Source organism: Oncorhynchus kisutch, linkage group LG19 (assembly GCF_002021735.2).
Source record: "Oncorhynchus kisutch isolate 150728-3 linkage group LG19, Okis_V2, whole genome shotgun sequence".
NCBI lineage: Eukaryota > Metazoa > Chordata > Actinopteri > Salmoniformes > Salmonidae > Oncorhynchus > Oncorhynchus kisutch.
Window position 1 is genome coordinate 4,474,289 of NC_034192.2, and position 576,716 is coordinate 5,051,004.

The 576,716-nt window shown below is 43.6% G+C and overlaps 10 protein-coding genes, 2 long non-coding RNA genes and 1 pseudogene across 33 annotated transcripts in view; 5 read left to right on the plus strand and 8 right to left on the minus strand.

Annotated features, from left to right (window-relative positions):
• golgb1 (golgin B1) overlaps positions 1-1,556 on the plus strand; it is a 24,747-nt gene extending 23,191 nt beyond the window's left edge. For both annotated transcript variants that reach the window (XM_031798047.1, XM_031798048.1), the window contains exons 20-21: positions 252-348; positions 708-1,556. In XM_031798047.1, the coding sequence (XP_031653907.1) occupies positions 252-348; positions 708-848 (238 nt within the window). In that variant the 3' untranslated portion in view covers positions 849-1,556. The remainder of the gene's footprint in view (positions 1-251; positions 349-707) is intronic.
• Positions 877-8,679, plus strand: LOC109910285 (hematopoietic lineage cell-specific protein). 6 transcript variants are annotated; one of them, XM_031798053.1, is made up of 15 exons: positions 877-2,459; positions 3,378-3,458; positions 3,646-3,719; positions 4,053-4,182; positions 5,646-5,756; positions 5,856-5,910; positions 6,027-6,137; positions 6,256-6,366; positions 6,456-6,511; positions 6,643-6,712; positions 6,803-6,951; positions 7,020-7,199; positions 7,324-7,489; positions 7,582-7,650; positions 7,844-8,679. In XM_031798053.1, the coding sequence occupies exons 2-15, from the start codon at positions 3,378-3,380 to the stop codon at positions 7,975-7,977; spliced, it is 1,497 nt and encodes a 498-aa protein (XP_031653913.1). In that variant the 5' UTR covers positions 877-2,459; the 3' UTR covers positions 7,978-8,679. The 6 variants fall into 6 exon arrangements, with proteins under 6 accessions (XP_031653913.1, XP_031653911.1, XP_031653909.1 ...); XM_031798051.1 differs by having other exon boundaries at positions 2,328-2,459; positions 7,321-7,489; positions 7,844-8,435; XM_031798049.1 differs by lacking the exon at positions 877-2,459 and adding an exon at positions 2,507-2,735 and having other exon boundaries at positions 7,321-7,489; positions 7,844-8,435.
• LOC109910286 (protein LLP homolog) lies at positions 8,428-10,237 on the minus strand. Its single transcript, XM_020509430.2, is given in 4 exon segments — positions 8,428-8,866; positions 8,869-9,015; positions 9,098-9,326; positions 10,108-10,237. Coding segments are annotated over 3 exon segments (387 nt in total). The 5' UTR covers positions 9,318-9,326; positions 10,108-10,237; the 3' UTR covers positions 8,428-8,846.
• Positions 10,238-59,870: 49,633 nt separating this feature from the next.
• LOC109864522 (liprin-alpha-2) lies at positions 59,871-283,782 on the plus strand. Of its 7 annotated transcripts, none has more exons than XM_031798037.1 (31): positions 59,871-60,141; positions 68,491-68,745; positions 218,272-218,373; positions 225,611-225,775; positions 227,429-227,503; positions 233,184-233,294; positions 236,877-237,110; positions 237,808-237,954; positions 239,889-240,023; positions 242,818-242,901; positions 243,097-243,228; positions 243,336-243,398; positions 243,755-243,846; positions 244,929-245,067; positions 246,371-246,591; positions 249,798-250,035; positions 254,986-255,015; positions 255,590-255,717; positions 255,904-256,088; positions 260,609-260,693; positions 264,629-264,710; positions 265,963-266,163; positions 269,235-269,300; positions 271,146-271,181; positions 271,536-271,711; positions 271,838-271,935; positions 273,055-273,230; positions 273,663-273,731; positions 274,081-274,234; positions 281,526-281,609; positions 282,397-283,599. In XM_031798037.1, exons 2-30 carry the CDS (start codon positions 68,497-68,499, stop codon positions 281,582-281,584), a joined length of 3,732 nt encoding a protein of 1,243 aa, XP_031653897.1. In that variant the 5' UTR covers positions 59,871-60,141; positions 68,491-68,496; the 3' UTR covers positions 281,585-281,609; positions 282,397-283,599. The 7 variants fall into 7 exon arrangements, with proteins under 7 accessions (XP_031653897.1, XP_031653901.1, XP_031653896.1 ...); XM_031798041.1 differs by having other exon boundaries at positions 233,184-233,282; positions 243,755-243,852; XM_031798036.1 differs by having other exon boundaries at positions 59,872-60,141; positions 243,755-243,852; positions 282,397-283,782.
• A 6,428-nt stretch (positions 283,783-290,210) lies between these two features.
• Positions 290,211-322,284, minus strand: acss3 (acyl-CoA synthetase short chain family member 3). Of its 7 annotated transcripts, none has more exons than XM_020509432.2 (16): positions 321,677-322,284; positions 320,310-320,454; positions 319,596-319,784; positions 318,667-318,801; positions 317,225-317,365; positions 316,294-316,374; positions 316,076-316,171; positions 314,730-314,881; positions 310,203-310,306; positions 297,948-298,043; positions 295,304-295,367; positions 293,411-293,492; positions 292,465-292,587; positions 291,428-291,527; positions 291,141-291,316; positions 290,211-290,759 (listed from the first exon to the last, which is right to left on the minus strand). In XM_020509432.2, the coding sequence occupies exons 1-16, from the start codon at positions 322,072-322,074 to the stop codon at positions 290,676-290,678; spliced, it is 2,166 nt and encodes a 721-aa protein (XP_020365021.2). In that variant the 5' UTR covers positions 322,075-322,284; the 3' UTR covers positions 290,211-290,675. The 7 variants fall into 7 exon arrangements, 6 of the variants coding, with proteins under 6 accessions (XP_020365021.2, XP_031653385.1, XP_031653384.1 ...); XM_031797525.1 differs by lacking the exon at positions 321,677-322,284 and adding an exon at positions 321,381-321,597; XM_031797524.1 differs by lacking the exon at positions 321,677-322,284 and adding an exon at positions 320,708-320,756.
• Positions 322,285-331,418: 9,134 nt separating this feature from the next.
• On the plus strand, positions 331,419-363,693 carry lin7a (lin-7 homolog A (C. elegans)). Of its 4 annotated transcripts, none has more exons than XM_020509434.2 (6): positions 331,419-331,591; positions 343,280-343,398; positions 349,515-349,586; positions 354,118-354,327; positions 358,998-359,213; positions 361,742-363,693. In XM_020509434.2, exons 1-5 carry the CDS (start codon positions 331,555-331,557, stop codon positions 359,211-359,213), a joined length of 654 nt encoding a protein of 217 aa, XP_020365023.1. In that variant the 5' UTR covers positions 331,419-331,554; the 3' UTR covers positions 361,742-363,693. The 4 variants fall into 4 exon arrangements, with proteins under 4 accessions (XP_020365023.1, XP_020365022.1, XP_031653759.1 ...); XM_020509433.2 differs by having other exon boundaries at positions 331,431-331,591; positions 358,998-359,209; XM_031797899.1 differs by lacking the exon at positions 331,419-331,591 and adding an exon at positions 332,789-332,950 and having other exon boundaries at positions 358,998-359,209.
• Positions 363,694-371,899: 8,206 nt separating this feature from the next.
• myf5 (myogenic factor 5) lies at positions 371,900-374,601 on the minus strand. The gene is made up of 3 exons (XM_020452009.2): positions 374,053-374,601; positions 372,768-372,843; positions 371,900-372,421 (listed from the first exon to the last, which is right to left on the minus strand). Exons 1-3 carry the CDS (start codon positions 374,500-374,502, stop codon positions 372,228-372,230), a joined length of 720 nt encoding a protein of 239 aa, XP_020307598.2. The 5' UTR covers positions 374,503-374,601; the 3' UTR covers positions 371,900-372,227.
• Positions 374,602-381,220: 6,619 nt separating this feature from the next.
• On the minus strand, positions 381,221-382,671 carry myf6 (myogenic factor 6). The gene is made up of 3 exons (XM_020509385.2): positions 382,121-382,671; positions 381,828-381,921; positions 381,221-381,730 (listed from the first exon to the last, which is right to left on the minus strand). Exons 1-3 carry the CDS (start codon positions 382,631-382,633, stop codon positions 381,621-381,623), a joined length of 717 nt encoding a protein of 238 aa, XP_020364974.1. The 5' UTR covers positions 382,634-382,671; the 3' UTR covers positions 381,221-381,620.
• Positions 382,672-433,870: 51,199 nt separating this feature from the next.
• Positions 433,871-438,076, minus strand: rps16 (ribosomal protein S16). The gene is made up of 6 exons (XM_020509435.2): positions 437,691-438,076; positions 437,549-437,600; positions 436,549-436,650; positions 434,364-434,460; positions 434,178-434,225; positions 433,871-434,057 (listed from the first exon to the last, which is right to left on the minus strand). Exons 2-6 carry the CDS (start codon positions 437,594-437,596, stop codon positions 433,912-433,914), a joined length of 441 nt encoding a protein of 146 aa, XP_020365024.1. The 5' UTR covers positions 437,597-437,600; positions 437,691-438,076; the 3' UTR covers positions 433,871-433,911.
• Positions 438,077-457,590: 19,514 nt separating this feature from the next.
• LOC109864523 (troponin T, cardiac muscle isoforms pseudogene) lies at positions 457,591-458,928 on the plus strand (annotated as a pseudogene).
• Positions 458,929-482,410: 23,482 nt separating this feature from the next.
• Positions 482,411-500,315, minus strand: LOC109864761 (synaptotagmin-10). The gene is made up of 7 exons (XM_020452698.2): positions 500,047-500,315; positions 497,844-498,249; positions 493,405-493,966; positions 489,856-489,976; positions 488,941-489,112; positions 487,898-488,027; positions 482,411-487,041 (listed from the first exon to the last, which is right to left on the minus strand). The coding sequence occupies exons 1-7, from the start codon at positions 500,231-500,233 to the stop codon at positions 486,970-486,972; spliced, it is 1,650 nt and encodes a 549-aa protein (XP_020308287.1). The 5' UTR covers positions 500,234-500,315; the 3' UTR covers positions 482,411-486,969.
• A 1,673-nt stretch (positions 500,316-501,988) lies between these two features.
• Positions 501,989-503,125, minus strand: LOC116354947 (uncharacterized). The gene is made up of 2 exons (XR_004204122.1): positions 502,973-503,125; positions 501,989-502,892 (listed from the first exon to the last, which is right to left on the minus strand). It is a non-coding gene; the product is annotated as an uncharacterized LOC116354947 (long non-coding RNA).
• A 57,555-nt stretch (positions 503,126-560,680) lies between these two features.
• LOC116355041 (uncharacterized) lies at positions 560,681-566,808 on the minus strand. The gene is made up of 3 exons (XR_004204269.1): positions 566,718-566,808; positions 565,981-566,063; positions 560,681-563,527 (listed from the first exon to the last, which is right to left on the minus strand). It is a non-coding gene; the product is annotated as an uncharacterized LOC116355041 (long non-coding RNA).
• Positions 566,809-576,716: the final 9,908 nt, after the last annotated feature.

Here is a 576,716-nt window from a genome sequence, read left to right on the forward strand (position 1 = left end):
TTCCCCTACAGCTCTACACTCACTGACACAGTATGATTCTAATGAGGAATGAGCATGTCAGCTCGCTGCTGTGACTGTCAGGCTCTATAGAGATGCTCTGCTCTTAGATTTGTAGAGGTACTGTGTTGATAATGGGATTATTGACCTCAAGTCATCGTTTGGCATATTTGTGTTGGAACTTATCGGAGTGCTTTCCTGTGTGTGTCAGACAGTATTTACTCAGTATCTCTCTCCTCGCTCACCTGCCGTAGGATCAACCAGGGTGAATGGCAGTCGGCCCATGAAGGGCAGTTCTCTGCTTCTGAGACAGCTGTCCTCATTGAGCCACCAGGAGGCTCTGTCACCCGAGTAAGTACCAACCAACACCCTGGATTATTTACACAGGATACATATCTGAAGATGAAATGTCCATTCACCATTGTCATGTAAGAATGGTCTGTTCCTCCTCCTGCTACTGCTACTACTACTACTACTACTACTACTACTACTACTACTACTACTACTACTACTACTACTACTACTACTACTACTGCCTCCTGTAACTGTCTATACTTTTCTCTCTCCCCCTCTCCATTTCTCCCTCTCCCTCTCCCTCTCTCCCTCTCTCTCTCTTCCCCTCTCTCTCTCTCTCTCTTCCCCTCTCTCTCTCTCTCTCTCCCCCTCTCTCTCTCTCTCTCTCCCCCTCTCCCTCTCTCTCTCTCCATCAGATTCGGGGGAGCAACAGGCCAGGCCTGATGAGAATGCTGCGCGTGTCCTTCTGCTCTCGCCAGCGCACACCCCTGCTGGTGTCCCTCTACCTGCTCACCGTGCACGTGCTGCTACTGCTCTGCCTGGGGGGTTACGTTTAGGGCCCCCTCCACCCCTTAGAGACTGGGAGAGGAGAGAGATGGAGAGATAACAGACATGTGACACAGACCCTCCCTCCCCCTCTTCAAGACCGGTATCATATTACTGTTACATTCAATACTGTAGAATAGGAGAAGACTTGTCTCACACACACACACACACACACACACACACGGAAGTGTGTCTTAGCCTGTTAACCAAAGTGAAGTTTTTTTATATACTGGGAGTCAAAAACATCCTCTGCCATCATTGATTTTATTCCATATTTAATATGTTACCATTAGCGTACATGATCAGTCAAATGTTATTGTAGAGGAAATGAGAAGCAGTATTGCACTACCTCAGAACTGTTGTTTGTTAGACTTCTATAAAGGGACGTGGATATTATGCATCTTTAAATGTACCTGGGGGAACTAACATGAAATGACACTATACAGTGGATTTACACGGTGTTTAGTTTTTCAGACCGTTTTATATTAGTGGTGGTTTAGGTGCCTTTAAATGAGGAGAATAAAGGATCATTTAATGTCTGGATGAAGTGAGGGTTAGGATCTGTGGATCTGTTCAGATCTCTCTCTCTCCTATGTTCTCATGTACAATGGACACCAACTGAAACGTGTACAACCTGCTATGACTACATTCCCACAACCATATATTTATTTTTCCTCTTCGTTTTCTCTTTAATTAAAGAGAGAGCACCGTCATTGGCATATTTGACTCCTGTAGTATTTGTATGTCGTATGTACAGTATGTATGTACAGGATGTATGTACTGGAAGTGGGTTATCCAATCAATTCCCCAATTTCTGCCATTGTTGCACAGATGAGGGTTTTATTCTATTGATTTTTATGGCAGATTCATTTGCCATTCTGGTGTAATGTTGTCCATTCCAAATGAAAACGTGTTGGTGTTTTTTCTGTGACACTACAAATAATGTCCATCCAATCTATGATTCCTATAATTTAGCATTATTTATTGCTTACGCATTCAAACCGCATAATCTACTACAATGTATGGTGAACACAATACTGCTGGGGAAAATAACTAGTCAAAAACCTATTGTTGTCCCACTACACATCTTGTGACTCACTTGTCCTCTGTTAACTTCTATTGTAAATGACCTTGTACTGTGCTGTACAGATTGAAATGTGATGATGATGATGATACGTGCTTTTCAGCACAGCACACTGAGAAGTATAGGGCTAGATGGGGACCAGTTAGAATATAACGGGTGGAAAGATGAGACACACAATGGGAATTACACATGATTGAAAACAACTGGTGCAAAGTCAATCTGGTGTAAAATCTCTGTATGATAAGTGTTGGTTACTCTTGGGCTATTTTTTTAAATTAAATATATTGGGAAAACAAATGGATGTTTATTACGGAATGAGAGTGTATTTTAAAAACTAATTAACAAACAGCATTGTTTTGACTACAATTGTGTCCAACTTTGATACAGTAGCAAACCCGTAGCTACTTGCATGGAATCGGCCACGCGCATTATTTCCTATATCAACAGTTTGCGTGACTATCCTCGTTCTGGTTGAGACTTGTGAAAATATACATTTGTGATATTATTGCATCAAAAAAAATTGTCCGGTAACGCAAAGGTACGTATAATTACCATGAAATAATGTTTTTGTTTGAATTAAGTATGTATCACGGTGATATTAGAAGTTCTTAACGTGTCTATCTTTCAGGAAGTTGCAGATAAGTTCTGTACTGATCTCATAGGCTAACGTTATATTGTTTCAAAGTTGAAGGAAGGAAAGGAAGATCTAGCCTACTTGGAAGATATAAATAGTTACTGTGTAAATATTAGCCAACTTATGTTTAGTTTTACTACTATTTTGGGTAAATGCAGACGAAAAGCACGCATCAAACAGGTGACTTTATATAAGCCAGATCCTTTTATAACCGTGATATTTTTTTATTAAATATTTTGTATTCCCTTGTTACTAAACCAAAATACCAAACGCATGTCCTCAAATTTACAACCTTTAGATATATGCACAAATACCAGACTTTGTTAGTATGTGTAGCTGACGGTAACTGACTGCAGTTTGTGTGGTACAAGGAGAACGCATCAGGTAGCCGCACTACATTACATTGACATCAGGCTGGACAGCTGTGACCAGCTGTAAGATACCCACCACTTCTATCAGGTTACTTTGTGTTTTGTTAAACTATTCATGAATGATGATAGTGTGTTATTTTATGATGAGAGCAATGCAGCTCAGTGCTGTATAAATAACTTCCTATTTTGTGACCTCAGCAGAATGAGACCATATACTTGCGGTTAGCTGTCAGTTTTTCCACTGACAAAGGGGAAATGTTAAATGCCTTGGAGCTTATTTGTATTTGCAGGAACAGGTGATTGTTCACAAGGTACATACAGTGTTTACTAAAGCAGTGTTTCTCAACTTGTTTTTACACCGGGGACCAACAAGCTGTGGTCCCTCTTGTGTTTACACAGACACTTTGCTTAGACTGACAGTACAAATCTTCTGTTTTGTTTCTCTTCCGAGATGTGGAAGTCAGTGGTGGGACACAACGTGAGCATAAAGGTTGCAGAGGGGGACGACTGGGAGACCGACCCTGACTTTGAGGTTAGCTCCTGGGATGGAGGGAGAGCTAGTGTATTTACTAAAGCACTCTCTAATCAATATTTTCTCCCAGTGGAATTAACGTGTTGTTTACGCTTGGTCCGTAACCGCCTCAGTTCTGCTTTTCCATGACACCTTGGTCTTCAGACTACAGTTAGGTGATGAGAAGGACTTGGGTTCTGTGTTTCAGAATGATGTGTCAGAACAGGAACAGAGATGGGGGGCCAAGACCATTGAGGGGTCTGGTCGAAAAGAACACATCAGGTAACCATTGAAGACAGATCACAGTATGATTGGTGTTATGCTGTTGAAGAGCTATGGGGGATGGTTAGCTCAGCTGTGTATTGCAGCTTTACCTCTGTAGAAACAGGAAAAGGAAGTGAAAAACAGTGTGTAGGCTGTCAAGCATTTAGTCTTACCTAATATGGGTTGGTGACTGAGTAAATCTAAGGGTTAGCCACAGACTAGTGTAACTATGTAGTCCCGGGGTCAGCCGATAATTTTAAATGGGAATAAAGTTATGCAAAAAAGTTCTGATGTGTGTGTGTGTGTGTGTGTGTGTGTGTACGCATGTGTATGATCCCTCCATCTCCCCAGTGTATCAGAGCTGAGACAGAAGGTGTCCCAGGAGCATGAGGTGGGGAAGCAGAAGGAGCGAGCGGAGGCTCCCAAGGCCTCTTACGGTTACGGAGGGAAGTTTGGAGTGGAGAAAGACCGCATGGACAAGGTTAGGTTATGACATGTCATCATGTGATGTTTATACACTACATGACCAAAAGTATGTGGACACCTGCTCGTCGAACACCTCATTCCAGAATCATGGGCATTAAAATGGGGTTAGTACCCTCTTGCTGCTGTAACAGTCTCCACTCTTCTTGGAATGCTTTCCACTAGATCTTGGAACAATCATGGGGCGGCAGGGTAGCCTAGTGGTTAGAGTGTTGGACTAGGAACCGAAAGGTTGCCAGATCGAATTCCGGAGCTGACAAGGTTCAAATCTGTTGTTCTGCCCCTGAACAAGGCAGTTAACCCACTGTTCCTAGGCCGTCATTGAAAATAAGAATTTGTTCTTAACTGACTTGCCTAGTTAAATAAAGGTAAAATAAAAAAATTGCTGCAGGGACTTGCTTCCGTTCAGACAAAACAGCATTAGTGAGGTTGGGCACTGATATTGGGTGATTAGGCCTGGCTCGCAGTCGGTGTTCCAATTCATCCCAAAGGTGTTCGATGGGGTTGAGGTTAGGGCTCTGTGCAGGCCAGTCAAGTTCACAGAATCGTCTAGAATGTCATATGCTGTAGTGTTAAGATTTCCCTTCAGTGATTTTCCCTAGCCCGAACCATTAAAAACAGCCCCAGACCATTCCTCCTCCACCAAACTTTACAGTTGGCGTGATGCATTGGGGCAGGTAGCATTCTCCTGGCATCTGCAAACCCAGATTTGTCCGTCAGACTGCCAGATGGTGAAGCGTGATTCATCACTCCAGAGAACGTGTTTCCACTGCTCCAGAGTCCAATGGCGGCGAGCTTTACACCACTCTAGCCAACGCTTGGCATGGTGATCTTAGCTTGTGTGCGGTTTCTCGGCCATGGAAACCCGTTTCATGAAGCTCCGGATGAACAGTTCTTGTACTGATGTTTGGAACTCTGCAGTCCCATTCTGTGAGCTTTTGTGGCTTACCACTTTGTGGCAGAGATGTTGTTGCTCCTAGAAGTTTCCACATTCACTTTAACAGCACTTACAGTTGACCGGGGCAGCTCTAGCAGGGCAGAAATTTAACAGACAAACTTGTTGGAAAGGTGGCATCCTATGATGGTGCCACATTGAAAGTCACTGAGCTCTTCAGTAAGGCCATTCTACTGCCAATGTTTGTCTATGGAGATTGCATGGTTGTGTGCTTGATTTTATATACCTTGCAGCAACAGTTGTAGCTGAAATAGCTGAATCCACAAATCTGAAGGGGTGTCCACATACTTTTGTATATATAGTGTATTTCGCTCATAAGGTCTTCAGTCAAGTCCAAATAACGCATCAAGCACAAGGCTTCCTCTAATGCAGTGCTGCTCACCCCAAAACATATGTTGTCAGACAGTACAGTTGTGTGTTCTGACTTATTGCAACTTTTATGGACTTCAACAGTTTATCTAAGATCGTTTCCGGTGTTGATGTATTATATGTGTGTAATTACCCAGGGGGCAGTGGGGCATGGCTACGTGGCGCAGGTGGAGCAGCACTCATCCCAGACCGATGCAAAGAGAGGATTCGGGGGTAAATTTGGAGTGCAGAAAGACCGTGTGGATAAGGTGAGGAAACTATACTCTTACTGACAAAGATATCACAGGATTTGATGAAAAGGATGAGGGATCGTCCTGGTAATGAACATTCCTTCTCTCTCCCTGTAGTCTGCCATGGGTTTTGAATACAAGGGTGAGGTGGAGCAGCATACATCTCAGAAAGGTATAGCCTTCAGGACGTCTAATACACATACGTTCTGATTTCCAATAAATTGACTGCATGTTGTTATCCTACCCATCTACTCCTGGCATACCTCTCATCCTGCTTTTATCTTTCAGACTATTCAAAGGGTTTTGGGGGGAAGTTTGGGGTGGAGAAGGAGAAAGTGGACAAGGCTGCCTTGGGATACGACTACAAGGGAGAGACCGAGAAGCACCAGTCTCAGAAAGGTTAGAGGGGAACTGTACCGTGGGCTGTTTGTAGGTAGAAACATTTCATGGTCAATTATTCATATTAGATTTCTTGTTCATATTTGAAACAACCTCATCCCTCACTCTCCCTCACCAGACTATTCAAAGGGTTTTGGAGGGAAGTTTGGGGTGGAGAAGGAGAAAGTGGACAAGGCTGCCTTGGGATACGACTACAAGGGAGAGACCGAGAAGCACCAGTCTCAGAATGGTCAGTTACTCACAGTTGTAGCCACAGTTGTGTTTGTAAAAGTCAAGGACCATGTCCACATTAAACTGACCTTTGATCTCCACGTTCAGACTATGCCAAGGGCTTTGGGGGACGCTATGGCGTCCAGACAGACCGCATGGATAAAGTGAGTCTTTCTTGACCCTGAAGGCTCAGGATGACAGTAATTCTTGACGCATTTTACATTGACCTGTACAAACACTCAGGCTATGACGCTTACCCATTGATTGGAATTCTGGTTCCCCATTCGCTCTATAGAGTGCAGTGGCCTTCACAGACATGGAATCCCCTACCTCTGCCTATGAGAAGACAATACCAATGGAGGCATGTAAGTATGCGCTTTATAGTTCCTCATAAACATTTAGTTCACAAGTTCAAAGAGGAAAATATGTTTTTTGCTTTTCCGGTCTGTCTGCAGCAAGTGCAGGGGCAGGCAACCTGAAGGCTCGCTTTGAGAACCTGGCTCGGTCATCAGATGAGGAGAACAGAAAGCGAGCGGAGGAGGAGAGAGCCAGGAGACAGGCTAGAGAGAAGAGAGAGCAGGAGGAGGCACGACGCAGACAACAGGTACTGCAATAAACATGTTACTCCAATAAACATGCACGCCCTGACACAGCGGTATGTATCTCTTGTAGGAACAGAACAGCAGGGAGGAGGAAGCAGAGCAGCATCAGCCTCCACCTGTTGAAGAGCAGAGACCTCCACCTGTTGAAGAGCAGAGACCTCCACCTGTTGAAGAGACCAACAGGAAGCCCCAACCACCACAGCTGCCCACTGCCAGGGCAGTGCCTCAGATACCAAGAGATGAGCCAGTGGTAGATATCTCTGATTTAATTCAATACAACTCACTGATGACCTAACAACTGTCATTTCTTCTTCACCATGTTATAAAATGAATTGCTGAAATTCACAACTAGTCATTTTCTGTGGTCTCGGGAGGAAGAGGAGGAGCCAGTCTATGACCAGCCCCCGTGCCTGCCCCCACGGTCAAGTGACCTGCTGGAGGCGGAGCCACCTCAGGAGCAGACCCCATCAGAACCAGAGCAGGAGGATGAGGGAGAGTATGAGGATATCTCACCAATACCTTTCCCAGAACCTGATCCAGGTCAGTGTGCCACACCCAGTGGGGTAGTGGGGTTTGGTAACCCATTACTGTGTCATATCAAAGACTGACCCTTCCATGTGTTCCCTCTACAGCTGTGGATAATGACTATGAGGACCTGACATGCGGTCAGACCGCAGTGGCCATTTATGACTACCAAGGAGGTAGGTAGCCTACTGTATCAATGACTGCATTGTGATATCATGTCACAATTCTCATCTATTTCTTAGTCATACTGTGATGTTGTTACTTCCATTGTGGATGAATACAGAAATCAATGCTAAACATTGCTCAACACAGAAGTCTATAAACCCTTTCGGAGACAATGTTAAAATAATGTTATTCTCACACATGAAGAGGCAGATGATGAGATCTCCTTCAACCCCGATGATGTCATCACCAACATAGAGATGGTGGACGAAGGCTGGTGGAAGGGACACTGTCACGGACGCATTGGACTTTTCCCTGCTACATTCGTGAAAATGATGTAGTGAGCGTGCCTATACAGTCTCCAACACAGACATATACCTGAGTCTTTTCACAGGGGGGACATCAGCATATTGATCCTATCGGACAGGTATAGGTAGATTGTACCGTGGTAGAATCTCAATTGCATACGCCTCTATCCTCACTTTCTCAATACCCATTGGAGAAAGAACCTCTGGCTTTCTCATCCAATGGGCTTTGAGGTGAGGAGGACGCAAGGAGTATACAATTGAGATTCTCCCCATGTTTTCTAATCAATTAATTTATATCTGGTCAGTAGTCATGACATATAATGAATAGTCATTGTGCTTCATATTGCTCAGGGTGGGGATGCATAAAAGCTGATTGCTAAATGTTCCAGTGAAATTCTCATACACTTACACTTCAAATGATTATGGAAGTCATTTAGCTATGGAATGTTTTGTTTAAAAACCGCATGTAATCAATAAAATGTCTTAATGTACAGAAACACATTTATTTACTCCAACGTGACAGCCAGATGATATGGACCGTTTGTTACATGTATAATGAATGTCTTTGTAATGATGGGCTAGGCTACAGGAAGAGCAAATCAAACAGGAATGGAGCTACCAACAGCATTATTGGGGTAAAATGTAAAGATGTAAAATGTAAAGCTTTCATTCAAGTGAAGTATGTCAATGCAATACTATACCATTGTGCCCAAAAATACAACTGTTGATTGCTTACAGACAATGTGTTGCACAATATAGATAATTTGCCTCATATCACCATTTAATTTGAACATAAGGCAACTCAAGTTCACAAAGATCATGTATTCAATCTCCGATACATGATATTCAATGATCATGTGTGTCACAGATTCTAAGTCAGAAGTCCTTTGGTTTTCTCCAGGCTACCAGGCAATGCCCTTCTTTTTTTGTTGGCCTTTCCTCCCGATTTCTTTGTTATGCGTTTGCCTTTCAGTTTCTTGGCCTGTCGTTGGCTCATCCATGTTGGGTACTGTCCGTGCTCGTCCAATTGGGTCGTCTTACTGCGCTTGCTGTCCATGTCCATCTTTCCATCTGAAAAGCAAAAAAACAAAAGGTGTCAAAACTCAGACATTGGAAACAATACAAAATGCTTGATCTACGTGTGTGTTCTCACCATCAACTTCCTCTCCCTCCATGTCTACATCCACTTTCTTCTCCTTTATCTTCCCAGCTGGCACCACTGTAGCTATGTCCTGAATGTCATTCATGGAGATCTCTCCTGTGCCACCGTGGGCTAAAGCTAGCTTCAGCCGAGCCAGTTCCTTAGGGGCGTTCTTCGCTCTCTTCACAGCACGCATCTTCCGCTTCCATTTGCTTCGCAGACTTTTGGCCATTGTAAGGTTCTGAAAGACAGGGTTACATAATGGAAACACAGATCCACTTGCATAAGACATCTGACTGGCTTTAACTCTAGTTCAGTGACAGTCTCTGCAGAGCCTAGCCATACATTGCACATGTACACAGCCCATCTGTAAATAGCCCACCCAACTACCTCATCCCCATATTTTTGTATTTATTATTTCGTCACTATGGCCTATTTATTGCCTTACCTCCCTAATCTGACTACATTTGCACACACTGTATATAGACTTTTCTATTGTGTTCTTGGCTGTACGTTTGTTTATCCCATGTGTAATTCTATTGTTTGTGTCGCACTGCTTTGCTTTATCTTGGCCATGTCATAGTTGTAAATGAGAACTTGTTCTCAACTAGCCTACCTGGTTAAATAAAATAAAACATACGATTGAGTTCTTGGCTCATGTAAACAACACTCATGCCATCAACTCCCATCATGCCACGTCAGCAAGCCAGCAAAGACATTCGTCTAGCCCAAATACCCCTCAATCATAAATAGAGGTTCTTGTATAATTAATCATGATGAATTGCCGTTAAACTGTCCATGATTTTACTGTCCTTGCAAGCCTCCAAATCAACAGTAAAGTTAGCTAGCTGGAGTACTTAGCTAGCGTTTAGCTAACGTGGCTAATAGCTACCTTGCTAAAGAAAACGAATTGTTTTAAAACAATCGATCGGCCAATACCATTCGATGTTTTAACTAGTATTCGGTGTATTCAATTTACTCGTATGTATGGTATTGTAAAAAATAAAAGCACGTTAACATACATAGACGTAGATGTATTCTCCGTACAGTTGATGCGCAGGCAGTACACACGTGTTTGTATTTTCGACAACCGTAAAGCACGTCAGACGGTCGTTATGTTGGACACATTTGCGACTACTTACGTCCTCTTAATTTACTATCATACGGTGAACTCGTATTTATTTAATCGAAAACCTATAACCTACATATTTAGTGTGATACATTATCAGTGGTGGATAACCGACGAACTTCCTCATGCACTTTATTTTCAATTTATCGATACGTATTATCAGCTATTCTGGTGCAGTTCACAGTTCTTTCAGGAGATGGTGAGCTCATTCTATACTGCAAGCCAAAGCCACCCGAGTCATTAATGATCATCCAATTATCCACAAATTCACATCTGCTCCAGAACAAATGTGTTGAACCACTTTGACCTCTGTCTGCAAAAACAAAGGGCAAACAAAAAGCAAAGTATGTGAGTACAGTAAATTAGAAATTATATGTTATACCATCACAACAATTGAATGATCTACAACCATTCAAGAAAAATACATTATTGTTGGCATGGTTGAATATTCTTTGTACTATTTCAATAGAATCATTTTCAAGTCTGCAGTTTCTTCTGGGACTACAGGTCATCTAGCTAAAGACCGACTGGGGTGTAAAATCCAAGGGCATGGCCCTACATACATTAGGCCTTCGCCTCTTCCCTAGGAGATGTGAGTTGAGCCCTGCGCCTTTCCAGCTGACCTCCTCGGCTCCCTGCTCACGCAGGTGGAGGCCAACCAGCCCCAAACTGCCCCCTCGTTCCTCTTCACATCCCAGAGGAACATTCTATTCGGTGCAGCCCCTCCTCAGCTCCAGTCCCTCAGCTTCTGTGAACTAAATAGCTGCTCGGCGCAGCAGGAGCCATGCCCGGCGAGAAGGTCCTGTCATGTCCCTAAAAAAAATCTAGGATGGACAAAGACCTATTTGGAGCCTTGGGCCAAATTGGGATTCCTGGTTCACACTAAAAGTAAACAGTTGGTGAGGAGAAAACAAAATCAGGTGCTGACCATGGCCTATACCCACAGTGGGGGTTGTTCAGACCCCCTTATTTTGTGAGATGGGAAAGAAAAGGGAAAACAGAAATCCCACATACTGACCTGTGCCAGATTCACAAACCACCGATTACGCGAAAAAAGTACACTTTTTCGTTTTTGTAATTTTACCACCTTTTTCTCCCAAATTTTGTGATATACAATTACGATCTTGTCTCATTGCTGCAACTCCCCAGCGAGGCCAAGGTCGAGTCAAGCGTCCCCCGAAACATGACCCGCTAACCACGCTCCTTAACACCTGCCCACTTAACCCGGAAGCCAGCTGCACCAATGTGTCAGAGGAAACACCATTCAACTGATGACCGAAGTCAGCCTGCTGGTGCCCGCCCCACCACAAAGAGTCGCTATAGTGCAATGAGCCAAGTAAAGCCCCCCTGGCCAAACCCTTCCCCAACCCGGACAACGCTGGGCCAATTGTGTGCCTTCCTATAAGATTCCTGGTTGTGACACAGCCTGGGATCAAACCCCAGGCTGTAGTGATGCCGCAACACTGCGATGCTTTTCTTACTAACTTCTCAAATATCTTCTTACAAGTCCTCTTAAGATGTGTGTTGCTAGGCAACTGATTTAGCTAGCTATCTAGCTAGCAATGGCAATCATGTTAGCATATTTCATACAGAGATTACTGTTCTAAAACATATTCTTGGGTTTCAAATAATCAATACTTAAACTTTTAGATGAAGTTTGAGTGAATTAAACATGTTCAATTGCTTTCATGAGCTTATTCTCTCACAGCCCTGAGTTTAAGACAAACTATCTTGGAATTAAGAACATTTACAAAAGCCTTATTTTCAAGAATCTCTTAACTTTCTGCTTTATGAGAAACAGAGCAAAGAACATTTCCAATAACCTTTTTGAGAAATGGCTACTAATGTTTAACTTTCTTCTTTAGTCTATAGTTAAGGAAAACAGCTCAGTTAAGAAGACATTTCTTCTTAAGAAGGTTTTGTGAATCTGGGCCCAGGTGACATCACCCTTGACAAACAGCTGAGGACCCTGTACCCATGGTGGTATTAGTGTTTTGACTCCCTCAATTAGGACCCTATTACTGTGGAGAATGGGTCTGTGTGCGTATAGAGTAATTAAGTCCCAGGGTATCATGTTCAGAAAGAGGCAGGGTCTACACACACACACACACACAGGAGCGCAGGTGGCACCGTCTTAAGAGGGCAGAGTAAACAAGAGGGCTGTCCTTTCAAGGAAGACAAAAAGGAAAGCCTCGTCTGTGACTGAATGTAAAAGGCTAATCGACTCTCTTCTGCCAAGTTAATATAAATATTCTTCATTTGATACCCAAAAGCAGAGTTTTATTCCTTACAAGTTTAAATGAAATAGCCTACGGTGTACGTACTAATATAACAGTAGTTATATTTGTGCTCAGATCTAGGTGTGTTCAGATGAACAGTAGGAAGTTATCCTATTGGCTACAACAACATAGTTCTAAAGCCCCAAACATAGTTCTAAAGCCCTAAACATAGTTATAAAGCCCTAAACATAGTTCTAAAGCCCTTTGCCTCTTTAGAAAGCAGATCAAATCTTACTTGGCAAATTTTCATGAGCATGACCGGTAGCCCAGGACATTTGACAGACTATGGCCTCTTCCAAATATTCTTGTTGGTCCAATACGCAGTAGTTACTCATCCAAAAAAACACATTGATGGAGCGATTCCCAAATCCATAGTGAGAGATATGAGTTGGCAATCAGTGGCCAGGCACTGGGAGCTGCCTTTAGCATTCAGGTCAGGACTGACATGCCATCTGTTTCTGTTTTCTGAGAACAGTTCTGTTGCTGTGCAGCACACCTCAAAGCCTCACTCTGCTGGATTCAGGTGTTGTTGAATAGGCTACTTTGCATTTGGTTTCTTATATAACCTTTTTTATATGGATCATCACTTGCAAAGACAGATGTATTACTGACAAGGTTGTATTACTGACAAGGTTGTATTACTGACAAGGTTGTATTACTGACAAGGTTGTATTACTGACAAGGTTGTATTACTGACAAGGTTGTATTACTGACAAGGTTGTATTACTGACAAGGTTGTATTACTGACAAGGTTGTATTACTGACAAGGTTATACGACGTAAAACGACTCAACAATATTATAAATAAAATGATGTTGTTTATACAGGGCTTTGAGATTTCAAAGTATTCCATATTTTCACATTAAGGGATATTGCAATGGTAAGACACGTTTGTATTAAGGTATTCAATAAAAATAATGATTGTAGTGCATCTAATTTGAATATAACCAAAATGACCTAAGGGAGAATTTGGTGTAGGCGTAGTATTCATTATTGTGATGTTTTGTTTTAGCAGATGCTCTTATCCAGAGCGTCTTACAGCAGCAATTAGGGTTAACTGTCTTGCTCAAAGGCACAGACAGATTTTTCACCTAGTCGGCTCAGGGATTGGAACCAGCAACCTTTTGGTTACTTGCCCAACGCTCTTAACGGCTAGGCTACCTGACGCTCATGATGTGTAACTTGAACCAGGCACTGTGGAATTGGAGGGAGGGAGGGAGGTGAGCGTTTACCTAGGTATTTGACCTCTGCAGGGAAGAAATACCTCCTTGTTTTCTGTTTAGCAATATGTGTTATATCCTTCCAGTGGTGGAAATGGTACCCAACTGTCATACTTGAAGAAAAGAAAAGATACCTTAATAGAAAATGACTCAAGTAAAATTCAACCAAAACTAAAAGTATTTGGTTTAAAATGTACTTAAGTATCAAAAATAAAAGTATACATCATTTCGATTCCTTATATTAAGCAAGCCAGATGGCACCATTTTCTTGTTTAAAAAAATGTATTCACGGAAAGCCAGAGGCACACTCCAACACTCAGACATAGTTTACAAATAAAGCATGTGTGTTTCGTGAGTCCGCCAGATCAGAGGCAGTAGGGATGACCAGGGACGTTTGGTTGATAAGTGTGTGAATTTGGCTATATTCCTGTCCTGCTAAGTATTCAAAATGTAACAAGTACTTTTGGGTGTCAAGGAAAATGTATAGAGTAAAAAGTACAATATTTTCTTAAGGAAAGTAGGCAAAAATATAAATAGTAAAGTACAGATACCCCCCAAAAAACAACTGAAGCAGTACTTTAAAGAATATTTACTTAAGTTCTTTACTCTGCTGTTTCCTTCCATTGTTGAGGCTCTTTTCACAGTCAGTTCTCAGTTTTCATTGAACATTTATGTGAAATTGCTTTATATTTCCATAAGGGATTAAGTAAATCGTCTTTGATTTACAAAATGAAATTACTCACATTCAAAACTATTTAAAAACATTTTTTGAAGTTTGTGAATTCCAACAATTTGCTGTTAACATCATTACTAATCTGATTTTATGGGTCCCTTCCGATAAGTAGCCTATATACTTTGCACTAAATAATGACATTTAAAGCCCTGTGTGTGACTAAGTCCCCTCCAGCAGCTGAGCCCTATCTACATCACTAGCTCTGTACTGTAGCATAATGATATCGATTCCCTTAGTCCATAAGATACAGCTCAATGAAACTACTCCCACTGAGAAACAAGAAAAAACTCAAATAAGAGCCATGGTTTGACTCAGAGACCCCCAAGGGGTGGGCACACACACCTGACACACATACACACACAGCCACACTCCTGACACACACAAACACATCACCAGGTCTGCAGGCAGGGTGTCTGGGGAGACAGCCTAGCGGAGCAGCAGTCTTGGGGCCTGTCCTTTCCCCCTGCCGGGGTAGTGTATATCCACTGGGCTGTGTTGACGGTGTGTTCCTGTGCCTGTGGCTGCTACAGGGCCAGCTCCCAGAGAGCCTTGCTGTGGCGCTGACCACATATTTCCCAGCCACACTTGGAAGGAGATTGGCTGTGAGTCGCTGTCTTGTTCTCCTGCCCCCCTAGAGCTTTTGCACTGTGGTTTTGTCCTTTCTGTTCTTGTTGGTCTCACTTCACATATAACAGGCTGACTGGCTGTTACTCTACTTGTTTCGTTGACACTGTTAGGGAGCGCTTGGGTTGTTCAGTGCTACATCTAGTACATGTAAACCAGCATTATAATGAATGACTAATGGAGCAAATCTTGAATGTCTGGAATCACACACCCCTTTCATCCTATGATTCTTGGACCTTTTGCATAATAAATGGGTCACTCTGGTCATGTCTTAGTTACATATGTTTCTATCTTAAAGGAATCCAATCCATTGGACGTTAGTTGAGAGCCACTCAAATGTATCTATTCCCTCAAATTAGTAGGAGCAGATAACGGGCCACACAGCCAAACTATAATTGAATCAGTTCAGCTCACAGAGAACTGGGCCAAGCCAACCGTGGCAGGTACAGCTGAACATTCCAAGCCCGCAACAATACAATTGGTTTACTGCATCTCACCAAACAATAAATACACTCATTAATAAATCAATCAAATTCTGGACAAGAAACAATAGAAAACGCTCATCCCAAGGAAAATGGACTTCATTGGAGTGCCTTGCATGCATATTATGAGTAATGAGCACATCAATAATTCATAATTTTCATTATGCTTCTGATTGCGTTGCCCGCAATCATTTGTTTTAAATATACATTGCTGTCATAAGTGTCATGAAAGAAATCATGAAGATTTAGACTCAATGCATTATGAATGTATACTGAACAATCCAAATGTGCTGAAATAAAAGATCCCTGAAATGTTCCATACGCACAAAAAGCTTTTCTTTCAAATTGTGTTCACACATTTGTTCGTGAGCATTTCTCCTTTGCAAAGATACAGTGCCCTGCGAAAGTATTCGGCCCCCTTGAACTTTGCGACCTTTTGCCACATTTCAGGCTTCAAACATAAAGATATAAAACTGTATTTTTTGTGAAGAATCAACAACAAGTGGGACACAATCATGAAGTGGAACGACATTTATTGGATATTTCAAACTTTTTTAACAAATCAAAAACTGAAAAATTGGGCGTGCAAAATTATTCAGCCCCCTTAAGTTAATACTTTGTAGCGCCACCTTTTGCTGCGATTACAGCTGTAAGTCGCTTGGGGTATGTCTCTATCAGTTTTGCACATCGAGAGACCGAAATTTTTTCCCATTCCTCCTTGCAAAACAGCTCGAGCTCAGTGAGGTTGGATGGAGAGCATTTGTGAACAGCAGTTTTCAGTTCTTTCCACAGATTCTCGATTGGATTCAGATCTGGACTTTGACTTGGCCATTCTAACACCTGGATATGTTTATTTTTGAACCATTCCATTGTAGATTTTGCTTTATGTTTTGGATCATTGTCTTGTTGGAAGACAAATCTCCGTCCCAGTCTCAGGTCTTTTGCAGACTCCATCAGGTTTTCTTCCAGAATGGTCCTGTATTTGGCTCCATCCATCTTCCCATCAATTTTAACCATCTTCCCTGTCCCTGCTGAAGAAAAGCAGGCCCAAACCATGATGCTGCCACCACCATGTTTGACAGTGGGGATGGTGTGTTCAGGGTGATGAGCTGTGTTGCTTTTACGCCAAACATAACGTTTTGCATTGTTGCCAAAAAGTTCAATTTTGGTTTCATCTGACCAGAGCACCTTCTTCCACATGTTTGGTGTGTCTCCCAGGTGGCTTGTGGCAAACTTTAAACAACACTTTTTATGGATATCTTTAAGAAATGGCTTTCTTCTTGCCACTCTTCCATAAAGGCCAGATTTGTGCAATATACGACTGATTGTTGTCCTATGGACAGAGTCTCCCACCTCAGCTGTAGATCTCTGCAGTTCATCCAGAGTGATCATGGGCCTCTTGGCTGCATCTCTGATCAGTCTTCTCCTTGTATGAGCTGAAAGTTTAGAGGGACGGCCAGGTCTTGGTAGATTTGTAGTGGTCTGATACTCCTTCCATTTCAATATTATCGCTTGCACAGTGCTCCTTGGGATGTTTAAAGCTTGGGAAATCTTTTTGTATCCAAATCCGGCTTTAAACTTCTTCACAACAGTATCTCGGACCTGCCTGGTGTGTTCCTTGTTCTTCATGATGCTCTCTGCGCTTTTAACGGACCTCTGAGACTATCACAGTGCAGGTGCATTTATACGGAGACTTGATTACACACAGGTGGATTGTATTTATCATCATTAGTCATTTAGGTCAACATTGGATCATTCAGAGATCCTCACTGAACTTCTGGAGAGAGTTTGCTGCACTGAAAGTAAAGGGGCTGAATAATTTTGCACGCCCAATATTTCCGTTTTTGATTTGTTAAAAAAGTTTGAAATATCCAATAAATGTCGTTCCACTTCATGATTGTGTCCCACTTGTTGTTGATTCTTCACAAAAAAATACAGTTTTATATCTTTATGTTTGAAGCCTGAAATGTGGCAAAAGGTCGCAAAGTTCAAGGGGGCCGAATACTTTCGCAAGCACTGTAATCCATCCACCTGACAGGTGTGACATATCAAGAAGCTGATTAAACAGCATGATCATGTACCTTATGATAAAAGGCCATTCTAAAATGTGCAGTTTTATGCCACAAATGTCTCAAGTTTTGAGGGAGTGTTGAATTGGCATGCTTGACTGCAGGAATGTTCTCCAAAGCTGTTTCCAGATAATTGAATGTTCATTTCTCTAAAATAAGCTGCCTCCAACATCGTTTTAGAGAATTTGGCAGAACTTCCAACTGGCATCACAACCACAGACGATGTGTAACCACACCAGCCCAGGACTTCCACATCGGGCTTCTTCACATGAGGGATCATCTGAGACTAGCCACCCGGACAGCTGATGAAACTGTGGGTTTGCACAACCAAAGAATTTCTGCACAAGCTGTCAGAAACTGTCTAAGAGAAGCTCATCTGCGTGCTAGTTGTCCTCACCAGGGTCCTGACCTGACTGCAGTTTGGAGTCGTAACCGACCTCAGTGGGAAACTGCTCACCTTCAATGGCCAATGGCACGCTGGAGAAGTGTGCTCTCCACAGATGGAAAACCGCGTGTATGGCGTGAACAGAGTGCCCCATAGTGTTGGTGGGGTTATGGTATGGGCAGGCAAAACCAACGGACAACTAACACAATTGCATTTTATCAATGGCAATTTGAATGTACATGACGAAATCCTGAGGCCCATTGTCATTGTCAACAGTGTCCCAACTGCAGAAGTTCCAGATATGCTAAGCATGTTAATGTCTAATCTACATACAGTATTTCCCAAGAGTCCAACAGACTGAATTCATTCAAATAACATCCATTTGAATTGTTAGCTTGTTTTCATTTCTCATAATGGTTGTTCATATTCAGCCTGTCCATGAGTTGCCTCGCATCAATTTGGTCTCCACAGAACAGTAGCGGTGCTTGGGTAAAATCACTGGGGAAGACAAGACCCCAGTGCATATCCCATGTAACAGACATGACCTACAGCATGGTTAAGCAAGTTAATATTTCTGACATTTCCAGACTACTAAACAACTATTGATTTAGAACCACAAAGAATTACCGCAAGTCGCAAAGAAAACAGGAGCTGCCTCCACTATTCCAGCACCATTTCAACTTCAATATTTCAACATCATATCACTTCTGCTTAGTCTAATACAGTGACAACTAAAAGATACCAAAAACTATTTAGTCCAATCAACATAAGCTAAATATGATGTGGCTGTCCATGGTTCTGATTTCTGTCTGTGCGTTCATGCAAGTAGAAAAACATGTTGACTCACCCAACTTGTAGAGAAACGCCAATGCCATCCTCCTGACTTTCATGTTGACTCACCCAACTTGTAGAGAAATACTAATGCCATCCTCCTGACTTTCATGTTGACTCACCCAACTTGTAGAGAAATACCAATGCCATCCTCCTGACTTTCATGTTGACTCACCCAACTTGTAGAGAAATACTAATGCCATCCTCCTGACTTTCATGTTGACTCACCCAACTTGTAGAGAAATACCAATGCCATCCTCCTCACTTTCATGTTGACTCACCCAACATGTAGAGAAATACCAATGCCATCCTCCTGACTTTCATGTTGACTCACCCAACTTGTAGAGAAATACCAAAGCCATCCTCCTGACTTTCATGTTGACTCACCCAACTTGTAGAGAAATACCAATGCCATCCTCCTGACTTTCATGTTGACTCACCCAACTTGTAGAGAAACGCCAATGCCATCCTCCTGACTTTCATGTTGACTCACCCAACTTGTAGAGAAATACCAATGCCATCCTCCTGACTTTCATGTTGACTCACCCAACTTGTAGAGAAATACCAATGCCATCCTCCTGACTTTCATGTTGACTCACCCAACTTGTAGAGAAATACCAATGCCATCCTCCTTACTTTCATGTTGACTCACCCAACTTGTAGAGAAATACCAAAGCCATCCTCCTGACTTTCATGTTGACTCACCCAACTTGTAGAGAAATACCAATGCCATCCTCCTCACTTTCATGTTGACGAAACGGTCTATCACTGTCATAAAGTACCCACTTTTATTTTTTGTTGTCCCAGTCTACCTGGCTAAAATGCTTTCTCGCTAGCCTAACTTCCATTCATGGGCAACGTTAGCTAGTTACCATTAGCCTTCTACATCTCGCTTCTGTTTATATTGAACTTCCATCCTCTCAGGCCATGGGGCACAACAATGTATGAATTAATGGTTGGATCAGAATCGCCGTTATAGTCATTGGCCAGTACGGAGAATTAAGTAAAACCACAAGTCCAAATCTCTATCTCCATCCATGGCTAATTTAGGAAAGGGCTAGCTAAACACTGGAGAATAACACAACGAGATGCAATAATTCAAGTTGTTTCTGTTAATGATGTATGCTCTCAAAGCGATTTGATAGGAGAGACACCAAATCCAAGCTGGCTTCCCTTTACACTTCTTTTTTTCACCAGGACCATTCACAGTTGAGCTCGCTCAGTTTAGCTCAATGCTGATTGGCAAATTTTGTATACTTTTTTTGACAAGGGATGCCAAATGCCACCTGGCATCCCTTGCATTCAATGCTAAGGGCAGAAACAATGTCCTACTCATTTTGATGAGACAGTATCAGATAGATGGTCTACAAGAAAAGAGACAAGAGGGGCATCCCTCAGATGCTTTCTCCTGTGAGATACATTCTCAGCCTCTTGCGAATTGAAGGAAAATTATGAAACACAGAGACGAAAGAGGAATTATTTTATGTTTTAAAATGACATTTTTTGTAAAATGTTTGGGGAAGCTAGGCTTCCCTTGGCGTCCATGAATACACGCCACTGCCACAGAATAAAAGCTTCCACTTAAGGAACAAAGTACAGATGTAGGATCTTAATTTGATTACTCCTTTGTTGATGAGAATCTTCCTACGCCGCAGGAAATGCAGATCAGCTTTGTGATTTACAAAAATTCACTGAAAACGCACACTAACGTCTGGTTATATTAACAGTATTGGACTTTTCATGTCGCCTACTTTTGTCCGGCTAATAGCCAAGGCAACGATCAAGCAACATTATGGACTAGACGTTCAAATCCTGTTGCTGCAGGATTATTTTGCCAAGACACTATTGGTCAAATTAAGATCCTACATCTGAAGCTCAAACTGTGCACAGCTGTCCCTGAGCCCTACAATAGGCTACCACTCAACAGAACTCTTTACAATGGATTTTTTTGTCACTATTTTTCTCCTGACAAATTGAAATGATCTTGAAGGTCTGTTGTTCTGTTTGCTTGCCATTAGTTTGACCTTGGTGAATCCTCCTTGAGAGTTGTTATTCCTAATTCCCCTTTGGGAGTCCTCCATATGTCTATGGGATGTATTACTCTTAGCCCAGGCCTGGAATAGGGTCAGAAACCGCTTCAGGAAAATGATCTTATATTTAATTATTCATGCTGTGTCATGTTCCTCAATGGGCTCTTTCTATGAATTTATGCGTACATTAAACACTTGGCAACACTCTTTATCTCAACACATTAAGTTGCTCATAAAATTTAAAAAAGTTCATTCAACGCTAATTGAGGAAGTAAAACTGTAATTACAAAATTATGTTTTTTTTAAACGATGGCTTGACAACTTGTATCCCTAGTTCCCAGCTGCTAAGATTTCATCAAATCCCCAAAATATATACCAAATGCCGCTGAGTCATAAGTCATAGTATTTGAGGAAAAGTATTTTTGTAAGACCTTAACGATGAATTAGACAATGTTTGTTCTGTACTAAGATCTCTCTCTATCTCGTTGGCATTTTCCATTTGGGTATGTTAGTGTCTCAGTCTGCTGGTGGTGTGGTGGGTTCAGTGAGGCAACGATGGAGGGGGAATGCTAAAATAGGAGCCAATTTACCAGGAGAGAAATGGGCCCACTGCTAAGTAGGCTTCATGCTTGATACTTCAAACCCAGTGCACCTCAGTATAGCCCAGTCATTTAACATTAGCTGTTTCCACTCTGTCAGCACATGACAAGCCCTGCTGTCCCCTTGAGGTGTCTCCTGTTCTGTACCTTACTGATGATACGCTGGTTACACACAGACACTTATATAAGAGCAAGACGGAGAGGTCTGGGTGCATGGTGTGATCAGCCTGTCCCCCAGAGCGACTGCACACCACCACCACCACACACACGCAGGTCTGTCTTTGCCAGGCATGGTGAGCAATCATCCCATGCCCTCAGTGGAGAGGGGCGAGGTGCAGTTGCCAAGTCAACTGCTGGATAGCCATCCTGAGTGGGGTTCTCTGTGGAGGGGTATGGGGAGGGGCTGAGGGCAAAGGGGGCAGAGAGGGAAAGCCAGGGGCCTTTTTCTTGCCCACACCCACCCAGCTGGGGCCGATGGCAGCCAACATGGGAGAAGATCTCCTCACAGTATGTTTCACAGGCACAATGAAAGATGGTTTAGGATTTTCATTGTACTGTATAAGGTTTTATTTAATTCGTTTTAGACGTGTTGGTATGTTTTTTGTTTTACAGCTATTCTTATGATAGTGGGAATCCCTTATTGAGGGAGGGGTTTTCCCTGCACCCCAAAGCCTACATGATGAATACCTGTTAAACTGTTAGTATTTCAGTGGTGCAGTGTGGATATCAGATATCCTATATGACTGAAGCTACTATAGCTTAGAGCGGCAACATACACCCCCTCTGGTAATGTTATTGATCCTTCACTATGGTATAAAGCTGGGTGTTCAGATCCTTCACTATGGTATAAAGCTGGGTGTTCAGATCCTTCACTATGGTATAAAGCTGGGTGTTCAGATCCTTCACTATGGTATAAAGCTGGGTGTTCAGATCCTTCACTATGGTATAAAGCTGGGTGTTCAGATCCTTCACTATGGTATAAAGCTGAGTGTTCAGATCCTTCACTATGGTATAAAGCTGAGTGTTCAGATCCTTCACTATGGTATAAAGCTGGGTGTTCAGATCCTTCACTATGGTATAAAGCTGGTTGTTCAGATCCTTCACTATGGTATAAAGCTGGGTGTTCAGATCCTTCACTATGGTATAAAGCTTGGTGTTCAGATCCTTCACTATGGTATGAAGCTGTGTGTTCAGATCCTTCACTATGGTATAAAGCTTGGTGTTCAGATCCTTCACTATGGTATAAAACTGGGTGTTCAGATCCTTCACTATGGTATAAAGCTGGGTGTTCAGATCCTTCACTATGGTATAAAGCTGGGTGTTCAGATCCTTCACTATGGTATGAAGCTGGGTGTTCAGATCCTTCACTATGGTATGAAGCTGGGTGTTCAGATCCTTCACTATGGTTATAAAGCTGGGTGTTCAGATCCTTCACTATGGTATAAAGCTGGGTGTTCAGATCTCTCTAATGCCATAATAAAATGCCTTGTCACTGCAGTAGCAGTGCGTGGGTAAAATCACTGGGGCAGCCAGAAAGAAAATGTTATTACAACCTATGTGTTGCGATATTTGCGTTGTTTGCTTTATAACCTGTTAGTTCATATGCTTTGACACCGTAATATTTAGGCCTAGACCGAGACAATAAGAAGACACAGTGGCAGAATAAATTTAACCACACATTTGTTTCATCATTACAAAACCAGAGAGCAACCTCTGTCCAGTGAAGTCCACAAAGCATATTGAATGTAACCAACAGTTACATGACCTACAGCATGGTCAAGCAAGTTAATATTTCTGACATTTTCGGACCACTAAACAACTATTGATTTAGAACCATGGAGAGTTACCGCAAGTCCCAAAGAAAACAGGAGCTGCCTCCACTATTCCAGCACCATTTACACTTCAACATGACAACTAAAAGATACCAAAAACAATTTAGTCCAACATAAGCTAAATATGTTGCTGTCCATGGTTCTGATTTGTGTGTGTGTGTGCGTGCAAGTAGAAAAACATGTTGACTCACCCTACACCAATACCATCCTCCTCTCTGTTATACAGTACATGCTTTTATTTTTTGTAGTCCCAGGCTACCTAGTTAAAATGCTCGCTAGCCTAACTTCCATTCATGGGCAACGTTACCTAGTTACCTTCTACATCTAGCTACATATATTGAACTTCCATCCTCTCAGGCCAGGGGCACAATGTATGAAAATAAATGGTTGGATCAGAGTCGCTGTCACGAATTACTAAGGTGGGTGGAATCAGGCGCAGAGAGCAGGTTTCAGTTATTTGTCAAGTTTATTCTCCGGCTCACAAACGACGGTCACGCCAACACACAGGGCGAATAAAATACCCAGCCCTAACACAGGACCAAAATAGTCCGGAGAATAAAACACACGAAAAACCACCATATCAAATCAAATCAAATCAAATTTATTTATATAGCCCTTCGTACATCAGCTGATATCTCAAAGTGCTGTACAGAAACCCAGCCTAAAACCCCAAACAGCAAGCAATGCAGGTGGAGAAGCACGGTGGCTAGGAAAAACTCCCTAGAAAGGCCAATACCTAGGAAGAAACCTAGAGAGGAACCAGGCTATGTGGGGTGGCCAGTCCTCTTCTGGCTGTGCCGGGTGGAGATTATAACAGAACATGGTCAAGATGTTCAATGTTCATAAATGACCAGCATGGTCGAATAATAATAAGGCAGAACAGTTGAAACTAGAGCAGCAGCACAGTCAGGTGGAAGTTGAAACTGGAGCAGCAGCATGGCCAGGTAGACTGGGGACAGCAAGGAGTCATCATGTCAGGTGGGTATTCACTGTAATTCACTACATGGTATTGATCCTTCACTATGCTATAAAGCTGGGGGTTCAGATCATGTCATATAACAGGATAACAAAAACAATCCCGCACAAAACAAGGGCGGGACAACCTACTATATATAAGGACGCTAATTAAACTAAAATACACACAGGTGAAACTAATAAGACAAAACCAACAGACAAACGAAAAAGGGATCGGTAGTGGCTAGTAGGACGGTGACGACGACCGCCGAGCACCGCCCGAACAGGCAGGGGAGCCAACTTCGGCGGAAGTCGTGACAGTCGCCATTATAATCATTGGCCAGTATGGAGAATTAAGTAAAAGTCCAAATCCCGATCTCATTCCATGGCTATTTTAGGAAATGGCCACTTTTAGCTAGCTAGCTAGCCACCAGAGGACAACAACACAACGAGATGCAACAGTTGTTCCTGTCATTGACGTATGCTCTCGATGCGATTTGATAGGAACCAAATCCAAACGGGCTTCCCTTGACACTTTTTTGGGATGTGACAGGACCATTCACTGTTTGGCTCAATGCTGATTGGCTATAATTATTTCATCTTTTTTCATCAAGGGAGGCCAAGAGCTCGCTGGTTTTCCTTGCATTCAATGCTACCGGTGGCAACAATGTCACACTCTTCTGGACCAGACAGCATCAGATAGATGGGCTACACATACAGAGATAGATGGGCATGTTTCACTCGCTCGGATGCTTTCTCCGGTGAGATACATGGTCTCTTTCCAAATGAAGGACCTTTATGAAACACAAAGAGATGAACAATATATATATTTTTTGTCAATTAATTGGGGAACCTTGGCTTCCCTTGGTATTCATGAATACACACCATTGTGTCACTGCCGAGTCTGTGGGTATTCACTGTAATTCACTACATGGTATTGATCCTTCACTATGCTATAAAGCTGGGGGTTCAGATCTCTCTAATGCCATAATAAAATGCCTTGTCACTGGAGAGTCTGTGGGGATTCATTGCTGTATAGAACACATCCAGACTGGAAAGCCCAGGATTATAAACAGGCAACATCTTTGCACTGAAAGTAATTTAGTCAAATCTGACACAAGGCCTTTCTCCTCAAAACTGAAGGACACCTACTTGAGACTTCTCTCTGTGAAGAACATCCTTATAATGTTTGCCTCAGAGATGATTGTCAGTTGTAATTTGGGCATCTTCAATACTCTTTACCCTGTATTTCCCATCAATACCCTCTTTTGGGGCATTTGTGGCCCTCTTGACAGGTAATTTGTGGTCCAGTCTCCCTGATATTTTGGGGCAGGACTGCTGTGGAGGACGGCTCGTTTTGAGGACTTTCTGAGAGTCAGATCTTCCACACAACTGGAAACACAGTAGAATGTTTAATCTACCATCTTTATTGAAGTGTACCTGAGCAGACGGATACATGAGTGCAATTACTCTCTTCATTTGTACTGCTGCTGACCCAGCAGGATACCTGTGATGGATGGCAATCGCTGCTAGTCTCCCCCTCCCTCGCCTCCCTTCACCCCCTTCAGAACCCTCAGCCGACTGGGCTGACGTCCAGCACTGGAGAAGTGAATCTCCGACCATGGCTGAAGCTGCCTGCCTCTCTCCTGTTGAGGCCCGGGATCTTCACAGGTAAATCACAGTCCAAACCACTCCTGAGAAGGAGAGTCTATTTTTCCTGTCGTTAATGGGCCTATGGAGGACAGGGCCTGTTATTTTAGACCTGGATCACACCCAAAATACCCCAGCTAATGCCGCACTATACTCTGCCCAGAATCCACAATGACCCGCCGGGGCGGTCCACGATCCTATCCTCTCTCTAATGTACCTTTCTCTAAGAAACCAACCGCCTCTAGGAAATCCATCCTGTCATTTGGCATTTTAAGCGCCTTCACATCTCATTCTACCCGGTTTTTTGTATTTTCTCCATACAGAGAAAACATTGATAACCACGAGCTGTAGTTGTATAGCATCATCCCTCACATTGGATGGACATGGTGACGGTCCTGAGAGGGACAGATAGAAGCTGAGTTGAGGAGAGTTAAACAGACAGATTCCGGAAGCCTTGACCCATTTCACCATGTCTCTGACACGCTGGGGTTCACCAAGGATGCGTGCTCTGCCTCTTCCAGTTTGTGTGTGTGAGAGAGAGCGAGAGAGAGAGAGATTATGGCAGCTTCCCCAGGGCCACAGGTAGATTAGGTTGACCCAGCTGTGTCCCCCTAGGGGTGGCTAGTACACTTCCCCACATATACCTGTACACACCTTGTACAGTTAGTCTGGGTGATGAATGACACTTTTTTGCTTATAGGGGTGTATTTATCCCATCTCAATGTGCTCAATGTCAGTGTAAATGTGTCACGCCCAGGAATTTGTGTCTTGGAGATTTAGAGTGCACTTTGCAGTGGTGCTTTGTGTTTATTGTGATGTAGTACAATATGATGTAAAAGACTGAACTTAAAATCATAATCTCAAAACCCAATGTACATTAAGCACTTATTGATATTGACGAATATGCCTTTCAATCATAGTGCTATCTGCGATCTTTATTCTGCATAACCTGTGTCTCTGTAGTACACAGAGCTCGTTTCACAGCGTCCTTGTTGACCTCTGGTTTCTTCTACACATCCCTTTATACATGTCCATGTATCAGACCCACCACGGTGTTATGCCAGTGTTCTCTTCTTCCCTGTCAAACAGCTGACTGATACAGCTGAGCAGTTGCTAGGAAACGCCTTCTCCCTGCCCAGTCAATCTTTAGGGAGCCTATATGGAAGAAGGTGAGGTGTGTGTGTGTGTGTGTGTTTCACTTTAGTTGTTGAATGACATGTGGCCCAACAATTGAAGTCGGAAGTTTACATACACTTAGGTTGGAGTCATTAAAACTCGTTTTTCAACCACTCCACAAATTTCTTGTTAACAAACTATAGTTTTGGCAAGTCAGTTAGGACATCTACTTTGTGCATGACACAAGTAATTTTTCCAACAATTGATTACAGACATATTATTATTATATTCATATTATTATTATTGTTATATTGTATCATAATTCCAGTGGTCAGAAGTTTACATACACTAAGTTGACTGTGTTTTTAAACAGCTTGTAAAATTCCAGAAAATTATGCCATGGCTTTATAATCTTCTGATAGGCTAATTGACATCATTTGAGTCAATTGGAGGTGTACCTGTGGATGTATTTGAAGGCCTACCTTCAAACTCAGTGCCTCTTCTCTTGACATCATGGGAAAATCAAAAGAAATCAGCCAAGAACTCAGAAAAGATATCGTAGACCTCCACAAATCTGGTTCATCCTTGGGAGCAATTTCCAAACGCCTGAAGGTACCACGTTCATCTGTACAAACAATAGTACGCAAGTATAAACACCATGGGACCACGCAGCCATCATAGCGCTCAAGAAGGAGTACTGGACGTAGAAGGAGTATGAACGTACTTTGGTGTGAAAAGTGCAAATCAATCCCAGAACAACAGCAAAGGACCTTGTGAAGATGCTGGAGGAAACTGGTATGAAAGTATCTATATCCACAGTAAAAACGAGTCCTATATCAATATGGGGCGGCAGGGTAGCCTAGTGGTTAGAGCGTTGGACTCGTAACCGGAAGGTTGCAAGTTCAAACCCCCGAGCTGACAAGGTACGAATCTGTCGTTCTGCCCCTGAACAGGCAGTTAACCCACTGTTCCTAGGCCGTCATTGAAAATAAGAATTTGTTCTTTACTGCCTGGTTAAATAAAGGTAAAATAAAATAAATAACCTGAAAGGCCCCTCAGCAAGGAAGAAGCCACTGCTCCAAAACCACCATAAAAAAGCCAGACTACGGCTTGCAACTGCACATGGGGACAAAGATTCTACTTTTTGGAGAAATGTCCTCTGGTCTGATGAAATAAAAATAGAACTGTTTGGACATAATGACCATGGTTATGTTTGGAGGAAAAAGGGGGATGCTTGCAAGCCGAAGAATACCATCCCAACTGTGATGCACAGGGGTGGCAGCATCATGTTGTGGGGGTGCTTTGCTGCAGGAGGGACTGGTGCACTTCACAAAATAGATGGCATCATGAGGCAAGAAAAGTATGTGGATATATTGAAGCAACATCTCAAGACATCAGTCAGGAAGTTAAAGCTTGGTCGCAAATGGGTTTTCAAAATGGACAATGACCCCAAGCATACTTCCGAAGTTGTGGCAAATGGCTTAAGGACAACAAAGTCAAGCTATTGGAGTGGCCATCACAAAGCCCTTACCTCAATCCCATAAAACATTTGTGGGCAGAAAATGTGTGTACAAGCAAGGAGGCCTACAAACCTGACTCAGTTACACAAGCTCTGTCAGGAGGAATGGGCCAAAATTCACCCAATTTATCGTGGGAAGCTTGTGGAAGGCTACTCGAAACGTTTGACCCAAGTTAAACAATTTAAAGGCAATGCTACCAAATACTAATTGAGTGTACTGTATGTAAACTTCTGATCCACTGGGAATGTGATGAAAGAAATAAAAGTTTAAATAAATCATTCTATCTACTATTATTCTGACATTTCACATTCTTAAAATAAAGTGGTGATCCAGCTGACCTAAGACAGCATTTTTTTACTAGGATTAAATGTCAGGAATTGCAAAAAACTGAGTTCAAATGTATTTGGCTAAGGTGTATGTAAGCTTCTGACTTCAACTGTATGTATACATTTCAGTCTCAGGGAGAGTTATTGTCGGAGAAGTAAAACCACAGTCGTAGTTAGTGTACTGTAGCTGCCATTTCTCTAGAGATGTTCCTAATGTAGCTTACCATTTCTCTAGAGATGTTCCTAATGTAGCTTACCATTTCTCTAGAGATGTTCCTAATGTAGCTTACCATTTCTCTAGAGATGTTCCTAATGTAGCTTACCATTTCTCTAGAGATGTTCCTAATGTAGTTTACCATTTCTCTAGAGATGTTCCTAATGTAGCTTACCATTTCTCTAGAGATGTTCCTAATGTAGCTTACCATTTCTCTAGAGATGTTCCTAATGTTGCTTACCATTTCTCTAGAGATGTTCCTAATGTTGCTTACCATTTCTCTAGAGATGTTCCTAATGTTGCTTACCATTTCTCTAGAGATGTTCCTAATGTTGCTTACCATTTCTCTAGAGATGTTCCTAATGTTGCTTACCATTTCTCTAGAGATGTTCCTAATGTTGCTTACCATTTCTCAACGTCAAAGAAATTGTGTCAATTTGACAGTTATTCTACTTTTAGAAGTGTCTGGAACAAGGAATTCTCCTTCACTTCTGATTCAGCGTTGGGGTGTTGGCCCATTATTTCTAAGTTTGCCGACTGGTTTGCCACCTTCCATTCCATCCCTGTGAGTTTCCCCATTAGGTTGGGTCCTGTTCCTCCAACAGTTCCTCTGTGACACACAGTGTGTGAGCGCACATCTGTCTGTTAATCTGAAATGCTAGAGTGATGCAGGAAAGCTACGCGTCTCATTCCCAGAGAAAAGTGAGTCCGTCAGTAAAGGTATTTCTCCATACCTGACTAGGATTGGTCATTGCATAGATGGTACCTTTTTACTAGGCTGACGAATAAGATTGGATTGTGATGAATAGTTCTTTGTTTTGATAACTGAATATAGACAGTACTCTTCTTGCACATGGACTGTGGGAGGAGAATGAGTGTTTATTCCCCAGCATATGGGATCTTCCTGGAAGGGTCCTTTGAACCACTCAGACCTATCATAGTGACCTTCACATCTGTTTCCTCCCGCCCCACGTCTCAACACAGTGTGTTTTAGGCACCTTTAGTTCTCTTGATAACGTCATGTTAAATGAGTATACATCTGGGAAGTTAATTCATCTTGTTAGTGTACCTATTGTCCTAAAAACCACAGAATCCATGCTATCATTGGGAGCATTGACAACCCCTGTATCTTACTCTTATACCAATGTATTCAGCAGAAACACCCTCACTGTATGACGGACCGCACAACCCAAGCTGTAATCATGTCTCTGTAAAACACGTGGTATTGAACTACTGTATGGCTCCTCTATCACCTATACAAGGTTGCAACATGCCCAGATGCATTTGTTCTGTTCTAGATTCTGTAAGGAGGCAGGATCATTCTTCATACCTAGCCTCCCCGATCCAACCGCATATCTTAATTCCGTCGACTCACGCTGGTCACGGGGGTGGTATCAGAGAGAGAGAGAGAGAGAGAGATGAGCAAAGTGTGTGTATAGTCTTGTAAACCGGACCCTAGGCAACAGCATTGGATACATTGTGGGAGGCAACCGTGTGTGTGTGTGTGTGTGTGTGTGTGTGTGTGTGTGTGTGTGTGTGTGTGTGTGTGTGTGTGTGTGTGTGTGTGTGTGTGTGTGTGTGTGTGTGTGTGTGTGTGTGTGTGTGTGTGTGTGTGTGTGTGTGTGTGTGTGTGTGTGTGTGTGTTGGAATCATATTAATGCACACCGGCCAGACGAGTTTGACCTATAGGCTGTGAAGTTAAATGAATCTCCAGTTGTCCACAGATGCAGAATCATAATATGAACAGAATTGTGTGTGAGTGAAAGGTTATGTGGTTATCCTATCTGAAACTCATTCTCATCTCTGTGAAGTTCAATGGTTGTGTGAAACATTTCAGTAGCGCTGTTTAAGGCGAAACCTTTTCATTTCACAGACATTATGAAATAATAAAAAATCTGCTGTTTGCAAATCGGTGAAGGTAATACTTTCAGATCTGTCTTGTAGGTTTAAGATTGACTAAATAGAGTGAAATTCTGGATTTTGTGGATGCCATCTTGTGTTGAAGTCTCTCTTGAAGGTCAATCAGGTAGTCAAGGATGTAGAAATGTATGTAATTTCCATCTGAAGCAGAGTGGATGCTTGTGTAGGAGTCTGAGTGGGAGTATAGATGTCTCAATGATAAAAGTGAGTGCATGCGTGCCTCTTGAGTCAGCCTACATCCTCTCCGCTATTCTCTATTCAATTATAGGATTTTCAATCACATACAGGTTATCTTACCATGACAGCAGAAGTGTGCACTAAGTTGTAATGCCTCTAGGTTTTAATAGTGAAAATTGGTTTCCTCTCTATTTTTTATACTTACCCAGCACTGGAGTTTAAAACATTTTTAACATTGTTGAGGTCCTCTGAAATTCTGTAAAATTACTACTGATCTTAGCAAATGAAGCCCTCCAGTGAGAGTTCATTGTTAATTCCAGTTTTTGTGTTTTCCCATTCCTCTCCTTTTCGGCTGCCTGTCGGCCTGAACGGTGTAAACCTCACTTCCTCACTCTTGACCCGACGTGCCGTTTTCATTTTCTGAAGATCCTCTGAGGTTTACAATTTCAAGTAGAGATTTTGCAGCACAAGCTGCACCCTTTACCGGATCAGAAATTGATTCTGTGAACATTTTGCTCAGAGAGACATAGTTGATAAAGTAACCTATTGTCTTTATCTGTGATGGAAACTCATTGTGTACACAGAATTTCCAATAAGCAATTTGTGTCTTTCACAATAATCTGTAATACTGGGGAGATATATTGGATGAGTATATCAAGTCGTGGTGTTAAGTGAACAAAAATACTGTATTTAATGTACTCTATACTATCTACTGTATCTTAGTCTATGCTGCTCTGACATTGGTCATCCATATATTTATATATTCTTAATTCCATTCCTTTACTTAGATTTGTGTGTATTAGGTATTTGTTATGAAATTGTTAGATATTACTTGTTAGATATTGCTGCACTGTCGGAACTAGAAGCACAAGCATTTCGCTACACCTGCAATAACATCTACTAAACACGTGACCAATAAAATGTGATTTCATTTGAAAAAACGTAAATGATGAAGAGGACAAATGAGTCTATATATCTTTGATTATTAATACAAAACGACATAAAGGGACCTAGCTATATGTACAGACTTGTCTCTGTGATGAATTTGTGTATGTGTGTGTTGATCCTTGAGTCCTCTGAGTAGAATGACAGGGGTTGGGGGGTGAATAGCTCCACTGTGACAGCTTTATAGAGGGAGAACCAACCTATCATTGTCTCGTCCTCTTCTGAAAAAGCCATCATAGTCGTCTCTGACACTAACGCAGCCCCCTATATCAGAGTCATCACAGAGCTCATGTGGCCAGCAGGTCCTGGATCAGTACTCCAGCTGTGTGACTCCTTCTCCATCCGTGTTTGACGAACGCTTCCTATCTCCACCTGTCCACCTCTGTAATGTAGAGGTGTGCACACAGGGTGGCTGTATCATAATCAATATTTAGCGTGAGAGACGGGGTTATGGCAGAGGTACAGTCAGTGCCTCACCCTCTTGTTCTCCAAGTGTAAGCTATTCATGTTGGGTCCGATTCAGACTTCAGATACATGTAAATAGACTTAACATGAATTTAAGTCAATAAAACAAGGACTTAAATCAACCATTTAAAAAAAAAATCCATGTTAAGTCTACTTATCTCAAGTCTGAATTAGACTCAAAGTGAATATGTAGAATGACCTCTAAAATGGTACAGACATCCCTGGAATAGCAGACACTATTCAGTCTCTCTTTTTCTTCCTGTTCACAAAGAAAGGGCTTTGTGTATGTTTGCTAGTGGAAGTAGGGAGCCAAGATATCAGTATGTTGGACTGGTGTCCCCATTGATATTCCTTCAGTCTGTTACACATTCAACACTGCGCTATACTGGCTCTCCTCCAGGTTTCCTTGAAAGACCAGATTAAGCTTTAAGCCTCCAATCATTACTGTCAATACACATTGACAGTTATTCTACGCAGGGCCGTGTGTGCTGAATGCCAATACACAGAGGGAACTGAACTTTCAGACAAATCCCGTTTGGGGATGTGAAAGAAAGAACTCTTATTGTGTCGGACATGCAGCAGTGTTTATTCCGTGCAAGAACCCCCCCCCCCCCTAAATCTGTTTAAAAGAGCACACCACATTGCTGTGATTATCAAATTCAGAAATGATGACATCAGACATTTTAATCGTTCCTTCTACGGGGATAATTTGGAGACGTGCTGACCCTCTAGCCCCCCAGGATGTCTCGTATTACAGCTTGACCTCAGTTGAACTACAGTCATTTCAGAACTCATAATCTCCTAATCTCCCTATTATAGCCCAGCCACCGACGGTTGTCTTCTAACGTTTGACACTTGATGCACTTGACACAGAGGTTATCAGGCAATTGGCTCAATTGCTCATTCTCCCACCGTTATGTTAAATGGATGAGACTGGGGCTTTAGTCCTGATAGCCAGTGTAGTATAATAGTGATAGCATAAGTCATTCAGTCTAACAACAGAGGGGGGCCTTGAAGAGACAGGCTTTCGTCTCCCCCTCTCACCACCTGTATTGATTCTTCCAAGCCTCCCTGTGAGGATGCTCCACCCAGGCCAGGCAGGCTCTTACCTATGAATGATTCATGGAGCAGCAAAGCATGGGGAAGAAATGGAAATGAGGAACTCTTTTTCAAAATAAAAGAGGAAACGTTTTAAGAAAACTGTCAGGGTGAGATTAGCTAGTTGGGCCAGGCAGTAGGGGAGCTTTCAGCTCTCTACTATTCAGTGTTGTTGGTACACTTTTAGAAGAAAGGGTTCCAACAGGGTTCTTTAGCTCTCCCCATAGGAGAACCCTTTTTGGTTCTTAATGGAACCCAAAGGGGTTCTACCTGCAATCAAAAAGGGTTATTCAAAGGGTTCTCTTATGGGGACAGCCAAAGAACCCTTTAAGGTTCTAGATAGCATTTTTTCCCCCTAAGTGTGTACTGACATTGGCTACATGGCGTTTCCTCAGTGTTCCCTTGATGCTGACGTATGGGTGCTGTTGTTGGTGGATAGCATGGGAGACACATGGTAGGATCTAATTGTTAAGCTTGTCGGTTGCGGTTAGTTGCTTTGACGTGTTCATTATGCCAGGTAGCCAAGTCAAATAAATGAACTCTCTCCACTCGACACTCCATTGGAGGAATGAGGACTTGAGATATAATTCCATCAGGTTTACTCTACTGTAGACCTACCAATTGCCTCAACAGGCTCTGTAGTGTTAGTTTACCATTATGTGAACTGCTGAGCTGAAGTATTGAACACTACAGCCTCTCCTCTTGAGTTATCATTGACATTTAGTTAGGCTACTGGAGCTGACCTTTGCCCTCACAAGCTGATATTCTACAACTGATAGGGAAAGAGTCAATCTCTCTTAGTCCTTAAGGCTTGGTATTGTCATAAAGTGAGCCCTAAGGCAAGGCAGGCTGCAAAACCTGGACTGGAGCCAAATGCCCTGTCTCCCCTGTTCTGTGTTTGATCTGGATCAGTCAGGAAAATAGGAAATACAGGTGGTCAAAAACAGAGCATAGCAACGCGTTGTGATTGTTGTGTATATCACTGACCAGCTGTCCCTTTCCCCTCCACACCGTTCAACTGTTTCCCTTTGGGCCGTGTAGCATTGTAACATCCCTGTTCATGTTCGTCTTAAGTAAGTGACGGCGTCCCACTGGGCACAGACGTCAATTCAACGTCTATTCCATGTTGGTTCAATGTCATTTCCTTGAAATCACGTGGAAACAATGTTGATTCAACCTGCGTGTACCCATTGGGATGGTTGATAATCAGGAAGGAAGGGAAGGCGGCCACGGCTCGTGAGTGTTATCTAAACACTGGCCACTGATACTGAACACTAGTTTCAGAGCTAACGTACAGCGAGGGGGTATCTTGACAAACAGGACGTGAAGGATATCAGTCTCTCTCTCGTCTTCCCCTATCCTCTCTGATGTGATGTCAGTATGACAAATCCCTGTGTTCTATCTGATAGAATAGACAGATATTCCAGCGTAAAAATTGTCTGTCCTCGGTTACAACATTCACTACCGAGTTCCAAACTGCTTCTGGAAGCAATGTCAGCACAGGACCTGTTCGTCAGGAGCTTCATGAAATGGCTTTCCATGGCCGAGCAGCCAAGCCTAAGATCATAATGCACAATGTCAAACGTTGGCTGGAGTGGTGTAAAGCTCGCCGTCATTGGACTCTGGAGCAGTGGAAACGTATTCTCTGGAGTGATGAATCACGCTTCACCATCTGGCAGTCCGACGGACAAATCTGGGTTTGGCGGATGCCAGGAGAACGCTACCTGCCACAATGCATAGTGCCAACTATAAAGTTTGATCGGTGTGAAAGAACTTGACTGGCCTGCACAGAGCCCTGACCTCATCCCCAATGAACACCTTTGGGATGAATTGAAATGCCGACTGCGAGCCAGGTCTAATCGCCCAACATAAGTGCCTGACCTCACTAATGCTCTTGTGGCTGAATAGAAGCAAGTCCCAGTAGCAATGTTCCAACATCTAGTGGAAATCCTTCCCAGAAGAGTGGAGGCTGTTATAGCAGCAAAAGGGGGACCAACTCCAAATTAATGCCTATGATTGGTGTCCACATACTTTTGGTCATGTAGTGTACATTTGCCAATTTGGCTTGGTTTACATGGGTCCATGGGTATAGAATTCTGAGCAATTACAGCTCCTTTTCTGTTTCCGAGACCCTTCCTAACAGACACTACTGGATTGCTTGATAATGGTGACAACTGACCCTAAACCAGTACAGTTGATGCTCATTACCAATTAACCATTTTAGTGACTGATGAGAATATGGACTTGAGTATCCCGGGGGTGGGTGGGAGTCAGGGTTACAGCGGGTCAGTGGCAATGTTCCCTCTAAGAAATGCCATGCCTCGCAGAGCCCCATTAGTTTGCACTATAGATCAAAAAAAAATTCTGTGATCGAATGAACATAATATCAGCCCCTTTGCAATGAAACAAAACAAACCTACGTTTGCAAGATTGAGTCTGTGATTTTGTTTTAGGCAGAGCCAGAGCGCAACGGAGTATAATTCTATTGGCGGGGTAGCCCATGAGCGGTCTTTCAATTACCCGCTAATGAATGCGCTTTTCAGATCAGTTTGAATCCGAGCGCAGAGCCGCGCTTGTGCACATATGTTGATTTAGTTAGCGAGTTATTAGCCCAGTTATAGATAAGTATAGGTCAGCAATGGCGAGTTACTGCTTCCTACAAAACGTGTAGGCTACATTTCAAGCTGTCTTTAAAAAGCCAGTCATGTAAAAAGTTTGTCTTAATTAAAGGGGCAGTGTTGTATTTTGAGACAGGCTTGAATATGTAAATAAGCCAATAGGCAGAGGGCTAGTCTACATTGTCTAATTCTCTGTATGGTAATAATAATACATTGTATTTTGTGAAGTGGTTTCTTGCATCATACAATACAATACATTGCAATTACCAGGTAGCTATTTGGCCCATGGTGTTACAGACCAAGTAAAAGTCATGAATTCATGTCAACCCCTTCATAAAAGTCTCATGCAATGTAGGCCTGCATTGAACACCACATATAGCCTACTGTAGGCTATATCATTTCCATGTGACCAATGGATTTGCTCCATTGGTTTTGTTGGTAGCCCTACATGATGCTCAAATAGTCACAATAGCCCATTGGCTAAAACCGTATGGATACAGCCTCAGTGTTCAAATCAAAGTTTATTTGTCACGAGCGCCAGAAACAACAGGTGTAGTAGACTTTAGAGTCAAATGCTTACTTGCAGGCTCTAACCAATAGTGCAAAAAAGGTATTAGGTGAACAATAGGTAGGTTAAGAAATAAAACAACAGTAAAAAGACAGGCTATATACAGTAGCGAGGCTACATACAGACACCGGTAGGTCAGGCTGATTGAGGTAGTATGTACATGTAGATATGGTTAAAGTGACTATGCATATATGATGAACAGAGAGTAGCAGTAGCGTAAAAGAGGGGTTGGCGGGTGATGGATGGCAGGACACAACGCAGATAGGCCGGGTAGCCATTTGATTACCTGTTCAGGAGTCTTATGGCTTGGGGGTAAAAACTGTTGAGAAGCCTTTCTGTCCGGCACTCTGGTACCGCTTGCCATGCGGTAGTAGAGAGAACAGTCTATGACTGGGGTGGCTGGGGTCTTCGACAATTTTTAGGACCTTCCTCTGACATAGCCTGGTGTAGAGGTCCTGGATGGCAGACAGCTTAGCCTCAGTGATGTACTGGGCCGTACGCACTACCCTCTGTAGTGCCTTGCGGTCAGAGGTCGAGCAATTGTCGTACCAGGCAGTGATGCAACCATTCAGGATGCTCTCGATGTTGCAGCTGTAGAACCTTTTGAGGATCTCAGGACCCATACCAAATCTTTTTAGTTTCCTGAGGGGGAATAGGCTTTGTCGTGCCCTCTTCACGACTGTCTTGGTGTGCATGGACCATTATAGTTCGTTGATGTGGACACCAAGGAACGTGAAGCTCCCAACCTGCTCCACTACAGCCCTGTCGATGAGAATGAGGGCGTGCTCGGTCCTCCTTTTCCTGTAGTCCACAATCACCTCCTTAGTCTTGGTTACGTCGAGGGATAGGTTGTTATTCTGGCACAACCTGGCCAGGTCTCTGACCTCCCTATAGGCTGTCTCGTTGTTGTCGGTGATTAGGCCTACCACTGTTGTGTAGTCTGAAATCTTAATGATGGTGTTGGAGTCGTGCCTGGCCATGCAGTCGTGGGTGAACAGGGAGTACAGGAGGGGACTGAGCACGCACCCATGGGGAGCTCCAGTGTTGAGGATCAGCGTGGCAGATGTGTTGCTACCTACCCTCACCACCTGGGGGCGGCCCGTCAGGAAGTCCAGGATCCAGTTGCAGAGGGAGGTGTTTAGTCCCAGGATCCTTAACTTAGAGATGCCCTTTGAGGGTACTGTGGTGTTGAACGCTGAGCTGTAGTCAATGAATAGCATTCTCACATAAGTGTTCCTTTTGTCCAGGTGGGAAAGGGCAGTGTGGAGTGCAATAGAAATGGCATCATCTGTGGATCTGTTTGGGCGGTATGCAAATTGGAGTGGGTCTAGGTTTTCTGGGATAATGGTGTTGATGTGAGCCATTACCAACCTTTCATGGCTACGGACGTGAGTGCTACGGGTCTGTAGTCATTTAGGCAGGTTGCCTTTGTGTTCTTGGGCACAGGGACTATGGTGGTCTGCTTGAAACATGTTGGTATTACAGACTCAATCAGGGACATGTTGAAAATGTCAGTGAAGACACCTGCCAGTTGGTCAGCACATGCCCGGAGCACACTTCCTGGTAATCCGTCTGGCCCAGCAGCCTTGCGTATGTTGACCTGTTTAAAGGTCTTACCTCAGCTATGGAGAGCGTGATCACACAGTTGCCCGGAACAGCTGATGCTCTCATGCATGCCTCAGTGTTGCTTGCCTCGAAGTGAGCATAGAAGTGATTTAGCTCGTCTGGTAGGCTCATGCCACTGGGCAGCTCGCGGCTGTGCTTCCCTTTGTAGTCTGTAATAGTTTGCGAGCCCTGCCACATAAGACGAGCATCAGAGCCGGTGTAGTATGATTCAATCTTAGCCCTGTATTGACGCTTTACCTGTTGGATGGTTCGTCTCAGGGCATAATAGGATTTCTTGTAAGCTTAGGGTAAGCTTAGGTTAGGGTCCCGCACCTTGAAAGCGGCAGCTCTACCCTTTAGCTCAGTGCGAATGTTGCCTGTAATCCACGACTTCTGGTTGGGGTATGCATGTACAGTCACTGTGGGGACGACGTCCTCTATGCACTTATTGATAAAGCCAGTGACTGATGTGGTGTACTCCTCAATGCCATTGGAAGAATCCCGGAACATGTTCCAGTCTGTGATAGCAAACCAGTCCTGTAGTTTAGCATCTGCTTCATCTGACCACTTTTTTATAGACCGAGTCACTGGTGCTTTCTGCTTTATTTTGGCTTGTAAGCAGGAATCAGGAGGATAGAGTTGTGGTCGGATTTACCAAGTGGAGGGCGAGTGAGAGCTTTGTACGCGTCTCTGTGTGTGGAGTACAGGTGATCTAGAATTTTTTTCTCTCTGGTTGCACATTTAACATGTTGATGGAAATTTGGTAGAACTGATTTAAGTTTCCCTGTATTAAAGTCTCCGGCCACTAGGAGCGTCGCTTCCTCTTGCAAATAACGGGGATGCTGGCCCTGTCGGGTGTTTGGAGAATGTCTTGTGCATCTTGCTTGTTTACAAAAAAATCTTTGTCTAATCCGAGGTGAGTGATCGCTGTCCTGATATCCAGAAGCTCTTTGTGTAATCCGAGGTGAGTGATCGCTGTCCTGATATCCAGAAGCTCTTTGTGTAATCCGAGGTGAGTGATCGCTGTCCTGATATCCAGAAGCTCTTTTTTGCCATAAGATACAGTTGCAGAAACATTATGTACAAAATAAGTTACAAATAACGAGATAAAAAACAGATAAAAGCCCAATTGGTTGGGCGCCCGTAAAACTGCTGCCATTTCTTCTGGGGCCATTTTGAAGGCTGTTCGCTGTAAACGCACGCTGGAAGTTGCACAAAATTCTCACAATGTTTAAGTGTCCGATCACAAGACGAAAACTGTGCTCAGTGCCCCAAAACATTTGAGGGAACATTGGACAGTGGGTGTAAATTCACACGAATGAGGATGACCTGTCCCTGGACAAATTCCATTGTGAGTATTTGGGTGCCTGGGCCAGCGTGATTAAGAGGGAATTGATCAGCGTCTCACTGTCCCTTTCATCTGTGTCACCAGACCTGGGATCAGCAGCACCAGGCCACTCACAACTCTGGAAGCACCACGTGGTACCAGCTCTACAAAGGGGATGAATGGGAAAAGGTATTTGAAGAACCTTAGGGTACTTGGCACTGAACATTTTTCCCAAAAGGTTCTTCCAAGAAGCCCATAGGAGGTGGGGTTCATCGAGGAACCTCCTCAGTTGGTGGGGGTTCTTGAAGGAACCTAACTGCCCAACTGAAATGTTTGGATTTGAATTTGAAAGGACAGCAGGTGCAGGCACTTAACTGAAAAATGATCTAAAGATCTCCTCAAATTAAGGTAAGGTTTGTCCCTTGAATGATCTAAATTCATATTGTTTTGATGAAACCATCTATCTTTTAATATTTGTGCAAATCTTTCAAAAACAGAAAATTGACACAATTAAATGGATATAAATTAAGAGGTAAGAATATGTACTGTAAGCTATAAGAATATTTTAAAGGCTGTATTAGATGCAGATGACTGAACTGCTGAATTTGTGTCTGTGTCTGCAGGTATACAGACGAGGAGGCATACAAAGGTATGTCTATTGGTATGTTATTATATAGATACCTCTTTAATGAATATTCCATAGGCCTCTACATTATGGACAAGGTATGTGTATGAAAACCATTATTAAAACAGTTTTTTTAATTCACACTCGCCACAAAAACGGTATGAATACTGTTGTGTGCGTGTTTTGTTAATCATCTGTATAACTACTATTTTTTCACCCTCCCTACACCTCTGATGAAGATAACAGGAAACCTGTTTGACCACCATGCACTGCAAAATCATTCTGGCTATAGATACGGAGAACATCAACACATTAACATCAACAGGCCAGAGGACATACTGCTGGGAGTTTACCTCATATTTAGATTTTTATTCTGCTTTGCCACTAAAATCATAATGAACAACCGACAACTAAAATATAGTTTTATTGTTGTTATTGTTATGTGTATTATTAATAATAATATCAGGGGGTGGTAGTTAAAAAATGAACCCCAAAAGGTTATTTGAGGATCCATTAAAAGGGGTTCTTTGGAGAACTTATAGGGGGCCCCAACAGTTTCAATTTGAACAACCACTAAAGGATACTCCAGGAACCTTTTCTCTAGAGTGATGTTAATTGTTTTCATTCTCCTGCAAGGCTTATCACACTATCCATCCTGTTCTCTAGCAGTCTATCGGTTCTTGGCATTTGCTTGGCATTAGAATAAACAAGGCATTTACTTGGCATTAGAATAAACGTGGCATTTACTTGGCATTAGAATAAACGTGGCATTTACTTGGCATTAGAATAAACGTGGCATTTACTTGGCATTAGAATAAACGTGGCATTTACTTGGCATTAGAATAAACTTGGCATTTACTTGGCATTAGAATAAACGTGGCATTTGCTTGGCATTAGAATAAACGTGGCATTTACTTGGCATTAGAATAAACGTGGCATTTACTTGGCATTAGAATAAACGTGGCATTTACTTGGCATTAGAATAAACGTGGCATTTACTTGGCATTAGAATAAACGTGGCATTTACTTGGCATTAGAATAAACGTGGCATTTACTTGGCATTAGAATAAACTTGGCATTTACTTGGCATTAGAATAAACGTGGCATTTGCTTGGCATTAGAATAAACGTGGCATTTACTTGGCATTAGAATAAACGTGGCATTTACTTGGCATTAGAATAAACGTGGCATTTACTTGGCATTAGAATAAACTTGGCATTTACTTGGCATTAGAATAAACGTGGCATTTACTTGGCATTAGAATAAACATGGCATTTACTTGGCATTAGAATAAACTTGGCATTTAGTTGGCATTAGAATAAATGTGGCATTTACTTGGCATTAGAATAAACGTGGCATTTACTTGGCATTAGAATAAACGTGGCATTTACTTGGCATTCGAATAAACTTGGCATTTCCTTGGCATTAGAATAAACTTGGCATTTACTTGGCATTAGAATAAACGTGGCATTTACTTGGCATTAGAATAAATATGGCATTTACTTGGCATTAGAATAAACTTGGCATTTACTTGGCATTAGAATAAATGTGGCATTTACTTGGCATTAGAATAAACGTGGCATTTACTTGGCATTAGAATAAACTTGGCATTAGAATAAATGTGGCATTTACTTGGCATTAGAATAAACTTGGCATTTACTTGGCATTAGAATAAACGTGGCATTTACTTGGCATTAGAATAAACGAGGCATTTACTTGGCATTAGAATAAACGAGGCATTTACTTGGCATTAGAATAAACGAGGAATTTACTTGGCATTAGAATAAACAAGGCATTTCCTTGGTATTAGAATAAACTTGGCATTTACTTGGCATTAGAATAAACGTGGCATTTACTTGGCATTAGAATAAACAAGGCATTTCCTTGGCATTAGAATAAACTTGGCATTTACTTGGCATTAGAATAAACGTGGCATTTACTTGGCATTAGAATAAACTTGGCAGCTGCTTCAGACAGACTGCTAATTGTTGTTGTAGAAAGAGTTTATTGATGTAATTGCCTTAGATAGTAGTAGTACAACACTATTTATGTCATGTTTTTGTACAGCGTGCCTCTTCAGTACACAGGCGGCTTGAAGGAGTAATGGGTTATCCTGATCCACCTGAGGGATGTTCTCTAACTGTCTCCCCTGGCCCGGTTTGATTCCTATTAACAGTTAAATAGTCTCTTCCCTCCCCACCCTCCCACGTCCCCTCCTTTCCCTTATAATCACACAGGGGAGAGAACCCATTGTTTGGAAGTGTTTCGATGGAAGTGTCTCATGGATGAAGGAAGGAGAAAATGAAAAGCCTCCTTTCTGTGTGTGTGTGTGTGTGTGTGTGTGCGTGTGTGTGCGTGTGTGTGAGGGCTGGATTAAAGTGTTGCCGGGACGAATGGGTCGATGGACGGATGGTGAGATTGCAGCAGTTGGGGAGCATGGTGACAAAGAAGGAGTTATTCCAACCTGCCCTCATTACTGGCCCTGGTCTCAATGGACACACACATATACAGTATATATATATATATACACACACACACACACACACACACACACACACACACACACACACACACACACACACACACACACACACACACACACACACACACACACACACACACACACACACACACACACACACACACACACACAGAGGGGAGAGGGATTCTCATCACCATTAGAGGACCCTACTCATAGATGTTCTGTCGCTACATCGTTTGACAGAGGGGTAGAAGGCTCCTCTCTGTACACTTGGTTTGGCTGGCTGTGGACTGTAACGCGGTGCTAATGTTGCATGCACACATCAAACCGCTTCGACAGCACTGGCTCCAGCTCGCACGCCGCATGCCACCGCTGTCATCCTCCTCCTCATTGTTTCCTCTGTATTACCATGCCCATTGGGAGTTGGTGATTTGTGATCTGTTTTTTCACTGAATATGTTTAGCTCAATAGGGTGTACACACACTGAAAGATAGCTGAGATGGCATAGTTAATAGCCTAGAGACAGCCCAAATACAAAGCCCTAAAAACAAAATATCTTTGTGGCTTTGCTCGAACAACAAACTCTGCTGGGTGGCCAGGTCTGGAGGGCATGGAGGGCATGGCAACCCAGTGGTTCATTTCCTTTATTTGTCAAACTCAGCTCCCTCTTTTTGCAGAGGCAGGCAGTGAATGGGGAGGCTGGGGTTTGGGCTGGGTAGTGATGGAGTGGAGGCGGCACGACAGTACTTACTCCTAGACAATAATCTGGAGGCTGAGTGGCTGTCAGATCCTTGGCACGACCTACTATGAGAACTCTGAGTACAGGGAGGAGGGACACACACACACTGCATGGTGGGTAAAATAATGCTGAGACTGTCTCGATCGTCGTATGAAGGAGACCAAGGCGCAGCGTGATATGCGTACATTCTCTTTATTAAAAGAATGACCACCGAACAAAATAACAAACGAAACGTGAAGCTATACAATATAGTGCTTACAGGCAACTGTTGTACCAAAGTAATCCACTCTACCACCATGATAGCACTGTCTAGTCATTGTGTGTTTTAGTGTGTGTGTGTGTGTGTGTGTGTGTTTGTGCGCATCAGTGTGTGTGTGTGGTAATCAGGTCAACCCTTTCCTCTCTCTAGAGCCAGGGCAGTTAGATTACTCATGACCTGTTGAGATAAGCCATGTATCTCTACCTCACTAGCACCACAACCTTACATTATGGATGAGACTATAGCTCTCGTCCCACTGGCTGAAGTACTACCTCTGGCCTGGGGGCACCACAACCTTACATTATGGATAAGCCTATAGCTCTCATCCCACTGGCTGAAGTACTACTACTGGCCTGGGGGCACCACCACCTTACATTATGGATGAGACTATAGCTCTCATCCCACTGGCTGAAGTACTACTACTGGCCTGGGGGCACCACCACCTTACATTATGGATGAGACTATAGCTCTCATCCCACTGGCTGAAGTACTACTACTGGCCTGGGGCTCTGGACTGGACCTGAGCTCCTCTGATTGGATGGCCTGGAGATGACTAGGTAGCCTGGTCCCAGGTCTGTTTGTGCTCTTATGGTCGTTGGCATTGACAATGGGAAAGACAGCACATATAGATCTGGGACCAGGGTAGGGGGTCTTTGTGGAGCTGTAGCTGCTTCCATTTTGTACTATCTACTGTTCTCCATGTATTTGTGTATCTCAATATAATCTCAATGTATTTCTACAAAGGACTGCTTTCTTCCTGATTTAATTGTAGGTCTGTTTTGCATCTACGTACTACTGAGTCACAGTCTCAGCAGGGGTCCTTCTACCTGAGGGGTCTTACTGACTAGCCCTTCCGTTAATGCTATAAACTTCACCAATCTTCAGAAGACTTCATCAGCCTGTGTGTTATTTGGACTCCTGCTGAGAGGTCTACATGTAGACTGCTGATGCTGCGAAGGAAAGGGGATAGGATTTTAGTTCCACTGGAGGGGAATGGTAGTTCCAGGCCTTGATGCTGAAAACACATCAGTTTACGCATATTTGTAGTTCGATCTTCATTCGTTTGTGTGTTTGTTCGTTAGCTTGTTCATTTATTCATTCATTCATTTCTTTCTTTCATTCATTCATTTATTTGATTCATTCCTTTCTCTGATTTCTTTCTTCCATCCTTGGAGTTACCTGAAGATACTGTTCATTCCTCCACCCTAATCACCTGATCCACCTTGAGACGAACCTGTCTGTTCCCTCTGGACAGACTTATTCCTCCTCCTAGTCCTGCAAGATGTCCTGCAAGATGTCCTCCTTCCACAGACCTGCTGGCAGCCCAGCAGCCAGACGCCTCAATCTTCATCTCTCTGCTACACTTCCTCTGCACTCCCACTGAGAAAGTATTAGAAAACCTACCCCACCACATTCTATACTCTATATAAGGGCCATCTCATTCAAGGCCAGACTAGCCCAGTCCATCCCCCTAGTCTGAATGCAGCATCCAGCCCCAATGCCTGCACTTAGTTCAACCTAGCTCAAATTGCCCCAGCTCAGTAGTGGTGTGATGTGCTGGTTCCCACTCTGATCTCCCAGGACCCCCTGTGTATCCTGCTTCGCTTGGTCCCTGAATTATTGATCCTTTCCTATCTGAATTCTCCACAGGTCCAAGCCACTGCACACCAACACTTTCCATTTGAAATGGAGAGCAAGGAGGAGAAAGGAGAAGATGGGACAATTGTGTCTACTGGCTTGGTTGAGAAACCATGGGGGGGTTGGTTGGTGATTTCATAGTAGCTCTCCAATTAGTCTGTGGTTTAGAGTCAGTGTCATTGCAGGGAAATGTCATGTGTAGCTGTGGCAGCCCTTAACTAGATGACATATGGTGATACGTTGTTTAATTAAGCCACCATGTTCTAATGGGGATTCACTGGGGTCATTTTATTCAGCAGTGTAATGCACTCATCAATTCCATATAATGATGGAATAAGTAGGCACTTGGGTGTGTGCTTAAAGAGCACACACACATCAACAGATACACGCTTGTACACACAGAGTGTAAATGGGTGAACACATGCATACAAGCAAGTACATAAACTGAAAGCGCAAAGGCACGCACATATACACACACACACACACACACACACACATACAAACACACAAAACAACCCATGACTGCAGCAAATGTATCTTGTGTAGATACGGATAACACCAATTATTCAAGAACGTTTCCCCGTGACAGAGAGATGGGTGGATGTATAGGAGACCCCTCCTTTGTAGTTCAGGAGAAATGCAGGTGAAATGAAACCCTTTGGATATTGCCCCCGTAAAGCTCTCCTGACTCACCTCCAGACTCGTCAATCAGCTGTCCTCTGTACAGAATGATAAGGAACCTCGAGAGGAAGCTTACATCATTTAGCCAGCAAGATTCATTACATATTGGAAACATTGGATGTGTGATGTTTCTTGCCCCTGTCTTAGTCTTAATGACGGACCATGGATTTAGATTCAGAGGAGGAGGGAGGGCTGTTGGTTTCTCCTCTCTTTTGATTTGGCACTTTCTCACCATAAATGCTTCTGGGAATTCACATGACCAAAGGCAGGCAGAGGAGTCTGGAGGATGCGTCTCACCTGTCTAGACAGGGATAGGGAGGCTTGGCCAGAAGCCAGTCCTTGGAACTCCAATACCCTCCCATTTATTTCCCTGTGTGTTCAGCTGAGATTCTAATGGTGAATCCCCCAGCCGACCAGGGGGAAGAAGAGAAGATCTGTCTGGTGGCGCAGGCCCCAAGCTGAGCTCTGGTCCATTTGGTCCGCGGACAGGGAACAGGAGCCATGAGGGGGCGATTGGAGGCCGGCGGACCCAGTCTGCCTGTTACAGTGACAGAGCAGAGAGAGACACTTAAAGTGGTCCATAGAGGAACAGTGTGGGGACACGTTAAGTGCACGTGAATGGGCCATTTTGTCAGGCGACCCTGGAAAGCTTGACAGGCCAATGTTGTCTGGGAGTAATCTGTGGGAATGGTTCATTCTTCTTCATCAGGACAATACTGAGGCTGGCTGCATGTCCACATGAAACACAGAAATGAAGTCAGGAAGCTCCGACTGTCTATGGAGAGTTTGTGGTTAACATGCACACATATATATATTTTTAAAGCAGACATTTAAAAACGGACATATTTTATTTACACTCCACATGCACGCATCAACGATCTGGCTTATTTCTTTATAATAGCCTGTTATAGTCTCACCATGTGTCACTGAGGCGGGTGGGGTGTATCTGTCGTAAGAACCTGACTCAGAGCTCAGGGGTGGTTTGCACGACGACAGCACGGCAACGACAGCCCTCACTGTATGTGGGACCTGTGATTAATTCACGCACCAGTAACCAACACTGGCTATAGCTCCCTCTCTGTTGATGTTTTCCTCACTACCATCTGTGTCTAAATAGTGTTGATTCACCCTCTTACTCACTGGGCTCTTAAACGGTCAGTTTCAGTTTAGTGGAACTATGCTGTTCTGTGCTTGTGATTGATACTTACTCATGTGTATCCTGTACTTCATCACCACTTAGCAGTAGCATCTGTGGTTGTTTCCAGACACACCTCCCTCCGGTGTGCCGTTGATTATTATAGATCATTTCAAATATCACACCTGTCCTTAAATAATGCACGTCCTGCTCAATAACTAGTCAGGCAGCAAATAACTCCCTTTTCATGAAAATGTCAATTTCCCTCTAAAGGTTGCTTAGCCCCGTTGGGGCAGTGGGTATGCAGACAGGGAGGCAGCCGGAGCCGGCAGAGCATGCTGGGTAAGTATGCATTCAGTTGCTGCCCTCACAGTGTAAATATTAGTCATGCAGGTTTCGGCGCAGAGATAGGATTGCATTCAGGCAGCTGACACTGGGGCATCAGTGAGAGAGCCACCGCCTGTGTGTGGTGTGTGTGTGTGTGTGTGTGTGTGGTGTGTGTGTGTGTGTGTGTCTGTGTGTGGGGGGGGGGCAGACGTGCGAGGCATGCTGCCTACCTGCTGCCCAGGTTTTATTAACAGCTGCTCCTCAGTAAGGCATTGGCACCGCTGGATTGGTTGCCTGGCAACTGAGACCCTCCACGACCAATGAGAGGGCGGATGGATGCAACAGGAGTTGTTCTCACTAGACACATGGTAGAGGAATGAAATATCCTCTAATTTCAATAAATTTAGCCTCTGTCACTCACACCCAGGGCAGTGGGCCAGGCAGATCAGCAGCAGAGCAGTTGCAGAGGCAACAGCACCATTTGAGGAACAAACTCATGTTAATTCAGCTGTTTAGAGGGATTGTCACACATTGCTGCGGTCACAAGCGCTCACTCGGCCTCGACAAACAAATCGGCAGCGAACAGACCAGACAGGTTCAAGGGGGCCAGCGAAGACAGGACAGTAATAAAGAGGTCCATTAGAGCCATCCTCTGAGTCATTTCAAACATGGCCACCGCCCAAATCATTGGGGAGGAGGAACAAGGCTCATACATCATAAAATATCTCTCTCTCCTCCCCTCTCCCTCCCTCTGTTTCTTTCTCTCTCTCTCTGACTCTCTGACTCTCTCTTCTCCCCTCTCCCTCCCTCTGTTTCTTTCTATCTCTCTCTGACTCTCTCTCCTCCCCTCTCCCTCCCTCTGTTTCTTTCTATCTCTCTCTGACTCTCTCTCCTCCCCTCTCCCTCCCTCTGTTTCTTTCTATCTCTCTCTGACTCTCTCTCCTCCCCTCTCCCTCCCTCTGTTTCTTTCTATCTCTCTCTGACTCTCTCCCCTCCCCTCTCCCTCCCTCTGTTTCTTTCTATCTCTCTCTCTCCCCTCCCCTCTCCCTCTCTGTTTCTTTCTATCTCTCTCTCCCCTCCCCTCTCACTCCCTCTGTTTCTTTCTATCTCTCTCTGACTCTCTCTTATCCCCTCTCTCTGACTCTGTTTCTTTCTATCACTCTCTGTCTCCCTCCCCTCCCCTCCCCCTCTGTTTCTTTCTATCTCTCTCTGACTCTCTCCCCTCCCCTCTCCCTCCCTCTGTTTCTATCCCTCCCTCCCTCCCTCCCTCCCTCCCTCCCTCCCTCCCTCCCTCCCTCCCTCCCTCCCTCCCTCCCTCCCTCCCTCACTCCCTCTTTCTTTCTATCTCTCTCTCTCTGTCTCCTCTCCTCCCTCTTTCTTTCTTTCTTTCTTTCTTTCTTTCTTTATCTCTCTCTGTCTCTCTCTCCCTCCCTTTCTCTCTCATTCTCATGCTGTGCAGATTAATTAAGTATTGCTTACACGAAACTGCTACAGACACCTGGTCTTGTTCAGCTAGTTAGAGAGGACACTTTACACCATGCACTTGCATAAGAATGGGCTTTCAGTTTGAAATTTGAATGAATGTTTCTTATCTCCAACTTCACCGGTCAAGTGAATGAATTCTCTAGTTAACTAGTTCTGCTGATGGTAGGAGCGCAGTGTGTATGATCAGAAGTGAGATACCATGTCCAGCATATCTACCACTCTGTCTCCAGCAGCTTTTCCGAGATCAGTGTTAAGGTGCTGCTTCCTTCACACAAGTTTATCATACACACTCTGTCTATCCCACACTGTGCTGTGCTGCATCACAACAAGCTGGTAGAAACTGGACTGAGCCATGAGATGAAAGCCTCCTAGCTTTTATCCGAGATAAAAGTTTATTCTCTCGGCTGCTTGTGTGTTTCTGAGGATGTTTGTGTTGTGTGTTGTTGTCCGACTCAAGCAGACATGAAGGTGGCCGCGCTGCAGTTTGATCAGCTCTTTGGTACTTCTGAGAGAAATCTTTTACCTCCAGCTCACATCTCCAAATGCGTCTGGTGAGATTGCAATCATCCGACGGGTGACGAGACAACAAAGGATGACGAGACAACAAAACCCTGCCAGGTTTTACTCAACTGAGGGGTGAAATGAAGAAAAATAGCTTTTTCCTAAATGTGTTATTTCTCCTATATATACTGTAGACCTGTTCATGTGTCAGTGTGTCCTGGTACTGTAACCCCGTCTGGATGCATAACAGGCCTACATTGCCTGGTCTTCCCCCCCTGAAATGAACATATAGCTGTTTGAAATAGTGTACTTACTGATAGTGATATTCCTTTGTGACGATGTAACAATCAGAACACCACTATGTGCGACTTGATCTGCAATAGATGCTGGAGGCGGACACTGGACCATGCCTGGGGGTGCTGTCTCTGTGTCTACAGGCTAACCCTGATCTATGCTCTCCTGTCCCCGCAGCTCCATCCCTTTGTCTCTCTCTCCCTCCCTCTCTTGCTCTGCCACAAAAAAAGTCAATTGGATATCCAATAGCAGCAAGGCACACTCGATTAATATTTAACTGCAACAGCGGTGGTGCTTGTGATGAATAGCACGGTGGCACCTGGGCCTGAACCCCAGCACAGACCCACAATGCATCACTCCACCCAGCCCAAGTAGGGAAAACATATGATCTTTTTCAGTCTCACGGGATGAAAATGTGTTTTCTTTCAATCAAATTAGTTTTGACATCGTAGTAGATTCTCTCTCGATGTTCAGTACAAGGAAATTTAAAAACGAGAGACTGTGCTCCCTAGATTTGGATGAAAATAATGTTGAGTTATTGGCATTTATAAATACACAAGGATTTTGAAATATGTTTGTATCCAGGGATTGCCATGGCTATTTGTAACACAGATCTACTCCATTTCCACTGTGTTCCATTTTGCAACATAAAATGATGAAACTAAATGTTCTATTCTCAGCTTCTCTCCATTCTCCTGCAATCTAACCTTTGAGTATGTTGTTGACTCCATGGCAGGGCTCTCCAACCCTGTTCCTGGAGAGTAGTTTTCCAGGAGTAGCTCTCCAGGAGTAGCTGTTTAGGAGTAGCTCTCCAGGAGTAGCTGTCTAGGAGTAGCCATCCAGGAGTAGCTCTCCAGGAGTAGCTCTCTAGGAGTAGCTGTTCACGAGTATCTGTCTAGGACTAGCCATCCAGGAGTAGCTCTCCAGGAGTAGCTCTCCAGGAGTAGCTCTCCGGAAGTAGCTGTCCAGGTGTAGCTCTCCGGAAGTAGCTGTCCAGGTGTAGCTCTCCAGGAGTAGCTGTCCAGGAGTAGCTGTCCAGGAGTAGCTGTCCAGGAGTAGCTGTCCAGGAGTAGCTGTCCAGGAGTAGCTCTCCGGAAGTAGCTGTCCAGGAGTAGCTGACCAGGAGTAGCTCTCCAGGAGTAGCTGTCCAGGAGTAGCTCTCCGGAAGTAGCTGTCCATGAGTAGCTGTCCAGGAGTAGCTGTCCAGGAATAGCTCTCCAGGAGTAGCTCTCCAGGAGTAGCTGTCCGGATGTAGCTGTCCGGAAGTAGCTGTCCAGGAGTAGCTGTCCAGGAGCAGGTTTTCACTCCAACTCTCATCTAGCGCACCTGATTCTAATAATTAGCTGGTTGATAAACTGATCAGGTTAGATACAACTGGGGTTGGAGTGAAAACTGACAGGAGGGTAGCTCTCCAGGAACAGGGTTGGAGAGCCCTGCTCTATGGTATACCTAACCTCTATGGTTATACTATTGATCAGCTCTCTAAACACATCCCTAAACCGTTTATGTGGACACATTTGTGTGTCCCGTCCTCCATTTCCCCCTGACCCATACAGTACAGGGTCTGAGAAGCTTCATCCGGAGGGGCTTTGTTGCCTTGAGGTCTCACTAGAAGAAGGTCAAGTGTGGAGAAAGCATTTCTCGTGGCACGGTCTTTTCCCTCTGTAAACCTGTGTGTGTTTCCATCAACATTGGCCTGTTTGATACTAGCAATCCCTGACACAAGTGTCTCTCTCCAATTAACTCCTTGTCGACAGTCGACAGCACCAATCTAATTTAGCCTGCCAGCTCTTTGGCTTCTTCATCCCTGGTTTCCACCGCTCTTCCTCTGCGGAGAAGGGGAAGGTGTGATGCTTGGCATGTCACAGTCAGCTGTAAGACAGTTCGGTTTCATTTCTCAGCTGCACCACGTACAGCAGGAGAACGCTTTTCACACACACACACACACACACACACACACACACACACACACACACACACACACACACACACACACACACACACACACTACTGTTCAAAAGTTTGGAGTCACATAGAAATGCCCTTGTTTTTGAAAGAAAAGCAATTTTTGATAGCTGTGCTAAACATAATTGCAAAAGGGTTCTCATGATCAATTTGCTTTTTAAAATGATAAACTTGGATTAGCCAACACAACGTGCCATTGGAACACAGGAGTGATGGTTGCTGATAATGGGCCTCTGTACACCTATGAAAATATTCCATAAACAATCTGGCGTTTCCAGCTACAACAGTCGTTTACATCATTAACAATGTCTAGACTGTATTTCTGATCAATTTGATGTTATTTTGGTGGACAAAAAAGGTGCTTTTCAAGGACATTTCTAAGTGACCCCAAACTTTTGAACGATAGTGTACACACACTCATACTTCAGCTCGGAGCATGGTGATAATTAGACACCAGGAAGAGAGATTATGTTATTATTCTACAGATTATAATAATTTTAGCGACGCTGAAAGTCTTTGCCCCCTGAGTGAGTGAGAAGGGCATTTTATGCATGGTTACACTCTAATGAGGCCGTAGGAGAGTGAGAGCTAGTCGGCCCGCTGTTTATTCAAACAATTAACCGTCACAGCAAGACACAGATAAAAGATGAATTGGACTTTTTACTGTGCTACTTTGACTGTGCTGACATGGTTTGCTGTAAAGATGACACCATTCGTTTTGGAAGTGGGCTACATTTCAGAACTTAAACATGGCTGTTGTTTTATCCGGAGGTCTCTGCGGTTTCGCGGCTCGCCGTGAACGTCAATGAGGTGGAATTAATGAGGTTGTCCGAAAAGAATGTCACAATTTATTTTGCCATGATGTAATAACTTAATAATGATTTAGGGTCACACCCTGTAACCTAGGTCTAATCTGAACAGCACCATACAAATCATTTACAGTAGCATTAAGGCTATCCTTTCACATGGCCATGTTCAACAAATGGGGCTGCCCTTATTCCACAGATGAATGTGTTTTGACATAACTCTTACCTCCCAGTAGGGGTAACATAGCTATTATATCTCTTCTGTTTCTCTCCTCTTTTTTCAATAATAAAATAAATGTTCCCTGAATGCTGAACACATTGGATTATTAGAGGGTGGGATGGTATATGTTAATGTATAAAACTATTCAATTTGATTGGCCACCCTCTTCTGTAGGAGTTTATTAAGCTCACTCACTGAGACTTAAGATCGGGGATAAACTGAACAACTCCCGTTTCCTCTTAATGAATAGATTTAAGACCTGCAGCTAATCTTGACACGCCCACGTATCATTTTATTGGTTAATAATGACAGCACTAGCCTGGTTAACCCTGTCTGGTGAACACAGCATTCAGTCTGGTTTGACCAGCCTATGACAACACTGCATTTGCACTTAATCTCCAACAAACACAACATCCAGTAGGTTGGTTCACCTTTATCAGCATGTGTTCACAGACAAGCAGCTATCTAGGGTGGATCTGTAATACCAGGCCTTTCCTCATTCAGCAGCTGTGTTTCTCAATCTGTGCAGCTTTTCAGTGTTTGGCTGGGCAATAAAGCTGTTTATTGTAGGTTTATGGTGTCTTTGTTCACAGCCGTCCAGTGTGGCAGGCAATGTGCATTAAGGTGTAATAATATTGCTTCCCTGGAGGGGTGGTACGGCGAGATAAAAGGATTTGTCGGACTTCAGACACTTGTAATCCCTTTTCAGTCCCGTCTGTCGCTGACTGGGATTCCGTCCCCAACACCCCGCCCCCGCCCCGCCCCGCCCCGCCCCGCCCAGCCCAAAACCCATCTCTGTTATCACTGCATTAAACAGGGTCCCACGCAGGGGTCCCGACCCCTCCTTCAGAATCCAGGGTTAGAAGGCACAGGTTCAGACAGTAATAGATAGCAGCAGACCTCTGGTGGCTCCAGCTCTGCACAGCCTGCTGCTGATATATGCCCATTTGTGTTTTTTTAACCCTGATCGCCAGGCTAAATCATTGGAGGATTAGTGTTTTATTAACCCCGATCGCCAGGCTAAATCATTGGAAGATTTGCCAGGCTACAGCAGGAGTATGAGGATGAGACAGGCAATAAGTTCTGTAAACAGCTGAGGAAAATGTCAAGTTTGATAAAAACACATTTGCTTTGATCTCGTAAAAGATTCCTGAAAAGCAGGAAGTGTAAACCCCCTGCTGGGCCAAGCCCAGGGTAACTCCTCTACAATTCCTAATTGAACCTCCTTGGCGGCGACTTCATATGTAATGTGTTTGCATTTATGCTTAGTCAGAAATATGAATAGTGGCACCACAAATCCGCCATCCTGAGTAAACATTTGCCAACTTCAGGGCTTCTGCTGCTGAGCGAAGGCCCGACCCATGTGACTACGAGGCCTACTATGCTCTTTAACAGCATCCCTTTTGATTTAAACTAAACTTGGTTGGCCATGGAAGAAGTGGTCACAAAGGGACTGTCTGGACCTGAATGCCAAAACATTCAGGAGATAGAGGTGGTGAAAGTGGATCCATTTTGCGTACCCCACCTTACCATGAGACGTATTTGACTTCATCACTGGAAAAGGTCAACGGTTGAGTTTGATGTCAGTGAAACGCCTACATTGTCTTGGAATAGTTCAACTGCCTGCCCTTTCCAATAGCAGGAATTAGGATCATTGAGATTGTAACATGACGATTAGCATTCACAAACGCTGCATATGAATTGGGTTTATTTGCATGACCAATGGGAGACGCTGGGAAGTATGATGACGTTTGCGTTTTATGTGAAGAAGAGGATGATCAAATTTGATTGGCCCAACAGGTTGTCTCTTTATAGTACTTTTAATTTGTCTATTTATTACTTGGTGTGTCGTTAATGTGAGGATGTTGTGAAACATAATTACATTTGCAAAAATATCGAAACCGTTTTTGCTTTGTCATTATGGGGTATTGTGTGTAGACTGATGAGGGGGAAAAACAATGTAATCTATTTTAGAATAAGGCTGTAACTTAAAAATATGGAAAAAGTCAAGGGATCTGAATACTTTCAAATGCACTGTATCTAGGCAGAGGTCTATTTCCACAGACTTAAATGAACTGTACGATCTATCTCTTTCATTGTTCTGTTCTTATAGCTTCAGTGTCCAATGGGGAACCAGGAGAGACATGCAGCATTACAATAGGAAATAAAGGTCCTTTGTGACACTCTTTGGCTTCATTGGCAGGTTTAAATCATCCAGATAATGTCAGGATCATCCATGTACACCTAGCTGCATCCTGGGCTCTGAGCTACAGACATGCTTTACTCTCCTCCAGGGGAATTAATGTGCAACTATCCCATGATGTCATGCTAGTCACACACACACACACACACACACACTACAATGGATCAATAAACTAGAAGAGAACCCAAAAGAGCAGACATCTGACTTAAAATACACCCACCTTACTGCGAATAGTGCTAAGTGATAAAGCGATGTGATGTAAACACTGTTATGCAAGGACCAACGAGAGCTCAGCGTTCATCCATGGTTAACCTCTCCATATGTCTTAGTTCTCCTCTTACAGTCCATGTGCACTTGTGAACATGGCCAAAGCCCAGTATCTCTGCAAGGAGGCATATGCTCAGCCGTGCTCTCCAGTTGATTTCTATGCTCAAGGTGGGAATAGAAATGTAAGCTCAGTTCCTTATTGTGTCAGTCACCCAATATGTGACTTCAACACATGACTTTTACATTTCACTACAAGAGATGGATGAACATTGAGGATAAAGCCACAGTTCTTCTAATGTACAGTATGTTGAGTCTGGTGCTACCATGGACTTTAATTCTGTTAAACTCTGTTTCTGACACAATTCAGAAATGTTAGTAGTGACATGAATGTGATAAAATAGGCCCCTTTTGCAGTCTCATAGCGGACACAGATAATCCCTCCACTGTATGGGCGGCAGGTAGCCTAGCGGTTAAGAGAGTTGGGCCAGTAACCGAAAGGTTCCTGGTTTGAATCCCTGAGTCGATTAGGTGAAAAATGTGCCTGTGCCCTTGAACAACCCTAATTGTTCCTGTAAATCACTCTGGATAATAGCGTTTGCTAAATGACTCAAATGTAAAATGTATATAACAACCTCTGTCAGTGGCTCTCATAGTGTTCAGAGGCATGGAAGGTGTCCCCTCTCTCATCTTGGTTCTCCTCCTCACATTTTCCTCAGAATTCAGTGTCTCTCAGCAGGAGGTAAAGGCGGTCTCAATCTCAGCAGCCAGAGAGCTGGAGGCCAATGGAGAGGTACTCCACATCTGACCTGCTGGTCACATGCCCACTGGTGCTTCTCTCCCAGCACATAACAACACTCACAGCTATCTCATGACTGGAATGGAGCAGGGACTTAGACTGGGGACATAACACATGATGGGTATGGGGTCCATTTGAATTCAATCACTTTTTGTCAACACCCCTTTTGATTTGAACAAAACCTTCCATACTTGACCATTGTAGAAGTGTTCAGTGCCATTTTAGTACATTATCAGCCAAAACATGACACCCACTCTGTATTCAAGAGCATGTTGTCTCAAACGATGGCAGGCACAACACAAAAACCTCAGATGATGTAAAATAGGCTCTAGGCTACAACATATGGGAATGTGAAAAAAATAGTTTATACGTTTTTAGATCATTTTTGTAAAGAAAATCTGAATTGACATATACAGTATGTCCCATGATAAGATGGGGTATGCAAAATAGGGCAACTTTGACCACCTCTATCTCCTGAATGTTTTGGCATTCAGCTCCAGAAAGTCCATTTGTGACCACTTCTTCCATGGGCTGTCAAAAGGGATGCTGTCAGAGTGATTGAATTTATGGATTTACCTTATGTACACCATAAGAAACAAAAAACAAAATTACAGTATGGTTTATTTTTCCCAATGTGTAACAGTAAAAACAAATAGTTCAGCTATTCATATAAATTCAGCTGTGCAATTTGACTAATGCCAGTTTTAATACCATTACTGCTACTACTGATCATCTTAACTGATATTCCTGGTTTACTATCTCAACCACGATGTCCCCATGAGCTGCAGTACAGTGTACCACAAAGGCTGTAAACTGAAAGAGCTGCCTGAGTCCATGCCAGATTCAGCACCGTGGACAGCAACACAACACTCAGGACACTGTACCAGACAAACTGAAAGAGCTGCCTGAGTCCATGCCATATTCAGCACCATGGACAGCAACACAACACTCAGGACAGTGTACCAGACAAGCTGAAAGAGCTGCCTGAATCCATGCCAAATTCAGCACCATGGACAGCGACACCACACTCAGCCTTTTTGGTGACCAGTCTCTCTCTCTCTCCTACACTACCAGTGGTGGAGACGGGAAGTGTTCCGAGGCACTGGTCCAAAGCCAGCTTTGTTTATCAAGCTAATGAAGCCTGTGGATAGGCCATGGAAAACAAAGGCAGGTCCTGGATCAGATTTTGGGGGTAATCTATCCTCTGCCTCTAGTCCTGAGCAGTTGACACCACTGCATGCCACTACTGTTCGAACACCACCATTGCATGAACACCAGACCTGGGTTCAAATTCATGTGTATTTGATTATTTAAATACACACAACTCAGCACAATGTGAAATCATAAAGAAATACCTTTAATGTCCCTTTAAGGTCTGTGGGAAACCCTGCAGCCATACTTTATGAACATAATAGGCTTCTTTAATGATCTCTCACCACTAGTAATTGAATACCAATAAAACACAAAGCAGCCGGACTGTGTTAAAACATTTATAACTTGCTCTGTGAGAATGCTTGTTTTACAAAGCAAAATTATACTTGGTTCATCAACCTCTCCTAAACTACTTTAATATTTTATAAGCTGGAACATTGTGTTACTGTTACTGCTCACTATAGCCCCCATTGAGTTCAGGTTAACAATGACCTGTGTGTGACTGCAACGTAGCTACATAAGAGAGTGGCTTTCATTGCATTTTCAAAGCTAGTCTGTTTGAGCAATTGTTGAAGCCTGCGTTTGACTTCTTTTTGTGAAGTGTTTTGGATTGCTATGGATATTATATGATTTAATTGTATAGATGGAACTCACAGAAATAAAATGGTACCTGATAACCTGTAAAGCAAATACTGTTAGATGCTCGCTTGACAGCTCTATGGATTCATCAAGTTGACTGTCAGCAAATATAAGTCAAAGTAGCTTAAAACAGAGAACATAAAGATATATAGAAAAGGTAAGGCCAGTCCAGGGGAGTTTGCATTTGTAGCGCCATTTGTTTCCTATTTGGCCATATAGATGTTTCTAGCCATTGGTAAACAGGCCCTGTTATAAATTCAGACTCTCAATTTGGTTTGTATATTTTCAATCACAAGATTGCTCAACAAACTTCAGAGGGAAAAATGATTTACAAGTGCAAGATGAAGTATTGCCTTGTCTCTGGGTGACATTTTCAAATGAATGAACTTGACATTGCATTCAGTTTTATTGCAAACATACACTCACTATTTGAGAAAAGGAGACTGGAAAACTACTGATATTGCTCTGTGGCCATATTGTAGTGAAGGACACCTTGTTAGATGATTTCATATTCTGTTAGGGGGCTTCATTCATAACACATGAATAAACATAACAAATCAGCTCATAGCTAATTAATACATATTTAAAGACTACTAATGTACACAGATTGCAGTATAGTATTGGTATGCTATACCAATATGATTTTCAGTTAATCTTATAACTATATGATCAAAATAAACGTTTTTTTTTTAAAGACACAATCGACCTACTGCAGGCTACTGGTCCCACATTCTTTCCAGATGCCAGTCAGTGTTTACCCGCGCCATAGAGCAGAAAGATAGAGGCATTCAAGAGGGTAATGCTGCTCGACAGCACTGTAGGCCTATAGTGCATGCTTACTAGACATCCTTATAAGGTAGCCTAAGGCTATTCACCAATTGCTAAATACAACCGTGTGTGTTTAATCATATGACGAGATAAAGTATTGAAGAATGTCATCATAGACTCACATCACAGTTTTTGTATGACAATGTTTGTAACATCCATGAAGGTACGACATTTTTGGAACCCCTCGTTTTTTTAAGAGATTAGAGAAAAGTTTTGCGCATAATTTACCTCCTCATTTTACATTACCATGTCTGTCCGGACTAACATCTGTCAGTGGCAGACTGGCACTTCTACCTGTAGGAACGTCCTCAGGGGTGTCTTAAAAAAATAAAAAACGTTTACTGCGTGCCCAATAAATGCTCCACAGAGACTAATATCTCGGGCAAAATGTTGTAGGTTTAAAGAGCAACAACTAAAGATATGGTCAACTTTGCACTCGTCTAGGGAGATGTAAACATAATTGGAAGCACAGGCTCGATTACTACACAATTTATTCCAGAAACGTGGCAGAAACCATCTCTGTGAAAGGGCGAGGTGAGAACACCGGGAAGTGGAGGGAATCTTTTTTTTGTGAATGCATCGATCCGATTGCAAATCTGTGATGTGTGTTTTCAATAGACTAACTGGACTAATGAAAATAGATGTTAAATGACATAACATTAGGTTGTGACAATATGATGACTGTATTTTTAAAAGGGATATTTATATATGCAATGTTAACACAATATGGATTCCATATCATACAGTCATGTTGCAAATTCCTGACACTTCCAAATGTAATTTACCATTAGAATGCACAACATTAGGCTGGCCATTACGCATGAGGCTATTCTACTTTTAAATACAACTTGTGTCAAATTTTTCACCCAAGAAAAAAAAGATATAATTGATATCACAAATTCCATGTATCGTGACCATATTCTGGTGAGCAGAGAATTGAACAACTGCAACTTTAAGATACAGCACACCTCCCCTCCGCCAGCTGGAACAATGGTCTTTACCGACTCTTCTTCTCGCATCAGGAATTTGTAACGTGCCATATTATTACCAATGGGTATATCTGGAGAACCAAATGTCACCACGGAACAGGGCAATTTCAAGTTTTTGAAAATGCCAGCGGTTTATGCAGCCGCACCTTTCATCGAAGATTTCTTGTCGCTGCGTTTTCCCATTGAAGCTTCATTTTAGGACTGGATTGGCCGCTAATGGTCCCAGCTGTGCGATTTCGTTAGCTCGCAGAGACCGCAGTTGTCGTATCCATTGAAGGAGCCTACGTACAGTAGCCTAAAGGAAAAAAACGTAAGTATGGAAACTGTTGTCGGCGAATAGAATGTCATTGATTGTTTTACCATTTGCCTGTCGAGATTAGGATTGCACCCCACGACCTGCTGTTTTGCACAGAGAGCGCGCTCAAGGTGATTTAGAAATAGGCAACCTCTCATCCTCAACTTCCTTAATGATGTGTAAGATGCTGGAGTAGCCTACTAAATATGAACGGACGTGCCCATAGCCTACATTTTGCGTTAGTATGTAACCAATGCCTATAGTATAGTGGAGGGCTACAGAAAATCCGGACACTGTCAGAGTGTAGCGAAAGAGATAGTTAAAGGGGGCGGGATGGAGAAGCATGCATGATGTAATGCACTTAGAAATGGCCAAGGATTCTCCACAATTATCATTAAAGAGCATGGAAAACAATGTTACTGTGCAAAAATGAGATTAGCTCACTATTCCAGCGCATGTCATGTGTTTCTGAGGAATAGAACACTGGGCTGTCATGTGTTTCTGAGGAATAGAACACTGGGCTGTCATGTGTTTCTGAGGAATAGAACACTGGGCTGTCATGTGTTTCTGAGGAATAGAACACTGGGCTGTCATGTGTTTCTGAGGAATAGAACACTGGGCTGTCATGTGTTTCTGAGGAATAGAACACTGGGCTGTCATGTGTTTCTGAGAAATAGAACACTGGGCTGTCATGTGTTTCTGAGGAATAGAACACTGGGCTGTCATGTGTTTCTGAGGAATAGAACACTGGGCTGTCATGTGTTTCTGAGGAATAGAACACTGGGCTGTCATGTGTTTCTGAGGAATAGAACACTGGGCTGTCATGTGTTTCTGAGGAATAGAACACTGGGCTGTCATGAGTAGAATATGTGCCCCTCCTCTATATTAGTAGTGAATACTATTCACATCTGAGGAATAAGTGAAGATTGAGCATTCAGGCTCCTTCTGCTACACACTATATATATACACACACACACACACATACACACACATACACACACACACACACACACACACATACATACATACATACATACATACATACATACATACATACATACATACATACATACATACATACATACATACATAGATGGATGAATACCTAATTAAATCACATATATGCGTTTGACTCAGTAATTATAACACATTAACATCTCATTCAATTATGTTATATCATGATGCTCTTTGTCACTGCGCTGTTAATGTAGAAAATGACAGATGCAACCACATGTACAAGCCATACCATTATTACATATGCTCTGCTCATGTTCTCTGATGCTCCTTTGGGTGCACATCCTACTGGATCCATGTGCACGTCTAATGTAGACCAGTGATATAGCAATATAATCATTTCACCTTAATGAGTATACAACTGAGTTGATTTCCCTCTGATGTACCTCCTTCATGCCAATACACTGTGCTTAATATGTCTGGTGAGAGAACAGCGCTTATTGCTACATGGGATCATGCAGAGGGCTATCTGTAGTAGCAGGCAGAGAGAGAGAGAGAGCGGCCTTTATGCCTATAAAATCATGATTTAATGGCATTTTTTATTGCCCAATTTACATGATTGACAGACGCCAAAGTAAAGGTAGCATAAAATGCCCGGTTTTGCCATTGAAATGGTGTCAGACTGACCCTGGCGACCGGCAGTAAATCAGATCTGGTCTTTATTGTCTTTTTGGCCCAGTTCTATCTGTGGTCTTATTCATCGCAATCAATTGATTGTTTGCATAACCCCGCTGTAGGGGGTTGGGGTATAGGTGAGGCCGTGCTCAGGCAACGCTGGTTTGCACACACACACACACATACACACGTAAACCCTCCTCTGCCCACTCCCTCCTGCTCCTTAATGACAGCGTGCTGGGTGAAACTCGACACTCAATCCCCCCTTCTCATTGAGGCTTTACTCAATGAATCAGCCACTCACAGGTCCTTTGCCCTACATTTGTATCTACATTGGGTTATATTACACCCACAATGTAGTGAGCTCAGTGGGTTGGTCAGATGAAATTGATTTCATGTCAGGAAACCAGGCACTCCTTGCCTTGTGAATTTCTGACTCATTAAACATACGGAGAGGTCCTAGACTTGCAGTGGATTGAGTATTGTTTAAATGTGAGGGATCCTCCATCATCAACCATGCTAATGTTCTGTGAACCTGCTTCTCAAGAGACTAGGGTTCTGTTGCAGTGATTGCATTGGAAGGGGTTGAATAGCTGTCTTTTTGGCGGCCAACAGTATTGTTGTCTGAAGTGTATTTGCGGGTATAGGCTGTCATATGAATGGGAATTCTCTGTCTTCTCCCATTCACAAAACTGCTGTGTCATCTGTTTCCACCTGTCCAAGTGCTATGGGTGCCAAAGTGAGAATGAGTGAGTGTGAGTTAATAGTTTTTCCGATACACTTAAGATCACCAACGCATTCCTTTGCTGCGCATTGGGCCTAGGCACATGCCAAGAAATCAAACATGGACATTATTTAAAAGTAGATTTGCCTTTAGTCAGCACCAATGTACCATCTAAGCTGCGCACACTTCCTCCAGGACTGCTGCGCAGAAGAAATGTCTGACCGTGGAGAGACACTAGAGATTGAACTTCACTGAGTTTGCCCCATTACTTTGGACTATATACGTCAACATTTTTTCTGTGGTCAAATCAACATTATAAACTGGGGGGTTCGTGCCCTGAATGCTGATTGGCTAACAGCCCTGGTAAATCAGACCGTATAGCACTGCTCTAATTACTTGGTAGTCAGTTTATAATAGTGATAAGGCACCTCGGCGGCGCACAATTGGCCCCATTTGGCCGGGTACGCGGTCATTGTCAATAAGAATTTTTCTTAACTGACTTGCCTAGTTAAATAAAGGTACAAATAAAAAATGAAATATATATATATATATCGGCACATTTTTCAATGCAACAATCTAAAACAAATCAAAGTTTGCAAGATTGAGTCTGTGAATTTGTTGTAGGCAGAGCCAGAGCGCAACAGAACATGATGTCTTTCAATCTCCCGCGAGTCAATGCGCTTTCAGATCAGTTCAGATCAGCGCGCGGAGCCGCGCCGGTGCACATTTGTTGATATTCTTTGCTAGTTAGCGAGTTATTATCCCAGTTATAGATACGTATAGGTCAGCAATGGCGAGTTACTGCTTCCTACAAAAGCACAAAACGTGTAGGCTACATTTCAAGCTGTCTTTGAAAAGTTTAGGTCTTAATTAAAGGGGCAGTGTTGTATTTTGAGACAGGCTTTAATATGCAAATAAGCCAATAGGCAGAGGGAAGCCTACATTTTCTAATTCTCTGTATGGTAATAATAATTCATTTTTTATTTTGTCAAGTGGTTTCTTGCATCATACAATACAATGCAATTTACAGGTAGCTATTTGGCCCATGGTGTTAGAGACCAAGTAAATAAACGAATAATTTCAATATCATAATGTAAAAACGTTTTTAAAAGTCCCATGTAATGTAGGGCTGCATTGAACACCACATATAGCCCACTGTAGGCTATATAATAGAAATCCAAAGCTATTTCCATGTGAAAATGTTGTGGGATTCACTCCATTGGTTTTGTTGGTAGGCCTACGTGATGCTCAAATAGTCACAATAGCCTAATGTCTAAAACTGTATGGATACAGCCTCAGTGTTCACTGTAAACACGCGCTGGAAGTTGCACAACATTCTCACAACGTTGAAGTTCCCCTTCACAATACCTCAAATATTCTCAGTAGCCAAAACATTGGAGGGAACATTGTACAAAATGTCACAAAAATACATACAGAGGAAAGGTGTCACATCCTGATCAGTTTCACCTGTCCTTTTTATTGTCTCCACCCCCTCCAGGTGTTGCTTGTTATCCCTGGTGTATATGTCCCTGTTTCCTGTCTCTCTGTGCCAGTTTGTCTTGTATGTTCCAAGTCAACCAGTGTGTTTTCCCCGTGCTTCTCTTTTACTAGTCCTCCCGGTTTTGACCCTTGCCTGTTTTCTGGACTCTGTACTCACCTGCCTGACCATTCTGCCTGCCCTGACCTCAAGCCTGCCAGCCACACTGTACCTCCTGGACTCTGAACTCATTTTGACCTTTTGCCTGTCCACGACCATTCTCTTGCCTACCCCTTTTGGATACAACAAATATCAAAGACTCAAACCATCTGCCTCCCGTGTCTGCATCTGGGTCTCGCCTTGTGCTCGTATAAAAGGTACAAGCTCATCAAATATACAACAACCTTTCTGATGCATTTGTCACTTCAAACCAGACTTCCTTCAGATTGAAATACTGTCAAAAGTACAGTCAGACTGATTTGTAATAGACTGTCATCACCTCAGTTAAAAAAGTAAACATTGGCCTTTGATTTACATCTCTTCTACATGGTGGGGTCGCGAATGTTTGGATATCAATATGCGGTCGCATCAAAATGGGAACGCCTGGTCGAGTGCATGTTGTGCGGATGTAAGTCAGACAATAGCTCTCCACCTCTTTGTCAAGTGGTGAAGAATGGAAACAATTGATCTGGACTCCGCTAATATTTCACACCTTAGAAATGTGTTGCAGTTTTGTAGGTGTGGCGTTTAATGTGAATCATCAACATGTGGTTTTAAGCATGCCCTCTATAACGTAGTTACGGAGGACTGGTGGTTCATAGGAAATTACTGACATAGTCAAATCATTGACATATAAAAAAAAAATGTCATAACCTGTTTGTTTTTTGTTTTTTTGTTTTTTTATGTACCACTTTTTTCTCCCCAATTTCGTGGTATCCAATTGTTGTAGTAGCTACTATCTTGTCTCATCGCTACAACTCCCGTACGGGCTTGGGAGAGACGAAGGTTGAAAGTCATGCGTCCTCCGATACACAACCCAACCAGCCGTACTGCTTCTTAACACAGCGCGCATCCAACCCGGAAGCCAGCCGCACCAATGTGTCGGAGGGTACACCGTGCACCTGGCAACCTTGGTTAGCTCTCACTGCGCCCGGCACGCCACAGGAGTCGCGTGTCATAACCTGTTAATAAGACATCTACCTGTATGTTATTTTTGACGAGTGTCAGAACCAAATCATTCAAATTAGAGCATTCTAATATTACTGATAAGTGTCTCTGATGTGATTTCACCCTGATGTGTAGGCTTCGTTTGATTTCTTTCATCCCTCTCTTTCCATGTTCCTGTTGTATCACTATGGACCAGGCCCTTGTGCTGCTGTTGTGTAGCTCCTTATCTAATATCTACACAGTGAATTGTTCCCATTAATTAGATTAAGTCAAGACATTCAGGAAGTTAGAGGGAACTTGCTGATTTGTGGAGTGGTTCGTGCAGGACCATTGGGTCGAACATTTGTAAGTGCCTCGGTCCCAGTTCCAATGTGGATGTTTAGCCACCTGCTGCGCTGTAATATTTCTCATGACTTTTCAGTTGTGAAGATTTTGCTTGTGCTTTTTGCATGTGCTTTCTGACCTCCATAGTCAGTAAATATTCAATTAAATATCTAAGAACATTTCTCAAAGATACATAATGGCAATTAATATACAGTACAGTGATACTCCCAAGGACAGTTCCAATCTTACTCCTCCATAAAGAGAATGTAGAATCCTACAGTTGTTGATACAGTATAATCTCATGAGGAGCTATGTGTTATGGCTGCTGCCACCACAAGGTTTCAGGGAGGCTTTGACTATTGGGTGTGAGGCGCCCATAGAGATAGATAGAGGACTCCTTTTTATATCTGGAGGCATTATGGCATCTGTGACAGCATGGGCTGCGACGTTGAGGCTACAACCCATAAGAATCCCCACCCAGTTGGCTACTTTGATCTCTTTAAAATGGTGGAATCCCTCAATGGCGCTGCCCACGCTTAAACTGACTTTCGCTCACTAGAGGCCTCTATCATTCACTGATTGGGAAGGGAACCCAGCCCTCCAATCCCTCTGAATAATTCATTAATTGGCATATGGCACAGGGAGCAAGACCCATTGATCCTGCCAGTCCACGTTCCTCCCACCTCCCCACCGCCTCTGTGGTGCAGAATGTGTTCTATTGAGCGTCTCATCCCCTCTCTCTGATTTGATATCATTCCATTTCATCCTTGTCCTTGCGTTTTAGTGGTTTTATGGGGTAGTTAGAATTGGGCGCCGAAGCGGTCGCGCTGGTCTTATTTTCTTTGATATACTTTCTATCAGCTTAACCTGCCTCGTTTTCTGTACTGCATTTATAGACTCCACATCCATTTGTTCTGGTTTGTCTCGTTATTGCATGTGGTTATTCTGACATAAAGGTCAAAATAAAGGATTGAATTGGCTATAGAGTTTTTATTGACAACATATTGATAACAGCCTAATAACTGGCCCATGATAGTGTAATATACAGTAAATGGTCAGACTAGGTTGTAGGCCTCTGATTGTATCACTATGCTACACACAGCAGTACACACATTTCTGTCTGTTTCGTGTGATTATGCCCCAGAGACAGTGACATGAAAGCTAATGAGCTGTTAGCTCTGTCCTGGGTGTATTTTAAACCACTGCATCACGTTCACACTACGGTGCATGGCAATAAGAAGCAGTCCACTACACAAATTGCCTGAGACACTAAACAATGTTCACTGTGTGTTCTATGTTAGTTTAAGAAGCCATGGGGGAGTTCATAAGCCAACACACACTAACTCAAACCTCTCTCCCTGCCCCCCTGCCCGCCCCCCTGCCTCCCTGCCCCCTTGCTTGCCTGCTCCCCTGCCCGCCCGCCTGCCACTGTACTTGGTAAAATTCACAGCTTATATAAGCGTGCTATTGCGTAGCGACAATATGCAGTGGCACCCTGGCATTATGGGAGAAATTCGGTTTTCCAAGGAGCCAACCGAAATCTGCTTTAACATAGTTAGAGAAATGGGAAAATCCATTGGTGGAATTTTTGTGTTTTCTTTGAGGTTGAGATGGGGACCTGTTTCTGTGTTGCTGAGACACTAAAACTGAATGAGCTGTAATCAAGTCTAATTGGTGTCATTAAATTACGAGTTATTATTGTGTGGTAACAGTGTGCGACACTCATGATTGCTACAATTGTTTCTTCTCTTCCTGTTTAAAGACATGAACCCCATCTGTAGTTAGGTCCTCCGCTGTACACAACCCGTGTTTGGAAGAGTAGAGTTTTACTATACAGCTGGACTGCATGATCATCACAGACACCAGCTCTCTAGTCTAGTCTGGTCTCTCAGGTTTAAATGGTAACGGATGGTGTCTGAACGGGAGGCGGTGGGAGGCTGGCTGTGTGCCGGGGCCTGCGCTGAGACCCCAGACTCCTGCCAGGAGAGGCTGCTGGAAGACAGACTTGCCATTTATATTGGCTACCCATTGATGGCGAGGGGACTACTGTCTATTGGTCTGTGTCTCTGTGACTTCACATTTGTAGTGTCTGTGGTTCACGTCTCTGGTGAAGTGATGGAATGTTGGACAAGAGGACAGTGTGAATGCGTGTTTTAGATATGTAGGGTTGTTCCATGCGTTGTTCCATGCGTGCATTAATGTGGTGAGTATGGTTAAAGAGCTGCGTTGTCATAGGTCAACATCTGCTTCTGTGAGGTTGTGGACACAGCTGACAAGGTACAGACCAGTGGAGGTGGAAGGCAAAGATCAGCCAAATCCTCCTAGGAATAATATAGCTTCAGATATTCACAATAGTATAGATCTGCTGCATTATGCAACCAGACACAGGCTGGCCAATGAAATAGTATGAGTGTTAAAACTAGGGCAGAACGAACGGCCAGCCTCCCAAGACGTCGACACAGCCTTGAAACACTGGAGAGATGTGGAGCCATGCTCCAAGTGTGTGTGTCTCTCTCACTCTCACTCTCACTCTCACTCACACATTCCCTTGCCAGGAGAATCTCCCTGCACTAAGCAGGAGGTCACTGAGGACCAGAGCTCTCTAAGCCGTCTGGCCCCCTACAGTGGAGACACTCTCCTCTGTCATCCCTCGCGTCATGTCCCTGGTGTCTTTGAGTCTGATGGAAGGTGACACCAATCAAGGCTTTGTAAACACAGGAAACACAGGGTTCATGCTGCCTCTAGATGAGATGGCGGCTCACGGTGCTGCAGCTCTGAAAGTGTAGGACTACATCATCTCTATTTCTGGTCGAGATCTTTGCATTTTGTATGACTGAAACACAGAATGAATCACCGAATCATCACGTAAAACATCAGTTTTATGTACAGGTTTATGGCTTGATCATTAGACTGTTGTAAGATCCAAGAGGTTTTCCTGTAACATCGCAATAAAACTCCCTTAACCTTGCCCTACCTCACATAGAACAACCACTGAGCATCACCGTCTGACCTGGCTAACCTTTTACCCCTTCCCCCCACCCAGGGTGAGATGATGTGCGAGGTGATGCCCACCATCAGCGAGGACACGGCGCTGAGCCAGCGGGGCTCCCAGAGCAGTGCCTCGGACCCAGACTCCCACTTTGAGCAGCTGATGGTCAACATGCTGGATGAGAGAGACCGCCTGTTGGACACTCTGAGGGAGACCCAGGAGAGCCTGGGGATGTCCCAGCAGCACCTGGAGGACGTTATCTACGACCGAGACTCACTGCAGCGCCAGCTCAGCTCCGCCCTGCCACAGGTAACATACCGTTACACCCAGAAGCCTCTTCCTTCTTAATGTATGTTAAGCATACAGTAACATGAAGGTCCTTCATGGCTATTGGAGATGACAGTGGTTGTGTGTACACTATCCATACTGTATGGTCCAATTCTATTCTGAGGTAAAACGCATAGAAATTGATAGAACACAACTGTGCACATTTTCTTAGCTCCGCTCTGCCACAGGTATTATACCGCATAGGAGCCAATTCCTTCCATGTGTGTTGAGCACTATGTTCTGGACCATGTGATACAGCTAGGTTACAACTAGGGGTGTGGGGGTGTGGGGGGGTCCATCAAGGCCACTTCAGAGATGAGAAAGTTGTATATTCATTGCACATACCATACAGTATAGTCCCATTTCTATATTTAAGCAATAAAGCCTGGGGAGGGTCTGGCACATGGCCAATATACCACGGCTAAGGGCTGTTCTTATGCACGATGCAAAGCGGAGTGCCTGGATACAACCCTTAGACGTGGTATATTGGTCATATACCACAAACCCCCAAGGTGCCTTATTGCTATTATAAACTGGTTACCAATGTAATTAGAGCAGTAAATATACATGTTTTGTCATACCTGTGGTATACGGTCTGATATACCACGGCTGTCAACCAATCAGCATTCAGGACTCGAACCACCCAGTTAATAATGTAATTAAGAACATAGGTGAAATCAAAAAGACCATCACCAATAAAACATTTTTTGTTGTTATTTATCTTCCTTTCATGATGTGAAAATAAAGACCCATCAACATTTCACAAAGTGAGCAGGTTGCATGTTCTCTGTTTGGTTGAAGATTAAGATAAAGAACAAATGTCAAACCCTTTGGTTGTGACATTCATATTTATATATAATCTTTTGCAATACTCTTCTCATTGAAGGTGAGCTGCTACACAAAATTAGTTTCAAGGGCGGCAGTTAGCCTAGCTGCTAAGAGCGTTGGGCCAGTAACTGAAAGGCCGCTGGTTCGAATCCCCGAGCCGACTAGGTGAAAAATCTGACTGTGCCCTTGAGCAAGACACTTAACCCTAATTGCTCCTGTAAGTCGCTCTGGATAAGAGGTTCTGCTAAAGAACTGTAATGTAAATGCATTCATCCCATAGTCGTCCCATGGCAATAAAAACACAACTTGGAATACAGTGAGGACATTTTGGGTCTAGTGTGTTCATTGGTTGTTCGTTTCCCAGCGATATGAGCAAATAATGGCTTGCCTAATAATTCCTATTAAAGTAGAGATTATCTCGCTGGCAGAAAGTGTGTCAGTAATTGTAGTCACAAGTTCCCCCTGCTTCTCTTGAGGTTTCACTGGAAGAAAAGAGGACTTTGTTCACAGGCGGTGCTGGCCGATACCGACTGTAAATCCACATGGTTTTAGAGACAAACAAAGCACACAGACTGTATTGGCTGTGATTTGATCACACAGGCAAACACTAACTTAAAGGGGTTGTCTGTCGGGTCTTATAATAACATAATAATGTATCTGAAATCACATAATACTACCAAAAAGTAGTTTTTTCATGATCTGCTCTTGCCTCTTGATCTGCTCTTGCCTCTTGCTCTGCTCTTGCCTCTTGCTCTGCTCTTGCCTCTTGCTCTGCTCTTGCCTCTTGCTCTGCTCTTGCCTCTTGCTCTGCTCTTGCCTCTTGCTCTGCTCTTGCCTCTTGCTCTGCTCTTGCCTCTTGCTCTGCTCTTGCCTCTTGCTCTGCTCTTGCCTCTTGCTCTGCTCTTGCCTCTTGCTCTGCTCTTGCCTCTTGCTCTGCTCTTGGAACGTTTTAAATGTATTTTATTAGAATTGATATAAGGGTTACAGACCCGGTCATAGGGTTACAGACCCGGTCATAGGGTTACAGACCCGGTCATAGGGTTACAGACCCGGTCATAGGGTTACAGACCCGGTCATAGGGTTACAGACCCGGTCATAGGGTTACAGACCCGGTCATAGGGTTACAGACCCGGTCACAGGGTTACATGCCCGGTCACAGGGTTACATGCCCGGTCACAGGGTTACATGCCCGGCCACAGGGTTACATGCCCGGCCACAGGGTTACATGCCCGGCCACAGGGTTACAGGCCCGGCCACAGGGTTACAGGCCCGGCCACAGGGTTACAGACCCGGCCATAGGGTTACAGACCCGGCCATAGGTTTACACAGTAGATGTATGTTCAGTATATCCCCTGTGAGTCTGTGGCTTCTTTGTTCCATCTTTAGCCTCAGTGACTGTATCTGTTATGATTCATACGTTCATGTGACCGTGTTTGAACTCAGGGTTATTTGGATTCTTGCTCCAACTGTATATTTTGCCTTAGGGAGTCTCTCACCCTCTTCAGCTGCTATTATAATACCGGCATACTGTACAGTAGAGAGGCTGGCTGGAGGAAGGAAACAGAGTGACACTGGACCAAAACACACATCTCCTTGTGAAAGACTGACGGTTTGTCGTGCTCTGTTTGGAAACACCGTTCAGTTGTCAGTATGCATTGCCCTGATTGATGAGAAGAAAAGTCGGGTAAATATTAAAATAGCCACAGCGCTCCACAGGACACGTTTTTACAGCTGCAACCTCTACTTCAAACTCCAACTCACATATTGAAATCCATCGTCAGAGTGCTTACATCTGGCAGTGGTCGTAGCATTGAGAGCATCCTTCCCGTCATGTCAGTCAATTTCCTCTGCTAGTAAAAACACCTCAGATAATGATGTACGGCTTGTCACCGTCTAATGACAGCGATGTGGACGTACTAGTCTGTGGCACTCCTAGGCACCATTTTAAATTAGATGTCACCAGGCAATCTGGATCCCTCCCCTGATGTTACCCCCATGTACAAATGCTTCCATTAATTAATGTGGTGGCAGCATTTTTATAAGCCTGTGCGATATCAACATCACACTAATGCTTTATGAGGCAGTTTGTTGGACCTCTGTAATTGTGGGGAGGTACTTACCCAGGAGAAAAGGTGGCTCCTGTCTCCTATTTTAATGGATGACATGTACATATTCCTTGTACAGAGAGAGAGCCTGTTGGACAAGGAACGGGATAACGGATTTTTATTAAACAGTGTACAAAACATTAAGAACACCTGCTTTTCCCATGACATAGAATGACCAGCTGTATCCAGGTGAAAGCTAAATCCACTTCAATCAGTGTAGATGAAGGGGAGCAGACAGGTTAAAGAAGGATTTTTAAGCCTTGAGACAATTGAGACAAAGATTGTGTATATTTGCCTTGGGTAAATGGGCAAAAGACAAAAGATTTAAGTGCCTTTTGAACTGGGTATGGTAGTAGGTGCCAGGCACACCGGTTGGTGTCAAGAACTGCAACGCTGGGGATTTTCCTCACGCTCAACAGTTTCCCATGTGTATCAATAATGGTCCACCATTCAAAGGACATCCAGCCAACCTGACACAACTGTGGCCCAGCATCCCTGTGGAACGCTTTCAACAGCTTGTAGAGTCCATGCCCCGATGAATTGAGGCTGTTCTGAGGGCAAAGGGGGTGCAACTCAATATTAGCGGTGGCGGGCAGTGGGCAGCCATTAGCTCCCTTTGTGTCGGCAGCTCATGCCCGCTTGGAACCCATGCAAGGCAGCGCCAGCTGGCAAGAAGCCATTGACTTTAACGGCATGGTTAAGCCGCCGCTGCCTTTGTACGGCAGCACGTGGTGGGCACGTTCACCCGAGACTGTGGTGACTAGTGAGAGAGGGAGAGGGCCTTTGTACGGCAGCACGTGGTGGGCACGTTCACCCGAGACTGTGGTGACTAGTGAGAGAGGGAGAGGGCCTTTGGACAGCCGCTCAGCCGGTAGCACAACAAACCCAGCTGGCAGTGGGCTCAGGTCCTCCTGGAGCCTCTCTCTCTCTGTGGTGTCTCTGTCATGGCCGTCCAAACAACATGGACTGACTGGCTGCCCAGAGCAGAGACGGCCGTGGCTCTCACTTTCTGACTCTGACAGCACTCTTGCACCTGTAGGAATCCCACCTTACTCAGTATGCTAAGGTTGATCATGCCCATATGAGCTTCGGGTCATTGGGGAGTTAGCTTAGACTGCAAAAACAGACTGTAGATATTCCTCTGCTGTGCTCCTTAAAAACAGTATTTCAACTCCCGATGCAAAAGCACATCTTCTTTTATTCATTCATCCCTGTGATTTTTTTTCTAAATCTCTGCTACAGTGGACCTCTGCTCTCTTCACCAGCTGAAGGAGTCCCCACAACAACCCCTTACTCGTGGGTCAGTGAGTGAGTGAGTAAGTGAGTAGGAGAGAGAGAGGGAGGGAGGGCACGCGCACACAGACAGCCACAGGGCCTGCAGCATGGTGTTGGCACCATGTGACCTGCCTGTGTGTACTCTCCCCCTGAAACAGTCTTCCTCATCAGCTGTGTTACTGTACTGTAGTCAGAGAGCCTCAGGCCCTCTGTGTGTCTCCCACTCCCTACGCTGTTTAGTTACCAAAACATGACCGCCTCGTCTTAAGGCTGCTCCGGCTGTTCATTCCTACTGGGCCACTGGGCAGCTCAGCTCAGCTGAAGATGGCTTTTAAAGAACTCATTGGGCCACTACTTGACACTAACAAACCCCCCATAATATTGGTCACTCTGCCCTCCCTAAATCGTGGGATTGAACGCAGACTTCTAGGCCTCCAGAATTGGCAACGAGACTATTGAGTCTCTGAGGGTGTAACATTTATTGACAATTTTTTAAATGTATTTATTTTTATATATATATTTTTTTAATTAATTATTTATTACAAATAACACAAGGAAGGGGTAACGTGAAAGTATTAGAACATGAAGGACAAACAATACAGCATCAAGACACTATCAAACATGTATCAGCCAGAGAGCCATCCTTATGTGTGAGGGTGCGTGTGCATGATAGTGAAATAAAATATAAGTCATAGTTTCCTTTTTCATGATCACAATCTTGTGAAACCGAAACCCTCCAAGATCCCCCCACAGTCCCCCCCCCCCCCCCAGAATGAACTGAAGAGAAGAAAGGAAAAGACAGAAGAAAACAGCAAACAACAAAGCAAAAAAAATTCTACACAATAATACATTTAAACAAAGGACGTCAAGGACAACTGGAATCATAACAGCAATGCCAACTGTATATGTTTGTGTGCATGTCTGGCACTATTACATGTATGTGTGTGTTCTTGTAAGTGTTTCTTTGAATGAGAGTGTGTGTATATGCATGTGTACAAACACCTGCACGGCATCAGCCTCAGGAAAACCGGCATCAGCTGTAAAAACACTTAGTGTCCTTCAAATGTACATTAATGTTTTATTTAGACTTTTTTCCCCCTTTATCTTTTGACCATCATTCTCTCTCTCACACAGCAACTCCACATCCCAACCCTCAGCTTCCCTCAGTCCATCCCATCATTCTCTCTCTCACACAGCAACTCCACATCCCAACCCTCAGCTTCCCTCAGTCCATCCCATCATTCTCTCTCTCACACACAGCAACTCCACATCCCAACCCTCAGCTTCCCTCAGTCCATCCCATCATTCTCTCTCTCACACACAGCAACTCCACATCCCAACCCTCAGCTTCCCTCAGTCCATCCCAACCCTCAGCTTCCCTCAGTCCATCCCATCATTCTCTCTCTCACACAGCAACTCCACATCCCAACCCTCAGCTTCCCTCAGTCCATCCCATCATTCTCTCTCTCTCACACAGCAACTCCACATCCCAACCCTCAGCTTCCCTCAGTCCATCCCATCATTCTCTCTCTCTCACAGCAACTCCACATCCCAACCCTCAGCTTCCCTCAGTCCATCCCATCATTCTCTCTCTCTCACAGCAACTCCACATCCCAACCCTCAGCTTCCCTCAGTCCATCCCATCATTCTCTCTCTCTCACAGCAACTCCACATCCCAACCCTCAGCTTCCCTCAGTCCATCCCATCATTCTCTCTCTCTCACAGCAACTCCACATCCCAACCCTCAGCTTCCCTCAGTCCATCCCATCATTCTCTCTCTCTCACAGCAACTCCACATCCCAACCCTCAGCTTCCCTCAGTCCATCCCATCATTCTCTCTCTCTCTCACAGCAACTCCACATCCCAACCCTCAGCTTCCCTCAGTCCATCCCATCATTCTCTCTCTCTCTCACAGCAACTCCACATCCCAACCCTCAGCTTCCCTCAGTCCATCCCAACCCTCAGCTTCCCTCAGTCCATCCCATCATTCTCTCTCTCACACAGCAACTCCACATCCAAACCCTCAGCTTCCCTCAGTCCATCCCATCATTCTCTCTCTCACACACAGCAACTCCACATCCCAACCCTCAGCTTCCCTCAGTCCATCCCATCATTCTCTCTCTCACACAGCAACTCCACATCCCAACCCTCAGCTTCCCTCAGTCCATCCCATCATTCTCTCTCTCACACACAGCAACTCCACATCCCAACCCTCAGCTTCCCTCAGTCCATCCCATCATTCTCTCTCACACACAGCAACTCCACATCCCAACCCTCAGCTTCCCTCAGTCCATCCATCATTCTCTCTCACACACACAGCAACTCCACATCCCAACCCTCAGCTTCCCTCAGTCCATCCCATCATTCTCTCTCACACACAGCAACTCCACATCCCAACCCTCAGCTTCCCTCAGTCCATCCCATCATTCTCTCTCTCACACACACAGCAACTCCACATCCCAACCCTCAGCTTCCCTCAGTCCATCCCATCATTCTCTCTCTCACACACAGCAACTCCACATCCCAACCCTCAGCTTCCCTCAGTCCATCCCATCATTCTCTCTCTCTCACAGCAACTCCACATCCCAACCCTCAGCTTCCCTCAGTCCATCCCATCATTCTCTCTCTCACACAGCAACTCCACATCCCAACCCTCAGCTTCCCTCAGTCCATCCCATCATTCTCTCTCTCTCACAGCAACTCCACATCCCAACCCTCAGCTTCCCTCAGCTCATCCCAACCCTCAGCTTCCCTCAGTCCATCCCATCATTCTCTCTCTCACACAGCAACTCCACATCCCAACCCTCAGCTTCCCTCAGTCCATCCCATCATTCTCTCTCACACACACAGCAACTCCACATCCCAACCCTCAGCTTCCCTCAGTCCATCCCATCATTCTCTCTCTCTCACAGCAACTCCACATCCCAACCCTCAGCTTCCCTCAGTCCATCCCATCATTCTCTCTCTCACACAGCAACTCCACATCCCAACCCTCAGCTTCCCTCAGTCCATCCCATCATTCTCTCTCTCTCACAGCAACTCCACATCCCAACCCTCAGCTTCCCTCAGTCCATCCCATCATTCTCTCTCACACACACAGCAACTCCACATCCCAACCCTCAGCTTCCCTCAGTCCATCCCATCATTCTCTCTCTCACACACAGCAACTCCACATCCCAACCCTCAGCTTCCCTCAGTCCATCCCATCATTCTCTCTCTCTCACACAGCAACTCCACATCCCAACCCTCAGCTTCCCTCAGCTCATCCCAACCCTCAGCTTCCCTCAGTCCATCCCATCATTCTCTCTCTCTCACAGCAACTCCACATCCCAACCCTCAGCTTCCCTCAGCTCATCCCAACCCTCAGCTTCCCTCAGTCCATCCCATCATTCTCTCTCTCTCACAGCAACTCCACATCCCAACCCTCAGCTTCCCTCAGTCCATCCCATCATTCTCTCTCTCTCACAGCAACTCCACATCCCAACCCTCAGCTTCCCTCAGTCCATCCCATCATTCTCTCTCTCACAGCAACTCCACATCCCAACCCTCAGCTTCCCTCAGTCCATCCCATCATTCTCTCTCTCTCACAGCAACTCCACATCCCAACCCTCAGCTTCCCTCAGCTCATCCCAACCCTCAGCTTCCCTCAGTCCATCCCATCATTCTCTCTCTCACACAGCAACTCCACATCCCAACCCTCAGCTTCCCTCAGTCCATCCCATCATTCTCTCTCTCTCACAGCAACTCCACATCCCAACCCTCAGCTTCCCTCAGTCCATCCCATCATTCTCTCTCTCTCACAGCAACTCCACATCCCAACCCTCAGCTTCCCTCAGTCCATCCCATCATTCTCTCTCTCTCACAACAACTCCACATCCCAACCCTCAGCTTCCCTCAGTCCATCCCATCATTCTCTCTCTCTCACAGCAACTCCACATCCCAACCCTCAGCTTCCCTCAGTCCATCCCATCATTCTCTCTCTCACACAGCAACTCCACATCCCAACCCTCAGCTTCCCTCAGTCCATCCCATCATTCTCTCTCTCTCACAGCAACTCCACATCCCAACCCTCAGCTTCCCTCAGTCCATCCCATCATTCTCTCTCTCTCACAGCAACTCCACATCCCAACCCTCAGCTTCCCTCAGTCCATCCCATCATTCTATCTCTCTCACAGCAACTCCACTCCCACTTGTCTCCAATTCCACATCCCAACCCTCAGCTTCCCTCAGTCCATCCCATCATTCTATCTCTCTCACAGCAACTCCACTCCCACTTGTCTCCAATTCCACATCCCAACCCTCAGCTTCCCTCAGTCCATCCCATCATTATATCTCTCTCACAGCAACTCCACTCCCACTTGTCTCCAATTCCACATCCCAACCCTCAGCTTCCCTCAGTCCATCCCATCATTCTCTCTCTCTCACAGCAACTCCACTCCCACTTGTCTCCAATTCCACATCCCAACCCTCAGCTTCCCTCAGTCCATCCCATCATTATATCTCTCACACAGCAACTCCACTCCCACTTGTCTCCAATTCCACATCCCAACCCTCAGCTTCCCTCAGTCCATCCCATCATTCTCTCTCTCTCACAGCAACTCCACTCCCACTTGTCTCCAATTCCACATCCCAACCCTCAGCTTCCCTCAGTCCATCCCATCATTATATCTCTCACACAGCAACTCCACTCCCACTTGTCTCCAATTCCACATCCCAACCCTCAGCTTCCCTCAGTCCATCCCATCATTCTCTCTCTCTCACAGCAACTCCACTCCCACTTGTCTCCAATTCCACATCCCAACCCTCAGCTTCCCTCAGTCCATCCCATCATTCTATCTCTCTCACAGCAACTCCACTCCCACTTGTCTCCAATTCCACATCCCAACCCTCAGCTTCCCTCAGTCCATCCCATCATTCTATCTCTCTCACAGCAACTCCACTCCCACTTGTCTCCAATTCCACATCCCAACCCTCAGCTTCCCTCAGTCCATCCCATCATTCTATCTCTCACACAGCAACTCCACTCCCACTTGTCTCCAATTCCACATCCCAACCCTCAGCTTCCCTCAGTCCATCCCATCATTATATCTCTCACACAGCAACTCCACTCCCACTTGTCTCCAATTCCACATCCCAACCCTCAGCTTCCCTCAGTCCATCCCATCATTCTATCTCTCACACAGCAACTCCACTCCCACTTGTCTCCAATTCCACATCCCAACCCTCAGCTTCCCTCAGTCCATCCCATCATTATATCTCTCACACAGCAACTCCACTCCCACTTGTCTCCAATTCCACATCCCAACCCTCAGCTTCCCTCAGTCCATCCCATCATTCTATCTCTCACACAGCAACTCCACTCCCACTTGTCTCCAATTCCACATCCCAACCCTCAGCTTCCCTCAGTCCATCCCATCATTCTCTCTCTCACACAGCAACTCCACTCCCACTTGTCTCCAATTCCACATCCCAACCCTCAGCTTCCCTCAGGCCATCCCATCTATCTCTGCTGGTCACCCTCAGCTTCCCTTAGCCCATCCCATCTATCTCTGCTGGTCACCCTCAGCTTCCCTCAGCCCATCCCATCTATCTCTGCTGGTCACCCTCAGCTTCCCTCAGCCCATCCCCATCTATCTCTGCTGGCCACCCTCAGCTTCCCTCAGCCCATCCCATCTATCTCTGCTGGCCACCCTCAGCTTCCCTCAGCCCATCCCATCTATCTCTGCTGGCCACCCTCAGCTTCCCTCAGCCCATCCCATCTATCTCTGCTGGTCACCCTCAGCTTCCCTCAGCCCATCCCATCTATCTCTGCTGGTCACCCTCAGCTTCCCTCAGCCCATCCCATCTATCTCTGCTGGCCACCCACTTTGTGTTTCTACGCAACACATATCTTTCAACTGTGCTAACTGATGTTTAACATGATCATGTAAGAGACCTTGCATTACTCTAGAGACGGCTTCACTACAGTACAATTGTATTTTGTACAATATGTTAATATGCCCCTATTCTGATATCTTCCCCTTGCTTATTGTAAACATATATAAACTTGTAGACAAAATACAGACAAACAATAAACACATTAAATTATAAAACAGTTCTCGACAATAGAAAGAGAGGGAGAGAAGAGAAGAGAAAAGAGAGAAAGTGAGAGAAGAGAGCGAGTTCAGGTGTGTGTGTGTGTGTGTATGTATAAGTCTGTATGTGTACGCAAGCATGTAGTTGAGTACGTGTGTTCATATCCACTTCATAATTTTCAGATATTTTAAACAGTAACCATACCTTCTTTTTTTCGTAACCTGAAGTCCCTGTAGAATTTAGTACAGCCACGGTGTTATGGAGCTGTCTCGGAATAGCTGTCCATCTATAAAGAGTTTGTCCACAATGATAAAGGCACGCCAACCATCCATCATTTGTTGTCTTTGTACCGGATACAGTCTCTTACGACGTTCGTTTATCTCCTTTGGAAATTGGTCATTGAGCCCGAATTTGGTCCCTTTAAGCTCCCTTCTTCTGCTTTTGAACAGCTCCTTTTGTTGGTAGTGTTCAAATTTTGCAATGATCGGTCGGGGACAGTTTATTGACAATTTTGATACCTTCTGGAAACAAAGCCCATTTTATAAGGTGGATGGGATCCACCCAAATCATTTGGGTTCGTGGATCCTTTCACAGCATTATAAGGCTGCATTGAGACAACGACTTATCAATGACCCAAGGCCAGCTCATTTAATCCCTACAATTGTGTCAATGAGTTGTCATAATGCTTCAGCAAATGAACATTATCCCAGGGGCGCTGGAAGACACAATGTAAGTAACCTAATTTATGTCCTTCTTACTGCCCTGAATGCTTCTGCTGATCCTACAGCTATTGTATGCAGTAATCATGTGCCTATGAACCAGTTATACTGTTAGCATGGAGGCGGTGTGCCCTAGGAGGAAGTCCACTGTGTGCATCTCACCCTGCACTAACATAAATAACCTGAGCATGTCTACTCCTGCTAAGCTTCCCAATAAGTGATAAAAACAATAAAGCTTCACAGAAAAGTGCTAAAATAGCCCACGTTAACATATGTAGCTTAAGATACAAGGTTCATGAAATCAATAATTTGCTAGTAACAGATGGCATTCATATTCTGACTATCTCTGAAACTCACTTAGATAATACCTTTGATGACACAGTGGTAGCAATACATTGTTATAAGATCTACAGAATAGACAGAAATGCCAAAGGTTGAGGTCTGGCTGTTTATATTCAGAACCACATTCCTGTAAAGCTTCCCTCTCATGTTAAATACTGTGGAAGTAATATGGCTACAGGTTCATCTGCCTCACCTAAAGCCCATTCTGGCGGGAAGCTGCTACAGACCACCAAGTGCTAACAGTCAGTATCTGGATAACATTTGTCAAATGCTTGATCATGTATGTGATACCTTACGGAACAGTGGGGACTGTGAAGAGACACAAACATAGGCGCCTACACATGCATACAAATACACGATAGCATACACACTACACACACGTACTCATGGATTTTATGTTGTAGATGTGTGGTAGTAGAGTAGTGGCCTGAAGGGCACACACTTAGTGTGTTGTGAAATTACAATACATTCACAACAGATGTTTTAAAAATTGGATAACAGTTTAATTTTGTTGGACCCCAGGAAGAGTAGCTGCTGGCAGCAGCTAATGGGGATCCATAATAAATACAAATACACTACCACTCCCATAGGCTCAGGCAGGTCCAATCCCAATTGGACCCCTAGGCCCTATCCCCCTACACATAGTAAATCTGAAAGGATTGGATCAGTATAAACAATATGGTAATAGCCCTATAATGTGCCCTGTGTTTATGGTTGATGTACAGACGTGTAAATCCTAGTTATCAGACACTCTCCCCTCCCCCCCCAGTCCAGACTCCAATCCCAGCTCTCCTCTCCTTTCCCCACCCTGCCAGACAGTAATGAGATAACCAGTCTATTGATCACTCACACACATGTTAGTATTGTCACGCCTGCTCCCGCTCTTCCCCCCCCCCCCCCCGGCGCCAGGCTGAACTGCATTACACACTCCTGCCACCATCATTTACCCTCACATGCCTTCCCTCATCACGCGCATCAGTGATATTGGACTCACTCAATCACCTGTTTATTTCCTCCCCTATATTTGTCAGTTCCCCTGCTCTGTTCCCGCTGCTGTATTGATTGTAATTTGTCTGTGTTAACGTGTGCTGACGCTGTTCCTGTCTCGTTCCATGTCCGTTCCATATGAAATGTTTGACTCCCCGTACCTGCTTCGCCTCTCCAGCGTCATCCTATGACAAGAATGAAGGTACTGGATAGGCACCCCTCACCATGCCCATTCATGTCTGTCTGACTGGCTGCAGTTGAAATAATACCAGACAACTTCTCAATAAAAAGTCCTGAAAATCAACTTGGGAATGATTTTTATAGTAATTGTGGAGCATCGGCTTGTAATGATTATAGTTATTATGGTCCCATTGAAATGATCTGAAGGGGTAAGCATTAAGTGTGACACCTCTGTATTTTGGCTTGATAACTCTCGTTAGTGACTGTGTCATTAGTGAGGCGAACCAAGTCAATGAACCCCCCCCCCCCCCCGTCCATAAATTATACATGGTACAGCCATCTGTCAACACTCTGGCCACAAGGTAAATAGCCGATAGATAGATCCAGACAATAATACTAAACAACCATGTGTAGTCATGGACTGAACCATTGCATTCCTTTCTGAAGGGGTGTCTGGGTTGTAGGAGTGAGCGAGAGGGAGTCAGTGGAAGCCTCACAAGGGGCAGAGTGTGGAAGGAAGGGAACATGACTAAGCTGATGAGGACGATGAGAGTCGAATCCCCTCTGCTCCTCCTCTCCCTCTCTTTCGTTCTCTCTCTCTCTGGATACGGTGTGCTACTGCTGTTGCACAGCGGCCCTCTCCCTCTAGGCTGAGACAGGTAGCACAACGCAAGCAGTCAGTCAGCTGGTCTGGTCCGCCAGAGCAGCACATGTTTTGCCGTTATTACTGTTATTTTTGTGCCCCAGTGCACTCCGCCACAGGGTAGATCAACACACACACAGAGAGAGAGAGAGACCTACCTACACTGGTAATTGCGGGCTGTCTTCCACAGTGAAAGAGCCTTTAAGGCTCGGGTACTATGATCTAAATACCATGTCTGTTTTTGAGTCCTGTATTTTTGTATATTGCAGTAGGATTCCTCTGGTCTTGGAAATAATGAGAATGTTGTTTGGGTAGGTTTATAAGCAGGTCTCGGCATATAAACTGGTGCCAGGTGATCAGTCACCTTGGCAGTTATTAGGCCGTTTATGTCCTCACAGAGCCCTTGTATCCTTCTAGTGATCTTCATATGTCCTTGATATCCTTACTTTACAAGACAGACAATCGCAGTGGAGTCCATGTTTTTTCCAGGCCCACAAGTGGTGATTTGCAAGCTAAAGCGTCTTTCTATCTCCCGCTCTCTCACATCCTCTTTTACAACAGTAGCAGTGTTAGCTAGGTTGGAGGTTAGCTAAGTTGGATGGAGAGGCTTGAATAACCCCCACAATCCTCTCTGGTCACTGTTTCATTCAACCCGTCGTTATTATTTACCGGTGTATTATTAATATTAGGCCTGATGACCCAAGCTGGGTCTAAGGTGTGCAGTGATGGAGAATGGATGGGCTTTAGCTAGAGCTCATTGAGTTTCATTGAGTCTCTCCAGGTACATGCTGCCGGTTCCACTTTGTTCCGTTAGGTTCACAAGGCAGAGCCCTCTAAGCCTGGAGGCTCCATGGCGCTGTGGTACCAGTTATGACTCCGTTATGGACTGCCTTGGTGTGCTACTGACTGCAGGTTGGTGTCGGGCTCAGCAGAGGGAACCGTTTTCCTGGGCTATAGCCAACTTCCACTACGGATGGGTATGGTTACCCCTCAAGGGGATTGTGGGTATGGACTAGTGGGGGAGCCCGTGGGGCACACATCTGTGAGCATTTCTGCATGTCCTGTTTGTTGCTGCAATGGCCTGGCAAATCTGACCCAATCAGCATCAGCAGATATCTGTTTAGCACCAGAGCTGAGGAAAGGACTGAAGATATTACAACGTAGTACTCTGCAATACTGGGTCAAATCAAACTTGATAGAAGGGTATTAATACACATGTAATTCCTGTGAGATTGGTGGAGTGCCAGATTCTGATAGTGCTATTTTTTTAACCACATGTTCATTTTCACTGTGGGTTTTCAAGATGACGCTAAGAGTAAACACGATAAGATGGATAACATGAGAGGAAGAAAAGTTGACATGATGAGTAGCACAAGATGAAGAGGCCTCAGTGCGTGGAGGCTGGCCTCATGCAGAGCTCTTTGATGTCATCTCTCCCAGCATTGTGTTCTGTTCTGGAGGTGTCTGTCTGGGTGTAATATTGCTGTGACTCACACACCCACACACGCCTCCCCTTGAGGTTAGAAACACAGCTCCAGTCTCACTATAACACAGCCACAAAACTCTGTCTGTCTTCACCCCAGTCAATTGCAGAGCAGTGCCATCGAGAGGCCTCAAGTGAGGAGAGTGAAATGAGGTTACAACCAATACTTAGTGTTGCACCTCAAATGGCATCCTTCACAGAGGGCCACTGCGTATTTTTTATTTTGACTCTCGTATAGAAAGAATTCTATCTCAGATGACAGCCTCAGCGTATATGCTACCCACAAACACGCAGTTCTGCATGTATTACGGTTTACTATTATCATTAGTTACTATATGTATTAGATTGTACGTACAGTACCAGTCAAACATTTGGACACATCTACTCATTCCAGGGTTTTTCTTTATTTGGACTATTTTCTACATTGTAGAATAATAGTGAAGACATCAACACTGAAATAACACATATGGAATCATGTAGTAACCAAATAAGTGTTAAACAAATCCAAATATATTTTATATTTGAGATTCTTCAAAGTAGCCACCCTTTGCCTTGATGACAGCTTTGCACAATCTTGGCATTCTCTCAACCAGCTTCATGAGGTCACCTGGAATGTATTTCAATTAACAGGTGTGCCTTGCTAATTTGTGGAATTTCTTTCCTGCATTTGAGCCAATCAGTTGTGTTGTGACAAGGTAGGGGTGGTATGCAGAAAATTGACCTTTTTGGTAAAAGACCAAGTCCATATAATGACAGGAACAGCTCAAATAAGAGAAATGACAGTCTATCATTACTTTAAGACATGAAGGTCAGTCAATTCGGAAAGTGTCAAGTTTCTTCAAGTGCAGTCACAAAAACCATCAAGCGCTATGATGAAACTGGCTCTCATAAGGACCGCCACAGAAAACGAAGACCCAGAGTTACCTCTGCTGCAAAGGATAAGTTCATTAGAGTTAACTGCAACTCCGATTGCAGCCCATATGCCCCCTTATACACCCCCTTATTTATCCTACGGTTCTGACTTGGTGTACAGGGGTTACATTGTAAGTATGGCCAATGTTCTTAATTATGTTGCTGTACATTTCAAAAGTGCTGAACAAATAGTTATATTGACTACATCCGTCGTCACTCGCTCATTAATGTTTTAATCGAAATTACTGATTTCCTCTTATCCGCTTGTCGTCCCCTTATGCCATAGTTTCTCAGTAGAAACAACATTTTTTAAAGCAAGTCAGCAATATCAGCTATGTTTTTTTAAAGGCAGTAAATGACGCTGAATGAACTGTTTGGCTGCCAGACAAGGCTCAGCTGACAGCCAGGTGTAGCAGTGGTAAGGTGTTGGGACTGCTGTTTGGACTCTGCTGTTGGGACAACTTTATGTAGACCCTAACAGTTTGTGGGCACCGTTTGTCACCGTTATAGTGCAATTCATGTATTGTTTAGTGTTGTGTTGTGTAGTGGCTTTTCTGGCATGCATCCCACATTTTAATTGTTTTGCCCCACCAAGATTTACATGCTAAAATCACCACAGTGTGTGTGTGTGTGTGTGTAACCTTTTTCAGAACCCTGTCTTTCAAAGATAATTTGTAAAAATCCAAATAACTTCACAGATCATCATTGTAAAGGGTTTAAACACTGTTTCCCATGATTGTTCAATAAACCATAAACAATTAATGAACATGCACCTGTGGAACGGTCAGTAAGACACTAACAGCTTACAGACGGTAGACAATAAAGGTCAGAGTTATGAAAACTTAGGACACTAAAGAGTTCTTTCTACTGACTCTGAAAAACACAAAAAGAAAGATGCCCAGGGTCCCTGCTCATCTGTATGAATGTGCCTTAGGCATGCTGCAAGGAGGCATGAGGACTACAGATGTGGCCAGGGCAATAAATTGCAAAGTCCGTACTGTGAGACGCCTAAGACAGCGCTACAGGGAGACAGGACGGACAGCTGATCGTTCTCACAGTGGCAGACCACGTGTAACAACACCTGCACAGGATCGGTACAGCCGAACATCACACCTGCGGGACAGGTACAGGATGGCAACAACAACTGCCCGAGTTATACCAGTAATGCACAATCGCCCCATAAGTACTCAGACTGCTCGCAATAGGCCGAGAGAGGCTGGACTGAGGGCTTGTAGGCCCTCACCAGACATCACCGGCAACAACGTGGCCTATGGGCACAAACCCACCTTCGCTGGACCAGACAGGACTGGCAAATAGTGCTCTTCACTGACGAGTCACGGTTTTGTCTCACCAGGGGTGATGGTCGGATTCGGGTTTATCGTCAAAGGAATGAGCGTTACACCGAGGTGTGTACTCTGGAGCGGGATCAATTTGGAAGTGGAGGGTCTGTCATGGTCTGGGGCGGTGTGTCACGGCATCATCGGACTGAGCTTGTCGTTATTGCAGGCAATCTCAACGCTGTGTGTTACAGGGAAGACATCCTCCCTCATGTGGTACCCTTCCTGCAGGCTCATCCTGACATGATCCTCCAGCATGACAATGCCACCAGCCATACTGCTCGTTCTGTGCGTGATTTCCTGCAAGACAGGAATGTCAGTGTTCTGCCATGGCCAGCGAAGAGCCTGGATCTCAATCCCATTGAGCACGTCTGGGACCTGTTGGATCGGAGGGTGAGGGCCAGGGCCATTCCCCCCAGAAATGTCCGGGAACTTGTAGGTGCCTTGGTGGAAGAGTGAAGTTACGTCTCACAGCAAGAACTGGCAAATCTGGTGCAGTCCATGAGGAGGAGATGCAGTACTGCAGTACTTAATGCAGCTGGTGGCCACACCAGATACTGACGGTTACTTTTGATTTTGACCCTCCCCTTTGTTCAGAGACACATTATAAAATGTCTGTGGAACTTGTTCAGTTATGTCTCAGTTGTTGAAGCTTGTTGTGTTCATACAGGTTTGCTGAAAATAAATACAGTTGACAGAGTTTATGTATGTACAGTTGAAGTCAGAAGTTTACATACACCTTAGCCAAATACATTTAAACTCGTTTTTCACAATTCCTGACATTTAATCTCAGTAAACATCCCCCGTTTTAGGTCAGTTAGGATCACCACTTTATTTTAAGAATGTGAATTGTCAGAATAATAGTAGAGAGTGATTTATTTCAGCTTTAATTTCATTCATCACATTCCCAGTGGGTCAGAAGTTTACATATAATCAATTAGTATTTGTTAGCATTGCCTTTAAATTGTTTAACTTAGGTCAAACGTTTCGGGTAGCCTTCCACAAGCTTCCCACAATAAGTTGGGTGAATTTTGGCCCATTCCATGTCAGAGCTGGTGTAATTGAGTCAGGTTTATAGGCCTCCTTGCTCGCTCACGCCTTTTCAGTTCTGCCCACACATTTTCTATAGGATTGAGGTCAGGGCTTTGTGATGGCCACTCCAATACCTTGACTTTGTTGTCCTTAAGCCATTTTTCCACAACTTTGGAAGTATGCTTGGGGTTGTTGTCCATTTGGAAGACCCATTTGCGACCAAGCTTTAACTGATGTCTTGAGATGCTTTAATATATCCACATCATTTTCCTACCTCATGATGCCATCTATTTTGTGAAGTGCACCAGTCCCTCCTGCAGCAAAGAATCCCCACAACATGATGCTGCCACCCCTGTGCTTCACGGTTGGGATGGTGTTCTTCGGCTTGCAAGCCTCCCTCTTTTTCCTCCAAACATAATGATGGTCATTATGGCCAAACAGTAATATTTTTGTTTCATCAGACCAGAGGACATTTCTCCAAAAAGTATGATCTTTGTCCCCATGTGCAGTTGCAAACCGTAGTCTGGCTTTTTTATGGCGGTTTTGGAGCAGTGGCTTCTTCCCTGCTGAGCGGCCTTTCAGGTTATGTCGATATAGGACTTGTTTTACTGTGGATATAGATACTTTTGTACCTGTTTCCTCCAGCATCTTCACAAGGTCCTTTGCTGTTGTTCTGGGATTGATTTGAACTTTCCGCACCAAAGTACGTTCATCTCTAGGAGACAGAACGCGTCTCCTTCCTGAGCGGTATGATGGCTGCATGATGGCTGCGTGGTTCCATGGTGTTTCTACTTGCGTACTATTGTTTGTACAGATGAACGTGGTACCTTCAGGCATTTGGAAATTGCTCCCAAGGATGAACCAGACTTGTGGAGGTCTTGGCTGATTTCTTTAGATTTTCCCATGATGTCAAGCAAAGAGCCACTGAATTTGAAGGTAGGCCTTGAAATACATCCACAGGTACACCTCCAATTGACTCAAATTATGTCAATTAGCCTATCAGAAGCTTCTAAAGCCATCACATAATTTTCTGGAATCTTCCAAGCTGTTTAAAGGCACAGTCAATTTAGTGTATGTAAACTTCTGACCCACTGGAATTATGATACAGTGAATTATAAGTGAAATAATCTGTCTGTAAACAGTTGTTGGAAAAATTACTTGTGTCATGCACAAAATAGATGCCCTAACCGACGTTCCAAAACTATGGCTTGTTAACAAGACATTTGTGGAGTGGTGTAAGAATGAGTTTTGATGACTCCAACCTATCTTCCGACTTCAACTGTGTGTGTGTGTGTGTGTGTGTGAATGATATCCTCTCTTACACTCCATAATCAGAGGAGTATACGCTGGGAACTAGAATTAAGAGATACATAATTAAAATACCAACGCCAAATTAAAGCAACAAAATGAGCATCTGATAATGAATGACTTTATGAGCATTATTTCATTGGAATAAAACTTGAACCCTCCATGTCAAGTGGGAACAGTGTGTGCTCTGAATAGCAGTGAATTACCAGATGAATGAGAGGAAGAAGGCCTGGTATTTTAGAACATACAGCTGGTCCCCCATTAATGGATACCGCTCAGCTTCCGAATGCTCCACTTGAGTGCCAGAAATAGACCATGATGTCATAGCCACTCTGCACTGGATAAGATGCTTGTTCAAGGACTGCTGAGAAATCCATATGCATCCACAAGACAGGGGTGTCCTAGCTAGCTTCCATAACTGCAGCCGCAACCGTTTCTGCTACTGGGCGGATCTCAACAAAGATGGCTTTCTATGGTACAAGCTTTGGCCAAACAGCAGGGCTTTTTATATATAGCTTTTTATAGCATAGAAAAGTATTCTATAATACCGCCGCACCCCTTCAGCCTCTATACTAAATACTCTATATTCATATCACATGAATGAGATACGTAGTGGGAAATGTGGAGCGTTTTCATACAGGTTTTTCATTTCTCCTTCCCTATTACCTAATCTGGATAGAACTGATTTACGGTACAACATTGTCTCCTTTGCTCGTGACTCATTCAATCATCAGAGCATCTATCCTCGTGTTGTAAGGGACCTTGAGGACTCAGAGGGGTGGTAATGCTGTGGTTGATGGAGAGAAACCCTCCTCTCTCTACAGGGGTCCACAATACGACCCACTGATGTGACTAAGGTGTGCCCTCCCCTGGGCTTATCAGAGCACGGCATATTATAATGTCACTCCTCATAACTGTGGTGAAAACAGGAACTGGTGTGAGTAGTTTGGGAGGTCTTACGAGGGGATTGGGGTGTAAATGACTAGGTTACGTTAGTAAGGCTCCAGCCACGCTACATTTTATGCATCGTTCTGCTTTTAGTCAAGGTGACGGAGAACATTACCTTGAATTCTTTACTTCAATTGTGCTAATGATAATTCAAGGTCAGAATTGCAAATTCAAAACAACCCAATTACCCAGTGAACAAAGAGTGTTTTGAGTTAACAGCCCAGGGTGGAAGTATGGAACCAACAACATTCTCTATTTATTCAGGCTATTGGACTGGTTGTTGTAGTCAGAATGGATCAGGATTTTCTAGCAGTGTAACTGGCCGCCAGTTAGAGCCAACTTCCTGGCGCTAGCCTGGTTATGTTATTTGTGATAATTACAGCCTGGCTGCCTTTAAAGACGGCCAGCCCACCCACCGCTCCCCCAGCTGCTTGTTTTGTTCCCAGAGTTGAGTGCAGTCATCTGGTGCCAGAACCCTGACCGCTGCTGCAGTCTCCAGCTGCTGCACCACCCTGGGAGGGAAGTCTTTCTGCAGGTAGTCCACAGGGCCGATCAAATGGTGTCCCAGACCCGCTCCAGGTTGGAGCTTTATAGAGATTCACTAGTTCTTACCCTTTCAGTTCAGGGCACGTAACCTTAGCAAAGTGACCTGGCAGGTGCTTGATTTGGTGTGACGAGCCTGAGGTAACCAGGATCCAGATATCCAGATATGACATGGAGGAGGATTGTGGTTAAGGATAGATGAGGAAATTTGGGTATCAAACACGTCCTCAAGTGTAGCAGAAGGATGCCATCCAGTTTGAAAGTATACTACATGACCAAAAGTATGGGGATACCTGCTCGCCGAACATCTCATTCCAAAATAATTGGCATTAATAAGGAGTTGGTCTCCCCTTTGCTGCTATAACAGCCTCCAGGACTCTTCTGGGAAGGCTTTCCACTAGATGTTGTAACATTGCTGCGGGGACTTTCTTCTATTCAGCCACAAGAGCATTAGTGGGGTCTGGCACGGATGTTGGGCGATTAAGCCTGGCTCGCACTCGGTGTTCCAATTCATTCCAAAGGTGTTCGATGGGGTTGAGGTCAGGGCTCTGTGTCAAAGCCAAAACCATGAAAAACATTGGGGCAGGTAGCGTTCTCCTGGCATTCGCCAAACCCAGATTTGTCCGTTGGACTGCCAGATTGTGAAGCGTGATTCATCTCTCCAGAGACTGGCTTTCCACTGCTCCAGAGTGCAAAGGCAGCGAGCTTTACATCACTTTACACCGACGCTTGGCATTGCGCATGGTGATCTTAGGCTTGTGTGCGGCTGCTCTGCCATGGAAACCCATTTCATGAAGCTCCCAGCGAACACTTCTTGTGCTGACGTTGCTTCCAGAGGCAGTTTGGAACTCTGTAGTGAGTGTTGCAACTGAGAACAGACGATTTTGACCTGTTACGCGTTTGTGCACTCGGCAGTCCCGTCCTGGGAGCTTGTGTGGCCTACCACTTCATGGCTGAACCATTGTTCACATTGTTCACACTTCTTACAGTTGACCGGGGCAGTTCTAGCAGAGAAGAAATTGGATGAACTGTCTTGTTGGAAAGGTGGCATCCTATGACGGTGCCACGTTGAAAGTCACTGAGCTCTTCGGTAAGGCCATTCTACTGCAAATGTTTGTCTATGGTGATTGTATGGCTGTGTGCTCGTTTTCATACACGGCAACGGGTGTGGCTGAAATAGCCAAATCCACTCATTTGAAGGAGTGTCCACATACGTTTGTCTATATAGTGTATTTTCTTTAATATTTCAGATGGTAGAACAGACGTGCAACTCATCACTGTCAATTTAGTTCATTTTCATCTTCCCAGAACCTTCTCTTTACATTTATAAAAAATATGTCAGTCACATAGATCGCTTTCATGAGGCACAAATGGGAGAAGATGTTGTGAATCAGAAAAGGAAAATGCACATTATTATTGGACAGGTGCAGGTTATAACTACTCAGTTTCAAAAGGTTTTCTCCTTTTTGGTGAATTGAACGCAACCCTGATGTCCTCTGAACTCCATCATCAAATAACCCACCAGTGAAATGATCAATTGGGGGAACAGTATTTTAATATAAGGTAGGCTGTCATTGGTAAACGTGAGCATATATTCGGCAAAGCTCCGTTCCTTCAACGTGTCACGGTGAGTCATTTGATGACAGTAGTTTCAGTGTTTCATTTCAGCGTAATCCTCATGCCTCTTGTATGCAGCAATATGTTTCATTTGCTCTCAACAAAGGCCCATTTTACCCAGCCAGCATGTGATAGCCTGTGAATATGAAGTGTTCTCCTGCCGGGGGATGTGAGAACCACAGGTTTCATGCTTTGTCTGCCAATGATTGGTGGCCTGTGGGCCCAGAGTAACGTCGAATCGTTTGAGTCGTCTGTGTTTACTTCCTGCGTGTTTCCTATGCCATGCCAAATGCACACAGAATATAGATTAGACAGGTACACTCAATTTGAATCTGTGGTGTTTGTGCACCGCCCCGCCACTGAAAAGCTTAATGCAGCTAATTACCATCTTGATTGGACAATGGCAGTGTCTGTAAATCACAGCCTCTGATGGCTTTATGTAATGTGGGTTGGGATAATATGCCCCCCCTGGCGTGTTAGAATCAGTATCCCTGGATGTTAGACATGGTTCTTATCCTCCGTTGCCTTGATCCTTTTATTTGACATTACACACGCATTGCACATGGACAGGTGTCATCAGCGGTCGGAGGATTGGTTTGTAGTGCTGAGCTATGGATTTGTTCTGCCACAAAGTCAATCAATATTAGTTCTAGCGCTGTTGTTCACGAATAAGCCTTCTCTTGAAATATGGGTCCCTGCGAGGAGTTTTCAAAACCACCTTTCTGTGAAGGATCTTACATGTATATATATATCGCTGGGGGTTTATTTCAGCGTCTGCCTCCAAGGATAGCATTGTTTCCATCAAACCAACAGTGTGACCGAGCTAACAACAGACTGAATCAGTGGGAGTCTCTCAGACAGATGCCGCCTGTCAATCCGGTCCTATTGTTCCCTATGTTCTGAACAGACGTGTCGTAAGTAGTTAACCACCATCCGCCTGATTTATGGAAACACTGTGCTTTGTCTCTTTATGAAGCTGACAGCACTAAAAAGGCCCCCAGAGAAGATCTCTCCCTCTCATCAACTTCTAAATATAGAGAATTCAAGATAGTAAGATACACTATGAGCCCTCGATATAGAGGTACTGTGTGTTCATCAGGGTTTGTAGATTTGATCACAAAGCGCTGCCTATAAGAGCTGTTGTTTACTTGACTGAACTGGCAGACGTTCACCTTCAGAGCTGGAGGTTACGCTATTGATTCTAGCAACTCTAATGTGTTCTTATTTAAAGGTCATCAGAAAGCAGTGGGATGGACATCCGGTGTTGGAGGCAGCCATGTTGGGAGATTGGAAGCACAATATGCAACGTGTGTGTGTTGTGTGTGTGTTTGAAAGGTAAATGCGAGCAGTGTTTAGGCCGAGCAGTGTTTAGGCCTCTGGCTAATTAAATAATGATGATGATGATGATGCTTCATTAGAAAGGAGGACTGTTCGTTCTGGAGTCATTTCTTGAGAAAATGTTATTACGTGTATTTTCAACTGAACAGGAAAAACTACTTTAAACTGCTTTTACTCTAGTTTGGAGTTGAGGATTAACTTGGAAATATTTTAATTTCTTCAGACGAATTTCAATGATCGTTGTGTTTATTGGATAACATCTATCGGTCAAACTAGACTTTAGTGTTGAGGTGGTTCCAAAAGGGTTATTCGGCTGTCCCCATAGGAGACCTTTGGTAAAACCTTTTGGGTTCCAGGTAGAACCCTTTTGGGTTCCAGGTAGAACCCTTTGTGAAAATAGTTCTACATGGAACCCAAAAGGGTTGTACCTGGAACCTTTGACGTTCTAGATAGCACCTCTTATAGTGTAGTTCTCACCCCTTGTTTGTCCTCCATCTCTCTTTCATGCTGTTACTGTCTATTACTGTGATAGGAGAGGTTCAACACGTGTCTTTTGTAGTGGACTGACTCCTCTTATCCACACTGTTTCATCTCTGAGATGTAAATCAACACTTCAACGAGACAATGGCACAGCAAAGGACAGGATAATTGGCACACAATGACCTCTACTCCTTTGTGAGGTTTTCAAGAACTGAGATACTTTGCAGGTTTGGAAAGCTGGAAACGTACGTACATGAGGTAACTGATGGAGCAAATAATCTCTGCTAGGAGACGCGGTGCGGATGTTGTAAGGTTGTTTTAACATCATCGTGGTAAAGTCCGGACAATGGTGGGTGTTCATCCTCTATAAAAGCCTACTAATTGCCCATTTGTCACTGAGCATGATGCCTTGTTATGACACAGAGCCAATGCTGTGATCGTTGACTATAATTGGCCCAATTATGTGACTGTGTTAATTGATCATTTTCGTCAGTTTTGGGGGCAGAGGAGAGGAGGGGAGGGGGAGAGGAGAGATATACACACACACACACACACACACACACACACACACACACACACACACACACACACACACACACGTTCTCTTCTCTCTTATTCACTTCCCATCCATGCTTTAGCTATTGTCTTTTGGTGGAAGGATGGGTGCTTGTGTCTGAGTCTGTGTGACTTTAGGCAATGGCTGCCTGCCCAGCTGTTCACCAAACCTCATCACATCCCTGTGTAGCAGCTATATATCCTTTACGTCTTGATATATCTGATATGTAATTATGTCTGATATGTAATTATGTCTATCTAATTGATAGTGTGGGATTTGATGATGACATTAGTTCACTGTTGTTGGGACATTGAGCAGGATCCAGTCACTTCCAGTATCTGACAAGGCAGAGGTAAATTGACACGCGCTCCCGTTTGTCTCCTGCGCGGCCCAGGCCGAGGCTCTGTTTTGTAGATGGGTCGCTGGTCATTCAGTGAGTTGACACTCAATAACTCAGCCGCCATTTACCCTGAACTAACGGATCCCTGTGCCACCTTCCTGCACTAATGGAGTCATCCAATGTGATCACGGGAAGAGGCTGAATCATATTGTACTCACACAGCCACCTCTCACACAGACATGCATACACACACATGCACATAGACGCACACACACACACACACACACACTTTAATGCTTGAACAGATAAACAGCGGGCGGTCCATCAATCCAATTCCACTCCTACCTGTATATTATGCAATGCCTTATTTTAGGAAACAGAAACAGTTTTTCCGACATCATCATTATCTGTTCATCTGTTATTTGCATTAAGTGTCCCAAAGGAAAGAGAAGCGGAAATGCCCCAAAAATAAATCTCTAGTGTGGAGGATTCTAGTTTTTGGAGTGAAGCGGGTAGCACCCTTTCAGCACCTAGTTAGACAATGTGACACACAGCTGTGTGACTGGTAGGTCCAGTTCTGTTCTGTTGAAGTAGGTCACAGCCAACTGCCCCTCTAGTGTAGACCGTGCATCCATCTAGGGAGAGAGGGAAGGACAGAGACCGAGGGAGGGACAGAGAGATGAGAGGGGTAGAGAGAGGGAGGGAAATAGATAGGTTAGAGAGAGGGAGGGGAAGAGAGAGGGAGGGAAAGAGATAAATGGAGAGAGAGAGTGAAGTACCAGCCTTTGGTTTCTGCCTCCCTGACTTTGCCAGTGGTCCACAGGCTGAGGAGAGTCAGAGCTGGGGGAGGGAGAGGGCTGGGGTTGAGGGGCAGAAGTGTCCTCTGGCTCATCACAGAACTCACCAAGTGAAGAGAGAGGACTCAGAAGTCTGACTACAGAACCAGGGACTGTAGCAGTCAGACTAGACAGGGGCAGTGAAGCTAAGAAGTCAAGCCTAGAATAAACAGCGTCTTCCTCATTTATTTGGCATCATATCAGCTTCGGCTTTGGGATGTGTAAATGTGAGCCAACCCAAATATGTTATAGACTTATTTGGATGTACAAACGTGACGCTCTACTGCTATTTTGACCCATACCGCTGAAGAGAGACATGTATTATATATTAGTGTTACATTCTGCGTGAGCTCCAAAATAGCTCCCACTCATCATTTGCTTAAAATAAACTGTCTGTGTCTGTTTTTGATCAAAGCATGAGATGAACTACAGTAATACAGTAGAAACCTAAAGTGATTTAAATAGAGCTCATTTCTCTGGATCTGTCCCAAATGGTACCCTATTCACTGTTCCTAATAGTGCACTACCCTATGGGCCCTGGTCAAAATTAGTGCACTATAAAGGGAATAGGGTGCCATTTAGGACTCAAACTCGATCTTACCATCAGTCATACTGTGCCTGGGTGACAAATAGCCTAAAATAGCAAGTAGCAACAATGGATACACCCCATTTTAAATCCAGTAGACCAACATGGACTACCACTAATGATCCTGTCACTGAACACCTTCTCGTTGTTTACCAGATTAATTAAGCTGCTTTAACAGACTGATGAGGAGCTGTATGTTAGAGCATGATCTCTGCTCACTCTGAACTACTGTAATCATGTGACCTCCAGCCTTTGGTCAAACAGAGAGGGAGGGGACTGGGGAGAGAGGGGTTTGGGAGAGGGGGAGGGAAGATTACCTGACCACTGTGACTGACCTAAACTTAAGGAACACTTTGACTATGTACAGACTCAGTGAGCATAACCTTGCTATTGAGAAAGGCTGCCGCAGGCAGACATGGCTCTCAAGAGAAGACAGCCTATGTGCACACTGCCCACAAAATTAGGTGGAAACTGAGCTGCACTTCCTAACCTCCTGCCAAATGTATGACCATATTAGAGACACATATTTCCCTCAGATTACACAGATCAACAAATAATTAAAAAACAAACCCCATTTTGATAAACTTCCAAATCTACTGGGTGAAATACCACAGTGTGCCGTCACAGTAGCAAGATTTGTGACCTGTTGCCACAAGAAAAGGTCAACCAGTGAAGAACAAACACCATTGTAAATACAACCCATATTTATGTTGATTTATTTTCCCTTTTGTACTTGAACTATTTGCACATAATATGACATTTCTAATGTCTTTATAATTTTGAAACTTTTGTGAGTGTAACGTTTATTGTTAATTTGTATTGTATATTTCACTTTTGTTTAATATCTACTTCACTTGCTTTGGCAATATTTTCCCATGCCAATTAAATTTGAATTAAAATTGAATTGAGAGGGGATGGAGGGAGAGAGATTTTACTGAGTTATAGTTCATATAAGGAAGTCAGTCAATTGAAATAAATGAATAATACTCTACTCTATGGATTACACATGGCCGGGCAGGTGTGCAGCCATGGATGGGCCTAGGAGGGCATAGGCCCACCCACTTGGGGGCCTACCCACTGGGGAGCCGGGCCCAGCCAGTCAGAATGAATTTTACCCCATAAAAGAGCTTTATTACAGACAGAAATACTCCTCAGCTGTCTGGGTGTCTGGTGTCAGACGATCCCGCAGGTGAAGAAGCCGGATGTGGAGGTCCTGGGCTGGTGTAGTTAAACGTGGTCTGCGGTCGTGAGGCCGGTTGGACGTACAGCCAAATTCTCTAAAACGATCTTGGAGGCGCCTTATTGTAGAGAAATGAACATTCATTTCTCTGGCAACAGCTCTGGTGGACAGTCGAGCAATTGCACGCTCCCTCAAAACTTCAGACATCTGTCGCATTGTCTTGTGTGACAAAATTGCACAATTTAGAGTGACCTTTTATTGTCCCCAGCACAAGATTCACCTGTGTAATGATCATGCTTCTTGATATGCCACACCTGTCAGGTGGAGAAATGCTCATTAACAGGGATGTAAACACATTTGTGCACAACATTTGAGAGAAATAAGCTTTTTGTGCATATGGAACATTTCTGGGATCTTTTATTTCAGCTCATGAAACTTGGGACCAACACTTTACATGTTGCTTTTATATTGTTGTTCAGTATATACAGGTGAAGTCGGAAGTTTACATACACTTAGGTTGTCATTAAAACTCATTTTTCAACCACTCCACACATTTCTTGTTAACATACTATAGTTTTGGCAAGTCGGTTAGGACCTCTACTTTGTTCATGACACAAGTCATGTTTCCAACAATTGTTTACAGAGAGATTATGTCACTCACCTGTATCACAATTCCAGTGGGTCAGAAGTTTACATACACTAAGTTGACTGTGCCTTTAAACAGCTTGGAAAATTCCATAACATCATGTCATGGCTTTAGAAGCTTCTGATAGGCTAATTGACACCATTTGAGTCAATTGGAGGTGTACCTGTAGATGTATTTCAAGGCCTACCTTCAAACTCAGTGCCTCTTTGCTTGACATCATGGGAAAATCAAAAGAAATCAGCCAAGACCTCAGAAAAACAATTGCAGACCTCCACAAGTCTGGTTCATCCTTGGGAGCAATTTCCAAACGCCTGAAGGTACCACGTTCATCTGTACAAACAATAGTACGCAAGTAGAAACACCATGGGACCACGCAGCCGTCATACCGCCATCATACTGATCAGGAAGGAGACGCGTTCTGTCTCCTGGATAGGAATGTACTTTTGTGCGAAAAGTGCAAATCAATCCCAGAACAACAGCAAAGGACCTTGTGAAGATGCTGGAGGAAACAGGTACAAAAGTATCAATATCCACAGTAAAACAAGTCCTATATCGACATAACCTGAAAGGCCGCTCAGCAAGGAAGAAGTCACTGCTCCAAAACCGCCATAAAAATGCTAGACTACAGTTTGCAACTGCACATGGGGACAAAGATCATACTTTTTGGAGAAATGTCCTCTGGTCTGATGAAACAAAAATAGAACTGTTTGGCCATAATGACCATCGTTATGTTTGGGGGAAAAAGGGGGAGGCTTGTTTAAAAATATAAAAAAATATTTCACCTTTATTTAACCAGGTAGGCTAGTTGAGAACAAGTTCTCATTTGCAACTGCGACCTGGCCAAGATAAAGCATAGCAGTGTGAACAGACAACACAGAGTTACACATGGAGTAAACAATTAACAAGTCAATAACACAGTAGAAAAAAAAGGGGAGTCTATATACATTGTGTGCAAAAGGCACAGTAAGCCGGAGAACACCATTCCAACTGTGAAGCACGGGGGTGGCAGCATCATGTTGTGGGGGTGCTTTGCTGCAGGAGGGACTGGTGCACTTCACAAAATAGATGGCATCATGAGGATGGAAAATTATGTAGATATATTGAAGCAACATCTCAAGACATCAGTCAGGAAGTTAAAACTTGGTCGCAAATGTGTCTTCCAAATGAACAATGACCCCAAGCATACTTCCAAAGTTGTGGCCAAATGGCATAAGGACAACAAAGTTAAGGTATTGGAGTGGCCATCAATCCTATAGAAAATGTCTGGGCAGAACTGTAAAAGCGTGTGCGAGCAAGGAGGCCTACTAACCTGACTCATTTACACCAGCTCTGTCAGGAGGAATGGGCCAAAATTCACCCAACTTATTATGGGAAGCTTGTGGAAGGCTACCCGTAACGTTTGACCCAAGATAAACAATTTAAAGACTGCTACCAAATACTAATTGAGTAAACTTCTGACCCACTGGGAATGTGATCCCTAAGACAGGGAATTTCTACTAGGATTAAATATCAGGAATTGTGAAAAACTGAGTTGAAATGTATTTGGCTCAGGTATTTGTACACTTGCGACTTCAACGGTGCATTATAAAAACCTACAGCCATTGTTCTCCTAGCCCAGTTCCTCTAACATGTCTTCACTGATTCTCTCACACTGCTATTCACACCAAAATGATGGGAGCTTTTACAGGGTCAAGCTGAGCCACTTCAGGGGATAATGTACAGTGCCTTGCGAAAGTATTCGGCCCCCTTGAACTTTGCGATCTTTTGCCACATTTCAGGCTTCAAACATAAAGATATAAAACTGTATTTTTTTGTGAAGAATCAACAACAAGTGAGACACAATCATGAAGTGGAACGACATTTATTGGATATTTCAAACTTTTTTAACAAATCAAAAACTGAAAAATTGGGCGTGCAGAATTATTCATCCCCCTTAAGTTAATACTTTGTAGCGCCACCTTTTGCTGCGATTACAGCTGTAAGTCGCTTGGGGTATGTCTCTATCAGTTTTGCACATCGAGAGACCGAATTTTTTTCCCATTCCTCCTTGCAAAACAGCTCGAGCTCAGTGAGGTTGGATGGAGAGCATTTGTGAACAGCAGTTTTCAGTTCTTTCCACAGATTCTCGATTGGATTCAGGTCTGGACTTTGACTTGGCCATTCTAACACCTGGATATGTTTATTTTTGAACCATTCCATTGTAGATTTTGCTTTATGTTTTGGATCATTGTCTTGTTGGAAGACAAATCTCCATCCCAGTCTCAGGTCTTTTGCAGACTCCATCAGGTTTTCTTCCAGAATGGTCCTGTATTTGGCTCCATCCATCTTCCCATCAATTTTAACCATCTTCCCTGTCCCTGCTGAAGAAAAGCAGGCCCAAACCATGATGCTGCCACCACCATGTTTGACAGTGGGGATGATGTGTTCAGGGTGATGAGCTGTGTTGCTTTTACGCCAAACATAACGTTTTGCATTGTTGCCAAAAAGTTCCATTTTGGTTTCATCTGTCCAGAGCACCTTCTTCCACATGTTTGGTGTGTCTCCCAGGTGGCTTGTGGCAAACTTTAAACAATAATTTTTATGGATATCTTTAAGAAATGGCTTTCTTCTTGCCACTCTTCCATAAAGGCCAGATTTGTGCAATATACGACTGATTGTTGTCCTATGGACAGAGTCTCCCACCTCAGCTGTAGATCTCTGCAGTTCATCCAGAGTGATCATGGGCCTCTTGGCTGCATCTCTGATCAGTCTTCTCCTTGTATGAGCTGAAAGTTTAGAGGGACGGCTAGGTCTTGGTAGATTTGCAGTGGTCTGATACTCCTTCCATTTCAATATTATCGCTTGCACAGTGCTCCTTGGGATGTTTAAAGCTTGGGAAATCTTTCGTTCAGTTCCACTTCATGATTGTGTCCCACTTGTTGTTGATTCTTCACCAAAAAATACAGTTTTATATCTTTATGTTTGAAGCCTGAAATGTGGCAAAAGGTCGCAAAGTTCAAGGGGGCCGAATACTTTCGCAAGGCACTGTATATAAAGTATCTATGTATTCCATACTTCGTGCTTCTTGTTTTCTAAGAGCAAAATATAGAATTGTGTGTGTGTGACGTGTGGCGTTCCTCCTCCTCTTTGATTCGATGAGCACTATACTGACGCAGCAATGACTCATAACTCAAGTGAGGAAGAGGCTGAGGTTTGAAGCTTCATTCAGAAGGAGCGTGCTGTTTCAGTGTCTTACGAGTTTAAAAGCGTGAAGCCGTTAAGAGTTTTGGTGTGAGGTTGCGTTAATACACATACATATTAGCTTATTTTTAGGCCTCTGATGTCATCAGTTACAAATTAGACACAGCTTGGCAGGTCCTGTCCCCCTCTGTAAGACCTTCTAATACAGTGAGTTCAGTTTTAAATGGTGAATACATTACCTCCATAATTACATTATCTCCATAATTACATTACCTCCATAATTACATTACCTCCATAATTGACAGCATTAAAACCAAGGAGATATATGGTTTGCCAGTGAATAGCTGAAATGTACACCCCCCCCCCCTGTCTCTTTCTGTGTAGTACTGTGTGAGTAGTCTCCTCCACTTCAAAGCTAGTGACAGGCCTTGGCTCTCGTAACATACCTGATCTCCACACTCACCAAGTCAACCCTCTGTGTCCTCCCTGTGACTCCATATGGCAGGATGGTAGTATGGGGTGAAGACGGGGACTGGGATTAGGGTCGAGAGAGCAGGTTATAGATGTAGGATCTTAATTTGATCACCCTGTACTGGATAACTAACCTGCAATGCAGGGAATGTAAAACTTGTAGCGTGTTTGAGGTTTCTAAAGGCTTCTTTTTACTTTTACATTTCAGACTTGATTTTCCCTTACAAAAAATGTATCAACCCCTACAAAAATGTCCTTTATAATCCACATAATAATTCACTTTTCCTGTTGCTGCAGGATTATTTTCCTGCTGTAGAAAACTGGCTCAAAGGAAGATCCTACTGCTGTAGCACGGTGATGGGGCAGAGTGAGAGGTTGAGAACTGGACATGGGTAACAAAGACATGGTGTAAGAGAACAGTTTGGGGTAACTGGGGACAGAGTGACTGGAGCTGATGTTACTTCAAACTGGAGTGATGGGATCTCTAATTACTCTGTGGCCATTAGGTTCTTCTCTATTAATGACACAACACTGACATCGATTTTACTTCGGGCTCAAATGTTAAGCACTTCGGACTGATGTCATAATGAAATATCAGTTAACGTTGTGAAAAATGGATCTTCCTTCCGTTGGAAGGGGAACATTGATAGGCGTGTAGAAAATGTATGAAAAGTATTTGGTTATTGATGTTCTTAAGAAGTGGTGACTTCTACTTATTCCTGTCTCTCTCTCCTCCTTCCCCAACTAAAGCTATATTGCCTACTTGGTATGTGAATGTCAAGCTGTTGAAATCTACAGTAGAATGTAATGGCTCTTTCTACGGCTGTCCGGCCCTTTACTACACTGCTCCCAGAGGGGAGAGCATTTTCAGTCCAGCTGCATTGCTGGATAAGATAGGAGCCAGCCAGTCAGCCGGAGTGGTGGTTTCTTCCTCTTTTTTTCAGCTTCAGGTTGACTTCATCTGTCTCTCACTGCCCTTTGAACAGCGGTACAGGAGCTCTGACACCTCCTCTGGCTATGTTTAAGATTCAGCGTTAGACCAGAGAAGATCTGCTGCCCGCCGCAACGTTCAATACTACACATCCCAAGACAGGTTCTGCTCTGTGGGTTTCCAGCCCGTCCCCGTCTTGTGAATCCAAGCTACCGTGGTCCAGAGGGGACAATCTTCCTCCGTTGTCTCTTAATGTCCTTTTCTCACGGGGCTGTGTTCTCCTAGTACAGACACCAGCTCCACTCCTCCTAAATACTTTCAAGGTGTGATTTTAGCAGGGACCGGGGATAGAGGGGGAGGACAGAGATGGCTTGTGGGCAATTGCGGGCAGACAACTGAGCGAGAGTGGGTGTCCTTGACCTTCAAAGGCTGTGACACTCACATTGTGGCAGGCAGGAGAGTGGATTTGTCAACACATCCCCAGTCCCCACTTCCCAGTCCCCACGGATCCCTCACTCATACAACCAACTGGTCTATGTTACATACAATCTGTCATAGTCAAAATGATCATTTTCCTAATCATGATCTAAGTTATACTTTTCTTGTTTAATCAAATCTACTACCACCATTACCACCATCACTACCTCTACCACCACCATCGCTACCACCACTACCACCACCATCATCATCACCACTACCATCACTACCACCACTACCACCACCATCATCACCACTACCATCACTACCACCACCACTATCATCACTACCACTACTACCACCACTACCACCACCATCATCATCACCACTACCATCACTACCACCACCACCACTACCATCACTACCACTACTACCACCACCATCATCACAACTACCATCCCTACCACCACCACCACCACTAACAACACCATCATCATCACTACCACCACCATCACTACCACTACCACCACCACCACCACTACATTACCACCACCACCACTACATTACCACCACCACCACTCCACCACCACTACATTACCTCCACCACCACTACATTACCACCACCACCACTACATTACCACCACCACCACTACATCACCACCATTACCACCACTACCACCACCATCACCACTACCACTACTACCACCACTACCACTACTACCACCACTATCATCACCACTACATCACTACCACCACCACCACTACCACCACCATCATCACCACTACCACTACTACCACCACCATCATCACCACTACCACCACCACCACCACCACTACCACCACCATCATCATCACTACCACTACTACCACCACCATCATCACCACTACTACCACCACTATCATCACCACTACATCACTACTACCACCACCACCACTACCACCACCATCATCACCACTACCACTACTACCACCACCATCAGCACTACCACCACCATTACTACCACTACCATCACTACCACCACCATCACTACCACTACCATCACCATTACTACCACTACCATCGCTACCACCACCACTACCACCACTGCCACTACTACCACTACCACCACCATCATCATCACCACTACCACTACTACCACCACCATCATCATCACCACTACCACTACTACCACCACCATCATCATCACCACTACCACTACTACCACCACCATCATCAGTACTACCACCACTACCACCACCATCATCACCACTACTACCACCACCATCACTACCATCACCACTACTACCACCACCATCATCATCATCACCACTACCACCACCATCATCATCACCACTACTACCACCATCATCATCACCACTACTACCACCACCATCATCACTACTACCACCACCATCACTACATCACCACCACTACCACCACTACCACCACCATCATCACCACTACTACCACCACCATCACTACATCAGCACCACTACGACTACCACTACCATCATCACCACTACTACCACCACCATCACTACCATCACCATCACCACTACTACCACTACCACCACTATCCCCACCATTATCATCACTACTACCACCACCATAACCACCATTACTACTACCACCACTACTACCACAACAACATATTACCAGGCATGCATCTCTCATCTGTTCTAAGATTGACTTCTGACCTGTCTTTTCTATTGCTTTGCAAATACGTCCCACTCGTTCCCCAGTCAGCCCACTATGTTCACTGCTTCCCTAAACACCATGTCAGAGTGCGTATGGAGATGAGGTGGAGGAAAGATGAGTCATCCACAGAGGGTAATAAGTTCACGTAATCCACGGTGCTTTCATACCTCTGCTGCCTGCCCAACAGTGCTGCTGCTACTGCCTAATGGGACTTGTGACTTTGTAAAGTGTTCTACTGAACGTTGCCTGCTGCTATATGCTATGAAACGTGTGTGTGTGTGTGTGTGTGCACGCCTGCATGCGTGCAGTATGAGGTAAGACTACAGCAGTTTCTAGAGAGAGCGAGCAAGTCACCATGGACAAAAATATCTCCTTATCAGGGAAAGAATACAAAAAAAGATGGATACCAAGTTGAATATGAGCTGAATTCAGGGCCAAATTGTGACCTGCAAATTACATAATGCCTGTTTCCCAGCTTCTCTTCCCCCTTACTCTCTATTCCTTAAACCCTGCCCTCACTCTACCCCAAATGTCATATTATGTCTATATACAGTGTTGTAATGATGTGAAAATAGTTAAAAGGGAAAATAAATCAACATAAATATAGGTTGTATTTACAATGGTCTCTCTCATCTCTCTTCTCTGTCTCGTCTCTCACTTTCTTTCTCTCTCTCTGTCTCTGTCTGTCTGTGAGAGAAAGGGACCCCCCCCCCCCCGCACACACAGTCTCTCTGTGATTGGTTGATCATCACCCTGGCACCACAGTCTCCCTGGAGCTGGATGCCAAGGAGTGATGTCATCTCAGTATAAGAGCCAGGCCAGCACATCTCTCCTCAACAAAGACAAACAGTACTGTACTGGCTTTGTCTCATTTAGACATTGGCTGATTGGGCTTAGGAGTCATCTCTCTCTGTGTGTGTGTGTGTGTGTGTGTACCCTCTTAATGCTCTAATCTAGCATCTCCCTGTGTGTGTGTTTGTTCTGTGGTAGTGCGAACTCAAGCAGTCAAGGAAATGAACGCATCCAGTCCATCAACATCCCAAACGTGATTTAACACTATCCATGTCCGCTTTCTCCCTGAGACTAAGTGGTTACCATGACGCTATATAGGATGTGTTGTGGCTACTAAATAGTGGATGATCTGAGATCGTAATGGACTTCTGTGCGTAGTAGTTTATGCATGAACACCACATACAACTCTGTAGACACACAGTGGCTCTGAATCATTCATATGAACTTCACATCCTGAATGGCCAGAAGCCAGGCCGGGTTTATGCTCATACAGGCTATTGATATTTAAATGTCAAATATGTCAGTGTACAGAAGCACACAGGGGCTATCGTTAAGAGACATCAGCCAGAGAGAGCGGAGCCGTTGTGGGGCCAGCAGGAGCCGCCTTTCTCCTAACGGTCGTCTCCGTCAGCATCACAGGCACCGACGAAGGAACAACGCCCTCCTGGCTGCCTCGACAGCCCTGAGGGATGTGGGACTGTGTGTCTGTGTGTGATGAGTACCATGGCCTGTCCCTGTGTAGACAGTCACGCGAGAGAGATGGACCAAAAGGTCTTGAGGGAGGAGAGTCATGCATGTTCAGCCTCTGTGTCTGCCACCGTGCTCAGACAGGGTGACAGGCTGGCGGCTCACAGTGGAAACATCAGGGTTACTATAGAGTCATCCTACTTCTTACACCTGATTTTACTTCTTGCACCTGATTCATTGCATACACATGGCCATATGTGTGGATATGCACTCATGCGTGCACGTTCAAACCGCACACACACAAACATGACGTCAACACACACTCACACACACCTGAACCCTCCATGAGGATGATTACATCATTATCACACCTGCGATAGAGACAGGGATGAGTAAAATCCTCTGAGCACTTGCTCAAACTCAACACTGTGTTTGTCTCCCTCCCGTGGCCATCTGTGGAACTTTCTAGGCTCTCATGGTTATCTCTCCCCTCCTTCCCCATCCCCCTCTGTCCATCCCAGAGATAGAAAGAGAAAGACAGAAAAAAAGTGACACATGACTGACAGAGAGAGAGAGAGATACAGAGAGATAGATGGATACAGAGAGAGAGAGAGAGATACAGAGAGATAGATGGATACAGAGAGAGAGAGAGAGAGAGATACAGAGAGATAGATGGATACAGAGAGAGAGAGAGAGATACAGAGAGATAGATGGATACAGAGAGAGAGAGAGAGATACAGAGAGATAGATGGATACAGAGAGATAGATGGATACAGAGAGAGAGATGGATACAGAGAGATAGATGGATACAGAGAGAGAGATGGATACAGAGAGAGAGAGAGAGAGAGAGAGAGAGAGAGAGATACAGAGAGATAGATGGATACAGAGAGATAGATGGATACAGAGAGATAGATGGATACAGAGAGAGAGATGGATACAGAGAGATAGATGGATACAGAGAGAGAGATGGATACAGAGAGAGAGAGAGAGAGAGAGAGAGAGAGAGAGAGAGAGAGAGAGAGAGAGAGAGAGAGAGAGAGAGAGAGAGGAGAGAGAGAGAGAGAGAGAGAGAGAGAGAGAGAGAGAGAGAGAGAGAGAGAGAGAGAGAGAGAGAGAGAGAAGAGAGAGAGAGAAAGGAGAAGAGAAAAGAACAAAAGAGAGAGAGACATAACGACAAAAGAGAGAAAGAGAGACAAAAGACAAGAGAGAGAGAGAGAGACAAAAGACAAGAGAGAGAGAGAGAGAGACAAAGACAAGAGAGAGAGAGAGAGAGAGACAAAAGAAGAGAGAGAGAGAGAGAGAGACAAAAGAAGAGAGAGAGAGAGACAAAGACAAGAGAGAGAGAGAGAGAGACAAAGACAAGAGAGAGAGAGAGAGAGTACAAAAGAAGAGAGAGAGAGAGAGAGAGAGAGAGAGACAAAAAGAAGAGAGAGAGAGAGAGAGAGAGAGACAAAAAGAAAAAGACGAGAGAGAGAGAGAGAGAGACAAAAAAGACAAAAGACGAGAGAGAGAGAGAGAGAGACAAAAAGACAAAAGACGAGAGAGAGAGAGAGAGAGACAAAAAAGACAAAAGACGAGAGAGAGAGAGAGGAGAGAGAGAGAGAGAGAGAGAGAGAGAGAGAGAGAGAGAGAGAGAGGAGAGAGAGAGAGAGAGAGAGAGAGAGAGAGAGAGGAGAGAGAGAGAGAGAGAGAGAGAGAGAGAGAGACAGACAAAAAGACAAAAGACAAAAGACAGAGAGAGAGAGAGAGACAAAGACAGAGAGAGAGAGACAAAAGAGAGAGAGAGAGAGAGAGAGAGAAGAGAGAGAGAGAGAGGAGAGAGAGAGAGAGAGAGAGAGAGAGAGAGAGAGAGAGAGAGAGAGAGAGAGAGAGAGAGAGAGAGAGAGAAGAGAGAGAGAGAGAGAGAGAGAGAGAGAGAGACAAGAGAGGGAGAGAGAGAGACAAGAGAGAAGAGAGAGAGAGAGACAAAAGACAGACAGAGAGAGAGAGAGAGAGAGAGAGAGACAAAGACAGACAGAGAGAGAGAGACAAAAGACAGACAGAGAGAGAGAGACAAAAAAAGAACAGACAGAGAGAGAGAGAGAGACAAAAGACAGAGAGAGAGAGAGAGACAAAAGACAGAGAGAGAGAGAGAGACAAAAGACAGAGAGAGAGAGACAAAGACAGAGAGAGAGAGAGACAAGAAGACAAGACAGAGAGAAGAGACAAAAGACAGAGAGAGAGAGAGAGAGAGACAAAAGACAGAGAGAGAGAGAGAGAGAGACAAAAGACAGAGAGAGAGAGAGAGAGAGACAAAAGACAGAGAGAGAGAGAGAGACAAAAGACAGACAGAGAGAGAGAGAGAGAGAGAGAGAGAGAGACAAAAGACAGAGAGAGAGAGAGAGAGAGACAAAAGACAGACAGAGAGAGAGAGAGACAAAAGACCGACAGAGAGAGACAGATACAGAGAAGGAGTGATTGAGAGAGGCTTGCGTGACAACCAGCAGTCCCTAAAGCCACACAGCGACTTTGTCTGAGAGGTCAAATCAGCTCACATTCCCTCACGCCAGCTGATTCTGTACTCTCCATCCCTTCCCTTCTGTACTGGGTGGACACTGTTCCGTGTTCCTGTCCACCAACCCAACCAGCAGTCACAAACACAGTCTCTCAGGGCAAAAAGAGAAGGCGTTTTGAAACCAGAGTGCATCTTTAACCTCCGTTAACCCAGAACTGAAGTCTTGCGTAATTGGTCAGAAGCCGATTGAGTTCTGGGTCCATACATGTTAAGACAAGAGATGAAGAGATGCTAGAATGAGGAGTTCCATCCTCTCTCATTCCAAGTTACGGGCAAGTGTCCAAATCTCTCCCCTCTTCCCAAGTTGGAACGATGTTAACACCTGCCAAATCTTTGATTTGACCAAATAACCAGTGATTAAAAACCCAAGCATCAGAACTATTGCTGCTCGTTATCAATCGGTGCTCCTAGTATAAAGACAGATTTATAGTACCATTTATGTTTACGTAGTCTGTCCACCAGAGATTCATATTTAGTCAGGTTCAGCTGGTAAAGCTTCCCCATGACGATGAGTCATGAGGACAGAGCAGAACGCTGAGACCGTCTCTCTCTCTGTGATGTCACCGAGCTGACAGGACTTTTCCAGAGGCATTCTGGGAGTCCGCCGAGGCCGCTGGCTACCAACAATATCCAGCCTCTGTCAGACACGTCTCCGGTGATGTCAGAGACGTTCAGAGCGTCGAAACATCTTCATAAGATTCATCCCATCTCAAAGAAAACAAAACGCAGGGAAATAGAGAAAATGAAATGAAATATGTAAAGTGAGCGAGAGATGCATCTTTCAATTATAGCCAGAGGATTGGCTGTGTCTCTGTAGCTCGTGTTGATATGTGGTTTGTAGTTCCCGTTTGCTGGCGGCTCTGTGTTGTGTGTGTGTGTGTGCGCGTCTAGCGTGTGTGGCTGCGACCGTATGTGTGTGTCTGTGTACTTGTCTTTGTGAATGTGTGTGTTGCCTAATGGACTTGAGCTCATCCAGAGGAAAATGTGTGTGTGTGTGTGCGTTAACGAGCAAGTCTGTTTACCCAGCATGCATCTCTCAGCTCTGTCATACTGCTCTCATTACTGTATGTGTTGTCATACAAAAGAGGTTCACAGAACATACAAGCCTGTTAGAGCTGGCATGCACAACCATGTTATATGTTGACGTTGACATGTAACACAACAAGAATCCTTCATGTATGGTTTTAGTAAAGACATGGTATCTATAGACATGGCATCTACAGACATGGCATCTACAGACATGGCATCTATAGACATGGCATCTATAGACATGGCATCTATAGACATGGCATCTACAGACATGGAATCTAAAGACATGGCATCTACAGACATGGCATCTAAAGACATGGCATCTACAGACATGGTATCTACAGACATGGTATCTACAGACATGGTATCTATAGACATAATATCTACAGACATGGCATCTACAGACATGGCATCTACAGACATAATATCTACAGACATAATATCTACAGACATAATATCTACAGACATGGCATCTACAGACATGGCATCTACAGACATGGCATCTACAGACATGGCATCTACAGACATGGCATCTACAGCCATGGCATCTACAGCCATGGCATCTACAGACATGGTATCTACAGACATGGTATCTACAGACATGGCATCTATAGACATGGCATCTACAGACATGGTATCTGCAGACATGACATTACAGACATGGCATCTACAGACATGGCATCTACAGACATGGCATCTACAGACATGGCACCTACAGACATGGCATCTACAGACATAATATCTACAGACATGGCATCTACAGACATAATATCTACAGACATAATATCTACAGACATGGCATCTACAGACATGGCATCTACAGACATGGCATCTAAAGACATGGCATCTACAGACATGGCATCTACAGACATAATATCTACAGCCATGGCATCTACAGACATGGCATCTACAGACATGGCATCTAAAGACATGGCATCTACAGACATGGCATCTACAGACATAATATCTACAGACATGGCATCTACAGACATGGTATCTACAGACATGGTATTTACAGACATGGCATCTACAGACATAATATCTACAGCCATGGCATCTACAGACATGGCATCTACAGACATGGTATCTACAGACATGGTGTTTACAAACATGGCACCTACAGACATGGCATCTACAGACATGGCATCTACAGACATGGTATCTACAGTGCCCTCTGCAATTATTGGGACACTGCTACCACCCAATATAGATGACCACTCCTCAAATTAAAACTGACAGTCTGTACATTATACTCGTAGTCATTGTTTGATTGCAAATCCAAACTTTTGGAGTATAGAGACAAAATAAGAGAAAATGCTTCATTGCCCCAACAATTACGGAGAGCAGTGACCATCTTGTATCACTTTGACACGTTCTGACACCCACCTACTCAGGTCTGACTCACTGAGTTTAAAGACATTTGGACACCTTTCCTACACATTTGTAAGCAGGCCGTTTACACCGTGTCTGAAGCCGTGTATGTTGTTGTGTGTAGAAGCTGTATGGGACGTTCCTCGTGTTGTTGTGTGTAGAAGCTGTATGGGACGTTCCTTGTGTTGTTGTGTGTAGAAGCTGTATGGGACGTTCCTTGTGTTGTTGTGTGTACAAGCTGTATGGGACGTTCCTCGTGTTGTTGTGTGTAGAAGCTGTATGGGACGTTCCTTGTGTTGTTGTGTGTAGAAGCTGTATGGGACATTCCTTGTGTTGTTGTGTGTACAAGCTGTATGGGACGTTCCTTGTGTTGTTGTGTGTAGAAGCTGTATGGGACGTTCCTTGTGTTGTTGTGTGTACAAGCTGTATGGGACGTTCCTCGTGTTGTTGTGTGTACAAGCTGTATGGGACGTTCCTTGTGTTGTTGTGTGTAGAAGCTGTATGGGACGTTCCTTGTGTTGTTGTGTGTACAAGCTGTATGGGACGTTCCTCGTGTTGTTGTGTGTAGAAGCTGTATGGGACGTTCCTTGTGTTGTTGTGTGTAGAAGCTGTATGGGACGTTCCTTGTGTTGTTGTGTGTAGAAGCTGTATGGGACGTTCCTTGTGTTGTTGTGTGTAGAAGCTGTATGGGACGTTCCTTGTGTTGTTGTGTGTACAAGCTGTATGGGACGTTCCTCGTGTTGTTGTGTGTACAAGCTGTATGGGACGTTCCTTGTGTTGTTGTGTGTAGAAGCTGTATGGGACGTTCCTTGTGTTGTTGTGTGTACAAGCTGTATGGGACGTTCCTCGTGTTGTTGTGTGTACAAGCTGTATGGGACGTTCCTCGTGTTGTTGTGTGTAGAAGCTGTATGGGACGTTCCTTGTGTTGTTGTGTGTAGAAGCTGTATGGGACATTCCTTGTGTTGTTGTGTGTAGAAGCTGTATGGGACGTTCCTCGTGTTGTTGTGTGTAGAAGCTGTATGGGACGTTCCTTGTGTTGTTGTGTGTAGAAGCTGTATGGGACGTTCCTTGTGTTGTTGTGTGTAGAAGCTGTATGGGACGTTCCTTGTGTTGTTGTGTGTAGAAGCTGTATGGGACGTTCCTTGTGTTGTTGTGTGTAGAAGCTGTATGGGACGTTCCTCGTGTTGTTGTGTGTAGAAGCTGTATGGGACGTTCCTCGTGTTGTTGTGTGTAGAAGCTGTATGGGACGTTCCTCGTGTTGTTGTGTGTAGAAGCTGTATGGGACGTTCCTTGTGTTGTTGTGTGTAGAAGCTGTATGGGACGTTCCTTGTGTTGTTGTGTGTAGAAGCTGTATGGGACGTTCCTTGTGTTGTTGTGTGTAGAAGCTGTATGGGACGTTCCTTGTGTTGTTGTGTGTAGAAGCTGTATGGGACGTTCCTCGTGTTGTTGTGTGTAGAAGCTGTATGGGACGTTCCTCGTGTTGTTGTGTGTAGAAGCTGTATGGGACGTTCCTTGTGTTGTGTGTAGAAGCTGTATGGGACATTCCTCGTGTTGTTGTGTGTAGAAGCTGTATGGGACGTTCCTCGTGTTGTTGTGTGTAGAAGCTGTATGGGACGTTCCTCGTGTTGTTGTGTGTAGAAGCTGTATGGGACGTTCCTTGTGTTGTTGTGTGTAGAAGCTGTATGGGACATTCCTCGTGTTGTTGTGTGTAGAAGCTGTATGGGACGTTCCTCGTGTTGTTGTGTGTAGAAGCTGTATGGGACGTTCCTCGTGTTGTTGTGTGTAGAAGCTGTATGGGACGTTCCTCGTGTTGTTGTGTGTACAAGCTGTATGGGACGTTCCTTGTGTTGTTGTGTGTAGAAGCTGTATGGGACGTTCCTCATGTTGTTTGTAAAGTACATGTTCTAGTATTTTTTTGTCTCTTCTTATTTCCTTCGTTTGCCGTCTTCCTCTCCAAATGGACTGGTCATCTCTCTCTATGTGAGCAGGTTAACAACTCTTTCTCTGTTGATGATTAAGGGGAGACACTGATACAGCAGAAAGTCATACTGTACATTCAGATAACTGCTATGCTTTGGCCTACTGTATGTGACCAAAGAGCTATGTCTGGTATAGACAGACACCAAACAGAACATGTACTTATTGTAATCCACAACACACAATCTATTGTGCCTTGTACTACTTGTTCAAAGAGATGTGAGTTCCTGCGTACAACCATTGCGACCTGAGAGCAGAGTGAATGACTCTCTCAGAAGCGGCTACCTCGCTTACTCCATCTTTGTCTCTCTGTCTGAGCTGTGGTCAGTCAGCCCCAGTGGTTTATGGGCCTTACAGCTCAAGCGGCTCCGTGGCGCTCTGTCTCTGATGCCTGGCCAATAGGAGCCCCGTGGAGACACTTCAATTTGGGAAACTGAGTGTAGCGGGTACTGCATCTCATTACTGCCATAGCTCAGTGAGAAAGGTAGAGATAGGTTAGAGGTAGGTTAGAGATAGAGGTAGGTTAGAGGTAGAGAGTTAAGCTAGAGAGAGAGGCTAGAGACAGAGGCAGCAAGAGGTAGAGGGAGATGTATAGAGAGAGAGGCAGAACGAGAGGCTAGAGCGATGCTAGAGAGTCTAGAGGTAGAGAGTCTAGAGGTAGAGAGTCTAGAGGTAGAGAGTCTAGAGGTAGAGAGCGCTAGAGAGTCTAGAGAGCGCTAGAGAGTCTAGAGAGCGGTATAGAGAGCCTAGAGAGAGCCTAGAGAGCGATAGAGAGAGCCTAGAGAGCGGTAGAGAGAGCCTAGAGAGCGGTAGAGAGGCTAGAGGTAGAGAGAGAGAGGTGGAGAATGAGGTACAGAATGAGGTAGAGAGAGGCTAGAGAGAGGTAGTGTGAGGTAAAGACAGATAGAGGCTAGAGAGAGGCTAGAGAGAGGCTAAAGAGAGGTAGAGAGGCTAAAGAGAGGTAGAGAGGCTAAAGAGCGGTAGAGAGGCTAGAGAGAGAGAGCCTAGAGAGAGGTAGAGAGACTAGAGAGAGGTAGAGAAGCTAGAGAGAGCCTAGAGAGAGAGAGGCTAGAGAGCGGTAGAGAGGCTAGAGAGCGGTAGAGAGGCTAGAGAGCGGTAGAGAGGCTAGAGAGCGGTAGAGAGGTAGACAGGTAGAGAGAGGTAAAGGCAGCGGGAGAGAGAGAGAGAAAGGCAGTGAGAGAGAGAGAGGCAGCGAGATTGAGAGAGGCAGAGAGAGAGGTAGAGTGAGAGGCTAGAGAGTGAGAGGCTAGAGAGTGAGAGGCTAGAGAGTGAGAGGCTAGAGAGTGAGAGGCTAGAGAGTGAGAGGCTAGAGAGTGAGAGGCTAGAGAGTGAGAGGCTAGAGAGTGAGAGGCTAGAGAGTGAGAGGCTAGAGAGTGAGAGGCTAGAGAGTGAGAGGCTAGAGAGTGAGAGGCTAGAGAGTGAGAGGCTAGAGAGTGAGAGGCTAGAGAGAGAGAGATTAGAGAGGTAGAGGGAGACGTAGAGAGAGAGAGGTGTGTGTATATAGAGAGAGGTAGAGAGTGAGAGGCTACAGAGAGAGGTAGAGAGTGAGAGGCTACAGAGAGAGGTAGAGAGGTAGAGAGAGAGAGAGAGGTGTGTATATAGAGGGAGAGGTAGAACGAGAGGCTACAGAGAGAGGTAGAGAGTGAGAGGCTACAGAGAGGGGTAGAGAGTGAGAGGCTACAGAGAGAGGTAGAGAGTGAGAGGCTACAGAGTGAGAGGCTACAGAGAGAGGTAGAGAGTGAGAGGCTACAGAGTGAGAGGCTACAGAGAGAGGTAGAGAGTGAGAGGCTACAGAGAGAGGTAGAGAGAGAGAGGCTAGAGATGGGTAGAGAAAGAGGTAGTGTGAGGTAAAGACAGAGAGAGGCAAGAGAGCGAGAGAGATAGAGAGAGGCTCTGGCTGGCTGCTAATGCCAGGGCATCTGGATCCTACTCAGACTAGAAGTACACACTGGACACACACTGGCATACACACACACACACAATCAACACACTCCACACACACTCTTGTCCCCTCAGTAGCGTTCCCATGTCGTAGTGCGGGGCTGTGAAATGTCACATTGCTAAAGGTCATTTGCTGCCTCATTTCCACGCAGGCGAAAGCGGAGACAACCGTATTTCTGTTTGAGCCGATGCCATAGGTGGGATCAGGGCCAATGTTTGTCCACCATTTGTCCAGAGGGAGGCTAAGTGTTACTTCATCACTGCAGTAGATGATGCTGATAGCAGGGAATCGTGCAGCGTTTGATTTGTATACAGTGGATTTCTGGCCAAAATGGTGGTGTGTTGAATGTTGAATATTGTATTGCTCTATTTTACATAAAAGGTTTGATGGAGACACTCACTTGCTCATCACTGCATGGGAGTACACACTGACGCACAGTCACTCTCTCTTACAAAGGGGTGGCTGTAGCCTGCTGATTGGCAGCTGTCTCTCCCCTCAGATACTACTGTCCCTCTGAGTTCACACACACACACAGAGAGAGAGAGGCTAGAGAGAGAGAGATTTTCATTCTCTCCTCCACTCAAAGAGCTGACACCCCCCACTGATGTACGCACACTTGCTCGGTCATACAACCCAAGATCCACAGCCCTGCATGGAGCAGGAGCCTCCGTTCCCCTCTCCCTATAGGTTGAAGTGCCTCCTCTGTTCCCCTCTCCCTATAGGTTGAAGTGCCTCCTCCGTTCCCCTCTACCTACAGGTTGTAGTGCCTCCTCCGTTCCCCTCTACCTACAGGTTGTAGTGCCTCCTCCGTTCCCCTCTACCTACAGGTTGTAGTGCCTCCTCCGTTCCCCTCTACTTACAGGTTGTAGTGCCTCCTCCGTTCCCCTCTACTTACAGGTTGTAGTGCCTCCTCCGTTCCCCTCTACCTACAGGTTGTAGTGCCTCCTCCGTTCCCCTCTACCTACAGGTTGTAGTGCCTCCTCCGTTCCCCTCTACCTACAGGTTGTAGTGCCTCCTCCGTTCCCCTCTACTTACAGGTTGTAGTGCCTCCTCCCTTCCCCTCTACTTACAGGTTGTAGTGCCTCCTCCGTTCCCCTCTACTTACAGGTTGTAGTGCCTCCTCCGTTCCCCTCTACCTACAGGTTGTAGTGCCTCCTCCACTCCCCTCTACCTACAGGCTGAAGTCAATCAATCAAATGTATTTATAAAGCCCTTTTTACATCAGCTGATGTCACAAAGAGCTGTACAGAAACCCAGCCTAAAACCCAAACAGCAAGCAATGCAGATGTAGAAGCACGGTGGCTTGGAAAAACTCCCTAGAAAGGCAGGAACCTAGGAAGAAACCTAGAGAGGAACCAGGCTCTGAAGGGTGGCCAGTCCTCTTCTGGCTGTGCCAGGTGGAGATTATAACAGAACATGGCCATGATCAGCTTTTCATAGCCAATCATTCAGAGTAAGAGACAGCAGGTGCGGTAGAGAGAGTCGAAAACAGCAGGTCCGGGACAAGGTAGCATGTCCGGTGAACAGGTCAGGGTTCCCTAGCCGCAGGCAGAAGAGTTGAAACTGGAGCAGCAGCACGACCAGGTGGACTGGGGACAACAAGGAGTCGTCAGGCCAGGTAGTGGTCCCAGGACTCAGGTCCTCTGAGAGAAGAGAGAGAGAGCGAATTAGAGGGAGCATACTTAAATTCACACAGGACACCGGATAAGACAGGAGAAATACTCCAGATATAACAGACTGACCCTAGCCTTCTGACACAAACTATTGCAGGATAATTACTGGAGGCTGAGACAGGAGTACATGCCTCCTCCGTTCCCCTCTACCTACGGGCTGTTGAGGGATGGTGTAATTCACTACCCTGCTAGAGACTATGGTTACCAGAAGGATAATATGTATCGTGTTGCACAGGGCTACTCTGTTCCCACAGTGAGACATTCAATTCTGATCAGCTCCTTGTGACTTCAAGGCCTGGTCAGGGAGACTGGTGTGTTCTGATTGGTTGCTGTTGTGCAGACGCAGTGGACAAGACAGTCCCTGATAGATTCTGCAGGGTGGATCAGACTGTCACTATTCCCCAAGTCCTCCTTTACTGCAACACAGGGCTGAATGGACTGGTGTGAAGACTGATGTGAAGTGTGTATTCTATTTAAAAAAAAAAATGTTTTAACCTTTATTTAACTAGGCAAGTCAGTTAAGAACAAATTCTTATTTTCAATGACGGCCTAGGAACAGTGGGTTAACTGCCTGTTCAGGGGGAGAACGACAGATTTGTACCATGTCAGCTCGGGGGTTTGAACTTGCAACCTTCCGGTTACTAGTCCAACGCTCTAACCACTAGGCTACAGGGAGGATGCTATCAGGATTGATATCATTTGAATGAATCACGTTTGGTTTGATACCGTTTTTTGGGGGGGTAAGGTTGTGATTTTGCTATTCCTTCTTGTGCCTGTTGAGAATGGGCTTGCATTGAAAACAGAGCCACTTGAGATGCAAAAATATGCGTGCAGAGGCTGTATGGACGGAGGGTCTGTCTGTACTTTGAACAATAAAGCCTTGGAATAGAAAGGCTAAGCCCCGAGGGAGTCTGGGTAACTCTTCTCTTCCTGGAGATGTCTCTCACTGCAGTCTCCTTCAATAGTTCATAGTGATCGTTTAGGGTTTTCATTGTTAGGTGATTCTGCCATCTACTGTTTGAATTGAGTAATACACATGGATGTGATTTCTATAATATATAATATTATTCCCAGGTAATACATGTCTAGTCTCAATGAGCATCTTACTTCATGACTAATTCGTATTTTTTTTAAGGATATAGGTTAACATTTGTTTTAAAAGGTACTCCAGTTAATTGGGCACAATAAAATTGTAGGTTTCCTTTTCTGCTGTATTAAAGTATAGGTATCCTTTTCTGCTGTATTAAAGTATAGGTATCCTTTTCTGCTGTATTAAAGTATAGGTATCCTTTTCTGCTGTATTAAAGTATAGGTATCATTTTCTGCTGTATTAAAGTATAGGTATCCTTTTCTGCTGTATTAAAGTATAGGTATCCTTTTCTGCTGTATTAAAGTATAGGTATCCTTTTCTGCTTTATTAAAGTATAGGTATCCCTTTATGCTGTATTAAAGTATAGGTATCCTTTGCTGCTGTATTAAAGTATAGGTATCCTTTGCTGCTGTATTAAAGTATAGGTATCCTTTGCTGCTGTATTAAAGTATAGGTATCCTTTTCTGCTGTATTAAAGTATAGGTATCCTTTTCTGCTGTATTAAAGTATAGGTATCCTTTTCTGCTTTATTAAAGTATAGGTATCCCTTTATGCTGTATTAAAGTATAGGTATCCTTTGCTGCTGTATTAAAGTATAGGTATCCTTTGCTGCTGTATTAAAGTATAGGTATCCTTTGCTGCTGTATTAAAGTATAGGTATCCTTTTCTGCTGTATTAAAGTATAGGTATCCTTTGCTGCTGTATTAAAGTATAGGTATCCTTTGCTGCTGTATTAAAGTATAGGTATCCTTTGCTGCTGTATTAAAGTATAGGTATCCTTTGCTGCTGTATTAAAGTATAGGTATCCCTTTATGCTGTATTAAAGTATAGGTATCCTTTGCTGCTGTATTAAAGTATAGGTATCCCTTTATGCTGTATTAAAGTATAGGTATCCTTTGCTGCTGTATTAAAGTATAGGTATCCTTTGCTGCTGTATTAAAGTATAGGTATCCTTTGCTGCTGTATTAAAGTATAGGTATCCTTTGCTGCTGTATTAAAGTATAGGTATCCTTTGCTGCTGTATTAAAGTATAGGTATCCCTTTATGCTGTATTAAAGTATAGGTATCCTTTGCTGCTGTATTAAAGTATAGGTATCCTTTGCTGCTGTATTAAAGTATAGGTATCCTTTGCTGCTGTATTAAAGTATAGGTATCCTTTGCTGCTGTATTAAAGTATAGGTATCCTTTGCTGCTGTATTAAAGTATAGGTATCCTTTTCTGCTGTATTAAAGTATAGGTATCCTTTGCTGCTGTATTAAAGTATAGGTATCCTTTGCTGCTGTATTAAAGTATAGGTATCCTTTTCTGCTGTATTAAAGTATAGGTATCCCTTTATGCTGTATTAAAGTATAGGTATCATTTTCTGCTGTATTAAAGTATAGGTATCCTTTTCTGCTGTATTAAAGTATAGGTATCCTTTTCTGCTTTATTAAAGTATAGGTATCCCTTTATGCTGTATTAAAGTATAGGTATCCTTTGCTGCTGTATTAAAGTATAGGTATCCTTTGCTGCTGTATTAAAGTATAGGTATCCTTTGCTGCTGTATTAAAGTATAGGTATCCTTTTCTGCTGTATTAAAGTATAGGTATCCTTTGCTGCTGTATTAAAGTATAGGTATCCTTTGCTGCTGTATTAAAGTATAGGTATCCTTTGCTGCTGTATTAAAGTATAGGTATCCTTTGCTGCTGTATTAAAGTATAGGTATCCCTTTATGCTGTATTAAAGTATAGGTATCCTTTGCTGCTGTATTAAAGTATAGGTATCCCTTTATGCTGTATTAAAGTATAGGTATCCTTTGCTGCTGTATTAAAGTATAGGTATCCTTTGCTGCTGTATTAAAGTATAGGTATCCTTTGCTGCTGTATTAAAGTATAGGTATCCTTTGCTGCTGTATTAAAGTATAGGTATCCTTTGCTGCTGTATTAAAGTATAGGTATCCCTTTATGCTGTATTAAAGTATAGGTATCCTTTGCTGCTGTATTAAAGTATAGGTATCCTTTGCTGCTGTATTAAAGTATAGGTATCCTTTGCTGCTGTATTAAAGTATAGGTATCCTTTGCTGCTGTATTAAAGTATAGGTATCCTTTTCTGCTGTATTAAAGTATAGGTATCCTTTTCTGCTGTATTAAAGTATAGGTATCCTTTGCTGCTGTATTAAAGTATAGGTATCCTTTGCTGCTGTATTAAAGTATAGGTATCCTTTTCTGCTGTATTAAAGTATAGGTATACCTTTATGCTGTATTAAAGTATAGGTATCATTTTCTGCTGTATTAAAGTATAGGTATCCTTTTCTGCTGTATTAAAGTATAGGTATCCTTTTCTGCTGTATTAAAGTATAGGTATCATTTTCTGCTGTATTAAAGTATAGGTATCCTTTTCTGCTGTATTAAAGTATAGGTATCCTTTTCTGCTGTATTAAAGTATAGGTATCATTTTCTGCTGTATTAAAGTATAGGTATCCCTTTATGCTGTATTAAAGTATAGGTATCCTTTTCTGCTGTATTAAAGTATAGGTATCATTTTCTGCTGTATTAAAGTATAGGTATCCTTTTCTGCTGTATTAAAGTATAGGTATCCTTTTCTGCTGTATTAAAGTATAGGTATCATTTTCTGCTGTATTAAAGTATAGGTATCCCTTTATGCTGTATTAAAGTATAGGTATCCTTTTCTGCTGTATTAAAGTATAGGTATCCTTTGCTGCTGTATTAAAGTATAGGTATCCTTTTCTGCTGTATTAAAGTATAGGTATCCTTTTCTGCTGTATTAAAGTATAGGTATCCTTTGCTGCTGTATTAAAGTATAGGTATCCTTTGCTGCTGTATTAAAGTATAGGTATCCTTTTCTGCTGTATTAAAGTATAGGTATCCTTTTATGCTGTATTAAAGTATAGGTATCCCTTTATGCTGTATTAAAGTATAGGTATCCCTTTATGCTGTATTAAAGTATAGGTATCCCTTTATGCTGTATTAAAGTATAGGTATCCTTTTATGCTGTATTAAAGTATAGGTATCCTTTTCTGCTGTATTAAAGTATAAAAGTGAAAAGTGAATCAATTGAACTAGAGAAATGGATATTTGATGTAAGGATGAAGCACAAGCCCATTCTTACCTGGTAGCTAGAACATTGAGATAATTCATATATGTATATGGGAGATGCTATGCCAGTGAGTGATGGTGATAAACACACATGTCCAGCAGAGGATGCTGTTCCCTAAGAAACACATGCAGCCAGCGACTAACTGGGATTTCAGCCAACATTATGCAAGCTAATGTAATTAGCTCCCTGCTTCTCACTGTTAACATCACAGTCATGATATCATACTGCCATGCTACGGCAGTTTAAAGCCTTATCTCTTCTAGCTAGCTTATCTCTTCACCTTGATTCATTGGGAATCCATTGATCTCGAGAGACAACCCATCCACCACTGGAAGCCATGATAATTCCCCCCAGCCATTCCTCTTGATACCTCCAGGTTAGCCCTGTCAGTAGAATATGAATTGGCTTTCACTGCGGAGGGCAAATCAGGGCCATAAATCAACGGCCATTACTGTCAGTGCAGTGCTTCAGACTCCATAATGCTCTTTTTATCAGGCTAACGGACCATCCAGTGTCAAAGCATGATTTCCCTGTTCCATTCATCTCCACAGAGGAACTCAACACAGTATTTACTGACCACAATAATTGCAGTCTCTGTTTCACCATGGGTTCACCATGGTGTTGTATGGTTACACTGTAGGCTACATGGAAATATGTCTACCTTGCCCAGGGTGACTAATTGGAGGCCCAGGGTGACTAATTGGGGGCCCATGCAGTAGTGATGGATGTCACCGCTTGTTCAGTTGAGTTTGATTCCATTGGGCATAATGGGGCAATGAAATGGCTGTGATGTGGCTATATAGACCACTTTCTTTCAAGACATTGGGACATTGTGTCATAGCCTGAGCAGGTTGCCATCATCTGTGTGTGTGTGTGTGTGTGTGTGTGTGTGTGTGTGTGTGTGTGTGTGTGTGTGTGTGTGTGTGTGTGTGTGTGGTGTGTGTGTGTGTGGCTGCATGTGTGTGTGTGTGTGTGTGGCTGCATGTGTGTTTGTGCATGTGCCTGTGCATGCATGTGTGTGTTTCTGTCTGTGTGTTTTTCTGGCTTTCAGGTGGCCAATTAATGAGTGTGATCAAGTGGGTTGTCCATTGGCTCCCAGCCTCCCCCTGACAGCTCAGGAGACTTAGTGCTGTGAGTCCACATGGGGGAGAATGGATAGGCTGTATGGGGACACTGTTCTGTCTGTGAAACCGAGTGGGGACGTGTTTCATTCCCATCACTCTAGTTCAGACGTGATGACTTGTCCTTTAGGGAATTAGGCTGCCTGCCTGCCTGCTCCTCCAATCTCTTAATGACTTTTTGGAGATGGGGACGGGGAAGTGAAAACACGTTTTTTGGCTGTTGATTAAACTGTTTGTTGCTTGTTGACTGAGATGTTCATAGTTTGTACTGTTTTCTTGCATCGATGGCTGTGGCTCTTAGCCATGATTTGTTCATATGAACTTTTTCCAAAACAAAGACATTTGCTACTCAGGCGTTCATCATAAATACAGCAACAGGTTTTACTTCAAGTTATGGAATAATTAGTTCACTTTTTGTTGTGTAATTGTATAGTTATGTGGTCTTTAACTGTGCAATGTCTCATCCAAATATCAGGAGCACCCAAAGTGTCAGCTGTGCTCCGTTTTAGGGCCCCCATCCGCCCCACCAACGCCGCTCTCTAACCAGCTTTCCTCTGCCCCTTATTTGATTTCTTAATGACTTTCTGGGGTAGAGGAGAGGAAGAAGCAGCAGAAATCATATTTGTGTCCCAAAAGCAGGCTGTTGTATCCGGGAGCTGCAGCATTTGTCTCGGTGCTGGGGGCTGTAATTAGAAAGTGATGATATTGTTCCTCCTCCCCCATACAGCCGGCCAGAAGACTGATGAGCTTGAACTTGCAAATAAAGTAAAAACAATCAGAGGAGAAGAAGAGACGCCCACAGACGCTTAACACCCGGGATGAAAAGACGTGTTAGTGCACCAGGGAAGATTGATCACGTCAATTTCCTACTGTGTTTCTGCTGCTCAAGGTTAAGCCCAGATATCCACCTGGTTTCTGTTTCCCTAGAAGACCTAGAAGAATAACGCACCATTGGGTCGAACCCGTAACCAAAGAGTCGTAACCAAAGAGACAATCTTAATTAAAGTTACTTTGAATGTGATTTCTCCATCCTTGTTTATCAACATCAGTATAACGATGGCAATTCTGCTTAGCCCTGTACAAATCCTCCCAAACATCCTGTGTAGTGCGTCCCACTGGGAATGAATGAGCATCAGAGGGCATGAACAATTCTACAAGAGAGTTTGTGTTATTGTGATTATTGGCGCCTATTGTATTCAGTGGAGCTCTCAAGGTTCATCCCCCTTTTCCTGTAGTTGGTATTAAATCTGCCTTGTGCCCATCTATCTTACCTCCGTTACTCCTCCTCACGCTGCTCACCACGCTGACAGGGACAGACAGGGGGAAATAGCTGCTCATCTGCCCACTAAAATGACTCCCTTCAATCCGTTAGCTCAGGCAGAGTAAGCCAGGCCTGTTAAACTGCTGGCCTCATGATGGAAGAGCACATTCACCTGGCGTTGGCTTGACTGGTTGGGTGGTGGGATGGTTTGTAAATATTACTATCACACCAATCTTATAAGACTGTCAATCCGTGCATCCATAGCTCTGTCTATGAATTTGAGCGTGGTTACATTTCGCCAGCCAATCCCTTAGCTTACCTAGCAAAGTGAAAGGTTCAGGCTGTTGAAATGGCCAATTGTGGCTATGGCTTTGAGGCTGTGCTGGGGTGTTCGGTCCGATGCTGTATGGTTCAGGTCCCTGGAGATAGACTAAGTTACCATGTTGGCTCTCGTCTGTCCAGCCCTCGGGGCTGAATTTAAACAGTGGCCTTGGCTTTAGAGTGTGTCGACTGTGCTGCCTTCACAGTGCAATGTTAAGGAGTCAATCCCCCAGTCAAGCCTGTTCAAATCCTCAGAGAGCTAATCTAATGGTTGCCATGGTGATCTTAGTGGCTGTGGTTTAAGGGCCGTGGTCTGGGGTGTTGACCTCTTCATGGACTGGTGCCCAGTAGGATCTGTTACTCTATCACGAAACAGAGAGAACCTCCCAAAATGGACTGTACGTACCCCCAGAGAATATCGCCGTACACCCGACAGTGTGGTAACTTGAAGAGATACAGGCCTACTGCCTCTCTATGTCTTATCTTGACGTTACTTTTGATTGAATAATCAACCAAATATATTACTGCATTTTCACTGCAAGCATTCCACTTTCATAATCTTTTATATGTGGCTACCCTGCTGCCTAGTGGTTAGAGCGTTGGACTAGTAAACGGAAGGTTGCAAGTTCAAACCCCCGACCTGACAAGGTACAAATCTGTCGTTCTGCCCCTGAACAGGCAGTTAACCCCTAGGCTGTCATTGAAAATAAGAATTTGTTCTTAACTGACTTGCCTAGTTAAATAAAGGTAAAATAAAAATGCATATGGATGCTTTGGTGAGAGATGCCTCAAAACAGCCTGACCTTCAGAACAGTCCAACAGCACTGACAGAATGTAGGCGTTGAAACTGAGGAGCTGTATAAACAGCTAACTGTGGTGCTGTGTGACTCAGTCGTTAGCTTTACATGACCAATGGACCTGTCTTGTAATCAGCAGCTGCTTGTCCTTTTTGCTTTCTCACGACACAGTGGGAGTCTACAGCACTGGGCCTTAAAACCCACATCAGGGCTTATTCAGGTTTCTGTTTCAGACGCTGGAACAATGCGCACGTTTGGCGTGAGCTTTGACCGTTGATTTTCCAGGGCGTACAGTGGTTGCTGTATATCGTCTGTGTGTTGCTAATCTAAACCCACGTAGATGCATGGCGAGCGGACACACATCATAGGTCATAGCATTCTGTAACCTCTAGTTACTTACATTGGTTTGAACCCTTATTTTAGTGGCAGACTCCCCCACTTAGGTGCTAATCGTCCAGTATGTCTCACCACCCCTTGTGTGAAGTTGATGTTCACAGTACTGTACTTAACCACTGGCTGGCCCTACTCACACATACACATGATTGACCGTGCCGACTACCTTGATTGACATCCTATATGCCTACATCATAGCGGCTTATGATGAAACTGCTGACTGGGGGAACAAAATGTTGACTGGAGAGGCCTGCTTCTTGTGTTTGAAATGCAATGTTATATGATTGCAACTCCCACCTGGAATTCTTCCCGGCATTTCTCCTCGGATGGTTTTGATTTAGTTCCTGTTTCTCATTTCTCACGCGTGTTGGCTGAACTCTCGGTGTAAATATTTTCTGGTGAGAAACTCAGTCAGCGGTATGTTCAACAACAAACGCCCGCGTGTTACCGCGTGCTGAATGTCAAACCGTTATTAAAGCACACCGGGCGTGTTTGTGGATGGTTGGGTTAGGCCACAATATAACCTATTGTCTAGCATAGCAGAGGAACTTCCTCCCACTCGCAATAAGTGTGTTTCTGGGGATGTGGTGCATTGCCTTCATTTTCATCACAAGGCTGCAAAGGGTGTGATTTTCCCCAGTTGCATGACCTCCACTAGTCCTGATGTGTGTGTGTGTGTGTGTGTGTGTGTGTGTGTGTGTGTGTGTGTGTGTGTGTGTGTGTATTTGTGTGTACTTATCCCCACTTCCCCCCCGTATGGAGCGGAGGTGTCTGGGTCAGAGAGAGGGGAGATGAGAGGGGGAGACATCAGGAGGCTTTTCCCTATGCTTCTCTTGTCTGTCAGGGATCAGCTATTGGGGTTGAGGACTAAGTTACCCAGAGGGAAACCCCCACCACTGCATGTCTCAGTAAAGGGTCTTTAAAACCCATCTCCTCCATCTCCTGTCTCCTCAACCCTCAGCTCTCTCTGGGGTGTTCCATTGGAACTTTTTAACTTAGCCACAGTATGTGAACATAACATAGTCGTATTCTTTGAAATCATACCACTATGTCCAAATGTCTGCCTTTCAAATGAGCTTCCAAGCAGAATCAGTCGTATCTTTGTTGTTCCAAAGCAAGAGGTATTTGGGAATTTCACCATCAGCAATGCCTTTGTTCATCGTACTGCATATTAACAACTAACTAAGTGTATGTTCTTGAAAATATCCCCTTAGGCCTCTCGCTCAGTGCCAACTAGGAACACTTGTCTTGCACAACCTGCTTTGAAATAGTACAGCTTAAATGAAAACAGGATCCTTTTGATTGCATTCACCTTTGACCCAAAAGGCAACACACACACACACACACACACACACACACACACACACACACACACACACACACAAGCCAAATGCTGAATGAATGGATTCATCAAAACCACCACATAAGACACAGCCAACCCTGAAAACAACCGTGCTGCTTTTTTTCTTGTCGGCATCAGGAGCTGAACCTCAAAGGACTCACACATGAAACATGCCTGCCGGTGAGGGTGAGAGTGAGAGTGAGGGAGAGATAAAGACAGGAAGGGAGATGGAGAGATAGAGACAGGGAGGGAGGCAGAGTGGGTTTATCCTTCCACTATGTGTGCTGTAGCCGTGCCCTGCTACCCTGGCCCTTTGACATCAGTTTTAATCTGTCCCCCCGGGAGACTTTCAGCTCACCAGGGGAGGGAGTGAGTGAGTGAGTGATGTGAACAAGAAAAATTAGGTGCATTTTCAAAACCACTTCTCAATCCATTGTCAAAGAAGTGGTTGTCCTCTGTTTCATTGAGCTGTATTGATGTAAGTAGACTACAGTCGTCTTAGTAGCAGGAGACCGAGACAGCTGCTGAGCTTTGGAGCTGTGGGTTCTATTTAAATGCCTGTCACATAGTCTGTCACAGCGGTGGCTTTACCCTTGAAAAGGTGCATGGGAGCCCCTGCGTGCCACCCGTGTCACATCAGATCAGTACAATGAGGTCCCACCCAGCCACCAGGGCTCTGGTGATGTCACACCTGTGCAGCAGGGTGAGTGAGTGACTGGCCCCGGCTGTCTGTTAGGGCTGGCCACGTACGTACAGTGGCAAGAGAAAGTATGTGAACCCTTTGGAATTACCTGGATTTCTTCAGACATTTGTTATAAAATTTGATCTGATCTTGATCGAAGTCACAACAATGGACAAACAGTGTGCTTAAACTAATGAAACACAACTTGTTGTATTTTTCTTGTCTATATTGAATACATAATTTAAACATTCACAGTGTAGGTTGGAAAAAGTATATGAACCCCTAGGCTAGTGACTTCTCCAAAAGCTAACTGGAGTCAGGAGTCAGCTAACCTGGAGTCCAATCAATGAGACGAGATTGGAGGTGTTGCTTAGAGATGCCTTGCCCTATAAAAAACTATCACAAAATGTGAGTTTGCTATTCACAAGAAGCATTGCCTGATATGAACCATGCCTCGAACAAAAGAGATCTCAGAAGACCTAAGATTAAGAATTGTTGACTTGCATAAAGCTAGAAAGGGTTACAAAAGTATCTCTAAAAGCCTTGATGTTCATCAGTCCACAGTAAGACAAATTGTCTATAAATGGAGAAAGTTGCTACTGTTATCACTGGTAGCACTGTTGCTACTCTCCCTAGGAGTGGCTGTCCTGCAAAGATGACTGCAAGAACACAGTGCAGAATGCTCAATGAGGTTAAGAAGAATCCTAAAATGTCAGCTAAAGACTTAATCTCTGGAACATGCTAGCATCTCTGCTGACAAGTCCACAATACGTAAAACACTAAACAAGAAAGATGTTAATGGGAGGACACCACGGAAGAAACCATTGAAAAAAAACATTGCTGCACGTTTGAAGTTCGCAAAAGAGCAACTGGATGTTCCACAGTGCTACTGGCAAAAAAAATCTGTGGACAGATGAAACTAAAGTTGAGTTGTTTGGAAGGAACAGACAACACTACCTTTGGAGAAAAAAAGGCACAGCACACGAACATCAAAACCTCATCCCAACTGTAAAGTATGGTGGACGGAGCGTCATGGTTTGGGACTGCTTTGCTGCCTCAGTGCCTGGGCAGCTTGCTATCATCGACAGAAAAATGAATTCCCAAGTTTATCAAGACATTTAGCAGGAGATTGTAAGGCTATCTGTCCGCCATTTGAAGCTCAACAGAAGTTGTGTGATGCAACAGGACAATGACCCAAAACACAGAAGTAAATCTTCGACAGAAGAAAATACGCCTTCTGGAGTGTCTCCGTCAGAGTCCTGAACTCAACCCGATTGCGATGCTGGCATGACCTCAAGAGAACGGTTCACACCAGACATTACAAAAATATTGCTGAACTAAAACAATTTTGTAAAGAGGAATGGTCCAAAATGCCACCTAACCGTGACTTTTCCCACCCTGCACTGTGAACGTTTATACAGTGTGTTCAATAAAGACACGAAAAGTATAATTGTTTGTGTGTTATTAGTTTAAGCAGACTGTGTTTGTCTATTGTTGTGACTTAGATGAAGTTCAGATCAAATTTTATGACCAAGTTATGTAGAAATCCAGGTAATTCCAAAGGGTTCACATACTTTTCCTTACCACTGTACCTGTGCTGACACCATCAATATTCCATTGCAGTTCTAGGTGTGGTTTAGATCTGGTTGAAGAAGGTTCATTGTGGGGGGGTGCTTTGACTCGGACCCTGTTTCCTGACCTTCGACTGTGTCCAGGTGAAACGGTGTGCTGTTAGATACAAACTATAGTTAAGGCCCAGATATTTTCCTGGTCAGGTCACATGGTCAGGAAAAAGTCTGGCCCTAGCCAATAGCCATGACTTAAACATCTCCCACTCAGATTAGGCAGACATTTTGTTTTGGCCGACCGTCATGTAACTCATTGTTTGGGTGTCTGTCTTGGTTCATTTGGGGAAAATTCTCAAGACAGTGGAACTTTACAAAAACGCTGGGAGGGTTTTTGGAGACAGAGGAAGCATACGGTACAGTAATGGCTGTGAAAGGTATCTGGGGGCTGATTTGGCAGACAAACAGTCTAACATGAAAGTGACTTGTTGTTGATCGTCCCAGCACAGCCAGTAGAGGATTTGGCGTGCAGCGATAGAGTGGGGAACGGCCTAATTAGGCTCTGACACGTCTGATTTGGGAGGGTGGCGGTGTGACAGTTGCCTGGAGGGGTCCTCTCAACACCGACAGGCCAATATGAAGGCTGCTTCACATTACACAGGAAGTTACACATTACACAGACAAGAGGAGCTAGCAGTAGGAGGGGGCTCTGCTAGATATAACATTAGTATGTATTATCAAGTCAATTTGCACTGCGAGTCCTGCTCCATCATAAAATATAAAGGAACTAGGCTTTCCTCACAGTGAAGCACCGAGGGAGCTTGTTCATGGCATATTTTGATCTGTTCCTTCTCTGTAATCTGTCTCTCTTCTCCTCTACACCCTCCTCTACACCCTGGTACTGTGCGATAGCCCAGCCTGATGTCTTGAAGCCGGGCTCTGTCTCCAGTCAGCTTGCTAAGGCTGTCTATGTTTCACACTGTGTGCTGGGTATGGTCCCAGTATGAATGGTAATGCCAGCATGTCTCTGTCTCTTTCCCGTGTGTCTCTACGCACGGTGACAGTAGAAATGCTAATGCTAGCATGTCTGTCTCTTTCCCCTGTGTGTCTCTATGCACTGTGACAGTAGAAATGCTAATGCTAACATGTCTGTCTCCCCAGAGAGATCTATCATGTGCTGCATGTCAAGCGTGCAGTCGACCCGTCCCCATGAACTACTGACTGTTGAAGGTTTACCTCCTGCTCCGTATTGCAGGATCATCCAATCATGCCATTTGATTCCATACTGTGCCAAGTTCTGGTATATGCATGACATACTGTATGTTGGCGGTTGCTGATAGGTTGGAGGATCAAGGAGATTTCATTTGACTCACTGGTGGTGGCTTTGGAATGAGTGAGTGGTCACATATGTACGGCCATTGAATAATGCAAGGGGAAAACTTGGCATGTAGTGCTGAATCACATTGGTTTAGTGTACATGTTTGATGAGGTTTTCCTCAAGATGTTGCAATCCGTGGAAAGATGCCTCCGCATCTAATGAATATGTATTTATGGTCTCTTTTTGTTGCTGTAATACTGATTCACTACATGTTTATTTATGTCGTGAGGAGAGGTTGTAAAGTATTTTATGTAACAGGAGATCATTAGGATTTGATACTCTGTAGCAAGGTGCAGTAGCTTCCTGCCTCTGCCTCTGAGGATGACTTACAAAACTGAAGGAGAAGAAACAGTCGGAAATTGACAAGCCGTTGAGGTCATGCAGCCGGTAAACATGCCTTTGAAGGTGAATTGCTTGTCTCACATAAGATTTGGATGATTAGCGTGATTTGGCTGGAAGTAATGCTCCTTATAGCTCAGCAGATATCATCTTCCAACAACATCATCCTCTCCGACTGTTTGGGTTTCAAACGTGTATATTTCCGTCGCATGAGAGGGCAGATGAACTCCAACAGACTTACAGAATTGCTTGTGTTTTTTTTGCACAGAATAGTTTTCTGTCATTTCAATAATCCCTTTGGGGAGAGGGTGTAGGAGTGTTTATGTAACCACATAATTGGGGTACTCTGTTGCCGTTCAGCAGCTCCATATGCCATGGTTAAACCAGCGTGCTGCTGAAGTGCCACATTCAAATCAAATTTGATTTGGCGCATACACATGGTTAGCAGATGTTAATGCGAGTGTAGCGAAATGCTTGTGCTTCTAGTTCCAACAATGCAGTAATATCCAACGAGTAATCTAACCTAACAATTTCACAACAATTACCTTATACACACAAGTGTAAAGGAATGAATAAGAATATGTACATAAAAAAAATACATGATTGAGTGATGATATAGAACGGCATAGGCAAGATGCAGTGGATGGTATAGAGTACAGTATATACATATGAGATGAGTAATGTACAGTCACAATCTGAAATGGTGTTTTTAATATTCAAACTTATATTTCAGTCTTCACTTATTTACATTTAGTTCCTGATGTATTTATCCCCACCCCCCCATCAATGCTTAATGGTAGTGTTCCATATTAGATGGATAGCCTTGGAAGTTCAGTGGAGTATACCCCAGTAGTTATATGACTGCTTTGTGTTGTAGCCTCTCCTTGCTGTACTGTGCCTCATTTTCAACACATTTGCATAAGCAGTATAAGTGGCTATTTGGTCAAAGAAGCTTGCAGCAAAATATGACTTCGCAAACATGTTGGCATGCTCACACACGGTCACGCACAGATGCACAAACACACAGGCAGTGAGACACACACACACACACACACACACACACACCTTCATCTCAACACACAAACCCGCACACACCTACCACACGTCTCTTTTTCATGCATATATATTGTGTTGCCACATTCTCATATGTGTTTGCGTATATCGGTGTTCTCTGCATGCTGAGTGTGATGGTTTCCATAGTGATTGTATCACTGGGGCCTCAGCTCAGGTGTGTCACGTCACCCATCTGGACAGCGTGGGGGCTGCGTTGAGATGATCTGGGTGCATTGCTTCCTGTTTGGGGTTTTAGGCTGGGTTTCTGTGCATCACTTTGTGACATTGGCTGATGTAAAAAAAGGCTTCATAAATACATTGGATTGATTGATAATAACAGGAATAATCACACACCAATCTCTGTCTCAAAATATCAATATTGTTGGTCGATAGCTTGTGTCGGTTATCAAATCCTGGAACAGTGGTTTGATAATACAGTCTGAAAGACGATGGTTGTCTTATCAATGGTGTCCAATGCCTCATTAATTATGGAACTATCTATTCATGTTAATTCTGTTTTTAGATTCTGAAAATATCAATGTGAATAGCCTAGTCCTCGCTGTGAATGCTACACCAACCACGTGACAGGTAAGAATTTGTAAGTGTATTTTAGTAGATGACTCAGAACAGAACATAGTGGAGGTGTTCTGAGGTATTCTGTAGTATCAGACCTGAAAGAGACCACATTCTATTTTCCTCTGTATTTCTTCCTCGGTTATCTCTATGGGAATAGGAGCTCATTAACCATAATGTGTATCATGCGTTCTACCTTCTTAGATTTTAATGAGGATTCTTATGTGTCTCTAACAAGGCCTTCTCAAAGCAACGCTGCTCAATTCCCGCTTAATGACATATTAGCTGTGCTCCGTGGTTAAAAAACACAGCTCTCTCCTCTAGTCTGATACATAACCTACAACGCTACTATCTTGTCAGCTGGCCTCGAAGATTAGAGCATTGGGATGATCAAACACAAGCTGTCAACGCAAAATTGATTGGTTTGAGCTTTGATTGATGAAACAGCCTTGTGTGTGTATGTGTTGTTAGGGATTCCAACAGAGGTGTGTGTGTGTGTGTGTGTGTGTGTGTGTGTGTGTGTGTGTGTGTGTGTGTGTGTGTGTGTGTGTGTGTGTATACGCTGCACACACACTCTGGTGTTTGTCTTAATGAGCAGGGCTTATCGGTTCGTGTGTGTGTGTGTGTGTGTGTGTGTGTGAATACTCTGCACACACACTCCGGTGTTCGTCTTAACGAGCAGGGCTGTTCTCTGGGCATGCTCTGCTTTAATGGAGCTGACTAGATGAAGGGTCTTCAGTATGTATGGACTTTTAATCAACACCACTTTTATTACTGCATATTTGCAGTATTTACAAAAGTAATACCATTTACTACATGACAATAGCCTGTGCTGCAGTTATCTCCTATTTTGATTCACAGTAAAACTGTTCTAAGGCAATCAAATGTAATCAAATGTGTGTGTCTGCGATCGTGTGTCAGATTTGCAGTGTTCCTATGAGGACTTAAACAATGCTGTTCTGAGCAGGCCAGCCAGACACACAGGGGATTGAGAGCTCAGTGCTCTGTCTCAACAGCCAATCAGCTCGCACGGGCATAAGCCAGGCCCACTGCACATCTGTATGATGATGGCATTGGCCACTGCATACAGGTCTGTTTGCATGACAGCTGATCAGCCAGGCTTAGTAACCCCAGGCTCCCATGATCCTTCTGCATGTCCTCACTCTTGCACAGCTCAGCCCAGTACAGCATAGCACAGTACTGTACACAGTGCAGAGCACAGTGCTACTATCACAGTCACACTAGGAAACAATGCAAGACCTGCGAGCCAACTGTCCATCAAAATACCTTTCTTTCAGACAGGTGTGACTCAAACTGACAAAGCAGTTCAAGTCACACTAACTGGTCTTTATCCCAGTGTAAGAGTGTGTAGCATGACAACAGTGACTGAGGAGAGACCGAGACAGACACAGACACAGACACAGACACAGACACAGACACAGACACAGACACAGACAGACAGACAGACAGACAGACAGACAGACAGACAGACAGACAGACAGACAGACAGACAGACAGACAGACAGACAGACAGACAGACAGACAGACAGACAGACAGACAGACAGACAGACAGACAGACAGACAGAGAGAGACACACACACACACACACACACACACACACACACATCTGGCTGGTTGTGTTTATGTGGTGGTGAGCGGCTCAGCATGCTTGAGGACACAGCCCAGACAGACAGACTCTCTCCTCCCCTATCGCCCCTGGGATCTATACCACTATGTGCAAATGCTCAGGCACAGGCGCATTATCCAATCAGAGCTCTAGATACTAGGCCCCATCTGCCTTGTCTGTACCCAGCTCTGCCCTGGCATCTCCCTGTGTAGGGGGTAGAGGACGTGGAGCATCAGTTCCACTTCCCAGCATTCAGGTCCCCATGGATGGAAACAAAAGGGGAGAGGAGAATTAGATAACGTTTAAAACTCTTGTCTTTTGCCTGTTTCCATTGCCATGACTTTAACTTGATGGCTGCAGCAGCTTCAGCAGGATGTCATCGTTTTTTATTAGAGCAGAGGCCCTGGGGAATCAGCCGGTGGCTAAGACGCGATAGCCTCTCCATTAAGGCTCATTTCCACAGGCATTTCACGGCTCTGAGGACCAGAGCCTTACCACACGCTCCCGTAATTACCAGAATCCTATTATTATTCGCCCAGTCTGAGCTGCCTACTGACACAGAATCTCATTTTGAAGAGGGTTATCATGCAATTAAGGTCAAGACCAAAAGGATATTTCTGGGCCCCGGCTTGCTGTGTAGCAAACTATGAATGATTTGAGGAACGGTTTGGAGTGCTCCCAGTGATGGGGTCAGAAACATAAATGATTGGCCTAACACTGTTGAACTGTAGTTCATAGGATCTAATGTAGCGCTAGTAGCACTAAAGAAAAAGCTGTAATATGAAGAGCATATGCTTTGATACCCTCAATGCCATATCCCTCTAGCATGGGTCTATGCTCAACTGAATCAAGGTCACCCACAGTCTGTTTTTCACCGTTATTTATCCAGAGCCAAATACATTAGCTGAGTTAGTCAAACAAGTACATCTGAATTTTAAGTGTTCTTTTATGAGTAAATTGTTGCAATGCGTTACACATAAATATTCACTTTTAATAAGCCTACCAAGACAATCTAATAGGATGTCCACATTGAGTTTAAAGGGATACTTTGGGATTTTGGCAATAAGGTGGTTTTCCTATAGATTTAGCATTGGCTTGTGAGCTACCGCTAACTTCCTTCATACTGGACACAGAGAAATACAAATAGTATCCACGAGTCTGACTCTGGGAAAGCAGATAAAGGGCATGATTGCCAAAATCACGTAGTATCCCTTTAAACAAGAAAGAAATACGTCTTAAATGTTTTATTGAATAAAGTCCAGTAAATGGACTATTGGTACCTTGACCATAGAATTGGATTACATAATTCAACAATGGCAGTTTGTACTCTCCCAGAGAGAGGAGCCAGTCGATGGGAGGAAATTGGATGAGGCCACACCAGGCCATCCCCCTCATAGGAAGTCTATGCAACTAAATGTCCTCCACTTTATAAAATGGTAGATAAAAGCTTCTCTTGGTCAATGCCGCATTCATCTTAAATGAATGAAATGGTTCTCTTTTTATAGAGAACTCAGGGAGCAGGGGAAAAATCAATATGGAAGATATTGAAGATTTCTGGAAATGGATTTTGAGCAAGTGGTCTGATTCAGGGTTTGGAATTGGTTGAAGGCAGACCAAGTGTAATACTACATAGCTGCGGTTTTCTAACCTTTGATTACACTTCCTCTAATGAAAAGAAGATGTAGAGGAAAGACCTTTCTATGTGTGACTACTCGGTTGGACCTTTCTATGTGTGACTACTCGGTTGGACCTTTCTATGTGTGACTACTCGGTTTGACCTTTCTATGTGTGACTACTCGGTTGGACCTTTACTCCTACATAACGTCCCTTGAACATCTTACTCTCCCCGTCTCTCTCTTTATCTCTCTCTCCCCTCCATTCCCCCTCCCCCTCCCTCCCCCCCTCTCTCTCCGTCCCTCTATCTCTCCCTCTCACATGCTCTTTTTCCCTCCTTCTATTTCTCCTTCTGTAAGGATCTCTCTTAGGGAGAGCTGCAGAGCTGAAAGGTGCTGTGCTCTGTGCTGGAGGTGCTGCTAGCTGGTCCCCAGTGAAGTCATTACTGCACACAGCTCCTGCCTGCCAGGATCCGCACACTCAGGCCTTACAATGAACGAGGGCGTTGCCTACAGTGCAATCAAATCAAAGTCTATTGGTTGCCTACACAGATTTTCAGATGTTAGGATTTGTAAATGTATTTGGAATGCATACATTTGTATGGAAATAAATTATTTGGACAATTTTGTATATTTCAAGTATTTTTTTCAGTATGGGATATGGAAGCTGTATCCTACTGTACAGTACATGTAATACAGCTGTAATTTACGGTAGCCTAAACACTGTACACATTTAGTACACATCGAGAGCTGGTAATAAGTGAAATGACTGAGAGCACACTATCTAGCACATCAATAGCCCACACATCTTGGACACTGATGCTCCTCACTTTTCTGGAGAGAAAACGAATACCGTAGGAATGCAATCATCTCTCACAGTAATATAGAGAAGGGGAGAGAGGTTCCTTCCCCTGTAAACGCACTCTGCGTGTTCTTTGGAGGCAATATGGTATTGGTTAGCCTCCCGCTGATGCTCAGAATAATTACTGGTGGAGGCAGTGGCGGATAGGAGGGAGGTGATTATCGTGGCAAACAGATGGACTGGTCCGTGGCACTGTCAGAATTGTGCTGTGCGACGAGTGCAAGGCAATCATGGACCCAGTTATATTACACCGATTTTTTCTCAGCCGGCCAAACGATAACACATCCTGCATTGTAGAGAGCAGCGTCCACTGCGCGTCTGATCGGTTGTGAAGAAACTGGAGAGAGAGAGGGGTCTCATCTTTCGATTGCGACCGTTGCGCGTCGCCTTGCCTGAACCCTCTTGGATGTGGGTGTGCGGTGCCAAGAGTGCTGCCACCACGAGACCTCGGTCGGGACAGGTTTGAAGTTATCCTTTGCAGCACCCAGATGTGTGCAAGCACATGTTTTGATATTCTGAATAGGCTACATCGGTTTTTAAAATCACTGACCACTTTTGGATTGCTTCGAAGGAAATATGATTTTCTCAGATATGAGCACCGGGACCAACTCCCCGAAGGTGCACCCGCCGAACGGGACAAGATACTACACATTCCAGGCAAGTACCTTTACCATTCCTCCGAATGTTGACATGCCAGTGAATGCGACCATGTGATGGGCGTTGGTTCAATATGGGGCTTGATTGTCGATATTTACGTTTTTCTCGAAACGAATGTGATGTGTTTATTGCCTGACCATTGCTCTATTTAAAGGACATTCGCTATGTTTAGGCTACCTTGATCGCATGGGCGCTTTTGGAGCACTGCTTGTCTTTTATAGTGCTAAAGGAATTGTTATGATTGTCAAATTAGCATATCACATGGTTTAAAGATATTGGCATATTATTTGTTTCAAATTCGGTGTGTAATTAGGAACCAACCCTATGTGCGCATGGGCACGGTTTGCTCAACGTTATACTACCCATAATACGTTTTATTGTAAGTTGCTTTACATCGTTTTTACACTTGCCTTGGGATGTATTTTATGCATTTAGGAAGTCAAAGTGGTGGAGTAGTATACTGGGTGAGCTTTATGGGGATTTGTAAAGTGTTGAATAAGAGGTGAAAAGGCGTCACCCGCAGGCATGTGTGCGCGATCAAGCGACTGCAGTTAGAATTCCTCTGGGGATCTGCTTTACCACAGAGTCACTTAGACGGCGACCATAATATTAGGACACATCCCTGCTTCCTCCTCTCATCCCATGAGATGACATGGACAGAAAAGAGCAGGTCTGAACTATCCAATCAGACTCCAGTCCTACAGATTTACACGTGCATGCTTCCCACATACTTTGTGTAATGTCATGGGAAGATAGTCTACTGTGTTATTCCCTTCAATTAAATATATCATCTGAGAGTTGAGCTCTGGCGCACTATTGAATCCAGCGAAAGTTCCATTTTGCTCCATGTATAATTGAATGAAATTATTAATATCCTCGCTTTATATGTACTATTTGCATAGTATTCTGATATACTCTCTCAGTTCTCGACTTTTAAAATAAGATATACCCTAGTATACTATCACAATGGAATAGAAAACTCTTCATATTGATTATTACAATAGGGAGTAAATTCACCGGGGAAGCCAATCCAGAAAAAGCCATATTACAACCAACAGTATGTCTTGTGATAGTTGCGTTGTTTACCCTATAACATGTTAGTTCATATGACACCGTAATATATAGACCCGAGGCCGAGACAATAAGAATACACAGTGGCAGAATAAATTCAACCACACATTTGTTTCATTACAAAACCGGAGAGCAACTGGTGAAGTCCACAAAACATCTTGCATGTAACAAACAATTGTATTATAAGAGTGTTAAAATAAATACATTATATTCGTTTTTGTGTAGTAATTGCCAAGTGCAACATGGACTCATGCTGGGAGCAACACTAGGGGTCCATGCTCCACTAGGGAAACTGGTTAGGATAGGGATTAGACTTTTTGGGGGTAAATGTATTTTGTTCATAGTTTTTTTGTTTTTGTGGTAGAGGTATTGGAGGACAACTGAAGGTACGACTTACAGTTAGTATGGATAAGTGTGTACAAATGATGGATAAGTGTATAAAAATGATGGTAAGGACAAGGATCAGTATCTTAAAATGTTACCCATCATGGTGATCTGTGAATATTGCCAGATGGTAAAATGTATTTCAGCATGGGTTAAGAAATGCAAATGGTGTTATGATCCTACTCCAAAATCATTTGGATCTTGAGGTACAATCAGTTAAAATAGATCCTCAACGAAGATGGATTGCCTTGAATATATTACTTGATGACAAATTGTTATGACTCATACATCGATATGGACCAAATAATGATAATTCAAACTTCTTTGAAAATATTTTCAATAATCTAATTAGTCACCAAAATTGAAATAACTCTATTATAATGATAGGGAACTACAACACAGTTTTAAGTACATCAACACACTGTAAAAGCTGCCATACTACCAACTATCACCCTTTGGTGCTCAAAGTGATTAGGAATATTATGGACATGTTGGAACTGGCCAATTTATGGAGGCTTAACCCTTGTGTAGTCTTAACATTCTGTATACTCCCCTTGTCCTAAGGGTAAAACATCATCCGTCTTCACTTAACCCCTAAAATAAAGCAGCTTAATTGAATTTTAAACCCCAAATATATTTTGCATGAACAAACAACCTGTCATTCATCACAAACTTTGTGAATATCTGGGTTTTCCCTCTTCACAATGCAGAAAGACTGCATTTAATCAGTGGACACCAATTGTTTTCTTTACTAAAGGTGAGGTTTATTTTTATTATTGTTATTGCTAAAGGTACTGTATACGTGTAAACATAAATTTATTAGCAAGAGATCGCCTGTGTAGCCTAAGAAAGTAGCAGAAATGTGCAGAAAGTCATTTTGAATGCATTTTATTGAAGGGAAACAATAACAGTCTTGAACTTTTTGGCAACATAGTGATATATCTTCTTGCGTCGAGCCATCCCGGATCCGGGATCGTGAATACAGCCTCAAGCTCATTACCATAACGCAACGTTAACTATTCATGAAAATCGCAAATGAAATGAAATTAATATGCTAGCTCTCAAGCTTAGCCTTTTGTTAACAACACTGCCATCTCAGATTTTCAAAATATGCTTCTCAACCATAGCAAAACAAGCATTTGTGTAACAGCTAGCACAGCTAGCGTAGCATTTAGCGTTAGCATCAGCAGGCAACATTTTCACAAAAAAACAGAAAATCATTCAAATAAAACCATTACCTTTGAAGAACTTCAGATGTTTTCAATGAGGAGACTCTCAGTTAGATACAAATGCTCAGTTTTTCCTGAAAGATTATTTGTTTAGGAGAAATTGCTCCGTTTGGTGCATCACGTTTAGCTACGAAAAAAACCTGCATCCAGGAGTGTAATTATCCCCGCAGCTCATTAGCATAACACAACGTTAACTATTCATGAAAATCGCAAATGAAATGAAATTAATATGCTAGCTCTCAAGCTTAGCCTTTTGTTAACAACACTGTCATCTTAGATTTTCAAAATATGCTTCTCAACCATAGCAAAACAAGCATTTGTGTAACAGCTAGCGCTGCTAGCGTAGCATTTAGCGTTAGCATTAGCAGGCAACATTTTCACAAAAAACAGAAAATCATTCAAATAAAATCATTACCTTTGAAGAACTTCAGATGTTTTCAATGAGACTCTCAGTGAGATAGCAAATGCTCAGTTTTTCCTGAAAGATGATTTGTTTAGGAGAAATCGCTCCGTTTGGTGCATCACGTTTAGCTACGAAAAAAACCTGCATCCAGGAGTGTAATTATCCCCGCAGCTCATTAGCATAACACAACGTTAACTATTCATGAAAATCGCAAATGAAATGAAATTAATATGCTAGCTCTCAAGCTTAGCCTTTTGTTAACAACACTGTCATCTTAGATTTTCAAAATATGCTTCTCAACCATAGCAAAACAAGCATTTGTGTAACAGCTAGCGCTGCTAGCGTAGCATTTAGCGTTAGCATTAGCAGGCAACATTTTCACAAAAACCAGAAAATCATTCAAATAAAATCATTACCTTTAAAGAACTTCAGATGTTTTCAATGAGGAGACTCTCAGTTAGATAGCAAATGCTCAGTTTTTCCTGAAAGATGATTTGTTTAGGAGAAATTGCTCTGTTTGGTGCGTCACGTTTGGCTACCAAAAAAAACCGAAAATTCAGTCTTCAAAACGCCGAACTTTTTTCCAAATTAACTCCATAATATCGACTGAAACATGGTAAATGTTGTTTAGAATCAATCCTCAAGGTGTTTTTCACATATCTCTTCATGATATATCGTTCGTTGAAAGCCTCCTCTCTCCTCTCAATCACTGGATGACTGCGTGCAGCTTGTAGATTACGCACCAATTTAGACAAAGGACATCGGGCGGACCCCTGGTAAATGTAGTCTCTTATGGCCAATCTTCCAATGATATGCCTACAAATGTGTCACAATGCTGCAGACAACTTGGAGAAACGATAGAAAGGGCAGGCTCATTCCCGGCGCATTCACAGCCATATAAGGAGACAATGGAAAACAGAGCTTCAAAAATTCTGCCCATTTCCTGGTTGAAGTTTCATCTTGGTTTCGCCTGTAGCATGAGTTCTGTGGCACTCACAGATAATATCTTTGCAGTTTTGGAAACCTTAGAGTGTTTTCTTTCCAAAGCTGCCAATTATATGCATAGTCGAGCATCTTTTCATGACAAAATATTGCGCTTAAAACGGGCACGTTTGTTTATCCATAAATTAAAAGAGCGCCCCCTATATCCAAGAAGATATTCTTATATACTGTAAAATGAGGAATTGAACTACAAAATACTAGTATTCTCCCATTTTTTAACCATTGCCCCCACCCACAAGATGTATAAACAACAACAATAAATCAAAATAAGATAATAGATACAAAACAAAAAAATGTGAAGAACATAAATCAATCAACTCTAATTCGCACCTGTAGGTGAGTGTGTGTGCATGGACGTTGCGGATGTATTTCTCACATGTGCAGCACATAGTATTTATCCTTCTCTGGGTGGCAGAATTGGCATCTCCTCCTCTTGCCTGCCCAGCTGCAGCCTCAGGTGAATCAGGACAAGATTCAGCCCCCTGAACAGCTTTCACAAGCGCTGCAGAGGCTGCAGTGCGGGGGAGGTGCTCCCTTCTTTGAATGTTTGCGATTGCAAGTGCCTTTCCCAGCTGCTCCAGGAACACCCTCCTCTTGTTCCGCTTATCAGGCATCCAGGTAGGGTTGATCTTGTTCCATATCATGAAAGCATTGTATGAGGGCACATCAATGATGTTATGGAAGATGACCAGGGGCCAGCGGGCAGTCATCCTGCAGCTGTAAGTTCCAATCACCTTGTCCAGATTGTTGTTGTGGTTGTAGTCCAGGATGATGGCTGCCTTCCTGTCCTCACAATCACTGATCTCAGTCATTTTGTGCAGTCTGGTCAGTAACATTCTTGTTCCTCTTTGAGAGGTAAGAAACTAGAGTGGATGTGGAGGTGAAGGCAAACTTTGATGAGAAGACCTCTCTCCCCCTTGTTGCGAGGAGTGCAGGGGGGAGCTCAGGCTTGTTCATTCTAACTGTGCCAACCATGGTGATCTTCCTCTTCAGAAGTTGCTGGCTGAGTTCAATCAGTAGCACACTTAACCCTTTCACACGTACCATCACATGGGTGTGATCATTGTAGAGTGGTCCCTGAAGCGTATGATCACACCCGTGTGATTAGAACGCTTATTTAGAATGCTTATTTAATGGCCAGTTTCGAATGATGCAACAATCAGCATTTGAGCTGGTCACACTTTTTTTCAGAAACTATTTACAAAAACACAGTCCTTACAAAGTTATGTCCAGAATGTGAGCAGTTAATTTTTGAATGCAATTTTCAGATATTCACAGAAGTATCTATAGCATAACACAATCATCCAAACTGGAAATATGTAGGCTACATTTGTCCTAGTGCTAACTGAGGAAAGATTGACGCAACACAAGCGGTCATATTTGAATAACTCTCCGCTAACAAACTACAATATGAATTAGCTAATAGCAATTACTATTTATAAATAATCACATCACAGGTGAGCTCACCATTGATCGAATTAATTGAGTAAAACACTTTTTAGAAATCGAAAGTAATCCGACGATTAGTTTCAGCGTGACGCCATGCTTTTTTTCCTCACAGAAACTAAAGTTAATAAGAGAAGACAAGATGAGTTTGGTCTGTTTATAGTATGCATTTTGAAGGGGTGTGTCGTCTACCTTCGTTCACATCCCACCATTCACTTCCTGAAGTTCTCAAAAAAGGTGTGAACCCTTACTCACCTCATTTTGTTATAGCATCTTTGGTCCGACAGACGATTACCTGAAACCCAGAATGCATTGTATGTCAACAAACATGGCTCCACACACACAGCTGGAATTAGCTTAGCTCATCATAATCAGTACAACCTTCAAAAAAATATTTGACACACATAATATGTGCCAATTATAATCTATGCAAGAATCGGAATGCATTATTAAATACCGGTACTTGAAAACATGTGAATAAAACAGTAAATATATCAACAATTACCACACAAAACATTTTCTGATTGTGATTTATTGATACATCGGGCGCGTGCCAGCAGTCAATCACGTAACCTCTCACTCCCACTCTGAGCCATTCAGTTTTTTAAATGTATGTAGCTAGGGAGCTAAGCTGTAGCATTAGCAAGGTCTTTCAAAAAGGAGACAACTCACAAACGGGGAAATTCTGGATATTTTTTAAACTCTGACAATGAGTCTGATTATGAAAGTCAGGAATCAAATTCTGACAGTGACAGTAAGGAGCTGCCCCCCAGCCATTGAGAACCCTGAATTTGAGGAACCCTTGTCCACTAACAAAGTCCCAGTTCCCTTTGAAGATGCTGGTGGTGATGGAGGCAGGCCGACAGTGGTTGAAGTACAGAAGTTCTGTGGTAGCTAGAAGGCTGCCAGCAATTTCACCCCTCCTGGCCCTGCTGTTTGCTTTGATGAGTCCCAGTCTGGAGAGCACCACCCCTTGCCATTTCCATCTGAGGTAGAGTGCTTCAAGTTCTTTCTGACAGAGGAGCTGGTTGGATTCGTAGTAGAGACCAATCGCTATGCCTTGGAGCTACAGGAGAAGAGAGAGCCAGGAGTGGGGGAAAACCACAATTAGTGAAATGTATACGTTCCTGGTGACAGTCCTCATGGGGATAGTAAAGAACTCCCTAAGAGAATATTGGAGTACAGATCCTATGTTTGCAACTCTCTTTTCCGAAGACCGCTTCTGACACGTTCTGACCATAGAGAGCCTTTTGGTTAGGTTGGGGTGTGACTAGGGTGGGTGATCTAGTGCATTTATTTTTATGTTGGCCTGTTATGGTTCCCAATCAGAGGCAGTTGTTTATCATTGTCTCTGATTGGGGATTATATTTAGGCAGCCATTTCCCCACTGTGCTTTTTTGGGATCTTGTTTATGTGTAGTTGCCTGTGAGCACTTAATTTACTTCACATTTCGTTGGTTCTTTATTGTTTTGTGCGTTTCATTCAATAAACATGTGGAACCCAGATCAAGCTGCACTTTGGTCCGAATGTTATTACGACGATCGTGACAGAAGATCCCACCACACCAGGACCAAGCAGCATGCCCAGGAGGTGATGGCATCCTGTGCTTGGGAGGAGATCGAGGAGAAAATATGCTGGACTTGGGAGGAAATCTTTACAGGACACGAAAGCATGCCGTGGAAGCAGACACGGGGAGAGAAGGGAGGACAGCGACGACGCCGGGATTCGCGGCCACAAGGAAAGGCCAAAAAACAGCCCCCTAATTTTTGGGGGAGGAGGCACACGGGGTGGTCGGCGAAGCCGAGGAATGAGCCAGAGACCTTCAGCGAGTCGAAGGAGGAACTCAACGAAAGATTCCGGAGAGAGGTGGTGGCGATGAGAGTACTGCAGAGCGGGCGTGCTGAGGAGCGTGACACCAGTCCGGTGTCATCTGCACCAGTTTCACGCATCTGGCCTCCAGTGCGCCTCCCCAGTTCGATACGTCCTGTGTCTCCTCCACGCACTCGCCCTGAGGTGTGTGTCACTGTTCCGGTACAATTTGTGCTGGCCCTACGCACCAGGTCTCCAGTGCGCCTCCACAGCCCAGTACGTCCTGCGCCAACTCCCCGCACTCGCCGTGCGAAGTGTGTCATTGTTCTGGTACAATTTGTGCCGGTTCTACGCACCAGGTCTCCAGTGAGCCTTTAGGGGGTTTTCTCTGCTGTTAAACATAGTGGCAGGTCATTTTTTACCCTTAAGACAACACAAAGGTTAAAAACCCAGATCTAGTAAGATATACTTGGAAGAGGCTAAATCAAGCTAGTCAGATTGACTACTTTCTGTAATCCTATTCTATGGTGAAAAAAGTATGTGTTAAGGACTGAATGCGATCAGACCATCAGCCTACAGCCCTCCATTTAACTATGACAAACCTTCCATGAGGACGGGAATATTGGAAATTAGATCAGTTTGTTGACAGAAAGTACATTATTTAAGAAAACTAAGGAGGGGATAACAGATTTTTTCTTGCATAATACGGGTACAGCGGATCCACTTATTGTACGGGATGCCTTTAAGTGCGTCTTTAGAGATCATTCAATTACATTTTCATCCCAAAAACAAAAACAGATTGGGTCTATAGAGAAAAGACTTACAACAGAAATAAAACATGTAACATTACACATCAATGGGGTTGATAAATGTTCTACAGAAGGTCTGAATAGTTTAGATGCAAAACAAAAGGAGTTTGAGGAATTCATTCACCACCAAAAAGAACCTTCAGAAAATAGTTACAAATTATGGCTCCATTGTCTCACCAAAGGACATTTTGAATGAAGAAGCAAAATAATGTTATTTTTAATTTAGTTTCAAGTTCCTTGAACTTCACTAAAGAAGAGTGTCTTAATTATCCATATATAAATGTTAACTGTCTGACACACAAAAAAACATTGATTACTCAGTAGCACCCCTGGTATAAAGACCCAGTCTCACAAAAGAAATTGGAGGCCCCTCACCCTTCAATGTTGCGACGCAAAAATATTGGCAAAATGTATTGCTCATAGAATTAAACAAGTCTTACAGGATATTATTAATCATGATCAGACAGGATTCTTAGAAGGAAGATATAATGGAGAAAACATTACACAATTATTATACTGTAAATAATTGAAAACTATGAGGATGCAAGGAAACCAGGCATAATCTTTATAGCAGATTTTTTGAAAGCCTTCGATAAAGTACGGCAAGAAGTTATTTTCAAGTGCCTGGATTATTTCAATTTTGGAGAATCTCTTTGTAAAATTGATAAATGGCATTGAGGAGTAAACCACCTCAGTCATCGGCTTCATCAATAAGTGCATCGACAACGCACCTCTGTCCAGTGTTCTATTGCCAATCTTAATATTGAATTTTTATTGGCCAGTCTGAGACGTTGAGACTGGTGTTTTGCGGGTACTATTTAATGAAGCTGCCAGTTGAGGACTTGTGAAGCATCTGTTTCTCAAACTAGACACCTTAATGTACTTGTCCTCTTGCTCAGTTGTGCACCGGGGCCTTATGTGAAGGGCATAGTACACAGCGTTGTACGAGATCTTCATTTTCTTGGCATTTTCTCGCATGGAATATCCTTCATTTCTCAGAACAAGACTAGACTGACGAGTTCCAGAAGAAAATTATTTGTTTCTGGCCATTTTGAGCCTGTAATCGAACCCACAAATGCTGATGCTCCAGATACTCAACTAGTCTAAAGAAGGCCAGTTTTATTGCTTCTTTAATCAGGACAAGAGTTTTCAGCTGTGCTAACATAATTACAAAAGTGTTTTCTAATGATCAATTAGCCTTTTAAAATGATTAACTTGGATTAGCTAACACAACGTGCCATTGGAACACAGGAGTGATGGTGGCTGATAATGGGCCTCTGTACACCTATGTAGATATTCCATAAAAAATAGCCGTTTCCAGCAAAAATAGTCATTTGCCACATGAACAATGTCTCCACTGTATTTCTGATCAATTTGATGTTATTTTAATGGACAATAACAAGGACATTTCTAAGTGGCCCCAAACCTTTGAACGGTAGTGTGTATACTAGGCGGTCACCCAAGTCATAGACTGTTTTCTCTGCTGCCTCATGGCAAGCGGTACCGGAGCGCCAAGTCTAGGACCAAAAGGCTCCTTAACAACTTCTACCCCCAAGCCATAAGACTGCTGAACAATTAATCAAATGGCCACCGGACTATTACATTGACCCCCCCCCCCCCCCCCCCCCCGTTTTGTACACTGCTGCTACTCGCTGTTTATTATCTACATGTACAAATGACCTCAACTAACCTGTACCCCCGCACACTGACTTGGTACCAGTACCCCCTGTATATAGCCTCGTTACTGACCTGTACCCCCGCACACTGACTTGGTACCAGTACCCCCTGTATATAGCCTCGTTACTGACCTGTACCCCCGGACACTGACTTGGTACCAGTACCCCCTGTATATAGCCTCGTTACTGACCTGTACCCCCGCACACTGACTTGATACCAGTACCCCCTGTATATAGCCTCGTTACTGACCTGTACCCCCGCACACTGACTTGGTACCAGTACCCCCTGTATATAGCCTCGTTACTGACCTGTAACCCCGCACACTGACTTGGTACCAGTACCCCCCTGTATATAGCCTCGTTACTGACCTGTACCCCCTGCACACTGACTTGGTACCAGTACCCCCTGTATATAGCCTCGTTACTGACCTGTACCCCCGCACACTGACTTGGTACCAGTACCCCCTGTATATAGCCTCGTTACTGACCTGTACCCCCTGCACACTGACTTGGTACCAGTACCCCCTGTATATAGCCTCGTTACTGACCTGTACCCCCGCACACTGACTTGGTACCAGTACCCCCTGTATATAGCCTCGTTACTGACCTGTACCCCCTGCACACTGACTTGGTACCAGTACCCCCTGTATATAGCCTCGTTACTGACCTGTACCCCCTGCACACTGACTTGGTACCAGTACCCCCTGTATATAGCCTCGTTACTGACCTGTACCCCCTGCACACTGACTTGGTACCAGTACCCCCTGTATATAGCCTCGTTACTGACCTGTACCCCCTGCACACTGACTTGGTACCAGTACCCCCTGTATATAGCCTCGTTACTGACCTGTAACCCCGCACACTGACTTGGTACCAGTACCCCCTGTATATAGCCTCGTTACTGACCTGTACCCCCGCACACTGACTTGGTACCAGTACCCCCTGTATATAGCCTCGTTACTGACCTGTACCCCCGCACACTGACTTGATACCAGTACCCCCTGTATATAGCCTCGTTACTGACCTGTACCCCCGCACACTGACTTGGTACCAGTACCCCCTGTATATAGCCTCGTTACTGACCTGTACCCCCGCACACTGACTTGGTACCAGTACCCCCTGTATATAGCCTCGTTACTGACCTGTACCCCCGCACACTGACTTGGTACCAGTACCCCCTGTATATAGCCTCGTTACTGACCTGTACCCCCGCACACTGACTTGGTACCAGTACCCCCTGTATATAGCCTCGTTACTGACCTGTACCCCCGCACACTGACTTGGTACCAGTACCCCCTGTATATAGCCTCGTTACTGACCTGTACCCCCTGCACACTGACTTGGTACCAGTACCCCCTGTATATAGCCTCGTTACTGACCTGTACCCCCTGCACACTGACTTGGTACCAGTACCCCCTGTATATAGCCTCGTTACTGACCTGTACCCCCTGCACACTGACTTGGTACCAGTACCCCCTGTATATAGCCTCGTTACTGACCTGTACCCCCTGCACACTGACTTGGTACCAGTACCCCCTGTATATAGCCTCGTTACTGACCTGTACCCCCTGCACACTGACTTGGTACCAGTACCCCCTGTATATAGCCTCGTTACTGACCTGTACCCCCGCACACTGACTTGGTACCAGTACCCCCTGTATATAGCCTCGTTACTGACCTGTACCCCCTGCACACTGACTTGGTACCAGTACCCCCTGTATATAGCCTCGTTACTGACCTGTACCCCCGCACACTGACTTGGCACCAGTACCCCCTGTATATAGCCTCGTTACTGACCTGTACCCCCGCACACTGACTTGGTACCAGTACCCCCTGTATATAGCCTCGTTACTGACCTGTACCCCCTGCACACTGACTTGGTACCAGTACCCCCTGTATATAGCCTCGTTACTGACCTGTACCCCCTGCACACTGACTTGGTACCAGTACCCCCTGTATATAGCCTCGTTATTGTGTTACTTTTTATTATTTTCTATTTTTTACTTTAGTTTATTTGGTAAATATATTCTTAACTCTTCTTGAACTGCACTATTGGTTAAGGGCTTGTAAGTAAGCATTTCATGGTAAGGTCTACACTTGTTGTATTCGGTGCATGTGACATATGAAGTTTGATTTGATTTGAAAAGTCATGTATAACACTCCTTTATGTAAAATGATGAATAATGGTCATTTCTCTGAGAATGCTGAATTGTTAAGAGGTGTAAAACAGGGTTGCCCTCTTTCACCATACCTACAGTGCCTTGCGAAAGTATTCGGCCCCCTTGAACTTTGCGACCTTTTGCCACATTTCAGGCTTCAAACATAAAGATATAAAACGGTATTTTTTTGTGAAGAATCAACAACAAGTGGGACACCATCGTGAAGTGGAACGACATTTATTGGATATTTCAAACTTTTTAACAAATCAAAAACGGAAAAATTGGGCGTGCAAAATTATTCAGCCCCTTTACTTTCAATTCTCTAATGACATCACAGTTTGCATATCTATTCATATGAATTGGGATGGCTAGAACTATTAAATATCAAGACATTAAACCTCTCTCTGAAAGCTTATATGATACCCAAACTATATCTAAACCCAAGCTGGTTTTGCAGTAGGCTACCAAGATAGGCACATCCAATGTTTAAAAGGGGGCTTTGTGCTGTTATACAGATTAAAACTGTCAATTTCCGGTGGATTTACAGTGGAACCCTGTTTAAAGTATCCTTATTTTTTAAATGAAGCTATACAGAGTTGGCTACATTTCTAATTTTATCCTCCAGAAGAGGCAGAATCTGTACAACAGAAAATAATGTGGCTAAACTCCAAAGTACTGAGAGAGAATAAACCCATTTTCTTGGAGAGAATGTTTAAGAAAGGTACCCTGTTTATGAATGAAATTGTAAACAACGACGGTAGAATTATGTCATACAACCAATTCATCCTTGTGTATGGAGATGTATTAGTTTATCTTCCACCAATAGAAAAATCATAAATGGCTTAAATTGACTAATATGAATGGTAAAATGTATCAGCTTCACTTACGGTCAAGAGGGTTGACAACTATGCCTCATAAAATTCAAGATAGTTGGGAACATCAAGTCGTTCGTTTCAATTTAAGCTATTATATGAAGTTCTCGCTACAAAAATAATGCTCAGTATACAGTATATGGTATTCAACAGTCAGACCGGTGCAGACTCTGCCATGAGGAATCAGAATCAATAGAACATATTTTCTGGTACTGTCCATCTGTGGGTTGTTTTTGGAGTCTGCTCCAGGAATGGTTATTATGACATAATATCAGGGTGCAGTTGGACCTGAAAACTGTATTGCTGGGGGATTTGAAGGACCACAGTCAATCAATAGGAAATATAGTTGTGCTCTTGGGTAAATGTTTTATATTGGGGGAAATGTCATCAGAAATGTTGCAGATGGGGAGGTTTAAGTCCCTAGTGAGACACCATGGGAGAATGGAGGGATGTATTACGAGAGGAAATGGAAGAATTATGATCTCTTTGGGCCGGGGGCGGAGCCTTGCCTTGCCAGTGTCTCGGGGTGGGTGGGGGCAAGCGCAACAATGTCATACTCCTTTCTGACCAGACAGCATCAGATGTATGTGGACACCCCTTCAAATGAGTGGATTTGGCTGTCTCAGCCACAATCGAGCACGAACACCCACTGACCAGAACACCCACTTTATGGGAGCGGCCATATATTATCTGTGTATTGTATTGTTGTTTTAAAGAAAAATGAAAAAACATGTTAACTCAATGCCAATGCATTCCTCCTCTTTCATGTTGGCTAAACGGTCTATGACATGTTTTTCGGTTTGGTTGTCTAAAATACTTGCTCGCTAGCCTAACTTCCTTTCATGGGCAACGATACACCAGGCCAGCTAGTTAACATTAGCATACTACATCTAGCTACATGTTGAACTTTCCTACTCTCAGGCCAGGGGCATAACGTATGAATTTATGGTTGGATCAGAATCACTGTTCTAATCATTGGCCAGTACAGAGAATTAAGTCCAAAGCCCTATCTCCATCTATGACTAATTGAGGAAAGGTACGATTTTAGCTAGCTAGCTAGCCACCGGTGAACAACAACACAATGAGATGCAACAATTCAAAAAAATTATTGACGTTTGGCTAGTGATGTGATTGGTCTGAAGCCAAATCCAAACTGGCTTCCCTTGACACTTTTTTTGGTGCGACAGGACCATTCACAGCTGAGCTCACTCAGTTTAGCTCAACACTGATTGGCTATTATTTTTTTAATCAAATGAGGTCAAATGCTCGCTGCCTTCCTTTGCATTCAATGCTACGGGCGGCAACAATGTCATAGTCTATATTTACAAAAGCATATGGACACCCCTTTAAATTAGTGGATTTGGCTATTTCAACCACACCCGTTGCTGACAGGTGTTTAAAATCGAGTATGTATTAAACCACAGCCATGCAATCTCCATAGACAAATATTGGCAGTAGATTGGCGTTACTGAAGAGCTCAGGGACTTTTTCAACGTGGCACCGTCATAGGATGCCACCTTTCCAACAAGTCAGTTCCTCAAATTTCTGCCCTGCTAGAGCTTCCCCGGCCATCAGTAAGTGCTGTTATTGTGAAGTGGAAACATCTGTCCTCGGTTCCAACACTCACTACCGAGTTCCAAATTGCCTCTGGAAGCAACGTCAGCACAAGAACTGATCGTCAGGAGCTTCATGAAATGGGTTTCCATAGCCAAGCAGCCGCACACAAGCCCGAAGATCACAATGCGCAATGCCAAGCGTCAGCTGGAGTGGTGTAAAGCTCGCCGCCATTGGACTCTGGAGCAGTGGAAACACGTACTCCGGAGTGATGAATCAAGTCCTCGCAGCAATGTTTCACCATCTAGTGGAAAGCCATCCCAGAAGAGTGGAGGCTGTGATAGCTTCAAAGGGGGGACTAATTCCAAACTAAAGTGCATGATTTTGCAATGAGATGTTTGACGTGCAGGTCTTCACGTACTTTTGGTCATGTAGTGTAGATATGTTACACACACTGAGACAGAGGGGCGCTGTCTCTTCCGTTTGGATACTTTCTCAGGTGAGATACATTCCTTGCGAATTGAAGGACATTTATGAAACACAGAGAGAGGGAGCGGCCATATATTGCCCAGACAATCAATTATTGTTATTGTTTTTTTCTTGGTACATTTTTTGGGGAAGCCTGGCTTCCCTTGGCATCCATGAATCGTGTCAGTGTCAGTGGATATTGATCCAAGTCTCCTATGGCTGCTGTAGCTAAGCCAGCCATTTATAATTGAACTGTGTGAAGAAGTAGGAAACACCTTAGAGATGATCCCTGTCTGTCTGACTCCACCATCTCCATCTCTCACAGCACCTATACAAGAGCCCGCTTGGCTTTGTTGTCCCTGCTCTGTGGAGGCTAAACGAGATGGATGTTGAAACACTGTTTCCAGGTGCAGCGGATATTGCCAATAAAGCATTGGATCTATTGATGTTGATTGGAGTGGGGGTCTCTTGATAAAAACGCAGATGCTGCTTTTTGTAGTGAGCTTAAGTAAAGTGCAAGTGGAAATGTTGCTGACTCATGATAGAATGTTGATGATTACATGCATGGCGGACACAAGAAATGTCCCTTTTTCAGGACATGTCCCTCTTTCAAAGATAATTCGTAAAAATCTGCATAACTTCACAGATCATGCTTGTTCAATGACCCATAAACAATTAATGAACATGCACCTGTGGAATGGTCATTAAGACACGAACAGCTTACAGACGGTAGGCAATTAAGGTCACAGTTATGGAAACGTAGAACACTAAAGAGGCCTTTCTACTGACTCTGGAAAAATACCAAAAGAAAGATGCCCAGGGTCCCTGCTCATCTGCGCGAACCTGCCTTAGGCATGCTGCAAGGAGGCATGAGGACTACAGATGTGGCCAGGGCAATAAATTGCAATGTCCATACTGAGAGACGCCTAAGACAGCGCTACAGGGAGACAGGACAGACAGCTGATCGTCCTCGCAGTGGCAGACCTCGTGTAACAACACCTGCACAGGATCGGTACATCCGAACATCACATCTGCGGGACAGGTACAGGAAGGCAACAACAACTGCCCGAGTTATACCAGTAACGCACAATCCCTCCATCAGTGCTCAGACTGTCCACAATAGGCCGAGAGAGGCTGGACTGAGGGCTTGTAGGCCTGTTGTAAGGCAGGTCCTCACCAGACATCACCGGCAACAATGTGGCCTATGGGCACAAACCCACCGTCGCTGGACCAGACAGGACTGGCAAAAAGTGCTCTTCACTTATGAGTCGCGGTTTTGTCTCACCAGGGGTGATGGTTGGATTCGGGTTTATCGTCAAAGGAATGAGCGTTACACTGAGGCCTGTACTCTGGTCTGGGGCGGTGAGTCTCTGTGTGTGATTTATGTCAGTTTTCTGCCATGGCCAGCGAAGAGCCCGGATCTCAATCCCATTGAGCACGTCTGGGACCTGTTGGATCGGAGGGAGAGGGCTAGAGCCATTCCCCCCCAGAAATGTCCGGGAACTTGCAGGTGCCTTGGTGGAAGAGTGGGGTAACATCTCTCAGCAAGAACTGGCAAATCTGGTGCAGTCCATGAGTAGGAGATGCAGTACTGCAGAACTTAATGCAGCTGGTGGCCACACCAGATACTGACTGTTACTTTTGATTTTGACCCCACTTTGTTCAGGGACACATTATTCCATTTCTGTTAGTCACATGTCTGTGGAACTTGTTCAGTTTATGTCTCAGTTGTTGTATCTTGTTATGTTCATACAAATATTTACACATGTTAATTTTGCTGAAAATAAACGCAGTTGACAGTGAGATGACGTTTCTTTTTAGATGGTACAATGGGGAAAAGCCACGCAGTTTCCACACTCGATTGTATTTTTCCTCTCTGTTAACCAGTTACATTCAATATCCTGGGCCCATGCCCTCTAACCCACTATTCGCTATTGCCTCATGATCTAAAATATCTTTCTTTAACACTATTTGTCTAGGTCATCATATACAGTACCAGTCAGAAGTTTGGACACACCTACTCAGGTTTTTCTTTATTTTTACTATTTAGTTTTTTTACTATTTTTTTCTACTATTGTAGAACAATAATGAAGACATCAGAACTATGAAATAACACATGTAGTAACCAAAAAAGTGTTAAAGAAATGTTAATATATTTCATATTTTAGATTCTTCAAAGTAGCCACCCTTTGCCTGATGTCAGCTTCGCACACTCTTGACCCGTGACTGAACGACTCCCTCACATATCAAAAAGATTCAAAGTAATAAAATCCCATTTCACAGGTTCTAGTCACACAAAACAGCCGTGACAAAAATCATCTAAACCGCCGTAGCAAATAGCAAATAGTCGCTGGCTCAACGCTTGTTGAGCTCCCGATGTCATTCGCATTCTCATCCTGGCCTGTATTTGAAATGATATGCTGTCTGAGCAAGTTGAATTAAATTGCAAAGTAGATGGTCCTCGGTGGTGCTATCAAGATGATGTAGTTATCCAATTCCTTTAGTATTCCCCACAAGACCCGGCACACATTCACCACAAGTCAATATTAGAGTTGGCAGAGCCAAGCAGATCTGGAGCTCCACATACTGCTGTGTGTACACTGTAAGTATGCATCACAATTGGCACCTTATCACCCATATAGTGCACTACTTTTGACCAGGGCCCATAGGGTCCCATTTGGAGTGCAACCAAAGACTCTACTGAGCATCTCTCATCCAGCTTTTTTAACTCTACCTATATCTCATAAAATTGTCTAATGACATTTACAATCATATAAAGGCTGACCCCTGACCTATTAAGGGCAATAAAGTGCCCCTGCCTTACTCTTCCTTCCTCATATCTCTGGTTTTAAATCAGGCTCCGTCTCCAGACTACTGAATAAATTCATCAATGAATAAAATAACTATCCCCTCTCTTTCATAACCTTAGGAGCAGTGATTGGTTTATGGTACCTTTTCTTGACCCATGTGATGTGCTGCTCAGGGTCTGTCTGGTTGAAGCTGCAGCCACGGGCTAAGAGGATGTCATTAGGCTGGTGTGTGTGTTACTGTTAACCCACTGGCAGTGTTGGAGTCCGTCCCAGGGATGAAGGGGCTCCAATGGGATTATAGACACTGGCCAGACCATGTCAGGGGGTTCAGAGGGAGACTGTTAGTCAAGGACCTCTTTGATGTTAAGGGCGCTCTATCCGCATGCACACGTACACACACACAGACACACACATGAGACGTGCAGAATGAAGAGTCCCAGGAGAGTGACTTTCTAAAGCAGGTTCAGAACAACTTTTAATTGGTACCTAATAGAGAGAGACAGAGATAGAAAGAGGGGGGAGAGAGACCGATAGAGACAGAGACCAAGAGAGACAGAGACCAAGAGAGAGAGAGACCAAGAGAGACCGAGGGAGAGAGACAGAGACCGAAAGAGACAGAGAGAGAGACAGAGACCAAGAGAGAGAGAGAGAGAGACAGAGACCGAGAGAGAGACAGAGACAGAGAGAGACAGAGACCGAGAGACAGAGAGAGGGGGAGAGAGACCGAGAGAGACAGAGACCGAGAGAGACAGAGACCAAGAGAGACAGAGACCAAGAGAGAGAGAGACCGAGAGAGAGAGAGACAGAGACCAAGAGAGAGAGAGACCGAGAGAGAGACAGAGAGATAGAAAGAGGGGGGAGAGAGACCAATAGAGACAGAGACCAAGAGAGACAGAGACCAAGAGAGACAGAGACCAAGAGAGACAGAGACCAAGAGAGACAGAGACCGAGAGAGACAGAGACCGAGAGAGACAGAGACCGAGAGAGACAGAGACCGAGACAGAGACCGAGAGAGACAGAGAGAGAGAGACAGAGAGAGAGAGACCGAGAGAGACAGAGACCAAGAGAGAGAGAGAGACAGAGACAGAGACAGAGAGATAGAAAGAGGGGGGAGCGAGACCGATAGAGACAGAGAGCAAGAGAGACAGACCAAGAGAGAGAGAGACCAAGAGAGAGAGAGGGGGAGAGACAGAGACCGAGTGAGACCGAGAGAGAGAGAGAGACCGAGAGAGAGAGAGAGAGACAGAGACCGAGAGACAGAGAGAGGGGGAGAGAGACCGAGAGAGAGAGACCGAGAGAGAGAGACCGAGAGAGACAGAGACCGAGAGAGACAGAGACCGAGAGAGACAGAGACCGAGAGAGACAGAGACCGAGAGAGACAGAGACAGAGAGAGACAGAGACAGAGAGAGACAGAGGCCGAGAGACAGACACAGAGACCGAGAGAGAGAGATAGAAAGAGGGGGGAGAGAGACCAAGAGAGACAGAGACCAAGAGAGAGAGAGACCGAGAGAGACAGAGACCAAGAGAGAGAGAGAGACAGAGACCGAGAGAGAGAGAGAGACAAAGACCGAGAGAGAGAAAGAGAGAGAGAGAGAGAGAGATAGAAAGAGGGGGGAGAGAGACCGATAGAGACAGAGACCAAGAGAGAGAGAGACCAAGAGAGAGAGAGACCGAGAGAGACAGAGACCAAGAGAGAGAGAGAGAGACAGAGACCGAGAGAGAGAGAGACAAAGACCGAGAGAGAGAGAGAGAGAGAGACAGAGACAGAGAGAGGGGGAGAGAGACCGAGAGAGAGAGACCGAGAGAGAGAGACCGAGAGAGACAGAGACCGAGAGAGACAGAGACCGAGAGAGACAGAGACCGAGAGAGACAGAGACTGAGAGAGACAGAGAGAGGGGGAGAGAGACAGAGAGAGGGGGAGAGAGACAGAGACAGTGAGAGAGAGAGAAAGACAGAGACCGAGAGAGAGACAGAGACAGAGAGAGACAGAGACCGAGAGACAGAGAGAGGGGGAGAGAGACCGAGAGAGACAGAGACCGAGAGAGACAGAGACCAAGAGAGACAGAGACCAAGAGAGAGAGAGACCGAGAGAGAGAGAGACAGAGACCAAGAGAGAGAGAGACCGAGAGAGAGACAGAGAGATAGAAAGAGGGGGGAGAGAGACCAATAGAGACAGAGACCAAGAGAGACAGAGACCAAGAGAGACAGAGACCAAGAGAGACAGAGACCAAGAGAGACAGAGACCGAGAGAGACAGAGACCGAGAGAGACAGAGACCGAGAGAGACAGAGACCGAGACAGAGACCGAGAGAGACAGAGAGAGAGAGACAGAGAGAGAGAGACCGAGAGAGACAGAGACCAAGAGAGAGAGAGAGACAGAGACAGAGACAGAGAGATAGAAAGAGGGGGGAGCGAGACCGATAGAGACAGAGAGCAAGAGAGACAGACCAAGAGAGAGAGAGACCAAGAGAGAGAGAGGGGGAGAGACAGAGACCGAGTGAGACCGAGAGAGAGAGAGAGACCGAGAGAGAGAGAGAGAGACAGAGACCGAGAGACAGAGAGAGGGGGAGAGAGACCGAGAGAGAGAGACCGAGAGAGAGAGACCGAGAGAGACAGAGACCGAGAGAGACAGAGACCGAGAGAGACAGAGACCGAGAGAGACAGAGACAGAGAGAGACAGAGACAGAGAGAGACAGAGGCCGAGAGACAGACACAGAGACCGAGAGAGAGAGATAGAAAGAGGGGGGAGAGAGACCAAGAGAGACAGAGACCAAGAGAGAGAGAGACCGAGAGAGACAGAGACCAAGAGAGAGAGAGAGACAGAGACCGAGAGAGAGAGAGAGACAAAGACCGAGAGAGAGAAAGAGAGAGAGAGAGATAGAAAGAGGGGGGAGAGAGACCGATAGAGAGAGAGACCAAGAGAGACAGAGACCAAGAGAGAGAGAGACCGAGAGAGACAGAGACCAAGAGAGAGAGAGAGAGACAGAGACCGAGAGAGAGAGAGACAAAGACCGAGAGAGAGAGAGAGACAGAGACAGAGAGAGGGGGAGAGAGACCGAGAGAGAGAGACCGAGAGAGAGAGACCGAGAGAGACAGAGACCGAGAGAGACAGAGACCGAGAGAGACAGAGACCGAGAGAGACAGAGACCGAGAGAGACAGAGACTGAGAGAGACAGAGAGAGGGGGAGAGAGACAGAGAGAGGGGGAGAGAGACAGAGACAGTGAGAGAGAGAGAAAGACACACAGAGAGAGAGGTAGTAAGTTCAAGCATATAGGGAGGACTTTTATCTAGTATTCAGACAGGGTCATGAGGTAAGTGCTGTAGTGGTGTAGTGCTGTAGTGGTGTAGTGCTGTAGTGGTGTAGTGCTGTAGTGGTGTAGTGCTGTAGTGGTGTAGTGCTGTAGTGGTGTAGTGCTGTAGTGGTGTAGTGCTGTAGTGCCCAGCTGCACCATTGATCCATACATCACTAGAATATTCAACATTCAGCGGTCGCCAGAGAGACTACAGATAGACCTTGTTGCATGAAATATGTTCTCCTGTGTATGTGAGTTAACTGAGTATAAGTGAATTTGTATTACTGAGTTCAGCCTTATTTTGAAGTATGTAGAAATGCAGCGAAAGTTCCAGGCACTGAAAGTCAAACTAGATATAATTCTCAACAGATGGCATTCTTGAATTTGGCATTCTTGAACTATTATAGAACATGAGCTACACGGAGTGTACAAAACATTAAGAACACCTGCTCTTTCCATGACATAGACTGACCAGGTGAATCCAGGCAAAAGCTATGATCCCTTATTGATGTCACTTTTTAAATCCACCTCAGTCAAAACAATCCAGTCCGTGTAGATGAAGGGGAGGAGACAGGTTATTAAAGAAGGATTTGAGACAAATGAGACATTGATTGCGTCAGAGGGGGAATGGACAACACAAAACATTTAAGTGCCTTTGAATGGGTTATGGTAGTAGGTACCAGGCACACCGGTTTGGGTCAAGAACTGCAATGTTGCTGGGTTTTTCACCCTCATCAGTTTCTTGTGTGTATCAAGAGTGGTCCACCACCCAAAGGACATCCAGCTAACTTTGGGAAGCATTGGAGTTAACATGGGCCAGAATCCATGTGGAACGCTTTCAACACCTTGTAGAGTCCATGCCTGACGAATTGAGGCTGTTCTGAGGGCAAAGGGGTTGGGGGGTGCAACTCAATATTAGGAAGGTGTTCAATATGTGTTGTACACTCATTGTGTAGAACAGCAGTTGTCTTAGCCAAAGGCTATTTTATTATATGGGCTGTAGTTGTCCTTCCTCTTACAAATTGCGGTGGCATGTGATTGGCTCTATTGTGCCAACCTCAGCTGCCCCGAAGTTCTTGCCACGCCGCTGTGCTGTCTTGTGTTACCCAACCAATGTTCAATCTGAAATGAGTAGCATAGGCAGCTAGCACAGATCACCCTAAATAACACAAGTATAATAACGACAATTAGGTAATGCCTGCTACCCATTAAAATTAGCTCGGGCAAAAAGTGGTCGTCAGCAATTCAAAAGTTGGTTGGCGTAAAACTTCCAGACAGTTATGATAATGTTTGTCCAACGGCCATCTCCTCTGCTGCCCTGACAGCCATCGACACTGACAGCATCCCCCAGCCCTCGATTTAAGTGGAGAGTGAGAGGATGACTCGGCCCTATGTCTCTGCCTCATATAGACTGGAATCCAAACCAAATATCACTGTTTGGATTCCAGGCTGTCCCTCAAACTCTCCCCTCAAAGCCCTATCTGTGGTGAATCTGAATCGGCTCTTGAAGTGTTGTTGGCAGCCAGTCCCTGGGTGTTTTGGCTGTGGATCTGTCATTGGCGCTCTGCGGCCACCAGGGTCTATCTCTTTAAGCAGCTGTCCTCAGTGTTCTTTTTGTAATCTGGCCCAATGCCTGCTCTATCCCTGCTCCCTCCCTGATCCATCCCTCCTCTCTCCCTGCTCCCTCCCTAAACCATCCCTCCTCTCTCCCTGCACCCTCCCTAAACCATCCCTCCTCTCTCCCTGCTCCCTCCCTAAACCATCCCTCCTCTCTCCCTGCTCCCTCCCTAAACCATCCCTCCTCTATCCCTGATCCATCCCTCCTCTCTCCCTGCTCCCTCCCTAAACCATCCCTCCTTTCTCCCTGCGCCCTCCCTAAACCATCCCTCTTCTATCCCTGATCCATCCCTCCTTTATCCCTGATCCATCCCTCTTCTATCCCTGATCCATCCCCCGTCCATCTCTGATCCACCCCCCCATCCCTGCTCCATTCCTGATCCATCCTCCCTCCATCTCTGATCCAGCCCCTCTCCATTTCTGATCAATCCCCCCTCCATCTTTGATCATTCCTCCTCCATCTCTGATTCATCCATCCTCTTTCCCTCCTCCATCTCTGATTCGTCCATCCTCTTTCCCTCCTCCATCCCTGCTCCATCCCTCCTCCATCTCTGATCCATCTCTGATCCATCCCTGCTCCATCCCTCCTCCATCTCTGATCCATCCCTGCTCCATCCCTCCTCCATCTCTGATCCATCCCTGATCCATTCCTCCTCCATCTCTGATCCATCCCTGCTCCATCCCTCCTCCATCTCTGATCCATCCCTGATCCATTCCTCCTCCATCTCTGATCCATCCCTGATCCATTCCTCCTCCATCTCTGATCCATCCCTCCTCCATCTCTGATCCATCCCTGCTCCATCCCTCCTCCATCTCTGATCCATCCCTGATCCATTCCTCCTCCATCTCTGATCCATCCCTCCTCCATCTCTGATCCATCCCTGCTCCATCCCTCCTCCATCTCTGATCCATCCCTGCTCCATCCCTCCTCCATCTCTGATCCATCCCTGATCCATTCCTCCTCCATGCCTGGTCTAAAGTGAGCACTTGATCATAGTAATTAAGAATGAGGCCCGCTTGACTCATAGGCGCACGGCGGACAGCCAGACGCACTAGGCACACGGGCCTGACAGGCAAGACGGATGATGCAGTCGCAACTTCTCATTAAAATTGCGACTTTTGCTTGGTGCGCACATCCACTCAGGAACAATTAGAGCCCGGGTGAACTTTCTATGTTCTCTGGCAGAGTGCTGGATTGGCATTATGCCTCAGTCATTTTTCACCACATACACACTTATTCATAACATTCATACACACACCACAAACCAGACGAATTGACACACAGATAGAAATATAAGCAGGCTGAAAATATAGCCCAGACCAAATTAATCCGGACTCTGGTTCAGAAGTGATGCTGTTTAAATGACAAACATATGATGGAATGTGGAGGGAATGCTTTTGATTCATCTCTCCCCAGAATTGTCAAATTACTTATCCCCTAATTACCGAAGTAAATTAGATAATGGGCTTTATCTCTATCGAGAAAAATATATCCTAACTTTTACCCAAAGTTATGGCTGTGAGATTGGGGCTGAAATACTGCAATGCAAATGTAACTTTTCAGACTGAATGACTCACTCAGTTCATTGTAAGTAGATGTGTGTCAGGATTCACCTGCCAGGCTTTGGTGGTTCTGCATCTGAATTCTGAACATGGCTAAGTGCCACATTGATTCATCACTGTCACCTCCTCTTTAGAAAAGAGAAAAGTCCTGAGGGACACCTCCATTTCCCCACGGCAACACAGGAAACCATGTCCTCTCCTTCCACTTTCCTTTCCCCACAGGATGAGGAAGTACTCTGAAATGTCTCAATCACTACAAAGACACACACACACACACACACACACACACACACACACACACACACACAGTGGACACACACGCACACACGCACAGTGGACACACACGCACAGTGGACACACAGCTATGAATGTACATGGACATGTTTATCCCTCCAGCTACTTCAGTCACTGCCATTTTCATACCCCTCCCTCCCTCCCTGAGTACTTCTCCATTGCCCCATCACCACCTCATGATATGTGAGAATTTCTCCATTGCCCCATCACCACCTCATTATATGTGAGTACTTCATTCCCCCCATCAGCACCTCATGATACAGTGCCTTGCGAAAGTATTCTGAAAGTAACAGAAAAATTGGGCGTGCAAAATTATTCAGCCCCCTTAAGTTAATACTTTGTAGCGCCACCTTTTGCTGCGATTACAGCTGTAAGTCGCTTGGGGTATGTCTCTATCAGTTTTACACATCGAGAGACTGAATTTTTTTCCCATTCCTCCTTGCAAAACAGCTCGAGCTCAGTGAGGTTGGATGGAGAGCATTTGTGAACAGCAGTTTTCAGTTCTTTCCACAGATTCTCGATTGGATTCAGGTCTGGACTTTGACTTGGCCATTCTAACACCTGGATATGTTTATTTTTGAACCATTCCATTGTAGATTTTGCTTTATGTTTTGGATCATTGTCTTGTTGGAAGACAAATCTCCGTCCCAGTCTCAGGTCTTTTGCAGACTCCATCAGGTTTTCTTCCAGAATGGTCCTGTATTTGGCTCCATCCATCTTCCCATCAATTTTAACCATCTTCCCTGTCCCTGCTGAAGAAAAGCAAGCCCAAACCATGATGCTGCCACCACCATGTTTGACAGTGGGGATGGTGTGTTCAGGGTGATGAGCTGTGTTGCTTTTACGCCAAACATAACGTTTTGCATTGTTGCCAAAAAGTTCAATTTTGGTTTCATCTGACCAGAGCACCTTCTTCCACCTGTTTGGTGTGTCTCCCAGGTGGCTTGTGGCAAACTTTAAACAACACTTTTTATGGATATCTTTAAGAAATGGCTTTCTTCTTGCCACTCTTCCATAAAGGCCAGATTTGTGCAATATACGACTGATTGTTGTCCTATGGACAGAGTCTCCCACCTCAGCTGTAGATCTCTGCAGTTCATCCAGAGTGATCATGGGCCTCTTGGCTGCATCTCTGATCAGTCTTCTCCTTGTATGAGCTGAAAGTTTAGAGGGACGGCCAGGTCTTGGTAGATTTGCAGTGGTCTGATACTCCTTCCATTTCAATATTATCGCTTGCACAGTGCTCCTTGGGATGTTTAAAGCTTGGGAAATATTTTTGTATCCAAATCCGGCTTTAAACTTCTTCACAACAGTATCTCGGACCTGCCTGGTGTGTTCCTTGTTCTTCATGATGCTCTCTGCGGTTTTAACGGACCTCTGAGACTATCACAGTGCAGGTGCATTTATACGGAGACTTGATTACACACAGGTGGATTGTATTTATCATCATTAGTCATTTAGGTCAACATTGGATCATTCAGAGATCCTCACTGAACTTCTGGAGACGGTTTGCTGCACTGAAAGTAAAGGGGCTGAATAATTTTGCAAGCCCAATTTTTCAGTTTTTGATTTGTTAAAAAAGTTTGAAATATCCAATAAATGTCGTTCCACTTCATGATTGTGTCCCACTTGTTGTTGATTCTTCACAAAAAAATAAAGTTTTATATCTTTATGTTTGAAGCCTGAAATGTGGCAAAAGGTCGCAAAGTTCAAGGGGGCCGAATACTTTCGCAAGGCACTGTATGTGAGTACTTCTCCATTGCCCCATCACCACCTCATGATATGTGAGTACTTCATTCCTCCCATCACCACCTCATGATATGTGAGTACTTCTCGATTGCCCCATCACCACCTCATGATATGTGAGTACTTCATTCCCCCCAGCACCACCTCGTGATATGTGAGTACTTCTCCCTTCCCCCCAGTCACCACCTCATGAAATGTGAGTACTTCTCCTGAGTGTGTGTCAGAAACGTTTTGCCTATTTTCCCCAGTTCTTTTTTTAATCAGCCCTGGTGCTTTAAAATGTTGGCAGGGCAGATGGGAATGGAGTTTGACCCACTTTGATGGATTCCACACCGATTAAAAGGATGAGGGAGCTTTCTAAAGCAAGAAGGCTGTCCTGTGTGTGTTTGTATGTGTGTGTGTGTGTGTGCCTGTGTGATAGGTTCATTTGTGTAGATGGACAATATAAATGATGGATGTGTTTACATGCACACTATAATGTTAAGTAATACTTTTGCTTTAATGTGTTGTTGTTGTTGTTTAACCCCCATGACCAAATCCACGGACTACCTCCACATTTAACACATACAGAGCAGAAGACTTAGTGCCCCAACCAGACCTCTCACACGGACACATCTCTCTCTCTCTCTCTCCTAGAATATAGATCCCTATCTCACTCCTCCTCCTGGTTCTTACTGTACAGGAAGAGTGTGGTTGTTGTAGACTGTGACGCTACGCTGAGCCACACGTGCAGCGCGCTTGGCCCTTAACCAACAATGCAGTTCAAGAAATAGAGTTAAGAAAATATTGATTAAATAACCTAAAGTAATAAATAAACTAGAAAGTAACACAATAAAATAACAATAACGAGGCTATATACAGGGGGTACTGGTACCGAGTCAATGTTCTGTGATACAGGTTAGTCTAGGTAATTTGTACATGCAGGTAGGGGTGAAGTGACTATGCACAGAATCAGATGTTTTAATGCATGTTCAGTGCATCTTATTCCTTATTTCCTACTGTACAATATGGCATCAGTGCTATTGTATATCCAACTAGAATAACCCTAGATTATGCAATAGTCATGTAAGGTTAATCATATGGAACTGTTTCTACAGTACAGGATGTGTGTTCCTTTGTTACGTTGTGAAGTAGCAATAATTGTATGAGGATACTAGCGTTGACGAGGTCATTTTGGACATTGGATGGCATTGAGAGAACTATCAGACTCCTAGAAATCCTGCAACAACCTTTTTAAAGCTCTCTTGGAATGCATTAATCAATGGACAAGGTTAGAAAATAACTCATTATTAAAACGCAGCCGGATATTGGCCATGTGATTTATTCATGCCTTCCGAGAGATGCGGTGCGTGTAAAAGTTTTTAAATATTAATTTCTTCAAAGTTTGCTGCTTCAGTGTCTTTAGATATTTTTGTCAGATGTTACTATGGAATACTGAAATATAATTACAAGCATTTCATAAGTGTCAAAGGCTTTTATTGACCATTACATGAAGTTAATGCAAAGAGTCAATATTTGCAGTGTTGACCCTTCTTTTTTAAGACCTCTGCAATCTGCTTTGGCATGCTGTCAATTAACTTCTGGGCCACATCCTGACTGACGGCAGCCCATTCTTGCATAATCAATGCTTGGATTTTGTCAGAATTTGTGGGTTTTTGGTTGTCCACCCGCCTCTTGAGGATTGACCACAAATTCTCAATGGGATTAAGGTCTGGGGAGTTTCCTGGCCATGGACCCAAAATATTGATGTTTTGTTCCCCGAGCCACTTGGTTATCACTTTTGCCTTATAGCAAGGTGCTCCATCATGCTGGAAAAGGCATTGTTTGTCACCAAACTGTTCCTGGATGGTTGGGAGAAGTTGCTCTCGGAGGATGTGTTGGTACCATTCTTTATTCATGGCTGTGTTCTTAGGCAAAATTGTAAGTGAGCCCACTCCCTTGGCTGAGAAGCAACCCCACACACGAATGGTCTCAGGATGCTTTACTGTTGGCATGACACAGGACTGATGGTAGTGCTCACCTTGTCTTCTCCGGACAAGCTTTTTTCTGGATGCCCCAAACAATCGGAAAGGGGATTCATCAGAGAAAATGACTTTACCCCAGTCCAATCCCTGTAACTTTTGCAGAATATCAGTCTGTCCCTGATGTTTTTCCTGGAGAGAAGTGGCTTCTTTGCTGCCCTTCTTGACACCAGGCCATCCTCCAAAAGTCTTTGCCTCACTGTGCGTGCAGATGCACTCACACCTGCCTGCTGCCATTCCTGAGCAAGCTCTGTACAGGTGGTACCCCGATCCCGCAGCTGAATCAACTTTAGGAGACGGTCCTGGCGCTTGCTGGACTTTCTTGTGCGCCCTGAAGCTTTCTTCACAACAATTGAACTGCTCTCCTTGAAGTTCTTGATGATCAGATAAATGGTTAATTTAGGTGCAATCTTACTGGCAGCAATATCCTTACCTGTGAAGCCCTTTTTGTGCAAAGCAATGATGACGGCACGTGTTTCCTTGCAGGTAACCGTGGTTGACAGGAGGAAGAACAATGATTTCAAGCACCACCCTCCTTTTGATGCTTCCAGTCTGTTATTCAAACTCAATCAGCATGACAGAGTGATCTCCAGCCTTGTCCTCGTCAACACTCACACCTGTGTTAACGAGAAAATCACTGACATGATGACAGCTGGTCCTTTTGTGGCAGGGCTGAAATGCAGTGGAAATGTTTTTTGGGAATTCAGTTCATTTGCATGGCAAAGAGGGACTTTGCAATTAATTGAAATTCATCTGATCACTCTTCATAACATTCTGGAGTATATGCAAATTGCCATCATACGAACTGAGGCAGCAGACTGTGAAAATTAATATTTGTGTCATTCTCAAAACTTTTGGTACACATACACAATCCATGTCTCAATTGTCTCAAGGCTTAAAAATCCTTCTTTAACATGTGTGCTCCCCTTCATCTACAGTGATTGAAGTGGATTTAACAAGTGACATCAATAAGGGATCATAAATTTCACCTGGATTCTCCTGGTCAGTCTATGTCGTGGGTATGTTTTGTTCATAATGTTTTGTAGAGTCAGTGTGTATGTGGTCTGACCACATGAGACGCAGGCTCAACTACTGTTGTTGGTCGTCATCAGCATTTACAGTGCTGCCTTTTGAGAGAAAATGCACCGTGAGGAGTCACCTTGTGGCCAATCACATCGTGAATAATTGAAACAGCAAATAAGACAGTGGCAAGTCTATAGTGTATAAGATGGAGTGAGTAGAGTGTTGTATGTTTGTCTCTCTGCCTCTCTAGTTCAGTGGACCTCACTGTGATGTTACTGTGCCGCCCTCCCTTGTATCTCTGGCCCAGTGGGAGTTTTATCTCTCTGTTCACACAGAGCCACGCCAGGACTCCTCCGTCAGCACATTTTTAACCACCGTTCTGTTCCCTCGTTCCTCTGGTGGGGGGGGGGAAGTGGCGGTCGGCTGCGGCCGAGCGGCAGGGTATGATGTAGATCAGGAGACTAGGAGGACAGACTTGGTATTCCGTGGGTGTCGGTTCCTCTGGTGCTCCTCTCCGGCTCCTCCCTCCTCCGCCCTACAGTAGTTTAACCTGTCTCTGGCACGGTCAGTGGGCTGGGTTGACTCCTTTTCTCAGAAAGGATGACATTGCTTAGGAGGAACATAAAAGCCACCTGTCTCTCACCCCCCCTTTCTCTCTCTCTCTCTCTATCACTGTCTCCTCTCTCTCTCTCTTTCTCTCTCTCTGTCTCACTCTCTCTTTCTCCCTCCGTGTTAGAGAATACCATGTCGCTGTCCACCGTGCTGAAACAGGAACTCACGTCTCATGAACCACTCCACAAACTTTTAATTTCATGGCTTGCACTCCTTATGGGAGAAGAGATCCCTCACGCACACGCACACTGAACACTGGGGGTTTCCTGCTCTCTCTTTCTCTCCCCCCTCTCTCTCTTTGTGTCTTTCTCTCTGTCTCTCTCAACACACACAATCAAATCCATCTCCCCACGCCACCACTTTACAGGGCTCAGCAGCCTCAATGCAAGGGCAAAACAAACACAGATGTATTAGAAACCATTTATTCTGTTTCATCAGCCTGCGGTCTGGTCTGCATGCATACTCACTCACTTATCTCAATCCCCCCTCCACCAATGCCAACACCACCTCCTCTCGTGTGCTATTACAAAGCCATTTCACAGTTGTGTTTTTATCTCCGTCTGTGGTGCACTGTTCCCCTGTCCCCCCCTACACTCATTCCCATGGTTGTTGCAGATATCTGTGGCCTTTGTGATTAATGCAGTGGTAGTAAAATCTCATGCCATGTTCAATTAAGACCGTGTTTACTGTCTGTCTGTCTGCCCATCAGGGAGGAGCAGGGCCGTGAAGACATCAGATGCCACATCAATCCTCTTAATATGCCTATTAAAGTACCACTCTGCCCAGGAACACAGCGGTGAAATATGGAACCCAGAGACACATAGCTGTCTAGTCACCTAGGAGGGTTGTAACAGTTTTCAACAGGTCAAACAAGGCCCCTCTCAAATATGTTTTTCTGTCGTATTATTTTCATGTTCAGTTCGGCGCGTTAGGCTCTGGTGTAGCTGGTAGTTGATCTGATTTGAGCCCCGCTGTTGGCTGTAGTTTAAGCACTAAGTGTATGTTAAGACCCTGCTCAGTTGCCTGGGGGTCAGTAGAGCAGTGGTTGGTAGTGTGTGTTAACACTGATCTGGGATCAGTGCCTCTCCACAGGGGACAGCAAATCAATGCAGGGTTATTGATGACCTCTGAGGTTAAACAAAGGGTTAACCAGTTATTCACGCCCCCTGGTTATTAGCAGTAGGAAGCTGGAGTGGATATCATGCAATATGCATAGACATTACATTACATGACGGCGTATCCCAGAGCAGGCTGTTACAGTCTGGTCCCCTGTCATTGGATTTCTACAGACACACCCATAGTACACAACACAATGCAGAGAGAGGTTGTAAAGCCCACTCCATCTGGTGTGTAAGACAAAGAGCGTGTCCAGTATACGAGGTGCTAGGGACCACGTATTATTTACGACACAATCGTCAAAACATCATTTCTTTGACTAGAGGCTAACTCACGCACCCAGTAAACCCATCGTTGAGAACACTTTGTTGTTCCTCTTTATCCGAACACAGGCTTGATAAATCATGCAAATAGATTAAATACAATTCTAACCATTGCTAAATGCATACAGTAGTAAAGTCCAGACAGCTACTGTGTGAGAGTAGTGTTTTTGTTGCTGGAGGTGCGGTCTGTGCCTGTAGCACTACAGATTGTGTTGACGCCTTGCCTCCGGATTCCCTGACATTCAGGAGAATGACACCCCGGAAATCAATACACCAGAGCAGAGCAGATGGGCTAAACGGGAGCGGTTCTGTTCCTCCAGTCCAGTGTTCATGTCCTCATACAGCTCCTGCTGTGACTTCAATAGCTCTACATATAGTAGCACCCAGAGACAACACACCGCGTATTCCTCAAGATATCCATCCACAATCTGTTTGGTTAAGTCAATTGCTTTGCTCAATTGGATTCAACGGGAATATGGCCTCAGATTGGTTCTGCTAAACCTCAGCCCCATGGTTTCGTGCTGTGGAATTTTGGCCCTAAACAGTGGGATAGTACAGAGAACATTTCACCCGTTTTCCTGGGATAATGTAAGCCGTTCGCCCTCCAGGAGATCTTTAAGTAGAATCCTGGATGGTTTTAATGATGGGTATGATGCTGCCACAGCTGGCTCTGGCGCTGCCAGGGTCTATCTGACAGGGCACAGGGGAGGGCTATGGTCCGCTTACCAGGGGCAAAGCAATTAACACAGAGCGAGAGAAGGAGAGCGATAAAGAGAGATTGGATTAAATTCACATATCATCCTTTTCTCTTTCCATTCAGTAAAAGTTGTATTTTCTCGGCGAAAGATTCATTTAATATGGAGGAGCAGCGAAAGCGATGTGTCGGGTCTCCAGAGCTCTCGGGGGCGCCCATCAACCTGACACGCCGATTGTTTTAAGCTTGCTGGGATGGTTTTAGCGTGGTAAATACCTGTTGTAGTCAATTACCTCAGCTTTTGGTAGGTGTAGTCCTTTTACTGTGTCCCACGGGTATCATACATATTTTGAGCTGAAGATTTGCAGAGGATTTGGCATTAGTGTGAAAACACTGTCAAGGTCTATCTAAGGAGATAGTTGCAGAAAACGGTGCACCTTTCCATACATTTGCCTGGTTTATATCATGCTAACTGTTGGTGGGGAGTGGAACTCCATTTTTCCTTTGTCTGCTGCCCACTTCCAGCCAGCCTCAGGTACAGTAACGACAGACTGGCATCCTCCCAGTGGATGTAGCCCACCCCTAACTAGCAGGCTCTAACACCCCCTCCTCCAGTCTCTCTGTGTGCTCATTGGTGGAGAGAGAGACAGTTCATCGTCCTGACAGTCTGGTCAGTGCCCATACAGGTAGCTGTCCAGAGAACATAGAGAGAGAGACTGAGTGTGGCCAAAATGACACAATATTCCCTATATAGTGCAGTGCACTACTTACATGGACAATGTAGGGAATAGGCAACCATTTCAGACACTGCCACAGCCATTATCTCTGTCTGCCAGGCCTGTAAAGAACAGAGAGGATGATGACCTGCCGTAGCCCCACAGGAGAGGCTGAGGGGAGACATAAGTGTAACTCTCCACTCTGTAAAAAGCCTCCATTGTAGTTGGAGAAGGATAACATAGCTCCATGTACCGTAGCCCCACTCCCTGATGTCCCCAGGGCTGTGTGTGAGAGAGGGGTTGGACAGAAGTGTAACTCTCCACTCTGTAAAAAGCTTCCATTGTAGTTGGAGAAGGATAACATAGCTCCATGTACCGTAGCTCCACTCCCTGATGTCCCCAGAGCTGTGTGAGAGAGAGGGGTTGGCAGAAGTGCTTAGGAAATAGCCTAAACACTCTTAAAGTTGAAGTGCTGGGGCGTGTTCAAGTAGGCTTCAGTACACTCCTATTTAATGTATGCGATGTGACGTTGTTTTGCTATTTTCCTACCAGAGGGCATTAACTGCAGCTCTGTGAATGTCTGAATGTCTGACAGTGTGAAACAGTCAAGTCAAACACTGCAGGTATAGACCAAACACCCCCATGCACTGCTTGCATTAGAAAACCTGAGTCATAGAATCAGATGTGTGAAATGTGGTCTCTTTTCCCAGTAAGAGGCTTGATGCTGACACAAAGCAGGACTGGCTCTTTCTCCAACCTGTGGTAACGTGAGCTGACAGACAGACCGACAGACAGCATTGCAAGCATACAGGGCTCTGCAGGGCATAAATACTTGCATACATGCACACACACACACATCCCTCATACTCCCACAGTGGAGAGCACCGAGACAGAGATGGCACAAAGCACTACCTGCCACAGTGAGACTGCTCCCCACAGCACGACTAACACCACAGGCGTAAACTCGGTGGCGGCCCGGTGCATTGCCGTGGTGATCTCGACGGAGACAGTGACGACTTGTACGCTCGCGTGGAGCGTCGCTCAGCCTCTCCTTGTCTTGTCGTCTTGTCTCACGCTGGAGGCTCGGCTGTGCCACGCCCATGAGCGGTGAGATGGAAAAACAGAGAAAAAGAAAGAGGGAGGAGTCCCCCACCACTCATCACCAGAGAGCCGTAATCAGTACAGGAAACGTGGGCTGAGAATCTGTGTAGACAACAAAGGCAGATGTGCTCCTCCTGGTTGAATTAGCATTCTGCAGAGGGATATACACTGTTCTATAGGAAAATATGGCTCTCCATACATCCATACTGTTACCAATTTCATATGCTAAGGACTATTTCTATGGTGAGCATTGTGAGTATTTAAACTCATTTTCTGTTAGATGCTAAATGTGCCTTAAATGCAGACACAGTGGATTGTCTCTGTCTGCTGAGAGTTGGTTGTTTGAATGGTGTTCTCAGACACCTAGTAAAAATTGAAGTCCCTCTGATACGGTAGTTAACCCAACAGCACTGTCTCCCTCTATCATGTCTAAGACCATATGTTGGGCCAACGTTGAGGTTTGTTGTTTCTCTCAGAGCAGGCAGATACAGCACAGAGACTTCAATCCCCAGCCTGGGATTAATCTTGGTAAATGTCGTTGAGTCATTCCACCGGCATGGACATGTTCTGCCCTGTGTAGCTACAACATCCCACAGATTTCCCCTGGCGCCAAAGTAAACACACGCAGATAAACTATTTATTAAATCCTGCGGCCACAAATTATTACAAGCGGGATTTGTCTGCTCATTATTCACAACGCCAGGAGGGCCTGCCAGCACTAGGAATAGGAAGACTAGTGCTCCGATGCTAACGGTCGCTGGCGGTGGCGGATCAACTTAGCATTGGAAATAAATAAGGAGTAAGGACCGTGTGGAAGGAAAATGAAGGATGGCTCTGTGTAAAATTGTGCTCCAGTTATTTGTGCTTTGAAATGATGCCCCACAGCTTTATGGGCTGCTACTCTGTAGAGGAGCACTTGTGCTTTCAGACACACAGTAATGTGCTCGAATTTCTTCAGGAGACATGTGTGCTCTGCATTTATGGATATTTAAAACCTTTAACAATGTTGGATGAAGAACAGCATGGAGACAGCTGCAGTTTCAAATTGTCACAACTGCAATTTGTTAGTGATTTCAGTCATTGTCTGACAATTACATTTATTCAGATTAAATCCTGTAGGCAAGTTTCGGAGAACAGTCTGTGTATTCTTTTTGGTTCAATAAATGTACCATGATTGTCAGGCAGTGCGTGGCTTTCTGTTCCACTGTCATTCTAGATCAGACCATTCTATTCTGGTTATCTTTCATTATTTAGCTGTCGACAATTTACCATCTTAAAGAACTGTGAACTGTTCTGTCATGACCTTGATGACCACTGAAGTGCCTGAAGATGCCAATGGAAATCACTGTATAATTTAGCATGAACCACTTTCTCTATCTTCTGAATAGCTTTGCTATGTATTGATTTACGGATCAGTACAGCATGGAAATCAATACCTTATTTAACTCAATCATTGTGTCAAGGTTGGAATGTTTCTTCCTTGTTGTAGCCTTAGTCAATCTTAGCAATTTTATATTTCGTATTAGAATGGTATAAATCAGTTTTATCTGTGCGATTTCAAGGTTAAATATTGAGAATGTTGACATTTGTTTGGGTGAAAGTGAAATATTAAGAACGTTGATATTTTTGTTTGCCTAGAGATTAATAGCATCAATTTCTGTTTTTTTCACAATGTTCCAAGTAGACTTCTAGAGCCTGTTCTATGTCAAACCCATTAGCATGAGCCTTTATCTAATATTGACTATATCAAAAGGCTTTAAGTAACGGGTACATGCAGTTTTGGTCTTGTAGGAAAATAAAATGGCTGCCTGCTGTAGAATGTGTTGACTCTCCCTTACTAAATGATTCCCTCACATAATATTGATATTTTCTTTGATAACCTGTTGATGTGTGGGAGCACAGCTGTACTACCCATGATAAATGAAGTGTCTTTGTGTGAATGAGCAATACACGCATGGTCTGAAATAGAGGCATTTACACAACACACTATTAGAGTGTAGGCATCAAGATATTTGCCTGTGTAAGAGATATTTCTCTCCCAATGTAGCGTGTTCAGCATGCTAGGGCAGACTAATTGGTGACCTGACCCAGACACTCAGACATATCAGTGTCTGTTGGAGCTTTATGTATTGTTAATGTGTGTATGTACACAGGAACTCCCATGGAAATGAGAAGTTACATTGTTTTGAACCCACCAGTCATCCCACTAATTCCAGTTATACGTCAACAGCTATATAGCACCAGTACTCAGAAGACCTCTGCAGTGGTTGAAGGACTGAACGTGTGTGTGTGTGTGTGGGAGGACTCAGCTCCCAGTCTGAGGAATAACACAGCTTTTATTATATTCCTCTGACATCAGCCTCTTTGCTGGTGGGTGTGTGTGTGTGCTGTGTCCCACATCTAACAGAGCCAGCATTTGCATCACCCTGGGCCAGGCAGCAGGCTTGTGATCTGCCTTAGGCCCCATGCTACCCAGTGCTGTCCCTCTAAGAGTTATGATCTATCCCAAGCTTCCCAGACCATGAATCTGTTTGAGTCAATGCACCAGAGTTAGCTCCCACTGCTCTGATGTCATCAGAGAAACATCCTCTTAGGATGAAGGGTGTGTGTCTAGCCAGTGGGTCAGTACAGTGTGTGGGTGGTTATCTGAGTGTACACTACACGGTGAAAGCTGTAGGAGGGATAGAGGCGTGTCGGGACATGGTGGGGGGATGGAGAGGTAAAGTACATTTGTTCTCTTCACCTCCCTACAAGGAGAGTGGATCTAAATCCAGCCTGCTTCAAAGCATCTTCACACACAATCTCTCTTTCTCTTTCTCTTTCTCTTTCTCTTTCTCTTTCTCTTTCTCTTTCTCTTTCTCTTTCTCTTTCTCTTTCTCTTTCTCTTTCTCTTTCTCTTTCTCTTTCTCTCTCTCTCTCTTGCTCTCTCTCGCTCTCTTCAATGTATCCATCTGTTGCATTACACCATCCCCATCCCCCATACCAACTGTAGCTACCTTACACTGTATTGGAATGTATTTCCACAGACTGCAATGCAGCCATTTTCACTGTTCATTGTGAGGAAAAAGAAGAAACCCACACACTGCTCTTGATAGTATCACTGCTCTTTAATAAGCTTTCCGTATCGGCCTCAAGGCCTTCTGTGGCGCCTTTCTTCTTTTTTCCTCATCCTATTCAACTGTTACCATGCACCTGCAGCAAAGATAGCTCAGATGTGTGAGTGCCTTATTAATTTTGAATTTTGAATCATTGCGAGAAAGGACTTTTGGTGGCTTTGACTGTCAATGATTACACTGAGTGAATGGTGAGTCTGTTCAGTATGGCTTCATTAAAGGAAGAATTCCAGGAAACCATCATAGCAGAGGCGTCAACAAAGCAGCTGACTCTGCTCCTAGCAGCCAAACATATTGATGATTTGTACATCGATGTACATTGATGATGTTTACATTCTCTGTAGGCTCTACATTAGCATCATTTTGAAAGATTGTTAATATTCATGAGTAGCCCGCACAGGGTCGTGCCTCTGATGAATCAGTGGGCAAATCCCATTCCTCGAAACCCTGATTCCTACCTCCTAACCCTGCCCATGCATCCACACATGTCCAGAATGGTGAAGTCCCAGTGCCCTGGGTAGTGGAATCACCGTGACGACGACACCCTTCATTAAGCATGTCGTGCATGAAGACAGGCGGGCTTGTTGTCATGATGTTTTCCTATAAGCCCTTAAAGCATGACAGTAACTAAAACATCTCATTCCTTTATTTTATTTTCCATCAGCTGGGCCCTCCGCTCCACATGGAATCCTGGCCAGGATGAACCGCGAGCGCCGCTGGTCCACTTAACACGTCTCACGGTCCGCTGTGTGTTTTTGTCCAGGAACGTGCCTGGCAAGGCTCCTTACGGGTGGAGCAGGCTGGAGCTAACAAGTGTCTAACAAGTATCGGTCCCTCTGCTCTTTGGGCTACACTGGGGTATAACCAGCAGGATGGTTGTAATATGGTTAGTTGTAATGTGGTTGTAATGACGTCATTTCAACATGTTTTGTCTGCTGAGTAGGCCGTGATTGAGCCCCAGAGAGAGTCCGTGAAGGACTGTGTCTGTATCAATGGCAGAGTTAAATCCTATCAGTATTCCTGTCCTGGCCTATAAGGCGTTTGCTTACTGAACCTGTTGTCTCTGTCATTATTATTACTCGCCAGTTTTGTGGCGGTGGCAATTATTTTATGCTTGTGTAATGCCTGTTTTATGCTTGGCATACATCCGCATCCTCACAGTGAATGCTCTGACTGCACCTAATCCATCAGTGCCAAATTCATTTCTTAATGGACTTAACCTAACCCTTCTTGCATTTCAATGTGTTTCTGATTTGTTATCGCTTCTCCTTTGGTTAATTTTCCGCAAATATCCCCTGAAAGATGATCGATACAGTATGTTATCAAATGATGTTTATACGTGACAGATTCTGCATATTCTCAGGGGACGGAGATATAGAAAGGAGCTCACTATACTGTACTACACTTGGTGGTCCTCCAGACGTATGCAGATGGTGTGAAGGACAATGCACTCGTGGAATACATTAGAATACATCACTAATGCTCGGTGTGTTCATGGTAGATTCCGTGGCATTCAGGTGTTCCACCTTGATCTCGGCGCTCCTGCCATTTTCCAGTGTTGTCCTCCTGCTCTCTCTCACTCCTCTCCATCTTTTAAACGCATCACATCTCATTTCAGAGTCTCTTTGAACGTTAGGTTTTCAGAGTAAATATCAGCATGACTTATTTTAGGTTTGTAAACGAAAGCCTAGTATCTTCCCTCTGTATCTAAGTAGATTTGCTAACAGTGTCTATTTTCGTCAAATCTCTGAAGGTCATCCGTGATTGACAGTCCAGTTGCCATAACAACAGCATCCATCTCTATTTTCCCCTTCCATCACACTATTTTGCAAGGTTTTGATATGTTACCGGTTTTCTTGTGTATGTCTAGGTGACTGTACATGAATTCATACATTTGTACATTCATTCATACAAGTATACATTTACTGTTGCATGCTTGTTATTTTGGTAGCATGTTTTTCAGATTGAATGTATCGGTTGCTTTGGTCAGTGGGGCTACGGTAGCTAACAGAGGCCTGCGCCCCGCGGCTTCAGGTTGGAGGCTCCCAGAAAGGTTCAGTCTCTGTGCTGTGAAGGGCCGTTGGTCATTATTGATAAATTGTCTGAGAGAAGAAGTCCAGAGCTTGGGACTATAAGGTTACATCTGCACAAAGACGATTCTGAGATAATTGGCTTTATCTTTTATTCTTTTGAACTGAACAACATGAATTGGGGGTATTTAGAGTACTATATAGGAAGAGAACATTGAACATAACAAGGCTATGACCATAAATACATTTTGACAAAAATACAGATAGACCCAAGCTCTCAAAGTGCTGAACTAGGATCACGTCCCCCCAGTCAGTGCTTGATTTGGTCTGAAATAGATACCTGTTCTTATTTTTGTTGCTGGTACTATTATTTTTTTAGGTGCAGGAACTCCTCAATACTTTTGAACTAATATTCTATAAGAGCTGCAGGAACTCCTCAATACTTTTGAACTAATATTCTATAAGAGGTGCAGGAACTCCTCAATACTTTTGAACTAATATTCTATAAGAGCTGCAGGAACTCCTCAATACTTTTGAACTAATATTCTATAAGAGGTGCAGGAACTCCTCAATACTTTTGAACTAATATTCTATAAGAGGTGCAGGAACTCCTCAATACTTTTGAACTAATATTCTATAAGAGCTGCAGGAACTCCTCAATACTTTTGAACTAATATTCTATAAGAGGTGCAGGAACTCCTCAATACTTTTGAACTAATATTCTATAAGAGCTGCAGGAACTCCTCAATACTTTTGAGCTAATATTCTATAAGAGCTGCAGGAACTCAAGAAGTAGAACATTTGAGTTGCCGGTACTCAGCTCCGGTGAACTCCTGCCCAAGTCTAGCACTGCCCCCAGTCCATATAATCATTCCGATCTAAAATTAAAAACGGATCCTATATCAGCACTCCTACTCTGAGACTCTTTGTGAATACAGGCGCTGGTTGGGGGAGGTTGTGCCTGATCATAATTACATAGGTACAGTAGGACCATCCCATACAGTAGCATGGCAGTTAAGAATCAGAAAGGTCTATTTGGAGATTGTGGTGAAAGGAGATTTATCTTCCTGATTTCTACTGCTGAGAAGTCACTGATCTCATAGTGCTGTTGTAATGGATGCTGCTTTCTCCAGTGATTCAGTGGGTGCTCCAATGTGGGTCAATAGTAGCAACTCCTGCACAGTAGCAGCAATTCCTGCACACATTCCACCACTTCCTTCTATACTTCTGTCTCCAGCAGGCTCAGCTGGCAACATAATCCCATGAATGCATTCTAACATAAGGGGAAGCTGTTTCACTGTAGGTGGTAATATATCCTGCCAGGCAACGATAGAAGTCTGGTTTGAGATGCTGTAACACACAGGGTGAGGGTGTAAAGAAGTGCGCCCAAGGCCCCGCTCATTATCTAACATCCTCTCTCTAGCACATATGGTTGTTCTTTATTATAAACTGGGTGGTTCGAGCCTGAATGCGGATTGGCTGACAGCCGTGGTATATCAGACCGTATACCACATGTATGACAAAACATTTATTTTTACTGCTCTAATTACATTGGTAACCAGTTTATAATATCAATGAGGCACCTCAGGGGTTTGTGGTGTATGACCAATATACCACAGCTAAGGGCTTTATCCAGTTACTCCATGTTGGCTGTATACCACACCCCCTCGGGTGCTTAAATAATTAATTTGCAGGACATGATGGAAAACAAATACAACATGGGCTGCATCCATAATGGAAACCTATTCCCTAAATAGTGCACAACTTTTTACCAGAGCCCTAAAGGCCAAATGTAGGGAATAGAGTGTTAATTGGGAAGCAGCCATGGGCTTTTTTAATGATCAGGACAAAAAAAACTTTTACCAGGAGCAAGCTGAACCTGATTTAGTACTATTCATATTTAGTACTATTCATATTACTCACTGAGAATGGAGTTCACTGGAGCTATATTAAGAGACCGATTACACTTCACTTCGAGGCCACTTTTCAGGGAAATGCACAGTGAACACGTGAGTGGTGTGTGTTATTTTCGCTTCACAGTAAAATTGGTTAGCCCTAATAGGCGAGGTAAGGCTGTCTTGAAAATGACCGTACACAGATGCTCTGTTCTCCCCATACAATCCTCTCCATTGTTTACTAAGGACCTCGTGGTCTTTAATCATATGAAAGGTTCACCAATTCATTTTAATAACCTAATTTTAACAACTTCATCAAATGTAACTGTAAAGATGGATACGTTGGCTCCTGCACGGAGTCATCGAGAGGTGATTGAAAGCACTAGGAGATAATGTCATAGTCCTGTAGTGATGGAATTTGTGCTTATTGTAAAACTGGGTAATTTGTGATTCTCAGTAACAGGAAGGAATCCTCCAAGTTCATTGGGTTTTGGGTCTCTGTGATTGGACCATGTGACCCTTTTTCCTGGTCACACGCGCCTGTAGCCCCCCCCCCGCTGCGTTCTCATTTCCCCCTGGACTCCCAACAGATGACTGTTCCCATCAATCCCTCCACTCTGCCAGGGGAAGCCCAGGGCACCCCACCGCAACCCCATCGCCCTCACAGCCATAGCAGAAAGACAATGTTATTAATAACCCCTGGAAATTCCAGGGTCCTGCCTATAGCTTCATACACTCCTGTCATCTAATTAGGCTTGACTGGTTCCCATCTTCACTGAGGCACTAATCACATCACATATGACCTTTTACCCCCCTATATATACAGCACTAATGCAGTATGCAGTACATCCAGGGAGATGGAAGGTATAGATGTGTGGCAGGTGACTAATGGTTGTCAATGGCTACAGGCAGTGCTGCTTTTGTTCATTTCCTCCCTTGTTCCCTGGTCCATCCTCTTCCTCCTCTTCCCCCCGGACACTCCATAATACAAGCTGACAGACAGGAAATAACATGTCACTATCTCCCGGTCCATCACCACCGTGATCATCACAATTTGATCTGTCCCGCCCCTCATTTGAGCAATTTAACGCGTGCTTGTCTTTTTGCCTGTTATGTGTTATAGATGGACTCATTGACTAGCGTTTGGCTTGACATGTGTTGCATATTCTTGTGTCTGACGACAATGCTTGATAACTGTGCTTGCTAATTCTTGGCATGACACATACCCCCTTTGTCAAATAGGGAGATGTGTCATAGCTATTGCTTTACACAGTTGACTTGTCATGAATAATGAGAGCGGATCTGCCTGGCATTTCTTCCCAAGCTGCTTCGATTTATCTGGCTGAAGAGTTAGTGTGTGAAGTGGCCCCTTCATGATGTCGAGGAAGGTATCTCTATGGATAAGTGTGAGTCTTTCTGAGTTGGTCTCTCTCTACCTCTCTCTCTGAACTGAAGTCTCCCTCGCTCTATGGCAGGGTTCCCCAACTTGCGGAAGAATTTGGCCTGCGGGTGGTTTTATTTGTCTCCCCATGTTTTCTTAGCAAAAAAACTAACTTTTAATTATTCATTTTTAGTTGGACATAACAGACTGTACAAACACTAGGAAATCAGCTCCAAGTTATTATTATTTTTTAATGTATTTTATTTAACATTTTCCCCCTTTTTTCTCCCCAATTTTGTGGTATCCAATTGTTAGTAGTTACTATTTTGTCTCGTCGCTACAACTCCCGTATGGGCTCGGGAGAGACGAAGGTCGAGAGCCATGCGTCCTCCGAAACACAACCCAACCAAGCCGCACTGCTTCTTAACACAGCGCACATCCAACCCGGAAGCCAGCCGCACCAATGTGTCGGATGAAACACCATGCACCTAGCGACCTGGTCAGCGTGCACTGCGCCCGGCCCGCCACAGGAGTCGCTAGAGCGCAATGAGACAAGGATATCCCTACCGGCCTAACCCTCCCTAACCCGGGCAACGCTAGGCCAATTGTGCGTCGCCCCATGGACCTCCTGGTCGCGGCCGGCTGCGCCAGAGCCTGGGCTCGAACCCAGAGTCTCTGGTGGCACAGCTAGCGCTGCGATGCAGTGCGATGCTGCGCCCCCCCGGGAGGCTAGTTCCAAGTTATTTTCATTTAAGAAATCTGTTCCCAAGTATTCTCATGCATAGTAGAGAGCTGCACAAGATCGTAAACAAATATAAGCAAGGTTTGAAATGATTGTTTTAGTGAAACATTATATCTACAAATGATTTGCAATTATGTTCCGGCCCCCCGACCATCCACTGAATAAAATAATCGTCCCACGGCTGAATCTAGTTGATGATCCCTGCTCTATGGACACTGCAGGCCAGCGTAGGCCAAGTTGAGCGGATATCTGACATGAAGTGATTGCAGCCAAGCCCTTATTAATAATCAGCAGCTATGAAATGATCATGTTCCTGGCTGTGTGCCCAGTCGACATGTCTGTTAACATACACAGCTCTATCCATAAGCAGATAGATCTACCCTGATTCCATCAATGCATCATTCAATCATTCCACATTTCTGGGTGCACATTGTTAGGTTTCCATTGTTGTGTTGGTTGTAATTATTGCAGTGAATCAGATATCTTGGGAAAGTTGAATACATCATGTTTTTTGTCGTCTCTCTGGAACTATTTGAGAAGCGAGTATGTTATGTCTGAATGGCCTAATGTTGAACTAGTATGTGGTGTGGCTGTGGATGTGCTGCAGCCGAATGTTGGACTGCTGCTACTGGCTCTGTTGGTCAGTCACATGCATCTGTAGTGTCTCTCCCTCCGGCTTTGATGTTGGGTCTAAGTTGAGATTCTCGTCTGTTGTGAAGATAAGGCCCCCTTGTGATGCTCGGGGGTCCCAGAGGCCCACATATCTGCCTGCCAGAGAGAGAGTTGAGAGAGAGAGTAACAGGGGACTGGGGAGGGTCCCTGCTGTGTGCATGTATACACTCTCAATGTCAGTCAGAACTCTCCAGCGACAGAGGCAGGAGGGAGTCGGGCCACTGATAAATAAAGAATCAAAACACCCACCAATGAGATGTCCCCGCCCGCCAGCACACTCTGTTGTGTCACTGTAAATTGTCCTTGGAGTGATTACTGATCATTTTCTCATACAGCCACTGTCACTGAGACATGCAGATACGTTAGGCTGAATCAATGATTCAATGTCAACCACATGCTGAGGCATTGACTATTGATCATTGACTAGATAAAGGCAACCAGTGCATAGAGAAACCATTTTAAAACCCAGTCGATCAATTAGAGGAGTAGAATAGATGTCTGTGATGTGTTGGGCTTACAGTTGGTCTTGGTTGTGTTTGATGATAGCTGATTGTTAATGCTGGGTAGTGAGGCTATGAGTGCTGAAGCCTATAACCTGTCACTGAACACAGGCTAATTGTCAGAGACAGTGGTTTTCTGTTGATGGATGGAAGCGTCATGGGTTCAAACAGGAGGTGAACCCCGTTCTGAATGGGGACAGATGAATCACACTAAATGGCATCAGTCTAAAAGGGTAATTGGGTACTTTTGTAGTGTTATTGCTACATCCCGACGCAACAATTTGAGTATTAATGGACACATTGATGTTGGCTGTGGATTGGTAGCGGAGTGGCTGTTGTTCAGAGCCTGATCCTCTTTAATTGAGTATTAGGCCCATTTGTTGTTGTTGTTTACGTCGAAATGTAAAATAGGCTAAGTGTTGAGAGTCCTGACCTCTATTACCTTATCTCAATACTTCCATGCAAAGTACCTAAATTCTTAATGTGTATACCAGGGAATTAATATGAACTGTATTTAGTTATTCTAAATTAATTTAAATTAATGTTAATTATTTGATAAGCCACCACGTTGTAAAGCCGACATGACATCATTATTTTCTCCAGTTAAATGACTTATAGAAGCTACGGTTGAATAGAGCCCTGGGATATTACACACAAAATGATATCCTGGGTGTAGAGCCTTGTAACTTGGCAGGTACAGTTCGATTTCTAGATGATGAGACACGGCGGTAGGAGGGATCACAGCTCTATTCATCCATTAGGAAGACCTACCTGACTCATTCTCCTCTTGTTCTATTCTATTACCCTGTCACGAAAAGAAGGGAGAAGTGGTGGCTTTGAGAAGAATTGAAAGGAATTGAATTTGAAAGAATGAATAGGATTTCCATAATGTGATGTCTGAGTCATCAGAGTTTAGCTGCCAGCTCTCTGGATTAAACCGTATGTGTATACAGTACTTTGCCATTTCCAGAGGCTGCCTCTCTCTTTAATACTTCCCAAAACTATCCCAAATAAGTTTCTCACCAAAATTAAGTTGTGCTTTTTGCTGACACTATTTATCAGAAGTTTGATTCAATGTTCTGTCCAAGCCACTTTGTCTTTAACCTTACCGCTGTAAAAATCAAGTGATGCTCCAATGTGTTTGTCAAGGAAAAGGTGGTGTTTTGATGGAGGAGGAGATAACGGACTATTGAATTTGGAAGCTTTGGCCTGTTCTGCTTGACTGAAACACTGACAGTGTGACATGGAGGAACACTGTAGTTATGAACCACTGACAGGGTGACCTGGAGGATGACTGTAGTTCTGAACCACTGACAGGGTGACATTGAGGAACATTGTAGTTCTGAACCACTGACAGGGTGACATGGAGGAAGACTGTAGTTCTGAACCACTGACAGGGTGACATGGAGGAAGACTGTAGTTCTGAACCACTGACAGGGTGACATGGAGGAAGACTGTAGTTCTGAACCACTGACAGGGTGACATGGAGGAAGACTGTAGTTCTGAACCACTGACAGGGTGACATGGAGGAAGACTGTAGTTCTGAACCACTGACAGGGTGACATGGAGGAAGACTGTAGTTCTGAACCACTGACAGGGTGACATGGAGGAACACTGTAGTTCTGAACCACTGACAGGGTGACCTGGAGGATGACTGTAGTTCTGAACTACTGACAGCGTGACATGGAGGAAACTGTAGTTCTGAACCACTGACAGGGTGACATGGAGGAACACTGTAGTTCTGCACCACTGACAGGGTGACATGGAGGAACACTGTAGTTCTGAACTGCTGACAGGGTGACATGGAGGAACACTGTAGTTCTGAACCACTGACAGGGTGACATGGAGGAACACTGTAGTTCTGCACCACTGACAGGGAGACATGGAGGAACACTGTAGTTCTGAACCACTGACAGGGTGACCTGGGGGAACATTGTAGTTCTGAACCACTGACAGGGTGACATGGAGGAAGACTGTAGTTCTGAACCACTGACAGGGTGACATGGAGGAACACTGTAGTTCTGCACCACTGACAGGGAGACATGGAGGAACACTGTAGTTCTGAACCACTGACAGGGTGACCTGGGGGAACATTGTAGTTCTGAGCCACTGACAGGGTGACATGGAGGAACACTGTAGTTCTGAACCACTGACAGGGTGACCTGGGGGAACATTGTAGTTCTGAACCACTGACAGGGTGACCTGGAGGATGACTGTAGTTCTGAACCACTGACAGGGTGACATGGAGGAAACTGTAGTTCTGAACCACTGACAGGGTGACATGGAGGAAGACTGTAGTTCTGAACCACTGACAGGGTGACATGGAGGAACACTGTAGTTCTGAACCACTGACAGGGTGACCTGGAGGATCACTGTAGTTCTGAACCACTGACAGGGTGACCTGGAGGAACACTGTAGTTCTGAACCACTGACAGGGTGACATGGAGGAACATTGTAGTTCTGAACCACTGACAGGGTGACATGGAGGAAGATTGTAGTTCTGAACCACTGACAGGGTGACCTGGAGGAACACTGTAGTTCTGAACCACTGACAGGGTGACATGGAGGAAGATTGTAGTTTTGAACCACTGACAGGGTGACCTGGAGGAACATTGTAGTTCTGAACCACTGACAGGGTGACATGGAGGAAGACTGTAGTTCTGAACCACTGACAGGGTGACATGGAGGAACACTGTAGTTCTGAACCACTGACAGGGTGACATGGAGGAACACTGTAGTTCTGAACCACTGATAGGGTGACATGGAGGAATACTGCATTTCTGAACCACTGACAGGGTGACATGGAGGAACACTGCATTTCTGAACCACTGACAGGGTGACATGGAGGAAGACTGTAGTTCTGGACCACTGACAGGGTGACCTGGAGAAAACTGTAGTTCTGAACCACTGACAGGGTGACATGGAGGAACACTGCATTTCTGAAACACTGACAGGGTGACCTGGAGGAACACTGTAGTTCTGAACCACTGACAGGGTGACCTGGAGGAACACTGTAGTTCTGAACCACTGACAGGGTGACCTGGAGGAACACTGTAGTTCTGAACCACTGACAGGGTGACATGGAGGAAGACTGTAGTTCTGAACCACTGACAGGGTGACCTGGGGGAAGATTGTAGTTCTGAACCACTGACAGGGTGACATGGAGGAAGATTGTAGTTCTGAACCACTGACAGGATGACCTGGGGGAAGACTGTAGTTCTGAACCATTTACAGTTACCTTTGTATTAGTCAATATGAGATCGATGTGCCAATGATTCAGTAGGCATTTACATTTTAGTATTTTAGCAGGTGCTCTTATCGAGAGCGACTTACAGGAGCAATTAGGGTTGAGTGCCTTGCTCAAGGGCACATCAACAGATGTTTTACTTAGTTGGCTTTGGGATTTGAACCAGCAACCTTTCGGTTACTGGCCCAATGCTTTTAACCACTTGGCTACCTAACTCTTATTATCCCCAAACGATTGATGCTAACCTTTGGGGAGGGCTAGCAGCAAATAGGTCTGTTGTTGTCACGAACGCACACACACGGACACACACACACGCACATACACACACACACACACACACAGACAGACTCATGTGGACAAACTTACGATGGATGCTGTGTCTTCACAGCGTGACTGTCATTTGGTGCCAATGTGGTGTCTGGTGATCTCTATAGGATGGATTGTCATTTTACACACTCCGGGTTTGATTGGACCAATGTTAGGTCAACTATATCAATTTCCCCTGTGAAAACAACACATGCCCAGCTTAGGCCATTTACCCTAGGTTTTTCCCTTCATGTGCCCTTGCTTCTCACCTTGACTGGTTTCAATGCCACATTTTCATCCTCAAATATTTCATATTAATTTGGCCTGATTGCTTTCAATGTCCATATATTGTGTACTAAACATTGTACATACACTATACATTAATTTGTGGAATTCCCATGTAAATGCTCCTGAATCTAGCCAGAAAGCCAGTCCACACATCTAAATTACCATTGCAGAGAGATAGAAAAGGAAAGAGCCCAGGGTAACCAGTCATTTTTAGAATGTAGTTATTTAGAGATAATACTGACATGCATTATTCAAACAGATGAACCACAGTATCTCAGCCCACAGTCTGTTGGCTGCCTTGTCTCTCCCTGTCAATCAATAGGACATGTTTTTATCCTCAGTGTGTTAGTGTGTTTTTTTTACACTGGTAGATTCATACCAACCGCTATCAACAGGGTTAATACTCCTCTTCTCAGTGTGATTAATTGCTTTAATCTTTTACAGTAATTAATTCACGTTTCATGTGCAAAACGCTGTAACTATTCCTGACTTTGACAAATAAGTGTTGTGTGTTGCAGGTTTAGACACAATGTGGAACGTGACACCGTGTGGGCAAAGATTTTTTATAACTAAACCAAGATAGACCACAGCTCGTCATTTCAAATGGGAACAAATGAGTCATAGTAGGCAGAACAAGCATGGAAGTGGCAGAGCCAAGCATGAGCTAGCGAGATCCTATTGGCACGTTGTAGCAGGCCTAGCCTCCTCTGTGACGTTTGCGTGTGCAATAACTCAATTTGCCTACACTCCTTCGAAACAGCACTTTTTTAAAAAGTCTAAAAAACGTAGTCCACTCTGTTCGTAACAGATTCTAGTTTTGGGAACAGAAAACTGTATTGAGATCAAATGTTTCATTGATGAGAAAATGATCAGAATGTCGGCCCAAATCCATCACGTTACATCTTCTCCCACTGCCGGCCACTGTGCTTCCTCTCACTACCATATTTGGTTGTGAGTGGAAACACCAAGTGGATGCTTCACATTTATACATCCGGTGAAATATCTGTAGCATTGTTCTATGTGATGTGGTTGGCTAAGTAAAGCCTGTCGCCATGGAAACAAAACACATTTGATGCTTGAAGTTAGATAATTAGTTTTGTAGAGTATAATGAATGTACGCATGATAACACATCATCTGTGGGGTAAGAGAAGAGAAAGCATTTTTTTTGTGGTTGCTGGTAATGTGGTATAATTGCACACTGATTATAGTTTTGAATGATACACTGTTTATTTACTACAAGTTGAAATGTTGGGCGGAAATTACCCTTCATGTTACCTTATGCTTTTGTGTTCGTTCTGGTTATTTTTTTGGGGGGCCCATCAAATATTTTCCTCCAGCAATAAATTGCTCTGTGAAAGATATTTGGCCAAACAAGTGTAAACAAGTGTAAACCGAAGTGGTGTAGTCTTCATTTTTTTTGTTTGTTAGCTATTTGAGCCAAACAGAGATATCCGGGACATAAATCAAACTGAAGCCATTTGATTCCTCAAATGAATCCAGCAAATGAATCCTCAACCTGTCCCATACATTTGAAATTGAACCATGTTTAATTAACATTAAATATGCAATTCCTCAAATATCTTTTTAATTGTGCGTCTTCCGGTTACAAGTCAATGCATTTCTCATTCATTTCTATGACTATGGACTGGAAGGTTGTGAGCTTTTGAATTCGAGACAGAGGAGTTTTTATAACCATATCCCAACAAATCTAACTTCCAAGAACTACAGTTGAAGTTGGAAGTTTACATACACCTTAGCCAAGTACATTTAAACTCAGTTTTTCACAATTCCTGACATTTAGTCATAGTAAAAATGCCATGTCTTAGGTCAGTTAGGACTTTATTTTAAGAATGTGAAATGTCAGAATAATAGTAGAAAGAATTATTTATTTCAGCTTTTATTTCTTTCATCACATTCCCAGTGGGTCAGAAGTTTACATATACTCAATTAGTATTTGGTAGCATTGCCTTTAAATTGTTTAACTTGGGTCAACCATTTCGAGTAGCCTTCCACAAGCTTCCCACAATAGGTTGGGTGAATTTTGTCCCATTCCTCCTGACAGAGCTGGTGTAACTGAGTCAGGTTTGTAGGCCTCCTTGCTCATACACGCTTTTTCAGTTCTGCCCACAAATGTTCTATAGGATTGAGGTCAGGGCTTTGTGATGGCTACTCCAATACCTTGACTTTGTTGTCCTTAAGCCATTTCATCACAACTTTGGAAGTATGCTTGGGGTCATTGTCCATTTGGAAGTCCCATTTGCGATCGAGCTTTCACTTCCTGACTGATGTCTTGAGATGTTGCTTCAATATAGCCACAATATCCACATAGTTTTCCCACCTCATGATGCCATCTATTTTGTGAAGTGGACCAGTCCCTCCTGCAGTAAAGCACACCCACAACATGAGGCTGCCACCCCCGTGCTTCACGGTTGGGATGGTGTTCTTCGGCTTGCAAGCATCCCCCTTTTTCCTCCAAACATAACGGTGGTCATTATGGCTAAACAGTTCTATTTTTGTTTCATCAGACCAGAGGACATTTCTCCAAAAAGTACGATCTTTGTCCCCATGTGCAGTTGCAAACCGCACTCTGGCTTTTTTATGGCGGTTTTGGAGCTGTGGCTTCTTCCTTGCTGAGTGGTCTTTCAGGTTGTGTCGATATAGGACTCGTTTTACTGTGGCTATAGATACTTTTGTACCCGTTTCCTCCAGCATCTTCACAAGGTCCTTTGCTGTTGTTCTGGGATTGATTTGCTCTTTTTGCACCAAAGTACGTTAATCTCTAGGAGACAGAATGCGTCTCCTTCCTGAGCGGTATGATCAAATCAAATCAAATCAAATTTTATTTGTCACATACACATGGTTAGCAGATGTTAATGCGAGTGTAGCAAAATGCTTGTGGATGGCTGCGTGGTCCCATGGTGTTTATACTTGCATACTATTTTTTGTACAGATGAACGTGGTACTTTCAGGTATTTGGAAATTGCTCCCAAGGATGAACCAGACTTAACAATTGTTAGATGGCTGATTTCTTTTGATTTTCCCATGATGATTAGCAAAGAAGCACTGAATTTGAAGGTAGGCCTTGAAATACATCCACAGGTACACCTCCAATTGACTCAAATTATGTCAATTAGCCTATCAGAAGCTTCTAAAGCCATGACATAATTTTCTGGAATTTTCCAAGCTGTTTAAAGGCACAGTCAACTTAGTGTATGTACACTTCTGACCCACTGGAATTGTGATACAGTGAATTACAAGTGAAATAATCTGTCTGTTAACAATTGTTTGGAAAATTACTTGTGTCATGCACAAAGTAGATGTCCTAACCGACTTGCCAAAACTGTAGTTCGTTAACCTGACATTTGTGGAGTGGTTGAAAAATGTGTTTTAATGACTCCAACCTAAGTGTATGTAAACTTTCGACTTCAACTGTACATCAAATTTAAACTCAAAGGACATCCAATTACTTCTTAAAATTTACAATTAAAGGAGAAAGGTGCAATTTAAAATGCCATTGCGCCGGTATGATTGACTTTTTAATAGCAGAAGGGTCTCCTTGTGTCCTGTGGGTGAAAGCCAGTTGAGCTGGCCCCAGTCAATCTCTTCTCCCCCTCTCTTCCTCCTTTCTTCCTCCTCTCTTCCTTCTCTCTTCCCCCTCTATTCAGATTGCAGGATCCAAGCCCTCATAATAATTTTCCAGGGCGCTCAGCTGCTGCGTTTCTTGTTCTAATTAAAGACTTGTGTCTGGGGGAGCCGGCACCGCCATTAATGAAAGACTTGTGTCTGGGGGAGCCGGCACCGCCATTAATGAAAGACTTGTGTCTGGGGGAGCCGGCACCGCCATTAATGAAAGACTTGTGTCTGGGGGAGCCGGCACCGCCATTAATGAAAGACTTGTGTCTGGGGGAGCCGGCACCGCCATTAATGAAAGACTTGTGTCTGGGGGAGCCGGCACCACCATTAATGAAAGACTTGTGTCTGGGGGAGAAGGCACCACCATTAATGAAAGACTTGTGTCTGGGGGAGAAGGCACCACCATTAATGAAAGACTTGTTTCTGGGGGAGCCGGCACCGCCATTAATGAAAGACTTGTGTCTGGGGGAGAAGGCACCACCATTAATAAAAGACTTGTTTCTGGGGGAGCCGGCACCGCCATTAATGAAAGACTTGTTTCTGGGGGAGCCGGCACCGCCATTAATGAAAGACTTGTGTCTGGGGGAGCCGGCACCGCCATTAATTAAAGACTTGTGTCTGGGGGAGCCGGCACCGCCATTAATGAAAGACTTGTGTCTGGGGGAGCCGGCACCGCCATTAATGAAAGACTTGTGTCTGGGGGAGCCGGCACCACCATTAATGAAAGGGACAAGCAAAGGAGAACTTCTAAGTGATATAAATAGATGCTTTTGTAGGCTAGGATTCCCTGTTGGGTTAACAGCTAGCTTGTGGTATATCACTCTCACTGGTTAACATAGAAGGCTATTGTTACACATGTGCTTGCAGGGTGTCAGATGACACACACACACACACACTCTCACACCATTGTAATGTTTTAGCGCTCCAGTCGACAGGACACACTGAGAGTGTTCATGTAGAGAGCCAAAGCTCTCATTAACAATTCAACCTTAAAGTTTAAGCCAGTGCGTTTGAAACACTATAATGTTGTTACCCCCTTAAAGGGCATTTAGTGTAAACCACACCAGAGCAAGGTTGACTGAAGGAGTCCTGCACTGTCAGACCAGGAGCGCCAACACACAGTGACATAAGTACAGCAGAGCTTTAGTCTATGTTGTCACTGCACTATTTTTGTACCTGGGTGTGTCACACCATTACTTTTCAAAATGGCCTGTTTTGGGCATAGTGGGTACACAAAATATATGTTTGTTTTGTCTCAAAGTAGCTGCACTTGACAACCACCCACTTGAAATAGATGTACTCCATTTTTGTAATCCGCTCTGTGTGGAGTACCCCAGTAATGGTGATGGACACTACAGTTGTGTGGGTTGTTGTCCCAGTTCAAGGTCCCCCTCCCCTGCTCAGACCGTCCCACTGCTCATGATGATGATGTATCTGTTCTATGATTCATCCAATGATGCCTTTAGCCTTCAGCATCAGACACCTGCTGTTGCTGTGTGTCACACAGTATGTGGTTGGCACAAATGGTGTGTGGAACTATATACAGGGAGTACCAGTACCAGATCAATAATGGATCTATATACAGGAAGTATCAGTACCAGATCACTAATGGAGCTATATACAGGGAGTACCAGTACCAGATCAATAATGGATCTATATACAGGAAGTACCAGTACCAGATCAATAATGGATCTATATACAGGGAGTACCCGTACCAGATCAATAATGGATCTATATACAGGGAGTACCAGTACCAGATCAATAATGGATCTATATACAGGAAGTACCAGTACCAGATCAATAATGGATCTATATACAGGGAGTACCCGTACCAGATCAGTAATGGAGCTATATACAGGGAGTACCAGTACCAGATCAATAATGGAGCTATATACAGGGAGTACCAGTAGCAGATCAATAATGGATCTATACACAGGGAGTAGCAGTAGCAGATCAATAATGGATCTAAATACAGGGAGTACCAATACCAGATCAATAATGGATCTATATACAGGGAGTACCAGTACCAGATCAATAATGGAGCTATGTACAGGGAGTACCAGTACCAGATCAATCATGGATCTGTATACAGGGAGTACCAGTACCAGATCAATTATGGAGATATATACAGGGAGTACCAGTACCAGATCAATAATTAGGCTGTATATAGGGAGTACCATTACCAGATCAATAATGGAGCTATATACTGTGAAATACCAGTACCAGGTCAATAATGAGGCTGAAAACAGGAAGTACCAGTACCAGATCAATAATGAGGCTGTATACAGGGAGTACCAGTACCAGATCAGTATGCAGATGTGGCAGTGTGATGTTGTTCCCCTAAATTATGCACCAAGTTGCACACAAGGACCAATTCAAATAGGCCAGGTCAAGAGGGGATGTTAATAATTTGATAATAATAATAATTCAGTGTATTTTTTCAATTTAATTACAGCTGCATAGCTAATGTTTTTCTTCGGTGTACAAACACTTTTTCATATCAATATACATGTGATTGTAAAAGTTTTGTATATTTTGGTTTGGCCCATCGCGGGTTATCTGTATTTCCGTACCCCCTTATTTTTCTCTCTTGCCTGACCTTCGGCTAACAAGGTATGTTGTCCTTGGCTCCGAAATTGTTCAATATAAAACCGTGGTAATGTTACACAATGTACTGTTATGCTACCATAAGTTTGTTACAATGTGGATAATATATAGATTTATGTGAACAAGTTTCACAAAGCTCGCTAACTAGGGTATCTATTGTAACTTGTGAGTAATTGGGACAGTGTTTGAGTGAGTGTCCATTTGCTTGCGCAGGTGCCTGAGAGCTAGGACTGTGCCAAGGGTTAACATGATGTGTGTTGTCTCTTCGTGTGCAGGGCAAATAAAAATAATTCAACTAGCAGACCAGTTCAGTTGTGGCAGCGTCCTAAATAAAAGTACACAACGCAGAATGAACCACGCTACACAGAGGTACGAATTATTTGAGGTAGAGATGCACAGTCGTGGCCAAAAGTGTTGAGAATGACACAAATATAAATTTTCACAAAGTTTGCTGCTTTAATGTCTTTAGATATTTTTGTCAGATGTTACTATGGAATACTGTATTATAATTACAAGCATTTCATAAGTGTCAAAGGCTTTTATTGACAATTACACGAAGTTGATGCAAAGAGTCAATATTTGCAGTGTTGACCCTTCTTTTTCAAGACGTCTGCAATCCGCCCTGGCAGGGATTAAGGTCTGGGGAGTTTCCTGGCCATGGACCCAAAATATTGATGTTTTGTTCTCCGAGCCACTTAGTTATCACTCTTGCCTTATGGCAAGGTACTCCGTCATGCTGGAAAAGGCATTGTTCGTCACCAAACTGTTCCTGGATGGTTGGGAGAAGTTGCTCTCGGAGGATGTGTTGGTACCATTCTTTATTCATGGCTGTGTTCTTAGGCAAAATTGTGAGTGAGCCCACTCCCTTGGTTGAGAAGCAACCCCACACATGAATGGTCTCAGGATGTTTTACTGTTGGCATGACACAGGACTGATGGTAGCGCTCATCTTGTCTTCTCCAGACAAGCTTTTTTTTCCCGGATGCCCCAAACAATTGGACAGGGGATTCATCAGAGAAAATGACTTTACCCCAGTCCTCAGCAGTCCAATCCCTGTACCTTTTGCAGCATATCAGTCTGTCCCTGATGTTTTTCCTGGAGAGAAGTGGCTTCTTTGCTGCCCTTCTTGACACCAGGTCATCCTCCAAAAGTCTTCGCCTCACTGTGCGTGCAGATGCACTCACACCTGCCTGCTGCCATTCCTGAGCAAGCTCTGTACTGGTGGTACCCCGATCCCGCAGCTGAATCAACTTTAGGAGACGGTGCTGGCGCTTGCTGGACTTTCTTGCGCGCCCTGAAGCCTTCCTCACAACATTTGAACCGCTCTCCTTGAAGTTCTTGATGATCCGATACATGGTTAATTTAGGTGCAATCTTACTAGAAGCATTATCCTTGCCTGTGAAGTCCTTTTTGTGCAAAGCAATGATGACGGCACGTGTTTCCTTGCAGGTAACCATGGATGACAGAGGAAGAACAATGATTCCAAGCATCACCCTCCTTTTGATGCTTCCAGTCTGTTATTCGAACTCAATCAGCATGACAGAGTGATCCCCAGCCTTGTCCTTGTCAACATTCACACCTGTGTTAACGAGAGAATCCCTGACATGATGTCAGCTGGTCCTTTTGTGGCAGGGCTGAAATGCAGTGGAAATGTTTTTGGGGGATTCAGTTAATTTGCATGGCAAAGAGGGACTTTGCAATTAATTGCAATTCGTCTGATCACTCTTCATAACATTCTGGAGTATATGCAAATTGCCATCATACAAACTGAGGCAGCAGACTGTGAAAATAATATTTGTGTCTTTCTCATAACTTTTGGCCACGACTGTAGGTGCCAGGTGCACCAGTTTGTGTCAAGAACTGCAACGCTGCTGGATTTTCACACTCAACAGTTTCCCGTGTGTATCAAGAATGGTCCACAACGCAAAGGATATCCAGCGAACTTTACACAACTCTTGGAAGCAATGGAGTCAACATAGGCCAGCATCCCTGTGGAACACTTTTGATGGGTTGAGGCTGTTCTGAGGGCAAAATGGGGGGTGCAACTCAATATTAGTTGAATGTTTTGTCCACTCAGTGTATGTATATAGTGTGTATTTAATGACTTGGGGACCCAAGTGAGGCCCACAGCCTACAAACACATTCTAAGAAACCATCTAAGAATCATGTTTGTTACAAGCTATATGGTATGTTTCTGGGTCTAGCTTGGTAGGCTAGTCCTATGTTAGTAATCTTCCATAGGAAATGTGCCTACTAAGCATCACACGCTCATGTCTCAGTGTTATGTCTGCTTGTCTGCTTGACATTGTCATGATTTATGAAATCAATCAACACCCTCTCATTTTTAGCCACAGGCAGGATTCATCACAGCAATTAGACCTTGTGAAGAAAGCTAATTACCAGCTCAAAAAACAAAGTGGTTCTCAGTGATCTTTTAGTGGAAGTTAAGAAAACCTTTGGAAGTTAAGAAAGACTGTACTTTTAAACGTTGGTAGATGCAGCTTTGAAGCTATAATTTACCATGGTATCACAATGGCATTGCATTAACAGACTTTGAGTAATCACATAATTTCATTTTTAAATAATTATGCATGACTAGTTCTCAGAGGTGGCAGTTGATTGACATGTTTGTCCCAAAAATATTTTCTCCAAGAAAACAATACCAGTTGATTGATGTCATCACTCTTTCACAAAACATTTGACATGTTTTAGAGAAGATAGCTACCTTTCTCTTCAACTTTGAAACATTCAATTTTAACACTGTTTCCACCCACCGAGACAGTTGGAGACTAGAAACTTGCTTCAGAACGGTGTCTGTGGGCGAGCACACTCAGCAATGTGTACTGTCAGTGTGACCTCTCACTGCCAGCATTGAGTTAGTGGGAGTTCACAGTATCTCCCAGGCACAGGCATGTCTCACCGAGGGACATATCTGGCAACCCAAACAGCCTCAATTGCCCGTGGCACATTATCTAGCAACCCAGCGGCCCACATGGGCCTTGGGAACATATCTGGCAACCCAACCACCTACAAGGGCCTATGGCACATTATCTAGAAACCCAAAAGCCAACAGGCCTGGAGAGAGCTGACTGGGACTGTCTGGCAACCCTCCCAGGATAAGCCAATCGACACCCACCATTACTTGCTAGAGTCCTGACTCCTGCCCACGCCAGCCATCACTACAATGCCATCCCCTTCCCATGATCCCCCTGGCCGTGACGACAGCCTGCCCAGAGAGTTAATCAACCTCATAGGCGTCCTTCTGTTTCCTTTGGTGTTTTAATGAGATAATAACGAAAACCAAACGGTGTGTGGTAGGCTAATTGTTGTTTTTGCTGCTTCGTAATTGCGCTGTGGTAAGAAGGTCAGGGTTGTTTGAGAAAGTCGGAGTGTGTGTGTGTATGCTTGACCAACCATGCATGCCTAGCTCTCAGAGCCTCCTCAGTAATAACAGTGGAGTGGAGGGACAATGGGAAGACTCGGGCAGGATCAAGCTGGATGGATGGCACACTGAAGGTGCTGACGGGTGGAATGTTTAGGCATTGCTTTGGTTGTCACTCCAATGCAAGGTCGTACTACTATGGGAGGTCATGCAATGAAAGGTCTTGATGTCTAAAAATGCTCAACTTTCTATGAATAATGCAGATTTTTTTAATCACTGTGATCCTGAATAATTCCTGTAGGTTGCTGACATTTGCTGTGAAACATTTTCAGGTTCACACTTCTCATCATCACTGTATGAATTATAGAGGTGTTTGTCAATGACGGGAGAGGAAAGGAGGGGAGAGGAGAGGAAGGGAAAGGAGAAGGAGTGAGGTGGGGGAAGGGAGAAAGAGACAGCAAACTAGAATGTTATTTGGCTCTAAAAAAAGAGTACACAGTGGCAGAATACCTGACCACTGTGACTGACTCAAAATTAAGGAAGTCTTTGACTATGTACAGACTCAGTGAGCATAGCCTTGCTATTGAGAAAGGCCGCCGAAGGGAGACCTGACTCTCAAGAGAAGACAGCCTATGTGCACACTGCCTACCAAATGAGGTGGAAACTGAGCTGCACTTCCTAACCTCCTGCAAAATGTATGACCATATTAGAGAGATATATTTCCCTCATATTACACAGACCCACAAATCATTTGAAAACTCCCATATCTACTGGGTGAAATTCCACAGTGTGCCATCACAGCAGCAATATTTGGGACCTGTTGCCACAAGAAAAGGGCAACCAGTGAAGAACATACACCATTGAGAGAGAGAGAGAGAGAGAGACTCTGAGAGAGAGAGAGACTCTGAGACTCTGAGAGAGACTGAGAGAGACTCTGATACTCTGAGAGAGACTGAGAGAGACTCTGAGACTCTGAGAGAGACTGAGAGAGACTTTGAGACTCTGAGAGAGACAGAGAGAGACAGAGAGAGAGACTGAGAGAGAGAGAGAGACTGAGAGAGAGAGAGACTGAGAGAGAGATACTGAGAGAGACTGAGAGAGAGAGAGAGACTCTGAGAGACTGAGAGAGAGAGAGACTGTCACAGGTTGATTTGAAGCATTCAGTTGAAGTTGGAAGTTTACATACACCTTAATCAAGTACATTTAAACTCAGTTTTTCACAATTCCTGACATTTAATCCTAGTAAAAATTCCCTGTTTTAGGTCAGTTAGGATCACCACTTTATTTTAAGAATGTGAAATGTCAGAATAATAGTAGAAAGAGTTATTTATTTCAGATTGTATTTCTTTCATCACATTCCCAGTGGGTCAGAAGTGTACATACACTCAATTAGTATTGGGTGGCATTGCCTTTAAATAGTTTAATTTGCGTCAAACGTTTCGAGTAGACTTCCACAAGCTTCCCACAATAAGTTGGGTGAATTTTGGCTCATTCCTCCTGACAGAGCTGGTGTAACTGAGTCAGGTTTGTAGGCCTCCTTGCTCGCACACACTTTTTCAGTTCTGCCCACAAATGTTCTATAGGAGTGAGGTCAGGGCTTTGTGATGGCCACTCCAATACCTTGACTTTGTTGTCCTTAAGCCATTTCACCACAACTTTGGAAGTATGCTTGGGGTCATTGTCCATTTGGAAGCTTTAACTTCCTGATTGATGTCTTGAGATGTTGCTTCAATATATCCATATAATTTTCCCACCTCATGATGCCATCTATTTTGTGAAGTGCACCAGTCCCTCCTGCCGCAAAGCACCCCCACAACATGATGCTACCACCCCCGTTCTTCAAACATAACGATGGTCATTATGGCCAAACAGTTGTATTGTTGTTTCATCAGACCAGAGGACGTTTCTCCAAAAAGTACAATCTTTGTCCCCATGTGCAGTTGCAAACCGTACTCTGGATTTTTTTATGGCGGTTTTGGAGCAGTGGCTTCTTCCTTGCTGAGCGGCCTTTCAGGTTATGTCGATATAGGACTTGTTTTACTGTTGATATAAATATATAAATACTTTTGTACCTGTTTCCTCCAACGTCTTCACAAGGGCCTTTTCTGTTGTTCTGGGATTGATTAGCTCTTTTCGCACCAAAGTACATTCATCTCTAGGAGACAGAACGCGTCTCCTTCCTGAGAGGTATGACGGCTGTGTGGTCCCATGGTGTTTATACTTGTCTACTTTGTTATTGTTGTTGTTGTTTTTTTGTTGTTGAATTTTACCCCTTTTTCTCCCCAATTTCGTGGTATCCAATTGTTAGTAGCTACTATCTTGTCTCATTGCTACAACTCCTGTACGGGCTCGGGAGAGTCAAAGGTTGAAAGTCATGCGTCCTCCGATACATAACCCAACCAAGCCGCACTGCTTCTTAACACAGCGCGCATCCAACCCAGAAGCCAGCCGCACCAATGTGTCGGAGGAAACACCGTGCACCTGGCAACCTTGGTTAGCGTGCACTGCGCCCGGCCCGCCACAGGAGTTGCTGGTGCGCAATGAGACAAGGATATCCCTACCGGCCAAACCCTCCCTAACCCGGACGATGCTAGGCCAATTGTGCGTCGCCCCATGCACCTCCCGGTCGCGGCCGGTTACGACAGAGCCTGGGCGCGAACTCAGAGTCTCTGATGGCACAGCTGGTGCTGCAGTACAGCGTGTGTACTATTGTTTATACAGATGAACGTGGTACCTTCAGGCTTTTGGAAATGGTCCCAAGGATGAACCTGACTTGTGGAGGTCTTGGCTGATTTCTTTAGATTTTCCCATGATGTCAAGCAAAGAGGCACTGAATTTGAAGGTAGGCCTTAAAATCCATCCACAGGTACACCTCCAATTGACTCAAATGATGTCAATTAGCCTAGCTTCTAAAGCCATGCCATAATTTTCTGGAATTTTCAAAGCTGTTTAAAGGCACAGTCAACTTAGTGTATGTAAATCTGACCCACTGGAATTGTGATACAGTGAATTATAAGTCAAATAAACTGCCTGTAAACAATTGTTGTAAAAATGACTTGTGTCTTGCACAAAGTAGATGTCCTAACCGACTTGCCAAAACTATAGTTTGTTAACAAGACATTTGTGGAGTGGTTGAAAAGTTAGTTTTAATGACTACATCCTGAGTGTATATAAACTTCCGACTTCAACTTTATATGCCGTGGCCAATCCCCCTATTCCGACATCACAGCGTCATTGAAGATTATATGACAAGTTGTCAAAGGGGAGGAATGGCTCCTATGTGGAACACTGACCCACTTCCTGTTCCATAGGAACCTGCCCTGAAAGAACAGTCTTCATTGATTAACTGCAAAGTCAAACCTGGGAGTACTGATATAGGATCAGTTTTGCCTTTTAGATCATAATGAAGAAGATGATATGAACATGGAGGACTTGATCCTGGATATGTACTCATATTCTGAGAAGCTTTTAATATGGCCCAAGGTGTATACAGTGTACTATTCATTTTAAAACCACCCTCTTTAGTTCTTTCCTCAACCTTTTTTTTTACCCATAATTCCATGTCCCTGCGGCTTTATATCACAGTGGGGTACGGAAGGGCTTAGCTCCCCCAAAAAGCGTCACAGTTGAATTCAATAACCCATTCATCCGAATGCCAGGATTGTGTTTTTCCCGTTGCCCCTGCCTACAATCTTAGCCGTTTTGTGCTGGGGCTGAAACATGAGAGTACTTGAGGTGTAGCAGCCCTGTGTAGCTCAGCCCTGTGTGGCCCAGCCCTGTGTGGCCCAGCCCTGTGTGGCCCAGCCCTGTGTGGCCCAGCCCTGTGTGGCCCAGCCCTGTGTGGCTCAGCCCTGTGTGGCCCAGCCCTGTGTGGTCCAGCCCTGTGTGGCTCAGCCCTGTGTGGCCCAGCCCTGTGTGGCCCAGCCCTGTGTGGCTCAGCCCTGTGTGGCTCAGCCCTGTGTGGCCCAGCCCTGTGTGGCCCAGCCCTGTGTGGCTCAGCCCTGTGTGGCCCAGCCCTGTGTGGCCCAGCCCTGTGTGGCTCAGCCCTGTGTTGCCCAGCCCTGTGTGGCTCAGCTCTGTGTGGCTCAGCCCTGTGCTGTTATTTAGCACTCAGTGGTTGGTCGAGCTGGATGGGCTATAATAAAGGAGTAGAGATGCTAACACAGCCCAATGAACCTTGGCATCATTTACAAGCCAGGGTAGCTTTCGTGTCTCACAATGTGTCAGCACCCATGTGTGCAAATGGATGCTGCCCACGATGGGACATTAGGGCTGGAACGCATGCACACGCATCTGGCAACCACGTCCCCTGAGTATCTCAGGGACATAGGCAGACCAAATACAGCCCCCCCCCCTCTTTACACTTTTTAGGGAGTGTAAAGACAATAATGAGTTTCTTCACTTGGTGATTTCACCTCTCATTGTAAGCAACTCATCCAGAATTTCCCAGAGACCAAAGTAGCCCTCTGGCAGAGCTCCTGCCTCACGGGGCCCAACAGAAAACTGCTGATTTAGACCACAATAGAAGAACAATGAGCAGCTATCGTTCCTTCCCTCTGCCTCATACTAGATATAGCTTCTGCCGTGATAAGAATAACTAGGCCTAATAAATGTTGTCCTATTGATTCTGAGGAGTTAACCGATATCGTTATTCATGCTCTGTTTCTGTAGTGCCCGGCAGTTTACTTCCTCCATATTGTCTCATCTCAGTGTCCCTGAGTGACAACTGAGAAGACATTATCATTCCAGTAGGGTTGTGTCTGTGTTAATGTTCGGCCATCATTCATTTCTGCTCTGCTGCACAGTCCCGCACGTCCTCGGCTAGGACTGCATTGAATTATAACGGTCTGTTACGTACTCTAGTCTAGAGTCTAGGATTTCTCGGTTGTAGGAATAAGCTTTACACGTGGCTAATGGGAATGTAATGTGAATCCTATAAGCCATGGAGGTGTTTGTTTTGGTCAACGTCCATTGGGTTTGCTGTTTCTGAGGAGATATGAATGCCTGCTGACTCCCAGGTGGCTTCCTCCCATGTACGAGACCTTTTAGAAAATGCCATGGATTCACAGCACTGGCCATTTGACTTTCCATGTTTACCTGGTGTGCGTGTGTGTGTGTGTGTGCAAGCTTGTGCCAATATGTGTATATGAATTATGCGTGTTTCAATGTTATTTGTGCTGTCTGTTACATTCCGGACCAGTAGTAACAACGTAACCTAGCAATGAGCTGTTAATTTTGTGGTCCAGTATGATCCAGTCAGACATCATGATGATACAGCATAGGACTTTTATCTCTGGACAGCCTTTAAACAAGTCCCATTTGACAGCTCGTCAAAACTCCCCGGGGAACCACAGATACTATCATCCTCAAATGGGCCTGTTGATTGATTCAATTTGAGCCCATATAATCCACGTTTGAGTCTTGTGATGCAGACGAGCCATGTGGCCACTAAAAGTGTCCAGGAGGACAGGCTGGAGGATGGAGATAAGCACTGAGCACAAAGACAGCTCACGAACAGACCTAAGAAAAGATGAGGGCTAGGAGATATGTGTTGGTGTGTGTGTGTGTGTGTGTTGGGGTGTGTGTATGTTGGTGTAATTCATTCGTCTTTAATAGTGACCTCACAGCCATCCACCCCTCAGGAGAATTATTACCCAAATGTTCCCCGACTGTAGTTCTGCCCAAGGCTGTTTACGTCCAATAAAGTCTCTCTCATATCGAAACGTTTGATCGTCCAGCACTGGAATCATAGATGGATTTTAGTCATGTTAAATCATGGTCCCCTCTCAAATTTCCTTCAAAGTGGTGAAACATGTTATGTTTAATACCTGTGGAAATATGTGATACTGCAATGTATTGCTATCAAATATGTGTAACAGGTAGATGTGTTGCCTTGCCTCTGGTGCACTTTCTCACTCTCTGACACACAGCCCTGCCCTATGTTCTCTCCAGCATGCTGATATTGAAATGATTCATTTGTTCCCGTCGGATATTTACAATCCATTTCACTTTAATAGTATTTCCATGGCTAAACGGATAGACCGTTATGCTGCACCCACATACAGTGTTTAATGATCAGCCATTAGCCATTATATGTTCACCTTGATGACTTGACAAGTCACTCGATGGTGCTGGTAAGGTGCTCTGTGGTGTAATGGACAAGTAGTAAACATTTAGAAATAGAGCTTGACATTACTAGAGGAGCGTGGTCCAACTGCATATGCAATGTTTCATATTATTACAATTTTGCTTTATTTGAACCTTTATTTGACTAGGCTAGACAGTTAAGAACACATTCTTATTTACAATGACGGCCTACACCGGCCAAACCTGGACGACTCTATGGGACTCCCAATCACGGCCGGAACCAAGGTGTCTGTAGTGATGCCTCTAGCACTGAGATGCTGTGTCTTAGACCGCTGCCCCACTCGGGAGCCCCGATTATAAACTGTGTGGTTAGAGCCCTGAATGCTGATTGGCTGACAGCCATGGTATATCAGACCGTATACCATGGGTATGACAAAACATGTATTTTTACTGCTCTAATTACGTTGGTAACCAGTTTATAAGAGCAATAAGGCACCTTGTGATATATGGCCAATATACCACATCTCATTGCTTAAGTGTCTCATTAGAGCAACAGATGCAACCAGTATTTTTTAAACAACTTTTTACCTTTATTTAACTAGGCAAGTCAGTTAAGAACAAATTCTTATTTTCAATGACGGCCTAGGAACAGTGGGTTAATTGCCTGTTCAGGGGCAGAACGACAGATTTGTACCTTGTCAGCTCGGGGATTTGAACTTGCAACCTTTCGGTTACTAGTCCAACTCTCTAACCACTAGGCTACCCTGCCACCCAGTATGTAGGGTAACACGGTGTATGATAATGATCTACTCCTCTCACAATTGAATATACACACATTTTGATTATGCCTCCACATGTTGGGCTATGAGTAATAAACGGATAGCTAACTTTGTTACACTGTGTCACGCCCTGACTGTAGAGATCCTTTTATTCTCTATGTTTGTTTGGTCAGGGTGTGACTCGGGTGGGAAACTCTATGGTTCTCAATCAGGGACAGCTGTCTATCGTTGTCTCTGATTGGGAATCATACATAGGCAGCCTTTTTCCTTTTTGTATTTGTGGGTATAGTTAGTTGTCTTTGTCAGTGGCATTATAGCCTAAGTAAGCTTCACGGTTGTTTTCTTGTTTTGTTGGCGACATTAAAAAAAATATATAATAATGTACGCTCACCACGCTGCACCTTGGTCCGGTCATTTCCACGACGACAGCGATCGTGACACACTGTTTTGATTTAGGGCAAAATACTGTAGCCCACATAATAATTGACAAAATAATTCCCTGATTGAAACGGGTTGAATATAACTTTGGCTATGTTGGGATATGATGAAAAACACATGGATGGATAACTTTGGCTATGTTGGGATATGATGAAAAACACATGGATGGATAACTTTGACTATGTTGGGATATGATGAAAAACACATGGATGGATAACTTTGGCTATGTTGGGATATGATGAAAAACACATGGATGGATAACTTTGACTATGTTGGGATATGATGAAAAACACATGGATGGATAACTGACTATGTTGGGATATGATGAAAAACACATGGATGGATAACTTTGGCTATGTTGGGATATGATGAAAAACACATGGATGGATAACTTTGACTATGTTGGGATATGATGAAAAACACATGGATGGATAACTTTGACTATGTTGGGATATGATGAAAAACACATGGATGGATAACTTTGGCTATGTTGGGATATGATGAAAAACACATGGATGGATAACTTTGACTATGTTGGGATATGATGAAAAACACATGGATGGATAACTTTGGCTATGTTGGGATATGATGAAAAACACATGGATGGATAACTTTGACTATGTTGGGATATGATGAAAAACACATGGATGGATAACTTTGACTATGTTGGGATATGATGAAAAACACATGGATGGATAACTTTGGCTATGTTGGGATATGATGAAAAACACATGGATGGATAACTTTGACTATGTTGGGATATGATGAAAAACACATGGATGGATAACTTTGGCTATGTTGGGATATGATGAAAAACACATGGATGGATAACTTTGACTATGTTGGGATATGATGAAAAACACATGGATGGATAACTTTGACTATGTTGGGATATGATGAAAAACACATGGATGGATAACTTTGGCTATGTTGGGATATGATGAAAAACACATGGATGGATAACTTTGACTATGTTGGGATATGATGAAAAACACATGGATGGATAACTTTGACTATGTTGGGATATGATGAAAAACACATGGATGGATAACTTTGGCTATGTTGGGATATGATGAAAAACACATGGATGGATAACTTTGACTATGTTGGGATATGATGAAAAACACATGGATGGATAACTTTGACTATGTTGGGATATGATGAAAAACACATGGATGGATAACTTTGTTACACAATGAGTAGTTTCAAAATCCTCTTGGAGAAGAAAACCACCTGATGACTTGATTTGGGGACAGTGAATCATGTGGCGTTTGAGTGCCTCTCTCTCACCACAGTCAGCAACAAGACGATATCCCTACTCCCCATGGTAGAATCCCCTCCGAGAAATCAATTGTCTGTTTTTTCTTAAGGCACTTTAGTTTTTCTACGTCTATAACCATTACTTTCAGTTGGCTTATTTTGTGCTCCCGAACTCCGATGATTCTTCAATTCAGTCTTTTGAGTGTCACTTTCCCCAGTGGAATGCAAGAAGAAAAGCCATGGCTCTAATCGCTCCTTTGAGCAGCCATCCAGAACTCAATGAAGTAGAGAGATGGGTTTTCAGTGGCCTCTTAGACCCAGATACCTGGTGCAGGAGAGAAGGAGAGGCTAGACAGAAGAAGAGAGGGGGCAAAGGGTCAAGAGAGTACAAATCCCTCCTTTCATTTCTGCTGCCTTTTCCAGTCAATCGTCCAAAGCGCCGCATCAAGACAAGGAATTACCACTTATACCGTCTTGGCTAGAAGAGCGAGAGAGAGACACACAGAGCTATCATCTCATCTCAAAGACTCATTGCAGGTGAAATGATCCCAGTTGAAAAGGAAGGAATATGGCTGTTTTAAACACATTTTAATGTGCTATTGATGTATATGATGTCCTTTCTAACTGCCAAAAAGTCTCTTGAGGTCTTTGGAGAGTGCAGTTTGTGCAGTCTGTTCTCCTGTTGTATGTCCTCCTTTACACTCTTCTTGTTGTGAAATCTCAGTCATACTTCAGTGTGTTCTCAGATGTACAAACAGCCCGTCAGTGTTTTGGATGTCTATGGCTAGTTCCCAAGAACGTTATCTGTGGAATAAGGTGATGGAATCATCAATGCTTGCCCAGAATCCCTCTCTCTAATCTATTTCGACGGAGCACCTTTCAAATCCCACAAGATGAATGATGATTTTAGAGTGTGGAAACTCACCCACGCGAGAGTCTCTGTTGCCTTGTTATCAGAGCCCAAACTAAATTGCGTTGGCTATCTGGCATGGCGGACTCAATTCCGATTAAGGCTCACTTTGAAGCAGAGCTCCACGGCCTACATTTATCAGCCGACACAGTCCTGTCTTTCTGCCCAGCGCTTCCCACTTCCCTGAGCTCTACTCCAGCCGTGTTTGTGGAACAGATTGATCGCTATCCAAAGAGAGGATTTCACACTTTTGTTTTATCGTCCCCTGTGGATAAAGGTACGGCTGAGCCGCCGCCACCATCTAGCCCCATCATATCTCTCCACCAGAACATAAAGACACCAGCTGGCTGAGGGTACACGGAATGCCATCTTTAGGACAGGTGAGCTAAGGGTGAGAAGACAGGGAGCTCTCAGCTATGAACATCATTCTATCACCCCCCTCTACTCTCTTCCATGCAAGGTGAAAGTAATTCCAGGCAGGAATACGGCCCTGATACAGTGCCTTCGGAAAGTATTCAGACCCCTTGACTTTTTCCACATTTTGTTACATTACAGCTGTATTCTAAAATTGATTTTCTTTTTAAAATTCCCTCATCAATCTACACACAATACTCCATAATGACAAACGCATTTTAGCTGATTTACATAAGTATTCAGACCCTTTACTCAGTACTTTGTTGAAGCATCTTTGGCAGTGTTGAGTCTTCTTGGGGATGATGCTACAAGCATGGCACACCTTCTCCCATTCTTCTCTGCAGATCTTCTCAAGCTTTGTCAGGTTGGATGGGGGGCGTTTCTGCACAGCTATTTTCAGGTCTCTCCGGAGATGTTCGATCCGGTTCAAGTCCGGGCTCTGGCTGGGCCACTCAATGACATTCAGAGACTTGTCCTGAAGCCACTCCTGCATTATCTTGGATATGTGCTTAGGGTCGTTGTCCTTTTGGAAGGTGAACCTTCGCCCCAGTCTGAGGTTCTGAGCACTCTGGAGCAGGTTTTCATCAATGATCTCTGTACTTTGCTCTGTTCATCTTTGCCTTGATCCTGAGTAGTCTCCAAGGGTCTGCTGCTGAAAAACATCTCCACAGCATGATGCTGCCACCACCATGGTTCACTGTTCGGGATTGTGCCAGGTTTCCTCCATATGTGACACTTGGCATTCATTCCAAAGAGTTCAATCATGGTTTCATCAGACCAGATACTCTTGTTTCTCATGGTCTTTTGGCAAACTCCAAGTGGGCTGTCATGTGCCTTTTTACTGAAGAGTGGCTTCCGTCACTGTACCATAAAGGCCTGATTGGTGGAGTGCTGTAGAGATGGTTGTCCTTCTGGAAGGTTCTCCCACCTCCACAGAGGAACTCTAGAGCTCTGTCAGAGTGACCATCAGGTTGGTCAGGGAGGTGAGAGTCTGTCAGAGTCTTAATTTAAGAATGATGGAGGCCACTGTGTTCTTGGGGACCTTCAATGCTGCAGAATTATTTACTCCCCAGATCTGTGTCTCGACACAATCCTTTCTCGGAGCTCTACGGACAATTCCTTCGACCTCATGGTTTTTGCTCTGACATGCACTGTCAACTGTGGGACCTTATATAGACAGGTGTGTGCCTTTCTAAATCATATCCATTCAATTGAATTTACCAAAGGTGGACTCCAATCAAGTTGTAGAAACATCTCAAGGATGGTCAATGGAAACAGGATGCACCTGAGCTCAATTTTGAGTCTCATAGCAAAGGGTCTGAATACTTAAGTAAATAAGGTATTTCTGTTTTTATTTTTAATACATTTGCAAAAATTTCTAAAAACATGTTTTTGCTTTATCATTATGGGGTATTGTGTGTTAGATTGCTGAGGAGTTTTAGAATAAGGCTGTAACGTAACAAAATGTGGAAAAAGTCAAGAGGTCTGAATACTTTCAGAAGGCACTGTATGTCTCTTGGAGAGCTGTGGCCCCTGTGCCCCTGTGCCTTGGCTGTTGTGTCTCCTCCTGTGCATTGTTTCTCCATCGGTAATAAAGGATGAGTGGGCTGACATTAGTTAAGTTGTTTTGTTACAAATGGCTAGCGACCATGTTTTCACTGCCTCGCTGGCTGCTCATACTTATCTGGTCTAAATAAGAAGTGCATGACACATTACGTCTGGGAAAGAGAGGAAATATCTTCTGTCCTCACTGGACTGTAGAGTTGTGATGTGGTTAGGAATTTGCATTGATGCCAATGGATGATTTGTTTTTCTTCCCATTCTGTCTCTGACCTTTTAAAGATGTACAGTCTATCAACATGACAAATAAGACGATTCTAGTGGGAATACAAGTACCTATTTGTTGAGTGAGTGAAAGCAAACTTAATAAACACATCTTGTACTTCTAGAAGTAGGCTATTTATGTCTCGTGGATGAGCTGCCGGTCTTGGAGCCTCATTTTCATTCTCTTCATGAAACCTAAACCTCCATGGTTTATAAATCTCTGTGACTTGTCTGCTCTGACCTTGGCCTCCTCTGAGGCTCCCCTCTCATCTAATGTGGAAGGGGAGAATGCTTTTCCTGGCCAGTGCTGACAGCATGTATTGCTCTTTGACTGTGCTGCGGTACAGCCTGCTGTAACAGGTAGCCCCGCCTGCGAACTTCAACACCTGTGTCTGCCCTCACCCTGTCTCTGGGGGGTAGTAGGAGGGAGAGACAGCAATATTCAATGTGAAGTCATTGTGTATCATGTTGGGCCTTCCAGACATGCTGGTTACAGTACAGTACATGTTATACATGGGGGCCCATCCTCTGGCGCCTGCCCCTAAATACCCACAGAGGAGGGGCCCATGACAGTGGCTCTCGGGTCAGCCAAGCAGGGGGGATTTGGTCTGAGGATATCAGAATTAGTTATTAGGGATGTGACCGGTAGTAAATCGCAGGGCTGTAATTTCCTCCACTCAGATTTATAGCCCGTCCCCCAGGGGGCGTCTACAGTACAGCAACGACCCATTTTATCTCTCAAACCAAAGGTCATTGTAAATCACACACACACACCCTCCAGCCCCCTATATTGGCCTGCTCGGGCCCAGGCTTCTGGCTCCTGACACTGGGAGAATAGGCCTGGGGTGGGGGTGGAGGGGTTGCCATTGCAGGCCTTTGTCAGGTCTCTGTGGCTGGTGATTGATGTGCCAGCTTGTCTCTCTCTCTAACGTGTACATCTCCATCCTTTAACCGCTATTCCTCACTCAGGTGGGCCTGCTTCACATGTAGCAGGCCTGGGAACGTGGGAATGACTGGTCCTCTGGGACGCGTCTATCAAATATTCGGATCTATAGTGCTGAGGCATCCTGTCAAACACAACAGAGACATAGAAATAGAATCCCTAGACTTGAAAGGGAATCCCCATTCTAGGTATTCTATTTCTACGAGAGTCTTATTGAGTCCCAGAAGGACTGGATCTCTGTGTGAAATCAAAATGCTGCTGCTCATATTGTTTAATTTCCCAATTAATATTGGAAGTCATGCTGTTTGAAAGCTGCTCAGAGAGTATCCCATTACGATTCTCGTCACGGTCAATCTGGCTGCATAAAATCAATACACCACATAGCTGAGTGAATTCCAGCGATTCCCTGCTTTCATGGCCTGGTTCATTAAGTCACAATTTAATTGTGAATGACTAATTGGTGGTGAGCTGATTATGTACTGATGACTGACCTACGGGCATTATTGTCATTAACGATGTATACAGTAGCAGTCAAAAGTTTGGACACACCTGCTCATACAAGTTGTTTTTTTTTGTACTATTTTCTACATTGTAGAATAATAGTGAAGACATCAAAACTATGAAATAACACACATGGAATCATGTAGTAACCAAAAAAGTGTTAAACAAATCAAAATATATGTTATATTTACGATTCTTCAAATTGCCACCCATGACTTGATGACAGCTTTGCACACTCTTGGCATTCTCTCAACCAGCTTCATGAGGTAGTCACCTGAGTAGGTGTGTTCAAGCTTTTGACTGGTACAGTATCCCCAACAGATCTGAACCAGGACATGTAGTGTATAAATCCGATGCTGAAAGACAGAAGGAACCATCTCTTGAGTACCACAGTATAATGTGTGTTCTTTATGGTGTCCTACTGTCACGCCCTGACCTTAGGGATCCAGTTAATGTCTTCAGTTTGGTTTGGTCCGGGTGTGAGTTGGGGTGGGTATTCTATATTCTATTATTTAAATTTCTATGTTTTGGCCGGGTTGGGTTCTCAATCAGGGACAGCTGTCTATCGTTGTCTCTGATTGAGAACCATACTTAGGTAACCCTTTTCCTACCTGTCTTTGTGGGAAATAGACTTTGTTTAGGGCACATAGCCTTTAGCTTCACGGTTTGTTCTTTTATTGTTTTGTTCGGCGTCATTTTCCAAATAAAGAGAAAGTGTACGCTTACCACGCTGCACCTTGGTCCTCTTCTTTTAACGGCCGTGACACCTATTGTTATATTTGTACAGGAAGCACTGAACCATAATCTACTGTGTGTATCATTAGTTAGTCCCAGTACGTCATTCAATGCAAATATTTTGTTCACCATGGATTCTGTTGTAGTAAATTATGAGCATATAGTTGTTCAGCCAGAACAGATTTAACATCTTACCACCTATAAGGAAATGCAGTAGTCTTCTTATTGCGATGTTATTTGGTATCCTGAAGTGTTTTTTGTACCAGACTATTGTCTATTCTATACATTACTTTTCTGGGAATCAGTTCAAGTGATGAGCCCAAAATTCCAAAAGCATCATGCTTCATGAGGCTGTTGTGAAACGTAGTGGTTTAGCCTTGTTGTTACAGGAGCAGAAGAGGTGCATCATTGAAAAACCCATTTCAAAAAGTGAATAGCAGTAGTTGTGTTGTGATGCTTGTCTCCTATGCACACTGCAGCCATAGATCTGTGAGGGTTCATGAACTGCTCAGTGCTTATACAGATTACCTTCTTGAATATTTAAAGGTGAGGAAATGAGCCTGAAATGAGCCTGCTCGCTGGGCTGAAACTCATTGTGCTGTGTGGCGTCCTCTGGGACACCCCTGGGTATTCTCTCTGTCTGCCTGGCTGGCTGGTCAACCGATGCTGGCCCAGGTGTCCACTTAACTGGCTTCTCATTGGCCAAGGACTGCCCTTACAGAATAACCTCTGCATCCCTACTGTTTCAGCTGTAGCTGTAAGTCTTAGTCTTGGAAACTTATATTAATGTATCCTGAACTTTGATACTTGCCCATGTGAATGTCTATATTGATATACCCATTCAGAGTTACAGGTTACAGTAGGGTTTTTATCAGACTCGTTTGTCTAGTAAAGGAGGAGATGATAGGAGATGTACAGTACAAACACTGTACTGGATGGATATATGTGCCTCTTTCCCTCCGAGCTATCTCTGAAAGGTAGATAGTGAGAACATTGTCTTCATCGTATATTTATAAGCTGGGTGATTCTCATGAAACCCGTTTTACCATGGCAGTAGCAAATTGAGTTTGAAAACCATGATGCATCTTCAACAATCAATCTATCATTCACAGGCTGCCCTGTCCTCTCTCATAGTAGATTAGGTACTGTACATATAACAGCAGAGATATTGAAATATTGAAGAGATAGTCGAGCAGCGTGATAAAACCAGCTGTACTATATGGAGATACTGTAGTTCCTGATAAGTAAAGTATGTGTACACATCTTTGAGATCACACAAACAAGGGTTTGGGATTTTGTCTTAATGTCTTGTTCAACACCTGGGTGGTTCCCACAATCCTCTTTGATCGGCATAATTAAAGTTGTGATGCGTATAACAATAGCTCCCTTCTCAACGCAGAGTTTGTTATTCCTACGGCTCGCAGGATTTGTTTGTTTTTTCAGAGAAAAGGGCGTCTGGAGGTCATTTAATCTGTTTGTCTCATCTTTAAGATTCTGCTAGGGTTTGGAAGTTACCTGTTGTCAGTTGATTTTTCAACACCCTCTCTCTCTTCTTGAAGACTCCTTCTGGCTAGCCCACGGAGGTATTGAAGTATTTCCCTTTGCTTCCAGCACTCCTTTTAGAATACCTCTCCATATTCGACACGCTGCATTGTATTGAAGCCTGTGAATCATGATCCACTGGTGCCTCTTCAAATGACTGATTCCGTTATACTTTGGGTCTTGTTTTAGTCTAGTAGCATAAGCCTCCCTCTCCTGAGCTGAATGTCAAACGCACCCACAGACGCACATAGGCTGTCTTTGGATCACACACCCCGTGAGGAAACTCCCAGTGTTCCTCTGTTTCCTGTCTAAACTGACGTGCTCCTCATCTCCTCCAGTCGTTTCAATTAGAGCTTCACCGCTGAGGGATGGGCCTGACATACTGTAGTCATTATAGGCTCGTCACTCAGGTAATGAGAGGAGAGGGAGCAGTAGACACGACTGGGTCCACTTCCTGGATAGAGTTAGTTTTATTGAGGGGCATTTTTAAAAGCTCCCCTCAGTTTTTCTGCTCTCTTGGCCTGACCGGGACAAACTGTTGGCCCTAACTATATAATTGGGACCATGAGTTTTTCCTACCAGGGAAATACTTTATACTGCACATAACTCATTAAGTAATCCATCTTATAAAGTAAACCCTCTACCCTAACTCCCCTGTTCCCCCTCCTACAGCCTCATTTAGAACAGCAAGGCTCACACTTTCTTGATGCTAATCTCGTCTCCCACAGACTCACACCTCTGAAGTAGAGACTGAGACAACGTTCGTTCTGATCAACACCTCTCAATTATCACTTACAGCAGCTTGTCGGGGGCCTTTGGTGGCGCAGGAGTACAGCCGAGCTGCGTTTTGAGCAGCACACAGAGGCCCCTAACATCCTCTTCCCAGGACCTCTCTCTCTTGCTTACTGGGCCCCCTATGCCCCTGGTTTTGGCCCCCATTAAACTGTACACTCTTAGAACGAAGGGTGACTTGAGGAACACTGGAGTTCCTCAAGGAATCATTGCAGTCAATGCGTTCATATTTTCATCTTTGGTTGGTTGAGAGTTCTTGGAGGAACCTTTTAATATGTCAATGTGGCGCGTGCGGAATTTATATCGCCATTGGACTTGTTGCGCTGCCAGACTCAGAAGATATGTGGTTTTAGGCGATGGCTACATGGGATAGACTGTATGATGAAAGCCACGCCTCCAATAAGCTACACCTCCTATCTTCTGATAGGCTGCTGCTGCTACAATATATTCCAAATTGAACCCCTCCCAATAAGTTCCAAATTGAACCCCTCCCAACTCAAAAAGGTTGAGCCTTTACACAGAGATTCTTCAAATAACCTTTTCAGAGGGCTTCCTCAAGGAACCTTTTTGACCTGAAAAGGTTCCCTTACAGTGGCAATCATTTGAACCGCAAAAGGTTCTTCAAGGCTCCTTTACGTCTAAGAGTGAACTGTGTGTAGGTAGCTAGATGAGAGGTGGTTCCCACTGGATCTGTGCTTGTATAACCACAGCAGATGTTGAAGGTCTCTGAAGCAGAAAGATTGGGTTATCATGCAAGCGTGTGCATCCCTGTACACTCAGGGGCTTTGCACTCTCTTTCACCTATTTCATCTCTCTCTGCCAGTGGGCTACTTTGGTATCTGGACACTTCAGGATGAGTTGCTTCCAATGACAGGCGAAATCACTAAGTTAACAAGCTCATTATTGTCTTAACACCCCATATGCTCTCCATCTCTCTCTCTCTCTCTCTCTCTCTCTGTCTCTCTCTCTCTCAATTCTGTCTCTCTCTGTCTCTCTCTCTCTCTCTCTTTCTCTCGGTCTCTCTGTCTCTCTCTCTCCTCTCTCCCTCTCTCAATTCTATGTCTCTCTCTCTCAATTCTATGTCTCTCTCTCTCCTCTCTCCTCTCTCTCTCTCTCTCTCTCTCTCAATTCTGTCTCTCTCTGTCTCTCTATCTCTCTCTCTCTGTCTCGCTGTCTCTCAATTCTGTGTCTCTCTCTCTCTCTGTCTCTCTCTCTCAATTCAATTAAATTGAAATAAACAATAAAAATGAACAGTAAACATTACACATACAGAAGTTTCAAAACAATAAAGACATTACAAATGTCGTATTATGCATATATACAGTGTTGTAACGATGTACAAATGGTTAAAGTACACAAGGGAAAATAAATAAGCATGAATATGGGTTGTATTTACAATGGTGTTTGTTCTTTACTGGTTGCCCTTTTCTTGTGGCAACAAATCAAATCAAATCAAATTTATTTATATAGCCCTTCGTACATCAGCTGATATCTCAAAGTGCTGTACAGAAACCCAGCCTAAAACCCCAAACAGCAAGCAATGCAGGTGTAGAAGCACGGTGGCTAGGAAAAACTCCCTAGAAAGGCCAAAACCTAGGAAGAAACCTAGAGAGGAACCAGGCTATGTGGGGTGGCCAGTCCTCTTCTGGCTGTGCCGGGTGGAGATTATAACAGAACATGGCCAAGATGTTCAAATGTTCATAAATGACCAGCATGGTCGAATAATAATAAGGCAGAACAGTTGAAACTGGAGCAGCGGCACGGCCAGGTGGACTGGGGACAGCAAGGAGTCATCATGTCAGGTAGTCCTGGGGCATGGTCCTAGGGCTCAGGTCCTCCGAGAGAGAGAAAGAAGGAGAGAATTAGAGAACGCACACCTAGATTCACACAGGACACCGAATAGGACAGGAGAAGTACTCCAGATATAACAAACTGACCCTAGCCCCCCGACACATAAACTACTGCAGCATAAATACTGGAGGCTGAGACAGGAGGGGTCAGGAGACACTGTGGCCCCATCCGAGGACACCCCGGACAGGGCCAAACAGGAAGGATATAACCCCACCCACTTTGCCAAGCACAGCCCCCACGCCACTAGAGGGATATCTTCAACCACCAACTTACCATCCTGAGACAAGGTCACAAATCTTGCTGCTGTGATGACACACGGTGGTATTTCACCCAGTAGATATGGGAGTTTATCTAAATTGGGTTTGTTTTCGAATTCTTTGTGGATCTGTGTAATCTGAGGGAAATATGTGTCTCTAATATGGTCATACATTGGGCAGGAGGTTAGGAAGTGCAGCTCAGTTTCCACCTCATTTTGTGGGCAGTGAGCACATAGCCTGTCTTCTCTTGAGAACCAGGTCTGCCTTTCTCACTGTGTAGTCTCTGTTTAGGGCCAAATTGCATTCTAGTTTGTTCAGTTTTTTTGTTAATTCTTTCCAATGTGTCAAGTAATTATCTTTTTTTTTCTCATGATTTGATTGGGTCTAATTGTGCTGCTGTCCCGGGGCTCTGTGGGGTGTGTTTGTGTTCGTGAACCGAGCCCCAGGACCAGCTTGCTTAGGGGACTCTTCTCCACGTTCATCTCTTTGTAGATGATGGCTTTGTTATGTAAGGTTTGGGAATCGCTTCCTTTTAGATGGTGCTCTCTCTCTCTCTCTCTCTCTCTCTCTCTCAACCTAGGGGTTATCCTTCACTCACCTTCATTCACCTTCATTCATTCCTTCACTTCACCTAGCAGTTCTATGTTATTTATGTGTGGATTGAGACACATTGTTTGTGGGCAAACGGTAGGAACATTAGAAATAGTTTTTGCTTTCTGAATGTTCCGCTCTGCCTGACATGCGTAAAGGAGACGACCATGTTTAAATCACCAAACGAAAAACTAAACAGTGTGATCTTCACTTTGTTGACACAGTGAGTCACCATATGTGGCCGGGGACAGAAAACAGGATATTGAATATAAATGTAAACAACGATTAGCAGAATAACTCGTTTAAATGACTCTGTACTACACCTGTATTACACCGGTACACTGTACTGTACAACCGCAACCTACATTACAATCGCTAGATATAAACAACGAATACATCAGCTAGTTTGGTCCTAAAGTGTTATCTTGGTAGTTGGATGAGCGTTGCCTGTGCAAGCCGCGTGACTTCCCCCCCCCACCTTTTCGCGTTCCTTGCAATCCGTGTGATGATTTGGATGGAGCCCCATGCCATTAATTAAATAGTGTGAGGGTGTGATCACTCGAGCAAACACCCATTCAGGCCCGCATACCCACAATGTACTGCTGCTTTGGCTTCCTGTTTGATCACAGATGAGCTGTGTTCGAATACCCATACTAACATACTGTATACTACATAATGAGTATATACTACACACTATATACTATAAGGGTGTGTTCGTAAATTCAATCTGGAGTGCCAGAGTGAGCTCAGAGTGTGCTCTGTGTGTTTGTAAATGCAGAGCATTGTCAGGTTGTCTGTTCGTAAATTCAATCTGGAGTGCCAGAGTGAGCTCAGAGTGTGCTCTGTGCGTTCGTAAATGCAGAGCATTGTCAGGTTGTCTGTTCGTAAATTCAGAGCGTTTTGCTCTCTGAGCGTTCACAGCGCACACTGGCAGTCAAGCACCCACGCTATCTTTGGCTAGCTTGCTAGCTACTTCCAGACACAAATGAGAGAACACCTCACTCTGACCATTTTACTCGCCCAAGAAGAGCTGGTTAGACTTTTTTCATGTTATCCAGAGTTGGTGACTAACTGTGCTGCTGGCAACAATTTAATTACACTTTTTTTGCCGATGTTTACTGACACCGGCCATATTCAACAGGTGTTGAGCGTTCGTAAATTCATCACTTATTCAGAGCACGAGAGTGATTATCAGAATTAACAATGTCAATAAAACGCACAACGACTACACCATTTAGCTAAGAATGATGTGAATAGCATAGCTAATAAATTGTCAGTCAACGTAACTTATTTGAAAAGTCATGACTTTATTACATTGCTCAACATTTTCTTAACATTTACTTAACATGCAGACTTCGGCTACATATTTTCTGCCATTTTCTTCAAATCTGATAACGTTGTGAAGCCACACACATTTTCTGAAGAATTGCATTGTGGGCCCTAAAAGCACAGAAATAGTGTACACTGCTTGCATACTTGGTATTTTGGTGAATTTAGTACGACATCCGGTAACTTTTGGCATACTAACTATATCCATACTATGACCAATAAGCATACTATATACTCAATTTACGTCACAAATAGTATGGTTAGTGCGGTTAGTATGAGTATTCTGACACCGCTATGGAGTTTGTGTGGACGGGCAATGTTTTTGAAGTCTGCTCTTTTTAAAGGCGCTTTTCTTTAGTGCTTCCAATGGCAATCCTTCTCCGGGCTGGCAGTGTTGGCCATTAGGGAGAGGCAGTGTTGGCCTTTAGGGAGAGGCGGTGTTGGCCTTTAGGGAGAGGCAGGGTTGGCCTTTAGGGAGAGGCGGTGTTGGCCTTTAGGGAGAGGCAGTGTTGGCCTTTAGGGAGAGGCGGTGTTGGCCTTTAGGGAGAGGCAGTGTTGGCCTTTAGGGAGAGGCGGTGTTGGCCTTTAGGGAGAGGCGGTGTTGGCCTTTAGGGAGAGGCGGTGTTGGCCTTTAGGGAGAGGCGGTGTTGGCCTTTAGGGAGAGGCAGTGTTGGCCTTTAGGGAGAGGCGGTGTTGTCCTTTAGGGAGAGGCGGTGTTGGCCTTTAGGGAGAGGCGGTGTTGGTCTTTAGGGAGAGGCGGTGTTGGCCTTTAGGGAGAGGCGGTGTTGGCCTTTAGGGAGAGGCGGTGTTGGCCTTTAGGGAGAGGCGGTGTTGGCCTTTAGGGAGAGGCGGTGTTGGCCTTTAGGGAGAGGCAATGTTGGCCTTTAGGGAGAGGAGAGGCAGTGTTGGCCTTTAGGGAGAGGCAGTGTTGGCCTTTAGGGAGAGGCAGTGTTGGCCTTTAGGGAGAGGCGGTGTTGGCCTTTAGGGAGAGGCGGTGTTGGCCTTTAGGGAGAGGCGGTGTTGGCCTTTAGGGAGAGGCGGTGTTGGCCTTTAGGGAGAGGCAATGTTGGCCTTTAGGGAGAGGAGAGGCAGTGTTGGCCTTTAGGGAGAGGCAGTGTTGGCCTTTAGGGAGAGGCAGTGTTGGCCTTTAGGGAGAGGCAGTGGTGGCCTTTAGGGAGAGGCAGTGTTGGCCTTTAGGGAGAGGCGGTGTTGGCCTTTAGGGAGAGGCGGTGTTGGCCTTTAGGGAGAGGCGGTGTTGGTCTTTAGGGAGAGGCGGTGTTGGCCTTTAGGGAGAGGCGGTGTTGGCCTTTAGGGAGAGGCGGTGTTGGCCTTTAGGGAGAGGCGGTGTTGGCCTTTAGGGAGAGGCAATGTTGGCCTTTAGGGAGAGGAGAGGCAGTGTTGGCCTTTAGGGAGAGGCAGTGTTGGCCTTTAGGGAGAGGCAATGTTGGCCTTTAGGGAGAGGAGAGGCAGTGTTGGCCTTTAGGGAGAGGCAGTGTTGGCCTTTAGGGAGAGGCGGTGTTGGCCTTTAGGGAGAGGCAGTGTTGGCCTTTAGGGAGAGGCAATGTTGGCCTTTAGGGAGAGGAGAGGCAGTGTTGGCCTTTAGGGAGAGGCAGTGTTGGCCTTTAGGGAGAGGCAATGTTGGCCTTTAGGGAGAGGAGAGGCAGTGTTGGCCTTTAGGGAGAGGCAGTGTTGGCCTTTAGGGAGAGGCAGTGTTGGCCTTTAGGGAGAGGCAGTGTTGGCCTTTAGGGAGAGGCGGTGTTGGCCTTTAGGGAGAGGCGGTGTTGGCCTTTAGGGAGAGGCGGTGTTGGCCTTTAGGGAGAGGCGGTGTTGGCCTTTAGGGAGAGGCGGTGTTGGCCTTTAGGGAGAGGCAATGTTGGCCTTTAGGGAGAGGAGAGGCAGTGTTGGCCTTTAGGGAGGGGAGAGGCAATGTTGGCCTTTAGGGAGAGGAGAGGCAGTGTTGGCCTTTAGGGAGAGGCAGTGTTGGCCTTTAGGGAGAGGCAGTGTTGGCCTTTAGGGAGAGGCAGTGTTGGCCTTTAGGGAGAGGCGGTGTTGGCCTTTAGGGAGAGGCAGTGTTGGCCTTTAGGGAGAGGCGGTGTTGGCCTTTAGTGAGAGGCGGTGTTGGCCTTTAGGGAGAGGCAGTGTTGGCCTTTAGGGAGAGGCGGTGTTGGCCTTTAGGGAGAGGCGGTGTTGGCCTTTAGGGAGAGGCAGGGTTGGCCTTTAGGGAGAGGCAGGGTTGGCCTTTAGGGAGAGGCGGTGTTGGCCTTTAGGGAGAGGCGGTGTTGGCCTTTAGGGAGAGGCGGTGTTGGCCTTTAGGGAGAGGCGGTGTTGGCCTTTAGGGAGAGGCGGTGTTGGCCTTTAGGGAGAGGCGGTGTTGGCCTTTAGGGAGAGGCGGTGTTGGACTTTAGGGAGAGGCGGTGTTGGACTTTAGGGAGAGGCGGTGTTGGCCTTTAGGGAGAGGCGGTGTTGGCCTTTAGGGAGAGGCGGTGTTGGCCTTTAGGGAGAGGCAATGTTGGCCTTTAGGGAGAGGAGAGGCAGTGTTGGCCTTTAGGGAGAGGCAATGTTGGCCTTTAGGGAGAGGAGAGGCAGTGTTGGCCTTTAGGGAGAGGCAGTGTTGGCCTTTAGGGAGAGGCAGTGTTGGCCTTTAGGGAGAGGCAGTGTTGGCCTTTAGGGAGAGGCAGTGTTGGCCTTTAGGGAGAGGCAGGGTTGGCCTTTAGGGAGAGGCGGTGTTGGCCTTTAGGGAGAGGCAGTGTTGGCCTTTAGGGAGAGGCAGGGTTTAATAAAAACATGTCAGCACCCTTTGGACCTGATCATTTCCCTCTTAATTTTGAAGGAGGGATTTGGGTGAGATAGCTGGTTTAACAGCTCAGTGTGTGTGCGTGTGTGTGTGTGTGTGTGTGTCAGAACATGTACTGTACCCCACAGCCTTTTCTCCACCTGCCACGGTTCTGTTAGGCCACCCGAGCAGAAGTCAGTGTGTGTTCGTCAAGGCGGGTGGACACATTAACATGAAGCTGCTACCTCTCTCTGCTCTCTCAGTGATTTGTTGCACTAGGGGAAACATGGTAGCGTTTAGTCAAAAATACATGTTTCTCTGACAATGGCTGTACTTTGTTGACATAACTTTTAAGATCAGAACTCTAAAATGTCCGGTTCTTGAAGGATGTTGTATATTCAGATGGAGCAGAGGGGTAGGGTCATGTGGTGTTTTTCTGGCCCTTGAGCCCGTCTGTTTCATTTACCCTGAAGGACAACTTGGAGAAACAACGTTATTGCAACGTAACTACAGAATGTGCAGTTATATCAAGAAATAGATTTAGGAAAATACCAATATGCCAACATGCAATTTCATATCTGAAGGACTTTATAGAGCCCAATACAATACCCAGCAATACTTAGAGGGCCATTGCAGCACAGGAGTAAGAAAAATCTATGCATCTTAATGTGGTCTCATTGTCATTGAAGGGAAAGTTACATGCTCCCAATTCCCCCGTCTCGAAACACACAGGCACAAAGGCACAAACACACGCACACTCACACAGACACACACACATACACCTTCCACTTCTTCATCACCGGCCTCTGAGCCCAGCCTCATGTTTGTTGATCGTCCACTTGTTATTGACTTCTCAACTCACCTTGGAATCAAATCACAACGTCAACCCTTCCTGCCACTCAAAAGGCCCACAGCAGACACTCCTTTGCATGTTTTATCTCCTCTACCTGGCCACTGTGCCCCCCTCCAAGACCTGTCGGCTCCCAATGTGTTTCAGAGACGGATGGACGGGTACAGGCAGTTAGTAGAGAGAGATAGCATGCAGAGCTAAAGCGATCAGATAACACGCACATCTATTCTGACTCCGTAAGGTTAAGAGTTCAGGCCCTCCTGCTTCAGTTGTCTGGATACCTGCTGTGTTGTTGTTGTTATATGACAGCATCTCACTAAGGAATACCTACAGAAGATAGTTTGTGGCCAATTTATCTGTACAGGAGCATTATTGTTCTATTTATTGATCGACTGAGATACTGACTCCCATCTTATTTCATAGGGCGTTACACTGACCAGTGGACAGTGACTGCCTTCCATGCTTGGTTTGTAATGCTGGCCTGCGCAGTGATTCTGCCACCACACTTCTTTTTGCTTTGTGCTGACAGTACAGTACAGTAGTCATGCTAAAGTCCACTATGGCCCGGTGCCCACTAGTCTCCTCGGGGGGCCAATCCTCTTACAGCCTGTGTAAGAGCACATTCACCTTATATTCTCTGCCGAACCAAATTTGCACTTTTCCCAGAACCCACAGGTTTGAATCTGTTTTCTGTGGTGGTGTTGGTGGTGGTGTTGGTGGTAGTGGTGGTGTTGGTGTTGGTGGTGGTGGTGTTGGTGGTGGTGTTGGTAGTGGTGGTGGTGGTGGTGGTGTTGTTGATGGTGGTGGTAGTGGTGGTGGTGGTGGTGGTGGTAGTCGTCTGGAAACACATCGCCAAAGTCTGGGATACCCACAGTAAGACCAGGGAGTCAGTTTGTCTAGTTTAGCCGACAGGGAACCAGAACACCATCAATAACATAAAGGGATCATTATAGAAGCCTCTTTTCCCTTTGGATTGGACATGATTAACAGAGTTTTTGAACTATGTCTGTGAACTGTGGGCTTGTCCATTGAGTATGACATGTGAGTGATGGGGGGGGGCTTGTTTAATGACTGTCTCATATTTCCTAACGATGTTGTGCGGTATGGATGCCAATGACATGGATGGCTTTGTGCGAACTGTTTTCTGGGTTGTGGTGATGAAGATGAAGATGTATTGTGTGTTATGGATGGCGCTGTGATGCTGACCTCTATGTTCTGTGTTGTTGCTGTACAGGAGTTTGCAGCCCTGACCAAGGAGCTGAACGTGTGCAGAGAGAACCTTCTGGAGAAGGAGGAGGAGATCTCTGAGCTCAAGGCCGAGAGGAACAACACCAGGGTACGTGGAGAGGAGACACAAGAACGCACGCACAGACACACACACACGTTTGTTTCTGCCCAATTCTAACCTCACACATTGACCTGAACCAGAACGGCTTAGAGTCTATGGAGATCAACAATGTTTTCATCTGTTGACGCGGTTGACTGGTCACCTGTAACAGGTCGATGGAACCGGTCGCCTGCAGGTCCCTGGGGACAGATTTGGACCCCATATACATTAGAGCTACCTCTGAATTCCATTTCCGATAATACCCTTTCATTAAGCTGAGTAACCAAACTCTGCTGTTGACAGATAAGGCTGCTCTTTTCCCATTAATCTGTATAATGGGAGACTCACATAGTCACACTGACTGACTACAAACCACCAGTCTGTATAATGGGAGACTCACATAGTCACACTGACTGACTACAAACCACCAGTCTGTATAATGGGAGACTCACATAGTCAGACTGACTGACTACAAACCACCAGTCTGTATAATGGGAGACTCACATAGTCACACTGACTGACTACAAACCACAAGTCTGTATAATGGGAGACTCACACAGTCAGACTGACTGACTACAAACCACCAGTCTGTATAATGGGAGACTCACATAGTCAGACTGACTGACTACAAACCACCAGTCTGTATAATGGGAGACTCACATAGTCACACTGACTGACTACAAACCACCAGGCTAATAAATGGGAGACTCACATAGTCACACTGACTGACTACAAACCACAAGTCTGTATAATGGGAGACTCGCATAGTCACACTGACTGACTACAAACCACCAGTCTGTATAATGTAGGAGACTCACATAGTCACACTGACTACAAACCACCAGTCTGTATAATGGGAGACTCACATAGTCACACTGACTGACTACAAACCACCAGTCTGTATAATGGGAGACTCACATAGTCAGACTGACTGACTACAAACCACCAGTCTGTATAATGGGAGTCTCGCATAGTCACACTGACTGGCTACAAACCACCAGTCTGTATAATGGGAGACTCACATAGTCACACTGACTGACTACAAACCACCAGTCTGTATAATGGGAGACTCACAGAGTCAGACTGACTGACTACAAACCACCAGTCTGTATAATGGGAGACTCACATAGTCACACTGACTGACTACAAACCACCAGTCTATATAATGGGAGACTCACATAGTCACACTGACTGACTACAAACCACAAGTCTGTATAATGGGAGACTCGCATAGTCACACTGACTGACTACAAACCACCAGTCTGTATAATGGGAGACTCACATAGTCACACTGACTGACTACAAACCACCAGTCTATATAATGGGAGACTCACTTAGTCACACTGACTGACTACAAACCACCAGTCTATATAATGGGAGACTCGCATAGTCACACTGACTGACTACAAACCACCAGTCTGTATAATGGGAGACTCACATAGTCACACTGACTGACTACAAACCACCAGTCTATATAATGGGAGACTCACTTAGTCACACTGACTGACTACAAACCACCAGTCTATATAATGGGAGACTCGCATAGTCACACTGACTGACTACAAACCACCAGTCTATATAATGGGAGACTCACTTAGTCACACTGACTGACTACAAACCACCAGTCTATATAATGGGAGACTCGCATAGTCACACTGACTGACTACAAACCACCAGTCTGTATAATGGGAGACTCACACAGTCACACTGACTGACTACAAACCACCAGCCTGTATAATGGGAGACTCACATAGTCACACTGACTACAAACCACCAGTCTGTATAATGGGAGACTCACATAGTCACACTGACTGACTACAAACCACCAGTCTGTATAATGGGAGACTCACATAGTCACACTGACTACAAACCACCAGTCTGTATAATGGGAGACTCACACAATCACACTGACTGACTACAAACCACCAGTCTGTATAATGGGAGACTCACATAGTCAGACTGACTGACTACAAACCACCAGTCTGTATAATGGGAGACTCACATAGTCAGACTGACTGACTACAAACCACCAGTCTGTATAATGGGAGACTCACATAGTCACACTGACTGACTACAAACCACAAGTCTGTATAATGGGAGACTCACACAGTCAGACTGACTGACTACAAACCACCAGTCTGTATAATGGGAGACTCACATAGTCAGACTGACTGACTACAAACCACCAGTCTGTATAATGGGAGACTCACATAGTCACACTGACTGACTACAAACCACCAGGCTAATAAATGGGAGACTCACATAGTCACACTGACTGACTACAAACCACAAGTCTGTATAATGGGAGACTCGCATAGTCACACTGACTGACTACAAACCACCAGTCTGTATAATGTAGGAGACTCACATAGTCACACTGACTACAAACCACCAGTCTGTATAATGGGAGACTCACATAGTCACACTGACTGACTACAAACCACCAGTCTGTATAATGGGAGACTCACATAGTCAGACTGACTGACTACAAACCACCAGTCTGTATAATGGGAGTCTCGCATAGTCACACTGACTGGCTACAAACCACCAGTCTGTATAATGGGAGACTCACATAGTCACACTGACTGACTACAAACCACCAGTCTGTATAATGGGAGACTCACAGAGTCAGACTGACTGACTACAAACCACCAGTCTGTATAATGGGAGACTCACATAGTCACACTGACTGACTACAAACCACCAGTCTATATAATGGGAGACTCACATAGTCACACTGACTGACTACAAACCACAAGTCTGTATAATGGGAGACTCGCATAGTCACACTGACTGACTACAAACCACCAGTCTGTATAATGGGAGACTCACATAGTCACACTGACTGACTACAAACCACCAGTCTATATAATGGGAGACTCACTTAGTCACACTGACTGACTACAAACCACCAGTCTATATAATGGGAGACTCGCATAGTCACACTGACTGACTACAAACCACCAGTCTGTATAATGGGAGACTCACATAGTCACACTGACTGACTACAAACCACCAGTCTATATAATGGGAGACTCACTTAGTCACACTGACTGACTACAAACCACCAGTCTATATAATGGGAGACTCGCATAGTCACACTGACTGACTACAAACCACCAGTCTATATAATGGGAGACTCACTTAGTCACACTGACTGACTACAAACCACCAGTCTATATAATGGGAGACTCGCATAGTCACACTGACTGACTACAAACCACCAGTCTGTATAATGGGAGACTCACACAGTCACACTGACTGACTACAAACCACCAGCCTGTATAATGGGAGACTCACATAGTCACACTGACTACAAACCACCAGTCTGTATAATGGGAGACTCACATAGTCACACTGACTGACTACAAACCACCAGTCTGTATAATGGGAGACTCACATAGTCACACTGACTACAAACCACCAGTCTGTATAATGGGAGACTCACACAATCACACTGACTGACTACAAACCACCAGTCTGTATAATGGGAGACTCACATAGTCAGACTGACTGACTACAAACCACCAGTCTGTATAATGGGAGACTCGCATAGTCACACTGACTGACTACAAACCACCAGTCTGTATAATGGGAGACTCACATAGTCACACTGACTACAAACCACCAGTCTGTATAATGTAGGAGACTCACATAGTCACACTGACTACAAACCACCAGTCTGTATAATTGGAGACTCACACTGTCACACTGACTGACTACAAACCACCAGTCTGTATAATGGGAGACTCACATAGTCACACTGACTACAAACCACCAGTCTGTATAATGGGAGACTCACATAGTCATACTGACTACAAACCACCAGTCTGTATAATGGGAGACTCACATAGTCACACTGACTACAAACCACCAGTCTGCCAGAGAGGATTTTAGCACTGCCATTTTAGTAGCCCTGTCACTACTCTGCCATCTCTCTCTCTCTCTCTCTCTCTCTCTCTCTCTCTCTCTCTCTCTCTCTCTCTCTCTCTCTCTCTCTCTCTCTCTCTCTCTCTCTCTCTCTCGCTCTCTTCATTATCACCTTGAATCCTCTGCAGAGCGATGAGGCAGACCTGTAATATATCAGCTTTTTTTTGTTGTAAAGGTTTTAAAGTTCATAATTAAATATTTGAAGCCAGGTGCATGCAATCAGTGGGTTGGAGCGCTGACAACAAAAAAGAGGATGGTGTACCTCTAGGTACCATTAAACATTGTAAGCTGGATGAGCCATGCAGTGTAGAAGCATGATAGGAGAGAAATTATGAACCATAGAGAGAGGAGAAGGAGGAGAGGGTGGGTGTAGGTTATAGAAAGAGGAGAAGGAGGAGAGGGTGGGTGTAGGTGTAGGTTCTAGAAAGAGGAGGTGGACAAGGAGGAGGAGAGGGTGTGTGTAGGTTATAGAGAGAGGAGGAGGAGGAGAGGGTGTGTGTGGGTTATAGAGAGAGGAGGAGGAGAGGGTGTGTGTAGGTTATAGAGAGAGAGGAGGAGTCAGCTTTTTTTTGTTGTAAAGGTTTTAAAGTTCATAATTAAATATTTGAAGCCAGGTGCATGCAATCAGTGGGTTGGAGCGCTGACAACAAAAAAGAGGATGGTGTACCTCTAGGTACCATTAAACATTGTAAGCTGGATGAGCCATGCAGTGTAGAAGCATGATAGGAGAGAAATTATGAACCATAGAGAGAGGAGAAGGAGGAGAGGGTGGGTGTAGGTTATAGAAAGAGGAGAAGGAGGAGAGGGTGGGTGTAGGTGTAGGTTCTAGAAAGAGGAGGTGGACAAGGAGGAGGAGAGGGTGTGTGTAGGTTATAGAGAGAGGAGGAGGAGGAGAGGGTGTGTGTGGGTTATAGAGAGAGGAGGAGGAGAGGGTGTGTGTAGGTTATAGAGAGAGAGGAGGAGGAGAGGGTGTGTGTAGGTGTAGGTTATAGAGGGAGGAGGAGGAGGAGGAGAGGGTGTGTGTACGTTATAGAGAGAGGAGGAGGAGAGGGTGTGTGTAGGTTGTAGAGAGAGGAGGAGGAGGAGAGGGTGTGTGTAGGTTATAGAGGGAGGAGGAGGAGAGGGTGTGTGTAGGTTATAGAGAGAGGAGGAGGAGGAGGAGAGGGTGTGTAGGTTATAGAGAGAGGAGGAGGAGGAGGAGGAGGAGAGGGTGTGTAGGTTATAGAGAGAGGAGGAGGAGGAGGAGGAGGAGAGGGTGTGTAGGTTATAAAGAGAGGAGGAGGAGGAGAGGGTGTGTAGGTTATAGAGAGAGGAGGAGGAGGAGGAGAGGGTGTGTGTAGGTTATAGAGAGAGGAGGAGGAGGAGGAGAGGGTGTGTGTAGGTTATAGAGAGAGGAGGAGGAGGAGGAGGAGAGGGTGTGTGTAGGTTATAGAGAGAGGAGGAGGAGGAGAGGGTGTGTGTAGGTTATAGAGAGAGGAGGAGGAGGAGGAGGAGGAGAGGGTGTGTGTAGGTTATAGAGAGAGGAGGAGGAGGAGGAGGAGAGGGTGTGTGTAGGTTATAGAGAGAGGAGGAGGAGGAGAGGGTGTGTGTAGGTTATAGAGAGAGGAGGAGGAGGGTGGGAGGAGGAGGCCTCTCCTTAGAGGGTGTGTGTAGGTGTAGGTTGCTTCTTATTATTCTGGCGGGCGATGGCTGAGGTAGAGCTGGGGCCAACGTTCAGACTCGGATTGATTAAACGGCGGGGGTTTGGATGTGGGGAGGGAAGATGGGGGAAGGGGGGCTGGAGTCTGCTGGCAATCCTTCAGACGCTCATGGAGAGACGGAGAGAAGGAAGGATGGACAGCCCCCTCGAAGCCCTCCAAAACTAGTCCACACCCCTCTGTCAGCACCTTCCCTTTCTCCAACGTATTAATACAACAACAGACACAACGGCTCTGTTCCAAGGTTGTTTCTAGCATATCATTTAGATTGGAGCAATGTATTCAGCATACCTTTTAAATGGTATGCTAGTGTGGTTATTGAAACAGAGCCTACAGTATGCTTGTACCATTTGGGCCGCACCCAACATAGCCTCTGCAGTGCCTGATGGGTAGTGTAGTGCAACACTGAATTCCTAGTTAAGTTCTACCAGGTTGAGTGAATATGTGTTGACTTTGAAAATGTGGATGATGTCTGTATGTGCAATGGTTCTTAATGCCTGGATGATTAAGGAATTACAGTCTGTGGTTTAAGCACAGTGCTTGGAGGACTCACAACACCAGAGCCCTGCTTAAAGATGGGTTTATAAGTAAGTTACTTCCTTGGTTAAATACTGTGGTGACGCCAGTGTGAAAACTCTCCAAACCATTGGTGAACTACACCGTTATGTTATTAACCGGCCACAGCGCGTGGCGACGCCGAGGAGGGGTTGTTTGGCCTAGCGGAGCACAGTCAGGGTTAGAAACAAGGCATTTGGGATGTGGAGATGAAGAAAACGGTCAATGTTTCTCAGAATGACCAGACAACAAAGCTGAAGTCACTGCATGAACCTCTCCTCAGATCAAATCTAGACCCCAAAAGCCTAGCTAGTCAGACTAGCACATTTAGACTTCCCTCAGGCCCCCATCCCTCCACTGTACCTGTGTGACAGAGATCAGAGGCCAGTGTTCATCTTTATGGTCCCTGTGTGTCTCTACTCCTCATCTCTCCTGTGCCCCCTACTCCCAGTGGACTCATATCCTCCCTTTGTGCTGCTGGAAGTTGACTCCCCCAACCCTTCCTGTCCTTGGGACACTTTCCACTGAGAATGGATTCGGCACGCCACCTACACCAGCTCGGCACAGTAGCAACATTAACATCATCTGTTTTGTGTGCAGTCCAGAGACTTTTCATTTGTTTAGAGTGCCTATATTGATTTTCGTATGTCTCGTGTTATTCCACTGAAGGTTTACCCCCCCGACCAAAAGATAGAAAATTAAATGAAATGACCAAGATAAGAAGGTCTGGTTGGTTACTTTAAATTCTTTTCATTGCGGTTAATCAGGGTGGATATAAATAATGTATTTGGAGAATCACATGAAGACCAGTAACCTTGTGTGGTTGGTATAATACAGTCCAGTGGTCCGGCCACTACAGGTTGACATTTAGAATCATATCACTACATCTTCTCTGGTGCCAGGATAACTGATGATGCAGACGATTCCAGTAATAGCATCGATGATGATGTCAATTATGCAGATGAGGCAGATAGCCTTTCTGATGATGATGCAGATGGGGATGATGATGATGATGATGATGATTATATTAGCACACATTTCTGTCCCTATGTCTGTCTCTATAGTTGCTTCTGGAGCATCTGGAGTGCCTGGTGTCCAGGCATGAGCGGTCACTACGTATGACTGTGGTCAAGCGGCAGGCCCAGTCCCCATCAGGCGTGTCCAGTGAGGTGGAGGTCCTCAAAGCGCTCAAGTCCCTATTCGAGCACCACAAAGCTCTAGACGAGAAGGTAAGACCATACATTAGACATGTATTCTATAGAATCTGCACGGTACCTATTCCTTTTTGCTGAGTGGACAATGGATTATACACGCGGATAGAGATTCTTCAATTGATTGTACAGTATATTTGACTGATGACAGTATGGAGAGGCTTTGCAAACGCAGTGCCATCCTGGTATTGAATATTCTTTGTTTTGGCACAAGTCACCACCACAACCGCCTGCCCTCCCACTGGCCCCAGCCCCAGCCTCTGCCCTCCCACTGGACCCAGCCCCAGCCCCAGCCTCTGCCCTCCCACTGGCCCCAGCCCCAGCCTCTGCCCTCCCACTGGCCCCAGCCCCAGCCTCTGCCCTCCCACTGGCCCCAGCCTCTGCCCTCCCACTGGCCCCAGCCCCAGCCTCTGCCCTCCCACTGGCCCCAGCCCCAGCCTCTGCCCTCCCACTGGCCCCAGCCTCTGTCCTCCCACTGGCCCCCGCCCCAGCCTCTGCTCTCCCACTGGCCCCAGCCTCTGCCCTCCCACTGGCCCCAGCCCCAGCCTCTGCCCTCCCACTGGCCCCAGCCCCAGCCTCTGCCCTCCCACTGGCCCCAGCCCCAGCCTCTGCTCTGCCTCAGGCCTGTTGATTGATGTCCTCAGCCCTCTGGAAGATGTCACGCCGGCTGCTGTAATCTATTCAACCCTCCACAACAGACCCTATCATTTATAACGCGTCTCTCCAGGCCGCTGGACTAGGGAATAAAATCAGTTTTTGATTCACGGGATGTTTTCTGCCCTGCGACGATCTGTCTGTGTGTTGCTGGGCTGTCTGGAGGAGGGGAGGGGAGGGAGGGGGATGACTGCCCTGTAATCCAGGCTAGGAGCCTCCTCAGAGATGCCTTGATCCTAGCAGGCCACAGCCCCGGTCATGGAGCACCACAGAGCTCACCAGTAAATGCTCCATCAGTAGCATGACAAATACCTCAACATGGTGCATAGAGGAAGGCAGAGTAAGTCGTACATTCACCCCCTTTGAGGAGAGGGGAGGAGGGGAGAAGAGGAGGAGGGATGGGGAGGAGGAGAGAAGAGGAGGAGGGATGGGGAGGAGGGGAGAGGAGGAGGGATGGGGAGGAGGGGAGAGGAGGAGGGATGGCGAGGAGGGGAGAGGAGGAGGGATGGGGAGGAGGGGAGAAGAGGAGGAGGGATGGGGAGGAGGAGAGAGGAGGAGGGATGGCGAGGAGGGGAGAGGAGGAGGGATGGGGAGGAGGGGAGAGGAGGAGGGATGGGGAGGAGGAGAGAAGAGGAGGATGGTTGGGGAGGAATCGAGAGGAGGAGGGGAGAGGAGGAGGGATGGGGAGGAGGGGAGAGGAGGAGGGCTTCAAGGCCAAGACAAAGTGTTACTGTTGGGCTGAAGGCTGATGGAGAGAGGGAAGAGCTGCTTGGTCTATCCCGGGAACACGGTATATCATGTCAACCCCGGCCTGAGGTGGGATGGTGGGTTGGTGGGGAGAGATAAATAGACATATCTCACTGTTGTCTCCAACACTATCAGTGCTATTTATCTGAGAGCTCAAAACCACATGTCTACTGCCATTAACTGCTAGAGCAGAGCTCCATGGTAAGGTCCTACCAGAGGTTGTGTACAGTAACGCACTCATGGCGGGTTGTTGTGTTTTGTTTTCCTCAGGTGAGGGAGAGACTGCGGGTGTCGCTAGAGAGGGTCTCTGCATTGGAGGAGGAGCTGACATCAGCCAACCAGGAGGTGAGAAACGTGTCACAGCATCATCATTGTTCATGTTTTAGTCAACTTTCAAAGTAGTTTGATGTTGACAGTTCTACTTAGGAGGACTCCTATTCAGGGGCTAGTCATTCTGTCTTAAGATGGAGTGCGGTGTGTGATGGGGTGAAGTAGGTAAAGGTAAAATAAATAAATAAATAAAAAGTATGGCGTTGACAGATGAGAGCTGGCCCGTGGTGTAAGTAGGGTGGCGTAACGCCTCTGCCCCCCATTCTCTCTCTGCCGGTCTCTGCCTGGGCAGATGGTCATGTTCCAGCTGAGAGGAGCCCCCAGGCTAACGCTCTACCGGAGCCAAATTAACCACTCTGCACTGCGGGAGGGAGGGAGGGAGGGAGGGGGGAGGGGGGAGGGAGGAGAGGAGAGGAGAGGAGAGGAGAGGAGAGGAGAGGAGAGGAGAGGAGAGGAGAGGAGAGGAGAGGAGAGGAGAGGAGAGGAGAGGAGAGGAGAGAGAGAGAGAGAGAGAGAGAGAGAGGTAAGCGTCAGTGAATGGAGGAAATGAGAGGAAGAGAGAAAAAGAATGGTGGAAGACATGGGCAGTGAGAGGTAGAGAGAGAAGAAGAATAGTGGAAGACATGGGCAGTGAGAGGTAGGGAGAGAGAAGAAGAATGGTGGAAGACATGGGCAGTGAGAGGTAGGGAGAGAGAAGAAGAATGGTGGAAGACATGGGCAGTGAGAGGTAGGGAGGGAGAAGAAAAATGGTGGAAGACATGGGCAGTGAGAGGTAGGGGGAGAGAAGAAGAATGGTGGAAGACATGGGCAGTGAGAGGTAGGGGGAGAGAAGAAGAATGGTGGAAGACATGGGCAGTGAGAGGTAGGGGGAGAGAAGAAGAATGGTGGAAGACATGAGCAGTGAGGGGTAGGGGGAGAGAAGAAGAATGGTGGAAGACATGGGCAGTGAGAGGTTGGGAGAGAGAAGAAGAAGGGGGTGGTAAAATATACATACAGGAGGAGAGGGCATCGAAGGAGCTGGGATTAAACAGCTGCTCTACCTGCATTAGAACTGCCTCCAGTCTGTAATGAGCTGTGGACGGGGGTGGCTGATCAAAGCACAACTGACACGGCCGGGAAGGGAAGGGATAAGGGGGAGAGGGAGGGAGAGAGAGATTTAAAATGCTGCTCTACCAGCCAAACAGGCCTTAGGAGGTGAGATGAAACCCTGGTCAAAGACTGATCTGCCCTGGCTATAGAAAACAAGTAAAGCTAGGGATGGAGTGAGGGGATGAGAGGAGTGTGATGGCGATATCTTTCACTTTGAGTTAGCCTAGTACTTCCAGACTGATGGCCTCTCCTGTATCCGTGTAGCGAATCATTTATGTAAGCTCGCGAGATCAGGCTGGTTGTAATGAGGCTAAGTTTGTGCCATAGACATGTAGTGTAAAGTGCATCTCATTCGCTTAACCAAGTACAGTGTTGCGCCTCAACAGATATTTTACTGAGTCGAGACAGAGGTCTTTATTTGATTAAATAGTGTGACTATACAAATAGTGTGACTATATTTGACTACAGTGGATACATGGTTAACTTTCCCGCTGTGTCATGGTGAGACAGTCATCTGAGTGAGTGGGTGTTGAGGCTGAGTGGGTGTTGAGGATGAGTGGGTGATGGAGGCTGTGGTTAAATAAGCACTGCTGAATAGAAACATCCACACTTCCACACGTCAGAGCCTCCGGGGAGGACGTTGGGTTCCAGTGGCTGCCTGCTCCAGACTGTTAATTGATTTGGGATGGAGATCTGCCTCGAGTCGCTCTCCTCTGGGGCTCCAGTCTGCAGATAACACCACCTGCAATCCTGGAGCCTCCCATAGGGAGCTGCACTGCCTGATGACATAGATGACCTTCGACCTCGTAGTCTCAGGTGTTTAAGTGTTCCAGATTTGACATCTCACTGTCAGGTGTTTAAGTGGTCCAGATTTGACCCCTCAGTCTCAGGTGTTTAAATGTTTCAGATTTGACCTCTCAGTCTCAGGTGTTTAAGTGTTCCAGATTTGACTTCTATTGTGCGTACTCTCTCAGAGCTGATTTCTTTATGATGTTTCACGTTAGAGTTAAATAAATAGTGCAGTTGTTTTTAATACAGAACCGGCACACATAAATGGAATGGGTGTAGATTCTGTGTCACGTTGGTATGAATGAATCGGGAGACAGGTGCAGGAATGCGGAATACTTTAAAAAATTATATCCAAATTACGGCGTGCCGTGTAAAGGCACGGGGACGAAGACCAAACAAACACTTTACAAAACACAGGGTTGAAACCCAAAACAAAGAGCGAGGAGTACCTCGAATAAATAACACAAGGGCACAATGATTAACACACAGGACGAGACCTGTAATCATCTGCGCAATCCACAATGGCACGAAAGCCAAAACACACAGCACAGGTACTCACACAAACCAACGGACATTGTAACAATAATCGATAGGACAATGGTAAACCAAGGACACACGTATACAATTACTAATCACTGGGAATAGGGGCCAGGTGTGCGTAATGAAAGTTCTGGAGGGATCCGTGACATTCTGTAGAATGTGTCAGGAGGTTGATAAATTCCCCGCAAAACCTCTGGGCCCTCTGGGCTTGGTCCACCGCCAAGGGACCAATCCAACCTGCGTAAGATCCTACAAAGGCTGTTGTGAGAGAGAGAGACTGAAACCTCTGTTACTCTATGTTATCCGGTCTCTCTTATTTGTTTCCTGGTTAGAATTCTAGAGGGAATCCCCAAGGTGTCAATATACAGTGAAAAATGAACCGGTGCTATAAGATTCAAGTCAACAGGTTCCAAGTGTGCGTGTGTGTGTGACTGATCTTAATTCAGAGGCATTGCTGCATACAGCAACCTGCTCCAGGCTCCAAGGCTCCACCAAATCAATCTTGTACACCGAGAGATTTCACGTCACCTTCCTGTCGAATCTCCTTTTGCTCCTTCACACTAAAACAGACCATTACTTCTCGGAGAGGTGGAGACGAAGGGAGTCAGGGAAGATGAAGGTATTGTGAGGGATAGGAGTTTGGAAGACAGCGCCTTTCTGTTTAGCTGTGGCTCTGTCTCCTGATGTCTCCTGATGTCTCCTGGTGTCTCCTGATGTCTCCTGGTGTCTCCTGATGTCTCCTGGTGTTTCTGATGTCTCCTGGTGTTTCTGATGTCTCCTGGCGTCTCTGATGTCTCCTGGTGTCTCTGGTGTTTCCTGGTGTCTCTGGTGTCTCCTGGTGTTTCTGATGTCTCCTGATTTCTCCGGGTATTTCTGATGTCTCCTGGTGTTTCTGATGTCTCCTGGTGTCTTCTGGTATTTCTGATGTCTGCTGGTGTCTGTCTCCTGGTGTCTCTGATGTCTCCTGGTGTCTCTGATGTCTCCTGGGCTTTGATGAGTTGAGATGAACTAGGACTTCATCAAAGGGAAAGATGGCCACTTTCAATTTGCTTCATTAAACTTCTAATTTTTCTAATTTGAGAGCAGCCACAGCAGCATGGCTCAGTCTATCACCCGTCATTCTGTGTGTGTGTGTGTGTGTGTGTGTGTGTGTGTGTGTGTGTGTGTGTGTGTGTGTGTGTGTGTGTGTGTGTGTGTGTGAGAGTATGCCGAGAGCCGACCGTTTGATCTCTGTAAATGATAAATGCCAGACGCACCCCAATGGTCCGGCCTAAACATAAGGAGGTGTAATTGCACCCCTCATTAAAAGAATGGAGTGAGATAAAGAGGGGGAGAGAGAGGCAGCAATATGCAGCAGCAAGCAAATCCACTGTCTGTGGATGAAATCTCAAACCCCGTGCTGGGATGTTGTTGAGGCTTAATTAAAGGGAATCCTCCATTGTAATTGTGGAATAATCCCTCCCTGCCCTTTGCCCTCTTAGAATGAAAATAATGTAATACTTGCGTCTAGTGAGTGCCTCCATCTGTGCTGTAAAAAGTGGTGTTTTATAGTTGTATAGCTTTAAGGCTATTTCTGACCACAGTGGCAGAGGCAGTTATGTGTCGCATTTTCACATCAATCATTGTTTACTGATGGAGGAGTCATTGAATGCCCTCTAAGTCTTGAACGCAGCACAACTGACGAGGTTGGTGAAACACTTGGCAACCGTATTGGATTCTCTCACTGTGTTGTTTTATTGTGATGTCATCGCCTCCTTCTGAGAAATGTAATTATGTCGGTCTCTCCGGGGTGCAGACACAGCCAAGTGATAGATCTGGGATTCCCACAAATGGGAAATGTCCGGCAAATATTCCGGCTTAACTTATTTATTGTAGACAGAGATGGCATTCCAATAGCAGTAATACTGATCTACTGTGTGGCTTTTATCGATCAGGACTGGAAGGCCCTATTGCAGCACTGCCTCAGTCTGTAGTATGATGTATTGCCATGTTTAGCAAAATACACTCTTATACAGTAGATTCATGACTGTCATAGGCTGCTACACTATCCTTCCTGGATTCTTCCCTCTCTCATTGGCGTCATAATGTTGACGTCTCCGATGGGGGAAACAAGGTCGGTTTGTTTCCTAAATCCAGATGAAATCCTGAGATTAAAGCCTAAAAAAGATCCTGTGATCAGTGGTAATAGCAGCATGCTGTCATTTTAATCACACTACCATACCCTGTCTGTCTCCCAACTGGGTCTGTTCTTTATGGTAAATCTGGCGATGTCTGTGCTCATGATTACATAATAATGGATAGTGAGCACACTAATATTTGACTGTGTACTGGATGAGGTGTCTGGAAAGCATAGTGACAGGCTACAGGTATTTATGACACTGACATGGTGCATCTCTCTGCTGTAGTTGTCATACAGTAAGATCACGGCTTTTCTACAAATATTTTCACACGCAAAAAACATGACAGTTATGCAAAAAAATATATATGGTTAGCACATCATAAAACAATGACTGTCTCCTCCTAGTTTCAAGGTCTGGGAGGTTTCTCTGAAGGCTGACCCTACAGGCATCATGTAGTCTCCCTGGCATTGCTGTCACTTGTCGTTAGCGATGGTGTAAAAGGGCATTAGAAGTGAGGGGGCTCCAGAAAGGAATGCATACCGTGCTGTTTGTGTTGTCCAAGAATAGGTTATAGTCCCAACAATTTGGACAATTATAACAGTGTCTCTACCCGGCTATTTCCTAATCAGCCGACCCTGACGGGGAAAACCTCATTATGCTTGTCGTGTCACTGGTTTGTAGCCCCTGGCAACGTGATTAAGAGTGAACACCAGATTCTTCAGGTGAGAGAGAGGAGGGGTTCGCGGAACAAGATAATCATAGTGATCACGTTAATACCTAGACATAACATGACTTAACTGGCAGAGTAATGTTCCAGAAATCTCTACACAGATGAGCTGTAACAGTAAGAAATAAGCTGTTAGCTGTCGTTGAGCAAATATTTAGGTTGTTTGTGTTTCGGAAAGTGAATGAGATCCTAACCCTTGACCTTAATACATTTGCGCATCAGTTTTATTCCCCTCAGGCACTGACAGGACAGCCTCACTGCTGGCTGGAGCTGACAATTGTGTGTGTGTGTGTGTGTGTGTGTGTGTGCATATCTGTGCCTGCGTGCACGTTTGTGCATATGCCTGCAAGTGTGATTGACAGCTAGGCTGATCTCTGCTGTGTTATTCTAGACCTGTGTATTAATCTCTGTCCTGTGTCCCTCTCTGCAGATTGTGGCCTTACGGGAGCAGAATGCCCACATCCAGAGGAAGGTGGCGTCAGGGGACGGGTCAGAGGACATGCTGGAGGGCACTGATGCCAGCCAGAAGGTACATAGCAAGGTGGGCGTCCATTGCGTTTACTGTCCTTCTTTTTCTCTGTCAATATCCACAGCTTTTTATTGTTGATCATTTATCTCATGTGTTACTATCATTACGTTGACAGGGCTAACACTCAACATTTCAGTTTTCACATCAATGTAAACCTGTCGGATATATATACTTTCAACCCCCATTTTCATTGTTTCAACACAGTTGTCCATTCATAGTCTGTGTTATCAGTATCATCGTGGTATCAAGCATGTTATCATTTCACTAGCTCGATAGATACAGGCCTTCACTGTCAGCACAGTGTCTTTGAGCAGCCAGCTAGGCAGCGTGAAGGACACCCACAATCAGGTGATGTGTACTGTCTATGACCCCACCAGATTCCATTATACTGGAGCTCCCAAACTTCTGACTACATCTGCATACAAATGGTCTGAGATCAAATGTCCCATAATGCATCCACACTTCCATGATTAGTCAGACCAGAGTGAAGCACAGTACCTTGAGCAGTCAAAGCGTAGAGAATTTCCCAATCCTCTCAGATATCAATACAGCACTTAGAATGCAGAAATCAACAGTGTCTTAGTCTCACAGAGGCTGCTACTGCAGGACAACAAACATCAATGACAATTCAATTCTAGCTCTCGTCTCATGGTTTGGATGTGAGCTGAATCTCTAGGCTCGTGGATGAGCTGCACCTCGTGATGGGGACACGTTGTCAGGAGTGTACGATTCAGTTGAGCCTGACTGGGCGACAGCTGTCTGTGGCCTGTCATTCTGCAGAGTAGGGGGGTGGGGATGAGGGTGGTTGGAAGGTTGAAACTCCCCGTCACACACACCCTCCTTGGGGTTAGTGAGAGGGGAGTCACTCACTGTCACCATGCTGAGGTTTGAAGAGGTAGTCATGGCAGCCTTTTTAAGGTTCCGTCCAGAGGTAGTCATGGCAGCCTCGTTAAGGTTCCATCCAGAGGTAGTCATGGCAGCCTCGTTAAGGTTCCATCCAGAGGTAGTCATGGCAGCCTCGTTAAGGTTCCGTCCAGAGGTAGTCATGGCAGCCTTTGTAAGGTTCCGTCCAGAGGTAGTCATGGCAGCCTCGTTAAGGTTCCATCCAGAGGTAGTCATGGCAGCCTCGTTAAGGTTCCATCCAGAGGTAGTCATGGCAGCCTCGTTAAGGTTCCATCCAGAGGTAGTCATGGCAGCCTCGTTAAGGTTCCATCCAGAGGTAGTCATGGCAGCCTCGTTAAGGTTCCATCCAGAGGTAGTCATGGCAGCCTCGTTAAGGTTCCATCCAGAGGTAGTCATGGCAGCCTCGTTAAGGTTCCATCCAGAGGTAGTCATGGCAGCCTCGTTAAGGTTCCATCCAGAGGTAGTCATGGCAGCCTCGTTAAGGTTCCATCCAGAGGTAGTCATGGCAGCCTCGTTAAGGTTCCATCCAGAAGTAGTCATGGCAGCCTCGTTAATGTTCCATCCAGAGGGAGTGACACGGATGATCTGCAGGGCTACTTCCTCCCGGGGGGGCGGGGCAGAGCCCTCCTCTCTGTCTCACTGCTCCTGGGTAGAAGGGTGTTGGAGTAGAGTGAACACACAACAGTCGTCAGGAATGAACCAACAGGTCACATCATGACGCGGGGCATAGAGCTAGCTTTACCTGACGAGCCTGCTAGTGCAGTCAGGCAACCATGGCCTTTCCCTTCACTCTCTGCACTTCTAACCATCAAGGCCTCAATATTATATAGTGATCGAAACTCAGACTATTTCCTGTTGAATACTAAGACCAAGAAGATTTAACCATAGCGGTAATCTTTTACAGTTAGCCATTTCAAAAGATAAAACCTAAGTTAGGCTAGCTTTTACTGACATGCCCAAGCCACTGACATGAAATTTAGCAGCGCTGTGAAGTTGCTGTGATATATAGACAGCTAGACGTATAAAACGGGTCTAATTTAGCAAAAGGAAACAGTGCACAGTAGCTTGTTCCCTACCAGATCAATCTGCCTCGATGGAGAAACAATGTTTAACTCCATGTCAATCCCTCCTAAAGGCATTGTTACGAGTGTCAAGTCCACCTCGTCCCCAACTGGATAACTTCCCTGCAGGCTTTACGAGTATACTCTCAGACGCGCCGCAATGAAGTTTTTATTTCGAGAACCGGCTGTATAAATTGTTATCTCTGGGAAAAGCTCAAACCAGCCTGCACTAAAAGCCAAGCTAAGATAAATCCCAAGGTTTGTCCATTATGAGAGTAGACTGATGTGTTGGTATTAAAACCAGTGGGCTGATTTAACGGGGCCTGTTGCCTTACACAGTGAATCATTGATCACAGGCAGTAGGGAGAGCGGCTCAATTAGGGCTGTATGGCCAGATGGATGGGTATGGATGGGCAGCTGGCCCTGGTACATGAGGATGGGTAGAGGAGGGAGAGAGAGGGGGGTGTAGAAGAAAGAGAGAATGGAGAGGAGAGACAGACAGAAAGAGAGAGGGAGAGGAAAAGAAAAACATAACTCCCCCTCTCTCTGTGTCTCTCTCTCTTACTCTGTGTCTCTCTCTGTGTCTCTCTCTCTCTCTCTCTCTCTCTCTTACTCTGTCTCTCTCTCTCTCTCTCTGTGTCTCTCTCCCTCTCTGTGTCTCTCTCTCTCTGTGTCTCTCTCTCTCTCTCTCTCTCTCTCTCTGTGTCTCTCTCTCTCTCTGTCTGTGTGTCTCTCTCTCTCTCTCTCTCTCTCTCTCTCTCTCTCTCTCTCTCTCTCTCTCTCTCTCTCTGGTGTGTCTCTCTCTCTCTCGCTCTCTGTCTCTCTCTCTCTCTCTCTCTCTCTCTCTCTCTCTCTCTGTGTGTGTCTCTCTCTCTCTACTCTGTCTCCCTCTCTCTCTGTGTGTGTGTGTGTGTCTCTCTCTCTCTCTGTGTCTCTCTATCTCCCTCCCTCTCTCTCTCTGTCTCTCTTTCTCTCTCTGTGTGTGTGTGTCTCTCTCTCTCTGTCTCTCTGTGTGTCTCTCTCTCTGTGTCTCTCTGTGTGTATCTCTCTCTCTCCCTCCCTCCCAGAGTCGAACCAAATCATATTCCTAATGCAAGTGCCAAACCAATCTCTCAATGCAGTCTGGAGTAATCTTTATAGTGCCTCCGTCACCCTGGCTGTGTGTCCATCTGAAATAAAACCAGAATAGGGGGCCAACAACCTCCAGCTCCTAAATGTATTAGAGCTATGTTTCTCCACCGGGAAATGCAGAGGTCTGAAGAGGGATCTAGTCTGATTCAAGGCCCTCTCAGCCTGTACTTCAGCACTCACTGCAGAAGGCTTGACTGGAAATGATGTTGTTTCAGGTCATCCATTTCAATTCAGCTAGCTAAAACAGTTTGAGTTGGTAGAAAAGCGCTGTATTACAAGGTTAAGGTCAATTCCATTATTTCAATTAAATCAACCCACAAAAAACTGAAATAGCTGAAAAGCAATTTTGAAATCCATTTAGAAATTCATTATTTTTTATTTTTTATTCTTCACTTAGCTACTGATTTGACTGAATGGAAATGGAGTTTATACAGTAAGAGTCAAAACTTCTGGTTAAATGTCTCATTCTCTCTCATTCCCTCTCCCCCTGGTCCTCCAGCGCCTGTCCAACGGCTCCATGGAGTCGGCCCATGAGGCGGGCCAGGTGGTGGAGCTGCAGGACCTGCTGGAGAAGCAGAACTATGAGCTGGCCCAGATGAAGGAGCGCATGTCTTCCCTGTCGTCCCGTGTCTCCGAGGTGGAGCAGGAGCTGGACACCGCACGCAAGGACCTCATCAAGACAGAGGAGATGAGTACCAAGTACCAGAGGGACATCAAAGAGGTGAGGAGAGAGGTACATTCAAATGAGATGCACCCACTCTCTAAGGAGACACACACACACACACAGTTAGTTGAGAGTTAGGGTTGTTGAGAACATACATTAACAAGCATGAGGGACCTATGCATTCACTCCCTCAACCTCCTCTCTGACGACTTAGAGAGGAGTTACTGCCTCAGACAATCTGGAGGGTTCTCGGAAAAGTCATGTATCCATGCTTCTTTCTACCCATTGGTACTCAGAGATGGACTCTTCTCATCTGTCCTGTGCTATAGGCAGACCATTATAGTCACACAATCACTGGCCCCTCTGATTTGGAGGAGAATTGAATATCTATCCAGTGATGTGAATCAGAATGTGACCTGGCTCTTGGTCCACCTAGCTAGCGGCTAGCCCTGGTTGAGATTTCTATTGGTTGCTAATGATGATGGAAGGCTGGGCTCAGGGAGTGAGATCCAGCTAGTACACTGATCTCAGATCCTTTATCAGCCCAGCCCTCTTAAGTAATTACCACTGTCTGAGAACAGTGTTATATCATAACAACGCTGGAGGACATTTCCTTCCCCTCTATACACACACTCACTGAGACTCCATACAGGAAATTAACCGGAGGAGATTTAGGGAGATACGGTTTGTGCTGTTGAGAGGGAAATGTACTCAACTGTGTGTGTCTGTGCATTGTACATGTACATCTGTGTGTGTGTGCCTACAGGCTATGTGTCAGAAGGAGGACATGGAAGAGAGGATCGTCACTCTGGAGAAGCGGTACCTCAGCGCCCAGAGAGAGTCCACCTCCCTGCACGACATCAGTGACAAACTGGAGAATGAGCTGGCCAATAAGGAAGCCTTCCTCAGACAGGTCACTTACCCTCTTCCACCAATCCTAACTTTAACCATTAGAGTAGTGGGGGAGCTGGGGGGATACAAAACTGAGCTAAGATCAGCATCTGAGGGATACTTTAACCTACAGCAGTGGTCTCCACTGACCCACTTTAAACTTTGGTTTTAGGGTCTCAACCCAGAAGGAATCAGAAGTGTCCCCACCGTGGGTTCCACCCACCTAGAACAACTATGCCCTTTAGTACATGTTATCGCTAAGGCAAAACTCAATTCCATCTGGTGTCTCTGGTTTAACAAAACTTACATCCATCTGGCGTCTCTGGTTTAATAAAACTCAATTCCATCTGGCATCTCTGGTTTAATAAAACTCAATTCTATCTGGTGTTTCTGGTTTAATAAAACTCAATTCCATCTTTCGTCTCTGGTTTAACAAAACCCAATTCCATCTGGCGTCTCTGGTTTAACAAAACTCAATCCCATCTGGCGTCTCTGGTTTAACAAAACTCAATCCCATCTGGCGTCTCTGGTTTAAAGCAGATCTCCATGGGCTCAGGAGGCTGATCGTTCTCTACATTAAGGGAGTACCGTAGTTACAATAGCATACATATTTGCTGAAATCCCCTGCGATCTGGAGAATAACACAGCGTTCGTTGCCAGTAGTGGATGAAGGATAACTCTCGTCTTTGATTAATAAGAGTTCAGAACATTCTGAAACGAGAGGACATCTTGACATTGTGTTTAACTCCAGCTGAGTCGTTTGCGTATTGGTCAGGGTTTTTATTGTAGCTACTTGAAGATGCTGTGTGGGTGGATGTGCATGGTTTCTGTGCCTGGGCTATTTGGTATTGTGAATAATGTTATGATTAAGGAGGGGGAGCAATCACAGATACAGCACCAACAGCTGAGCTCAAGGCAGATGGATTTTCATTTTTAAAAATAGCCAAGCTATAGAGAACACACACATATACACACACGCACATGAATCCGCATTGCTAGACAGAAAGTACTCTGTTCACATTTAAGCAATAAGTCCTGAGGAGAGTGTCACCAGTCCGGTGCAACCTGTGCCGGCTCCCCGCACTCGCCTTGAAGTGCGTGTCACCAGTCTGGTGCTACCTGTACAAGCTCCACGCACTAGGCCTCCAGTGCGCACTCACAATCCAAAATTGTGCTGTATATTCATTGCCCATGTCATAGGTTATTTGTAAACAATACATATTGATACATTACTAGATCAAACACAATCTGCAAAAATGACAAGTGGGTGATGGTGATTTCAGAACCAAAGTGGGGGGGACAAAAAACATTGCCACCCCTAATCTGATAGTGGGGTGGCTCAGCTCAGGTGCCTTACATAGTACATACACCATAGACATACATCATTTACAAACAAACACACTTCAGAATAGATAGATTCAGCTCAGAGAGGCCCAGCTCATGAGCTCCATCAGCAGCAGATATTGAATGTCAAAAGGAATGTGTTTATGCAACAAATGTTTCTGCAGCTAATCGTATCGCATCAAATCGCATCGATTCGTTCTCTACTCAAACTGAATGCACCGAATCGTTTCACACTTAAATGTATCGTTCCTATATCGTATTGGAGCCCTTATATCTAGATAGGTATCGAATCGTCACTCATAAGGATTGATTGAAATGTCCGTAAACACACCAGCCAGCTGGTCTGCGCATGCTCTGAGGACGCAGCCGGGGAGGGTTAACACTTTTAAATGTTTTACTCACGTCGGCTGTGGTATGTATACTGTATTCTGTTCTATATGTATTACATGTGACTGAGTTTGTCCAGAAATACTCAGATAATGCTCTTGAGATTGGCATTGAGTGGAACTCCATGTGTGATATGGGACGAGGTCATAAGTCACAATGTTTTCCTCTGTGTGTGTGTTTCCCTGTGCATGCATTGCGTGTGTGTGCGTGTGTGTGTGTGTGCAGATGGAGGATAAGAACAGGCAGCTGCTGGAGCGTTTGGAGATAGCAGAGCAGAAGCTGCAGCAGACTATGAGAAAGGCTGAGACCCTGCCAGAGGTGGAGGCTGAACTGGCCCAGAGGATAGCAGCACTCACCAAGGTGAGAGGACACACACACACACACACACAGTCACACACACATAAACACAGACGCAGCACACGTTGCTCCCATCATTAAAGTAACTCCAGTGCTTCCAGATTTCTATGAATTATGACCTAAAATGAAATACAATATGAGTGAAATAGTTTCCTTCCCAATTTTTTGAAATTGAAATTAATTATGTTAAAAAGCATATTTACTGTGTTGGAATGTTGTGGGCATACCGCATGGTGTGGGCGTATACCGATCATATAAAATATTCATGCAAGTAGACCGCTGATTGGCCAGCTCATCCTCCAGGAGGAAATAGCAAGCATTTTTCAAACAGAGGTGGGGTCTTTTATGTGTTCTTTTCCAATTAATGCTTTGGCCACAAATATGAGTATAGGATGAGTCAGCAAAATGATTTGGGTATGAGTTAACAGAATATGAACTTTTAAAAGTGAGATTGTCACTGGACAGTTACTTTAACCACGCCATCATATTCTAGGAGAAGTCATTTCAACACTGCTTATGTACAGTGGGGCAAAAAAGTATTTAGTCAGCCACCAATTGTGCAAGTTCTCCCACTTAAAAAGATGAGAGAGGCCTGTAATTTTCATCATAGGTACACTTCAACTATGACAGACAAAATGAGGGAAAAAAATCCAGAAAATCACATTGTAGGATTTTTAATGAATTTATTTGCAAATTATGGTGGATAATAATTATTTGATCACCTACAAACAAGCAAGATTTCTGGCTCTCACAGACCTGTAACTTCTTTAAGAGGCTCCTCTGTCCTCCACTCATTACCTGTATTAATGGCACCGGTTTGAACTTGTTATCAGTATAAAAGACACCTGTCCACAACCTCAAACAGCCACACTCCAAACTCCACTATGGCCAAGACCAAAGAGCTGTCAAAGGACACCAGAAACAAAATTGTAGACCTGCACCAGGCTGGGAAGACTGAATCTGCAATAGGTAAGCAGCTTGGTTTGAAGAAATCAACTGTGGGAGCAATTATTAGGAAATGGAAGACATACAAGACCACTGATAATCTCCCTCGATCTGGGGCTCCACGCAAGATCTCACCCCGTGGGGTCAAAATGATCACAAGAACGGTGAGCAAAAATCCCAGAACCACACGGGGGGACCTAGTAAATGACCTGCAGAGAGCTGGGACCAAAGTAACAAAGCCTACCATCAGTAACACACTACGCCGCCAGGGACTCAAATCCTGCAGTGCCAGACATGTCCCCCTGCTTAAGCCAGTACATGTCCAGGCCCATCTGAAGTTTGCTAGAGAGCATTTGGATGATCCAGAAGAAGATTGGGAGAATGTCATATGGTCAGATGAAACCAAAATATAACTTTTTTGTAAAAACTCAACTCGTCGTGTTTGGAGGACAAAGAATGCTGAGTTGCATCCAAAGAACACCATACCTACCGTGAAGCATGGGGGTGGAAACATCAGGCTTTGGAGCTGTTTTTCTGCAAAGGGACCAGGACGATTGATCCTTGTAAAGGAAAGAATGAATGGGGCCATGTATCGTGAGATTTTGAGTGAAAACCTCCTTCCATCAGCAAGGGCATTGAAGATGAAACGAGGCTGGGTCTTTCAGCATGACAATGATCCCAAACACACCGCCCGGGCAACGAAGGAGTGGCTTCGTAAGAAGCATTTCAAGGTCCTGGAGTGGCCTAGCCAGTCTCCAGATCTCAACCCCATAGAAAATCTTTGGAGGGAGTTTGAAGGTCCGTGTTGCCCTGCAAAAGCCCCAAAACATCACTGCTCTAGAGGAGATCTGCATGGAGGAATGGGCCAAAATACCAGCAACACTGTGTGAAAACCTTGTGAAGACTTACAGAAAACGTTTGACCTCTGTCATTGCCAACAAAGGGTATATAACAAAGTATTGAGAAACTTTTGTTATTCACCAAATACTTATTTTCCACCATAATTTGCAAATAAATTCATAAAAAATCCTACAATGTGATTTTCAGATATTTTTTCTCATTTTGTCTGTCATAGTTGAAGTGTACCTATGATGAAAATTACAGGCCTCTCTCATCTTTTTAAGTGGGAGAACTTGGACAATTGGTTGACTAAATACTTTTTTGCCCCACTGTATAACTGATTATCATCATACATGTAGAATATTCCGGAGTGTCTTTTCAATAATGTGTTGTTTGTTATGTGTTAGTACTGTATGTGCAGGCTATGCATGTGATCACCTCTGACCCTGTGATATGTTCCTCTCCTCTCCTGCTGCCCCATAGTCTGACTCGAGCTCCGCCTCCTCTCCTGATGATTATCAGTTTGTTATGGAAGCTAAACTCCAAGACATGAACTCCATTCTTAGGAAGGTAGTCTCACAGGGTGCCACAGTACTGTCGCTAAATACTAGACTACATAAAAAAAAAAAATCCATGCTGGTTTTCTTTCTTTATGTTGTCGCGAGTCATTGTACTGGGATTGCTTGTGGGGGATATTTGTTTTTCCGTAGGCAGGGTTGAAACTGTGGGGATAGCTGCATGTCACTGGCTGGGCTCATTGCTAGTAGACTTAACTGCTGCAGCAACTGCTTGTGACCTGGCCCTTCTCTCACCCCTCTCTCTACCTGTGCTTTGGTGATCTATCTGTTCCATCTGAGACTGGAGGAGTAGAGGCTTTTGGCTCTGTCTTGTCTTGTTGCCCCTGCATTATGTGCCTGTGTTGCCCTCCATGGCTGCTAAACTGGCGGGTCATTGTGCCCCCTGCCCCCCTTTCTCCCCCCCCCCACCCCTGTCTCTGTGGTGGCCCCTGCAGGCGGAGGAGCGCCACGGCAGCATCGAGGAACGCATGAGGCACCTGGAGGGCCAGCTGGAGGAGAAGCACCAGGAGCTGCTCAGAGTGAGTCATCCCCGGGGGACTATGCTAACATGCTAGGCTAGGCTAGGTTATGCTACACGATGCAATGCCGCCTTTGTGCTGACCATGGGCAGCCTAGCTTACTAGCTGCCATAAGGCTAGTATGCTAGATTAAGCTACATGCTGCTACATTCTGCTTTTGAAAGTCACACACTTTGTATTTTTTGTCCCCCTCAGGCTCGGCAGAGAGAAAAGATGAACGAGGAACACAACAAGCGCCTGTCGGACACGGTGGACAGACTTCTCACAGAGTCCAACGAACGTCTTCAGCTCCACCTGAAAGAGAGGATGGCTGCTCTGGAAGAGAAGGTTAAACATGGAGACCACATCAATACCAATATGTCCTAAAGTTTTATTTCAGATGAATTTGAGGAAATAGCCATAGATTGACTGGAATACTTCCCTTTCCATTTCAGAACGTTTTAATACAAGACTCGGAAGGCTACAGAAAACAGTACGAGGATTCAATCCATGAAAAAGTACGTCCCCCCGGATCAGAAATTATTCCGTTTTTCTCTCCCTCAGTTTTTAATTTTACTCGAGGTTGGTTTAATAAAGTGCTTTTTAATAGATAAATAATGATCTGGGTGTTGGACTTTAGGTTTAATTTGTTATCATCTTCTCCATTGAATATTCACAAGAAACCGTTGCTCTCGGTTCAGATAGTGAGATAGAAATCCATAACCAGGCAGAGTACGAGAACTGACGAGCAAGTGCTGTCCAATCATGTTGTGGAGATTGAAATTGAAATCCAGGGTTTTACAGTAATGAATAAGAAACTTCACAAGGTTTTCTGTACACCTCATGTTGTCCCTGTTTCCCGGCTTCCCTCCAGACTCATCTGGCAGATGAGATAGACAAGCTGAGATCAGAGTTGGACCAGTTCCGACTGAGAACAGGCTCACTCACAGAACCCACTCTGTCACGGTATGGGTGAGTTTGTAGGACTGTGTGTGTGTGTGTGTGTGTGTGCATATACACTGAGTGTACAAAACATTATGAACACCTTCCTAATATTGAGTTGCCCCCCCCCTCCCTTTTGCCCTCAATTTGTCAGGGCATGGACTCTACAAGGTGTTTACAGTTGTGTCAGGTTGGCTGGATGTCCTTTGGGTGGTGGATCATTCTTGATACACACGGGAAACTGTTGAGCGTGAAAAACCCAGCACAGTTGCAGTTCTTGAGACAAACCAGTGCCTCTGGCACCTACTACCACATCCTGTTCCAATGCACTTTATCCTTTGTCTTGCCCATTGGCACACATGGCACACAAGGGATCATGGCTGTTACCTGAATTCACCAGGTCATTCTATGTTATGGAAGGGGCATGTGTCCGTAATGTTTTGTACTCTCACTGTAGTTTGTGTGCGTTTGTGTATGTGTGTCTGGTTGGGGGATTCCTTTTATATAGATATCCTACAGAAACCCTCAGAAATAATGTGGCATGTCTCTGTTTGTTCAAGATGGAGTAGTGACAGAACATAACTGTAACATTTTCCCAACATCTCCGTTTAGATTCAGCTACATTTCTCTGGTTAGAGATAGCATCACTACACAGATCACTCTGCTTCTCTCCAATACCTACATTAAAATTAGATGTTATTTTTCCACTGACAAAATGTGTGATGAAGTCCAATAACTTGGCTAGAGTTCTGTGATGACAGCAGCTGTCATGATCTCCTGATTGTCCTCTTCAGTCACAACTCATTAAAAAAGCAATTTGCCACCGGTTGAAAACCACACAAACACTGACTGTTGATTCCTTACAAATTGCCTGATGCGTCACACCACTGTCTTCCTACTAGATAAACAAACAGGCCATTTTAAACAAGCAGATCCTCTTGGTTTTGGTATTATTCTTTGCACAATATCTGCGATTTCAGTGCTGCCTTTGAACAAACTTGATGTTACGGTGTCTGACATGCATGTTCTCTCTCTCTCTCTGTGTTTCTGTCTCTCTCTTTATCTATCTATCTATCTATCTATCTATCTATCTATCTATCTATCAGGTCTCACCTGGACACATCGGGGGAGCTCCGCTTCTCCCTGGGCTCCCTGGCTGAGAGCCAGTCAGACCACTACCGGTCAGCCAAGGTCATCCGCAGGCCCAGGAGAGGACGCATGGGTCTCCACAGGGACGAGAGCAAGGTCAGGAACTAGTCTTTCTCTGGTCAGCCAGGAGAGCTTAAACAAGTACAGATAAAGTCTTTGAACTCAGGTCTGTATGACATACATGGTTGCATGGAGACAGACGGTTAGCATTAGCACGACAGAGGGAAAACTGTTGGAGATGGGTATGATTGGTTAGCATTAGCATGACAGAGGGAAAACTGTTGGAGATGGGTATGATTGGTTAGCATTAGCATGACAGAGGGAAAACTGTTGGAGATGGGTATGATTGGTTAGCATTAGCATGACAGAGGGAAAACTGTTGGAGATGGGTATGATTGGTTAGCATTAGCACGACAAAGGGAAAACTGTTGGAGATGGGTATGATTGGTTAGCATTAGCATGACAGAGGGAAAACTGTTGGAGATGGGTATGATTGGTTAGCATTAGCAAGACAGAGGGAAAACTGTTGGAGATGGGTATGATTGGTTAGCATTAGCACGACAGAGGGAAAACTGTTGGAGATTCGTACGATTGGTTAGCATTAGCATGACAGAGGGAAACCTGTTGGAGATGGGTATGATTGGTTAGCATTAGCATGACAGAGGTAAAACTGTTGGAGATGGGTATGATTGGTTAGCATTAGCATGACAGAGGTAAAACTGCTGGAGATGGGCATGATTGGTTAGCATTAGCACGACAGAGGGAAACCTGTTGGAGATGGGTATGATTGGTTAGCATTAGCATGACAGAGGGAAACCTGTTGGAGATGGGTATGATTGGTTAGCATTAGCACGACAGAGGGAAACCTGTTGGAGATGGGTATGATTGGTTAGCATTGCCTTTGAGGATCAGTGTTATAAATTGCTACTGTTACAGTGTCTCAGGATTGTAACATAAATCACCATGGAGACTGAAATAACCTGGAGATAAATACTGACATTCAGCATTAATCTTAGAAGCTTGTTTCAGCATTTTTTTTTTAAATTAAAAACTATTTAATGGCTTATTAAGATACTTTGGGGTGTATTGAAAGTCATGCCTCATTATTTTGTCTGATGAAAGGAGAATTATGAGACATTTTAGGCTCCCTGAAGCTGACAGCTTTACTTAGCCAATTATTTTATCAAACCGAAATACTGCATTGAATGCATTAATTATAATGTGTGCTGTAATATTTGTACAGTGCAAAAAAATATTCAAGTCTCTTTACATAAAACCTTCACATCTCTCTACAGTTATGTCATCCTGCCCATGATCTTTTACCAGGATTACCTCAAGAACACTCCCTTCCCTTGATTAGTGCACACTTCTGTATCTGTGAACCCTCCCTCCCCTACAGGCTAAGTCACTGGGGGAGCACGAGTGGCGCTCTCAGCAGCTAGGCATCCTGGGTAGCCACCCGTTTGAGAGTGAGATGTCTGACATGTCGGACATTGATGACGATGACCGGGAAACCATGTTCAGCTCCATGGACCTGCTGTCCCCCGGCGGTCACTCAGACGCCCAGACCCTAGCCATGATGCTGCAGGAGCAGCTGGACGCCATTAACAAAGAGATACGGTACGGGACTTTAACCCTGCTCTTATTGGACAGACCATGCTAGGGACCAGACATTTACCTGACTTTAACCCTGCTCTTATTGGACAGACCATACTAGGGACCAGACATTTACCTGACTTTAACCCTGCTCTAATTGGACAGACCATGCTAGGGACCAGACATTTACCTGACTTTAACCCTGCTCTTATTGGACAGACCATGCTAGGGACCAGACATTTACCTGACTTTAACCCTGCTCTTATTGGACAGACCATGCTAGGGACCAGACATTTACCTGACTTTAACCCTTCTCTTATTGGACAGGCCATGCTGGGGACCAGACATTTACCTGACTTTAACCCTGCTCTTATTGGACAGACCATGCTGGGGACCAGACATTTACCTGACTTTAACCCTGCTCTTATTGGACAGACCATGCTGGGGACCAGACATTTACCTGACTTTAACCCTGCTCTTATTGGACAGACCATGCTAGGGACCAGACATTTACCTGACTTTAACCCTGCTCTTATTGGACAGACCATGCTAGGGACCAGACATTTACCTGACTTTAACCCTGCTCTTATTGGACAGACCATGCTAGGGACCAGACATTTACCTGACTTTAACCCTGCTCTTATTGGACAGACCATGCTAGGGACCAGACATTTACCTGACTTTAACCCTTCTCTTATTGGACAGGCCATGCTGGGGACCAGACATTTACCTGACTTTAACCCTTCTCTTATTGGACAGGCCATGCTGGGGACCAGACATTTACCTGACTTTAACCCTGCTCTTATTGGACAGACCATGCTGGGGACCAGACATTTACCTGACTTTAACCCTGCTCTTATTGGACAGACCATGCTGGGGACCAGACATTTACCTGACTTTAACCCTGCTCTTATTGGACAGACCATGCTAGGGACCAGACATTTACCTGACTTTAACCCTGCTCTTATTGGACAGACCATGCTAGGGACCAGACATTTACCTGACTTTAACCCTGCTCTTATTGGACAGACCATGCTAGGGACCAGACATTTACCTGACTTTAACCCTGCTCTTATTGGACAGACCATGCTAGGGACCAGACATTTACCTGACTTTAACCCTTCTCTTATTGGACAGGCCATGCTGGGGACCAGACATTTACCTGACTTTAACCCTGCTCTTATTGGACAGACCATGCTGGGGACCAGACATTTACCTGACTTTAACCCTGCTCTTATTGGACAGACCATGCTGGGGACCAGACAATTACCTGACTTTAACCCTTCTCTTATTGGACAGGCCATGCTGGGGACCAGACATTTACCTGACTTTAACCCTTCTCTTATTGGACAGGCCATGCTGGGGACCAGACATTTACCTGACTTTAACCCTGCTCTTATTGGACAGACCATGCTGGGGACCAGACATTTACCTGACTTTAACCCTGCTCTTATTGGACAGACCATGCTGGGGACCAGACATTTACCTGACTTTAACCCTGCTCTTATTGGACAGACCATGCTAGGGACCAGACATTTACCTGACTTTAACCCTGCTCTTATTGGACAGACCATGCTAGGGACCAGACATTTACCTGACTTTAACCCTGCTCTTATTGGACAGACCATGCTAGGGACCAGACATTTACCTGACTTTAACCCTGCTCTTATTGGACAGACCATGCTAGGGACCAGACATTTACCTGACTTTAACCCTTCTCTTATTGGACAGGCCATGCTGGGGACCAGACATTTACCTGACTTTAACCCTGCTCTTATTGGACAGACCATGCTGGGGACCAGACATTTACCTGACTTTAACCCTGCTCTTATTGGACAGACCATGCTGGGGACCAGACAATTACCTGACTTTAACCCTGCTCTTATTGGACAGACCATGCTAGGGACCAGACATTTACCTGACTTTAACCCTGCTCTTATTGGACAGACCATGCTGGGGACCAGACATTTACCTGACTTTAACCCTGCTCTTATTGGACAGACCATGCTGGGGACCAGACATTTACCTGACTTTAACCCTGCTCTTATTGGACAGACCATTCTAGGGACCAGATAAAAACTGTGGGCTTCCTGGTCAGGTCTCATTGCCAGGAAACACCCCTTGTGACTAATCCTTATGTAAATCAAATTGTATGTTAGGCTGATCAAGTTCCTTGGGAAACATTACTGACACATGGATTAATAAAATCAATGTTGGTCACTTCATTGTTGATCGGTAAAATATGCCTCTTAGTGCTTGACATGAGGGAGAGCTTCAGGGTGTCGACCTAGCTATCTCCACCCCTAAGGCTGGCTCATCCTATCAGTGGGCTCTGTGCCTCAGGTTTCGTTGGTGATGAATTTGAATTAATGAGACAGTAATTGATTGGATATCCAGGGATGTGTGTGGACACACTTGTCCTCAGGGCAGAAGCTTGTTGGCTCTTGTCTGCAGAGTGTGATGCCCTGTCTAGGTGAATTAAACACAAACCTCAGATACTGCCAGTTACAGTTCCTAGAAAAGCTGCGAGGAGCTGACACTGATATACTGTAGTTTTATTCAAGTATTGATAATTTACCCAGTTAGCTGTCAGAATAATCTATTGTATTAAGATGATTAACACTTGGTTAACATTGGGAGCCTGACACAGTTTGAAATCAAACAACAGTATTTACTGGTTTGGGCTTATTCAAGATACAAGGTCTGTTACTTGCTTGTTAATATTGTACTGATCTTCTTGTCTGGTGATTAGCCAAGTATTATTTCACACAACCCTAAGCTTAAGTGACATTTTAAAGTGAAGAGTTGTTCATTTATCTCAGGCCTTTATTGTTTTTTGCTTATACGCAGAAATCGATAGAGACATGCCTCATCAGGGTGATTATGCTGAGTTGGAATACGATTTCAGCTCCGATGGCAGAAAGCCCTCTGAATTCAATTCTAAACTAATTACTGTTGTGAGGTAGTGTTATGAACCTATGTGGTTTATGGGTAATGAACTGGCTTTATGTCTCCCCGCGTTGTCTTTAAGAGGAGCCCTATGGGTCTGCAGTGGGGATTTCCATGAACATCCAGAGAATTGAACCACAAAGGACCAAGGGATTCTGAGAATCCTCAGAATCTTGTTGGATGAATGATCTTTCTATATATTCAGTGGCTGAATACAACTGTGAAATAAGTCTAATCAATCCCTCCCTCCCTCTCTGCCTCCCCCTCGACCTCTCTCCCAGACTGATCCAGGAGGAGAAGGAGTCGACAGAGCTGCGGGCAGAGGAGATAGAGAACCGTGTGGCCAGCGTCAGCCTGGAGGGTCTCAACCTCGCCCGTATGCACCACCCCGGAGCCTCCATCACCGCCTCGGCCACCGCCTCCTCCCTGGCCTCTTCCTCCCCGCCCAGCGGACACTCCACCCCCAAGTTGGATCACCGCAGCACCGCAGACATTGAGCGCATGGGTATCATGACACTGGTACGCTGCTGGGGTCAGAATGGGGTGTGGGTGTTATGTATGTGTGTGTGTGTGTGTATGTGTAACGGATGTGAAACGCTAGCTTAGTTAGCGGTGATGCGCGCTAAATAGTGTTTCAATCGGTGACATCACTTGCTCTGAGACCTTGAAGTAGTAGTTCCCCTTGCTCTGCAAGGGCCGCGGCTTTTGTGGAGCGATGGGTAACGATGCTTCATGGGTGTCAGTTGTTGATGTGTGCAGAGGGTCACTGGATCGCGCCCGGGTATGGGTGAAGGGACAGTCTAAAGTCATACTGTTACATGTGCATGTACGAGTGTATCCCAATCTTGACGAAGGCCACCATAGCCGTATCGGGCTCTGTCTGTATTGTGGTGCAGGACAGGGCCAATAGAAGCACCTGGGATCAGCATTCAGTATGCTGTGTTTGGCCTCTCATTCTTTGTTCTCAGCCTTGCTCTTTCAATAGACCTCATACGAATACTTCACCTGAGCCGCCCTTGATTATGCTAGAACGGAGGGTAAACTCAATTTGATGGTAAACTAGTAACCTCAAATGACCCTGGACCAGATTTCAAAGCAGCTCCGAGAGAGAGCCAGACGTAGATTTTTTTCATAAGCCAGCCACTTGTAAAAGCATGTATTGGCTTTCTTTCAACTTTATTTAGATGGTGTCCTTTCCTTGATGGATTGAGTTGCATAATCTATCTGGCTGGGGTTCATTACTCCTTCATTGTAGAGTTTGGCTTGGTTTGTGTGTGTTGTAGATACCAGGATGTGATAGACTGTGCTATGTCTGTTTAGTATGTTTTAAGGACTTTTTTATACTTGCCACTATTGTCCTATTGAGCAATAAAAGTACTGTCTGTTAGGTCAGTAAAAGTGCTGTCTACATTAGGTCAATAAAAGTACGGTCTACATTAGGTCAATAAAAGTATTGTCTGTTAGGTCAATAAAAGTATTCTACATTAGGTCAATAAAAGTACTGTCTGTTAGGTCAATAAAAGTGCTGTCTACATTAGGTCAATAAAAGTGCTGTCTGTTAGGTCAATAAAAGTGCTGTCTACATTAGGTCAATAAAAGTGCTGTCTGTTAGGTCAATAAAAGTACTGTCTGTTAGGTCAATAAAAGTACTGTCTGTTAGGTCAATAAAAGTACTGTCTGTTAGGTCAATAAAAGTACTGTCTGTTAGGTCAATAAAAGTACTGTCTGTTAGGTCAATAAAAGTACTGTATGTTAGGTCAATAAAAGTGCTGTCTACATTAGGTCAATAAAAGTGCTGTCTGTTAGGTCAATAAAAGTACTGTCTACATTAGGTCAATAAAAGTGCTGTCTGTTAGGTCAATAAAAGTACTGTCTGTTAGGTCAATAAAAGTACTGTCTACATTAGGTCAATAAAAGTACTGTCTGTTAGGTCAATAAAAGTACTGTCTGTTAGGTCAATAAAAGTACTGTCTACATTAGGTCAATAAAAGTGCTGTCTGTTAGGTCAGTAAAAGTACTGTCTGTTAGGTCAATAAAAGTACTGTCTGTTAGGTCAATAAAAGTACTGTATGTTAGGTCAATAAAAGTGCTGTCTACATTAGGTCAATAAAAGTACTGTCTGTTAGGTCAATAAAAGTACTGTTTACATTAGGTCAATAAAATTACTGTCTGTTAGGTCAATAAAAGTACTGTCTACATTAGGTCAATAAAAGTACTGTCTACATTATGTCAATAAAAGTATTGTCAGTTAGGTCAATAAAAGTGCTGTCTGTTAGGTCAATAAAAGTGCTGTCTACGTTAGGTCAATAAAAGTGCTGTCTACGTTAGGTCAATAAAAGTAACGTCTGTTAGGTCAATAAAAGTACTGTCTACATTATGTCAATAAAAGTACTGTCTACATTAGGTCAATAAAAGTACTGTCTGTTAGGTCAATAAAAGTACTGTCTACATTATGTCAATAAAAGTACTGTCTGTTAGGTCAATAAAAGTACTGTCTGTTAGGTCAATAAAAGTACTGTCTGTTAGGTCAATAAAAGTACTGTCTGTTAGGTCAATAAAAGTGCTGTCTACATTAGGTCAATAAAAGTACTGTCTACATTAGGTCAATAAAAGTACGGTCTACATTAGGTCAATAAAAGTATTGTCTGTTAGGTCAATAAAAGTACTGTCTGTTAGGTCAATAAAAGTATTGTCAGTTAGGTCAATAAAAGTAATGTCTGTTAGGTCAATAAAAGTACTGTCTAAATTATGTCAATAAAAGTACTGTCTACATTAGGTCAATAAAAGTACTGTCTGTTAGGTCAATAAAAGTACTGTATGTTAGGTCAATAAAAGTATTGTCTGTTAGGTCAATAAAAGTACTGTCTGTTAGGTCAATAAAAGTAGTCTACATTAGGTCAATAAAAGTATTGTCTGTTAGGTCAATGAAAGTACTGCCTGTTAGGTCATAAAAGTGCAGTCTACATTAGGTCAATAAAAGTACTGTCTGTTAGGTCAATGAAAGTACTGCCTGTTAGGTCATAAAAGTGCAGTCTACATTAGGTCAATAAAAGTACTGTCTGTTAGGTCAATAAAAGCACTGTCTGTTAGGTCAATAAAAGTACTGTCTGTTAGGTCAATAAAAGCACTGTCTGTTAGGTCAATAAAAGTACTGTCTTTTAGGTCAATAAAAGTACTGTCTACATTAGGTCAATAAAAGTACGGTCTACATTAGGTCAATAAAAGTATTGTCTGTTAGGTCAATAAAAGTACTGTCTGTTAGGTCAATAAAAGTACTGTCTGTTAGGTCAATAAAAGTACTGTCTGTTAGGTCAATAAAAGTACTGTCTGTTAGGTCAATAAAAGTACTGTCTGTTAGGTCAATAAAAGTACTGTCTGTTAGGTCAATAAAAGTGCTGTCTACATTAGGTCAATAAAAGTACTGTCTACATTAGGTCAATAAAAGTACGGTCTACATTAGGTCAATAAAAGTATTGTCTGTTAGGTCAATAAAAGTACTGTCTGTTAGGTCAATAAAAGTATTGTCAGTTAGGTCAATAAAAGTAATGTCTGTTAGGTCAATAAAAGTACTGTCTAAATTATGTCAATAAATGTACTGTCTACATTAGGTCAATAAAAGTACTGTCTGTTAGGTCAATAAAAGTACTGTATGTTAGGTCAATAAAAGTACTGTCTGTTAGGTCAATAAAAGTACTGTCTGTTAGGTCAATAAAAGTAGTCTACATTAGGTCAATAAAAGTATTGTCTGTTAGGTCAATGAAAGTACTGCCTGTTAGGTCATAAAAGTGCAGTCTACATTAGGTCAATAAAAGTAGTCTACATTAGGTTAATAAAAGTAGTCTACATTAGGTCAATAAAAGTACTGTCTGTTAGGTTAATAAAAGTAATGCCTGTTAGGTCAATAAAAGTAGTCTACATAAGGTCAATAAAAGTAGTCTACATTAGGTCAATAAAAGTAACGTCTGTTAGGTCAATAAAAGTATTGTCTATTAGGTCAATAAAAGTGCTGTCTACATTAGGTCAATAAAGGTATTGTCTGTTAGGTCAATAAAAGTGCTGTCTACATTAGGTCAATAAAAGTGTTGTCTGTTAGGTCAATAAAAGTACTGTCTGTTAGGTCAATAGAAGTACTGTCTGTTAGGTCAATAAAAGTACTGTCTACATTAGGTCAATAAAAGTACTGTCTACATTAGGTCAATAAAAGCACTGTCTGTTAGGTCAATAAAAGTACTGTCTGTTAGGTCAATAAAAGTACTGTCTGTTAGGTCAATAAAAGTACTGTCTACATTAGGTCAATAAAAGTACTGTCTGTTAGGCCAATAAAAGTGCTGTCTACATTTGGTCAATAAAAGTACTGTCTACATTAGGTCAATAAAAGTACTGTCTGTTAGGCCAATAAAAGTACTGTCTGTTAGGTCAATAAAAGTACTGTCTGTTAGGTCAATAAAAGTACTGTCTACATTAGGTCAATAAAAGTACTGTCTGTTAGGCCAATAAAAGTACTGTCTGTTAGGTCAATAAAAGTACTGTCTGTTAGGTCAATAAAAGTACTGTCTGTTAGGTCAGTAAAAGTACTGTCTGTTAGGTCAGTAAAAGTACTGTCTTTTAGGTCAATAAAAGTACTGTCTTTTAGGTCAATAAAAGTACTGTCTACATTTGGTCAATAAAAGTACGCTCTGTTAGGTCAATAAAAGTACTGTCTGTTGGGTCAATAAAGTACTGTCTACATTAGGTCAGCCTGTTGCAGCACTTCCCTGTCCCTTGGTACATTGGTTGTTTTTACTAGTGTGTTGCTCTGGCTGCTCCAGCTTCTGATGGAGACAATACTACCAAGGAAAAAAGGTCTGCCTTGATGAATCCCCAGATGACATTATTGAATGGCAATCTAGAAATACACGCATTAGGATGAACTGATCAGCTGACTGTGTGTACCGTCTGTCTGTCTGTCTGTCTGTCTGTCTGTCTGTCTGTCTGTCTGTCTGTCTGTCTGTCTGTCTGTCTGTCTGTCTGTCTGTCTGTCTGTCTGTCTGTCTGTCTGTCTGTCTCTGTCTGTCTGTCACACACACACACTCAGCACACTGACCCAGGGCTGTAGCGCTCCAGATGTCCCCATCACAGGGAGTCTGTCTCCTTTTTCTATCCTCCACTAGGCTAAAAATATTCAAATCCCCACCAACCAGCCAGCCAGCCAGTACCCAGGGGCTTTTAAAGAATGAGCCTTTGATTTTATTGACCTCTCAAATGAATAGTGGCAAAGCAGGTTATTTTTTCAACAAATCCCTGTAATTGATTGTGTGGTGTAATGTGTAATTGACAGGTCATGTGCCCACCTGATGGTATATCGGCTAGGCATGTCTATAACATAACTATAAATGAGGTGTTTCTGTATGGGGGAGGACATTTAGTTTAATCTTAGTGATTTACTGTAAACTGCTGCTTTCCTTTTCTTTCCTGTCCTCCACCCTGCAGCCCAGTGATCTGAGGAAACACAGGAGAAAGGTACAGTACTAATGATATGTTCATTTTATTACATCAGACATTTCAAATTCATAGTACCTCTGTCTTCCTGTAGATGACTGTCATGGTCTGGTGTATCCTTGCCATTATTGGACTCTGAAGACCTATAAGCAAACAGTGTTGTAGTAATTGATGTGTGTGGTGTTACTATAGTGTAATAACAGTGTTTTAGAGATTGTGTTAGGTCTGACTATAGTGTAATACCAGTGTTGTAGATATTGATGTGTGTGGTGTTACTATAGTGTAGTAACAGTGTTGTAGAGATTGTGTTAGGTCTGACTATAGTGTAATACCAGTGTTGTAGAGATTGATGTGTGAGGTGTGACTATAGTGTAATAACAGTGTTGTAGAGATTGATGTGTGACTATAGTGTAATAACAGTGTTGTAGAGATTGATGTGTGAGGTGTTACTATAGTGTAATAACAGTGTTGTAGAGATTGATGTGTGAGGTGTGACTATAGTGTAATAACAGTGTTGTAGAGATTGATGTGTGAGGTGTTACTATACTAGTTTTATAAGAGCTACTAACAGGTCTCTTCACCTCTCCACGGTCAGATTGCGGCCACCGACGATGACGGCCAGGACAAGGCTACCATCAAGTGTGAGACGTCCCCTCCTCCCACGCCTCGGACCGTACGCATGACCCGCACACTGCCAGCCTCCTCACACAACGAGGCCCGAGGGTATGCTGCACTTATAGCGCTCACACACACACACACACACACACACATACTCCACCTTCTTCATCCTGACGGTAGTTTATGAGACAAATGATCTCTTACCCAAGTTGTATCTTTTTCCTTGACTGTGTGTGTGTGTGTGTGCGTGCATGCGTGTGTATGCATATGTGTGCATGTGTGTGTTTGCAGCATTGCTGCCAGCCTGGAGGCAGAGGCCAGTGGTCTGAGCAGCGTAGCCAGCAGTCAGGACTCCATCAACAAGCAGCCCAAGAAGAAAGGCATCAAGTCCTCCATCGGACGGCTGTTTGGCAAGAAGGAGAAGACCAGACTGGCACAGCTGCATGCCCACAGGGAGGCCATCGGGCAGAGCCAAGGTACTGGTCTACACTCAGCACCTCTCTGATATGAGTTGCTCTTGTCTGTTCTATGTACTCTATGTACTGATAAAAATTACAGACCTCTACATGCTTTGTAAGTAGGAAAACCTGCAAAATCGGCAGTGTATCAAATACTTGTTCTCCCCACTGTATATACAGAGAGTACCAGTAGCAGATTGTCGTGTCTTTGGCATCATTAAAACTGAAGACTTATTTATCAAATAACTTATTATTATTATTACGCGATTAAACTGATTAATCACGTAACTGTAATTATCCAAGATCGGGGCACCAAGGAAAATATTCAGATTACAAAGTAATAATTTTCCTAATATAACTTTCAGATATTTTAATATCTGATCAATGAGTCTTCGAATTAATGAATGATTATTTACCTCATGTTAGTCTCATTCCAAACATTGTAAATTGTTGCTTATCTGCACAAACCCAGTCTTCACTATGAGTCATCCATACATCAATTGTCTTAAAATCATTTATTTACTAACTAAGTAATTCACAGAAATGCTTAACAAACAGTAGATATGGTTACAAGGAAATGATAGGGGAATGTGCCCTAGTGGGCTAAACCGGTATGGCGGCTCATTAGACAGTGATAATTATAACAATTGAAATGCTAATCCTTTGCACATGAACGCTCACTCATTCGGGAATAACTGCAATCAATATATATATATTTGCGCTCAGTGTGTCGTCGGGATCTCTGTAGAAAAGTTTGTTTCTGTTGGAGAGTCTGTCCGCCCTCTCTCTCTCTCTCTGTCGTGGTTAGAATAGATAGTTCAGAGTGACATTCATTCATGTCTTTATAGAATAGATGTTTCGGCGGTTGTCGGGCTTCGTGTTCAATGATACCGAATTCTTAGCTGCAGACTAGTAATTAATATCAAAGACTTGTTCTTATTCTGTCGGTATCGATAGTCTAAGAGTTTAACCACATGGTATGGTTAAAAGATTCAGCCATCTACTCAATCCTTAGCTTATACTCAGGTTTATGGTCTCCTCTCAAACCTTGGCCTTCTCGTTATCGAGGTAAGCTGATCTCAACCTTAGTCCTTTCGTAATTGAGGGAAACATGGTCTGGTGATAGAAAACCCGGGTGGGGGTTTTATTCGGAAGAGCAGAAAAGGGCCTGTCCCAGGATGCCAGATCATAACTGTGCTCATGGACGGTCCTCTGATTTAGTTAAACTCCAAAACTCCAAAGGGAATTGGAGTTTCCTTCATTAAACAGTCCAAAATCGCATTACACAATTTCACAAACAGTATCATCCTGACTCATTCATCTTATACAACAATTAGATGTAAGCCTCATATCTGAGGCTATTGTATAAACAGCGCTATAGTAATGTGGCCATATTGTCTCCCATGAGTTTCACAAAATTGTACCAAACGGACCAGTTCGTAGCTGGATTCTTCACCAATCTTTTATACCTTCTCCAGAACATAAATGTTGTTCAGACCTCAAGTTCTGTGAGGTGGAAGAAATTCCTTTGTTCTCTCAATGAAAACTCACTCTCTCTCTATACTGTGGCCATGAGGAGATAATCTCCTCCAGGAATTTACAACCTCTCTGATCACAGCAGCCTGGGCAGGGGGATGGTGCTCGCTGTACCCAAAGAGGGCAACGTCATGACAAGGTCAATAATGGAGCTATATACAGGGAGTACCAGTACCAGATCAATAATGGAGCTGTATACAGGGAGTACCAGTACCAGATCAGTAATGGATCTAAACTCAGCAAAAAAAGAAACATCCCTTTTTCAGGACCCTGTCTTTCAAAGATAATTCATAAAAATCCAAATAACTTCACATATCTTCATTGTAAAGGGTTTCAACACTGTTTCCCATGCTTGTTCAATGAACCATAGACAATTCATGAACATGCATCTGTGGAACAGACGTTAAGACACTAACAGCTTACAGACGGTAGGCAATTAAGGTCACAGTTATGAAAAATTAGGACACTAAAGAGGCCTTTCTGCTGACTCTGGAAAAACACCAAAAGATAGATGTCTGTCATTCTGTGTGAATGTGCCTTAGGCATGCTGCAAGGAGGCATGAGGAATGCAGCGCAATAAATTGCAATGTCTGTACTGTGAGTCGCCCAAGACAGCGCTACAGGGAGACAGTACGGACAGCTGATTGTCCTCACAGTGGCAGACCACGTGTAACAACACCTGCACAGGATCGGTACATCCGAACATCACACCTGCGGGACAGGTACAGGATGGCAACAACAACTACCCGAGTTACACCAGGAACGTGCAAACCCTCCATCAGTGCTCAGACTGTCCGCAATAGGCTGAGAGAGGCTGGACTGAGGGCTTGTAGGCCTGTTGTAAGGCAGGTCCTCACCAGACATCACACGCAATAACTTCGCCTATGGGCATAAACCCACCCACATCCTGCCACCAGCCATACTGCTCGTTCTGTGCGTGATTTCCTGCAAGACAGGAATGTCAGTGTTCTGCCATGGCCAGCGAATAGCCTGGATCTCAATCCCATTGAGCACGTCTGGGACCTGTTGGATCGGAGGGTGAGGGCTAGAGCCATCACCCCCAGAAATGTCTGGGAACTTGCAGGTGCTTTGGTGGAAGAGTGGGGTAACATCTCACATCAAGAACTGGCAAATCTGGTGCAGTCCATGAGAAGGAGATGCAGTACTGCAGTACTTAATGCAGCTGGTGGCCACACACGTTTTACTTTTGATTTTATTCCATTTCTGTTAGTCACATGTCTGTGGAACTTACAAATATTTACACATGTTAAGTTTTCTTTAAATAAATGCAGTTGACATTGAGAGGACGTTTCTTTTTTTGCTGAGTTTAAATACAGGGAGTACCAGTACCAGATCAATTATGAAGCTATATACAGGGAGTACCAGTACCAGATGTGCAGCGGTACGAGGTCTTTGAGGTAGATATGTACATGAAGGCAGCAGGGTAAATTGACTGGGCATTAGGATAGATAATAATAAATACGGTATTTGAGGTAGATATGTACATGAAGGCAGCAGGGTAAATTGACTGGGCATTAGGATAGATAATAATAAATACGGTATTTGAAGTAGATATGTACATGAAGGCAGCAGGGTAAATTGACTAGGCATCAGGATAGATAATAATAAGGTATTTGAGGTAGATATTTACATGAAGGCAGCAGGGTAAATTGACTAGGCATCAGGATAGATAATAATAAGGTATTTGAGGTAGATATGTACATGAAGGCAGGGTAAAGTGACTAGGTATCAGGATAGATAATATGAGTAAAATAAAGAACAGAGTAGCAGCAGCAAATTGTGTGTGTTTGTGTGTGTGTATATATAGTCTAGTGAGTGTGTATATGGTGTGTATATATAGTCTAGTGAGTGTGTATATGGTGTGTATATATAGTCTAGTGAGTTTGTATATGGTGTGTATATATAGTCTAGTGAGTGTGTATATGTAGTCTAGTGAGTGTGTATATGGTGTGTATATGTAGTCTAGTGAGTGTGTATATGGTGTGTATATATAGTCTAGTGAGTGTGTATACAGTATGTTGTGTGTATATATAGTCTAGTGAGTGTGTATACAGTAAGTTGTGTGTATATATAGTCTAGTGAGTGTGTATATGGTGTGTGTATATAGTCTAGTGAGTGTGTATACAATATGTTGTGTGTATATATCGTCTAATGAGTGTGTGTGTATATAGTCTAGTGAGTGTGTATACAGTATGGTGTGTGTATATATAGTCTAGTGAGTGTGTATATGGTGTGTGTATATATAGTCTAGTGAATGTGTATACAGTATGGTGTGTATATATAGTCTAGTGAGTGTGTAAACAGTATGTTATGTGTATATATAGTCTAGTGATTGTGCGTAGGCTCAGTGCAAGGTAGAGTCAGAGCAAATAGTTCAGGTACCACAAGCTAACCCTCACGTGAACGCACGTAGTGAGCTCATGGCTTTCTGCCAGACCTCTGACTCATTCCCCTCTCATTCACCCCCACTTCACAGTAGAAGCATCAAACAAGGTTCTAAAGACTGTAGACATCTAGTGGAAGCCTTAGGAAGTGCAATTTGACCCCATAGACACTGTGCATTCGATAGGGAATGAGTTGAAAAACTACAAACCTCAGATTTCCCACCTCCTGGTTGGATTTTTTCTCAGGTTTTTGCCTGCCATATGAGTTATGTTATACTCACAGCCATCATTCAAACAGTTTTAGAAACTTCAGAGTGTTTTCTATCCAAATCTACTAATAATATGCATATATTAGCAACTGGGCCTGAGTAGCAGACAGTTTACTCTGGGCACCTTATTCATCCAAGCTACTCACTACTGCCCCCAGCCCAAAGAAGTTAAGTGACTTTGAAAAAGCGCGTAAACTCTCTGTTGAGTACAGATTCAGAAGAGATAAGTGTGGCTCCTTGCTAGTACTGTCTGGATGCTATCTACGCGGGATGATTTCTATGAGCCATGCAGGCAGTGCAGTAACGTCCCATTCTCCCTCTCTCACAGGAGTGTCTGATCCAGACCTGGGTCAGGACATGGCTGTGGGGAAGCTGGGGACTCAGGCTGAGAAAGACCGCCGGCTGAAAAAGAAGTAAGCTTTCACAACACCCCCCTCCTGCCCCTCAAACCTGCCACCACAGCATTTCACCCCAAACAAACAACAACCTTACGCTCAATAATACTCGATTGCCTCACATCACAGCCAGTGGGAGATAAATCATACCTGTGTCACTAGAAACACTGGGCAATGTATCACACCAGTACTAACACCCCCCTGTGTTAATCTACTGTACATGATACTACTGTAGTAAAGTGTTATGATACACACACCTTTTTATGTGCCAGACAGCAGTGTCTGTCTATAGTACATCTGAATAGAGATCATTATCCTGTTTCCAACCTTTGACCCCATACACAGTGGCTGGTGAGGAATCCCTGGTTTCATTAGTCCTTTCCCTGTATAGGAGGTAGTTCCACATGTGGCTGGATAGAAGATACATCTCCAATACTCCCACTCTCCAGCAGAGAGAGGATCAATACAGACCAGGAACCTGAATAGACGTACAATAGAGGGATCCCCCCTAACCAAACACAGTCAAACTATTGATTGGGTTGGAAGTCTATTCATGTCATACATTGTAGGCCTACGATTCTTAGTTCATTCTTTTGGTTTGGTTTTCCAGATATAGTCCTCCTTTAAACCCACACATGAACGACAAAACAGAGGGGTTCCCTCATGTGCAAGTTTCATCTCCTTTCAACTGGGGATGTATGTGTCTACCATGTCAGTGCCAAATGACAAATGTGTTCTCTGTAGGCGAGCTTTGAGTTGTCATGACAAATAACTTTCCCACCCTTACAGATAATCAATAGAAGGTATTATGATGATGACGACTGTGTTCTATTTGGTGTCGACTGTCCTGTTTTCCAGGAAGTGGACCGCCTTGCATCTTGATGCTCTCCTCCAGTGCATGCTACTGAACTGCCTGCTGAATTTACATTGACATTTTCAGCCTGGTCAATATCGTGATGGTTCATTGCTGATGTGTTGTGTATGTGTGATGTGTTGGGTAATGTTTGGCATTTGGCTGGTTTGTTCCTGTGAAGAATGTGAGCCAATGCATTGCAGGTGTCTTGCCCCAAGTGCATTATCTTTCGTCTGCCTGCACGCGATGCTGTAAAAAGCTGCATCGACCAAAGAGAAGAAGAAAGTGACTTTTCTTTTGCTAACCAATACTACTCTTTGACTTGTCATTCTACTGTTCTAATGTCAGTCTTTGGAAAAGCTCTTGTCACCTGTCTACTTGAGAGACTGTTTCTATTTTGCCGTGTGGGGGGGGGGGGGGGGGGGGGGGGGTGTGTGTGTTTGAATATGTGTCCGTGCATGTATGGGAAGTGTGTGTGTGTGTGTGTGTGTGTGTGTTTGTGCATTCGTGTGTGTTTGGGGGCAAGGTGGTAGGGGGGGTGTTAACTCATTAACATTTGTGCACTTTTTGTCTCCCGTCACTTTCTCTTCCTCTCTCTCTCTCCTTGTACTCTTCCTCCCTCCCTCTCATCATGTGACTAAAGAAGCGGGTAAGTTGTGACAGTGTGACACCTGGACATCTCCATTGTCAGCGCTGTGCCGTCTGTCCACCTCTCTGTCCATCCATCTGTCCCCCTCCCAATGGCCGGTGCCATAGCTGACGTCACTCTGTCCCTCTATGGCTGTTAATGACCCCTTGCTTTCTAGCTGTCTTTCTTCCTTTCGATCTTTCTATCTGTTCATTTACCGTATAAAATGTTTCTTCCCCACAGTGCAGTGGCGGCTGCATCCATGGCTGGACAAAGAATGTGTGCCGTCACCCGTTAATGGGGTTGATTTTTATACTTGGAATGTCCAATACCTTCCTCCTTCCTTGTGCGTGTTTCTATATCTGTGACTGTGAGATATAACCGGTTCTGATACCGGGTTATGGGGCGTCATATCTTGTTGTTTTATTTTCTTTGTCATAACTGTTTCCTTCCTTTCCCAGCTATGTTCAGTGGATGTGTATCTCATCCATAACAACCTGACATGAACATATCTATCTATATGCCTGTTGTATTGATACGACATTGAATGGAAACAATTGATTATTGATTAATATCAATGGACACATCTCCTATGTTGTGTGTCAGTCCATTCAGTCTTTGTATGGTGTATTCAAGTGCCCTTTCTCTGCACTGAGGCCTTCAACTCTGACCAAGTCACATACATAATGTGTCACATGCCTTTTCTCCATATGCCTCATGTTGGCCACTATGTCTCCAGATGGAAGACATTTTAGCTGCACTCAAGAAGTAGTTTCCTGCCTTAGAACTCTCACTGAATAGAATTGTAACTTCAGAAGTCTGTTTTTATGTGTGTAGCATGTTGTGTGAGTTATGTATTTATCAGCTCAACAGGCCCTCTCTATATTCAGACTCTTAGACCAGTCAGACACTATCAACTGTCTTCAGGAAGTAGCGTTCCACAGTTGGGTATTTCTATAGCGTTGCCTCTCTGGTTCTTTTCTACACCATAGGCCTCCCACCCATCTGCTCCCCAACTCCATTAGTTAACAGTGTGCACACAGCAATAAAGATGAGACACACACGCACATACCCCAAACACACATTTATATAGACCGTTCATCAGTTCTCTGTCTCTCTGCCTAACAGAGTTGGTGTCGCAGGAATCAGCATATTACAAATTTCCTGGTACATGACTGAGTAAAGAGAACCTCCTCTCCTCTGCTCTCCCTAGATAAGGTGCAATTTACTCTGAGCTGAATATGGCGTCAGGAGTGCTTAGCACTGCTTTCAATGTGGTGCTCAGCATAAATAACACATTTCTCGATTTCACTCTGGCCATCTTAGTTTACCTATTGACCACTTCCACCGCCACACAAAAATGCAGTATTCCATCAAAGAATGTGAATAAAGACACCAAACATGATTTAAAGATGGCCAGAGAGAATACATTCAGCAAGACTCTCAAAAGGATATTGCAGTCAGCAGAATAAAAAGCCCAGTCTCTCTGTGGTTAGTATCTCAGTCAGCAGAAAAAGCCCAGTCTCTCTGTAGTTAGTATCTCAGTCAGCAGAAAAAGCCCAGTCTCTCTGTGGTTAGTATCTCAGTCAGCAGAATAAAAAGCCCCGTCTCTCTGTGGTTAGTTTCTCAGTCAGCAGAATAAAAAGCCCAGTCTCTCTGTGGTTAGTATCTCAGTCAGCAGAAAAAGCCCAGTCTCTCTGTAGTTAGTATCTCAGTCAGCAGAAAAAGCCCAGTTTCTCTGTGGTTAGTTTCTCAGTCAGCAGAAAAAGTCCAGTCTCTCTGTGGTTAGTATCTCAATCTGCAGAAAAAGCCCAGTCTCTCTGTGGTTAGTATCTCAGTCAGCAGAAAAAGCCCAGTCTCTCTGTGGTTAGTATCTCAGTCAGCAGAAAAAGCCCAGTCTCTCTGTGGTTAGTATCTCAGTCAGCAGAAAAAGCCCAGTCTCTTTGTGGTTAGTATCTCAGTCAGCAGAAAAAGCCCAGTAATACATTCCCAGCTGCAGCACAGAGACAAGTGGAGATTGATGGTTCTTCAGATTAGCAGCTCAAAGTCAGGCTTCAGTGACCAGCCCAGCAGCCCTAGCTGTCCCTTCAAGGTGTGTCTGGACCAGATGGTGAGAGAGAGGGGCAGAGAGAGAAAAAGAGAGAAAGAGGCAGAGTAGCAGAGATAAAAAGAGGCAGAGAGAGGGGGTTAGAGAGGCAGAGACAGGGAGAGAGAGAGCTAGGGGCAGAGAGTGAGAGTACTCATTTTACATGCAGTGTGTGTATGGAGAGATTGATGTACTGTATGATAAGACCGTGCCCTTTTAGAAAGCTCTGGCCTGTGAGAGATAAAGTGTGTGGCACTGTACAGTGAACACACACACAAAATCTTGGTGTAATACTAGTGCCTTGTGTGAGGGGGGGGGGGGGGTGACTGTCTCAGTATATGTGTGTGTGCAGTGCATTAATCCCATGTCTCTGCTCCCGCCCTCAGGCACGAGTTGTTGGAAGAGGCGAGGAGGAAAGGCTTACCTTTCGCCCAATGGGACGGCCCCACAGTGGTGGCCTGGCTGGAGGTAGGCACTCCTCTACTCTGGCCTGGAGCCATTCTCAATCCTCCCAACTCTGGGATAGATTCACAAGGTCTGTACCAGACTCCCACTCTGTGAAGAAGATAATATTCTCCGCCCCGGTGAAGTGGTCTATTCCTCCTTGACTCCCCAGTCTGCACACTCAGCATTCACCTGAGATACGACACCCATTTTCCTCTAACCTCTGACCGTCGATGATGTTTCACATTTCAAATCAATTAGCCGATGCTGTTCCACAGCCTAATGGTCACCCTTTCTAATACGGCACTTCGAAATGCAGACCAGATGCTTTCCTTTAATCAAAACATGACTGGTAAAGGATGTGGAACGACACAGTGCTGTTACATAATCGTTGGATGTATTGTGTTGTAATTACGACCCGGGGAAATCCAATGCCGTAATAGTCAGCATGTTACCGAGAGTTATTATAAAATGATTATGCCTCCGGCTGACATTACTCTTTGTGCTTTATTATATTAAGTCTATTATCTAATCCAGTGTTTCCCAACTCCAGTCCTCCAATACCCCAACAGTACTCATTTTATTATAGCCCTGGACAAGCACACCTGATACATCTGGTCAACTGATCTTCAAGCCCTCAATGAGTTGAATGAGGTGTGTTTGTCCCAGGCTATAACAACACTGTGTGATGTTGGGGGTACTGGAGGACTGGAGTTGGGAAACACTCTGGTGTTGGGCCTATGGGACCAGCAGTGGATTGAATCTGGATCTCACTGATATTATGGGAGACAATGTCCCAGATTTTGATGTCACCTTGGTGGAAGCCTCAGAGGCTGTTGGTAAAGGTCTACTCTGTGATTTACTATGCCATGTTCTCCCCAGCTTGTAATTGCTTGACATTACACCTCATAAAGGCCATAGTGATGTTGTGTAATATTAACATGGGAATTCATTAAGTAAATGAATCTGTTGCCTATCAATGAATCATCACAGTTTATTTTCTGTCTTCATTGAAATATCCCATGTCTGTATTCAGTTTTTCCTCATTTAATTATGATAGAACATGCTTGAACATACAAGGTGAACATTTCAACCATGACTGCCCGCTACTGTTTCTCAGTAGATCTTTATTAAAACAAGGAAGCGCTACTCAAATTGTCTACCATAAGTAAGGATGGTAGACAAGTCCTCCCACCACATCACCGATAATTTGTAAAAACAAGCTCACTCGCTACTTTACATGAAATCACAAATGGTCTTCCTCCTCCTGTTTCAGCTGTGGCTGGGGATGCCCGCCTGGTACGTGGCGGCGTGTCGTGCCAACGTGAAGAGCGGTGCCATCATGTCTGCCCTGTCGGACACAGAGATCCAGAGGGAGATTGGCATCAGTAACCCCCTGCACCGCCTCAAACTACGGCTGGCCATCCAGGAGATGGTGTCCCTCACCAGTCCATCTGCCCCGCCAACCTCCAGAACCGTGAGTGTCCATTGACACACACACAGACAAGCACCTATGCATGTAACTGTCGTCAGTGTGTTAGCTTAGCATATAGCACTGCCTCCCTGAACCTGCCTGTCTGGGCTTTAACTTGTTATGGCTGCAATCCCACTAACGGGATAAGTGTCATCAACAACCGCTGAATAGCATAGCGCTACATACAATAAATATTACTAAAAATATTTATATTCATGAAATCACAATATAGGAAAACACAGTTTAGCCTTTTGTTAATCCACCTGTCGTGTCAGATTTAGAAATGATGCTTTACAGCGAAGGCAATCCAAGCCTTTGTGTAAGTTTATCGATCGCACTACAAAATATTAAGTAGACTTAGCATCAGGTAGCTTGGTCACGAATATCAGAAAAGCAATCAAATTAATCGTTTACCTTTGATGATCTTCGGATGTTTTCACTCACAAGACTCCCAGTTACACAACAAATGTTCCTTTTGTTCCATAAAGATTATTTTTATATCTAAAATACCTCCATTTGTTTGTCACGTTATGTTCAGAAATCCACAGGAAAGAGCGGTCACGACAACGCAGAAGAAAATTCCAAATAGTTTCCATAATGTCCACAGAAACATGTCAAACGTTTTTTATTATCAATCCTTAGGTTGTTTAAAAAATATATAATCGATAATATATCAACCGCAAATGTCTTTCACAGTAGGAGAGGGAAAAGCAATACCTATCCAAACGCTGTTGCGCTAGGCAAAACTCATGTGACCACTTGACACGATGTTATCGTTCTGGCTCATTTTTCAAAATAAAAGCCTGAAACTATGTCTGGAGACTGTTGACACCTTGAGGAAGCGATAGGAAAAGGAATCTGGTTCATATCCCTTTAAATCCAGAAAAGGGAGGCTATGGAACATGGAGTTTTCAAAATAGAGGTCACTTCCTGTTTGGATTTTCCTCAGGGTTTCGCCTGCAATATCAGTTCTGTTATACTCACAGACAATATTTAGACAGTTTTGGAAACTTTAGAGTGTTTTCTATCCAATACTAATAATAATATGCATATATTAGCAACTGAGATTGAGGAGCTGGCCGTTTACGATGGGCACCTTTTCATCCAAGCTACTCAGTACTGCCCCTGCAGCCATAAAAAGTTAACCAGGCTCCTCTATCACACCAACACACGTGACCGCCTGCTTGACAACAAACACATTGAGCTATAGAAAATGCATTCGACCTATTCGATAGCTCCACCGGCGACATTCTAAGGGAGCTTACGGCACGTTCTTAGCTCCGATACATACACACACATACATACACACAGACGGTATAGTCTTCAAGGGTAAAGACACTCAAGAAGCTATTTCTGCTAGTTTACATTGTAATGCCTTCACAGTCAGAGAGCCTGGCTTGTGTAGCATCTCTATCCTTTGTGTTGGTAACTGAATGTTGGAGAGAATGGTAGGAAACTGGTTAAGGCCGGCTTGTTTATCTCTCAGTAGTGTCAGTCAGCTCATGCACTTAATTCAGCTCTGCAGCATTTACTCTAATTTACCACACCAACAGTTATTTTATACCTCAGTCTGTTTCACAGCTCCGAGTTGTCATGGTGATTTAATGTAACCTCTGAGGAACCTGCTGAGCTTAATGCTACAAACTGTTTATTCTATGTAGCTTTATCCGTCAAATTTAAATCAAATTTATTTATAAAGCCCTTCTTACATCAGCTGATGTCACAAAGTGCTGTTCAGAAACCCAGCCTAAAACCCCAAACAGCAAGCAATGCAGATGTAGAAGCACGGTGGCTAGGAAAAACTCCCTAGAAAGGCCAAAACCTAGGAAGTAACCTAGAGAGGAACCAGGCTATGAGGGGTGGCCAGTCCTCTTCTGGCTGTGCCGGGTGGAGATTTTAACAGAACATGACCAAGATGTTCATAGATGACCAGCAGGGTTTTCACATTCACACAATCTCTCTCTCATACGAACACACACACACACACACACACACACACACACACACACACACACACACACACACACACACACACACACACACACACACACACACTGCTCATGAATCTTTCATCAAGGAGCAGTGAACTGGGAATATGACTCTATAGACCCCCCCTCTGCCATGGTGCCCCCTGCTGTGACTGATTGTCAGTTCCATGCCCCTCTGAACCAAACGACCACTTTAAGTTCACACTCCGGGTTAATCAACCCTGTAAATGCAGGGTTCTGCTTCATACCAGTCGCAGGATTGGTTATTCTGCTTCCTTTAAGCTCACAGACAGTGACGTCTGATTCACCCTATGGGGCCGACCCGAACCGTACTGTGCTGCCCAGTACAGCTGGGCTTGTTCGGCTCTATAGTGTGATACAGGCATGCGTGAGCAGCCCCTTAGTACAGTGTCTTTAATAGAGATTGTCATCCCCTCAAGTGATCTTATCTAGGTCATGACAGCTTGATCCAGTGGGGCTGCAAAGCACAGTGATCATGGCTGCTAAAATTAGAATCAACAACAGATTAGAATGGGTTGGAATGGGGTTTAACCGTGTGGAACACTGAGGTATATCAAACTAGACTGAGGTGGATATGCATGTTTGTATTTGTGTCTGTTTGCTCCAAACACCTGTACTAATCCACTACTACACTAGTTTATGGTGAACCAGTCTTGTCATGCATGGTAAATGTGTTCCTTTGGCTCGTGTGTGTTGCACCTGTGTAGGTGGGCTGCTCCTGTGTTATGTGCTGTTTTTGTCTATCCAAAGTCAGAAGTTGCCCCTAACCACTGATACAGGATCAGATAGTATTTCACCCCTTTAATGGATAAGGTTATGATGGGGGTAGAGTAATCTGATCCTAGATCTGTGGTTAAGGACCAATGTCTACAGTTTTGTGTCTGTGTTTGTTTGTGTACTGTGCGTGCCCTTTGACCCCAGAGCGGCGGGCCTGCTCATCATCTGACCATGATGCTATAACACTATTGGCTTACAGTGGTGCTGCTCTTCTTCTTTAATACTGCTTGCCCCTCCTGGCGGACTACTGCTGCTGCTGTCTTCTTCTCTTGGGCACCGCACTCCTAGCCGTCAGGCAATGTATGGGTGACCCACGAGGAAATGGAGACTCTCGCAGCACCCTCCTCCAAAACGGTTAGTCCTTCCTGTCCTTTTACCTCTTCTCTCACTCACTTCTCTCTTTTCTTGCTTTCACTGCAGTGTTGAGACCTGTCAATGGCTGCTTTACTGAGGCCTGTACTGAGGACTGGGCGGCAGGTAGCCTAGCAGTTAGAGCATCGGGCCAGTAACCAAAAGGTCACTGGTTTGAATACCCGAGCCGACAAGGTGAAAAATCTGTCATTGTGCCCTTGTGTAAGGCACTTCACCCCGATTTGCTCCAGGGGTGCGTACTACTATGGCTGGGATTGTGAAACAACAAATTTCACTGCACCTATCTGGTGTATGTGACAATAAAACATATTTTTCCCCCTATAGGATTTGGAGGGTAGGGAGATTGTATAACAGTAGGATTGTTGATAATTTGGGTAGGATGCATCACATCACATCCATTCTCAGCTCTCCCTTTCATTATAATGGGTAAAGAAAAGCATTTTAATTGTAATGACTGGTGCACTGCCCTATATTTACCAGTATGTGTTGGTGTTACTGCTATGGTTCAGGGAGCTGCGTTGCCCTTGGGTACCATACTGTAGTTACCCTATATTACCCGTGTTCATGGTACGTTTCAGCCAGCTGTTGATTAGATACAGCACATGTCAAGACATAATGCTATTTTTTCCCATTAGCAATGTCATCCTTTTAAACCTGACAGTGATCAGCTGATTGTACATAGGATTCACCCTACAAGACTGGTGTAAGAAGCTACATCAAATCCGATACAGGTCTGCTAACTGATACAGTATGTTCCAAACATGTTCATTTGAAACCTATTGCTTCTGTCTCAAGATTGAAGCTTGCAGGATTATTAGTCACTGCAGGTGTCATTCATGTCATTCCCTAGGACACAGACAGCTATGTACTATACTGTATGTCAATCCCTAGGACACAGACAGCTATGTACTATACTGTATGTCAATCCCTAGGACACAGACAGCTATGTACTATACTGTATGTCAATCCCTAGGACACAGACAGCTATGTACTATACTGTATGTCAATCCCTAGGACACAGACAGCTATGTACTATACTGTATGTCAATCCCTAGGACACAGACAGCTATGTACTATACTATATGTCAATCCCTAGGACACAGACAGCTATGTACTATACTGTATGTCAATCCCTAGGACACACAGCTATGTACTATACTGTATGTCAATCCCTAGGACACAGACAGCTATGTACTATACTGTACGTGTAATAATGGATCTCTTTGAGCTTGAACATAAAGGTTATTCTTTGTTCCACTGTTCTCCCTGCCTCTAATACAGCCTGCATGTCAGGCACAATGAGGCTAATAGCCAACTCAGCACCATTGTACAGAGGGCGAACCACGGGGGAAAAGGCTCTCATTTGTGCCAGCCGTTTTGTGCAAGCTGGATTGGCCTAATGTGGCAGCAGCGCCCGTCTCCAAATCAGATGTAATGTGGCAGCAGCTCAGCCCAGGCCAGGACTAAAGGGATAACTGTGTTACTCTCCCATGGGGCCAGTTCAGTTCACACGCTAAAGGGGGGAAATCATTCTCCCTTCTCAGATTGCAGATAAATCCCACAGGCCACTTTCTCTCCCTCGAATAGTGATTTTTCATGCATATTTAGATGGAACTCTACTTTTAGATGTGAATAGTTTGTTCGGGGAATATATGCGAGGGAGAACATTTCTGTATGTTCTGAGGCCTTGGCTCTGGCTTGAGCAAGTCAACAGCCTCTGATGCTAGAGTAGAGACTATTGGACTGTAGATGAAGTCCAGTGACCTGTTGCTATTATGTTCTCATGCATAGTGCTACTGTTTCTTTTCCATGCCTGACCAATGACAGAGGTCCGGGGAGTCCGAGGAGGGGAGCTGGGCGCAGGTAAAGGATTTTTCGGTCTCTCTCATGGATTAGAACAATGGAATTGTAGGTTATTTAGAGTTACTTTAGTTGTATTATTTTATTTGTATTTTTTATTTAACTAGGCACACACCAGAGTTGTCTATGTGGCGACTTTTAAACTTCGGCAAAATGGTTTACAGATTAACAATGGTTTACAGATTAACAATGGTTTACAGATTAACAATGGTTTACAGATTAACAATGGTTTACAGATTAACAATGGTTTACAGATTAACAATGGTTTACAGATTAACAATGGTTTACAGATTAACAATGGTTTACAGATTAACAATGGTTTACAGTACTTAATTGTTTCCTTGTCATTATTGTCAGACTCTAGCGTATGGTGACATGAACCATGAGTGGATAGGGAACGAGTGGTTGCCCAGTCTAGGACTACCTCAGTACCGCAGCTACTTCATGGAGTGCCTGGTGGACGCCCGCATGCTGGACCACCTCACCAAGAAGGACCTCCGGGTGCATCTCAAAATGGTGGACAGCTTTCACAGGTACACCTGCTCTCCTCCTGCGTGATGAAAGTTTAGTGTTGAGGCTCATTTTGTGGTAATAAGTGCAAAATATTATTGTGTCTGTCTTTCTAAAAAATGGCTTTTCTCATGTTCCCATGTCTGTAGGACGAGTTTGCAGTATGGTATCATGGGTCTGAAGAAGCTCAACTATGACAGGAAAGAGCTGGAGAGACGCAGAGAGCACAGCCAGCATGAAATGAGAGGTACGTAAAGGAAAATTCCACCCAAAAACTGTCTTTAGGTATTTGTTTCATTAGTCCAAAATGTTTTGTTGTCAGCAATCAAGTTTTCGAGATACGTAACTTTCAAAAAACAGAAATCATCACTGTATGATGCATTTAGTATCATCCTGCAAAACTCAGGATCATATGATGCATTTAGTATCATCCTGCAAAACTCAGGATCATATGATGCATTTAGTATCATCCTGCAAAACTCAGGATCATATGATGCATTTAGTATCATCCTGCAAAACTCAGGATCATATGATGCAAAATCAATCATATGGGAATGATATCTGTGTTTTTAAAGTTATATACAGTATCTTGAAAACTTGATTAGTGACAAGCATAACATTTTGGGACTATATCAACAATGGACTAATGAAACGAATACCAAAATATCATTTTTGGGTGGACTTTTTTCTTTAGAGACTGTTCAAGGAACGATTTTTTTATTTTATTTTTTTATTTTACCTTTATTTAACCAGGTAGGCAAGTTGAGAACAAGTTCTCATTTACAATTGCGACCTGGCCAAGATAAAGCAAAGCAGTTCGACAGATAAAACGACACAGAGTTACACATGGAGTAAAAACAAACATACAGTCAATAATGCAGTATAAACAAGTCTATATACAATGTGAGCAAATGAGGTGAGAAGGGAGGTAAAGGCAAAAAAAGGCCATGATGGCAAAGTAAATACAATATAGCAAGTAAAATACTGGAATGGTAGTTTTGCAATGGAAGAATGTGCAAAGTAGAAATAAAAAATAATGGGGTGCAAAGGAGCAAAATAAATAAATAAATAATAATGAAGACCTTTGAGCTAAAATATATCTAGTAGTGTCTAATTACAATCTCGTTAGTAATCTGCTAAGGCAAATAATACTTGTGGAAGCGCACTTACTTTACAGTATGTATTGCATTCTATTGTGAAATATAGCCAAGCAGTGTCTACCTGAGCTAGGAGGTGATGGTCAGTAAGGACCAATATAGCAGAGCCCAGAGGTTTTCTTCATCATGTAACCAGACATGGAAAAATCTGTGTCTGTGGCCCAACACCCATGTTGTGTTTACTGTAATACCATGTCTGTGTGCCCCAGACGTGCTGGTGTGGAGCAACGAGCGGGTGATTCGCTGGGTCCAGAGCATCGGCCTAAAGGACTATGCCAACATCCTGCTGGAGAGCGGCGTGCACGGGGCCCTGGTCGCCCTCGATGACAACTTTGACCACACCAGCTTGGCGCTGCTCATCCAGATCCCCAACCAAAGCACTCAGGTCAGATCCTTCTGCCCCCCATCACGCTATAGCATTGTTACGCCACAAGAGGGCGATGCATAATATACTAGCACAACCACACCATAAGAGGAAGACGTTAACGTCTTCATTCCAAGAGTCCGTAGTCTTGTCTCTCAGAACTAAAAGCAAGTGAATTATGATGTTAAATTAAACAGTGTTTTTTTTATTTTTTATTTTCAGGACAGAATAAATTATTTAGATGATCGTCATTAGAAGTACACTTCAAACACATATTTTCATTTCTCAGTCTTTCCATCTCAAACAGGTCTAATAATACCCTGAGTGCCAGACCAGTAGGTCAACAGAGAGCTGTTTGGTAATCCAGAAAGCGTCTGGAGCCCCAAATAAAGAGACCTAGAACTTCCATTTCAAATGTACCTAATAAGACCAATTTACCCTTCCTCTCCTCAGGCACGTCAGATTCTGGAGAGGGAATATAATAACCTGCTAGCCCTGGGCACTGAGAGACGACTGGACGAGGTGAGTGACTCCTGTCACCCGGACAGCTAGCCCCGCTGTTACCATGGGTGATGGGCCGTGGCAGACAGACACACACACCTGGGTTTGTTGTCAATCATTACTCTGTTTTCCACCATCTCACTGCACCTCAGACCTGTCCTCAGTTTCCACTTCCCACCCATCACTCATTTGTCTCTCATATTGTCTTAGAGTTGGTTTGAGTTATAAATATAAATATAAGGCCTTGGGAAATTAGTCATATTTGTTAGCTACTATAAACACTGCTGTATATGCAGACACCAGCTGTTCTCAGACCAGTTTATCTCTAAACTCAATCCCTAACCTGTCCCTGTCTCTGTCTGTCCGTCAGTATGAAGATAATGACCTCCGGGGGCCATCGTGGAGGAGGCAGTTCCCCCCGCGGGACGTCCATGGGATTAGTATGATGCCCGGCTCGGCAGAGACCCTCCCCGCTGGCTTCCGCGTCACCACCGGCTCACACTCCCGTAGGCTACCCCCCGAAGGTGAGCTCTCCCACAGACCCCCTGCATGGCCAAGACCCCCACAAAGTAGACCTAACAATTCAACTAGAGCCTCCAGTCTAGGTCACTTAGCTTGGATGAATGTAAATTGCTAAAAATGCCAAATTGGATGGTAAAATTGCACTCATCAAACACTTATAAAAATGGCTAGCTGCCACAAAATGTATTTGATTAAGGTTGTACCTGGATGCAATTCATTACTGTGTTAGAGTTTGGGAGGGGAGGGGTCCTCTCGCCCCTCTCTTTACTTGGAGCTCTCTCCCCATCACTCTCTCTCTCGTCTATGGGTGTATGGGTGAAGCTCTCTCCCCATCACTCTCTCTCTCGTCTATGGGTGTATGGGTGGAGCTCTCTCCCCATCACTCTCTCTCTCGTCTATGGGTGTATGGGTGGAGCTCTCTCCCCATCACTCTCTCTCTCGTCTATGGGTGTATGGGTGGAGCTCTCTCCCCATCACTCTCTCTCTCGTCTATGGGTGTATGGGTGGAGCTCTCTCCCCATCACTCTCTCTCTCGTCTATGGGTGTATGGGTGGAGCTCTCTCCCCATCACTCTCTCTCTCGTCTATGGGTGTATGGGTGGAGCTCTCTCCCCATCACTCTCTCTCTCGTCTATGGGTGTATGGGTGGAGCTCTCTCCCCATCACTCTCTCTCTCGTCTATGGGTGTATGGGTGGAGCTCTCTCCCCATCACTCTCTCTCTCGTCTATGGGTGTATGGGTGGAGCTCTCTCCCCATCACTCTCTCTCTCGTCTATGGGTGTATGGGTGGAGCTCTCTCCCCATCACTCTCTCTCTCTCGTCTATGGGTGTATGGGTGGAGCTCTCTCCCCATCACTCTCTCTCTCGTCTATGGGTGTATGGGTGGAGCTCTCTCCCCATCACTCTCTCTCTCGTCTATGGGTGTATGGGTGGAGCTCTCTCCCCATCACTCTCTCTCTCGTCTATGGGTGTATGGGTGGAGCTCTCTCCCCATCACTCTCTCTCTCGTCTATGGGTGTATGGGTGGAGCTCTCTCCCCATCACTCTCTCTCTCGTCTATGGGTGTATGGGTGGAGCTCTCTCCCCATCACTCTCTCTCTCGTCTATGGGTGTATGGGTGGAGCTCTCTCCCCATCACTCTCTCTCTCGTCTATGGGTGTATGGGTGGAGCTCTCTCCCCATCACTCTCTCTCTCGTCTATGGGTGTATGGGTGGAGCTCTCTCCCCATCACTCTCTCTCTCGTCTATGGGTGTATGGGTGGAGCTCTCTCCCCATCACTCTCTCTCTCGTCTATGGGTGTATGGGTGGAGCTCTCTCCCCATCACTCTCTCTCTCGTCTATGGGTGTATGGGTGGAGCTCTCTCCCCATCACTCTCTCTCTCGTCTATGGGTGTATGGGTGGAGCTCTCTCCCCATCACTCTCTCTCTCGTCTATGGGTGTATGGGTGGAGCTCTCTCCCCATCACTCTCTCTCTCGTCTATGGGTGTATGGGTGGAGCTCTCTCCCCATCACTCTCTCTCTCGTCTATGGGTGTATGGGTGGAGCTCTCTCCCCATCACTCTCTCTCTCGTCTATGGGTGTATGGGTGGAGCTCTCTCCCCATCACTCTCTCTCTCGTCTATGGGTGTATGGGTGGAGCTCTCTCCCCATCACTCTCTCTCTCGTCTATGGGTGTATGGGTGGAGCTCTCTCCCCATCACTCTCTCTCTCGTCTATGGGTGTATGGGTGGAGCTCTCTCCCCATCACTCTCTCTCTCGTCTATGGGTGTATGGGTGGAGCTCTCTCCCCATCACTCTCTCTCTCGTCTATGGGTGTATGGGTGGAGCTCTCTCCCCATCACTCTCTCTCTCGTCTATGGGTGTATGGGTGGAGCTCTCTCCCCATCACTCTCTCTCTCGTCTATGGGTGTATGGGTGGAGCTCTCTCCCCATCACTCTCTCTCTCGTCTATGGGTGTATGGGTGGAGCTCTCTCCCCATCACTCTCTCTCTCGTCTATGGGTGTATGGGTGGAGCTCTCTCCCCATCACTCTCTCTCTCGTCTATGGGTGTATGGGTGGAGCTCTCTCCCCATCACTCTCTCTCTCGTCTATGGGTGTATGGGTGGAGCTCTCTCCCCATCACTCTCTCTCTCGTCTATGGGTGTATGGGTGGAGCTCTCTCCCCATCACTCTCTCTCTCGTCTATGGGTGTATGGGTGGAGCTCTCTCCCCATCACTCTCTCTCTCGTCTATGGGTGTATGGGTGGAGCTCTCTCCCCATCACTCTCTCTCTCGTCTATGGGTGTATGGGTGGAGCTCTCTCCCCATCACTCTCTCTCTCGTCTATGGGTGTATGGGTGGAGCTCTCTCCCCATCACTCTCTCTCTCGTCTATGGGTGTATGGGTGGAGCTCTCTCCCCATCACTCTCTCTCTCGTCTATGGGTGTATGGGTGGAGCTCTCTCCCCATCACTCTCTCTCTCGTCTATGGGTGTATGGGTGGAGCTCTCTCCCCATCACTCTCTCTCTCGTCTATGGGTGTATGGGTGGAGCTCTCTCCCCATCACTCTCTCTCTCGTCTATGGGTGTATGGGTGGAGCTCTCTCCCCATCACTCTCTCTCTCGTCTATGGGTGTATGGGTGGAGCATGTTGCTGACTGTACCTGTGTTTCCTCTGCTCTGGGACTGCTGCTCTGTGTGCAGTGCTCTATGAGGCGCTGGATGACAGTCCTGACGACATGTATTTGGACTGGTTTCAAGGTCAGATATACTGGAGCGATACCATGTGGCCTGCTGTTGGCCTGTGTGCCTTTACGCCCCCCAAAACTCCCCGGTTCCTGCTGTCCACCCTACCGTACCTCCTCTCTTCTCCAACTGTCTTCTCTCTCTACCTCTACTGCTCTGTTCCTCTGTTTCGTTCTGCTCCTGATGCCAACTACAAGGGTGGCCATTTGTTTGTCCAGGTTGTCCGTTTGTTATTGTAGACATATTGTGTGTCCAGTAATTGTTACTCAGGTTAGTGTTATTAGCACAGTAGTTGTTAGTTGCAGCCTCTGCTGCTGCACCCTTGAAGTTAAAGCAATGAATCCCCTTTGCATATGTTAGTTGAGCTATTTTAGTTTTATGTTAGTTGAGCAATGGTAGTTCTATGTTAGTTGAGCTATGTTAGTTCTATGTTAGTTGAGCTATGTTAGTTCTATGTTAGTTGAGCTATGTTAGTTCTATGTTAGTTGAGCTATGTTAGTTCTATATTAGTTGAGCTATGTTAGTTCTATGTTAGTTGAGTTATGTTAGTTGAGCTATGTTAGTTCTATGTTGGTTGAGCTATGTTAGTTGAGCTATGTTAGTTCTATGTTAGTTGAGATATGTTAGTTCTATGTTAGTTGAGCTATGTTAGTTCTATGTTAGTTGAGCTATGTTAGTTGAGCTATGTTAGTTCTATGTTAGTTGAGTTATGTTAGTTGAGCTATGTTAGTTCTATGTTAGTTCTATGTTAGTTGAGCTATGTTAGTTCTATGTTAGTTGAGCTATGTTAGTTCTATATTAGTTGAGCTATGTTAGTTCTATGTTAGTTGAGCTATGTTCGTTCTATGTTAGTTGAGCTATGTTAATTCTATGTTAGCTGAGCTATGTTACTTCTATGTTAGTTGAGCTATGTTAGTTGAGCTATGTTAGTTCTATGTTAGTTGAGCTATGTTAGTTCTATGTTAGTTGAGCTATGTTAGTTCTATGTTAGTTGAGCTATGTTAGTTCTATGTTAGTTGAGCTATGTTAGTTTTATGTTAGTTCTATGTTAGTTGAGTTATGTTAGTTGAGTTATGTTAGTTGAGCTATGTTAGTTGAGTTATGTTAGTTGAGCTATGTTAGTTGAGTTATGTTAGTTGAGCTATGTTAGTTCTATGTTAGTTGAGCTATGTTAGTTCTATGTTAGTTGAGCTATGTTAGTTCTATGTTAGTTGAGCTATGTTAGTTCTATGTTAGCTGAGCTATGTTAGTTCTATGTTAGTTGAGCTATGTTAGTTCTATGTTAGGTGAGCTATGTTAGTTGAGCTATATTAGTTGAGCTATGTTAGTTCTATGTTAGCTGAGCTATGGAAGTTCTATGTTAGTTGAGCTATATTAGTTGAGCTATGTTAGTTCTATGTTAGCTGAGCTATGTTAGTTCTATGTTAGTTCTATGTAAGCTGAGCTATGTTAGTTCTATGTTAGTTGAGCTATATTAGTTGAGCTATGTTAGTTCTATGTTAGCTGAGCTATGGAAGATGAGCTATGTTAGTTCTATGTTAGCTGAGCTATGTTAGTTTTATGTTAGTTGAGCTATATTAGCTGAGCTCTGTTAGTTCTATGTCAGCTGAGCTATGGAAGTTCTATGTTAGTGGAGCTATATTAGTTGAGCTATGTTAGTTCTATGTTAGCTGAGCTATGTTAGTTCTATGTTAGTTCTATGCTAGTTGAGCTATATTAGTTCTATGTTAGCTGAGCTATGTTAGTTCTATGTTAGTTGAGCTATGTTAGTTCTATGTTAGTTGAGCTATGTTAGTTCTATGTTAGTTGAGTTATGTTAGTTGAGTTATGTTAGTTGAGCTATGTTAGTTGAGTTATGTTAGTTGAGCTATGTTAGTTGAGTTATGTTAGTTGAGCTATGTTAGTTCTATGTCAGCTGAGCTATGGAAGTTCTATGTTAGTGGAGCTATATTAGTTGAGCTATGTTAGTTCTATGTTAGTTGAGCTATGTTAGTTCTATGTTAGTTGAGTTATGTTAGTTGAGTTATGTTAGTTGAGCTATGTTAGTTGAGTTATGTTAGTTGAGCTATGTTAGTTGAGTTATGTTAGTTCTATGTTAGTTGAGCTATGTTAGTTCTATGTTAGTTGAGCTATATTAGTTGAGCTATGTTAGTTCTATGTTAGCTGAGCTATGGAAGTTCTATGTTAGTTGAGCTATATTAGTTGAGCTATGTTAGTTCTATGTTAGCTGAGCTATGTTAGTTCTATGTTAGTTCTATGTTAGCTGAGCTATGTTAGTTCTATTTTAGTTGAGCTATATTAGTTGAGCTATGTTAGTTCTATGTTAGCTGAGCTATGGAAGATGAGCTATGTTAGTTCTATGTTAGTTGAGCTATATTAGCTGAGCTCTGTTAGTTCTATGTTAGCTGAGCTATGGAAGTTGAGCTATGTTAGTTCTATGTTAGTTGAGCTATATTAGTTGAGCTATGTTAGTTCTATGTTAGTTGAGCTATGTTAGTTCTATGTTAGTTGAGCTATATTAGTTGAGCTATGTTAGTTCTATGTTAGCTGAGCTATGTTAGTTCTATGTTAGTTCTATGTTAGCTGACCTATGTTAGTTCTATGTTAGTTGAGCTATATTAGTTGAGCTATGTTAGTTCTATGTTAGCTGAGCTATGGAAGTTCTATGTTAGTTCTATGTTAGCTGACCTATGTTAGTTCTATGTTAGTTGAGCTATATTAGTTGAGCTATGTTAGTTCTATGTTAGCTGAGCTATGGAAGATGAGCTATGTTAGTTCTATGTTAGCTGAGCTATGTTAGTTCTATGTTAGTTGAGCTATATTAGCTGAGCTCTGTTAGTTCTATGTTAGCTGAGCTATGGAAGTTCTATGTTAGTTGAGCTATATTAGCTGAGCTCTGTTAGTTCTATGTTAGCTGAGCTATGGAAGTTCTATGTTAGTTGAGCTATATTAGTTGAGCTATGTTAGTTCTATGTTAGCTGAGCTATGTTAGTTCTATGTTAGCTGAGCTATGGAAGTGGAGCTATTTTAGTTCTATGTTAGCTGAGCTATGGAAGTTGAGCTATGTTAGTTCTATGTTAGTTGAGCTATATTAGTTGAGCTATGTTAGTTCTATGTTAGCTGAGCTATATTAGCTGAGCTATGTTAGTTCTATGTTAGCTGAGCTATGTTAGTTCTATGTTAGCTGAGCTATGTTAGTTCTATGTTAGTTGAGCTATGTTAGTTCTATGTTAGCTGAGCTATGGAAGTTCTATATTAGCTGAGCTATGTTAGTTCTATGTTAGTTGAGCTATGTTAGTTCTATGTTAGCTGAGCTATGTTAGCTGAGCTATGTTAGTTCTATGTTAGCTGAGCTATGTTAGGTCTATGTTAGCTGAGCTATGTTAGTTCTATGTTAGCTGAGCTATGGAAGTTGAGCTATTTTAGTTCTATGTTAGCTGAGCTATGTTAGTTCTATGTTAGCTGAGCTATGGAAGTTGAGCTATTTTAGTTCTATGTTAGCTGAGCTATGTTAGTTCTATGTTAGCTGAGCTATGGAAGTTGAGCTATGTTAGTTCTATGTTAGCTGAGCTATATTAGTTCTATGTTAGCTGAGCTATGTTAGTTCTATGTTAGATGAGCTATGTTAGTTCTATGTTAGCTGAGCTATGTTAGTTCTATGTTAGCTGAGCTATGTTAGTTCTATGTTAGCTGAGCTATGTTAGTTCTATGTTAGCTGAGCTATGGTAGTTCTATGTTAGCTGAGCTATGTTAGTTCTATGTTAGCTGAGCTATGGAAGTTGAGCTATTTTAGTTGCCCTGTAAAAGGAGGTTTACATAAAAGAATCATACAGATTTATGATGGATAAGATGGATGTTTTACAGTTGCCGGTTTGTGTCGCTCCTCGCCCTGTTGTTAAAAGAGGACGCTGGTCAAAATCTTCACGTTTTCAAGGGAATAAGATGTATTGAAACTTGCGTCTGTGATTGTGGCCCAGTGAGTTATAGCTGAACTGTAGTGCAGCAGGCTGCATTATGCCAGAACTCACTCCGGAATTATGGACGCAACTTCTGATTTAAGTCTATCGCTGACATCCGATTGCAGGTTTTGACCAGAGTTCTTCTCTAACACTCTGTCCCCAGTGTAATCGAGCTGCCTTCTTGTATCTGCCTCTATCTGTGGTCCCTGGTCTGTGGTGGTGATGACATTAACAGACTTGTTCCTGTACGAGGTGTGATTCACTCAAAATGGCCACGTGCACTCCTCCTCTGAGTGTGCGATGCAATGTGCCTTGGCTTTGCTAGCTGACATTTTGACTAACCTCGTTCCCGTGTGTGGTGTGTGTGTGTGCAGTGTGTTGTATCCACAGTATGGTCTACTGTTCTCCTAGCCCTTATCAACTGGTTTAGAGTCCGTTTTGTTTGTCTCTCTCATTTGTTTGTCCCTCTCACAGTGGGCAATGGGAGCTGATCCTGTGTCAGTTGTTATGGGCATAAAGTAAGTTGGATAGCATTATCTACTGACCCTGGGCCCACTCTGGGTGTTGAAGCTAAGTGACTAACTGACGGGTCTCTGTCTCCCCCTACAGTTGGACCCTTAGCAGTGCAGCGTCTGGACAGCTCTACAGTGAGGACCTACTCCTGCTGAGGGAGGAGAAGAGAGACTGTAAGCTGTAAGTCACACACATTATCCCTGTACAAGCTATCAGTTGCGCATACATACATGCTCACGCACAAACTCTCCCTCTCTCTTACATCTGTCGTTCTGCTCAGGGACAGCAAATGACTGTGAGAAATTGGAACGGGGTGAGAGGGTAACTTGTCTTTACAGATAACCATGTTTGCTTGTAGAGGAGAGTCCCTGCTCTAGTGCAGGCACTCATGATCAGATGATAGGAGTCAAAGGCAGCAGCATGAGGCGGCCTCACTCTGTTGTCCCTCCTTTAATCTCTGTCCAGCACAGACAACTACAGCCACAGAACACATGGAACTGTATTCCACATCAGGTAACTGATGCAAGCAGTAGAATCAGATTTTTTATTAACTGATAAAAAATACACCTTGTGGAACAGCGGGGACTGTGAAGAGACACACACAGGTAGTATGGCGGTAATATACATGTTGTATTGTAGATATGTAGTGGTGTAATACTGTTATATGATGTACTGTTTTATATTTTTTTCATGTGTGATGTAAGTGCCTTCATGTGTTTGGACCCCAGGAAGAGTAGCTGCTGCCTTGGCAGGAACTAATGGGGATCCCTAATATATACATGAATACCCCTGAATGCCAAGGTAGAGAGATATATGGCAGCTACGTCTCAAATGAGATGTTACACAATTAGTAATGTCAACAATAATTCCCATGTGATCAAATCCATGTTTATGAAAACTGCACTGTCACTGTGGATAAAGCTTCACAGTGGCACAGTGTAAGTAAACCATACCCCCTCTCTTTCAGGTCCAGCTACTGTATGTAGAGAAGATCTTACTGTACCTTGGAGCTGCTGGACGGGTCCTCCTGCCTGGAACAAACATTCTGACGAGACGCACTGCCAAGAAGCACCCCCCTACCCACCCACCCACCAAAAAGAGAGAGAGGGGGGGGGGGGGGGCAGCGAGGGGTGCCTCCTGCCAAGCCGCCCCCCCTCTGCACTTACGAGTCAAGGCCCCCTGAAACCTGGGCAGCAGCTGCCGGTGCTACTTTCCTTCAATCTGTCCTGTTGTCACCGTTTCTACCTTTTACATGTACAATAACTTGTTGAAGCATAATGTACTGTGTATTTCTTCTACCAGGAGATGTGTAGGTTATCTGTAAATTAATATAAATATGAGGTTTTTAAAATATATATATATATAAATATATACACATCTATATTACAAAAAAGAAAAGATATTCAGAGTTTGTGCAAATAACCCCCCCACTTCCCATTTCAAGTCCATGACCTTGGTTAAAATATGCTGCTCTTTGAACATTTCTCCATCATTCCCTGAGAGACCATTTTGTACATAGTTATTTTCCATTGTGCAGGGAAACGTGTGTTTTCACCTTGGAGAGACTGTCCATCTGGTCGCCACGTGACCTCCCCCCCAGCTGGTAAATCCTGCCCTCTAGTGGCGTGTACAGCCCCATGTATCCACGTCACCATCCACCAGCCACAGCCCCTCACCTCACAATCATGACGAAGCCCATCTCATAGCAAAGCATTCTGGGAGGAGGACACAGAAACGCACTGTGACGTCTACTGATGATGTGACAAGCACTTTGATACAACCACAGAAACTGTGGACTACAGCCACAGACTAAAAGTTAGACTCTACTCTGAAGCTACTCAGCTCAGAGATCAACTAACAGCAGGAACACTCTTCATCAGATGATCTCACTCACCTATAGTACCTTGACCATAAAGCCATACATGAATAAACTCAAGCTGGACATTTTTTTATTTTGCCGTGGGGTCCGACTCAGCATCGCTGAGAAATAACTGAAAGACAGACTGCTTAACTCATTGTGCGTAGAGTGTATATGAACATGTCGAAGTGAGGTGAATTTTAATGACAAACCTGTTGCTTGCTGTGACATTGGTGTAATTGTAAACTTTTTGTTTTTGTCTGAGTTGCCAGGGAAACCTATTGTACAGCCCTCCTACCTGTCTTTGAGTTATTTCTGCTGGAGTACTCGATCAGGTTTGAATTTTTTGTTGACTTTTACATCCTCGATTTGCACAAACAAAGAATCATTTTATTTTGTGTCCATTTTTTATTCATTGCTAATTGTATTTTGGTCAAAACTAAGTGGTGATCAATCAAATTTTCATTGCCAATAAAAAAAAATACTGTCAGTGAAGTAGCTGGTGAAATGACTATTTTTCACTCATTGCTTCACTTCAGAGCTCTAGTATGAAGAGTTCATTCATCATATTAAACTATAAGATATAAACTAAACATGACAATTATTTTATTTAACTAGGCAAGTCCGTTAAGAACAAATTCTTATTTACAATGATGGCCTACCGGGGACAGGGGCTGGGCTTTAAAAAATAAAAATGATATATATATATTTATATAATATATGACAAAACACACATTAACATATGAATGTATCAACAAGGTAGATTGGATGATAGATGTAGGATGTGGAACACCAGAATATCCACTCCAGAGCTCAGTTCTGGCATCATTAGTGCTTTAAGCGATATTCCGTTGACTACTAAATGGTTATGTTAAAGTAATATGAAGGGATTTTGATTTGTACGGTTGGAGTTTGTTGAAGTCTGTAAGTAGGTATGAAGTAAGCTTCATTAATACGGTTGGAGTTTGTTGAAGTCTGTAAGTAGGTATGAAGTAAGCTTCATTAATACGGTTGGAGTTTGTTGAAGTCTGTAAGTAGGTATGAAGTAAGCTTCATTGATAGTGATAAAATGTTGGCAGCATGAGGATTGAACCCAAACTGAAGCTAAGTTATGAGGTGGGACACCCTTCCAGCGACTGCAGGGGCCTGTTCAGGAGGACATAACCTAACAGAATGTTCAGATAGAAATGTATTGTGTAGAACAAAAATGACTGTCTATCACATGGAATAGGGAATCGTGTCAGCTCTATTCAGTCTATTTCTAACTATAATGTTCAGTGTTTAACGTACCTGAATACACCCAGAGCTCAGATGTTTTCCTGGACCCAAATTGCTTACCAGTTTTTAAAATCTCAATATCAAATCACTTCTGGTTAACAATTAAGTACCTTACTGTAATTGTTTTCAATCAAAAATAAACAAATACCTTAGCAAAAAGATATTTCTCAAGCAAAACTTTTTCTAGGACTGTCTGGGAGTGGCCTGAGTGGGAATGGGAAATTCTCACTCCATCCCAGGCCAAAACTCCATCCCAGGCCAAAACTCCATCCCAGTCCAAAACTCCATCCCAGGCCAAAACTCCATCCCAGGCCAAAACTCCATCCCAGGCCAAAACTCCATCCCAGTCCAAAACTCCATCCCAGGCCAAAACTCCATCCCAGGCCAAAACTCCATCCCAGGCCAAAACTCCATCCCAGGCCAAAACTCCATCCCACCAAAACAGGATGACATTTCAGGCAATCTTTTTAAACAGCTCTACCACTAAAAGGGAATGATCATTTTCACAATATTATTCCAACCTCATAGTGTGGAAATATTAAACACACGAAAGTCAGTTTGACTGCACTGGGCCTTCAATAGACCAATAAAGAGAGTTTCAAACCTCTCTGCCAATAACCTGCAAGTTTTCAGGTTACATAAATATATCCCTCCTATTAGGCCTGTCCAGTTAGGGCCCTCACTCAGACCACTCCCAGACAGTCTCTTTGCTAAGAAGCTATTTTTGTTTATTTGTAACTATTTTAATTGAGAAGAATCACAGTAAGGCAGTTAACTTTTACCCAGACATTTAAAGAGGCTGCATTGCACCTTTTAAAATCACTTTCAACTGAGATTCTGTGAAACCCACACTTCAACTTTCTTTTGTCAATGGAGATGTCGCTTCTTTAAATAATTAACACAATGCATTATGGCTGTTTGAACAATATTGGTCACAGCGTTTCTAAACCCAGAGGCGTAACATCGTGAGTCTTCTGGGAATGCTTGCGAAACAAACTCGGCAGACCAGACCTGGGTTTGAGAAGACAATGGGAGAAGGGAAAAATGCTTCCTTCGTTGTTTTCTCCAAATCTAAAAGCCACACCAAGAGTCAAGACAATGTCTTAAGTCGCTGGGACTGTCATTTTTACAACCTCATGGAGGACCTCATGAAAGTGACAAACTGACACTTTAATTTAATTTTCATCTAAAACAACTTTAAATCGGGAGGACTGCCTTTTAGAGGTCCACGGATCCACCCGTACCCGAATCACAGTACCGAGACCCGATCCGGGACCTGAGAGTGTCCGGATCCAGAATTCGAAATAATGTCACGTGTCTGGGTCGGATCTGATATGATTGTCTTGGGTATGTGTAATTTTACCTGACTTGTCCAGAAGGGCCTGTACAGATCCGAACACGACTGCTGCAGTAGGGAGAGCAAGAAACTGTATAACAGATCCGAACACGACTGCTGCAGGAGAGAGAGCAAGAAACTGTATAACAGATCCGAACACGACTGCTGCAGGAGAGTGTAGTATGATCTAAAATAAAGACGCACGACCAAGAGGTTCTAGCTCCAGCCTGTTTATTAACCTAACCCTTGCATGTCCTACATAGGTACGGATGCCCCCAAGGGACATCCTACTACATCTTCCCCTCTCCCATGAACAAGAACTCAACATGCATAACCACTGAAGCATAACTGAAATGCAATTTGTAAACCAGTAATATTCTCTAACATGCTACTTCCCATCCTGAAACAGTATGAAAGCATTAAATCACACAGTATGAACATTAACTTAGGTACAGTCTCTTTTTGCTGGGTATGTTCCCCAGCAGTATGTTTTCTCTTCACGTAACATAGTCTTTCAGCCACTCGGGTGGCTTCACATCCCTTTTTGGGCGCGCTTGCGGCTCTGTGAGCATTCTCTCTCCTTCACCCTCTTTTTGTGCATTTTCTGTGGCCTCGGTCTGTGTGGCTGGTAGATCTGGAAGAGCTCTGAGGTGTGTTTTGTTCCTTCGTACCTCTTCTGAGCCTGTGTCCACCACATAGGAGCGTGGGGCATTCGCTTTCCTCAGCACTATTGCTGGTGTCTTTGAGTTTGTAATCCACAACCTTCGGTCAGCTCTGGCCTCTCCTTAGCACGGTGTCTCCGTTTGTTTCAGACGTTTGTCCCTTTCAGCGAAGGCCTTTCTGTTAGGCCATCGGGGTTTAAGCTGAGCAGGCAAGACAGGCAATGGGGAACGCAGCCTCCTGCCCATCAGGAGCTCGGCAGGCGACGGCCCATGATGCAGTGGTGTAACTCTGTAAGCTAACAGAGCCCTGTATGGATCCTTGTTCTTTTTCAGCAGTCCCTTGACTGTTTTCACAGCTCTCTCTGCCTCACCATTACTCTGTGCATGGTAGGGGCTACTGGTCACATGTATGAAGTCATATTCTGCAGAAAAAGAGCTCGCAGAGAACTGGGGAGCGTTATCTGTAACCAGGACTTCAGCGACCCCTTGCCTGGAAAAAATTGACTTTAATCCATTGATAACACCAGCTGATGTGGTTATGGGTGTCTTTGCTATTTCAATGTATCTTGAGTAGTAATCTACCACTAGCAGATAAGTGTCATTTTTCCAATAGAACATATCTGCCCCTACCTTTTGCCATGGCCGTTTTGGCAGCTCAGTTGCCATCATTGGCTCCGGATGACAAGGTTGACATTTTGTACAGACCTCACACTGGGCCACTAGCTTGGCAATCTGAGTACTCAGACCAAGCCACCACACTGGCAGCTATTAGCCTATTATAGAGCGGGTTGGTTGGTCGCTGTCTCTAGTCAATTCAATTCAATGGGCTTTATTGGCATGGGAAACATATGTTAACATTGACAAAGCAGGTGAAGTAGATAATATACAAAAGTGAAATAAACAATAAAAATGAACAGAAAACATTACACAGTTTCAAAAGAATAAAGACATTACAAATGTCATTATGTATATATACCGTGTTGTAACAATGTTGCAAATGGTTAATGTACAAAAGGGAAAATAAATCAACTTAAATATGGGTTGTATTTAAAGTGGTGTTTGTTCTTCACTGGTTGACCTTTTCCTGTGGCAACAGGTCCCAAATCTTGCTGCTGTGATGGCACACTGTGGTATTTCACCCAGTAGATATGGGAGTTTAATCAACATCGGGTTTGTTTTCTAATTCTTTGTGGATCTGTGTAATCTGAGAGAAATATGTGTCTCTAATATGGTCATACATTTGGCAGGAGGTTAGGAAGTGCAGCTCAGTTTCCATCTCATTTTGTCTTCTATTGAGAGCCAGTTCTGCCTACAGCGGCCTTTCTCAATAGCAAGGCTGCTCACTGAGTCTGTACATAGTCAAAGCTTTCCTTAAGTTTGGGTCAGTCACAGTGGTCAGGTATTCTGACACGGTGTACTCTCTGTTTGGGGCCTAATAGCATTCTAGTTCGCTCTGTTTTTTTGTTAATTCTTTCCAATGTGTCAATTAATTATCTTTTTGTTTTCTCATGATTTGGTTGGGTTTAATTGTGTTGCTGTCCTGGGGCTCTGTGGGGTCTGTTTGTGTTTGTGAACAGAGCTCCAGGACCAGCTTGCTTAGGGGACTCTTCTCCAGGTTCATCTCTCTGTAGGTGAGGGCTTTGTTATGGAAGTTTTGGGAATCGCTTCCTTTTAGCTGGTTGTAGAATTTAATTAGCTGGTTTTGGCATTCTGCTCTGCTCTTTGGTGTTTGAACACAGAGACTATTTTTGCAGAATTCTGCATGCTGTCTCAATTTGGTGTTTGTCCCATTTTGTGAATTCTTGGTTGGTGAACGGACCCCAGACCTCACAACCATAAAGGGCAATGGGTTCTATAATTGATTCAAGTATTTTGCCAGATCCTAAATGGTATGTCAAATGTTATGTTCCTTTTGATGGCATAGAATGCCCTTCTTGACTTGTCTCTCAGATCATTCACAGCTTTATGAAAGTTACCTGTGGCGCTGATGTTTGGGCCCAAGGTATGTATAGTTTTTTTGTGTGTTCTAGGACAACAGTGTCTAGATGGAATTTGTATTTTTGGTCCTGGCGACTGGACCTTTTTTGGAACACCATTATTTTGGTCTTATTGAGATTTGCTGTCAGGGCCCAGGTCTGGCAGAATCTGTGCAGAAGATCTAGGTGCTGCTGTAGGCTCTCCTTGGTTGGTGACAGAAGCACCAGATCATCAGCAAACAATATACATTTGACTTCAGATTCTAGTAGGGTGAGGCCGGGTTCTGCAGACTTTTCTAGTGCCCTCCCCAATTCGTTGATATATATGTTGAAGAGGGTGGGGTTTAAGCTGCATCCCTGTCTCATCCCACAGCCCTGTGGGAAGAAATGTGTTTTATGTCTATTTTAACCACACTTGTCGTTTGTGTACATGGATTTTATAATGTTGTATGTTTTTCCCCCAACACCACCTTCCATCAATTTGTATAGTCTCTCTCTCCCTCCTCCCAGTGTCACTCGCTCACATTACAGCCTTTCCCCCGCATGGTAGAGCAGCACCTCTCTCCCTCGCTCCTCCCAGTGTCACTCACTCACATTACAGCCTTTCCCCCACATGCTAGAGCAGCACCTCTCTCTCCCTCCTCCCAGTGTCACTCACTCACATTACAGCTTTTCCCCCGCATGCTAGAGCAGCACCTCTCTCTCTCCCTCCTCCCAGTGTCACCCACTCACATTACAGCCTTTCCCCCGCATGCTAGATCAGCACCTCTCTCTCCCTCCTCCCAGTGCCACTCATTCACATTACAGCCTTTCCCCTGCATGCTAGAGCAGCACCTCTCTCTCTCCGTCCTCTCACACTTGTAAATGACTTGCGTCTTCCCTCACTCGGATCGGGTCTGGATCCGACCAGGTCTATTTGCAACGGATCTAGTTGTCCTTGGGTCTGTTTGTAACGGTCTCTATAATTGTATTATTTATGCATCTCAGGTCCAGGTGGGAAAGCCCCAGGCCCATTTCTTGAAGATCTCTACTGCCTTTGATTTAACTCCTGCACATGCGCAGTTCGGCGCGACACGGCCATTAGACCAGATGAGATCGGCTACAAAGTGTGATCTGGGATTTCTATTGGAGAGGCAGTTTCTGCCTATCTTTGATATTGGTACCCATTACTGGTAACACCATGAGGATATGACAAACAGGCTTTAAACTGCATAGCGGTTGTTTTGGTGGAGTCGGAGGTGAAACTGAGTTAGAGCTGTTAAATGCACAAGCAGCTCCTGGCGTTATACCTAAGGTGGACATTGCCATTGTCTGCACGAAGTCGCATTAAGAGAAACATCATGCAGCCTTGTTTACAAGTTGGAACACTGGAATGTGAGATGGCATCTACACCTTGATTAGTCTGATAGAAATCCTCCTTATTTCATTTGAAGGATTTTCAATTTGAGTGTCCGTATTTCTATATAGCCTACTTTCTCCTTCTGAACTTCTAACACCAGTGGGATGGGTGTGGTTTGTGACAACGATCAAGAGCAGCTTCTCACCAATTTTGACAGCTCCAACGCAGTTCCACCTCCGACACCGCCAAAACAGTTATGCGGGTGTCGGCTCTCGCCGGTTAACACTCGATCTGATTGAATCTAGGCCTTACTCAGAGAATTGAACGTGTTCTGTAGCTATACCAAGTTTTTTCACATTTTATTGCACAGTGGTAAATATACTTCACATTTTCACAATATTGTTAACCACTGTTCAAGGTCTACCATCAAGTTATTTCATGTCATTTCTTGCCCTGGCTATTCAATGTCACCCCCACACAGAGGTAGTGACACCCATCTCTCAGAATGACTGTTCCCTTTGGGTAATGTTAGACAGTGCAACTGTTAAGTTTACAATTGGGAGTGTCTTCAGTGGAATAGTGAAGATACACTGTGACCGGTTTGCAAATCTGCTTGTGCTATAGTCAACTCTTGTTGTGCCATGTTCGTTGTCACGCCAACAAAAGTCAGAGGAGTAGGCTAAAGTACATACAGCTCTTGCAACCTGGCTGTTTTCTGTCTAGTCACAAGAACAGTTCTAGTCCACCCTTCATGGTAGACTCTGCAATGTCTGCAGCATAGGTAGAGGGTTAGAGAGTCACTGTCCAGCGGGTCTCAGCTCCTGTTTCACCATCTTCTCAATGTCCTTGTACACATCTGGGTCCTCAATGGTAGGGGATATCTGTGGAGACAGACACAGTCTTCCGTACTACTAGTAGTAGTAGCAATATTTTCTTTCCAATTCTGTGTAAATCTTATTACATTGTGAGTGAATTTCATCTTTCATATAATCCTCAAACTTTTATTCAATTTGTCGGTATGAATTAAATTGATCCAACACCGACTCGCCAGATAATTGGCAGCTGTACAGGAATAATAATCCAGTGCTATTATTGGTGAATAATTGCCTCTCTGTCTTCCAGAACCAAACAAAATATTATTAATATAGAGACATTCCTCACAGTGTGCCTGAATACCTCAGATTCTAATATGCTACAAAAACATTGTTGTTGGCTTCAATCCATGTAGTATTGACATGGTGGGTGAATGTGTGGTGAGTTACCGTGTATGGCTTCCCGTTGACCAGGTTAGCCAGGGAGGAGCGGGGGATCTTCCCAGAGCGGGTCTTTGGGAGACCTCTGACAATCAGCACCTTCCTGAAAGCAGCCACGGGCCCGATGGTCTCTCTGACCAGGCTCACAATCTCCTTCACCACGTCTCCCTGGCTCTTCTTTAGGTCTGAGACAGACCCACATACACAGGTGTTTGAATTTCTATAACCCCACAGTCACAGTAATGTTGGATCCCCAAATTGCTCTATTAAATGGACATTTGTCCTGTATCTCTTACCGTTTCTGAGAACACACAGAGCCAGGGGGACGTGGCCCTTCAGGGAGTCCTCCAGACCCACCACAGCACAGTCCACCACCCCGGGGTGTAGCAGGACAGACTGGAACACACAAAGCCTCTTAGAATCTGAGAGTGAAATACTTACACACTGGAAGGCTCAGCATTCCTGAACAGTCCCATTACAAGTCATAATGTTTAACAAACTTCATTGTAACTTATTTTACCTGTTGTCCCCCGGTTTTGTCCCTATGTCGGGGGTAATCTGATACAACATATCCACAGGGAACAGTGGATGCTGCTGAGGGAAGGCCGGATCACAATAATGGCTGGAACGGAGTGAATGGAATGGCATCAAACCCATGGAAACCATGTATGTTGTATTTGATACCATTCCACTGATTCCGCTCCAGTCATTACCTCAAGCCCATCCTCCCCAATTAAGGTGCCACCAACCTCCTGTGACAGGGAAGTGTTATCAACCCAACCTTTGCTAGTACAGTGGTCTGTATATCGGTTTGTACTTCTGCTTTTTGTTATTCAATACTGATGCAATTTGCACGTGACAAACACTTGCACAATATGGCAGAGCCTAACTGAACCACAGACCAAACGGCAAACACTTTCAGCTGATTGTGAGGAAATGAGATTGTATTTTCAATCTACAGACCCTAAAGGCGCCGGTTAAACAACACTTTCCGGTGGATACCCCATCTCCACCTCCAACAGGACCAACAGCATGTACAACCTGTAATGTAACTGCAAATAGCATTTCATTCAACATTCTGGCCTGTAGTCTTTTTTAGGGTGACTTTGGTCAGACTGAAAATCCATGTTTAGGGATTGTAACACTCAGAGATGTTACATTTCTGGTCAGGTTACATGGAGAAACCTTTTTTCCTAATGACATTTCTACTCCAGTCATTAACTATGCGTCTCCACCATGTGGCTGACACAGATGCCAAATCACAAGGGAATAACCTGTTAACAGGTAGATTCATATCCATGCAACCTGGACCTATTATTCTCTCCGCTCCTACCTCTTCCAGTGCCCCTGCCGACAGCCTGTGGCCCGCCACGTTGATGACATCATCAGAGCGAGACATGATGTACAGGAAACCCTCCTCATCCACGTAGCCTGCGTCCATGGTGTCATAGAAACCCTAAGGTAAACAGCAGGTAATGACTGACGTTCAGATAAAATCACCACTCTAGTGTAGATCACCTTTGGGTGTTTTTGTTCTGTTATCTACACTGAGTATACAAAACATTGGGAACACCTTCCTAATATTGAGAACAGCCTAAATTCATCGGGCCATGGATTCTACAAGGTGTCAAAAGCGTTCCACAGAGATGCTGGCCCATGTTGACTGTTGTGTCAAGTTGGCTGGATGTCCTTTGGGTGCTGGACCATTCTTGATACAAACGAGAAACTGTTGAGCGTGAAAAATCCAGCAGCGTTGCAGTTCTTGACACGCTCAAACCGGTGTGCCCGGCACCTACTACCATACCCCGTTTAAAGGCACTTAAATCTTTTGTCTTGCCCATTCACCCTCTGAATGGTACACATACACAGTCCATGTCTCAATTGTCTCAAGGCGTAAAAAATATTATTTAACCTGTGTGCTCCCCTTCATCTACAGTGATTGAAGTGACATCAATAAGGGATCATAGCTTTCACCTGGATTCACCTGGTCAGTCTATGTCATGGAAAGAGCAGGTGTTCCGAATGTTTTGTGCACACAGTGTATAATCATACAGTACATTTCAACCACTAGATGGCATCACTGGCCAGCACAAAATTCATCCAGCCTGTCCCATAATTTACATGGTTATTAAAGTTTAAATCTAGAATCCAAAGTCATTATGCATATTGGTAAGTATGTGACAAATCCAAAGAAGTGAACACACACACACACACAGTAACGTGGTGAATTATTATCTGATGCTAAGACATTAATAAAGCCTAAAGGTGAGATAACCTACAGGGAACTTGGTGAAGTAGAGCTCCTTGAAAAGCTCCTGGTTCTGCCACAGAGATAAAGCTGCTCCTGGTGGTAGTGGCAGCCTGGAGGAGAGGAGAGACAGAGGGTGTGTGTATGGATGAGAGAGAGAGAGAGACTAGTGTCTGACATGCAACAGACGGTAGCAGTGACTGAGGTGACACCGTGGGACAGCTGGATCCCCATGCCAGTCACGGTGAGGACTATTACAGTGGCACTGATCCCCATACTTTGTGATGCTACAAATAACATCCAACAACAACTTTAGCTAATAACAAATGCGACAAAACAGTTCCTTTATAATTGTAATAATCAGAGGAGGTCTAGGGTTGTCTTCTTTTACCCATGAAGCCATGATCACAATAAACCCCCACCCACTGGCTTCAAGATGTCTGAGACACTGTTTTTCTATGGGGAGATAAGATACTCTAGGATTTCTAAACCCGTATGTATAATACTTTGGGTTTAGCAAGTGTCTAAATTAGAAAGATAAGCCTGTCAGTCTATAAGGTTTATAAAAGAGTTGGGGGGCTGAGGTAGTGGATACCATTACACTGCACCTTTAGTGGGTTCAGACATGGAGCCCAGTGTCTGCTGGGCCTGACCTGACCCTCCGTGTGAACACACACACAGGTATAGGGTGACTGAGTATCTGAACCTTTGTTTACCCAGGGTCACTCTCAATCACCCCCAAATGTTCTTGAGAGGGTCATCCAAGTTCAAGCCCTGTCCATATCACACCCATTTACAAAGCAGCATGTTTGTGTATTGTAGTTGCATCAAGAACAAATGACCTTTGAACAAAATTGGAATATATATATTTTTAAAGTCTGTACTGTTGGTGAGAGTATAGAAGCTTTCCCTGTCTGTCTTTGACTGCAGCCAGATCTAGGGCACCCCTGGTATTGCTCTAGCCCGGAGAGGAAATGAACAAACCAAGACCTAATAATGTTCCATGGTTCAACCGCCTGCATTTATATCCTAATGAGGCTGTCACCCTTTTTTGAATGCACTTCCACACTCAGACACAAAACAGCCTTTGAAGCAACAAAACAAACCAAATTCAATTAGGGCACTAATGCGTTTTCTTAGCGCATGAGATCCTCACCACCCAAAGGCAATAACAATGCCTAAGGTTTATTTACACAATGCACTATAAGAAAATACTTTTGATGCTCCCATCTTGACTCTGGAAGAGAGATTCTCCATTATCAATTCACCTCAGAGCTAAAGGTATTAGTTCTTAAACAGAGAAAAGGGTTGGTTTTAAGAGTTGTGGCTATTAGTTCTCTGATGAAAAGCTCCATAGCAGCTTGGGCTGAATCCATTGTAATCCACCTTGTTGGTAGAGAGACAGTGGCAGCAATAACAATGAGGTGGCAAATGGAAGATGGGAGTGATTTCCAGGTAACAGGCTCACAGATAAGAGCACAATGGGGAGGAAGGACTGATGTGCCCTCGCCATGGCCCGGCTCACACAATCAGCTCCCAACACACACATTCTCTCTCGTTCTCTCTCAGCTCCTTCTGTGGAAGCCAGTGGAGACCTGTCTGTATGGAGAAGGTGGTGCTGCATGTAGCCCTGGGTGATGGGGAAATGTTTTGTCTGGTCGTTTCAAAGTCAATTATTTCCATAAAACAATTCCACGCTCCTATTTGAACAAATAGAAAACAGGACTTATTTTACTGTGCTTGAGTTTCTAAAAGTGACTGTGTGTGTGTGTGTGTGTGTGTGTGTGTGTGTGTCTATCTCCCTGTGTGTTCATCCTCCCTGATGCAGAGACAGAAAGGTTTGCTATTCCAGGTGACAGAGGCAGTATAACAGAATGACTTAGCTGCTCACAGAGGTGTGGCCATGACCATGCGGCTGGCTTACCTCACCACAATATTTCCCAGGGTCCTTGGCGTCACCTCCTGCATATCATCGTCGATCACTGTGACTAGAGAAGGGAGAGGTGCATAGAAATCAGATTTATAAGACTTATATTTCAGCAGTGGGCGATGTGGGATGTCAAAATGTGGGTTGCTCTGAAGTTCAACCTTTGTATTGATGGTGTGTGTTTTTTCTTTTCCCAAGCCAATATCCCTGGACTCCTCTCACCTCTCAGCCCATATTAAAACAATTACAGTGTGACATTAATACCTTTTTGCTGATTACAGTTACAGAGCCTGAAAAGCAGCGTCTCTCTCTGAATACTGGTCAGGTAAATTGACTGAGACATTTCAGAACATTTGGGATAGTTCCAGAGTTCCAGTCATGCCCATGGGCGGCACGTGCCCCCTCATATTTGTCCTGTTTAAAAAAAATACATATTTTGTTTTTGTAAAAGTTTTGTTGTTTCTCTGGAATACTACTAGCCACCTAGAAATGTTATGAAGTTGGCGTTGGCTTTGGCTTTGGCTAACCTATATAGTAGCTCGTTGGGAGATTTGGAACCTAAGAAGCCATTTCAGGATATCAATCAAGTTAGCTAGTTTGTCTATCAACACTACATGACCAAGTATGTGGGCATCTGCTCATTGAACATCTCATTCCAAAATCATGGGCATTAATATGCTATAACAGCCTCCACTCTTCTGGGAAGGCTTTCCACTAGATGTTGGAACATTGCTGCGGGAACTTGCTTCAATTCAGCCACAAGAGCATTAGTGAGGTCGGGCGATTAGGCCTGGCTCGCAGTCAGCATTCCAATTCATCTCAAAGGTGTTTGATGGGGTTGAGGTCAGGGCTCTGTGCAGGCCAGTCAAGTTCTTCCACACCAATCTCAACAAACCATTTCTGTATGGACCTTGCTTTGTGCACGGGGGCATTGTCATGCTGAAACAGGAGAGGGCCTTCGCCAAACTCTTGCTATAACGTTGGAAGCACAGAATTGTCTAGAATGTCATTGTATGCTACAGCATTAAGATTTCCCTTCACTGGAACTAAGGGGCCTAGCCCGAACCATGAAAAACTGCCCCAGACCATTATTCCTTCCCCACCAAACTTTACAGTTTGCACTATGCATTCGGGCAGGTAGATTTCTCCTGGCATCCGCCAAGCATGATTCATAACTCCAGAGAACGCGTTTCCACTGCTCCAGAGTCCAATGACTTTACACAACTCCAGCCCGACGCTTGGCATTGCGCATGGTGATTTTAGGGTTGTGTGCGGCTGTTCGGCCATGGAAACCCATTTCATGAAGCCCCCAAAAAACAGTTATTGTGCTGACGTTGCTTCCAGGGGCAGGTTGGAACTCGGTTGTGAGTGTTGCAAGAGAGGATCGACGATTCTTATGCGCTACGTGCCTCAGCACTTGGCGGTCCCGTTCTGTCAGCTTGTGTGGCCTACTACTTCAGGGCTGAGACATTGTTGCTCCTAGACGTTTCCACTTAACAATAACAGAACTTACAGTTGACCGGGCCAGCTCTAGCAGGGCAGAAACTGGACGAACTGACTTGTTGGAAAGGTGGCATCCTATGACGGTGCCACGTTGAAAGTCACTGAGCTCAGGCCTCCCGAGTGGTGCAGCGGTCTAAGACACTGCATTGCAGTGCTTGAGGCATCACTACAGACCCGGGTTCGACACAAGGCTGTGTCACAACCGGCCGTTATTGGGAGTCCCATAGGGTGGCGCACAATTGGCCCAGTGTTGTCTGGGTTAGGGGAGGGTTTCACCGGGGGTCTTTACTTGGCTCATTGCACTCTAGTGACTTCTTGAGGGCGGGCCGGGCGCCTGCAGGCTGACTTCAGTCGCCAGTTGAACGGTGTTTCCTCCGACACATTGGTGCGGCTGGCTTCCGGGTTAAGCGGGCGGGTGTTAAGAAACGCAGTTTGGCGGGTCATGTTTCGGAGAACGCATTACTCGACCTTCGCCTCTCCTTAGCCCGTTGGGGAGTTGCAGCGATAAGACAAGATCGTAATTGGATCGCAATTGGATATCACAAAATTGGTGAGAAACAAAATGGCACAGGTAAGGCCATTCTACTGCCAATGTTTGTCTGTGGAGATTGCATGCCTGTGTGCTCGATTTTATACACCTAGCAGCAACGAGTGTGGCTGAAATAAGCAGAATCCACTAATTTGAAGGGGTGAACGCATACTTTTGTATATATAGTGTACCTTAGCTGCATGTCTACTGGCAAGGTTGGTAGACTTTAGAAAAGCAAGCAATTATTAATTTACTGAATAAGATTCACATTCCTTTCAATCTTTTCACCCAAATTTTAGCAGAGATGCAGACAAGCATATTTAGTTTCTTTAAAAAAATAACCACCAGGATACAGACAGCTCAAGAGGTTTTTCTGCTTAGAAATGCAGAAAAATAAACACTTTACATAAAATTAAGCATAACGATTATGGCTAGATTGCAGAAAAAAAGCTGTTTCAGGTGTTAGAAAAATGCTACATTCTCCAACATCCAGATAGGGGTCCTAGCCCCCCAGCCATCCTCACGTACTTTGTGCCTCCTCAGACTTCTGGGGTGCATGACACCCCTGGATAGTTCTGCTCTCATGAAAAGAGACAGGTTAGTTCTCACCATTGTATCCTGGAACGGGTTTGCCAGCCTGACCAGCAGGGGGAGACAAAGAGTTTCCCAGGCCAATACAGGAGGACGTGATGGCTGAGCCACTCTCTGATGAAAGGAGAGAGGGAGAAAGAGGGCAGAGGGCATACAGGGTGAGATCATTAAGACTTTACACTTTTACTGCCACAACTCATGCAACTTATTTCTGCAACACACATGCACTTTATAAACACACATTCACACGTGCGTACACACACACACACATAGAAACATAGGCACGCATGCATACGCGTTGTCCTCAAAGATCAATGTAACGTCAGAATTTCAACTTTTTCCCCCACAACCATAAAAAGTTTTACAGAATGTGTAAAAGGGAACAAATTATTCACACTTTTGAGTCGAACAAAAGTCAGTTTCATGCATGACTAGAAATAAAATTGTTTGTGATTGTCAGGCATGTCATCAAAGCTGTGGTTGAGCCCTATGTTCTTTCTGTGAGCAGAGTTAACCTACAATACCAGAACTATGACAGTTCCTATGGGCTCTCTGAGTCACACAACCAACCTCCACTCCACACAGCTGCTCCACTTTATACTGAGATATCTCTGTCTATTCTGTCTCCAGTCACGTGCCCACACATCAACACTACAGCCCTGGTTCCAACCTAAATACAGCAGAACAATCAAAGAGGTGACATATCACACAGGGGAGGCTCTGGTGGAGGATAGGAGAAGAGAATATAACCAATTGTCGCCACCGCAAATAGTTTTCTTGCTATATCCTCATCATTGTATCCTGTTGTCATGGAGATATCTGAATGTGAGAGCACTCTAACCTACTTCACTTTCTTAGCTAGCGTTTTGGACTAAGCTTCTATCCATATCATAAGGCATTCTTTGCTTGGGGGGGGGGTTGACTGTGATGGAGACGTCGCAGAACATCCCAGGTCAATGGCGGGAGAGAAATGAATCCTCCTCTAGCCACCAGGGCAGTGCCCTCTGAACTAGAGATGTTCTGCACCACTCAGGGCTCATTAATCATCAGCAGGTTAATCCCTCCCTGTAGACTTCAAAGCCCTTCTACCTCCGGCCAACACTGACGGCCAACACTGAGGTCTCCCCCAATAGAAGACACAGAAGGTTGACCTATGTCTGCCCCGGTCTCACATACCTGGTCAAAATTCAGGACCTATCAGCCGGTGGCCTCAGCCACCTCAGTGACCAATGACAACAAACCAGCCACTGTTCTGCTTCCTCCTCGAGTGTGTAAGCAGGGAGATGACATGGTGTAGTAGGCCAGCCTTATGTTTACAGCTCTGTTATATATATATATATGGATAGAGATCAATAAACCTGTGCAGAGTAGCTGTGTGTGTCTGCTCAGCCCACATATAGATCAGTGCAGAAACGGTAGATTCTAGCAACACATGTAGACCGTGACAGCCCTCTCTAAATGGGAACATGTGAGGATTACACAATAAACCCACTGAGCTATGGCAGCAGCGTTGTGTTTAAATTCACGATGTTAGCTGCAGTCGTTGTAATTGCGGCATAGATTTCAGACAGCAATTAAAGCCGGAACAGAGATGAGCAGTGACAACCAATATAATGGCCAAGTATAATTGCGCTTGCCGATTAAACACTTAGAAGGAAAACAATGCCCAGGGCCTAATGGTCTGCTTACATAACCAGGTACATTTGGGCTGTTAGTGGATACTAGAACACAGAGAATAAAACACCTTGGAACATCTCTGGGTTTTTTAAAGGCCACCTGCAGCACTACCCAATTCCATGGGAAAAATATAGATCTACAGTACTTTATTAATTGATTGTTAACCGATCTTTGTTTCAAATACTTTCATTTTGTCCTGAGTTCTTCCTGATGTGTAAGGGGCAGCAGTAGCCCAGAGGTGAGAGAGGCGGACCAGCAGCTGGTTCAAGCCCTGTGCCGGGCAACACAAAAATGGGAATGGAACTGAATTGGAAGGCTACTGGACTCTGTCTGATCCCATGTAACATCGCCTGTCATTGTGCCCTTGAGCAAGGCACTTAACCCCAAACAATTGCTCTCACTGCTGCTAACCTTATGCCTCTCAACGTGTCTGTGTTAGAGGTCTTCACAGATCCGCCCGAACTTGAATTAACCAGACCTGACCTAGGACCCGAGCGGTTTGGTTTGTTCAGATCCGGGTCCTACCTCTAGTCTGTGTGTATCTGGGAGTGTTGAGAAGACAGAAGGCACATTTCCATTCTAACCAATGGACAATAATTTAACATGCTGCATACTGCAATAGCCTTGAAAAACAGAGCTGTTTTTATTCCAGCGAGTGGAAGGAAGGCTATTAATATGCCACTGCACTGCTTAGTTCTCCATACTTTGAGTGTTCTTAAACAGAAAGGCTTTCGCTAAGCAGAAAACCGGACGTTATCATTATATTCCCAATGACAGGAAAAATTGCCTAGTGAAAACAAGCAGAGTCGACTGAGCAAGGCTCCAGATGACCACCAGAGAGAGGGATACTGAGAGGAAATCAGTGTGAAAACAGGTTTAGACATGGACGAGGGATGAAAGAGGTAGGGTCTCGCTCAATCTCTCTCTCCCTCTATCTCAGTGGTCAGATATCAGTACGCAAGCAAATCAATCTTCTCCAGACAGACGGGTCTGTTGGGTCTGTGGTGGTGAGAGGCTGTTTGAGAGTGATGAATTAAGGGACACTGTGAGGCCATGCAGTGGGTGGGAGAGGAGAGAAGGGGAGAGGAGGGGAGGTAGCATTGTGCCCTTTCATTACAGGGTGCCGTCTAAAAGCCAAGCGTCATCACTGGTCTGTCTGTACAGACACAGAGGCACACAAACCCTTTATCTTTGTTTTGGGATCTCTGACATATAAACACTCATGAATCCACTCCCAGAACCACCTTGACTTGCTCTTCTCTCTAATCTCACATCGACTTTTACACAACCACATAGCACGCATGCACACAGAAGCACAAACACACCGAAGCAAGCATACACACACAGACTATTGAGTCAGACAATTATCTGGCCATTCCTGTCCTACATCTGACCCTTCTCACATGTCAGGTGTCAGATCTCAGGGGGCAGACTGTGTGTGTGTGTGTGTGTGTGTGTGTGTGTGTGTGCACATGTGTTTCTGTGAGTCTGGGCCTGCATCTGTGTGTGGAGAGAGTGAGGGGGAATTGGATTGTCCCGATGTGCAGTTGCTGGGGTAACTTTGGGTTGTCCTGGTGATGTGCGGTTGCTGGGGCAACTCTAAGTCAGAGGATGACCGTGATCAGACGGCAGGCCCAAGGTCAGCAGACCCCTACTGGGGCAGAGCTAAGAGAGAGAGAGGAGATAGCAAACATTCCTGCAGCACTGTCCTACCTCTCATCTCTTTACTGACCTGTCTGAACCAATAGACCAGTATAAAGAAAACCCTGGATTGAGTAGGTGTGTCCAAACATTTGACTGGTACTGTATATACACACACATGTATATACACACACATACACACACACACTGGTAATTTAATGTATTCTATTTTGGATCAGAGTATATTATAACCCGGTTAGTTTGAGTATATTGTCATGTATGATGCACAATTACTTGATTACTGTTCTAATTACATTGGTAAACAGTTTATAATAACTAAAGTTGGGGCCTCCCGAGTGGCGCAGCGGTCTAAAGCGTTACTACAGACCCAGGTTACATTCCCGGGCTGTGCCACAACAGGTTGAACGGTGTTTTCTCCGACACATTGGTGTGGCTGGCTTCCGGGTTAAGCGGGTGGGTGTTAAGGAGAGCGGTTAGGCGGATCATGTTTCGGAGGACGCATGACTCCACTTTCGACTCCCTCGAGCCCTTTGGAGAGTTGCAGCGATGAGACAAGATCGAAAATTGGGGAGAAAAAAATAAATATCATAATACCAATAAGGCACCTCAGTGGTTTGTAAAAATACAAACTTGGTAAAAGTCGTGTGGTTCTCTAGTGCTTCTACACCTGCATTGCTTGCTGTTTGGGGTTTTAGGCTGGGTTTCTGTACAGCACTTTGAGATATCAGCTGATGTACGAAGGGCTATATAAATAAATTTGATTTGATTTGATTTGTTTGTTGGATATGACCAATATACCAGGGCTAAGGGCTGTATCCAGGCACCTCACTGGTTTGTTGGATATGACCAATATACCAGGGCTAATGGCTGTATCCAGGCACCTCACTGGTTTGTTGGATATGACCAATATACCAGGACTAAGGGCTGTATCCAGGCACCTCAGTGGTTTGTTGGATATGACCAATATACCAGGGCTAAGGGCTGTATCCAGGCACCTCAGTGGTTTGTGGGATATGACCAATATACCAGGGCTAATGGCTGTATCCAGGTACCTCAGTGGTTTGTGGGATATGACCAATATACCAGGGCTAAGGGCTGTATCCAGGCACCTCAGTGGTTTGTGGGATATGACCAATATACCAGGGCTAATGGCTGTATCCAGGCACCTCAGTGGTTTGTGGGATATGACCAATATACCAGGGCTAAGGGCTGTATCCAGGCACCTAAGAACAGCCCTTAGCCATGGTATACTGGCCATATACCACACCCCCTCAGGCCTTATTGCTTAAATGTAGAGTAACTTTCTCAGGCCCTGGCTTGATAGGTGTGTCCCAGACAGGATCCGAGGAAAGGTCCATGCCTTACCACTCTAACAGAACATTAGAATATCTGTTTTAGAGCTTCAATAAGAGCCCATCGAGTCCTGTCCAGACAGTCTGACAACCTCCCAGCCAGCAGTGAGCTGAGGTGCCAGACTGGGGCAGAGCTACTGGTTAATAAGCCCTTCTGGTTGGAGTAGCTGTACCTGGGAGGGAGGGAGGGAGAAAACCTCCATGGAGGTCACAGCTGCTGCTCAGTTCTGGATCACACAGGCATGTGACAGACATGCACAAACCTACGTACGCAGATGAACAGGTAGAGGAGTAGAAAGGGAAACTGCCATCACACCTGCTCTAATAACATCTCAAACTCCTCTCCCTCAAACCCACAGTGGAATGTTCATGCATACACATTTTCTCATTACAAATGACCTCTAATAAGAAACACCAGCTTTACGGGCCTGTGGAGTTTAAACAAGGCAGAGCTAGCTACACCCGACAGAAAACCACTCTGCTTGAGGAGCCAATGACACTAGCAGCCTCTAATGAGAGGCTAACACACACACACACGTCCCGGAGGAGAGCCAGGCTGTAATTACGCTCGCGGCCTCGCCTACCACGAGCCAGGAACCTCTTAATGAGCCAGTCTGTGGGACGGGAGCCATATGGTAATGAGTGACACGCTAGGTGTGACACGCCACGCAAATCCACAGGTGGGCACAGAAAACAAGGTGGGCCAAAGGAAGGGCTTTCATCTGAAAATAGATGGTGTGTGTAATGTGTATCTGGGTAGTAGGGTAAACAAAGGACACATTAGGTATTTTTATTTGGCTGCAATCTTTTGAATGATCTGATAATGGGATGTAGTCTTATAGCTTTAGATAAGGGGACCAAGTACGTGTCCATCACACCATAGCTGTACGTTACCCAATTAGCATGACCATAACGTGGGAGGAGATACTACAACTAACCTAGCCCCTGTTGGGAGGTGAAACGTGTTAACAAGCTTCAAGTCCCATACCCATGTGGTTACTTGAGGTTGCGTCCACTGGAAATGCAGTGAAGTTACGTTGCCATCCATAATAAGCGTTGAGCTGTGTAGTTAAGGTTTCCTCTTAACCTCCTGACTCTGGGGCGTAATCATGTTGGACTTTAGAGCCTCAAGTGCCAAGCACAAAGCTACTGGTTTTCATGTTGGTGAGGAGGCTGCTAAGAGGAGGCTGTGTGAACACACACAGAGCTTCTTCACATGGTGGCATTGACCCAGACAGGACAGGCTACTCTCTAGTGCAGAGCACAGGGCCAGAAGAATGAACTCTCTAACTCTACAGTCAGAATGAGATCAAGAAACAAACACCGTATTTGTAAAGGAAAGTCATTATTTCTAAACCTCATTTGCTGCTAAACGTAGGATCCTGTTTCTAATTGCACTTTAATTTACAACCTCACAAAGGTTTATTTAATTGCAATTCATTATGCACCCATTTGCGTAATATCAGTCTAGTACTTAATTGTTCAGCTTCTGTTCCTCATCTCTGTGTGATGATTCCCAAATGTCTCTTCCTATCAGAGAATAGACATATTTCACCACCATGTTACAATAAACCTTCGTACTGAGACAGAGTTTTAAAGGAAAGAGCCTTTAGCGTGTCATGTCCCGGGGCTGGAGCTTGGGCTACAGGGGCTGGACAGAGGGGGACAGAGACCCAGCCTCCTGCCCTCCCTGCGTCTCTTGTCGCTGCCTCCCATCAGCCACTTCACCCTGGTGAGCCAAACCCTGCCAACTGGAAATATTCTGGTTGCCCGGCAACACTGATGACATCAGCAACCTTCATCATCAGCCGTCCCTCCAACCCCAGGCACTTGGGTCTTAAAATAGCGACACAGATTATTATCAGGCTTCAAAATAGCAGCCATTTTCTCTGTTTTCTTTCTGCATAGATTGTGGGAAAATGAGCCAGTATTCAGACAGATCTGGATAAAGGGGTGGGGTTCAGAGACTGCTGTGGGGGTCTGACTGAAGTTAAAAGATGTGACTGTCTGTGATGTAACAGAAATGGAGACCGAGTGAATACTCTTGATAGGGGGGAGAGGGGAAAGTGAAAGAGAGCGAGAGAGAGAGAGAGAGAGAGAGAGAGAGAATGATTGAAACGCAAAATGTATCAGCGAATCAGCTGACAGCGTGTGTGTCTGTGTCTGTGTGTACATGAAAGTAACGAGTGCACAAATCACTTCAACTTTATATCAGTAAAGTCATCTTAGCCACTGGCCCTGCAAAATGATTTTGGGGAAAAAAACGAATAAAAAACGAATTCGCATTCAAAGCCAAATTGGTCAATCAGTCAAACTCTGCCTGTAAGCTTGTTTACATAATTGAAATATGCAGTTCATTTGAGATCACTGACAACTTAGACACATTTAGCTGAGACTAATCAGAGGCATCATTTAGTAGAAGAGTTTGAAGCGAGCTGTTGATGTGCCGTGCCATTTTCATCAAACACAATTAAGAGGAACATTCTCACACTCTTATTATCGCTGTTCAGTAGACGCAACACTCCTGCAGTGACAGACGAGAAAGAATGCTGCTCAAAACACCTGCCCCTTTGTAAAAACTCATTCACAGTTCTTTGAAGGCTGAAGGAGGAAAGGAACACTTATATCCACGACCGTACAGAAGCCTCTCTATTCATATCTACTCTGTCTGCCAGTTCATAACAAACAACACGGCCTCCTACAGTAGTTCCTACTGTTTGAAACCCAGGGCCCACAGTACATGTGAGGAGTTCCCTGGGTGGTCAAGGCGAGGCAGAGACACTGCTCCTGGCTCTCTGTGATGTACAATTTGCCACACAGCAGTGGTACATAACTACACTAGGTTTGCTCCAGGGTAGAGAGAAGCCCAGGAAATGGCCAGGGACTGCTGCTTTCAAGCTGTGAAACATTTCATTTTCTCAGATGGAAGGCAGGCGGCCTTTACAGAGCATGAACGCTTTGAATACTATTTCACTCTCATTCTAGATCAGTGATCTGGCAGACAGCCTCTTCCGTTCAGATCATCTTCCACCACCTCAATACTGACTCTAGATCAGTGGTCTGAAAGTGATCAGACCACAGAATTATATCTTAATATAATAGGATCTCTATGGGTCAGACAGCCTCTCTTTGCGTTGACTTCTAATTCAGATTACCACACGTCGCCCGCCCGCCTTTAAAATCTCTATCTCTCTGAGCCTCCATTCCTGCTGATTTTCATGCCATCGATTTCAGCTTTCCTTTGCTGAATATTACATTGGAAAGAGATTACAGGGCGTGTCGTGGAATGATTTGTGAAAAACCATGAGTAATAGATTTTGTTCAATTTGTATCCATTTTGCGGGGATCTGGTAGATCAGCCTGGGTAGGCTCAGCAGTAAAGCACCTGGATGGAGACAGCATGACTGCATTTGACGGACAAATCTTTACAGGCATCTTACATTCTTTATAAATAAGTGGAGGTGTGTGATGGATTATTCAACAAACCATGTAATGCATTCCAAAGGAGTTGTACTTTGATTTCCGAGAATGTCTTAAACTTAGATTTGTGAGAACCCACCCAAACATTTCAAAAGTAACATGTTTGGAATAATAATGTTTGGGATAATACCAATAACTGTGTTGTTTCTTAAATAATGTGTTTTTCAAGTGATCTCGGGATTACTGCAAGAACATTATGCATTAAATGTACAATCCTCTCCAGAACCCTCGGCTGTAGGCCAATGTCAACCTGCACCACAGTTAGGATTTTGCCATCGCTGCAGTTCACCTTCCTCTTCTCGTGAGAAGACAAGACTGGGGCTGATAAATGGGTTTGATGGATCACCTGTCACAGAGAGATTGAAACACCGTGTGCTGAAATCCTTAGATGACGTGTGACTAGTACAGGAGGGAGAAATCAGAAACTTACTGCCGCAGCCTGTCAGGTTCTTCCACAGGACTTAATTATGCACACCTTCTCCCAGAGTCAAAATCAAAACACTGCAGAGGTTTCATTTTCCAGCTGTCAATATAAAAGGGAAATGTTTTAGCCCAAAGTTTGGGGCCCATTTCTAAACCTCTGACAGAAACTCTGATGCTCTAGAAGGCTTGTGTGACAGTGGAGAACAGAACATGCCTGCAGCTTCCTCATCTCTCACAATAACACAGACTGATCTCATTCATTATGGTCCCTTTAACATATTCTATCTGTCTGAGTTCTGTCTCTCTCTCTCACACACACACACACACACACACACACCACACACCAGGGTGAGAGGGGACTTTTGGTTATTGTCAGAGACAGACTCCTCTACTCTCCAGTGAACAGGTTGAGAACTGCAGGCCTTTATTCCCAGTAATGGCTTTGAGGTTAGTGCTGCGGCCAATCACACAGCCTGCAGTGGATGAAGCTCCCTGGTCTGGACTGCACTAGCACCACAGAGAAGCTGGGGAGGTGCCAGGGTTATTGTTCCAACTCAATCTATCAGCAGTCTGAGGTTTGACTGAACTTCAGCGAACCGTAGGCAGACAGTGTGAAGGAATCCTATCATACCCCTCAGGGCTAGGACTGACAGAAAGAGCACCAAGGATATGCTCTGAGAATCAGCCTGTCGTCTCTGATAAACCTCACATCAACACCACAGCCATGGAGAAGAACCACCTCCTAGGAGAGTTAAAGAGCCAGAAAGGAACTGGGCACACACACACACACACACACACACACAAACAAAGAGAATGGATGAGCTAGACACAAAGGACAAGCTGGGAAAGAAAGGAGTCTTTTAAAGACATTCAGACTGATAGGTGTCTCATAAACCCGTCCTCTGAGCTCCGTGCTGGACGGGCTCTGAGACTCTCCTGCAAACAGGAAGAGTAGAAGAGGAGACAGTACGGAGACAGCCAGTGGCTTTACACTCATCTGAACTGTGTGTGTGTGTCGGTATGTGTTTGTATTCGTGTGTGTGTATTTGTGTGCCGGTGTGGCATCTGGCCGTTCAGATCACACTGTACCAGCCAACCAGTAGGAGGCAGTCTTTGATCTATCTGCTCAATGTGGAGACTGTGTGTGTGTGTGTGTGTGTGTGTGTGTCAGGGCCACATGCTGGGATGTCAATCACTCATCCCACCTCATCCCCCATTGGCACCTCAGAGCAGATTTACACCCTTGCCAAAAAGCCTTACGTAATAATGCCTGTGTGGCGTGCCTGCTAAAACAGCACTCATGACTGATCAGTGAAATATGAGGAGAGTGGAGCCAAAGAGAGGGGTCAATTCCATTTCAACTCTGTTAGCGCTAGTGGAATTAACTGAGGTTCAATTGATCAATGTGACATTTCCTCTGTTTTTCCAGTTCACCAGCTGCATTTAAATTCTTCGGAAATCGACTGGAATTCAAATGGAATTGACCTTAACTCTGGGGCAAAGCACCATCGATTTCAGGCAAAACAATGCACTCCTACAGGTTTCCATATACACGGACGATACAAAACATTAAGAACACCTGCTCTTTCCATGACAGACTGACCAGGTGAATCCAGGTGAAAGCTATGATCCCTTATTGATGGCACTTGTTAAATACACTTCAATCAGTGTAGATGAATGGGGGGAGAAAGGTTAAAGAAGGATTTTCAAGCCTTGAGACAATTGAGATGGATTGGATTGTTTATGTCATTCAGAGGGTGAATGTGCAACACTGGCTCCAGGTCATCTATAAGTCTATGCTAGGTAAAGCGCCGCCTTATCTCAGTTCACTGGTCACGATAACCACACCCACCCGTAGCACACGTTCCTGCAGGTATATCTCACTGATCATCCCCAAAGTCAACACCTCATTTGGCCACCTTTCCTTCCAGTTCTCTGCTGCCAGTGACTGGAACAAATTGTAAAAATCGCTGAAGTTGGAGACTTATTCCCCTCACCAACTTCAAACATCAACCCTCTGAGCAGCTAAACGATCGCTGCAGCTGTACATAGTCCATCTGTAAATAGCCCACCCAATCTATCTACCTCATCCCATACTGTTTTTATTTTATTTACTTTTCTGCTCTTTTGCACACCGGTATCTCTACTTGCACATCATCATCTGCTCATTTATCACTCCAGTGTTAATGCTAAATTGTAACTATTCTTTCCTATGGCCTATTTATTGCCTACCTCCTCATGGCTTTTGCACACACTGTATATAGACTTTATTTTTTCTACTGTGTCATTGACTTGTTTATTGTGTTATTGGCTTGTGTATTGTTTACTCCATGTGTAACTGTGTTGTTGTCTGTGTCACACTGCTTTGCTTTATCTTGGCCAGGTCACAGTTGCAAATGAGAACTTGTTCTCAACTAGCCTACCTGGTTAAATAACAAAATACAAATAAACAAAAGCCCAGTTTTGCGTGGTAACTCCTGTAGGTTACTGCTACTGAGTTAACAACACCCATTTCCAGGGAGGTCTGGAAGAGAAAGAGCCATCTCCCCAAGCTAATCTGGGCTGAGATGCAAGACCGTGTTAGGTGGATTCTCTCTCACCCGTACATTCTCAAGGTCCATGTCTTTTTTTAAATTCCATATTTAACACAGAGATGTCTGCTCTTCCCCGATTGATTACCATTCAGACACACAGAATAGTAAAAAATAAATAAACGTACAAGGCATCCAATGCCTTTCTCGTACCGCCTTCTCTACCACATGTATCACTGTTTCGTGGGACTGGGGGTAATCGAGCCGAGGGAGAGAGGGATATTTGTATGATGGCTCGCTGTCTGGAACATGGGCTGGAATCACCCACCAGGTGGCTAATAGGGTTTTAGTGACTCTAAAGTCATTCGAATGTGACAGGAGAAACAGGGGAAAACAATGCAGTATAGCCCTGCACTCAAGACCCCAATTACACATCTCATCACCAATATAGACAACAGTGATGATGGATTATAGGTAAATTGGGAGGTATTATATACAAAATGAATCACACACTTTCACCAACTAGAAGAACTTCCCCTCCTTATCCATTGTAAAGCTACTAGACCACAGCACGCGGTCTATGAATGATGAACTGTGAACTGCTTTGAAAGGACTAGTATTAATGAGGTTAGATTGAGAAACTGATTAAGTTAATTGGGTAGCTGTGGGAGCGTAGTGAAAGAAATGGCCTTTCCTCTGGTGCTCCGTATACAGTATACAGTGCGAAGGATGAATTAAATCGGGGCCATAGTCCATGCACTTAATCCCTGCAAGGGGCTTTCAAGGAAGAGTTATACTGTGGAGATATGGCTATTTGTTACGCCTTCTCAAGGCCGAATTAATGTCAATGGGCTGATAAAATACTACCAAGACTGTAATAACAATTCACTCACACTGACAATTTCAGAGTACACCCCAAAAATAGACTAAAACTATAATAGATTAACATTCTCAAAAGGTCCTCAGAGAATAGAGTCCTGCATTTATAATTTGTTACAACTATTCTTTCATTCTGAGCCTTTAAATGAGATATAGGGGAGATGTTGGGTCAGATGTATTACCACAGCCGGTATCAAGAAAACTAACCATCGTCCTAGTGTAACATGTAGTGTCCATTATGATGTTCCAGTAGCGAATGAAAGTCTTACCAGTCTGCCACCAGTGGTCCAGTACAGGCACGCCAAAGCTCCTTTTGGCCCAGTTCAGAGTCTCTACGTCACAGTGCTCTCCAGCCAAGAAAAGGCTCTTCAATCTGGAGGAGCAGAGAGACCAGTCAGGCTCTATAGGCCAGGACAGTGTAATAGAGTGCCGTGGAATATTGGCCATATACCACAAACCCCGAGGTGCCTGACTGCTAGTATAAACTGGTAACCAATGTAATTAGAACAGTAAATATAAGTGTTTTTTTGATACCCATGGTATACAGTCTACAGCTTCAGCCAATCAGCATTCACAGTTTGAACCACCCAGTTCATAAAAAACCAATATAACAGCCAAGGAATGTAACGGCTAAGTGTTTTCAAGTTATATAAAAGTCAACTTTACCAGTAGCAGAGCGAATAGAACAATACGTTTTCCCATTAGACTAAAATTGCCTTACGAGTGTCAGACAAACTTGCATAAAAACGTGTACACAAAACAGCCCATATTGTTCCTGTTGATCTGAGTAAAAATCCCCCTCTAGCTGTGGTTATACAGATACAGCCATGCGAATCTTCACTCAGGGACCTTGACATGGTCTGATAAAGCAGAGAAGACTTAATTTGCTGTTAAAACGTCTAAGGCCATACAGTTTCCATGGCCTCCTGCCACACATAACAACTCGAGGAATTGTAATTCGTATAGGCCTCAGAGGAGGCTGGTGGGAGGAGCTTTAGGAGGACGGGCTCATTGTAATGGCTGGAATGGAATCAATAGGACGGCATCAAACATATGGAAAATGTTTCATACTGTATATTCTCTTCCAGTCATTAAAATGAGCCTGTCCTCCTATTGCTCCTCCCACCATCCTCCTCTGATTGGTCTGTTATCTGGGTCAGGGTGAGGGTCTTGGTGCAATCTGAATGAGAATGGGTAGAAGAAGCAGGGTCACAGATCTCGACAGAACATCCAGAGAATCACTCTGCTGCTCTTTGCTCCGTATTCTACACAGCACGCCATTTAAATGTAAATCTCACCCGTGACACTTTGCACTTTGTTCCCTGCTCCTACTCTGGAACAATCTGACTACAGATGTTGGGAGGCGAGGGGAGAGACAGGCAGCCACGGATGGTTGGATCTGTGTGTAATTCATGCAAGTAGGTGGGTGAAAGCCAAGCACATTTCTCCATATCTTCAGAGGCCCAGATTCAGCCTTGGACAGGCAACAATAGCCCCACAGTACTATACCTAACATAGTCCCACTGTGGAAGTTTATGTCTCATTAACAACAATGAGAGAGGAAACATTCGCCCCCATAATTGCATTTAGTGTGCATGTGCTTGTGTGTGTGTGTGCACTTGTGTGTGTCTGTGTGTGGCTGTGTATGTGCACCTTGTACGTGTCACCTTGCAATGAGAAGGTATATCAATCGCACATATATTCCTTGAAAGATGGCACATGACATCCCAGATAATGCATGATATAAATCCTGCAAACAGGCAGAGTCAGTCACAAGCCAAGCTTCCTGGTGCTACAAGCTGGAAAATGTTATTGACTGAAATCATGAACTTTGTCACCCAATAAGTAAGAGTCTGCTCTGCCTGTGAGCATTGAGTTAGTGCTCCGGGCTATGTTAATAAGGGCTATGAAATGGTGCTTGCTCCATGGTGCTGTGATTGTCCCTCTGAGTGGGTTGAACGGTAGAGCTAGATGCGACTCCTACACCAGAGAGCTCCAAACCTGCTTTTCTATAACTTTTCTGACATCTGGGGTGACGAGTGAAATTGCTCAAGCTTGTTGATAATGCTCCAAGGCCATTACAGTGCAGAGCCATTCCACGGAAGCAACTCATGTGTCGTAATAACAATAGTCATCGTGAAGTACCCAGCGAGAACCAAATACTGGGCTGAAAATTGAAATGTTGTGGTTTTGGCATGTCTGTACCTTTCAACACTTGAAAAGTGCTACACAGGCAAATCTAATTTTCTGAAAATCAGCACAAAGGAAAGTGCATTCATAATGACTTTGTGGCACTGGAGGAGACAAGCCCTCTTGCCGTGCCCTTCCAGCGACTTCTTCTTCTTCTTCTTTAAAAAATGTTTGCGAATCGCAACCAACTGACAGGTGCATACACCGCTACCTACTGTACTGGCGTGTGAGGCCGGTCACGACCTATCTATCCTTCCAGTGCCTTTCCAGTACTTTCTCTGTTGAGAGGCTAATGTGTGATTGGCTGGACAATCAGCCCCGACAGTTGATTAGGCTGCTGCTGCTCACATTCGAGGGAGAGGACTGGAGATACAGTAGCAGCCGACAGTTTGGGGCTGAAAGGTTATCTTAAACTGAGAGGCTTTGTTATTGGAAGTTATACTTTAAGTGTCTTATTTGTAAGCATTTCTGTTGGTAAGTGATGTAATAAAGCCTGATTTCTGTTGGTAAGTGATGTAATAAAACCTCATTTCTGTTGGTAAGTGATGTAATAAAGCCTGATTTCTGTTGGTAAGTGATGTAATAAAACCTAATTTCTGTTGGTAAGTGATGTAATAAAGCCTGATTTCTGTTGGTAAGTGATGTAATAAAGCCTGATTTCTGTTGGTAAGTGATGTAATAAAGCCTCATTTCTGTTGGTAAGTGATGTAATAAAGGCTCATTTCTGTTGGTAAGTGATGTAATAAAGCCTCATTTCTGTTGGTAAGCGATGTAATAAAACCTCATTTCTGTTGTAAGCGATGTAATAAAGCCTCATTTCTGTTGTAAGCGATGTAATAAAGCCTCATTTCTGTTGGTAAGCGATGTAATAAAGCCTACGTTTGAAGCATTCACTCTGCCTCACTGACCCTCTGTACCCGGAGATCCTCTTAGCTCTGGTCCATGGAAGTGGCTTCTCCCCAGGCTCGGTCACGGGCGGCAATAGTTGTTATGGGCTCTGTGGTATATTTTAGCATAGGAATCAGTGCAATTAGCTACGCATGTGGTGTAACTGAGCTAGGAGCTGAGAAGAGGCTATTGCAGTGAGCTTATCAGAGAGAGAGAGCGTGATGAATATTTCATATGCTATCCACCCACATCATATTACTACCAAACTGCCTACTGATAACGGTGCCATATACTGAGGTGGTACCAGCAACAACCCATTCATAGGAGCAACCATCCACGCATGAATTAAGGCAAGTCCTTTAAGGAACATTTTAGTGTCTTAATGCTTAATGAAGTGTTCTCAAAACGCTTGCCTTTCAAACTACTAGTTTATAATCAATTCATGAGAACGTGGGGAAATAGAGTTGATGTTTTAATTGACATGAATTGCTATTGTATTCAACTTTACTGGATTGCGTTCTTTTTACATTCACTGAGAACATCCAATTTCCCGAGCTGTAAAACAGCTAGTGTCTGCTACACGTCTAGTGTCTGCTTCTTGACTGTTAATGCCGCTACCTGTTTGGTAGTAGAGGAGGGAGAAGAATATATTTGATGGTTGTCTGTTTTGTCTCCAGGCAAGGAAACACAAAGGTCAACCGGATATTCGACTACTGTCTGAGTCTGTCTGGATTCTGGAAACATCATACATTGCGGTTGTTGTGTTTGTGCATCAATTCTCTCTCAGTGAATTGCTGTAGTCTTTCACTAACCTGCTCCCTCTGGGAGAAAGACAATAATGGAAAGATGCTGCATGGCACAAGACGAAACCAACAACTGAAGCATAGTCCATCATAACACCTCGCAGAAAGAATGTCATGTTATAGTCCAGGGAAAACAATGAATTCAATCCCTTTGGGATTTCTGTCTCAGGTCTGCCTGGAGCAGTCGAGGCAAAACACTGTTCACCAACAGCACACCAAATACCTTCAAATTCTCCACATACAGATTATTAAATGGCAAACTATGACCCAAGATCAAAGTCCCTGTTTTATGACTTTGTGCAACTGGTCTGGAGAAAAATCTAAATAAGTTACCGCCACTTCCCCTCTATTTTCACATTATACCTGATCGACTGTGATTCTGTTTCAAAATATTAAGGAACCAGAACTGTATTTTCAACAGATTTATTATCAATATAAATGATGACATTTCCCATGTGGATAACAATCACTTCAGCCCCTTGAACCAGGCACCATCAAAGATGGCATTGCTTGGGGCTCTCTACAGCACTCAGTGATTCCCTGTGTGTTTAGCAGCGTGGCAGCAGCACAGTATTAGGAATGAATGCCCTGCAGGTGTTTTATCCATCCTGATTAAACCTCAATCAGGTCTAAATGGGAACACAGGTTGTGAGTGTTGAGCCTGGGCCAGGTAGGGACACTGCTCCAGCAGATGGACAGAGACTAACAAGAGAGTGGGCAGGCAGCGCCAAAACCTTCAGCCACAACACTGGATATGAATGAAAGGCACTCAGTCCCTGGACGTTGAGAGGAATAAAGGTTAGGCCTACTTCAAGTGGGCAGAAAAGCTACAGAACAGAGCTAGCCACGACAGTTGTTGAATGGTCCATCTCTGCAAAGTTATGCCAATATGTGGGGATTGGGTGGTGAGGGTACCTGGTGAGGGGGTACTGAGCCCCTATGGCGGAATGGGTGTCCTGCTGGCGGATGGCTCGGATGGCAGTGGGCGCGGTGAACATGGAGGAACAACCATGCTCTGACAGCACGCGGAAGAACGCCCCGGCATCCGGCGTCCCAACAGGCTTGCCCTGCATAGAGAGAGAGAGATCCGTTACAAACCCAAACAGCCTGAGGACATAAGCTTACATGAACACGCCAATTGGGTATTGAAGTGTAGCGGTACATTCAGAGCAAGCTGTTTGTAGAGGCTTGCGGTAGTAATGACTCAGCCAGCCATCTATCAAACAGAAGAACAGGACTAAGGCCATAAAGTTTCCTTACTACTGACGTTCCACACCATTAACACTTCCACTGTGCCGAACAGAATGAATATTCATGGGAATATCTGCTGAAATGGAGACAAAATTATATTTGGAGCCCAGACAGATGGGCTGAAACTGAGGAATAGAAACAAGATTACTCTATTGGGAAAGTATTGTGCACCAACAAAAGTCGCAGTGAGGAAGAGCCCACGGGTGAGCGGAAACTATATTTATTCTCTGAAGGTTCAGTCGGCGAGATTGCTCATACAGTAAGGAGAGAGAGAGAGAGAGACGAGGCGTGAGAGAGATGAGGCGTGAGAGAGAGAGAGAGACAGATTAAAACGAGCTGGGAAATCAACAACAACAGACTCGAGGGACTTAATTTCCTCCCAGTGTGAATATCTATGACTGTGTATTGATCAGTGAGAGGACAGAAGGTCTTGTGTGGAGTAGAGTAGACAGGAGCAGTGCATTCCACAAGGCAAACGCAGCCACAGACAACAGGCTCTGCTTAAAGCCAGGCTGATGAATTCAACACCCACCTCCAATCCTCCAGCAGCCACAGAGACCAAAAGGCTAATGAGGCAGATAGGACTGCTCATGGAGGCTACCTCCCCACCACTCTCTCCCAACCCCCTGGGGTCATTTAACCAGGGCCCAAGCACAGCAGAATCACCAGCAGCTTTTCATACAAATAAATTCCTCAATTCAACCTAACTGGGCCTTTTCAAGCCAGTGAATATTGGTTTAATGAGGCGGGGGTAAATTTGCAATGATGATCATGCGCATGAATATCAAGAGGCCGGTTGTCTGAAACCACGTATAATCATACGTCATTAGGAGTCAATTTTTCTTGTGTTCATTATCTTTAAATAGAGTAATCTGCCAAGCATTTGGAATCACTGAGTGAAAGGGGCAAGTCCTTGAGAAAGTTGAGTTTGTTTTTCTGGAGTCAATTGACCAGTCAATTGGCCCGTTCACAGGTCATTATAATAGGCCTATGTAGGCTAAGGTACATACCTCGTATAGAATGGTGGTGTTGCCGTGGAGGAGAGGGGCGTAGCAGATGTAGGAGTGGCCCACTACCCAGCCCAGGTCAGACGCTGCCCACCATACCTAGTAGAGAGTAGGCAGAGAAAGATGAGAGAATTCATACGGTACTGTGTTTGTGCATGCATATGGTGTCTGTTCTGTAATACAAAGATAAAGAACACTGGAGATATTTCACATGGACTTACTTCACCAGGCTTGAGGCCATAAATGTTTGCCATGGTCCACGTCAACATCACAGCGTATCCAGCAGTATCCCTGACAACGCCCTGAGGGGAAGATATAGAAAAGAGGCGAACGTTGATGCAAGACGAATGCAACAAGCTCTCAACAGGTTCATTTTTATTTTACATCAAACCCTTGTATAAATCTTTCTTTTTCAATTCAACTATTTCGTGAGGCCATCTTTGCGATGTATGGTAACATAACCTGTAGGAGTTCAGCTGTTTCCTCCATAGATCTCACTGGTGACTACGAGTCTGAGAACAGAAGGCCAGCGGGTGGATATTTCATATTATCTAGGTAATAAAGACAAAGGGAGCTATCTGGAGCTGTGTTTTTCCAATTTAGATCCACCTCCGGTCAATTTTTCAACCTCCTGAATGGTTCACCTCATATTCAGTACTACCGTATCATATGCAGATCTGGTTTAAACATAGTCTCATCTATCTCATGGTGGTACAGTTTAGAAAGAACTTAAATCACATTTGCAGAGCCATGGAAAGTCTACTGCAGTATATGATACTAATCTCTTGCATTAAACTGTGAAATTGACTGGCTTCCTTATGAAAGAAGTCGTCAGACCCCACTGGGCAAAAAACTGGTTGAATCAACGTTGTTTCTATGTCATTTCAACCAAAAAATGAAATGTGATGACGTTGAATGAAAATGGAAAATAGATTGGATTTGAAAAATGTAATCATCGTAAGGGACATTTTTCTGTTTATTCACCCAACTTTTAACCTAAATCCAAAGAAATTGTGACATTTTTTGTTGATTTCACGTTGACAACTCAACCAAATGTAAATCAAACCTAGACATTGAACTGATGTCTGTTCCCAGTGGGACTTTACTCCCCTTCCTGTAATGAACATGTTGTGTCTAGTCAGAGTGCTGTACCTTAGGAGCTCCGGTGGTCCCAGACGTGTAGAGGACGTATAGAGGATGGCTGGCAGGGAGAGACACACAGTCATGAGGACGTGCAGTGGACATCTCCTCCTCCCAGTCCAGACTGAGGTCGGGGTGCATGGACACCTTCTCCTGTTGCAGACAATCAACCAGGAGAGATGCATTTATTTCCATGACATATTCAAGAGACACACATTCCATCATTTTTACCACGTGGACACAAAAGACAGATTAAAACAGATCCATTAGTTGTGCACAATTCAACAAGGCTCATCCGACCAGCAATGTCTGTTCAAGAAAAGTGTTTTATAGTCGTCACAACTCGGGTTTTCAATTGTGCATTTTTCAATAAGTGAGCTTTCATGATGCAGAACATGCGGAATTCCAACTGCCCAAAGGCCGAGGGAAAGGCGAGAAGACCCCCCCAAATCTTGAGCTGCTTTTGAATTGTTCTCTTCCAAAATAATAGAATCCAGTAGTAGGACCCTTCTCTGATTAATGAGGGCCTTATGGGTGGGTTTTGAAGTCCACTTCTCTGGAACCACTCATTGCTTTTTCATAGTGATTACTAGAGTGGTTTAAGATTCATCAGAGCGGCAATTTAGCAACGAAAAAAAAGGGGGGGGGACATCTCATATTCTCCATCAGGGGAGGATTAGTGATTTGCTCAGACAGTTTCCATGACAACATACAACATATCACCTTAAAAGTATCCTCCCTGTGTTGCATAATCAAAAATAGCTACTAGGGTAACTAGTAATACAGGAGCAGTCAGGGTGCAAAGCCCCAGACTTTGTGATACATTCCAAACATCGGTGGTACTAATAAAATAGGTGTGAAAGATTGCCTGAGCAGAGTGATTACAATACTTTGCAAAGCATTTTTAGAATGATTTCCCTGAGCACAGATTTGGCTGTTTTTTTGAGTTGAGAAGAAACTCATTTCAGTTTCCTGGAGTGCCAACACATTACTGTAAGTGGCTGCTGGCTGTTTTGGGGGAAATTGACTGTCTTTTATTCTACCGGTTCTGCCTGGTTTCACTCTGACCCTGTGCCAGGCTCCCCACCACAGCCCAGGGGCACATCTCAGCATTGAGTGTGTTGCGTGATTCAGTCCCTCATGCGCACCGTTTCTCTCTCCCACCTTTGTTTCAACAGGCCGTTTAGGAGCAACAGATCTGTCGAACCATCCATAACTCCATACAAGCTCACGGCTGAAATAATCGGATTTATATATACACTAGAACCGGATTCGTGGTCCATTCAGGAAGTAATAGCATTAGGTAAAAAATAGAGAGGATAATGTAAAACTATTGCATGTCAGAGTTATTGTCTTTGGGAAATGACAGGCATATCTCTGAGAGAGTTGACGTTAGCGAGTTAGGCCTTACCATAGAATAACATAGAACTGTATTCTATCTCTATGGACCTCACCATGCCGGGCCGGTTGTAGATGAGGACCTTGGAGGGACTGTGAGAGCTGAGCTCCAGGGCTTTCTCCACGAGGGGAATGTACTCCACTCTCCTGCCAGGCTCAATGCCAAAGGAGGCCGTCACTATCATCTTGGGCTGGAAGACACAGCATTCACACAGTGTGCTACCGGGGGCCTCTTAAAAGAAACAAGACTTAAGAGATGTGATACAACACAGCTCAAACAAATGCATTCGTCTGAAATGTACGTCAGAACATTCTGAAAGGCCATGTTCTGACTATGTAACGTACTATCAATATGACCGATGTTACCTCTCAATTACTATCTGCACACCGTCATACCTTCCTCGGGTTACTGATCTAATGTATTAAGGGATCTGAAATGACTGTCTCATTCAACATAGAACGAGTGTCTCTAATATGTCGTTCATTCTAATACAATATAAAACAGGCTAATCAACTCTACCCAAATGTTTGAGGAGGAATCTTCAGCAACAGTGGAGGTGCTCCTCTCTGAATGTTATATAGACCTAGAACGTAAAAGGCTTGAAGGTCTGGCTTAAATAGCTTAAAAGGATTTCAGTATACGCAATTCAGCATCAGAGTCACATACTGGCTAATATCCCGGCTGCTTTGATGAAATCCCTCCAACAAAGTGCTTCACTTGGCCTCAGTGAGACCTTTATCTACTGCAATATTACGATGTGACTGTGAAAGTGGGCCATCAACTCTTCTATAAACAGTCCTATAAATGTGGCATGTACAGTTCACATTTAACCATTAAACAGATCTGACAGTGGAGAAAATACCAAATAGCTAAATATATTTGAGTGCATGGTCAATTTCAAACTAAATTGAGAGAACAAAGGGACGTGTCATCCAGCACATCAAACTAAAGAGACACAATGTGAAGCTATGATGGCCGGCTGACCTTGGCATGGTCGATGCGGACAGACAGCTCCTTGGAGGCGAATCCCCCAAAAATGAGGCTGTGCGGGGCTCCGATCCTGGCACAGGCTAGCATGGTGAACATGGCCTGGGGCACCATGGGCATGTAGATGACCACCAGGTCGCCCTTCCACACCCCGCGTTTCACCAGGACCCCAGCCAGCCTGGACACCTGGGCAGAGGGGGGGGTTCAAGCTGCTTAGGGGCGGCATTAGTATGTTACAACATACGGGTGAAAATGTATATTTAGAGGGATGTCCTAGATCCTTACCTGTTCCTGTAGTTCTCTAAAAGTGGTTGAGATCATTACCTGTTCCTGTAGTTCTCTAAAAGTGTTTGAGATCATTACCTGTTCCTGTAGTTCTCTAAAGTGGTTGAGATCATTACGTGTTCCTGTAGTTCTCTAAAAGTGGTTGAGATCCTTACCTGTTCCTGTAGTTCTCTAAAGTGGTTGAGATCATTACCTGTTCCTGTAGTTCTCTAAAAGTGGTTGAGATCCTTACCTGTTCCTGTAGTTCTCTAAAAGTGGTTAAGATCATTACCTGTTCCTGTAGTTCTCTAAAGTGGTTGAGATCATAATCTGTTCCTGTAGTTCTCTAAAAGTGGTTGAGATCATAACCTGTTCCTGTAGTTCTCTAAAAGTGGTTGAGATCATTAACTGTTCCTATAGTTCTCTAAAAGTGGTCGAGATCATTACCTGTTCCTGTAGTTCTCTAAAAGTGATGGTCTGCTTAGTTCCAGTCACTGGGCTGTCATAAATTATGGCCGGTTGATCTCCTCGTCCGCTCTCGACATGGCGATCCACCGCATTGTGGCAAACATTCAACTTCCCCCCGGCGAACCTTACAAAGAGAAAACCCCACATTAGAGGCAGCATATTGTCATTAAGAGCCAATAAATAACTACTGTAATACTTTCACTAGATCTATCAATGTTATGAAATAACAAAGATAACAGTAAGCACATTGTAGCTTGGTCTGCAATTAGAGAATGTGTATGATAAAATGAACACAGTCCGAAATGACAGATCCTGTATGTTGCAGGAAAAACTATGTACAACCCCAGATCTTTGATGAAATGGGAATCTCAACTCACTATGAGCTCTGTTGAGGTACTGAGGTGCTGAGACAAGCAGATGGTGTCTGGATTCCTGTTGTTTTAAATATGCACGCACACGGAAAGATGAGACATCATGCACAGTCGCTCACTAGACATATGGCTTTGATTTTAAAATTATTACAACACGGAGGTCAATCTAGAGAGCATATGGGATTTTTACCATGCAGAATTAAAGGTTCATCTTGTGAGGTTTGCCATTAAAATACTTTGGACAGCTATACATGGTTTAATGTGACCTTGGTGCACAAAATTAATTCTGACAACCATTACAAAATATGTAACAATTAAGCACAAGTGCATTGTATTTCACAATTGGATAGTCATAGACTACTAACTGTATGTACATTGTACATAAATGTATCGTCCACACATATAATGCTTTCAAGTAGTAGGATAAATTGTATAGCGCCAAAGTGGTAGGTGGAGGTAGTGCTCAGTAACGTCATCGGGTCGAAAGGTTGTCTCGCGCCGAACTGCGCATGTCTCAAAGCATATCCTTCAATAAGTAGATGTTTTCATTTTCGTCAAAAACATATTTCACAAGGTTGGGAGTAGTAATATGTTCAACTAGTTAAGTAGGACATTTGCTAAAATCTACGTTGTGCCTTTAGATTTCGAAAAAATGAACAACTAAGGAAGAGTTTTTCACCTCTTTCATTGACATCTCAAACCCAGGACTGGTCTGCTTTGCAAGCGTTCCCGGAAGTCTCGCCACTGGGTTACACTCTGTGACCCAAGTGTGACTGACTGAGCGAATTCGACGTTGCACCGAAACGACTTGCAGGATAATGCCCATGTAATTAATAGTAGCTTTTACCATTGCTTTGTCGTTCACCAGCGGTTGTAAAATGACTAGTATTTACCATCATGCAACAACCCGGTAGTGGGCGTTCACCTCATTGGTATCGATGCACTGAAACTTATCAACATACAGTAAATAGTTACCACTTTGGAAATATGGCGTCCCCATTGTCCATTGTTCGGCTCCATGGCTCAAACCAGGTTACATTCTGTGCTGCTTCACCCCAGAACTGTTCAGGGGCATTCCTCGCTGTTCTGAAAGCTTCGTCGTATGCGTTGTTGTTTGTTGTTAATGTTCTGTTACATTGTTGCTCGTTAGTTGTTGACAAAGATGAGAGAACTCTCAACTCACGCTGTGCAGTCGCTGTCCAGGAATTAAAGACATTTAACGGTCCCAAAGTTAGCCTTCTCTCGCTCCTGGTATTTGGAATGGCAAGGGGAGTGCAGTAACCTTTACAAGCAATACCATTCTCTGGTCTGACTTTTGCGATAATTACATTTTTAAAAGTCATACTTAATCTTGTTGGCCGAAAAAGAGGCATCTCTGAAGTGTTGGTAAACAAGGCTCCTGAATGTGTTTTCCTGGTTAAATCTAGTTTAGACGTGTGCTGCCAAAGACGAAAGAGGGAGCCCTTGATCTCATCCGCAGAGTTATCAAGGTGTTTGTGACTTCTTCAGACTCGATAGTGGCTACAGCGTCATCAAGAGCCACTTCGATGGAAATGCAGTAGTCTCAAGGAATACGAACTATGAACTGGATGTGGGAAGTTGATTCAGGGGTAGTGCTGTTCTCAGGGTTAGTCAATCTTGGCAAGATTCCCTTCATACTAGTAGTGAGTGCTTGCACAAGAGAACATGCATGCACTTCTTGTTGATTTAGTCAATTTTAAGAATGAGATAATGGGTGAGATTTGAGACAACTTCTGCAAGTTGCAACTATGCCCATAGAAATTCACAATTATAATTTTTATAAGTTTTTCCATCAGTTCTTAGCCTGCTAATAATTGATTTGGTACATTTAAGCAACAACAACATGCTCAACTAACTTCCTGTATTTCAACACATTTTGCCATGGTGCAGAAAGAAAAATGTGCAGTTTTATAATTCTGCTCTACAGGCTAAGAGAACATGTTGCCGTTTTAAAGCTAATTTCCTGCAATTCTAAACGTTTTGCCATGGGTTGGGGCCCCGGGGCGCGTGCCCTGAGCCTGACCCTGCATACCTGTTTGGAATCTGGCCCTGGCTATTATGCAGGAACATCTACAAAGTATAGGCCTAATAAGAACATCGGGAGAGAGTGTTACCCAGATGTTTATTTGTAAGCTTTATCAAAGGTTTCCTAATAGATACTTTAAAGATGCGTATCTAGATTGTCTTCATAATAAGCAGTTTATAAAATACCTTGAACCATCAAAATAAATTATTTTCCTTTAACTTGAATGTTGTGAAGCCAAGAAATACATTATTCTATTCTATCGTATGCTGTTCTGATACAAAAGACTGAAGTACATGAACAGGGTGAAGACATTGCAAATTCATGGAGCATTGGGCACATAAAATATTGTTAATATTAGTCTCATATTCCATATATAATATGAGTTGCTAATGTTGTGTTGCTGAATCCTCAGCTCACCAACAGATCTGAAGACAATTTGTCTGTGTACAATAGTATAACAAACAAACAAATGTTCAGCCATTGGTGTGTTGAATGGTGTTCAGTGGGCAGAGTTTGCTGCACACTGTGTACCCTGCTTCAGACACCTTACCAAAATGACCTTGTCTGTTTATTTGAAACACTCGGAAGTCCTGAGGTCCTTTAGGGTAAAGTTGATCTTAAATGATCTATTGAGGACTCGGATTAATGGCAAATATTGTAGTTAGCAGCTCCTTGGAAAAGCCCTGAGGGTATTTGTAAAATGGCCATATGGAGAGCAATTAAGGAAAATGATGGATGTTCCAAGAAGTCAAGTCCTGTCTCCTCAAGCGCAAGAGTGAACACACTGAATGTACTTTATAATTGATCATGATTTCTGTCTCACTTCCCATAGCATTTGCAGCCTCTATAGACCTACTAGAGTGAAGAGCAATGCAACGTGGGAAGTCTTGCAAACATGTTGATTGAAGTGCTTACACAAGACTTGCTTGTGCACATCTTTATCTCGTCACACTGCCGGCGTCTTTCGTTCATTGACTGCTGTCGGCTCAGATGTTGTTGCCCACGTCCCCTGCACTTCATCAATGTCATCAGTGAGTCTCTGGTAATTACCCACAATGCTGCTTACTCCCCAGAAAAATACCTATCTTGAGTCGACTCTGGTACCTGGAAACAATGATTGAGCAACTCATCAATCTGGCTGGCGTTTCGGTCCAATGTGATTTACAAATGCCCTGACTAATGTTTTCCATTTGAGTTTCTCAGGCATCAATCAATGCTAAACACGTAATTCTTACACACAGCCTTTGTGGCAGCCTGCAAGTAAAGGAGTTCATATATCAATTGAATTAAATGTAATGAAATTCCTGGTGTCAGTTGATTCAGTTTGCATTGGCAGAACTCTATCAACAACCTGTATTTCACAGAAAGAGATCCAGAATCCAAGTAGTGCAATATAGGAGGATAAATGCATTTAAATTAAATCACCTTTTGACAGAATCCCTTTTGATTGGAAACCTTCCATACGTATATGATGATTTTAGAAGTGGTCAGGAATTGACTTTTTGGATCTGAATGTCAAAACATTCAAGAGATGAAGGTGCTCGAAGTTGACACATTTTGCATACCCCACCATATCACAAGATATCCATGTCTTCATCACTGGAAAAGATAACCAACAGTTGAGATTGATATCATTTAAATGCTAACAACAGGGTTGTCAAACTATTTGATCATTTCTGGAAAAACACGTTTTTATTTTATAAAGATAATGCTTTAACCTTTAACATCAATTATCCAAAAACGAATTATGTTTTAGTTCACACACAGTATGTTGTAGCTTAGAGCCTATTTCACATCATCTGAGGTTTTTGTGTTGTGCCTGCCATCGGTTGAGACACAACATGCTCTTGAATACAGAGTGGGTGTCATGTTTTGGCTGATAAATGTGCTAAAATGGAAATAAATAGACATGTTAACATTCAAACATATCAACAATTCCCTGTGGGAAAGTCTGGAGAATACTTCTAAGGATTACCACACAAAATTGTGTGAATGCAGATGCTGTGTGGGAAGAGCCTGTCTTTTGGGAAATGGCAGTTAAAGACAAGTACACTAAATGTAGACTACCAAATGCCAAAACCCTATTTAGACCAAATTACCATCTATTAAAAGTAAGTTACTAAATATAGTCCAGTCTGTTACATTCTCTATGAAATGGGCTTCAAGTGATGTAATTTAAGGTAGTGAGCTGAGCTTTGCCATTATTGATGTACAGGATATCACAAAAGTGAGTACACCCCTCACATTTTTGTAAATATTTGAGTACATCTTTTCATGTGACAACATTGAAGAAATTACACCTTGCTACAATGTAAAGTTGTGAGTGTACAGCTTGTATAACAGTGTAAATTTGCTGTCCCCTCAAAATAACTCAACACACAGCCATTAATGTCTAAACCGCTGGTAACAAAAGTGAGTACACTCCTAAGTGAAAAATGTCCAAATTGGGCCCAAAGTGTCAATATTTTGTGTGGCCACCATCATTTTCCAGCACTGCCTTAACCCTCTTGGGCATGGAGTTCACCAGAGCTTCACAGGTTGCCACTGGAGTCCTCCTCCATGACGACATCACGGAGCTGGTGGATGTTAGAGAACTTGCACTCCTCCACCTTCCATTTGAGGATGCCCCACAGATGCTCAATAGGGTTTAGGTCTGGAGACATGCTTGGCCAGTCCATCACCTTTACCCTCAGCTTCTATAGCAAGGCAGTGGTCGTCTTGGAGGTGTGTTTGGGGTCGTTATCATGTTGGAATACTGCCCTGCGGCCCAGTCTCCAAAGGGAGGGGATCATGCTCTGCTTCAGTATGTCACAGTACATGTTGGCATTCATGGTTCCCTCAATGAACTGTAGCTCCCCAGTGCCAGCCACACTCATGCAGCCCCAGACCATGACACTCCCACCACCATGCTTGACTGTAGGCAAGACACACTTGTCTTTGTACTCCTCACCTGGTTGCCGCCACACACGCTTGACACCATCTGAACCAAATAAGTTTATCTTGGTCTCATCAGACCACAGGACATGGTTCCAGTAATCCATGTCCTTAGTCTGCTTGTCTTCAGCAAACTGTTTGCGGGCTTTCTTGTGCATCATCTTTAGAAGAGGCTTCCTTCTGGGACGACAGCCATGCAGACCAATTTGATGCAGTGTACGGCGTATGGTCTGAGCACTGACAGGCTGACCCCCCACCCCTTCAACCTCTGCAGCAATACTGGCAGCACTCATACGTCTATTTCCCAAAGACAACCTCTGGATATGACGCTGAGCACATGCACTCAACTTCTTTGGTCGACCATGGCGAGGCCTGTTCTGAGTGGAACCTGTCCAGTTAAACCGCTGTATGGTCTTGGCCACCGTGCTGCAGCTCAGTTTCAGGGTCTTGGCAATCTTCTTATAGCCCAGGCCATCTTTTATGTAGAGCAAAAATGATTTTTTTTCAGATCCTCAGAGAGTTCTTTGCCATGAGGTGCCATGTTGAACTTCCAGTGACCAGTCAGTATGAGGGAGTGTGAGAGCGATGACACCAAATTTAACACACCTGCTCCCCATTCACACCTGAGACCTTGTAACACTAACGAGTCACATGACACCGGGGAGGGAAAATGGCTAATTGGGCTCAATTTGGACATTTTCTCTTAGGGGTATACTCACTTTTGTTTCCAGCGGTTCAGACATTAATGGCTGTGTGTTGAGTTATTTTGAGGGGACAGCAAATTTACACCATTATACAAGCTGTACACACACTACTTTACATTGCAGGAAATTGTCATTTCTTCAGTGTTGTCACATGAAAAGATATACTCATATATTTACAATTATGTGAGGGCTGTACTCACTTTTGTGATATACTGTATGTCCAATTTAAAGTGGTTAAAATTCATTCAAATGTTGATGACAGTAGTATTACAAATATACATTTTAATCCAGTTTTTTTCAAATGGTATGTTTACTTTTTGAAAATACTAATATTAATGGACCAATATACCAACAAATCTGAAAATTAATAGTTAGATGCAAAAATGGCATTTCAGCTTGTGGTGCCTGGCCTTAGTGCAGTAAACTCTCTGTAGCTGGTTTGTCTGCATGGCTCAACATGATAATGGATTTGTACAGGTTTCTGATCAGCCACTGATTAATTTGTCCAACCTGAAGGTCTCTGTAAATCCCAGTACCAAGCGATAAAGCAATACTTCTTCCTATTGTAGTGCACGATATATTTCATTTTCATTCTGTGTCTGGCACGGGGCACGGGCGGGCAGTGGACACTCAATGATCTCCTGTAAACAGGGGCTGCACTGGGTTTAATCATAAGGGCTCTTCCATTCACCTCTCTCCCTCTCTGTTAGATATGAGGAGTCAGTGTGAGCTTGTATGGGACCGAAACGCACTGTCCACTCACTGGCTACTCATTAAGGGCAGGTTGAAGCCTATGTATAAGTCTATATAATTATTATTTTATCGTACTATGATTGACTTTAAACCCAATGTTACAATATGCCAGCATAAAAGTGGATTTATGAGACGATATTTAGTGTAATTACAGTGATTGTAATTTTATACCCTACTGTGTGACTGGGTTTAATGTAGCAAAGCAGTAGATGTTTAGTTTCATTAATCTAAGTCATTTGTCAGAAGTCATTTTGAAGTAGCTACTTCTGAACCGTTTCCTCACAGTTTCAATTTTTTATTTTATTTCACCTTTATTTAACCAGGTAGGCTAGTTGAGAACAAGTTCTCATTTGCAACTGCGACCTGGCCAAGATAAAGCATAGCAGTGTGAGCAGACAACAAAGACTTACACATGGAGTAAACAATTGACAAGTCAATAACACAGTAGAAAACAAAGGGGGAGTCTATATACAATGTGTGCAAAAGGCATGAGGAGGTAGGCAAATAATTACAATTTTGCAGATTAACACTGGAGTGATGAATGATCAGATGGTCATGTACAGGTAGAGATATTGGTGTGACTTGATGTGACTGTGTTGGATGTTTGCCAGTTTATCCTGACAAATTTTGGCTTCTCAGAGATCAGAAATACAAACTAGTTGGCTACATTTGACATTTTTAAATGTTAGTCATTTAGCAGACCCTCTTAACCAGAGTGACTTCCAGGAGCAATTAAGGTTAAGTGCCTTGCTCAAGTCTTGCAAGTCCTGCATGTTGGAGCTCAAAGCCAGGGATTCGAACCAATGACCTTTTGGTTACTGGCCGAACGATCTTAACCTCTAGTACTAGATCACATTTGATTTATTCTCATTTGGCACCTGGACGTGTCACCTGCCTTTTCTGCCGAGACCTGGCTGGTTGAATGAAAGTTGTTGAGTGCATAAGGTAAATGTCTCATGTGTCTGTCACAGTACCACTATACAGGATATGTAAATGGCATTTCCCTCCCTCTCCATAGGGAATAGGATATGTTTTCCAGAAGAGCTGACATAAAGTGCCAGCACAACACCCACATGTTTACACTGATTTCCTCACTGCTCTCTTTGATCAGCTGTCAACAGCTGCCCGTTGGATGGATTTGAACAGTCCGGAACACCGCGATGGCAAAGCAGAATGTCAAATCAAATGTTTTATTTGTCACATGCGCCGAAATGCTTACTTACAAGCCCGTAACCAACAATGCCGTTTGAAGAAAAACAAGAGTTAAGAAAATATTTATTAAATAAACCATAAGTAACAGAATAAAATAACAATAACGAGGCAATATACAGAGGGTCAAAGTGCGGCGGTACTGGTTAATTGAGGTCATATGTACTGTACATGTAGGTAGGGGTAAAGTCACTATACATAGATAATAAACAGCGAGTAGCAGCAGCATAAAAAGGGGGGGGGTCAATACAAATAGTCAGGGTAGCCATTTGATTAACTGTTCAGCAGTCTTATGGCTTGGGGGTAGAAGCTGTTTAGAAGCCTTCTGGACCCAGACTTAGTGCTCCGGTACCGCTTGCCATCACAAACGTAGCCAGAGTAGACCAAAAACAATGTCAGGCTAGTTCACCCCAAAAAAGCTACTTGCCAATGTTTCCCTGGTGCTTGTGTGTGTGCAACATGTCACGGATACTTGTGAATACAGCAACAAGATTAGAAGGTGTCCTCTTGTCAAATTGATTACTCTGCTGTTTTTAATGACTACTAGATAAGAAATTCTTGCCTGGACAGGAGTCAGGAGATCCATGCATCCATCTACTGGATCAATTCTCCCCGTTTCCCTGTTGCAGATTATAGCAGGAAGAGGATGGCATCCTTCAGCTTCAGTGTATTTTGTTGTCACTGATGTTGTTACCTGCTGGTTTCATCCTCAACAACCATAATAGCAATGTATCATTCCTTTGAAATGGGGCTTGAACAGATCATCTCTGCCAACCTTGAGCTGCCTTTTACCTCTTGGATGTTGCAGTCTGCGCATAAGCAATGGTATTTGTTTGTTCCTGACTTCCTTAAATGCTCCCTCTCTCTCTCTCTCTCTCTCTCGCTCTCTCTCTCTCTCTCTCTCTCTCTCTCTCGCTCTCTGGAAAGTGTCATCAATTCACTTTCAGTTGCAGGGTCTTAAGAGCACTGCAGTCTAATCCCCTCCTCTTTTTAAAACCAGAAATGTTTTCCACATGCTAGCGCAGCAGCCCGTATGGATGTGAGTGCATAATCTTCCAGTGTCCTTTTTTCTCACTGGCCTTAAGCCCTCCCTCCATCTCACCACTTACCACCCGAATACAATTTGCATCTGCATGCAGCTGGGTGGAGCTGCTGTGCGGTTGTGATTCGCCAGCACATATGGCCTGTGTGGAGTTGATTACAAGTGCAAGCTGAAAGCACTTTAATATGAAGGATACAGTATGGAGTGGGTTGCTGAAATGCAATCTTGAAAAATGGCACAGCGGTACACGGTAGGCTGCAGAGTCATATTCTCTTCCATTGTTACACTTTCCCACATTAGAATGGAAATCTACCTGAAAGTGAGATCATTGATTTTCCAATGTATAAGTAGGCTTTGCTGAGAGGAGCCTAGACGTAATTAAAAAGAAATTAAATCATTTGAAACTTAAACATTGTTGTCTAGTTTATAACTAATTGTTCACCGAAAAATCAGCCAGCTAAATACAGTTGAAGTGGGAAGTTTACATACACTTAGGTTGGAGTCATTAAAACTCGTTTTTCAACCACTCCCCAAATTTCTTGATAACAAACTATAGTTTTGGCAAGTCGGTTAGGACATCTACTTCGAGCATGACACAAGTAATTCTTCCAACAATTGTTTACAGACAGATTATTTCACTTATAATTCACTGTATCACAATTCCAGTGGGTCAGAAGTTTACATACACTAAGTTGACTGAGTCTTTAAATAGCTTGGGAAATTCCAGAAAATGATGTCATGGCTTTAGAAGCTTCTGATATGCTAATTGACATCATTTGAGTCAATTTGAGGTGTACCTGTGGATGTATTTCAAGGCCAACCTTCAAACAATTGTAGACCTCCACAAGTCTGTTTCATCTCAAGACATCAGTTAAAGCTTGGTCGCAAATGGGTCTTCCAAGTGGACAATGACCCCAAGCATACTTCCAAAGTTGTGGCAAAATTGCTTTAGGACAACAAAGTCAAGGTATTTAAGTGGCCATCACAAAGCCCTGACTTCAATCCCATAGAAAATTTGTGGGTAGAACTGAAGAAGCGTGTGTGAGCAAGGAGACCTACAAACCTGACTCAGTTACACCAGCTCTGTCAGGAGGAATGGGCCAAAATTCACCCAACTTATTGTGGGAAGCTTGTGGAAGGCTACCCAAAAAGTTTGACCCACTGGGAATGTGATGAAAGAAATAAAAGCTGAACTAAATCATTCTCTCTACTATTATTCTGACATTTCACATTCTTAAAATGAAGTAGGGATCCTAACTGACCTAAGACAGGGAATTGTTCTAGGATTAAATGTCAGGAATTGTGAAAAACTGAGTTTAAATGTATTTGGCTAAGGTGTATGTAAACTTCCGACATTCAACTGTACATCTTGAAAATGTCCCTCATTTGCTTTAAATATATAATAGCATTTACAACTGAAAATGTACAGGCCCATGAAATGCTGTAGCCTACAGTGTGATATGTCATCTTGTTTCAGTCCTGCTTCCTCCATTCTAAAGGATGTACCCACAGCCATGGGATTGAGCACAACCTCTATGGAGAGGGCGGCATTACATTTTCCTTGGGTTTTGGCCACACTGCTACAGGTCATACAGTAGATTTGCCAAAGCTTTAAGCTGTAGCTGCAACAGACATTAGCAAAGGCAACAGTGATACAGAGAGATCCCAGCCCAGAGCCAGTTCCTGTCTATGCATGGGTCTCCTTTCTACAGTACTATAAACATGGGGATTAATCTATAAACCCTACACCATCTGCAGTTCCACGCCATCACTGAAACCCGTTTATCACTTTGTGGTTACTGTCGACTACTATATCAGCATGAGGCTGCAGGACAACAAGAATCCCCTGCCATTAGCACCCCTGCCTATGAAATTGTCCGTGAATAATTCAATATAAAAATGTTCATATCAGCTATTCAATTGGGCTATATGTTAATCCAGTCCCATCCACTCTCAATTATTTGCATAAAGATATTTATCCCGCGGTTGTTCGGTTTGACAGGACCATTGGGTCAGTCCGATAGAGCAGCGGCGCGGGAGGTGATCCCCTCTCCCTTCCAGCCACTCCCACCGACGAGCTCTGTGCTCTCACTCGCCCGTTTAGCTTGAGTTGCTTCAGATGCTGCAGCTACCGTAGTCGCTCTATCTCCCCATAACAGCAGTCATGGCGACAGAGGTCCAACCGCTCACTCTGGATCGAGGTAAGACGCACAACCATCGGATTCGCTTTCTTGTTGAATTATTTATGGTTCCCGAAACTTGAGCGAACGATGCATTGGCGGACCACATTTAAGTTGAAACTACTATATGCTATTATTTCAATTTTACATTCGTCAGTTTATATTTCTCTCTCGCTGGATTCCGTTATTGGCTGGGAATAAAATGCCTGGACCGTTTGATGCGCACTCTGCAAAATTGGATAAAACGGCTTAATTAAATAATACTGTTCAGCAATATTATAACGAATGTGTTATTAACCCACAGTATTACATCCCACTGCATATGAATAGAGTGGATTTATCTCTGTTATGTAACATTCAGTAGAATATTATCTCGCTGTATTCTTCACTTCGTGATTGGGAGAAATAATTTATTGGGCGCAGGGATCCAATCACGCGCAAATCCTTACTTCTCTGGATATCCGACAACTTTTGGATGGGTAGGCGTAAGAATAGATAACAAACAGCTTTTTTAATCGGTTTATATTTTTCTTGAATATAATGGTAACTTGGACAGTAATAAGGGGTACAGGTCTTCACCCCATAGCATACCTGTTGTCGGCAGTGAAAAATGAATTCACCTGCGGCATTATTCTAAAAGGAAGGGTGAGTCCACAATGTCGTCTACCAATAGCCTACGTCATATTTTGAGTCGTAATAGGCCTTCTTGCACGCGGACAACAATTTTGGACCCCCTTGTGGCCCCCCCTGAATGTGGAGTATGAAATCATTTTTACATAACAAAATTTTGCTACTGTTCTGTTTTTACATCCCTTATTAGACAGTGGCAACGATGATGATTATGAACATGGTCTTTTGCCTGCTAATGCCTGCAATGTAGTGAAGAAAACGATGACAACAATAACGTCTAGTGTAACTGGCCCCTCTAACAGTACAACTGGCTCCAGATTGCCCCCCCCCAGTTGAACTGGTCTAGGACCGCCACTGAATGTGTAGACTACGTTTTAGTCTGTAACTGTGTAGCCTATAGAGTGCTTAAAACGAATCCGGTGGTGAAATGCATTAGTGTGGCGGCATGACACAAATGAAAGGGGGTGGTGTTAAAAATAGAGAAAGATGATACATCTGGAAAAAGTAATGGACATGGACACTTTGAATTATTGCTACAACAGTCAGTGACAGTAGGAACAACTGTAAACGCCTTGGAATAAACAACTCACGGGAATGTAGAAGGCAAGAGGATACAAACATCTATCTAAATTGAAAAATGACAAATGGTGACCACTCTACGTTGTGTTGAACACAGCATTGCGCATGAGTAATCGAGCCTGGTTGTTATCATGAAGGATGGAATGGATGTAAACCGACCGAGGATCCTCAGTGAGTGACCTGTCTTTATACCCAAGGAATAATGGATAATATAATGGTTTTATTCTCATTTTATAAAAATTGGCTCATTTTGAATGATTTACGGTTAATTCAATGCTCAGTGGCAATTGGATTCATTATTGCGTGACTGCAGCAACTGAAAGGGGCTCTATATGAGTCAAACGCCTTCACATACTGTATATGAGCTGTGTGTGCAAGGGCAAAAACATGATACAGGGTAAAATGATAAACAAGAAGCTCTGCCCAGTTTCCTCCCACCATCATCAGTTCAAAGGACTCAGTAATTAGGGGAAGGAACATTTCTGGCATTGAGATTCTATTGATAAACAGGTCATTCATTATATGACACATTGGGAAAGTTTTTTTTAAATCCCCAGTTAAACTGTAATATAAATGCCAGTATAGGTTACTCAACCTTTTCCATTTTGTTTGCATAGGTAGACTAGTGAGTCAGAGCTCCTATCATTTCAGAGAGAACATTCGGGTGGCTGCTGTATCCACATGCTCTGCACAGCAGCATTAAGTGGTCACTGCCCCGCAGCAGTGATCATGTAGGGGATCATAATGATAGCTTTACAGGAGCTGTCATAGTCTTTGTCCTTTGTCGCTGTTGCCAATAGTGAAGAAACACTCATTTATATTGAAAAGAAGCCTGTTTTTTTTGTTGAAAGCAGGATGTGTTAGGAATTTGTCACAAACACACAAAGAGGCGGGAAACTCAGTGTTCTTTGAGGTCATGACTGCACTTCCTGCTATTGTCTCAGGAAATGACTCAAACACCACTGTCCTGTGGAGAAACAGCCTGTGTTGGAACCTCCCTGCTCATGACACCAAAGTTCTCCTCCAATGATTGAATCTCATTCAAACACTAACTGGCTCCAGGCATGCCAAGACTATTGAAATGGATAGAGATACTGAGAGAGTTCTCATCAACCGTGTGCCATGAAACCCTAATAATATCAGTCAGGCTGAGGCTGTACAGTAATCACAGTGAAATGTGTTAGTGTTCTTTCTGCCACATATTTTCAGATGGAGATGCATTTGAGGCCTTTGTGAGCAGAATTCCTATCTATTTGCTGATTGAGCAGTGTAGGAAGACACAGATGGTCAAACAGGTTTCTGTGCTGTGTGAAATTACAGTGGATTTACTAAGAGGCCAAACATCGAGGGAGAGCAGAAGCTTGAAATGTGGAAGTCAATACTTTTTTGATGCTCTCCGTGCATGGTTTATTGCCGTAATAAATATAGAACAACCGCACATTTCCTTGCAAGTTATCGCTGATCCTTTGTTTGAGTCTATTCACAGGGGAGAAAGGGCAACACACTGTAGCCTACTCAGGGCCCTAAGCATGTTGTCTCACCATACTGCAGATAGGCTTTGCTTTGCTTGCAGAGGTCACTGGGTTTGTTCATTGTTGCGCAGCAACCTTCCTCTTGTACCTTGCTTTGGGTGATAACAGAGAGGAAGGATTACAGGTGAGGTGAACAGCCAGCTCAGCAATTTCATCAACGGAGAGCTGTTTAGAATGGCACAGCTCTAGGTAAGCTCTCATTAGAACCACATTGAAAGGACATTTCATTTGTTTGGGATGGACATCTGCCAGGTAATCAGTCAGAGGAAGGGAGACAAAAAACAAAGTTCAGTGTTATCTGCTTCTGCCTTAGACGGTCCCCATCAGGGCTCATTAGCCTAAGAGTGATTTATTTTCCCTCTATAGTCAGGAATGTCACTGCAGGGCCATTTAGTGTTAATTCACTCGGCTTATGGGGGGGATTGATAAAGTGAGGTGCGTCCATTTAAGAAGCTGTCCTGTTGAGGAGCTGGCCTTGTGTCTGGCAAGCCCCTGCTGGCCTGTTCCTCTGCTCATCCAGAGAATGAGCACAGTAGAGGTTTTTTGTGTGGTAATTTCAGTGTGGTTGCCAATGGCACAAAGGATACGCGGGTCAAACTGGGAAGTGGCAGATGGCATGGCCTCTCCGGGGCAATTTATTCTGGCATGTGTAATTCAGCCATTCTGGTAGTGACAGTGTTATGGCACTGCTCTGGGAAACATTACATGTGGGAGTGAGGAATAGCTCAGACTAGTCTTGAATCAATCAGCTATGAAAAGATTCTCTATTAGGACCTTAGATGTCCCAGTAGAGATGGAGAAGATGCACCTGCGTTGCAGTCTCTGTTTTCATCAGCCCCATGTCTTAATGAGCCAGCTGAGTTAATTGGACATGCTTATTTACACCGCACAGCACGTGCAGATATTGGAAAATATATTCTATTCAGCTATGCCCTCTATTATCAACAGGGCAATTATGTGAGTATATTGGAGCACTGCCCAGTTTTGCAAACAGCTCAAAATCATGTTTAGACTTTTACTCAAGTGTAGAAAGCAGTGAAGCACTCATTGTTTAATACTGCGGCGTCAAAAGGCTTGGACCCCCAGGAAGAGTGAAATAAGCCGTGCCTAAGGCAGGACAGCACAGACCTGGTGTGTTTCAGCACAGCAGCATTGCTAGCTGCTTGTTGTGGTCTTCACATTTATTTATGACACATCCAGAATGATGGCTGCATTAGTAGATCCAGTCATCAAAGCAGAGCAGAAAGGGAACTCTGTGTACTTGAAAGGCTGACTCATTCTGGAACTGGTGATTGTTTTAGACACCATGCTGTTTATAGTTTGAACATTGTATTTGATCAACATAATACCATTCATTTCTGTGGTCGTCCGTCATTGATTTGATTTGAGGAAATCTCAAGGTAACACACAGCACAGTACTGTATATTATAGATGTATCACTAAATGTCTTGACATTGTCAGTCACAGAAACAGATTCATCACTAAACGTCTTTACATTGTCAGTAACAGAAACAGATTTCCACAAAACGTCTTTACATTGTCAGTCACAGAAACAGATTTACCACAAAACGTCTTTACATTGTCAGTCACAGAAACAGATTTACCACTAAATGTCTTGACATTGTCAGTCACAGAAACAGATTCATCACTAAACGTCTTTACATTGTCAGTCACAGAAACAGATTTCCACAAAACGTCTTTACATTGTCAGTCACAGAAACAGATTTACCACAAAACGTCTTTACATTGTCAGTCACAGAAACAGATTTATCACTAAACGTCTTTACATTGTCAGTCACAGAAACAGATTTACCACTAAACGTCTTTACATCGTCAGTCACAGAAACAGATTTACCACAAAACGTCTTTACATTGTCAGTCACAGAAACAGATTTACCACTAAACGTCTTTACATTTTCAGTCACAGAAACAGATTTACCACTAAACGTCTTTACATTGTCAGTCACAGAAACAGATTTACCACTAAATGTCTTTACATTGTCAGTCACAGAAACAGATTTACCACAAAACGTCTTTGCATTGTCAGTCACAGAAACAGATTTACCACTAAACGTCTTTACATTGTCAGTCACAGAAACAGATTTACCACAAATGTCTTTACATTGTCAGTCACAGAAACAGATTTACCACTAAACGTCTTTACATTTTCAGTCACAGAAACAGACTATAGTAGACTAATAGCTTGTTAGATACGCACTATTAATTAATTGATTCCTCTTGGAAATTGCTCTTTAGAGGACACTGCTTTCAGTAACACTTCAACAGCACTTTCAAGAATATTTCTCTCCCAAAGTTGGGCACTCTCTAAAACACCTTCATCGTTGCCTTAGAACATGAATTAGAATGAGCATAAATGTTTTATTTGTTGGCTGCCTCAAGAAATCTTTCCCACAAAGAATTCAGATATCATTTTTATTGCTTTTACTTCTGTCTTTATTGCTGTTAGGGACACATACATCGGCCCATTAGGAATGTATTCATACGTACACTGGAGGTCGCACAGTATCATTTTGGTTGGCCACAGGGATTTCAGTAAACACTCAGTTTGCTTCACTCTCTGTTGTAATTGGAGACGGATGATAAACCTTTCAAATAGAGAAATGTGTCATTACCCAGTCAGGAGTGATTGTTGAAATAGAAAATGGTAGATGAGAGCCCTATGTGACCGCCCCAAAGAACACGTCTCGTTACTTTCAGCTCATCCAATCAGGCAATGGTAATGTGTTCTCACTGCTGTGTGGCAAAGAGAAGTTCAACTAGGTCAGATGTTTGGCTAGTAGCATCAATGTTCCCGACGACACAATGCATAGCAATGTACTGGTGTTTCATACTTTATTTATTTATAGAAGACCGAGGCAAGAAACATGCCTCTCCAACTTCACAGATTGAATTCATGTGAATTAGGAGTTGTATGTTTAACTTTTAACAACCATTGTTTTTCATCTCTTGCTCCCATCCTTAATGACACTTCCAATAAGAGCAGCACTATCACCTGGACACCTCTGTCTTCCCTTGAAAATATGTGTCAAAGGGATTTTTTATTTTTTGCAAACATGCCTTGCAGATGATCTAATGGCAACATTGATTTGCTGTTGTGTCGGCGTTAAAGCTGAACATACAGTAACTGCTCTTTTAATATTTTCATTTCGCGGAGGAGGGTTGAGTCCCACAGATGTTGCACACATCTGGACCCCTTGAGTCCATCTCTAGAGTTGGTGAAGCGCCAAGGGGGCTGAAGTCTCATTGGAGTGTGGAGAAGAGGAACGACGAGGAGAATGGTAATGACTTAGTAGTTGAGTGAATCCATCTCATTGGAGTGTGGAGAAGAGGAACGACGAGGAGGATGCTAATGACTTAGTAGTTGAGTGAATCCATCTCATTGGAGTGTGGAGAAGAGGAACGACGAGGAGGATGCTAATGACTTAGTAGTTGAGTGAATCCATCTCATTGGAGTGTGGAGAAGAGGAACGACGAGGAGGATGCTAATGACTTAGTAGTTGAGTGAATACATCTCATTGGAGTGTGGAGAAGAGGAACGACGAGGAGGATGCTAATGACTTAGTAGTTGAGTGAATCCATCTCATTGGAGTGTGGAGAAGAGGAACGACGAGGAGGATGCTAATGACTTAGTAGTTGAGTGGATTCCCGCCACTGACTTCCATTGGTTTCAAATGAATCCATCTCAGTGGAGTGAGGAAATCCAAAGAGAGGAGATCTGTAGTCCTACAGGACTGGCATCCTATCCTGGGGCTTCACTGAGCCACGTTCTTTTAATGAAGTGGAATAGAGAGAGAGAGAGAGGGCCAGATCCATGCATACTCTCAAGTTCCTCTCTCAGATGGGTTGGAGTGTTAGTTAGTAAGGCAGGCCAGGATGGTGTTGGCTGACTGTGTGTTTACCCTCCAGATGTACTGTAGTTATTCATGGAGTGGCTCCGGCTTGGTAACAGGCCACGCCATGTGGGCGGTGAGGGTATTCTTAGTGGTGTGTAGAGCTACTCTTACAGAGCAGTTTTCCTTTTTATTAGCATTGTAGGCTGAGGGACAGCAACACGGAACCCAAACCAGGTGCGCGCGTGCGCCATCGTGCATTAATTAATTTTGTCCCCCCCACACCAAACGCGATCACGACACGCAGGTTAAAATACCAAAACAAACTCTGAACCAATTACATTAATTTGGGGACATGTCGAAAAGCGTTACACGTTTATGGCAATTTAGCTAGCTTGCACTTGCCAGCTAATTTGTCCTGGGATATAAACATTGAGTTGTAATTTTACCTGAAATGCACAAGGTCCTCTACTCCAACAATTAATCCACACATAAAACGGTCAATCGAATTGTTTCTAGTCATCTCTCCTCCTTCCAGGCCTTTTCTTCTCTGGACTTTATATTGCGATTGGCAGCTTTCATAAATTAGGTGCATTACCGCCACCAACCTCGTTTATCTTTCAGTCACCCATGTGGGTATAACCAATGAGGAGATGGCATGTGGGTACCTGCTTCTATAAACCAATGAGGAGATGGGAGAGGCAGGACTTGCAGCGCGATCTGCGTCACAAGTAGAACTGGGCCAGATTTCAGCCCTTGGCAACGCAGACGCTTGTTGGCACGCGCGAGCAGTGTGTGTGTGCAATAATTGAATAATATAGATTTCTAAATTTATTTTGCAACGCTCGCACACGCGACACGAGCGGTGTAGTCAGGGTATAACGTTGATGCTAGTGGTGGTGTAGCTCAATATGACCATGGTTTCACACAGGGATTTGATGTGATGCGTCATTATAACGTGTCTTATTTGGGAGTCGTTGCAGACAAAGCTATGTGGATGTGACATAACTCTGTACCTGTATTCCCATAGTTATTGAAACAGCAAATCACCCAGGGCTGCCAAGCAAATCTTATACCCTGGGGGTTTATACCACTTAGATCACACACAGAGGAAACCATTTGATGTCTCACTCCTCACACCGTAGACAAAATACAGGATTCCAGCAGAAATGCCTGACGTAGGCAGCTCCTCACAGGACTGGATGTTGTTCTATTACTGCTGCATGTTCTACACCAATTATCACACGACACTATCCACGGTCTGTCCAAGACATTCTGTCCACAAATAGCCATCTACTTATTGAAACAAATCGACACGACAGTGCTTGTAGAGTGGATGAGCTAGCAGACCAAGGGAAGCAGGGTGGATGATGGGCATGATATGTGTCACGATGCAGCAAATGAAATGCAACTTTTTATTTATTTATTTATTTTTATTTTTATTTGACCTTTATTTAACCAGGGAGGCTAGTTGAGAACAAGTTCTCATTTGCAACTGCGACCTGGCCAAGATAAAGCGTAGCAATTCGACACATACAACAACACAGTGTTACACATGGAATAAACAAAACATACAGTCAATAATACAGTAGAACAAAAGAAAACAAATAGTCTATATACAGTGAGTGCAAATGAGCTAAGTTAAGGAAATAAATAGGCCATGGTGGCGAAGTAATTACAATATAGCAATTAAACACTGGAATGGTAGATCGGCAGAAGATGAATGTGCAGGTAGAGATACTGGGGTGCAAAGGAGCAAAATAAATAAATAAATAAATAAATAAATACCAGTATGGGGATGAGGTAGGTAGATAGATGGGCTGTTTACAGATGGGCTATGTACAGGTGCAGTGATCTGTAATATGCTCTGACAGCTGGTGCTTAAAGCTAGTGAGGGGGATGTGAGTCTCCAGCTTCAGTGATTTTTGCAATTCGTTCCAGTCATGGGCAGCAGAGAACTGGAAGGAAAGACGACCAAAGGAGGAATTGGCTTTGGGGGTGACCAGTGAGATATACCTGCTGGAGCGCGTGCCACGAGTGGGTGCTGCTATGGTGACCAGTGAGCTGAGATAAGGCGGGGCTTTACCTAGCAGAGACTTGTAGAATACCTGTAGCCAGTGGGTTTGACGACTGTTGGAGAGGGGAGGCTTTTATGACCGATTACCTGTAATAACTCTAGGAGCAGGAGAGGCTCTGCTGTAGTCTAGCCCTCATCACTGGTTTAGGGGGATAACAACTGTCACATCTGGTAGCAACAATCCCTATTCACTGCTGGGGTGTTGGCTGACTGGTCATAGACACTGGACAGTCTGAATAGGGGAGATGGGGCATGACATATATGGCCTCGTTACGGTATTTTTGATATTCAAATGAAGGTCTAAAATACTGCCTTTGATTGCTTGTAGCCTAAAACATTTCCGGACTTTTCCGGACTGCCAGATCTTCTTCTCTTTCTCCTTTCAAACAACTTGATACCCGGTCGAAATCCTTCCCTTTAGCAACCAAACACGGTTTGCTTTACTTTTACAAAATAGCTTCTTAGCCTAAAACCCAGTTTATTTCAAAGAATGTATTTATTTAATTCCCCAGACCGAAGTTGAAAGCCAAACTACTTGAAAGTGGTGCTGAACAGGTGGAGACTCCCAACTATTGTTTTTGATCAGTGTCAAAGTACAAAAACTGACCTCCCGAGAAATCCCATCTATAAACAAAAATGTTTTAGAAATATTAATCTTTGAAGCGTTGCTCAATGTTGGAGGCCTCATCAAAGACCTTGACGAGGATGAAGAAATTGGTGCTAATGGGCAAATGAGAGAAGGCAAAAGCTCTCCTGATCTAGCCCCGACCTCGCTATAATGATAAATAAACACTCATAAAACTAACCAGGCTGCTTGGAATAATACCAGCAGATTACTGGCCACTCATTAGTGAAATGCTAACTCTCTTTTTTACCGATATGGTGCACAATATTGTACAACCTCATTCACCTTACTTACTTACTTTAGACGCTTATTAAATCTGATGGAAATTCTGTACATTAGCTACATTACCATTGCAGAGCTCTGTTGTAAAGTAGTAATGAATACTGTTTTATCCCTCCATACACACTCACAGGTTTAGAGAAAAGTGTCCCCTTTCCTGTGTCCAACTCCCTATGGACCAGCTGTAATTCTGCTCTCGTCTCCCCGTAGTTTCGGGTTCTTGACCAAGTCTGACATTTCAGGCAACAACCTGCCTCTAGGGTGGACTATACCACCCACACCAAGTCTCAGCCTAAGCTTTGAGTGTTCGGCCAGTAACTGAAAAGTCGCTGGTTCGAATACCTGAGCCGACAAGGTGAAATTAAATCAGCCGATGTGCCCTTGAGCAAGGCACATAGCCTTAATTTGCTATGGCTGACCCTGTAAAAAAATAAATTTCACTGCACCTATCCGGTGTACGTGACAATAAAATATTTTAGTGAAAATAGTAAAATATTTTTTGCACAACCTATAGAACATTCTATGCGATATTATCTTGGCTGACACTTGGCCATCATTACAGAAGATGCTGAGTGGAGTCGTGGAATTAGGGTGATGAATGCCCTGTAAAGATCTCCCTGACAACACTTTGTGGCTTGCAGTAACCAATCCTGATGGAAATCGACCCCACCATTTCTTCTGGTTTAATGTAATCCACGCTGGTACTCTGGGTATCATGTTCTTTCTCCATGTATACTTGTGTACTAACAGTAAATGTTGTGCCCTTGTTTGACTGCTTAAATACTGGCACAAAACAAACCTGCCTAAACAACCACAGGTTCTATGTATGCAGTTCTCCCTCCTCTTACCTAGTTCGCCCTAGGTCTGTAAACAGTAATAGCTTTTCTGCCTCCTCTCTGCCTCACCGGGTTAAACTAGATTGTCTTCCCTCTCAGTCCAGCCTCCCTGGGTTCGGTGTGATGTTTATAAACATCGTTGGTTTGTTGTTTACCTCTCTCTATTGGTGTTGTACAGCCAATTTTTCAGTTTTTGATTTGTTAAAAAAGTTTGAAATATCCAATAAATGTCGTTCCACTTCATGATTGTGTCCCACTTGTTGTTGATTCTTCACAAAAAAATACAGTTTTATATCTTTATGTTTGAAGCCTGAAATGTGGCAAAAGGTCGCAAAGTTCAAGGGGGCCGAATACTTTCGCAAGGCACTGTAGTTGAGCTACATATAGTTGGATATTTCTTGGATTAATAAAGTAGACTCACTTAACGATTTGACATTTTTAGATTTTTAACATCTAAACTATATTATCAACTACAAAACATAATCTTGCTATTTCTTCTGAGTGGGACTGTGTCACTGTGTTCCACATCAAGCTAGGTATGAAAAATCGAATATCTGTAGTCGATTACAAGTGGTTTGATCATTTTCCAGCAACTCGCTGGTTGCAAACTGTGTAGTTTGGTTTTTGCACATGCTGAAGGGATAAAGGGTTGACAGATGCACATTATCCACCAACTGCTTTTTATTTGGTTTCTTCTAAAACAACTGACCCAACGATTAGGCTGAGCATCAAATCCCTCCTCTCCCCTTCCAGCATGTACTTTCATTTCTATCATTTTTCCTGAAAAGAATCTGCTTTACGCTGGATTTTTTCAGGGGATGATAATTAGGAGTGGAGAGTTTACTAGACATAGGAGTCAAAGTCTTTAACTTAGGGCGTCATGGGTTTGTTTTAAAAGGATCTAATGACCGCGGTGCCCGCTCATGCCAGGATTCGCTCGCTTTGATACTCTACCTTGAAGTCCGCCCCCCATTTTCTCATGCATGGAGCAGGCCTAATGCAAACTACGCTGGGATTGCTCTCTCTCTCTCTCTCTCTCTCTCTCTCTCTCTCTCTCTCTCTCTCTCTCTCTCTCTCTCTTGATCCCCTTGGCCCTGACTCAGTTTTTTTCCATTATCCTCTCTATCGATTCGCTCCGGACTTCTTTTTCAAGGCTCTGCTGTTAATGTAATTCAATGGGGCATTTTTTTCCCTTCTTACCCCCTCTCTCGGTCTCTCTCTGACTTTCTCCACCTCTCTCTACCTTTTCCTCTCTATCTGCCTCTCTCTCTCTCTCTCTCTCTCTCTCTCTCTTTCTCAGATGTGGCCAGGGCGATTGAGCTGCTGGAGAAGCTACAGGAGTCCGGGGACGTCCCGGGTCACAAGCTGCAGTCCCTGAAGTTGGTGTTGCAGAGTGAGTTCTGCACAGCCATTAGAGAGGTGAGTCGATTCCCCTGCACCACGGCCCCAGGGTCCTTTTTCTCCTGCCAACACAGGGAAATTGACCACAGGTGACTGATGGTTATTTTAATGAATAAATGTGGCTACACAACAATGCAGACTTTTAGGGGTGTTTTCCCAGACATGGTCAGCTCAGACAAAACAGACTGAAGAGTAAGAGGGCCATCCATTCTCAGACTGAGGTCATCTAGTAGGAAATGTAATCTACTAGAGGAAATGTCAGAGAGGGCTGGCCCTTTCATTGGACAGCAGGATGAGAGAAGCCTGGCCTGGGAGTCAGGCAGAGACACTGGAGCCTGGTGCTGCCTGGTGGTGGGGGAGGCTTCATGTCTCTGCCAGGAGTAGCAGCTAGGCAGCACCCTACAGACTCTTTTACAACAGCTGGCCATTGAGAGTGATAGAGCGAGAGAAACACTTCAACCACCAACAACACATCCAGTCACCAGGGAAACTAGAGAGGATCAGCTTGGATTGGTTGCAGAGGCTGACCGGCCATAGTTTCCAGTCAATTACGTTCTTGTGTGAGCTGACACTTTGCCACGGTGCAGAATGGCTCTTTCTCATAGAGGTCTGACTGCTAGAGGAGCTGGAGAGTGAAGATGAGTGGTCGTTATCAGCAACATTCAACAGCTGTGGCGTTCATGTCAGTGGTTTAACAGCCTCCCAAGACAATAAATACTCCCATGTCTCTATGGAAGAGCAGAGAACATGGCATTTATGTGAATTGAGCAATACCTTGCCATACGTGCTGTGTCGCATGTGTTTACAATCCAACATGCGGTCACAACCCTGTATTCACTTTTATAGCACATGCAAATTATTCCACGCAAATTTTTCCCGGACAATGGATAGTGACGAGCATCGTAAAAAACACTTCCCTGCGGCTCGCTCTTAATACCCTGACATAGCAGGACTAGACTGCTGAGCCTTTTTGAGCTACATTGGCGAGTTAATCGTAATGTAATCACATTTGACCTCATCTGGCCCCTGTTCTGTGCTGGAATATGTCTGTAGATGGGAAATCTTTGTAGTTGAGAGAGCCACGTCGTGGGGGTTCTAACCAAAAGGAGAGAGACTGTATTCTTCAAAACAACTTTATTATTAGATATGCAAAAATGAAGCAATCAATAACAACCACTCAACAGTGTCACTGTTGTCTGTCCCGTCCTGCATGTTTCCACACGTCTAGGTTCCTGTAGATTGTTAAAACAGAATGTCACATACTGCAGTCACACCTAAACTGCTCTTATCTGTACACCCAGACAAATGACTAAGTCACACAAGACAAGACTGTATCAGCAAAATACTAATGTATAACAATGTACAACTCTCCAAGTAAAAACAGCGTATGTTCAATTAAACAACATAGTAGGTCATGAAATCATTTCCTCCACAGCTATTACAGGAAGATTAAAGGTTGCTTCAGAGCCATGTATAGTCGCTCGGTATTGGGATTCACCTGCGTGTCATTTCATTAATGCAGATGACCTATTCTGCGTTGCGCTGGGGCCACCAGGTATTATAATTGAGCGATTAGATTTGTTCCTCTCATCTCATATCTGCTTGTGAAGCTCATTTCATGGTCTGATGAGCAGACACAGAATCCCACAGACCAGGGTAGCTTGATCATGTCTCTACTGTAGAAAGTCACAGAGGTGAGCCGGTTGAAAACCTTCTTCACAGTGTCAATAGAATTTACAGCCACATGAATCAGCCTAGCTATGGGTGAGGGGGTTAACTGGCTAACTGTTGATAGGGGAAATTGATGTGGGACGGAAATGCCTGCTAAGGTGAAAGACCCCCAATTACAGAGAGATGGGGTGAGGAGGAGCGTTGCTCTTCCCAACCTTGTCTATCAATGACATCTCAGAGCTCAGGGAAAGTCCCTGAATGAGTTGTCAGAGTCAATCTGCTTTGCAAATGGAAAGGGAAGGACACCAGGGAAGACGACTGGGAGCGCTAACCAGCTGGAAATGATGGAGTTTATGATGATTTCCAGCCACTCTGTTGGCTTGACTTAAAGCGTTATGCATATCAAGAACTGGTCCTGATGAAAATCATCCGAGAGGCCCGAGCAAACGATTCAACCACACATGAAATCGAATCATAACTTTCATTAGTCACAAAACAATGCAGGTAATTTTTCCTTGCAAAAAAAGCATAGTCTGTTCCAATGAACTGAATCAATTATGTGATCATAGAGTTGTAGTAGCCTGATGATAATGGAACAGGGCATATGAATACGGGTCTCACTTTGAATTCATATAAAGGAAAGGATTTGTGTGCCGCTCCATTGAGGGCAGACCTTAGTCTCTTACTACATTTACTGTGAGCTGAAGGCTGAAAGCCACTTCATTTAATTATCTCTGTGTGTTTAATATTCTCTTTTTGTGTCATGCTGACAGAGCGAGGGAGGTCTGTGAATGAACAGTTATTAAATGCCGTTTGGCTTCTACCAAGTGACCACTTTAAACTCAGTCAGCTAGAGAGAGGAGAAGGAGAGCTCTTCAAGCTCTCTCTCTCTCCGTCTCATCCTTCCCCATTTTGCTCTCCACTCCCCGACTCAGTAAAGAGAGGGAGACGGTCGGGGAGCCATGGTTACACGCGTCGTGCCAGGCACCCTCCGGGCAGCTCTCTCCACTATCAGGCATTGTGGCGTCCTCGTAAGGCTGACGGTAAGACTGGTAGCCCCCAGCCCATCATTGTGGCGTCCTCGTAAGGCTGACGGTAAGACTGGTAGCCCCCAGCCCATCAAGCACAATGAGCCTTCCACAGAGGTTAGATAGATCTGGGTTAATGAAAGCCTGTCGTGGTAAACGCCCAGTGTACCGGAGAGTCAGGAGAAAGAGGGGGAAGAGAGAAAGGGAGAGTATATTCAGGAGGGACAGGAAGAAAGTAGAGTTCAGAGGTAAAGATGGATGCATAGCAACAGGAGGGGGAATGAGATAGAAATGATGCCTTCAGGAGTGCAAGTCTTTCAAATCTCTCACTCTCTCCATCTCTCTCTCTGCCTGTTTCTCACTCTGTCTTTCTCTCTCTTTCTCTCTCACTCTCTTTCTACCTCACTTTGAATCTGTTTGTTCCCTGGTGAAAAGAACGGTGAAAAGAACACAGCAATTTGTTCCATGTTGTGACTGTTTTCTTTATGCTATCGGAGATTATTTTCCCCCAATGAATTATCAGAACAGAAGGTTATGTTCATTCATTAACAGTGTTGTCAGACTGAGTTCAACCAGGTTCATAAAGGTAAACCTAAAAAGCTCAAATATCTTATTTTTGTAAGTGAACTGCTTGCTCAAAACAAAATCCAATTGATTTATTTTGTTGTTGGCTTGAGGTTATTCTTTTATTTTCATATCAACCAACAGACTTTGTTTTTCATCAGTCAGATATACCCAGGCGACACGAAACCACTTGTTTTATTGTTGAAACACAGATGAAGCACTTTGAAGTTGCAAAGAGGCAAGGGCCTTAGTGTTTCTCCAGCTCATCATACAGAAATATTGAATGATGGTTGAGCCCAGAAAACACATGCTCTCCTTGTGTCGAGACATACCGAGGTGTGAGCTGATGAGTAAAATCCCTATTAGTTTCCATTCCAGAGAAAAACAATACAATTCACTGCACATGAAAAAGTCAATGTTGTTCTTTAAGAAGGGTTTGAGACGTTTAATTTGGTTTGCTTGTTGAGTAATTCAGCAGTAGTTAGTGGTACATCCAATTTGCACTTCAACTCGTGGATGTTTGTGCATATAGTTAAGCAAATTACAAATTGAAATAGCTTGACCTTTATTGTTGTTCACGTGTTTCCTAGACACGATTCTCCTGACTCACAGCAAGGCATCCACTGAGACCTTGAATACACAACAGTCCATGCATCTTAAGTGTATTTCAATCAAGCTCACAGGGACGGATGGATGCTATATCTTTATATGACAAACGATGCACTGACAAAATGTTTATAGAATGGAGCAGCCGCAAGGCTCTTGGCTAAAACACACAAAGGATGAGGGCTCATATGAGTCACATCAGACAATTACATGACCCCGTATGGGGATGTAGGCCAATGTCTCATGTAATGTTCAACACTGCAACACTAATCAGAGCATTCATAATGTTTCGAGTTGTTTCTGTTGGATCACCAGAAGAAGGTGTGATAATGTCATACTGTACGCTGGGGGTGTTATTGTAAATGGTGTCGATACAGTATGTCATGTTCTGTATAGAAACAACTCAAAATGGCTCTTTTACAGCTGAAAGCTTTCCATTGGCTCGTAATGCTGACTCCTCTTTAGAGGAGGTTAGAACACACTGTAGATGTGGAAGAGGTGTCCTGGAATAAGGTCTCAAGATGGTGTTCAATATTGGCTTTCAAAGAGTTGCTCAGCTGACAAACAAAGTACTGCTTTTTGGCTGTAACACCAGAGTTCCACTAGTGTATACACCCTTAAGTTGTACTAAGGACATTGTGATTCCGTAGCTAGGGCCGACAGTGAGGACTTGTGAAGAGCGGAGTCAACAACCTCTGCATAATCAAAACAGTTGCTTTGTTAGAAGGTGTTAAACATTGTTCACAGTTAGCCATTGTTATGTATTACTGACAAAAATAGAAACACAACCAATGTTTCATGAGCTGAAATAAAAGATCCCAGAAATGTTTCATATGCACAAAAAGCTTGTTTCTCTCAAATTGTTTATGTTTACATCCCTGTTTACATCCCTGTTTCTGAGCATTTCTCCTTTGCCAAGATAATCCATCCATCTGACATGTTTGGCATATCAGAAGCTGATTAAACAGCATGACCATTACACAGGTGAACCTTGTGCTGTGGACAATAAAAGGCCACTCTAAAATGTGCAGTTTTGTCACACAACACAATACCACAGATGTCTCAAGTTTTGAGGGAGCATGCAATTGGCATGCTGACTGCAGGAATGTCCATCAGAACTGTTGCCAGAAATTGTAATGTTCATTTTGCTAGCATAAGCCGTCTCCAACGTTGTTTCGAGAATTTGGCTGTACGTCTCACACCGCAGGCCACGTGTGACCCAGGACCTCCACATCCGGCTTCTTCACCTGTGGGATCGTCTGAGACCAGACACCTGGACAGCTGATGAAGCTGAGGAGTATTTCTGTCTGTAAAAAGCCTTTTTGTGAGGAAAAACTCATTCTGATTGGCAGGTCCTGCCTCCTTTAGTGGGTGGGCCTGGCTCCCAAGTTCCCTCCCAGCCCCACCCATGGCTGCACCCCTGCTCGCACCCCTACCCAGTCACGTGAAATCCATAGATTAGGACCTAATGAATTTATTTCAATTGACTCATTTCCTTATATGAACTTTAACTCAGTAAAATCGCTGAAATTGTTGCATGTTGTGTTTATATTTTTGTTTTCTCTATTTTCTGTATATAAATGATGCCCGAAAAGCCCCAGTGTCCTTGCCTTGGCCCCAAGTCAGGACAAGTCCACTGAGGCCATGGCCCAATGAGTACCAGGGGCCGGGCGGTGGAGTTGGAAACAGACAAATCTGAGGCTTTTTGGTAAAACACGGGGGAAATCCTTAGTGGAAATTCACCTACAGTACCAAGAGTCTTAGCTCCACTCGCTACTCCGTTCCAAACTCCACTCTCTTCAGTTTATTTACTCAGTGCCATGTGTTACCCACATGAGAGAAAACCAAAAGGGGTAGTAGCGCCACACCACAGTGTCCTATGAGTATCTTGTACTTACTGATGCATCACGGTTTGCTTATGCTAATTGTCGTAGGGACCAGATGTTTGAGCAGCCTCAAGGGCAGTAAGTAGCTGGAGGCAGCAGGATCAGGCGCCAAATAGTGTGCAGTTTATTAACAGTGAAAGGTGGATCCAGGTGGATGAAGAAATCCAATGAACATCTACATAATCTACAAAGGTATTTGCAAGAATAAACACTCTCAAAATACAGGTTTAAATAGAAAATCAAAAACCTAAGCCTACCAACTACCAAGTCTGGTAGTCTACGACATGGATTGAACATGCAAGAGACTTGGAGAAATGTTACAGAAAATTCAAAAGTACTGAGAAAATACACTCATGGTTTGTCCATTTTTCTCTTTCAGGTGTACCAGTACATGCATGAAACAATCACAGTCAATGGCTGTCCGGAGTACCAGGCACGGGCTACAGCGAAGGTGAGCAACATACTCTAATCTCAGACTGTATTGACCAAACTTGAGGCTGAAAGATACTGTACAATGTAGCCTAGATACATAAACACCCATGTCTCCATCAGATGATCAAAGAGTGGAGCAGGTTTGGTGCACAATGAATTACTCATTAGCAGACCTTGGATGTAAACACTTGAGAGGTTCCACCAATGAGTCCCTCCTCCACCGCTCATTCATATTCTTTCCGAGGAGAGCTTCTTTTGTGGAGGAGAATAAAACAGACATCTAACAGTGAAAGGGGGACAGGAAAAGAGGGAATCAAGAGGGAGGGTGAGATGAGAGAGAGGAGTGCATCACAGTCCTCTTTCCCAGTGTCACCAATACATCAGAGAGTGAGTGAAGAAGAGATGGGGCAACGTAGGGAGGTACGCACACTGACTGATACAGTTGGCTGCTCCTTCCAGAGACTGCTGCCCCCATCTTCTTACACGGCCTGGGCACACAGAGGAGTAGGACACAGATTGATTGACAACACTGGGCAAGCAGGATGAGTAGATAACTAGGGCTGGTGTGGAATACAATTCCAAAGGGCACTTTTTTTGTCAGCGAAACATCATCTCTTTAATCGCAAATGCTCTGTAAAACTTTGACTATTGTTCAGTCCATAAGGGTAACCTTTTTTAATGGTTGGTTCAGTCCAACAGGGTAACCTTTTTTAATGACTTTCATCAGACTGGATTGTGTTGTGAATTTCCATCTTGGATGAAAGGTATACAAGGACATACAGTTAAAGTCGGAAGTTTACGTACACCTTAGCCAAATACATTTAAACTCAGTTTTTCACAATTCCTGACATTTCATCCTCGTAAAAATTCCCTGTATTAGGTCAGTTAGGATCACCACTTTATTTTAAGAATGTGAAATGTCAGAATAATAGTAGAGAGAATGATTTAGTTCAGCTTTTATTTCTTTCATCACATTCCCAGTGGGTCAGAAGTTTACATACACCCAATTAGTATTTGGTAGCTTTGCCTTTAAATTGTTTAACTTGGGTCAAACGTTTCAAGTAGCCTTCCACAAGCTTCCCACAATAAGTTGGGTGAATTTTGGCCCATTCCTCCTGACAGAGCTGGTGTAACTGAGACAGGTTTGTAGGCCTCCTTGCTCGCACACGCTTTTTCAGTTCTGCCCACACATTTTCTATAAGATTCAGGTCAGGGCTTTGTGATAGCCACTCCAATATCTTGACTTTGTTGGTAGCCTAGTGGTTAGAGCGTTGGACTAGTAACCGGAAGGTTGCAAGTTCAAACCCCCAAGCTGACAAGGTACAAATCTGTCGTTCTACCCCTGAACAGGCAGTTAACCCACTGTTCCTAGGCCGTCATTGAAAATAAGAATTTGTTCTTAACTGACTTGCCTCGTTAAGTAAAATAAATAAATAAGCCATTTTGCCACAACTTTGGAAGTATGCTTGGGGTCATTGTCCATTTGGAAGACCCATTTGTGACCAAGCTTTAACTTCCTGACTGATGTCTTGAGATGTTGCTTTAATATATCCACATAATTTTCCTCCCTCATGATGCCATCTATTTTGTGAAGTGCACCAGTCCCTCCTGCAGCAAAGCACCCCCACAACATGATGCTGCCAACCCCGTGCTTCACGGTTGGAATGGTGTTCTTCGGCTTGCAAGCCACCCCCTTTTTCCTCCAAACATAACGATGGTCATTATGGCCAAACTGTTCTATTTTTGTTTCATCAGACCAGAGGACATTTCTCCAAAAAGTATGATCTTTGTCCCCATGTGCAGTTGCAAACCGTTGTCTGGCTTTTTTTATTGGTGGTTTGGGAGCAGTGCCTTCTTCCTTGCTGAGTGGCCTTTCAGGTTATGTCGATATAGGACTTGTTTTACTGTGGATATAGATACTTTTGTACCTGTTTCCTCCAGCATCTTCACAAGGTCCTTTGTTGTTGTTCTGGGATTGATTTGCACTTTTCGCACCAAAGTGCGTTCATCTCTAGGAGATCGAACGCGTTTCCTTCCTGAGCGGTATGACGACTGCTTTGTCCCATGGTGTTTATACTTGCGTACTATTGTTTGTACAGATGAACGTGGTACCTTCAGGCGTTAGGAAATTGCTCCCAAGGATGAACCAGACTTGTGGAGGTCTACAATTTTTTCTCTGAGGTCTTGGCTGATTTCTTTTGATTTTCCCATGATGTCAAGCAAAGAGGCACTGAGTTTGAAGGTAGGCCTGGAGGGCAGCACTCAGCACATTTCACATGAATCAATTAGACTATCAGAAGCTTCTAAAACCATGATATAATTTCCAGGAATTTTCCAAGCTGTTTAAAGGCACAGTCAACTTAGTGTATGTAAACTTCTGACCCACTGGAATTGTGATACAGTGAATTATAAGTGAACAATTGTTGGAAAAATGACTTCTGTCATGCACAAAGTATATGCCCTAACCGACTTGCCAAAACTATAATTTGTTAACAAGAAATGGTGGTTGAAAAACAAGTTTGAATTATTTCAACATGTAAACTTGTTTATTTCATTATGTAAACTTCCGACTTCAGTCCTACTGGCCTATTGAAGGACACCACTGTATCTGATGTTGATGGAATATCAAAATACTCTTTCTAACCTGCTCAGATCAAATGGTGTTGAGGTTGATGGTATGCTGCTGTTACAGTGACGTGTCCTTTTCATTTCCCTTCAAATATCCATCATTTGTGGAATATTCAAAGTCTCTGTTCAACATTATAATGTACATAATCATAAACAAGTATTTTTTTTCTCCAAAGCTTATTCAAAGGCTGTTTTGAAAGAGAGAATGTAGATCGGTCTAATCAAACTACTTTACAATTCATGAATGGGCTTGTACTTCACAGTGTTAAAGTAAACAAGATTGTCCGTATGACACTGTTTACACAAGAAAGCAATGACAACAGCATGAAGTGCCTTTCAGCTTTGTCCTTGTCCATCACCAGTCTTTTCAAAAGAATATTTAATACAGCCACCAGCGGAGCAGCAATTAACATAGGGCAAACTCCGTTCACTGGCTTCCACGCCCATGGGAGTGATTTCAATGGATGACATCGAAATGAGATGGTGCGCTGCTTTTGAAAGTGCGCCCTCTTGAGAGTTTCCGTTTAGCTGAGCCGGTGCTTGTTTCATCAGCCTCGTCTCCAAGTACATCTCAAGTACATCGCTGACCAAAGGCCTGGAGGGCAGCACTCAGCACATTTCACATGAATCACTTTAATAAGTAGGAAATTGGGGGCCTAAAAAATGTGTTATAGTCCTATTGAAAAGCAGGGATCCTTGATACACCAGCAATCTTGAGGCATTAGCAAGATGTTATTTTAGATGCCTTTGGTGAACTGTTGCTGTTGAGCGTTTACCAATTAAAATGTGTTCCACCTGAGAACATGAGCACTTGATTCAGTTATTACCCAGTTAATTGAATCAATTCCAGACTGTAATTCCTGGCCTGAGGTTCTTATCTTTTATCTTCCAGAGATGGGAGACCACTTAGTCTATGGTGCTCCAGAGAAAAGACTGAGCTGAACTGATGGCTGATGATAATAACATTTTGTTGAAATTAAGTAATTTCCATATGTACTGTGACATTACTTAGGCAATTTCCCAGTAAGCTGTCATTTTTCTTTGGTTCGCCCCAGACACTTTTTGCGTTTGGAGGAGGCAGCCGTATGCCACCTAGTTTCTTCCTCCCAGGAAGGGAGATAAACTTGTGAAGGTCGTTATGCCGTTAGCCAGAGAGGTGATGGTGGCATACTGAGCACAGTGCTTCTTTACCTCACAGTGGGAGAGAGAGATGGAAGGGGGGCGGAAAAGTGGAGGATCTCAAAGCTTTGGGCTTTCACCTGCTAGGGAAAACTTTGGATCCACATACGCCAAGCTTTGAAACAGAGGCCTTTTTCCCCGGCAATTTCCTGAGAAAGTATTGCTTAGTAATAATAATGAGACAGACTTGACAGACCGGCACCTGTGGAGATGTAAATCTGCTATTCCTTTCCCAGGCTGGGCTAACAAGCTCCTGCACACTTTGTTTCAGACGACAAGGAGAGGAGAAGATTCGTCTAGAACTTGAAAGCCATCCCAAGCCAGTGGAATTTAGCAGGCTCACAGACATTTAGTTAGTTGGGGCGAAACTTATCTTGCGTCTTCTTCTCCAACGGCGACAGACATGTGCTAATCCATGTTCTTACAGAGCCAGAAAGCATCTCACATGGCTATACAATACATCACCATCATCGCCTTGGCTCTCACTTTGTTATTTTAGTCCTACTGGACGTCTCTAAGCCCTGTTTAGAGAGAGAAGTCAGAGGGTCCCACCCACAGAACGAATTTAAGTCTGTACACTTATTTGGCTGTTTGGAAATGCAATCCCAGTTCATGCACTTAGTATCGTCATTATCTAATCTATTTGTGTGGTAGACAGAATAGGGTGGTATAGGGCATGGAGTTAGTGCTGAACACACCAATAATGGTCTGATCATTATCCTCTCTTCTGTCTCTCTCTGCAGGCCACAGTTGCAGCCTTTGCGGCCAGCGAGGGTCACTCTCACCCCCGAGTGGTGGAGCTGCCCAAGACGGAGGAGGGGCTGGGCTTCAATGTGATGGGTGGCAAGGAGCAGAACTCTCCCATCTATATCTCCCGCATCATTCCAGGGGGCTTGGCTGAGAGACATGGGGGACTGAAGCGAGGGGACCAGCTCCTGTCTGTCAATGGCGTGGTATGTATAGATTATTTACGATTACCGCTAGGTCTAGTCACATAACTCTGTACCCTATTTATGATATTCTGTGAATTTGCGTCTTTTATATTGAGAGTCACAAACACAGTTGTGTGCTGTAGTTAATATTTCCAGGTATTCATTTTCTCATCTTGCTTGACATCCGAGCCGGGAAGCATTTTGTCTAAACCTTGAGTCAAACTGTCACAATATGGATTGGGTCAAGCAGAGTGATTGGTTTTCTGAAGACCTAAATAAAAATAGGCTTATAGTGAACCAGCGTCCAAGATACAGGAGCGCTATCTACGACTAAAGCAACGGGCAACAACAAAAGCTATTACAAAGAGACAGTTTTTTAGAAGCAGCCAATGTCACCATGAGCAAAGTGTTCCAAGCTTCACACGGCTTAGCGGTTTAGCCTTTCAAAGTCACTCCTTGCTGAATCCTGTTCCGTAACTCTCCATTTACACCATCAAATGAAAACCAATTTGCATGGTAATGTCAGGATGTGTTTGGACATAAAAGTGCCACCAGAGACTCTGGGTTCGAGCCCAGGCTGCGACCGCGAGGCCCATGGGCGGCGCACAATTGGCCCAGCATCGTCCGGGTTAGGGAGGGTTTGGCCGGCTGGGATATTCCTGTCTCATCTCGCACTAGTGACTCCTGTGGCGTGCCGGGCACAGTGCACGCTGACCAGGTCGCCAGGTATACGGTGTTTTCTCTGACACATTGGTGCGGCTGGCTTCTGGGTTGGATGTGCGTTGTGTCACGAAGCAGTGCGGCTTGGTTGCGCTGGGTTGTGTTTCAGGGGACGCATGGCTCTCGACCTTTGCCTCTCCCGGGTCCGTATGGGAGTTGCAGCGATGACACAAGACTGTAACTACTACCAATTGGATACCATGAAATTGGGTGAAAAATATATTTAAAAAATGTAAAAAAGCAAGCTTCATAAAGGATTCATTTGATTTCCGTAACATCCAGAATTGTAATGTGAAAATATACAGTGCCAGTCAAATGTTTGGACACACCTACTCATTTACAGGTTTTTCTTTACTATTTTCTAAATAATTGTGGAGACATCAAAACTATGGAATCATGTAGTAGCCAAAAAGTGTTAAACAAATTAAAATATATTTTAGATTCTTCAAAGTAGCCACCCTTTGCTTTGACGACAGCTTTGCACACCCTTGGCATTCTCTCAACCAGCTTCACCTGGAATGCTTTTTCAATAGCCTTGAAGGAGTTCCAAAACATCAAATCAAATCTTATTGGTCACATACACATGGTTAGCAGATGTTAATGCGAGTGTAGCGAAATGCTTGTGCTACTAGTTCTGACAATGCAGTAATATCTAACAAGTAATCTAACAAATTCACAACAACTACCTTATACACACAAATGTAAGGGATGAATAAGAATATGTACATATAAATATATGGATGAGCGATGGCCGTGCAGCATAGGCAAGATGCAGTAGATGGTATAGAGCAGTATATACATATGAGATGAGTGATGTAGGATATGTAAACATTATTAAGGTGCCATTATTTAAAGTGACTAATGATAGGCATAGGCAAGATGCAGTAGATGGTATAGAACAATATATACATATGAGATGCGTAATGTAGGATATTTAAACATGATTAAAGTGCCATTATTTAAGGTGACCAGTGATACCGTTATTAAGTCCATTTATTAAAGTGGCCAGAGATTTGAGTCTGTATGTTGACAGCAGCCTCTCTATGTTAGTGATGGCTGTTTAACAGTCTGATGGCATTGAGATAGAAGCTGTTTTTCAGTCTCTCTGTCCCAGCTTTGATGCATCTGTACTGACCTCGCCTTCTGGATGATGATAGCGGGGTGAACAGGCAGCGGCTCGGGTGGTTGTTGTCCTAGATGATCTTTTTGGCCTTCCTGTGACATCAGGTGCTGTAGGTGTCTTGGAGGGCAGGTAGTTTGCCCTCCAAGACACCTACAATGCTTAGTGCAGACTGCACCACCCTCTGGAGAGCCCTGCGGTTGTGGGCGGTGCAGTTGCCGTGCCAGGTGGTGATACAGCCCGACAGGATGCTCTCGATTGTGCATTGGTAAAAGTTTGTGAGTGTTTTTGGTGACAAGCCAAATTTCTTCAGCCTCCTCAGCCTCCTGTTGCGCCTTATTCATATCGCTGTCTGTGTGGGTGGACTATTTCAGTGTGTCCGTGATGTGTGACCTACACCACTGCCCGCCAGAAAGTCCAGGACCCAGTTGCACAGGGCGGGGTCTGTTGCTGAACGCTCGTTGACTGCTTTTCCTTCACTCTGCAGTCCAACTAATCCCAAACCATCTCAGTTGGGTTGAGGTCGGGTCATTGTGGAGGCCAGATCATCTGATGCAGCACTCCATCACTTTCCTTCTTGGTCAAAAAACCCTTACATAACCTGGAGATGTGTTGGGCCATTTTCCTGTTGAAAAACAAATGATAGTTCCACTAAGCACAAACCAGATAGGATGGCATATTGCTGCAGAATGCTGTTGTAGCCATGCTGGGTAAGTGTGCTTTGAATTCCAAATAAATCACTTGCAGTGTCACCAGCAAAGCACCATCACACCTCTTCCTCCATGCTTCACTGTGGGAACCACACATGCAGAGATAATCCCTTCCCCTACTGGAACCAAAAATGTCAAATGTGGACTCGTCAGACCAAACGACAGATTTCCACTGGTCTACTGTCCATTGCTTATGTTTCTTGTCCCAAGCAAGTCTCTTCTTCTTATTGGTGTACTTTAATAGTGGTTTCTTTGCAGCAATTTGACCATGAAGGCCTGATTCACGCAGTCTTCTCTGAACAGTTGAGATGTTGAGATGTGTCTGTTACTTGAACTCTGTGAAGCATTTATTTGGGCTGCAATCTGAGGTGCAGTTAACTCTAATGAATTTATCCTCTGCAGCAGTGGTAACTCTGGGTCTTCCTTTCCTGTGGCGGTCCTCAGGAGAGCCAGTTTCATCGTAGCTGTAAGGGGGTGCGTACTGGCGGCAGAGAAGTCAGACGCAGGAGAGCAAAAACTGTGTTTCCAAACGGTGCAGTTTCATAACAAAACCCACCGGAAAACATAACAATCAACATGGGTACAAAACCCGACACACACCAGGACAGACGTGCACAGGCACTACAACAAACAATCACCCACACGGACATGAGGGGGAACAGAGGGTTAAATACACACCAGGACAGATGTGCACAGGCACTACAACAAACAATAACCCACACGGACATGAGGGGGAACAGAGGGTTAAATACACACCAGGACAGACGTGCACAGGCACTTACAATAAACAATCACCCACACGGACATGAGGGGGAACAGAGGGTTAAATACACACCAGGACAGACGTGCACAGGCACTTACAATAAACAATCACCCACACGGACATGAGGGGGAACAGAGGGTTAAATACACACCAGGACAGACGTGCACAGGCACTACAATAAACAATCACCCACACGGACATGAGGGGGAACAGAGGGTTAAATACACACCAGGACAGACGTGCACAGGCACTTACAATAAACAATCACCCACACGGACATGAGGGGGAACAGAGGGTTAAATACACACCAGGACAGACGTGCACAAGCACTACAATAAACAATCACCCACACGGGACATGAGGGGGAACAGAGGGTTAAATACACACCAGGACAGACGTGCACAGGCACTTACAATAAACAATCACCCACAAGGACATGAGGGGGAACAGAGGGTTAAATACACACCAGGACAGACGTGCACAGGCACTTACAATAAACAATCACCCACACGGGACATGAGAGGGAACAGAGGGTTAAATACACAACATGTAATTGATGGGAATTGGAACCAGGTGTGATGGAAGACAAGAGAAAACCAAAGGAAAATGAAAAGAGGATCAGCGATGGCTAGAAGGTCGGTGACTTCGACCGCCGAACGCCGCCCGAACAAGGAGAGGGACCACCTTCGGCGGAAGTCGTGACAGTAACGCTCTATGGTTTTTGACATTTTACGGGTTGACTGACCCTCATGTCTTAAAATAATTATTGACTGCCATTTCTCTCCTCTTATTTGAGCTATTCTTGCCATCATATGGACTTGGTCTTTTACCAAATTTAATGAAGCTGGTTGAGAGAATGCCAAAGCTGTCATCAAGGCAAATGGTGGCTACTTTGAAGAATCTCAAATATAAAATATATATTTTTTAATTAACACGTTTTTGATTCCATATGTGTTATTTCATAGTTTTGATGTCTTTATTATTATTTTTTTAAATAGTTAAGAGAAAGAAAAACCCTTGAATGAGTAGGTGTATCCAAAATGTTGCTTGGTACTGTATATTACTCTGGGCTTGAGGATGAAGTACTAATTATACCAATATGCAATGCTTGTTGAACTAAGTAAAAATACATTTGACTTCCAGTTCAAACCTAATTGGTTGTAACCATTTAGAAACTGAAGCTGCTGCTGTGTAACTGTGTCATTGTTGCTTACATAAAAGCATTGGCAAAGTTTCTTTAATTCTCTGTCCATGCCAATTAAGAAACTGAGGCAGACTTCAGAGACCATATCACTACAACACTAACACATTGCCACCACATTTCTTAAATGTGCTGAGTCTCTTCTCTCTCTCATTCTCTTTCACTGTATCTCCCCAGAGTGTGGAGGGGGAGCACCACGAGAAGGCGGTGGAGCTTCTGAAGGCTGCCAAGGACAGTGTGAAGCTGGTGGTACGCTACACGCCCAAGGTCCTGGAGGAGATGGAGGCGCGCTTCGAGAAGCTCCGCACGGCCCGCCGCCGCCAGCAGCAGCAGCTCCTCATGCAGGCCCAGCAGCAGCAGAACCTCACTACCCAGCAGAACCATATGTCGTAGGTGAGGCCTTTCATTGCTTTAAGGGTGGGGGACCGTAGCCTAGTGCCAGATCTATTTGTACTGTCATGCCGACTCCTATGGGCATTGTCACACCAAAAAGGACTGTAGGTGTTGGCAAGACAGCACAAACCAGATCTGGGACCACCGAGGAGAAGGAGTTGAACCACACGGATGAAGAAAACAGCTGGTACAGTAAGAAGACCAGTCCTCTAAACCTGCCATATATTTACCATTCTATGATTTAATTTAGATTGAAACTGTTTTAAGGATCTGACAGGGATTTTACATTTCAGTCATTTAGCAGACACACTTATCCAGAGCAATTTGAGTCCATACATTTTCACACTTGTCCCCCCGTGAGAATCAAACCTACAACCATGGCGTTGCAAGTGCCATGTTCTACCAACTGAGCCACACAGGACTCTTTAGCACCTCAAAGGTTTTTGGGGAATAGGGTGAACTGATGGAGGCTGGCATTGTCTGGAGATACACATTGCACCATTGAAAGAGCAACAGCATTTAAAACGCAACAAATGCCTTTGAAAACTGTCTATGTGGCATCGATATGAGTCAGAAACAGTTATTCTAGTGTCCAAATTGACTACAAAGTGTTTGGAACAATTGTGTGTCACAACAGGTAAATGAAGGATTAGACTAAGTACATTTGCCTATTAACATGGGGTGAACAGCTGCAGTGATTGCTCTCTATTCAATAGCATACAGTGAGACAGACCTGCCCAGCAGCCTGGCTTTGTTTACATAAGACAACATGTTGTGCATTTTTTAACTTGAGAAATACTGCAACAAACACCTTAGTGAAATGTAAAATTGTGCAACTTAAACATCCTTGGCAAAAACGTCCAAATCAGATTTCTTGAGTTATCTTCGATTCATTCTTGGGATTTTGAGGAAGTGAAATAGGCTTCTGCGTCTACAGTGTCTCATGGGGGACAAACATCATTAACCAAGCGTGGAATCGGTCTGGAAACAAACCTCTAAGACTAAAATCTTGTTTTTCTAATGAGCAACAGAAAAACAGAAGTGCCAATCGGCATGTTCAGTGGTTCTTTAAAACCCATTGGGCTCTTTATACCCAGAGAGAGTACCAGAGAGGCTCCTATCAGAGAGGCTCCTACTGCACAATGATACCAGGCCTTGTCCTTTGGGTAAAAGTTACAGAGGATTACATCAAGCGTTTCAATTTTTCATTAAACATTTCCTTGCAGCACACATTAAGGTCCTGGAATGAGCGCTTAATCTATTTCAGGGTGTTTGTTAATTTAGCAGTTGCAATCCCCTGTACAGTCATAACCGTTGTGTCAGTAATTCAGCCGTGTGGCTTGTGAATTATTTTAGATATGGCTGAGCAAATAAGAGCTCACGCTCATGTGATGATACATGTTTTATAACACATACCACGGAGCAGACTTGACTGCATCAGTGCAAAGTTGAGGCAGACTTGTGGTATACAAATATACCCCGTCATTGCTTGGATTGTTGGAGGTGATAAAGCTAAAATAAGGACAACTCTGAAAATAGGCAGTAGTAATACTAAGCCTGTCTGGGCCACATCACAAAAGACTTAACACCACCTGCAGGCTAAGGGATCCTCAGTGGCACTGATCGTTTGATAGTAACCCTCCTCGTGTAGGCCTCGTTTAGCTCGGGGAGGTATGTGTGAGCTTGTAGACCTGTGCAGTAGAGACATGGAGTGGGGACTGAGCAGGGATCATGTTGTATCAACCCTGGCATGCTGACTACAGGGCTTTGTCACAGTGGCCAAGAGGCCGGTGGCCAAGCAAGCGACACGCGCAGCGGACAGGCTGCTAGGTGGAAAGCACCATGGGATTGCATGAAATCTGTTCGTCATGTAGCCTTCCTCTCTGATACGCTGCCCGGCCATTCTTTCTCTCTCTCGCATACCTGGCCAGGCTGACCAAGGCCCGAGGACACAATAGGCTCTGCTATATCTCTGTTCTCAGTAGTAGTGGGAATTCCACAGACATGTAGCCATTTCCTGCTGTCAAATGACCTAGTGGCCTCATAGGTGGAATGTTATTCATTTTTTTTCATAATTAATAAACATTCTAAAACCTGACCGAAATCCAGTGTTTTTACGTCAAACGGTTTTGTTATATTTCAGTCTTCTGTGATGTATCTAAAGTGTAATATTGGGGTGCAAACTCAAAATGTAATACATTTAAACTCTTTATCTGACATGCTTACAGGTGTCTTCTTTTTTTAAAGTCCATAACCATGTGTGAGAAGTGTATGCTTTTGTTTCTAAGTAGATTTGTTTAAGACTACCAAGAAACACTCTGTGTGACCCTGATTTAGCCCACTGCAGTAAAAGGTTCATTCACAATCATTTTTAATTGGCTTTTCACAGTTCAATGGGCTTTTCGCAATTCACAGCAGAGTACACTACACTTTTTTGTAACTTATTGGACCAGAATATGACATTAGCATCTCACTTTACCGACCTGTCAAAGTGCTCTCAGCTTTTCTTACACCTGTCCCTCTCACAGGCTGTTCCAAAAGAAGAAGAAGTGAGGGACACTGAAAGGAAGGTTCTGAGTCCATCTCTATGTGCTGAGGATCCCGAAGGAACCACCTGGTAGAGGAGAATATGATACTGTTAAGCAGTGAAGACTCTCTCTCCCCCTTCAATGTACTACCAACAGAATGAAGCATAACTGAAAGATATGTGTTCTGAAATGTAAACAACGGTGCTTGTGACATGAGAGATTGGAGGCTAGCACTGAAACCCATATTTTGTTTGTGTTCATTTGAAGTTGTCCTCTAACAGTTGACAGTTGTAACCCTCCACAATGCTCCTTGTCATTTGTGATAGTTTCTTTTTGTCATCTGTTTTGAAAAACCATTTCACTTGTTTCCTGACTTTGGTTTTGCTATAGCTTTGAACAATGATATTTCTATTGTTTCTTCTATACTGTACTTGTCCGTGTGTGAATGAACATTGCTTTTTTTGTGTAAAACTTGTCCTGCTTTGGATAAATGTGAACTCTTTTTTTTTACCTTATATATATTGCAGCGAGAAAATATTTTGTATGGAAACTTGTAGATTTAGCAATAACAGACTTTCGTTTGTTTTACATTTCACATAAAAGTAATGATTAGAGATATACAGTAGGTGGGAAAGATACAAAAGTTAACAATGTAATACTAGGTCAACTGTATCTTATGCACTGTGTGTCATAAGGCAGCTCCTGACATTAAAATAAAACGGCTGTTAAAAGAGAGGTATGTAAAGTGGATGAATACACAGAGATAATTGTATTCATACAATTGAATACAATTACAATTATCGTGAAATTTCCTATCTTGACTTTCAGCTCTCAAGTCAGCCATTTAATGATTGTTAGTCATCTACTCCCATCAAATGAATATATACAGAGAGTATATAGAGTAACCATATAAAATCAAATCTACACATATCAATATAATTTGAACATTTGAATCATTTATATGAGGAATGTCAAACACATTTATATATATATATATTAATGACCTGGCGGGTTAATCAAATGGTACAATTGTCTTTATTTTTTAAATCAATCTATTTTATTGTTTACAATCTGAGTTTTGCATAAAGTCATTTCATTAAGGTATGTGTGTATGTTTGTTAACATGCAGATGATTATTTAAAATATTGAATTGTACAAGACCTATAGCCCAGTGTATAATTCGTACCAGAATAGTATGGTTAATGGACTCATTCTCCTGGATCTGCGTCGTCACCTTTACATTTTGACAATCATTGTGAGTAAGAGACTGTGGAATGTTCTCGGGCGTCTTATCAATAAGGGACCTCTGTTTTAAACTCTCTCCTTCAACCCTCTACCTATCGTCTGACGTAGTATTCTCATGACAAGTAACCATATTTAAGTATAACAAGTTGCACTGTGGATTCATTGAAAGCTATTAGAAAACCAGTTGATGATCAACACTGATCAAAAGTGGTCTTGTATCTGTAGTACTGTCAGACAAACAATACATTGGATGGTTTTCCTAGTAGCAAACTCTAGTATGTATGTTCTATATAGGCCTAGTTCCTTTGTGGGTGGGTATTGAAGTAGTGCAAGATCATTTAACATCCATACTGTGTACAATGTGCCATCCTGATAGTCCAACCAGATTGGGCTGTGAACGTGTTTTGTCCCTCAACTTTTGAGCAGTTCATCTTGCCTCTGACAGATCCCTTTTGTACATTTACTTATTCTCTTTCTTATTGCCGACTTGCATTTTTTAGGCTGGACGTACTGTACTTTCTGATTCAACGTACTGTACTTCCTGATTTGACGTATTGTACGTCCTGATTCAACGTACTGTACTTCCTGACTGGACGTACTGTACTTCCTGATTGTACAGAAAAAAAGACAACACCAGGTGATATGCAATTGTTATACATATTATATTTGTATAAATAAATATATGTGCGTGTGTACATTGATGACTTCATTGACCCCGAACTGCTTCTTCTTCTACTGTGTCTATTGTGCTTGTCTGAAATCTGGGGTAAGGGGAAGCAGGCTACAGCTAACTCCTGACCCCTGTCTGTTTGAGCTGTGAACAGGAGTTACAGGGCAGCAGTGTAGCACTCTTCCAAAGCAATTAAGGTCTCTCAGTGATGGGGTCACTGGTTCTGACACTGCCTTCCACTGACAGGTACTGAGATGAAGTGCATGTGGATGACGCTTTTACATTATAATTCCCCCTTGAATTGAAGCATCTGAATATGAACCCAATCGCCAATGGACGTCAATACAGAAGGCAGACACTGAAACTAATGCCGGAGCTCAGTGGTCCTTGTAAGATGGAGGAAAGAAACTCAAGCTGAGGATGTGGATTTGCTTGCACCGGCTACACTGACTATATAGAACATAGTGTGTATCGGCCTACTATTGTGTTTGTCAAAGGGAACATGTCTTTTTTACACCACTAGACAAACCAGGCTGTGTGTGCTATTATAAACTTGGCTGAAGCTGTAGACCGTATACCACGATTATGACAAAACATGTATTTTTACTGGTCTAATTACGTTGGTAACCAGTTCATATTAGCAGTAAGGCACCTCTGGGGTTTGTGATATATGGCCAATATACCACGGCTAAAGGCAGTTTCCAGACACTGCGTTGCATTGTGCCTAAGAACAGCCCTTAGCCATGGTATATTGGTCATATACTACCCCTCCTCGGGACTTATTGCTTAATTCTACCTCCCTCAGATAGAATCAAAGGAATATTTCCATCAGGAATGTCTAATTCACAAACAGCGACTCATCTATTTAATCACCTCTTTTCTCATTCCACGGCGCTAATGAACTAAGTAGTGAGGATGGAAACCAAAACTCATAATTAGGCATCACTGATGAGAGATCAGTGAAATATGTTCATATCTGTCATTCTTATTCAGTAAAATGAATATATCTCAGCTTGAATTCATCAATCAGTAGGCTACACACTACAGAGACCTTCATATAGTCTAGAGGGCTTATGTTGGAGAATGTATAAGCTACAGAGACTGGGCCATGTCGTGGTTACTGACATTTGAGCCCTCAGGAATGACATTGCATTATATGCATCTAATCTCATCTTTCTGGACATATGACTCCTGGCTACAAGTCATTTCCATTAGCACAGCCTTTAAATTAATCAGATTGATCTGATGAGTCTAATGCAAATTAATAACAGCATAGCTAGCATATGTATTCACTGTATAACACTGTAAGGAATTCACACTGATATGACTGGTGGGGGGGGGGGCACACACACTTTACTCTATAGGGTTGGGGCACTGCATGTGATGTGATACCCTGTTGGTCTGCCGTGGCAACCTAGAGGCAGAAATGCTGCTTTTGTGCCACAGACATTTGGAGGTAGGTGATAAAACAATACTTCATATGATTCCCCATGGAAGCAAATGAAGAAGAAAGGGCCAAGGATACTATCTGTAGGATAGACTACAAAGGTTATGTAGTGTTAACATAAATTATGATAAAGTCTGCTATACAGAAGATTAGACTGAAGCCTATAGTATAGTAGTCTGTCTGGCACCAGGTCTGGAGGTCTTCCAGTCACACCTCACTTTGTAGTCACGTGGGTCGCGCGTCAGCCAGGCTAATAGTATAGACCAGGGGTATTCCGACCCAAATCGACCTATTCAAGTCTTATCTTACGAAGTCCGGACTACTGCTGGTTTTCTGTTAATGACCGCATAGTTAATTGCACCCCCCTGAGCGGTACACTACAAAGTAGGATCAGTGAGTTAGTCATCTGACTTTGATAAACAATCAGAAATCACTATTGATTTTCTGGTTCATTAAGAAAGCTAAACTTAGATATGTGTTTTTAGTTGAGGAGTCACTTAGACCATGCCCATTTCAAGCTTATACTTCCCCCCCAAAATTGCTGGCTAACTTATTGAGATGAGATAGATGAGATAGGGTGCAGGCAGCAGGCTGTTAGCCAGCCTGCCAGCTTAGTGGAGTCTGCCACTAGCACAGTCAGTGTAGTCAGCTCAGCTATCCCCATTGAGACCGTGTCTGTGCCTCGACCTAGGTTGGGCAAAACTAAACATGGCGGTGTTCGCCTTAGCAATCTCACTGGAATAAAGACCTCCTCCATTCTTGTCATTATTGAAATAGATTGTGATACCTCACATCTCAAAATAGGGCTACTTAATGTTAGATCCCTCACTTCCAAGGCAGTTATAGTCAATGAACAATTCACTGATCATAATCTTGAGGTGATTGGCCTGACTGCAACATGGCTTAAGCCTGATGAATTTCCTGTGCTAAATGAGGCCTCACCTCCTGGTTACACTAGTGACCATATCCTCCACGCATCCCGCAAAGGTGGAGGTGTTGCTGACATTTACGATAGCAAATTTCAATTTACAAAAAAATAAAATACTGCGCTTTCGTCTTTTGAGCTTCTAGTCATGAAATCTATGCAGCCTACTCAATCACGTTTTATAGCTACTGTTTACAGGCCTCCTGGGCCATATACAGCATTCCTCACTGAGTTTTGGTGGCTTTAATATTCACATGGAAAAGTCCACAGACCCACTCCAAAAGGCTTTCGGAGACATCATCGGCTTAGTGGGTTTTGTCCAACATGTCTCCGGACCTACTCACTGCCACAGTCATACTCTGGACCCAGTTTTGTCCCATGGTATAACTGTGGATCTTAATGTTTTTCCTCATAATCCTGGACTATCGGACCACCATTTTATTACGTTTGCAATCGCAACAAATAATCTGCTCAGATCCCAACCAAGGATCATCAAAAGCTGTGTTATAAATTCTCGGACAACCCAAAGATTCCTTGATGCCCTTCCAAACTCCCTCCACCTACCCAAGGACGTCAGAGTACAAAAGTCAGTTAACTACCTAACTGAGGAACTCAATTTAACCTTTCGTAAAGCTAACTAAAAAGCAGCATTCCCCAAAAGAGGATGGCTTTCACTTCAGTAGTGACAAGTTCATGAACTTCTTTGAGGAAAAGATCATGATGATTAGAAAGCAAATTACGGACACCTCTTTAAATCTGCGTATTCATCCAAAGCTCAGTTGTCCTGAGTCTGCACAACACTGCCAGGACCAAGGATCAAGGGAGACACTCAAGTTTTTTAATACTATATCTCTTGACACATTGATGAAAATAATCATGGCTTCTAAATCTTCAAGTTGCCAAATGGACCCTATTCCAAGAAAATAGTGAAAGAGCTGCTTCCTGTGCTTGGCCGTCCTATTTTGAACATAAGAAATGTCTCTCTATCCATCAGATGTGTACCAAACTCACTAAAAGTGGCAGTAATAAAGCCTCTCTTGAAAAAGCCAAACCTTGACCTAGAAAATATAAAAAACTATCGGCATATATTGAATCTCCCATTCCTCTCAAAAAAATGTGCTGTTACACAGCAACTCACTGCATTCCTGAAGACAAACAATGCATACGAAACGCTTCAGTCTGGTTTTAAACCCCATCATAGCACTGAGACTGCACTTGTGAAGGTGGTAAATTACATTTTAATGGCATCAGACCGAGGCTCTGTATATGTCCTCGTGCTTCTAGACTTTAGTGCTGATTTTGATACCATCTATCACAACATTCTTTTGGAGAGATTGGAAATCCAAATTGGTCTACATGGACAGGTTCTGGCCTGGTTTAGATCTTATCTGTCAGAAAGATATCAGTTTGTCTCTGTAGATGTTTTGTCCTCTGACAAATCAACTGTACATTTCGGTGTTCCTCAAGGCTCCGTTTTAGGACCACTATTGTTTTCACTATATAGTTTAGCTCTTGGTGATGTCATTCGGAAACATAATGTTAACTTTCACTGCTATGTGGATGACACACAGCTGTACATTTCAATGAAACATGGTGAAGCCCCAAAATTGCCATCCCTGGAAGCCTGTGTTTCAGACATAAGGAAGTGGATGGCGGCAAATGTTCTACTATTAAACTCGGACAAAACAGAGATAGTTCTAGGTCCCAAGAAACAAAGAGATCTTCTGTTGAATCTGACAATTAATCTTGATGGTTGTACAGTCGTCTCAAATAAAACTGTGAAGGACCTCGGCGTTACTCTGGACCCTGATCTCTCTTTTGACGACCATATCAAGACTGTTTCAAGGACAGCTTTTTTTCCATCTACATAACATTGCAAAAATCAGAAACATTCTGCCCAAAAATGATGCAGAAAACTGTATCCATGCTTTTGTCACTTCTAAGTTAGACTACTGTAATGCTCTAAAGTCCGGCTACCCGGATAAAGCACTAAATAAACTTCAGTTAGTGCTTAACACGGCTGCTAGAATCTTGACTAGAACCAAAAAATATGATCTTATTACTCCAGTGCTAGCTTCTCTACCCTGGCTTCCTGTTAAGGCTAGGGCTGATTTCAAGGTTTCACTGCTAACCTACAAAGCATTACATGGGCTTGCTCCTACCTATCTTTCTGATTTGGTCCTGCCGTACATACCTACACGTAAGCTACGGTCACAAGACGCAGGCCTCCTTACTGTCCCTAGAATTTCTAAGCAAACAGCTGGAGGCAGGGCTTTCTCATATATTTTTATGAAATGGTCTGCCTATCCATGTGAGAAACGCAGACTCGGTCTTGACCTTTACGTCTTTGTTAAAGACTCATCTCTTCAGTAGGTCCTATGATTGACTGTAGTCTGGCCCAGGAGTGTGAAGGTGAACGGAAAGGCACTGGAGCAACGAACCACCCTTGCTGTCTCTGCCTGGCTGGTTCCCCTTTCTCCACTGGGATTCTCTGCCTCAAACCATATTACAGGGGCTGAGTCACTGGCTTACTGGTGCTCTTCCATGCCATCCCTAGGAGGGGTGCGTCACTTGAGTTGGTCGAGTCACTGACGTGATCTTCCTGTACGGGTTGGCACCCCACCTTGGGTTCGTGCCGTGGGAGAGATCTTCGTGGCCTATACTTGGCCTTGTCTCTGGATAGTAAGTTGGTGGTTGATGATATCCCTCTAGTGGTGTGGGGGCTGTGCTTTGGCAAAGTGGGTGGGGTTATATCCTGCCTGTTTGGCCCTGTCCGGGGGTACCGTCGGACTGGGCCACAGTGTCTCCCGACTCCTCCTGTCCCAGCCTCCAGTATTTATGCTGCAATCGTTTATGTGTCGGGGGCTAGGGTCAGTCTGTTATATCTGGAGTATTTCTCCTGTCTTATCCGGTGTCCTGTGTGAATTTAAGTATGCTCTCTCTAATTCCCTCTCTCTTTTTCTCTCTCTCTCTCTCTCTCTCTTTCTCTTTCTCGTGGAGGACCTGAGCCCTAGGACCATGCCTCAGGTCGTACTGCTGCTCCAGTTTCAACTGTTCTGCCTGCGGCTATGGAACCCTGACCTGTTGACTGGACGTGCTACCTTGTCCCAGACCTGCTGTTTTCAACTCCCTAGAGACAGCAGGAGTGGTATCGATACTCTGAATGATCGGCTATGAAAAGCCAACTGACATTTACTCCTAAGGTGCTGACCTGTTGCACCCTCTACAACCACTGTGATTATTATTATTTGACCCTGCTGGTCATCTATGAACATTTGAACATCTGAACATCCATGTTCTGTTATAATCTCCATCCGGCACAGCCAGAAGAGGACTGGCCACCCCTCATAGCCTGGTTCCTCTCTAGGTTTCTTCCTATGTTCTGGCCTTTCTAAGGAGTTTTTCCTAGCCACCGTGCTTCTACACCTGCTTTGCTTGCTCTTTGGGATTTTAGGCTGGGTTTCTGTACAGCACTTTGTGACATCAGCTGATGTAAGAAGGGCTTTATAAATACATTTGATTGATTGATTGATCCTGCTGTGTAGTATTTATTTATTTAACCTTTAAACCTGGTGTCCCAAGTTTAAATCAGTCACTGATTAGAGGGGACTTTTTTATGGTTTGAGGTCCAGATTTGAATTTGAGGGGTGTATACTATTATTAACTAGACAACTAGCTATAGCCTAAAATCCCACTGGGCACACACTGGTTGAATCAACGTTGGTTAAACAATGTAGAATAGACGTTGAATGGACATCTGTGCCCAGTGGGATAAATCAACATGATGTCTAGATTACTCACTCAAAGGTGTGGAGGCAGGTTAGCCTAGCGGTTAGAGCGTTGGACTTGTAACCGGAAGATTGCAAGTTCAAATCCCTGAGCTGTCAAGGTAAAAATCTGTCGTTCTGCCCCTGAACAGGCAGTTAACCCACTGTTCCTAGGCCGTCATTGAAAATAAGAATTTGTTCTTAACTGACTTGCCTAGTTAAATAAAGGCAAGGGCAATAGTTAGCCTTCATAATGACAAAACTGCTTGAATTATATTGATGTGATTATGAATCACTTAATCTTAAATTATGTTTAATGTAAGGGTCTGGCACCAATTATATTGTATTGATGTGATTATTCACTTAATATTGTTAAATATATTTAATGTAAGAGTCTGGCAGCTAGCTAACCTCCTCATAGCCACCTCATAATTTAAAGGAGGGATTTGCAGTGAGCATGAGGACAACATTGGCTCCACTTGAGCACGTGGGTTTTGGAGTTTTGAAGGAGCCTACAGAGAAATTGAATTGTTAACTGTCCACCTTTCATCCCAACATGTCATATTTAAAGAGCACAATGTCTGTCAAATTTAATTGGATCACCCTGTTCCAGGAGAACTTTCCTGCAATTCAGGAAATGTAAAACTTGTACTATATATGAGGTTTAATAAGACTCCTGACTTTGTAATTTACACTATAAAATCCCAGACTTGATTTTCCCTTGTGAAAAATGTGTCAACCCCTACAAAAATGTCTGTTAATTATAATCCACATAATAATTCACATTTCCTGTTGCTGCAGAATTATTTTCCTGCTGTAATAAACTGAGTAAAATTAAGATCCTATATCTGTATCAATTTGTCAGGTAGTTATTGTTTAACTGGAGTATGACACAAACAATATCACAGCCTACTTATTAGATAAAAAAAGAGTCTAGAGTCATGTGAGCATGACAAGTGACATCTCATAGTAGAGTATTAGAAATACCTCCCTCTTGTGGTGATAGTGTATACTCAGTACTGCAAATAATGGTTTTGGCTATTGTGAGAAATGCCAGAGTACTTCACATTAGAGTGATTTGTGTCAGGCTACGTTTAGTCCTTACATTGTCCAGGTTGGAAGAGGAATCAAATGGAAATAGATGAATGATATTCTAATAGTAAAGTACTTGATGCAAATCCCCCCCCCTGTTGTAACCTTGGGTCATACTATCTGTTGATGTGGAAACAAAGATTATATCTCTTGTCATCTCATGACGTCACATATCTGGTGCATGAGTGATTTATGAATATATCCAAGGTTTAGCCATGGAAAATGACTTCAATGCGCGGGGAGCTTCGTAGCCAGCAGTGTGGCTTACTGAAATAGAAGCCCTCGCTGGTATGCCTGCTATGCCACAGAGCCATCTAGCATAATGCCACAGAGGCAGAGCTAGTGTTTAACTACCATTATGGCCCACTCGCCACTGAGTCTCTCCCTCTGGTGTCACAATAGGAAGGTGCTTGTCATAAACATGACTTGTTTATCTCTCGAAGGTTGTGTCACAAAGAGACAGGTTTCTATGTTTTCACATGGGCGTGACTGTGTGCTGTGCTGCCATAGGGCAAGTGATATAGGAGTTACATAATCTGTTGGTTGCTCTCAAACCCAAAAAAACTGCAGTGACACATTCGATTTCACTGTGTTCTTCTCTTATAAATGTGTTATAAATGTGTTAAAAATGTGTTATAAATGTGAGGGAAATCCTTTTAGCCTAATGGGGTCACAATACAACCAGAAAAAGACTGTAACACTTTGATTTTATGAGCTATAGGCTTTGATGAGACGCAACATATGATACTAGTAACCCCTTCCCCTTCGCTTACACACAATTTCAAGTGTTACGCTCAGGCCATTTGTTCAAAGCGATAGTGTTTAGGTTGTAGTTAGGGGTGTTAACAATGAGAAACATTTGTTACTGAAGAAAAAACAGGTACACAAACCCTCTCTCCTCCCCTTCCCATCTCAACCCACCACACCAACACTCTGACCAGGAATGGAATGCAAGCTACTCTCTCTTCTGTAGTCACTGTTTTTGAATGATTAAACAACATTTACACCAACAGATGTGGGAACTCTAGAATTGTTGAAACGTTTATTGATCATGAGAAACATGAAGCTAACAAATGCAATAGCTTAAATACAACTTGTTTCAATGATGCATAGGTCTATATTAGGACAGACACATGAAAAGGATCAATTAAATATGTTACAGTTGGTATAATATTGTTTAAAATTAATGAACATTTACAGTACATATTTACAATCTTATTTACAATACAAAAGTTGGCAGGTGTTGATCGATCTTAGCCATCACCGAAATAGGAAGCAAAAGCGATATGCGGTTGAAGATCAGGGCCATCAGATTATTCCTATCCTAATGCAGGTTTTCTTCACAACACATGGTACACAGGTCTGGTCCCGGGGCTTTCTGGAGTACAAGGCTGGGAGTCGGTGCTGGAGGGCGAGAAGGTAAGCATATCTCTGAGCCCTGCTGGGGTACTGGCATCTACCGAGGAGAGGCGATCTACTATGCTAGACAGGCAGGCCAGGCTGGAGGCACCAGCACCTCTCTCTCCAGAGCTCACTAGACAGGACAAACAGGGGAAGGACAAGGTCAGTCAAGACAATGAAGGGAGCGATCTTATGGATGAGATCAGTTAACTACCATGTCCAATTGAGTCAATTTATGTGTATGGTGAATTTTAATGGAAAGACAGAATTATTCACGTAACTTGGAACATAATTTGTGTCTTTATAGTATGAATCAAAACAAATGAATGTAAACCTGGCAAGTTTTACAATAGTCAACCTACACAGGTGGTAGCCAGACCATAGCCTAACATAAGTCCATTACATGTATTCATTAGACAATGTCTCTAGTTTTATATGACATAACAACAACAAAAAACATATTAATCAATGTGTCTTACCATTCTTAATGTAACTGTAGTTGTTGCCAAAGCTTGTGTTCATCTGAGGCCACACAACAGGACTGTTACAGTCAACCTACAAGGAAACAAACAAAGCAAACTAACGTTAGCAAAACAGTCATGACAAAGCACGTGATATTATTCCCCTTTCTACGTTTCAGACATTTTGAAGTGTCTGAAATGCATTTTCCTCAACTGAGGTTTGTAAATGGTGCACAATAAAGAAAGCCACTAAGATAAGAACATACAAATATGAAATAATATTAAAATATCGGTAAATAATGTAATCCTTGGTCATCTTGCCAGACTGATAAATCCACAGTGTTCCTGCCTGTCTGGCTAGGGTTCTTTATTTCACAGCCACCTCAGGGCCAAAGTTGCAGGCTACTCCCATGATCTGCCCGGGCTCTAGCCGTAGCGAATCGATTGTATCAGTGGAAGCAACACCAGTTTGTGCAAGATGACACTTTCTCCCAGTAAATCTGCAGAAAATCCTGGCAGCGGAGGAGAACATGCAGTCAGGATGGAATGCAGAAAAGCACAGTCTTTCCTGCCAGACTTCAGTAAGGTGGATTTAGCAGGGTTTATTAGGCTATAATGTGTACAATGGTGGGAAAGCCATTACTCCATCCGCCATCATAAAGATCCATTCTATTATTTAGCATCGCATCACCTTCTAACCACTGTTTTGTAGAGCTGATTCTAATCTTGACTGGCCAACTGAGAAAGTATCATGCACTGGGGTAATGTACATGCACCAAACACACCAATAAAAAAAGGATAGCATTTGCATGTGAAACGTAATGCATCATGCATATATAACAGTGCAAAAGAGATGTTTACATTAATGAAGCAGCCACAGAAGATGAAATGCACAAGGGAACATTGTAATTGAGATCCCCCAACAGCACAATCAGTGCAAGTCTATACAATAAACATTCTACATTTGAAGTGAGCCTGTTCCCCTTCAGATCCAGGGAGATACTCTAAATGCAAATTAGTATTACAATATGCATGCTCAGAGACATCGGGAATTAAGCTACTAAGGTAGAGTCCCAAACAAAAGCTTTTTAACTCAAGATCTTGGGAGATACAACAAGCCAGAGGCTAATAGCAATGTGATCCACCATGCAAATAGAGTACTCTGAATTAGTCCAAAGAGGGAAAACATTTCAGCAGACACTGAGCTAGCAGGACCTGATAAAACCTCTGTGTGCTGCACAGAGATGAGGAGACAGTGAGAGAAGCTGTATATGAGTCCGTGTGTGTCTGGTCTCAGTCTCACCATGCTGTCGGAGCAGCTGGACAAGGGGCTCCCAGGCTCTGAGCTGCTCTCCCCAGGAAGGCCGTAGTAGTTCTCCACATGCTCATGGAGCAGCTCCTGGAGGCTCTCGATGTACTGGATGGCGTTGCGCAGGATCTCCACCTTAGGCAGCCTCTGGCTGGGGTTGGCTGAGGTGCAGCGCCTCAGAGCCTCGAAGCCGTGGTTCACCTTTTTCAGCCGGCGTCGTTCCCTCATGGTGGCAGCCCGTCGCCGGTCCACTGTGCTGGACTTACGCTTGCAGGCCTTGCAGGCCCACTGAAGGCAGTGACCCGCCTGGTGAGGTGTCCCAGGGACCCGGATGTGCTCGTCCTCCTCTGAGCCGTCCAGTTCCCCGGGGCCGAAGTCCAGGTCCTCTGGCGAGGAGGCACAGGCGCTGTCATAGAAGACCTGGGATGGGGAGAAGACATCCATGGCTGGGCTGTTGTTGTGGTTGAAGAAAGGAAGGAAATAACTCTCTGCTTTGGGAGAGCAGTGGGGTGAGAGAGGAGACCTCTGAGTGATATGAGGGGGCTGCTGCCATGGGGCCCCCCTTATATGCCCCCAGTCCACAGCCCAAGGCCCACATTGGCCAGATCTAATTACCATGCCCCATTGGCCCAGGCAGGCTGGGGTTAGCTCAGCTCTCCACCCCACCCGCTCCCTCACCCCCAGTACCCTGCAGAGTTCCCCACATCTGCACTCCCTGGTGTTTTCCCACTCATTACACCACTACATGGCCCTTTTCTGTAAGAAACAGACCTATTCTGAGTAAAGGTAATTGTTGGTGAACACCAATAGTTGAACAGGTAAAGAGGAGAATAACTTTACCTCTCAGATCTCACAAAATAGTATGTTTTCTATACCAATTTTTAAATATATACACTACTAATATTGCAATGGGCCAATACTCAAAATCTTACACATATATGTGTGATAATAATGGAGATTAGTTTAGTTTTCTAAAACTGACCTATAGCAACGAGGTGAACCATGTACAAGAGTTCGCAGGCCAATTTTATGCTTGAGACAAATAGCAGCGTTACAGATGCAGCCCAGCTGCAAAGGGAGGTGTAACATTTCAAATCCCGATCATTCACATTGCTGCGGTAACTCCTCTAACCGGTCCTAACTCATCATTGAAGGTGTCATACACGGGGTGTCCGTGTTTGTTAAAACTCATTAAAATAGGTAATTGAGCAATTAACACGAGGGCTTCAATTCGTGAATAATTTGCAAGACCTAGTTTTCTGTCATAGCCAAACATAAACCATTTAAAACCGAATTATAGCCATTATATTATTATATTATTATTATTATATTCAAAACAGATAGGCCTATACATTTAAACATGTACATATACAGTGCTGTGAAAAAGTATTTTCCCCCTTCCTGATTTCTTTTTTTTTTGCACATTTGTCACACTTAAATGTTTCAGGTCAAACAAATTTAAATATTACACAAAGATAACCCAAGTAAACAAAAAACGCAGTTTTAAGTGATGATTTTATTTAAGGGAAAAAGCTATCCGAACCTTCATGGTCCTATGTGAAAAAGTAATTGCCCCCAAAACCTAATAACTGGTTGTGCCACCCTCAGCAGCAACAACTGCAATCAAGCGTTTGCGATAACTGGCCATGAGTCTTTCACATCGCTGTGGAGGAATTTTGGCCCACTCTTCTTTGCAGGATTGTTTTAATTCAGCCACATTGGAGGGGTTTTGAGCATGAACCGCCTTTTTAAGGTCATGCCACAGCACCTCAATCGGATTCAAGTGCGGACTTTGACTCGGCCACTCCAAAACCTTCATTTAGTTTTTTTAAGCCATTCAGAGGTGGACTTGCTGATCATTGTCCTGCTGCAATATCCAGGTGCGCTTCAGCATGAGGTCACGAACTGATGGCCGGACATTCTCCTTCAGGATTTTTTGGTAGAGAGCAGAATTAATGGTTCCATCAATCACAGCAAGTCGTCCAGGTCCTGAAGCAGCAAAGCAGCAAAGCAGCCCCAGACCATCACACTACCAACACCATATTTGACTGTTGGTGTGATGTTCTTTTTCTGAAATGCTGTGTTACTTTTACGCCAGATGTAACGGGACGCATACCTTCCAAAAAGTTCAACTTTTGTCTCGTCAGTCCACAGAATATTTTCCCAAAAGTCTTGCGGATCATCAAGATGTTTTTTTTTTGCCAAAAGTGAGACGAGCCTTTATGTTCTTTTTGGTCAGCAGTGGTTTTCGCCTTGGAACTCTGCCATGGATGCCATTTTTGCCCAGTCTCTTTCTTATGGTTGAGTCATGAACACCTTAGCTGAGACAAGTGAGGCCTGCAGTTCTTTAGATGTTGTAGTGGGTTCTTTTGTGACCTCTTTGATGAGTCGTTGCTGCGCTCCCTTTGTCATTTTCATCAGTAATCAGGCCTGGCTGTGGCTAGTGAAATTGAACTCAGCTTTGCAAAAAATGTGAGGGGGGACAATTACTTTGTCATATGGGGCCATGAAGGTTCGGATAGCTTTTTCCCTTAATAAAGAAAGTGATCACTTACAAATTGCATTTTGTGTTTACTGGGGTTATCTTTGTGTAATATTAACAATTCTTTGATGATCTGAAACATTCAAGTGTGACAAATGTGCAAAAAAATAAGAAATCAGGAAGGGGGCAAATACTTTTCACAGCACTGTAATTGTTGCACCTGGAAAGGTCTCAATGTCTAATAATGTATAGTTTTGAGGCCCCTCTTAAAAGACCTGTATCGCATTGTATCCTTGATACATTTTACTCAATAAAATTAGAAATCTGGCATTACAATTGTGTTAACTTTTAAAACATTCGGCTTGTAATACATGTTAATAAGCATGCTATATTCATTATTTAAGCTGCATCTCGAAAGAGGCGGCTTGCGCCCGAACAACATGTGCATAGCCTAATAACGCATAAGAAACTAACTAGAACAAACACTGATGAATAGCCATGATGAGCTGCCTGTTTCAGTCGTCGGAGTAATTATTCGAGCGTTGTGTTTGTTGACACCCTACACGGATACAATGTGGATATTTCTCACAACGTGTCAAAACGTTTGTCCTTCTCTATCTCTGGGAACCGCGCACACCTAAGAAAACACTCTAGTACCTGCCACTGAATTGCGGTCCGAGTTTGTATTGCGCACAGCTGAAGAAGACATTGGCATGAGCCTGGCCCTCGATGCTGCGGTTGAGATCAAAGGCTATATTGACTGTGAACAATCCCCAACAATATGGACAACGAGAAAACATGGCAACAACCGACAGTTAATTGAGCCTATAGGATACGATTGCACCAGCATATGGTGTTAGTGGCGATACATTTAGCAGAAGCCTATGCGCTGCTCCAGACGTTGTACACACTCACTCTGGCTCTGTGATCTGAAGTGCTAGTGGTGTCTCTTGGGAACTAGGGGGTTTGTTTTTTATCGCCTCTATTCCGGAGTTGTTGTCGGGGGTCAGAGGCAGAGTTAAGTGTAGGGCATTAGCTGGGATTTAATGTCCCTTTCCCCTCACGTGAAACCCTTATTTCTTCTAAACTTGCTTAAGCTTTGATTTCATGTGATGTTGTGCCCCTCTTATCCGGTCTCCATAGGGGTCATATATCAAATCTTCCATAAAGGTTTATTTACCACAGATTATATATGCCATAGATGGAAACGTATTTTTGTTATATTTCTGAAAGATGTGGAGTATGGTGACAAATCATCTCAATTTTGTCTGATGAACAACATGTTTCAGACTGATACAATAATTTAAATCACACTTTATATAATCCTTCATGTATAGTATTTCACTTTTCCAGTTAACCAATGTTTGTTTTTATATATGGTGGGAAGCCCATTTCTTAAAGTAATTGTCTAGTGTTTTCAGATTTCTAGGAAATATGACCAACTTTTGGTTACAATATGAGTGAAATAGTTTTCCTTCCAAAAAGTGTAATTATGTATGTTAAAAATCATAATTACTGTGTTGGAATGGTGTGGGTGTACCTCAGCAATAGAATGTTTTGGGCATATACCGGTCATTCAAAATATTAATGTGAGCATTAAAAATATTCATGCAAGTAGACCGCCGATTGGCCAGCTCATCCTCCTTTAGACCACTGATTGGCCAGCTCAGTATGACATCATACTCTATGAGGTAATAGCAAGCATTTTTTATATGGTCTTTTTGAGATAGAAGTTTGAGGTGGGGTTGTTGAAGTGTTTTTTTTTGGTCCAATTTAGGCTTTGACCACAAATGCGAGTATTGGATGAGTCAACAATTATTTGGGTATGAGTTATTTGGGTATGAGTAAGATTATTTCAGTATGAGTTAACAGAATATGAACTTTTAAAAGTGAGACTTTCACTGGACAGTTACTTTAGTGAGTGCATTAGATCATATCACATGACGAGGGTTTTTGATTGGCAACACCACTTGTCTGGCAGGGAGCTGCAGTGTGCTGCCAACTACAATGTTGCAGGGAATCATTTCATAGCAGGATATTCTAGGAAAGCCAGATAAATCAAGGCATTTCTCCCAAAGGCTGATCCTCCCCTATAAAATCTCCCCTTTCATCGGCCTTGACTTTTTAAACACATCCTTCACAGCAAAATCCATTTCGATAGCATCATAAATGACAAGGAAATCTCTGTAAAATTGCAGGCCGATGTTGTCTACTAACAAGTCAAATGGTGATAATACATCATACTGCACTTATCCTCCATTTCAAACACCCAGAGAGAGGATTAAACAATTGAATCTCTAACACCTAACTTATAAAGACTGTATTATACATAAATAAGACAGTAATCATAGACATTAGCATAGGAATCACATCTATTAAACCCCAGACTGATCAATTCGCATCTAAATCTTAAAATAATAGGTCCCAAAGAAATGACGTCCCTCTCAACATAAAGGTGGTAATTGCTATTTTCCCAAGGTTTAGGTCTCAATGTTGAGCAGGTGGTAGATTTTGGTAAAACATATCAATGATATTATCCAAAAACAAACAGTAGACTGACAAGGTCATTTGGTGGGATCTAGGAGAGCCTTAGAACTCATTTGGAAGGAAGACGCTGGACAATTCTCATGGACACTGGGAAACAGGCTCACAAACTCACTGTGAGAAAGCTGCTTCGATCCCATTAAAACAACATTACTGTTGGAGCTATCTAGTTTCAGTTTGGTTCAGTGAGAGAGTCAGAAGTCAAAGGAAAGATGTGAAGGGACTTTGAAGTACAGGCCCTATATCCTTTGATAGTACTTACTGTATCAGGCATCACTGAAGTGCTCATTAAATTTATGTTTAATCCCACTAGAAATAGGAGCGTGGGTGGTTTGACATTGTGATTGGATAAAGGTTGGTACATTGGATATGCAATCTGCTGTTTTGAAAAATCACCCAAAACGTACCCTACCCTAAAGCCTTTTACGCCTTTATACAAAGACTGTAAGGTTAATCAATTTGAATGTACTCAGCGGCAATACAAAAACAACACCCCACAGAGACCCTAGTGCATCTCTATTATGGCCTCTTTTTCAAATGACTGTTGGATGAGTCACTAATAAGTTGTGTGTGTGCTTGGGGTCATGAGTCAGTGTGAGGTGTGTGTGTGTGTGTGTGTGTGTGTGTATGCTTACATTAGTGTGAGTGCTGAGGGAAAGGCAGACTAAACAACCTGGACTCGGGTGGATGTAACATAGTAAACAAAAAATCTGGTACGCTGAAATTAGGATGATATTTTACGTTTGGTATGACGTGTTAATTTCTGGATGTTCATCATCCATTTCTTATTATATGTTACAAATTACAATTCGTATGACATTTTACGTATTACATGTCATATGACAAGTTATGTTTTGAATTTACAATTCTTATGATATGTTACAAATTCCAATTTGTTGTGGCTAACATTATGTTATGACTAGTCTATGACACCAGGCTGGACACACAGGGTTTCAGCAGGGCAGTGTGTCAGCCACAGAGATCAGAGAGGGAGAGGAGCAGTGCTCACTGTGATGCAGGGTTAGGTCAGCACAGCAATGCACTGTGGGATCATAAACAAGTAGGACTCCCCAAGTCAACACATATAGGAGAAAGAGATCATCATATCAAACATACATTCAGGGAGTCCCGTATAAACTATGTGTAAACGTTGTGCTAATGTGCATGATCAAACAAGTGATCTGAATTAGGACCTAATAGATGGCTGCATTATCACTGAGGGCTTTGCACCGTTGCCTCCTGGCCAAGTTTCCATGTCGAAGCATATCTGAGTTTAGAGGTGACAAAATAATAATAATAGTAAAATAACAATAGTAATAATATTTAATAATATATATTTTTCTAATACATTAATTTCCGACTAGCACCGACTTTGCTAACTACTTTATGAGGGAAAATATACTTGCTACGACTGTGAAATGTGGTTGTCTCACCTAGCTATCCTAAGATGGACACACTAATTGTAATTCGCTCTGCATAAGAGCGTCTGCTAAATGACTAAAACGTCAATGTAACGCTACTGAAGTGGACCAGGCTAGCTCTCTGCCAGCTGGAACAAAGAAAGGAGCCCAGGCTAGCTCTCTGCCAGCTGGAACAAAGAAAGGAGCCCAGGCTATTTCAGGTCCCGTTGGATTTTATGGTCTTCTAATACCCATGAGTACTGGGGGAACTTGTGGCTGATGCTTGCATGTACAGTGTCATATCTCTATTCAAATTCCACATGATCAAGTGGGTTAGTGGGGACATTAGGGATATTCTCGGATATCATTATGAGACCTGAAAGGTATGGCTGAAAGATTGTCATATAATAAGAATGACATGACCTGCAAAGAGGTTGAACACAGTATGACCTACCTTAAGTACCAATACAGCATAAATGAATCTATAGTATTTGGAGTCAAGTCTAATTTAAAAAACTGGTACGACATAGGATAATTCAAAATTGAATACCTGAGGTTTTAAATGCATGGTTTTCATGATACTATATTATACTACATGTGTCAAGGCGATATAGTGTACAACATGTAATTTGTTTTTATATCAAAATGTGTAAAAACTAAAATAGCCTTAAAATACCTGACAAGTATTTAAAATAAATAATGAAGTGCATAGTTAGTGATGAACAAAACGTGTAGATGCCTTGTAAGATACAATGCTTACAATTTATTTGTTGGTCAGTTCATATAGAAATACTCAAATACAACAATGAATCTCTTGAGGTTGTGTTTCTGCCTTTTATATGTAAAATAAATTAAGTTGTTAATATATTATAAAATATTTACAATTATCAAATGTCCATTTGGAAATAAAATATTATAGTTCCATTGTTGTCATACCTTAGAAAGAAAATATTGACCATTCATACAATTTAAAAGAAAACATTGACTACAAAATGCCCGTTAATTTGCACAAATGAATAAGTAAATGGAAACTAAAACATATGAATAAAGAAGTGAAAATAATTTCGAAATAGACAATGGAAATATGAAATGCTGACGTCGCTTATACAGGCTACAAAATTCCAATAAATCATGATTTATTTTTCTGAGACTTCTTCGTTGCAAGTCGGTTTCTCTTCACTTGATATACTGTCAACGATTGATGACAGGCGAAGAAGGCTGGTGGACGCTGAAGACTCCGTGAAGCCTGAAATATAGAAATCAAATATATAAGATGTACACTCAGTTGATGTGTTGCAAAAGAGCAATTTAGATTGAATTTACTATTCATAATTGGTTCCAACCTTCTCTCTGATTCGTCATTGGTGCATTGGAATGATCAGCTGAGGTCTGCCAGTTTTGACAGTTCTTCTTCCAATGGTACTCCTTATTGGACGCCTTCATGTACACACACATATATTAGCTTAAGTGTCTACTAACACACGTGTTATTATACGAAGTAGTAGGCCTACAAGTATAATGGACAGTAAGATATTTCTCATTATGGAAATGTTCCCTTTAAGTGTAAAGCAAATTATTGTATGCATAAAGTGACATAAAAAAATGCAGATGCAAATACTATTCAAATGAAGCTTACATGGTGTTCTTTCACGTTATAGTTATATGAGCCATTTTGAGGCGTTTTTTCTTGCTCATCCAGTGTATGCAACAGGTCCTGCAATTGCTCGATGTAGTTTATGGCGCTGCGTAAAATCTCCACTTTGGGCAGCCGCTGGTTCGGATTGGGCACGGTCTTTTTCTTCAACGCATCGAATGCTTCATTGATCTTCTTGAGCCGCCTTCTTTCCCTGAGAGTGGCCGCTTTGCGCCTGTCGGTCGGTGCAGACTTTCTTTTACAAACCTTACAAGCCCAGATGAGGCACTGTCCCTCGCAGTGTGGCTGAAGACCAGGGGGTGCGAGGACATGCTCCTCTCCGCTGCTGTCACATCCAGTCTCGGACGGATCCCCCCCAGGCGACAACGGGCTGTCATTCCCGTGGTACAAAGGGGACACCCCCGCCATGTCCAAGTGCTGCAATGGTCCATGATCTCCCTCGAGATAGCGCAGATCGTTGAAGAAATAAGTGTTGGTCTCAAAAAGGTCCACCATACTGTTGTACCCTCGCACGGCCTATGTTTTGACAGTGGGACACTGCATGGCATTTAAATAGCCCAGTGACACAAGTCACCAGGCTTATATATAGAAACTGAAACTCTATCCAGCGCTTAGCTGTCGCAGTGCATCAACCTTTTTTTCTCAATGGGGTTTTTACTACCAAGCGAGTTTGTGTAGAAAATAAATAAGCGTTAACACCTCTCAATGAAAGTTAAAACGTCACTTCAAACTTACGACAGGTGTTTTCAATATCTGTTTCACAGTGAAAAGGTAACATTCTTAACCTACAAGATAACTGTCAATGTAATCTTCAGGCCCTCCCCAAGAAGTTGGCTCCCCTAAGTGGAACATATATTGGCCCTCAACTGACTTGCAAAGTTCCAAAAACATTATGTTCATAACTAATAATAATAATAAAGTATATTCGTTCTTGTTGACTAGTCTTATCAAAACCTTTCAACTTTTAAGCTCAATTCCCAACCTACTGTAGGCTGAAATTCTACAATATAGATTATGACATTTCAAAGAAACATATCCTAGACAGCAAGAATGGTTAAGTGCAGTTGTAACTTGTGCCATGTCCAATCATAAATAGATATGAATGTGCAGTCAAAATGACACGGGTGATATCTAGGCAGTATAAATAGATCTGGGACTCATTCATCTTAAATCCATAAAATAGATGAAAGTCTTCTCAGTGGTGCTATGTGGCCTTTGACATTTTTTTTCTACGATCTGCAAAATCTGCTTCTCAGCTGGGATACTAGTGGTCGCTGGGGGCTCCTGTTTCTGCCTGGAGATATGGTATCCATGACATGTGCCAAGAAATTAGCCAAGTATATTTTTGTCACCCTTTTGGCCTATGTTTACCATTTATAGTATTAGCGTTGGGGTTACCTGAACATTTATGAAACTATTATGTGTGTGTGTGTGCCGTACATGTATGTGTGTGTGTGTGTGTGCCGTACATGTATGTGTGTGTGTGTGTGTGCCGTACATGTATGTGTGTGTGTGTGTGTGCCGTACATGTATGTGTGTGTGTGTGTGTGCCGTACATGTATGTGTGTGTGTGTGTGTGCCGTACATGTATGTGTGTGTGTGTGTGTGTGTGTGTGTGTGTGTGTGTGTGTGTGTCTATGTACACTACCATTCAAAAGTTTGTGGTCACTTAGAAATGTCCTTGTTTTTGAAAGAAAAGCACATTTTCTGTTCATTAAAATAACATCAAATTGATCAGAAATACAGTGTAGATATTGTTAATCTTGTAAATGACTGTTATAGCCGGAAACGCCAGATTTTTAATGGAAAATCTACATAGGTGTACAGAGGCTCATTATCAGCAACCATCACTCCTGTGATCCAATGGCACGCCGTGATAGCTAATCCAAGTTTGTCTTTTAAAAGGCTAATTGATCATTAGAAAATTATTTTGCAATTATGTTAGCACAGCTGAAATCTGTTGTTCGGATTAAATGCTGATGCTTAAAACTGGCCTTCTTTAGACTAGTTGAGTATCTGGAGCATCAGCATTTGTGGGTTCTAAATAGTAACCGCAAAACACAAGTCTCAACGTCAACAGTGAAGAGGCGACTCTGGGATGCTGGCCTTCTAGGTAGAGTTCCTCTGTCCAGTCTCAACGTCAACAGTGAAGAGGCGACTCTGGGATGCTGGCCTTCTAGGCAGAGTTCCTCTGTCCAGTCTCAACGTCAACAGTGAAGAGGCGACTCTGGGATGCTGGCCTTCTAGGCAGAGTTCCTCTGTCCAGTCTCAACGTCAACAGTGAAGAGGCGACTCTGGGATGCTGGCCTTCTAGGCAGAGTTCCTCTGTCCAGTGTCTGTGTTCTTCAAATCTAATTTTATTGCTCACATACACATGGTTAGCAAATGTTAATTTGAGTGTAGCGAAATGCTTGTGCTTCTAGTTCCAACAGTGCAGTAATATCTAACAAGTATTCTAACAATTCCCAACAACTACTTTATACACACAAATCTAAAGGTGGGAATGAGAATATGTACATATAAGTATATGGATGAGCGATGGCTGAGCGGCAAGTTGCAGTAGATGGTATAAAATACAGTAGAGTTGAAGTCGGAAGTTTACATACACTTAGATTGGAGTCACTAAAACTTGTTTTTCAACCACTCAACAAATCTCTTGTTAAAAAACTATAGTTTTGGCAAGTCGGTTAGGACATCTACTGTACTTTGTGCATGACACAAGTCATTTTTCCAACAATTGTTTACAGACAGATTATTTCACCATATCACAATTCCAGGTCAGAAGTCTACATACAGAAGTTGACTGTGCCTTTAAACAGCTTGAAAAATTCCAGAACATTATGTCATGGCTTCAGGATCTTCTGATAGGCTAATTGACATCATGCTACCAAATACTAATTGAGTGTATGTAAACTTCTGACCCACTGGGAATGTGATGAAAGAAATACAAGCTGAAGTAAATCATTCTCTCTACTATTATTCTGACATTTCACATTCTTAAATTAAAGTGGTGATCCTAACTGACCTAATACAGGGCATTTTTACGAGGATTAAATGTCAGGAATTGTGAAAAACTGAGTTTAAATATATTTGGTATGTAAACTTACGACTTGAACTGTATATACATACATATACATAAGCCTTAGCCAAATACATTTAAATGCAGTTTTACACAATTCCTGACCTTTAATCCTCGTAAAAATTCCGTCGTAGGTCAGTTAGGATCACCACTTTATTTTAAGAACGTGAAATGTCAGAATAATAGTAGATATTTATTTATTTCAGTTTTTCATCACATTCCCAGTGGGTCAGAAGTATACATACACTCAATTAGTATTTGGTAGCATTGCCTTTAAATGGTTTAACTTGGGTCAAACGTTTTGGGTAGCCTTGCACAAGCTTCCCACAATAAGTTGGGTGAATTTTGGCCCATTCCTCCTGACTGAGCTGGTGTAACGGAATCAGGTTTGTAGGCCTCCTTGCTCGCACACAGTTTTTCAGTTCTGCCCACAAATGTTCTATAGGATTGAGTTCAGGGCTTTGTGATGGCCACTCCAATACCTTGACTTTGCTGTCCTAAAGCCATTATGCTTGGGGACATTGTTCATTCGGGAAAACCCATTTGCGACCAAGATTTAACTTCCTGACTGATGTCTTGAGATGTTGCTTCAATATAGCCACAATATCCCTCTCATGATGCAATCTATTTAGTGAAGTGCACCAGTCCCTCCTGCAGCAAAGCACCCCCAGAACATGATGCTGCCACACCCATGCTTCATGGTTGGGATGGTGTTCTTCGGCTTGCAAGCCTCCCCCTTTTAACTTCAAATGGTTATTATCGCCAAACAGTTCTATTTTTGTTTCATCAGAACAGAGGACAATTCTCCAAAAAGTACAATCTTTGTCCCAATGTGCAATTGCAAACCGTAGTCTGTATTTTTTATGGTGGTTTTGGAGCAGTGGCTTCTTCCTTGCTGAGCAGCCTTTCAGGTTATGTCGATATAGGACTCGTTTTACTGTGGATATAGATACTTTTGTACCTGTTTCCTCCAGCATCTTCACAAGGTCCTTTGCTGTTGTTCTGTGATTCATTTGCACTTTTCACACCAAAGTACGTTCATCTCTAGGAGACATAACGCGTCTCCTTCCTGAGTGGTATGACTGCTGCGTGATCCCATGGTGTTTATACTTACGTACTATTGTTTGTACTGATGAAAGTGGTACCTTCGGGCATTTTGAAATTGCTCCCAAGGATGAACCAGACTTGTGGAGGTCTACAACTTCATTTCTGACGTCTTGGCTGATTTCTTTTGATTTTCCCATGATGTCAAGCAAAGAGGCACTGAGTTTGAAGGTAGGCCTTGAAATACATCCACAGGTACACCTCCAATTGACTCAAATGATGTCAATTAGCCTATCAGAAGCTTCTAAAGCCATGACATAATTGTATGGAATTTTCCGAGCTGTTTAAAGCCACAGTCAACGTAGTGTATGTAAACTTCTGACCCACTGGATTTGTGAAATAATCTGTCTGTAAACAATTGTTGGAACAATTATTTGTGTCATGCTCAAAGTAGATGTTCTAACCGACTTGCCAAAACTATAGTTTGTTATCAAGACATTTGTGGAGTGGTTGAAAAATTAGCTTTAATTACTCCAACCTAAGTGTATATAAACTTCCGACTTCAACTGTACATGTGTGTCACGTTCTGACCATAGTTCTTTTGTGTTTTCTTTGTTTTAGTGTTTGTCAGGATGTGACCTGAGTGGGTTGTGTGTCTAGTTTTCCCATTTCTGTGTTTGGCCTGATATGGTTCTCAATCAGAGGCAGGTGTTAGTCATTGTCTCTGATTGGGAACCATATTTAGGTAGCCTGTTTTGTGTTGGGTTTTGTGGGTGGTTGTCTTCTGTCTTTGTGTCTATGCACCAGATAGGACTGTTTTTTTTTCTTCTTCACATTTGTTGTTTTGGTATTTTGTAGTGTTCACGTTTATGGTCTTTATTAAACATGTTGAACTCTAACCACGCTGCGCTTTGATCCGAAGAAAACCGTTACAATGTGATATGAGTAATGTAAGATATGCAAACATTATTAAAGTGGCAATATGAATTGACATTGTATAAAGTGACTAGTGATCCATTTATTAAAGTGTCCAGTGATAGGGTCTCAATACAGTATACACATGTGATATGAGTAATGTAAGATATGTAGACATTATTAAAGTGGCATTATTTAAAGTGACATTGTTTGAAGTGACTAGTGATCCATTTATTAAGGTGTCCAGTGATTATTTTGCCCATCTTAATCTTTTATTTTATTGGCCAGTCTGAGATATGGCTTTTTCTTTGCAACTCTGCCTAGAAGGCCAGCATCCCGGAGTCACCTCTTCACTGTTGACCTTGAGACTTGTGTTTTGTGGGTACTATTTAATGAAGCTGCCAGGTGAGGACTTGTGAAGCGTCTGTTTCTCAAACTACACACTCCATGTACTTGTCCTCTTGATCAGTTGTGCAACGGGGCCTCCCACTCTTTCTATTCTGGTTAGAGACAGTTTGCTCTGTTCTGTGAAGGGAGTAGTACACAGGGTTGTGCGAGATCTTCAGTTTCTTGGCAATTTCTTGCATGGGATAGCCTTCATTTCTCAGAACAAGAATAGACTGACGAGTTTCAGAAGAAAGCTCTTTGTTTCTGGCCATTTTGAGCCATTAATCAAACCCACAAATGCTGATGCTCCAGATACTCAACTAGTCTAAAGAAGGCCAGTTTTATTGCTTCTTTAATCAGGACAAGTTTTCAGCTGTGCTAACAATTACAAAAGAGTTTTCTAATGATCAATTAGTCTTTTAAAATGATAAACTTGTATCAGCTAACACAACGTGCCATTGGATTACAGGAGTGATGGTTGCTGTTAATGGGCCTATGTACGCCTATGTAGATAGTCCATAGAAAATCTGCCATTTCCAGCTACAATGTCTACACTGTATTTCTGAACAATTTGATGTTATGTTAATGGACAAAAGTGCTTTTCTTTCAAAAACAAGGACATTTCTAAGTGACCCCAAACTTTTGAACGGTAGTGTGTGTGTGATATCATACTGTATGATAAGCAGTGCATTGAGTACATTCCAGATCAGTGTGTACTATACTGTTGTGCAACCACACGTGGTTAAACCTTATGGATGTCACACTGTGCCTCGGCTCCAGTTACCTTGTTGTGGAAGCCTGAGAACTAGGGACTCCTTTCAAGTCAGGGCTCTGGAATCCCTGTGTCAGTCAGTGAGACATCTCTGGCCCATGTCAAGTAATCTCTTTAAACCCATTTGGATAAGATATCCCTGACGTAAATTACCCAAATTAAAGTTGATTTCAATTGAAATATTGCCCATCAAATACACAATTTCGTCTACATATTGTATCCGTGATCTTTACCTTAGCATTCGGATAACCTTAGAGGAATGAAAGTTAACCCTGTTACAGACCAACCATCAATCCTTGCCTCATCCACTACACTATTCTATTGTTCTACAGCTCTCATCCAGCCTGTAAATGTACTCATCCCTCCCAGTAACTGACACTTTAGGGAGCGCTCCTAATCCTGCTGGGGTTTCGGGGTTCGTTGATCATTCCAACATCCTCCTGGGATCAGCAGCTGCCCATCCAGGACAATAGGCCGGTTGGTTCTGGCCTGTTCAATGGGACTATTCTACTGCAGTCAGGTCAGGCCTCCTTTCACACAACCCCAGGGAGTCTGAGCTGAAGGTCATGGTCAAGGAGAAGCTGCAGATCCACTTCACAATAGATAAGTATGTTTGAGGGAGGAGAATGGATTGTGTGGATGAAATGAACTCAATTTCAGAGATGTGAAAGTTAATGTAAATGAAGACGTGATACATTTCCACAGTAAGTAGCAGAGGAAGAGCTGTCGTCTCGATCACTGGATATACAGGATATGGTGAGCAGTTCATGACATGTATGCCCATTCCGTTTTGTTTACAAGGGTCTGGGGGAGCAGTCACATGTGGAAGCCAATATAGATTTGATTGGTTTCTTGCTGACAGATCATGTTGGTTTCTGTCTTGGACTTGCGGACAGTTTCTCTGAAGAGATTGTCACAGGCCAGCTCATAGCCTGTGGCAAAAATGAGGGACACGAACAACAGGTCTAGGCCAATTAAATAATGTTCTTTATTGTAAACAAAACTATTAACTTTAAATGAAGAAGAAATGAGGTGTGGAAGTATCATAATATAAGGTGTATATAAAGTGCATGGATGCGTGAATCTGTGTGTGAATGACGGAGTGAAAATTATGCAAAACAACAAACAAACCAGGTTCATACCTGGAGGAGAGAGGTGATTAGTGACAGTTTAAATACTCCGATCCAGGTGACTCCAATCACTAACGACCCTCTGCCTGCAGGAGGAACCGCCCCTGCAATGCAGAGGAGCCATGACACCCCCCTCTCCTTAAAATGAGGGTCCCACCCTCAACCCAACTTCCTCCAACATATTCAAAACATTCAAGTTTCCCACAAAACAAAAAGGATACCAGTCCAGCTCCTAGTAGTAGCCCCGTGTCCTCCAACTGACTGTCCGCCCCTAAAACTCTGCAGCCCTGGTACAATTTAAGAGGAAGGAGGAGCAGACAGCCCGTAGGGGGCAGCAGAGAGAAGATACAAACTAGGTTAAAGGAGCATGGGACAGAGCATCAGCAATGATATTATCCTTACCACTGATATGTCTAATATCAAGGTTGAATGGTTGCAAGAACAAAGCCCAACGAATCAGACGCTGTTTGGGATTTTGCAGGGACCTCAAATAAGTGGGTTGTAGTCAGTGAACACAGTTAAAGGGGTCAAACCAGAACCAAAATAGACCTCGTGTCTGAAAGTGGAATCCGACTTGACCAAAAGACAGGATGAAGCCCAATTTGAACATGGCTCCGCAATACCATTGTCCAAAATATACTGCACCTCTGTTTCCAGTTTCAATCTCTTCTCCTCAGATACATGATAAAATCTGTTTGATAGGCTTAGCATCTCCGATGTCTATATCATGCTCAATTAAGTGGGTTTGCGATGGAGTGTCAGAAAACAAAACTGGGTAGTTTCTAATAAGAGCTACCAATTCATCACGTTTCTCAGTCTAAATGATCTACCAAAACCAAGGCTTTGCAAAGTCTGGGAGTTTTTCAACCGACCTTGTAAGACCTCATCCGAAACCTAACGTCCTCTTCTCTCCCTCCACCAAATTAAAGCCACAAGATGCAGTGACTGGAGCAGCAGTCAACGCTGACCTTACCGCTGGAGTGCCTTCAACTTTGCTTAGATCACGGGAGTGATAACATTTTAACATGGCATAATTTAGAGGACTTCCTATGACTAGGGGTTTCATTAAGATAGTTCAAATCGGACACTTTACGCAACACATTGAAAGGACCACAATATTTAGAATTTTTTTCTAATATTTATTTTTGCATTTTCCAATTAAGAACATTCAAAACAAAAGTGAAAAGATAGGACAAAGTGACAGTAACAGATGAGCGTAACATTTAAAAAAAAAATATATATATATATACAAACATACAATAAGAAAAAATAATAACGAGACATTGGATCACCTGCCGTAGGCTACATATTATACATTACATGTGAAACATTGTGAGGATTATATAGAGATTCAATCAATGAGATGTGGGGGGAGATTCTCCATATAGTCAATAAAAAGTTGCCAAATTCTGTAAAATGTCTAACTTATTCCTCAAGCAGTAAGTGATTTTCTCCAAAGGGATACAACTATTAACTTCCGATAGCCACATTGCAACTGGCAGGGAGGAATCCAATTTCCATTAAGGAAATACATTTCTTGGCAATCGCTAGCAATATTTCTGTTAGCTTTGTAGTATGGCTTTGCCTAAGATTGGTGTTAGTAAAGTTACCCAGTAGACAGACCCCCGGGTCTAAAGGGAATGCAACCCCGTGAATTGAGGATATGGTATTGCATACCCCCTGACAGAAACCGTGTAGTTTTGAACACTGCCAAGTGGAATGGAGGAATGTTCCTTCATCTGAGCCACATCTAAAACATAGGGAGGAGATATCTGGGTTGAACTTGTGCAGTCTAGATGGGGTGATAGAGCTGATGGAGGAAATTAAACTGGATCAGTCTGTATCTGGAGTTCAATGTGGATGTAACACAATCCCTGCATAGGTCACTCCATAGATCCTCATAAAGTTCAATACCCAGATCTTTTTCCCAGCTAAGTCGGGGTTTATCTAGCCCAGGCAGTGTTAGTCCTGACATAAGAGCATCGTATACACGGGAAATGGTCTTGAACAGTGGTTGGTCTGCGTGGCAGAGTTGTTCAATAGGTGACATCTTAGGTAGGTTCCATTGTCCCTTGAGTCACCCTAATAAAGTTTCATAGTTTAGGTAGCTAAAGTCCCTCTTAAGCAAGTGGTATTTCTGTTTCAGCTGATCAAAAGACATAAGAACTCCCTCCTCGTAACAATGTTCCAGAAGAGTGATCCCCTTATCAGACCATGGTCTAAAGTTACTATTCTGGAAAAACATAGGGATCAATCTATTGTTCCATAAAGGTGTTTTGGGGGAAAGGAATCCCTCTCGGGCGAACAGCTCATGCAGTTTGCACCATGCCAGGACAGAATGTATGATTAAAGGGTTGTCTGTGATGGTTTTTATAGATTCTGTCCCATTTGTAAAACAATTCTGACCCAGTGTCATCATTTACCTCAAGCGTTTCAATGTTCAACCATGAGGGAGAGGGACCATTGTCAAACCTCTGAGCCAGAAACCTAGACTGTGCAGCCCAGTAGTACATTCTAAAATTGGGGAGTTTTAAGCCCCCTTGACTGTAATCAAGGGTCAGTTTATCCAGGCCAACCCTAGGGGTTTTGCCGTGCCAGATAAACCGTCTGGTCAGCTTGTCGAGAGAGGAAAATGCTGCGGGAACAGGGATAGGGAGAGATTGAAACAGATATAGAAATCTGGGCAGGAGATTCATTTTAATTACATTGATTCTACCCAGTAGAGAGAGGTAAGTCCATCCATTTACAAAGGTCAACCTCCACCTTTTGCAACAAACTGGCCAGATTGAGTTTATAGAGGTTGTTCAGATTACCATCCACCATTATGCCCAAATATGTGAAGCCCATAGGCGACCATCTAAAAGGAAACTTGTGCTTGATGGTATGATGGTCAAAGACAGACAACGGTAAGATTCCGCTTTTATCAAAATTGACCTTATATTCAGAGAGAGAACTATAACACTGTAGTAGGATCTGCAAGTGAGAGAGGGAGTGTTCTGGGTTTGTTAGAAATAAGATAATGTTGTCCACAAAGAGTGAGTTTATGGGTATGGGGGCCCACCTCAAAGCCATGTATGTCAGGGCACGTTCTAATAGCCTCAGCCAACGGTTCGATGGCGAGGGCAAAGAGGTGGGGGCTAATTGGGCAACCTTGTCTGTTCCCCCTATAAAGGAGGGAAAGAGGAGGAAGTAATCCCATTTGTAGCAATCCTAGCTTTAGGAGATTTGTAGAGTGATTATCAAATTTACAAACACGGTACCTAAACCAAAAGTTTCCAAGACGAGAAAGAGGTATGGCCATTCAACCCTATCAAAGGCCTTTTCAGCGTCGAGGGAGACTGCGACACTAGGTATTTTGTTTTTGTTAGCAAGGTGAATTATATCGAAGAACCTTCTGAGATTATTGGACAATCTATTAATTATGAAGCCAGTCTGATCTGGGTTGACCAACAGGGAAGACATGACTCCAGTCTTAGATAGCATCTTGGTGACCAGTTTACAATCTGTGTTAAGGAGAGAGATTGGTCTATAGGAGGCACACTTAAGCGGGTTTTTCCCTTTCTTGTGGATTACAGTAATCACTGCTTGAGAGAAAGACTCTGGAAAGCAGTTGTCTTCTCTAGCTTTTTTAAGTACCTCCATAAGGTAGGGGACCAACAGCTCCCTAAATTCTTTATAGAACTCTGGAGGGAAGCCATCCTCCCCAGGAGATTTATTAGAAGTTAAGGATTTAACGGCCTCCAACAATTCAGGAACTGAGAAGTGTTCACTCAGGCGCTCGCTGTCTTCCCCTGACAGGCATGGGAGGTTGAGGAGAGAAAGGAGTCGATCTCTGATAGATCGTCGCTTGATTGGGAAGTGTAGAGGTCTTCATAGTATTTTTTAAAAGCATTAATTTCAGTAGGGTCGAAAGATCTCATTAGTAAGAGTTTCTATGTGAGCTTTCTCTCCAAGCTCGTAATAACGCTGTTTTGATTTAGTGATGGCCCTCTCAGCTTGATATGTGTTCAGTATATTATATTTAAGTTTATTTACCAAAAGCCTGTATAGATCTTTAGTCGGGCCTCTTTTGTAGGTTCTCTAGCTCGGAGATTTCAGATTCAAGGGCACTCAGTTCCGCACCTTGTTTTCTCTTCAGCCCTTTAGTATAGGAAATAATCTGTCTCCTCAGATAGGCCTTCAATGTGTCCCAAAGAATGAAGCTGTCAGGAGCAGAGGGTTTGTTTGTCAAAGTAAAATATTGATCTGCTCTTTGATGAATGCACAAAATTCAGGTTGCTTTAAGAGTGTAGAATTTAGTCTCCCTCTATATGCTCCATTTACCTTGGTAGGAATGGAGATTGATAATACCAGAGGAGAATGGTCACTAAGCAATCTGGGGAGATACTCGACACCTAACACTATGAAACAGTTGTGTCGAAAGTAAAAAGGTGTCTTGTGTGGGTGTGAATAAAAAGAGTAGTCCCTATCCTGTGGGTGCAACTGTCTCCAGATGTCTAGTAAATTGAGATCTTTCATGAATGACATGGCGAGCTTGCCGGCTTTGGTAAGTAGTGAGGGTTTATCAGAAGACCTATCAAGAACTGTATCTAAGCAAAAATTGAAATCTCCTCCAACCAGTAGCCATCCTGGTGGTGCTTGAGCGACCTGAAGGAAGACATTCTGAATAAACATATGGTCATCGAAGTTAGGCGCATAAATATTCAATAGGGTCCAATACTCTGAAAACATATGCCCCTGCACCAAAACAAACCTGCCAGAGGGATCAGAGATGGTGTTGTTGACGCAGAAGGGGATGTGTCTACTTATCAAAATTGCAGTTCCTCTTGCTTTGGAGTTAAAAGAGGATGCAAAAACTTGTCCTACCCATTCCCTCTTCAATTTCTTGTGTTCACTGGCTGTAAGATGTGTTTCTTGTAAAAACACAATGTCAGCCTTTAATTTCTTAAGGTTAAGACCTTTTACGTTGAATGTGACATATTTTAGTGGATTAAGCATAGGTTGGGTTTCAAATATGTAACTGAATTGAAATCTATCATATGCAGATAATTAGGAAATGTTTCAACTTTGGTTTGAGCACAAAGTCTCTTTAAGAAGGAAACAATAAACATAGAAAGAAAAATCCCACCCACCCTGATTGTCAGACTAAAACAACAAACATGAATACACTTGTAGAGATACGTTGCTGCTCGCTTTCCATCTTGCTCTTACTAGCTAAACCTTGGTGTAAACTAAACCCTGCGAGCTCTAAGTTTAAAACAAAACGTTGTGAATAGATATTTATGGCTGAATATTTACTGCCCACGGTAAGGGCTGCTTGAGTCTCTTTTTGAAAGATGAACATAAATGAGGGGGAAAGCAGTGGGCCTAAGCCCACTTATTGCGTCGCCCAGTGGATATGGACTAAACCAAATTATACTCCTGTAAATGTAATAGAACTCAACCCGGAAAGATACGGTTAGTTGAAAATGTACAAATCAATTATAGTGACCGGGAGATACCAGCAGTTCAGTCCGGATAAGAGAGAACTGCATCTTATCCCCCAGAGACCGTCCTGGCTCAGACGTTGCTCAGTTCTTTGAGAAAAGTGTGCACTTCTCCCGGTGTGTTGAAGAGATGGCGTCGGCCTTTGTACTGAACTTTCATCCGCGCAGGGTGGATGAGGTAGCCGGTGATGTTCTTCTCCTTCAGTGCTTTGGCGGCAGGTCTGAACGGCTTGCGACGTCTGGCGAGATCTGGGAAAAGGCTGACCCTCTTTCCATCGATGGTGATGTCCTCTTTGGCTCTTGGGAGTTGCAGAATCTTCTCTGTCTTGGAAACGGAGGAACCTGATCAGGACGGCTCGTGGGGGCTCATCTGGCCAGGGTTTCGGCGCTGATGGTCTGTGGGCGCGTTCGATTTCAAGCAGCTTGGTGAAGTTGATTATGCCTAGGACCTCCGGGATCCATTGAGTGAAGAAACGGACCGGGTCACGGCCCTCGCTGTCCTCTTTCAATCCCACTACATGGATATTACTACGTCTGCTCTGGTTCTCCATCTGGTCTACCTTGTTTTTGAGGTAGGCATGGTCCTTTTGCAGTTGTATCAAGACCTGGTCATGTCTAGCGATGGCATCTTAAACCGTGCTAATGCGCAACTCTGCCTCAGTCGTTCTCAAAAGGAGATCATTCATGGAGGATTTCAGGTCGTCAATGGAAGAATGGAGTTCAGCCGATTTCTTATCAATTTTCATAGAAAGACCTCCGTTACCATCCTGAATTTCCCGGAGGAGAGTAGCCAGCATGTCGGCAGGCTCGCAAGAGGCTGCTGAGAGCAACAGTCTGGAACTGTCATCTGAGTTATGAAGGCTAATGCTAATCTTGCTAGCTGTAGCGTTATCGTTATCTTGGGAATCAACGTTTTGGTCGTCCTTCTTGCCTCTCGGTCAGAGGTCCATGGCTCTTTGGGAAGGTAAGTACTTGACAATTTAGCAGCCGATGTTAGAATAGTTTCAACGTTATTATTTAGGTAAAAATATAACTTTGAAGAGCTCGGTTTGTCAACGTCTGCTCAGCGGCATCACGTGCTCCCCGGACCACAATATTATGCCTGAAAAGGTGAACTTACAAGAGGCAGAAGAGCAAGTACACAATCACCGGGACTAAACTCACGCAGCTCAGCCTGTCCATCATATTTCAGTTTCATTTTCCGTTAAGATTTTTGTTTTTTTACCAGTTCACCAGCCCTATACAACATCAACCTAAAACCATTTACATAGATTTACTAGTCAATAAGTTTCTGAGGTGGTTCCTCAGGCAAACAACCATCCTGCAACACTGCTCAAGGCCCACGCACCTTATGACCAGACACTAAGTCATTTGGGCTAAACCCTGTGCTTTCTTGCACTACTTCACTAGCAGCTAGTAGCAGCCAAAGTAACCCCTCCTCCCAATCTGCAGACAGCAAGGAAGCAAGGATTTTAAAGTTTGATGAAAACGCTCCAAAGCTCCCTGGCTCTGGACATGGAACGCAGAAGACTTGTGTTTAACTTTAAGCTGTTTGAGAACCTGAGCAAATAAATAGGAGGTAAAGTTAGACCCCAGATCTGACTGGATGATTTTTGGAATCCCAAATGTTGAAATAAATTCAGTTAACGCTTTAACTACGGATTTTGAAGTTATGGTACGCAAGGAAAAAGCTGCCGGATATCTGGTTGCTTGACACAACAGTTAATAAGTAGCTATGACTTGAATTGGACCTTGGTAAAGGCCCAACACAATCGATAATAAGATGCTCAAAAGGTTGCCCTATGGCTGGTATTGATACAAAGGTGCTGGCTTTACAAGCTGGTTTGGCTTGCTTGTGCGCTGACACTTATCACAAGTTTTAATAAACGGAGATACATCCCACTTTAAACGTGGCCAGAAAAAATTACGAAGTATGCGATCAGAAGTTTTACGAACACCCATATGACCTGCCACATCACCATGTGAAGTTTGCAACACTTTATTTCGCAAAGTAGTAGGTACAACTATTTGAAAGGCTGGTTCTCCTAGACCCTGATCATAGTGTGGAACCCATTTCCAGACCAACAGCCCATCCAGAAGAAAATAACACTGAGCACTATTCCTCACCAGGAATCAGGAACAACTTTATCAAACAGATCAGCCAAGTTAGTAGCGGCCTTTTGCTCAGCCATCAATGAATCTCTAGAACTAGTCAACTGTTCTGTCTGGAGTTTGACTGGCAAATCAAGACTCTTTGGCTTACTCTCAATCTCCTTACGAGAGACTGCGCGGGTAACCGCACAAACTGGAAATACCTCAGGAGACAGTTGATCCGCCGATTCCCTTGCAGGTGACACTGAAGGTTGCTTCTTACAGATGTTTAGTTTGCCATCTGCCCACACCTTACTACCTGCCAGGTCATTCCCCAAAATCATGTGGACTCCCTCTACTGGCAACTGGGGTCTAACCCAAACATCTACATAACCCTCTACCAGACCACATTTTAGGGTAACTTCATGTAAAGGACAAGAGATTGGAACTAAACCCATACCACACCACATACAACTGCCAGTATCAGACTCTTTAGAGAGCGGCAAAACAGATTCCAGAATAAAATAATTTAAATCTCTAGTGTCTCTTAAGATCTACCAGGGACACTACACCATCTGAAATAAAGGCTAAAAAAATCAGTGGGAAGACAGAATCAAACTCAACGAGTGGCTGAGAAAGCTCACCCTGGTGGTCAGAGGCTGCAACAGGAATTGCCATCACAGCAGGTTTAACTTGACCTGACTTTTATTTAACGAGAGGACAATCTTTCTTCCAATGTCCTTCAACTAAACAGTAGCGACAGGTATTAGCATTAACCGGTGATTTAAGTCCTCCAGACCCAAACTTCTGCTGAGGTCTTTGGAAAGAAGCCCCAGAAAAAGGCGACCTACTTTTCCTAGGAGTAAAGTTATGTTTATGGTACATGTCACTGTTTGACTCAAAATGGCTTTTATGTGTTCGCCTGTACTCATCTGCAAGGATTGCGGCATCACTTGGAGACTTAACGTTACATTCATTCATGTCTGTAGCAACCTGGTCAGACAAGTTTTGAACATTTCTAACAATCAAATTAGACAGACCCTCAAAAGTACTAACTTCAGAAGCTGTACACCAACGATTAAATGCAGAAGTCAAATCACAAACAAACTCAGAATAGGTTTGTGACTAACTTTTTCCTGTAACGAAAACGTTGACAATATGCCTCTGCCACAAACTCGTAGACCATCAGATCTGCTGATTTAACTTTAGCAAAAACTTTACTGTCAGCTTCACTCAGTGCTGTAAAAGCCTCACGTGCTTTACCTGTAAGTACACATTGCAACAACAGTCATGTCCAAATCTGACCAAGCTCTAGCTTCCGCAATACGCTCAAATAAAGCTAAGTATGTGTCTGGACCTGAATCATCAAATTTAGGCAACAAACGAAGATTCTCTGAAACAAACTGTGGTAGTCCTCCTGGTCTATTAGCATTTCTCAATCGCTCTCTCTCTAACTGCATTTGCAACAGCTCCCTTTGCTGCTCAAAAGTTAATGAAGGGCTAGACTGAAAACCTGCACCCTCACTACTAGCAGACTGACCCCAAAAAACAATTTCTCTAAGACCCTGCTTTAATCAACAGTCTAATGTTTTTATCAACAATCTCAATCTGATAATGTTCAGCAATTTCAATTAACTGCTCCTTAGTACACAACTCTAAGGCTACCTCTGAAGGAGCTTGAACAAAACTACTCAAAATGGAAGACATTTTCCTCAACCAATACAACTATTACAAATGCTAAAAAAAAACAACTCACCTGCTGTCAGCCTGGGTTCAAGGACAGGAGCCACACCCCACTATCCTCCAAAAACTGTCCCTCTTCATGCAGTCACATGTGGTGGCGTTTTATGCACACAAAAACAGTGGAGTGGAAAAGACAACCAGAAACTGGCACCCCCCCATAACCACAGAGGTGCTCCCGAGCCAATGTAAGGTAAAGGGAAAAGGGATGCTCTACCCACGTTCACTGCCCCCCCATAACCACGGAGGTGCTCCCGAGCCAATGTAAGGGAAAGGGAAAAGGGATGCTCTACCCACATTCACTGCCCCCCCATAACCACGGAGGTGCTCCCGAGCCAATGTAAGGGAAAGGGGATGCTCTACACACGTTCACTGCCACCTAAAACAAAGACACCACGAGCCTCCTATTGACACTCGCTGATAAACCTGAACATGAGAGGACTCCCACCTGAACAAAACCCAGAAAAACCAAGTAATTGCTAACCAAATTTGGCTACCAAGCTAACTGAACCAAAAGAACACATGGCTCTCAATGCTCTCTCCAATATTGGCCCAACCAAAACATCCCCTCAAAAAAGTTAACTACAAAACAATCAAATAAGCAAAATTACAAATAAAAACAAAACATATCAATAATAAAGACAGACAATCTAGACAACCTTAATCAACTATAACAAAATGTTAAAGTACACTAAAATACTAAAGACTAAAGTACAATTAACTTTAACTTACAGAACAGCCCACACTTGTCACAGGCCGGCTCATAGCCTGTGGCAAAAATGAGGGGACGCGAACAACAGGTATAGGCCAATTAAATAATGTTCTTTATTGTAAACAAAACTATTAACCTTAAACTAAGAAAAAGAAACGAGGTGTGGAAGTATCATAATGTAAGGTGCATGGATTCGTGAATCTGTGTGTGCGTGCATGACTGCGTGAAAACTATGCAAAACTACAAAAGAACAAACAAAACATGTTCATACCTGGAGGAGTGGAGAGGGAGAGAGGTGATTAGTGACAGTTTAAATACTCTGATCCCAGGTGACTCCAATCACTAACGACCCTCCTCTGCCTGCCGGAGGAACCGCCCCTGCAATGCAGAGGAGGAGCCGTGACAAGATAGACTGCACACAATAATACCAATTTGAAAACCCCATTTTGTAAAAGGGGAACGTACTTTTCAGCTGGGGCAAATTAGCTGATTCCACATAATTTCACATCATTCATTTGACTGTTAATTACCATACAAATCATGATTTTACTTTTACCCATTTTTTCTCCCCAATTGGTAGTTAGTCTTGTCTCATCATTGCAACTCCCCTACGGACTCGGGAGAGGCAAAGCCCGAGAGTCATGTATCCTCCGAAACACGACACTGCCAAGCCGCACTGTTTCTTGACACACTGCTCGCTTAACCCGGAACCCAGAAGCACCAATGTGTCGGAGGAAACGCAACACAGCTGGCGACCAAAGTCAGCGTGCATGCGCCCGGCCCACCACAAGGAGTCGCTAGAGCGTGATGGGACAAGGACATCCCGGCCGGCCAAACCTTCCCCTAACCCGAACGACGCTGGGCCAATTGTGCGCCGCCTCATGGATCTCCCGGCCGCGGCCGGCTGCAATACAGCCTGGGATAGAACCCGGGTCTGTAGTGACTCATTGTCTTAGACCACTGCGCCACTTGGAAGGCCTTAATACAAGTTAACACTTTTTTGGTTGAGTGAAACTGTGTGACATTTCCATTCTAGAAAAACAAAAACAAATCACAATTCCCGCATCTAAAACACAAGTAGGAGTTTCAATCAAGATTCTAGTATCCTTTATCAATGTACATGCAAAGACAATAAACAAAATATCTCTTGCTGAGCTGGTTCCTGATAATTGGGTGAATAAAAACTTTGTTCAGACCCTGTAGTTGACTTCACATTGACATTTTAGTCATTTAGCAAATGTTCTTATCCAGAACTACTTACAGTTAGTCCATTCATCTTAAGATATTGGTTCACACACTGTAGTATGCAAGTGCGGATAATGGGACACAGACCCAATGGGACACAGACACATCCAGTGGCCTCCTGTCTGTCTGTTCCTCAGGACGGAACAGATGTGGCTTGGTGGCTGTAGAAGACAGGAGGACAGAGATACTTCACTAGCCTCCATAAAGGTCTGAGTTCTCTCCATAGTCTCCGCTCATTGTCTATCGGAGACCAAATGGTGCCAGACAGAGTTCTCTGCTCGATGATGTTGATGGTGTAGATAGGGACTTGATCCTCTCAGGCCTGGCACTGTAGTGTCACCCCGGTGTCCTGCTCTCCCCAGGGCTTCCGTGTTTCCTGCAAATGCCCATAAATCACCGCCAGTGTCAAGGGGGTGACGTTTCAGCTGTCAGGGAGAATCACGGGATACGCTGCCAAGAAACCCAAAGCGCAGGGAGGGTCTAGCTTTCCTGGTGAAGGGGGACGGATACAGAGAGAAATCGAGAGGGACTGCGGGAATCTCAAGACCCAGAGAAGCAACAGGGGCGATCAAGTCAACAAATCTTCAGGAAAATAATGTGAAAAGGTTACAAAGCTGTGTTTTTGAACTGATGACATTGTGACATTTTAGGTGGTTTTGCTCCTGTAGTTCAACCTCAATCGGTCAACGGACTATTTCTGGAATTAAAATCCAATAACTGCCCTGTAACTGATCATGGTGTTGCATCACTCGACGTAACAGAGATAATGTACTGAGTTCAGAGTTGACTGTTGGTCACTCGCTCCAGAGTGAAGTTTCCTCTAGGTACAGATCTAGGATCAACTACCCCTCCCCCAATCCTAACCTTAACCCATAGTGGGGGAAATGCAATACTGACCCAAGATCAGTGTCTATGGGCAACATCACCTTACTCCTGGTCTGTCCGTGTTTGGAGGTGTGATTTACTTGGCTTCAGGGCCACTCTCTGACCTATGATAAACTTGAACCTACAGTATGGTGTGTTGTGTACAGGGAAATGCTCACCTCGCATGGCATTCAGAGACTCCATCTTCTTCAGAGGTTAATAATTGACCAGGTACATCGACAGGCCTCTTCCTCGTCATGTCAGTAAAGCCCCCACTACGTGCCCAGAGTACTGAGAGAGAATATCATATAACAAGAAAACATGACTGTTACTTAAGGGACGCACGCACTCACATTTTCACACTTTCTGCAACGTGATTTGAAACTTTCAACTGTCAAGGCGTGCTTCCCTTTCACCAGGTCACATTACTGGAATATTCTAGTGTATTTGTTGAGCTGTTAACAGTAACCTTGTGCTGCTGTCCTCTTCTTCCTTATGCAACATGGTCAATAAGCCCAGTATTAGCCCCCTCACCAAAGACATGGAGGAGATAGCCTTACAGGAGGATATAAATACACATGACAATACCCAGAGCTGGGCCTGTTGGCACATTCCAGCTAATGTGGAAATTTACGAGAAATCTACAGAGAGCTCAACTAATGACTGAGGTGGGACGTTTACACTCGCCGTTGGTCCAATCCGCTCTCTCTCTTTTTCTGCATTGGTCAAATCCGCTCTTTCTCGCTCTCCCTCTCTCCCTTCTCTTTCCCTTTCTCTCCCTGTATTGGCTCAACCCTCCCTCCCCACTCCCTCTCTCTCTCCCTCTCTTTATGTCCTTGCTGGTCAGGGCATTAACAAGATGTTTCCACATGGTCTGTATGTTCTCTGAGTGTCAGTCAGTTAGTGAGAAGGAGAGATCCGGTGGGGTGCTGACACAGGGGTCATAAACAGGCCTGAAAATTAACATGAACTTTGGGGACTTCATCCCTCGCCGACCCCTCTCTCCCTGCTTGACCGGACCTCCTGGCTCAGACAGACTACACAATCATTGGGCTGTTTTAGAGGAAGCCAGAACCCAGCGTGACTGACACACTGTATATTACCCAGCAGTCTCACACGGTCACACCTGGGATTTGACTTAGTCAATGAGAGGTTAAGTAGCCTGGTCATGGACACGATGACAGTGCCTCACCTGAGGTCATGAACCTTTGACCTCCAGGTCATCAGCCCCATCGGCATGGTGACTAGGCTCGTTAATGTTTGGGAAAGAGGCCCCATCTCACAATGAGGATACAGTATGTAAACCAGGACGTGTGAGGTAGAAGTTAGATGTTCTAATGTTTAAATACACCTTCTATCCTCTTCATCCATTTGACCGTTTACAGTTTCCTAGTTTCATAATTCAAAAACATCGTCAACGGTATCACCAACCTGTCCCGTGAGGTGTTGTCATTAAAATACGTTGTCCTCACGTTGCCAGGGGAGACAGAAACCAGAGACACATTGACAGGTCATGTTTGTAGAAGTCCGTTCTCTCCTCTTCTAAATGGCCTCAAGCCCTGGATGTATTTCACCCCAGATACAACCCCTGCCCGTCTGTCCCCCTAGGAGGCTCAGAATCCGGTCTGCACAGATACCAGGCTGCAGTTGTGTGGGGACTAGTCTTAAAGCCTAATGCTGGTTCTAAATGGAGGGGAATAGGCAGGTTCAGGGTGTAACAGCTGCCCTGCCCAGCTCATAGGAGAGAGTGGAGCCAGAGCTGGAGTACCGCCAGTCATCTCTGCTATCACACAGGGGCTAAAGCACTACACAAACATGGGCTCTCCTCCCTGACCCAGCCCAGCTATGATGCAGCGTCCCCCAGGGACTCTCAGGGCTACTGCCCCGTCTGTGGCTACTGATGATAGCATCTCTTCCCAACAACAATCCTAAGCCACGGTGGCTGGCTCCCTCAAACGCAGACCCATGTCAAGTGTACTAGAAAGCAACAACAGTGGTGCAGCCAGCGACACGGGGCCAGGGCACACGGTTTCTTAATGCAAAGCAAACAGACGGGTCCTCTCACTGGCGGCCGTGGCAGCGCCGAGAGCTCTGGGTCATCATCGGGGGCTTGAGTTTCAAAGCAGAGGGGGAAATAATGATGCCATCTGCATTCTCCCGGGTGGACGCGGGGGATTCAGTTCAAAGAGCCCAGCGGCTGAAGTGCATCAATTAGCGAGGGAGAGAGGCTGGCGCAGGCTCTACACGCTGCTAGCTAACTCTCTATGACCTCACAATCACATCATTACATTATGAGGCTGAATCATGAGAGTGTTGCAACCTGGCCATGGACTGATCATTACAGACCCACACAAACGTTGTGTTACTGATGGACTGGCTCAAAGAGTTGTTCCCTGAAGATGGAAGCTAACAATAACAAGCAACAGAACAGAACAGGCTACTGGACGGAGGACATGTGTTACATGTCTTTTTACAATCCACATCACAGGTTATGTCTCCTTCGACAGTGTGGACAGGACTCAACAGCTTGTCACTTGACAGACAATACTGATTTAGTCTGGACAAATCACATTCCTTGGGGATTAATTCTGTCCTCATTCAGCAGAGTGATGGATTGTGGGTGTTAGCCAGTGGCTTGTGTGTATCTAGACACGGTCACTCATGTGGACTTAGAGGGGGGTCATTGGGTGCTCGCCTTGACCCCTAGACGAGACCCCTTATCTGGACAGAGGGGCAAAACGTTAACCCCCTACCCCCACCCTGGCCTCTCTTACAGTTGAGACGATATGTGTAAAACACATAAAACTAATATGTCATGAACGGAACTGAGAAAGTTTTAAAACAAAGGGCACCAGCAGAGCACTTTAATGAGACTTGGGTGCTTTGTAGCAGTGTGCTTCGATGTAAATGGCTGTCAATGATCTGGTGAGACATTGCTATCATTAATATCACTCTGCCGGGGGGAATGATGATGTAGCCAGCGATAAGACCGAAATAAATCCAATCACCAGAGAACGTGTGACGGTCGCCATAGCAACCACCGAGACAATGGCCCCCAATATTAGTTTTTCTAGAAGTCAGTAACCCAGTATACCGTTTTGGTTACAATGAAAATCAGCCCTAATGTAGGCATGGGATAAAAAGCAACAACAGGCTTTGTAGAATAAACTCACAGGCTCCAAGAGAAACTAATAGGATATAGACAAATGTCAGTGTTAAAGACTGAGGAGAGGGCTACCGCTGTCTTGTGTAATTGGTTATATTGGGTCCATGTCATTAAAACAACAGCTAGTAGGAGAAATGAAGCTTTAGTTGAATGGATGCTAGAATATGATAGCCATAAAGCCACTGTTGGTAAAGAACAAAGTCATGTCTCCTAAAGCAGTGTTGGAAGTCTTTGAAACAGAAAACCCTTTAAAATATATATATATTTCACTCAGGGTACTCCATTCAGGGTACACCACTCAGGGTATTCCATTAATTTGGAGTCGACTAACTTCTACAGTGTCCCAAAGGCAAACTAAGCATTCTGGCTTTGAAGATTACATCTTTTAGTTGGACCAAATTCTCTTCTTAAACATTTGTTCAATTCTGATTTTGAGCCTCCATTACCAAAATATAAAATGGTGTGAAGCATGACATGAAGATCAAACGAGGAAGTTAATTATTCACTTTTACCATGATTTATAGATTTATTTGTCTCTCTGTGACATGTGACCATTTCCCAATAGGTGGGTTAACTGACAACGTCACAAAATCAATGCACACGCCTCAATGGGGCAGAAGTCAGTGTGTTGTTGTGGTTCTAGATGGCCAGACTGCTTGCAACAATGACAAGAAACTGCCATGTGGGGAATCGTAAGTGGCTCGTTTCATCTTGTTCTTGAAACCATGTCTTGTTCTGAGGTGTTTTGGCTGATTTCATGTCAATGCTAATATGGCAAAAATGTGTTAGCTATACGTATAACCAACAACTGTAATGATGTATTTGAGAGATAAGTGCTCATTGTGCATTTGTATTTATGTTTTCAATAAACATTGGAGACTAAATTTAGTTTCCATGCTGACAACATTCTAAGCCATCCCCATCTGTTTTGCCCTATAGTTGCGCTGCTTGTGCACACCAACTTGTCTATAAGTATAAATGACCCTGCGCTAAGATGTTGATCCCTCTATATCCCTGTCTAAAAAGTCTGGTATGCTGGTCTGCTCTACCTTGTGATGGCTATAAATGTAATCTGAGTTATAATTGATCCATATAATGGTGATAAATGGCTAAGTGCTGAAGCCCAGCCCATCCAGATGTGTGGTCCACCAATAGTAAGAGTATCCCTGGATTCCCACATTTGACACTCACATGAATTACGCTCAACAGGTTGCTCTGGAAGGGCCTAGGGAGCCAACCTGCATGATCTAAGTTTACTGTCCAAACACAGGACGTGGTAATTGGGTATTGATGATGGCATGGCGAGTGAGTGAGGGGAGTGTGTGTATGTATGTGTGTGTGTGCAGGCTTGCATGTGTGTGCTTGCCTGCGCTGGCGGTGTGTCCGTCTGTCTGTCCGTCCATCTGTCTGACCACGTGTGTGTCTGCGGGAGGTATGCTGTGCTGTAGCCAGGGCCAACTGCAGCAGGCATGGTAGGCATACCTCCCTGATGGTGAGTGTTGTTGTTGGCAGACAGGTCCTCCCTGATGGTGAGTGTTGTTGTTGGCAGACAGGTCCTCCCTGATGGTGAGTGTTGTTGTTGGCAGACAGGTCCTCCCTGATGGTGAGTGTTGTTGTTGGCAGACAGGTCCTCCCTGATGGTGAGTGTTGTTGTTGGCAGACAGGTCCTCCTGGATGGTGAGTGTTGTTGTTGGCAGACAGGTTCCCCTGGATGGTGAGTGTTGTTGTTGGCAGACAGGTTCCCCTGGATGGTGAGTGTTGTTGTTGGCAGATAGGTCCTCCTGGATGGTGAGTGTTGTTGTTGACATACAGGTTCTCCACGTGCTGCAGGAAGGACCTCTTGTAAACAAGTCTGAAAACAAATAAGGCGAGGATAGGATGGATCAGCTATCCCATCTCTTAGCTGTACTAGAGACACACACACACACACACAAACACACTGCACCATCACACCCGCATTCCACTCATCCTGGATGTCACCCCCTCCTGTTTTAATACTGTAAAAGCTCTAGTGTTACTGTGGTGGATGTTATTAGATATAGTGTTACATACGTGTGTACAATTTAAGTGCAGGAGGGTGTGTAGGAAAATGGACTATAAGGAATTATATGGACAGGTGATAATAGGACTGCTATGATAGTGAATACTGGGACTGGGTCCAGTACAGGGTGCAGAGGAGAGACAATGGAAAAGCCTCATTCCCAGTGCTATGATAGTGAATACTGGGTCCAGTACAGGGTGCAGAGGAGAGACAATGGAAAAGCCTCATTCCCAGTGCTATGATAGTGAATACTGGGTCCAGTACAGGGTGCAGAGGAGAGACAATGGAAAAGCCTCATTCCCAGTGCTATGATAGTGAATACTGGGTCCAAAACAGGGTGCAGAGGAGAGACAATGGAAAAGCCTCATTCCCAGTGCTATGATAGTGAATACTGGGTCCAATACAGGGTGCAGAGGAGAGACAATGGAAAAGCCTCATTCCCAGTGCTATGATAGTGAATACTGGGTCCAATACAGGGTGCAGAGGAGAGACAATGGAAAAGCCTCATTCCCAGTGCTATGATAGTGAATACTGGGTCCAATACAGGGTGCAGAGGAGAGACAATGGAAAAGCCTCATTCCCAGTGCTATGATAGTGAATACTGGGTCCAATACAGGGTGCAGAGGAGAGACAATGGAAAAGCCTCATTCCCAGTGCTATGATAGTGAATACTGGGTCCAGTACAGGGTGCAGAGGAGAGACAATGGAAAAGCATCATTCCCAGTGCTATGATAGTGAATACTGGGTCCAATACAGGGTGCAGAGGAGAGACAATGGAAAAGCCTCATTCCCAGTGCTATGATAGTGAATACTGGGACTGGGTCCAATACAGGGTGCAGAGGAGAGACAATGGAAAAGCCTCATTCCCAGTGCTATGATAGTGAATACTGGGTCCAGTACAGGGTGCAGAGGAGAGACAATGGAAAAGCCTCATTCCCAGTGCTATGATAGTGAATACTGGGTCCAGTACAGGGTGCAGAGGAGAGACAATGGAAAAGCCTCATGCCCAGTGCTATGATAGTGAATACTGGGTCCAAAACAGGGTGCAGAGGAGAGACAATGGAAAAGCCTCATTCCCAGTGCTATGATAGTGAATACTGGGTCCAGTACAGGGTGCAGAGGAGAGACAATGGAAAAGCCTCATTCCCAGTGCTATGATAGTGAATACTGGGTCCAATACAGGGTGCAGAGGAGAGACAATGGAAAAGCCTCATTCCCAGTGCTATGATAGTGAATACTGGGACTGGGTCCAGTACAGGGTGCAGAGGAGAGACAATGGAAAAGCCTCATTCCCAGTGCTATGATAGTGAATACTGGGACTGGGTCCAGTACAGGGTGCAGAGGAGAGACAATGGAAAAGCCTCATTCCCAGTGCTATGATAGTGAATACTGGGTCCAGTACAGGGTGCAGAGGAGAGACAATGGAAAAGCCTCATTCCCAGTGCTATGATAGTGAATACTGGGTCCAGTACAGGGTGCAGAGGAGAGACAATGGAAAAGCCTCATTCCCAGTGCTATGATAGTGAATACTGGGACTGGGTCCAATACAGGGTGCAGAGGAGAGACAATGGAAAAGCCTCATTCCCAGTGCTATGATAGTGAATACTGGGTCCAATGCAGGGTGCAGAGGAGAGACAATGGAAAAGCCTCATTCCCAGTGCTATGATAGTGAATACTGGGTCCAGTACAGGGTGCAGAGGAGAGACAATGGAAAAGCATCATTCCCAGTGCTATGATAGTGAATACTGGGTCCAATACAGGGTGCAGAGGAGAGACAATGGAAAAGCCTCATTCCCAGTGCTATGATAGTGAATACTGGGACTGGGTCCAATACAGGGTGCAGAGGAGAGACAATGGAAAAGCCTCATTCCCAGTGCTATGATAGTGAATACTGGGTCCAGTACAGGGTGCAGAGGAGAGACAATGGAAAAGCCTCATTCCCAGTGCTATGATAGTGAATACTGGGTCCAGTACAGGGTGCAGAGGAGAGACAATGGAAAAGCCTCATTCCCAGTGCTATGATAGTGAATACTGGGACTGGGTCCAATACAGGGTGCAGAGGAGAGACAATGGAAAAGCATCATTCCCAGTGCTATGATAGTGAATACTGGGTCCAGTACAGGGTGCAGAGGAGAGACAATGGAAAAGCCTCATTCCCAGTGCTATGATAGTGAATACTGGGTCCAGTACAGGGTGCAGAGGAGAGACAATGGAAAAGCCTCATTCCCAGTGCTATGATAGTGAATACTGGGTCCAGTACAGGGTGCAGAGGAGAGACAATGGAAAATCCTCATTCCCAGTGCTATGATAGTGAATACTGGGTCCAAAACAGGGTGCAGAGGAGAGACAATGGAAAAGCCTCATTCCCAGTGCTATGATAGTGAATACTGGGTCCAGTACAGGGTGCAGAGGAGAGACAATGGAAAAGCCTCATTCCCAGTGCTATGATAGTGAATACTGGGTCCAGTACAGGGTGCAGAGGAGAGACAATGGAAAAGCCTCATTCCCAGTGCTATGATAGTGAATACTGGGTCCAGTACAGGGTGCAGAGGAGAGACAATGGAAAAGCCTCATTCCCAGTGCTATGATGGTGAATACTGGGTCCAATACAGGGTGCAGAGGAGAGACAATGGAAAAGCCTCATTCCCAGTGCTATGATAGTGAATACTGGGACTGGGTCCAGTACAGGGTGCAGAGGAGAGACAATGGAAAAGCCTCATTCCCAGTGCTATGATAGTGAATACTGGGACTGGGTCCAGTACAGGGTGCAGAGGAGAGACAATGGAAAAGCCTCATTCCCAGTGCTATGATAGTGAATACTGGGTCCAGTACAGGGTGCAGAGGAGAGACAATGGAAAAGCCTCATTCCCAGTGCTATGATAGTGAATACTGGGTCCAGTACAGGGTGCAGAGGAGAGACAATGGAAAAGCCTCATTCCCAGTGCTATGATAGTGAATACTGGGTCCAAAACAGGGTGCAGAGGAGAGACAATGGAAAAGCCTCATTCCAGTGCTATGATAGTGAATACTGGGACTGGGTCCAATACAGGGTGCAGAGGAGAGACAATGGAAAAGCCTCATTCCCAGTGCTATGATAGTGAATACTGGGTCCAGTACAGGGTGCAGAGGAGAGACAATGGAAAAGCCTCATTCCCAGTGCTATGATAGTGAATACTGGGTCCAGTACAGGGTGCAGAGGAGAGACAATGGAAAAGCCTCATTCCCAGTGCTATGATAGTGAATACTGGGTCCAAAACATGGTGCAGAGGAGAGACAATGGAAAAGCCTCATTCCCAGTGCTATGATAGTGAATACTGGGTCCAGTACAGGGTGCAGAGGAGAGACAATGGAAAAGCCTCATTCCCAGTGCTATGATAGTGAATACTGGGTCCAGTACAGGGTGCAGAGGAGAGACAATGGAAAAGCCTCATTCCCAGTGCTATGATAGTGAATACTGGGTCCAGTACAGGGTGCAGAGGAGAGACAATGGAAAAGCCTCATTCCCAGTGCTATGATAGTGAATACTGGGTCCAGTACAGGGTGCAGAGGAGAGACAATGGAAAAGCCTCATTCCCAGTGCTATGATGGTGAATACTGGGTCCAATACAGGGTGCAGAGGAGAGACAATGGAAAAGCCTCATTCCCAGTGCTATGATAGTGAATACTGGGACTGGGTCCAGTACAGGGTGCAGAGGAGAGACAATGGAAAAGCCTCATTCCCAGTGCTATGATAGTGAATACTGGGTCCAGTACAGGGTGCAGAGGAGAGACAATGGAAAAGCCTCATTCCCAGTGCTATGATAGTGAATACTGGGTCCAGTACAGGGTGCAGAGGAGAGACAATGGAAAAGCCTCATTCCCAGTGCTATGATAGTGAATACTGGGTCCAGTACAGGGTGCAGAGGAGAGACAATGGAAAAGCCTCATTCCCAGTGCTATGATAGTGAATACTGGGTCCAAAACAGGGTGCAGAGGAGAGACAATGGAAAAGCCTCATTCCAGTGCTATGATAGTGAATACTGGGACTGGGTCCAATACAGGGTGCAGAGGAGAGACAATGGAAAAGCCTCATTCCCAGTGCTATGATAGTGAATACTGGGTCCAGTACAGGGTGCAGAGGAGAGACAATGGAAAAGCCTCATTCCCAGTGCTATGATAGTGAATACTGGGTCCAAAACATGGTGCAGAGGAGAGACAATGGAAAAGCCTCATTCCCAGTGCTATGATAGTGAATACTGGGTCCAGTACAGGGTGCAGAGGAGAGACAATGGAAAAGCCTCATTCCCAGTGCTATGATAGTGAATACTGGGTCCAGTACAGGGTGCAGAGGAGAGACAATGGAAAAGCCTCATTCCCAGTGCTATGATAGTGAATACTGGGTCCAGTACAGGGTGCAGAGGAGAGACAATGGAAAAGCCTCATTCCCAGTGCTATGATAGTGAATACTGGGTCCAAAACAGGGTGCAGAGGAGAGACAATGGAAAAGCCTCATTCCCAGTGCTATGATAGTGAATACTGGGTCCAGTACAGGGTGCAGAGGAGAGACAATGGAAAAGCCTCATTCCCAGTGCTATGATAGTGAATACTGGGTCCAGTACAGGGTGCAGAGGAGAGACAATGGAAAAGCCTCATTCCCAGTGCTATGATAGTGAATACTGGGTCCAGTACAGGGTGCAGAGGAGAGACAATGGAAAAGCCTCATTCCCAGTGCTATGATAGTGAATACTGGGTCCAGTACAGGGTGCAGAGGAGAGACAATGGAAAAGCCTCATTCCCAGTGCTATGATAGTGAATACTGGGTCCAGTACAGGGTGCAGAGGAGAGACAATGGAAAAGCCTCATTCCCAGTGCTATGATAGTGAATACTGGGTCCAGTACAGGGTGCAGAGGAGAGACAATGGAAAGCCTCATTCCCAGTGCTATGATAGTGAATACTGGGTCCAGTACAGGGTGCAGAGGAGAGACAATGGAAAAGCCTCATTCCCAGTGCTATGATAGTGAATACTGGGTCCGGTACAGGGTGCAGAGGAGAGACAATGGAAAAGCCTCATTCCCAGTGCTATGATAGTGAATACTGGGTCCAAAACAGGGTGCAGAGGAGAGACAATGGAAAAGCCTCATTCCCAGTGCTATGATAGTGAATACTGGGTCCAGTACAGGGTGCAGAGGAGAGACAATGGAAAAGCATCATTCCCAGTGCTATGATAGTGAATACTGGGACTGGGTCCAGTACAGGGTGCAGAGGAGAGACAATGGAAAAGCCTCATTCCCAGTGCTATGATAGTGAATACTGGGTCCAGTACAGGGTGCAGAGGAGAGACAATGGAAAAGCCTCATTCCCAGTGCTATGATAGTGAATACTGGGTCCAGTACAGGGTGCAGAGGAGAGACAATGGAAAAGCCTCATTCCCAGTGCTATGATAGTGAATACTGGGTCCAAAACAGGGTGCAGAGGAGAGACAATGGAAAAGCCTCATTCCCAGTGCTATGATAGTGAATACTGGGTCCAGTACAGGGTGCAGAGAAGAGACAATGGAAAAGCCTCATTCCCAGTGCTATGATAGTGAATACTGGGTCCAGTACAGGGTGCAGAGGAGAGACAATGGAAAAGCCTCATTCCCAGTGCTATGATAGTGAATACTGGGTCCAGTACAGGGTGCAGAGGAGAGACAATGGAAAAGCCTCATTCCCAGTGCTATGATAGTGAATACTGGGTCCAAAACAGTGTGCAGAGGAGAGACAATGGAAAAGCCTCATTCCCAGTGCTATGATAGTGAATACTGGGTCCAGTACAGGGTGCAGAGGAGAGACAATGGAAAAGCCTCATTCCCAGTGCTATGATAGTGAATACTGGGTCCAGTACAGGGTGCAGAGGAGAGACAATGGAAAAGCCTCATTCCCAGTGCTATGATAGTGAATACTGGGTCCAGTACAGGGTGCAGAGGAGAGACAATGGAAAAGCCTCATTCCCAGTGCTATGATAGTGAATACTGGGTCCAGTACAGGGTGCAGAGGAGAGACAATGGAAAAGCCTCATTCCCAGTGCTATGATAGTGAATACTGGGTCCAGTACAGGGTGCAGAGGAGAGACAATGGAAAAGCCTCATTCCCAGTGCTATGATAGTGAATACTGGGTCCAGTACAGGGTGCAGAGGAGAGACAATGGAAAAGCCTCATTCCCAGTGCTATGATAGTGAATACTGGGTCCAGTACAGGGTGCAGAGGAGAGACAATGGAAAAGCCTCATTCCCAGTGCTATGATAGTGAATACTGGGTCCAGTACAGGGTGCAGAGGAGAGACAATGGAAAAGCCTCATTCCCAGTGCTATGATAGTGAATACTGGGTCCAGTACAGGGTGCAGAGGAGAGACAATGGAAAAGCCTCATTCCCAGTGCTATGATAGTGAATACTGGGTCTGGTACAGGGTGCAGAGGAGAGACAATGGAAAAGCCTCATTCCCAGTGCTATGATAGTGAATACTGGGTCCAAAACAGGGTGCAGAGGAGAGACAATGGAAAAGCCTCATTCCCAGTGCTATGATAGTGAATACTGGGTCCAAAACAGGGTGCAGAGGAGAGACAATGGAAAAGCATCATTCCCAGTGCTATGATAGTGAATACTGGGTCCAGTACAGGGTGCAGAGGAGAGACAATGGAAAAGCCTCATTCCCAGTGCTATGATAGTGAATACTGGGACTGGGTCCAGTACAGGGTGCAGAGGAGAGACAATGGAAAAGCCTCATTCCCAGTGCTATGATAGTGAATACTGGGACTGGGTCCAATACAGGGTGCAGAGGAGAGACAATGGAAAAGCCTCATTCCCAGTGCTATGATAGTGAATACTGGGTCCAGTACAGGGTGCAGAGGAGAGACAATGGAAAAGCCTCATTCCCAGTGCTATGATAGTGAATACTGGGTCCAGTACAGGGTGCAGAGGAGAGACAATGGAAAAGCCTCATTCCCAGTGCTATGATAGTGAATACTGGGAATGGGTCCAGTACAGGGTGCAGAGGAGAGACAATGGAAAAGCCTCATTCCCAGTGCTATGATAGTGAATACTGGGTCCAATACAGGGTGCAGAGGAGAGACAATGGAAAAGCCTCATTCCCAGTGCTATGATAGTGAATACTGGGTCCAGTACAGGGTGCAGAGGAGAGACAATGGAAAAGCCTCATTCCCAGTGCTATGATAGTGAATACTGGGTCCAATACAGGGTGCAGAGGAGAGACAATGGAAAAGCCTCATTCCCAGTGCTATGATAGTGAATACAGGGTCCAGTACAGGGTGCAGAGGAGAGACAATGGAAAAGCCTCATTCCCAGTGCTATGATAGTGAATACAGGGTCCAGTACAGGGTGCAGAGGAGAAACAATGGAAAAGCCTAATTCCCAGTGCTATGATAGTGAATACTGGGTCCAATACAGGGTGCAGAGGAGAGACAATGGAAAAGCCTCATTCCCAGTGCTATGATAGTGAATACAGGGTCCAGTACAGGGTGCAGAGGAGAGACAATGGAAAAGCCTCATTCCCAGTGCTATGATAGTGAATACTGGGTCCAATACAGGGTGCAGAGGAGAGACAATGGAAAAGCCTCATTCCCAGTGCTATGATAGTGAATACTGGGTCCAGTACAGGGTGCAGAGGAGAGACAATGGAAAAGCCTCATTCCCAGTGCTATGATAGTGAATACTGGGTCCAATACAGGGTGCAGAGGAGAGACAATGGAAAAGCCTCATTCCCAGTGCTATGATAGTGAATACTGGGTCCAATACAGGGTGCAGAGGAGAGACAATGGAAAAGCCTCATTCCCAGTGCTATGATTGTGAATACTGGGTCCAGTACAGGGTGCAGAGGAGAGACAATGGAAAAGCCTCATTCCCAGTGCTATGATAGTGAATACTGGGTCCAATACAGGGTGCAGAGGAGAGACAATGGAAAAGCCTCATTCCCAGTGCTATGATAGTGAATACTGGGTCCAATACAGGGTGCAGAGGAGAGACAATGGAAAAGCCTCATTCCCAGTGCTATGATAGTGAATACTGGGTCCAATACAGGGTGCAGAGGAGAGACAATGGAAAAGCCTCATTCCCAGTGCTATGATAGTGAATACTGGGTCCAGTACAGGGTGCAGAGGAGAGACAATGGAAAAGCATAATTCCCAGTGCTATGATAGTGAATACAGGGTGCAGAGGAGAGACAATGGAAAAGCATAATTCCCAGTGCTATGATAGTGAATACAGGGTGCAGAGGAGAGACAATGGAAAAGCATAATTCCCAGTGCTATGATAGTGAATACTGGGACTGGGTCCAGTACAGGGTGCAGAGGAGAGACAATGGAAAAGCATAATTCCCAGTGCTATGATAGTGAATACTGGGACTGGGTCCAGTACAGGGTGCAAAGGAGAGACAATGGAAAAGCATAATTCCCAGTGCTATGATAGTGAATACTGGGACTGGGTCCAGTACAGGGTGCAGAGGAGAGACAATGGAAAAGCATAATTCCCAGTGCTATGATAGTGAATACTGGGACTGGGTCCAGTACAGGGTGCAGAGGAGAGACAATGGAAAAGCCTCATTCCCAGTGCTATGATAGTGAATACTGGGTCCAATACAGGGTGCAGAGGAGAGACAATGGAAAAGCCTCATTCCCAGTGCTATGATAGTGAATACTGGGTCCAATACAGGGTGCAGAGGAGAGACAATGGAAAAGCCTCATTCCCAGTGCTATGATAGTGAATACTGGGTCCAGTACAGGGTGCAGAGGAGAGACAATGGAAAAGCCTCATTCCCAGTGCTATGATAGTGAATACTGGGTCCAATACAGGGTGCAGAGGAGAGACAATGGAAAAGCCTCATTCCCAGTGCTATGATAGTGAATACTGGGTCCAATACAGGGTGCAGAGGAGAGACAATGGAAAAGCCTCATTCCCAGTGCTATGATAGTGAATACTGGGTCCAATACAGGGTGCAGAGGAGAGACAATGGAAAAGCCTCATTCCCAGTGCTATGATAGTGAATACTGGGTCCAGTACAGGGTGCAGAGGAGAGACAATGGAAAAGCATAATTCCCAGTGCTATGATAGTGAATACAGGGTGCAGAGGAGAGACAATGGAAAAGCATAATTCCCAGTGCTATGATAGTGAATACAGGGTGCAGAGGAGAGACAATGGAAAAGCATAATTCCCAGTGCTATGATAGTGAATACTGGGACTGGGTCCAGTACAGGGTGCAGAGGAGAGACAATGGAAAAGCATAATTCCCAGTGCTATGATAGTGAATACTGGGACTGGGTCCAGTACAGGGTGCAGAGGAGAGACAATGGAAAAGCCTCATTCCCAGTGCTATGATAGTGAATACTGGGACTGGGTCCAGTACAGGGTGCAGAGGAGAGACAATGGAAAAGCATAATTCCCAGTGCTATGATAGTGAATACTGGGACTGGGTCCAGTACAGGGTGCAGAGGAGAGACAATGGAAAAGCATAATTCCCAGTGCTATGATAGTGAATACTGGGACTGGGTCCAGTACAGGGTGCAGAGGAGAGACAATGGAAAAGCATAATTCCCAGTGCTATGATAGTGAATACTGGGACTGGGTCCAGTACAGGGTGCAGAGGAGAGACAATGGAAAAGCCTAATTCCCAGTGCTATGATAGTGAATACTGGGACTGGGTCCAGTACAGGGTGCAGAGGAGAGACAATGGAAAAGCATAATTCCCAGTGCTATGATAGTGAATACTGGGACTGGGTCCAGTACAGGGTGCAGAGGAGAGACAATGGAAAAGCATAATTCCCAGTGCTATGATAGTGAATACTGGGACTGGGTCCAGTACAGGGTGCAGAGGAGAGACAATGGAAAAGCCTCATTCCCAGTGCTATGATAGTGAATACTGGGACTGGGTCCAGTACAGGGTGCAGAGGAGAGACAATGGAAAAGCATAATTCCCAGTGCTATGATAGTGAATACTGGGTCCAATACAGGGTGCAGAGGAGAGACAATGGAAAAGCCTCATTCCCAGTGCTATGATAGTGAATACTGGGTCCAGTACAGGGTGCAGAGGAGAGACAATGGAAAAGCCTCGTTCCCAGTGCTATGATAGTGAAATCTGGGTCCAGTACAGGGTGCAGAGGAGAGACAATGGAAAAGCATAATTCCCAGTGCTATGATAGTGAATACTGGGACTGGGTCCAGTACAGGGTGCAGAGGAGAGACAATGGAAAAGCCTCATTCCCAGTGCTATGATAGTGAATACTGGGACTGGGTCCAGTACAGGGTGCAGAGGAGAGACAATGGAAAAGCATAATTCCCAGTGCTATGATAGTGAATACTGGGTCCAATACAGGGTGCAGAGGAGAGACAATGGAAAAGCCTAATTCCCAGTGCTATGATAGTGAATACTGGGTCCAGTACAGGGTGCAGAGGAGAGACAATGGAAAAGCCTCATTCCCAGTGCTATGATAGTGAATACTGGGCCTGGGTCCAGGACAGGGTGCAGAGGAGAGACAATGGAAAAGCCTCATTCCCAGTGCTATGATAGTGAATACTGGGTCCAGTACAGGGTGCAGAGGAGAGACAATGGAAAAGCCTCATTCCCAGTGCTATGATAGTGAATACTGGGACTGGGTCCAGTACAGGGTGCAGAGGAGAGACAATGGAAAAGCCTCATTCCCAGTGCTATGATAGTGAATACTGGGTCCAGTACAGGGTGCAGAGGAGAGACAATGGAAAAGCCTCATTCCCAGTGCTATGATAGTGAATACTGGGTCCAGTACAGGGTGCAGAGGAGAGACAATGGAAAAGCCTCATTCCCAGTGCTATGATAGTGAATACTGGGACTGGGTCCAATACAGGGTGCAGAGGAGAGACAATGGAAAAGCCTCATTCCCAGTGCTATGATAGTGAATACTGGGTCCAATACAGGGTGCAGAGGAGAGACAATGGAAAAGCCTCATTCCCAGTGCTATGATAGTGAATACTGGGTCCAGTACAGGGTGCAGAGGAGAGACAATGGAAAAGCATCATTCCCAGTGCTATGATAGTGAATACTGGGTCCAAAACAGGGTGCAGAGGAGAGACAATGGAAAAGCATCATTCCCAGTGCTATGATAGTGAATACTGGGTCCAATACAGGGTGCAGAGGAGAGACAATGGAAAAGCCTCATTCCCAGTGCTATGATAGTGAATACTGGGTCCAAAACAGGGTGCAGAGGAGAGACAATGGAAAAGCATCATTCCCAGTGCTATGATAGTGAATACTGGGTCCAAAACAGGGTGCAGAGGAGAGACAATGGAAAAGCCTCATTCCCAGTGCTATGATAGTGAATACTGGGTCCAATACAGGGTGCAGAGGAGAGACAATGGAAAAGCCTCATTCCCAGTGCTATGATAGTGAATACTGGGTCCAGTACAGGGTGCAGAGGAGAGACAATGGAAAAGCATCATTCCCAGTGCTATGATAGTGAATACTGGGTCCAGTACAGGGTGAAGAGGAGAGACAATGGAAAAGCATCATTCCCAGTGCTATGATAGTGAATACTGGGTCCAGTACAGGGTGCAGAGGAGAGACGATGGAAAAGCATCATTCCCAGTGCTATGATAGTGAATACTGGGTCCAGTACAGGGTGCAGAGGAGAGACAATGGAAAAGCCTCATTCCCAGTGCTATGATAGTGAATACTGGGACTGGGTCCAGTACAGGGTGCAGAGGAGAGACAATGGAAAAGCCTCATTCCCAGTGCTATGATAGTGAATACTGGGTCCAGTACAGGGTGCAGAGGAGAGACAATGGAAAAGCATCATTCCCAGCGCTATGATAGTGAATACTGGGTCCAGTACAGGGTGCAGAGGAGAGACAATGGAAAAGCATCATTCCCAGTGCTATGATAGTGAATACTGGGTCCAGTACAGGGTGCAGAGGAGAGACAATGGAAAAGCCTCATTCCCAGTGCTATGATAGTGAATACTGGGACTGGGTCCAGTACAGGGTGCAGAGGAGAGACAATGGAAAAGCCTCATTCCCAGCGCTATGATAGTGAATACTGGGTCCAGTACAGGGTGCAGAGGAGAGACAATGGAAAAGCCTCATTCCCAGTGCTATGATAGTGAATACTGGGTCCAGTACAGGGTGCAGAGGAGAGACAATGGAAAAGCCTCATTCCCAGTGCTATGATAGTGAATACTGGGTCCAGTACTGGGTGCAGAGGAGAGACAATGGAAAAGCCTCATTCCCAGTGCTATGATAGTGAATACTGGGTCCAGTACAGGGTGCAGAGGAGAGACAATGGAAAAGCCTCATTCCCAGTGCTATGATAGTGAATACTGGGTCCAGTACTGGGTGCAGAGGAGAGACAATGGAAAAGCCTCATTCCCAGTGCTATGATAGTGAATACTGGGACTGGGTCCAGTACAGGGTGCAGAGGAGAGACAATGGAAAAGCCTCATTCCCAGTGCTATGATAGTGAATACTGGGTCCAGTACAGGGTGCAGAGGAGAGACAATGGAAAAGCATCATTCCCAGTGCTATGATAGTGAATACTGGGTCCAGTACAGGGTGCAGAGGAGAGACAATGGAAAAGCATCATTCCCAGTGCTATGATAGTGAATACTGGGTCCAGTACAGGGTGCAGAGGAGAGACAATGGAAAAGCATCATTCCCAGTGCTATGATAGTGAATACTGGGTCCAGTACAGGGTGCAGAGGAGAGACAATGGAAAATCCTCATTCCCAGTGCTATGATAGTGAATACTGGGACTGGGTCCAGTACAGGGTGCAGAGGAGAGACAATGGAAAAGCCTCATTCCCAGTGCTATGATAGTGAATACTGGGTCCAGTACAGGGTGCAGAGGAGAGACAATGGAAAAGCCTCATTCCCAGTGCTATGATAGTGAATACTGGGTCCAATACAGGGTGCAGAGGAGAGACAATGGAAAAGCCTCATTCCCAGTGCTATGATAGTGAATACTGGGTCCAGTACTGGGTGCAGAGGAGAGACAATGGAAAAGCCTCATTCCCAGTGCTATGATAGTGAATACTGGGTCCAGTACAGGGTGCAGAGGAGAGACAATGGAAAAGCCTCATTCCCAGTGCTATGATAGTGAATACTGGGTCCAGTACTGGGTGCAGAGGAGAGACAATGGAAAAGCCTCATTCCCAGTGCTATGATAGTGAATACTGGGTCCAATACAGGGTGCAGAGGAGAGACAATGGAAAAGCCTCATTCCCAGTGCTATGATAGTGAATACTGGGTGCAGAGGAGAGACAATGGAAAAGCCTCATTCCCAGTGCTATGATAGTGAATATAGGGTGCAGAGGAGAGACAATGGAAAAGCATAATTCCCAGTGCTATGATAGTGAATACAGGGTGCAGAGGAGAGACAATGGAAAAGCCTCATTCCCAGTGCTATGATAGTGAATACAGGGTGCAGAGGAGAGACAATGGAAAAGCATAATTCTCGGTACGTTCACAACTCTTTTATTATTGTGTTCTTCCACCAGAAGCAGTCATCTATCAAATGGAAATTCACACATGAAGATACTTAAGTGTGTTTTAATGTTGTTTAGCAATGTAGCAGAAATCTGATTCAAACACCAGCACTCCTCCAAGAATATTCCTTGCCTCTGAGCTAACAGAAGAAAGTCACAGCCAGTTCTCTGCAGAGATAAAATCAATACACAAGAACAGAGAGTATCTTTTTACAGCAGCTTCACAGAGGATCCCCAGCGGTGGCTTAAGGTGATGGCTGTCCTTAATGACTTAATCCCAGGTTCAGTCTCTCTGGCCGTGGCCCTGCTGGCCCTGGATCTCTGTGTTCTTTCTCTCTGAGCCCAATGCTGACCTCACTGTTTGGTTTCCAGGGGTTTCCGGGGGCCCGTGGGGCTTCGGCGGGGCCTTACTGCAGGGCGTGCTGAAATGCTGATGTGCAGGCCCTGGATCCACGGGGGAGCGCCGGCCCGGCTCCTGTTACCGGTGGGTTTAGTCACGCTCCCCTGATTTATGTGTGGAACGGTAGCGAGGGGAGAGCAAGGATTCCTGAATCAGAACATTGCCTACTAAACCCCCCCCTTCTTCTCTTCTCCCCTGTCAATGGATTTCACAATTTTCACAGAGCACACTGACAGACACACATTCATACACATACTCTCACTTGTGCTCACACACACACACAAGCAAAACACTCACGCATGCACTTTCACAAACTTCTCAGAGAGGTGACCGTGTCACTTGAACACCCTGGCATTACATGTTGGACCCTGGGTAAGATGCTTATTTGACATCACATCATGTCAAAATACAACAACACACATCACCCAAACATGAGACCACATGCCAATGAAAATACTATTATGGTCCACTTTTGGGGTATGGGATGCTTGGTTGCACCATTGGTCTGATACCGCCTGTCAGTATGTGGCAACCAATGGCTATGTTTCTAAGCATCAGTAACGGCATTGTCAGGAATGTGACACCTAGTCACAGGACCCCTGCAAACTTCAGATGTGAATCTTTAAAGTACGATGAATATCACAAATGTTACTTTACTTTGCTGGGGTGTGTTCATCTAAGATCACAGTTACTATGATAGACTGCAACATAGATGCACAGAGGCTTTATTGAGGCAAGTATCTGAATGATAATGACCATCCTGACAAAGGAGATGTACATTGAATGTACAAAATGTTAAGAACACCTGCTCTTTCCATGACATAGACTGACAAGGTGAATCCAGGTGAAAGACATGATTCCTTATTGATGTCACTTGTTAAATCCCCTTCAATCAGTGTAGATGAAGTTAAATAAATAAATATAGATCAAGGGGAGGAGACAGGTTAAAGATGGGTTTTTAAGCCTATATTCCATGCCCCGACAAGTTGAGGCTGTTGTGAGGGCAAAATGGGGGGGGGGGGTATTAGGAATGCTTGGTATACTCAGAGTATTTTCATATGAGACCACACAACAGGATCCTGGGTGTGTGGCAGGTCGTTTGTAAAGCCAGCGCTTGTTGTAGCTGACATTTGCATGGGTGGTGCTGCAGTTCATTTGTTGTTTCACACTGTTTAGCGTTGATGGGGTGGAGGACCACCACTCAGGCTCTCGGCTGACCCTCAGTGCTCGGGGCAGGGAGACAGGTGGAGCACCCCCCCCCCCCCCCCACACACACCACACTTCCAGCCTGGGAGGCCATCCAGAGACCTCCAGCAGACTACCCTGTCGAGGTGGATTAGGCAAAGATCGCAACGACTCAGAGTTACGAGGGACAACAGCATGCAACAAGCCTGTGCCATAATAACTTACTTGTTTTGTATATGAATATTTACCTTATTCTAAGAGGGGTGAAATCTGAATAAACAAAAGTTTTGATGGTAACTTGGATATTAGCTTCAATGTAGGTGGTTCTAGCATCTTACTGCTAACGGAGACATAAGGGCACTGCACACCCCTGTGGTGAATGTTGAACGACAGACACCTAGCATAAACAATGCTTAACCTGGGCTGTTTTATCCCCATGCCCACCCACAGTTTACAACAGTGGTGCGCTGAAACCGTAGCTCGAGCTAGGGTCCATCTGTAGCCACCCTCGCTAACTCGTTAATCAGCGTGCCCACTCATCACAGGCCCTGGCTCCAACACACTGGGAAGAACCTCTTCCCTGGCTCCAACCAAATTATCAAAACACAAACCCGGTAACGTTAAGCTATGACTATACATCGCTTAAATAGTGCATCAACACACTGCCAGTGCCAGCGATGAAAGACAACACTCCTCTGTCTGCGTGAGTTCATTTTCTGGGTTCAGACGTTGTTTTTATGAGACAGAGCTAAAGAGATTTGTAGCACCCTGGTCAGTTGACATTCTTAGTGAGTGAGGAGTTCATTTGGGGGGGAATGCTTGTGTTTTAGTCATCTCTTCACGGTTCTCACATGAAGAAGTAATGAGGGTCAATGAGAGGATGAGACATAGGAGGGATTGGAGAGGTCTGCAGTGCCCCTGTTGTTGCTCTCAGTTCGGACACACTGAGGCCCCAGACAGACTGCTTGTATATCATCACTTTTTTGGGCCTACGCCTTTCAGAGGAACACCACAGAGGAATGTGCCTCTCCACACTGGAAATATGTGGTCTGTGTAGGAATGGAGAATGGGCAATTTAAATATTTTTTATTGTCAAATACATCAGATAAGTGCAATTGTATCTTTGCCGATTCTAACTTCAGGTCTTGAGTTACGTTTTCTAAAAAGAGGTGGTCATGGTTTAAGATCTTAAGATTCCTGTGGAATCATTGTACTTTTATTCCAAGTCACCCATCACTCATACGTGCGTCACAACAAACAGATTCAAAGAGGGTTGTGTAAATGTTGTTATTGAACGGAGACCCTGTGATGTCATCTCACTGTGTGGACCCCAGGGGACCTGGATTCAATAACAACCTCCTGATGAGAGGTGTCTGACTGCCACGCAGCTAGCCTCTTCTCACATACTACCCACTGGGCAAAAACTGGGTGAATCAACGTTGCTTCCACGTAATTTCAACCCCCAAAATTGGAAAACTGATAGAATTTTTAAAAAAGTAATCAACGTAAGGGAATTTCACCTTTTTACCTAAATCCAATGACATGGTGAAATTTTTTGTTGATTTCATGAATTCACATTAGTTGATAACTCAACCAAATGTAAATCAAAACTAGACGTTGAACTGATGTAGCTGCCACCATGGTCCCAGAGGATCAGATGGTAGTAGAGGACCGCGATCTGAGACAACCTACACAACTGTTCAAATGCTGATGCTCCAACTAGTCTAAAGAAGGCCAGTTTTATTGCTTCTTTAAATCAGGACAACAGTTTTCAGCTGTGCTAACATAATTGCAAACTGATTTTCTAATGATCAATTAGCTTTTTAAAATTATAAACTTGGATTAGCTAACACAACGCGCAATTGGATCACAGGAGTGATGATTGCTGATAATGGGCCGCTGTACACCTATGTAGATATTCCATAAAAAATCTGCAGATTCCAGCTACAACAGTCATTTACAACATTAACAATGTCTACACTGTATTTCTGATCAATTTGATGTGATTTTAATGGACAAAAAATGTTGCTTTTCTTTCAAAAACAAGGACATTTCTAAGTGACCCCAAACTTCTGAAAGGTAATGTATATCAAACACAACCATCTTCTATGTCTACCTTCAGTCTCTTTATAATACTACCCCATTGTTTTGACCAAACAAAACAAACATGATGAATGAAAATGAAACATCTTATTTTATAATTTAATCAGGATACAACTGGATTGAATCATAACTGTCTCCTTATGCTGCAACTGAAACGGGGTAACAATTTGGCTTGATCAATGAGGGACCCTATTCAATAATTCCCTAAGATTTGTATGGGGGTCGGAGAGTGGTGGTGGTGGTGTGGGGTTAAAGGGGCAGGAGGGCAACCTGTGTCAACACACTGGGGTCGTGCTGGGTTCAAGCCCCGAGAACCTGAAATCCTCTCCTCCTCCTCTTTCTCTCTCTCTCTTTCTCCCCTGCTCCTCATCAGATTTCAGCTAGACCAGGCTATATACATACACCCCACTGGGCCACAGTCCCGCCCTCCTCCAATCCCTCCCTCTGCCCCTGACATACAGTATGGAGGAGTGATTGACGCACACAAGGTCAAATCAGCACCTTTGACCTTTCTCTACAGTACGAAGACAGTCTTTGAATATGTTGCAATAGAGAGGAGACATCTGAAGGAGTCCATTTTGAACTCAGACTGGTCTTACCTCGTCCCCAGCGACAGGTTATGTGACATTTTGCCAATGTACGGTAGGTGAAATCTTTCAATATGAAACCGAGTCCAGAATGCATGGAATTCCAAGGCCTTACCCTGCATGACACACGAGCGATCATAGAAATGATTTGCACCCATCTCCTGCTCTATATCACCTCGAACCGTCCTCGTTCACTGTGGCGGTGAAGCTAGGGTTACATGTCAAATAACACAGCATTCTGATCAGCTTACCATACAGACACATAGACCATCTGCCTAATTGAGACAGTGCTAGAGGAAGAATGGTTTTATGTCAGAGTTGAAACGACCTCCTGAAAAAAAAGATGCATACCTGGGATATTGGGTCCAGCACTATACCATACCCCTTTAAAATATGGGACTTCTCTGTTTCCCATATCATTGCTCAGGAACACAGAGTCTGCTATCTGACTCACTTCTCTGTTGATTCTTCATTGAGGGCTTGATTCATGCTCTGGAACCAATAGAGATGAAGTGCCCTTTTAAACAGGCCAGCACACAGTCTTCTCAGCAGATTAACTCCTATTGATTTATCTCAGCTAAGAAAACAGCTGGCACAGGGACAAATACCAGAGTTTGGCAAGGCATAAATACAACAGAAGAAACCTGGCTCATTTGTTAAAAAGGATGCCTATTGCTGTAAAGGAGCAGATAGTTCTAGAATTACCCAGCATGTGATAAGGCCAGTGAGAAATACCTCAACATCACACAGCAATGTTATATCATTCACCAATTCTCTATAGAAGAGTTTAATGAGTGTAAATCTCGCTTGTTAAAAGAAAACACAATTAAATGAATCAGTCTTATTAACATCCAACACATGCGGCAGACTACTCTCTCTCTCTCAGTATCTTTCTCTCACACTCCTCAGTCACTGCCTCTCTCCTCCTGTTCAAAAACAAAAAATACAAAAAATGAAGTGCGGTCAAACAAAAACATTTGAACCTCAGCCACATGATCAGGCGAGAAGCTTGGGGCTCTGGCACAGACACTTCCCCAATGAGTCTCGATTGTGGGCTTAGGCATCACCTCATCCCCTCCCTGGTGCCTCCTGGCTGGATGTGTACATAGTTCTGACTATGGCGGGTCACACAGTAGTTTCCCCTGTGGATGGAGGCTGTATTAGACCCAGCTGTGGCTGTGTTAGGTGAGCCGGTGGGCCTTGTGTGTAATGATGTTACACGGCTGCTATCTGACAGATGTTTCCTCTTCTCCTCCTCCTCCTCTCTCTCTCTCTCTCTCTCTTTCTTTTCCTCATTCTGACACACTGACTAGGTCTCCCTCTCCTCCCCTGACAATCCTTCCACACCTTGCTCCTCGGTGAGACCGGAACCTTCCACTGCGGCTCACGGGGTGGGCTCCGCTTGACTCATGGTGTATAAAGAGGGGTCGTGACCCAGTCGTATGACTGCTTCCTGTTGTAGTTGAAGAGGTCTTCCGAGGCCTGGGGTGATCACAGGAGATACTACATCCGGTGGTTGAGGGCCTGTCACAGTAAAAGACATACATCAGTTGAACAGTAGCTGTTTTGGGACGTAGGGAGAGAGGGAAACAGAGAAAGTGGTGTTATTTATTGCTGTGAGGGCCAGAGGGAGATGGTGAAAGAGATGAGTTCACTTCATATAGAAAAGACTGAATACATCAAATAAAAAAACACTTTCATGAACTAACACTCACACTTGAGTCCCCACCCCTTTACTTGCTCTGACTTTGCTGATAGCTACTTTATTGAGGAACATGTACAATGACTGTGATATGGGGGTTGTCCCACCTAGGTATCTTAAGATGAATGCACTGACTGTAAGTCCCTCGGGATAAGAGCATCTGCTAAATGACTAACGTTAATATAAGATGGAACAGAGAACTGGTGGTCATTTGGGTGTTCTGGATGAATGCCAGGACGACTCTGATGCTTTTAAAGTTCTGACAATGCTGTTCTCAGACTATTACCTGGAGAGCTATGTGAACAATAGTTCATATGGGGTAGCCAGTGAAGACAAGCCCATGATACTAGCAAAGAGAACAAACCACTGAAGGACTCTTATATTGGGTTATGGTTTGAATATCTTAAAGTGTCACTCCAGTTACCTGGGGGGGGGGGGGGGATCTCTATTGCTCCTCTGTTGTTACTCGAGTAAGGGGGAGGCCGATGACATCACGACTTCCCATTGGACCAACTCCTTGAAGTTTGCAGTGGCGTAAAACTTTTTTTTTTACCCTTTAGTGTGTGTACTTTACTTTATTTATTCTTTGGATATCACAACATGAAAGTTACAAAAAAATCACTGGAGGATGTCTTTAAAGGGAAAATGCACCCACTGCTTTGGCCGCGTTTTTTTTCCTTAGCTTGCTCAATAAATGCTGGCGGCCATGACAGAAGCCAAACTTGGGGGTGTGGTTGGATGTGGGTGTTTCTTGGGTGTGTCATTGCCACCATCAAGATTAGCTTGATGGAACCAACCTGATCCCTGCATTCACCTTTCTATTTAACTTCAGATGTGAAGCTGATTCTATGTCTTACAGATGTAGACTTACCGGCTCAGGATTCTATTAGATTCAGGCCGAAGACGCTGTCACACTATGCAACCAACTGTGACATGTTTTGCTATATCCCTGGGTTGGTTTGAGTTTGTTGCTGCTAGTTTGTACACTGCTGTAGTCAGAAATGAGTTGTCTAGTAACACAATATGTATTTCTCCCCTAGACATGGGTTGCTAAAGTATGAAAATAATTTGTAGGAAACAACTTTGCCATATTATGATGTTGTCAAATTTACTTTAGAGAGATGTCATTAATGTTACTAGCGAAGTTTGTCAAAAATAGCTAGTAATGCTAATGTTAGCATGCTAAAATGTAGTGGTGTCTTCAATCTTAGCTGTCTAAAGTCAATGTGGCGACATCACAATCATGAAAAAAGGTTTTCCTACTAATTTAGTCTTTTGAAATGTTATGTTTCCAAGCCAAATCTGCATTGTATTGAGGTAGGCTAACGCTATGCTAGCGATGATAGTGATAACGAGTCTCAAAATATACAAAACCAGCAGTCTAGCTACCGGTATACTCGCCACCACTGGGGACCAACGGACTCCCAACCACCTATTCCGCATTAGGGTCCTTCGGCAGGGCATGAAAACTAGCTGTCTGTGCATCCTGCTGGAAGCATTAAGTGCATGGTCAATCCGTATAGGGCTTTTCAGTCAAAAACATCTGATCTTTTGAACGCGTTGGGGGCAATGAAACAACGGAACCCCATTCAATGAAATGAAACGAAGTGGGCAGAGGGGCCAGTTGCACGTAGAGCTTGGTAAAAGGGACATGACTTGTTTACATAATTGTAATCCAAACACAACCTTAATTTACTTGTTGAGACACACTAAGGTTCCAAACATATCCTATTTACACACTGCAGTCAAGTTTGACACCAGAATAAATGTTTCTGACTCATATTGATGCCGCATAGGGATTAGTTGGTTTTTAGTAGAGGGTCTGAAATGTCATATTCAAACAATTGTTATTCAAACACCTTTACAACCTGATGAGAATTTAAGTTTTCTTTATTTTTCCTGTGAATGACAGTTCTGACCTACACGTGGCCTACCGACAACTGCCATGCGCCGATTTAGGCTTATTTTTAAATCAGGAGCTGACAAGGATGGGGCATCAGCGTCCCCAGAGATCTTATAAATCTGAGCAGTTTACCGGATGGTAGAAATGGGCCGTTCTCCGTCTCCAAACTGCCTAATCCCAGCACTTCCTCTCCTCTGCTCCTCTCCCCCAGCCCACAGTGTAATGCATTTTCTGTAACTAACAGCCGTTGTTTCCCGATTGTCACGCTCCCATCCCTTTCTCCAGGAATGTGTATGTCTGTGTGTGTGTGTGTGTGTGTGTGTGTGTGTGTGCAGGAGGGGAGAAGAGGAGGGGCCATTGGTCTCTGGGGCGCAGGGCTCTCTTCTAGTCTTGGAGCCATGGACACAGAGGCCAAAGTGAGAGAGAGACAGAGAGAGCGAGAGACGGAGAGAGAGACAGCGAGAGAGAGAGAGAGGAGGGGGGAGCGACAGAGTGAGAGAGAGGCTAGGAGCTGGCAGAGTATCTGGATAAGCCATTACATTTTACACCACAAACCTCCCCTCCTCCTCCCTCCATCCCCAGCTCTGTGATGACTCTGGCAGGCATGGTGCTGTAACTGGGCCCCGTCACGCCTAGCCCCCCCCTCTCCTGGTTGAACAACCACCTCAGTGAAAGACGGACACTCGGATGTCAAGTCCTCTCGTGCTGGCAGCGTCCGGCCTTTCAACAGCCTTTAGGGCGTTTAATTAAGCATGTCCCTTATCTGCACAGAGCCTGATAGACACAGAGCCTCAGGACCTGCAGGGACCACACTTGGTACAGTACTGTAGGCACGACAGCACACGATGAGGACTTTCTGCAGTTAACCCTAAATACCATTCTGATGATTTCTCCCATGTGTTCCCATTATCCTCAATCATTATGTGAGCATGCTACTGTCATAATGTTTGTGTTAAAAACAGCAATTCTTTCAGATCAGTGTTTTCCAGTTTCTCTGTGCTAAAAGCTCTTGTCTTAGTGTGTTACTGGTGGCAGTGTGGAGTGTAGTCCAGTCAATATGTTATGTCTACAGAGGGCCTGAGCAGGCTGTCTGATCCCTCAGCCCTGGTGCTTTTGGGGATCATCACAGGTCCAGGCCTCTCTGTCCCGCCAGCCCAGGGGATGGGGGTGATTCTGGGTGTACGGGGAACCTTGTGACCCCCCAGCCTGGGTCGGGTGTCAGGGGTTCACACTCTGGGGAACACAACCTGACCCCCTGTCTCGTTACACATGGGGCTCCACTCCAAGGCCACGTTCAGTGCCACGACACTGCCCAGACCGTGTGTGTGTTTGAGAGAGAGAGAGAGCAATAGAGAGGGCCGTTAATGGGAGACAAAAGCTGAGCGGTATGAGTTCAGTGGGACTAATTCCACTTTAGTTCAAGTCTAGGGGTAAATACATTGGGAATGAGTCAATGCTGGCGAGCCAAAGTGTGACTAATTGCTCAGGGTCAATAACTCCGGGCCTGATTCTGGCTGGTTTCAGACCCAAAAACAAACCCGATGTGCTGGTGTGAGCATGGGAGGGCAGGCCTCTGTGTCTGGAACAAAACAGTTGAGATGAATCAATCATCGGCTCAACATTCTGTTCTGGCTCTATTGTTCAAAAGCCCACTAAAAAGGATTGGTCGGCGACTCTGGGTGAAGGCGAGTGGAGTAAGGAACCATATGAAGGGAGCTACAATAGAAAACACAGCTTTTTGCTGATGGAGGCCAGGGCTCAGGCAGGTCTGTGGGGGGGCAAATGCTATTCAACCACAGGTGGTTGCTGCCATTTCAGCCAAGTGCTTATTTTTTTATCACAAAATACTGTGTTCCTTCACAAAAGCCAAGACCAAAAGAAAATGCCAACTATTCTGCTCTACTGGGCCTGTAAAAAAAAAAAAAGCAAATCATTGCAAAAATGTTCCATGCCTGTGAACATTTTACATGCCTGTGTTTCAGGAAGCTCCACACAGGTATGATCCGACACGGCTTACCGAATCACAATAGCCTGCTCTAACAGAAAAAAGGACATCTGCTTTGTCTGTTCCACCCAGAAAAGAACAGTGTCCAGTGCTGTTGTACCCTGGCTGAATAAAGCCTCCCCCTCTCCTCTTGTACATTTTAGTCATTTATCCAGAGCAACTTACAGGAGCAATTATGGTTAAGTGCCTTGCCCACCTTTTGATTACTGGCCCAATGTTCTTAACCTCTAGGCTACCTGCCGCCCCCTGCTACTTCTATCCCTCCCCCCAGCGACAGTCTGATAGGGGCTAGGGAGAGAGCGTCCCTCAATAAGACTCCCAAGCCCAAACAGTGGCGTGTTGCTTGGCTAAGCTATATTTCCTCTGCAGCCAACCCAGCATCTGTTTGTGCGAGCTACTGTCCTGTTACCCCAGGCTCTCTGACACCCTGCTCGATCAATTGTTATTTACTCACCCAGGGCAAAGAACCCCAAGAGGGGGGGGGGGGGGTGTTAATGACTATCCTCTCTTCAAAGTAGGCCACTGATAGAGAAAGTGTGTGTATGGGCAGGGGGGGTGTAGTGTGATGACAAAATGCATCCTGGACCAACACCTCTATTGTTTGTGTGATTAGCGGAGGCAAAATGAGGTGTGAACAGAGGAAATCCAGGTGCACCAGTGTGTGTACAAGTGTTTAGTACCACATGGGGGTGGTACCTCAACAGGGCCACACTGTACCTCAACAAGGCCTCATCGTAAATGACATCATTTGGACACACCAAAGGTTTTTACCAAACAAGTTGAATGATTAAATATCATTACATATTCTACAACTCTCAAAGTAAATATTCTATAATTGCCATTGCATCCCAATCCCAAAAGAAGTTAACAGCTACTGTATATTACTGCGGGTTCTCTCTGTGCTGATGTCAACGACCAGGGCCAGATAGGGCCGTAGAGGAGAGGTTAGAGCCAGGGATCCAGGAGCAGAGAGTAAACAACAGTAGCATTGGGTCTCCCTGCTGGGTTGATTATTGGAGTGCAGTAAATAGGCATGCCCATTGCCTAGACAGAGACAGCACATCTGGGGCTCAGCTCAACACCGCTCACCTGGGTATCTGCACTGGTTGGTATACACTTTAAATGGAGGCAGCAGCAGAACAAACAATTTACGGTTCAGTAAAAAGACTGCACAGGATGTATCATAACCAGGGACTGAAAACAGAGAGGTAGGCCTACACCTTCGGTATGTTAACCAGCTATATTTAAATCAGGAAAAACGAGACCAAGACCACATGCCTTTTGCTCTGTTGTGCTTCAAGGTCAACCAGCCACAGATGTTACAGCTTCTCCTGCAAATGTGTTAATGAACAAAACCCGAAGGACCTAATAACACCTTGGGCACAGGAAACAAACAATCCCACATGCAGTACGCTGCTCCTTACAAAGTGAGTATTTTTTATCTGCACAGGCACAATGTTTGTGGCTGTGGTGGTCTTTGTTCATCACCAGACAGAGAACTCCATGGTCAACTAATTTATGTTTATCTGTTTACCATAGTGGAGACTATATAAAATAAGACAATTTAACTGACTTTTAGGAGCAACAATACTCTGATCTCTTGATTGATACATTTTTCCATCACCAAAACTCCTTATGGATAGCTGATAGTTTCCCCGTGAGGGGCTCACACTGAGGAAATTAAGTTGAGTGAATCAATGATCAGAAGAACCTTGTGCTGTGTGGAACAGGCAAAGCTTTGCCTCGATTTTGAGCTGTTAACATGTTTGTGTGATTGGATTCGTACTTTGTCACACAGTACCCTCTTCTGGTGAAAAGGGAGCAGTTGAAATCAGAGAAATTTAAGTTAGGTATCTAACAAATCTGCTTCTGTCCAATCCATTCCACAAGTACAATAGATACTAGTATCAAATCTAAAAACTAGTATCAAATCTAGAAACATGTTACAGACAGAGGTATATGTACCCCATATACTGGAGGTAGGCGGTTGTTCATTCTAGGACTAGGTGGAGGAGAAGAACAAACTGAGCACTGAACGCAGAACAAGACAACTTGGTCCATTCAAAATGAATATATTTAACTAGGCAAGTCAGTTAAAGAACAAATTCTTATTTACAATGACGGCCTAAACCCAGACAACACTGGGCCAATTGTGGGTCGCTCTATGGGACTCCCAATCACGTCCGGTTGTGATTCAGCCTGGAATCAAAACAGGGTCTGTAGTGACACCTCTAGCACTGAGATGCAGTGTCTTAGACCACTGCCCCCACCCGGGAGCCTACAATAGGCATGTTTACAATAAAAGTACACAGAACAAAAATATAAAACACAAAATGCAACAATTTTACTGAGTTACAGTTCATAGAAGTAAATCAATTGAAATAAATTAATTAGGGCCTAATCTACAGATTTCACATGACTGGGCAGTGCGCAGCCATGGGTGGACATTTCACATGACTGGGCAGTGCGCAGCCATGGGTGGACCTGGGAGGGCATAGGCCCACTCACAGGGGAGTCAGGCACAGCCAATCAGAACCCCACAAAAGGGCTTTATAAGACAGAAGTGTACCGGTTTCATCAGCTGTCTAGGTGGCTGGTCTCAAGATGATCCGGTAGGTGAAGATTCTCTAAAACATTAGAGGCAGCTTATGGTATAGAAATTAACATTAAATTCTCTGGCAAAAGCTCTGGTGGACATTTCTTAAGTCAGCATGCCAATTGCACACTCAAAACTTGAGACAGTGTGTTGTGACAAAACAACATTTTAGAGTGGCAGTTTGTCCCCAGCACAAGGCGCACCTGTGTAATGATCATGCTGTTTAATCAGTCTCTTGATACACACCACCTATCTGGTGGATGGATTATCTTGGCAAAGGAGAAACGCTCACTACAGGGATGTAAACAAAATTGTGCACAAAATGAGAGCCTGAAGGTATGGAACATTCTGGGATCTTATATTTAAGCTCATGAATCATGAGACCGACACTTACCATGTTGCGTTTATATTTTTCTTCGGTGTATGTCCTTTGCTTTGTCAACAGCTGAACAGACTCGTGGTTTTGACCAGTATAATGCTGACATTGAAAGGCACTCTACTAAAACTGATTAGAACTAAGTACAATTTTTGGAATAAAAATTCCAAATTCAAGATTTGACTGAAATACACAATGTATAGTTAAATGTGAAATGGCCCCAAGCTGAAAAGACGTGGGATGACAGGAAGCTTGCAGTGATGCTCAAGGTTCCCCACGGCAGACGTGGGATGAGAGCAAGCATAACATACTCCTGCTATAATGCTTATTCACTTCAGCCATTTCAACAACCCAGTTCTAGTCTAGCAATTAATTGAATGCATTTGGGTGAAACCCAGAGGATAGTGTTTAACTACTAAAAAAGCTAGACAATAAAATGGCATTGCCAGAAGCAGCACCGCAGATATTGAGCGATGCAAGACTGCCCTCAGAGGTCACCATCTGCACAGGTTCGCTTCACGCTGTGCAGCGTGGTTGCCACGGGACCAAAACAGCTGAGCCTCATGCTTCAACGCTCTTGGTTGTGGAAATATACCCCATATGCCGGTTACATTCTGCATCTACATCCTATCGCAGTCTACCTTTAAAACACTTTCCAAGTAGTGCTTGATGGTCATTAATGAAATTATTACATCAAGCAAGTTTAAAGAAACAGACCATAAATATTTTCTCCCTCAACTTTATTACATGAAAATGTACTGAGGTTAACGGTAAGACTTCTGGTAGCGGGCACGGGCTCCTGGTCCACCGAACTTCTTGGACTCGCAGCGACGAGGGTCGGCAACCAGCAGGGTCCTGTCGTACTGGATCAGGATGTCCTTGATCTCCTTCTTGGAGGCTTCATCCACATCTGGTGGGATATTAACAGGGCGGGTTAGTTAGTGAACCATCAAATATTTTATCAAGAGGCAATATTCCATTGAAAACAAGATTATGCATTATTTCGTGTACAATAAAATTATTCTCTTACATTTCTGGTAGTATGCGACCAGGGCTTTGGAGATGGACTGACGAATAGCTGCAAGGAGAAGGCACAGCGTAAGACAAACGGCCATATTCAGTCAAGTACAGTTATTTCAAATCAAGGCATCAGTTTCTACTGAGATGATATGGCTAAACTGAAGTAGAGCAGCTTCCAGCTGTAAAAACAAGTCACCGTAGATCTGTGCTACATGTCCGCCACCCTTCACCCGGACTCGGATGTCAACTCCAGCAAAACGCTCCTTGCCCAGCAACAGCACTGGCTCCAGCAGCTACAACAGAGAGAAACTTTGTCAAGGACGCACACAATGTCTATATCCTGCAGACACACAACCAGACATTTAGCTGAATGAAGACCCATGTTGAACTTGGGCTTAGTAAACCAACAGCAGCTCTATAAGAAGCCACGTTACACATACATGAAATAGTTAGCAACTGTTTCCTAAGGGACAAATTCACTAGAAGGGGACTGGTCCAACTCAGTGTCAAAATGCACCCCCTCACCAACAAAATGTGTTCCCCCTCACATGACCCTCCACCTGTACAGTAAAATAAATGGAACCCCCCCCTACCAGAATTAACCCAATAATGTTTGCGGCAAATGATATCCACGTTTAGAAACACAGGGTTATCGACTGCCACTTCACCATGGTTTGTGGCACAGTCGATGCTACAGGTCTATGAGCCAGAAGGTTGGGGGTTCGCTGACTACCAGACAAGCTCTTCTCTCCCTGCCTGTCACATTACACTAAGATCAGAGCCAGCTGCAAACAATCAGCTAGGGGTACACAGACTAAACATTTTGAAGCCATATTTATAAATATTTAAAATAGAGTGCCTTTGGAAAGTATTCAGACAAATGGACAATAGCAAAGAACAGAGTGGCCTCCATCATTCTTAAAATGGAATACGTTTGGAACCACCAAGACTGTTCCTAGAGCTGGCCTCCTGGCCAAACCGAGTAATCAGTGGAGAAGGGCCATGGTCAGGGAGGTGATCAAGAACCCAAGTCACTGACAGAGATCTAGAGTTCCTCTGTGGAGATGGGAGAACCCTCCAGAAGGACAACCATCTCTGCAGTGCTCCACCAATCAGGCCTTACAGTAGAGTGGCCATACGGAAGCTACTCCCCGGTAAAAGACTCAGACCATGAGAAAGATTATCTGGTCTGAAACCAAGATTGAACTCTTTGGCCTTAATGCGAAGCGTCACGTCTGGAGGAAACCTGGCACCATCCCTATGGCAAAGCATGGTTATGGCAGCATCATGCTGTTGGGATGTTTTTCAGTGGCAGGGACTGGGAGACTAGTTAGGATTAAGGCAAATATGAACGGAGCAAAGTTCAGAGATCCTTGATGAAAACCTGCTGCAGATGGCTCAGGACCTCAGACTGCGGCCAAGGTTCACCTTCCAACAGGACAATGACCCTAAGCACATAGCCAAGACAACGCAGGAGTGGCTTCAGGACAAGTCTCTGAATGTCCTTGAATGGCCCAGATCAGGTTCCAGTCTGGGCTTTCTAACATCTCTGGAGAGTCCTTAAAACAGCTGCGCAGCAACGCTCCCTATCTAACCCGACAGAGCTTGAGAGGATCGGGAGAAACTCCCCAAATACAGGTGTTCCAAGCTTGTAGAGTCATACCCAAGACTCAATGCTGTAATCGCTGCCAAAATGTGCATCAACAAATTACTGAGTATAGGGCCTGAATACTTAAATGTGATATTCCCAGGTTTTATTTGATAAATGAGCAAACATGTCTAAAAAACAGTTATTGCTTTGTCATTATGGGGTAGTTTGTAGGTCGGTGATGGGGGGAAAAAAACTATTGAATCAACTTTAGAATAAGGCTGTTTGAAGGTTTGAATACTTTCCGAAGGCACTGTATATGCTACAAATCTTCTACCAACGGGTTTCTGTGCCAATGTACCACACAAACAAACAAAGCATACCGACGTTGGGTACTTCAATATCATGGTTAACTTTCAAAACCTCAATAAAGACTGCCAATCTCGACAAATAGAAAATACATCCCTCCCTACCTTGTAGGCTTAGCCAATATAGAAGGCGTGGCAAACTGAAAGGCATTAAACTTGTTTTGTTACAGATATCCCTTCCAATTCAAATGGCTGTTGCAGTTTGGATTGATTATGCCAGTAAAAAAATACAGAAAAAGTAACCAGTTGGCGCACCACCTTCATATCATAGGCCTGCATTAGCTAAAGCTTAATAATAGCCACACCATACAACACTGTTTTATTGTAATATCAAATGTCAAGCCATTATTCATAAAGATACCAGCAGAAGAGCAAATCCCTTATTTTGGACAACGGTCCATTTCAATCTGCCTTTAAGGACTCACCTTGTACTGGAGTGTGGCTGGCTCAATCATCTCAAGGGGTCTGCCATTCACCTTGATAAGGCCATTCCCCCTCTTGCAGTGAGCAACAGCAGTGGCTGTTTTCTGCAAAGAGATGTGTAACCTTTATTTAACTAGGCATGTCAGTTAAGAACACATTCTTATTTACATTGACAGCCTACCGGGGAACAGTGGGTTAACTGCTTTGTTATGGGCAGAACGACAGATTTTTGTGTGTGACCTTGTCAGTTCAGGGATTCGATCCAGCAACCTTTCAGTTACTGGCCCAAAACTAACCACTAGGATATCTGCCGCCCCAAAATAAAAATACAGTAATGTTCACAACCATTTGCTAGGTTTTCGCTAATTACACGTGCACTTTTCTATGAAGCGGGTTTGGCTAAACAGAGAACATTAACATTACAAATGTTTTACACCCCCAAAAAAGGCATTCAGGGGATTGCTGATTAACAGTACTATTATAAGCAACACTAATTAGCCAGCCAATGTATTAACCAAACACTGAGGTACTAACGAGGGATGAGTGGACCAAGTCATTGGCAACTCGCTAGCTACAGTACAATTAGTTAAAGACGATGTAATAAAAAATAAATAAACACGACTCTAGTTAACTAATGCAGTATTGTGGCATAATAAATCAGCGAACAAACGTTAGCTACCTCACAACATCAAAGAATTGGCGTTGATTTAGCTGAACATTCTTTCCGGCATAAAATTATCTAAATGATTAACGCAGCTAGCAGGCCGCAACATTTGTAGCTATTCATATCAATATGCCACTGGCTGCAATCAAGGCAGATTTAGACGTTTGACAATAAAGTTGTCAAATTGACGGTCACTTACATTTCCAAATGTAAATGTATAATTTTGGGAGGTGGGGGTCAAATACACATTTCTGGTCTATTTGGCTAACATGGCTGAACTAGCTAGCTAACGTCAGTTTGTTGGCTCAACACGTGGAATAAATTCAGAGTTTACTCACTTTGCGTCCGAAAACCTGGACAGATTGCAGAGGACCTTTGGCCGGCATGTTTCTGAAACAATTAAATCACAATGATTACCTTCAAAAAATAATTAATAGATTATGTTTTTGCATTTGTAACTGAGCTCAAGCGGGAACATACCGTCTTCAGCTTTAGTGCCGTACGAAAAGACCGAAATGGGGTTTCAAACACCGAAAATCAGGGGCAGTAGCACGACAGTTTGTGGCTTTGCAATGCATTTACGACAATTGCAGGCAGAGAGAAAAAGCCGATAATCTGGTCTGAAACTTCTCCACAATTCATTTTTATTTTGTAGCAACAAAATGTATCATGTATTTTGATAATTTAAGTAAAATATTTGTATTTCACATGTTTCATTAATTTACTCATAATGTCAATTTGGCCCATGAATTTACATTTTTGCAAAATTACATTGTCGCAATTAATTATGGCTGATTAATTAAACATTGTCTGTCAGAAAAAAAATACAAAAAAATATAAATACGGTCTGACTGAAAAATATTTATGTCCAGAAGAGGCCACTGTACGAACATGTTTTTCAGAGGATGAAAGAAATTGTAGATTAACTCTTTGGTTTCCCACTTTCCGCACCACAGAGGCGCTGCATTTCAAACACATTAATAGACACACCCTCCTCCATTTACCCTCGCCTTTTGCCCTTGGGGGAATCCCCGAGACAGTCTTTGCTGTCCAAACAATTAGCAAAGCAAGGTAAATTAGCAACCTAAGACCCTTAGCCCTCGTTTGTGATCATACAACTCCGTTCCCTCTGGACGCTGAAACGCCCCATAATTCAATTCGCGATGATTTCTTAACGGATGTACAAAGTCAGCCACAATTTAAAACCAACATCAATATGGCAGAAGTCAACATACAGGTTTAAGTAAAAAATAAATGTAAATAAGTTAGAAATGTTGCTACTAATGCACATGATGGCGCAAACACGTATCGTAAAAGTAATTGTTTAGTTAGCTTTTGGAAACTATCTAGCGCAATACAACTTTCCCTGACATCACACTTATACATAGTCATTTTCGATTTACCTGATATTGTCCGATGGCTAGCATGCTTTGTCTTCTAGCCAAGATATGAAATGCAGTCAAATGACTGTAGCGCATATAAAGTACACACACAACAGTTCCATGATCACTGAAAACAACCATGGGACGAACGAATGGCACATTTCCGGACAAGGGCGGTCAACTCAAATTAATTTGAGGGCTGAGGGGAAAATGTCTGTCTTATGTGTTTGGAACGCAAAAAGGGTTTTCCAAAAAGGGTCAAGTTTATCATTAGAGCCTTTGTAGGAGCATCGTTAAATCTCCGAGCTGTTTCCCAAAACCATTGCACTTCAAAAAGCTCTTAATCTAACGCCTGGCACAGACCACTTGTAGAAAAGGTAACATTAAGTGCTTTTTTTTGGCCTAAAAATAGAATTACATGATTTTTCTGTGACCGAGGATAACTTCAAAACAAAGTCGACTACAAATACAAAGTTGCCAATGTTTTTGCAACTGATCCAAACAGGCATGTATAAAGAAAGACCTGATTCAAATTAATTTGTAGTATTAGGTTAGCTAGCTAACATTGCCATTAAATCACCTACAAGCTGATCGGGGATTTCTAGATGGCCAAGTTGCAGAGATCAGCAGTTTGGCCGCCAGCAAATATGTGGCGAACTGGCATTTGGCATAAACATTTTGATTGTTTCAATAAAAACAATATTGACACAAAAGCGTTAACTAGATATTTACATTTTGATTTACGTATTTCGAAATTTAAACTTGGTATCAAACCTTTTTTAGACATGATCGACATAAAAAAAAAATTTGTCGGGAATGGGCATCCATATTCCTAGTTGATCACCAAACATTTCTGGGAAAAAAAACAATGATAAAGTCAAAAGGCAGAACAGTACGAATATAGGCCAACTGCTTCCCCAATAGCAATACCCACCTCCACCTGAAATCCACGATCATGCAATGTTGCTAATGAGCCGAAACACATCATCAGGTGTAGCGTTTGTCTCGTGCCGGACTGCTGTCAAATCAAAGGCACTCCTTCAATATAAAGTTGTTGTTGATGAAAATGTGTCAGTTTGACACTTTCATGGGTTTGGAGTAATAACATGTTCAACTACTTAAGACACTGGCTCGAATATAGGTTGTGTCTTTAGGTTGTTTTTTTTTAAACGAAGGGCGAATGTTTAACTTCCCAAACCCTGGCCTGGTCTGCTTGGCAAGCGTTTCCAGAAGTCTGGAGATATTACGCCTCGATTTAGAAACTGTGATAAAGCCTTGCGTTTATTTTTGGCTTTGTGATGTTGGCAGTAGGTGCACTTGATTATGTGGCCCTATCGCCGGGAAGGCAAAAATTGTTGCATTTTGAACCATTTCATGTGTCTGAAGGTAGTACTCCGTCTACCTGGCAGCCCAGAGATCAAATCAATAGCACCTATAGGTCTAACGCTGGCCAATCAGATAGATCAGATCACCGCGTCTGCTCAGTTTCCTCGAGCCATAGACTGTAAAAAGAAGCCTCGAACACATAGCAAAATGGATACTTGACATTTTAAAAACTTTTAAAACTGACTAGAGAGACTCAAAGATTACAGCAAAGAGCTGCTGTTTTTATGAGTAAGTTCATGTTTAAGTTGTTATTCCTAACTGTCAACACTTTGCACATTTTATGGCTCATAAGTGTTGAACATTCTCCCTACTTCCTCTCGCTTACAACCAGCACTTCAGCTATAATGAATGAGTATAGCAAAGTGTTTCCATAAACTTGTATTGTTATTAGTAGCGGCTTGTCTTTTTTAATATCGAGGACTATTTAACTTTCTCTGGTCATAGGATTAACAGCATTAATTGGTGCATGAGGCATAAATAATGCAGTACAACTTGAGTTTTGCCATTAGCTGGAAGACTGTTCCTTTTTCTCAGCAGAGGGAGAGAGGAGGGACTGTGAGTTGGGTGAGAAGAAGCCTCACCACTGCTCCCTCCCCTCAGACAGACCATCAGATGCAGATGTAGCTTGGTTCATTCTGCGTTGTGTACTTTTAATTAGGACGCTGCCACAACTGAAGGTCTTCTCGTTGAATTATTTTTATTTGCCCTGCACACAAAGAGACAACACACATTATGTTGACCCTTGGCGCAGTCCAAGCTCTCAGGCACCTTGCTAGCCGAAGGTCAGGCAAAAGAGAAAATGCGTCCAGTGGTAGGGTGTTGGATACGATATGTGTTGAGTGAGCTGTTCTTCGCAACCACTATGTACACCACACTCTCCCAGCGATCAGCCAGTTTCTTCTTGCCCCTCTCCCCCTTGTTAGCAAGTAGAACTCTGTCTTCCTTCTGCACCGAGTGACCCTTAGACCGTTTGTTGTAGACCTCGGCTTGTCTCTTTTGTTGCTTACTGGCATGCTGCTGGGCCAATGTCATGGCCTCTCATATCCTCACCCAAAGACTGGACATACTGATCCACATCAACTGTGTCCCCATCCAACAGCACACTTTCAAACACAACATCTACTGGCAACCTAGGGGTGCGTCCAAACATCAAGAAGAAGGGCGGAAACCCAGTAGTCTCGCGAACAGTGCAGTTATAGGAGAATGTCAATGTGTTCAACATCTGAGGCCATTTAGTCTTGGACCTAGCTGGCAGAGCTCTAATAATCCCACACAGTGTGTGATTCAGACGTTCTGCTTGACCGTTACCAATGGGATGATAAGGTGTGGTGTGGGACTTTTCAACACCAGATAACTGAAGTAATTCTGCAATAAGTAAACTCTCAAAGTTAGCACCCCTGTCAGAATGAATACAATCAGCGAACTCATAAATGCAGAATAAATTATTCCAGAGAACACGAGCAACAGTCTTAGCAGACTGGTTTGGACATGGATACGCACAGGCCAGCTTAGTAAAGTGATTAGTCACTACTAACACATCAATAGACTTATTGTTTGAATCTTCTGCAGTCCAGAAATCAATACACACAAGTTCTAAAGGCACCGTTGTCACAATGGAGACAAGTGGAGCTCTTGCTTCAGGCTCAGGTGCTTTACTCAACACACATCTCTTACAGTGGGCCATGTATTCCTTGACATCCTTCTCCATAGATTCCCAGTAAAACCGCTGTTTCGTGAGCCACAATGTGCGCTGCTGATCCTGATGGCCAGCATCATCATGAACTTCCTTCAACACAAGGCCTCTCAAAGACACAGGTACGACATACTGGAATATTTTCTTCTTACTCACTGGGTGTTTTGAGACACGATACAGAATCCCTAACCGTGTGGTGAGGTTTCCCCAGAGTATAAACTGTTTCTTTAGCTTCAAGGACTCGCTCTCTCCTAGATGGGCGCCGGCCTCTATCTACAAAGAACATGACTCTGCTGATGGTAGGATCCAGTGACTGGTTATCACACAGCTCCTTGTGTGTAAGGACAGGTCAAGGGCTCTGACCCATGGACATCAACTTCTCAAGATGCTGCACATGTGAAACGGCCCTCACTGTGGCACCATCATCCCATCAGTGGTGAGCATGGAGGACAGCAGACACCTCTTCACAGGAAACCAACCCACTGACATTGTCTCCAGCTCTACTCAACTCACTCCCAGGAGCCATAGACGTTCTACAGCCAGCCTCAGGCTTTTCACAGGAGAGACGGAACATGCCTTGTACATCATCCACTCAAAGACCTCTGGCTTCTTCTAGCAGGACATCATATGGAATTCTTGTCAGTCGGTGCAGAACTTTGGAGCGGACAAATGGCTCTCTGCTCAAAGCATCAGCAACGACATTCTTGTGCCCTGGTATGTACTGGATATCAAAATCAAAGGGTGCCAGCTCTGCAACCCATCTCTGCTCACATGCATCAAGTCTCGGCTTTGTAAGAATATATTTGAGTGGATTGTTGTCAGTCCACACAGTAAACTTATGCCCTCGCAGCCAATGGCTGAATTTATTATGAATTGCCCATTTCATGGCTAGAAATTCCCGCCGGTGAGCAGGATACTTGGATTGTGCATGATTAAGAGACTTACTAGCAAAAGCTATTGGCCTGGCTACGGCCTTCCCATCTTGCACTTGGGATAGTACAGCTCCCAAACCACTAGTAGATGCATCAACAGAAAGTAAAAATGGCTGAGAAAAATTTGGATGAGCCAGCAGCGCCTGGTCAACTAGTGCTGCTTTCAAAGCTTCAAAAGCGAATTGACATTCGGCTGTCCAGTCTGCAGCAGTGAGCCTGCAAGACGGACCAGGCCTCTTTCTGCCCTTGCCTCTCCTAGGCTTCTTCTGACCTGTAGTCAGCTGAAACAATGGCCTAGCAACTGAGTAATTGTCTGCCCTTGCCTCTCCTAGGCTTCTTCTGACCTGTAGTCAGCTGAAACAATGGCCTAGCAACTGAGTAATTGTCATTGTGTTCTGAAAAATTACTGTGTTGTTCTTGGGTACTGACTCACAAAAATAAGAATAAACGGATTGGATATCATCATCAGTGGAGGAAAAATTAGACCGCCCCACATTGCCCTCATCAGAATGGAGGCTTTCTAGTTTTCCTGAGACCTGCCAGTCTGTCCATCTCCAGGGCTCTTCCGCTTCCCAGTCTCACTACAGTCAAAGCTCATGTGGCTAGGAGAGAAGCACTTGAAACACAGCTGGTGCCTCTGACAGTGAGCTCTGGTCCAGTGATTAGTGCTTCCACAGACGGCGCACTCACGCTCACGTTTGGGAAACTGTTTTCACAGACTGAGTATTGCAGAGAAGAGCCTTCTCAAACAAACTCAAAACTTTCTCTAATGTCCCACCCTCAGATACAGATGGGGCCTGTTCTGGTTCACGGCCACATCGAGAAAACGATGATCTATTAGGTCTGCTCACAGGATCCACTTCCTCCTGGGGGGAGTCAAAGACAGCAGCCACCTGCTGTGGAAGTTGTGTTCTACATGCTTTACGCTCCATTAACAGTTCATCCAAACGATCCTGTACCTCACTGGACAGCCAGTCACGAAGGGGTTTGCATTTGAACACTTGGGCCAACTCTTTATCAGAACAGTTGCGTACAAACACGACTGCCAACTCTGAGCACTGATTGCGCAAGGTTCTACCCTCACTTACAAGGTACTGTTCAGCTGTCTCTGCAGCTTTGTTAAGCCTAATCCAGAAATCTAGTGGACCCTCATTAGCATATGGTTTCATTGAATAGAAATCAACTAATGGCATACCTGAGCAGACAGTATCCCCAAAGTGTTGCTTGAGAACATTGAATACTGCCTTAACATCTGTGACAACAGGGTTGTTACGCATCCAGACTTTGGTCACATCCCGTGCTCTCCCCATGAGCCTGGACATCACTTCCCCAACATTCTAAGACCCAGTGCAACCCCTCTTCTCAAAGTTGACTCCCATTAGCTCCTCCCACTCCAGGACAGAGTACTTATCTGAGCCATCACCCCTAATGAAAGGTGGAGCACTAACCTCTGACTTCACAACCAAATTCAGCTTGGACGCATCAATAAAAGTTGACCCAAATTGTTCAGGCAGGGGAAACTGCTGGGATTGGTGACGGGAATGGGCAGGAGAAAGACTTGAAGCCCCAGGCTGCAGTAAGGTTATCCTATCAAAGCAAGTTATCTCTGAACCAATCTGCTTAATGAGGTCACTAAGCTGACTCGGAGGTGTCCCATTATTACTGAGGACTAGGGATGATGGTACATCAAAAGACAGAGGTGGGATACCCTGGTCAGGTGGAGTAAACAGCCTACCCCTCCCAGTGCTTGTAAACTCAGGACTAGCAAACACTACTCCCAGGAGCTGACTGTACAAGTGGTGTAAATGCAAGGACACCCCTCCCTCTACCCACACTAAAATGGCCAGCATAACTCATCTTATGGAGTTGAGTCTTCCATGGCTCAATAGAGCACTAAAATACAATGTAATTTACTGCAGACAAATACAAAAAAAAATGCAATAAACAAATTCCATGAAAACATGCAAATAAACACCAATAGCCTCATCTAGTGAATATGCTACATTCACCTTCACTATTTACAGTATACATTCACTTATAGCAAACCATCAAGTGCGCAGGCGCAGATCGCGCATCTCCTCCACATACACAGCTCCGGTGGTCGGCTTGGGCTGACCAGTCGGCAGGTCGCGGCACCAGTTTGTACCGTGGTTCGTTCTGCGTTGTGTACTTTTAATTAGGACGCTGCCACAACTGAAGGTCTGCTAGTTGAATTATTTTTATTTGCCCTGCACACGAAGAGACAACACACATTCTGTTAACCCTTGGTGCAGTCCTAGCTCTCAGGCACCTTGCTAGCCGAAGGTGAGGCAAAATAGAACAATAAGGGGGCACGGAAATACAGATAACCCGTGATGGGCCAAACCAAAATATACAAAACTTTTACAATCACATGTATGTACAATATTGATATGAAAAAGTGTTTGTACACCAAAGAAAAGCATTAGCTATGCAGCTGTAATTAACAAAAAAAAATACACGGAATTATTATTATCATCAAATTATTAACATCGCCTCTTGACCTGGCCTATTTGAATTGGTCCTTGTGTGCAACCTGGTGCATAATCTAGGGGAACAACATCACACTGCTACACAGGCCATCAGTCCAGTAAAAAAATATATAGAGTACCAGTCAAAAGTTTTAACAGACCTACTCATTCAAGGGTTTTTCTTTATTTGTACTATTTTCTACATTGTAGAATAAACTATGAAATAACACACATGGAATCATGTAGTAACCAAAAAAGTGTTAAACAAGTAAAAAAAGACTTTGCACACTCTTGGCATTATCTCAACCAGCTTCACCTGGAATGCTTTTTTAACAGTCTTGAAGGCGTTCCCACATATGCTGAGCACTTCTTTTCCTTCACTCTGCGGTCCAACTCATCCCAAAGCATCTCAATTGGGTTGAGGTCAGGTGATTGTGAAGGCCAGGTCATCTGATGCAGCACTCCATCACTCTATTTCTTGGTCAAATAGCCCTTACACAGCATGGAGGTGTCTTGGGTCATTGTCCTGTTGAAAAACAAATGATAGTCCCACTAAGCGCATACCAGATGGGATGACATATCGCTGTAGATTGCTGTGTGCCTTGAATTCTAAATAAATCACTGACAGTGTCACCACCAAGCACCCCCCACAACATCACACCTTCTCCTCCATGCTCCTCCATGTGTATGCAGTGATCATCCGTTCACCTACTCTGCATCTCACAAAGACACAGCGATTGGAACCAAAAATCTCAAATTTGGACTCGTCAGACCAAAGGACAGATTTCCACTGGTTTAATGTCCATTGCTCGTGTAACTTGGCCCAAGAAAGTCTCTTCTTATTGGTGTGCTTTAGTAGTGGTTTCATTTAGAGGTCGACTGATTATGATTTTTCAACGTCGATACCGATTTATTGGAGGACTAAAGACGCCGATACCGTTTAATCGGACAATTTTTATTTTATTTTATTATTTATTTGTAATAATGACAATTACAACAGTACTGAATGTACACTTATTTTAACTTTAATATAATACATCAATAAAATCTATTTAGCCTCAAATAAATAATGTAACGTGTTCAATTAGGTTTAAATAATGCAAAAACAAAGTGTTGGAGAAGAAAGTAAAAGTGCAATAAGTGCTATGTAAGAAAGCTAACGTTTAAGTTCCTTGCTCAGAACATGAGAAAATATGAAAGCTGGTGGTTCCTTTTAACATGAGTCTTCAATAAGAAAGTAAGAAGTTTTAGGTTGTAGTTATTATAGGACTATTTCCATCTATACCATTTGTATTTCATTAACCTTTGCCTATTGGATGTTCTTCTAGGCACTTTAGTATTGCCAGTGTAACAGTATAGCTTCCGTCCCTCTCCTCGCTCCTGGGCTCGAACCAGGAACACAACGACAACAGCCACCCTCGAAGCAGCATTACCCATGCAGAGCAAGGGGAACAACCACTCCAAAGCTCAGAGCGAGTGACATTTGAAATGCTATTGGCGCGGGCTAACTAGCTAGCCATTTCACTTCGGTTACACCAGCCGCATCTCGGGAGTTGATAGGCTTGAAGTCATAAACAGCGCAATGCTTGAGGCACAACGAAGAGCTGCTGGCAAAACGCCCGAAAGTGCTGTTTGAATGACTGTTTACGTGCCTGCTTCTGCCTACCACCGCTCAGTCAGATACTTAGATACTTGTATGCTCAGTCAGATGATATGCAACGCAGGACACGCTAGATAATATCTAGTAATATCATCAACCATGTGTAGTTAACTAGTGATTATGATTGATTGATTGTTTTTTATAAGATAAGTTTAACTAGCTAGCAACTTACCTTGGCTTACTGCATTCGCGTAACAGGCAGTCTCCTTGTGGAGTGCAACGAGAGAGAGGCAGGTCGTTATTGCTTTGGACTAGTTAACTGTAAGGTTGCAAGATTGGATCCCCTGAGCTGACAAGGTGAAACTCTGTCATTCTGCCCCTGGACGAGGCAGTTAACCCACTGTTCCTAGGCCGTCATTGAAAATAAGAATGTGTTCTTAACTGACTTGCCTAGTTAAATAAAGATTTAAAAAAGATTTCCGATTGTTATGAAAACTTTAAATCAGCCCCAATTAATCGGCCATTCCGATTAATCGGCCGACCTCTAGTTTCTTTGCAGCAATTCAACCATGAAGGCCTGATTCACACAGTCTCCTCTGAACAGTTGATGTTGAGATGTGCCTGTTACTCTGTGAATTTATTTGAAATCTGAGGTCTGCAATCTGAGGTGCAGTTAACTCTAATGAACTTATCCTCTGTTTCTCTTCTGTTTACCACTCCTAACTTGTCACAGCACAACTGATTGGCTTACACGCATTAAGAAGGAAAGAAATAACACAAATGTAACTTTTAACAAGGCACACCTGTTAATTTAAATGCATTCCAGGTGACTATCTCATGAAGCTGGTTGAGAGAATGCCAAACGTGTGCAAAGCTATCATCAAGGCAAAGGCTGGGTACTTTGAAGAATCTCAAATATAAAATACGTTTTGAATTGAACACTTTTGGTTACTACATGAATGCATGTGTTATTTAATAGTTTTGATGTCTTCACTATTATTCTACAATGTATAAAATAGAAAAAATAAAGAAAAGACCTTGAATGAGTAGGTGTGTCCAAACTTTTGACTGGTACTGTATATATTATGATCATTCAATTGTGCCACACGAGTAGTAGAACAAATGATCTTTCAGGGTTCGTACAGTCATGAAATTCCTGGAAAAGTAATGCCATTTTTAAATGTATTTTTCCAGGCCTGGAAAAGTTTTGCAAAATGATAGAAGTCATGGAAATTAATTTAATAATTTCTGTTAATTTATTTTGGAAGTTTTTAAATATTTTATCAATCAAATACAAATCTACATATCAGCCAGGATCAGAATTACACTTTAGCACAGGGATTATCAACTATACTGAACAAAAATATAAATGCAACATGTAAGTGTTGGTCCCATGTTTCATGAGTTGAAATAAAATATCCCAGAAATTGTTCACACGCACAAAAAACAGATTTCCCTCAAATGTTGTTGACAAATTTGTTTACATCCTTGTTAGTGAGCATTTCTCCCTTTCCAAAATAATCCATCCACCTGACACGTGTGGCATATCAAGAAGCTGATTAAACAGCATGATCATTACACAGGTATGCCTTGTGCTGGGGACAATAAAAGGCCACTCTAAAATGCGTAGTTCTGTCACACAACACTATGCCAAAGATGTCTCAAGTTTTGAGGGAAAGTGCAATTGGCACGACTGCAGGAATTTCCACCAGGATCTTGACCTGACTGCAGTTCGGCGTTATCACCGACATCAGTGTGCAAACGCTGCATGATGCAAAGGGTGGTCACCAAATACTGACTGGTTTTATGATCCACGCCCTACTTTTTTAAGGTATCTGTGACCAACAGATGCATATCTGTATTCCCAGTCATGAGAAATCCATAGATAAGTGCCTAATGAATTCATTTCAATTGACTGATTTCCTTATATGAACTGTTACTCAATCAATTCTTTGAAATTGTAGCATATTGCTTTTGTAATGTTGTTCAGTGTAGATTCATTCACATAAAAACCTTTATTGGGGTCCAGAACATAATTACAAATCATTTGTAGACTGCAAATTGACCGCAAGCATCCCAAACAGATATCATATTTGGCTAAAACCTTGTAATTTCAAACTTGCAACTTGCTTACAAAAACAAAACTTGGGGGCCTAATAAAACCACCGCCAGTTGGGGAACCCTGTAGTAGACCAATAGACACGGCTCTGACCGAAGGCAAAATATAGGCTAACAGCAATGGTGAGCGGAAGTTCCAGAACTTTATTAAATCTTCTCCCAGTAGACATAATGGAGAGATTGGCCGTTTGGCATTTTGGGCAAATGCCAGATGAGCTGGTCCATTTTTAGCCCAATAGGCCTTGTTTTTGTGTGCAGATGAATATATTAGTTCGATTCAAATGTTTACATGCTTTGCAAGAAGAACGATTTCCATAATAATCCTGTTTACATGGACACATCTGAAATCAGGCTACCTGATGGGACTATGATAAATTCTGAAAATCATCTGCAATCAAAATAAAGATTCTATCACAGTGACCATGTTCTTTTTGGGAAGGTTATTTCAATCTGAGTTTGGACATAAAGTTTGAATGTGAAAACAATTTCTAAGACGCATACTTTTTAAGTTTTTCAGAACCGACTTCACTCGCGCAAAAGAGGTTAGCTGGTGCTAGCACATGCTCAGATCCAATACACTGCTAGAACTCCAATTTAAGGTGTTTACATGTCCTAATAATTAGTAATATTGCTCAGAATTCTAGGCTTGTGCTAACTTCGATTATGACCCAATGCTGAATCAAGATAATCAGAGTAATGATAAACTCGACCTATTGCTGCAATCAGTTTAACATTGAATTATTAGCCTGCATGTTATTATTCTCAGTATATAGCTAATAATGGGGGCCTCAAGGAAAAGAATGCATAGGCGTGGTTTCTTGTTCCATTCCGCCCCTGGACCCATGTTTAGGTTACTGGTGTTGTAATCTTGCCGCTTGGTCTACATCTCAGGCTCGTTTCATTCTAATTTTGCTTATGCATAGGCCTAAACTTTGTCCCCCCCCACCAGATTAGAATGTTTACTTGAAGTTGTCATACACGAGATAGCCTACCAATGAAGAATCAAACATATTTCTCATGCTGACTCAGACGGGAGTTGGTGAGTGTAGGAGCGATGCAAAGCAAACCCATAACATTTGTTCTCCACAATATCAAGAAGAGTCTGAGAATTTGCTCTCTTATGCATCTTGCTAATATTCCTTTAAGTATCAGAGTCATATCTTACAATGGCCGCCCAACAGTGACTAGCTATGGACTTGACCTGTGAGCTCTTAGAGACAGACGAGCTCATCCAGATCTCATGGCATAAGAGTACCAGGGGTTACCGTGCCAACTACAACTTCTTCCTCATCACTCCTAGCTATGGTCCATCACATGTCAAAGGGCGAGGGGACAGGGTGGGCTTCATTGGGAACACCACAGCACTGGTGGGCTCTGTCCGACTGGGGGATGTGTCCCTGACTGATGAGGGCGTCTACACCTGCATCTTCACTGAGTTCCCCAGTGGGCCAAGGCAAAGCTACACCTCAATGTCAAAAGTAAGAGGTTATTTATCATGTATTTCCCCAATGGAATGAATCGTTTGATACAATTATGTTAAGGGTGTTCCTTTACCTGCTATTCAAGGGTTAGGTTTTAAAGTATATAAAAAGATACATTCATATTGTCAATGTGTTTAATGTGTTTTTTTCCCCAATAGTTCCTCCTGTGATTTCAGTTGCTATGGAGACTTCCCGTGTTTGCTGAGGGGCAGGAGAGCATCTTGGCCACATGCACAGCGGCTACCGCCAAGCCCCCCGCTGAGGTACAATGGAGCACGGCTAGTGCAAGACAACCACTGAGTCTGACAACCTCAACCAACACTACACTGAACCCAGACGACACCGCCACGGTGAGGGTCCACCTGAAGGGAGAGCCCTCCAGAGTCATGCACCAACAGGAGGTTCAGTGCCTGGTGAACCACACCACTCTGAGCCAGCAGAAAGCTGACCCCTACCAGCTAGATGTACACTGTGAGTATTCTGAATGACAACAGCCACAGTGTTTCTACTCCATATTAGACACAACAGTAACAGCACAGAAATAATGTGGTACAACTTTTTGCCTGTCCTACAGACAAAGAATTCGGTCAAAATCATGAATGAGCGCGCACCCCAGGCACCTGCGTTTTAGTGTTTAGTAGACGCCAACCCCCCTCCAACAGAGTTCACATGGAAGAGGTCAGTTGTTCACAGTATTTAATTTCCCCCAACGCATTTTCTAAGTATCAGTGTCAACATCTATGTTTTGCTATGCGTCTACATTTGTCTTAGACTGAATATATCAAATCTCAATGAGACTGGGGGCTTGTTGGTGTTAGTGAAGGTGGGCCCTGACTTCAGTGGTCTGTACAGCTGTGAGGTGTCCAACGCATACGGAGCAGCATCTGACATTTAATTAATTTATTTGAAGCATACATTCTGCAGAACTTTAACATACACTGCCTGTACAAAACATTAGGGACACCTTCCTAATATTGAGTTGCACCCCCCTTTACCCTCAGAATAGCCTCGATTCGTTGGGGCATGGACTCTACAAGGTGTCGAAACCGTTCCACACGGATGCTGGCCCTTGATGACTCCAATGCTTCCCAAAGTTGTGTCAAGTTGGCTGGATGTCCTTTGGGTGGTACACCATTCTTAGTGCACATGGGAAACTGTTGAGCATGAAAAACCCAGCAGCGTTGCAGATCTTGACAAACTCAAACCGGTGCTCCTGGCACCTACTAACGTATCCCGTTTTAAAGGCAGTTACATCTTTTGTCTTGCCCATTCACGCTTTGAATGGCACACATACACAGTCCATGTCTCAATTGTCTCAAGGCTTAAAAATCCATCTTTAACCTGTCTCCTCCCCTTCATATACACTGATTTAAGTGGGTTTAAGAACAATAAGGGATCATAGCTTTCACCTGGTTAGTCTGTCATGGAAAGAGCAGATGTTCCTAATGTTTTGTACACTCAGTGTATATCTCCAGCTCTGTTTTCAACACAAAATTATGTTCCATTATTGTTAGTTATAATATTTAAGAAAGGGTAGATTGTTGGAAAGTCAAGGTTCTGTTTTTCCTATTTGCAGTTGATCAGCGCTCCATTGTACCAGTAGCCTTGTGGGTTTTCCTCCCCTTCCTCCTCCTCTTCCTCTGCGTTGGAACTGTATCTCTCTGGCTGTTGTTTTCCAGAGGACCCCTGAGAGAGAGGTAACATTGTACAACTTCAGGACAAACAGTGTACACACACCTTTATTGACAAGTATCATTATGTTCTACTGCTGTGTCTAAAATTATATTTACAGTGCCTTTCAGAAAGTATTCACACATCTTGACTTGTTCCACATTTTGTTGTTACAGCCTGAATTCAAAATGGATTAAATTTAGATAAAAAAATATTTAAAAAAGCAGAAATGTAATATCCCTTTGAGCTGGTTATTAATTACACTTTGGATGGTGTATCAATACACCCAGTCGCTACAAAGGTACAGGCATCCTTCCTGACTCAGTCGCCGTAGAGGACGGACACCACTCCGGGATTTCACAATGAGGCCAATGGTGACTTTAAAAGAGTTACAGAGTTAAATGGCTGTGATAGGAGAAAATTGAGCATGGATAACAACATTGTAGTTAATCCACAATACTAACCTAATTGACGGAGTGAAAAGAAGAAATCCTGTACATAATAAAGAATTCCAAAACATGCATCCTGTTTGCAACAAGGCACTAAAGTAGTACTGCAAAAATGTGCAATGGAATGACATTTTTGTCCTGAATACAAAGTGTTATGTTTGGGGCAAATGCAATACAACACATTACTGAGTATCACTCTTCATATTTTAAAGCATAGTGGTAGCTGCATTATGTTATGAGTATGCTTGTAATTGTTAAGGACTGGGGAGTTTTTCAGGATAAAAAAGTAACAGAATAGAGCTAAGCACAGACACAATCCTGAAGGAAAACCTGGTTCAGTCTGCTTTCCACCAGACACTGGGAGATGAATTCACCTTTCAGCAGGACAATAACCTAAAACACAAATCTACACTGGAGTTGATTATCAAGAAGACAGTGATGTTCCCGAGTAGCCGAGTTAGTTTTGACTAAAAATCTACTTGAAAATCTATGGCAAGACCTGAAAATGGTTGTCTAGCAGTCATCAATAGCAGCCAATTTGACAGATCTTGAACATTTTTGAAAATAATTAGGGGCAAATGAACCCAGAAAGACTCAGGGGTGTGAATACTACATAAATTAGATATTTCTGTATTTCATTTTCAATACATTTGCAAAAACTTCTAAAAATATGTGTTCACCTTGTCGTAATGGGGTATTGTGTGTAGATGGATAATAAAATATATACATTTAATACATTTTGAATTCAGGCTGTAACACAAAATAATTTGGGATAAGTCAAGGGGTATGAATACTTTCTGAAGGTACTAGGTATTCTTTGCAGAGTTATGGCACTGTTTTTTTTTGTAGTGGAGAGGCCATTCAAAACCCAGTAAGCCGTAAAGTACTGCAGGATTCTCCAGTGTGTGAGTCCGTTGAGGTTGAGAAACAGAAAGGTGCGGTTTGATAAGGATTGTGTTGATTGGGTAACATGAGGGGTTTCTCGATGTTAGAAACAGGGCCATGTTTTATTTTTGTGCTGTTGCTTTTTTTAATGTTTACATGTTCTAACTAGCATCTAAACTGTTTAGAAGTCCACAGCACACTACTGTACACAAGTGTGAAGATGATTTCTATGGGATTGATACGTTTTTGTTATGGTCTTGATTGTTAATGTAGAACATTTCAGACACAGTTTTGTTAAGAGTTTGTAATGGTAGAACTGTACCTTGACATCTGCGATTGTATTAGGCACAAGAGGATACAGCATTAATCATTTGAATTATAACAATTCCTCAAGCTAGTTTAAATATCACTGTATTTGTGTAGGCCTAGTATACTAGGTCTGACAGATCTATGCAACAATCGTAAATGGGATCTATTTATAATTTAATTAGAGGCTGACAAAGAACTACTCTGGAATGCCTTACAAAAGAGATGATAATAATCTGTTTTAAAAACAGTTAAGCTTCTAATTTTAATAGGAACAATACTGTAACACAACTAACAATACTGTAAATTAAAAGACACATTTCACGAGTCTTAATACTGAAGAGTGGGGAGGCAGTAGTGTGGCTATTTATAGCCTAGTCCTGGTCAATTGTGCTTCTCCTTGCTCCTATTGATAGACACAATTGTCCCCTTGATATCAGTGACCAAAAGGCTTCATTTTAAATCAGACCACCACCTGCTACTCATAATTGACCAATCAGTAGGGTTGAAGTTCGGCACATTTTTTCTTTGGGATGGAGGGTTCCTCTTTTGTTCATTGAAATGTGTCAATTGGCAAATAGTTATTTATGGAGGACTGGGGGCGTTCGCCTAGAAATTGAAGGGCTTTAGTCCACAAACGGTTGAAATGTTCTCTCAACTCATTTAAACTGACATCTGTGTTGCACCGGATGCTTGTTCTGATGCTATGACTATTTTAATGAGGCTCCGTACTGGCCTTAATACTGTGACTCTTAGTTGTGGATAATGGCTGGTAATCTTCAGGAGTGAGTCTTAGGCTGTAGAGTGCAGGGACACTTTCGAAATCCTTCCGTTCTCTGTCCCCAAATCCTAGCCCCTCCAAGGCCTGTACTCTGCCATTTTGCTGTCCCCTTCCGAGGAAAAGGCTACATATTCACTAAGAGGAGCAATCTTCCACAGCACAGTGACTTACTGGAATTCTCAGGGTTCATGGGGGACACCCATGGACAACACACAGCACCTGTCTATCCCTGTCAATTATCTCATACTAAAACCACATTTGTCATTTTGCACTCCTTACTCAAGGGCTGGATATTTAAGTGCTGAACACTATATATTCTATTGTTGCCGTCAGTGCCGGAGAAGTAAACATTTAAAAAGCAATGACTTTGTTATGCACTCGACCCTGAAAGCTGGAGTCTTCCATTGCAAGAATGTTTTAATTACATTCCGAAGTGGAGACGAGACAGTGTTTAGGAATTGTTCTGGTTGGAAGTTGTATTTTTAGGGCCCGTCTTTCCTTGACAGGTGTTTTCTGACAGCACTCAGGGATGATCAGTTGACTGCTTGCGCTCAAAGGATTTCCTATGGTAGGGTGGTCTTTGGCTGGCAAACTGGAAGATAGTTATTTTTTCACACAGTGCAACATGTAAATGGAACAGTGGTCAATTATTTCTTTATAGTTTCTTTGTTATTTATTCAAATGTATTTTAAGGGTAAATTGATGTACAAAGACAGAGATACACATTTGAGGGGTCAATTAGCAAAGTGAACATATTTAAAATAGTTGTAGGAAGGACGTAAATCTTCAGGGGATATGAAAATATTATACACAGCTTTGGTGTTCTTGCAAAAGGTCATTCATATATTGTAATGATGTGCTTTGCTCTTGGATATGCTCATGGGTAAGCTCTGTAAGTCACAGTGGAAAAAACGAGGTTCTAGATGAATGTACTTCAGTCAAGATGAGGTGGTTATGACGTATTGGCATGAGTGAGGTGACCCCAAATACATTGTCTGGTGTTCACATTCTAACAACGAAGTGCTACTTTAACTAGCAACAAGCCTTTTCAATGGTCTATCTTTGGTGCATGACCCATGTATGTGCTTGATATATCACTCTATGTGGAATATAAGAGACCTTTCATTATGTATTGATACAGTGACATTTCATTATGTATTGATACAGTGACATTTCATTATGTATTGATACAGTGACCTTTCATTATGTATTGATACAGTGACATTTCATTATGTATTGATATAGTGACCTTTCATTATGTATTGATACAGTGACCATTCATTATGTATTGATACAGTGATCATTCATTATGTATTGATATAGTGACCTTTCATTATGTATTTATACAGTGACCATTCATTATGTATTTATTGATATAGTGACCCTTCATTATGTATTGATACAGTGACCATTCATTATGTATTGATACAGTGACCATTCATTATGTATTGATACAGTGACCATTCATTATGTATTGATACAGTGATCATTCATTATGTATTGATATAGTGACCTTTCATTATGTATTGATACAGTGACCATTCATTATGTATTTATTGATATAGTGACCCTTCATTATGTATTGATACAGTGACCATTCATTATGTATTGATACAGTGACCATTCATTATGTATTGATACAGTGACCATTCATTATGTATTGATACAGTGACCTTTCATTATGTATTGATACAGTGACCTTTCATTATGTATTGATACAGTGACCTTTCATTATGTATTGATACAGTGACCTTTCATTATGTATTGATACAGTGACCATTCATTATGTATTGATACAGTGACCATTCAATATATATGTATTGATACAGTGACCATTCATTATGTATTGATACAGTGACCATTCATTATGTATTGATACAGTGACCTTTCATTATGTATTGATACAGTGACCTTTCATTATGTATTGATACAGTGACCTTTCATTATGTATTGATACAGTGACCTTTCATTATGTATTGATACAGTGACCTTTCATTATGTATTGATACAGTGACCATTCAATATATATCTGTATTGATATAGTGACCCTTCATTATGTATTGATATAGTGACCATTCATTATGTATTTATTGATATAGTGACCATTCGTTATATATTTATAGATATACTGACCACTTATTATATAGTGACCATTCATTATATATTTATAGATATAGTGACCATTCATTATACATTTATAGATATATTGACCATTATATATTTATTGATATAGTGACATTCATTACATATATTTATTGATATAGTGACCATTCATTATATATTTATACATATAATGACCATGATATATTTATAGATATAGTGACCATTATATATTTATAGATATAGTGACCATTCATGATGTATTTATTGATATTGTGACATTCATTATATATTCAGAGATATAGTGACAACGCATTGTGTATTTATTGATTTAGTGACCATTAATTTTATATTTATAGATATAGTGACCATTATATTTTTATTGATATAGTGACATTCATTATATATTTATTGATATAGTGACCATTCATTATATATTTATTGATATAGTGACCATTCATTATGTATTTATTGATATAGTGGCCATTCATTATATATATAATGAACGGTCACTGTATCTATAGATATTTATTGATATTGTGACCATTCATTATATATTTTTTGATGTAGTGACCATTATATATTTATGGATATATCATTTAGTGACCATTCATTATATATTTATTGACATATAGACTGTTCATTATATATTTATTGATATAGTGACCATTCCACTATTAAACTATTTACTCTTCACTCTAAGCTGAAATTAGGAAACTTCATCCCTTTGACTATTTGATCACTATGACTTTTTTTAATGCTGTACTTACTATATACTCTGTCACTCTTTTTCTCCTTCTTGATGACCAAGTGTATAAATAACCCCATAGTATATGAGTAAGAATTTCACTTGATACCTACAACAAACATGCTGTGACATTCGATTGTGGGCTTGAAGGAGAGCACAGGTTTGAGTGGCACCTGAGTGCATCTGTTGTGCGTCTGAAATAGGGCACTCCGATTGTCCTTAGAAAGGAATGATTGGGAGAGTCTGGGGTCAGGGTTCAGGGGAGGGGGCAGACTTGTTGAAGGAGAAAATAGACTCCATTCCATCTGTCTGAACATTTCTGCCTCGACAGTGGGGTTTGGACACATGATCAGGGTAAAGCTTTAAAAGAGCCCAAGCAACCGCACCCGAAAGTTCATTTCACTTGCCCTCTTGACTGTTTGACACAAGTTGGTCTCTGAGTATTGTGTGTGTGTCTCCACTGGTCTTTCTTCCTTGACTGTCTGAGAGGCAAGCTTTAACATCATGTCTGACACAGCGGATATTGTGAAGGAATACGAGGAGGAGGAAGAGGAGGTGAACGAGGAGGAGGAAGAAGTAGAGGAGGCACCTGAGGTGGAAGAGGAGGCTGAAGAAGAGGAGGAGGATGAGGCAGATAAGGAGGACGAGGTAGATGAGGAGGAGAGGGAACACGTTGAGGGGAGCGAGGGGGAGACCAAGCCACGGACCAAGTACATTACCAACATCGCTCCTCCCAAGCTGCCCGACGGGGAGAAGTTAGACTTTGATGACCTCCACCGCAAGAGGCTGGAGAAGGACTTCAATGACCTGCAGAGCCTGATCGAGATGCACTTCTCCAGCCGCCAGAAAGAGGAGGAGGAGTTAGTGGCCCTCCGCAGCCGCATCGAGCACCGCCGTGCCGACCGTGCCGAGCAGCAGCGTGTGCGCGCTGAGCAGAACATTGAGCGCCAGGCTCGTCTTGCTGAGGAGCGGACCCGACGGGAAGAGGAGGCCAAGCTCCGCGCCGAGGAGGATGCCAGGAAGAAGAACGTCTTCTCCAACAAGGCGTTCGGCGGCTACATACAGAAGGGGGACGTGAAGAAGGGCAAGAAGCTGACGGGGCGCGAGAAGAAGACCAAGGCTCTGTTGGAACGTCGCAAGCCCCTCAACATCGACCACCTCAACCAGGAGAGGCTGGCGGAGAAGTCCCGCGAGCTCTGGCAGTGGCTGCGCCAGCTTCACGCTGAGAAGTTTGACCTAGCTGAGAAGCTGAAGAGGCAGAAGTACGACGTGAACGTGCTGCGGAACCGCGTCAGCGACCACCAGAGGGGCTCCAAGGTGGCCAAGGCGACCCGCGGGGCGAAGAAGTTACGTTAGTCACACAGCAATGACCTCAACATTATCAGATTAGTCTAGCTGTCTTTGGACCGTTTTAGGTACAATCACCTGCTTCTGCTTTATTGGGTGTAGGCCTGCTTGTTTGTTTGTTTGGGGGTTTCTACAGTATAACGTTAGCTAAGCAGGTCTATAACTGATCAGCCTACATAATGTATTTACAGGTTTTTCACAGGCTGTAACTTTCTTTGTTGACTATAGTTGTCTGATGTAAACATGTAATGTGGAATATGATTAATGATATCGTATTCACAGATAAATTCAAATGTTTGAATAATGTTAATACAGTTTTGATTGATCATTCGAATAAAATGTGAATGTTTGATGCAGTTTTGGTCGTTATTATATCTAAGCAGTCTTTGTTGCTGGTTAGTTAAATTCCTCTCTTTCTACTGTGAGGGTTACTGAAACAGTCAAATGCAAGACAAAGGATAATGTACTACATTGCAAAATGTTTCTTTTTTACATTAACAGTACAACTCATGAATGTTTATTTGTTTGTCTTGGTCCAATTCTGAGGGTTGAAACGTGGCTCGTCCCTGACAGGTGTGGCACACATGGAACTGTAAAGAGCTCATTTAGTCTCTGCCATGCTCAGGGTGGGGAATGCAGTTGTATTGGCCTGCAGAGTCTTGGCCAGAAGGAGTTAACTATGGATTAAATGAGCCCATCATAGAAATATAATTCAACTTCCTAGAAGCGGTATCACCATTCAAGTCAATGGGTGGCTGTTGGGTGGACTGGCGGCCATATTGGATGTACCCATAATCCATCATTCTATTTCTATGGAGCCCACCATCTTAACTGCCCCTGTCATTCCATTGCTGGGTGTTTATAGTCAGGAATCTCACGGGCCATCCCCATTCAATCAACAGGAGACAAAATGGATGTATCTATAGTACTCATTGGCAATGATGTACTGTAGATAATACATATCAATCCAATATATGAGGCGGTATAATTTACTCAACCACTTTTAGTGCTAAACAGTATTAACAAACATATTATTATCAGATGAATTTGCACTACTGAGATGTTATTTGGCAGGAGTTGTGTCTTACGGTGGCTGTTTTGTACTTACTGGAGACAGTAGCCTGGACAATCCCTAGAGGGCGCCAAGTGACAAGTTTGCAGTTGAACATGTGAATGTACAGTTGAAGTCGGAAGTTTACATACACTTAGGTAGAGTCATTAAAACTTGTTTTTCAACCACTCCACAAATTTCTTGTTAACAAACTATAGTTTCCGCAAGTCGGTTAGGACATCTACTTTGTGCATGACACAAGTAATTTTCCAACAATTGTTTACAGACAGATTATTTTACTTATAATTATTTCACTGTTTCACTGTCACAATTCCAGTGGGTCAGAAGTTTACATACACTAAGTTGACTGTGCCTTTAAACAGATTGGAAAATTCCAGAAAATGATGTCATGGCTTTAGAAGCATCTGATAGACTAATTGACATAATTTGAGTCAATTGGATGTGTACCTGTGGCTGTATTTCAAGGTCTACCTTCAAAAATAGTGCCTCTTTGCTTGACATCATGGGAAAATCAAAAGAAATCAGCTAAGACCCCAGAAAAAAAATTGTAGATCTCCACTAGTCCACTAGTCAAGATGCCTATATCAACATAACCTGAAATGCCGCTCAGCAAGGAAGAAGCCACTGCTCCAAAACCACCATAAAAAAGCCAGACAACGGTTTGCAACTGCACATGGGGACAAAGATGGTACTTTTTGGAGAAATGTCCTCTGGTCTGATGAAACAAAAATAGAACTGTTTGGCCATAATGACCATCGTTATGTTTGGAGGAAAAAGGGAGATGCTTGCAAGCCGAAGAACACCATCCCAACCGTGAAGCACGGGGGTGGCAGCATCATGTTGTGGGGGTCCTTGTCTGCAGGAGGCACTGGTGCACTTCACAAAATAGATGGCATCATGAGGGGGGAAATTGTGGCTATATTGAAGCAACATCTCAAGACATCAGTTAAAGCTTGGTCGGAAATGGGTCTTCCAAATTGACAATGAGCCCTGGCATACTTCCAAAGTTGTGGCAAAATGGCTTCAGGACAACAAAGTCAAAGTATCGGAGTGGCCATCACAAAGCGCTGACCTCATTCCCATAGAAAATTTGTGGGCAGAACTGAAAAAGCATGTGCGAGCAAGGAGGCCTACAAACCTGACTCAGTTACACCAGCTCTGTCAGGAGGAATGGGCCAAAATTCACTTCTTGTGGGAAGCTTGTAGAAGGCTACCTGAAATGTTTGACCCAAGTTAAACCATTTAAAGGCAATGCTACCAAATACTAATTGAGTGTATGTAAACGTCTGACCCACTGGGAATGTGATGAAAGAAGTGAAAGCTGAAATTAATCATTCTCCCTACTATTATTCTGATATTTCACATTCTTAAAGTAAAGTGGTGATACTAACTGACCTAAGACAGGGAATTTTTACCAGGATTAAATATCAGGAATTGTGAAAAACTGAGTTTAAATATATTTGGCTAAGGTGTATGTAAACTTCTGACTTCAACTGTACCTTTTCTTTACACGGTCTATAGGATGCATAACTTGGCACTCATTGACGTAACAAGTACTGTACATACCTCATCCATAAGAGGTTTCCTTCCCTCCCATTTTCCTCTACCCTTGTGAACCCTTATCTCTGTGCTTCACAATTACCTGCTTCTACTGGCAATTCTCCCCCCAACTTCTGAACTATTCTGAAAAACAATCAAATTGTCACTTGGCAACAACAAATCAATGAACTGAAATGAAAGCTGTGTCATAATAACAGGAAATGCAATAGGGGACAATATTTCTGCTGGGCGGTTTTGATTGTCGTTTAGGCTGGCCTCACTATTGCCGAGAGCTGCTTGTAACCGTAAGAACAAATGAAAGCCTTCCAGGCGTTGCTATATGCCAACAGGTTTCCATAGAGACAGTGCGGTAGGGCAACTCTGCAATCAGGGCCCCTCCCTCCCCACTCGGCTGAAAGGGCTGGAAGTTGATATTGATGGAAGTGTAGAAACGTCTGGACTGACTACAGCTCAGACAGGATCAGTTCAGAGGGAGTTGATCTACTTACTAGATTCAGTTTGAGTTAGCCTCTCCGTCAGCAAGCCCATGTGGGTATGTGTGGGAGCATTGAATTCATGGAATGAACATCCATTGTCGCTGAATTTTGTTATGTTTATGATGATTTATAGGTGCTTTGTTTAGGTTAAAGGATTATGCATGTAGTATTTGGGTTCAACTGACAAGCTGTAACTCCTAATTATTTGTACACTATAGTCATTTATTTTAGCCCATTACGGATAATGAGAAATTAAATGTACTGTCTTATACACTAGCTCAACAATTATTCTCACATCAACTGACATGATGATAAATGGTTCCCAATCAAAAGTTTGCATGCTTGTTCAAGAGCATTTTCAAAACAATATAGCTCTAACCAGAGCTATTCTGCATCAGTTAGCATTTCAAATCCTAAAATGTTCCTGTTAGTGTGTTGGAATGCACATACAGTCTTGAAATGTGACCCTGTTTGTGTGATTAGAGGCTAGATTTGTATGTGTGTGTGTGTGTGTGTGTGTGCGAGCATGCATCCATGTGTGTGTGTGTGTGTGTGTGTGTGTGTGTGTGTGTGTGTGTGTGTGTGAGGAGTGACAGCAGCTGCAGGGTCACCTGCTCATTATGGCCCAGCGGAGGCCATAGGACACTCTGGGCACACAGTGACTGACAGCTGTCACTCTCTCACATATACACACACACACACACACACAACACCACACAACACACTCATATACAACACACACACTGCCCTTGTCATAAGGCAGGGCTATCTCTTGATCACACAGATTACACAGAGAATCACAAGCATTTAGTTGATACTAGTTATGAACAGGAAATCTGTTTTCTAAATGTGGACTTGATCCATGATTAGACTTAGAAAGAGAAGGTTGGCGGGTGGTTGAAAGCATATCATGCTGTGGTGATGCCATATGCCACTGTACTGTAGACATCCACCTGTAGTTTCATTAAGGACCTGTGTGTTGCAGGTTTTGCTCGCTGCCTTTAAATGATTACCATTGTCAGTAATGGAAAGTGGCCTTTAATTGGTTAAATGGAGTCATGATTAGATAGCCTGTAAGTAGTTACTGATTGAGAAATAACACATCTGCTCCTGGGGTTCGGGAGCTGGAGCTAAATATCCGCTGAAGCCTTTTGTTTACAAAAGCGCAACTTTTAGTTAGTTAAGCAACTTATAATGACAGAACTTTTCAGTCTGTACCGATGTTTCTGTCGAGCTAAGTGTGCATAACAATCACCTAGCGCAATAGAAGAGACTATTGTCTGTCTGTGTCCTCTGGTGAAAAGGTAAAGTGAGGAAAGCATCTCAGAAAGTCACGGCTACCCACCACATTTCAGACACAAAGTATTATGAGCTGTGCCACTCACACAGCCGATGTGTTATTGCATCTGTGACTCAACTGTTATTTCAGGGGGAATGTGGTACATACTATCCCTGGTAGACTAAAGGACACATCAGCAGGCCTATAGTGATTTTAAGAGTAAGTAGCCTCATCGATTTAAAATGGACAGAGATTGAAATGCGGGTGAAGGAGAGAAGCTTCAAACACCTTGTGATCACAGCATGTGTCTGAGCTATGCCCTCTTTCATTTGGCGTTTATAAGTCTATCTTTTCATCTCTATGGAGACCCAACAACCACTGAACAGTGGGCTGAATCCACTAAGGAGCCACTCTTTACAGTGGATTTGGAAAGACACACATTTTCTCGAGTTGAACCCAAATCAAATAACCTGTGTTTGAAGTACTCACACACATTCCTCTGTGTATGGAATCCTCAATATAGGCTTGATTTGAGCCCACTAGTTGCTATTAGGAGAACCACAGGGAGACACTGAGGTAACAATCTTATCTGGCTAATTATATTTGCTAGATTATTGTGACTAATCAGGAGACTTGTGAGGTAGGTATATGGGGTTGGGTTGTTACCTGGATGTAAGGTTTATTGTACATTATACACACACAGACAGAGATACTGCAGTGACACAAACAGTGTGCGCCAGAGGGGCTTCTCTCTAGCCTGTGGATAAATTAGTCTGCCCGGGAGACAGTGTCATTTGGGCTTATCTCCACCCAGCTCCAAATTGAGGTGGGACCTGCTACCAGTCAGCGGTATGAAGAAGATAGCCCCTCCGACAGGGACATTCATCTCCACGCCTCCCTAGTCTCCTCTGAGTTTTCTGGCCCTGATCCCTCTGGCCATTTAAAGAGCCAGTGTCACTCCTCCAGCATGCATACCATTAGGACCACTTCCCCAACTCATCATAGGCCTTTCAGAGGACATTCAAGTGGAGTATTAGCCGGCTTTGTATTGCAGGTGGGGGAAATAATGTACTGCTATAATTCAACCGAGCAGACAGTGAAGCTTTATAATGTGCATGATGATAGGGGTGATCTCATGTGTGTACCCAGTCTATGATGGATAATCCCTGTGAACTTTACGCAAAATCTCTAACTGCTTTAACACAGTACTTAGCACTCTGTGAGTCTCAGTGTAAGTGCACAAATGAGGGGTACTTAAGTGGCAAACTAAACAGATGCACATTACATTCTGTTCCAGAGATTCTGAATTGAGCATTTTTTGGTTAAGCTCATTCATTAAGGCAGAGCCCTAAAACCTCTGAGGATGTAGTGCACGTTGTGTTGTTGCATTGTTGCATTGTTTCTACTTTTGTAGATGTGTATGTCGCAGAGGAGGCTGGTGGGAGGAGCTATAGGAGGACAGGCTCATTATAATGGCTGGAATGGAATGGAATCAATGGAAATGTAACGATGTGAGCTGAGAGTATGGAAGCAAGTTCAGGGAGTGAGTGTTTTAATAACTAAATGAGACATAATACAAAACAAGACACATGAACAACACACAGACATGAAACAGAAACAATGACGCCTGGGGAAGGAACCAAAGGGAGTGACATATATAGGGAAGGTAATCAAAGAAGTGATGGAGTCCAGGTGAGTGATGATTATAACGATGGTGACAGGTGTGCGCCATAACGAGCCTGGTAACCTAGAGGCCGGAGAGGGAGCACACGTGACAGGAACGAAGTCAAACATGTGTTTGAAGTGTTTGTTACTATTCTCATCCTATAGCCCCTCCCACCAGCTCCTCTGGTTTGTGTGTGTGTGCGCCCTGGCATGTGGGGGTACACTAAATATAAACCCATTTCATTACACCTAACAGCGGACCGTCAGCTGAGCCCACGGACAAACTGTAGGACACAGGGCCAATGGATGACTCATCACTTTAGAGGAGTGGGAGTCTGGCAGCTCATTCATAGAAAACACAGCTCCTCTGCAATACCGGCTGTCTGACATCAGCTGTCTGCTCGGCTAGCGCAGGTGTTAGCTGAACAAGTCAGGGCTAACACAGCCCACTGACCTGGCTGCCTCGTCAATAAATGGACCCCTATGTCGGGAAGCAGTTAGAACTCTGGGGTGAAGAGGACCCAAGGGGATTTGCTCAGGAATAGCAACCTGTAGTAGAAATGATTTTTGAAATATCTATATCTTGTGGTATGCAGGGTAGGACTTGTGGTTGTTATGCATCATGATAAAGTTGCATTTAGAAATTGTTTTCCATAGGTGAATAATTGCTATCCATCTACTAGTCATTGTTAGCTAAGCCCAGTAAGTAGTGTGTGGATCCATTGGAATCTTTTGTTCCCTAGTAGTGCCAGCGTCAGTTTTTCTGCATGCTTGTGGTGTTTTCGGGATGTTTTTCCCAGCACAGCTGTTGCTGCGGACATTTGTGGATAAGTGAGCTGCCTGGAGGTGAGCTGTAACTCTCCGAGAATCGATGGGCTCGATGAACAGCTGCATTAAGAGTCACGTTCATGTCCTCCCACTGTGTCCTCTCACTGTCTCTCCCGGTGATTCACGCCGCCTCGCCATCTCTGCACGGCATGTAAATCAACCCAACAAGTGGAGGGCTCTGATCCCAGCTCCATCCTGTTATCATCACTTGCCGGTGACAGGAGTGTACCACCAAACTGCACCTGTTGTGCCGGTTATAACACAGTGATGGCCGTGATGGCTCAGGTTTACAATTTAAATGACAGAAACAGAAAAGGCCTCCCACGTCCCTTAATTACTATTCTCAGACACATTCTCAGACAGGCTTTAGTGAAGCACTGACTGTGAGACAAGGGAACAGGGTAGCTCAGGCACACGGGTACACAGAACACCAGCCAGGTGGCATTGTGTCTTTCCCTTGGCTGATGAGGTCTCTAGAGAGAAGCCTGTGTGCGTCACGGCCAAACACTGTTTAGAGAGAACAAGAGTTGAATTAGGAGTTAGGATAGTAGCACATTATGACCTATACTGCAGCTAGCTTGATGAATTGGAGGAAGAGATTTGTTTTTTTTAATATATAAAATGTTCTTAATTGTTTCTAGTAAATAGTTTGGGTTCTCTAATGGGGGCCCTGTTCACCACAGGACGCCATTTGATCCCAGACCCTATCCCCAATGTACACAACACAGGAGAATACTTTCATTAATAACAACCGCATTCAGTGCATAATCAACTATAAAATGTTCCGCCAGTTTCTGTTGCTGTCTCCAAATGCCCATACGTGGCACCCTGCTGAGACTTGAGCAGCTCTCATTCTGAAGACGTGTAGATCAGAATCCCCATCGCCAGAGTAAACATGAATTAACATGTCGTGGTTATTCATGGGACTGGATGCTCGCGTCAAAGCAAATCAGTGCGGTGGGAAGTGTAATGAAAGTTGATTTCAGTGTGCTCTTGTCCGCGGGGTAAAACGTCTATTTTGGGCCACTTATATCAATACGTTTGCATCACAGCATTTCATCTTTCCTCCCTGTGATTGCGGTGGAAGAAAAGGGTTTCAACAGCCGTGGTTGACACTGACAGCTCCACAGGCCCCTCGGTTCAGCTTTTTCTTGTTGCTTTCATCCACTGGATGATATATGTATATTCAAATGGAACTTCAGAAATACAAAAGGTACAATAAAATCTTTGTCAAAGCTTATTACAAATACAAGATTGAAGCAACTACTGTCCAAAAACAAGATAATGTAATGAATACAGGTGAAATAAGAAGTTAATAACTTCGGTCCGCCTCCTTAACCACCACCTTTCCCCAGCTTATAATCAGGCCTAGCAGCCTCTTTCCACGGATATGAGAGTCGTGTTAATAGGAAATCAATACGCTGTGTTCTAGATGAGCTGCAATCAGGGGAAATCCCTCAGCAGATAACAGCGGTGTGTCTGTCTCTCCTACTGATGAGCCTGTGTCTGCCAGTCTGAATATTATATTTACACTGCCTTCAGAAAGTATTCATACACATTTAGTTGTTATTTAAAATGGATTAAATATCTATATTTGTTTTCACCCATCTGCACACAATACCCCATAATGACAAAGTTATTACATATCTTTTTTAAATGATATAGAGAAATAGCTCATTTACATAAGTATTCACACCCCCGAGTCTTTGGCAGCGATTACAACTGTGGGTCTTTCTTGGGTCTTTAAGAATCTTTAAGAGGTTTCCACACCTGGATTGTGCAACATTTGACCATTATTCTTTTAAAAATTCTTCAAGATCTGTCAAATTGCTTGTTGATCATTGCTAGACAACCATTTTCAGGTCTTGCCATAGATTTTCGAGTAGATTTAAATCAAAACTGTAACTCCACTTGGGAACATTCACTGTCTTCTTGGTAAGCAACTCCAGTGTAGATTTGGCCTTGTGTTTTATGTTATTGTCCTGCTGAAAGGTTAATTAATCTCCCAGTGTCTGGTGGAGAGCAGACTGAACCAGGTTTTTCTCTAGGATTTTGCCTGAAAAACTCCTCAGTCCTTAACGATACAAGCATACCCATAACATGATGCAGCCACCACTGTGCTTGAAAAAAAACTTATTATGTGACTTAAGTACATTTTTACTCCCAAAACTAATTAGGCTTGCCATAACAAAGGATTTGAATAATTATTGACTCAAGACATTTCAGCTTTTCATTTTTAATTAATTTGTAAAAATGTCTTAAAACACTTGGAAGTTATGGGTATTGTGTATAGGCCAATGGCCATAAAAAAACTCAATTTAATCCATTTTAAATTCAGGCTGTAACATTAAAAAGTGTTGAAAAAGTCGAGGGGCGTGACTACTTTCTGAAGGCAGTGTATATCTACCCTTGTGGACTAGATCATTCATATCGCACTGACACCTGGGATAGTAATAAAGTAGGGAAACAGTCAGGGAAAAGACTAAGCCGCCTTCAAGGTACATGTCAAGATACAGAATTATATCCCATTATTGCAATAATAAAAATTATTGCAATAACAGCAATGAAACAAAATACCTGCTTCTGTTACTTTTGTGTTGTCATGACTACCGTGCAAAACACCATGTTATATAAGATGGTCGTAACTCGGATCATTGAGAATTGTCATTCCCAAGTGCCGTCTATAAAACGCTGGTTGGGTTTTAATGGGATGGCTTTATATAACAGTCTGGCATCAACCATCATCAACCCTTTTACCTGTGATGGTCCTTTCTTTCAAACATTTGATTTGACATTTTCCATACAGACCAAACCAACAATAACACAGAGCAATCATCATATACGTAGACATAAAAAAACTAAAAGACAGACAGATACACAGTCCCCTCCCCTCCTCATCGTGGGGGACAAAAATAAAGTGATGTCAATGTCTTCCAATAATAGAACAAGTTAGAAAAGACATTTATAATAATGTCACTGTAGAGTTCTGTTTTTTGACAATGGTTCTTCTAATTGAGAAAAGAGGGCAGGCTGCCAGGTGTCTGTCACTGCTCCAATGTCATTTATCAGTTCACCTTTCACCCTCTGTAGTCCCGTTTCACTGGTCAATCAAACAGCCGTCCACCACAGAGTACATCCATAATAATGTTTTTTTTGCACAATATAGAGAGCTTTGTATTGTTGAAGAGTCATTACTAGCTTTTGCCTCTTCTATACAGTAATATATAATAGTTATCTTATATAATAATTAAATAAAAATATAGGACAAAACACATCACGACAAGAGAGACAACACAACACGACATAGAGACCTAAGACAACTGTCATGACTTCCGCCGAGGTCGGCTCCTCTCCTTGTTCATTCCCCAATCACACTACATGTATTTATTCCTCTGTTCCCCCTCATGTCTTTGTGTGTGATTGTTTCATGCTACGTGTAATTTTTGACTGCTATTTTCCGGTGTGTGTTTTCCCCCAATATATTATTCACACGGTATGTTTATTTGTTTATACTTTATTATTGTGACTGTTTGCACGTTTTTGCACTTTGGCATATTGGATGGAGGTTTCGACGCAGTGGCGTCCGTCTTTTGGTTTCTCCTGCCTAAACACATTTTTTTGCCTATTCACAACTCTCTGCTCTCCTGCATCTGACTCCGCTCCCAGTATGCACGTCATTGACAACAACAATATAGCATGGCAGCAACACATGACAACAACATGGTAGCATCACAATATGGCAGCAGCACAACATGGTAGCAGTACACAACATGGTACAAACATTATTGGGCACAGACAACAGCGAAGCAGCCACAGCTGTCAGTAAGAGTGAGATAGGTGAGATCAGTAATAGGTCCTGGACATTGGTGAATCAGTGTGGATTGCATTCTAATCTCTGTTTTGACATAACACAGATTTACTGTATTCAAACAGCAATGTTTATCTATGGATGCATTTGGAATTATATTTTATGAAATAATTTATTGAAATCACCAGATCGGAAATAGACGGCCGCTTGTTGGATTGTTTCTCATCCTATTGGAGAGAACAGCATCAGGTGACATAGCGTGCCACATCCCTATTGTATCTTTATCATTTAGATAAAACACTCCTTTCCCCCGGCGTCTACCTCGTTAATATTAACAATCTGAGGGCACATTGAGTTTATTCTCGGCAATTTCCCCTAAATTGTAGCTGATGTAGCAGGTGGTGTGCTGTCTTTATTCCAGTCCTCTCTCCTCCAATTCCTCTTCTAACAGCAGTCCTGCTGAGTGAATGCCAGGAACTATCAGATGCTCAGGAAATGACAAAGCTTTAATGACATGTTGCATCAATAGGCCAATGTGGAGCTATTAGCCACTATCGATGCATCAAAATGCTAACAGGGGTTTTAGTAAAGTAAAGGACCTCACTCCAGAGAACACTGCTACTTGGTAGCTTTCATTTTTTTTTTCTTCCTTTATTTAACCAGGTAGGCTAGTTGAGAACAAGTTCTCATTTGCAACTGCGACCTGGCCAAGATAAAGCATAGCAGTGTGAACAGCCAACACAGAGTTACACATGGAGTAAACAATTAACAAGTCAATAACACAGTAGAAAAAAGAGAGAGTCTATATACATTGTGTGCAAAAGGCATGAGGAGGTAGGCGGATAATTAAAATTTTGCAGATTAACACTGGAGTGATAAATGATCAGATGGTCATGTACAGGTAGAGATATTGGTGTGCAAAAGAGCAGAAAAGTAAATAAATATAAACAGTATGGGGATGAGGTAGGTAAAATTGTGTGGGCTATTTACCGATGGACTATGTACAGCTGCAGCGATCGGTCAGCTGCTCAGATAGCAGATGTTTAAAGTTGGTGAGGGAGATAAAAGTCTCCAGCTTCAGCGATTTTTGCAATTTTTTCCAGTCACAGGCAGCAGAGAACTGGAACGAAAGGCGGCCAAATGAGGTGTTGGCTTTATGGATGATCAGTGAGATACACCTGCTGGAGCGCGTGCTACGGGTGGGTGTTGCCATCGTGACCAGTGAACTGAGATAAGGCGGAGCTTTACCTAGCATGGACTTTATTTATTTATTTTATTTTTATTTTACCTTTATTTAACCAGGTAGGCAAGTTGAGAACAAGTTCTCATTTACAATTGCGACCTGGCCAAGATAAAGCAAAGCAGTTCGACAGATAAAACGACACAGAGTTACACATGGAGTAAAAACAAACATACAGTCAATAATGCAGTATAAACAAGTCTATATACAATGTGAGCAAATGAGGTGAGAAGGGAGGTAAAGGCAAAAAAGGCCATGATGGCAAAGTAAATACAATATAGCAAGTAAAATACTGGAATGGTAGTTTTGCAATGGAAGAATGTGCAAAGTAGAAATAAAAATAATGGGGTGCAAAGGAGCAAAATAAATAAATTAATTAAAATTAAATACAGTTGGGAAAGAGGTAGTTGTTTGGGCTAAATTATAGGTGGTCTATGTACAGGTGCAGTAATCTGTGAGCTGCTCTGACAGTTGGTGCTTAAAGCTAGTGAGGGAGATAAGTGTTTCCAGTTTCAGAGATTTTTGTAGTTCGTTCCAGTCATTGGCAGCAGAGAACTGGAAGGAGAGGCGGCCAAAGAAAGAATTGGTTTTGGGGGTGACTAGAGAGATATACCTGCTGGAGCGTGTGCTACAGGTGGGAGATGCTATGGTGACCAGCGAGCTGAGATAAGGGGGGACTTTACCTAGCAGGGTCTTGTAGATGACATGGAGCCAGTGGGTCTGGCGACGAATATGTAGCGAGGGCCAGCCGACTAGAGCGTACAGGTCGCAATGGTGGGTGGTATAAGGTGCTTTAGTAACAAAACGGATGGCACTGTGATAAACTGCATCCAGTTTGCTGAGTAGAGTATTGGAAGCTATTTTGTAGATGACATCGCCGAAGTCGAGGATCGGTAGGATAGTCAGTTTTACTAGGGTAAGTTTGGCGGCGTGAGTGAAGGAGGCTTTGTTGCGGAATAGAAAGCCGACTCTAGATTTGATTTTAGATTGGAGATGTTTGATATGAGTCTGGAAGGAGAGTTTACCAAGGAGACTAATGGAACCACCCCTCTTTAGCCTGTTTTTATCCATGTTGTCGATCAAAAGGAAGTTGGGCTATCAGGTACACTTACTGAGAGATCAAAACATCTCTGCCCAGTGTACATATTATCCTCATCAGAAAGAGATGAGAAAGAGTAAGGAAGCTTCAATACTGTGTGTGGTCAGACTGATCAAGGGAGATTGTAGTTTGTCGTGATTTACACATTGACATAACCTATATTTTTTATGTTTGTTTATGCTATTCACATTACACTGAGGCATACAAAATATAAAGACCCATACAAAACTATATTTTACTTTAGACTTCCCGCTAGTGCATTTTAGGAAGTCAAATTACTGCAGCTTTTCTTCCTTCCAAGCGATTAAATACATGGTTCAGATTATCAAATGTATGGTTCAAATTATCAAATGTCTTTTGTAGCTTTGTCAACTATGTGTGTGTTTTCAATACCTGTTTACTCCTCTTCCTGTAGGCTTTACACATGCTTCCCACCCCTTGGCTACAACCCTTCTAATTTAGTGTACCCTGCGAGCACAACCCATGTGGAATTCCTGGTCTCTTGCAATGTTTGGTTGGAACTGCTGATCTGCAGTCAAGAACACAGAGTTCATCTCACTCTATGCTGCCCTTCAGTCCCTAGACTTTTTGCCCCCAGACGGAGACATGGATCACCCAGCTGCTCTCTTTTCATTTGACTACTTTATTGAGAAAAAATGTGCTTACCATGACTGAGATATGTGGTTGTCCACTTAGCTTTCTTAAGATGAAGGCACTAACTGTTATTTGATCTGGATAAGAGCGTCTGCTAAATGACTAAAATGTAAATGTAATACTGTAGGTATAAACACACATTTGATATAAAACAAATATCAGCAGAGAAGAATAATTCAAATCCAACATTTTCTCTATTTCTGTTCATTTGTAAAAATAATTCTGGCATAGTTGTGCACATGCAGGATCCCTTTGGAGATGTTTGGTTCTATGCACTGTAATTATCATCAATTATGCCCTCTAAACTTGGAAGAACACATAATGCCTTCCAGTCCAGGGGAGGGGGCGAGTAATTCTTATTATCGTCTTGTCAGAGCGAGGCGAAATGCTTACATTGTGGCGTGTGTCAGACACCACTTTAGGAGCAAGGGGGCCATGGGAGAATAAAAGGAATCTCTGTACTTGCCCTGAGTGACAGCGCTGCATTAATGTGACAGGTCATCGTGCTGGCCGGGGCCCGCCCCACAGTCCAAGAGTCCTGCAACAAGGTGCCTTTCATTGGTGGTGCCACCGCAATGAGTGACTGACTGACTACTGCCACAATTATGAGCTCAGGGCTGGAAGTTCTGGGGCAAATCAAAAGAAAGTTACACTCTCATTAGTTATGACTCACGGCGAGTGATACAAAGTCATTGTATTTTTGACCTGTTTGAATGGGAAAGCCTGTACTGTTGACTAGTGCTAATGAGCATCTGGTACGGCACTGTAATTTGTTGGGATTATTTGGCAAATACTGTACATCTGATGTTTGTTCACCCCTTAGATAAGAAAAGGGTAGTCTCAAAGACGATTTCCAAAAACATTTGTCTGCATAGCTCTGATAATGCATTTTTCTTACAAACGCTGTGGGAACTTCGTGTAAATATCCCTCAAAATAGGACTGAGGAGACAAACAACACACATTTATTTGTTCTCATTTGTCAAGGATGGCTGACTCCTGGGGTGAGATGCATCCGACTTTTATAGAGCCTGGAAAACAGTCTATTCCTGTCTTGAGTAGTCTCTAGCTAATGATGGAACTGGCTAAGCCAGGAGTTTGGACTCGGTAGCGAATCAAACTGCTGCACGTTCTCATAGGGTAACGGAAGGTCTTTTGTACTTCCTGAAGTCGTACCCCTGGGCAGTAAGTTGTTTGTAATGGTATAGAGGATATGCTAACTGTGATATAGTATGACAAAAATATGTGGGTAAACTGATTCACCAGTTGCAGTGAAAAAGTAACGCTACCTATACTTCCAAAACATTTTTCCACAAAAGGTCCCACAAAAGAAAGTGGGCAAGCTGCGTTTACCCTCCACTACACCAAGGTAGCAGGAGGTAACGTTGCCAAAAAGAGCCAAGTTAATCATAGATATATAACATATAGTTACAGTTGGGCAAAAAGTATTTAGTCAGCCACCAATTGTGCAAGTTCTCCCACTTAAAAAGATGAGAGAGGCCTGTAATTTTCAGAGGCCTGTACACTTCAACTATGACAGACAAAATGAGGGGAAGAAAATGAGGGGAAAAAAATCCAGAAAATCAGATTGTAGGATTTTTAATGAATTTATTTGCAATTTATGGTGGAAAATAAGTATTTGGTCAATAACAAAAGTTTATCTCAATACTTTGTTATATACCCTTTGTTGGCAAAGACAGAGGTCAAATGTTTTCTGTAAGTCTTCACAAGGTTTTCACACACTGTTGCTGGTATTTTGGCCCATTCCTCCATGCAGATCTCCTCTAGAGCAGGGATGTTTTGGGGCTGTTGCTGGGCAACACGGACTTTCAACTCCCTCCAAAGATTTTCTATGGGGTTGAGATCTGGAGACTGGCTAGGCCACTCCAGGACCTTGAAATGCTTCTTACGAAGCCACTCCTTCGTTGCCCGGGCGGTGTGTTTGGGATCATTGTCATGCTGAAAGACCCAGCCAAATCAAAATAAAATAAAATCAAATGTATTTATATAGCCCTTCGTACATCAGCTGATATCTCAAAGTGCTGTACAGAAACCCAGCCTAAAACCCCAAACAGCAAGCAATGCAGGTGTAGAAGCACGGTGGCTAGGAAAAACTCCCTAGAAAGGCCAAAACCTAGGAAGAAACCTAGAGAGGAACCAGGCTATGTGGGGTGGCCAGTCCTCTTCTGGCTGTGCCGGGTGGAGATTATAACAGAACATGGCCAAGATGTTCAAATGTTCATAAATGACCAGCATGGTCGAATAATAATAAGGCAGAACAGTTGAAACTGGAGCAGCAGCACTGTCAGGTGGACTGGGGACAGCAAGGTGTCATCATGTCAGATAGTCCTGGGGCATGGTACTAGGGCTCAGGTCCTCCGAGAGAGAGAAAGAAAGAGAGAATTAGAGAGAGCATATGTGGGGTGGCCAGTCCTCTTCTGGCTGTGCCGGGTGGAGATTATAACAGAACATGGCCAAGATGTTCAAATGTTCATAAATGACCAGCATGGTCGAATAATAATAAGGCAGAACAGTTGAAACTGGAGCCAGCACAGCCAGGTGGACTGCGGACAGCAAGGAGTCATCATGTCAGGTAGTCCTGGGGCATGGTCCTAGGGCTCAGGTCCTCCGAAAGAGAGAAGGAGAGAATTAGAGAACGCACACTTAGATTCACACAGGACACTGAATAGGACAGGAGAAGTACTCCAGATATAACAAACTAACCCTAGCCCCCCGACACATAAACTACTGCAGCATAAATACTGGAGGCTGAGACACGTTTCATCAGCCCTTGCTGATGGAAGGAGGTTTTCACTCAAAATCTCACGATACATGGCCCCATTCATTCTTTCCGTTTACATGGATCAGTCGTCCTGGTCCCTTTGCAGAAAAACAGCCCCAAGGCATGATGTTTCCACCCCCATGCTTCACAGTAGGTATGGTGTTCTTTGGATGCAACTCAGCATTCTTTGTCCTCCAAACACGACGAGTTGAGTTTTTACCAAAAAGTTTCATCTGACCATATGACATTCTCCCAATCTTCTTCTGGATCATCCAAATGCTCTCTAGCAAACTTCAGACGGGCTTGAACATGTACTGGCTTAAGCAGGGGGACACGTCTGGCACTGCAGGATTTGAGTCCCTGGCGGCGTAGTGTGTTACTGATGGTAGGCTTTGTTACTTTGGTCCCAGCTCTCTGCAGGTCATTCACTAGGTCCCCCCATGTGGTTCTGGGATTTTTGCTCACCGTTCTTGTGATCATTTTGACCCCACGGGGTGAGATCTTGCATGGAGCCCCAGATCGAGTGAGATTATCAGTGGTCTTGTATGTCTTCCATTTCCTAATAATTGTTGATTTCCACAGTTGATTTCTTCAAACCAAGCTGCTTACCTATTGCAGATTCAGTCTTCCCAGCCTGGTGCAGGTCTACAATTTTGTTTCTGGTGTCCTTTGACAGCTCTTTGGTCTTGGCCATAGTGGAGTTTGGAGTGTGACTGTTTGAGGTTGTGGACAGGTGTCTTTTATACTGATAACAAGTTCAAACAGGTGCCATTTAATACAGGTAACGAGTGGAGGACAGAGGAGCCTCTTAAAGAAGAAGTTACAGGTCTGTGAGATCCAGAAATCTTGCTTGTTTGTAGGTGATCAAATACTTATTTTCCACCATAATTTGCAAATAAATTCATAAAAAATCCTACAATGTGATTTTCTGGATTTATTTTTTAATTTTATCTGTCATAGTTGAAGTGTACCTATGATGAAAATTACAGGCCTCTCTCATCTTTTTAAGTGGGAGAACTTGCACAATTGGTGGCTGACTAAATACTTGTTTTGCCCCACTGTATACAGCACATTTTCTACATAAAAAAATGCTGTATAATTACATTCAAAACTAGCTCTATAATGGAATCCATTTGTCTTTTTCTATTTTTCATCCTCTCCCTCGTGTGGATTGCACTAAATGTTATCAATCCCTAAACATGGCAAACGATCCATCAGAACAACAATTTCCGCTGAACCGACAATTGTACTCATTTCAAGTGGAGCGAAAAGAAAGTGGCAAAAATAATGGAAAATTCACGTTTTTAACACGGTGACATTCCATTTCGGAAGCCACGTCGCTTTGATTTGAGTCTCTGCATTGTTAGTGTGAAATCATTCCAATGCGCAGTGTCTTGCAACGTTCTCTTCTCAAGGCTGATTACACCCTTATCTAAAATGAAAGAGGCAAAAAGAAATTGAACAAATGACAAACAAACCAATACAGTTGTGAATAGCATGGGCTCCATATCCAACTGAATGATTAGAGATGTTGATGCAGGGATTGGTCTGTGCCTCTGTTTGTTTAAAAGTTTAATTCATTTTTACATTTCAGATTCAGAGTATTTATTTTCCAGCTCATAAAAGTAGAGGTAACGTGAAATTGTATTGTAAGCTAACTGTATTTTTTTTTTACACATACAGTTTCCTTCTTGATAAGTGAATGTGTGTAGCCCTTTCCTGCAGACAGTGACCAAAGCACTATCTTTGGCCTCATAGGTGGAATGTTATTCATATTTTTCATCATTTCATAATTAATAAAGATTATTTTATTTAAAAAATTTTTTTAAAGCAGGTGTTTCTATGTCAAACAGTTTTGTTATATTTCAGTCTTCTGTGATGTATATAAAGTGTAATATTGGGATGCAAACTCAACATTGAATACATCTCAACTCTATATCTGACATGGTACAGGGGTCTTTCTTTCTTTTAAGCCATAACCATGTGTGAGGTGTGTACTTTTGTTTCAAGTTAGATTTGTTTAAGACTACCACACTATGTGTGACCCTCATTTAGCCCACTGCAGTAAAAGGTTCATTGTGTGACCAGATCCTTATTTCCTGCTCTCGTTTGTCTCTTACTCTGCTGCTCTAGACGTGTCCAGGTGTGTATCCCTGCATCCCTAGCATGTGTCTGATGTACCTCTATACCGACAGGTCTTTATTTATTTCCTGGCTGTCTCAGACGCCGCCCTTCCAGATGGCTCTTTTATATCCTCCGAGTGATAAAGGGAACGGCAGATCAAAGTGCACTTAAATACCCAACATGCTTTGTCGCACTTTGATGAGGTTTCTTTTTTTAGTTGAGGGGATCCGAGGGGCGGGAAGCATCTGAGACACATTCACAGCTCCCTGTTCTTTGAGCTGGCAGTGTGCTGTTCTGTCTGAAGACCGAGACTGAGGTGCTGAATATCAAATCAAATCAAATTGTATTTGTCACATACACATGGTTAGCAGATGTTAATGCGAGGGTAGCGAAATGCTTGTGCTTCTAGTTCCGACCATGCAGTAATATCCAATGAGTAATCTAACCTAACAATTTCACAACAATTACCTTATACACACAAGTGTAAAGAAATGAATAAGAATATGTACATAAAAAAAATATATGAATGAGTGATGGCCGAATGGCATAGGCAAGATGCAGTGGATGGTATAGAGTACAGTATATACATATGAGATGAGTAATGTAGGGTATGTAAACATATAAAAGTGGCATTGTTTAAAGTGGCTAGTGATACATTTATTACATCAATTTTCCATTGTTAAAGTGGCTGGAGTTGAGTCAGTATGTTGGCAGCAGCCACTCAATGTTAGTGATGGCTGTTTAACAGTCTGATGGCCTTGAGATAGAAGCTGTTTTTCAGTCACTCTGTCCCTGCTTTGATGCACCTGTACTGACCTCGCCTTCTGGATGATAGCGGAGTGAACAGGCAGTGGCTTGGGTGGTTGTTGTCCTTGATGATCTTTTGTCCATCTGTGCATCTGTAAAAGTTGAGTGTTTTCGGTGACAAGCTAAATTTCTTCAGCCACCTTCTTCACCACGCTGTCTGTGTGGTTGGACCATTTCAGTTTGTCCGTGATGTGTACGCAGAGGAACTTAAAACTTTCTACCCTTTCCACTACTGTCCCGTCGATGTGGATTGCAGAGGGAGCACCCCCCTGTTTCCTGAAGTCCACTATCATCTCCTTTGTTTTGTTGACGTTGAGTGTGAGGTTATTTTCCTCACCTCCTCCCTGTAGGCCATCTCGTCGTTGTTGGTAATCAAGCCTACCACTGTAGTGTCGTCTGCAAACTTGATGATTGAGTTGGAGAAGTTTATGGCCACGCAGTCGTGGGTGAACAGGGAGTACAGGAGAGGGCTGACAACGCACCCTTGTGGGGCCCCAGTGTTGAGGATTAGCGGGGTGGAGATGATGTTACCTACCCTCACCACCTGGGGGCGGCCCGTCAGGAAGTCCAGGACCCAGTTGCACAGGGCGGGGTCGAGACCCAGGGTCTTGAGCTTAATGACGAGTTTGGAGGGTAATATGGTGTTAAATGCTGAGCTGTAGTTGATGAACAGCATTCTCACATAGATATTCCTCTTGTCCAGATGGGTATGGGCAGTGTGCAGTGTGATTGCGTCGTCTGTGGACCTATTGGGGCAGTAAGCAAATTGGAGTGTGTCTAGGTTGGAGGTGATATAGTCTTTGACTAGTCTCTCAAAGCACTTCACGATGATAGAGGTGAGTGCTACGGGGCGGTAGTCATTTAGCTCAGTTACCTTCGCTTTCTTGGGGACAGCAGACTGGGATAAGGATTGATTGAATATGTCCGTAAACACACCAGCCAGCTGGTCTGCGCATGCGGCTGGGGATGCCGTCTGGGCCTGCAGCCCTGTGAGGGTTGACACGTTTAAATGTTTTGCTCACGTCGGCTGCATTGAAGGAGAGACAGCAGGTTTTGGTAGCGGGCCGTGTCAGTGGCACTGTATTGTCCTCAAAGCGAGCAAAGAAGTTGTTTAGTCTGTCTGTGAGCAAGACATCCTGGTCCGCGACGGGGCTGGTTTTCCTTTTATATTCCGTGATTGACTGTAGACCCTGCCACATACCTCTCGTGCCTAAGCCATTGAATTGCAACTCTACTTTGTCTCTATACTGACGCTTAGCTTGTTTGATTGCCTTGCGGAGGGAATAGCTACACTGTTTGTATTTTTTCATGTTTCCGGTCACCTTGCCCTGATTAAAAGCAGTGGTTCGCACTTTCAGTTTTGCGCGAATGCTGCCATCAATCCAAGGTTTCTGGTTTGGGAATGTTTTAATTGACCCTGTGGGTACGACATCGCCAATACACTTGCTAATAAACCCGTTCACCGAATCAGCGTATTTATCAATGTTGTTGTTCGCTGCAATGTGGAACATATCCCAGTCCACGTGAACGAAGCAATCTTGAAACGTGGAATCCGATTGGTCGGACCAGCGTTGAACAGACCTGAGCGCAGGAGCTTCCTGTTTTAGTTTCTGTCTATAGGCTGGAAGCAACAAAATGGAGTCGTGGTCAGCTTTTCCGAAAAGGAGGGCAGGGGAAGGCCTTATATGCGTTGCGGAAGTTAGAATAACAATGATCTAGGGTTTTGCCAACCTTGGTTGCGCAATCGATATGCTGATAGAATTTAGGGAGCCTTGTTTTCAGATTAGCCTTGTTAAAATCCCCAGCTACAATAAATGCAGCCTCAGGATATGTGGTTTCCAGTTTACATAGAGTCAAATGAAGTTCGTTCAGGGCCATCGATGTGTCTGCTTGGGGGGGGGGGGGGGGGGTACATGCGGCTGTGATTATAATCGAAGAGAATTCTCCAGGTAGATAATGCGGTCGGCATTTGATTGTGAGGAATTCTAAGTCAGGTGAACAGAAGGACTTGAGCTCCTGTATGTTGTTATGACCACACCACGTCTCGTTAATCACTCGACACACGCTGTCGGAGTCGGTACAGCCAGCTCGTTTCTTCATGCATCACGCCTACAGAAACAAGCATCTTTCTGGTAAGAAGAAGGGCGGGGGTGTATGCCTTATGATTAATGAGACGTGGTGTGGTCATAACAACATACAGGAACTCAAGTCCTTCTGTTCACCTGACTTAGAATTCCTCACAATCAAATGCCGACCGCATTATCTACCTAGAGAATTCTCTTCGATTATAATCAGGACTTGAGTTCCTGTATGTTGTTATGACCACACCACGTCTCGTTAATCATAAGGCATACACCCCCGCCCTTCTTCTTACCAGAAAGATGCTTGTTTCTGTAATCGTGATGCATGAAGAAACGAGCTGGCTGTACCGACTCCGATAGCGTGTGTCGAGTGAGCCATGTTTCTGTGAAGCAAAGAACGTTACAGTCTCTGATGTCTCGCTGGAGGGCTACCCTTGCACGGATTTTGTCTACCTTGTTGTCAAGAGACTGGACATTGGCGAGTAGTATGCTCGGGAGCGGTGCACAATGTGTCCGTCTACTGAGCCTGACCAGAAGACCGCTCTGTCTGCCCCTTCTACGGCGTTGTTGTTTTGAGTCGCCTACTGGGATCTGATCCATTGTCCTGGGTGGTGGGCAAAACAGAGGATCAGCTTCGGGAAAGACATATTCCTGGTCGTAATGTTGGTGAGTTGACGACTGTATGTAATAAAACCTAAGATTACCCGGGGTAACAATGTAAGAAATAACACATAAAAAAAAAATAATACTGCATAGTTTCCCAGGAACGTGAAGCGAGGCGGCCATTTCTGTCGGCGCATGTGAATGTTATGATATTCTCATCCTTACTGGAACTTGGTGTCAAAATTTAACCTGTTGCGTACAACAATAAACGTGTTGTAGCAATGAAATGAAACAGTTATTGTCATTGAAGCCATCAAATCTGGTGACAGATGGAAAGACAGACTTCCATAGAGACAGACAAAAAGATAGGTAAGGTACAGTGTGTGTACAAAAGACAATGATTCACGACATACCCCTCATCACAGAGCAAACCTAATGACCCCTTAAATATGAGAGCTGTTTAACAGAGCCTGACCTCCGCCCATCTCACCTCAGCCAATCTTGGACTCCATCACCACACCTGTAATTGCTCCATGGCTCCTTCACTCATCCCTCCATCTTTAATATTTGAATATCCAAGGGGGCAAATGACATGTGTGAGCACCTAGAGGCCCATTACTGTAGCAGCTCCATAAACGAGGGCTGAAATCAACCTCTTACCCATGGTGAGCACAACAGCACTGTCTGCCACACACAGACAACACCATCAATTACTGAAACGAGGACATCTGCCACCATTGCAAGAAGGGACACTGCAAAAATTCCAAAGTAAACAACCCCAGACATGTCCCTGACACTCTGTTCAATTCTTAAATGTTTTTGTTCAGTGCTTTACACATCGTACTGATAGTTTGTTAGAGGACATTGGTTAGCCTGCAGGTCATTTAGAGTGTGAAGCTGCTGAGTAAATGGGCTTATTATCAGTGCAGTCCTGGTTGCCAATTTGTATCTGGCACTCAATTCAGTATCCAGTGAACATAGTATGGGTTGCATAACCCGGATATGTTGTGACTAGCGAACATACCTCTTTTTGGCACTAGGTAATGTGCGTCCCAATGACTTTTTCCTGAAGTGTGCACTTGTTCACTACTTCCCACAAACCTAAAAGTATTGGATTGGTGGAGGAAGATATTATTGGGACACACCGACAGAGCTGCAGAGATATCCACTCTGCAGGGTTACATAATGTAGACGTGTAGGGGAATTGAAGTAATTATTCTTAAACTGGCACAAAAAAATGCACTCATCTTTCATACTGTAGCACAGGGGTATGAAACTCACACTACGAGGTCCGGAACCTGCTGGTTTTCTGTTCTACCTGATAATGAATTGCCCCACCTGGTATGCCAATGAAAGGGGAACACTGAAAACAAGCAGTGGAACTGACAGGTCCAGACTTAAATTTAAGGGCTAAAGTGAATTCAGGGGGTAGCCCCGACCGGGACTCTAACCCGGGTCCAGCAACTGTCAAGCCAACGCCTTAACCATTACACCAAGCTGTCCGAATCTATATGAGGTTGCCAAGTGTTTGGTTAAGGTCACTACAGTACGTATCCATTGTTAGGTAATTCTTTCACCAAATTGCGTTTTCCGTAAGGGCAGTCTCACTATACCTATGGGACATTTTGTGCTTGGCAGAGTAATTTTCCAAAGGAGGCTACTGAGTGATTCATGCATCCACCACACAGTCAATCAAATACACCCACACATTTTTTTGCGCAGAAAATGTCTGACAGCAATAATTCACAAGATTATGATCTGTTCTTTGTTTATTTATTTAAAATACATATGAAACAGATAAAGTAAAATTATATTTCAAATGTTTACTGCAAATTGTTACAAAAGTTATCACAAACTGTACATTTCATGACAAATAGTTACAATTGCTGTTCTTGTTTAATATACTATTGATGTTAGCATTATGCACACAATCTCAGCTAAAAAGCGCTAAATTCCTAAGCATGGAGTGTCCCGAAAAAGTAGAGGGTTGCCTTAGATATGCTTACAATATGACAAATCATTCCACAATTGATACGGAATGTGTATAAAGTCACCCAAAAACACAAGCTTGAGCTGTACAAATTATCACCAAACGATCCATATAAATACACAGTAACATTTTAACAAGTTTTCAACAACGAATGTTCTTAGAAGTAAACTTTAGATATATACAAGTATTCGCATTGTGAGGTCTATGTACAAATGTAAACGTAAAATATTAGCAATATAAAATACTATATTATATAATATATTCATGAAACTTTGATCTTTGATATTCTTATTCTACTTGAATATATTGACTCGCATGCTACAAGTACAAATACTTATGGTTTTTATATTGGGGCCAGCCTGGGAACAGAAGCATTATTATTTTAATGCGCAAAATAAATTAACAGTACACAGCCTTAGTATTTTCTATGTTCATATTAGTGATAGGTCATTCGCGAACTAGCGGCTCTTTTGAAAGGCTCTTTTTGGTGAACGTCAGGAACCTGAATCGCATTTGTGAAAGAGCCATTCATTTGCCTCCCTGATTTGTATACTGCTGCTTTATGAGCTGCAAACGATGATTATCTGCAGTAACAAATAGGTAGTGAGGACAAAGCCTTACTGGTCCACGCTCAATTCTCAATTTCATTTTGTTCGGAATTATTTATTTTTTTACTCACATTTTACAATCTGAGAAAACAGTATGCAACTTTCTAGCCTTTACATTAGATTTGTAAAAATAATTTTCATACATTTTTAAGCACTACTGAACGAAGAGCCATTTAGGAGCCAAATTAACAGCTCTTCAAGGTGAATGGGCCGAGAGTTTCGGCTCACCGAAAAGACTCTGATATGCCCATCACTATTTCATATTATTACTCACATGTGCAACTGAAATTCATTCTAGTAATGTTTTCAGATTGAGTACTAAACTCGATATCATAAGGCTTTATTTCATAAGGCTTTACATAAAGTGATTGCAGAAGACACAATTACAATTGGAATCTGGGGCTAGGCCATATGCATTTACAATGGCCTGCTTGTAAAGAAAAATGTACTCAAATTAAACAAATCAAGAGCTTCGGACTATAATGTTCTATCTGCATTTAATGTAGTTATTGACATAGCCTTGTTCTGTTCAATTCCTATATAGTACTCGAAATACCCCAATTCATGTTAAGTTCAAAAGAATTCAAGATCAAAATTGCCGATACCATTCAAAACAATGAGGGTTCAGAACTAAAACCAATTCTCAGAATCATCTTTTTGCAGATAGAACCTTATAGTGATTAATGGAAGTTTGTTTCCTTTGTCCCGTAACACTTTTTTTGTCTCCACAACTAGAACAAATTACTCTTCTAAATATCCATATTAATTTGTCAGAGACTATTTTAATCATCTTTTTTTTTTTGCTATTTGAAATCATATTTGGCACATGTGAAATACACATCAAAGATGATATTTGAAAGAAAAAAGGAAAGCCATTAGCTTAAAAAAATAAATGACCTTGCTTCAAACCCATCATAAATGAGTTTGATCTCATTTGCATGGTTTTACTTTTCTGGATTAATTAGTAGAATGCATTTCAGAAATCATAAAGATCTCTATCAATTCCAGTAACAGATAAAATGTTGGGCAAAGTCTCAGAGAAAAATGACCTTGGACACTGAAATGTTCTTAAGAGGTGACTAGGTCAGACATGCTTTTCTGAGTGTATTGAGTTCTGGCGGAAGCAAATTACGTTGAGTGAGATTTAAATGCTTTTATAATCTTCAGTGTAGCAGCTGTGGGAATATTTTTGCAATTAAAATGTGTATCAATCAATAAGAAAACGTTTTGTTTATACAGTGCTTTCAGAAAGTATTTATACCCTTTGACTAATTCCACATTTAGTTGTGTTACAGCCTGAATTCAAAATGGATTAAAAAAATAATACATTCACCCATCTACACACAATAACCCTTAATGACAAAGCAAATTTACACCCAAGATACAGGCTTGAATGAACTCCACGCAAAACTCCGTTGGCCAGCAAGTAGGAGGGTTTTCAGTGGTCAAATTAAATGTATTCAACATGCGCAAGGGAACCATGACTGCAAAGCTGGTTACGCACCTTCATAAGGTAAGTCTGAATACTAACTACTGAGATGTGCATAGGAAATCTGTGTGTAAGAAAGAAAATTATACCTAAATCGGAATCGGGCCCATGGAGATTTACCCAGAAAGACTCACTGATGTAAATTGCTGCCAAAGGTGATTCTAACATGTATTGATTTAGGTGGTTAAATACTTATCTAATCAAGATAGTGTTTTACATTTCTTTTTTACGAATCTTATAATTTTTCTTCTATTTTGACATGAGTATTTCGTTAAGATCGTTGACAAAAAAGGACAATTAAATCCATCTTAATTCTACTTTGAAACACAACAAATCAAGGGGTGTGAATACATTGAAGGCACTGTAATTTTCAACATTTTGTTGCTTCAATGCTTGTCTCACTTTCATCTCCCACAAGAGAGTTGAAAACACAATGCTACATTGTGTGGCTACTGTTGCTCTAATCTCAGTTAATCCAGATTAAGTTCTTGGGGGAGACGTGTTAGTACAATTTCTAACGCGACTTGCGAAGTCTACACCCTCGTAAACGGAAACTCTCCATCTTTTCCCAATCCTGATACATCCCAAAAAACAGTGATGAAAAACCCAAGTACCGAAACTACTCTGCTTGTTAGTCAACACATCCCATTGCCCCTAACAGATTTATGGTACCATTTATGTTACGTAGTCTGTCCACGGGAGAATACTGCTGCTCTTACCACGTATTGCACTCTTGTTGATCCTATGACAAGTGAATCTGCAACCCACTTGTGATATATGCACCATGTTCTTTCAATAAATGGGATCAATTGTTGATGTGCCACTGGCAAACTAATGTATGCTCTGGGATTGGACATTCACCCAGCCCTTTGAGTTGATAGGTTATCTGTGTTCCCTGTGGCTACGCCCAGGGCACAGCTGACTGGCTTGTCTACTGTATGTCTATGTTGACATGTGGTCTTAGAATCAAGCCTAGCCCTTTAGTATCACATCATCCCAAATGAAAATGGCAACTCACTAAATAACTGTGAGAGGAGCAGAATGCCTTGGGCAAATGTATCAACCAGAAAGTGTTGAAGTATGTTACAAAGTTTAGTTCAACGTTTAGTTCTCTTAATGCCCACTGGTAGTATTGTGGTAATAAATTGCTATTCAGGAAACAAATACAATACCATTGGAATGAGAGGATGAAATCTACATTTTGCAAAGCTATTATCTGATATGATGCCTTTTCGGCCCAAGTGCCTCTCACGATGTACAATGGAAATAAAACTCTTGAGAAGTAAAATCAATTGGTTTCACAGCTCTATACTGAATAGCTTGCACAAGACAGAAAACCGAATTATGATAATTCAAACTGTTTACTCTGAGGAGTACACCATTGGTTGATTAATGCCATAGTACAAACCAAGATTAATTTCCCACTCCAGTCAAGCAATATATACTGTAAATGGTATGTGATAAAGGTTACTGAAGCAATGATTCAATTAGAGAATTCATCATGGATAACACTATTCAAGACACAAACTTTGGAAATTTGGAAATTCCACGAACAAGGCATTCTCATGTGTGGTCCATAACCGCATTTCAAAATCAGGCCATATTATAGAACGTTTTTAAAGGCCCAATGCAGTCATTTTTATATCAATATCAAATAATTTCTGGGTAACAAATAAGTCCCTTACTGTAATAGATTTCCATTAAAAATGAAAAATTGCTTTTTAGATAAATACTATTTCTCAAGCAATAATTTTACAAGGACTGTCTGGGAGTGGTCTAAGTGGGGAGGGGAAAACTGAAAACTAGCTGTAATTGGCAGAGAGGTTTGGAACTCTCTTTGTCATTGGTTCTATTAACCAAATGTATTGTATTTCCAACAAACAACTCTCAGGAATTGTGATCACACTTTTACAGTGTTAGTTTCATCAGCAATGATACAAAACAGAAAAATCAAATTTTGGCTGCACTGGGCCTTTAACTTAAAAGTAGGCTAACCCTTCCTGCAAGACATGAATTCAGTGCCAATGTTGTTTGTGTCATAACTCTGTAATGTAGAGTCCTGATTGATGATGATTAATGCAATAGGCCTATACGATTAAACACAACCTATAATGCTAATCGAACCTTGGCACTGGACATTTCTGTCTTTAACTGACAGAATTGTGGTTACTACAGCTGTACACATCTAGTTAATCTGCTATCAGGTCATATGGTTCCATTCGTGTTTCCTATGGAGTTTGTGGAGGTTTGGGGGAAGGACAAGACCCCTGGCTCTCAAAGCTTGTCGCTCTTCCTGGCCACTGTGGACAAAACAGACAATTAAAGGGTTAGTTCAACAAGAGTTGGCTAGAACTCCAAAGCTGCTATTGGTTTGTGTTTTAATATCAATTTTCTAAAGTACCTGGATTCAAGAAAGCATTAACAATAGATGTTTATCCTTCAGGTATTTTCAATTTAGAGGAGGACCATGTTATAGGGTGAGTACTCCTCCAATTCTTGTTTCTTTGTTCAAGCTAAATAGAATGACACGGCTCTTTGTTTAATGCACAACCACAAGGTGAAGTCTTTTCCCTATGCAACCGATGGGTCTAAATTCAACTACTCGTCTGTCAATAAGTATTTCTCCGGATAATAAAGATTGGAATGTTTCATGCATTTTTCAAGGATATCGTCTTATGTTCATAGACTGTTTATAGATTGTGCTATTAAAACTCACATTCTCTAATACTCCTGAAGAGCAAGGAAAAGGGATGGCCCACCACTATAATATGTGGTCCCCAGTTATGGGAACACAACGTAAATAATCGAGCTAGTGACCCCATCCAACCATCCTGGGTGGATATCAGGGCACCAACTCTCCAATTACTTTAAATGCTTCTAGTTCAAACTAGCCCTTAAGTTTGTAGAATCAAATTGGTCTTTGTTCTAGTACAGACAACATCCTTGCATCTTTGTCATGCTGCACTATTACACATCTCTGTTGAAATTGACAGGGTTATTTCCACAAGCTCTATGATTGGCTGCAAGACCTCTGGCTTTATCTGCTCTCTCAGAAAACCAGAGTGATGCAGCGAAGCATTGTGGGAGCTCTGGAAAGTCCTGCAATTGACTTGTACCTCCTCTTACTTTGAGGGAAAAAAACGAACAGTCCTCTACCTCTCCCAGGGCATGCCAGTGAGTAATGGGCTTGCGTGGGTAGGCCAGCATCTCGTTCCAGTGGTACCTCCCCAGGCCCTCAGCATCTGGCCCAGTCCGACACACACCTATCACCTCGTTGTGGCCCACCCTGTGGGCATTATGCAAACACACACAAACATGCAATATCTTGAGTGCACAAAATATATATGACACCTAAAAGCTGAGTGCTAGTTTGATTAAATAATTCTCAACCTAGGTTTGGTTAATTACAGTGAATTATGTGGCTCCTGAGCATTCTGGTAAGTGGTCATGATTATATTGTATAGCGGGGCTTGCAGCATTTGAGTGAAAAGTTCTGTTGATGAAGTTCACCTGAGTTCAAGTTCAACTCAAAGTTAGAACATTACTCATTCCACCTTCAATGTAAATGTTAAAAAAACAAGTACTTGTTTGTTGACTATATACACTGAGTATACCAAACATTAAGAACACCTTAATATTGAGTTGCGCACCCCCCTCTCTTTTGCACTCAGAACAGCCTCAATTTGTTGGGGGCATGGACTCTATAAGGTGTCAAAAGCATTCCACAGGGATGCTGGGCCATGTTCACTCCAATACATCTCACAGTTGTGTCAAGTTGGCGGGATGTCCTTTGGGTGGTGGACCATTCTTGATACACACAGGAAACTGTTGATTGTGAAAAAAACGGAAGCATTGCAGTTAACACAAACCGCTGCGCCTGGCACCTACTACCATACCCTGTTCAAATGCACTTAAATCTTTCACCCTCTAAATGGCACACATCCATGTCTCAATTGTCTCAAGGCTTAACAATCCTTCTTTAACCGGTCTCCTCCCCTTCATCTACACTGATTGAAGTGGATTTAACAAGTGACATCGAATAAGGGATCATAGCTTTCACCTGGTCAGTCTATGTGATGGAAAGAGCAGGTGTTCTTAATGTTTTATATACTCAGTGTATGTGTGTACTTGTACAAGCATGCTTATGACCACTATATGTGTTGAATTGTGGGTGTTGTATTTAGTGTGGTGTCACTCACCGGTCATAATCCATCACCATGATGGACAGGCTGACCTGTTCCACGTTCTCTGGGGGGATGTCAAAGATGATGGCCTCGTTGTACACCGGGTTCAGTGTGCTTTTCTTGGTGGTAGTTTTCCGCTTCTTCAGCCTCCGTCCGTCACAGAGCAGGGAAACCTTTACATAGGGATCTGTGTGCCACAAATAGCATCTCCATGAAGTCAGTCGTGTAGATTGCAGGTAATGGCAACCAGTGGCGTGTATTCATGGATGCCAAGGGAAGGCAGGCTTCCCAAAATATTTGACCAATGAAAAATGCAAATATATCAATAATTTATCTTTCGTCTCTCTCGGTTTTTAGCATTTTCCATCAATTCGCAAGTTGCTGAATCTCACTGAAGAAATCATCAGAGATAGGAAAACAGCACCCCTCTGTCTCAGTATGTGTAGCCCATGTATCTGATGCTGTCTGGACCAAAAGAGTATAATATGTGGCCGCCGTAGCATTTGATTGATGCCAGCAAGCAATTGGCCTCCCTTGATAACATTGAGCTCAACTGTGGGTTGTCCTGGTGCAGTAGGGACAGAATGCAGGGCTGCAATGCCATTACCTAACTCAGATATGACCTAAAGCTGTTTAAAGGCAGTCAACTTATTGTATGTACACTTCTGACCCACTGAATTATAAGCGAAATAGTCTGTCTGTAAACAATTGTTGGAAAAATGTGTACAAACACCTGCACAGCATCAGCCGCAGGCAAAACTGCATTAACTGTAAAAACTCTGCCCCTCAGTGTCATTCAAACTGACTTTATTATGTTTTATTTTGACTTAATTTTTTACCATCATTTACAGTTGTCCCTCATTGTTATTCAGAGAACCATCATGTTTTAATGCCCAGCCTAAATGGCTGTCAGTTTTGTATTGTTGTTACCTGAGGAGCCAGTGATGTCCATGGCTTTGAGGTTCCGGCACTTGATGACGGTCAGGGTCATCCGTCCTGCTGTGGGCAGGTAGCATAGAGAGTACATGATCTCCCCCAGATCCACACTCTCCTGGAGAAAGACAAGGGGAACACTGCATCAAGGAAAGGGCACTGTTGCTGTAGAATAACTCTTTTAGGAAAGCAATTAGCGCAAATTGCTTTAAACAAAGTATGAACACCAAGAGGTGTCCTAAAAACTGAGAGAGAACATTTTCTTACAATGGGTGACGAAACTAGAACAAATCCAATCGTATTCAATGAATGTGTATTCAAAATGGTCGCCCTCTGCTAGTGATTCGCAGGATGTGCAAAGATACAAGTAAAATGAGGATTGTGATTGGTCACATTAAGGGTTTTAAAGCGCTACCACTTCAAAATATTTTGCTGTGCTAATTTTAATTTGGGAGCACCAGTGCTCCTAGAAAATAATCTGTTCCGCTGCTTCCGAGTGTCATAGAGGTTTGTGACCGTGTTGATTGCATCATTACTCCAGAGAAAACTGCTTGTCTGTAGCCCAAACCTACTGTAGTCTGAGCAAACAGCATCAGATGGACTGACTTGAAAGAGAAGAACATGAAGAAGAACATGTACTGACGTGGTGTGCTTGTATTGATACCTAATCGGAGTTAATAAAAAGCACTCCAGAGATAAGATTTGATTGGCCAACCAGAGAACACAGAGGACTGACTGGGAGGCATCTCACTAGAGCACTGATGTTTGTTTAGTGTGTTTACATACACTCTTAGAAAAAAGGGTTCCAAAAGGGTTCTTTGGCTGGCCCCATATGAGAGCCCTTATTGGTTCCTGGTCGAACCCTTTTTGGTTCCCGGTAAAACTCTGTGGGGTCCAATGTAAAACTCTCCGGGGAAAGAGTTCTACATATAACCCAATAGGGTTCTACCTGGTACAAAAATGGTTCTTCAAAGTGTTCTCCTATGGGGACAGCCAAATAAATATTTTAGGTAGATAGCACCTTTTTTCTAAGATTGTAGTTAGAAATAGATCTGTGTGTTCTCACAGAATGTCACCATATAAAAATAGACTTAGATTAAGGGTGGCATAAAAGTTGCTCTCCATGGACAGAATCTTTACTTGAGATACGTTGGTGCAGTCTTCCAGTGTCATCAATGTATTGACATGCAGGAGTTTCACAATACAAATATAACGTGAAACAGAGGATGCCTTCCAAGCCCTAGAAGTTCTGCACATCAAAACAGTGTCAATACCCCCCCAGACCTCCATCCATGGTGTGTTCCAAAGCACCACCTCCACCCACCTAACCATTGTGAGCTCTGACTAACTTTGTGTCCCGTACTTTCAATCTCAGCACAGACACCTACACAAACAGCTGCAAGGCGGGAAAAACTCAACGTCTCAAACCGTGACCCTCATAGGCAGGTCATAGGTTGTTTTAGGCATTGACACCCCTCCCATTACCCTGCCTGGTTTCTACCCATGCAATTGACACAAAGGGTCACATGCAAAAAAGACATCAATCTAGCCCAGGGAAATAGGTTTTGAAATACAATACATAATAATCTTCAGCTGAATGTGAGGCATGGCTAGGGCATATTAATGTCATTTGTTGTGACAAATTACTTCGTGCAATTTTGCTTCCACATTCAATTGAAAATTGCTTGAAGTGTAAATACACAGAGGGTTTTTCGTATTAGGCTAACCTCTGATTTTCCTGTGTTTTTTCTGTTCATATGTAGTTGCATACATTTTTTTTTTGAGAATTCAAGGAAGTAGGTAACACAAAGTACACACTACTTTGGTACACCAGAGCACGACATGATCAATTTATTGTTGTCAGACAGTGAAGAGTAAAGTCACCGTAAATGGTCATCTCCAAATACATTGCATAAAGGAAGACACTTTTAGGACTCTCATTAATGTAAATTAAAAAAGGTGGAATGAAACACTGTCAAAATAAAAATGTATGGAACACTGCATTTGCTATGAGTCAAAATATATGTCTAACCATTAACAACAACGTAGGGAGACAAAATATATGTCTAACCATTAACAACAACGTAGGGAGACCAAATATATGTCTAACCATTAACAACAACGTAGGGAGACAAAATATATGTCTAACCATTAACAACAACGTAGGGAGACAAAATATATGTCTAACCATTAACAACAACATAGGGAGACCAAATATATGTCTAACCATTAACAACAACGTAGGGAGACAAAATATATGTCTAACCATTAACAACAACGTAGGGAGACAAAATATATGTCTAACCATTAACAACAACGTAGGGAGACAAAATAGATATTTGAATATTTACAATAATTGTTACATTTTTCTTCTGTTGTAGGCAATCTTGAAAGAAGTCTCACATTATATTCAATAGCCCAGCTCAATTGTAGCTTTCATAATCAACACTATCAACCACAGTCAAAGTAGCAGTAAACTTGATGTCTGTATGGATGCTCAAGCTTTTGAAAGTGTAATTTCCTCGCAGCACACAGTAAACATTATGTAACACTTACAAACTTCATGGAGACAGACTACACATTGAGGTAAACACCATGGCTGTTGACATGGGATAACTGCATCAATGTCCAGCCAGTCCCCCTCCAATGGCTTTAAAACCCAGACTCACCTAAACCTGCCTATATAATGTGAAAGAAACTGGTGTAACTTTGTTGGCCAGAGTCAAATAGTACCTGTAGAGGTTAGGGCTCAATTGTGCTCTTGATGATTCATCTGAAATCCACAGTGCACTTTCTTTCAAGTTGATCCACTCTTGTTCTGTTTTCCACAGTATACCGTTCAGAGATCAACTGATTAATTAACCATTAATCCATCTCCATGACCATTAGACACAATAAATACCACCAAAACACACAATAATATTCATAAACAGAAGCTGTTGAGTAAACAAACAGTGATAAAGCTACCGAGGCGTAAGAAGTGTGTGGGCCCAGATAAAACTGCACTATCATACCCAAGTATGTCAGTGAAGGGATAAAGGTGAAGAACAAAGGAGAATTGTGCCCGTGGCTATAGTTAAGTCTACAGTGTGTACTTCAGTTTTCGGAGGTGTTGTGTGGGTGCTTGGATTCTAAATTCACTGCTCCTGGCAATGAGGTTATACAACACATGCAATTTACCAGTCATGTAATACAGTGCGGATGATTCCAGGACTTAAAACCTTATCCAATCAAATAATGCACAGAGACTTGAAAATGTCAAGTGTTTCCTTAAATAAGTCAGATTATGTGCAGTGCACGACCCCATCAGAAACTATGCAAATGTTAACTACGGCAGACTGACCACAGCTCCACCCTGAAATCTACTCCACCATCATTGACATTGACATTTTGAGTCATTTAGCGGACGCTCTTATCCAGAGCGACTTACAGTTACGACCTACAGAGCCATCAGTTGTTGAGATCACTGATCCAATGATCTCCACACATACTGATATCCTCCATGTACTACACCTATCTCAACTAGCTGAGGCCCAGCCCACTCACCGTGGTCGCAGCGTGAATGTCCTTCCACACCACTGCCTCCCTCGAGAGGTCGGAGAGCTCAAAGAGGTTGTCCACCACCACCTCGCCGATCATGTCGTGGCTGGTGAAGCGGTCAAAGTCGTAGACACTGAAGTGCAGTTTGCGGTTGCACAGCTGGTCGTACTCCACGGGGAAGCAGAAGGCCTCGTCGAACGTGGGGTTGAGCGTCTTGCGGTGGACACGCGTCTGGAACTTCTTCTGCCTCTCTGGCAGCAGGTAGATCTTGACGTAAGGGTCGGAGGTGCCAGTGAAGTCCTTGGCCGGCAGTTCCAGGGCCTTGAGGATCGTGACCACCAGTGCCTGTTCCTCGTAGTCGTAGAGCAGGGAGAAGCTCAGCTTACCGCACGTCTCCACCGGCTCCTGGGTCCCGTCCTCGGAGTCCACAGACTTCTGCTTGTAGAGCTCGGGCTTGATGCGGCCGATGCTTACGGTGGACGACTGGCGGATGGGGAGCGTGTCCATGCTGAAGTCCACACTCGTCACGTTCATCTGGCGAGGCAGATGGCGGCGGAATGAATTGTGCCTGTTGAAAAAGGATCATCAGTTATCTACGGTTCCCGGTACCTTTCAAAACGCAGGTTTCCATTGACCCAGGGTTATTAGACAAAAGCAAAAGCAAAAACAATAACAATAACAAAACATTGAGACGTGTAATGGAAACGGCAGCTATAGGTGAAATGTACTAAAGATTGACAACATTTTTATCTGTTTGACAGGGGTGGCAGCCATTATTTTTTTCTTGTTGATGAAACTAGTTTACTTCATTGGTGTTTTTACAATTCCTTGCTTCTTCTTGTAGTTCTAGTATTACTGTTGGTAGGAAAATGTTTGCTGAGATTATTTTTTGCACTTTAATGTTGTTAATCCATTCTCTCAGCATTAACGAGAAAGATGTTACTGGCTTTAAAGTTTTTATTTGACCTTTATTTAACTAGGCAAGTCAGTTAAGAACAAATTCTTATTTTCAATGACGGCCTAGGAACAGTGGGTTAACTGCCTGTTCAGGGGCAGAACGACAGATTTGTACCTTGTCAGCTCAGGGATGTGAACACTCTAACCACTAGGCTACCCTGCCGCCCCAGCAGTAGTGATGTAGTTACTTTATGATTGAACTCTTACGAAGCTCAGAAGCTACGTGACTGAGTGAGTTGTTTTTCACAGGACTTCTTTTGAAAAATAACATTACCTGGGATACCTTGAGCCCAGGTCCATCTACTGATAATGACTTACATACTTTGAGCAAACCACTGTTCTGTACTTCTCCCAGTTGTCACCTAGCAACTGATAACCCCCCACCCCCCCACTGACGCCAATAAGAAGATCACATTAATCCGACACGGTTAGTATTGGTACAAATGTTCAAATCTAACCCTAACCCTAAAACATATGGGATATGAAAAAAACATCACATTATATTCAAACCTCATATGAAGAGGTGCCTTGCATGTTCTAGCAAATGTTCTGGGACATAATAAGACACAATGTTCTTTGTGAAGGATACTTTGGGAGTCCTATTATTTCAGACAAGGAACATCAATTTACAACCTCCCATGATTCCTACAGTTGTTAGAACATTCAATGAACGGCATCCAAGAGGAAGAGTTGATAATGGAGGAGGCTGGCGGATTTCATCCACATTTGCCCACAGATTCCTCTCTGTTGTGTCAGCCCTGACCCAGAATCAGTTTTAGCAGGCCTGCCATCCCAACTCCAGTAAAGGCATTCTCTCTTTCTCTTTCTCTACCTCTCCCTACATACACTTCTTCTCCAGAGACACATTCATAATTTTCTTCCATAAGATAACAATTTTTCTGTCCTCCACTTTCTCAATCTTATAGGATCAGGGATGGGCTCTCAGTCTCAATACTCACATTGAACCTGTGTGCTCAGTTGGTAGACCATGGCACTTGCAATGCCAGGGTTGTGGGTTTGATTCCCATGGGTGACTAGTATGAGGAAAAGTACAAGAATGTATACATTCACTACTTTAAGTTACTCTGGATAAGAGCATCTGCTAAATGTTTTTTATTTTTATTTAACACCTCTAGCACTGAGATGCAGTGCCTTAGACCGCTGTGCCACTCAGGAGCCCCCCAAAATATGGTACTTCTCGCAGATGTCAGAATCTCTGTTTCCGCCCGTAAAAAAAGTGACCAATGAAAATGTCAAAATCTTAATCTCTCGCAGGGAGGTAAATCGTACAGTAATAAAACAGCATGACAAATCCCCAGTCTCATACCACCTGGCGCTGTGCATGGATGTAACATAGGATGAGGTGATGTACTGATATATACTGCTCTGTAGCATTTTATCAGAGATTGGTGGAGGAATGTCTGAAAATCACAATTTGAGTAGACCAGTACATTCTGAACAAGACTCTCTCTCTCTCTGACTTTGCCCTTGCCCTTGGACATTGCCTGTTTAGAATGTGTCTGCACAATGCTTGAGCAGTGAATACTGATGTAGCTGTCGGAGAGGATCGATGTTAACAGAATGTATCTGTTGCTCTTCTCCATGGTAATCACCCGCTCTGCAAGTCACATGGTTGCAAAGCCTCATAGTTTTGCCCTGAAGGCCAGAGTGACACCAAGCGTCTCCTCCCACCTCGTCTCGGATGAATATGTTATCCACGTCTCCTAAAATTTATGCATTCATGCAGTGTATCATCATCAAATTATTCCTAATTACTTGGATGTACTATAGATGCAGTCCTTACTTGTGTCGTGATTGTGATGATTTGTATTGAAAATTATAGATTCGTGCTTCAGATTCAGCCGGACTGGTACATGTATATTTAGATATTTGTAGCCCTTTCCTGCAGTCAAATGACCTAGTGGCCTTATGGGTGGAATATTATTCATATTTTTCATAATTTCCTAATTAATAATTCATGTTAAAAAAAATTAACAGCTGAAAATCTGGTGTTTCTATGTCAAACAGTTTTGTTATATTTCAGTGTTATATGATGCATATCAAGTGTAATATTAGGATTCAAACTCAAAACTGAATGCATTTCAACTCTATATCTGACATGGTACAGGTGTCTTCTTTTTTAAAAGTCCATAACCATGTGTGTGAGGTCTATACTTTTGTTTGTATAAGACTACCAAAAAACACTCTCTGTGTCCCTGATTTAGCCCACTGCAGTAAAAGGTCTTACTCTGAGAGCACTGGGAAACATACTTTCAAGAGATAAACAGTAACATTTCAACTCTATATCTGACATGGTACAGGTGTCTTCTTTTTTAAAAGTCCATAACCATGTGTGTGAGGTCTATACTTTTGTTTGTATAAGACTACCAAAAAACACTCTCTGTGTCCCTGATTTAGCCCACTGCAGTAAAAGGTCTTACTCTGAGAGCACTGGGAAACATACTTTCAAGAGATAAACAGTAACATGATGATAGACCTGCCATTAACTTTACTGATCATACTTTTCAATCATATACAACAAGTCCTCTCCTTCTTTGAATCTTTCCTTATGTAATTTTTTTCCCCTAGATGAAAATCTTGCAAGAGCATCTGAGGGAGATTCAACTCAAAAAGTGATGAGACACTATTTAATTAACCCTTTCTGCCCCTTCGTCAGTGTGTAATTCATGAAAAGTGCCAGGCTCTATAAATTGCATCAACGTTCCTAATGACAAACTAAAGCAAGTGTCAATAATGGCTTCCTGCAGAAGATGGAGTGCAGCTGCTCAGTGGGTCTCAGTCGGACGAGCGCCTCGCAGCACGTCAGTTCTCAACCTGCGGCGGCGCTAATTACAGACACGCTCGTTTAAACACAGCCCCCGAAAACAAAGAGAAGAGCAGCTGATTGTTTCATTACCGGGGTCGCTTACCGCTGTTGCCATGGCAGCGTGACTCACGCCCGCCCAACACAAGAAGTGACCTGGGGTGATTACAGGGTTTCTGTGTGTGTGAGGAGCAAGGGGGCGTGCTGTCGCCCCGTTGACAAGCACCATGGGAGATGTTCCTTCAGGTCATCTACTGAGCGTCCAGTTTAAGGTCATTCATCACAAATTCTCCTGAACTGTCTTATTGATATTTGTCATGGCTATACTTGATGTGTAAGGTTCAAGTGTTATCATTTGTCACTTGATGTCACTTGTTTGAAAGCATCATGTTCATAACCTTCACTCACAGGAGGTTGGTGGCACCTTAATTGGGGAGGACGGGCCCGTGGTAATGGCTGGAGCGATTAGTATGAGCCATCCTCCCCTGAGCAGCCTCCGCTGCCTTTGCTATATATGTGCACAGCTCTGTGCATGCATATGACATAACATAACACAGAAATCCTTGGAACCAGTGCCACCAAAAATGTATACCAACAGAATGTTGAGACCTAGTGACAGGAAAGTGACTGGGACACTACTCTGGGAGAGGTCCAATAATGTTACCTGGAGGACGAGGTGGGGTCGGTGGTCTGCCTCTGAATCTTGGCCTGCTGGCCCAGCCTCTCCCTGAGAGCCGTCTGCACCTCAGCAGGGATGTCTGGTGATGTCTGGCTGATCTTCATGGCTGCCTCTAGCAGCTTCACAGAGCTGCAACGCCCGTTCACCTTCACCACTGGCACAGGCTTCTTCTCCTCCTCCATTGGTGCCACCTTTTGGAGGGGTGTGACGGGCTGGGGGGGCGGCGGAGGGGCCTCGGGGAGCCCGACCCGGGGGCCATTGTCGACGTGGGATGAGAGGGCCTTGCTCCTCCAGATGGGCCAGCACAGCTTCCAAAAGACAAAGAGAGAGACTACCAACAGGGCGAGTCCACAGAAACCCACGACCACAGCAAGGAGACTGATAGAGATGTCTACGAGCGACCACAGGGATCAACAGTGACAGATAGAAAGAGTGACAGAGGGAGAGAGAGGACGGGCAAGCGATGGTCGGAGCATGATAGACAAACATGCAAGAGAAAAAAAGAGAAGAGAGAAAGCTAGCTGTAAAAGAGGAGGATGCAAATGCCCTCGTTTGGTAAAGATCAGAGGAAGTTAGAAAGTCATACAGCTTCATTCCAAGACATTCACATGGACAGGACAGATACATCGCTCTTCATGGCCATATTTGATCAAGTTGACAATTCAACTTTCGGAAACCACAATACCCTTCCTCTACAACTATATACGAACCAAGATTTACCACAGGCTGTTACAAAATGCATTATGCATTCCATTGTGTGCATGTTACACACTTGTATGGTTTCTTATAAATAAAGTTGGACAGTATACGCCTGTGTGTGGATTGCAATGTGCAGGAGATATGTCCTTTCTCACTGATAGCACTGCATGATGTCATGTTCTTTGCTGTGTTCTGTCTCCGTGTTATTCCCTCTCCTGTTGCTCATTCACTCTCACAAGGACACTTATGCTTTGTGGTGCAACATCTCAAAGCCATATCCTACGTGAAAACAAGAATCCAGATCTATAGGCAATGATCAGTCCCACTTTATATGAAGTGGCACTAAAATCATCTATTTATTTTTCAGACTAATAACTTTAACAGGTATGCTAGACTGTTGAGATTTACAATTCATTTAAGTTGGTTTGCAAACGTAAATGTAGTTATGGAAATTACACAAGCAGGTAGGCCTAGGCAGTTATCAGTTCATCAAGTAATATAATACATTGTGTAACTGTGTTGTAATTATCACGAATTGAACTCCATTTAGTTTAGAAGAGAAAAAAACTACTGCAATAAATGCAATCTAGCAGACTGACCGACCAATTCAATTTCCATCTGTTAGGCTTTACGCAAAATCAGAGACGTTATTGCACCAGTAACAATGCTGCTAGTCTTATGCAACTCACATCAACCCCGAGGGAATAATGACATGCTGTTAAGAAACTCTACAAAAAAATACATATGTAGAATGTAGAACTGTTTCAACATCTTATCCAAGCATTACCATAAAATTAAAATGGCACTGATGAGTAGGCTACAATATAACTTTCACCAAATCAATGAGAGAGACATTATCAAGCAAATAAATGGGTTTATTTGACAGAAGGGGATCTATGTTTAGAACACGAACTGGTAGCCAACAGTATGACTAATTTCAGACATGCCGGTCAGTTGGCGCATGGTGGAGTCAATGAATGCAAGATCACTGAGAACACATCTCCTCTTTCAACAAGCTATCGGTCTCACACAATCAGACTAATACACCATCAGATTGCACACGCCAGAACCAAGCACAATGACATGGGAAAACGAGCATACATTGATGCTGCAACAGGTGTAGTCTTTTCCCTTTGCAGACACAGATGTTTCACCTGTTGAGCGTAGCTCAAAGCGACATGAGGACACAGCACAACCTCTCCATGATTATTTAACATTCTAAACATGTTTTCCCCTAGAAGTTATTCTAGTCCTATACTTAAGTCGCGCATCTTACATGATTATTTGCAGTGCTTCAAGGGGAAAGTTGAGTCAGCTGAAGTTTAACTTAACACGCATTTTACTGTTCAACTCATCATTCTCACACAACCTTGTGCACCAGGTTGACGCCAGAGAAACCAAACCATGACACAATAGAGGGATGCAAGCTTTAAGGAGAGGGACAGGAAGAAAAAGTTGCCTTTGACCTATTTACCTGCGCTCCCTTTACCTGGTATGTTGCTCTCCAAGGGAAATATAGCCGAGCATTTCTCCCCATCTACATGCCCCGCTAGACAGAGCTCCGTAACGATCTGAAGGGCCCTTTGGCACAAGCTGATGTTGTCCTCCGTTCGGACACTCATGTCTCTCCTGTTAAGCCATTGCACGCTGGAGGAGCCGGGAGGGCGGTGATTCATTTGGCCACCTTGCGCGCCGCTGAGTGCAGCCTCTTCGCGCCAAAGATCAGAGCGCACGAGGCGTCCACATCCATATCCACTGCGCAATGCCGGGACTGACTTCCAGCGCGCTTCTTGTGTTTGAACAAAAGATTCTTCAGCACTTAGCGTCCAACAGCCACTGTCCAATAGGAATGAAGCACCGGTTAGGCAAGACGCTAGTGTTGGAGTTATACACTATTGCGCTATTTGATCTCATTAGATTTGGACTAATACCAATGAAGCTTGACATTACTTCTGTTAATGCCCAGAAGTTCAATCAGAAGCCTGAATAGTCTTCCAAATATTGTTCCGGTGCCTAAGGTTTACTATAATGACATCTACAAATACTATTTTAAATTATAAACCTTGGTTGAATAACAAAGATTAGGCTCCTCAACCTACATTATACTAGTCTTTTTTGAGAAGACAAATATTCCTTTCAGAAACACATAGTCATGTTAATATCAATCCAACACCAGAATCTTAATTAGCCAACTGAATTACCAAGAGAGCCCACAGATATTGAAAGGGCAAAATAAGAACAGTATCAACGAACTAGTCACAGGGGACAACAAATTGAAATCCAATATGCTAGTACCAGTACAGTTCAACATTGTAAATATGTGAATTACATATGCAACAATGCAATCAGTTTCACAGCCACAGAGCCATGAAAAGGTTGATATTTCATGAATATTATTCTCTTTTAGGAACAGGCATGGGGCAGTTTTCACTTATTAATGAATTTATGCAATTGCTAAAGTAGGATCCTTTGCCAAGAATCCATAATGCAACACAATGACAGCTCATGACCAGGAGGAGGTAAGGTGCCACTCAGGCAATGGCAAAGGCAGACAGTCTCCTAGACAACAGGACATTAATAATGAGCAGCCTCATTGGGAAAAATTAACTTCCTCTATCCGTGTTTGTTGAAACTGTTGAGAGCTATGGTGTATGGGCAGAACTGGTCCCACATTGTTAATTCATCTCTCTTTCTCACACACACTCACACAAACACACTGTCTCTAGCAGTCTTGATAGGCAAAGTGGCAAATATTTAAATATGGGTGATAAGGCAACGGTCAGGCACTAAGGGCATGAATACTAATAGTGTAATCTAGTATATTTTTTACTAGCAGTCATATTTATCACTGGTTTGCCAACTACGTGGGTAGACAGGGTACCATTCTCTGACAGATTTTAACTGGAACATTCTCTGAACATGTCCTTGATTGTGCCCAAAGGGTTGTGTAATGACAACACTGATTTCTATTTGTGAGACTATTTAGTTTGTCTGTCTCGTTCTTATGTCTGTATGGTCTGTCCCACTGATAGCTGCATCCATCACAACGTCCACTGTAGCCATATTCTACAGCCACATTTACATTCTACTGGCATATATACGTATCTAATAGCTATAATCTTTAAAGACGTCCTCCAGTGATTTTTTTGAACTATTACTGTTGAAACGTTTTATCCCAAGTATAAATACAGTAAAGTACACACACTAAAGTTTTTTAAATTAAAAAGGAGGCGGGCAGGGCATTCATGGATCTGGTTTGATGGGAATCCGTGATGTCATCAGCCTTCCCCCTTGATTGAGTAACTATAGAGGACAAAAGAGGAAAGGCCCACCCCCTCACTTGTGCTGTCATGACATACCTGGACCACCTATTGCGATGTTACTTTTGTTAAGTAAATCAGGTCTTAAATGAGGTGAACAGGAGACTGGAGTGCCACTTTAAAGTTGTTTACTTTGATGGTGAAGATGTTTTGAAACATTTATGGTGTCTTTTTTTCTGAATGAGCAGTCATTTCAAATGTGGACATTTGGGTAATATTTGGTTGAGACATTGATCAATGACATTTCAACCTTTATTCACCCACTCAAAAAGACAGCCAACAGTTGTCGTTTTTTAAATGTAGGTACTTTAGAGTTTGAAAACTATACTTGACTAATACATCAACTACATTTAAATATTGGAGCAACATTGAGAACACATTGTGACCTCATTTGACCTAAACACTGATTTTGACCTTATCACTAATCCATGAAGTGTGTCGATGAGCTGTTTAGAAGCAGTTGCCATTTTGTGATGTAGGGTTCTTTACATTAAATAAGGATAAGAGCTAAGAATAGGAAAACAAACTAGGACTAGGACCTTTCTGATGTTGCACACTCTTGAAAAGCACCCTAATATGTATAATACAATTCTACTCTCCGTGCAAAATGTATCTTCCAGATTTAGGGTCTATATTCCTGTAGGCTATTGTAATTCTGTGTAACACAACACAGCATTGTGTAAACCTTTGTCCATGTAAAAACAAATCCCCCCAAAAAGTCAAGAATGGTTGAAATGAAAAATTATTGCACCACAAAATAAATGTAAAAGCTGATTTAAAAAAATATATATAAGCCAAAAAATGAATTTCTGGCCCAGGCTTCTGGAAACCAAAATCAGATACAATAAACCAAATAAATGCCCTGTCAGAACAGGCTTTGATGCTTTAACTTCTTAAGAACTCTCATTGGCTCTCCCACTGGCCCCCTTGCAGTCAGGTGCATATTTCAGGCAGGTTGACATCGCCTTTAATATATCTGCCTCTTTAGCCTTTGATTCGCCAAGACTCATACTTGCTGTAAAGGGGAAAACAAATATTAGCTTGAGAAAGTATTCAAATGTCACGTAAAAGGTCATGATTTGTACTCCACTGTACCTATAATGACACTGCAAAGGTTGGAGTCCTCAAAGGCCCTCTTCCATTTGTTACCTTTCATAGTCATCGTTGACATGAGGCCGTTTGTCAGGGTTCTGTATAGAACACAAGGCCGTTTGTCAGGGTTCTGTATAGAACACAAGGCCGTTTGTCAGAGTTCTGTATAGAACACAAAAAATGTACTTTACGTATGTACACACCACAACTTATTTTAAAAGTGATACAAAAAATAGTTTACCAATGCATTGCTCTCTTCACCACGTCTGGGATGTCTTTACCCCTCAGCTTTGAGACCTAAGATATCTGCAATTTTACAAAAGGACACTATTGTACTACAAAAGGATAGGATTTTTCCATCCAGTACTACATGACAATATAATATCATTCAAGTCATGCCAATTAAAGATTTCATTTCTCACCATGCATTTTTGAAAATCTTTGTCCGTTAGCTTCTCTTCCATCTTTAGTACATCTTTCTCCGACTCGTTCAGGTTGAAGTTGAATTTCTCAACCAGACTTGGGCGCTGTCCTTTGAAAAGGTCACAGATCACACAAAGGAGATGTAGTAGGACTCTTTTTGAAATTCTGAAACAAGGTAGTTGTACATTTGTTCACTTCCAAATATAACAGCCTCATTTAAATATCATAAAACAATTGCTTAAAAATAAATGAGTCATACTTGCTTCCAGGATAGGAAAAGGGTCTGAGCCTTTGCAGTGTTGGTGGTGAGGGGGATCTCTCATCTGAAGAGGCAGAAGGAGACCTCGGTCTCCCACATTACCTAAACCTGGAGCATGAAGGCTCAAGATTCTCTGCAGTAAAATATTGTACAATATGGCAATTCTTGGTACAATTACAATACATTTCCTAAATACATCAATCAAGAATGAGAATAAGGGGCTGACTTATGTTGTGAAGGGTCCTCACTATAATCGCTTGGTGGCTTGTGTTTTAGTTTGCCATTTCCCCTCACCACGGACACTTGGTGGCTTGCAGGGCGTTGTAGCCTTTTGCTTCTTAAGTCTTGTTCACATTGACAGTTTGAAGTGACTCAAATCCATTTTTTTTTGCATATCTTATTCGAATCCGTTATTTTTCCTGCTGTCTGAACAGCCGAAAAGCACATGGAACTGGCTATATCAAGCCACATTTCAAACCACCTTCATATATTGTTGCTTGCTAGCATCTTATCCTTTGAGGCTTTAAAAGTCTTCTTACAGTATGAAACGCCCATGGAAAGCATTATTGTCACCTTAGCTTGCTACATTCTTTAACTTCTAAGTGATAGGAAGCAAGAGTACCACCAATCAGCCTACACCAATGTGCACACACCCATTGTTACTATGACAACTAGCTTAGCCATGTCAGCAAATAACTGCTGTCTGAACACACAAATCCTATGTGGTCACTTGTAACTTTCAGTTTGGACAGTCAGTATTCCAGAACGGGTTTGAAAAACAAAACTGATTTGAGCATTCAGGCTCAGGCCTACAGTGTAAACAAGACTTCAATGGCACTGTTTTTTGTGTGCTTCAGAACAGATTTTAGTGGGGGCTTAGGTAGGAGCAAAAAAATGACACACATTTGTAAGGCAACGTAAAAGGCAACATAAACACAATCTAATTTCAACCAAACTTTAAACCAAAATGATAAATGGAGAGTTTCATACTTGCATCTGTCACAGGAAAAAGGTCTGATCCTTTATAGTGATTTGGTGAGGGGATCCCTCAATTAAGAAGGCGACCGAGCCCTCCTTCTCCAGCGTTAATCCATGTGAGTGACCAAGATGATACTCTGCAGTAAAGCAGACCAAGATGGTTCTCTGCAGTAAAAGATTGGACAACATAATGCCAATTGTTTTTACAATTACAATACCTTTCTCAAATACAATGATCAAGAATAAGGAGTTGGTTATGTTGTGACGGGTCACCATTACTACTTGGTGGCTTGTGCTGTGTTTTAGCCTTTTGCTTCTTGGCAGCAGTGGCAGTTTTTCTGGTGCTTCGGGGAATATTTTTGTGGGGGCTTGGGTAGACCTTTGCCTGAAAATAAACATGCAGGTGTACGTTTTATTGAAGTGGAAGAAGTGGAAAAATCTACCTAAACATATTATTAAACTTTAAACCAAAATTTTGCAACATGCCAAAGTTAAAATGCCAAGCTTTAACCCCCTAGCCTGGAAATCCAGACATTTGGTTCACTTCACTAATGGTGAAACATGGAATGATTCCTTCTGGGTTGAGGCTACCTTACCACTAGCCACACACTCGATTTGAGGGGATCAGTCAAAGTAATACGGTACAAGGTCCTCCCAGTCAATCAAAAGGCACGGTGGTTGTTCAGTGGCTAGAGTTTAGGGACAAGGGGTTGATTAGTAATCAGCATTGCAGGCTACCATACTTACATAACTTGGCAGGAGTGGCTGGAGGTGGGAGATTACATTCCTCATGTGAATATACAGACTTAAAACCATGGCAAGTCAATTGAATGTTTGAACAACTTAAGTCATTTTTGACTTTTTGTACTTTTTACTTATTGCATTTTCAAGTATAATGTATTGGATGTCAGTTTTATCCTCAGAAGTATGACATTACTTCCATTTCAGAGAGGGTGTGGACCAATCCTTTATTGCTTTGTCCTATTGATTTGGACAAAACACAGCTTGGTCTTTGATCCTGTGCTCTGGAATTACACCTTCCTTCTCATTTTCCATCCACTCTGCTCTGGCCCACATCCTCTGAGATTACAACCTTGATAAAAAGGGTGTCAATATAATATGTGGCTTAATTGTAAACCAAACTATTCCAATAGATGTGATCTTCCTTGGCAAAACTGTGCAACAGAGAGATCACTGTGTATTGCCTATGATAGGGCAGACACAGCCTTGCTGATAAGGTCCTCTGAGTAAATAATTGATCTTGCATTTGTGGATATTTGAGATGCTTGCAATGTTGGAGTCTTTGGAGGCACATGGAAGAAGTTGTCAGTTTGAGTCAATGACATCACAAACCAGGTTTTCGTCGTCTCTTATTTCTTTGCCAAATGCATATTTGTCCTGGAGGAGAAAGCAACCATCTCATATGTTATTCTTGATGTATGGTTGGATGTTCTTGGCAGAATGTTTCACTTTTCTTTATTCAGACAGTCGCCTCATCACTTATACCAATGGATTATGTGGGCTTTTGATGGCACGTTTAAGCCACTGCAAATGGGTCTCAACCAATTAAGGTCACTGAGTGAGAAGTTGTGAAATGCAACATCTGCTAAGTGAGTGAGACCATGCACATTGTACAATGTACTGTAAATGTATCACCATAGACACACTTGCTCATGTCAACAAAGTGCATCAGCAACTGTTTGGCATGATCAAGGTAATGCCTCCTCCTGTCATCATCTGAATATAGGAAAATTGACATGGCTACATTGAGGGAGATAAAGTGGTGATAGAGCTTTTAGGAAACGCCATCCTTCAATACTATGGGACCCGTGTAGAGCAAAAACCGCCTGTACTCAGTAGCCTTCCATGGTCAAGATCTGCCAGGGACCGAGGTTATCGGGCAAATTGTTTTGGCAATAATGTCATGTTCTGATCTTAGTTCTTTTGTTATGTCTTTGTTTTAGTATGGTCAGGGCGTGAGTTGGGTGGGTAGTCTATGTTCTTTTTTCTATGTTGTGGTTTTGCGTTTGGCCTGGTATGGTTCTCAATCAGAGGCAGGTGTCATTCGTTGTCCCTGATTGAGAATCATACTTAGGTAGCCTTTTCCCACCTGTGTGGTGTGGGTGATTGTTTTCTGTTATGTGTAGTTCACCTTACAGAACTGTTTCGTTTCGTTCTCCTTTGTTATTTTGTTGAGTGTTCTCTGTTTAATAAATTTAATGATGAACACTTATCACGCTGCGCTTTGGTCCTCACCTCATTCCAACGATGAGCGTTACAAATTAGCCTCAAAAGGAGATCAGAGCCTCTGACAACTTGGTTTCCTGAGAGGAAGACAGTCTGTATGTTCTAGGGCCTCGTTTAAGGAAAATCAACATCCTCCTCACGACACCCAAGCACACCATATGCATGGAATCTAAATGGAAGAAACTCCAGAATCTATCAATGGAGATTTAGATCTCTCCACAGTCCCCAGGTCCAGAACAGAGGCTGATAAACACACAGTATTAAATAGAGCCATGACTACATGGAACTCTCTGCCACCCCAGGTCACTCAAACTAGTAATAAAACCAGATATAAACCAGATAATAGAACACCTTACGGCACGACGGGGACTGTGAAGAGACACACAGACATTTTCTGCATTTTGTATTGTATTCTGCATTGTATTATGTATTGTTTTATGTATGTGATACGTGGTTGGGATATGACTGTGATATGTGGTTGTCTCGCCTGGCTATCTTAAGATGAACGCACTAGATGTATGAATGGGAGAGTTTGCTGAATAGATAAATTGTAAATGTAATGTAGCGCTATGTACACTGAGTATAGCAAACATTATGAACACCCTCCTAATACTGAGTTGCACCCCACCCTTTTGCCCTCAGAACAGCCACGTTGGGGCATGGACTCTACAAGGTCTCTACAAGGTATCGAAAGCGTTCCATAGGGATGCTGGCCCATGTTGACTCCAATGCTTCCCACCAATGTGTTGAGTTGGCTGAATGTCCTTTGGGTGGTGGGCCATTCTTGATGAACATAGTAAACTGTTGAGTGTGAAATACCCAGCAGCGTTGCAGTTCTTGACACATAACAGGTGAGCCTGGTACCTACTACCATATCCCGTTCAAAGTCACTTAAATCTTTTGTCTTGCACATTCTCCCTCTGAATGGCACATACTCAATCCATGTCTCAATTGTATCAAGGCCTAAAACTCCTTCTTTAACCTGTTTCCTCCCCTTCATCTACACTGATTAAAATGGCCATGTACTCTTATCATCTCCAACCGGCACAGCCAGAAGAGGACTGGCCACCCCTCAGAGCCTGGTTCCTCTCTAGGTTTCTTCCTAGGTTCCTGCCTTTGTAGCGAGTTTTTCCTAGCCACCGTGCTTCTACACCTGCATTGCCTGCTGTTTGGAGTTTTAGGCTGGGTTTCTGTATAGCACTTTGTGACATCTGCTGATGTAAAAAGGGCTTTAAAAAGGGCATTTAAAAAATGATTGATTGAAGTGGATTAAACAAGTGACATAAATAAGGGATTATAGCTTTCACTTTGATTCACCTGGTGTAACGGTCGTCGTATGAAGAAGGTGTGGACCAAAGCGCAGCGTGGTAAGTGTTCATGTTATTTTATTTCAACTGAACACAAAACAAAATAAGAGAATGAATGAAAACAAAACAGTCCTGTCAGGTGCAGAAACACAAAACAGAAAACAACTACCCACACCCCATAGTGGGATAACAGGCTGCCTAAGTATGGTTCTCAATCAGAGACAACGATGACAGCTGCCTCTGATTGGGAACCATACCAGGCCAAACATATAGAACTATAACACATAGAACAAAAACATAGAATGCACATCCCAACTCACGCCCTGACCGAACTAAAATAGAGACATAAAAAAGGAACTAAGGCCAAGACGTGACAGTACCCCCCCCCAAAGGTGCAGATTCCGGCTGCAAAACCTAAACCCATAGAGGAGGGTCTGGGTGGGCATCTGTCCGCGGTGGCGGCTCCGGCGTGGGACGTGGACCCCACTCCACCTTAGTCTTGGCCCACTTAGGTGGCGCCTTTGGAGCGGCGACCCTCGCTGCCGACCCCGGACTGGGACCCTTACAGCGGGCCCCGAATACACGGGAGACTCTGACAGCGCCGGACAGGCAGGAGACTCTGACAGCGCCGGACAGGCGGGCGACTCTGACAGCGCCGGAGTGAAGGGCGACTCTGGCAACCCCCGGAGTGAAGGGCGACTCTAGCAACGCCGGAGTGAAGGGCGGCTCTGGCAGCTCCTGACTGACGGGCGGCTCTGGCGGCTCCTGACTGACGGGCGACCTTTGCGGCTCCTGACTGACGGGCGGCTCTGGCGGCTCCTGACTGACGGGCGGCTCTGGCGGCTCCTGACTGACGGGCGGCTCTGGAAGGCTCCTGACTGACGGGCGGCTTTGGCGGCTAGTGACTGACGGGTGGCTCTGGCGGCCCCTGACTGACGGGCGGCTCTGGCGGCCCCTGACTGACGGGCGGCTCTGGCGGCCCCTGACTGACGAGCAGCTATGGCGGCCCCTGACTGACGGGCGGCTCTGACGGTTCCTGACTGACGGGCGGCTCTGGCGGCCCCTGACTGTCGGGCGGCTCTGGCGGCCCCTGACTGACGGGCGGCTCCGGGCAGGAGGGAGGGAGACTCTGGAGACCAAACACGCTGAGCTGGCACAACACGCCCTGGCTGGATGCCCACTCTCGGCTTGGCACTTGCAGTGGGCTGGCCTATAGCACTCTGGGCTATGAGCGTGCACTAGCGACACCGTGCGCTTTACCGCATAACACGGTGCCTGACCAGTACTACGCTTCTCCCGGTAAGCACGGGGAGTTGGCTCAAGTCTATCGCTTGACTCCGCCAATTTCCCCGTGTGCCCCTCCCCAAAAATGGGCTGTCTCTCATGCCTGTTGCGCTGCCTTACCTCATATCGCCGCTGCTCAGCTTTCGCTGCCTCCAGTTCTTCCTTGGGAAGGCGATATTCCCTAGCCTGTTCTCAGGGTCCCTTGTCGTCCAATATCTCCTCCCATGTCCATTTCTCCAGATATCGCTGCCTCTCGTTACCACGCTTCTTGGTCCTTTCTTGGTGGGTAGTTCTGTAACGGTCGTCGTATGAAGAAGGTGTGGACCAAAGCGCAGCGTGGTAAGTGTTCATGTTATTTTTATTTCAACTGAACACAAAACAAAATAACAAGAGAATGAATGAAAACGAAACAGTCCTGTCAGGTGCAGAAACACAAAACAGAAAACAACTACCCACACCCCATAGTGGGAAAACAGGCTGCCTAAGTATGGTTCTCAATCAGAGACAACGATGACAGCTGCCTCTGATTGGGAACCATACCAGGCCAAACATATAGAACTATAACACATAGAACAAAAACATAGAATGCCCACCCCAACTCACGCCCTGACCAAACTAAAATAGAGACATTAAAAAGGAACTAAGGTCAGGACGTGACACCTGGTCAGTCTATGTCATGGAAAGATGTTTTGTATACTCAGTGAATATACGATGAAAAACAGATAATGATTTCACAATGAGAAAATGCAGAAATTTCCCCAATAGGATGAAAATGTGATGTGGATCTGATGTTGCATGTTCATCGTATTTACAACACCACATGACATGAATTGTGTTGGAATTTCCACATAGATTCTACATGAGATTTTCAACTATTCTAAGTGGCATTGTCAACGCAATTTCAATGTATACGTAGTTTTGATGATTATGTTGAAATGAGATGGATGTAACAACCCGTTAGTCATTGTTTTTAAATTGAAGTTTTAGCATAATTCCAATGTCTGCATCACTGGTTAAAATGGTATGAAAACAGAACTGGTTGATGACTTTTTGCAAAACCAAATGTGTTTCAAACATAGATTCATCGTCACAAAATGTTGAAAAAAAACCAAGAGGCTTATGGATTGCATTGAAAAACATCTACAATATCCTTTGGGGATTTTGGGGCAGAGCCAGCTAGACCAACAGAGATTGAAAAAGGCTGAAATTGGTACTTAGAAAGAGGCAGGAAAACAGCCCTTAGAGTCATAAATCAATCATCTGAGATTTTATGGTGGCTGGTGAGATCCCTGTTAAAAGCCATTGTTTGTAAGGTGGCGAGAGACCTGTGATGACTATTAAATGATGGAGGCAGGCTTTTGTGCTGCATAAATACAGGAGTGACACAGCCCAGCTCACGGCCATTGAAGGAGGGTGGGAAAAACACTGTATTCTCAGGTCTGTTAGCTTGGAGGACTAAAGAGTTATGTGAATGTCAAGTGTCAAGTGAAATATCAATGGATGTTTCAGTGAACTAACAAGAGCACTGAGTTAGAGAGGTGTTCAGGTCCTACATATAGAAAAGGACATACTCAATTACATTTACTTGTTTCTCCATGAGCTGAAAAAATTCTTTAGAAGAGGAGTGGTGTTTAATTTCTGTATAAACCAAGAGTAATTGTCATGAGAAAGAGTCTAACTTTAAACACTGAACCTTAGTTGTGAAAGCCAGCCTCCCTCTGGGTCTTGAATTGATGCCGTGGAATTGCATCCGTTGACATTAACTGAGGCTGAGGAATGATTTAATCATTATCATTCATGACCAGAAACAGAGAGGCCTCCAGCTCTCTGTGTTTAACACTGAAACAGAACCACAGCCAGTGTGCCAGTCAAATTATAGCTGTAATTGATTATTTGGGAGACAATGTCAAAATCAGAAATCTGGTGCAAAACACATTTCGGGAAGAGCTCTGGCTTATGTAAGAACGAACAGGCATGAATACCAAACAGACTGTCGCTTTTAGAAATGGTTGTATAGAGCCATTCCAGAACATGGTGTTCGCCAGCTTCCTGAGAGGCGTGAGGAGATTTAGACACTGTCCCCTAATGACTATAGAAAGAAGTTGTGCCGGTCTGCCACTGGCGGAGTATAATGAATGTTCTCATTTTCAGCCATTTTCAATTTGTGTCATTATGGCCCCCGGCCGCTGCCACGTCGCCACAATGTTAAGTTCAGCAGTGAGGTTAGATCAATTTGTTTGCTAAACAGTATAATTGTGCTTTAGCTCCATTGGTAGCGCACTCTTAAAAGGGCAAATTTGAGGAACATGGAGAGAGTCTCGCACACTCTAGGTTTGTTCCTAGGTTCCTGCCTTTCCAGCCACTGTGCTTCTACACCTGCATTGCTTGCTGTTTGGGGTTTTAGGCTGGGTTTCTGTATAGCACTTTGTGACATCTGCTGATGCAAAATTGCTCTCTTCTGGAATTGCACAGCAAAACCATTCATTTGGAGAGAAAATGTATATTTCTCTAAACACTAGAAGCCATTATATCTGGGATTTGTTGACATTTCAGTGAGGGCCTTTTTGCATATTTCAAATCCTGAACAATGTGCTGAGGATTATTTCTCAATATTTGCTCACAGGAGAGAATTAACCTGCTGTATTAATGTATTTTTTTAGAAGTAAACACTTCTGGACTCCAGCTTCTGTTTCAGTGAACTGCTGTGTTTGCTGGCGTAGGGAACTGTTATCATGAGACAAACATGTTGAAGTAGTTGATTTGGAGCGTATTATACACCTTCTACCCAAATATTGGCTTCAGCTGAAGTATGAAATCATCAGGATAGGCTAGGCATAGAGGTATGCTTCAACAAGCTACAATCATTGTCATTAGAGCTCTACACAAATCGAATTCCCCTTGGTAAAGGACTATTTTGTTTGGACAAAACATTGATGTCTTCTGACATTTAGCTGGACAAATGAGTTTTCTCCAGGACCCCCGTGTTACTGAGATATGAGGGGATGCCGAGTCACAAACCTATTGCTTCTGCTATCAGATACCCAGCAGACCTCCGAAGACCAATAACACTGTTCTGTTGTTGAGAGGCAATGATCCTAATAGACTTTGTCCTCTGTCATTATTTAATGTCAAGCCTTACTGTACTTCAAATGTTCCCTGTGTTCCTTGTGTGAACATGTCATTCAACCTCAGTTCTTTTCCGTGTCTATTTCTGTCTTATTCGTGTTCTTTGTAATTCACTCTTTATTGAAGTCACCACCTTCCCTGATGAAGATGGTAGAATGTTTAGAGATTTGGTGACATACTAGGTGACAGATGACACAACAGAACCATCGCTCCTAGCATGGGTTGTTAATCAACGGCTGTGTTAATGACTCATATAGATTCATCTGAAATCCTCTCCACCCCATGATTCCAAAGTACAAACACACGTGCACTAATATCAAATCAAATCAAAGCAAATTGTATTAATCACATGTGCCAAATACAACAGGTGCTTACAGTGAAATGCTTACTTACGAGCCCAACAACAATGCAGTTGAAAAAAATAAGAATAAGAAATAAAAGTAACAAGTAATTAAAGAGCAGCAGTAAAATAACAATAGCGAGACTATATACAGGGCGGTACCGGTACAGAGTCAATGTGCGGGGATATCGGTTAGTTGAGGTAATATGTACATGTAGGTAGTGTAGCAGAAGTGTGTAAAAGAGGGGGGGAGGGGGCAATGCAAATAGTCTGGGTGGCCATTTGATAGATGTTCAGGAGTCTTATGGCTTGGGGGTAGAAGCTGTTTAGAAGCCTCTTGGACCTAGACTTGGTGCTCTGGTACCACTTGCCGTGCGGAAGCAGGGAGGACAGTCTATGTATGACTAGGGTGGCTGGAGTCTTTGACAATTGTCAGGGCCTTCCTCTGACACCGCTTGGTATAGAGGTACTGGATGGCAGGAAGCTTGGCCCCAGTGATGTACTGGGCCGTACACACTACCCTCTGTAGTGCCTTGCGGTCGGAGGCCGAGCAGTTGCCATACCAGGCAGTAATGCAATCAGTCAGGATGCTCTCGATGGTGCAGCTGTAGAACCTTTTGAGCATTTGAGGACCCATGCCAAATCTTTTCAGTCTCCTGACGGGGAATAGGTTTTGTCGTGCCCTCTTCACGACTATCTTGATGTGCATGGACCATGTTAGTTTGTTGGTGATGTGGACATCAAGGAACTTGAAGCTCTCAACCTGCTCCACTGCAGCCCCGTCAATGAGAATGGGGGCGTGCTCGGTCCTCTTTTCCCCGTAGTCCACAATCATCTCCTTTGTCTTGATCGCGTTGAGGGAGAGGTTGTTGGCCTGGCACCACACGGTCAGGTCTCTGACCTCCTCCCTATAGGCTGTCTCACCGTTGTCGGTGATCAGGCCTGCAACTGTTGTGTCATCGGTAAACTTAATGATGGTGTTCGAGTCGTGCCTGGCCGCGCAGTCATGAGTAAACAGGGACTGAGCATGCACCTCTGAGTGCGTGCTCAGCGTATGCTCGCAGTACATGTTCTGGTAATCCATCTGGCCCTGTGGCCTTGTGAATGTTAACCTGTTGAAAGGTCTTACTCACATCGGCTGCGGAGAACGTGATCACACAGTCTTCCGGAACAGCTGGTGCTCTCATGCATGTTTCAGTGTTATTTACCTCGAAGCGATCATAGAAGTAGTTTAGCTCATCTGGTAGGCTCGTGTCACACACACACACTCCCTAAACTCCCTGCAGTAAAAAAGCATGTCTTCATACATTGCCTGTTGTGACACATCTCATTATAAGAAAGGAACACTTGCACCCCAGGTAACACAGCCTGCCTAATGTTCCCTCTCATCTCAGCAACAGTCCTATTTAATATTGGGTTATGTAATGGCCTTGGCAGTGATTTACAGTAATTAGGCCATTGAAAGGTTAACTGCCAGGTCTGCTCCCACGTCCAAAGCAGTCAGACAACTCACTGAGCACGGCTCTTTGCTTTTAATACTGATACTTATCACCACTGATGAAGCAGACCTTCTCGGTCATTGCAAGGAGAACATGGTTCTGACCGAAAAGGTTATTTGTTCATGTGAAAAAGTTAACATATATTATTGTACACTTACAGTATTTGCAATGCAATGAAATATACTGTAAGTAAAATTATTCAGGTGTTCCAGAAGTGAAATCTTGCTCATCTGGTATGCATCAGAACAAATTAGATTAAAACCCAGTCCTATCTGGTTTTGCATTGTCAATGGACGTTGCTTTGACTGAGACTTCTGTTCATATTGTCAATTAAATTCCATCAACTAGTTTAGTCCTCCTTCACTGGCAAGTCATTTCAACTTGAGTGATTGATTAAAAATAATTACATGAACTACTGGACTTGGAATAATTTATACTTTGTTCCCACCCTAGTCATAGACTGTTCTCTCTGCTACCTGGACAAGTCTACGTCCAAGAGGCTTCTAAACAGCTTCTACCCCCAAGCCATAAGACTCCTGAACATCTAGTCAAATGGCTACCCAGACCATTTCCTCTTTCTCTCTCTCACACACACACACACACACACACACACACACACACACACACACACACACACACACACACACACACACACACACACACACACACACACACACACACACACACACACACACACACACTTAGTCTCTGTGTGGATGAGCTGATCACAACTGAGAGCGCCACACTGGGCTGTTCAGAACAATTATGTCCACCCGGCTGCCATGCACACCTCAGGTGAAGTCATAATGGAAACCTGAGGCCGCTCTTAACAAGTCACAGCTATTTATTTACATTAACACTGGAACCTGAGCCGCCAGGGGCATCTGCATGGAGGCCAGGCTAAGAAGAATTGGATACATAATGCCAATGTATGTGAGGCTATAAGTATATCACTAGTCACACCTTTGTGTTTATCTTGTCATCTATTAAGCAATAGTGATGTGTGTATTCAAAATCTTTTGGTTACATCTTCATTAGTCGTCCATTCAAATCTGAAATGCACACATGAGAAGAATTATCCTACATGCATTTATCCAAGCCTTAGCGGACAGCCTCAGCTGGTTCATTCTTTCATAACTAGTTTTTACACAGGGTTCGAATTGAGTTTATTCTGCAGAGGACAGTTCAGACACATGAGATATATTGTGTCACAACTAGCTAAGAATAGAGAGTAAGTACCTACTTTTACAAGACGGAGCTGATCTTTCTCCCGGGAACGGCCTGCCCGCTCCAAGACCTCTCCATCACGGTTGACAACTCCTTGGTGTTCCCTCCCAGAGGTAAAATAACCTTGGCGTGACCCTGAACAACACACTGTCATTCTCTGCAAACATCAAAGCAGTGACTCGCTGTTGCAGGTTCATGCTCTACAACATTCGTAGAGTACAACCTTTCCTCACACAGGAAGCGGCGCAGGTACTAATCCAGGCACTTGTCATGTTCCGTCTAGACTACTGCTACTCTCTGTTGGCTGGGCTCCCCGCTTGTGCCATCAAACCCCTGTAATCTATGTAGAACGCTGCAGAACGCCTGGTGTTCAATCTTACCAAGTTATCCCATGTCACACTGCTCCTCCGCACAGTCCACTGGATTCCATTTGAAGCTCACATCATCTTCAAGACCCTAACCTTACGAATAAGCAAGGGGAACTGCCCCTCCCTACCTTCAGGCTATGGTCAAACCCAACATCCCAACCAGAGCAATCCGTTGTGCCACCTCTGGTCTCTTGGCCCACCCACCGCTATGAGAGGGCAGCTCCAACTCAGCCCAGCCCAGCCAAAGATCTTCTCTCTCCTGGCACCCCAATGGTGGAACAAGCTTTCCCCTAATGTCAGGACAGCTAAGAGTACCTGCCCAGCTTCCGAACATCTGAAACGCTAATTCTTTATTTACCTTTATTTAACTAGGCAAGTCAGTTAAGAACAAATTCTTATTTTCAATGACGGCCTAGGAGCAGTGGGTTAACTGCCTTGTTCAGGGGCAGAACGACAGATTTGTACCCTGTCAGCTCGGGGATATGAACTTGCAACTAGTCCAACGCTCTAACCACTAGGCTACCCTGCCACCCCAAATGCTAATTCTTTAAAGGGTATCTTAAATCATCTCACAGAATTTACTTGAGAATTTCTTTTTTTGTGTGTCTGATACAGAATAACATTTCTGAATCACAGAACATATGCAACTGTGCAAAGTCTGCAGTCTGCCTGTTATTTTCAGAAGCGGATAAGATGCCAGAACAACTAAGCTTCGCGTAAACAACTAAACTGTCTTTATTTATATTTAAATCAAATCTAATTTTATTGGTCACAATCACATATTTAGCAGATGTTATTGCGGGTGTAGTGAAATGCTTGTGTTCCTAGCTCCAACAGTGCATTTATATCTAACAGTCCAGTAGTATCTAAAAACGATTAACAACAATACACACAAACCTAAAAGTAAAAGAATGGAATTAAGAATAACGCAAAAAATATTTCTGGGCTAATAATGTAAGAAATAACAGACAAAAAATAATAATACTGCAAAGTTGCTTAGGAGCTAGATGCAGAGCTGCCATATCTGTTGACGCCATAGCCATAGAATAACTGTAAATAGTTTTTTGTTGAAAAATCAAATCAAATCAAATATTTTTGGTCACATACACATGGTTAGCAGATGTTAATGCGAGTGTAGTGAAATGCTTGTGCTTGTAGTTCCAATCATGCAGTAATATCTAACAAGTAATCTAACAATTTCACAACAACTACCTTATACACACAAGTGTAAAGGAATTAATAAGAATATACAGTGCCTTGCGAAAGTATTCGGCCCCCTTGAACTTTGCGACCTTTTGCCACATTTCAGGATTCAAACATAAAGATATAAAACTGTATTTTTTTGTGAAGAATCAACAACAAGTGGGACACAATCATGAAGTGGAACGACATTTATTGGATATTTCAAACTTTTTTAACAAATCAAAAACTGAAAAATTGGGCGTGCAAAATTATTCAGCCCCCTTAAGTTAATACTTTGTAGCGCCACCTTTTGCTGCGATTACAGCTGTAAGTCGCTTGGGGTATGTCTCTATCAGTTTTGCACATCGAGAGACTGAATTTTTTCCCATTCCTCCTTGCAAAACAGCTCGAGCTCAGTGAGGTTGGATGGAGAGCATTTGAGTAATGTAGAGTATGTAAACATTATTTAAAGTGGCATTTTTTAAAGTGACTAGTGATACATTTATTACATCCAATTTTTTATTATTAAAGTGGCTAGAGATTTGAGTCAGTATGTTGGCAGCAGACACTCAATGTTAGTGATGGCTGTTCAACAGTCTGATGGCCTTGAGATAGAAGCTGTTTTTCAGTCTCTCAGTCCCAGCTTTGATGCACCTGTACTGACCTCGCCTTCTGGATGATAGCGGGGTGAACAGGCAGTGGCTCAGGTGGTTGATGTCCTTGATGATCCTTTTGGCCTTCCTGTGACATCGGGTTGTGTAGGTGCCTCCGGTGATGCTTTGTGCAGACCTCACTACCCTTTGGAGAGCCTTACGGTTCTGGGTGGAGCAGTTGCCGTACTAGGCGGTGATACAGCACGACAGGATGCTCTTGATTGTGCATCTGTAAAAGTGTGTTTTTGGTGACAAGCCGAATGTCTTCAGCCTCCTGAGGTTGAAGAGGCGCTGTTGCGCCGCCTTCACAACGATGTCTGTGTGGGTGGACCATTTCAGTTTGTCTGTGATGTGTACACCGAGGAACTTAAAACTTTCCAACTTCTCCACTACTGTCCTGTCGATGTGGATAGGGGGGTGCTCGCTCTGCTGTTTCCTGAAGTCCACGATCATCTCCTTTGTTTTGTTGACGTTGAGTGTGAGGTTATTTTCCTGACACCACACTCCGAGGGCCCTCACCTCCTCCCTGTAGGCGTCTCGTCATTGTTGGTAATCAAGCCTACCACTGTAGTGTCGTCTGCAAACTTGATGATTGAGTTGGAGGCGTGCATGGCCATGCAGACATGGTTGAACAGGGATTACAAGAGAGGACTGAGAACGCACCCTTGAGGGCCCCAGTGTTGAGGATCAGTGGGGTGGAAATGTTGTTTCCTACCTTCACCACCTGGGGATGGCCCGTCAGAAAGTCCAGGACCCAGTTGCACAGGGCGGGGTTGAGAACCAGGGTCTCAAGCTTAATGGCCATTTTGGATGGTACTATGGTGTTAAATGCTGAGCTGTAATCGATGATCAGCATTCTTACATAGGTATTCCTCTTGTCCAGATGAGTTATGGCAGTGTGCAGTGTGATTGCGTCGTCTGTGGACCTATTGGGGCGGTAAGCAAATTGGAGTGGGTCTAGGGTGTCAGGTAGGGTGGAGGTGATATGATCCTTGACTCAAAAGCACTTCATGATGATGGAAGTGAGTGCTACGGGGCGATAGTTGTTTAGCTCAGTTACCTTAGCTTTCTTGGGAACAAGAACAATGGTGACCCTCTTGAAGCATGTTTGAACAGCAGACTGGGATAGGGATTGATTGAATATGACCATAAACACACCAGCCAGCTGGTCTGCGCATACTCCGAGGACGCTGCTAGGGATGCTGTCTGGGCCGACAGCCTTGCGAGGGTTAACACGTTTAAATAGTTTACTCACGTTGGTTGCGGTGAAGGAGAGCCCACAGGTTTTGGTAGTGGGCTGTGTCAGTGGCACTGTATTGTCCTCCAAAGTGAGCAAAGAAGTTGTTTAGTTTGTCTGGAAGCAAGACATCAGTGTCCGCGACAGGGCTGGTTTTCTTTTTGTAATCCGTGATTGACTGTAGACTCTGCCACACACGTTTCATGTCTGAGCCGTTGAATTGCGACTCTACTTTGTCTCTATACTGCCGCTTAGCTTGTTTGATTGCCTTGCGGAGGGAATAGCTACACTGTTTGTATTCGGTCATGTTTCTGGTTGCCTTGACATAATTAAAAGCAGTGGTTTGCACTTTCAGTTTTGTGCGAATGCTGCCATCAAGCCACGGTTTCTGGTTGGGGAAGGTTTTAATAGTCACCGTGGGTACAACATCACCGATGCACTTGCTAATAAACTCGCTCACCAAATCAGCGTTTACATCAATGTTGTTGTCTGAAGCTATCCGGAACATATGCCAGTCCACGTGATTGAAGCAATTAAGAAGCGTGGAATCAGATTGTCGGACCAGCGTTGAACAGACCTTAGCACGGGTGTTTCCTGTTTTAGTTTCTGTCTATAGGCTGGGAGCAACAACATGGAGTCGTGGTCAGATTTGCCGAAAGGAGGGCGAGGGAGGGCTTTGTATGCGTCGCGGAAGTAGCAATGTAGCAATGATCAAGAATTTTGCCAGCCCGGGTCGCACATTCGATATGCTTGTAAAATTTAGGGAGCCTTGTTTTCAGATTAGCCTTGTTAAAATCCCCAGCTACAATAAATGCAGCCTCAGGATATGTGGTTTCCAGTTTACATAGAGTCCAATGAAGTTATTTCAGGGCCGTCAAGGTGTCTGCTTGGGGGGGATATACGTGATTACAATCAAAGAGAATTCTCTTGGTAGATAATTTGGTCGGCATTTGATTGTGAAGCATTTTAGATCAGTTGAACACAAGGACTTGAGTTCTTGTATGTTGTTATGATCACGACCACGATTCGTTAATACATCCCCGCCCTTCTTCTTACCAGAGAGATGCTTGTTTCTGTTGGCGCGATGCATGAAGAAACCGGGTGGCTGTACCGACTCTGATAATGTATCCCGAGTGAGCCATGTTTCCGTGAAACAGAGAATGTTACAATCTCTGATGTCTCTCTGGAAGGCAACCCTTGCTCGAATTTAGTCTACCTTGTTGTCAATAGACTGGACATTGGCGAGTAGTATATTCGGGAGCGGTGAGCGATGTGCCCGGAGCCTGATCAGAAGACCACTCTGTCTGCCCCTTCTGTGGCGCCATTGTTTTAGGTCGCCTACAGGGATCTGATCCGTTGTCTTGGATGGTGGTCCAAACAGAGGATCCGCTTCGGGAAAGTCGTATTCCTGGTCGTAATGTATATCCAATAGTTCCTCCAGGCTGTATGTAAGAAGACTTAAGATTTCCTGGAGTAACAGTGTAAGAAATAATACATAAAAAAACTAAATGCTGTATAGTTCCCTAAGAACGCGAAGCGAGGCCACCATCTCTGTCGGCGCCATCACAGTCACTGTGTATAGTATAGATAGATGGAAAGATTGATTGATTGCTTGATAGGATAGCCTGAACATAAGTTGATTAGGTGTCTTTAGCTCTTGAACAGTTCAATAGTTACTTTTACTGTTGGTGGATTATTTTATGCTAATTTAAATTGTTATAATTCATAAGGATAAACATTTGTTTAAGTGGTGGATGTTTTAAATGCTAGCTCTTTAACGCTTTTAGCTACAGACATACGCTGTTATGGTTGGTGTAAAGTTAAGAACGTACCGTAAACTCACTCCACAGCTAGCTTGAACTATCGCCTATGGATCTTTTACGTTAGCTCAAACGATTGGTAACTTATCAATTAGGGAGACTGTCCACGTGTGTTTGCGAGCAGAGGATCACTGGTTTGAGCATGGTATGGGGATAGGGACAGTGGACGAAGAGTGTAATGGAGTTAAGAACCTACCGCAAGCTCACTCTACAGGTAACTTGAAATGACATAGATAGAGCTATCAAATTAAATATTTTTCCATAGATCAACAGTTGGTATGTTGTCAAGGAGGGCAGTCACATGTGTTTGCTAGCAGAGGATCACTGGTTCGAGCCCGATACAGGGATAGGGACAATAGAGGAATCTATACTGTTAGAAGCACACTGATGTCTGTTTTATTGGCATTGAATCCGTTATGTTTTATGATAATTTATGCAAAAATAAATGGTTTATAGCTTATAAAGGTTTTATAGAATTTGAAGTTAGATAAGCTTGAACATTTTAAAGTTGGTCTTAATTGGCCAAGGAGCAGAAACATTTTGAATAGCTATCACTGTATTCCAAGTGTTCTCATTCAAACCCATGATAATTTATACAAATGTAAAATGGTTATAAACTCAGCAAAAAAAGAAACGTCCCTTTTTCAGGACCCTGTCTTTCAAAGATAATTCATAAGAATCCAAATAACTTCACAGATCTTCATTGTAAAGGGTTTAAACACTGTTTCCCATGCTTGTTCAATGACCCATAAACAATTAATGAACATGCACCTGTGGAACGGTCGTTAAGACACTAACAGCTTACAGATGGTAGGCAATTAAGGTCACAGTTATGAAAACTTAGGACACTGAAGAGGCCTTTCTACTGGCTCTGAAAAACACCAAAAGAAAGATGCCCAGGGTCCCTGCTCATCTGCGTGAACGTGCCTTAGGCATGCTGCAAGGAGGCATGAGGACGATGTGGCCAGTGCAATAAATTGCAATGTCCGTACTGTGAGATGCCTAAAACAGCGCTACAGGGAGACAGGGCAGACAGCTGATCGTCCTTGCAGTGGCAGACCACGTGTAACAACATCTGCACAGGATCGGTACATCCGAACATCACACCTGCGGGCGGGACAGGTACAGGATGGCAAAAACAACTGCCCGAGACACACCAGGAATGCACAATCCCTCCATCACTGTCCACAATAGGTTGAGAGAGGCTGGATTGAGGGCTTGTAGGCCTTTTGTAAGGCAGGTCCTCACCAGACATCACCGGCAACAATGTCGCCTATGGGCACAAACCCACCGTCGCTGGACCAGACAGGACTGGCAAAAAGTGCTCTTCAATGACGAGTCGCGGTTTTGTCTCACCAGGGGTGATGGTCGGATTTGTGTTTATCATTGAAGAAATGAGCATTACACTGAGGCCTGTACTCTGGAGCGGGATCGATTTGGAAGGGTCCGTTCTTGTCTGGGGCAGTGTGTCACAGCATCATCAGACTGAGCTTGTTGTCATTGCAGGCAATCTGAACGCTGTGTGTTACAGGGAAGACATCCTCCTCCCTCATGTGGTACCCTTCCTGCAGGCTCATCCTGACATGACCCTCCAGCATGACAATGCCACCAGCCCTACTGCTCATTCTGTGCGTAATTTCCTGCAAGACAGGAATGTCAGTATTCTGCCATGGCCAGAGAAGAGCCCGGATCTCAATCCCATTGAGCAGGTCTGGGACCTGTTGGATCGGCGGGTGAGGGCTAGGGCCATTCCCCCCAGAAATGTCTGGGAACTTGGAGGTGCCTTGGTAGAAGAGTGGAGTAACATCTCACATCAAGAACTGGCAAATCTGGTGCAGTCCATGAGGAGGAGATGCACTGCAGTACTGAACACTGGAGTGTTCAGTTTATGTGTTTACACATACTGTATGAGAGCCTTTGCTGTCAATCATCTAATGATTGATTTATCCTCATGGCACCTTTTTGACATGAAGTGCGAGGGTCATGAGTTCATGTGAGAGGAATATGTCTACTATGTGGTTTATTGGGCTTTGATCTACAGGCCCAGTCCCATATTTAGAGATATGCATGTGTAATTATACTGTATTTAGCTATATGCAGGCCTAGCTGTTTTTTTAGGGCTCTTTATGGGAGCTCTTCATGTGAACACCGCCACTGTGGCAATAACGTCTGATTACAAGGCTTTAAAGGTTGAAATCTGAATTGGCCTATTACAGCACACACTGCTCTGAAGCAGACTGCCTTCCCTTCCCCTAGCCAGTGCCCAACCAGACAAAAAAGGTTTCTGCTGCAGTAATGTATTCTGCTTGAGGCCTTCCAATCAATAGCCGTGTCCTGGCTGCTCACCCACAGGGCCAGACAACTGAGAAAGCTCTTACTGTAATTTATGGCATTTGGTCACCGCTTTATAGAATGGATGCTGTAATATACAGTGTGTCCTAACAATGCTGTTTCCAGCTATTTCAGCCTTGGGTGTTGTAATACTACAGATGTAGGATCTTAATTTGATCACTGCACCGCAGGAAATGCAGATGATATTTGTGATTTACATAAATTCAAAGAAAACCCACACTAACACACAGTTATTAACATCAGTGCACTTTCCACATAGTCTACTTTTGTCCAGCTAATAGCGTAACTACCTATCAAGCAAAATTATGGACTAAATGTTCAAATCCTGTTGCAGTGGGATAATTTTGCTCTGACAACAAAAATGAAGATCCTACATCTGTATCACCGCTGGTGTTTAAACAAATATTATGCTCAAACATAAAATTACTGCATTTCTGACAATGGACCGATAATGGATAGTCTGTCAACATGATTGAATTGAATTAGTCAGTTTATTTGCTTCTAATCAATGAGAACTTCTGCTGTCTATATTAGTGTGTGCATCTTGTTCTGTGTGTGCAGGTATGCATGTGCGCTCATGCGTGTGTCTGTCTATGTGCGTGTGTATGTCCCCCTTCCCCCGCCCAGTGTGACTCTAGTGCAGACACTCACAATTCATTGAGCTGTCGCCATGGTTACCCCAGTGGTCAATATCAGGCTTGACTGATGGAACTCTTTCCAGGTGCTCCAGGACTATAATTAAACAAAAAATTATAAACTGGGTGGTTTGAGCCCTGAATGCTGATTGGCTGAAAGCCGTGGTATATCACTGGTATGACAAAACATGTATTTTTACTGTTTTAATTGTGTTGGTAACCAGTTTTAATATCAATAAGGCACCTCGTGGTTTGTGGTATATGGCCAACATACCACAAACCCCCTCATGCCTTGTTGCTTAATTAGAGCATGCCGTGGCGTTAATCTCCTTCCGCCGCTTCGTGAGCAGCTGCAGGTAGGCTAATACCTGCTATCTAGCGCCCAAGGAGAGAGAGCATGTCTTGCAGAGCATTTTCGAACCCCACCCCCGGCTACGAGATCAATAATGTGGATGTTGTGGTAATGGTGTCATGCAAGAGAGGCTTTTGCTTGATGGGCCCTCTAAATAAAGCCTGGAACAAACAACCACACTTTCATTTATTCCATCTGGGCTCGCTTTGTCGAAGACATTGAGCGGAAGTAATTAGGTGGTTCCGTTGAGAAGAATAAGATGTATTGGCAACTGGATTTGTGTTATGTTGTGCATGCGTGTGTGTGTGTACACTGTGTACACAGTATGTGTCTGTGCTCTGCCTGTGCCACCATGTGTGATTCCAGTTCGTTGAATTCAATTCCTCCACTGTCCTTCATGTTTAATTTCAGAGAGCGCCTCGAGGAATGGAATGGTGGCTTTGATTGCGAAACCTCATACAGGAGGGTGATTCTCATGAAACTAGCACTTGAAAAAAAAAATTTGACAAAAAAGAAATACGTCATAAAAATGACTAAGAAATTTCCAAAATGACCATTGCAAAAATTCTCATTACCACAACAGTTTTCAATGTCCAAAAAAGTTCTACACAAACATTGCTCCCCTACTGAAAAAGCCTGAGTTAAACATAACACTGAAAACAATTATATTTCTAATAAAATTACTAAAATGTATTTTGTAATTTCTCTCATTACCGCAACACATAACCTTTTCTGAATCTTGTTTGGTCATAATTATTTGTGTATACATGTCATTTTTATGCACACATATTTGGATTAAGAACAAAAGGCATCAGGTTTGTCACGCCCTGGCCAAAGAGAGGCTTTTGTTCTCTATTTTGGTTAGGCCAGGGTGTGACTAGGGTGGGCATTCTAGTTTCTTTATTTCTATGTTTTCTGTTTCTGTGTTTTGGCCGGGTATGGTTCTCAATCAGGGACAGCTCTCTATCGTTGTCTCTGATTGGGAATCATACTAAGGCAGCCTGTTTTTCCACCTTAGTTGTGGGTAGTTGTCTGTGTTAGTGGCCTGTATAGCCCTAGTCAGCTTCACGGTCGTTTTTGTTGTTTCTTGTTTTGTTGGCGACATTGTAAATAAAAAGAATGTACACTCACCACGCTGCACCTTGGTACAGTCATTTCCCTGACGATGTTCATGACAAGATTAAGCCATAATTGCTAAAGAATAAGTTGTATTTTTCCTAATATTTAGTAAAATATTGATCCATTACTTTAATGATAAGCAGCTTTTGGAGATAACAATGAATGTTTCGGTAATGAGTGTTGCAGTTTGGCAATCCATTGAAAAACTGTACTGAGCTCTATTAGAGATTCAGTAACCCAATACATCATTAAACTGTGTCATTTGTTAATCCCAATTGCATAATATTAAAATCACTGATCTTAATTCAATTGACCCCAAAAAAACCTATGTATAATAATTACTGTAATTGTGCTTGTCTTTCAGACTTTACATGCATGCAAGTCAAAAGTGGACTTAAGGGTAGGAACGTTTTTTTTTTAAGACAAAGTAATTTCTCCAAGGTCCTTACAAGTAATATTGGTGTATTGGGACGTGGATATGTGGAGTTCAAATCAAAAGTTTATTTGTCACGTGCGCCGAATACAACAGGTGTAAACCTTACATTGAAATGCTTACTTACAGGCTCTAACCAATAGTGCAATTTTTTTTTTATGTGTGTGTGTGTGTGTGTGTGTGTGTGTGTGTGTGTAGGTAAGTAAAGGAATAAAACAACAGTACATTTGAAAAAAGAGTAGCAAGGCTGTATACAGACACCTCTTAGTCAGGCTTATTGAGGTAGTATGTACATGTAGGTACTGTATCATTAAAGTTGTAAGGTATTTTAGATGTATTTCTGGATTGAATGGGATCCTATTGGCAAATGGCATAACATGATATGCCTATAAAGTATCTAAATATGTGGGACCAAACACTGGCTTGGGATATGAAACAACTGTATAGGTAAGTGCTAAAACAGGTACACATTTTAAAGTGGGGGATATCAAATGGGCGGCAGGTAGCCTAGCGGTTAGAGCTTTGGGCCAGTAACCAAAAGGTTGCTAATTCGAATCCCAGAGCTGACCCTGGCTGTGACCCCACTCTCTGAGGGTGTCTCAGAGAGAGTTGGGATATGCAAAAAAACACATTTATAATTAATTTAAAATGTATGAAATAGGACAAATATAAGCACTGACCAAATCAGGGTTTGTCTTTGCTGAAACACAAACTCCAGATTGTGGGTTTAAGTATATTAAATGGGGTTTATACACTCTATATTTCTTGACAAACCCTACTTAGTCAAATAACTGATGTTTTAATCTAAACAATAGGTGTAAGCAATGGTCCTACTATAGTAAAATAAAGTTACCAGCACAGCACACCGATTGACTATACATTAGAATTAAATTATTATCGTTACCTAAATTAAGGTTCTCGTTATCAAAACGGACCTAAAAATGATGTGTTAATGAGAAATTTGTGTTTCGGTAATGAGAGACCCTTAGTTTAATATGCAAGTAATAGGAGACAGCCATTATAAGTCAGCAAACAATAGCGAAGGTTCATAAAGATGGCGGCCCCCATGCACTTCCCACAAATGCCTTGTTTACTAAGTTTGCTGTGTTATACATTGCTCTCTGTTATACTTTACTCTTATTTGTGTCATCATTAGTGCAGGATACATGATCCCAATTCTAGGTTCCAGGATGGCGACAATATGAAAAGAAAGTATATTGTATATTGGTTCGTTGAACCATTGTCACGAGACTTTTCAATCCCAATGATGATAACAATCACTATAGCTTTGACCAATTCCCCCTAGGTTGTAAAGCTAAAGTTAATAAGAATTAGGCAAAGTCCCAGATCTCTGCAAAAGGTTGGTTCTTTATTCAGAGTACGTTCTGAAGTCAAGAATGCAAACACAGTCATTTTTTAACCCCCACCTACTTACACAGACAGACAGACAGACAGACAGACAGACAGACAGACAGACAGACAGACAGACAGACAGACAGACAGACAGACAGACAGACAGACAGACAGACAGACAGACAGACAGACAGACAGACAGACAGACAGACAGACAGACAGACAGACAGACAGACAGACAGACAGACAGACAGACAGACAGACAGACAGACAGACAGACAGACAGACAGACAGACAGACAGACAGACAGACAGACAGACAGACAGACAGACAGACAGACAGACAGACAGACAGACAGACAGACAGACAGACAGACAGACAGACAGACAGACAGACAGACAGACAGACAGACAGACAGACAGACAGACAGACAGACAGACAGACAGACAGACAGACAGACAGACAGACAGACAGACAGACAGACAGACAGACAGACAGACAGACAGACAGACAGACAGACAGACAGACAGACAGACAGACAGACAGACAGACAGACAGACAGGACAGACAGACAGACAGACAGACAGACAGACAGACAGACAGACAGACAGACAGACAGACAGACAGACAGACAGACAGACAGACAGACAGACAGACAGACAGACAGACAGACAGACAGACAGACAGACAGACAGACAGACAGACAGACAGACAGACAGACAGACAGACAGACAGACAGACAGACAGACAGACAGACAGACAGACAGACAGACAGACAGACAGACAGACAGACAGACAGACAGACAGACAGACAGACAGACAGACAGACAGACAGACAGACAGACAGACAGACAGACAGACAGACAGACAGACAGACAGACAGACAGACAGACAGACAGACAGACAGACAGACAGACAGACAGACAGACAGACAGACAGACAGACAGACAGACAGACAGACAGACAGACAGACAGACAGACAGACAGACAGACAGACAGACAGACAGACAGACAGACAGACAGACAGACAGACAGACAGACAGACAGACAGACAGACAGACAGACAGACAGACAGACAGACAGACAGACAGACAGACAGACAGACAGACAGACAGACGACAGACAGACAGACAGACAGACAGACAGACAGACAGACAGACAGACAGACAGACAGACAGACAGACAGACAGACAGACAGACAGACGACAGACAGACAGACAGACAGACAGACAGACAGACAGACAGACAGGACAGACATCACTTTTCTACCAGCCTTGGCAGTTTCTCACCGTTCTCTCCTCTCCTCCCTAGATTAGAGAGGCCTTGGAAGGGCCCTCCTGTTGTCAGGTCATGTGTAGTCTACCAGCCTCTGTTTTCTCAACCATACGAGGGTATGTTTGGCAGCATGAGTGAAGGATGCTTTGTTGAGATAAAGGAAGCCAATTCTAGATTTAATTTTGGATTGGAGATGCTTAGTGTCTGGAAGGAGAGTTTACAGTCTAACCAGACACCTAGGCATTTGTAGTTTTCCATGTATTCTAAGTCAGAGCCGTCCAGAGTAGTGATGCTGGATGGGCGAGCAGGTGCGGGCAGTGATCAATGTCATTACAGGGTACCCCGGCCAGGTCAATTAGAAAGGCCTGCTCGCAGAAGTGTCTTAGGGAGCATTTGACAGTGATGAGGGGTGGTCGTTTTGTCGCAAACCCATTACGGATGCAGGCAATGAGGCAGTGATCGCTGAGATCTTGATTGAAAACAGCAGAGGTGTATTTGGAGGGTGAGTTAGTCAGGATGACATCTATGAGGGTGCTTTACGGATTTTGAGTTGTTCCTGGTAGGTTCACAGATAATTTGTGTGAGATTGAGGGCATCAATCTTGGATTGTAGGATGGCCGGGGTGTTAAGCATGTCCCAGTTTATGTCACCTAGTAGCACTATTTCAGAAGATATATGGGGGGCAATCAATTCACATATGGTATCGAGGCCAGAGCTGGGGCAGAGGGAGATCTATAGCAAGCGGCAACAGTGAGAGACTTGTTTCTGGAAAGGTGAATTTTTAGAAGTAGAAGCTCAAATTGTTTGGGTACAGACTTGGATAGTAATACAGAACTCTGCAGGTTATCTTTGCAGTAGATTGCAACACCGCCCCCTTTAGCAGTTCTATCTTGGCGGAAAATGTTATAGTTAGCGATGGAGATTTCAAGGTTTTTGGTGGTTTTCCTAAGCCATGATTCAGACACGACTAAGACATCCGGGTTGGTAGAGTGTGCTAAAGCAGTGAGTAAAACCAACTCAACATGTCCACAGACACTGTGTTTTTACGTAATAAATATTAGAGTTTAATGTAATCTTCAACTAGTATTTATGCACAAACTACAGCAACATTTTTGAATTTTATTCAAATAAATGTGGTTTTTCTAAAGTAAAATTGTATAAAATGACCAGAGAATTTAATCCAGATGCATTACGGCAGGTATTCCCAAACTGGGCTACGCTCAATGCCGTCGGGGATATGCCAAATAAAATTCACATTTACATTGAAAATGTGAAGAAATATATATATGTTTAAAACAGTCCATTTATATTTTCCAAAGGGCCTATACATTTGGGTGAGGTTTTTATCTTTCCTGAGTAGCCTCATTTCACTGCCAATTTTTTTATTTGTTCAGCTAAATAACAACACAATTTCAAATACAGGTAGCCTAGTCAAATAATTAACATCCAATCACATTAACCGTTACTCTCTCGTGGGAATTCCACTAACAGTCCGTATGTAGCCAAACGTAGCTGCTGCTCATTCCATTTGCTCAAAAATTGATAAATGGTTAAAAAAGTAAGGCCTGCGTCCATAGACACACATGCCAGCTCTACTGGTAGTACTGCTACTACCAGCAGTACTACACCTGCACCTGTTGACGACACAAGCTGTTCTGCTTCTACGAGCACATCCAATGCTAGCATCAGTAATTCTAAATTTGTTGTTAGCCCAGCTAGCATGGACACTGTAAGTTGTGAATCTGATGCAGCTGAATAACTACTGCCCCCTTACCTGGGAAAGCACCGAACAACAGACAGGGACGATAGACCATTGAAGAGGAGCAAATATGACGAGAACTACATGGATTTGCGGTTCACTTACACTACCGTTAAAAAGTTTGGGGTCACTTAGAAATGTCCTTGTTTTTGAAAGAAAATCAGATTTTTTTGTCCATTAAAATACCATCAAATTGATCAGAAATACAGTGTAAACATTGTTAATGTATTGTAGCTGGAAATGACAGCTTTTTAATGGAATATCTACATAGGCATACAGAGGCGCATTGTCATCTACAAAATAGCTTCCAATACTCTACTCAGCAAACTGGATGCAGTTTATCACAGTGCCATCCGTTTTGTTACTAAAGCACCTTATACCACCCACCACTGCGACCTGTATGCTCTAGTCGGATGGTCCTCGCTACATATTCGTCGCCAGACCCACTGGCTCCAAGTCATCTACAAGTCCATGCTAGGTAAAGCTCCACCTTATCTCAGTTCACTGGTCACGATGGCAACACCCACCCGCAGCACGCACTCCAGCAGGTGTATCTCACGGATCATCCCTAAAGCCAACACCTCATTTGGCCGCCTTTCCTTCCAGTTCTCTGCTGCCTGTGACTGGAACGAATTGCAAAAATCGCTGAAGTTGGAGACTTTTATCTCCCTCACCAACTTTAAACATCTGCCATCTGAGCAGCTAACCGATCACTGCAGCTGTACATCGTCCAACGGTAAATAGCCCACCCATTTTATCTACCTCATCCCCATACTGTTTTTATTTATTTACCTTTCTGCTCTTTTGCACACCGGTATCTCTACCTGCACATGACCATCTGATCATTTATCACTCCAGTGTTAATCTGCTAAATTGTAATTATTTGCCTACCTCCTCATGCCTTTTGCACACAATGTATATAGACTATTTTTTTGTTCTTTTTTTCTACTGTGTTATTGACTTGTTTATCGTTTACTCCATGTGTAACTCTGTGTTGTTGTCTGTTCACACTGCTATGCTTTATCTTGGCCAGGTCACAGTTGTAAATGAGAACTTGTTTTCAACTAGCCTACCTGGTTAAATAAAGGTTAAATAAAAAAAATTAAAAAAAATCTGCAACCATCACTCCTGTGTTCCAATGGCACGTTGTGTTACCTAATTCAAGTTTATCATTTTAAAAGGCTAATTGATCATTAGAAAACCCTTTCACAATTATGTTTAGCACATCTGAAAACTGATTAAAGAAGCAATAAAACTGGCCTTCTTTAGACTAGTTGAGTATCTGGAGCATCAGCATTTGTGGGTTCGATGACAGGCTCAAAATGGCCAGAAACAAAGACCTTTCTTCTGAAACTCGTCGTTCTATTCTATTCTATTCAAAACACCAGTCTCAACGTCAACAGTGGAGAGGCGACTCTGGGATGCTGGCCTCCTTGGCAGAGTTCCTCTGTCCAGTGTCTGTGTTCTTTTGCTCATCTTAATATTTTATTTTTATTGGCCAGTCCTAGAAGGCCCGCATCTCGAAGTCGCACCTTCACTGTTTATTTTATTTATTTTTATTTATTTTACCTTTATTTAACCAGGTAGGCAAGTTGAGAACAAGTTCTCATTTACAATTGCGACCTGGCCAAGATAAAGCAAAGCAGTTCGACAGATAAAACGACACAGAGTTACACATGGAGTAAAAACAAACATACAGTCAATAATGCAGTATAAACAAGTCTATATACAATGTGAGCAAATGAGGTGAGAAGGGAGGTAAAGGCAAAAAGGCCATGATGGCAAAGTAAATACAATATAGCAAGTAAAATACTGGAATGTTGACGTTGAGACTGGTGTTTTGAGGGTACTATTTAATGAAGCTGCCAGTTGAGCACTTGCTTATCTTTAAAAAACAAGGAAATGTCTAAGTGACCCCAAACTTTTGAATGGTAGTGTATATTGGGAGTAGTGCCTTTCAACAGCCACAGTGTGTTATATGTGCAAAAGTACTCACAACTCGATGAAACCTTCACTCTTGCGCAGACATTTAGAAACAAAACATGCCCATTTGAAAAATAAGCCACTGTAGTTTTTTGAGTGAGAATTAAAACGACTTTCGAGTAGTAAGACATGTATAAAAGCAACAGATACCATTAATAAGAAGGGGCTAGAAGTGTCTTATATAGGACAGGCAAGCCCCATACTATTGTGGAGGACTTCATTCTTCCTGCTGCCACAGACATGGCTGGGGGAAAAGGCCAAAAACACTATACAGACAATGGCTTCATCACACAGCACTGTTTCACAATGCATCAGTGACATGGCAGGATATATTTTGAAACAATTACTACTTCACATACAAGCCAGTGAATTCTATGCGTTACAGCTGGATGAGTCAACAGACGTGGCTGGCCTGGCACAGCTCCTGGTATATGTCCGTTACATTTTTATTTTTTATTTTTTACCTTTATTTAACCAGGCAAGTCAGTTAAGAACACATTCTTATTTTCAATGACGGCCTGGGAACAGTGGGTTAACTGCCTGTTCAGGGGCAGAACGACAGATTTGTACCTTGTCAGCTCGGGGGTTTGAACTTGCAACCTTCCGGTTACTAGTCCAACGCTCTAACCACTAGGCTACCCTGCCGCCCCATGGGGGGTCAATTAAGGAAGACATCCTCTTCTGCAAACCAGGACTACAGGAGAGGATATTTTTTAAAGTACTGGAAAGCTTTGTGACATCAAATGGACTTTGGTGGTCAAGATGTGTTGGTGTCTGTACTGATGGCGCAAAAGCCATGACAGGGAGACATAGTGGAGTGGTAAGGCACATGCAAGCTATTGCTCCCGACGCCAGTGGGTTCACTGCAGCATCCACCGAGAGAATTTGGGGTGAACATGTAAAGAATTCAGGCGAAAATGTTAAAATGTATTTCAAATAAGACATCATAAACTGAGCATCTTAGTCTTCAGAATGAATGTATGTGGACACCCTTCAAATGACGGGATTCAGTTATTTCAGCCAAACTAGTTGCTGACAGGTCTATAAAATCGAGCACGCAGCCATGCAATACTCATAGACAAACATTGTCAATAGAGCTCAGTGACGTTCAATGTGACACTGTCATAGGATACCACCTTTCCAACAAAGTCAGTTCGTCAAACTCCTGCCCTGCTAGCGCTTCCCCAGTCGACTGTAAGTGTTGCTATTGTGAATTGGAAACATCTAGGAGCAACAACGGCTCAGCCACAAAGTGGTAGGCCACACAAGCTCCCAGAACGGGACCGCCGAGTGCTGAAGCGCGTAGTGTGTAAAAAATTATTGTCAGGAGCTTCATGAAAGGGGTTTCCATGGCCAAGCTGCTGACACACAAGCCTAACATCACCATGCGCAAGGCCAAGCGACTGCTGGAGTGGTGTAAAGCTCACCACCATTGGACTCTGGAGCAGTGGAAACACGTTCTCTGGAGTGATGAATCACGCTTCACCATCTAGAAGTCCGGTGGACGAATCTTGGTGTGGCGGATGCCAGGAGAATGCTACCTGCCCGAATGCATAATGCCAACTGTAAAATTTGATGGAGGAGGAATAATGGTCTGGAGCTGTTTTTCATACTTCAGGCCTCTTAGTTCCAGTGAAAGGAAATCTTAACACTACAGCATACAATGACATTCTAGACGATTCTGTGCTTCCAACTTTGTAGCAACAGTTTGGGGAAGTCTCTTTCCTGTTTCAGCATGCCCCGAGAGGCACAGCGGTCTAAGGCACTGCATCTCAGTGCTTGAGGCGTCACTAAATCAAATCACATTGTATTGGTCACATACACTTGATTAGCAGAAGTTATTGCAGATGTAGTGAAATGCTTGTGCTTCTAGCTCAGACAGTGCAGTAATATCTAACAAATTACACAACATATACCCAATACACACAAATCTAAGTAGGAATGAATTAAGACTACATACATATGGACGAGTGATGTCAGAGCGGAACGGACTAAGGTAAAGTACAATAGTATAGAAAAACAGTATGTACTTATGAGATGAGTAATGCCAGATATGTAAACATTATTAAAGTGACTAGCGTTCCATTCCTTAAAGTGGCCAGTGATTCCTAGTCTATGCCTATAAGCAGCAGCCTCTAATGTGCTAGTGGTGATGGTTGTTTAACAGTCTGATGGCCTTGAGATATAAACTGTTTTTCAGTCTCTCGGTCCCCGCTTTGATGCACCTGTACTGACCTCGCCTTCTGGATGATAGCGGGGTGAACAGGCAGTGGCTCAGATGGTTGATATCCTTGATGATCTTTTTGGCCTTCCTGTGACATCGGGTGCTGTAGGTGTCCTGGAGGGTGGGTAGTTTGCCCCTGGTAATGCGTTGGGCAGACGTCACCGCCCTCTGGAGAGCCTTGCGGTTGCGGGCAGTTCGGTTGCCATACCAGGCGGTGACAGCCCGACAGGACACTTTCAATTGTGCATCTGTAAAAATGTGTGAGTATTTTAGGTGACACTACAGACACCCTGGTTTTAATCCTGTGTCACAACCGGCCATGATTTGTAGTCCCATTGGGCGGCGCACAATTGGCCCAGCGTCGTCCGGGTTTGGCCGGTGTAGGCCGTCATTGTAAATGAGAATTTGTTCTTAACTGATGTGCCTAGTTATATAAAGGTGAAATAAAAACATGTAAAATAAATGCCCCTGTGGACAAAGCGAGGTCCATGCAGAAATGGTCAGTTGAGATTGTTGTGGAAGAACTTGACTGGCCTGCACAGAGCCCTGACCTCAACACCATCGAACACATTTGGGATGAATTGGAATGGTGACTGAATGCCAGGCGTAATCGGCCAACATCAGTGCCCAACCTCACTAATGTTCTTGTAGCTGAATGGAAGTAAGTCCCCCCAGCAATGTTCCAACGTCTACTGGAAAAACTTCCCAGAAGAGTTGAGGCTGTTATAGCAGCAAAGGTGGACCAACTCCATATTAATGCCCATGATTTTGGAATGAGATGTTTGACGAGCATATACTTTTGGTCATGCAGTGTACTGTAGTTAATTTCTGCAGATGCATAGTAGTTTTCTAACTCAATTTGCTACTAACATGGTTAAAGCTGGTTTTATGAGAATCACCCAGCAACTGTTGCAGATAGTACCCACAGGGCACAGGCGTCAATTCAATGTCTAGTCCATGTTGGTTCAACGTAATATCATTGAAATGACGTGGATACAACGTTGATTCAACCAGTGTGTGCCCAGTGGGTATCAATTAATTTGTCAGCCTTGGGAGTGGATACATCTCTTTAGACAGGGTTTCTGAGACTATGACAATAAACTTTGTACAGAGCATCAAATGACATCTGAAATAATAGTGTGGGTGTCTTTGTGAATGAAGCTGAAAGTTCTTCTATTGAAATATCGCAGCTACACAACGTTGCACATCATCCTTGAGATGATTTGTTTTCTACATTTGGAATAGCAGTATAGCAGTGGTGGAAAGGTCACAAAACAAACTGAGTAGGAGCAAAGCCCTTAAGAATGAGGAGGCATCACTATTAAAGCTCTTTCATATATTCAACATTTCATTGCGCATTCTTTCCCTCTGCACACCATCACTGAGCTCTCATCAGAGGAGAGACAATGAGAACAGATTTACAGCCTGGAACATATAATCTCTTCTTGTTCCCTGGCTTTGTGTTTCTTAAAAAAGACAGAGGTCTATTTGACAGGCGCACAAGTGCAAGGAACTGGCTTACCAAAGACTGGCTTACTTACCAAGACGAATGAGACTTGAAACCATATCGACTGATATTTGTATTTACACTCAGCCCCCACGTATCTCCCCTCCCCCGCACCTTCACCAACAACCACCAAGAGAGAGAAAGCCTATTCATATACCCTGGCTCAGATGTCTGTGTGAAGAGAGAAGCCGCCCGTTGAATCTCCCCTTCAAAGGACACTTCTGAGGTGGTTGTCCGCTTTGGTGGCCTGGAGGTTATTTCTGGAGAAATAGAGGTGAAAGCTGTGGTGGTGGAGGCTAAGAGGGTAGTGCCTAACCGATCCTCCATGTTTGTTATGTAAGGATGTATAAAGTGTTATGCAATGAGACTGAAGTTATGTAAGATACACGTCACCTGTTCTGCCGGACACAAGGACCCATGTAACACCACTTATCTCTGTGGAGGATGATGTTTAAACTTCAAAACTCAAAGTCAACCACTACTGAGGTGGTTCATGTTAGAGATCTATCTACTCTAAGTGTCGAGTAGGACTGTTTGAGCATATTGTGTTGTCAATGGTTGACCATGATGGTAGTCAATCAACTGCTCAGTCATGTACCTGGAGAGACCAGTGGAACAGACCCAGCTCACGAGGTGGCAGTTTAGACCCTTCTCATTGTTCTGTAATTGCCTTTCCTTGCCTGTCTCCTTTCTCCCCTGTCTACAGCCCAGAGATAAGCTGGCAGAGGTAGCCCAAAGATAATGACATTTACTCCCATCTGTTGATTCCCCGATGCTCCCTGATTTCTGGAGAGTCTGAGAAACACCACCCTGGCCTGACAGAGAGATGGACGAGAGACGAGGGGCACATCTCAGCCAGGTCCTCTGGTCTGCCGTCTGGTCAGATAGTGTCATGACACTATCGCCTCTCCAGCCCTTCTTAAGCCATGTGTGAAGCATGCCACAACAGCCTGGACAATAAGCTACAGTGAGGGGATGGACGCATAGAAGCACCTTGTAATCCCAGCTGAGGGAAAGGCCACTAACAGGCTGTATCTATCTCCCTTTTCTTCGATCACCTCATCAGGAGGAAAAGGGGAATGAATAGAGTAGCAGACGGTGTGTGGACAGCTGCTCGGGCAAAGACCAGAGATCTGTCTCGTGTTTCTGGAGTGTTTTACTCCAGTTGTGTTTGATGTTTTTATACATCTAAAGTCTCTAATAAAGTGCTCAAAGGAAATGGTCTAAATGTGCTGCGAGTAAAAGATTGTCCAGCTTTTTGTTCTGTGTTTTGTCCCCTGAAAGCAAAAATACTTCATCCTTTCTACTCCTTTAGAAATCGTACTAGAATTTAAAACACTTCCAACTATTTCGATAGATACGGTGTATTGCATTATTTTACTGGATGAAAGGGTGAAAGGCTGAAATAATTTTTGTATAATTTGCTGTTTAATTTTCTGTTGAGCACATTATTTTCCTCTGTGCAATCATGATATGGCATGATGGACAGTACTTGTCCTTGTACTGTTCACCCTTGTCCTACACTGCTGGAGCAGGCATTGAGTGTTTAAGAACACTGTGCTGGTTTCTTTAATAACACATCTATAGAGAAACACTTTCTTTTCATGGAAACCCTTTCTATTAGCCGTAAACACTCCAGATCTTCATCTGACCGGCAGGACTTGGAGAGTGAAGAATGCCACACACTTTTGGCACTTCACAGGCAGGAGACGGGCCACACTACGATTCATGAATAAACCATCACAAACTGATTCCAAAACGTAGATATGGAAATCCATACATGTAAAGAAAATCGACATTTAGTTACAAATATTACAGCTACATGAGAAAAGACATTGGCATAAGGGTGATAGCTAATCTTCAATTCTAACTGGTAATCACAGAAGTGATAGGCCGAACTGGTTATGAGGTGAGTAATAACGGAAGTAATTGTCGGAGGACATGAGTCAAAAAAGGACTGAATAAAAGAACATGACCAAGATACTTAGCTGTACTTACAGTTCAAAAGATGTTGTGTACAGACTGAAATGGCAAGCCCTATGAGTCACCCTGTGATAGGAGCAGCAGTGTGCTGGGATCATTTATTTCATAATACCTCATCTCATGATAACTAAAGCCTTATTTGTATGTATTATATGCATGATGACTCGTCTTTGTTAATCATTACTGGGGTAAAATGGAGGCTCTGACGTTTTTTCTTAAAATAATTCCAGGGCCTTTCAGAGGAGGAGCTGATCTGGATCCTCTCTCTTCTTCTCTCATTTTCCAGGATAATCCAATCTCTCTCTGTCTCTCTCTCTCTCTCTCATGGAAACTTTGGGATTTTGGCAATGAGGCCTTTTTATCAACTTCCCCAGTCAGAACTCCTGGATATCATTTGTATGCCTCTGTGTCCAGTATGATGGACATTAGTGGTTGATTTGCGAGCCAATGCTAACTCATTTCCAAAATCCTGAAGTAATCAGGTTTCAGGTAAGACCCAAGGCAGGCCCAGGGTCAGGTCAGGCAGAGGTCGGTAATCCAGAGTAGGGGCAAAGGTACAGGACGGCAGGCAGGCTCAGGGTCAGGCAGGCGGGCTCGGAGTCAGGACAGGCAGGGGTCAAAACCAGAAGGGTGAGAAAAGAGAGACTGGAAAAAGCAGGAGCTGAGACACAAAACACTGGTAGGCTTGAACAAACAAGACGAATTGGCCCAGACAGACAGAAAACACAGGTATAAATACCCAGGGGATAAGTGGGGAAGATGGGTGACACCTGAAGGGGGGTGGAGACAAGCACAAGGACAGGTGAAACAGATCAGGGCGTGACAGAAGTATCCCTTTAAGATTGTCATGATGCCCTGTCTACGGAATATTGACGGTCTACTAATGACTTAGATCAGTATATTGACACCCTCAGTGGTTGTCATTGTTCAGTGCTGGAGACCTGTCATTCAGGGACAGGAGATTGAAAACGGCACAAAAATGGATCAGCAAAAACTTCTCCTGTAGACCGTGGTAAATCTGCAGTTGCTCACTGTTAGTTGAGTAATGTGCCTCAATCATGATGAGCTCGCCATGTATAGTACATTGCTCTCCTAACAATGAGCTGGCATGGCATTTTTAAATGGTGTGTAGCCTAGCATTATGGCACCAAAGGGAGGAAATGAACCATATTGCAGACCCCCCACACCCTCCATCTCTTTGGCTTAACTTGTCCCCACCATCATAAGCATGCACAGGAATGTAATGATATCTCTGGTGAACATGGGCCCAGTTGGGCTGCCATTGAAAGCCCAGCCATTTTCTCCCCTCATTAGCCCAGTAAATCAAGTTCAGAATGAACCTCATAGGGAACCGCATGGCAAGGAACCACACTTTCCTGCTGTACCTCGCTGAGTCATTGTCCATTGGCTATACAGAAATGGCCAAAAATAATGGGACCGTTGTTAAGTCTGTCTAGTGTTGGTGGTTTTCCAACATGGTGGTGTTATTGATTGTTTGTCAAGTAGCAGATGTTCACTGCAGAATGCAGTGTGATTGCTTGAGCTTCAGTTGACTATTGCCACAGTGTATGAATGCTGCAGGGAAATTGTTAAAGTTGATATGAGGAAAGATCCACAAACCCAAGGAGGATGCAATTAAATCAAATCAAACTTTATTTGTCACATGCGCCAAATACAACAAGTGTAGACTTTACTCGTGAAATGCTTACTTACAAGCCCTTAACCAACAGTGCAGTTGAAGAAGAAGAAAATATTTACCAAGTAGGCTTAATAAAAAGTAATAATAAAACACAATAACGAGGCACTCTGACAATTTTATGGGCTTTCCTCTGGCACCAGAAACTTCGAAAATAGGCACACTAATCAAAGTGGGACATATACAGTGGGGAGAACAAGTATTTGATACACTAACGATTTTGCAGGTTTTCCTACTTACAAAGCAATTTTATCATAGGTACACTTCAACTGTGAGAGACGGAATTTTAAACAAAAATCCAGAAAATCACATTGTATGATTTTTAAGTAATTAATTTGCATGACATAAGTATTTGATCACCTGCCAACCAGTAAGAATTCCGGCTCTCACAGACCTGCTAGTTTTTCTTTAAGAAGTCCTCCTGTTCTCCACTCATTACCTGTATTAACTGCACCTGTTTGAACTTGTTACCTGTATAAAAGACACCTGTCCACACACTCAATCAAACAGACTCCAACCTCTCCACAATGGCCAAGACCAGAGAGCTGTGTAAGTGTGTAGTTACACACTACGCCACAATGGATTAAAATCCTGCAGCGCATGCAAGGTCCCCCTGCTCAAGCCAGCGCATGTCCAGGCCCGTCTGAAGTTTGCCAATGACCATCTGGATGATCCAGAGGAGGAATGGGAGAAGGTCATGTGGTCTGATGAGACAAAAATAGAGCTTTTTGGTCTAAACTCCACTCGCCGTGTTTGGAGGAAGAAGAAGGATGAGTACAACCCCGAGAACACCATCCCAACCGTGAAGCATGAAGGTGGAAACATCATTCTTTGGGGATGCTTTTCTGCAAAGGGGACAGGACGACTGCACCGTATTGAGGGGAGGATGGATGGGGCCATGACTTGAACTCAATAGAAAATCTTTGGAGGGCAATCTCCGTATTGCCCAGCGACAGCCCCGAAACCTGAAGGATCTGGAGAAGGTCTGTATGGAGGAGTGGGCCAAAATCCCTGCTGCAGTGTGTACAAACCTGGTCAAGAACTACAGGAAACATATGATCTCTGTAATTGCAAACAAAGGTTTCTGTACCAAATATTAGGTTCTGCTTTTATGATGTAACAGATACTTATGTCATGCAAAAAAAATTAAATTACTTAAAAATCATACAATGTGATTTTCTGGATTTTTGTTTTAGATTCCGTCTCTCACAGTTGAAGTGTACCTATGATAAAAAAAATTACAGACCTCTACATGCTTTGTAAGTAGGAAAACCTGCAAAATAGGCAGTGTATCAAATACTTGTTCTCCCCACTGTATATGCTCATTCGCTGCACAATTGATGAAAACAATCTGCTCAAGACTATTGCAGTATTTTTATATTGTAATTACTTGCTGACATACACAAGTATGTGGACACCAATTCAAATTAGTGGAATCGGCTATTGCAGCCACACCCGTTGCTGACAAATGCATAAAATCGAGCACACGGCCATGCAATCTCCATAGACAAACATTGGCATAAGAATGGCCTTACTGAAGAGCTCAATTACTTTTGAACGTGGCACTGTTATAAGATTCCACTTTTCCAACAAGTCAGTTAGTCAGATTTCTGCCCTGTTAGAGCTGCTCCGGTCAACTGTAAGTGCTGTTATTGTGAAGTGGAAACGTCTAGGAGCAACAACGGCTCAGCCGCAAAGTGGTTGACCACACAAGCTCACAGAATGGGACCGCCAAGTGCTGAACTCACTACTGAGTTCCAAACGGCCTCTGGAAGCAACATCAGCACAAGAACTGTTCATTGAGAGCTTCATGAAATGGGTTTCCATGGCCGAGCAGATGCACACAAGCTTAAGATCACCATGCGCAGTGCAGTGCCAAGCGTCAGCTGGAGTGGTGTAAACCTCACCGCCATTGGACTCTGGAGCATTGGAAACGTGTTCTCTGGAGTGATGAATCATGCATCACCATCTGGCAGTCTGATGAAGGAATCTGGCTAGGAGAATGCTACCTGCCCCAATGCATAGTGCCAACTGTAAAGTTTAGTGCAGGAGGAATAATGGTCTGGGCCTGTTTTTCATTGTTCGGGCTAGGCCCCTTAGTTACAGTGAAGGGAAATCTTAACGCTACAGCATAAAATTACATTCCAGACGATACTGCGCTTCCAACTTTGTGGCAACAGTTTGGGGAAGGACCTTTCCTGTTTCAGCATGACAATGCCCCCATGCACAAAGCGAGGTCCATACAGAAATGGTTTGACGAGATCGTGTGGAAGAACTTGACTGGCCTGCACAGAGCCCTGACCTCAACCCCATAGAACACCTTTGGGAAGAATTGGAACGCTGACTGAGAGCCAGGCCTAATCACCCAACATCAGTGCACGACCTCACTAAATCTCTTGTGGCTGAATGAAAGCAAGTCCCCACAGAAATGTTCCAACATCTATTGGAAAGCCTTCCCAGAAGAGTAGAGGCTGTTATGGCATCAAAGGGGAAACCAACTCCATATTAATGCTCATGATTTTGGAATGAGATGGGCTCCACATACTTTTCATCATGTAGTGTACTACATTGAACTTGAAATAAAAAAATTAACACTGAAATTAAATCCCCTCTTTGTTTTCCTTGTAATACGATTTTGGAGAGTTTTCGATTAAATAAGTGAATTTCCTAAACCTGAGTAAATATGATTTAATCACCAAATCCCTGTTAATTCCATTTATTTTGGCAGTTATTAAGAAAGCAGCAGTATGCATGTGGCTGGCTGAGGCTACATGTTTATCCACCTGGCTGGGTTGGCTGTCCTGCACCTCACCTGGCTACTGGTCTTCCTCTCACGCCAGATGTGGACTTAGTCACGGCCACGGAGAATAGCCCCCGCTGAAGGTGAACCTGGCTGCAGTCATGTAGGTTGTTGGTGTCTGAGGTTAGAATAGTTGCAGTACTCTGTTCCATTTCATTTTTTTCAGTGTGTGGACTGTAATTAAATAAAAACGAAGAGGTGATTTAATTTCAATGTTTATTTTTAATTAACGTAGAGTTTGTCTTCTTGCTTGGATGAAGCTCAGGTTTTGTATTATGTCTCATTCCACACTTCCACAATTGACACACACATTGCATGTGGACTGTTCCTTAAACGTGCACATGATTATGTGTCAATTAGCGGGGATGTGTTTAACTATTCTTGTGGGGACTAGAAGTACCCACAAGAACAGTAATTATCATTTTTTGGGACCAACTGGGGACATTGTTATTCCCCACAAGATCAAATGCTATTTCTAGTGGTTTTAGGATTAAGGTAGAATTAGTTTTAGGGTTAGATTTAGGGTTAAGGTTAGATTTTAGGGTTAAGGTTAGGCCCTAACCTTAAACCTAACCTTAGAGTAACGGTTAGGTTAAGAAAATAGGATTTTGAATGGTATTGTGTCCCCCCACAAGGTTAGTTAAACAAGAGTGAGTGTGTTTGTGTATCTGTGATAATGTATGTGTGTATTTGCTTTGCATGTCTGCAAGTGTGTATTTGTGTATATCCAGTAACAAATCACTTATGCCCCTGTGTGTATTTGTGTATATCCAGTAACAAATCACTTATGCCCCTGTGTGTATTTCTCCTCCATCAGTACCCATCCCCTAACCTTTAAATCCAGATGCATTTCCTCCCCTCCCGGCTGGTTGGAAGGTGCTCCCGCTGCCCTAAAGGTTAATTGATTTTCCTTCCCCTTGTGCAGCCTGCTCAAATCACACCAGGACAGGAGACTGAGTAATGGGGAAATATGCATAGCATGCTATACCGATTCTAACAGTTTGTCGAGCATATGCCTTATCCAGTGTTCAATCTAATCTGGACAGCACTGAACTACCATACACATTTCTGGAAGGACTGCACCCATTGTTTGGGAATCGATTCAGATTCAGGCACAATTTCAGATAGTCGTCTTTGATATTTCATTCTTTGACTGGATAAACCCAAACACCCATCCACAAACACTTTCTCGCAGCCTCTTCATTAACCAAAGCCTGCTTGGAGATGTATGGCAGCAGATGTCCAAGGGTTTGGTCCGATCAATCCCCAGTGTGTTTGTACCCGAGCCCCCGGCTCTCATTCTGAATGATCGTTAGACGACACCAACAAGGAGGACAGGAGAAGGACCACAACAATGCAAGTCACTGTACAGTACACAAACAACAGCCATAAGGTAGATGTGACAATCACACTCCCACTGCACATACAAGGTTCCAACACTGAGCCTCGAATGGATGAAAGGACAGAGAAAGAAAAAAAGATTGAACTATTGACAGAGCGAAGAGGATACTTATTTTTTATTTAACTAGGCAAGTCAGTTAAGGACAAATTCTTATTTACAATGACTGCCCACCCCGGCCAAACTCTAACCCGGACAACTGTCCGTCACCCTATGGGACTCCCAATCACAGCCGGTTGTGATAGAGCCTGGATAGACCGCTGCGCTACTCAGGAGCCCCAGGTTAGATTGATTTCTCTCGGGGAAACAGTGGCGGTGATCATGCGTCGTACATGTCATGTATGTTAAGTAACAGGCTGCCAATGCAATGGATACATGAGGATGTGTCAAGAGTAAATATGGAATCGTTACAGAGACGGACCGTGGGGACGTACGTGTACATACACAATAATACGATTGTGTATACTCTAATATAGTTTGATAAAAATGTTTACATGCTTTGCAAGAATGATTTCTCTAATAATCCTGTTCAAACACATCTGAAGTCAGGCTACCTGATGGGACTCATACCAAATACACTGGCAGAACTCTGATTAAGGTGTTTACATGTCTTAATAATTAAAAAGATAGCCATTTCAAATTGTTTTTATCCAGGTGTTTTAATTGGCTAATTTTTACTTTGCTTTTCTTAAATCGGCATAAGGTAATAATCAGAGTAAGGTGTTCAGTGTGCATGGAAAAGTACTGGAAACCGGGAGAGAAGCACTAGAATCACGGCAGTAGAAAATCCCCCAGCACACGAGGAGATATAGATGCATCAAGGCTTAAACAAGAGGCCCTATAATATTTCCATACTCTATTGACATTGTTATCACATCAAACCGATTCCTCCTGTTACAATTTGTTTTGTTGTGAACAGGTCTGACTATTGTGCATATTGGGCTAAATGTATTTGTTATGGTATTATCCCAGACTAGACCCCGGTGTTCCATAGGACCAGTGAGAGAAAGCCAGAGATGGAAAGAGCCAACAGTCTCAGACACACAGTTGTCTCCGCTAACATGAAGCCTCTCTTTCTCGCTCTAGCAGCTGCAGCAGCTTTTGTTTGTCTGACTTGGCACCCACCGTCTCTCTGTGACAGCCTCTGTTAGAATTGGGTTCCAATAAGTACCAACTGTCTTATTTGTGAGAACAGCACCAAACCTCTATGCACACACACACAACTTGAGAAAGTGTTGAGGGATGAAAGCACTGTGTGCCTTATGTCCAGGCCCTATTGAAACAGAAATGAGTTGATTTTATCTACTGCAGTGGGCTAAATCAGGGTCACACAGGATGTTTCTTGGTAGTCTTATACAAATCTACTTTGATAAAAAAGAAAGTGTACACCTCACGCACATGGTTATGGACATAAATAAAAGACACCTGTACCATGTCAGATAAAGAGTTGAAATGTTTATAATTTTGAGTTTGCTTCTCAATATTACATTTGATATGCATCATAGAATAATGAAATAAGAAAACCTTTTGACAGAAACACCGGATATTTTTTTACATTTTATTAACGATGAAATTCTGAAAAATATGAATAACATTCCACCCATGAGGCCACTAGAGGGCAATTTGGTCATTTGACTGCAGGAATACAGCAGTCGAGGCAGTAGGCATGCAGTCTACTGAGCGGACAGGTAATAAGTGTTTGGCTGTGTCCAGGAACAGAGGGCTTCTCAGTCAATACCTAGAGGAACTGCGTTCAGATGTCGACGTTCAGCAGGAGTCCTCCAGGGGTCAATACCAGCCCCTCTATTTTCAATGTCCATCCATCTCCTCTAATCCTGAGTGGCACGATGCAGAGACATGTTTAAGGCCCTCATGGATTGTGTCTACAACAGGGGGAAAACAAAGCCCTCCTTCGTCCCAGAGTTAGCTGTTGACTTGCTGCTAGGCTGGATCAATTGTTTCAGGGAAGTCAAGCAAGTAGTCAATTAGTCCACCCACACAGATTATTTCACACTCCCTGAAGCATGGAAGAGACATTCAGCAGCCTACAATGTAATGATACAGACAGACAAGTCTAGAGGAAATCTGTGGCTAGGTTGATAGAATTGTATATCTGATCAACCATTTTCTTTATGGGGACCTGATGCATAACACATATTTAAAAGAAAGTGTTAAAATAAATGGTTTATAATATACAGTTCATTTAAATTGTTACCCAATATTATGATCGCACTACACAAACAATAACAAAATGTTTCAGTATATCAAATGAGTCGACACATTCCACCAACTGATCATAAAACAGAGGGGCAATGAAATATATCATCCCTTAAAACAAAAAAGACAAAGCAGTCATGAGTTTTGGGAGAAAGACCAAAAAGACGTTCTTATAATTGGCAGAATCGTAATGCAACCTGGGTGGCAGCAATAAATTGGCAGAATCGTAATGCAACCTGGGTGGCAGCAATAAATTGGCAGAATCGTAATGCAACCTGGGTGGCAGCAATAAATTGGCAGAATCGTAATGCAACCTGGGTGGCAGCAATAAATTGGCAGAATCGTAATGCAACCTGGGTGGCAGCAATAAATTGGCAGAATCGTAATGCAACCTGGGTGGCAGCAATAACTTGGCAGAATCGTAATGCAACCTGGGTGGCAGCAATAAATTGGCAGAATCGTAATGTAACCTGGGTGGCAGCAATAACTTGGCAGAATCGTAATGTAACCTGGGTGGCAGCAATAACTTGGCAGAATCGTAATGTAACCTGGGTGGCAGCAATAAATTGGCAGAATCGTAATGTAACCTGGGTGGCAGCAATAACTTGGCAGAATCGTAATGTAACCTGGGTGGCAGCAATAACTTGGCAGAATCGTAATGTAACCTGGGTGGCAGCAATAAATTGGCAGAATCGTAATGTAACCTGGGTGGCAGCAATAACTTGGCAGAATCGTAATGTAACCTGGGTGGCAGCAATAACTTGGCAGAATCGTAATGTAACCTGGGTGGCAGCAATAACTTGGCAGAATCGTAATGTAACCTGGGTGGCAGCAATAACTTGGCAGAATCGTAATGTAACCTGGGTGGCAGCAATAAATTGGCAGAATCGTAATGTAACCTGGGTGGCAGCAATAAATTGGCAGAATCGTAATGTAACCTGGGTGGCAGCAATAAATTGGCAGAATCGTAATGTAACCTGGGTGGCAGCAATAAATTGGCAGAATCGTAATGTAACCTGGGTGGCAGCAATAAATTGGCAGAATCGTAATGCAACCTGGGTGGCAGCAATAACTTGGCAGAATCGTAATGTAACCTGGGTGGCAGCAATAACTTGGCAGAATCGTAATGCAACCTGGGTGGCAGCAATAAATTGGCAGAATCGTAATGTAACCTGGGTGGCAGCAATAACTTGGCAGAATCGTAATGTAACCTGGGTGGCAGCAATAACTTGGCAGAATCGTAATGTAACCTGGGTGGCAGCAATAACTTGGCAGAATCGTAATGCAACCTGGGTGGCAGCAATAAATTGGCAGAATCGTAATGTAACCTGGGTGGCAGCAATAACTTGGCAGAATCGTAATGCAACCTGGGTGGCAGCAATAAATTGGCAGAATCGTAATGTAACCTGGGTGGCAGCAATAACTTGGCAGAATCGTAATGCAACCTGGGTGGCAGCAATAAATTGGCAGAATCGTAATGTAACCTGGGTGGCAGCAATAAATTGGCAGAATCGTAATGTAACCTGGGTGGCAGCAATAACTTGGCAGAATCGTAATGCAACCTGGGTGGCAGCAATAACTTGGCAGAATCGTAATGTAACCTGGGTGGCAGCAATAAATTGGCAGAATCGTAATGTAACCTGGGTGGCAGCAATAACTTGGCAGAATCGTAATGTAACCTGGGTGGCAGCAATAACTTGGCAGAATCGTAATGTAACCTGGGTGGCAGCAATAACTTGGCAGAATCGTAATGCAACCTGGGTGGCAGCAATAACTTGGCAGAATCGTAATGTAACCTGGGTGGCAGCAATAACTTGGCAGAATCGTAATGTAACCTGGGTGGCAGCAATAACTTGGCAGAATCGTAATGCAACCTGGGTGGCAGCAATAAATTGGCAGAATCGTAATGTAACCTGGGTGGCAGCAATAAATTGGCAGAATCGTAATGTAACCTGGGTGGCAGCAATAACTTGGCAGAATCGTAATGTAACCTGGGTGGCAGCAATAACTTGGCAGAATCGTAATGTAACCTGGGTGGCAGCAATAACTTGGCAGAATCGTAATGTAACCTGGGTGGCAGCAATAACTTGGCAGAATCGTAATGTAACCTGGGTGGCAGCAATAACTTGGCAGAATCGTAATGTAACCTGGGTGGCAGCAATAACTTGGCAGAATCGTAATGTAACCTGGGTGGCAGCAATAACTTGGCAGAATCGTAATGTAACCTGGGTGGCAGCAATAACTTGGCAGAATCGTAATGTAACCTGGGTGGCAGCAATAACTTGGCAGAATCGTAATGTAACCTGGGTGGCAGCAATAACTTGGCAGAATCGTAATGTAACCTGGGTGGCAGCAATAACTTGGCAGGCACATAAAAGCAATAAATAACATGTAAAAAAAAGTTTCCCTTTCATTGATAACCAGTAAGTACTTAGTCAGAGTGAATAATGGTCCAACAAAGTCAATTGCTAAAGTTCACATCTGTTTACAGAATTAGTGTTTAAAACATTTTTACAGTACTCCCCTGTGACATTTAGCATTTCTATTAAACATTTCTCTCTCAAGTTACTGTAGTTCTGTATAATCACAATTCTCTCTTATGAAAGCAAGTGAAATGCAATGGACGATGGGTAATAATTTGTTCGGACATTTCTAGAAATAGAACACATACGTGGAATATCTCTGCGCCTTTATCTCTTCCAGGGAAATTATTAAAGCTCTTGGTTGACGTCGGACACAACAAAGCTCTCGATCGTGTCTAACGGAAAGGTGTTTAAAGGTTAGAGGCAATTTAGTACACCTCTGATTACTGAAGATCGAGTTTTGTCACAGACACATCACAATTGTTGCTGCAGACTGTCATTAAATGAGTTTTAGAGATGAATCACTTCTGGATATTTTAATTGCTTCAGTGAAGAGAACTAGCTCAGCCTAGGATCCTGGGAAGATGTACATCGCATCAGTTTGGACTGCTGTTTCTATAAATTGCTTTGCTTTCCAGATTGGAATGACAAATCCATTTTAGACCCCCTGCCAGCCTCTTTCTTCACCAAATCGCCATTTATATTACTGCCAACAGGTCCAAGAAAGTGCCAGTGTAATTACTGTGTGTACTTAGGGCTGTGACATGGGTGCTCCTCATGAACACAAAACAATGGATACATGAGGATGTGTCAAGAGTAAATATGGAATCGTTACAGAGACGGACCGTGGGGACGTACGTGTACATACACAATAATACGATTGTGTATACTCTAATATAGTTTGATAAAAAAATGTACATGCTTTGCAAGAATGATTTCTCTACACATACAGATCTGTGATCTTAAATTTGACATGTGAATTAGTATGTGGATTATAATTAAATTGACATTTTGACAGGGGTTGATACAGTTTTTAATTAGGGCAAATCAAGTCAGATTTTAAAGTGGAACTTACAAGACGGTAGAAGCCTTTTAAAACCTCAAACACTACAAGTTTACATTTCTCTGCAACAAGAGTGATCAAATTAAGATTACATGTACAGATGAATGCACATTTTCACACAGAGACACACACAAACACGGTTGAATTCACATTCGCGCTCACAATCACGCACAGAGTCACACACCAACTCTATTTTAATGAACCTTCTGTCCCACTCGAATTCATTCACACATCAACAGAGGGGGTGTGAAATCTCCTTCAGAACCCTAAAGCTGCCCAACTATCCTCCGCTCGGTGGTTTGACGGACACATGTTCAAATGCCAGGTTAATAAACACTTGTGGATAATAACGGTGCCGGACGGGATGGCTGCCGCTTTACGGGCTCCTAACCAACTGTGCTATTTTGTTCGTTTTTTCGCATTGTTTGTAACTCACTTTGTCCATAATGTTGCTGCTACCATCTCTTATGACCAAAAAAAGCTTCTGAACATCAGAACGGCGATGACCACGAACTGGACAAAGAGTTTTTCTCTAAATGTGTCTGACGCAAAGGATATGCTGCTTTGTCGAGACAAGGCCCAAATCCCTTCATCCGCGTGTGCCTTGTATGAATTTGTAGACGAGTAGGTAAACCACCACTACACTCCGTATTATTGGCCAACGTGCAATCATTGGAGAAAAAAATGGGACAATCTATGATTAAGACCATCTTACCAACGGGACATTAAAACGGTAATATCTTAAGCATCTTAAATCGATGACGCGGATTATAGAGTTGGCTGGCTTCTCCGTGCACCGGCAGGACAGAGCAGCTACGTCTGGTAAGACGAGGGGCAGGGATGTGTGTGTCATTAACTGCTGGTGTGTGATGTCTAATATTAAAGAAGTCTCGAGAAATTGATCGCCTGAGGAAGAATACCTCATGATAAGCTATCCACCAAGAGAGTTCTCATCTTTATTATTCGTAGCTGTCTATTTACCACTACAAAAAGAAGCTGGTACTAGGACCGCACTCAATGAGCTGTAATCCGCCATAAGCAAACAAAAGAAAATGCTCATCCAGTAACACGCTCCTAGTGGCCAGGGATTTTAATGCAGGCAAACTTAAATCCGTTTTACCTCATTTCTCCCAGCATGTTACATGTGCAACCAGAGGGGGAAAAAAACATCTAGACCACATTTACTCCACACACAAAGCTCTCCCTCCATTTGTCAAATCTGACCATAAATCTATCCTCCTGATTCCTGCTTACAAGCAAAAACTAAAGCAGAAAGTACCAATGACTTGCTCAATACGGAAGTGGTCAGATGATGCGGATGCTACGCTACAGGACTGTTTTGCTAGCACAGACTGGAATATGTTCCGGGATTCATCCAATGGCATTGAGGAGTATACCACCTCGCTCACCGGATTCATCTTTAAGTGCAGCGACGTCATCCACACAGTGACCATACGTACATATCCCAAACAGAAGCGATGGATTACAGGCAACATCCGCACCAAGCTATAGGCTAGAGCTGCCGCTTTCAAGGAGTGGGACACTGATCCAGACGCTAAGAGATCCCACTGTGCCCTCAGACGAACCAGCAAACAGGCAAAGAGTCAATACAGGACCAAGATTTAATCCTACTACACCAGCTCTGACGGTCATCGGATTTGGCAGGGCTTGAACACTATTACGGACTAGAAAAGGAAATGCAGCCACAGCTGCCCAGTGACCAGCCTACCAGTTGAGCGAAATGCCTTTTATGCTTGATTCAAGGCAAGCAACACTGAAGCATGCATGAGAGCACCAGCTGTTCTGGACAACTGTGATCACGCTTTCTGTAGCCGATGTGAGCAAGACCTTTAAAAACAGGTCAACATTCACAAAGCTGTGGGCCAGACGGATTACCAGGACATGTACTCAAAGCATACGCGGACCAACTTGCAACTGTCTTTACTGACATTTTCAACTTCTCCCTGACCGACTTCCAACTTCTTCCCTCTCCTAATACCTACATGTTTCAAACAGACCACCATAGTCCCTGTGCCCAAGAAAGCGAAGGTAACCTGCCTAAATGATTACAAAGCACTTCACATCTGTAGCCATGAAGTGCTTTGAAAGGCTGATCATGGCTCACATCAACGCCATCATGCCAGAAACCCTAAAGCCACTCCACACCACCCTTTCCTACCTGAACAAAAATAACACGTATGAGAGAATGCTGTTAATTGACTATAGCTCAGCATTCAACACCATAGAACCCACAAGCTCATCACTAAGCTAAACCTCCATCTGCTACTGGATCCTGGACTTCCTGACGGGCCACCTGCAGGTGGTAAGGCTAAGCAACAACACATCTGCCACGATGATCCTCAACACTGGGGCCCCTCAGGGGTGCGTGCTTAGTCACCTCCTGTACTCCCTGTTCACGCACGACTGCGTGACCAAGCACGACTAACACCATCATTAAGTTTGCTGACGACACAACAGTGGTAGGCCTGACCACCAACAACGATGAGACAGCCTATAGGGAGGAAGTCAGAGACCTGGCAGTGTGATGCCAGAACAACCTCTCCCTCAATATGACCAAGACAAAAGGAGCTGATCGTGGACTATAGGAAAAGGAGGGCCGAACAGGTCCCCATTAACGTCAACAGAGCTGAAGTGGAGCGGGTCAAGAGTTAAAGTTCCTTGGTGTCCACATCACCAATGAACTACAATGGTCAAAACACACCAAGACAGTTGTGAAGAGGGCACAACAAAACCTTTTCCCCTCAGGAGACTGAAAAGATGTGGGATGGGTCACCAGCTCCTCAAAAAGTTCTACAGCTGCACCATCGAGAATATCCTGAACTGTTGCATCACCACCTGGTATGGCAACTGCTCAGCATCTGACCATAAGGCACTACAGAGGGTAGTGCGTATGGCCCAGTAAATCACTGGGGCAAAGCTTCCGGTCATCCAGGACCTACAATTGAAGTCGGAAGTTTACATACACCTTAGTGTATGTACATTTAAACTCAGTTTTTCACAATTCCTGACATTTAAACCTAGTAAAAATTCATTTACGTCACTTAGGATCACCACTTTATTTTAAGAATGTGATATGTCAGAATAATAGTAGAGAATTATTTATTTCAGCTTTTATTTCTTTCACATTCCCAGTGAGTTAGAAGTTTACATACTCATTTAGTATTTGGAAGCATTGCCTTGTTTAACTTGGGTCAAACGTTTCAGGTAGCCTTCCACAACAGGTTGGGTGAATTTTGGCCCATTCCTCCTGACAGAGCTGGTGTAACTAAGTCAGGTTTGGAGGCCTCCTTGCTCGCACATGCTTTTTCAGTTCTGTCCACAACTTTTCTACAGGATTGAGGGCAGGGCTGTGCCAATACCTTGACTTTGTTGTCCTTAAGCCATTTTGCCACAACTTTAGAAGTATGCTTGGGGTCATTGTCCATTTGGAAGACCCATTTGCAACCAAGCTTTAATTTAACTTCCCGACTGATGTCTTGAGATGTTGCTTCAATAGCCACAAATTCCCTTCCTCAGGATGCCATCTATTTTGTGAAGTACACCAGTCCTTCGTGCAGCAAAGCACCCCCACAACATGATGCTGCAACCCCCGTGCTTCACAGTTGGGATGGTGTTCTTCGTCTTGCAAGCCTCCCCCTTTTCCTCCAAACATAACAATGGTCATTATGGCCGAACAGTTCTATTTTTGTTTCATCAGACCAGAGGACAATTCTCCAAAAAGTACAGTCTTTGTCCCCATGTGTAGTTGCAAACCGTAGTCTGGCTTTTTTAAGGTGGTTTTGGAACAGGGGCTTCTTCCTTGCTGAGCGAGGTTATGTCGATATAGGACTCGTTTTACTGTGGATATAGATACTTTTGTACCGGTTTCCTCCAGCATCTTCACAAGGTCCTTTGCTATTGTTCTGGGATTGATTTGCACTTTCACAACAAAGTACATTCATCTCTGGGAGACAGAGCGGTAATGACGGCTGCGGGGTGCCATGGTGTTTATACTTGCGTACTATTGTATTCAGGCATTTGGAAATTGCTCCCAAGGATGTGGTGTTCTGCTGTGGTCTTGGCTGATTTCTTTTGATTTTCCCATGATGTCAAGCAAAGAGTGGAGTTTGAAGGTGGGCCTTGAAATACATCTATAGGTACACCTCCAATTGACTCAAATGATGTCAATTAGCCTATTAGAAGCTTCCAAAGCCATGACATTTTCTGGGATTTTCCAAGCTGTTTAAAGGCACAATCAATTTAGTGTATGTAAACTTCTGACCCACTGGAATTGTGATAGTGAATTATAAGTGAAATAATCCGTATAAACAATTGTTGGAAAAATGATGTGTGTCATGTACAAAGTACATTCCCTAACTGACCTTGGAAAACTATAGTTTGTTATTAACAAGAAATTTGTGGAGTGGTTGAAAAACGAGTTAATGACTCCAACCTAAGTGTGTTACGTAACTAGGAGTGGTGGGTGCGGAGTCAGGCGCAGAGAGCAGAGGTTTAAGAAAAACTGTCCGAAAAATACAAACAATACCATCCACAAAACAGAACAGAGAAACAAGCCCACACAAAAGCAGGAGGGCATAACAGGCTTAAATAGCCCTAAACTAAACCCCAAACGAGATACAGGTGAAACCAATAAGACATAACCAACAGAAAAGGGAATCGGTGGCAGCTAGTAGACCGGTGACTACGACCTCCGGAGCACCTCCCGAACAGGAAGGGGAGCCACCTTCGGTGGAAGTCGTGACAAAGTGTATGTAAACTTCAGACTTCAACTGTATATACCAGGCAGTGTCAGAGGAAGGCCCCAAAGAAAAGACTCCAGTCACCCAAGTCATTGACTGTTCTCTCTGCTACCGCATGGCACGCGGTACCGGAACGCCAAGTCTAGAACCAAAAGGATCCTTAACAGCTTCTACCCCCAAGCCATAAGACTGCTGAACAATTAATCAAATGGCCATTTACATTGACAGCATTTGTTTTTAACACTGCTGCTACTCAATGATTATGCATAGTCACTTCACAAATGACCTTGACTAACCTTTACCCCCATGCAGTCACTCGGTACCCCATGTAATATAGCCTCGCTATTGTTATGTCATTTTCTTGTGTTACTTTTTGATTTGTTTACTTTAGTTTTAGTAAATATTTTCTTAACTCCATTTCTTGAACTGCATTGTTGGTTAAGGGCATGTCACGATATTGTTGTATTCGTCGCATTTGCCCCCAAAAATAAGATTTGTATGTAAGGGGCAGACACTGCCTGTTCCAAACAGGATAATGAGCTGTATCCTGCCAGTGACCCCTAGCTAAATGCTGCCTGCACTCCTCCCTTTTCCTCTGCCCTAACCATGGAGCTAGCAGTGATGTCTGTCTGGGGACAGTCTAAAAGACATCCGCCTCCCCATTTCAGTGACAGTAAACATGACATTTTATTTCCCATAACCGCTCGGCTGATACCATTTCATTTTATGTCCAATTAGCCCTTTTTAAGATTGCCAGTTACCCACATATGCCCACTGAATGATTACATTAATGTTGTTAATTGCTAATTGCTCAGTAGCCAGCTTTATGCGTGCATGGCTGCTGCAGAATCCTGGAATGCTCAATTTTTTTAAATCTTTATTTAACTAGGCAAGTCAGTTAAGAACAAATTCTTATTTACAATGATGGCCTAGGAACAGTGTGTTAACTGCCTTGTTTACGGGCAGAAGGACAGGTTTGTATCTTGTCAGCTCGGGATACGATCTAACAACCTTTCGGTTACTTGTCCAACTCTCTAACCACTAGGCCACCTGCCACCCCTCTAGGTCAAGTCCAGGTTACAGAACACAATAAGTTTGGGAAAAACACAGGCAAAATTAGTTTTGGAAAAACACATGCATGGTTAATAATTATTGAGTGGGTTGCGTTTACATTACATTTTAGCAAATGCTCTTATCCAGATCGACTTACATCCATCTTAAGATAGCTAGATGAGACAAGCACATATCACAGTAAGTACATTTTATTTCAATAAAGTAGCTATCAACAAAGCCAGTGCTAGTGAGCAAAGACAAGTGAGAGTTTTACTGCAATCAAGACAAAGGTTTATATATATATAAATAAATAAAAAGCACTCTGAAAAGGTGGGCTTTCAAACGTTTTCAGAAGATGGGCTGGGACTCAGCTGTCCTGACATGAGGGGGAAGCTTGTTCCACTATTTGAGCGCCAGGACATAGAAGAGCTTTGCCTGAGATGAGCGAGAGCTAGCCCCTCGTAGGGGTGGGAAGGCTAAGAGAAAAGCAACTACCGTATAAAAGTCCTTTGGAGATACGCCAGCCTTGTCTTATTACTATAACCATTGGATTATCCCGAAATAAGTGTAATCTGATATCTAACAAAGTAAATGGGAGCCTTGAAGACAGGACAGGCTTGGTCATATGTAGGAGCGGCAGGTAGCCTAGTGGTTAGAGCGTTGGCCCAGTAACTGAAAGGTTGCTAGATTGAATCCCCGAGCTGAAAAGGTAAAAATCTGCCGTTCTGCCCCTGAACAAGGTGGTTAAACCCACTGGTCCTAGGCCATCACTGAAAATAAGAATTTCTTAACTGACTTTTCTAGTTTAAAAAAAAGGAGGACATGGACATGTCTCTCAAAGCACAGTTGGATTGAAATCCCTCCAGAGGAAGACGTGTGTGTGTGTATGTGTGTGTGTACTATCCTTGCTGGGACATTTTGCTGGTCCCACAAGGAAAAAAGCCATTTTAGGTTTAGGATTACAATTAAAAAAGGTTAGGATTAAGGTTTAGTTTAAGGAAAGGGTTAGGTTTAGGGGCTAGGGAAAATAGGATTTTGAACGAGAATAAATTGTTTGGTGCCCACAAGGATAGTGACAGTGAGGAGAGTGGTGGGACACAAAGTGGAGGTAGAGTGACAGTGAGGAGAGTGGTGGGACACAAAGTGGAGGTAGAGTGACAAGTGTGTAAAGTGAGGTGCCCCTCTAATAATACCTGTCTTTTGCTCTGCAAACACTGGAGAACCATGCTGCTGGTTCCTGCTGGGGAGTTTAATAGTGAGACGTTATGGTGTCAGATAACAGGGTTGGGTAGGTTACATTTATTAGTTACCTGTTGAAAATTGTAATCAATAATGTAATCTGACTACTTTCAGATTAGACAAAAAGGTGTCACCATAGTGGTGGAACAAACTTACATTTGCTTAATTGAAAGTATTTTTTCCCCTCGCAATTAGCCTTTCTGAATTTAAAAGTAATGGTCTAGTTTTTCAAAAGTATCTGAAATCTAATTACAATATTTGCTGGTATCATAACTGATTACCGTTTTATTTTATTTTATACATGTAATCAGTTACAGTACCCCAACCCTGCAGATGCACACCAGCCATATTGATGATGTGTTTACACTGCGCCTGAGTACGTGCTGTGTTGCTGGTCCGACATGTTTATCTTGGCCATGTAAATGTCCTGATTTCAACCTCAAGGGAGGAAGAAGAACACATTTGTGACTGACCTCCTTGGATTGACAAAAGGCTTGTACCCTGTACAGATGACAGTGTTGCACACTTCCGTTCATACTAAATGTCATCACAGTACGAATAGAAAATCTATGAAAATAAATACTTAGAAATGAAATCACATCTGCTATGTGAATCACCAATATAAAGTTATATTCACTTGTAAATCCCATTCAGAAATCAGCCTCTCCTGCCTATTCTGAGACTCTAAACCCGGAGCACATCCCACGGGAATTCTGGGAGGCGTGTAACAAGACCCGTTCATGGCCAGCCACCCCCACTGTGCTTTCTTTAAATGTAGCACTGGCATGAGTCACAGGTTCAGTCCACGGCCGTTAGCATAGAATCACTGTATTGTGTGGGGGCTTTCCACCTCATTCATATCAGCTGTGAGTCAATACCCCTGTCGGAGCTGAGGGACCAGCAGGCGAAGCCGTGGCAAATGGAGGTGTCTCCGGTCCATTGTGTCAATGCAGTGAGATCGTGTAGCGTGTGATGTTTGACTTCGCCCTCGGTCTACTACCACACTGATACGTTCAACATCTCTTCTGTGGTTTCTGCTAGGGAGTAGGAGGCTTTTAAAATAGACCTTGAATAGAGAGGAGAGTGTTTTTTTTGGTCAATGCCTTGCGAGCAGCTCTTTTAACATTTTTATCAAGGCCCTGATATACCTGTGTAGATGTGGGATTTTGTTTTGTCTGGTTTAGAGTTTAATTATTCGTGGTCTGCTTGCTTAACTAAATGAAGTTCAAGTTCAATTATTAGTCATATGCACAGGTTACACATGGTATTCACACCCATGAAATGCTTACTTGCAGGTTCCTTCGACAACGCAACAAAATAAAATGTGAGAATAAATGGCTCAGTAGAATAAAATAAACATTTTAGCATAAGTATTATACAGGAAGGCCCACTTTACTGAACAATATTTACACATGTATCAGGGAAGTTACTAGTTTAGATATCCATGAATGCGGTGTGTCTTTTGGTAATTCGAGAGCTTTGGACTTAAGGTTGTATCTGCATTTTAGTCTAAATGTAGTTATTGACATAACCTTGTTCTGTTCAACATTCTCTACCTATACAGTACTCTAAATACTCCAATTCATGTTAAGTTCAAAAGAATACAAGAAAACAAATTGTTGACACCATTCAAACCAATGAGGGTTCGGAACTATAAAGCCAATTATCTCAGGATCAACTTTTTGCAGATAGAACCTAGTCCCAAGCTCTCAAATTAAAATACTTTCACTTGAAGGCAAAATGAGTCTGAACATGGTACTAGGCTAGAGTATCCTTATTAGTTCAAACAAAGCAATATGACGCTACAGTCTATATACCAGTTCTCCTCTGCAATGCGAAAGACCACAGAACTCCAATCCTGGAATGGCTTAGGGAGGATTTAAATGTCATAAGTATTATAATATCATTAATAATCTAGAAAATATGACTCCGAATTAGGTAACATTTCTTATGCACTCTGCATCTAACCAAGCATGCCTGACCTTTAAGTTGAGACTTGGGATATGGTGGATTTTGGAGAATTTTGGGATGTATTTGCATAATGGGAGTGGACTGTTGCACCATGTTGACCTTTTTTCCATTGCAGACAGTATCCTTCACCCAAATACTAGTGGAGATACAGGTTGGCCTAGATACAGTTTCTCTTGTCCCTAAAAAAAGATCATTTGGATTGCTAACATTGGGATACCTTTAAAGGCCACTCCATTTCCATGTCATTCTCATCACTTATTAGAAGGCTGCCCCATACACATGCCTCCGTGTCCTTGTCTACTGTGGGGGACACACCAGGCTGTTATAGGCCTTATACAAAACTTTAAAAGAACTTTGTTTTAAAATCAGGGCCCTTAAAAGAGATCGTGACTTCTCCCATTGTATTAAATCAGTTAAATGTTAATTTGATGACTCAAGCGGGGATAGAGACGCGGACAGAACCCTACTCTGAGTTTACCACCCAGCTGGAGTCGCTGCAGAAGGGATCCTCCGCTTGCCTGAACTTCTTTTCTTCTATTTACAGCAGGGGAGAGTGGGGTAAGTTAAGCAATTTTATATTCAGCATCACTCCATCAAATGAAATATAGTATTCTTTCTAACAAAGATTTCTATAGTGTATCCCTGGAAACGATCAGAATTAATGTAAACATTCAATTTGAAAACATACTGTAGCTTGTCCTTACCCCGGGTATGGGGTGAGTCGAGTCGCGGGACAAGGTAAGTTAAACCGCCTACAAATTTCTGTACTGAATAGTATACTGCCACTACCCTTTAAAAACCATGTCTATCTTTATTTCTGAAACAATTCAACACAATCAAAACCGCCTTTTTGTCTAATAAATTTAGCATCTTTTAACACAGGCCAACAAACACTTAACATATGAGCTAATAACAGGGCCAATCCCAGCAATAATGCCTTCCATTACATCTGGAAAGAAAAATCGTACATTTATATCAACTTGCTATTGGCTCAACTTACCCGAAGGCAAACATTTTGACTATATTAGCCCACACAGCTACAAGAATGCACTTTCATGCTAGGTTTAGGACCTCATATTGAAGCTTAGAGACCCCAAATGATGTATAGAACAATCTTTAAAATTCTTTACTTTTGTTTAGATACAAGCATGAAGTAACATTTAACACAAATTCATGTGATTTCCTTGCTTACCACTTTTTCAGTTTTGTTTATCCCTTCACGGAGTCCATGAAATGACAACCACTTCCTAAATATTTGGTCAAATAATTCATTGTGTATAGTTTCCTAGAAACAAGGGTTGCTCAACTTACCCCACTCTCCCCTACAGAGCATTACCCAAATAATCATAAAAAATTTAAACATCTTGTCACATACACCAGATGGATGCAGTGTTGTTTTAACCAATCAGCCATAGTAGTACAACACCCCTGGAGAGAATTAGGGATAAGTTCCTTGCTCAAGGGCACATCAACCAATTTTTCACCTTGTCTGCTTGGGAATTCAAACCAGTGACCTTTCACTTACTGGCCCAACGCTCAAACTGCTAGGCTACCTACCACCTTCACTATGAACCCACTCACCAAACAACCTTTCTGGAGTTTGCTATAGATGCGTCACTTATCAAGTGGAATTTATTGTTGTGTTTGTTTAGAGATTTAATTTAACAAGATATCTGCCAAAACCCTTTCTACCTCCTCTCTGTCTGGCATTTTAAGGGCACTCACTTGGCCTTGGCTTGAGAACAGCCTGTACTGATGCCAACTAAGAACTTTATCCTCTAAAGAAGGCCATGTTCTACTTCAAAGTGTCACACCCTGATCTGTTTCACCTGTCTTTGTGGTTGTCTCCACCCACCTCCAGGTGTCTCCTGTTTGCCCCATTAGTCCCCAGTGTATTTATCCCTGTGTTTCCTGCCTCCCTGTGCCAGTTCGTCTTGTTTTGCCAAGTCAACCAGCGGTTCTCCTAGCGCCGATTTCTGCCTTTTGCCTACCCCTTTTGGTATAATAAATGTCAACGCTCAACTATCTGCCTCCTGTGTCTGCATTTGGGTCTCGCCTTGTGCCCTCATACAAAGTCCAAGTTTGTTGGGAAATAACTTGATTTCACACACACATAGTATTGGTAACACTTTTTCTCAATGTCCTGACAATTACAGTACAATCCAGTCTCTGTCGTTCATAACTAAGATACATGATAGGTCATTTAAACATTCATGTCGCAGATCATTGACACTATCTCAGAGTCCACATTACTTGGATCAATGACAATGTGGTTTGGGTCAATAGTTCAGACTTCAATAGACTGAGGACATACAATCCATATTTAAGGAAGGTATTCCCATGTGAAGCATAGCAACAAAATCCTCCTATACTTTACATGTTTGGTTCATATTATTTTACCAGAGTGTACTTAAAGTGTCTCGGTCTAACTCATACCAAAAAGGTCACTCTTATTTTTAGCTGTAGCCATTTCCATGCCTCTGGGTGTACAGAACTTGTATGGCAAATAATGAGCAAAGGTCAACATCATAGTTTTGTCATTCAGCTCGAGACTTTCACTGGATGCCTAAAGAATTTTTAGTGGTCAAGCATTTTAACCCAAAGTTTCCCAAAGCAGTTTCACCTCAGTTCTTCCCTTAATTATTATATTATTCATGCAGAAAAACATATTATACTCTTTTGGACCTTCCAGAATTAAGTTGCTTTGTTTTAAATGAAGGGGAATCATTCAAATGAATGAGTAATGCGATCTCCTTCAGCAGACAGCAGTGGAGGCCCAAAATAAACGCAATTACATTTATCATACAAACATGTCAGATCTGATAAGTCATCAGGAGAGAAGGGGTGGGATGATTCATTTAGTCGTCCATCCGCGGAGCGAACTGGGGGATATCACATCACCAATTAATATCATTTAGGTTTGGGCTAATCAGATAAGGTGGAAAAGGCTTGTACCAAGATGGAGTCCCCCCCTGCCATATCTCTCACTCAGACCCTCATCTATAATGAAACACTTCCTATGTCTGAGGTGTTTTATATTAAATGCTACGTGCTCTTTTTTGCGAATTGTCTCATGTTCTCTGAATTCAATAATGTGTTGGGTGTTATTCTTTCGGTTTTGCTTAATTTATATGGAGCGTTCCAGTTTTCTTTCTTCTTTGCTGGAATCCTCTTTCGTGGTCAAGCTTTCTTATTGGTACCCAAAGCTTCCTTAATGGCACAAATGTGTTATGTGACGTGTGGCTACACTAACTTCTGACTTTGATTGTGTTAAATGTGGAAACCAGTGTGCAATGAAGATAGCTTTATTCAAAGAACATACAAAGAGTGTAAAAGTATGACCTAGAATCAAGATGAGTGTAATATTATTCATTGGTTGAGGTACGTTAACTCCTCAAATGTGCAATGTACACTTAGGCGGCCCACACCTTCCCACAGTGCATCAGGGCATCATCAGTGGCAGCATCTCATCAACTTTTTTTTCTGCTACCTTTGCTACTTTTTCATAGTTGAATTGTGTTGAATTACACTTCTGGAGAGACGGGGTAGTCCACTTTAGTAACTTCATGAATATAATTATTATTGTGTATACTGTCTCATGGTAGGCATTGTGAATCAAAGTTATAGGGAACATACATACAAAGTAAGTAGATGGAAAGCCTAGCAGAAAAAAATGTGTACATAATTATTCTGATTTACCATTTGTCAGACTCTCTGCATAGAGAGAAAATTCTTAAACAGTGTTGTTTTTATCCTCTTGGCAGGCAAAGATTACAGAATAAATTACTGCCCAGAATAAAAATTGCACAAAAATTGCACAATGGTATGAAAAGGACTAAGCACTGTCCACATAAGCCTTCATTTTGATTACATTCTCCCTTTTGTTCTAATTTCTTAGAAAAACCACTTTCAGAATCCATTTGTCCTTTTTCAAGCTTGCAACAGGAATCTCTCAACGTCCAATGCACACTTAATAGCGCATACCGGTAATTTACTACTCTCTCAAAGCCCTGTCTACAACGCTCAAAGGGATAGAAAACAGAGGTCATAAATCGACAAGAATAGGTTTTGATCAGTACTGCACTCTATAGTACAGTTTATGATTTGAAGGCTGGGCTGGTGGGGACACAATTTGTCTTCCTTTGTTAACATCAAAAGATGTACCTTAGAGTGATTCTGCTTCACGCATGTACATGCATATCAATGTTATGTAGTGGTTAATTAAAACGCATTGGGTTTTGCCAGTATTTTCTCCAGCCCACACATACACTGTCATGGAAAATTAGGTTGGTTTAACCTTGAAATAACCATGTTGATGGTCAGCTCTCCAAAACATCTAGGATATTCATGGAGTCTACTCAGTGAAATCCAGGCACTAAAATAACTAAGGTGTTGGTTAAATACTCACTTTGAAATTCAAATGCATGTTACTAAAATTGGTGTGTGCGTGCTTTTGCTAATGAATGTTTGGTAAAATACATTTTAAAAGTATAAAAGGTTGCATCACAGATTTCAGCAAATGAAACGTAAAAAGTTATTTGGTATGTGTGAGTGACTCTCTGGAATGTGTTACAGTGTTTGTTTGCTTCTTGCAATTATGATTCTAAGTGGTTTGGTGCATACAGCTGACTGCTGTCCTGTGGCACTTGAAACTGTGGAACTTATGCCTGATAGTCTGGGGTGAATTCTTACTGCCTGTCCAGTGTCCTAGTCACTACTATTGCACCACTTAGAGGAAGGAGGACAGATCTCACTCCACCAGCAATTCTTCTGCTATTTCATACAGAAGCATGGGTAACCCTATTTACACTATATGAGCAGAAGGCTATTATTTAGTAGAGAACAGAAGATAATAAATATTAGAGAGCAGAGAGTCCAGTCCTATGTAAGGAAATTAAATCTGTCCCTTTTAAGACGAGCACTAGGCAAACAACACAGCAGTTTTTGGGAGTGGCTGAGTAACTTCATTTTGCTCAAATGAAGAAACATGTATCAGGCAAGAAAACGGCTTTCCTCTTCAGAAATCTGTGTACACAGCTACAGTCTTCTATCGCTGTGGGCCTCTTAATAACCTAAGAACAGTCAAAAGTAACACAGGTGAGTAGATAAAGGTTAACCTGGCCAAGTAAACACATCATACTGTAGCTTGATCATCTGTTAACGATGAACTATACAGAAATCCCGCAGCCATTTCCTGGTTGCAAAAATTCTAATAGTTTGCCTAATTATAATTTGAGACAAAATAAGCTAGTGTAGAGAATCATTGTACCATCTAAACCGTTGTGAAATATACACTGCTCAAAAAAATAAAGGGAACACTAAAATAACACATCCTAGATCTGAATGAATGAAATATTCTTATTAAATACTTTTTTCTTTACGTAGTTGAATGTGCTGACAACAAAATCACACAAAAATTATCAATGGAAATCAAATTTATCAACCCATGGAGGACTGGATTTGGAGTCACACTCAAAATTAAAGTGGAAAACCGCACTACAGGCTGATCCAACTTTGATGTAATGTCCTTAAAACAAGTCAAAATGAGGCTCAGTAGTGTGTGTGGCCTCCATGTGCCTGTATAACCTCCCTACAATGCCTGGGCATGCTCCTGATGAGGTGGCGGATGGTCTCCTGAGGGATCTCCTCTCAGACCTGGACTTAAGAATCCGCCAAGTCCTGGACAGTCTGTGGTGCAGTCTGTTGGTGGATGGAGCGAGACATGATGTCCCAGATGTGCTCAATTGGATTCAGGTCTGGGGAAGGGGCGGGCCAGTCCATAGCATCAATGCCTTCCTCTTGCAGGAAGCGGCAGGGTAGCCTAGTAGTTAGAGAGTTGGACTAGTAACCAAAAGGTTGCAAGTTCAAATCACCGAGCTGAACCTGTCGTTCTGCCCCTGAACAGGCAGTTAACCCACTGTTCCTAGGCCGTCATTGAAAATAAGAATTTGTTCTTAACTGACTTGCCTAGTTAAATAAAGGTAAAATAAAAAAAGAACTGCTGACACACTCCAGCCACATGAGGTCTAGCATTGTCTTGCATTAGGAGGAACCCAGGGCCAACCGCACCAGCATATGGTCTCACAAGGGGTCTGAGGATCTCATCTCGGTACCTAACGGCAGTCAGGCTACCTCTGGCGAGCACATGGAGGGCTGTGCGGCCCCCCAAAGAAATGTCACCCCACACCATGACTGACCCACCGCCAAACCGGCCATGTTGGAAGATGTTGCAGGCAGCAGAACGTTCTCCATGTGCTCAGTGTGAACCTGCTTTCATCTGTGAAGAGCACAGGGCGCCAGTGGCGAATTTGCCACTCTTGGTGTTCTCTGGCAAATGCCAAACGTCCTGCACGGTGTTGGGCTGCAAGCACAACCCCCACTTGTGGACGTCGGGCCCTCATACCACCCTCATGGAGTCTGTTTCTGACCGTTTCAGCAGACACATGCACATTTGTGGCCTGCTGGAGGTCATTTGGCAGGGCTCTGGCAGTGCTCCCCCTGCTCCTCCTTGCACAAAGGCAGAGGTAGCGATCCTGCTGCTGGGCTGTTGCCCTCCTACGGCCTCCTCCACGTCTCCTGATGTACTGGCCTGTCTCCTGGTAGCGCCTCCATGCTCTGGACACTACGCTGACAGACCTGGCAAACCTTCTTGCCACAGCTCGCATTGATGTGCCATCCTGGATGAGCTGCACTACCTGAGCCATTTGTGTGGGTTGTAGACTCCGTCTCATGCTACCACTAGAGTGAAAGCACCGGCAGCATTCAAAAGTGACTAAAACATCAGCCAGGAAGCATAGGAACTGAGAAGTGGTCTGTGGTCACCACCTGCAGAACCACTCCTTTATTGGGGGTGTCTTACTAATTGCCTATAATTTCCACCTGTTGTCTATTCCATTTGCACAACAGCATGTGAAATGTATTGTCAATCAGTGTTGCTTCCTAAGTGAACAGTTTGATTTCACAGAAGTGTGATTGACTTGGAGTTACATTGTGTTGTTTAAGTGTTCCCTTTATTTTTTTGAGCAATGTATTTTCAATACCCCAAAATATTGTATTTTCAGCTGTTTTAAGTACAAAACCGAAAGTATAGAAATAGCACACATAGATCAGTTATACCACTTAGACTTGCTTTCAATGAGAAGGAAAAATCTACAACTCACATTTCTATGTGAATTTTGTGGGTCGCCCAAAAAGTTGCATATTGCAATTTTAAACACTTCTGCCTTTGGTAAAGGCATTTTCCCCCAATGAAGTAGATGGGTTAGCTGACAACTTCACAAAAACAATGCGCACACTTCAATGTTGTGATTCTCGACGGCCAGATAGCTATCAAAAATGACAAGAAGCTACCATGCGGGGAATCGTAGGTGGCTCGTTTCAGCTCATTGTATCTTTTTATTGATACCTGAAAGATATCCTACAAAGCAGGTTAAAGGAAAGGGGCTCACCTTTTAGCCAGATTAAATTTCTATGGCAACGAATCCTTAAGAACTAACCTGCTCTGGGGCAGGCTAACTCCACTTACCCTGAATGAAATGACAGAGTTGTGAGTTGAGGACCAATATGTAATCAGATTCCCTCCCTCTTGCAAGGATTGCATCATCATCCCTGAGGAAGATGACCAATTCAATATTTTATTAAATACATGTTTTTGTGTGTATAAAAAATTGTAAAAAGTTAAAATAGCCATCACATTATTTAGTAATGACAGAATGCATTTGAAAATATTGTATGACTTAATACAATTATTTTATCGATAGGAGTTTCTTGTGCATTGATAAGCACATCAAAGACACCATTAAAGACAAGTAGTTAAATGGAGACTGCACTTCTAAAGGCACACTATAGACTGCTGGATTTTCAAGATAACTTTTCCTTCATTTTGATTTCGGCACTGACTTGCACATGGATTGATGTCAGTTACGATCCTGCTAGAGTTGGCGGCAGGCAGGCAAGAAATATCCACCGTCATAGTATAGATGAAGCCTGAGCTTCAATGTGATGCTAACTGAAGTTGGTTAGCTTTAGAAAACACTGAGTAGATCTAGCTGGCTTTGTAGGATACCCCGCACGTCTTGTTTTGAGGTGTTTTGATTGATGTCACGTTATGCTATTATGGTAAAAAAAATCTAGCGATCTACCAAATAACTGTAATGATACATTTGAAAGATAAGTACTCACTGTGTAAATTAATTTATGCTTTCAATAAACATTGAAGACAAAATATAGTTTACACATTGTCAACAAGTAACGTAAACTCACCCCATTCCGTACAAATGTGTGCAACCGCAACATTCAAACGAGGCTACAAAGAAAACTAATGGGACTGTAGCGACTGTGTTGACTTCAAAATCGGGGGTGTGAACTAGGTTTCTATTCAAGCGTTGATCGACATGGTAATGGCTCTATAGTATTGGAGAAAAGTTGAAAAAACGGACCCTCTGTTACATCGGGACGTGTCATGTCATAACGTATAGCACGCATAAAGCAACTATTTCTGTCTTACAAATTCTCTCCACCAGGTGTAGCACTACTCTCATCCTTTAAAAACAAGAAATGGACAGTGACGGGGGTAAGGGGGGATACCTAGTCCTTTTTTGCGTCATCATTGCATGTGATCATCATTCTCAAAGCCCCTGTTTATTTCTAAGATCACTTTAGCACCGCCCTAAAAACCCGATTCAAATTCGACACAAACCTTCAAATAGGTATGTAAAGACACATTATATAAACTCTTTATAGTGTTTTATTTACATTTTAGAGGCGATAAGGTGATAAGTTGGAAAAAAAGCAATGTTCCCACACAACATCTCTCCGTCTCACTATCATGCATTAGTTTCGCTTCCCCACCCGCCATTTTTAAAAAGACCTGACGGGGCTCATTGCCTGCTTGAATTATGCAGAAACGGGCAGTGTTTAGGTCATGTAATTGATTATGTTGGAAAGGGGAGAAATTGTGCTTTACAATGGTAATGACGTTACAGTTGATCTGGAAGTATTACGTTTTGGGGGTGCTAAAATAAGGGCAATTGTACGGACCAAGGCGATGTACGAGTTTACGTTAAGCCAACACCATCTGTTTTGCTCCATAGTTACGCACGGATTGGTCTTGTTGCTAAACAACAAACCCATATATGGTAAGAGCTATTTCAAATGGGCGGGTATCCTAGTAAATGCACTGAAATGAATAATTTAAAAAAGATTGGTTGGGATCATAACCAATTCATTCAGTTCAGAAAGTCAACTGAAATTCCCAAGTCCAAATTTTCCCACATCCACATTTGACTTCCTGAATTGACTGAATATTTTTTTTCATTTGCCCTATTCAAAACATATTATCTCTAAAGTTGTCTGTTTAGTCATTAGTTTGTATTGTAAAGAGCCAACTGATTCCAGGAAATTCTTTATATTTTCACCCCTGATCTGTCTAGATATGACCTCCTCCAGCAGTCTCCTGTCTGAAGACCAGTTCTTGTGCTCTGTCTGTCTGGATGTGTTCACTGAGCCAGTCTCTATTCCATGTGGACACAACTTCTGCAAGTTGTGTCCACATGGACAGTACTGGAATAGCAATGACTTGTGACTGTGTCCAATGTGTAAGGAGAAATTCCACAGAAAACCTGAGCTTCGCATCAATATTTTCATATCTGAGATGGCTGCTCAGTTCAGGAAGTCAGTTGAAGGCCACCAGCAACTGAGATCAATGCCCCGTTCAACCAATTACATGCGCTGCTGCTACTGTTTATTATCTATCCTGTTGCTTAGTCACTTTACCCCTAGCAATGTGTGCATATCTACCTCAGTTACCTCATACCTCTGCACATCGACTCAGTACTGGTGTATATAGCCAAGTTATGGTTACTCATTGTGTTTTTTTCCTTGTGTTATTTTTAACTAAATACCTTTTCTATTTTTATCTCCGCATTGTTGGGAAGGGCCCGTAAGTAAGCATTTCACTGTTAGTCTACACCTGTTGTTTACGGAGAATATGACAAATAAAATTAGATTTGAGCATCTAATATGTTTTGCTGGTTATTTCTCATGCACCCCAAGGGGATGTCTCGTAAATGGTAATTGTGTGTGCGTACATGCTGGAGCACACACATTTCTGGGGGTTCCAAGTGTCTGTGTGAATTTGTGTCCAAGAGGGTGTTTGTGTCCAAATGCATGTGTGTCCATACCCAGACAGACTCTGGTGAGATGCAGAAAGCAGCATCATGCTATGACCCAGACAGCCTCCGGTGAGATCCAGAGAGAAGCAGCAATAGGCTATATCTGGAACGGTCTGTTGCTAGGTTTCTCTCTGTCACCTGGAGATAAATCAAAGTGATGCTCTCCACTCAGGGAAAAAGGTCCAATTACTCTGCTCCTACTAAGTGACTGTGCTGCACCAGCCTGAAACTGTGCTAAACGTGAAAGACAATTGTTGATACTAGGTCCCGAACAGAACAGTTATTGTTAGTGACCAGCAATCACACCTCCCATAGCAGAGAGATGCTACATTAGGGAGTTTTATATAAGTATATTAGGTGACGGTTAGGCTTGTTATTCAAGTCAATACTTTTTCACTGGGTTTCATTTCAGTTGTCCCCAGGCTCATTTGCTCCCGCATATAGACAGAGAGAGAGTCGGCTGATGGAGTAGATTAAGTTGACATTTTAAGGTATGACCCAAATGCAGACTGTAGAAGTAACAGTGTTTATTACAGCAACGGGGGCAGGCAAATGACAGGTCAAGGCAGGCAGTGGTCGATAATCCAGAGTAGTGGGGGCAACGGTACAGGACGGCAGACATGGTCAAAACTGGGACTATAACAAAGACATGCACAAGGGAAACCACTGATAGGTTTGAATGAACAAAAGGAACTGGCACAGACAGACAGAAAACACAGGTATAAGTACCCAGGGGATAGTGGGGAAGATGGGCAACACCTGGAAGGGGTGGAGACAAGCACAAGTCTGAAAAATCAACTGTAAATTTCGGTGTTCCTCAAGGATCCGTTTTAGGACCACTATTTTTTTCACGATATATATTTATATATATATATATATATATATATATATTTTTTTTTTTTACCTCCTTCGTGATGTCATTCGAAAACATAATGTTAACTTTCACTGCTATGCGGATGACACACAGCTGTACATTTCAATGAAACATGGTGAAGCCCCAAAATTGCCCTCGCTAGAAGCATGTGTTTCAGACATAAGGAAGTGGATGGCTGCAAACTTTCTACTTTTAAACTCGGACAAAACAGAGATGCTTGTTCTAGGTCCCAAGAAACAAAGAGATCTTCTGTTGAATCTGACAATTAATCTAAGTGGTTGTACAGTCGTCTCAAATAAAACTGTGAAGAACCTCGGCGTTACTCTGGACCCTGATCTCTCTTTTGAAGAACACATCAAGACCATTTCAAGGACACCTTTTTTCCATCTACGTAACATTGCAAAAATCAGAAACTTTCTGTCCAAAAATGATGCAGAAAAATTAATCCATGCTTTTGTCATTTCTAGGTTAGACTACTGCAATGCTCTACTTTCCGGCTACCCGGATAAAGCACTAAATAAACATCAGTTAGTGCTAAATACGGTTGCTAGAATCCTGACTAGAACCCCAAAATTGGATCCTATTACTCCAGTGCTAGCCTCCCTACACTGGCTTCCTGTCAAGGCAAGGGCTGATTTCAAGGTTTTACTGCTAACCTACAAAGCATTACATGGGCTTGCTCCTACCTATCTCTCTGATTTGGTCCTGCAGTACATACCTACACGTACGCTACGGTCACAAGACGCAGGCCTCCTAATTGTCCCTAGAATTTCTAAGCAAACAGCTGGAGGCAGGGCTTTCTCCTATAGAGCTCCATTTTTATAGAATGGTCTGCCTACCCATGTAAGAGACGCAAACTCTGTCTCAACCTTTAAGTCTTTACTGAAGACTCATCTCTTCAGTGGGTCATATGATTGAGTGTAGTCTGGCCCAGGAGTGGGAAGGTGAACGGAAAGGCTCTGGAGCAACGAACCGCCCTTGCTGTCTCTGCCTGGCCGGTTCCCCTCTTTCCACTGGGATTCTCTGCCTCTAACCCTATTATAGGGGCTGAGTCACTGGCTTACTGGGGCTCTTTCATACCGTCCCCGGGAGGGGTGCGTCACTTGAGTGGGTTGAGTCACTGATGGGATCTTCCTGTCTGGGTTGGCGCCCCCCCCTTGGGTTGTGCCGTGGCGGAGATCTTTGTGGGCTATAGTCGGCCTTGTCTCAGGATGGTAAGTTGGTGGTTGAAGATATCTCTCTAGTGGTGTGGGGGCTGTGCTTTGGCAAAGTGGGTAGGGTTACAGTGCCTTGCGAAAGTATTCGGCCCCCTTGAACTTTGCGACCTTTTGCCACATTTCAGGCTTCAAACATAAAGATATAAAACTGTATTTTTTTGTGAAGAATCAACAACAAGTGGGACACAATCATGAAGTGGAACGACATTTATCGGATATTTCAAACTTTTTTTAACAAATCAAAAACTGAAAAATTGGGCGTGCAAAATTATTCGGCCCCCTTAAGTTAATACTTTGTAGCGCCACCTTTTGCTGCGATTACAGCTGTAAGTCGCTTGGGGTATGTCTCTATCAGTTTTGCACATCGAGAGACTGACATTCTTTCCCATTCCTCCTTGCAAAACAGCTCGAGCTCAGTGAGGTTGGATGGAGAGCATTTGTGAACAGCAGTTTTCAGTTCTTTCCACAGATTCTTGATTGGATTCAGGTCTGGACTTTGACTTGGCCATTCTAACACCTGGATATGTTTATTTTTTAACCATTCCATTGTAGATTTTGCTTTATGTTTTGGATCATTGTCTTGTTGGAAGACAAATCTCCGTCCCAGTCTCAGGTCTTTTGCAGACTCCATCAGGTTTTCTTCCAGAATGGTCCTGTATTTGGCTCCATCCATCTTCCCATCAATTTGAACCATCTTCCCTGTCCCTGCTGAAGAAAAGCAGGCCCAAACCATGATGCTGCCACCACCATGTTTGACAGTGGGGATGGTCTGGTCAGGGTGATGAGCTGTGTTGCTTTTACGCCAAACATAACATTTTGCATTGTTGCCAAAAAGTTCAATTTTGGTTTAATCTGACCAGAGCACCTTCTTCCACATGTTTGGTGTGTCTCCCAGGTGGCTTGTGGCAAACTTTAAACAACACTTTTTATGGATATCTTTAACAAATGGCTTTCTTCTTGCCACTCTTCCATAAAGGCCAGATTTGTGCAATATACGACTGATTGTTGTCCTATGGACAGAGTCTCCCACCTCAGCTGTAGATCTCTGCAGTTCATCCAGAGTGATCATGGGCCTCTTGGCTGCATCTCTGATCAGTCTTCTCCTTGTATGAGCTGAAAGTTTAGAGGGACGGCCAGGTCTTGGTAGATTTGCAGTGGTCTGATACTCCTTCCATTTCAATATTATCGCTTGCACAGTGCTCCTTGGGATGTTTAAAGCTTGGGAAATCTTTTTGTATCCAAATCCGGCTTTAAACTTCTTCACAACAGTATCTCGGACCTGCCTGGTGTGTTCCTTGTTCTTCATGATGCTCTCTGCGCTTTTAACGGACCTCTGAGACTATCACAGTGCAGATGCATTTATACGGAGACTTGATTACACACAGGTGGATTGTATTTATCATCATTAGTCATTTAGGTCAACATTGGATCATTCAGAGATCCTCACTGAACTTCTGGAGAGAGTTTGCTGCACTGAAAGTAAAGGGGCTGAATAATTTTGCACGCCCAATTTTTCAGTTTTTGATTTGTTAAAAAAGTTTGAAATATCCAATAAATGTCGTTCCACTTCATGATTGTGTCCCACTTGTTGTTGATTCTTCACAAAAAAATACAGTTTTATATCTTTATGTTTGAAGCCTGAAATGTGGCAATAGGTCGCAAAGTTCAAGGGGGCCGAATACTTTCGCAAGGCACTGTATATCCTTCCTGTTTGGCCCTGTCCGGGGGTGTCCTCGGATGGGGCCACAGTGTCTCCTGACCTCTCCTGTCTCAGCCTCCAGTATTTAGGCTGCAGTAGTTTATGTGTCGGGGGGCTAGGGTCAGTTTGTTATATCTGGAGTACTTCTCCTGTCCTATTCGGTGTCCTGTGTGAATTTAAGTGTGCTCTCTCTAATTCTCTCTATCTCTCTTTCTTTCTCTCTCTCGGAGGACCTGAGCCCTAGGACCATGCCTCAGGACTACCTGAGATGATGACTCCTTGCTGTCCCCAGTCCACCTGGCCGTGCTGCTGCTCCAGTTTCAACTCTTCTGCCTTATTATTATTGGACCATGCTGGTCATTTATGAACATTTGAACATCTTGGCCATGTTCTGTTATAATCTCCACCCGGCACAGCCAGAAGAGGACTGGCCACCCCACATAGCCTGGTTCCTCTCTAGGTTTCTTCCTAGGTTTTGGCCTTTCTAGGGAGTTTTTCCTAGCCACCGTGCTTCTACACCTGCATTGCTTGCTGTTTGGGGTTTTAGGCTGGGTTTTTTGTACAGCACTTTGAGATATCAGCTGATGTACGAAGGGCTATATAAATCAATTTGATTTGATTTTGATTTGACAAGGACAGGTGAAACCAAATGGACCTCAAGCAGAGCTCCCAGTACAGTAGCACCATATTGAGAATGACTCAACATTGAGAATGACTCAACATTGAGAATGATTCAACATTGAGAATGATTCATCATTGAGAATGACTGAATGAGTTTTGTGCTGCGAGCGGTCAGACGTATTGAGATGAATAGTAAAGTTAGTGACCCAAAAGCAATGTGCTTTCTGGACAAACATAGTGGGCTGGATTCCCTATTCCGTCTCTAATGTCAATATTAAACTCCTTCGTCATCCAGCTTAAGCTGAGAAAGGCTAGCTTTATTTATAGAGCACAGAGGTGCTTGGATAACATTATTTTCTCTCCACACAAACAGCATTTTCTCAATGACAAGACCCCCCCCCCCCCCCCCCTCCCAGTTTGCTCCTGGGTTGTAAAAGAGAGAGATGTGATTTTGTCCTCCATTGGGCATATTGTAAAGTATTACCACCCACGATGTTCAACATTTGCACAGATATTATACTCTTGTATGATTCCTTCTCTGTATGCAGTTTCATTACCTGGTCCACATTCTTACACTGTAAAGATATTGATAGATGTGGACGGATTTGAGTTTTTCTTTCTTGTTTTTTTATTCCCTGCACACATTGGTGAAGGCTTGGCCTTTGATAACAGGTTTCTACATTCCCAGAAAAAACATCAAAAGATAATAGATTTGTCTGTCAACATCTTTCATTGTGCATTGAACAGAAAAAAAACATGTTCTTTCAAGTCTAAATCATTCATTTGTACCGACCTCTTTGATGGTCAAAGCCAAAGCTTGAAATATGAAAGTATACCAACAAAGGTGCTGAGATTATGAAAGAAGAAGCAGATACAGGACTCTGTTGGAGAGGTTCACATGTTGTCAGAGACAGTCTCTCCCGGGGTATGTGGTTAATCTCCTACCTGTGGTTGTGTGGTGCTCTTGAACTGACCCCTGACCTTGGGCGCCTCTCCACGTGTCTCTAAGTGCTACTTCACTCTGCTCTCCTACTGGCCAATGGTCTCTTCTTTATCAGCTCCTGTCATCCAGAGGGATAATTATGGGATGTTAGGGGGTGTTCTGTGGCTGATGGACAGCTACAGTTATTTGCTCCAAAGTATTTTTCTTTATGGGATCTTTCCACCGCAATGCTCATCAGACCAGTCGGAAGGAAATTGTCTGTACCATGCTAAAAGCAAGGACGGCTTTGTTATTTTCTAATCATCCTCCATGAGAAAGCGATGCCATGGGGGTGGTAATAAGAAGATCAGGAGTTGATTGCAAGGCACAGTATATGAATGGCTAGCTATTAGACTAGCTGAGCTAAACATCTTATTCAGCATGCAGCAGATCATGAAAGGTATAGTGGATCGTTGTTTTCCTGACAGTAAAAGTCAGGTAAGATACTGAACAGTTTTTATATGTATCAGTAAATAGCTACATTGAAACATATAACCACTCCTTTGGGGAATGTGCATAATCAAGAGGGCAAGCGGTAACATCATGTTCGTAGACCGGTAAAAATAAACCCATGACCCTTTACAGGTGGGGATGAATGAAACCGTGGCAACGGTTCAAACAGAAGAGTGAGCAGCCATCCCTGTCTGGGTGGGGCCACCCCAGGGACCCTGCTGACTTCCCTCAGCTTGTTAATTATCACCCTGTCAGCTGTGTTATGTAAGAAAGAAAGCACCAGGAAGCTGAATGATGAAGGGAAACATGCCTGGACAGATTCCCCACTAATAAGGGACAATAAATTCTTCCAAGAAGTGGAAATGAATGAACAAGCACTTGAGTCACTTAAATGGTTGATATGGAGAGAGGTTGAATCGCATTAGAATGCAACAGTTATTCGTGGCCTTCTCAATACTAACCTCTAGATATTGAAAGGTGCTCTTGCAGGCTGTTATAAAATAGTTTCACTGTTACAAAACAGTTTTAATTTGACTGGTCATGAGAGAGAGTAGGTCAACAGGTTGATTCACTATTTGTTCTTTCCTTACAAATGAGCTACGTTCGGCATTGCTGGTTTAGCTTGTGTTTCTTGTATTTGGCTTAATCAGTTCGACATCTTCCTTATAATTATCATCCTCCTCTTCATCTTCATCATCAATATTATAGTCATTGTTTTCAACTCTTAATCATCATCCTATTTCCATCAGAGTCCGTCAGGGTTTAACACTATCCTTCACTGTCCATCACTTGTTTATATTTGGTAAGGAAATGTAACCTTGCAGTTTGTTTTAGTAACTGGTCATTGTGTCAAAGCAGGTCATGATGTTGTCCTCTTCCTCTCCCTCGCTTCAACAGAAAAAATAAAGAAAATTGTAGAAAAGAAAAAAAGGAGTGCAAAGTTGATGCTATAACAGAGTAGCAGAGAGATACAGAGATACAGACTAGCGAGGCAGTGAATGGGGAGCTCAAGCTTCCCCATTCAGGTGTGGTGGCTTCTGGTCCAGAAACTCACTGATCCTGACAAAAGCGAGAGAAGGCTTTCTCATGTATCCAACATTGAAACAGTTTCTCCAAATGGGTTTATCCTCAATGTTCCGGACTGTACATTAAAAGCATGGTCTTATTGGTTATGGCAAGAAATAACCCCCCCCCCCGCCCCAAAAAAATAATAATAATAATATATATATATAAATAATTATACACTACACAATTCTTCAATATAATCCTATCACACAGACTGTTAGCCAAGCACAAGTCCTGGAAAATGACAAACATAAGTATTCACATCACAAGTGTTTCTAAGTGTTCCTTGGCGTACATACGTATCACTGACAAACTGAAATGCACCACCCACACAGACAGTGTGGTGAAGAAGGTGCAACAGAGCCTCTTCAACCTCAGGAGGCTAAAGAAATGTGGCTTGTGACCTAAAATCCTCACAAACTTTTACAGATGCATAATTGAAAGCATCCTGTCGGGCTGTATCACCGCCTGCTACGGCAACTGCATTGCCCGCAACTACAAGGCTCTCCAGAGGGTGGTACAGTCTGCCATACGGATTACCGGGGGCAAACTACCTGCCCTCTAGGACACCTACACCACCCAATGTCACAGGAAGGCCAAAAAGATTATCAAGGACATCAACCACCCGAGACACTGCCTGTTCACCCCACTATCATCCAGAAGGCGAGGTCAGTACAGGTGCATCAAAGCTGGGACCGAGAGACTGAAAAACAGTTTCTATCTCAAGGCCATCAGACTGTTAAACAGCCATCACCACTAGCACATTAGAGGCTGCTGCTTATAGGCATAGACTAGGAATCACTGGCCACTTTAAGGAATGGAACACTAGTCACTTTAATAATGCTTACATATCTGGCATTACTCATCTCATATGTATATACTGTTTTTCTATACTATTCTACTTTACCTTAGTCCGTTCCGCTCTGACATCACTCGTCCATATTTATATAGTCTTAATTCATTCCTATTTAGATTTGTGTGTATTGGGTATATGTTGTATAATTTTTAGATATTACTTGTTAGATATTACTGCACTGTCGGAGCTAGAAGCACAAGCAATAACATCTGCTAATCACGTGTATGTGACCAATACGATTTGAAGTCTGAATATTGCCAAACTTCCTTTGACAATTTGTACAACCTGTGACCAGCTCATCTCCAGCTGTTTATTTGCCATT

Excerpts from the sequence above, each read along its gene's own strand:
- LOC109910285 (XM_031798049.1), top strand. The coding sequence starts at position 2,679 with ATGTTTAGTTTTACTACTATTTTGGGTAAATGCAGACGAAAAGCACGC. Across the intron at positions 2,736-3,377 it reads GAAAAGCACGCATCAAACAG|ATGTGGAAGTCAGTGGTGGG; the intron begins GTGACTTTATAT and ends TTCTCTTCCGAG. Across the intron at positions 6,138-6,255 it reads GAAGCACCAGTCTCAGAAAG|ACTATTCAAAGGGTTTTGGA; the intron begins GTTAGAGGGGAA and ends CTCCCTCACCAG.
- LOC109864522 (XM_031798036.1), top strand. The coding sequence starts at position 68,497 with ATGATGTGCGAGGTGATGCCCACCATCAGCGAGGACACGGCGCTGAGC. Across the intron at positions 68,746-218,271 it reads TCAGCTCCGCCCTGCCACAG|GAGTTTGCAGCCCTGACCAA; the intron begins GTAACATACCGT and ends GTTGCTGTACAG. Across the intron at positions 264,711-265,962 it reads CAGTGGTGGCCTGGCTGGAG|CTGTGGCTGGGGATGCCCGC; the intron begins GTAGGCACTCCT and ends CTCCTGTTTCAG.
- acss3 (XM_020509432.2), bottom strand. The coding sequence starts at position 322,074 with ATGCCTCTTTTTCGGCCAACAAGATTAAGTATGACTTTTAAAAATGTA. Across the intron at positions 316,375-317,224 it reads GGACCACCGGAGCTCCTAAG|GGCGTTGTCAGGGATACTGC; the intron begins GTACAGCACTCT and ends TCTTCCCCTCAG. Across the intron at positions 291,317-291,427 it reads TCTGTGTGTTCTCAGAAACG|ACCTAAAGAAGAGCCAGGGA; the intron begins GTAAGAGATACA and ends GGTCTGTCTCAG.
- lin7a (XM_031797899.1), top strand. The coding sequence starts at position 332,911 with ATGAAGGATGGAATGGATGTAAACCGACCGAGGATCCTCA. Across the intron at positions 343,399-349,514 it reads TCTGCACAGCCATTAGAGAG|GTGTACCAGTACATGCATGA; the intron begins GTGAGTCGATTC and ends TTTCTCTTTCAG. Across the intron at positions 354,328-358,997 it reads TCCTGTCTGTCAATGGCGTG|AGTGTGGAGGGGGAGCACCA; the intron begins GTATGTATAGAT and ends GTATCTCCCCAG.
- myf5 (XM_020452009.2), bottom strand. The coding sequence starts at position 374,502 with ATGGATGTCTTCTCCCCATCCCAGGTCTTCTATGACAGCGCCTGTGCC. Across the intron at positions 372,844-374,052 it reads CCAGCTGCTCCGACAGCATG|GTTGACTGTAACAGTCCTGT; the intron begins GTGAGACTGAGA and ends GTTTCCTTGTAG. Across the intron at positions 372,422-372,767 it reads CTACAGTTACATTAAGAATG|TGAGCTCTGGAGAGAGAGGT; the intron begins GTAAGACACATT and ends TGTCCTGTCTAG.
- myf6 (XM_020509385.2), bottom strand. The coding sequence starts at position 382,633 with ATGGTGGACCTTTTTGAGACCAACACTTATTTCTTCAACGATCTGCGC. Across the intron at positions 381,922-382,120 it reads ATAACGTGAAAGAACACCAT|GCGTCCAATAAGGAGTACCA; the intron begins GTAAGCTTCATT and ends GTGTACATGAAG. Across the intron at positions 381,731-381,827 it reads AATGACGAATCAGAGAGAAG|GCTTCACGGAGTCTTCAGCG; the intron begins GTTGGAACCAAT and ends TCTATATTTCAG.
- rps16 (XM_020509435.2), bottom strand. The coding sequence starts at position 437,596 with ATGCCGGCCAAAGGTCCTCTGCAATCTGTCCAGGTTTTCGGACGCAAA. Across the intron at positions 434,461-436,548 it reads CAGCCACACTCCAGTACAAG|CTGCTGGAGCCAGTGCTGTT; the intron begins GTGAGTCCTTAA and ends TCTCTGTTGTAG. Across the intron at positions 434,058-434,177 it reads GGTCGCATACTACCAGAAAT|ATGTGGATGAAGCCTCCAAG; the intron begins GTAAGAGAATAA and ends ATATCCCACCAG.
- LOC109864761 (XM_020452698.2), bottom strand. The coding sequence starts at position 500,233 with ATGAATCACCGCCCTCCCGGCTCCTCCAGCGTGCAATGGCTTAACAGG. Across the intron at positions 489,113-489,855 it reads GGACATCACTGGCTCCTCAG|ATCCCTATGTAAAGGTTTCC; the intron begins GTAACAACAATA and ends TGTGGCACACAG. Across the intron at positions 487,042-487,897 it reads ACTGGCATGCCCTGGGAGAG|TGGCCAGGAAGAGCGACAAG; the intron begins GTAGAGGACTGT and ends TTTTGTCCACAG.